Source organism: Sinohyriopsis cumingii, chromosome 2 (genome assembly GCF_028554795.1).
Source record: "Sinohyriopsis cumingii isolate HCF-2022 chromosome 2, ASM2855479v2, whole genome shotgun sequence".
NCBI classification, from domain to species: Eukaryota; Metazoa; Mollusca; class Bivalvia; order Unionida; family Unionidae; genus Sinohyriopsis; species Sinohyriopsis cumingii.
In genome coordinates, this window is record NC_142962.1 from 137527445 (window position 1) to 138104160 (window position 576716).

The 576716-nt window shown below is 36.5% G+C and overlaps 3 protein-coding genes across 7 annotated transcripts; 1 reads left to right on the plus strand and 2 right to left on the minus strand.

The window, feature by feature from the left end:
* Positions 1–226317: 226317 nt before the first annotated feature.
* On the minus strand, positions 226318–279477 carry LOC149805913 (DNA excision repair protein ERCC-6-like). Its single transcript, XM_089950677.1, has 22 exons — positions 279339–279477; positions 278054–278444; positions 275740–275839; positions 271774–271894; positions 270970–271075; positions 269838–269974; positions 267178–267613; positions 266687–266870; positions 265528–265656; positions 264723–264875; positions 261492–261627; positions 257167–257337; positions 249293–249469; positions 247652–247762; positions 244998–245309; positions 244380–244490; positions 242915–243129; positions 240891–241501; positions 239761–239910; positions 238471–238660; positions 234451–234532; positions 226318–232072 (listed from the first exon to the last, which is right to left on the minus strand). Exons 2-22 carry the CDS (start codon positions 278334–278336, stop codon positions 231662–231664), a joined length of 4326 nt encoding a protein of 1441 aa, XP_089806803.1. The 5' UTR covers positions 278337–278444; positions 279339–279477; the 3' UTR covers positions 226318–231661.
* Positions 279478–279588: 111 nt separating this feature from the next.
* Positions 279589–356079, plus strand: LOC149805914 (tether containing UBX domain for GLUT4-like). Of its 2 annotated transcripts, none has more exons than XM_089950683.1 (18): positions 279589–279730; positions 288122–288180; positions 291028–291243; positions 292854–292935; positions 296964–297037; positions 304374–304989; positions 308851–308967; positions 312369–312415; positions 316899–316923; positions 318181–318241; positions 320405–320477; positions 330974–331122; positions 332368–332430; positions 337906–337958; positions 346563–346614; positions 350908–350980; positions 351827–352011; positions 354025–356079. In XM_089950683.1, exons 1-18 carry the CDS (start codon positions 279653–279655, stop codon positions 354033–354035), a joined length of 2034 nt encoding a protein of 677 aa, XP_089806809.1. In that variant the 5' UTR covers positions 279589–279652; the 3' UTR covers positions 354036–356079. The 2 variants fall into 2 exon arrangements, with proteins under 2 accessions (XP_089806809.1, XP_089806808.1); XM_089950682.1 differs by having other exon boundaries at positions 279590–279730; positions 318181–318250.
* Positions 356080–358044: 1965 nt separating this feature from the next.
* LOC149805915 (coiled-coil domain-containing protein 33-like) lies at positions 358045–468976 on the minus strand. Of its 4 annotated transcripts, XM_089950680.1 has the most exons (22): positions 468510–468953; positions 459815–460124; positions 451802–452316; positions 449927–450093; positions 438877–439010; positions 436846–436955; positions 435378–435482; positions 428372–428463; positions 423710–423830; positions 423187–423319; positions 421826–421846; positions 418189–418322; positions 414514–414585; positions 408848–409093; positions 378133–378293; positions 376480–376733; positions 374514–374602; positions 369463–369658; positions 366746–366822; positions 365977–366081; positions 363156–363275; positions 358045–360625 (listed from the first exon to the last, which is right to left on the minus strand). In XM_089950680.1, exons 2-22 carry the CDS (start codon positions 460086–460088, stop codon positions 360572–360574), a joined length of 3180 nt encoding a protein of 1059 aa, XP_089806806.1. In that variant the 5' UTR covers positions 460089–460124; positions 468510–468953; the 3' UTR covers positions 358045–360571. The 4 variants fall into 4 exon arrangements, with proteins under 4 accessions (XP_089806806.1, XP_089806807.1, XP_089806804.1 ...); XM_089950678.1 differs by lacking the exons at positions 358045–360625; positions 363156–363275 and adding an exon at positions 363288–365351 and having other exon boundaries at positions 468510–468976; XM_089950681.1 differs by lacking the exons at positions 421826–421846; positions 468510–468953 and having other exon boundaries at positions 459815–460097.
* Between the last annotated feature and the right edge of the window lie 107740 nt (positions 468977–576716).

Below are 576716 nucleotides of genomic sequence, written 5' to 3' on the forward strand. Positions count from 1 at the left end.
TCATAATAGCAGTTTTGTTGAATACTGATATAGGTCAACAATCTTTTATCCACATGGCTATCTTCTTGCTTGGGCGTCTGTTGGTAACTTTCACCGATTACAATCCAAAGGTTCGCGTGCATACGCGTGTGATTGAAAACAAGGTCATATGGTAGAGGCTGAGGTGACCTATCACGGCTGTCAAAATCTAAAACGTTCACTAGCACACCACTGAACAACAATATTCTGATTCACAAATTCCTGCAGTCTAAATTCTCTGGTAAAAACGTTTCTTCGTAAAATGAATTTGAAGTTTTAAACTGACCTTATTAATCCGCCTAACTTTGGACAAATCACTAGTGGTCTTGATAACAAATGTTATGTTTGAGTATGAGAATAAGATACCTTTCCAAACCAATCAAAAGCGAAGGTTCAAAAGCAATGTTTTCTGATTAGCTGCTACTAAACAACGAAATTCATTCTTTCATTCTTCAGCTAGACAGTCTTATGATATACATGCCTACAACATGCATACATTAACTAGAACTAGTACTTTGAGTAAACATGTTTAATTCTTATTAAAATCCTAATTTCGCTAATTGAAGCCTGAAACGTATTTTGGACACTGGTAAAAATTGATTAAGTTGGGGGAATTTCATACCAAGGATGATAATATTTTTTAAAATTTATACTCTCATCTTTAATACCATTAATGATTTTGCCTAGGCAGTCGCATCAACATCAAAGGCTTATAACTTGAAACCCTGACCATAAAGACTTAATATGCAGGAACACAATGACTATATTAATGGCTGTTAGACAAACATTTTGAGTATTGATTGTGTTTAATGTGTCCATTCTTAATGCATAAAGGCGCAAAAAATAAAGGAATATCGTTTTTTTATTAACCGTGTTGAAATGATTACTCGTAACTTAAATGTGAGATTTTATTGCACATAACACAGGTGGAGAATGTAATTTAATTTCAGAACTTTATTTATTATCGTTTAAGTGGTAAAGCCATGTTGCATTTTTTTAAAACCTTCGATGAACACTACAGCCTTCCAACATGAGAACAAAGTTGGTTATTTCACGTTTATGAATAAGACCTTTATCTCAAAAAAGTTTTGCTTTTAGAATATAATTTTATATGTTGTACTTCTTTAAGCCTAATGCAAATGAAAAGTTTAAATTGCACTCAGATCTGTTAAATGACAAGTCCTTAATCGGACGTTAACCAGAGTAATATATGCTTATTTGGTTTCAAACATTGTGAAGGGATCAAGATGCTGACTTTGTATGCTTTTACGCTACATCATGCCAATTTGCCTTTACCTGCAGGACCTGCTATCCAGTCATTTTTGATGTGGGAGAAGGAAAATAACGGCAATGCAACGCCAGCCATCAACAGGTCCGCAATAGATAGGTTCAAAGCTAAAATCGTGGAGGAAGACCTCAAGCTTCGGTATCTGAAATTCGCAATTTGAACCATCATATAAAACCAACAGGCGAAAATATAACACTTGGTGCAAGGACAAGCAAGTCATACTTTATTATTGGTTATGTCTCAAGGATAAATCGACGCATCATTAAATTCCTCGCAGTTGTCCTGGCGTTTGTCACTATAAAACAGTATAGAATCTTGAATTGTGGCTGCTGAGAAAGAGTATTGTATACATCGAAGCAGGCAGAAACGTCGCCTGATTCCGCTAAAAATACAAATTCAGGGTTTAGTATCAGATAGAATAGTAAAATAGCCTGTAATGGACTGACGTTCAAACTTAATAGGTTCGGCGTCATGTAAGCGAAATTCATTTGTATCCTATAAGTCATTATCCGATCGACACGATATACATAATTGTATTTGTTCTATATCAGAATAACAGGTTTAAGTTGAAGAGTAGTACCAATGATAAAAATCACATGATACTAAATGGATCACATTTCAATCTCATTGGAACAGATCCAAGCTAATTAACCCGTGACTGCACTCATTAGGGTGTGTGTTTGGTAACTTAACTTCAACTACCTTTTCTCCAGTCACAGTTCACATGCACAATTTATAAACCATTTGAAGCCCAACTGCTTGGTTTTAAAAGATTTGCCTTTTTGAATAAAATAAATATAATATATTTAAATATGTATCAGCTCTAATTTGTTTACCATCTTTTAAATGCGATTGGATTTAGTTTCATCACGCGAAAGTAGCAATAGAACTTAGTGTATGGCATGGCATTTCGAAATAAACCTGAATTGAGTAGTTTGCTTCTAGAACTAATTAACTAATCGAAAGGCGCTAAACAGGCTTTCTTAGAAAAATGGCTGTAATATTGGAATATCTTTAAAAATAAAACCACATCTAACTAGGTTTTAGATATTGTTAGTTCTGTATGTTAAGTTCCAATTCAATGATTATCAGAACAAAATCTAATAATTGGTATTGAACACTTCTGTAGTCATCAATCTAAAGAAAAGCAGCTATGTTCTGATCAGGGGAAAAACAGCCAGAAACAAAACTCACCTAATGAAAGAGGTTATGATGAATATATTGGCACCGGATGCTACTAATAGCACACTCATGGTTAGTACGCCCAGAGCCAGGCTTATTTCCTTCTGAAGTGGCGGAAACTTTGCCCAGTGCTCTAGATGAAGTTCTTCCACACGAGGCAAAATGCTGGAAGCGTTTGTGCAAATATTTCTTTCCATGTTGACGACTCAGTAGAAATCTTGCCTGAAGTTGAATCAAAATACAATATGAAAGTTATTCCATTACCACCAGTACCATATGATGGTTCTAAGGAAAGATGCAGTTTGATTATTTCAATGAAACGAGCTTCCTCTTTTCAGCACAATGACAAATATGATTCTTAAAATAGTAAATGTCCAGTTAACATTTTGATACCGATGTTTTGAATGAAAGACAAATAAATAAAAAGCAGATTACTGGTTTTTACATGATTTACTCTGGTATTCCTTTTGAACTTCAGTTTGTCCAGTCTCGCCCGATTTCACCATGAAGAACACTTACATACACGATCATAGCATAAACAGTAATGGACAAAGAAATTAATTAGGAAAATCAGATCCAAAATAATCTATGTACAAACTCTGCCTATAAAATTTCCGAGACTATAACCATGAATTTGCGACGACAAGACGTGATAAATATGGACATCTACGTTCAAAGATGCTGTCAGTTGTTAATTTGTAAAGTCATTCTGGATTTATGAAACAACAAAATATTTAGTCGATATGTTCTTGCACATGATACAATTAGTGAGGCAAATTGCGTATTGAAACAATTTATGACAGTACTGCTTATTCAATATGATAGTATTCATCAATTTGCTTTCCTTTGTATCGATTTTGTTTGTAATAGTTTCTTGACATTAACATGAAACTCTGATTTGATTATTTTCCTCGATTTATATTGTATCCATAATGATACCAGTTTTTTTTAAATAAAAATAAATGCATTGATTTCACCTTTGGTATTTTGTTTTTCCTTTTCAGACTGGTTGGCTGGATCAGTTCCCTGCCATTATAATATATGATAGAACGAGTCTTTACAGAAGGATTTAATAGTGTTATTTCTCTTTAAAAACGAGTGTTATACATGCCATTTAAAGTTTGTAATTCAGTTTTGCCTTGTCAGACTCGTTAAAGAATTAAATTGCAAAATAATAAAGCAATTTTCTTCAACAATGTTTATCAGGTTCTGTCCAAACTCTATCGCTTTCTCTTTGCAAATACATGAGCTGGGACATCCAATCCTTCTATTTATGATGAAAATTGTATTCTCATCTAAAAATTCAATATCTCTTACAATACCAGAACGTACTCACGTAATGTGTCAACGCAAGAATTTCTTATTTTTTTCTGTGTTGTTCCTTTCACATATCTCAGTTTAATTGCATTGGTTAATTTTTTTAGCAATTTAAAACTAAATTACATCAGTGCCTCAAACTAATGACCTATATGATAACTCTCATTTCTATGTTCATATTTTTATTTGTTCCCAAGTAATTTCTAATTAGACTGGAAATCGTTGTTCATCATACAACGATAAAGCTATGCACACATTTAATATTTTATTACGTATCAGGCTTTAAAATACATCCAATATAACAACGAAGCCCAGAGTTCGTCTAGAGTAATGACTTGGGAGAAAAATCAAAAGTTTCTCAGACATGCCGTCCTGTGATTTATGTGCATTAGAATGACTGCAAATGCATTTAGCAATTCATTGAACGTTACAATAACTTTTCTTACTTGTTCCGTGAACACACAAAGGCTTATTAATCGCACAAGATTTACAAAACTTTTATTTCATTAATTGGCTGTTTCTCATAATTCCTTTAGCTTTCATCTTGAGTAATTTATTTTCTATTCCTAAAATTAAATGAGATAAAACTAATTTAACCTCCATCGAGTCTCCAAGCGGACATAATAAGTCCAAACTGATGTATGCTGCAAGATTCATATTCTTTGCAAACGAAGAGAGAAGATAACAAAATTCACCAAACGTTGACATTGATTCTGAAATTAAGCTGGACAAGTTCTAATGCAATAAATCAGAACTTTGAAGAAAATAAGTGCATAAAAGTAACTAAGATATAGGAATTATACATTCGGTACTTATATGCTTATTAACGTGTTTTTTAGGTTTTTATTTCATTTTATTTTTCTTGTTTTGGTTATAGTTTTTTGGGAGGGTCTTCTCTGTTTTGGTTGAGAAAATTGCTTAAGAACTCCTGGTTATCACTTGGCTTCTCAGGGACAGTCGCAGATTGTTTTTCCTTATCAACAAATATGTAGGTTCCCAACAGCCTAGAGAACTGCGACAGCTATATTAATGGTGTAGATAAAATTACAAATATAAGTCGATTTATATCTTGTACTTGTCACAGAATGAACGAATGGATGGTTGGAATACTACTTAGGGAAAACATAGAGACAACACGCAAACAAATTATGATTTATTTAGATGATTATGATGAATAATAAAAAGGACTGCAAAATAAATAAAAACTGCAGCGAAACCGTTCTTGAATATTATTGTCTATTATTGAAGTCTTTTAGAGCACTTTATATACTTTTGCACTGAATTAATATTCTCTGAATATGTACGCCCTCCCATGGATTCTTCACTGCGTAGATTCGCCCACCAATGGCTCCTTCACTGTGTAGGTGCTCCCTCTAATGGCTTCCCCACGCTATAGTGAATTATAGGGTGCTTCGTGTGAGTGGGGCTCCCATGACCATCACTTCCTTGGACGTCCCAGGTTTGTCCGCCCTCGTGGCAGCATTCTCTGGCTAGCACAATCTCCCGTTAGCAGTCTGAACCCAGCCTTAACGCTCCAGGTTTGGAACTGGTTACAAAACGAAAGTCGTTTTGAGTTATAGTATATGGTTAATGTGTACATTACACGAAATGAATTTTACATACAGTGCCTTCGTGCTGTTTTCTACAAGTGCTCTTTATGTCACGTCTACAATTACTTTCTTAACTCTCTCTTCACTAAATGAAAGCAAACCTAACATTTTATGAAGGCAAGACAATGAAAATATAAAGCATTTACGTTGCAGTTGATATATACAAGTACATTAAAATATAATTGTATAGCATATTCAACTTTCTGGCGTTGCATACTTGAATATGAATTACAATCAATATATTTGATAAACATAATGTGTAGAGTATAAACAGTACCTTATGCATGATACATACGTAAGTAGTGAAAAACGATCTACTAGAACGAGATGTAATAGATAAAACAATCCTCAAAACGTAACTCGTATTCTATGCAAACAAAAATATAAAAATATAAATAAAACTTTACCTCCCAAAAATATATTTCCCAACTGCACGCTGTTACAAAACTTGTCTCAATATTATACAAAATAATAATTTATAAAAAGAATTTTCTTACCTTAATTTGGCCGCTGCAAATGTAAAGGTTTTAGCTCCCGTCCATAGTAATTGTACTTGTGACTGCCCCCGTTTTGCATTACATATGGTTGCTGTATACAGACACTTTTGCAGGTATTATGAAGCGCATGATCTTCTCGCCTGGTGCACGTCACTAACACTTACATGAGTTTGTATTCTACAGTCGACTTCAGATAATGCGTGTGTAGTACAGTTGACTTCAGATAATGCAATGCCAGGTCGTTATTATAATGAATGCATTCATAAATCAAGTCAATAACTTAAAATCATTTTGTGACAATGTGCAACGTACCTATTGTTATGTATATTTAATTTGCATTGTTTGTTAGTTTATTTTTTTATTTTTTTTATTTCATTACATGCAATTTTAATGTAACATTGTATGTTGAACTTGACTTTGTCCAAAGTTTAGTTCATTTATGCTTGACCTGAATTGACTTTTTTATTTTATTCTATAAGCAACTAATACATAGATAAATTATTCTCCATGTGTATGGGTTTAAAATCAGAATTATTATTAATAGAAGTAAATATGCTTCTTTGTGTCTCGGTCTAGGTTTTGGAATTTCCTTAACATAGTTCGACATAGTCCAGTTTCTGATTTCTAATAATAACTAATATTTTTATCTTGCAAACATCAGGATCATTCTATAGAAGGTTATTTTCCATTAGAGAATATTTTTTTTTTGAAAATGCTAATTGTGACCTGAGGTAAAGTATATAACTATATAATCTTGTAACTAAGAGGGCTTTCATTCGTGCTTTAAAGATCTAGCATAATCAAGCTGCATTAAACGTTGTGAGCAGTAATTCATTTTAGGCTGGAATATGTTTCGTGAAAGTATTTAATTCAAGTGATTATTTTCTCTGGAAACACAAATGTGATCTGATAACATTCTTGGACAGAGACATTCACTGAATTTATAGTGATATCAAACCTGGAATTATATTACTGTGATACTGCAGAAGACTGTTGACACATCAGCGTTATACAGGTTATAACGGCACGCACAAATATTTAGCTTTCGATTTATTTAGGACTTTTACTGAATTTTATTCAGGACGTTAAATTATTAAGACTTGTGTCTGTAATTCTAGCGATATTTTGGGATTTATTTCGCAATACCGTAAGTTATTTGTTCTCATTTTTCACCTTGTATTCTAGGGAAATAAATTATTTGATTAATTTTACAAAGATTGTTGCTTTTCACTCTTTTCTGTTACTTGTTTTTAAGAGAAAAGAACTTGTAACAGTATCCGCAAAGAAACTGACTAAAATCAAAATGTGGCTTTCTGTTTGGGCAAGCTTTAAATAGTACAGTATTTCCCTGTGTGTGATAAATGTATCATATAATAAATGACATAGATCCTATCTGACCCTTTCAGAGAAATCAATTAGCCGTACATTGCAAGTGCATATGCAAATGCTTTTCTACGAAACTCAAGAAATAATTTCTTCAGTTCTTGAGAAGCACACATTTCGTTTTATTTATTATTATTATCTAATAAATAATATCTTTAATAGAAATATTTTTTGTATTGCTAACGACACGTGAGAAGGATCCTGCTCAAATCACTTAATAGAAATATTGCGGACTCTTTAATCGTATACATGCTTTATTTGTCTCTGCAAAATATGGCAAATGTAATTTTCCGTTACAGGTGAGGAATAATAATAACTATTTAGTTTGAAAAATTATATAGGCATATTTTATTAAGACCTTCCTTTGGTATTTTTTCACATTCGGCTCAAAACATGAGATGTTTAAACAACATTGAAGGATATTCTCACTTGTACGGGCAAGTCGTTGAAAATACGGTTTGAGCATTACGAAACATATGATGATTAATTCCTCACTTTCTATATCAGGCCTATTTATCAACACATTAGTTTTATAATGATCTTTAACCAAGGTTGATATAATGTTCTTTCCAATCGAACTTGAAATTGTTTTGTGTCTTTACAGTCCATTCTTCAAAATAATATATTCCAGTGGCTTCTAGACCGGTATTCTGCTTTTATGGCTTGTAAACTGGTACTCTGCCTTTTAAAATGTTTTAAATATTTCTGTAAAAACTTAATGTGTAAAAACAAAATATTCTTAGTTGTAATATAATGTCTTGTTTATACAAGCTTAGAGTAATTAATTTTAGGTAATACTTTTGAGGTCCGAAAATATTAATTAATTTTGAAGCCTCAACATTTAAAACAGTTCTATTTCAATGAAGTAGAAAGCTTCAAGACCGAGAACAACTCTAATATTTACAATGGACTTAGAAGTCTCAACAACATTGAGAACAGTTCTATCATTTTCGATGAACTTCATGTCGTTGATGCAATATATACTTATCCATGATAATTTGGAACAGCTTATTTATTTTCTTCTTCTGTCTTCAAGCATATTCTCACTGACCTTTCTTCCAAAAATGAGTTTGATAGATTCCGATCATTTGTAAATGAAAGGGTTCTTACTTCTGTTTGCCATTCAAATCCAAAGATAAAGTCTAACAAAGTGGAAGACATTGAATAATACTCTTGACATTAGAATACCGAATGACAGCTATCTCTTCAATTTCAGTCCAAATAGTATTAATTAATTAATATACTTATGTAATCGCTGAATCTATCATCTAGTCAATAAACCACAGCATTTCACTGGAGTTTTCTCACATGCATTTAAACTAGTTAAACCCGATAAATAAAGATGACAACAAAACAGACTCCTCTAAGTGCAACCCAATACCAACCATCCCTGCTTTTTCTAAATTATTTGAAAAACATGTTATCCGCCATTGTCTTAGTTACCATCATAAATATAGCATGTTACAGCAAAACTTTCAGGTGTTAGAGCCCTTTTCAAACTGCATTGATTTACTTAGTAGATGAATGTACTAACTCATAAATTATCACATTCTGCTATCTCTTGGTTTGGATCGTATATCTGTAACCATGAAATTGCTGTCATTCGGCATTCTAATGTCAAGAGTATTATTCTCTTTGTTCAAAGATTTCTGATTTCATGATACTATAGTTCTACTTAATATAACTGAGCTGCAATTCCATGTCACTTAGTATAACACTGTTTTTATTTGTTGATGACACAACAATTCATTCCTCTGGGAAATCAACATACAATATTGAAATCAAACAGCTGAAGGACATGATTTCTGTTTCCGAACTGTTTATATCTAATCAGACAATAATCAGTTCACTTATATGAAAATAATACTCAACAATGATTGGCTGATCAACTGAACATACGATTATCTCTCGAATTTATTACACTGCTATTCGTTTCTTGCATACATTTTCTTGGGGTACTTAGAGATGAAAATCTACATTCGAACATTTATATTGAAAAGCTTTGTTTAATAGTTTTTTTTAACATTATTCGGTTAGAACATATAATCCCATATATTTTAACTAATATTACAAACATTTATATAATATCTACCTTCAATCTATTCTTGACTACAAATGCATCATTTTGGCTGTGAAATCTGAAACTGAACGAATAAACAATGAAAGAAACGACAAGCCCGATTTACAGTAAATTAAGACGTTACAAAAGTTCTAGAGAAATAGTCAGGGAATTGGACTGGTTTCCTGTTCATGACAAAATCAAACACCATAGATGTATCTTAGTGTATAAACCGTAAATAATCTTTACATCAAGTTAAATATCTAATCTCCTTACTCCTACTCTATCATTCATGGAAGCTCTTTATGTTCCTTAACATAAGATCTTCTACCTATTCCAAATGTCGTACAACTCTAGCTAAACTTCGTTTTCGTATTCGGAACCAAGCTGTTTAATATCATTCATTTTTTATTTGCGAACCACACTTTGTAATATAATTCAGTTTTATTCGTGGACCACTCTGTGTAATATAATTAATTTTTTTATGCGCAGACCACTTCTTGTAATATAATTCATTTTTATTCGCGGACACACTTTGCAATATAATTCATTTTTTATTCGTGGACCACTCTTTGTAATATAATTAATTTTTATTCGCGGACCACTCTTTGTAATGTAATTCATTTTCATATTCGCGGACCACTCTTTTTAAAAAATATAATCCATTTTCTTATTTGCGGACTACTCTATGTAATATAATTCATATCTGTCAAACATTCAGCTTCTTCGCATTCTTTAAGCGTTCGTTAATTATTACTGAGGGACCCTTATTTTGTATGCGGCGTATCCTAACAGAAATTCCCTGTACATGCAAAATAGTACCAGTACTATGGACACGATAAAACATTTTTCGCTAATATGCCAATTATGTTATGATATAATGTGCGTTTAATTTGCTTCTGATTATGTTGTGCCAAATGTGTTTGTGTATTACCTGCCACCTCTGTTTTCTAAAGCGTGTTTGTGAATGCACTGACATTGTATGGGTCTGCATACAATGTATTTTGGAAGTATCTTATTGCGCTTCATTTATGTGCGCTGTGCATATCCGACGGTGTATTTTGTGTGATACAAATATGCCCTGGCCTACATGGTAGAATGATTTATTGCCAACATCAATGATATATAAATGTAGCATAAATAAAATATCAGGAAACAAAATAAGTCAAATGCATACATCACAATGGCATTTTATCTTTTGAGCACTCTAGTGTATGTCTACTGAAATAAAATTACACTATGTTGATAATTTAAATGCATGGATGAAAAATGCATAGTAATTTGCACAAATTTAACAGAATGCTCTGAAAATATGAAACTTAGAAGAAATGTGTAAACATTAATACATGAAGGATCCTCAAGACATAGTAATGATAAAGTATCTTCTTGGTTCAATATGTATTGAAGCTACTCTGTTGACTTGCATAAATGCATTATTGTTTGGACTCTGTCGAATCCACTCCAATAATTTCCATAAATTAACTTCTTGGTTGGATATGTATTGAATCAACTAGACTAACTTCCATCAATTACCTTATTGTTTTGATATGTATTCAATCGATTCACAAAAGATATAATCATTAATTACCTTTCTTAGTTGGGTATGCAGCGCCGGCAAGAAGGGGAGGAGGCTACCGGAGATATATCCTCGGGGCTAGGGCTCGAAAACGGGCCCGCGCCGACACATTTTTATTTTATAAAAGAACAATTTTGCTTGAACATGAACAAGGAGATGCCCGAGTGTTTCTTACCGCAGGGCCCGTGATCGCTCTCTACGGCCCTGTGGGTATGAACTGAATCCACTTCACTAAACATTTACTTATAAATTATCTACTTTGTTAGATATGTATTGAATCCACTCCATTAAAGATATCATAATAAATTACGTTCTTCATTGGATTTGTACCGATTCCACTTCCCTATTATTTTTAATTTTCTTTATTTTTCCATGAAAATACTACGTCTTTTTATTCTGTTTTATCACATGTAACTTATTCTCATGAATGTTTCTATTTTAACAGCTTGTTGACTTTAATATTTCAACGCAATACATTATCATTAGATAAAAACTAATAACTGTTCAAGGTAATCTGACTGTCTAATTAATGTAATTCTGTTTAAGCTGTATTATATTGCTTGCTACTAGGAAAATGCATTTGTTTACGTCATTGACTGCTTCTTGTATGGCTTTGTGCACTCGGGTCACTTTGGAAAGATCCAACATTTAAGGCATGAATTTCATATTCGGGGGTATGCGGATTTTGGACTTGATGTAATAACAATTAACTTGCGTCTACATTCTTGAGAAAAACTGACGCTAACTGCCAGATGAAATCCCGAATACACAATTCTGAAATGGTTTTATTGTGTTCATCAAATTAAGGCAGAATGAAATAAAAGACTAAAACTATGTTGTGTCAAATTAACGACAGCTGTCACATAGCTAGTTATGGAATGCGCCTAGTCTATTCCGTTATTTATGGGGCCTAAAAATACCATGTGACCAATTTTCCTCTCCACATTCTTCCTGTTTTTCAAAATTCCAATGTATCTATAAATTTTAAACAGTGATGTCGTCGTTTCAATCGTGTTCTTCGAATTAGGGTCCCAATATAATACAATTCGACTGTGAAACTCTCCAGTTCAAAAAGATTACTTTTTTGCCAGTTCTATAGAGGGCATATTCGCCAGAAATGATTGTATTTTATATCGAATATATTCTTGAATTTATACTTACCTCAATATCCGCTCTTACGAACATTCATTGGTCTTCAACACTTGACACCAGTCCACTAGAATTATTCCTCTTGGTCCATCATTATTAGGTGGTCTTGAATTTATTATTAGTGTTTTCCAAGTCAGGTCAAATCAAGAATGAGAGAAAGTGTGATGCACTGTATATATATTGGGCTTTTGCGATGCTACCTAAGATAATGAAATGCAAAATCGATAGTTTTACTATTATTGCTACTAAGGAAGAATTGCAATAGCCAAAGGCCAGAACATATGGTTTTGCTTAAGTTGACATTATCGATTCATTTCCATACAAAGGTGCAGGAAAACTAATGCACTTGATTAAGAATTGGAAAAAACAATTAAAATAATTGTTTCTAACTGATCACTGGGATCAATTCTAATATCAAGCACATACAATGTATGCAGTCTATGTGTATCTTATTTATCGTACAAAATATGTTTCTTGATATAACAAAATTACAGAGTCATTACTTTTTATATTTCAAATCAGTGAATTTTAAGGGAGGTATGCCAGAGCAGAATTTCGTGTGCACGGACCAAAACTATATTTTGTGTGATGTAGCATCGGACGTAAATTATCATAAGACAACATTTTATACCTTGAAAGAACCAATGAATTTTCTTTATTTTCTTGTCCAGTCTTTAGATTCTATAAAACCAGCCTATACCTTCTGCCCACAACGCCCTATGTCCTCACAGAGAAATAGAGTGTTAATTTCTGGACACTGCCATAGCATTTGTCCATCATTACTCACATCAAACGCATCATGTCAAGCAAATTGTGCTTACCAAATAGTATTACGCGTGAAATATTTTTGAAAAAGAGAGCGAAAGAAGCAAAAAGAAACTGATTCTTCCTGGTAATCTTGAGTACCTATGCCGAAAGGACAAAAAGGACATACTCAGTGTCCGCTCGGCGAATTTAATGTGTCAACAATAATTAGATGAATTACTTGGATGATTTGAAATCTTATATACTGCGGCAAGATAAAGAAAATAAAATCGACAATATTTTCATAAAATAATGTTTCATGGTCTTGCATATTTTGTCTACAAGAAAAATATTAAAACAGGAATATATACATTCATGAAGAGGAAATTTAGTGTGTGCTTAACGTGTTGTATATTGCTAAACGTATTAAGTATAAAGTTAGACAGCCTCATTAGGAAAAGCGCATACTTACGCAAAATAAAATATTAAATACTATATGTGTCCAAATGATAGGGATACAACTCGAGGTTTCATAGCGACTACCTTATCGAAAGACACTTTGCCAAATAGTGATGGTAATATCATATTTGAATCAACACGGGATCTTCTTAACCGCTGATATAAAATATGACTTGGTACATCCAGGTTCACCGGTGTCAAACACTAGCAAATCGGACATGTGTGTACGATAACCAAAATAATTTTCAAACAAATCTCTGTATTCTATTAACAAAACGCGTACATTAATGCCATAAAGGATCAGAAATAACCACAAAACAATGAGAAATATATCTTTGCAATGACCTTGTCCTCCATTTCATTTCCGTAGTGTAACTTACAAGGTTTGATTCCTACAATATATCGATCGTTGTTGACGTTGGTGTTTTATCTTTCAAACAAGGAAAACTACGTTATCCACTTTGCCTTTCACAATGTAAAAGAAAACTAATTTCAGTTGACTTGAAAAACAAATAATCAAATCAGCTAAAGTGAGCCATCATCATGAAGGAAATCTGCTGACAAAGGACAATATTTATACGCCAATATCTTAGGTTTATCAACATACTTCACATTAATTAAAAAAAAGCTCCAAGATATGAAAACGTTATCAGTGGTATTCATTGAAATGTTTCTATATGCAGCGAAAAGCAGCTCTATTTGTTTTAAATATTAAACCAAGACAAAACCGCGATTTCCTATGTTTCTTCCCAAATGAAACGTAACGCTCGCAAACAATAACTAATAAATCAAATAAAAGTGATTTAAAAGTCTCTGACTTGTCAACATTTCACGATTAAAACTGATGACTCAAACCGTCAGGAAATCATATGAGTGCTGCTTCAAATCAGCAATAGGTATATTTCAGGCTTTAATTTTTGTGGCATAACTCGTAAACTTTATATGAATATGAATTACCCAACGACGGATTTTGTCCGTTCAAAAATCATTTTCATCAGAAGCACATGTAATAGGCATTACACTAATTAGTGATGGATCGCTCAAGAGAACATAAGACAAGACATACTTGCTTGTCGGTGCTATAGGGATATTATTTTGTTGTTGGGAAAGGAATTTCATTTTTTCGTTTCCTGTTACATTTCATACCTACAAAGAAGAGAAAAAACATATAAGACAATGAAATATGATGAGAAATTAATTCACAAAAGTTAACAAATTTTATAGAACATTTCGTGATGAAGAGGGGATGAGAAACATTTAATTTCGTTACTTAAAGTCACTTTTAACCGAAAACTTGTATACAGTCAGAGTTTCATCATAGAAACAATACCGCCAAAATATATTAGGTTTGTTCTCTGTGTAAGTTGTGGTCAAAACAAAAAGGATATTAAAACTTTCTATGATAAATCTTAAAACACTCTACTTAAGTCTTCTCGACAATATAGAGATCGATATAGATGTTGTCTCTTTTGCTTAATAACTGCCCCTCCTACTAAATAAATCTGTTTCAATGGTTTTGTAAATTATGATGTTTCCAGCCATAGTAGGAAAGTTTAACTTAAGACATTATAAATCACCGAATGCGACAGTCCCTGATGAAACCATATTCTGCACTGAATCCACCAATCATTTATTTAGTGCACTACAGATAAAAAAAAGATACATGATCAATAATAAAGTTAGATGTTATATACACTTTAAGTAAAACACAATCAAACGTATTTAATTTTAAAAATAATGAAGAAGGGATTAACGAAACGATAGATGCATAGATTGATTGTTTTCTGTTTCAGTTTCTATTTTTCTACACATTGATTTACTAAATATAATGCGCACTTATGATTTAAACATGACAGATGGTTTTAATGAAGACAGTAGAGCACTAAAAATACTTGGTTAGCTACGTAATTCACATATCTCATCCTTTGGTTTGTTTGACCTAACATTTACAATCATTAATATGTCCAGAGACACCATGAAATGACACAAACGAAAATACTCTACACTGATAGTAGTATATGGGGTCACCCTAGCGTCAAGTGGACTTACCATGCAAAAACAGTCGATTCACTCTGGCGTCAAGGGGAATTTAACATGGGAAATTTTAACATGGATGGAACTGTAGAGCGTCAAGGGGAATTGAACATGGAAATTGAACAGGACCGGTACTTTAACGTCAATGGGACTTTAACGTTAAAATATGGGGTTTGCACTTTGTCGTAAATGGAAATTGAACATGGGAATGTCACCTGGATGTCAATGGGAAATAATTGCAATGCCAGTAGCTGGAACAGGAAAGTAACATTTCCATTGGTCAGATTCTTACCACGTGATCAAAATGAATTGCATTCATTTCTGTATGAACTGTAAGGAGAACTACTTTTCTAAGAATACCCACTTCTATAAATAGAGTCACGTGTACAGCATAATATAAACACTGCTAGTGAAGGCAGACACGAAGTAAGCAATAAAGGAAAAGAACATTCTTACAATTTAAACAAAAAGAATTAAATCTTAAAGACTAAAGCAACCGATATTTCTCATCTTTTATGAATAAAATCATTCTTTCTTTGGGGAAATTTGTTAAAAATATGGATAAAAATGTTTGAAAGTGCGCTAGGTCAAGGTCACCAGTATACGGTATTTATAGTTATCCAACGCTGAAACTGATATGTCAGAATTTGGAGATTTTTCGCTAACTTTGCCTTATCAGATAGATTATATGCAGGAAGATATTGAAAATTTTGACCCATCCATATTTGACGAGCCTTTTGAAGTGGAAGAATCACAAACTGAGTTACCATTTAGTTTGAATGAACCAACACCAGTCACGTTCCCATTTGATAACAAGGATGACCATAAACCAAAACGCTTTAAATCACTTAAAGAGGAAGATCTCTTAAACATATCTGAACAGCGGTACTCAAAGTCTACGAAGAAAAATACTCAATGGGGCTACAACACTTTCGCAGGTAGATTTATTCATTCATTTAATAATCATAATAAATTAACAACAACAACAACAACAATAATAATAATAATAATAATAATTAGTAGTAGTATATTGGACTGTTCATCAATGTAAGCTTAAAGTAACGTTGCTTGATACTTAATTTGCTCTTATTTATTATTTTCTTAAATTATGTTATGAAAAGGCATTATTTTGTTAATTTTTGTGCAAAAAGAAACAACCAAAAATAATTATAAATCATTCATGCCATTTTTTTTAAAAAAATGAGACTTAACTTGCTCTGCAGTGAATAAGGTGTACTTTATCTTTAAAGTAATACTTGTGACAGCCTAAAAATGTAACCAATCTTTTATATAATAGTAAATAATAATAAAAAAATGAAGAGAAGATATGCATGAATGATTCTTCCCAAAGATCTAAATATTTTAAATGTTAAAAAATTAGATACTACCAAGCTGAAAAACATGAATTTCAGAATGGTGCAAAGAGAAGAATATTGAGATTGATCTGAAGTCAGCTGAGTTTTCACATTTGGCCCATTAAATGTTAGCCATATTTTATGCTGAAGCAGCCCCCAAGGTCACCGAAACAAGAAAGAGGATGCTCCCTGAAGCCCAAGCTGAGGAATACCATAAAAACACATTAAAAAATGTCTGTGCTGCTATTAATCGCTACATGCAGGTTGAATGTGGTTGTCAAATCAATATTGTTACAGACCCTGAGTTAAGAAAAGCAAATGACATGTTAAATGGAAAATTAAAGTTTAACACAAAGAATGGTTTATCAAGATCAACTCAACACAAACCCATTATTCCTCCATCAGACATGTATGCAATCAATAAGTACCTGATGCAAGATAACCCTATCACACTCAGATACAGGATTTGGTTATATCTGTCCATCCACTATGTTACTCGTGGATTAGAATTTCACAGTCAATTAACACCCAACAGTCTTGAAATCAGGTGTGATGAAACAGGGGCTGAATATGTCATTCTGACCCATCAAACTATACAAAAAAATCATCAGGGAGACTTAAATGCTAAGGAGGAAAATTCTGACAAGAGAATGTATGCAACTGGTGGTCAAAACTGCCCAGTCAGGTCAGTAAAATACTACCTCACACGCATTAATCCAAAAGCTGAATCATTATTTTGTCACACTGATAAAAATGCTTTTGAAAATCCCAAATTGTGTCAAATATGGTACACAACAAGATGTCTGCAAGATACACTGCTCACTCTCTTCGTGCCACAGCTTTGAATGCAATGACAGATGCCAACCTTCCAGCTAGGCACATTATGTCTTTGTCTGACCACTCGAATGAACTATCATTGAAACCATACACAAGGCCCAGCACTCAACATAAACAACAAATGAGCAACATTCTTTCCAATGTGTGTTCAAATGTAGCATTGTCTGCTCAAGACTCTTCAGCAATACTATCTCATGCAACTGTAAATGTTCAAATGACCACTACAGACTCAAGCAGTACAAATCAAGTAAATGTTAGCACTGAATCTGCTCAAAATCAACTACAAGAACTGTCACATAGTACAATGAACTCTATGACGGGTTTCATTACACAATCAACCTGTCATTTCAATAACTGCACATTCCAGTTTAGTTCCAACTAAAACGAGTAAGTGCAAACAAGTTAAGGAAATACATGATTTTCAAGTTAAGTGCCCCATCTCAACTATCCAGGCTAGAATAATAATTTACAAAACATCATGTACAACTCCTGGTTTTTATTATATGGCAATTTTCAGTGAATAATTATAGACAAATTAAGAAAATGCATAACAAATAGTTAGATACAAGTACAAATATCAAAGTAGTAAATACATGAATGTGTCATACAATTTTTCATTTTTATAGTGATATTGCTGTATTGTAATTATTGTTACACTATACTTAGAAAAGTGTGTAAACAATAAACACAAAATTCAACAAATTAAATTGTCTTGCTGTTTTGAACACCCGAGTTAAAAAGTCATAGCTTCTTCCACAAGGAGCATTCTATATCAGCATTTGCCTCTGTTTGCATCTGTCCTTTTGTGTGTCTATTTTCAACAATGATGTCACACATTTGATGAGAGGGATCAGGTTATAAACCAATCACTAATCAAATCATAATAATAACTTAAGGGATAAAATAAATACTCAGTTATATTAGATATGTGTGTGTGTGTATGTCTGAACTAACAAAACCGATCACAGACTTTATATAACCTAACATCATACACATAAATGTTTATTAGTCTATCTTGTTTATAAACACGAAAATAGGTTTTGAATAGCGAAATTAGATCACTCATGTGTCAGAACAGTGATGAATCTGCCAAATCACATTCAGTCAGTCTACGAATGCATACATTCTTACAGCCATGACATCGTGACTTTAAATATTGAGCTCTCACTTTGAATAAACGTGTCCATTAAGGCAAAATATAAGAATCATGGCAGCATTGTTATAATTCCTTACACGGGCTATCATTGGTTGAAGGACTGGTATTATGATGACCTTGTTACGATCAAGCAGGACAATCCTAACTGCTATAAATAGCTACGTAACAGAAAAACCCCAAACATGTATTACTACGCTCAATTAAGATTTATATTTTTTAATGATGCAAACAAAATAACATAACAAATAATTAAAATTTCAATTATAAGAGTTTAACGTTGTTTTTTCTCAGTTCATCGTGGTATAAACTGTCAGTTGCCGACTCACACAGCTTACATAACGCCCTTCGGGCGTTATTTGCCGTGTGAGTCGGCAACTGACAGTTTAAACCACGATGAACTCAGAAAAAACAACGTTAAACTCTTAATTGAACTTTGGGTGACGTCATGAGGTTTATAGGGTCAAAACATTTTATAGGGATTTTAATGTATTTGTAAGGACAAAGGGTAGATAGGGACAAACATACAAATACACATTTAAACACACAGAAAAGACGACAGAAATGTTCTAAAACAAACCTCACAGAGAGAATAATGGCTCAAAAAAGAAAAGTCTATTGTATGGGTTCAAAACATTTATTCAAGTATATACATGGGCTCTCTGGCCTGTGCTTTGGTCTAAGCATTATCCATTTAATACATAAACATTTCTACATCAAACAAACCTATTTACTAGTTATTTAGTTCTTGGCTCTAGTAAACCTGTTTACATTTAATGTTCATTTATAAGAAAAAGCTAACACAAAACAAGTAACATGCAATCAAATAGGACAAAGTTCATGTTTCTCTCTCTCTATTCGTCTCACACGTTGTTAAAAATCTGGTCAGCTAGCACTTGTGTCCCAGCGTAGATATTTCCCATCACTTAATCCGTTTCATTCATAAATCGGCTGTTATATCCATCGTGCTAGGTACACTTATCAGTAAGCAGATCAAGTGCAGTCATCGTCTTCTTCCCATGGAGGTACAATGTATACCATATGAATGGTTACTTTTCCTTCGTTGATGTCAAATTTTCCTCTCATCGACTGCACGTCTTCAATAGCCCTAAAAAGTTTGGACGAAGTTATTTCTGCAGGTGTGCTAAATCCGAGACATACAGGTGAGTTCAAACTGTCGCGATATATAGATAGGCTCAAACGACCTCGATCTTTGACTTGGCAATGACATTTGAGTTCCTCTAACAGTGAGTCAAGTAGGTCCGTAATGAAACCTGTTACTTCCTCGGCTGAAATGTCAGACGCGAAGTCTCTAAATTTCACCGTGTAGGTGTAAGTTGTCGTTCTAAATTTTCTTGAGGTCGCTGTCTGAGTCATTTGGATGCTAAAATACTCCTGTAGGTCTACTGAATCCTTTCCCTTCTTGGACGCACTTTGCTGTGACGGTATGGTAGTGAAAGAGGTCAGTGATGTTTGTTCCTTCTCTTTTTTCATCTGCGTAGAGTGATTCATCTTTCTCGTTGCTTGTCCTCGCAATGAAGTGTCGTTCTTGGAAGTCGTCTCTTTTTATACTGGGTGATATCAGTATGTCCATACGGTAAAGTTTTGTGGTCTGGAAGTTTCACTAGCTGCACGTAGTTTGTCATGGCGTTAGTACATAAATAACTAAGATGTGTTACTGCATTGGTGATGTGATAGTGAGGCAAAGAATCACACCCGAGTTTCTCGTTGGACTTGAGTCTTACGCTCTATACTTGCTGTTTGAAGGGATTCATTTTTTCTCAATTGGTCTTATTAGTGACAATGAACTGTTGGTCTTGGACGTTGTCCTTTTTTATATGCTGACCAATATTGATGTGACCGTACGGCAAAGTAAAGTGGTTGGGAAGTCTCACTCGCTTCTGGTACACGATTTGATAGACTTTTTCCAAGGGTCGACTGACGATTTGGTGAGTGGGTAAACGTACAATCTTGTTCGGCTGGTAGGTGGTCACTTTAAAGTTTGCATCCTCTCCAGACTGCAATGCTTCTTTCAATACGCCAAAGTTGACCACACGACTGGTACGATAATTCAGAGTCAATCCTTTCACTTTACACTCTGTGTGCACTTCTCCTTGTGGGTCCCGGTATTCGTAGCCGTAATTTTTAGGACCGCCACTCGCGAAACTTAGAATCTTGTCGTCAGGATGTTCGTCTGTCCAGGCTCCTAAACGGTCTCCTTCGATGTTAGGGTGTTGCTGCCCCGGTCGATCGATGTAGATGCAACTGTCCGTGTCAAAGTACAGGACGCGATCCCCTAACAGTTCTAAAGCTTCGTACAATTTTAAGCGAGCATGAGCTGTCACGTAAGCCGCAATGATGACATTTCCAAAAGGGTCGTCTTGTACAAAGTCCAGATCTTCTTCGTAATTGACCAAGATTAAATTCTCTCGAACGACGTCCACGTGTTTCATGTATTTGGTTTTGTCGTGAATCATCTGGAAGTAGCGGGAAGGTTCTGTCAAATATTCCGTCTTGGGTAAACACGGTCGTTGTGCCATTTTACCCCACAAGCAATTTAACATCACTTTGGCAAACGATCGACTGCCTTCGTTTTTCTCGATGTGGTCTAAAGTGATGCCTTCTTGTTCCCGGTATTTCTCTTTGAATTTTATTTGGTCTTCGGGAGTGTGACACCAGGAAGGATAGCCGCTGGCTTCTTGCTTCAGTTTCAAAAAGGCATCCACGTAGTCGGCGAAAATGCCTTTCTGAGTAGGGTCACCCTTGTGGTATTGTTGTGTCTTGGGAAAGTGGCAAATTTCGTACACTTCTAACAGTTGGTATCCCATGTCCATAGCTTTGAACAATTCTACGCTGACCCAGGTTCCCGTCAAGGCCCGTTCTTCCTGGGTGTGCTGACAAGGCTGATCTTGGTTGCACGTTTCGGCACAAGTACGGCACAAGGGAAACATCAGTTTGCCTTGACAATGGTGAGGTAAGACGGGATGGTATAGGTTCGTGGGAGGCAAAACTTTGCACTTGATCAAGCCTTCGTATTGTCGAATGTTGACCAGGTCGATGTGTTCCGTCAGCAATCGCGGGTGCCCTGTAGGAAAGTGACAATATTTGCACACGTAGGGATACAGCGAACACACATCCAAGTATTTGATTTCTTCTCCTTTCTCTTCGTCGGCTTGGTACAGCAAACAGGTGGCATTGGTCCTTCCTCCGTACAAACTATCCCTCGGGTTCAGGGGGTCCATCAACTTGTAACTTTCCACGACACGTTTAAACTCGGGATCGATTTTCAAACGGTGATCGTATTCGTGTTCCCACATTTCCACCACTTGGTATCCTTGCTGTTCTAACTTCAAGCGTCGCTGACAAGTGTCCTGGTACAGGTCTTCCATGGTCCGTTGTAAAAACTGATTTTTAGTGTCACGGTCAGGGTAGCAGACGGGACATCCGTGAAATAAGCAACCGTTAAACTCATACACGATCTTGGGGTTTTTTAAGTCCCAGCCATCGACCGAATACGTTCCGATGGTCCTTTCGCCTCCTCCGTTGCGGGCATGCTGAATCCATTTGCCTTCCTTGTCGCACAAGTAATGTAACCAGCGTAGGGCTTTGACCGAGTATTGACGCTTGACATAGTTGGTCGTTTGAGGACTGATGACAGCCACGGTCTTTTGAGGCATGAATCGTTGGCGGTGCACTAAGGAACACGCTTTGGCAATGGTGCAAGCTTCTTTCAAAGGATCGACCCCTCCGTGTTCCATGAACAGTTCTCGAAATTTTCCACAGCAACGTCGTAAAATGTGCACGTCGGAACGACAATACTTTAACATTTCTTCCTGAAAGTCGAAGGGGTCAGAGGCATGAGCCTGGTACCAAGCGTAGAAATCTTCTCGTTGTTCGGTACGCATGTTGTCGGGGTCGTAATAGTGAGCCTCAGGCAAATGGGGTAGAACGGCATGTTGATTGGCTTCCGTATTGAAAAAGTGTGGAAAGTACCCTTTAGCCATTTCTGTCATTCCAAACGTTTTAGGCATTCGACTCAAAGGCATGGCCAAGTAACTCATCGAATCTTTAAACTGTACTTGTCCCACTTGCATGAAAATGATTTTGGCTCCGTTCAAAGTGACTTTAGGACGTTCGGTGCCTTGTTCCGTATAGTACCTCAAAAGAAACTGTCCATCGTATCCGGAGAAATTGTGAGCCATCACTGTGGCATGGCGATGACAATCTCGGTAACGTTCGATGTCCTCTTTGCTCCATGTCTTGTCGATGGGGTCTAAGACCCATTTGGCAAAATCGTCTAGCGTCTTTGGTCCTCGAAAGATTTTTTCACGCCCTCCAGGAATTTTGCTGCAGTGAGGGCAATAACTGAAGATAGGTTCTTGAATACACTTCTCGCACGCTCGATGAGCCACGCAGAAATTAGGAATGTGAATGCCAGTCTCTTGCATGCATTCGAAATCGAAAAAGATGAAATTACCTTTCTTCTTGTGACCGTCCTCTTTCTCTGGTGGGGGTTGGTATTTTTGCACGTAACATTGGTGTTCCAAGTCCACGATGTGGTGACAAATGTGACATTTTTTCTTTCCTGAACATACGTGTGCCTTGACACTATTGGTACGTATGCCTTGTCCACACGCGGGGCACAATCTCAGCAGTTGACAAGCGCATTTTTTCTGTGAACCTTGCGTCTTCAAATGTTGTTGGTAACAGGTAGGGCTGACAAACGTGCGCAGACAAGTTGAACAAGGCACTGGTTCTTCGCTCAAACAGGGTTGAGAGGCCAAACATCCTGAGCATTTCCATCCACAATGTTTGTGTTGCTCTCGATTATTATAACCATAGTCACATTTCTCACAATAATAAACATATCCCAGGAATCCAGTGATACTGGTAATGGTATCGAAATGTTCATCGTGATGATAAAGGTGAACGTATTTTCCGTCCTTAAAATGTTGGCCTCGAAACAACAGAGGCGCGCGCATTTCTTGAGGGTGCACTTTCAAGGTGTAGCGTGGAGCTAGGGCATCTTGCAATTTTTGCATCTCAGGAATGCCACAGGGTGTGTCTTTGGACAGTCCGGCTTGTTGTAACAGGAGTTCTGCTTCATTTCGTTGTTTGGCTCGGTCGGATTGTTGAATAGTTTTCCAGGTTCTTTTCCATTCTACCGTGTCGTTCTTGTTGGCATAGGTTCGTCCCACCACGATGGCACGGGCTAAACACATCTGGTCATGAGGGTTGTTAATTCGGACGAGACTTGTTTTGGTGTTGCGAAGGTCGTCCACCAATAAGACCTTTTTGCGTCCTGTCCCTTGAGGAAGAGAGACGTGAGCCATTTTCAGTGTGGCTTTACCATCGGTGATGTCAAACTTGTCATTGGATTGTTGCACCTGTTGTATCTTGTCCATGACTTTGGAAGGGGTCAGTTCTGCGGGTCTGCTAAACTCGATCCAAACAGGGGATTTCAAGCTGTCGTGTTGTATGGATAGTGTCAAGCGATCGTCTTCTTTGGGTTGACATTGTCGCTTGAGTGTGGTGAGCAAAGAATCCCACATCTCGGTGATGAACCCTTCTGCTTTCTCCAACGGTACGTCGGACTTGAAATCTTTAAACTTCACCGTGTAGGTGTAAGCCGTGGTTCTAAATTTTCTAGAGGAGCGCTTTTCCGTCTCTCGAATGTGATAGTACTTTTCAGGGTTGACTGGTGAACTTTGGTTTGGAGTAGACTCTCTCTGTCTGGTCGCAGACGTGGAAGGTGTTGGTTCAGGTTCGCTCATGTCTTCTATTTGAGCGAACACTTCTTTTCGTGTGTGAGGCGATACGTCACATCGCTGCCTCTTACGTTCTTCTTCTCTCTCACTGAAATCGTGCGATCGTTTCATTTCGATTGCTGATTCAGAAATGATTTAACCAAATTCATTCTTTCCATATATACCCTCTCTACCTCTCGTTGTGACAATGACTTGGTATATTTCACAAGGCAAGTGAAAGCCAAGCATATAGGAACCCAACGACAGCGTTGCGTCTTAAACACCTCATGCATCTTGACGACCCTTCGATTCAAACCCTACCACGAAAGAAAATAGTTGCAAGAAAAATAAAACAGACAGTTGGTGTCTTCAAGAGAGCTAGAGACGGCACTGTGTCTCTGGGACACGTACGTACGTACTCCAGAAAACTACGCTACTCGACAACGTGAGTGTGCTTGTCAAAATGTTTGAATAAGATTAAAAATGTTTGTCAGTTTCAAAACGCGAACCAGTACTGTGTCCGTTTAATATTTGATGTGGCAAGAAGAAATGGTACAATACGCAACAAAGGGTTTGTACGTTTACACTCCAATCTGTCTGTACTGCAATGGTAACAGCGCTCTTGCGTTGGCATTATTTTGCCACACTACCTTTTAAATAAAACAATGCATCACTCATCATAAACGATTTCATTGGCTATACTTATTTTCTTACCGCTTTCGCTTCGAATTGACTTCAGTACCTTTTCGCACAGCGACAAGATCGGACGTGTTTTTTTATTCTGCGTCTGGTCGCTACACTACTTACCCTGAATTTACAACCAAACAATGTGTTACACATTGTAGGAATACATGATCTCTCTCTCTCTCTCTCTCATTGTAGTTTTGATTTATACCGTAATGGAATATGTTCCCGTTTGAAGATACCTCTCCAAAATTGTGATCAGTAGTCACCATAATTACGTGAACTGTTCGTCATGTCATGTCATTTTTTTCAAAAGTTTACACTCTAAAAAATTGTAGAACGATTTTTTTTCTTCCATCAGTAAATCTTTGTATGAAATAAAAGCTTGAGTTTGCACAATTCTGGTATCTTAACTTTATCCGGTTTTGGAACTACAATATGTCACGCAATTTTTTTCTTTTAACGTTAGATTTACAGTTTTTCAGAAAAAAGACAATCACACGGCTTTTTTAAGAATGAAACAAATGACATTGCACTGTATAACCCTGCCTATGGTTAACTCTGAATTCTAAAGTCAAAACATGGGTTCAGGAAAACATGTAACAATGTTCGTCCTATCCTCAGTGTAAACTGAGAGAATATAGGTTTTTTTAAGGTAGTGTGGCAACATAATGCCAACGCAAGAGCACTGTTACCATTGCAGTACAGACAGATTGGAGTGTAAACATACAAACCCTTTGTTGCGTATTGTACCATTTCTTCTTGCCACATCAAATATTAAACGGCCACAGTACTGGTTCGCCTTTTGAAACTAACAAACATTTTTAATCTTACTCAAACATTTTGACAAGCACACTCACATCAACAGAGACAGAAGTGTAAAATATCGGTTAGCCAATGAAGTCAATTACAATGTGTAACACATTGTTTGGTTGTAAATTCAGGGTAAGTAGTGTAGCGACCAGACGCAGAATAAAAAAACACGTCCGATCTTGTCGCTGTGCGAAAAGGTACTGAAGTCAATTCGAAGCGAAAGCGGTAAGAAAATAAGTATAGCCAATGAAATCGTTTATGATGAGTGATGCATTGTTTTATTTAAAAGGTAGTGTGGCAAAATAATGCCAACGCAAGAGCGCTGTTACCATTGCAGTACAGACAGATTGGAGTGTAAACGTACAAACCCTTTGTTGCGTATTGTACCATTTCTTCTTGCCACATCAAATATTAAACGGACACAGTACTGGTTCGCGTTTTGAAACTGACAAACATTTTTAATCTTATTCAAACATTTTGACAAGCACACTCACGTTGTCGAGTAGCGTAGTTTTCTGGAGTACGTACGTACGTGTCCCAGAGACACAGTGCCGTCTCTAGCTCTCTTGAAGACACCAACTGTCTGTTTTATTTTTCTTGCAACTATTTTCTTTCGTGGTAGGGTTTGAATCGAAGGGTCGTCAAGATGCATGAGGTGTTTAAGACGCAACGCTGTCGTTGGGTTCCTATATGCTTGGCTTTCACTTGCCTTGTGAAATATACCAAGTCATTGTCACAACGAGAGGTAGAGAGGGTATATATGGAAAGAATGAATTTGGTTAAATCATTTCTGAATCAGCAATCGAAATGAAACGATCGCACGATTTCAGTGAGAGAGAAGAAGAACGTAAGAGGCAGCGATGTGACGTATCGCCTCACACACGAAAAGAAGTGTTCGCTCAAATAGAAGACATGAGCGAACCTGAACCAACACCTTCCACGTCTGCGACCAGACAGAGAGAGTCTACTCCAAACCAAAGTTCACCAGTCAACCCTGAAAAGTACTATCACATTCGAGAGACGGAAAAGCGCTCCTCTAGAAAATTTAGAACCACGGCTTACACCTACACGGTGAAGTTTAAAGATTTCAAGTCCGACGTACCGTTGGAGAAAGCAGAAGGGTTCATCACCGAGATGTGGGATTCTTTGCTCACCACACTCAAGCGACAATGTCAACCCAAAGAAGACGATCGCTTGACACTATCCATACAACACGACAGCTTGAAATCCCCTGTTTGGATCGAGTTTAGCAGACCCGCAGAACTGACCCCTTCCAAAGTCATGGACAAGATACAACAGGTGCAACAATCCAATGACAAGTTTGACATCACCGATGGTAAAGCCACACTGAAAATGGCTCACGTCTCTCTTCCTCAAGGGACAGGACGCAAAAAGGTCTTATTGGTGGACGACCTTCGCAACACCAAAACAAGTCTCGTCCGAATTAACAACCCTCATGACCAGATGTGTTTAGCCCGTGCCATCGTGGTGGGACGAACCTATGCCAACAAGAACGACACGGTAGAATGGAAAAGAACCTGGAAAACTATTCAACAATCCGACCGAGCCAAACAACGAAATGAAGCAGAACTCCTGTTACAACAAGCCGGACTGTCCAAAGACACACCCTGTGGCATTCCTGAGATGCAAAAATTGCAAGATGCCCTAGCTCCACGCTACACCTTGAAAGTGCACCCTCAAGAAATGCGCGCGCCTCTGTTGTTTCGAGGCCAACATTTTAAGGACGGAAAATACGTTCACCTTTATCATCACGATGAACATTTCGATACCATTACCAGTATCACTGGATTCCTGGGATATGTTTATTATTGTGAGAAATGTGACTATGGTTATAATAATCGAGAGCAACACAAACATTGTGGATGGAAATGCTCAGGATGTTTGGCCTCTCAACCCTGTTTGAGCGAAGAACCAGTGCCTTGTTCAACTTGTCTGCGCACGTTTGTCAGCCCTACCTGTTACCAACAACATTTGAAGACGCAAGGTTCACAGAAAAAATGCGCTTGTCAACTGCTGAGATTGTGCCCCGCGTGTGGACAAGGCATACGTACCAATAGTGTCAAGGCACACGTATGTTCAGGAAAGAAAAAATGTCACATTTGTCACCACATCGTGGACTTGGAACACCAATGTTACGTGCAAAAATACCAACCCCCACCAGAGAAAGAGGACGGTCACAAGAAGAAAGGTAATTTCATCTTTTTCGATTTCGAATGCATGCAAGAGACTGGCATTCACATTCCTAATTTCTGCGTGGCTCATCGAGCGTGCGAGAAGTGTATTCAAGAACCTATCTTCAGTTATTGCCCTCACTGCAGCAAAATTCCTGGAGGGCGTGAAAAAATCTTTCGAGGACCAAAGACGCTAGACGATTTTGCCAAATGGGTCTTAGACCCCATCGACAAGACATGGAGCAAAGAGGACATCGAACGTTACCGAGATTGTCATCGCCATGCCACAGTGATGGCTCACAATTTCTCCGGATACGATGGACAGTTTCTTTTGAGGTACTATACGGAACAAGGCACCGAACGTCCTAAAGTCACTTTGAACGGAGCCAAAATCATTTTCATGCAAGTGGGACAAGTACAGTTTAAAGATTCGATGAGTTACTTGGCCATGCCTTTGAGTCGAATGCCTAAAACGTTTGGAATGACAGAAATGGCTAAAGGGTACTTTCCACACTTTTTCAATACGGAAGCCAATCAACATGCCGTTCTACCCCATTTGCCTGAGGCTCACTATTACGACCCCGACAACATGCGTACCGAACAACGAGAAGATTTCTACGCTTGGTACCAGGCTCATGCCTCTGACCCCTTCGACTTTCAGGAAGAAATGTTAAAGTATTGTCGTTCCGACGTGCACATTTTACGACGTTGCTGTGGAAAATTTCGAGAACTGTTCATGGAACACGGAGGGGTCGATCCTTTGAAAGAAGCTTGCACCATTGCCAAAGCGTGTTCCTTAGTGCACCGCCAACGATTCATGCCTCAAAAGACCGTGGCTGTCATCAGTCCTCAAACGACCAACTATGTCAAGCGTCAATACTCGGTCAAAGCCCTACGCTGGTTACATTACTTGTGCGACAAGGAAGGCAAATGGATTCAGCATGCCCGCAACGGAGGAGGCGAAAGGACCATCGGAACGTATTCGGTCGATGGCTGGGACTTAAAAAACCCCAAGATCGTGTATGAGTTTAACGGTTGCTTATTTCACGGATGTCCCGTCTGCTACCCTGACCGTGACACTAAAAATCAGTTTTTACAACGGACCATGGAAGACCTGTACCAGGACACTTGTCAGCGACGCTTGAAGTTAGAACAGCAAGGATACCAAGTGGTGGAAATGTGGGAACACGAATACGATCACCGTTTGAAAATCGATCCCGAGTTTAAACGTGTCGTGGAAAGTTACAAGTTGATGGACCCCCTGAACCCGAGGGATAGTTTGTACGGAGGAAGGACCAATGCCACCTGTTTGCTGTACCAAGCCGACGAAGAGAAAGGAGAAGAAATCAAATACTTGGATGTGTGTTCGCTGTATCCCTACGTGTGCAAATATTGTCACTTTCCTACAGGGCACCCGCGATTGCTGACGGAACACATCGACCTGGTCAACATTCGACAATACGAAGGCTTGATCAAGTGCAAAGTTTTGCCTCCCACGAACCTATACCATCCCGTCTTACCTCACCATTGTCAAGGCAAACTGATGTTTCCCTTGTGCCGTACATGTGCCGAAACGTGCAACCAAGATCAGCCTTGTCAGCACACCCAGGAAGAACGGGCCTTGACGGGAACCTGGGTCAGCGTAGAATTGTTCAAAGCTATGGACATGGGATACCAACTGTTAGAAGTGTACGAAATTTGCCACTTTCCCAAGACACAACAATACCACAAGGGTGACCCTACTCAGAAAGGCATTTTCGCCGACTACGTGGATGCCTTTTTGAAACTGAAGCAAGAAGCCAGCGGCTATCCTTCCTGGTGTCACACTCCCGAAGACCAAATAAAATTCAAAGAGAAATACCGGGAACAAGAAGGCATCACTTTAGACCACATCGAGAAAAACGAAGGCAGTCGATCGTTTGCCAAAGTGATGTTAAATTGCTTGTGGGGTAAAATGGCACAACGACCGTGTTTACCCAAGACGGAATATTTGACAGAACCTTCCCGCTACTTCCAGATGATTCACGACAAAACCAAATACATGAAACACGTGGACGTCGTTCGAGAGAATTTAATCTTGGTCAATTACGAAGAAGATCTGGACTTTGTACAAGACGACCCTTTTGGAAATGTCATCATTGCGGCTTACGTGACAGCTCATGCTCGCTTAAAATTGTACGAAGCTTTAGAACTGTTAGGGGATCGCGTCCTGTACTTTGACACGGACAGTTGCATCTACATCGATCGACCGGGGCAGCAACACCCTAACATCGAAGGAGACCGTTTAGGAGCCTGGACAGACGAACATCCTGACGACAAGATTCTAAGTTTCGCGAGTGGCGGTCCTAAAAATTACGGCTACGAATACCGGGACCCACAAGGAGAAGTGCACACAGAGTGTAAAGTGAAAGGATTGACTCTGAATTATCGTACCAGTCGTGTGGTCAACTTTGGCGTATTGAAAGAAGCATTGCAGTCTGGAGAGGATGCAAACTTTAAAGTGACCACCTACCAGCCGAACAAGATTGTACGTTTACCCACTCACCAAATCGTCAGTCGACCCTTGGAAAAAGTCTATCAAATCGTGTACCAGAAGCGAGTGAGACTTCCCAACCACTTTACTTTGCCGTACGGTCACATCAATATTGGTCAGCATATAAAAAAGGACAACGTCCAAGACCAACAGTTCATTGTCACTAATAAGACCAATTGAGAAAAAATGAATCCCTTCAAACAGCAAGTATAGAGCGTAAGACTCAAGTCCAACGAGAAACTCGGGTGTGATTCTTTGCCTCACTATCACATCACCAATGCAGTAACACATCTTAGTTATTTATGTACTAACGCCATGACAAACTACGTGCAGCTAGTGAAACTTCCAGACCACAAAACTTTACCGTATGGACATACTGATATCACCCAGTATAAAAAGAGACGACTTCCAAGAACGACACTTCATTGCGAGGACAAGCAACGAGAAAGATGAATCACTCTACGCAGATGAAAAAAGAGAAGGAACAAACATCACTGACCTCTTTCACTACCATACCGTCACAGCAAAGTGCGTCCAAGAAGGGAAAGGATTCAGTAGACCTACAGGAGTATTTTAGCATCCAAATGACTCAGACAGCGACCTCAAGAAAATTTAGAACGACAACTTACACCTACACGGTGAAATTTAGAGACTTCGCGTCTGACATTTCAGCCGAGGAAGTAACAGGTTTCATTACGGACCTACTTGACTCACTGTTAGAGGAACTCAAATGTCATTGCCAAGTCAGAGATCGAGGTCGTTTGAGCCTATCTATGTATCGCGACAGTTTGAACTCACCTGTATGTCTCGGATTTAGCACACCTGCAGAAATAACTTCGTCCAAACTTTTTAGGGTTATTGAAGACGTGCAGTCGATGAGAGGAAAATTTGACATCAACGAAGGAAAAGTAACCATTCATATGGTATACATTGTACCTCCATGGGAAGAAGACGATGACTGCACTTGATCTGCTTACTGATAAGTGTACCTAGCACGATGGATATAACAGCCGATTTATGAATGAAACGGATTAAGTGATGGGAAATATCTACGCTGGGACACAAGTGCTAGCTGACCAGATTTTTAACAACGTGTGAGACGAATAGAGAGAGAGAAACATGAACTTTGTCCTATTTGATTGCATGTTACTTGTTTTGTGTTAGCTTTTTCTTATAAATGAACATTAAATGTAAACAGGTTTACTAGAGCCAAGAACTAAATAACTAGTAAATAGGTTTGTTTGATGTAGAAATGTTTATGTATTAAATGGATAGTGCTTAGACCAAAGCACAGGCCAGAGAGCCCATGTATATACTTGAATAAATGTTTTGAACCCATACAATAGACTTTTCTTTTTTGAGCCATTATTCTCTCTGTGAGGTTTGTTTTAGAACATTTCTGTCGTCTTTTCTGTGTGTTTAAATGTGTATTTGTATGTTTGTCCCTATCTACCCTTTGTCCTTACAAATACATTAAAATCCCTATAAAATGTTTTGACCCTATAAACCTCATGACGTAACCCAAAGTTCAATTCCCATTGACATCCAGGTGACATTCCCATGTTCAATTTCCATTTACGACAAAGTGCAAACCCCATATTTTAACGTTAAAGTCCCATTGACGTTAAAGTACCGGTCCTGTTCAATTTCCATGTTCAATTCCCCTTGACGCTCTACAGTTCCATCCATGTTAAAATTTCCCATGTTAAATTCCCCTTGACGCCAGAGTGAATCGACTGTTTTTGCATGGTAAGTCCACTTGACGCTAGGGTGACCCCATATACTACGACTGATGGTCAAGAGAGAGAGAGAGAGACAGAAAGATCCAGAGAGAGCAAGAAAAAGAGAGAGAGAGCATGAGAGAGAGAGAGAGAGAGAGAGAGAGAGAGAGGACCGATGGACGTTTTCGTATTTAATTAATAGCTTTTTAGAACATTATAATAGGTTTAAGAAAAAACAAGAAGACATTAGATGTATCACAGTATGTGTACCACGTAAGCGAGAAATTTACCGCATAATTTTGACAGGGTTTGCAACTTTGCGACATTGATTATATAAACACTGCAGATAAATCCCAATGAAAGTGCACACATACCATTACGATGAACCATATTCGTGTATGTTACTTGGTGTAAGTTCAATTTCAAAGTTTTCATCCAACCCAAAATCTTTTCTCTCTCATTTCAGATTTCTGAGTTGGTTTTTTTTCCGTTTTGCATGAGAGAGGTGGTGTAACAGAAAATGTTTATATATGCGTATTTTTGCGCCATGGGCGGATCACAATTTGATATACCAATAGTATGGGTATACCAATTTGCTTTATACCAACACCTTAAATGCCATGGTATTATATATATATATATATATATATATATATATATATATATATATATATATATATATATATATATATATATATATTTCACAAACGAGATTTCTTTCCCATATTCATACTAACTTTGTTAGACTGGAAGGTACAAACTTGCTTTTTTAGCACAAACATATCCATTATACCATATAAATTATTTTATATGTCTCATATTATGTTTTCAAGACGATTTGAAGATTTTGGTATTGATGAAAGTAATTTCATTCATTGAGTATAATGACTTTTAAATGGTATTTTAACCAATTTATGCTTCTTTAACTAACTGATTTAGACACTCAACCACATGCATTAGATGTAGTTACATATTCGATTATTTGCACTGCTTTTAAATTTTATACAAAGAAACGATAGCAACAACTCACACAAACACGCTACCAACCATGCATTTTCCTGGATAAATGTTTAACCTGAAGAAATTTAACACATCCATAAAACTTCGATCGCAAATGATTAACACAAAATAGACCAATTTTGGTTGATTTGAGAAGAGTATATAAGCCATATGGATGAAGTACAACTCGTCTTTAGCGGACCATAGAAACACATAAAAGGACTACAGTCCAAAAGGTGAAAGATTTATACATCTAGCATATCCACACAACAGAAATTACAACACCTTACCCATGCCATCCAACTCAGCCATTGCTAACCTTTATCGTACACAAGTACTTAAAGATCTGAAAATATACTACACCTAGATATTTTCATTTCAGAATTTTGGATGTGCTTGAAAAACATACTTTAAATTTTGACAGAGATGACAATTTCAGAATTCAGATAACAGTGCTATATGAAAATCACGCAGAATAATATAAACTGGGCAGTGTGGGTGGCAGCAACTGATTGTCAGACGTCCTACTGTTATATGATGACCATAAACGAATCATATATTGTTCAGCCTCAGTTCAGACGTCTGCCAGATGCAGTACAGATACTATAACAAAATTACCCAAATCAATAGCCAAAATGTCATGATTATTTTCCTATGCAGAAAACTGCTGTTCGAATGTAAAATATGTTTACTGGATGAAAATAAGTTCAAATCGAATAACAGCAACACTGATGTAAGCCAATAATAATTTGATCTGTAACATTTGTAAAATTCAATCAAAACATGGCTGGATATATCTAGGAGGGAAATTCAACTAGCAGTCTATGGCATTTGTTACCGGAAAGAGAAATAGGTGAGGAAACGAAATACGCATTAGATAATGAAGCAAGTGACTATTTTGAACATTAAAAGTATTGATGCGTTGAATCTACCGGTTCGAATGTGTTCTTTCTACACGATAACAACGGTCTGAGAGATGAATGCATTTCAACGATCAACAAAGTGTCAGGTCTTACGTGATCAGCATCTTCCGCTCACAGTACAAAACAGAACACGTTGTACACAGTCTGTTTCGACTGTATCAGACGCTGTTACAGAAATAATGAAACTGTTAATTTTAGAACAACAAATTTAATACATTGACGAAATAATCGGTACTGAATTTTAAAAGCATTCAAATTCTCGAAAGTGAAATTGAACAATGTTGTCGGCGCTGTCAGTATTCTGTTGTTGACATGGTAATAAAAAGAGTAGTGTCGTTAGGAACAAAAACAACTTCCGTTAATCAAGATACCCATTAAAATTTGAGTTGACCACCAACATAGCGGGAACTAGGAGAGCAATTTCAGATTTCGATAAATATACAGTGAGAGAATGACAAAAGAAAAACTTAGAAAAAGTATTACAAGTTAGGTCGAGAACAAGGACTAGCAACATCAAAGTCCTGCCGTCATATCTACTATCGTTCAGTTAATGTGTCAAGTTGTTGCATGATAGTAACAACGACAATCCTACTAGACTGAAGTGCGTTCAAAGGACAATAGGTAATTTAAAAACTCAAAAAGCAACTAAAATAAAGCCTCCAAAACGCGATCATGAAATAAATATTCTCGTTATTATATGAGTTGTTATGGTTTATTTTGGAAACAGAAGAATAACCTTAAAGAAGCCTTAATGATTTCTTTGCCACTTTTAATACATATAGGAGAAGCAAGCCTTATAATTCCAAGACAAATAAAATGATTATAAGGGAAAGAAACAATTTGTCGAAAACTCTTGAATATACAGCCAATCATAATTCTGTGTAACGCTGCCGTTATGTTGGCAAACTCGGATAAATCAAAGGCTATCATAGCCTATGGACTCCCCTAGAGTTCCATATGGAGGTGCAATAGAACGGAGTTCGGATTTTACGAAGAAGTGAGTAAGGATGAATTGGTGGAGGATGATTAGGAAAAGCAGCACAAACGTAAACTTTATATACATTAATCAATGAAACTCAAATTTCCATCCCACTCTCTGCAGGAAGTTATACAGCTTTTGAACATATGACTCTAGTTTATCGACACCTCAACACAAAAGTAGCCTTGCAAATAGTTAACACTGCGTTTAAATGTTATACTTGAACTAAAGACGTGTCGCGAAATAATATGCACCATTTCTTGGCATTACTATATCTTGTGTTCATCCCAGAGGTCACATACTAGCATGTACGCAATAGTTTTAATTATTTGCCAGATATTACTGCGTAAAAGGCAATTAAAGTAACAAAAAGCTTAAATGTTAGTGATACATTATTGCATCTGAGCGAATGATGCTCTCAGAACGCACTTCAATGTATTCAGCAACAAGTCAATTATATACATTAAGGTTTCAATCAATGAGCTTGGCTTTAGAGAAGAAATAGTAGAAGCTCGACTTTAATATATTTCCTGTCTACCTGTAACAATAATGTGTTTGAATAATTGTGTAACTGCCTATGGTCTAGTTAATTTATAATTTCTTGGCTTGGATTAAGATGTCCCTCTCTCACTGAGGTTGATATTCGAACAAGATCGAGTTGCTTAGGAATGTATCTAGTTCATTTTTAAGAACTGGCAAGAACGCAAAATCTTCTGATACAAGGTTAGATTCCAGTCATGCTTTGTAAAATATTTTTGTGGCATGTAGTCTAAGGAAATGTTGAAGATTTAATGGAATGTTGATCCACACTTCCTATACGGAGAGACTTCATGAAAAATAATCATGTTACGGATTACATAAGCATTGTTAAATTTGGAAAATTCATGTTAGATATATCAAAATAACAAGAAACTGGTAGTCGTTATGTAAACATTTCAAAATTTTAGAGAGCATATTCGTCAAAACCTGAGATTTAACGTTGTCTTCCTTGCAATCTTCCAATCAGCTATACTTCTTTTATTTCTAGAACAAGAGAAATCCACCCAAATAACAACAGTTTTAAAAAAATTAATGGCTATCTATGCATATAAAGTCTACAATTAGATCTATATATACCCTACTACTTTTCTAGACTTCTAAAATATCCACTTTGTATACGTCGCATGTTATAATAATACTGCTCTTCATGTTGTGCAAATAGTTTCATATTTTTTTGTGTATACTGTTATGCGTTTTTAATTTGCATTATCTGCTGGCTTTTCTTAATGATTGCATGCAATATACACTTGTAATTTGTACTTGACCTTGTCCAAAATCAAGTTCACTGTGAACCAGACTAGGGACATTGATTTTGTAAACAATATAATAGAATGCTAATATTTCGCTATGAGTGAGGGTTAAATATTCAAATCATTATTAACGTAAACATGTTTTCTTGAATTTGAATTAAAAGATGCAGTCTTGATTCTGACCTAAAAATCCTCTATAACTGAAATTTATTAATTGACAGAGTATTTTCTGAAAATGGTATGGGTATGTGTCTACATCTCATTGGTCATCACTTGAAGGCAACAACTTTCATGTAATCATATATAAATTTATTTTAGAATAAGACATTTATGTGTTTTGATATGCATCCAAAACAAACTGTGAAAAGCATTATTGCAGGTACAGTCCAAAATTTACGTTTTCTTGAAGCCATAAATTGATCTTAGTACTGATTATTTGTGTTTCTGTCTCTTATATCTTTATGAAACATCAAAATTAATTAGATTCCATAAAAGAAAATAAATATATTAAAAAGGGGCCAAGAATCATTTGAATAGTTACATGTTATAAACATTGCTAAAGCTTAGTCAAAGACACCAGGAATTATTGTGTCTAACCTTTTATCACAAAGACTGCATGTTCTACGTGCATTCTTCTCATCTATTTATAAAAGAATTACATTTTTAGACCAGATGTGTCTAGTTGTCACGTACGTCTGATACAATGAGTTCACTTTATAATTTTAATACCAGAATCTCATGTATTTCAGGAAATTTTCATTGATATTTGAGCATAAGTACTGGGCTAAAATGTTAGACATGAAATAAAACCTACTCTTGTCATCTAGATTTAACAATGCAATGAAACTTTCGATAACAATTGAATTAGAATGTAGATTCTTTTAAAACATGAATCATACTCATGGTAAATTCTGACACTATTTTACGGATATTAATTCAAACTTAGTTCCATTCTTAGGCATACGATACAAATTTGGTGATACACGTATTTCATTCAAGAAATAATTATCAATACACTTTATGCTACAAACAAATGAATTACATGCATGTATGATAACAACAAACGTATGTATAAATATTCTGGTTCTTGTAGTTGCATATGCGACATTTTAGTTTCACGAAAGACTTGTGATTTATGAAATTTATACACGACTAATTTAGGCCGGAGGTTCTTAATAATGTCAAAGATAGTCAGCTCTTTTTCTTCTTTAAAATGGTCTACATTCATAAACGTTTCATTCAAACAGAACTGAAGAAAAGGCTACATTTTAGAGACAGTTTAAATTTAGAAGTATCTACTGTTCTAATAGTCCAAATGCTGACACTCCTCCTGCACCATTAAATGTTAGATTTCGTGATAAAACCAAGTGTATTTTGGGCCAGGTTTTGTTTTCTGTTCTATCGAAATCGTATAAAATGCATTATCATCTTATAGTTTTTGATCGCGTGTTTCCTTTATTTATAAAATAGATTTCCTTCTCTGGTAACTTGTTCATTGTAATATAGGTATCTTAAGTTGCCGTTTATTTTCATACGAAACATCACCGTTGACAAGAACTCAAGTTTGATTTATTTTCGATTTCTATCGCGCTTTCACGCAAGTGTTTTCAATTTAATTTTATCTTTCTATTTTCCCTTTATGATTTTGTCTGCAGTAATTGTTTTCATGATTACATTTGTTATCTGTATGCATCCTTTGTACTGGTTGATGGCAAAAATAAACTCTTCATGGTTGATTTAAATTCCAATGATCACTGTTCTTGTCCGGTCAAAATTTACTATGTACTGGCATTTGCTTTGAAGCTATTTGTAAATCACTTTTCTTAATGACGTCAAAAAACAATCCCATAACTGAGTAGCTAAATCTGGTTATGATTAGTAGAATAACTGTACCAGTAGCTATTCTCAATAAACACAATCCAAATGCATAAACAATTGCACCTGATAAAATTGTTTCCGGACATGCCTCTAACTATTTAAACACTTTCAAATACTTTTTCACTTATAAAATCTAATTTAGTTATTTAATAGCAATTTTTCATTTACAAATCTATGTTCCAAAAATTGGATGATACATTTCACAATCTTTTTAAAATTCCATTGATAATGGTGAGCTAGTTATAAACCTCAATATTTTTAAATGCATGCTGTGTAAATATTTGAAATTTTTAGAGCAGATTGAAATATTACATGGTAAACAGTGTTGCTGATGGTCTGTTTTCTGTTTTTGATTTTAATTCGGTTTGTTTGTATTCGTTAATCTGCATGTCGCAGATGGTTTATTTATTACTTAACAAAGTTGTCCTACAGACGAGTAGACACATATGATAAAGTGTTTCTGGTATTGGGTACGACAAAAGTCAGAGCTTTGATGTTGTCAAAAAATATCAAGATTTGCCCGTACGGACAGTGGCGCATGACGCTATTCTGACCTGGCTATGTCTTGGTGTTTTTGGTGTATTGTGTGTTGTTAATTTTAAATTCCTTTAACACTGCATTTCGGTTTTATTGTTTTTACCAAATCAACAAAATCATAAACAGGTACACGTCAACTATTAAATAATACATCGTGCAATGTTATTCTGTTTGATTTCTTCATGTGGTGTGATCTGAGAATATTGTGATTTTCAGGCCCTTTTATTAGACGTCTGGCTTAGGCTTTTAAAAATGTATCTGAATGTTTTACAAGTTAAACTATTGGTCGACGATTTCGATTCTGTGAAGTTACCTTTTCAAGTTCTTTACTAGCTTTGTTTTAATTTTGCTTTATATTCGCTATTCTCCATTTATGTAGTAGGGAAATGTTTAGGTCAACTGAATATCAAACTAAATTGTATCTAGTGTAATTGCAAGATACCTTAACATGGTATTTACCAGAATTGTACTAAAGTTTGAAGTGTAAGTTAGTAAATAAAAGAGATGTTTTGCAATCTATTTCCAATATATTGAAAAGAGAAAGACACAATGGATTTGTACAAAATTGCAGTCTATTATACACCTTGTCAAATCAATATTTTAAGAGATTATGTTACAAAAATACTATAATACACGAATGGGTACTAAAAAGATGGTACGATTAAAGCAGAAAGCACTATAATGCCTAAGAAACACGCATAAAGCAAAATGTTTCCATTAGAAGACATTTAGTACATATCAATACAACTGTGTTCATTACCAAAGTGTGCGGTTGCTGCAAATTGTTGTCACAATTAAAAACCCTAGGAATAAACCGTGTTTCGAAATTTAGTTTTTGACGTTTGGCGTATTGTGTAATTAGGATTAATTTGCGCTATATTAGTTCCTCTGTCGACAATATTATCCATACTTATGTAATCTGTACTCTACATGTCTTGAACTGATTGCAAAATTGACCCTGAAAAAAAAACCTCTATAAAAGGTCATAAGTGTTATATGCCCAGCTATCACTTTAGAGTGTTTGCAATATTACGTTAAATTTTACATTCAGCGGAAGAGTGGACGGATAGAGTAAACAATGATATATTTATACATAAAACTCATGGTACTAATTCAGCACCCTTAGTAAACCTAATATGATATTTGAACTTCAATAACTTTAAATTGCTGAATGCTGATGATTTAAACCTGATTTATAAATGTAGATACATCAATTATGACAACTTCACTATAGAAAAAACCACATGAGCTGCGGCATTTTTTGCATCTACATGTGCTTCTAGCATGTACTTTTAGTATCGCACCAAAGAGTCAGGAGCTAATTTCATTAAACAGTTTTTCCAAAATGAACTCTGCAAAGGGGATGAAATTCCTTTCATAAAACAATAAATTAGATTTTTCAGTCACAACTAGGATAAGCTCTCAAAGTTTCTTTTTACTAAAATTGTTCATTATCAACCAATCATGGCCAGTCAAACCAATATCTACTCTATTTTATTTTCATCCATTTCTAGATTGGTCCCCATTCTTCCATAATATTAGTACGGTGGGTCCTATGTCCCCCCTTGATTTACTTGACAGACATAGGAATAGTAATAGAATGCATAAGTAAACAGTTTTCATAGCTTTGCTCATCAAAGATTACATTAGTGATAATAAAATTATATTAAAAGTTGATGCACACCAAGAGAAGTAATTGTGCACTTCAGGCAACATTTGGGTATTAAAGCTTCATGTCAGAAAACTAGAAAAACATATCAAAATAATTATGTCTAATCAAGATTTACTATCTTTATTATCACCTTTTTATGTCTTCCATTTAAGAATGACGTGTTTCATCAACCACGTCAAATTATGCAATTAATGAGCAAAAGGTCAGGGTGAACACCTATATGTGGATCTACTACTACAGAAAAGAGACAGCAATCGCCTAAAATCCCCCAGAACACTTATACTTTCAAATTAATGTCAGGTAGGCATAAGCTAATTCAAATGCAAAATAGAAAGTTCCAAACATTCTATGAATGAAGCTAGTGGGACTCAAAATCATTTGAGGTCATCACCAGGACGCATTTTGGTAAGGACCTAACTGATCATATTAGAATCTTAATGATTCAAAACAAGGAATGATAACATTGCTGACCATAATAACTTTCTCAATACCGCACCAAAGAGTCATGTGCTAATTTCAGTAAAGAATGTTCCGAACTCAGTTCTGCAAAAGGAATGAAATTCCATCAATAGAACATTGTCTGTTTGTTTAGTTACAAATATGATAAGTCTCTAACGATTTTTTTTTACCAAAATCTTAATCTCGTTATCAACCCATCCTGACCAGTCATACCCATATATATATATATATATATATATATATATATATATATATATATATATATATATATATATATATATATATATATATATATTCATATATCTTCACTCATTTTTAGAACGGTCCATGTTCTTCCATATCATTAGTATGTACGTCCTGAAAGGTCAGTGGAATTTCGAAGTGCATGACTTCAGTGCCATTTGTTGTGCATTACCTGCCTCGATTTCAGCTTTATTACTTTATCATTCACAATGACTCGCTTGATCTTATTTATTCAAAGCGGATCAGTTAAATATAAATCATTTTTATCATGAAAATAGTGTAGTAACTGAATTACAAAATGGCATTGGTACCACAAAAACTATTATGTATTACGCAATCTTACAACCCAAATTTTAACACTGAATTGAGACCGTCTCCATTTATCTTCATCAAAACGACACAAAGAGACTACATGATACAATCATTATATTAGCTTGGATTGCTAGCTGTAACGTTCGATCAGGATTAATATTACTAGGTGTGTATTTTATACAATACCTTGTTGGATAACGGTATTTAACTCCTTGACGAATCTGCTTTCGGAATTATGTATTTTCCGTTCGTTGCCGTACTTACTATTTATTATGTAGAACCCAAAAAAAAATACGTATAAATAGCATGCACACTTACACCGATCACAATATGTACTGGTGCGATTGTTTCAGTTCTTGTTCAACAAAATCGTGCTCATTACCTCTTTCATCCAAGTATACCTAGTGTCTTGGCTCTCTTTTCATTGAACTTTGCACCTGTGCTAATTAGTATTTCGATGACTTTACGATGTGTACTGATGTAAATAACTCAGTAAAATCAAATCATGGTAAAAGATAAAATGTTATATTAATGATGCAATTGAAGAAATAAACAGAATTTAAGTGCAATTTTCCATTCTGTGAACGCATGAAATTTGTCAGGTAGATATGTGAAACTTATTCTTTGTTGCATTCCTGTGCTGCTAAAATTTATTAAATATGTTATTAATTTCGAGAAAACATGAGGGCGGGATTTCGATGTCAATTTAATTCTTTCTTGTTTAATTTATTCTTTTCTCATCCATAGTGTCATTTTTTAATTAATTAATTAACTGACTGATAAATCATTTTTACTCATATATACTTTCATTTACTCGTCGTTATCAACACTACTAATCCACAAGAAATATTTTAGTCATCCATCCACTCATTCATTCACTCACTGATTTTATATATATGTACAGGGTACATATATGCTTTTATCCATGACTGAAAGTTTTAGTTTAAGCTAATGGTAATTTATAGCTGAATGTTTAGATAGCTACCTTTTGTCCATGATTGTGGGTTGTACTTTAAGATAATATTTGTGAACATGTTGGCATGTTCTATTGACCTTAGAATGTTCTTGAAGCGAACATACAACCCATATTCTGGCCATCTTATAGCTATGGGTTTTTAAATAAGGTTCTGATAAACGAAGTTATAAATTAATACCTTAATATCGGTCTTTGGGGAATGTATGATCAGGGCTTTTAGTTGTATTCAGTTATAATATTATTACTTTATGATATTATTACAAACATTTATTTAAATTGTTAATTGGAATTAAAAAGTGCTCAGTAACCTTTGGTCTAAAATGCTATTTGTGGATGATTGATGATTCATTCAAAGACATTATGGATTATATCATTGTGATTCATTAATACTATTTCTACATTGGCACATTCAAGACTATTGGTACATCAGCACATTCAAGATGAGAATCCATATGGAACACCACAATAACTCATTGGAAACACTATACAACTGGACTTGTGGTATATCTTTGAGGATTATTTGGGATTTAATTCAAAACAGTTTCACTTTGTGTTCTAGGGAAATAAATGTTTCGTTGAACTGTAATAAACTTGTTGGTTTTACTTTTTCTGTTACAATAGATTCGTAACAACTCTCAATCATACTTTCTTTAGTTCCTTAATTTGTTGCTTTCATTCATTAATTTGTAATTTGTGCTCGTATGCTATATGACTATTGTTTCACTATACTGATTTAGTTAAGCGCCGGAAGGTTCGTTGGCGATGCACAAGGGTTATCTCAGATGGATTCATTTAACTTGTTATGTATTGTCCACTGAATCAATGTTATCTGCATCCAGATCTATGACAAATATGTTTACACAATGGATGGCTTTAGGACGGATGTATATTTAGTGTCCGTGTGAATGCCATACTTGGGATAAATTCCGGGTGACAATTACTTCATATATTCCTATACAATAGAATGTATATGTAAAATTTCCGCTGTTTTCATTAATGATAATATAAAAATTGTATCAATGAATGTTCGATGCTTCCAAGGTCGGCCTTTAAGCAAATGGATATTTCCCATTGTGTTAAACAAAAGAAAGTATCGATACTATATTTCCAAGAAACTCATACTATGAAGAATGATGAAATATATTGGGCTGCTGAAGGGGGTACAAATGTATATTTAGTGACTGTTCTAGTAATAGTGATGCTGTCCCAATAATCTTGCGAGTTACTTTTGAATTTGCAATTCATAGAGAAAGATTTGACAGTCAAGGAACACGTATTATTGTTTATATTATAATTAAAGGCAATAGAATTTGCATGATTATAATGATAGTAATTTTAACCATTTTTTTAAAGATAAAGCGAAAACATAGTTCTTGAGCACACATTAGTTACAGTGTATGGAGAATAGAATAGTGTTCAAGACTTAGATGTAGATACGTATCATATTGTACATTACAGGCACCAACACTGTAGGGCAGCAATTAAAGACATAATTACGAATAGGAATTAATTAAGCCATGGAGAAATTTGAATCCAGATTAAAATATGTGAACCTGGAGGCAAATATCTCCCTTGAAACAAAGTAGATTAGATTCCTTCTTGGTATCTGTTGTTATTCTTGTATATATTTTAGCAGGGTATATGCCTGCTCATTCAGCTGTTGACTTTTTCAAAGTTTACAAGGGCAAAAACGACACTGAAATATTAAGATCCAAAATCAGATAGTATGAGTTTTGTAAAAAAGCACAAAGTAATCTTTTAATCCTGATTTGTTTATTTGAATTTCATATTGCTTTAAATCTTCAAACATGTACTTTAGATGTTGAAGATTTGACTAAAATGATGACGAGCTACAATTCATTCACTTGTTTCAAATTTGTTCCATTTTAATAACTAGTCGTCTTTCAAAAGTTCAAAGGTTTCATGCTCCTTGGTACTGTTACTTATATATTAGGCATATCGTCTTCGATGGAGATGTTAACTTGTTGCACATCATCACAGTTGTGTCTATTTGACACAATTTATTTAAATGCATATTTTCAAGATCGTTTCACCTTTTTGCTAATGGTGACTGGTTAGTCGTATAGTCATAATTCTTGTTCGTAAAACATTATTCTATATCATCTTCCTTCAAAGTTTCCAGTTTTTAAAAAAAATGGATCGCCTAAAATTACTCATGTTACGACTCTATAGTCATAAACTAAGAACAGAAGGAAGCAAATTCAACAATTTGTGTAAAACTTAACAAATAATTTAAGTATCAAAGTTATAAATGAAACCGTGAAACTTACATTATTATGAAGTGAATTCAAAATAATCCTGAAAAAGTTATATTAAAGTCCCAAAGAATGAAAAGTTCCGGATAAATTTCAGAACAGGAAATGTCCGTCAACATTAGTGACGATGTCAAAATGGTGTTGTACAGAACTCCTTTGAATAATTGTCAATAGTTCCAAAATATGTTTATCGTCCAATGAGCACTTTCTATTTCAACCGACCAGTCGAAAATAATGTTTTTCGTTTCAAATAATATCTAATTATAACTTAAAACACGTCTGCAGAATTGATGTTTCAACCGAAACTCAATTAAAGAGCACATTAAATAAGAATGGATCCACAGTAGAAATGAATTCCGATTGCTCAGTTCTCAACTTATATGCAGCTTCAAGGGTCTAATAAAACTATTGTCGCAATATACCCAACGTGACAGGTCTTACTACTCGGTCTAATACTTCAAAATACCTATTCATGTGACCTAACTCATACAAGAGAAATTAACTTAATTCTTCAAAGACACAACCTGATCGATCTGTCCAATGGGGAAAATGCCGAATATCGTAAACATATTTACTAATAATTTTATTATTAGTAACTGTTAACACATTTGTAAGCATCAATTTATAGAATATATGCAGTTTTAACAGTGCAGTGTTCACTAATATCTTAGCGGGGCCCCTGTGCTTTTGCGAATTCCACCTGTAGGTGATCATTTCAACTTACAGGCATGAATAAAAATTTAAAAATTACAAAAATTACACAAAATCATGTATCAAGAGTTACAATATATATATATATATATATATATATATATATATATATATATATATATATATATATATATATATATATATATATATATATATATATATATATATATATACATATACATATCCATATAACATTTGCTTGATTTTAAATATTTCTTTATTAAATTTCGAAAGATAATTTCAAATTTTGTTTTAGTATTTTGAAATTTTGACCATTTAGCAGATATTTAATTTAGTTGTTATTGATATATCAGGTGTCTGGTAACCAATTCGATTGATATATAGCTTTGATACGAGCATAATGTGGCGACAGATCTGGTTATGTACAGTTTGTTAGGAGTAAGAAGTAGGAAAAACAACATAAACCTGATATGTAGGCACATAATGCTACGGCAGAGTAGAATATTTGTTGTTTGCAGTTTGACTGAACTTATTAGCAAGTATATAAGAGTATACGGACAGACAATAGAATATAACTGAATGACCTATACGAAGAAAGATCTAAAATTTAAAGCTTTCAGCAATGCCCGTAGTAAAATTCATTTGAAAAATTAACGGTGAAATTATTTATTTATGAAAAAATTATGCATCAAAGGAAATACAAATAGTAAGTATAAGCAAGCATGGTAAATGAAAGGGATAAGATTTATCCGGTAATGTGATTCACTCACACGTTTGAAGGAGATTTTACTGTATATACTCGATTACAAGTCGAGTCAAACAGCAAAACAACAAAGATCCTGGTCTGCCGTCGCATAATGCGAATGCGAATCCTGATTATGTGTTCGTTCTACTGATTACTCAAAACAAACTGCAAAGATAAGATCTGCCGGCCCATTATACCATGGTAGATCTGGGTCTGTGCAGTTTGCAGTTAGACTCGTCTTTTAAGCACGCAAGTACGGTACTTCAAAGTATTTGTATCTGCATTAAGAAAGGGGTGAAATATGTTGAGAGTTTTCTTCTGTTACTTACTGAACCTGATTTGTTTTAAAAAACACCAAAAGCACAGGTTAGTTGCATTAAAATAGACTGCAAAATAGTTCAAGCCTTAAGGACACTATTTTATGTTTGTACGTGAAGACTTGCGGTCTCATGGCAAAGCCTTAGGTAGCAACTAGAGTAATAACTGCATCTAACTGCATGTAACTTTGTAACTAACTAAATGCAATTTTGCTACTAACTAAATGTTACTAAGTCTTAAAAAGTTGTGCATAGTATCTAAATTCATATCAAAGCTGATTTACATCAATATCTTTGTCATCATCGTCGTCGTTATTGTATGTTTTAGTTGCAGTTATGATTATAGTAATAACGGCTATATAAGCATTATTTTATTGACACCGTTAATGTGACTTTCATACGCACGTCTGACTCATTACTAACGATTGATGCTTTGAAATATGGTTAGTTGCGGATTCTGATTGATACAAAGTATATCTGCATTTGACAGAAATTTGAGTAAATATTAATTCCACCATATCAAAACATATGTTAGTTGCTGAGTTATATAACAGTTACAAGATATTTAAATGTATTTTAGATGAAAATAAATATATGCGATATGACTGCGGAGATTACTATAGATTTGCACGCAGTTTCGCATAAAATTTCAATTAAGTTATATACGTCCATTGAATTTCCTATTCATTTTCGAAAGCCAATTGTTCTCTTTTATGTTTATAAAGTTTGTAGGACAAAATAAATCTATAAAGTCAATTGAGAACTCTAATTCCCACGTGATTATTTTACTAATACGGACGATCAAAGGAAGTGTTGTCTGTAACGCATAAGAAAAGTTAAAATTTTAGCCTTAACTCAATAGCAATATTGTATTTATTACTCCTGTTGATTCCATCATATCAGCCAACGCAAGAACATTAAGTTAACGAAAAGGAAATACTCTTGGATAAATGAAAGTTCTAACTGCTTTTTTGCTTCCACAACGAATGAAATCATATCATTGATTATGCAATGATAACAAAGCCAATTTGTTTTAGAAACGTAATGTCACTGCAGAACTGATTAACATTTCCTAGGGATGTGACACATCGGGAATTCCAGGATATTAGAATTACCCAAATGTAATAAGTGAACTTGGGAAATTGCTGCTGAATCAGTATTCTTGTCTGCAATTAAGTTTAGTATGCCTTTAGAAACCTTTCTGTTATTTATTACCCAAGTCAGTTCATTAATTATAGTACACTCATACATTTCCAGTCCGGTTTCGTTCGCATGCAACAAAATAATGGCTACATTCTTAGATCTATCATATTTTATCTCGTTTCCTTGTATTGCACAATTTATAACAAAATCTGTCTGGGATAAACAATATTACTCTAAATATATAACTTTGTAACTGACATAAAGCCATTGTTCTGAAGTTAACAAGTCAGTTTCCTACGTCAGCTGTCATCACCTGAAATTGACAGTCAAATCTATGAAGCTGAAATGATATCACCTAAAGGCTGACAATATAGCATTACTGAGTTTTGTGCTAGGGACTCAGTTTGGTGCATTGTCTCCAATTTGAAGCTATTCTACCTGTGATAATGTTCTCTCTCTCTCTCTCTCTCTCTCTCTCTCTCTCTCTCAGGCACACACACACACACAACAAATAATAATAATAATAACAGTAATAATAATAACTTCTACATTTCCTGTGGCGATCCTGACATCCCCGAGACCAAAAGTCAAGATTAATATTCATATTTAGTCTAAATTCTGGTTTTTAATTTTCTTTCTTTTGTACATCATAATTGTTGCCGAATACAAATGTCCAGCAAATACCAGCCATAGATGACGCAATTTAATTTCGCACCGCTACACGACTCTTACATACCACAGGACCGTTCAATATTTGCGCCATTTTGTTTACCTCGCCTGCAGTAAATACAAAGGAGCTTGTCGTCAGCGGTGATGGTGTTTGCAACTGTACAGCTTTAATATTTTGTCAAAATAATATCTCACATAACATTTTCTTTACAGTCAGGAAATTGATTTGTGCATACAACCCCATGACTACATTCAAATTGTACATGCACGTGACTTTCTGCTCTTTGGGTGCATGTACAATTCTATAAATAAATATTTGCCTTGATCCTCAGGAGCACTATACATTCTAAAATAGGTCGGTGTAACCATTTGCAATCTCCAGGGATTATAAATAATTTTCATGTTCATTTAGATTTCTTGGACACTATTGCTTGTGCAGGTTCCACTACACAGTTTAGTTTTTGCACCAAGATGAACTTGTAAATAAAATGTGAATCCTGACTTTCGACCATGGTATCATGTGTTCCTTAAAATAGAATCCAAGAATGCTTACGAGGAGTATTTTAATAGTTTTTTTTTCCCTCTAACTTTTTTGTTTATTTGATCCTGTTAGTAAATTCAGCAGCGATCGATAGACAAAATAACTTTCTTTAAAATTATCTGCAGCTGCGCGTACTGCACGCAAGACATCAGCTGATGTATACGTGTGATAAAAAATAGGTAAATGACACTAGCCTTTAAACGATAGAGAAAAAAAACAATTTCGTTAGTGAGCAAAGAGCGTGGTATAAACTTACGGCGCTGCTCAGCTTACTATTTAACTTATTTCAGTGCCGACTTGGATAAAGTTTGCATATTTAATTCTATGACCTGTCTTACAGTTTTGGAGTGGTTTCGTCGTTTCAAAGATTATTGCAAATCCAGGGAAGATGACTCACTTTCTGGAAGATCATTATCTATGATTGGTGACCGAGAAGTGTCTGCTGTGAATGGGGCAATTAGTGAAGATGATTAATACTCAGTGAAAGATATTTAAATTATCACTGGCATTCGTCAGCTGTTTTTAATATATCGAAAAATCATTTTGATCTCAAGAAGATATGTACAGGGTGTGTCCCCCATTTGTGACGGCTGATTCAAAACTAACTAGGGTTGGAATCGCAAAATAGCTACGCATCAAATTTAAAACAGCAACCAGAGACGTTTGAAATAGATCGTCACAGGTAAAGAAACAAGGATTTACATTGTTACCATCAGAGAAAACGTGCCGAGACGAAACATTGTTCGAGGAAGTCGGACTGTCATGAGTTTCATACACATGATTTTCGATGCAATAGATCCGATCATCCAGAAGAGAGATATGACAACAAATACCAAATTTCTGCTTTTATATATTGTTACTACTTCACAACTTGCATTTAAACTGGTGCGGAATAATTATGACTGAAAAATAAGATAAAAGCATTCAGCTGGACAGACTGAGAATTTCATTTTCAATCAATAGATTTTTAAAATATGCTCCAGTATTGGGCAATTTTCACTGCAAAAATGGAACCTCGGGCAGACAACATACATTCCAAGAAGTGAAATTTCGTGAAAACATTGTTGGCAAACAACAACCATGAAAGCTATCAAGTGCTTGCATTCAGAGAAAATATGACACTTTGATTTTAAAAGTGGGTCACAATGACCTTCTGTTTCACACTTTAATAGCTATGTACAACGTAGATGTTTAAGTGAATCTCTTTGACAGTCATCAGACTTGCTATGAGCATATAATTTGAGAAGAACTGCATCATCAAATCAAAGAACAATAAATGATTGTCACCTTACACCCAGAACGTGGTTTGGCTTTATCGCCATTCAAACTGAGAATTGGAAATACTCTTTTGTGTGAACAAATATATGCAGACTTGAGGAGCCGACTTCTGACATCGTTATTTCTTTTTGACTGTACTCCTAAAAATGGCTCAGTACCTTTCAATGATTCGTTATCTAAATAGACTTTTTGGGTGGTCATTTTTCACACCATGGAAAAAGTGAAATACAGTGCAAGAATACTTGACAAATGATAAGCTTGCATCCGTCTCCATGACAGCAGGTTCACGCGTCATCATCTTTATGCACTGAACAATAGCCACTCGAAAGTTCCGACCAACTCTATGTATCGCCATCCAGGCGTCAATAATGCGCAGAGTGCTTAAGTACCCTCAAGGAAGTGAGCTTACTATATTACCTCCCCTATATAGCTACTATGACGCGTGTTCTCGTTATCTGATGCTCAAATATAATTCCATCAAGTCATCAATCTGAAATTTATGTTTGATTCATTAAGGCACTTTTCAAAGTATATAGGTTAATATGATGACGACTAATACATGAAATGTACATATAGATACAGTGTATGTATGTGTGTGTTTACGAGTTTATGCTCTTAAAATAAGTATCAAAAAAGAATGAAAAGCAACAAGCTTTGTGAAATTCAACAAATAATTTAATTCCCTAGAATACAAAGTAAAAATGTAATAAAAAGGAACTTACGGTATTACGAATTAAATCCCAGATAATCCAAGAATTACAAACTCAAGTCCTAATAATTTAAAGTCCTGAATAAAATTCAGTAGAAGTCCAAATTAAATCCAAAACTCAAGGTGATGATGTGCCTTTTTTAGCTTGTATAAAGCGCATGTGTCAATAGTATTTTGTTGAATCACAGAAATATAATTCCAGGTTTGAATTCACTATTAATTACAGTGAATGTCTCTGTCTAAGAATGTTATCAGAGCACATTTGTATTTCCAGAGAAAATAACCACTTGAATTCAATAATTTGAAGAAAATAGATTTCAGCCGAAAATTACTGCTCACAAAATTTAATACAACTTGATTGTGCCAGATCTTTAAAGCACGAATCAAAACATTCTCTCAGTTACAAGATTATATAGTTCTCTACTTGACCTCAGGTCACAATCTCAGGTCACAATTAGCATTTTCTAGAAATAAAACTATTATCTAATGGGAAATAATCTTCTAGAATGACCCTGATGTTTACAAAATAAAAATATTAGTTATTAATAGAGACCTGTACCTTAACTATGTCAAATACACTAAGAAAATTCCAAAACCTACACCCCAAAAAAAACATATTTTCTTCTATTAATAATAATTCTAATGTTAAACCCATACGCATAAAGAATAATTTGGCTATGTATTAGTTGTTTTCAGAATAAAATAAAAAGTCAATTCAGGTCGAGCAGAAAATGAACTCAACTTTGGACAAAGTCAAGTTCAACATACAATGTTACATTAACACAGCATGCAATGGAATTAAAAAAACTAAAAAAATCTAACAATGCAAGTAAAAAATATACATAAATGTGTGTGTGTGTGTGTGATTTGGATTTTTAACGTAGTTTTAACCCTTTTTTCATTCCTATTGATGCAATGTCTGCTGTGTGGCACTTTATAATAATAATAATAATAATAATAATAATAAGAAGAAGAAGAAGAAGAAGAAGAAGAAGAATCTCAGAACTATATCTTTGAAATGCTGCAGATTAACATCATTCCTTGAATATCACCTGTAATCTTTACACGCCAATACGACTATCCTAAAGTTATTTTTTAAAGTAAATTAAAAGTTAACGTTATTTTTAATGTTCAGTTTGGCTTTTATCATATTTTTTATGTGTGATATGAGGTGGCTAGCTTGAATTGTGTAATACATTCGTGAAATATCTAAAATAATTGAAATGCAAATTATATTTTGAATTCGCATTATATTAGAATAGTAATGAATGCTTTTATTTAAAACATGACCTATATAATTACATGTACTGGGAATCTCATGCCTTTCAAAACGCGAAAATATGGAACCAAAAAAATATTTCTTTTAGAAAGGAGGATTAGCAAAACAAAGCACTTAAATTGGCAGCACTTGAATGATTACAACGAGAAAAAAAATGTTTTTACGACATATTTTTTGAATAATGTATATCGGGAATGTGTCGCAACGGTTTTACATTTGCGATTTTAGCAGCCACTTCTTTTACGTAAAATGAAAATCATCTCCAAAATTATGTAAGCGCATAGAACAATTTACTTCTTATCCATAAGCGTAAATATAACATTGCGAGGAAACGCTGCATATGGCTGGAGCCGAAAATAAGACTTCGCGAACATTTTCTGGTGCACAATGCGTTGACACCCCCACCCCACCCCCGTAGCAAAGTTAGGTAACGTGACGCGAGGATAGGAATAGGAACTATTCTTTGTCTATTTCTCATTTACTATATGGAGAGTTGCTGGAAAAGGGTACCTGATTCTTCTTAAATCAGATACGCATTTATAGATTGCCTGATATCAATCTCTAACCATTTTAAATAATATACAAGCCATCTGAATCTGTAACAGTTTGGTATTGCAAGTCCTTTCACGTGGACTTCACGTGGATATATGTCCAGAATATTTTGGGAGTAATCCGATTACTGGCTCTGTCATAAGTAATACCGGTATATCATTCGTACAATTTTTATTGAAAAGACGGATACAATTACATTTATTACTTTAATCAACAACTTAAAACTAAAATATACTAGGAAAAGCGTGAAACCGGATGGTCACTGATCAAAAGATGCATGAACGAGCCTAAACTTAGCAATGGTTATAAATATTGTTCTTTGTCTCTTTTTCGGCGGTTCTTCCTGCATTCTTCCTCGACCAAATACGGCCGCCAAGTATAACTTATAATGTGATGAAAAATGGTACTAAACCCGCGAAACATTTTCTCTCTTTCTATTATTTCACATGTTCCTTTCCTCATTGCAACGTTCAGGCTGCACAAGTGTGGTTTATCACTAAATCTCTGACTCGTTTGGTACTTGGTCGATAAAGTATTCACATAACAATTACGCTTAAGATGTTTCGCATTCTCAAATTAGCCTTTTGCATCGATTGTGGTTTTATCCGTAAACTGGTAAATAGCCTTTGGTCTGCCTTGACGCTTAAATTTACATCCGACTTATATAGATTCATCGGCATGAGTATAAAAGTTCTCTCTCTCTCTCTCTCTCTCTCTCTCTCTCTCTCTCTGTGTATAAAAGTTTCATGCAAGTACCTTGACAAAAATTGGCCTTTAAATCAAATAAAAAACCCCAAAACAATGATCTTAAATGTCTTAAGGAAGCATAACAAAACATTCATTATTTAATATAACAAACGATGGCATAACACTTGTATCCACAGATAATACACGATATAACATGTGTGAGGTCTCTTGGAAATGAAACCTAATCTATGAGATTAGTGTCGACGACTTTACGAAGTACATAAAATAGGCTTAGTTAATACAGAGGCTATTTGGTCAAGAATTCCAAAGAACAATTACAACCATATGAAAAAGCTAATACTTGTTTATGTTCGTTGAAAGATGATTTGACTTGTCTGAACAGCAGGATATGAAGACACCAATAATTAGTGACCAATGCTTTTAAAATTAGGGGCCCCGTTGGCCGAGTGGTCTAAAGCGCTCTTCGTTACGAATCACTGCCATCTCACCTCTGTCTGCGGCGGTTCGAGTCTAAGATTCAGCCAATGTGGGTATGTGAGAAAGCTTGCCAGTAGCTTCTCGTGGGTCGGTGGTTCTTTCTGGGGTTTTCCCGGGTTCTTCTTCCACCATTAATACTGGCCGCCATGTATAGCCTATCGTGTGCTGAAAAAATGGCGTTAAACCACCACCACCACAACAACAACAACAACTTCTAAAATTAGGATAGATACATGGTACTTTCAGAATTTTGTACGTATTTGCCCGAATCCACATGGTTAGTGAGAATTATGTATATTTTTGGTGGAGAATGGAAATAAGCCAGAGAAACCTGGGAACATACCACGTTGTTTTTGCATATCATAGTTTCGAAAACGATAAGGCATTTATTTCATGTCATATTAAAAAGCAAATATATTCCATTTGACTTATGTTGCCAATAAGCTTTACATATTCAGAAAAATAAGAAGAAAAAAGGTGCCATTCGACCTACCGCATACGTGATAGACGAAACTGTTTAAACAAACACGCCCGTTCAAATGCATGCATACATATTTTATACATACACACGGCTCTAGCTAGCTCAAGTTTCCAAGGAACTTGTTCACGGACAAGTCCGTTATTAGTGCGTTCCCTCTCAGTTTCCCTCAGAGATGACCCTCTATTGCCGAAAGGTTAAATGCTTTTATATCTGTATGTAAATTCCCATTTTTGGTGATATTGTGCGTTGTGAAAAATCAAAACGAATTGAGTCATAATTTTATGGAATTTTGATTAGGGTTTGTTGCACCACTCTAAACTAACGTTTATATAGATTCGTTTTGTAAAACCCAGGCTGGTTTATTGAGCCTTACTTTAATCAGTTATCCTTGGCAGGGATCAGTAGTGTCGGTGTTTGCTACATATGTGTTGCTATAATGTTTTATATATAATCCATGTGTTATTTTTCGGACGGCGTTGACAAGGATCAAATCTCCATTCAAGCTGTCTATATTTAATAGTTTTATCTATAAAAACTAAATGAAATATATTCTGGTAGGGGACAGGACTCGTCATTATAGGAAATCTCCCTTTCCCCGTACAATATTTAATATCTATTTCTTTATTTATTATAAAGAAGTTGAAAGGAAAACAGAAATCAATGCAAAAACAACATAAAAATAAAATAATTTGGATGAGTGTTTGTTATGTGAGTTATTTACCATTTCGTAGTTGTTAGTAATTTTGTATTTGTTTCCCCAGTGTTTCTGTGTTCGTTATGTTCTATTTTATTGACCTCCCCTTTGGGGAGATCAGGCGTGACACGTATTACCTCGCATTAGCTGCGTAGCATTGGCATCACACCATCATGCGCTCTTTACTCGGTTCGGTCAATGCCCTGTCGCAGCGTGTTAAAGCTCGTGTACCTATCATTATTAAGATTGCGAAAATTCAACGAGATAGTAATATTAATAGTTAGTGTCATTGCTCTCTTAATTTTAATATGGTCTGCCTCCTTATTTGGAGAGGAAAAAATCATGGAGTAGAGTAACTTAGGGAAAGTAAAAAAAAGTTTGAATAGATTTAACAATTATGAATTGGAGTGAGGTGATTGACTTCAGGAGGGTGTGAGGGAGTGGATCTGGTCTGCGCTCAGGCTGGAACCACCTCTTCGTAGGTGGTCAAACAATTATATCTCCCACCCGTCCCCTGCCTCCCTCCTCATACTATATAATTGAAATATAATATTTATTTTAAGGAGCAGCCACTATTTAATTTGGTACTCTGTGCATTTTATTATAGACTTGTAGGTGCGAGTGTGCGAGTGTGATTTGGAATTTCAAAGTAGCTGTACCAATTTTTCAGTCATATCGCTCAGATGTCTGCAGTGTGACAGTTTATTGTAATGTCTAGCACTGGGGCATCATGCAGCAGACATGTAGCATGTTGTCCCACCCAGTCACATTATCTTGACACCAGGCCGACCAGTCGTAACACTAACCTCTTAATGCTGAGCCCAAGCGAGGCAGCTGTTAATACCATTTGTAAAAGCCTTTGGTATGACTCTGCCGGGGATCGAACCCACGGTCTCCCGCATCTGAGGCGGACGCTCTAACCACCAGGCCACTAGAGCGGTCTAGATTTGTAGGTAAATTTATTAAAGTGGAGAGGGGATACCATAAGGGCGTGAGGGTCTGCACTTTGCCCGCGCACTGTCTGGTGTAACAAGAAAATCGGATGGGATTTCGGATTTACAACAGAACACTTTTGGTGGTAATACAAATACAATTTTTAATGATAAATGACTTGAATAAGAAAATAATTATGATTAATGCGTGTGTATGTAATATCCAAATATTGGATCAATGAACATAATCCGTACGAACTAAATAATGAAAATAAAAAAAATGACCAGACACAGTACAAGGACAAAGGGTGATTGATTCACAGTGATTTCACAAGGAAAGAATGATGTGTTTTACTCAAATAAGAAAAATCGGTAGTTTACTCATATGGTATAAGTGTATGCACTCAAATAGTGAAAATGATAAAAACAAAGGGACAGATGTACAAAATATATTTACAGTCCCAAAAAACCCACTGGGAATTACAAACCCCAAAGATTAGCCCACGGCTAAAAGATTACATGTATGGAGTTACACACTCCGTCACCAGCACACTTGACCACCAGTCACACAGGTCAATCAAGCAGAGAGTATTCCAGGTTGGTCAATCAAGCAGTCATCGCCCACCAATTGCAGTCAGCAACGCCCGATCACCTGCTATTTGACCAGCAACACTTTACTCAGCTCTACGGCTGCTATGGTTCAGCTTCACAGCTGATGCGGTCAATTCCTATGGTTAGCTCTACAGCTTGTACCACGACGACTCCGATCATTCTGATCACTCTGGTCACTCTGGTCAACTCTACAACTGAAGATGTGCAAGTCCTTAAAGTAGACCGCTCACTGACAAGACGTTCCGTAATGTAAAGATTTTGTGTTACGCTGAGGCATTTATACACAGACGATGCCGCAATACATGTCTATGCGCTGGAAGTATTTGGTTCTTCCCATCGAAAGCACTTCGCACGTGCGGAATAAGCTGACCGAACTCACTATTTCGAAATCTTTATAGAATATACGTAAATAACCCTCCCTCGGGCATCGTTGTACACAAAAAAACGAAAGCCGAGTACATGTATTTAATAAATAAAAGGATTTATACAATTCTGTGACAGCTGGAACCACCCCTAAGTAGGCGACAATCCAATGTACATCACCCGTCCCTCCATTCCAACTCCATACTTTTTTATACTAAATCTTATACTTAGAGTAAGGTTTTTAATTTTTGTAATATTTGTGATGAGTAATGTTAAGGTCAGTAACATAATAGACTTTGAAAATTTTGATCAATGTATGAAGGTGATACAGGTGTTCTTAGGAGGGCCTGAAGAGCCGAATCCGGTCCGTGCTCAGGCTGGAACAACCAGAGTCCATCCCTCACCCGTCCCCCGTCCACCCTCCCACCTCCACACTTTTTATCCCTTCAAAGGTAATTTTACTAAATATAAATCTCTTCTCTTAGATTTTATAAGGTATATTATGTATGTTGTTAAATCATATATTTCGTAATCACAAATTTCATTGGTGTCTAAAATAAATGGCTATCTTGTACTCCTCCCTGTTTTTTCAATAATTCTTATTTTCTTCTGTCTCTTGCAGACGCCGTTCTGAGGCAGTGGAGTAACGTGTTTTTTGGAATCCAAATGTATTGAGATGGCCAGTGTTAAAATGCCACAATACTGTAATACTTTCATCTTGTAGTCAATATCAGGGTCACTCGCGTTTTCCCGCACAGGCGTGATACTGTTCAATAGTCTAACCTATTAGTTACATTTTAATATTTGTACGTATTGGGGATTAGCCGACCTTTAGGTCTTTAACCTAGCCTAGGGCAGATTATTTGCTGGCTGAGTCTAAAAATTGTTTTGGTGCAAGTCGCAGTCCATAGACGAGTACGGCGTTAATTGTTAATAATATTACTTGTTAGATTTCATTGAAAGGTGTGATTGGAAATAAAAGGCACTCGTCACTATCGATTTGCCACCAGGATTTCATTCAAAGCACGATCGATGAACCGAAAATGTAACACCCAAACACAGTGTTTATGAGCCGTTGGTTATGTGGTAATTAATATAAGACTGATTCGTAAATACTGCTTGGCACTCAATTTTTTTTATCTTCTCTCTCTCTCTCTCTCTCTCTCTCTCTCTCTTAAAAATCTAGCTATTTTCCACCTGACCATTTTTGGGGCAAGCTTAATATTCCCAAAGGCAAGTTCATGTTTCCAGTTTGTTAGCCCGGGTCAAACTGACGTTTGGAATATATAACACTATGTATCAGGGGCACACAACCTTTTTCGGCCAAGGGCAAGATTGTATTTTCCTAGACCACTCAAGGGCCGCAAACACTAAATTCTTTAATGTAATTACTGTTCACTGGCCAGAGTTTCTGTGTTGTTTTAATTTGCCCTGAGATCCGGACAGAACACGTTCTCGGATCCGGCCTACTGGCCGGGGGTTGTGCACCCCTGCTATATATGTCATGGAGGTTACCTCCATCTGATGAAGTACAAATATATTATCGATTAAAGAAATAGGATTCATGGCCCTATCCGCGTTATAGCTGGAAAAGTGTTACAGCCAGTTGGCTTACATTGTGGAACTGTTGTATATATGTAAATATAATATCGAAAGTCGGGAAAACAATATTGAACAATCTCTGGGATTTAAACATAAGTATTTATATTACGAGTTTAATGTGTAGAACACCAGTACTGGCCTTGGGAGATAGATACATTTGGTAACTGAGAAAGACACATGTAATGGAGAACAATAAATATAAAGGTTATCAACACTACTTTTTGCACCGAAAATGATAGTGGTTCTTAGCAGAGTCTCATTTTATTAAACGCCCTCTTAATCTGCAACAGAAAATAATCCTGATAATTGAAGCGAAATAAAATTTCTGGTCAGAGATCATCTTTTAGACTTGTACTGCGTTCCATTTTCAACCTCTTTACTCGCTAATTTTCCATTAAATTCTACGTGTACCCTACACTACATAAAATGACTTCTCATTAATAGCTGTTATTGAAGAGACAGTTAGGAAGCACTAGAAACACGAGAAATTCACGAACACAAATATGGAAAACGGCGTCCTGGTGGAAATCTAATAAGTGTGTTGTTGCTGCGAAACATTGTAAACAACGCAAAATATTTACTATTGGATACTAATGGAAATTTTGAAACGAGCTAGGCTAGCCTAAATCAGTTATATATCCATATATATCGTGCAAAGCTATCTAACTTCAAGACCCGAGATTACTCTGCCTTTTGTAATTCTATTATGCTAGAAAGAAATTCATGTTGATAGTTCGCTTCTGAAGTTTTATAGATATTAAATACTAAGAACTCAGACATTATCATCTTTAATTTAAGGAAGGAAATATCAGTTATTTTAAATTATTCATGATTGTAAAGCCAGAAAGATCGGTTTTAGTGAATCGGAAACAAAAAGCTGCTAAATTGAATACCGAAAATGTTCGAGAAACCTACGCACCATACTTATTTAATCTCTTTCTTCAGCTAAGACAAGGGTTGTCCTGCCTTCAAATAAGAATTTTACAATGATATTCAGCCCCATTGGTTTACAGACAAGACAAATAAGTAAAATGGAACGGAAATTCGAGATTAAGAACATATACGGCTTAACAGAAATACTATTATATCCCGCAATTTACTGTAGGGCGTCAGTTCACCTCAGTGCAAAGTGTGATTCAGAAGAGAGGACGTCTGCTTCCCACCCCCAACAACGATGTTTATAAATTTTCCCCTGAATATCAAAACCAAAATTAAGTACTTCATGTTATGGAAAACGTGCAGATGCCATTCAACGTTTGATTCGAAAGTTAACACTACAGGACACACGGTATTAATTCAACTCCAATAGTAAACATATGGAAACACCATCATATTCAAAATTCAATAACTTAAAATTTCTGGGTGCTGATGATGAGACCTATAATTATCCATGCACATCTAACCTTGGTGCAAGCTTATGTGTGGAGAACACCATATGACCCGCGGCATTTTGTTTACATATATGTGCATGAAACACGTGTTATTGATTCTGCACCAAATGAATCAGGTGCTACTTTCATTATTGAGTACTCCTGAGTCAAGCCTGTAAAAATGCTAAAATTGCATCAGTAGAAATTTGTCTATATTTTTTTACATTACATATAGGATAAGCTCTCAAAAGATATTTTTCCTAAAATTTTAATTTTCATTATTAATCAATTATGGACCACCAAACCCGTAAATACTCTATTATTTCTTCACCCATTTCTAGACTGGTTCACAGTTCTTCCGTATAATTAGTACCGTGTGTCCTACATGCATCTCAGACACGTAAGTATCCTTTGCGAGTAAATGTGTATTTAAATAAAGCATTGCATCAAAAGGTGAAAGCAAAGTGAATTATAGATGGGCTCATATTAATGCAGTAGAGAAGTAGGATGCATATCTTTTGTATAGATTGACGAAACACAGCGAGTCGTTTAGCCTCATGACTGATCGCGAACAATTCGAGGGCGATACTTGGTGAACCACATAAATTTAGTTTTCATGATGGAGAAAATGGTAATTTCTGTAACATGGATTAGCACAGTTTAAGGTGAAATATGCTGTAAATATTCAAAATGCAAATTTGTAATGCTTTTTTAGAAACGAATGTGTAGATTAAAACTGCATGCGTTCAAAAAGGAGGAGTTGGAAAAGAAAGAAAAAAATTATTTAAAATTAAAATGACAATCTTAATGCAACACCATCTCAACAACCCTCGCCAAGCTCAAGTTGAAATTGTTCTCTTACAGTGATTCATCTCAGTAGTAAATGACATATGGTAACAACCCACTAACACTTTCGATTTTAAATTTTTGTGCTTTTTGGAAATTAATTTCTGTGCAGGTATTTGGTGTACAAGGCTTGTTAGACAGAGTCATGCGTATGCTTTTTCACATGGATTTGTGTTCCAGTCAATTGTTAAGGCGTTAAGTAAATTTGATTTAATTTATATTTGATTTAATTTAATTGTTTGTAAGTTTTAAAAAAATTTATTTTTAATTTCATTACATGTCAAAATAATGTAGTTTTGTTTACTAGGAACTCGATATTTTTTTTCAGAAAATAGTTGGAATTTGACTCTTCAGTTGTAAACACAACAAACTGACATAGTTTCCGACCTTGATTTAGAAATTCAGTGAGAGAAGTAAGCAACGTTTTATTTGTATCCTATGCTTAGAGTAAAATGATTGGATTTTGTCAAGGTAATACAGGGACTACGTGCGTTCGGACGTAAATACTTCTCGAAGATTCTGGAAAGTTGACATTCATCCTGGAATTTGTTTTGCGTCTCGAGTTACTGTATAATCATTGTTAATATAGATATTTCATAGTTGGGGCTTTTACTTTACACTGGAAAGTGTCTGTTGCTTCAGTTGGAGTTAAATTAATTTTTTTATTCAAAATTATTCGGATTCAAAAGGATTCATTCTTTTTCCTGGAAAAAATTTGAGTTCATATAGAATTCTTGGACAAAGACATTTCATTAATTCAAACATGGGATTATTGTCTGTGAATAACACAGAACTGTAGACCTTACAATACCACAAAGGATACAGTATACGTCATCGCCTTCCATCTTGGATTTTTTGTCGGGAATCGAACTTGAATTCATTAGAACAATTCATTACTATGACTTCTAAAATGTAATTCATTGATTATTTTTGGATTTGATTCTTAAAACCGTAAGTTCTTTTTTTAAATATGTACACTGTTAGTTTATAGATATTTGTTTCAGATCGTGGTTCAATTATTATTATTTTTAGTATAAACTTTAGTAGTAGTAGTAAGTGTGTATTTATGGATGTAACTATGTGAATATGTATGACGTATACTGTATATACGATGTATTTATATGTGCATATGTTTGTGTGTAGCCCATGCGTCCAAGCGAAATCGGTTTACAAAATTCACCCCCACCCCCCATATATATATATATATATATATATATATATATATATATATATATATATATATATATATATATATATATATATATATATATATATATATATATATATATATATATTTGCATTTTTCAAGGGCTCAGACCTGGTTCAGCATGTCCTGTTCATTGTTACATAATCCATTTCATTTAACATAATAACGCCATAACTCAGTGTCAGTATTATACAACACAATAATTCTCAGATTACTCCAGTGGTCTAGTGGTTAGAGCGTCAGTCTCGAATGCGGGAGGTCACTGGTTCGAACCCCGGCCGAAACATACCAAAGGCTTATAAAGTTGGTACCAACAATTGCATCACTAGGCGCACAGCATTGACAAGTTCGTGTTAGGACTGGTCGGTCTGGTGTCAGTATAACGTGACTGGGTGGGACATCATAGTACATGTTTGCACACGATGCCCCAGTGCTAAATATCACTATAAACTGCCACACTATAGACATCGTAGCGATATGACTTCAAAATTGTTAAAGCTACGTTAATAGACCAAATCAGACACATGCACACACAACAATTCTTACTTGCAATCAATATATTCAGTCACTTCTGCGTGCTGGTAATATTTTACTTGGCATATATCATCACATGGCTGAATCGTACGAGTAATGTTCGGCAGGATTTACTTAGATTTCATGTGCTATTTTTCCAACACATATATTTACAGCTGCAAATTGCACGTGCACGTGCAAATTAGTAAAACGAAAAAAAATATTTATTTTTAATAGCAAAAGTGACCTTGGCATAGTTTCTGCATGGGCTAACAGGGATGTTTACTACTCAGTCTAACTTGAGTTTAATATTGGTGTTGTTGCTATAGAGTTTAACGCCCTTTTTCAGCACAAGATAGGCTATACATGGCGGCCAGTATAAATGGTGGAGGAAGAACCCGGGAAAACCCTGGAAAGAACCACCGACCCATGAGAAGCTACCGGCATGCTGTCTCACTTACCCCCACTGGCTGAGCACGAGACTCGAAACCCACGCAGACAGAGGTGAGACGTCAGTGATCAGTAACGCTGAGCGCTTTGGACCACTCGGCCACTCGCCACCCAACCTCCCCCATCCCGTTTAATATTGTCGTATAGTGTGATTATGTTGCAGACTTCACCTGACTTGACTTGGAAATAATTAACAGTCTTACATATAAACACCCACATTCATATTTCTTTCTGATTTTTATGTTCAAACTTTCTTTTTAACACGCTCATTCCAATTTTGTATTATATTTATTTTATTTTATTTATTTTTAAATTTGTTTCATAAAACTTCATTTATCATCCTCGTCCTAGAATGGGCAATAGTCAGTAGTATCCTAATATGGCCTATTTGCTCTGGTATGTATGTACATTATGCATGATTTCATTTTTCTTATGTATATAAATTGCCATGTTGCATTTATTGGACGAACTCCCACGTAATGTACAGTCAAGTAAGGTAAAATATCATTAAAAATCCAACACACACACACACGCTTTAACACCTCATTAGCGTGTTTCAGTGTTTGCAATGCATAGTATGCCTTCGTTAACCACATCTGCCACATTATAACACAGGTAATGAGAGAGCTCGAAATAGGCTACATTTATTGCTCAGTCAGCCATATCTCTTCTTTAACTTGATGTACATCATATCATGACCTTTTTTTTATAAAACCAAAACCATTTCTCTGGTAAAATTTACTTCACCTGAATTCTCGAAAGTTACAGTTAATGAAGAGATAGATTGTCAAAAATCTCCGACGTTTGAAAAGGTTCCGTTTGCATTTCTGTATGTCATGATTCTGAAATAATCAGACCACCCACAAATATAAATGTGCATTGATCCACTAATCGAACTTTTGTATAACAATATCCTATTCACAGGCGAAATGTCCAAATCTATGAAAAATGGTATTATCACCCTTATATATATATATATATATATATATATATATATATATATATATATATATATATATATATATATATATATATATATATATATATATATATATATATATAAAGGGAAAGGAGAAAGAGAAGACATCAGAAACTGGCGACCAATCACTTTACTGAATACTGACTATATAATTCTCAGTAAAATTAGGACAGTGGAATTAGGACATGTATTTGATCAATAGTTGATCCAGATCAAAGTTGCTGATGTAAAGTCCGCAACAGCTTAAATAACTCTCTCAACTGGCTCCATCATTAATTTGTTAGAGCACAAGGGGGAGAGGGGAGCCATGCTACTCAGTCAAGAGAAAGCTTTTGATCGAATCGAGCATGATTTTATTATAAAAGTGTTTTTTTTTTATATAAAAATGCGGCTTTAGAGAAAACAGTATTGGCTGGATCCAACCAATGTATATCGCTCTCTCATCTAGCGTTATCGTTAATGGGACGCTGACGGGAGACGTCCCTGTAGAGAGATCGGGAAGACATGAATGTCCCCTGTCAATTCTCCAATATGTCATATCAGTTGAAGCGCTAAATAAAAATATTGCAAATAATGACCATATTAAATTTAAGATAGCAGTAAGAACACTAACTATTAATATTAATATCTCGTAGAAGTTTCGCAGTCTTAACAATGATAGGTACACGAACGTTAACATGGTGGAACAGGGCATTGACCGAACTGAGTAAGGAACGCATGATGGTGTGATGCTGTGATGCCAATTCTACGCGGCTAACGCGAGGTATTACGTGTCACACTTGATCTCCCAAAAGGGGCCGTTACTAACAAACGATCATACCGAACACAAAAACACTGGGGAAACAAATACAAAATTACTAACAACTACGAGATGGTAAATAGTACACACAACATACGCTCATCCAATTTATTTTGTTTTTGTTTTCTTTAGTTTTATTTTTGCATTGATTTCTATTTTTCTTTCAACTTCTCTATAATAAATAAAGAAATAGAACAACATGGTACGGGAAAGGATACTTCCTATTATGACGAGTCCTGTCCCCTACCAGAATATCTTTCATTTTATTTTTTATAGATAACCCTATTAAATAAAGACAATTCGAATGAAGATTTGATTTTTAAAAATGCCGTCCGAATAATTACTCATGGATTACATACAAAACTTTATAGCAACACATATAGAGCAGACACCGGTGTTACGTGTTTAGGCTTGAATAAACAGTAGCACAAGAAAGAGTGTAAACAACAAGCTTTGACAAATATTATAATTTATTTCCCTGGGAAAGTACTATGAAAATGAAGAAAAAAATAACTTACGGTTTCAAAAATTAAATAAGAAATATCCAAGAATAAACCACGAATAACATTTTAGAAGTCCTAAAAATAAAATGTTCTAATGATTTCATGTTCGAGTCCCGACGAAGAATCCAAGATGAAGACGATGATGTGTGATGTAACCTGTAGTCTGTTGAAGTCTACAGTTCCTTGTAGAAACAAGAAATATCACGCCAGTTTTGGAAATCCGAATGCATTTTTATAAGAGCTGTTTTTGTTCAAGAATTTCATATGAGCACACGTATTTTTCCAGGGAAAAAGAATTTATCCTTCTGAATCCAAATAATCTGAAATATCGCTACGATGTCTGCAGTGTGGCAGTTTATAGACGGCAATCAGCACCCATCAATGCCTGATTCTCCATCGTTGTCAAACATAATTATGATTGCGGTGCAAGTTAAAATCGCTAATTAAACAATTTTTATTGCTATATGTAATCAAGAGTTCAAATTTCGTCTTAAGGATTCGAACTCACTTTCATTATATTATTCTGACAATGACTTCTGTTAGATGAATCAAGTACATCTGAAACCTAGACGGTGTAGAAAAATGGTACCTATACAATGTGGATACCTATATTGGGACTATGATGGTTTGTAAGGCTGTAATTAGATTGCAAGTGACAATTTATGTTAAGAATGTAGTTGAGTAAAGTATCTACCCATCTGCAAATAATTGCAGAAATTAACAACATGTTAAAGTCTGAAACACAGACTGGTTTGTTACAGGAATGAATGGTTTCAGACATAATAAACCAACAGGTTAAGCACTAGGCATTGTGTCAGGTATGTCAAGAATTGCACAGAAATGTACCAGACATTATATCAGGTATGTCAAAATTTACACAGAAATTAACATTAAGCCGTGACAATTTTCACTGTATCAGATTTATAACAAACTGGATCAGGTCAGAAATTATTTTCGACATCAAGGTTCATAATTGGTTCATGACTTTATTTTGTTGTTTCTTTCGCCAGGATGAAATCACATGATGTGTATGCCAGAAGAACAATTGCTCGCAATAGGCAACACAAGTTTTACAGTTTTTATTAACAAAACAACGGGTTTGGAGGTTTGAAACACTTCATCGACAGAGCGCAGAAACATGATGGCAATAAAAAACAATAGAATTAATTCATTAGTTTGGTCCTCTTCTTCAAAAATGTTCCCTTTTTTGTAAACACCGAACAGTCCAATTTTTGCGCGAACTATAAGAGAAGGAAGAGAGCAATTCCTACAAGTGTTCAACAGTGGCACAAAATGTTTTTCATGTGGGAAATTCAGACAAAGCAGATTTCGTATATATAGCATGGATTTGTTTGACCTAATTAAAGTTTCATCTGTTGATTCTTTTAACATCTTCCATAAATTAGAATAGGTTTGGGATCGTGTACAATTTTTATTTCGTCGGCCATCATTTTGTTGAGGAATTATTATGTACTGGTTATTAATTAGTTTAAACAGCATTAAAAATTTGTATGGCTAAGATAAGCTCTTAACATGAAAATTAGAATTTAAATAAAATTTAAATTTGTTCCACGAAATTAAGCACAATTGAAGATAGCCAGACTAATGCAAAAAACCATTCAACATATAATTGGGATTAAATAAAAAAATAAAAAGAGTAAAACAATTTAGAATAAATTAAAAATGATTCTTATTTAAATGATAAGATATATATATATATATATATATATATATATATATATATATATATATATATATATATATATATATATATATATATATATATATTAAATACAGGCTCATCAAAATCTTTTTGCATTATGAGTAAATTTGTTATTTCTACTTAAAGCTGCTATCAGAATTAGAACACGCTCTTAATTTCCAGCCGTCCAAGAAATTCCTACGGCCATTATATCTATTTTGAATGCTAATGAAAAACAATTTTAAGTAAAGATTGGTTTAATTGTCACAATATGATGCAATGGGAGTGGGCGCAAACTAACCCTCTCACTACATAATACAATTATTGCAACATATTTAACATGACAAAAGTGACTAATAATGTGAAATAATGAAAACGGATTGGAGAGAGAGACAGTTATACTCGTTGTATACATTTTTCATTAAAAGGAAACTCATCTCGTTTCCTTTAAATGAAAACTGTATACATCTCGTGGTAAATCATTAACAAACTTACATACTCTCCCTCTCTCTCTCTCTCTCTCTCTCTTGTCTTGTATTGTCGTCCATTGTTATACTAGATATAACTGAATATACCTTAAAATAATTCTGTATTTCAATTATTCATTACTATTTCTAAAATAAAGGATGAACTTCAAAACCATGTTTGTATAAGTTCAGATTTACTATAATTAATTCCTAAACATTTCCATACCAAAACTTTAATTATAACAGCTGAACTTTGATTGTCTGTCCCTTCAAAGCATAATTCAGTTGACTCTGGCCATAGGGGGACTCTAATCCAGATTTCTTCTGTAAATGATCTGAAAAACACCTAAGAGATATAATCTAATTATTCTGTCTTGTCGGCAAATACCTTTGATTTAATGGTAGGCATACACATACATTTGCAGCCTTTGATCCATCGCCTTTGTCGGAGTGCACCATATATACTGCGACAGAAGAGATTAATATTTGTTTTCTTCTACCGCTGAATATAGTTATCAGTGACGGCAAAGTACATTTGAGGAGTCTTTCTCTGAAGCACTGCGGAAGCCGCCATGTACATGTACTTGTTTACCAAATGACACTATGCACACGTCACAAACCACCATTGTGCCTAATAGGCCTACCGATTACTGCGACTTGTCCAAGCGGCTAAGTGTAATACCTGTACCTGGAAAGAGCATATGCGAGGAGTATGAAAAGATGATTTCGGATGAGTTGTCGTCTCAGGAGCAGTGGATACATGATGCATTGTCTCAGACGCAACTGGCGTCAAAGATGCTGTTGGAATCTACGAGGTGAATTCTTCAGGGTAACCAAACCATTTCACGAGTAAATTTTTACCTTTGGTGGAGATGAGTTTTTTTATTATAATTCTTGCTAGTAAAAAGAACCATGAATGAGCTAACTCGAGGAATCGTTGAGCATGTAGGTGACTATGATTATTTTTTAATGCTATCGACGACGAAGACTTCTTCGGTCCAGTTAGGGGAGTATCCCATGTCGAATGTAGTTTTTTGTCTGTTGATCCTGACGTGGTCACCTCCTTTGAATTTGGATCTAAAAATAAGGTGTATGTGACCTGTTGTTTTTTTGTCCATCGAGGATGCTTCCGTATAAGTCATTTTGATGCTTCGGTACCATGTGTGATTGTACTGGTCAAAGATTTCTGACAGAACATACAAGTATCGATTGGTCATAACACTGGTTAATCTCTCCCACATGCGATTTTCGAGAGTTCTGTTTAACCGCTCTTCGACGGACGCTTTGATTGTATTGCGTACGCTGTCCATTTCCTTGTTGCTTCGTTTAAGCCAGTCTGAGATGGTTTTGTTATAAAATTTACTAATGTGGTCTGCCCATAATTTATCGGGCTTTCGTGCACCTGGAATGCTATCAAACGCTTCAGCTATAGAATTTCTTTTTTTTTCTGTCTATCAGAGGAAATACCCATGGGTATTTGCTGAAATGGTCGTTGTACACGCTGTAATCTTTCATGTCGACGAGATCTGCCGACCATGTATCATCTGCCGCGACCACGATGACTGTATCGTTCAAATTGCTTGCGTGCTGGTTTAAGCAGTTATTCTGAGAGACCTTTCACGACCGAAAGGTCTTTTTCTGATTTCTTTTTCATTTTTCATTTTACCTATGCCTAACTTACGATTGGCTCCTATGATGCCGCACACAAGAGCTGGTTCTACACTACCTCTGAAATGTTTAGGCTTGAATTCTTTTAAGTCCTTCAATATGATCCGATCTCATCCTGATTTGTCGTCGTAATAGTCTATGTAACAGATATCGTGTTGCATCGCAATGGCATCTACGCCTTTGTAGTGCTCTTGACCGGGCAACGGCTGATCATTTTCATCCAGTTATTGTTTTAATAGATTCCACGGTCCTGTGTAACTGTATCCCGGCAACGTCCATTCGCCACGTGGTAATGGACGTTTTCCGACCAGTTCGAGAATTTGTCTCTCTCCGCAGCATTTACGCTCTCTCAAGCACATATTTCTTTCTACGCAAAGTTCCAGGAAGCTCGTATCGATGTCACAGTGCCTACAATGATACGTGTTTATACAGGGCAATGACACTAAGTCATCATCGTACACAACTCTGTTGCCAACGTCTCAGGCAGCATAGTCGCACACAATGTTGTTTACCATTAATTTAGTTGTCTCCACCTCTGTTGACGGTGTGACCATACCTGTGATGATACTACATACCTGAATTGGATAATGAGGCGATGGGTTTTTGTGTTTTTCGACGGTCCTGGTTTTGCACTTAAGGCACCACGAGTACAAGCTAGTTGGTATATTTTATAGCTTACACTATTTTATGAAATGTTGTTTCCAACAGCGGTCCTGTCCGGAGCTATGTTGTTGTTTCAGAAATGTTTATTTCCAAGTGATAAGTTCACTTCTATGAGTGATTTCCTCCATACCTACGTTTGATGTAATAGATGCAGTACCATCCACACATGTTATTGTTGGCGTCCTGAAGCTGTACCTAGTTGTTCACTGCTTCTTTATGCGGTTGTCTGATGAAACTCACAATCTCGTCTGGTGCAGGTAAACCTAACAAATCGAAATACTCGACGTAGATGTAACTTGGATCGTGAACACTGCGACCAAGTGAGTGCCATGTCCATCGTAATAAGTTTACAATTTAATCACACAGCTCTCGTTGCGCATGATTTGTTCAGGAAGCTGATTCTTAGAAAGTACACCTCTGAAATTCCTAACGCTGGGTGTCAATTGTTTTCCGATGTCGATGTTGGGCAGCAGAGGTGTTTTAGGAAACTTTGTTTCGGGAAACATTAGTTTTCCACGTTAAAACCTATTTCTTCTCATGCTTTACTACAAAGTCCTTTACCCAGAGTGGTTCCAGGAAGATAGAGTTCTTTTATGATGCCGCGTAATCCTGGAAGTAACGTTCCAGGGATGCCTGCTAACAGAGGTGTAAGGAATGCTCCTTGTTTGGACACTGAGTTAAGAACGATTCTTTTTCGCGCTTCAGCATGTTTGGCTACCGAGGTGGCCTGGCGATGGGTCAGCATGACTCTATCTGGTCCTGGTGGCACTAACGCTTTAAGCCTGATCGATATTGATCTTCTGTGCGTGGCCGCCAGAGTGATACTTTTCTGTTGTTGCGGTGACAGTGTTAAATCTACTGGCACGTACGACATTGTTATTTTAAAACAGATGATATTTTATTTGGTTTTATTTCAGTGGTTTATTTCGATAGCCAATGGACGATTTCACTATGGCACGTTTTTGTCTGAGATTTCCGCCGCGTTTGTTTCTGCTACGATAAATTCAGTTTCCCAATACTGCTTTTTCGTAGCTCCTGTAATGGCTGCTGTCGCTGCGAAAATCCCCAACCGATCAAGAACACATGCAAACTGTTTTCGTGTCATAGTCTTCACGAATTAAATTATGGTGCTGGCGATGGATCCACCGTTGCGTTTCCGACGAGACGACATTTTTCTCTGCAGTCTCTGTACATAGATATTTATTGTTCTTGTGGTGGTTAGACAATTGATTGTCAGACAATTACATTCATTTTTCCATTGAGCACGTCTAGCGTCATGAATCGGATCGATGTCATCAACGCGTAACATGTCGGTTGGAGAATCTTTGAAACGCTCGGAATGTTTGGAGACATCGAAATGAAAAAAAGGTTACAAGCTGGCGAAATCTTCCATCGATATCTGCATGCTCGTGTACATGTCATGGCATTTTTTCATCGACATCATGATCGCGCGAGAATAAGTTCGAGTTTCGATATCACAATTGCACTAAAGTTATCGGTCTGGATATTGTTTAGCATTGGTGCGAACGTGAATGAGAGACAACCCTAAATTCTCCAACACGTGCTCGTTTTCGGTTTGGTTTGCGCGCTGTGCTGCCTGATAGAACAGCACGAACACATGTCTGGGAAGCTCGCTGTCTCGTTTGGTGGCGACTGTGCACGACGTGGTCCGCTGCGCCTGAGTAGACTGCTATGTGTAAATTCGGTTTTGATCAAAGTAAAGTTTCTTGGTGAATCCAGCCAACGTTGATTGTAGTTTGAGCATGTGAGCCGTTGATGGGCTGATTTTAGGCATCCACAGTGACAACCACCTCATACAGTGACAACCAACTCATGTTGAATTGAAACGGTGAGTGAAATCAAGTCAGCGAGGATATAATTAACGAGTATGTGAAGTTTTAAGCCTGCATTTATCACAGAGTTTAATTGACGAAGAAGCATAGAATGAAGCCTATCCTCGACTTCAATCATATTGATGAGAATTTGTCGACGGAAGTGCTTCAGTACCAATAATTGTATTATTAAAGTCTACGTGTACAAGCACGTGTACAGGAGATACAAGCGCGTACTGAGAGTCATATCAGCAGCACCTATAGCCGTGAACGCAGGCGGAGTTGTATGCACGGGCGCGATGGCCAATCCGATGGTGCTAATTCTCTCCGGAGCCGGACTGACCTTACAAACAATAATAAAATGCACCGAGCCACTACTGGATGCCAACAAATACCACCAAGCAGACCATGGTGTCGTATCAGAAAATACTCAATAAAATACGCTCGTATTTTCGTAGATCCACCTTTGACATGCAAGTGTTCATCGGCGAGATAAGAACCGTCGAGTCTATTCGAGAAATATTACAATACAAAGTTCGTCACTGATTATAATCTGAAGTGAGCAGCAGAGGGGGCGAATCGGACATTTTGTCCAATCGTTATTTTGCTTAATTATTACTTTCTGCACTCAACGATCTAGTGTCGTCAGCGCCTGGTAAAAAAAAAACGACGACGTCGTTGGGGGATCGTCGCGTCGTCATTTGGTTTAATTAACACCTTCTGCGCGTTGATCCCCAGCGTCGTCAGCGTCCGGTAAGCACATCGACGACCGCGTCGATGTCATCGCCCCCTCTGCTGCTAAGTGGTTATTTACAATGATCTTACAAACAGAGTGATCACTAACTCCTCCTCCTGTAGATCAATTAGGTTGTTTGACTGATCGGTGAGTTTAAAATTAATTCTCGTTAAAAACCGATCATGGCATCGCATATAGACCGGATTAATCGGATTCTCAACGATTAAAAATCCCGGAGGGGCTGTTGGTGAAAATGAATAAAGGATATACCCCTGTTGAGCTTGATTTGATTGATTGATATCTACCTGGTAACTCCCTTCGATAACATCACACACTAGATTGATTGCTATCACCGATGCGATATTTACGTTGTATGGAGCAATATGCCTACCACCATCTCCGTTATCGTGTCTGAGGATATAAGTTGATGGACCGAGAAAATCATTAAGAGACTTTCTTAGTTCTGGCGCGTTGTATCCTGGAAACTTGAAATCGGGTAAATCGGCTTCTGTGATATTATACCCGGTTAGGAATTTTTGTTTATTATCATCGCTGCTATCGGATATTGTCTTAACGATTCGCTCATTAATATATTCCATGTCTGATATAAGTTGATTTAACACCTCAACGTGTTTTCGTGTTTTTGTTTTCCGTAGCTGTTCTAGTTGTGATTGGTAATTACGATTAATCTCGGCAAACGCACCAGTGATATCATCTAAACGAACTGTGACCTTGGCTGACAATTCAGGAGTTTTCTTATACGGAAAAAACCATTGCATGGTATTCCTGTCTTGAAATATAAACTCGCTGGGTAATAACGTGTTTCTTATAATAGACAAATCATTCAGATAACTGGGATTAATCTCATGATACGATTGCACATTTGTGTGCAAATCCGCGGGTGGATTCTCAGGCCATCCTAGTATGGTTCTTATTGAACTGTTATAAATATCAACCATATACCCCGGTGTGCTTATTTCAATCGTCGACGATAACGTCGGTTCATGAACCGTAATAGCGATTTTTGATTCCTTTCCTGTGATCGATTTTATCCTGCGTTGAAATTCCTTATTGATTTGCTCTATTTGGTATGACCCAGTTGGTATTGTAACCTCCTCCCAGTCTGGGGTCCCATCGGGTTTATTTGTCCGTGCAAAAACCAGCGAGTTATTAGGTTGTTGTCCGTTAAATGCGTCCGCTCGGATATTAGGCCAACTGTGATATACTCGCAATTTTGCCAGCGCTATTTCCTTTACTGGAACCGGTGATGGAAAGTTTACACTGAATTCGGGTTTCGTTGATGTTATCGATATCATATTTGTTTGTACCGGAGTGGTATTCTCCGCGATCCGCTGAAGTAATTGAGACCCTTCGGGGTTCAGCGACATTATTATTATTCGTTGTTTTTAGTGTCTAATTTTAACAACCAGGTGGTTTCGGCTTCCAGTTGAAAATCCTCGATTTTTGACATCGCGGAGCTATATAACTGGACCATCGTGGAGAATTCAACATCGGATACGAACAAATTATCAATCGATAACGAGATCAACCCGGATAATTTCGAGTACGCGTCGGATACTATTTGATGTTTTACTGTATACTCGTTGAGTTTTTTCTGAAAACACGATGATATCTTCCTAGTGATTGCGTTGGCGACTCCAGCAATTGTTGTCATCGCGGAGACGGCGATTGGAACAGCGATCGGGGCTATCGTGGTCACCGTGGATAAAATAACACCGGCGCCAGCTACTATACCCGACACCGAGTACACGACCGCGTCGATGGTGGTTATTTTACGACGGTATTTTTTTATTTTTGCACGGTATTGTTCGGAAAGCGTTTTCAAGTTCGCGGAAAATTCTTTTGCGGTATCGAATCGATATTGATGTGACGTCGGTGATACCTCTGATTCAACTTCCTTGGTGGTCATTTTTATTTTAAAAGAACTAGTGTTTTTAATTACTTAGATTCGCTGCAAATTCCACATACCATGTAATGTTTGCCCGGGTTAGATTTCTATCAACGGCATAAATTGTAAACTGTTCAGTTGCGTTCCTGTCTATAATTGTTGATATTGTATTGTTAAACCCGGATGAACTCGACGATAATATATTAAACTGCATCATTGAAACCAGTGTCAATCGATAAATACCCTTAACAGTTGCGGTAATATTTACTGTATTCTGTGTAGGAGTCCAATCGAATGATCCATGCCGAATTGTGTATACTGTGTTGATGATGTTCTCATGAGGGATTTTTATTTTTTCGAATTGCTCTGCTACTCTCGGTAGTCCGTCTTTAATCGCTTCAACATCAGTTTTAATCGTTCCTATTTCCTGTATATGCGTGTCCACATCTTTTTTGTTCGCTGCAACCCTAGTAATGAGTGTATTTATTTCCTGTATATGCGTGTCTATACTTTTTTTGTTCGCTATAACATTAATTTTGAGTACTTCTATTTCCCCTTCATGCACGTCTATACTTTTTTTGCTCGCTATAGCATTAGTGTTAATTGTTTCTATTCTCTGTCTATGCGCGTCTACATTATTTATGATCGTTACAACATTAGTTTTGATTGTTTCTATTTCCCGTGTATTCTCGGTCATACTTTTTTTGTTCGCCGCAACATCAAGTTTGATTGTTTCTATTTCATATGTATGCACGTCTATACCTTTTTTGTTCGCTGCAACATCAGTTTTGATTAATCCTATTTCCCGCCAATACGCGTCTACATTTTTTTTGTTCGCTTCAATATCAGTTTTGATTGTTCCTATTTCCTGTGTATGCGCGTCCACACTCTTTTTGTTCGCTTCAATATCAGTTTTGATTGTTCCTATTTCCTGTGTATGTGCGTCCATATTATTTATGATCGTTGTAACATCAGTTTTGATTGTTTCTATTTTCCGTCCATGCGAGTCTACATTATTTATGATCGTTGCAACATTAGCGCCGATTGTTTCTATTTCCCGTTCATGCGAGTCTACACTCTTTTTGTTCGTTGCAACATCAGTTTTGATTGTTTCTATTTCCTGTCTATACGCAGTGATATCATTTATAGTTATTGTGATTTCATCCGGCTTGGTATTTTTTTTACCAAGGAATTTATCAAAGTTGTCATCGATCCTGTTAACATTTTTTCGTAACGTGTAAAATTGGCCCGACAGCGTCGTAAACTCCAAAATAGTATTTTTTATTGTTGCAAGATTTGGTTCGAATACTATCGGGTACCCAAAAAATCTATCGATAGTTGTTTTCACATGCCTTTCGAGTTCGATTATTGATCTATTCAACCTTATACCACCGTCTCGGATTAATTCTATCATTCTCTCTATCTCCACTATATTTCGACCCGGTCTGAGTCGTCCGTCGCTGGTATACAGCGCGATAGTGTTCTCGTCGGCATCACGCTGTCGTATTAAAACATCATTCAGTGACACATTACCGGATTTCAATTTACCCTGGCGGTCTTGAAATACAACTATTTCATCTGGGTCAATACTGGTTAAGTTCAACGTATCAGCGATTTCATCCTCAATTAGTTTTTTTATGTCATCGGTGGCGGCTGTTTCCGTGGATTCTTTCAGCGCCGAAACCGGTCGCCCCCAGATATCAATCATTATTATTGTAAATGTTATTCTCTAAAATCCGTTGAGCTTCTACGACCCCACTAGTGTATTCGTTTACAACCACATGAGGTGGTTTCCGCGATGATGAAATCGCCGCAAGTACGTTCAATACCTCGCGGCCACATATCGGCGGGTCACTCAATTGCTGTGTTGGCAGCGTGGAATAAAAAACCCGGGCTGAACACGCCCGGGCTGAACACGCCCGGATATACCGCATGAACTCTTTCGGCGGGGCTAACCCGTATGAATCAAAATAGACGATTGCACGCGGATCAATCGCGTATGCAACCCAATGAGTTCCCGCTCCGGAGGACCCATCGAGGTTAATTATACCGGTTTCAATATTCCTTGGTGCCGCCGGTAATTGATCCCTCATGAAAACACCTCTGAAGTTTTTTATCGCTAACGCGTTTGCGGCGTCTATTAAATCAAAATTAGACATTGGAGTCATAGACTCAGGAGTCATTGACTCCCGAGTTAATAAACGGTTCCCGGTAGTCTTAGACCCTTTCCCGAGTACCATGAATACGGGGTTCCCGGTAGTCTTAGACCCTTTCCGGCTACGGGTCGTTTTTTTTTGTAGCCTTTCCCGGTTGCCTTCTTCAATGCCATCCCCGCCGCGGTACCAACGGCCCCCAACGCAGCCGCCTTAGCCACTGCTGGTGCGGCCGCGGCAATCAATGCCGGAATCGCAGCTAACAGCGGAAATATTCCACCGGTCTTTTCCATGTTTTTAATTGCTGCGGCTGAAAAATCTATTTGAACACCCTTTTTATTCTTCATCGCATCATTGAAATGTTTTATTTGACGCGCCGTCAACGATATCTTATGATTACCACCCGCCATCTGCGACGGCTTCAGCGTTATTGTGGTCCCGCATTGTTTAGCCGACTTTGATCGTAATTTCTTGACTTGACCATCAGTCAACTCTACACTGACGACACTATACGACATTTTATTGTAAACGCGTTTTGTGCTTTCAATTACATGTTTTCCACTGGCGCATCAACGATTCTCATTCGTCCACCAACACCTTCTAGCAGCATTGATTTATCGCTGAGAATGACAGCAACCGCTCTATAATTAACATTACCCGGGGCTATACGAGCTCGGAAGTGTATATCAACGACGGATTGTCTCGTTAAATCGAGATGTTCCAACGAAAAATAATAAATCGGATACAGTTTTTTAAAATCAAGTTGTGATATTTGCAAACCAGTGTCGACGTTTTGATCACGACCCATATATGACAGCAATCGATGATACACACGTGCGATATGGTTGTCGCCGTAATTAAGCTGTATATCCTCGGATGGTTCCTGTTGTCCGTTTATTCTCAGCGAAACATCCCTGACTCCTAATTGATCAAATATCATATGGCTGTGTTCTTGATTACCCAATCGTCCCCTATTCTGTAGCGCTATAAAAATATGACGCGGGGCTGAAACACCTTGTTTTGATGCCAAGTGCCATGTAAACGTATCGGCGACGTTATCCTCTTTAGCATCAGTTGTTACCGCTAGCCAACTCAACAACGATTTCCCTCCCTGTTCCATAAATGCTAACAATCGTGCCTCCGTGGTAACTGATGGAGTCAGCACCGGCATCCACAATGCCATTTTAGTTAAAACAACCTTACCGGCAGCGACGCCAGCAGCATGCCATATTGCATTGTTATCATCGCCCCTTCGCGTCAGCGCGATTGTATGCTTGGCCCCATAGATAACTTTTCTAACATTTCTGCAGAATCCAAATATGTGATGGAGTGGAATCGCGCATGAAAACTGTCGGCGTGGTCTTTTTAGCATCAACATTCGTGCTGCGAATCCCATATTGTAATTATCGTTAAGACTTTTTATAACAGTGAAATTAGCGCCTGGTTTTGCTCTGCGATCTGGATTGGTTGCTTCATCCTGGTCAATTGTGGTATTTTCTTTTATTAGCACGTTGATGTACTGAAAATGATCAGCGTTATCGGCGGAGTCCTTCGCAAACATCATAGATGGACCCGCCGATCTTGTGTAATCATCCGAATATCTCGCTAACCCAATTATCGTCGTTGCAACATCAACCTCGCGTTCTATTGATTCAATTTCTCGCCCGTCAATAAGATATCTGGCGCTCTCAAATAACGCCATGATACCGTTGTTGACGAAACCAACTCGAACATGATCGTCATCTGCGTACGGTGCATTATCGGCGGCATTTGTCACGAGTTCTCCCTCGATTTCGATAAACGCTTCACACGGCAGAAAGTATTTACTGGTATCTTGGACCTGAAGTTCAATTCGCGATCGTAGGTCGGGTTGCGCTGCATAATAAGAATAATATTGATAATCACGGACAGAATCATCCCTGCGCACTGGGGCGTCCATATCAAACGCGGGATCAGCGGTTCGCGCAAACATTTCTATTATTTATCATGTTGATGTTTTCAATTGCGATTTTTTCGTCGTAAATTCTTTGAATTCTGTTTAAGACCACTCTCCCGCTACTGCGTTCATGGGTGCGTTGGTGGATGACTGAGCCGCCAACGACTCTAGTTTTTCTTCCACGGCGTTATTTATTACTTTACTGACATTTGCAGGCATCACTGTCGTTGATGGCATTACCGGTGGTTTCTGTTTTTTTCTCCTGGATTTTACCAACGACATTAGTTTGTCCCGCGCGGCTGAAAGCGCCTTTCCGGCAACATCTCCAATGGCACTAATACCCTTATCACGAATAACATCAATAGCCTTCATTCCTAATTGTTTGGCTAACGGCGCTACTTTTGGAGCCATTCTTGTAAATAACCCCGCAATGGTGCTACCGAGACCATCTCCATAGTACGCGCGGTAAATAGGCAATCGCGAGTTTACCATGTAGACGAGTACTGGTTTATCATGGTTGTAGTGTATGATCATCCTTATTAAAAACACCAGTTTTCCAATTAATCATCCACGAGCTCGTCTATGAGCGTTCGATATGCATTAATGTCCATAATACCGCCTGCAAATAACCGCTTGCAAATATCAGCGGCCTCATTGATTATTTCCGTAGAGTTATTTCCGGCTCGTTTTCCTCCAATTAATACCTCTAGCCGTGATATATCACTGAGAACACTATTAGGGCAGGTAACACTAGCGTTTTCAACTAGACCACTACCACTTGGATACCCCTCTCCGCTTGTTTTTTTAGAACCAGCTTTTTTTTGACGTTTTTCTTGGACTTCTTCTTTTTGCTGTTGTAGTATTTCTTGTTGTTGTCGTATATCATAATCATCAATTCCTTTTTTAAATTCTTTATATCCCAATTCTTTTGTATCCAAGCGATCAATCTCTTTATTCGTTTTATACAACCAATTAACCCAGTCATCTCGTTTTATATTACTGTTTTTATACTCGTCTTTTAAAAAGTTTTTTCTTGAATGATAGCTTTGAGCGGCAAAATTACCAAAAACCCTATACTCGTCGGATTTCAGTAATTGAGGTCGTTTTATTTGTGCTATAGCCCCTTCAGTGAGTTTATCTATAAAGGGGACTCCTTTTTGAGTGGAAATTTTTTGAAGTTCACCAACATCACCCTGTTCAGAATCATCAATATCAGCTAATCGTTCATACTCTCGTTGGGTTTTTATATCACTGGAAAGTTGTTTTATCCGTTGCTGTGTTTGTTCTGTCTCTGCTGCTATATTTTCAAGTACAGGAAGAAGAGGCGCCTCTTTCCGTTCGCCCTCCTTAGGAATATCCCCGTATATTGCTCGTTCTGTTGCAGCTGTAACATCCTTAGTCGCTTTAGTTACCGGGGCAAATAACTGTTCGCTTCCAACAGTAAAATCGGTTTGCATTTGTTGTCGCGTTTGAAGTTTCTCTCTCACTCTGTCTCGTAACGGTATAAACTTTTTAAGCGCTGCTAGCCGCTCTCTGGCTAGCCGAGTAGTAAGTGATTCACCTACCATTATTGTAAATTGATCCGCAATTTTCTAATTTTCCGCCGAGTGTACCATCGGGAGCTCCACGGAGTTTTCGTCTATAATCCTTCTAATGTTTTTGATCTTACTAGAAATCTCCCGGCGTCGTTCATAAACACGTCCGAGTTTTTTTCGTATTATTTCAACGGCAGTAAATAGTCCAATGAATGCATTTGCGTCATTGTGGTACAGGTTCTCATTAATCGTATGTTGTAATCGTTTTATAAAAAAATACTCGCGGGCCAGGGTAAAACGCCCCCGTTTCGACTGTTCGTTAATAATCTCATAATCGGATAATATTTTTTCACTGTCGAGACCATCAGATAATTCAATTCCTTGATTTTTTAATTTTGAAATCTCAGTTAATATATTATTGATGTCTTCGATATTCATTATTCTTATAAAACATCTTATTTCTAATATCAAAAATTTTAATAAAATTATTGGGGTCATTTTTGACCCCGTTTTTTGTATGGACAGTACAATGCCGTAGATCTCCACTCGAGTGTTGTGGCAGATTGCAGGCATACATGGACAGTACAATGCCGTAGATCTCCACTCGAGTGTTGTGGCAGATTGCAGGCATACATGGACAGTACAATGCCGTAGATCTCCACTCGAGTGTTGTGGCAGATTACAGGCATATACATATACTTAATTAAGGACATTCACATCTTGGAACCCCAAAGCATACATCTCCGGGAGGGAGGCCTAGGGTGACAAACGTCATCGTAGACCGCCCAGAAGATATGATTGGGGGACATCACTACATGTACTTAATTAAGGATGAATATATTTACAATGAAATGATTGATGGATGATGGGACGGCACAAGACAGCACAAACATAAAACGGCGGGGCGGAACTCTACGGCCAATTCAACCAATCAAAAGCAACCCAATTAAATTAACCCGGTTGCATGATTGTGAACAAAAGACAACCACACGCCCGGGTCAAGAGCGTGGGTTAGTTTTGATTAGTTGAATTGGCTTTCGAAAGCCCCAGGCTTATAACGAGTCATCTTATATATAAAGTGACTAATACAGCGGCGTCAGTCACAAGGTGTGTGTTAATTTGAATTCCCTTGAATCGTTTGAATCCTTAAATACTTATTAATGGTGTTTCACGGCATTTAAATGAAACCAAATACTCAAATAAAACATTAAAAAAAAGAATACAGCTGTTAGATAATAGCGTGTATTTCATTAGTTTTCATCGTAAAATGATTAATTAATCGCAACATTAATTGGACTTCAAGGGACGCAACATTAATTAGACTTCAAGGGACGTAACTCTTGTCATGCGACGCTATCACAAAACGAGTTATCTCCCTTTGATGTTATATATGAAAATCGAATTCTATGACCCGTCTTTTTTGAGATCGCTGTTTGATATATTCGTTCTGCAACAAATTGTATTGAGGCGATACAAATGTCAAAATATTTTCCTGCCTCATTCATCGACTGAAATATTTTTTCCTCGTGAGTTGTTGTATCAAATGACTTTACGGGTTTTGCTTTCTTTGCGTATTTACCAGTTTGGCCTTTTTTACTATTTTCACTCTGAGAGATGGCTTGCAGATTACACAGTCTATTATTTTGATAATTAGAATCAATGTGATCAATAACGAGACTATCTTTGATCAATCCGTGGAAACATTCATAGATGATTCTGTGACAGAGATATTTTTTCCCTCCAGCAGTAAACATCAAATATCCGTGATTGTTTTTCCATCCAACCGGCTTCTTCAGTCTACGATTTCTAACAATACCGTCGCGAGATGCCTCGTAATTGACGAGCAGGGGATGCGGCTGAAATTCTTGGTCCATTTGTATAATAATACTACTTGTCTAATTTATTATTTGGTTTAATTATGAATCTTTCAACGTAGTCTTGGGGGGTTTTGATGACGAAGTCGGCGGTGGGGTTGATGACGGCGTTTTTTATTCGTTTATCGTAATAGCGTTTTAGTTCCCTGTATCGCTTTCCGCCACAATTGATACACAACTGTGATTTTCCTCTTACACCGACGTGGCAAACCAAGCACGGGAGGGGGCCAAGAGAACCATTACGAACGCTTTGTAAATGATACCCGCAGAATTCACCTCTACATGATTTATTGCACGGGGTTGTCGACCCAATCATCAACCATTTGCAGTGATTCATTATACTATATTCTTTCATTTAAATACTTGTTTTAATTATATGGATGAGTTCGAGAGATTGGCAGCAATTAAGCCCCGGAAAAATATTAGGTTTAATCTCGATAGAGTCCTCAAGGACACACCAAAAGCGTTAATAAACGATAAAACCCTGTTGAGTAAAATACGCGATTGTATCAATGAATTCAAACGTGATGGTGCATCTCATAGTTGGTCAACATTTCGAATTGATGGCATTGTTGATGCTACCATGAACGACAACCGCGCAGCAACGATAATATCACAACTTGACGGTAAAAGGTATTTCTTCAGAGTAAAATTCATTGTCCGGGTGGAATCAGGCGATTGGATCATGCGTGATAAATTTGAACCAGTTCTCAGCGACAAGAAAACAGTCACTGTCAGCCGCGACTCCAAGCCGGGGTTGTTAACCGGAATTGACAAACCATACTATGAACGAGCGTATCCTGAAACAGCAGTTGTTTATGGAATATACCCGTTAAATAAGAAACCTGATATCGGAAAACTGAAACCGATGAAACAGTCAACTGGGATAAATTGTGTAGCAGAACGAATAATAGAGCATTTTACAAATGCATGTCGAGGAAACAAATTGACTGATTTACGACGTAGCAAAATCAACCAGTGGGAACTAACCGTAAAAGAGCGTGGAGCAACCATCAGCGACATAGCGAGATTAGAAACGTCGTTGAGATTTCCAATAACCGTTACAACGATAACCGGTGAAGTATTATACGAATCGAAGTATAAATCGAAGGGAGCCCCAATCAAAATTATCGATCATAACGAACACGCATGGACGCCCGTGATCACAATATTTCCACGGGATAGAACAGTAAAGTATATACCCGAAGAATTTTTAGGAGAAGAATTCTCCCGGGATGGTTTTCTCGCGGAGAGGAAACTATTTGATGCTATTGCCTACTTGTGTAAAAACGACCCTGTATCAGTGTGGTTACTTCGCAGCGCTGAAAACGATGCGGATACCTTTGATCAGTTTGTAAGACCAAACGGCGAATTATATCGCACTGAAGCATTTCACAACAGGATGAAAAAAACCGCCATGGAATTTGAAGAGCATGATGAACAACTGCTAACAAATTGTTTTACGATTCCATCGGTTGTAGCTCATGTTGCAGCAAGGAAAAATGCGTGGAGACCAACGCGCAAGGAATTTCTGCCGGATGTACAATCCAGTTGTTTGGAGTATTATCACGGTGGATTATGGAACACTGAATACAACCGCGACGCTATGATCTCGGTTGATATGGTTGCCTGCTATCCAGCGAGTTTTCTCGGGTATGGATCCGCCGCTGAGTATTTTAAACGATTTGGACACCCCAGTCATGAAATGACTCGTGTTGCTATTAATGGACCACTGCCTGATTTTGATTTAACCGGATTCGCTCGCATAGTATCATTTGAATTCGCGGCAGGACTCCATCGCTGTTGCTATATTTGGATCGGTAGACACATGGCTGAAAAGAAGTGGTTGCCAATAGCGCTGCTACGGTATATGATTGATTGTAGCATGCTAGTTTCGTTGATTGTCAGTGACGCAATTATATCATACCGGGCGCAGACTGAAGTCTGGTTACCAGAACCGGAGCGTCTAGACAGCATAATTGACGAGTCCAGAAAAAACATTGATGCCGACGAGGAATATATCATCGAATGGTCCAGGAGGATATTCAACCAACGAAACCACGAGGCAAAAGATCTCGGTAGAAGAATAATTGGTAAGTTTACACAAGGTGGAAAAAACTGCGATTACAAACGATATTGCTCACGGCTGATTATAGATGACGCAGAATATGATTTCGTAATCAAGGACGCAGTGGCGAAAAATAGATACGTGAACTGCAAAACAGCTTTCTTGTCCAATGGAACAAGGTTGGGTACAGTTGTTACCTACAGCGATGGAGACAGCCCGGCATACCCGCATTTGAGGGCGTCTATGCTGGGTTATGCCACTATTAATTTATTCTCGATGATAAATAGATTTCCTGACACCGCGGTTAGAGTAGCCGTTGATTCATTTTATATTGACGTAGCGTATAAGGGAAACGTAGCCGAGTTTACTAGTCCGGACGAGAGTTGGGGTACATGGAGAATTAAAAATGAAATACGACGCGATTATTCCCCGTCAGCAGATGTCACCGTTGAGAACGACTACTTACGCGGTGATAAATTATCAGAATGGTCTAATGCACCATCGTGTTCTGATCCAATTTGTAGACACAAGACGGTTTATTTAAGCGGCTGTGGCGGGTCAGGAAAGACGACTCGGGCAATTGAATTATTTCGAACGCGGGCAAGTATAATCGTGCTTACACCGACCCATAGACTAGCGCGAGAAATAAAACAACGAAATGTTGACGCCGTTACTTATCACAGCTTTTTTCGATACAGCGGCGGCGAGTGGACTCCTGATCGAATGGGTGAAAAATTTATTCCCGACATTATCATCTGGGATGAGATATGTACTGTTTCGTTAGATACTTTACAAATGTTTCTTGAGTGGTTGCTGCGCGCGAATACAGCGGTAATCATGTGTGGGGACCATGGCCAACCACCACCATTTGTCGGCGAGGGTCCACATGATTGGTTGAGCGGGTTCGTGGACTATTATGAAGAAACCGATACTGATTACCGAGCACTTGATGAACAACTGCGCGAGGTTAAAAAACTAATCAGGTTACAGCCGGATAGAGTTCAGTGTGAAATAATCCGCGAGGTGATTCCGGAAACGCCGCTGAATGAATTCTGGGAAACATGGAGACCAAACGATTTGATTGTAGCGAGTAGAAAGATAGTCAGAGACACACTTCAGCGGAAGTTGTTTACGGTGCATAAGGAAAAGTTTCCAACGCGCCCAGTGCCGTTATGCTATAGACCCGCGGACACACGGCGGCAGAACATTGAAGTTGAAATTCCAGGCCGGACAGAAAAACAAAGTCTCGTGCTGAATGATATCGTGCTCGTTGATATCAGCGTCGTCGAGGACGCGCTACGTGCTGATAAATCCCCGTGGACGCTAGGATACGCAACAACAATACATTCCTCGCAGGGACTAACCATCACGGACACAATTGTTTGGATAGTTGATAATCGCATCGAATGGTCGAATCTAGTCTATCTTGCAGTGTCCAGAGTACGAAGGATAAATCAGCTTCGAAGAATTGTTATTGACGGAGCCGGTGACGAAGCCGGCGACAAAGTCACCATCGATGCAAGCGTCATTGATAGAAAACTCTCGGGTTACCGCCAACAGGATAAAAAAAAACAGCGGCGTTTTGATATTGATGCCGAATTAATAATCTCGCTACGACAACAACAGAATAATCACTGCGCGAGTTGCAATTGTATAATGAGTTGGCGTTATTCGGATAAAGACACTCGCCAATTTACCGTGGATAGGATCGATAACAGTCTCGGTCATGTCAAAAACAATGTGAGGTTGACCTGTCTTGAGTGCAATAGACGCAACGGCGCTAGTTAAGACCACGTGGGGGTAATTGAGTATCGTTAGGTATCACTTGTAGTTGCTCGCGTGTAAATCCGCGCTGAGGAGCAGTTGAATCCAGCCTATAGATCGGTGGTCTACCAGTTGATCGTGTTATCGTTGATATGTTATGTGTGGTAACACTCCAAATAGGATCAGTAGCTCTTTTTTTACCGCCTTCAAGCTCTCCTGGTTCATATAGATATCTAACAGTGACATCGCCAAGAATTGGCTTGGAAACGCTATTTATTTTTGATTTTCCGGGTATATACTCGTATTTAATCGCGTCGCTGGGCTTCATGTTGATTGCTCGGGTAATCTCGTTATTTAACGCTGCAATTACACCTGGCAACCTTTTAACCCATTCACGAGATCGTTTTTCTTGGATGAATTCCTTCGCGTATTGATATCCAAATAACCGTTCAGCGAGAGTCCGATTGAATCGTTCAACAATTGCCTGATCACGATGTAGCGCAGTATGACCTCGTCGTATCGCGACGCTATGATGTTTCAGCGTTGATAAAACAGCACCGCGAAATTCACTACCGGGATCAACTTGTAATAGATTTGGCCAGCGCAGAGGACCTCTTCGATAAATTCTTTCAAACGCAGCGGCTACTTCAGTTGCTGACTTTGTTTTTAACGGCTCCGCTTGTTTGTATCGACTCGCAACATCAACTACGGTTAGCGCGTATTTGTAACCGTTGTCATGCGGCAGAAATAGTATATCAGCCTGATGAACTTCATTAGGCACGCCGACATCAAAGCGAGAGAAGTTGATTTGTTTAGGCGGTGGTAGATAGATTTGCCATATAGCCTGTTTGGATAACCAATTAGCCGCAGTGGTCTTTGTTACCTTTGCAGCGCTTGCAAGCTTACCAATTGCGGCCTTCCCCTTCCAGTATCCTCTCGGAGAATAATAGATGGATTCCATGTTGTTATTATAAACGCTATCGTTTTCAATTACCAGCGCCAGAAGCTCCGCTTCCAATCATTAATTTACCTTTCATAGCCGATTTTACCAACCATGAGGCCAATTTTTCTTTGACGGATTTATCAGGAATAGCATTTAGCGCGTGAATTAATTTTACATCCGCGATATGACGCTGTTGCAGATCGCTACTTTTGTAAGCAACATCATGAGCATGACACGCCTTATCGATAGCGTTTATTGGATACTCACCGGGTTTGGGCTGATTTTGATCATCGAGTCTAATATCTAATCGTGTTCCGGGGCCACAGTAGTTATATCCTGGGAGGTGTTTTTCTCCTGGATACTTTGCCCACGGGGTTCCGGGGAGTTTTGCCAATTTGACTGCAATATCACCTCCTCGCTTTTTTTTAAAACATCCCCGGGTTTAATAGAAATAAATCTAAATTTCTTTGTACCGCATTGTACGCACTTACCAGTAAGCGCCGATCTGTTATTTCTTGTTGTAACGGTTGTCATATCATTTGTGCCAGTACGCACTCTGCACTTCACACAATATAGATCCATAATTTATGTATAGAGATATGAATATAATTGATTTTTCGGCGACTAAAACAAGAGAACCAGTTAAGCATGTTGCAGCGTTACCAAACTCGATCCGGATGATTATCATCGGACCATCTGGATCCGGCAAGACGCAATTGTTACTCAATTTAATAATGAGATGGATGAAGTGGGATAAGTTGTATTTGGTTGCTCCTAGCGTAGATGATCAACGATGCTACGAGGTGTTGAAAGATTTCAACGAGAATGCATCAGCGATCGCTAAAAAAAATGTTATTGAGTTTATTACGGATATCAATGATGCACCGGGTATTGATGATATTGATGGCGACGTTAACAATCTAGTCGTGTACGATGATGTTATGTTAGACAATCAAAAAAACCCAGCTAGAATATTTTCCAGAGGCAGGCATAAAAACACTGACGTGATATATGTCACTCAACGATACACTCAGATTCCAAAAGTAATTAGAGACAACTGTAATATTCTTGCTGTGTTCAACGGCGTTGATACACACACGCTACGAAATATTTGGCAGACATGGTGTGGCGGTGACATGGACTTTAATACTTTTCGAAACTTTTTTAGTCATGCTCAGTCGACCCCACATGGATTCGTAACGATAAATTTACATGATCCTCGGACACGATATCGTATCGGACTTGACCAAATATTCGGTTAGTTGCAAATAATTTTCATTGTAAATAACCACTTAGCAGCAGAGGGGGCGATGACATCGACGCGGTCGTCGATGTGCTTACCGGACGCTGACGACGCTGGGGATCAACGCGCAGAAGGTGTTAATTAAACCAAATGACGACGCGACGATCCCCCAACGACGTCGTCGTTTTTTTTTTACCAGGCGCTGACGACACTAGATCGTTGAGTGCAGAAAGTAATAATTAAGCAAAATAACGATTGGACAAAATGTCCGATTCGCCCCCTCTGCTGCTAAGTGTTATATAGAAAATGACTGACTACAGCAAATATGTTGTTCACGCCGATACCGACAAGTATTTGTCACCAACTGATCTTAAAGAATCCAGACGCGCACAAAGAAGCCGTTGCTATGGTGGTTTGAAATAACGTTCCTCTGATACTCGAACTGACACTGACGAAAACACAAGGAACATCACGCAAACAGGTTTTACTCACACGAGAGCAGCGTGCGGATTTATCCAGAAACAGCTTTGTTAAAACCGTTTTTCGACGAGGATATGATCAGGCAGCACTGTATGAGAGATAAAAACTGTAATAAGATCTTGCAATTGTCTTAGTCTTAAAATAGAGAAATGGCTGACGCAGTCAACAGAGTTAATCACACTCGATATCTCACTTACGTCATCGTGGAAATTAGAAACGATCTCATAGATACCATCGTGAACTCGTTCCATCTCAACATAGACATCAGCATTCCGTGTTCGGAAAAGCCATGGAAAACATCAGGCATCGAAAAAAGATCGAAATGTCAATAACAAGCTACGAGAAGATAAAATCGTTGCCAACGATGCCTTTCTCGACATGAAAATATTCGACGAAGAACTCGTCGCGATAGAATCCAGAAAAACTAAGCTCAAGCTGGAAATCCCCATCTACCTCGGTGCAGCCGTTCTCGATCTCTCCAAAATGCTCATGGTCGACTACGACTTTATCAAAAACAAATACGGAGACAAGACAACGCTGCTTATGACCGATACAAACTCGCTCGTATACGAGATTCACACTGACGACGTCTACGTGGACAAATATCATCACAAAATATGTATCCAAAATATAGCCGATTCCACTGCGAGGAAAATGAAAAAGTGCTATGAAAATTCAAAGATGAAACGCACGGTGTACCCATCAACAAATTCATCGGACTTCAAAAATGTACTGCATCACACTCGAAGATGCTACAATTATGGAAAAAGCCACTGGACACATCGCGAGCATCAATCACTGGAGACACTCACTGCATGGACACCTGCAGTACTACTCCATAAATACATTCTATTCACATCAACATAAGAAATCCACAGTACTCGTCAGCAAACAAGGAATATGCCCATTCGATGATAAACGATTTTCCCCCGAGTAAACCAGTTTCAATGGATTTCAAAAAAGTCATGAAGTTCAGTTGGCTACAATAGGAACAGAAATAAACATTTCGTCTCAAGTGGGATTTACAACCTTGTTTTGACAGGGGTTAAAAATTGATAAAATGCTTAAATCGTGTGTCGCACGAGCAAAAACGGTTCCTTATAACTAATTATGCATATTCATTAAAACGCATATTTTCAAAAGGACTGCCAAACGGCCGAGAGCTGCACAATTTGATAGACTGGACCGCATGCGACCGGTAAGCCCCAGGTTGAACACGTCTGGTCCAAAGCCTTTTTATTTGTAGTTTAATATCATATGATTGAAGTAAAAAATAATTATAGAGGTAAAAATGCGCTCTGCCAAGTTTTACGACCCTATGTTCTTAAACTAAGTAATAGAAAAGAGTAAAAACTAACATATTTTGTAAACATTTAATCTTTTATTTCCCTAGAATACAATGTGAAAATTAAATAAAACCTTATATTGATGCAAATTAAATCCCAAATATTCATACAAAGTTTAGCACGAGTCCAAAAATATAAAGTCCAGATTGATTTCAAGTGGTATTCCAAGTAATTTCTAATAATGAACGTGTTGATTGGCCTGTCGAACGTGGTAATGTACCAGTGACCTGAATAATGATGATTTTCTAACAATCTTTTGATGTATCACAATAACATAATCCAAAATATTCCTGTCTGAATTCTCTGTAGTTCTAAATAAATGTTCCAATCAAAGAATATTATAGATGATCACTTAGTATTTCCAGTGAATAATAATTTGAATAAACAATTCCACCGAAATAAAATACTAAAGACAACAATAAGACTGATTCGTCATCAGATGTTAATATGCAAGAATGAGTATTTCTCAAGCAAATAATAAGATTATGAACAGTCTATTTGAATTCGGTCGCAACTACCATTTTTTGAAATTACTCTGTCTCTTAATTTAATTTTGCCTTCTAAAAGATTCTAAGTTATCAAGAAAACAAGATCTATTACCTGAATTATAATTTTTGTAAAAACATGAAAAACATCAAGTAGACCAATTATTTCCATGGGGAATACCTCTGTCCTAGACCTAGATCCAAAGAAACATGTTTGCCTCCATTGATAATGATCCTAATATTTCACCAATACCCATAGATAAATATTAACTATAAATTATTTGTTTACAAAATAAAAGTTACTAGTCAGGTACACAGTGAACTTGATTTTTGAAAAGTTCGAGTCCAAAATGTAACTAAACATAACATATAATTATTGAGAAAAAGTCTAACAAATACAAATTAAATATACATTTAACTGAACTTGGAGTTATGATCATTATTAGAAATACAAAACATGAAGATGGAAATGGGAAAATTATTGACAAATTTACTTCTTTCTTACATCGTAACTCTTCAGACAGGAACAATGGACGTCTGTTATTTGTCAAAATCAAGTTTGTGTACGAATTGTTTAAAACTAGAGAAATAAATATATCGTACTTTCTCAATAGGGTGTCACTTGTATTCTTTCCTGAGGACAATTTATTTCCAAAATTGATCCTTCCATTTCATAATAAGTATCGTCTGGGCATCATTGATCAACGTCAAAGATTCCACAGATAACTATGACCTAATATCTCAGAGTATTGAAAGATACCTTATGAGTCAACAAACTGATTCAACGATGCTTAGAGCAGATGCTCTATTGCTGAAGATATTAGCCATTTCATTATGTTTCTACTTAGAACGCAATAAGTTTATAAAGTTAGCTATCCTAACCCTCAAATGATGTAGGGTCTTATATTCCTTGTACCTGAAGTAATGTAACGTCATTTAATAACCCAGGTGCATGTTCAATAACTGGATGATAAAATCATCAATTGAGAGCTGAGAATGGCCAGTTTAAAACACTTCTCTACATTAAAACTACAGAGTGTTTGAAAACTTGGTTTCAAAATATTGTAGCGGATCCTTAAGCATGTTTCGAAGTACTAAACTGGTTTACGGGTCTAAGTCTTAAATGAACTCTAGTATTGATTCAAAGCGCTCTCGTTGTATGTGAATCGTGCTGATGACATAACGTTTGATAAATAAAACTCACTATTGATAAATTTCATTCATATTGTTTCATGATTTATTAAGTGGAAACAATTTGAAATCAAAAGCTCTGTGCACATCTCGTTAATACTAACTCTCTAGCCAATGAATATTCCTTACAAATTATACTTTTATCGACTTTTATCGATTTAAATGTACTTGATTTTCTGTGAGCATTTTAAAACGTGAGAAAAGTGTTAATATCTTTCATGAACGTTTTGAACCGAAGTTCATATCCTACAAGAGATTATTTAATCTCGGTTCATATCCTTCTTTAAGTTTTTAAAATCTAGTCTTGTATACAACTTGAAATGTATTCCATCGTGATGCATATTGCATTTGTGTGTATTGAATCCGGGTTCATAATCTTATTGTTTCTATGGAATCGAGCTCAATATCATACTTGGGTGTATTGAATAGAGGTTCTAAATCTACTTGAGTATATTGAATGTATGAACCAATCATCCTTCAGTGTTTTAAATCTTTAGTTTTTTCTGTTTTAGTGTTTTGAACTTAGTTCCATAACCAATATGAGTGTGATGAATCTAGGTTAATATCCTACCTTAGTGTATTGAATATTGCTACTAATCTACTTGAGCGTGTTGTCTCCAGGTCAACATCCTACTTAAGCGTTTATATCCTTCTAGAGTGTATTTAATTTATTTTTTATATCCTATTTTGAAGCATTTTAAATCTAGGTTCATATCCTACTTGAGTGCTTTGAATCAAAGTTCATAATACCATAATTTTCTTTTGTTTTACATCTGCGTTCATCTTTAGAAAAGTTTGGAACATAATCGTGCAATACTTACGAAGTTCGAATCAGCAGTAAAGCAATGAGCTCACGTATATAATTGCTCAAAGACACAATTGTATCAATGATTATTTAATTGCAATTCTGGTCGGCTGTTGCCCTAACAGTTCTACACCACACGAAACGTTTTAGTAGGTTGTTCGCAGAATATATCTATTCAGCACCATAAGTGACTTAAAGTCGAATAATTTAAAGAGTGTAAAGTTCGAGAATATTATGTTTAAATTAAAAGAAAAAAGTAAAGACCGGTGTATTTCAAGGGTATGAAAAAAAGAAAATAACCGGTGGTAATTTTTAATACAAATGCAATCATATCAATGACAATGTTTGAAACTTCCCCTCTTGTCTTAGATATGACAATATGATGAAACATACCGATTATAAAAATGCCTGTATTAAACGTTAGAGCAAATTCAGACAGTACTAGGTTGACGATATCTCTTTCTATGATTTTCCCGAAGAAGCCGATTTAGGAAAGAAGTCAATTTAACTAAGTTATATCTTGATTTTATGTTTTGTTGGTACCATTGATAAAGAGAACGGAAATTCGTCAAACATTGTTCAAAATGTTCATACTTCATTTTGCTTCTTATAAGTTTTAATTTTTCAAAACGTTACTTGATATAATATTTAATGAATATATGCCTGTCCATATTTTCGGATTCATGTTGGTTTCGAGGAAAAGTCACTGTTAAAATTGACTTGATTCCTACGAGAATAAAGGCCGTTGCCTCTCATTCGGATTCATGTTGGTTTAGAGGAAAAGTCACTGTTAAAATTGATTTGATTCCTACGAGAATAAAGGCCGTTGCCTCTCATTTATGGCTACGTGGCAAATATAAATCTTTGTAAATAGATTATTTGAGTCACGCAATAACCATAACATTTTATTTTCTTGGAAATATTAGAATAGTTAAAAAGCTAAAATCGTGCCTTTGGAGCTATCTATGTGACATGAAGTATGTTATGATAAAAACTATTTCCTCATTGTGTTAAATGAACGTTGCAGTGAAGCAGCGAAACAATCACTAATCGAAGAAACAAACGATTTTGTATGGTCTACTTCTAAGAATATTTGTATCATCATTATTTTTCTGTTTAATTTTAGGATTATTTTAGAGACATTTTCCAACTTTAATGTAAGCGGATTAAAGAATATTGAAAATCAAAATCAGAGCTCATGTTCTTATAATAGAGTAAAGCTAGTCAGATTAACGTAATGATGATTGTATCTTGAGTTATAGTGACGCTAATGACTTGTTAATTACTTTTAAAAGCTGCAAATACGATATAACTTGGCTTCGCAGGGGTGCAATAAACAGGAGTAGTTATTTGGTGTTCTGATATTTTTCAATACCTTATATCCGTTCATGGACTTAAAACAGTAATGAAACATGACGAATGACACTCTAGGAGTGTGTAAGAATGGAACAGGAGCGTTAGAAACATATACAAAGTGATAGACAAATACTGCAACAGACCACCATTATGCATATGGCGGGAAGACATACCTACTTAGAGAACAAATATTTTTTTCACAAACAAAACCTAATTACACTGGCTTAATATCACTGACAAACATTCATTCTTGCTATTAAACTTAACAATAAATAAATAAATCTAGAGGTGGAATGGTCACAACCACGCTAATGCTGTCCAACTAACATAAAATTGCAATGCAAAAATTGATTAGGGTCAAGGTGTATTATTAACAAACATATACATGCAATAACACATACATAAGGAGGGATATAGAATGCATACACACATAGCAATACTGATTAGTATTCGATTCCTGGAATGCTGGATGGCGCTAACAGGACCCTTGGAATGACCCTGAGTCAAGATAGTTTTAATGATCGCAAACCCCTTGGTGTGCGCACCCCTAAGACCAGGCTCCAAGTAAAGGAACGCCTCATTACCCATACCTGAATCCACTCGTCCAAAGGGACGAGGAGGCTATTCGTATGAAATACTTGACATGGTTCTAGTCAGCGACTAACTGATTTCATTAGCCGTTCTAGATATGACTTCCACACGTTGCACATATATTTTTTGCTTCTTCAAAACTGATTTTTTGAACTTGTTAGCATGGGCCATCCAATGGAAGATGAATCAACTTCTATTACGTCTACGACTCAAATTCAGCCCGTTCAAATATATGTTGCCCAAACATAAATGGTCCATCATTTCCAAACTGTAACCGTGATTGATTTCTTTTGTTTGTTAAATCCTACAGTATACTCATTGTCATCTTCTGTGAAGACCATGTCATTGAAAACCTCGAATGTGCATGGTTTCCACACCTTTAAAGTATCTAGCTGTGTGCTCTTGGCTCTTTCCGTAAAGAAGTGAATTCTTTAGGTGCGCTCTGTAAGATTAAGTATTCAGCTACTGGGTAGCCCATGGATGAGGTATAAATCAACTTCACTTTACACAGAATGCATGACATTGCTGCCATGAGCCTACTGGCATTAGAGTGGTCGTTCTAAAAGAAGACACAGTATGTCATTCTACAGGGTGGTATTCTTGTATCGTCATTTTTATGAGTGGCATGTCTAACAAAACAATTTCTGTATATGAACGTAGGATTGTTAGTGCATCACCTTTGCATTGTTTTGTTACTTTTTAAAATAATTCTTAAAAAGAATGCCCCAAAAGCTGATGGTTCTTTCCCTCTTTGTTGCCTTTTATGTGTTGTCTTAACTTTTTCTGCTTCTCTTCCTGTGTTAATATTCCTGCTGAGATGGTGTCAAAGCAGCGATGTTGTTGTTTTATTGATGTCCAAAGAATATTTTATTTCTCTGGAGGAGGTCGTAATTCCCAGCATTCAGTAATGCTTGTTTGGGACTCTATTTATCGATGAGCATATTTTAATAGGTTTCTTTCCTTGTGGCAGTAGAAGGTGTTCCAATCTAAGCTTTTTAGTCCTTGTGAGATGTAATGTTTCAAGACTGGCGTGACAATAAGAAAGACCGATTTGAACATACTCCTCAAAATACGTCCTTGTTGGCTAGCCACTCATTGGTACAAGAGAAACATCAGATGCAAGTCACTCAAGAATTGTTATGTTTTGCGAAACAAAGTTATAACTTTACTCTTTTGACGAGAGACCTCGGTTTATACTTTGGAAACAGACCTCATGTTATCATGTCTGAGATGTCATTTTGTACTAATATTCAACGTGTAAAAATGACAATTTACTGACAGATAAAAAGGATAAACAAATTATTGACACAAGTGATACGCTTTTCTTGTTTCTTCGTTAGCACTGATCATTAAATTCACATTAAAGTCAATTACTGTCAGCAGTGGCTTGACTGTTTCCTACCACGCTATACATAAGAAATAAAACCACTTTGTATAAATAGCGACAACTCAGTTTGATATGTTTAAGGTGCCATGATATATTCAGGGTGTTACTGATGATAACGTTTTCCTTGTCATGAAATTCTTTTCTGCAAATCAATCAACAAGATTTTGCAACATCATATGCTTTCTTCAAATGATAGATACTTTGTGTTCAATAAATAACTGGCAAATATTTCCACAACAACCTCATAAAATGTCATTATCGAACACAATTAGACTAATTGAGCAATTATGCTTGAAATTCAAAAGTGTCAGTCTGGTAATATGAGTAGAAAGCTTCCCACTATTCGCATTAGTAGGAAAGAAGGCAATAGAGCATGCTGATTTTGTGCGTTGAAACAATACGTAAAGTATCATTTAGATACATTTCAGTAATTCTAAACAGTTGTCAGTGTGGTCGATGACACACTTTTCTAATTCGGGAAATATGTTAATTCCACGAAATACCTTTCCCGGGATCTAGCTACAACTTTGACAGTAATCAGGAAAAGGTTTCTGAATACATTGGTTACAATAAATATTTACTACACTTAGGTTATGAATGTGAATATCTGGCGAATAATCAAAGCTCAAAAAGAGACAATATACGGGATGGTTCTGCTTCATTTGTTGTGAATATGGTGTGTCCATTCCATTCATTTTATTTCGGCCGTAGCCAATCTGACTTACACAATGGCGTCCAAGGATGGAACACGTAATAATTAAGTCGTCCAGGAAAATAGGATCGACAACAGTGATACTTCTCTGTTTAAGGTAAATGTCATAAAGTCAAAGAAGTTCTTTGATATTCATAATCGCGAAAGAATAAATTTCGTAATAAAAACGAAGAATATATGTTTTGTCCAGGAAATGATTTGTTGTGTTCTTTCAAAGCAAAGCGAGGAGTTAGCACGTCTTGCATTTTCTGCATCTCATGAGGTCCACACAAGGTCACTTTTAAAATATTGTTATTCCAAAACTGTCTCTATTGCTCATCGTTGTTGTGATTCGAGTGATTTTCTAATGTAAGCTCATAGACGCTTCCGGTATGGAATATAGATTTTCTATGCTTGAGCTCTATACACCAGGATAGCGATATGATGTCTTTGACATTGTCGAGCCTCAGTATACTTTTTGTGAGAGTTGGAGCTGATCAACATATTAAACTTAGCGATGTAGTCAGCTACCCGAAGGTAGTTAACCGTGAATCATATGCACAATTGCTTTTCTATCAGTAATGTCAAGTTCGTCGCTCGATTGTACTTGTTGAATTGTCAATAATCTTGGGAGCTGGTAATTTAGAATGTTTGCTAAAGTAGGTCCAGACAGGAGATTTTAAACTGTCTTGGATGATGGAAAGTCAAAAGCGATCTTGGTATTCGCTCAGACATTGCCCTTTATATTCAAACAACACAGAAGCAAGCAATTCCTTGATACACTTAGCTGTTTCTCTATCTCTACGGGGACTTGAGACTTAATCTCTGATTTGCCAGTTGAATATAACAATAATCCTTCTTCTAGGGTGGCGGAGCGACTTTCATTCTTGAGTTGTCTTGTCTCTCTCGATCTTGGTTAATAGTACTCATGTCATTGTCAAATCGCAATGGGAAACTTGTGCTAAGACTTGTAGAGCCGCTCGGGGCATGGACAACTCGTTAAGCTGGATAACAGCAAAATATGAAACTTTTAGTGGGAGATATACTGAAGGTGAATCGAAAATTTACATACTGTTACACAAGAATTGTGTGGAGACTCAAACCTATTCTGCAGACTAAAGAGAAGCCACACATTGCTTATGTAAAGAGAAATTGGGGACACCAGAATATATACAAGTCAAAGACATAAAAAGGATCCCTTATCCTCAAAATCGTGAAGACTCGTCACAAACCAAGAGCAAACATGAATGTTGTGTGTGTCATAAGCAAAGATATTAATGTCCTGAGTGTCCAGAACTCAAAAAGAAAGTATATGAAGTATATGAAGATATCAAGAAGGATGAAAGAGTAGGAAGGAAACTGGGATAAAGAGAAGGCATTTCCGGATACGAAGAAGAACAAACCGTTCCTTAAAACAATTCAAAAGCATATAGTAAGAGGCATAAAATATATACTTTTTTGCAAAAACTGGCTTGACATGTATTATTATTTCTGTAATTCCACTTTTTAATCGTGTATAATGTGACAATAATTTGTGTTTTCATGATGATCAGGGACGCTTTTTTGTCATATCGATCTGCACACACTGGGAGTGGGGTATTTAAGTTTTGTTTTTAATTGGCAATTCATGATTAATATCTCTTTTAAGAGCCAAATGGTTAGTGGTGAAAAGGACCTTTCAACAAGTTTTGTGAACACCCAAGATTTCTTTTAAGAGTCACTCAATATTTTAGAACTATAGTACTAATCAATAAAAGCAATCGTCGGTGTTAGGTGTTTATTTGTGCCTATTTGTTTGTATGGGTTTGTATTGAAAACAAAACTTAAAACCCATTTCTCTCTTTGTGTGTGTGAATGTTTTTGTGTATGTATTGAAAACGCCATTCCCTTTGTATAGTACATAAGTATGTAAGTAATCATACTGTATTCTCCTCCTTTTCTGTATATATGCATATAAGTTTATATGTATTTTGCTAATTCTGCCCTTTTCCGAACTCTTTTTGTATGTTTGCTTGTATGTTGTATGGTCGGTATCATTATAGTATTGATCCTAACCTTAGACAAACCTTTATCTAACTTTTTATGCATGTAATTAGGTAGGTTGTCCGGGTTTTATTTGGTCAAGATACGTGTTTGTCTGTAATAATATATGTCTATTTCGTACCTTACAAGAAATGTTTTCAGCCATACACATATCAGTTTGTTAAATTGTTTGTTTGTCATCATCCATGCGTTTCATACGCTGATGTTTCTGTCTCAGTGAGCCGTAAATTGTTCTCCTCCAGGTTAAATTCATGCGTGTCTTCATACAGGCCCTTAGTATAAAATTCCCAGTGTTTCATTCCCGTATCCCACATACAGTGTGATTACATATTGCTGGATTACCATATGTACCTATTCTGATCCATTGCTAAATGCTAAATCCCATATTAGCTTATACATGTCTCCACAACTAGAAATATCGCTTTACTAACTACTGATACAAATAGTTATCCTCACGCTTTGATGAAGAAATGGTAGGTATTATATATTATACTGCCCGTTCTGACATAGATGTGCGTCCGTGTGTCGGTATGTACTGCCGCACAGATTATCCTACACCGTTTAATGTAAACTTTGACTATGAAAATATATCAGTAATTTTGGGTGGCCGGCTTGGGTAGGAGTAGCTAAGGAACGTTTTAGGATGGTGATACCTTGCTGCCGATTTTTATATTTTATTTCTCATACGCGCAAAATAAACATAAGCATGTATACTCTTCCGTGATTTTATCATATAACAAACCAATTCATTTCTGAAAGTCATTTCTTAAAATATTGCATACAAATAAATTGTACAAGTTGCTTGACGAAAGCGACCTATGGCAGAAAAGCAAATATTATAAAGTTTCTTTGAAGCTTCAACCTGAAAAGCAAGACACACGTCTTTAAATAAACTGCTCAGATATTTAGATGGACAGAAGTGGACATAGATTTTGTTAATTTTGTTTATGGTCAAGTTTTAAAATATATTCAAATGTGTCAATTATGTACTTTCACGATCACATCAAATTTAAGAATGCAAATTCGAAATTTCATCAAGAATATATTATTGTTGAACTATATAATCATATATCACAATATAGAATTTTTAGGAACAGTACCGTATTATCTAAAGGATGCATAGTTTTACACCTGTATTTCCCGAAGTGGCTGATTAGTGAAGATGATGCTGCAAATATGGATAACATGACAACATCTCTTTGAATTTTGCATAATACTGTATACTGTCTGGATTGAGTTAATACCGATACTGTTATTAACCAATTTAAAATTCCAGTTAGATTTTTATTTCTTAAAGCTGAGAAGCATAACTAAACACAGAAGTGAAACTAGTTTAATCCGATGACTAAATGCAGTCTGTGCTAGCTACATTTTCACAGAATTCCTATCGATGACTCTAGTAGTCGTTTTCACCAAACAGCATTATCTAAACTAATATCATATAAAGAAGTGAAGGTTTAGCTTAGTCCAAAGTGCTTGCGAAAATAAGGTGCGCAACACGAAACGATTGCGGTGTAACACTTGAACTTTTTCTAACAAAGTTAGCTAGAAATAGTCATGTGTGATTGACCCAAACAAACTAATCCGCTTAATCCAGCCCAACAAAAGAACACCTCTTTGATATTGAAAGTATCCGAGCCAGAGGTGGTACAAATATAATAAATCGGTGGAATATTTCCATTCCTCGGGGCCATTCTAACGATATTAGTGGTTGCAGCTCGAGCAGCTGCAAACGTGGGTACGTTATGGGCTGTCGGAGATGAATCCGTGATGGCGTGGACACGGCTGTTCGTAGTCGCATAGTTTCTCACAAACAACAAAACGGTAAAGGGCATTAATTACACATAAATACTTGCAGAATATCATCAAGACGAGGTTTTCGACTACGCAGCACAGCTCGCAAGAAGCAGCGCTTCTAATGACCATTCTTGATTTACTCAGTCAAATATTTAAGTGGAAACTTGCAACGTTGATCCCGTGCAAGTGGAAAACTGGCATCGATAATCTGGATTCGAAAACAAGACCTGACAATCATTGGGTTGCATACATTGTGACATCTAGACATCATTTGTATTTTGATTTGCACCGCCACAAGAAATTTTTTGATTTTCTAACCCGAGTCGGTGGACGATAACCACTGTTTTTTTTTCTTCAATTTTGCTGTTGCAAATTAGGCTAGACGGGCCAGTATGTGGGCTATCTTCTTGCCGATGCACTGCAGGTATTCGATAGAAACAAAGTTTACATTTTCCAATCCCCTCAAGTACGTTTGACTTTACCATCTCTCGTATAAAGTATACTTGATAGTATACAAAGAGGGCTATTTTGATAGTATACAAAGAGGTCTATTACTATTTACGGACTCTGCTCAACCCGAAGATGCCACTGACATGGATCGAGTAAGTTTGCCATCAAAGCGGACATGTTCTTCCATTCGGGTTGTTGCTGATGATGACCCGGGAGAACTTGTGATTTCCTAATACAAACCGGAAAATTTTAACGTCTAAAATGGACATTTAAATTTTGTCTTAAGGCAGTGAGACGCTGTTGCAGAAACAAAATATCAGAGACAACGTAGTGTCAGTGGAATTTATCAAACACTATGTCGAAACAAATGCAAAATAGAACGTCAACAGGTCTGGCGATGAAATGAGTGGGGAACCTGTTGTGAACAGAAACCGAATTCAACTGGTTCAAAAGCCTATCGATGATGATAATTATGTAGCGAAGCAAAATATCGAAATATAAATCAGTGATATCACGACCGATACTTGCAACTCTACATTGATTGCGAATATGTAATGACTGTTGATGGAGCAAATTGAGAAACATTTTACTGTAACAGATGCATATTTCGATGGGTTTCATCCCTGTTGTGTTTTTTTACTTGCTGAAAATAAATTTGGGTATTATTTCATTATTGTAAATAGGGGTCTATTACTATTCAATTAGTAGAAAAAAGACAATCATTTGAAGATCCTAATGCTGAAGCCAGCAAAATAGACCATATATATTTTTTATTTATGATAGGTTCTGCTGACAATTCCTTTCAAACGTATTTGGTTACAGGCTCATTTAAGGCTAATAGGTACGAAAGAATAGAGATGCATGATGATAAATTATAATGAATTATTGAAGTGCTATTATCCGTCACTGGTGTTTGCGTAAAATATTAGATCGATTATTAAATATAAGTAATGGGTTCAAACTAAAGATGATGATATTGCGGAATCTGTGGCTGGGCTGACTAGTGATGATAATATTGACCTTGTTCCGTTCACTGAACAAAAGTCTTGCTAAGGGCAAAATATAAATCGATAGTTGGGATAACTATAATGTACCTGGAATCATTGCATTAACACGTGAGAACGTTCAATCGCGTTACCAAAAACAACATATAATACAACTTGATTATGCTAGAATTTAAAGCACGAATAAATTTTCCCTTCCATGACAAGATTATATAGTCCTCTACTTGACCTCAGGTCACAATTAGCATTTTATAAATAAAAACTATTACCTAATAGAAAATAACCGTTTAGAATGATCCTGATCTTTACAAAATAAAATTTTAGTTATTATTATATACCTATCACTAAAATTAAAATATTGAACCTGGACTATGCCAGGTACACCAGGTAATTTCCAATAATTTTGACCTAGACCCTAATAAACATATTTACTCTATTAATAATGATTCTGATGTTAAGCCCATACACATAGAGAATACTTTAGCTATGTATTAGTTGTTTGCAGAATACAAGTTTTAAAAAATCAATTGATGTCAAGCAGAAATGAATTCAATTTTGGACAAGTTCAAGTCCAACATACAATGTTACTTTACATTAGCAAGTAATGAAATTTTTATAAAAAAAAGCTAATAAACAATTCAAATTAAATATACTTAACAATATGAGCATCAGTGGATTAGCTCTCGGGCCATTATCGATAGTAGCCGATATGGCTGGCGGTGCTGGTAAAATAATGTGACTGCATTCACTAATATGTGTTTGTACTTGACTTCTCGCGGACGCACGAAGTAGCCTCAGCAGATAAATAAAATCCACTCAATGAATATTAAGAATAAAATAATTAGCATGGGTGAGTTCAGAAAAGGTAATAATGGAAATGGTAAACCACAGACTATTTCATATACAGAAACGAAACCTAGGTGTTAGTAACCCAAAACAAGCAATTAATTTAAAAAGAGGGAAAATCGAATAAATGTTTGCTATTTATATCAGTAAGTCTGCCAACATGTTTGTCAGTGCATTGACCTGATATAATATCTAATGTAACGGGCACCCAAGAAGAATGTTCACCATGGTTTCATGTATAAACAAAGAAAATCGAGTAACTTTTGCTACTTATGTTATTTAGTCTGCGAACATATTATCCAGTGCGTTGACCTGAGACAGTATCTTCACTGGAGGTCAACCAGGGGGATGTTCACCACGGGTTCATGTGCACTTGTATAAATCACATACTCTTGTGTGATCTAAGGGAAAGTACTGGCGTATAGAAACCTCTGACCTATACCAGTGACTTTAATCAAACAATTTTTAACGGTAAATCATACAAAAGAGACCAGATTACTATCTTAGAACTGTTGTTTTTATAGATATATTTGGTTCTCTAGAAATCCATATATGGGATTTGGTCTAAATTAAAAAATCTGATCTTCCAGTTACAGCCTTGTCAAAATTACAGACAGTCATTAATTTTAGATTTCTTGTAAATTTCCCCAAGTGATTCTAACATATAGGAGTCCAGAATTATTTTCGTAGGCTTTGTGTTAAGTGTTTGCTTTGTATGTTTCTCCTTTGACGAAGAGCATGGTTAGCCAAAAACGTTGGGACACCTTTTGGAATTTGTGCTGTTATAAATTTTCGTGTCACTACATATGGATCGGGTAGAGTAAAACCCTGTTGAGTCCGGTCAACGGGAACCGGGTATCCATCCATCACTACTATATGCAAATACATGCTTAAAGTGATTTGCCGTGGATGCTATAGGAGTTTTGTGGTTTGGGTTCTAATTTAGATCCTTTCTTGGTATCTGCTTTCTTTGACTACGATTATTTACAATATTCATAAGCCAATAATCTTTATTTCTTAATCTTTTAATTTTGCGTTGATATTTGTATTACATTGTTGAAATATTAGGCGTCATATTTTACTAGACTCGAAGCTGAATAGAAGATACCGTGTCAGAGAGAGTTTTACAGCTGTGTGAAAAGACAATAAATTCTCTCAAAATCGTTTATTTCCGGACATTCTGATTATTTTAGTAACATTGTTAGGGGAGAAACAACAATGTACAAAAAACAATGTATATAATAGCAGAGACCACTAATTGAAGCCCTGTAATCAAGAAATATATATCATCAGAGTACCATGACAGAGAAGCTGAAGAAAGAACAATTCAAACGAATTAAATCGAGGTCACGTCAATGTGAAGGTGTTAATCTTCTCTAATATATTCAGTGCAATGCTTTCAGAAAGCCCATTGCAATATCCATGTTTCATTAGGCATTAATTCGAGTAATTTGGATAAAAGCAACATATCTGGTCGACACAAAACACCAATTTGCATGTATTTTGCTAGAATTTAGACTTTGTAGTTACATGGCTGCCTTTAAAAACGAGTCGTCAGAAAATCCCTAATGTAGAATCGTCGCTGACAAATGTTTCACATTCTGGTGCTTGTTAGACCCTAGATAACTATCAACCGCCATCTTTGAAACAAGTAAAATGAGGTTGTACTTTTACGCATTATGCAGCACGTCGATGCAGAGCTACACTCCTCACGGCTCATATACATTCAGAACATACTCCTACCATGACGCTGTTTAGACTTTTGTATCACCTAAACATCGGCTTAATGCTTTAGTACACGACCATATTAAATCCTATCTTGCCGCTCTAATTAACGATTGATAAAAACAAGACTATGTATGACTCCTCGGTAATCTGAATCCCATCCCGTAATATGTGCTACCGTGGATTCTATACGTGCAAATCCAATTGTCAAAATGGTGACAGATTGGTTTGCGTTTGTACCATCTTGTTTATTAATTATAGATTAAAGGAATGGAATCAACAATAAAAGATGAACATCAGCATGATCGACATTCAATTTATAACGTTTCTGTCAGTCACACTAAATCACAGATTATCCAATTCTCCTGACACACGAACTTTGAGTTTTATATTGATACATGTGTCAGTTTAATGTCACGAATGCTTCAAAATGGTGAAGTTGGATTTTTGTTTCTTTTTCAGTGTCAACATTGCTTACGATGACCAACGCCCCGGGGAATATTTTAGTTTCTGTCAAACACACATGATCACATATGTGCCCATTTCTGTTCAATTGAAATATGAAAATCAATGTGTTTTTTTATACCCTATTCAGTTTGATGTGAGGAATGATTAAGAGTGGGTGGAAAACTTCCACCGTATTTATATTGTTTATGATGACTACCTACCCCGATGCAGAGGCCGCGTTTCTGTTAATAACACTATATAACAGAAAGGAGCGAAAAAGCAAGAATAATATTATCAACAAATAATTTATATCACTAACTTACAAAGTGAATATTTATGGGACACTTTCAGTATTGAGAATTGAATCCCAAAGAATCCTAAATGTTCTATCACACGTCTAAATGTATCGAATGTTCCGAAAGAATTGCAAGAGCCTTGAATGACCTGATGTACAAAGAGTCTTGAATGTCCAGAATTTTCAAGAATCTCGAACATTCTGAGGTACAACAATGATATAATCCAGAATGTCTTTGAATACGTTCTCAATAATCCCCTAGTCCAAAAGATCAACCGGGTTGGCAAAAGCCGCAATCACAGACAAATTTAAGAACACGGTTTAAATTTAATATACATAACGCCATTCATTCTGTATTGAATCTGTAAATGGTTTATACTGATACAATATATTACTTGTTTCTTTTTCATATGCAAATCAATTTGACAGTGATCGTTTGTTATTAACAATATAAAAGGAATAGCAAAGGTTACAACGTACATTGAAAAAATATTTTTGGCAAAAGAACTTTATTTTTATACCATACACCATCACCATATTTTCTGGAGGGTTGTAAATTTTAGGTTTTGAAGAGGCTTGTTATTTTGTGGTTTAAAGGTCAAACATTATTGAGGCTTTTGCTGAGTCACTTCAGTTGTAGAGACAGTTCATTGACCAGACTTTTGGAATACCTGCACTTAGGAAATCTAAAGAAATCTATAGATTGTGGGGTCGAAAGGTTCTAGGGAAAAGGTAAGTGTCATGGTCATTACAACAAAACAAACTTTTACAAACGAAATTCTGGGTTCCTGTAAAACTTAGATGATAAAATGATGCTGGTATTATGCTTATTTATTGTCACGTCAGTAAGATCAAAATTTCTATAAACATACGGAGCCGTTGAAAACACTTCAAAATGTGTCATTGACTCTGTCTGTTCAAGTATCGTTCTTTTCACTAAACATTCTTCAATTCCACAATAAATTGTACATTCAGGGAAAAATGTTATCTGGTATCTGAGAAAATTAAAATGCGTGTTTCTGATACTGACTGGTAAAGTGAATTTATTAATCATTTTTTTAAAAAATTCCATACTATTAGTAAAACCTTTTACAGCTCAGAACATTCAAATTTGTATTTAGTTAAAACAAGTTCTCAAAGTGTTGATAAAATTTGAAGCTCTTCCGTGCCATAATTGTTTTACTGAGCAAACAGCCTAAATGTCCAAGTAGTTCAAGATGTTGAAACCACAAGCATTGCCAAACCGCATCGATTTCAGAACCAAGAAGTAATCCAAATGGGTACAGGGGAATATAATATTTGGAGCATTAAATGATCTACAAGACGAAGTCAAGCACAATAATTACATCTCTTTATTGCATTGTATTTGGCACAGGCTAATTCAAAAGTAAAACCAGGAAATAAACATCAGCTATATAGCCAGAACATGTGTAGTTGTGCCAGATCTACGCCTGTGTCTGGTTGATTTCGTTGGTTGATCAAGTGGAAATGTACCACAGTCAATGCGAAACAGAAGAATGACTTTCTCTGTTCTGAAGAGAAGAACTTTAATTCACTTCAAAAGTCATAGCTTGGAGAAATCATTCAGGAAATGCAGAAAAAGCTGCCAGAATCCTAAAGGTGTTGCTGTCAATAAGTCTGCCCAAATATGGAGCGATAATGTCCAGAAACAAGGACAGACTTGATTCAAGAACTTCAAATGATTTATGCCACAGCAAGAAAAGTGTCCCCCGCGACCTAAATTACATGCAGCGAGCAGTCTCTTTGTGTCTTGTAGATAATTTATCTGATCCGGCTGTTGATATAGTGGTGTGTATAAAGCGGAATCAGATCATAAATGATATTTCAAATATTATCATCACCATCACTTTGTTTGGTTTTAGTATTTTATCGCTCGTTGATCGTGGACTACGTAACTCATTATCACAAACCCTATACATGGTGCTATACAGTCTTATCGCACTTGTGCATCGTAAAATTAAATCAGTTAATATGTTGCATCAATGTGTTACATCATAAAAAAGTAAATTTTTAAGCTGCGAGCATTACTCGTTTGCGTCATTGTGGGAATTCAAAGTGGATGTTCAAATTTCATGAGAACTGATACGAGAATTATATATATATATATATATATATATATATATATATATATATATATATATATATATATATATATATATAAATAATGCAAATCATACAGATAATAACAATCCTTTCAAATGCACTGTATCCAAGAAAGGGATCAAGTCTGCCAGGGATTGGTTATGATAAATGCAATACGCTGACAACGAACGGTGCGAAACTAGTATCTAGCTAGGATGAGCTCTTTCAACTCTTTAATGAGTCTTTTCCAAAGTCAGATACAAAACATATACAAGACAAACAAATAAAACAGAAAAACTGATTTGTTTGCGAAACTTTACATGGCTGTTTCTACAGGAATTCAACCTGTTAACTTTATTGTTTCAACTAGTTTATGTCAGCTTGTTGCTGATACTAGAAAATATTTGTATATATATGTCATAGTAAAACAATAATGATGAATGCTGCAGTCTTCACTTGGTATGGTCAAACTATTAATAGCACTTGATTAATTGTTGCATTTTAAGAGTTAGTTAAACGCTGGATTCGGAAGATGTACTATATATTCTATTATTACTTAGCGAGTGGACTGTTGCAGTGGTTTTTGTATATTTTTTATAGTGTTATCTTGCTCACATTAATCTGTTGTGACGTATATTTAATCTATATTTTATGCATACCTTTTGTCCATGATTGTAAAGTGAACTTCACATTGTGGTCACTTGTAAAGAGAATGTTCACAAACATTTGAATACAAGGTCAGTCCTGTTTACGATTAGACAAGGTTTCTCCGGTGGATTCCGTCACAATCTATAAACTATATAGGTCATGTGAAAATGCGTATAAAAAGAGATTTGATAAACAAATAATTCATTCATGCTGGAATCCGTTTGTGATCAGAGTTTGCATATGTATTATTTAAATCAGATATGATTTGGGAGGAATTATTTATTTGAAATATTCAGTAGAATTAATAAAGTGCTCATAGACGTTTTGATTAATACATTACATTATTTTTTATGAAGACATTCAACGAGATTCTGGAATGCATCATTGTGTTACTTAAGAATATTCAAGACTATTTGAATTCATTCGGAACATGCTACAATGTTCGACTTTTGATAGGACATAACGATCATTTGGAATTTAGTTCACAAATTATAGTTGTTCATTGAATTTCCATTATTTTGTACTGTATGTAAATGAAGTTCTTGTTGGTTTTACTTGAATTTATGGTTTCACTTTCTTTCTGTTACATTTTGATGACCTGGAACACTGTATCTGATATTGGTTTTGGTTTTCAACAATTAATTGGATGCAGCTTTCTCCATGGTTTCATCTACTCGTACGGTAGCTAAGGAGGTGACCGACTGTATAAAGCCCTACTTACAAGGGTGATATCAATTCAAGCCTGACTGACACTGGATAAATATCTGAAATCTAAAATTATGAATGCTTTGAACAATCACATTCTGTTTAACTGTGCGTGATAACATACACTGTATTGGTAAGCATTTTAAGGTTCCATAACATTTACTGATTTACATCATAAATTCATAAAGCTGCTAAAGTTGAGGATGAAAACAGTATCTTGGCAGTTAATATGTCATATAAAATATTAAGGCATCGTAGTAATATGTATTATATATAATATTTTATTAAATTTATTTTACAATGCGTGTTTTTTCTAATTTTGCTTTTGTTCTATGATTGCCTGTACAGACTGATTATGGCAATATATATTGACCCTGATCTATCGATCCCAGATGATGAGCATTACAGATTCATTCTAAGCAACCCTGTAGATATACATATGCAACTCTTTGGAATGGAAAATAAAAATAGCTTTCCATCATAAAATATCCTACCTGGTTTTCAAAGTAAATAGGAATAAAAAGACCTAAGTCTATGGTGCTTTGGAAAATGTGTTGGTAGCTAATTTTTCCATGGTGGTGTGGTAGGGAAAAAGCTCTGATAGTACAAAAGAAATAAAGAAATCCAAGACGACAAATTTGTATTTCTGGCAGATGTTCAAGCGCTGCGATTTCCAACTGGCCAACATTTAATATTTCAGAGACCCAATCCTGACTACGTGAAGTATGGTGCACATTATGTATTTGAGATGGGCCTAACATTTCAATACTTTTTAGAGCTTATCAGACCAGCAAACTGAGACAGGTTTCTTGGTCCGATTAAAATGATGAATATTGTGTTAAAGAAACACAGTACCAAAGCCAGATTTCAAGGAGAAATAATAATCCTCATTGTATTACAATATTCAGTAATGGGCATTAACGTGGCATGCCAAGTGTTCTGTTATGCCTGTTTCGTCAATGAATATGGAAAGTCATATACATATGTTCTACTTGATTTAGTGCAAGAATGGCATGTAAAATAACGTCTAACATCTCCAACATCTTCTTTGCATGTCGGTACTGGCAGGGTTCTCAGGCCATAGAAGAGTTTCACAATCAAGCTGGAACAATTGCTGGAGCTAGAGTCGTGAAAAGAAAGACAATGCTGCAGATTTAAGACAAGTGAAACCTTTCAAATATACAAATCACCAAACATATCAATAATTCTTTAATATTCCATTCGAAGGGTACAAGTTTCTTACATGGTTTGACAAAATCATGATGCCATTCCCTGTATGATATATAAACTTATAAATGAATGCTACCCTTAGGTTTAGACCAAAGTTGGTGATTGATGCTTTGTCAAAACTGCAATAGAATTGCAAAACCCTAAGCTGAATAAATCACCATTTTGTATTTATTTCATTTCATAAATATGATAACATGTCAATACTTTGAGTGATTGAAATTTTAGGCATCAAAATTTTACAATATACATTTATTATTTTGTGATAAAATATTGTATTTGTCAATTATAAACCCAGATGTAAGGATGTGTTACTTAATTAGTCAGTAGTGCATGATATATAAATCACCAATATTGAATTAGAAAACAGTCAAACTTATTGTCTGTCTTTTACTTTATTAAACATTTTGTGTTATTAACCGGAATGAGATTACATTGTGCCTACATCTTTTACTTTCAGACCTGTCAGAACATGGAATATTAAAATTGGTCGGAAGAAATATTGCTTTACTCAATTCAGGCTTGGATAATCAAATTAATTTAGACTTATTTTAAAAATGATTAAGTGGTATACAATTTGTGAAATGAACTAGTATTCAGATATACCAGGTCATATATTATCTTCAGACCTACCGCTTTAAAGATTCTCCGGAAGAATCATTACAATATTCCTTAATATTGTCCATGGTACAGAAAAATTTTCATTTATTTTATCTATATTTCAATATTCCAAATTATTAGACAAAAGACTGGCTTAAAAGGTTGGTTATTTAAAACATTGTTCTCTTCCTCACATTAATATTTAAGTATGGCTCTTACGTAGTTTGGTTGCATTGAGTTTGTGGTTCGAGGTTTGAGCTTTCCACTCTGGTGACACTTCTTGTAAAGTTTAGAACTGAAAGCTGCTAGACAGATGTCACAGGAAGTGAGGGAATCTTTGGGTGCTTGTTTTAGAGCCAAAATAGTGATAAAGAAATTGGCGACAACATTCCTTTGTTTTGCAGTACTTTCGAATTTCATCATTAATATGGGATATGTTGATAACAATGACCGTGTATTTGTAAAATAAACCAGATTTGGCTCTGTCCGCATCTTGTCCACTAAAAAGTGTACTTGATATTAAACTTCCTTCATGGGATAAAAGACGAGGCGCAATAAATAATACTCCTTGCAGTCGTTTGCCATATAAACAAAATAACTACCAAGGTTGTCCGATGTTTACCAAGGGCTTTATGAAACTATGTGGTAACATACAGAAATGTAACACTATATCCGCATGACATGCACATGGATAATATAAATAATTTGTTATTTTGCCCCATGCCGCATATACTGGCAATTTGGCGTGAAGGATAACACGAATTGGGTTTGGCATATCGTGCTTTCGTCATTACTCTATTTGGCTTGATTATATAAAATTTGTGAGACCAAAACAAGAACAGAATGATTTTTAGTTTCCATAAATCATGTGTAAGAAGAAAGAGATCAATTGTCAAATCTCCTCAGAGAATATGACTACATTTCTTACCGACTTATTGGAGTCTATGTTTGTTAGAGTTAAAACGACAATACCGGACCAAAGCGACAGGCAAATTTCTTGACTTTATAAATCAGCAAAACAATTTAAACAGTAAATGCATTCACAAAATGATCAGATAACACACATGCCACTGCACGTGTATTTTTCTTTGTTAGAAAATGCGAGACAATTTGCCACATATACAAAAAATTAAATGAATCGTAAATTATTTCGCAATTTGCAATATTTTTAATGGTCAGCTAATCAATTTACAAAAGTTACAAAATAGTCTACAGGCAAACTGCTTCCGAAATACTTGACTAATTCTGGGTCACTGAAAACTAAAACGATGCTTAAAATTGTTGAGTGACTCTAGTTGAAACAATATAATACTGCGTCAGTATACGACCCTTAACTTAGGAATAGCGTAGTTATAATTGAGTTATAAAGGGAATGGATCTCAATTTAAACCATAAATGGCTAAAATACATCTTTTACTGGATCTATGAATAAATATATGACTGGGTTTAAACAGTGCTTGCGTTATTAGAAAAACAATAAATGAAGCTATCTGAAGCTGGTATTGCGTCGTACATGATATGAATTGCATCATGTTATTCCTAGAAGTCATGGCTGATGCAATCGTAACCATGCTGACATCACCCTGCTGAACGAATTGCCCTATATCAGCTCTAGAAATCATAGTGTAGTGCTCTCTTATTTGTCAGTGTTTGATTTTGCAAAGAGACACATTTGTGTTTAGTCAAAGTGAACAGAGATTCATCGTACTTGTGTGTACAATGCAGATAACTTCTTCTATATTTGTGGTGAAGTGACTTTTGCATCATAAAAGCGCAGTATAACCACTATTGTTAAGAAAGCGTTTCACATTTATTTTGGCTGCAAAATTGGAGATCAGAACAAGAGGTGAGTTCCACACATATGCTGCAACAAAAGGAAATATATGCCTTTTGCAGTTCTAATGATTTGGAGAGTTCCAACGGATCATATCAGCAATTGTTACTTCTGCATGGTGCCTCTAGTTGGGATAGGTGTGTCAAAAAGAAAAAGTGGACTGTGCATTATCTAAACATTTCATTAGCTATACTCCCAGTATCGCACGGAGAAGGACTGCTGGTTCCTGGTGCACCAGAATCACTTTCACTTGAGTCAGACGAGGAAGAGGAAGACGATGAAACTTCTAGTCCTAAACCATCAATGTCACATGACCGATATTTTGTCTCATCCTCCTCCTCTGAATCACGCCTAATAAAACAAGGTGAACTGAATGACCTTGTCAGGGATTTGGAACTATCCAAGAGTAAGGCAGAGCTGTTGGGCTCCAGATTACAGCAGGGAAATCTCCTGGCTGGTGATGTTAGGGTTTTCATTTTCAGTGACCTTCGCAATGATCTTGTCCCCTTAATCTTCATGGAAGGTGATATTGTACCCTGCAAGAAGATCGATGGTGTGATGGCAGCCCTCCACATCGTTTATGATCTAGATAAGTAGAGACTCTTCATAGATTCATCAAAGACGAGTCTTAAATCTGTTTTGCTACATAATGACAATGTTTTGCCATCAATTTCAGCTGGTTATGCGGTCTATATGAATGAAACCTATGAAAACATGAAACAACTTTTGAGGTACATAAACTATGACAAACATTAGTGGCAGCATTTTCGCGATTTGAAGGTTCTTGCTATCTTGCTTGGTCGGCAGACTGGATACACAGAGTACTGCTGGTTTCTCTGCGAATGGGAGAGTCAGCGAGAGATTGCCATTTCATCAAGGGAGATTAGCCACTCCGACAGTCATTGGAGCCTGGGAGGAAAGGTGTTCAGCATCCGCCACTCTTTGAATCAAAGACGATTTTGTTACCACCCTTGCACATCAAGCTGGATCTGAAGAACTTTGTCAAGGTCATGGACAAAACACAAGCAGCTTTCAAGTACCTTCAAGGAAAATTCCCAAGGTTAAGTGAAGCTTAGATAAAGGAAGGTGTCTTTGTTGGTTCTAAGATTCGTGAGATGATGCATTTGACCGTGCACTGCGTGGCAAGGAAAAGACGGCATGGAAAGCGTTCCTGTTAGTGGCAAAACATTTTCTCGGAAACAACAAGGCAGACAAATACATGAAGTTGCGTGGAAAACTTCCACATTGCATACAAAAGCCTTGGTTGCAAAATGTCACTAAAGATACATTCCTTGTACTCACCTAGATTGTTTCCACCGAACTGCGGAGTAGTAAGCGCGACGAGTACGACGAGCGATTTAACCAGGAAAAGGCTACAATGGGGAAACGCTATCAGGGTAAATGGAGCCCGTCAATGCTTACATACATTTGCAGGACAGTGTCAACAGAGCTCCATTGAATGAATACGAAAGAAAAGCCAAGAAGCGCCGAGTAGACACTGAATAAGGACTAAACTATTTACTTATATATATATATATATATATATATATATATATATATATATATATATATATATATATATATATATATATATATATATATATATATATATATATATATATATATATATATATATATATATATATATATATATAATAGCTGCTCGCCTTTTGCTTCATAATTTGTTTTATTTATCTAACCCTTTTGCTGTTTTTAAAGTGTTACATAAAGAGGACAGGTAAAAGATCATCATGTAAAGCAACCATAAACATGGAAAGACCCAGGCTTACAATTTATGATTAAAACTCTACTATCTACACAATATACATATATATATATAAAAAGAAAAAACTTCAATATCTTGGAAACAGTAACAGTCAGTAGTTTTAATTGTCATGTCTGAATTCATAACATCAGAATCCATAATAAATATCACATTTTTTCTCTGAAGCAGACGACTTCTAAACAATTATAGACCAATGATTGGGCAGACCACTTTAGAATGCGCATACGTTGAACAAAGGCTACATGGTGTCATAGAATATATCTCTCTCTCATTATATATATATATATATATATATATATATATATATATATATATATATATATATATATATATATATATAATAAGAAGAAGAAGAAGAAGAATGAGGACTTTGTATAGCGCCTAGTCTTTAGAAGCTCTAATGATATGATTACCAAAAAAAACACCATTAAATTAGAAAACATAAAAAACATGCTGAGAATATTTAAGGCAGGAAACATTATTAGGTAGTAGTAAGAGGGGTAGGATTAGCCTCAATGGGAATTAGCATTACAAACACCCTTGGGTCGGATTAGCCTCAAGGGAAATTAACATGGAGAAAATTGTGGGTCAGATTAGCCTCAAGGGAAATTTAACATGAAGAAAAATCTTGGGTCTGATTAGCGTCAAGGGAAATTAACATGGGATTTTTTTTTTTTTTTTTAAAAAGGGGTAGGCAATGGAAAGGCTATCTCTTTTCGAGATATATGGCTGGCCCTGAAAAGGGCCTTTGGGTTTTCTTCTTCTTCTAATTTCTTCTTTTCCTCCACCAACTTCTTATTTTATCTCCAACACTCTTTCTCTTCTTTTTTTTCTCCTCCTCTTCTTTCTTCTCTTCCTCCTCTTCTTTCTTCCTCTTCTCATTTTCTTCTTCTTTTTCAATTTTTTCGTTCCATGTTCTTATTCTTATCTTTTCCTCTTCATCCTCCTTCTCCTCCTTTATTTCCTTCATCACACCACTAATCTTGTCCTTTGCTTTTCTTAAGTTGTTAATTTCCATCTTTACACGATGGGGACTATAGGAATAATGGTCTTCGACGAGTCTTATTAGCATCTGTTCCATTATTCCTAAGTTGTCTAAAACGTCTTGTAAGGTTTGTATTTTGTCCATTTGGTTTGACGCCATCTTCTTTTTATTCTTTGCAGAATGGTTTGAACAACTAACACTGTGGGTTCTTATAGTGAAAGCGCGAACGTGAAGGAAAACATCCCCTAAAAACATAAAATTGATCTTACCTAGATCATGACCCAACAACGCGCGGACGTGAAGGAAAACATCCCCCTACTTTCTCATTTCATATGATAAAACCCTAACTATACTCTTCACATACGCTAAGAAACCCATAATCTACTATTCACACAAACATACCTGAGCTCTTACAAACACAAACACACAAACACACAAACACATACCCTCACATTTTTTTAATAAAGAGTTAGTGTTTATTTTCACACTACTCTACCTACACACATTGGCAAATCGATCGTTATTTCTTTTCTAGAGTATTGGGTAGCCCTGAAAAGGGCTGTTTTTTTTGGAACTTCAGAGGCACCTGGCTAATGGTGGCACCTTCCAGGTCTTGCGCCGCATACACATCTTGCCCCCCAGTTACTTTTTACCTTTTGGGGGGAGAGAGCAGAGGCAGGATATGTTGCTTCAGAATCCCAATTTTCGCTCTCTGGGATTCTGAAATTTTTTCTTCTTCTCTCCTTTTCCTCCTCTTCTTTGTATCTTCTCTCCTCCTCTTTGTATCTTCTTTCCTCTTCTTCTTTATATCTTCTCTCCTCCTCTTCTTTATTTCTTCTTTCCTCCTCCTCTCTTATCCTTCCCTCCTCCACAATGGCTTCCGCGGCCAGTTCATTTAATATGCGCCTGGCATATTCCAGATGCACATGAAGTTCCAACAGTTTCTCCAGTCTCGTGTTCATTTTTGGTGTTGATCAATCAACAAGGGTAGCTAGACTGCCCAGCGAGTTTCAATTTATAGTGAAAGCGCGGACGTGATGGAAAACATCCCCCTAATAACATAAAATTCATCTTACCTAGATCATGACCAAAAAAAAACAACAACGCGCGGACCTAAAAGAAACACTCACTCACTTTTTTATGCTACCCATCACTATTGTAAAATTTTTTATAAATCACTTCAATAGACTATCCACATACGCAAGGCAATCCAATCTAACCCCAAATATACACCTCAAACAGCCCAAAAAAACAAACATCATTTTAATCTACTATCCACACCAACCTACTTTATCACTTACAAACACACAAACACATACCCTCACATTTTTTTAATAAAGAGTTAGTGTTTATTTTCACACTACTCTACCTACACACATTGGCAAAATTGATCGTTATTTCTTTTCTAGAGTATTGGGTAGCCCTGAAAAGGGCTGTTTTTTTTGTTTTGCTATGGCATTCTTTTTTAGTTTCTAAGAATGCGATGTCCTCTGAGGATAGACTTTCTGGCGATAGGTCTGCTTCTTCGGAAAGAGAAGAAGAACTCTTTGGTGTCGATACGACAATCGACAAAGCCTCTGTCAGGTTCAGGTTGCTGCTGTTGTTGTTGTTGTTGTTGCTGCTGCTGTTGCTGCTGTCTCTGAAGTCTGTACTTCTCTGTCCATTCTTCTTTTTCCCTGTTCATTTCTTCTCTGAAGAGCTCTTCTATCAGGTCTTCAGTGATTTTTAACATTCTCACATTTTCTATTTCTTCTGGCTTCGGTATCAGACTGTGTCTGACCCTATGCAAATTCACGTAGGCTTCGTTGAGCTTAGCTAGTTTGGAGCACATCTTCGTAGGAGGATGAGTCGACAATGGATGGTTAGACTGGAAACAACCCCGGTTCTTAAAGTCAAAGCGCGGACGTGAAGGAAAACATCCCCCACACGGTTTTCGAGCCGCAACGTTTAGTCAGTGTCATGAGAGGGATAGTAAGAAATGAAAGAGCATCAATCCAACATTCTTCTAGCTAAACAAAAGACAAAGACATTTTTTCAAAACACAACATTTTTTATTCAAAAATCACTTAACACTAAACAACAACTCTAACATTTTTTAACAATAATCCAACACTATAACATCAAACAATTTTTTTTTCAATGTACAATCTACTTTGAACAGGGCTGACAACCTTGTGAATGAAATTGTGATTTCCACTGTTGGAAATCATTAGGCCATTGATGGACACTACGTTTCCTAGCTTGAGACAAAAGATAAGCATAATGGTCACAAAACCATCGATCTACTTTCACATCGTTTCTAGCAGAAGAACGAGGATCGAAATGAGTCACTAAATGTTCTAAGGAATAGCCCAGGCTGCGATGATGCAGAAAATACACACAGTACTGTCCACACACCAAGGAATCTGTGCCTTGTAATTTCACGTTATTGAATCGGGTGGTTTGAGCATTTCTTCTCATAAAGTCAATGATATCGTCTTCCAAAGGGGGCAATCCGTACGAATCGAAATATTCCACACATCCTTCTTGAGGAAAGTAGACGGCTACCCAGTGGGTTCCTGGGAGATGACTGTCGTCCGTGTTGATCACGTAAGCTTGATGGTCTTTAGGTTTGCGATGAGGGAGTTCATCTTTAGCACAGACGACAGGATTCAAAGAAGACGTATACGAACTGTGGTTCAAAAGGTAATAAAGTTCCCAGGTATCCATTGATTTGTGTGTGTTTTTTTCTTCTTCACAGGTAATAATAAGTCGTCAATTCGATCCTGACTTTTTGCTTGAAAATGTCTGACGAATAAACGGTTATTCGTTCTGTTTCCTCACTCTGATTCAGGAGAGCTTCGATACGATGGATCTCTTGAGTGGTTAATGGTGGACAAGAATGTTCACGCAAGTCTTTATACCACTGGTGCAACACGTCTTTGTTCGAGATGAGACTCCAAGCTTCGTCCAGATATTCGTCCAATTTTTCTTCTTGACTCAACATCAGGCATTTATCGTGTTGAATTTGACTGGGATGATCGTTTTGACATCCATAGCAATTTTTCTTGATCAATTCCGTCATTTTGTCGACCAAGTGTTTGGCAAAACAGCAGACTAAATGGGCTTTTTGTTCTGGCCATCTTGACTTCATTATGATATCTTCTTCGTCTTTGTCTTGAGATTCTTCTCCTTCCACGGTCTCCTCACATTTCATCTCCAAAGTTTCTCCACTAGGTAAAGAGGGATAACAATCTTCCATGACTTCTAGTAATCTAGAATGACTTCTCTCAAACTGTTGATTTCTATGGTATTATCGAATTCTGCATACAGGATGACGTTCACTGTCTCTGGCAGAGGATTTGCAAACTGAAGTTCCACACGAATCTGGCCTGATTTTATAGGGTGGAAATGTCCCTCGTCGCTGCCTTGGTCTGGAGTGAAATCGAAAGCCCACAAAGCATAGCCTCCGTCATAATCGTCGTACGTAATACCGTGACTGGTGTTGGTTCCTAACTGGCCGGTGGCTTCGTACAGGGACAAGTACGATCTCAAGTAATTCTTCTTCTCAAAGTCAGGTTCAAAAGGTCGGGTACACAAGGTCTTGCCATCGCGACTGACTTCGATTTTCTTCACCTTGAAGTGTTGAAAGTTGAAAGGATTTTCACCGAAGGTTCCGTTGAAGGCTGAATTCTCGACCATACCAAGGATTAAACGTTTGGGTAACTGTCCTTGAAACAGATGATCTTCGATCATGGAATGATGTCCAACGGGAATGGTGAACGTTTTCACTTCCACACGTCGTATGGGATACTTGGCGGTCGTTCTGCTCAACGTTTGATTGATGTCGTTTCCCACTTTGGGTAACACTTCCACGCGTCGTACGTAGAGTCTGGCCTCCATGATTTGGCTTTTGGGATTGCCACCACTAGTAGCATCATTATCAGCCAACAAATGGAAAGCGGCACTGCTCCGATTCAGTCTCAGGCGAACATTGACACAGTTCAGCAAATATTTCTCTTGCAACCACATGTCCAAATGCAAACGATCCATCAGTTCTAAACTCTGTTCATCTTTGATTCTGTTTCTTCGTTCTACAAATCCCTCATTGGTGGTTGTTTTTGCTTTGGGGTCAGGTTCAAGACCTGTTTCGTTAAATTCGCCCGCTTCGTCAGGTTGCCACAGCACACAGGCATTGAGATGAGTATCCTTGGCATCTATTCCGTACGTCAAGAGATTTTCCAGGTAGGCACGGTAAGGGTAAGTATCCATGCTGCTGCTAACCAGTTTGTTATTCAAGTACAAGTCCACTGAGCTGAACAAGGAATGCATGAAATTGTTGACGGGAGCTACTTTCTCTTCGCCGCTTATAGATTTTCCTTCCTTATCTAGAACCTTGACTTTCAAGTACAAGTAACTGCTATTCAGATCGATGTAATCTTCGGGCTGTCCCTTGATTTCGAACTCGATGGGAGCGGAATCGATCAATGAGGAGATGGGGTTAAATTCCACCCACTGGAATTCTTGCATCGTCATCATGGTGGGGGGCATGGCAAACAGATCCAGTTCCGTCTGGGAACAAGCGCAAGACTCTCGGTGCATCATTTTTTTTTTTGTTGCTGTGTCTCAATAATCGAAAACGTCTAAGTCTCGAACGGTTCTTCTTTTCTTGGTCTTTCTAGCTTGAAGTCTGGTGAAAGGGTGTTTTCTTCGTCGTCGTCTCTTTCTGCCTTGTCCTTGCTGAATGCCTGACTCGGTAGCGTGCAGGGCATTTATAGGTGTGTCTCGTCGGCCTAAAATGTCTTTGCAGCAAGACATTTTTGCCTGCCCTCATGAAGGCTTCTTTAGGGTTTTGTTTGTCGATGATGACATTTTGGAGAAATTCTTTGCCTTGCGTCAGTGCCGCATCTTTCAAGGCGTGCAATCCGCGTGTCACCATCGGTTTCAACACCGGGGCCACCGAACGAAAGGCCGATTTTAACATGTCTCCTAAACCGTGTCCTCGCTGTCGAGCCACCCCTCGGTACACTGGATACATGACTTACTTACGAGTCGTGAGAGAACCGTTTTCGAAAATGGAGTTTCACCGTGACTTTTCCTTTGGTGAATGAAATATTTTGTCCCAAATCTCCTTTTATAGTAATGTTGACCGTGTCCAAATACGACTTGCTGACAGGCAAATAGTGAGGATGGACAAATTCGCGGTGGACGTGGTAAGTGTTTCCACCTTCCTCGTCAGCGTTTGCGGCAGAATCCACTTTGAAAGGAATGACACGCAGTAACGGTACGGAGGTGTGTCCACCACGTTGTATTCCACCACATCGGAATACACGAACATCAAATTCAGTCCTTGGTTCAGTTCTACCGGGGTACGAAAATACTGGCCAAAAGACTCGTTGCTGTAAATGACTGATAATTCCTTTTTTTGTTGTTCTACTTTCTTCCTCATCTCCATGTCACCGCCCAACATGTCAAACAATTCATCATAAAAATAGAAACCCATGATTTTAGACCCCTCAGGAAATTTCATCAGGAAGCGACGAGCTGTTTTGTGGTATTCCAGGGTGACACTTTTCTTGGCATTCTTTAAAGCTTCCCCAAACACGCCATTAAACCTGGTGGCTATGGTGTTGACCAAATGTTGACCACTAAAATAATAGCCTGGGAGAATGGACAAGTGATAGATGGTGTACTTTTGAGTTTTTGTGGGAGGGGTTTTCTTGTCATATTGGCTATGGGTATCCATCCACTGTTTTATTTGATCGTCATAAACTTCCACATCAAATTTATTTTGATTGGCAACGACATTGAGGACTTGGGTCGGGTGAATCATTTCTACCAAAGCCACTTCCCAATGGGCTTCGTGATCTAAGGGGATGGCTTGAGGTAATTTGGCCGTGTAACAGCACAACGTGTTATTGGGAAACACCTCCATGGAACTGTCACTGGGTAAAGTTAAGTAAAATTGGTTTTGGTGACTCATAATTCCAGAGTTCTGTGGCTGTCCGAGGGGATATTACTGGACGTCAGAGGCGTGTCTCCGCCCAAAATGGGGTTCTGGTTGTGGTTGTTGTTGGAGTGGTGACTGGCACTGGCACTGGACACAAGGTTCCCGTTCGAGGAGAATTTCAGGGAGGGATTAGGAAGCAGGTAACCGATGCAACTGCTCAATAAAATGGTCCACAATTGTTTGTCTCCTTGTTGCAAACTCAAATTGGCGATGGCTGCCCCGATGACACAATACACCACGAAGATTTGGCAGAAAAAGACGATTTGCGTTTTAGGCACACGTTCTCCGCACCACACCCACAAGGGTTGTTTTTGTAAATCTTGCACAGAAGAACTAGGGGAAGAAGCAGTGGTCGACGTAGCTGCGTCTGCTGTGTGAAAGGGCATGATGGTCACTTCTTCTTTTTATAGTCGATGACGTGCGAAGCGTCGATCCAAGAATCGAAACTGGGTGGATATCCTTTCCAACGTACTTTGACTTCTTTGACACGTCGTTTGCCCACTTTACGGGTTCTGCGTTCGAGAATGCTTTCGATGTCGTACACGTCGTCTTCTTTTTTTGGTGACACGTTGTAACTCGGGCAAATAAAACGTTCCTTTGAGTACTTCTCCGTTCATGTCTTCCAATTTATAGACGGCAGGATGACGGCCATGCACTCGTCCAGTGACGCGAAACAATTCGGTCGTCCAGTTAGGTAAGTAACCTTTGTCGAAAGTGCGTTTGGTTTTGCCAATGCGCACCCAATCTCCTACGGCCAACTCTCCACTTTTCTTGGGGACAGCCCTCGTCGGGGACGTACCAAACAGACGCTCAAACACCAACACTTCGTTGTCGGGAGTCACGTCTTGCGGAGCACGTCCGATGCTTCGATGGTAAGATTGGTTGTACGCTTGCACCAGGTGCGGTAAGATGTCGATGTACTTCAGAGTGTGGTGATGCGTAAAATATTTCCACATGCGTTCTTTCAAAGTGCGTTGAAAACGTTCCACGATGCTGGCTTTGGTTTCGGGATTCTCGGTGGTAAAAAAATGAATGTCACGTTTCTTTAATTCTTTTTGGAAAGCTTGGTTCAGAAATTCGGTGCCTTTGTCCGTTTGCCATCGAAGAGGGTGACGACCGCTTTGTTTCAACACCCGTTGCAGGGCTCGCACTAACTCGCTGCTCGATTTGGAAGTCAAGGGCACGACCCAAGCAAATTTGGAAAAAACGTCGATGACACAAAACAAATATTTGTAGCCACGATTGTAGCTGGCCAAATGAGAGACATCGGCTAAATCGGCTTGCCATTGATGATCGATGCCTTCCACTCGGGTGCGACTTCTGGCAAACTTGCGTCGAATGGGTTTGTGTAAAGTGTAGGTAGCTTGTTCTTGTAACCATCGTTGCACTTGAGGTAAACGGAGACTTTTCAGTCGCGTTTTGGCAGCACGATACAATTTTTGAACTCCTGCGTAACCTGCAGGATGGGAGGGATCGTAGTAAATGCTGGCTAAGACTTTTTCCATTATTTTTGTGTTGGTTGGTGTGTTAATAAGACACCCACTCTTGGAGGATGCTACTCTTTTTCTCTTGGGGTATTTTCTTGGATTGCAAGGCTTTGCGTGTGCGGCCGGCAATAGGTGTCGAAGAGGAGGAGGAGGATGTCTGAGCGGGGGATATCGGTTCTTGTTTCACTTCTGTCTTCACTTCTGTCTTCACTTTCTTTTTCTCTTGTGAGGAAGAAGGGGTGGCCATCATCTTTTTAATCCATCCAATTCTGGAGGTAGGTGGTGTTGTTAACTTGCGTACTTTTTCTGGTGGAGTTTGAAACCCTTCCTCTTCTTCTCCTTTTTCTGTCTTGGTCACGGGTACTGGTGGTACTGGTACTGGTACTGGTACTGGTGATGGTGCTGGACTTTTCATCAAGGTCTTAAAATCTTTTAGAGTGGGTAAAGCTGTTTCGTCTAAAGCTTTCTGGTGAAATAGTTGCAGTCTTTGCAAGAGTTGACCGTACTTTTGCGATTTTTCTGTTTCGGACAAATCTTGGCGATCCATCAAGGATTGCAATTCGTGTTGTAACTGGGACATCTCGCTCAAATTGGGATTGGGAGGTAAATGCGGGGTGCGTTGTTCTTGCCACCGATGGTATTCCATCCATCGTTTGTAAGGCACTAAAGCTAGTTTTCGTCCTTCCATGGGGTTGTCAGGGGTCGATTCTGAGATCTTGGGACTTCCGAGGGCCTTTTTATCTTGCTCCCACCAGTCCTCCCAACATGGTTCCCAAGACTCCTTTCAGTATGGGGCCTAACAAGAGAGGTAAAATACCTCCACGTTGGACCAACATCTTCTTTTTTTGACGAATGGGAATTTTCTTTTGAACCATTTTCCGAAGAACGTGACGATGTTTGCCTAAGCATTGTTTCTGGTGTTTGGACAAAGGGATCGTGCCTTTCAAAACGTTCAAACAACATTCGCACACGGTATCGATGACCTCTTTGGAGGCCGTTTGAATGAGTTTTTTTCGTAGGGGTGGAGAAGCTTTGGACAGGACAGATAACAGGTCCCCATGTTTGGCTAAACGTGGTGGCAGTCCTTTCCTTTTCTTTCCTTGGGGTTTTCTGGAGGGTGACATCTTTGAGTCTTTAGGAGCACCTAAAAACACTGATACCCTACTCGGTCACAGGCCTTTTTTATACTGGAACGCGTCGCCATTGATTGTCTTTACGTCGTATCAGTTTGAGGACAGGCATGACACGTCGTGCAGGGGTACGTAACGGACTAAATCGAGCCAGTTCTTGCTTGGACAAATCCAGTAAACTTTGTAACATGCCCGATCTTTCATGGACTTTGATTTTGGGAGAAGGTACTTTGTGAGCAGCAGCCACTGCCGCTAAACTGGAAGGTCCTGCCACTGGGGAAGTTCTTTTGGGGGTCATCAACGGAGAAGTTCTTGGTGTGATCAACGTCTCCAAGTACTCTTCAGTTCCAGGTGACATCAACGGAGAAGTGGACAAACGTGAGGCTGCCGGAGACGCAGTCACCGCTGTGGCAGGTCGTGGTTTGCGAGTGTATAGTTGCGTCCTGGCCGAAGTGCCTCTCTTGCGACTAGTTTTCTTCTGTGGGCTTTTCTTTTTCTGGGGACTTTTTCTCTGTTTCTATTTCTGGGGGCTTCTTTTCTTTTTCCGGGGTGGTGGTGGTGGTGTCTGGTAAGAGGAGGGTCCTGTCACTGGAGAAGTTATTCTTCTTGGGGACCTGGTCTTTTTCTTTTTCTTCTTGGGGCTTCGTTGGACTTTTGTCTTGAGGAGAACTTTGGGGGCATTAGGATCCCATCTTAAGAGTGAGCGAATGATGACCCCTCCTAGAGTACCGCTCCCTCCAGGTTTCAAAATGATTTGTTTTTTGGTTTGAGCATCGATGCGGGGATCGGCCAGTTGGACCAAAGCGACTTTGTTTCGATCGAAAAAGCGTTGGGTTTGATGAGGAATCTGAATGATTCCTTGGAGTAATTGACGTGCCGTCACCGTGAACCATCGTAAGACTTCTTTGAGACTAGCTTCTAAGACACGAGCTCGTGTTTGTGGATCTTTTTCTCGACTGATGCCATACAAGGCACGAATCAATTTGACGGGAAGATGCGACTGAAGGGACGTCATGTTCACACTGTGTGAGACAGACGAAAAAGGGTCTGAGGTTTTTATAGATTTTTTTCATGGGGAGTGAAATGAAGTCGAGGACGGAGACGTGTACAGGACAGGCCCTCCGTCTTGGCACCAGTGGTGAAACAAGTGGGTACGAAATCGCAAATCCTCGGGAGTCGTAGGTTTCAAATCGACGAGTAAATAGGCGTGTGGCGTTTGAGTGGCATCGTCGTACGCCTGAGTCAGCCAAGGCGTTCCTAACTGTTTGGCTAAGACTTGCACTTGCGATTTATCTCGAGGGCTTTTAAACAAGACCACGTAATGCGCATTGAGACTGATGGTGCGATGGGCTTTACTTTGTTGAAACAAATTTTGGGTGATGTAAACGACACTGGCATTACGGTGATGCCCTTTGCGCGTGAACCACAATTTAATTTCTTTTTCGTCTTCTCCTAACATGTCGTCGAAAATGACCAAATGGGTTTGACGGGAGTCAGAGACGATGCCGTCGTCTTCTTTAGGAATGCCTTCCACAAACACGATGGAATCTCCTTGACTTTCTCGCAAGAGACTGTACGCCGATTGCCACTCTTTGTAACACCACACGATCCGTTGAGGGGGCCGATCGATCAAATGATGTTTATGTTCGATCAAACGTTTGACGAATTCGGTTTTGCCTGAACCGCTAGGTCCAGCAATGAGCATGTTAAAGGGATGGCGAAGATACAAAGCCTCCCAACTGGCACGATCTAAGTGTTCGTCGATGACTTTGACAGTAGAGGAAGAGGGAGCAGAGACAGTAGAGGTAGCCATGGTGTGAGAAATGTCACTTGTGACACGAAAACAAACAAGACAAGAGTTTATATACTTTTTCAGAACACGTTTATTGAATGTTTTTTTTTTCAAACATGAATACGAAAGACAAAAATACATAAAAGCCAAAGGCTTAAGTACAACAATAAAAGGCACATGATAACGATGAACGTGGAATAAACACAAGTGTCTGTACAACAATCACATGTTTTGGGTAATGTTCTAACCAGTTCTATAGTAGGGGGTAAGGTCACACAAGTGTCCTCCCGAAAGGGTCTTTCAGGCCTGTCCACGACAGTCCTGTCCTGGGTGACGGGTTCTTCTGGCACCGTCACTAACACGGGTTGAAAAGTAACTTTTTTCCTTGAACAACTCTCGTGCATACTGGGCCACTTCTTGGGTCCAAGCCTCAAGACCCCATTCTTTCCAGGCACGGACATCTGTCCAATGGGGATGTAAGTCACAAGCTACACACACATCGTCATACACGTCTTGGGTAGCTAAAAGTTGACGAATCTTTTTTTCCTGTTGAGGTCGAGAAGTATCCAGATGAAAACGCAAGGCTTTGAGCAAAAGGAGATTTTCGTGACCATTTAAGGCCATGGAGGTGGTAAGTACTGATCGTAAAGAGTCCACAAAGAATAGGCTGGTAAACGAAATCCCAGAAAACAAGTCACTAAGACACACACCACTTGTCGTCCCAAATTGAATGGATACAGTTGTTGTAATAATTGATGGTAATGATCCACGGTTTGAATATGGTCATTGAGTTCCTTCCACGGAATCTGTTGGATGACATGTGACATAAACCGTGGCATGGCAGCCTGTTTTTATATTCTCTTTTTTTGGATGCAATACACGTACTTTCTAGCCAGAGATCTTCGTTCTCCAGTAGGGAATCTAAATCTTGCATACTGTAACCGAAACGTCAGAGTTCGTTTAGAAGCTTCCTCTTCCGCTAAGCAGATTCCACGTAACAAATGTTGGTAATCCTTTACCTTGTCTTCCTCAATGTATTGCTGTAGGTGAATCTCGAAGTAACCATAATTATGAACATGTCGATCATTAGCGACCTCAAAGTTTTGAACAATGTCTGACCATTGAAAGAATTTCTGACGAATCAGTTCTCTTATACCATTCAGGTACCAGTGGTTAAAGATCTGGTGACGTAACGGATGCAATTGTTCTTTACGTTTGACTTGTATTTTCACCAGCTCTCGGTAAATCCTTTCTCTCAACTCCTCAGGCAAGCCCAAAATGTTCTCTTGTAAGGTATCCATAAGTATATACACTGTTTTTGGAATCGTTGGGTGGTGGCCAATAGCCTCGTTTAACTTTGTGCCTAATGTAATATCCACTCATAATCAGTCTTCTTGTACTTTGGAACATAGCATAATTTAAAAACGGATGAATCACTTTGAGTTTGCGTTTCACTTGTATTTTCACCAGTTCTCGGTAAATTCTTTCTCTCAACTCCACAGGCAAAGCACGAATGTTCTCTAGCAAAGTATCCATGAATAGGTCATACTAAATCCTCTTTGGTCTGACACAAGAAATGTACTCTTTGCACAAACATGGTTTCACTTCAGTGTCGAATTTAAATCGTTGAGTCACTAATCTACACATTACAATTCGTTCAGAAGTTTCCTCTTTCACTAAGCTGACATTGTGTTCAAGATGTTGGTAATTCGTTAACTCTTCCTCTGGAATTCGATGCAGTACGTTTACAATGATGTAACTACAATCGTCCATACCAAACCAATCCTTTTTAAAACTAGAGGATCGTTGATCAATGTCTGTCCGATGGAACACTTTCAATTGAATCAGTCCTTGTATAGCCTTCAGGTACCAGTGGTTCAAACACCGGTGACGTAACGGATGCAATTGTTCTTTACATTTCACTTGTATTTTGACCAGTTCTCGATAAATGCGTTCTCTCAACTCCACAGGCAAAGCACGAATGTTCTCTTGTAAAGTATCCATGAACAGATTATTATGGTAAGAAGTTACTTCAATGTCTCGGTCCCACTAAGGGTAAGTAATGACAATTCGGTGACCATCGATCATGTTCTACGTAGGCCGAATCTTGCGGTTCCCAGTGGTGAAGTGACACACCGCAACTGAAGCACTTGACTTTATCTCCTTCGCCCAAGTAGAAAAATCCGGCTCTGGCTAATTCTTCGGGGGTCGGTCCTCCCAGATACTTAGGCCATTTTCCTTTGAACGATTGAAGACGATTTTCAAAGTCGCAGTATTCCGACAAACGCACAGGAAACGAATATTCGTCTTTCACAGGTTCGTTTCGATGAGGGTTGAGTGACATGGACAGGAGTTTGTTCAGGGCTGGATGACATCCGTAGGGGGGTAGACGTGAAGGTGAACATTCCCCTTTAAAACGAAACCCAGTAAAATGTCCAAGAGGACGAGCGGCATCGCTTTCGCATCCCACAGGTTTGACACGCACAGCATCACTTTCCATGATAGGGGTAGGGACACTAAAGTTCCCATGATGCTTTACGGCATCGCTCAGGTCACAAGGTACAGCATCGTATCCATCGCAAGGCTCACAATCGCACTCATCTGCAAACTCCGTTACGCAATTACAATGGTAACCACATGGACAATCGCAGTTTCCTTCCGGACATTTTCCGTCGCAATGCATGGGTTTTATCCATCCAATATTAGTCACACTAGAGGAAGATACAACTTTTTTACAATCCCCAAACTGGAACGATGCCTCTTTCAAAGTATTCATCTTGTTCGCTCGGTCTTGGTAGTCACAATGAACTATCGATCTTGCCTAGTGTTCCTTTTTTATATACAGACCAATACCGACGTGACCGTACGGCAACGTAAAGTGATTGGGAAGTCGCACTCGCTTCTGGTACACGATTTGATAGACTTTTTCCAAGGGTCGACTGACGATGTGGTGAGTGGGTAAACGTACAATCTTGTTCGGTTGATAGGTGGTCACTTTAAAGTTTCCATCCTCTCCCGATTGCAAGGCTTCTTTCAATACCCCAAAGTTGACCACTCGACTGGTACGATGATTCAGAGTCAGTCCTTTCACTTTGCACGTCGTGTGCACTTCTCCTTGTTTGTCCCGGTATTCGTAGCCGTAATTTTTGGGACCGCCACTGACGAAACTTAGAATCTTGTCGTCGGGATGCTCGTCTGTCCAGGCTCCTAAACGGTCTCCTTCGATGTCAGGGTGCTGTTGAATCGGGTGATGGATGTAAATGCAACTGTCCGTGTCAAAGTACAGGACGCGTTCCCCTAACAGTTCTAAAGCTTCGTACAATTTTAAGCGAGCATGGGCTGTCACGTAAGCCGCAATGATGACATTTCCAAAAGGGTCGTCTTGTACAAAGTCCAGATCTTCTTCGTAATTGACCAAGATCAAATCCTCGCGAACGACGTACACGTGTTTCATGTATTTGGTTTTGTCGTGAATCATCTGGAAGTAGCGGGAAGGTTCTGTCAAATATTCCGTCTTGGGTAAACACGGTCGTTGTGCCATTTTACCCCACAAGCAATTTAACATCACTTTGGCAAACGATCGCCTGCCTTCGTTTTTCTCGATGTGGTCTAAAGTGATGCCTTCTTGTTCGTAGTATTTCTCTTTGAATTTTATTTGGTCTTCGGGAGTGTGACACCAGGACGGATAGCCGCTGGCTTCTTGTTTCAGTTTCAAAAAGGCATCCACGTAGTCGGCGAAAATGCCTTTCTGAGTAGGGTCACCCTTGCGGTACTGTTGTGTCTTGGGAAAGTGGCAGATTTCGTACACTTCTAACAGTTGGTATCCCATGTCCAGAGCTTTGAACAATTCTACGCTGACCCAGGTTCCCGTCAAGGCCCGTTCTTCCTGGCTGTGATGGCAAGGTTGGTCCTGGTTGCACGTTTCGGCACAAGTACGGCAGAAGGGAAACATCAGTTTGCCTTGACAATGGTGAGGTAAGACGGGATGGTATAGGTTCGTGGGAGGCAAAACTTTACACTTGATCAAGCCTTCGTATTGTCGAATGTTTTTCAGGTCGATGTGTTCCGTCAGCAATTGCGGGTGCCCTACAGGAAAGCGACAATATTTGCACACGTAGGGATACAGCGAACACACGTCCAAGTATTTGATTTCTTCTCCTTTCTCTTCGTCGGCTTGGTACAGCAAACAGGTGGCATTGGTCCTTCCTCCGTACAAACTATCCCTCGGGTTCATCGGGTCCATCAGCTTGTAACTTTCCACGGCACGTTTAAACTCGGGATCGATTTTCAAACGGTGATCGTATTCGTGTTCCCACATTTCCACCACTTGGTATCCTTGCTGTTCTAACTTCAAGCGTCGCTGACAAGTGTCCTGGTACAGGTCTTCCATGGTCCGTTGCAAAAACTGATTTTTAGTGTCACGGTCAGGGTAACAGACGGGACATCCGTGAAATAAGCAACCGTTAAACTCGTACACGATCTTGGGGTTTTCTAAGTCCCAGCCATCGACCGAATACGTTCCGATGGTCCTTTCGCCCCCTCCGTTGCGGGCATGCTGAATCCACTTGTCTTCCTTGTCGCACAAGTAATGTAACCAACGTAGGGCTTTGACCGAGTATTGACGTTTGACATAGTGGGTCGTTTGAGGACTGATGACAGCCACGGTCTTTTCAGGCATGAATCGTTGTCGATACACTAAGGAACACGCTTTGGCAATGGTGCAAGCTTCTTTCAAAGGATCGACCCCTCCGTGTTCCATGAACAGTTCTCGAAATTTTCCACAGCAACGCCGTAAAATGTCCACGTCGGAACGACAATACTTTAGCATTTCTTCCTGAAAGTCGAAAGGGTCCGAGACGTGAGCCTGGTACCAAGCGTAGAAAGCTTCTCGTTGTTCGGTACACATGTTGTCGGGGTCGTAATAGTGAGCCTCAGGCAAATGGGGTAGAACGGCGTGTTGATTGGCTTCCGTATTGAAAAAGTGTGGAAAGTACCCTTTAGCCATTTCTGTCATTCCAAACGTTTTAGGCATTCGACTCAAAGGCATGGCCAAATAGCTCATCGAATCTTTAAACTGTACTTGTCCCACTTGCATGAAAATGATTTTGGCTCCGTTCAAAGTCACTTTAGGACGCTCGGTGCCTTGTTCCGTATAGTACCTCAAAAGAAACTGTCCATCGTATCCGGAGAAATTGTGAGCCATCACCGTGGCATGACGATGACAATCTCGGTAACGTTCGATGTCCTCTTGGCTCCACGTCTTGTCGACGGGGTCTAAGACCCATTGGGCAAAATCGGCTAACGTGTTCGGTCCTCGAAAGATTTTTTCACGCCCAACGGGAATCTTGCTGCAGTGAGGGCAATAACTGAAGATAGGTTCTTGAATGCACTTCTCGCACGCTCGATGAGCCACGCAGAAATTAGGAATGTGAATGCCAGTCTCTTGCATGCATTCGAAATCAAAAAAGATGAAATTGCCTTTCTTCTTGTGACCGTCCTCTTTCTCTGGTGGGGGTTGGTACTTTTGCACGTAACATTGGTGTTCCAAGTCCACGATGTGGTGACAAATGTGACATTTTTTCTTTCCTGAACATACGTGTGCCTTGACACTATTGGTACGTATGCCTTGTCCACACGCGGGGCACAATCTCAGCAGTTGACAAGCGCATTTCTTCTGTGAACCTTGCGTCTTCAAATGTTGTTGGTAACAGGTAGGGCTGACAAACGTGCGCAAACAAGTCGAACAAGGCACTGGTTCTTCGCTCAGACAGGGTGGAGAGGCCAAACATCCTCGGCATTTCGATCCACAATGTTTGTGTTGCTCTCGATTATTATAACCACGGTCACATTTCTCACAATAATAAACATATCCCAGGAATCCAGTGATACTGGTAATGGTATCGAAATGTTCATCGTGATAATAGACATGAATGTATTTTCCGTCCTTAAAGTCTTGGCCTCGAAACAACAGAGGTCCGCGCACTTCTTGAGGGTGCACTTTCAAGGTGTATCGTGAAGCTAGGACATCTTGCAATTTTTGCATTTCAGGAATGCCACAGGGTGCGTCTTTGGACAGGCCAGCTTGTTGCAACAGGAGTTCTGCTTCGTTTCGTTGTTTGGCTCGGTCCGATTGTCGAATAGTTTTCCAGGTTCTTTTCCATTCTACCGTGTCGTTCTTGTTGGCATAGGTTCGTCCCACCACGATGGCACGGGCTAAACACATCTGGTCTTGAGGGTTGTGAATTTGGACGAGGCTCTTTTTGGTACTGCGAAGTTCGTTCACCAATAACACCTTATTGCGTTGTCCAGTCCCTTGAGGAAGAGAGACGTGAGCCATTTTCAGTGTGGCTTTACCATCGGTGATGTCAAACTGGTCATTAGATTGTTGTACGTGTTGAATCTTGTCCATGATTTTGGAAGGGGTCAGTTCTGCGGGTCTGCTAAACTCGATCCAAACAGGGGATTTCAAACCGTCGTGATCTATGGATAGTGTCAAGCGATCGTCTTCTTTGGGTTGACATTGTCGCTTGAGTGAAGTGAGCAAAGAATCCCACATCTCGGTGATAAACCCATCTGCTTTCTCCAATGGTACGTCGGACTTGAAATCTTTAAACTTCACCGTGTAGGTGTAAGCCGTGGTTCTAAATTTTCTAGAGGAGCGCTTTTCCGTCTCTCGAATGGAATAGTATTTTTCAGGGTTGAGTAAGGGTGACGAACTTGGTTTAGAGGGTTCGGATTCTGGTTCACTCATGTCCTCTTCAAAATCACTGGCATGAATTTGTGCCAAGATTTCAGCCCTGGTACGAGGCGATAGATCACGTTTCTGCCTCTTACTTTCTTTTTCTTTCCTCTCAAATGAATAGGATCGTTTCATCTTGAGTGAAAAACGTCAAATGACTCAAGTTCAAACATCATAGACTAATTTATAGTCATGGCAGACTAGCGTATATAAAAGGGTGTGTGTCTTGTTCTTTCACTATTCATTTCACTCTCAAGCCGAGCACAACGATGGAAGAGACTAAGGAAATCGAACGTTTCGTCAGAGCTTTGCGAGGGGTCATTAGAAAATTCTCTTCAGACCAGCCTACGGACTACTCTCCTTCCTTTCGAGATAAAAGTCAGGATACTTGCTATATCTGTCAGAAGAAAGGGCATTGGTCTTCAGAATGTCCTGACCGTCAAAAAAGAAAAAAAACAGGGGATAAAAAAGACAAAAGTCAAGATACCTGTTATCATTGTAAAGAAAAAGGACATTGGTCTCCAGATTGCCCAAAAAAGAAACAAGAGGAGTCAGAAGAAAAGAGGAATTCTTCAGAAGAAGAGAAGGATTCTTCAAAGGAAGAGAGGGATTCTTCAGAGGAAGAAGAGGAAGAAAAAAGACAATTCTATTTAAATGAGGCAAAGAAACACGAGAAGAAAAGAAGAAGGGAAGAAAATGAGAAGAAAGAGGAGGGAATGACGGTGAAGAAATTGAAAAAAACAGAGAAACTAAAGAAGGAGAAAAGAAGAAGTCAATGAACTTTTAATTAAAGTGTTGTGTTATGAATTGTGAATTGGATTGTAACAATGGAGAAAAGAATAAATTAGGTATAAAAAGGTAAGTGTCTTTGAGTTATGATTTTAAAATAAGAACGTACACTCACGCACTCATACACAGACACGTACTATAAGGGTAAAATGGGCTGTTGAATATTTTTTTGAGTTATTGGCAATTTGAAATTGTATATCTTTTCGAGAAATTTGGCTGGCCCTGAAAAGGGCCTTTTTTTATTTGGTGCAGGGGTGAGTTTAACCAATCAACTTTAACTGCCTTATGCCTTTGCCACGGCCAAGGCCTACTTCTGAACTGCGTAATGTTGATGATTGGGTTGAAATCACTAAGGGTGGTACGGTAGGCTTAGTCACAGGGTTAACGTGTTTAGCTCGGGAAGGTCGTATTCTCTTCGGTCGTGATAAAGAAGTCTGATACATTTGTTTCAGACTTCTTAACTCCGCTAAAATGTCCAACAGTACCGTGACCGTTTGATTTTCACCCTCTTGTTTCTTTGCTGCTACTTCTTCTTGCTGTTGCTGCTGTTGTTTTTTTCTTACCTCTTCTTCTTGCTGCTGTTGCTGTAGGAGAAAAACTTGTTCGGCTTCCTTTTGTCGTTGTATAAATTTCTCCAATTCTTCTTTCTGTCTCTGTCTAAAATTCTCCACTTGCGGTAATGAAGAAGGTAACACAGGTTCCGGAACAAATTCTTGCGAGGAGAGAAAATCCACAAAATCCCAATTCACCTCTTCTGAAAGTAAGTCCGGGTTCCCTTGGGCGGTCTCCCCTGCTGGTGCACCCCATTGAATCGTTTTCTGAGTTTCCGTCATGTTGAATCACTGTCGCATAGATTGACTGCACACAAGCGCTAGCGAATCTATATTGACTACGTGACGTCACAGACTGCTCTCTTCGGATTGGATGCGGGCTGACTGAATTCTGTAACGCGTGTTCGGATTGGTGAATGAACTCAATCCGTTTCAATCCTTTCTGTCCCTATAAATAAGCGCAGTTCACTGCATTGATTCACCTATTCTCGGAGCCTCAACATGTGGACCGACGTTGAATCTTCAACCCTTGTGTCAACAATGATGTTCAGGACGGACATGCTCATGTATGTCCGATCCAAGTGGACCGTTGTCCACAGGACCAGCAGCAGCCTGTGGATAAGAAGAGTCTATATAGAGAGACAAGGTTGCCTCAAGAGGACTCTGATGTATGGCCCTGCTGTAAGACGAAGTTTGAGGAGAAGAAGATGTCGCAAATGCCCTTTATGTTAAGGGCATATTAACATAAACCAAAGGCCCTTTTCAGGGCCAGCCATATATCTCGAAAAGAGATAGCCTTTCCATTGCCTACCCCTTTTTTTAAAAAAAAAAAAAATCCCATGTTAATTTCCCTTGACGCTAATCAGACCCAAGATTTTTCTTCATGTTAAATTTCCCTTGAAGCTAATCTGACCCACAATTTTCTCCATGTTAATTTCCCTTGAGGCTAATCCGACCCACGATTTTTCTCCATGTTAAATTTCCCTTGAGGCTAATCGGACCCAAGGGTGTTTGTAATGCTAATTCCCATTGAGGCTAATCCTACCCCTCTTACTACTTTAGGTCTTTAAGTTTGTTCTTGCAGTCGAAATAAGTGAGTTTTGAGAGCACTCTTCAATGGGATCACTGTGTCTTTGTGTCTAAGTCCAGTGGGCAATTCATTCCACGTTGCTGGGCCCTGTTATTCAAAAGAACACTGTCCATATGATTTTGTTTTCATAGTGGGAATAATGAGTATACGATTGTCAGAAGAGGAGCGTAAGTATATTGCTGGTGTGTACACATCGGTGAGGACGGATAGGTATGTTGGACTAGAGTCCGACAGTTAAACGTAGCACAGAGAACAAATTTTGTGTTTGATTCTGGATCGAATGGATAGCCAGTATAGGGTACAGAGCAGCGGGGAGGTGTGCTCTGATCGTGGTACTCTAAGTATGATCCGAGCAGCTGTGTTTTGCACTTTCTGAAGTTTCTGGAGCAGATATTGAGATGAACCAGACAGAATTGAGTTACAATAGTCTAGTCTTGAAATTACTAATGAACACACAAGTGTTTTAGTGGCATCAGCTGAAAGATATTTGCGAATTGAACTGATGCGTTTCAGCTCAAGATATGCAGCCTTGCATATGTTCATGACATGTTGGTGCAATGTGAGAGTACTGTCTAGAGTAACACCTAGGTTTCGTACTGACTGTGTGAATTTAATGTTGGTGTTGCTGATATTTATTGTCTGAGGTATAGGATGTTAATGAGAAAGTCTTTTTGTTGTGATCAGAATGGCTTCAGTTTTTATCATCATTCATCTGCAGCTTGTTACATGTCATCCATGATTTCACATCAGAAATGCACCTCTCTACACCTTGGGTGGTAGCATCAACTTCAGCTGGGTGGCTAGATTTGTATATTTGGGTGTCATCAGCGTACAATTGGTGAGACACTGGATGATGATATATGACACTTGAGAGCGACTGAGTGTATATAATGAAGAGAACAGGTCCAAGAACAGACCCCTGTGGAACACCACAACATAGGTCAACTGGGCTGGAGTGTATTCTATTTGCAGATACATTTTGCGTCCTGTTGACCAAGTAGGACTTGAACCACAGTAAGGCTGTATCATGAATACCAAATACATGCTGGAGATGGTGAAGCAATATATCATAGTCTATTGTGCCAAATGCTGCAGACAAATCAAGGAGAGTGAGGACTGTAATCTTTCCACTATCCAACGCAGAGAGAATGTCATTAACTACTTTTAGAAGAGTAGTTTCAGTACTGTGGCAAGGGCGATATGCAGATTGTACATTGCTAAAAAGACTGTTTGAATTTAGATGAGATACAAGCTGGGATAGAACAACCGTTTCAAAGATTTTTGATATTTTTCGGGAGATTAGAAACTGGGCGGTAGTAGTAAGGTGGGGCACCCTACGTACAATGGGAATTAGCATTACAGACCCCCCCCCCCCGGGCAAATCTACGTACAATGGAAATTTAACATGGCGAAAAATCGTGGGCAAATCTACGTACAAGGGGAAATTAACATTGGGAATAGAGTTTGGGCTTGTTTAGGGACAAGGGGAATTGAATATGGGATTTTTTTTTAAAAAAAAGGGGTAGGCAATTGAAAAGTCATTCTCTTTTCGAGAAATATGGCTGGCCCTGAAAAGGGCCTTTGGGTTTTTCTTCTTCTTTTAACTTCTTAACTTCTTCCACCATCCTCTTATTTTGTCCATCATTCCTTTCTTCTTCTTTTCTGTTTCCGGCATCCTGTCCGGGTGGCCCATGGCCCGGAACTTCTCTTGGATTTTCATCCAGTTTGCGTTTAGTTTTTCTAGTTCTTCCTTTTTTTCTATTTTCTTCTTCTTTTCTTTCCTTTGACCACTTTTCTTTGATCTTCTTGACCTCTTCGGTCAGCACATTCCTCATTACTTCTTCCGCTTTCTTAAGTTTTTCTAACCCCCACTTCGCGAAACACCAATCTGTCCATTCTACAATGTCTTCTAGAAAGCACCTTGCACTCGTCACATGAACTATCGCTTCTTTTAACTTACCCACTTTCACATACGGTGGGTTAATTAAACCTCTGATTCTCTTCTCCTCATCTTCTATCATTTCTTTTACGATATTTACGGATAAGTGGAGGCTGGTTACTTGTCTTGAGACGAAGTCTTTTGTCACTGCATACCTCCATTCCTGTTCAACCCTTTCTGCTACACTCAATCCATCCACCATCCAATACCAACGTCCGATAAGATCGTTGTATAAAGCTGAAGCTGCTGGCATCTTCTTGTTTGCTTATTCCGTAGAATGGGCTCCAATGGCCAACACTGTTAGTTTTATACTGAAAGCGCGTACGTGATGGAAAACATCCCCTAAAAACATAAAATTGATCTTACCTAGATCATGACCAAACATCGCGCAGACGTGAAGGAAAACATCCCCCTACTTTCTCATTTCATATAATAAAACCCAAACTATACTCTCCACATACGCTAAGAAACAGTTAAAAAAACCCATAATCTACTATTCACACGAATATACCTGAGCTCTTACAAACACCAACACACAAACACATACCCTCACACTATTTAAAAAAGAGTTAGTGTTTATATTCAGACAACTCTACCTACACAAATTGGCAAATTGATCGTTATTTCTTTTCTAGAGTATTGGGGTAGCCCTGAAAAGGGCTGTTTTTTTTTTTTGTTTGGAACTTCATGGACACCTGGTTAATGGTGGCACCTTCCAGGCCTGGCGCCGCATACACATCTTGTCCCCCAGTTACTTTTTACCTTTTTGGGGGAGAGAGCAGAGGCAGGATATGTGGCTTCAGAATCCCAATTTTCGCTCTCTGGGATTCTGAAATTTATTCTTCTTCTCTCCTTTTCCTCCTCCTCTTCTTTGTTTCTTCTCTCCTCCTCCTCTTCTTTGTATTTTCTCTCCTCCTCTTCTTTATTTCTTCTTTCCTCCTCCTCTCTCATCCTTCCTTCTTCCACAATGGCTTCCGCGGCCAGTTCGTTCAACAGGCGCCTGGCATATTCCAGATGCACATGAAGTTCCAACAGTTTCGCCAGTCTCGTGTTCATTTTTGGTGTTGATCAATCAACGAGGTTAGCTGGACTGCCGAACGAGTTTCAATTTATACTGAAAGTGCGGACGTGAAGGAAAACATCCCCCTAAAAACATAAAATTGATCTTACCTAGATCATGACCAAAAAACAACGCGCGGACCTAAAAGAAACACTCACTCACTTTTTTTATACTGCTCATCACTATTCTAAAAAAATTTTTTCATTAATCACTTCAATCGACTATTCACATACGCAAAGCAAACCAATCTAACCCCGAATATACACCTCAAACACCAAAAAACATCATCTTAATCTACTATCCACACCAATGTACGTGAGCACTTACTAACACACAATCTTATACACAAACACATACGCTCACATTTTTTGAAAAAGAGTTAGTGTTTATATTCACACTACTCTACCTACACACATTGGCAAATTGATCGTTATTTCTTTTCTAGAGTATTGGGGTAGCCCTGAAAAGGGCTGTTTTTTTTGTTTGCTATGGCAATCTTTTTTTAGCTTCTAAGAATGCGATGTCCTCTGAGGATAGACTTTCTGGCGATAGGTCTGCTTCTTCGGAAAGAGAAGAAGAACTCTTTGGTGTCGATACGGCAATCGACAAAGCCTCTGTCAGGTTCAGGTTGCTGCTGCTGCTGCTGTTGTTGTTGTTGTTGCTGCTGTTGCTGCTGTCTCTGAAGTCTGTACTTCTCTGTCCATTCTTCTTTCTCCCTGTTCACTTCTTCTCTGAAGAGCTCTTCTATCAAGTCTTCAGTGACTTTTAGCATTCTCACATTCTCTATTTCTTCTGGCTTCGGTATCAGACTGTGTCTGACCCTATGCAAATTCACGTAGGCTTCGTTGAGCTTAGCTAGTTTGGAGCACATCTTCGTAGGAGGATGAGTTGACAATGGATGGTTAGACTGGAAACTTCCCCGGTTCTTAAAGTCAAAGCGCGGACGTGAAGGAAAACATCCCCCACACGGTTTTCGAGTCGAAACGTTCAATGAGTGTCATGAGAGGGATAGTAAGAAATGAAAGAGCATGAATCCAACATTCTTATAGCTAAACAAACCACAAAGGCATTTTTTGTTTCAAAATACAACATTTTTTATTCAATAATCACTTAACACTAAACAACAACTCTAACATATTTTAAACAATAATCCAACAATATAACATCAAACAATTGTTTCAAATCACAAACATTTTTTTCTCAATTCACAATCTACTTTAAACAGGGCTGACAACGTTGTGAATGAAATTGTGATTTCCACTGTTGGAAGTCATTAGGCCATTGATTGACACTACGTTTCCTAGCTTGAGACAAAAGATAAGCATAATGGTCACAAAACCATCGATCTACTTTCACATCATTTCTAGAAGAAGAACGAGGATCAAAATGAGTCACTAAATGTTCTAAGGAATAGCCCAGGCTGCGATGATGCAGAAAATACACACAGTACTGTCCACACACCAAGGAATCTGTGCCTTGTAATTTTACATTATTGAATCGGGTGGTTTGAGCATTTCTTCTCCTAAAGTTAATGATACCGTCTTCCAAAGGGGGCAATCCATACGAATCGAAATATTCCACACATCCTTCTTGAGGAAAGTAAACGGCTACCCAGTGGGTTCCTGGGAGATGACTGTCGTCCGTGTTGATCACGTAAGCTTGATGGTCTTGAGGTTTGCGATGAGGGAGTTCATCTTTAGCACAGACGACAGGATTCCAAGAAGCCGTATACGAACTGTGGTTCAAAAGGTAATAAAGTTCCCAGGTATCCATTGATTTGTGTGTGTTTTTTTCTTCTTCACAGGTAATAATAAGTCGTCAATTCGATCCTGACTTTTTGCTTGAAAATGTCTGACAAATAACCGTTTCTTCGTTTCGTCTCCTCACTCTGATTCAGGAGAGCTTCGATACGATGGATCTCTTGAGTGGTTAATGGTGGACAAGAATGTTCACGCAAGTCTTTATACCACTGGTGCAACACGTCTTCGTCCGAGATGAGACTCCAAGCTTCGTCCAGATACTCGTCCAATTTTTCTTCTTGACTCAACATCAGGCATTTATCGTGTTGAATTTGACTGGGATGATCGTTTTGACATCCATAGCAATTTTTCTTGATCAATTCCGTCATTTTTTCGACTAAGTGTTTGGCAAAACAGCAGACTAAATGGGCTTCTTGTTCTGGCCATCTCGACTTCATCATGATCACTTCTTCTTCTTCCACAGTCTTCTCACATTTCATGTCCAAAGTTTCTCCACTAGGTAAAGAGGGATAACAGTCTTCCATGACTTCTAGTAATCTAGAATGACTTCTCTCAAACTGTTGATTTCTATGGTATTATCGAATTCGGCATACAGGATGACGTTCACTGTCTCGTCCAGTGCCTTTTTAAACTGAAGTTCCACACGAATCTGACCTGATTTTATAGGGTGGAAATGTCCCTCGTCGCTGCCTTGGTCTGGAGTGAAATCGAAAGCCCACAAAGCATAACCTCCTGCATAATCATCGTACGTAATGCCGTGACTGGTATTGGTTCCTAACTGTCCCGTGGCTTCGTACGGACAAGTACGATCTCAAGTAATTCTTCTTCTCAAAGTCAGGTTCGAAAGGTCGGGTACACAAGGTCTTGCCATCGCGACTGACTTCGATCTTGAAAGTGGAAAGGATTTTCAGCGAAGGCTCCGTAACTGTCCTTGAAACAGATGATCTTCGATCATGGATCGCTGTCCCTTGGGAATGGTGAAGGTTTTCACTTCCACGCGACGTATCGGATACTTGGCGGTCGTTCTGCTCAACGTCTGACTGATGTCGTTTCCCACTTTGGGTAACACTTCCACGCGTCGTACGTAGAGTTTGGCCTCCTCGATTTTGCTTTTAGGAGTGCCAGTCTTAGTGTCATCAGTATCAGCCAACAAATGGAAAGCGGTACTGCTGAGATTCAGTCTCAAGCGGATATTTACGCCGTTCAGCAAATACTTTTCTTGCAACCACATGTCCAAATGCAAACGATCCATCAGTTCTAAACTGTTCTTATTTAAGATTTTCTTTCGTCTTTCCTCAAAGCCGTCATTGTCTTTATCTAGTAGGTCAAACTTGGCCTCTTCGTCAGGTTCCCATAGCACACAAGCATTGAGATGAGTGTTCTTGGCATCTATTCCGTACGTCAAGAGATTTTCCAGGTAGGCACGGTAAGGGTAAGTATCCATGCTGCTGCTGACCAGCTTGTTATTCAAGTACAAGTCCACTGAGCTGAACAAGGAAGGCATGAAATTGTTGACGGGAGCTATATTCTCAGTGTCTTCTACTCCACCATTATCCTTATCTAGAACTTTGACTTTCAAGTACAAGTAACTGCTATTCAGATCGATGTAATCTTCGGGCTGTCCCTTGATTTCAAACTCGATGGGAGCGGAATCGGTCAATGAGGAGACGGGGTGAAATTCCACCCATTGGGATTCTTGCATCGTCATCATCGTGGGGGGCATGGCAAACAGGTCCAGTTCCGTCTTGGAACAAGCGCAAGATTCTCGGTGCATCATTTTTCTTTGTGTCTCAATAATCGAAAACGTCTAAGTCTCGAACGGTTCTTCTTTTCTTGGTCTTTCTAGCTTGAAGTCTGGTGAAAGGGTGTTTTCTTCGTCGTCTCTTTCTGCCTTGTCCTTGCTGAATGCCTGACTCGGTAGAGTGCAGGGCATTTATAGGTGTTTCTCGGCGACCCAAAATGTCTTTGCCCGTTTGCAGCAAGACATTTTTGCCTGCCCTCATGAAGGCTTCTTTAGGGTTTTGTTTGTCGATGATGACATTTTGGAGAAATTCTTTGCCTTGCGTCAGTGCCGCATCTTTCAAGGCGTGCAATCCGCGTGTCACCATCGGTTTCAACACCGGGGCCACCGAACGAAAGGCCGATTTCAACATATCTCCTAAACCGTGTCCTCGCTGTCGAGCAACACCTTGATACACTGGATACATGACTTACGAGTCGTGAGAGAACCGTTTTCGAAAATGGAGTTTCACCGTGACGTTTCCTTTGGTGAATGGAATATCTTGTCCCAAATCTCCTTTTATAGCAATCTTGACCGTGTCCAAATACGACTTGCTGACCGGCAAATAATGAGGATGGAGAAATTCGCGGTGGACGTGATAAGTGTTTCCACCTTCCTCGTCAGCGTTCGTGACAGAATCCACTTTGAAAGGAATGACACGCAGTAACGATACGGAGGTGTGTCCCACCACGTTGTACTCCACCACATCGGAATACACGAACATCAAATTCAGTCCTTGGTTCAGTTCTACAGGGGTACGAAATAAGACTCGTTGTCGTAAACGATGGGTAATTCGTTTTTCTTGAGCATGGCCTTTCTCATGTCCGTGTCTCCGCCCAACATGTCAAACAATTCAGGACAAAATGAAATTGAGAGGGTTTTACTCCCGTCAAATTTCATCGAGAAGCGACGAGCTGCTTTGTGGTATTCCATGGTGACACTTTTTCTGACACTCTCCAAAGCTTTCAGAAACACGACATTAAACCTGGAGGCTATGGTGCTGACCAAATGTTGACCAATAAATAATAGCCTGGAGGAACGAACAAGTGATAGGTGGTGTACTTTTGATTTTGTGTGTCAGGGGTTTTTATGTTATATTTGCCATGGGTATCCAAGTACTGTTGCACTTGCTCGTCATGAACTTCCACATCAAAAGAATTTTGATTGGGAAGGACATTGAGGACTTGGGTCGGGTGAATGATTTCTACTAAAGCCACTTCCCAATGGGCTTCGTGATCTAATGGGATGGCCTGAGGTAATTTGGCCGTGTAACAGCACAACGTGTTATTGGGAAACACCTCCATGGAACTGTCACTGGGTAAGGTTAAGTAAAATTGGTTTTGGTGACTCATAATTCCAGAGTTCTGTGGCTCTCCGAGGGGTTACTGGACGTCAGAGGCGTGTCTCCGCCCAAAATGGGGTTGTTGTTGTTATTGGAGTGGTGACTGGCACTAGCACTGGACACTAGGTTCCCGTGGTTCCCGTTGGAAGAGAATTTCAGGGAGGGATTGGGAAGCAGGTAACCGATGCAACTGCTCAATAAAATGGTCCACAATTGCTTGTCTCCTTGTTGCAAACTCAAATTGGCAATGGCTGCACCGATGACACAATACACCACGAAGATTTGGCAGAAAAAGACGATTTGCGTTTTAGGCACACGTTCTCCGCACCACACCCACAAGGGTTGTTTTTGTAAATCTTGCACAGAAGAACTAGGTGAAGAAGGAGTGGTCGACGTAGCTGCGTCTGCTGTGCGAAAGGGCATGATGGTCACTTCTTTTTATAGTCGATGACTTGCGAAGCGTCGATCCAAGAATCAAAACTGGGTGGATATCCTTTCCAACGTACTTTGACTTCTTTGACACGTCGTTTGCCCACTTTACGGGTTCTGCGTTCGAGAATGCTTTCGATGTCGTACACGTCGTCTTCTTTTTTGGTGACACATTGTAACTCGGGCAAATAAAACGTTCCTTTGAGCACTTCTCCGTTCATGTCTTCCAATTTATAGACGGCAGGATGACGGCCATGCACTCGTCCAGTGACGCGAAACAATTCGGTCGTCCAGTTAGGTAAGTAACCTTTGTCGAAAGTGCGTTTGGTTTTGCCAATGCGCACCCAATCTCCTACGGCCAACTCTCCACTTTTCTTGGGGACAGCCCTCGTCGGGGACGTACCAAACAGACGCTCAAACACCAGCACTTCGTTGTCGGGAGTCACGTCTTGCGGGGCACGTCCGATGCTTCGATGGTAAGATTGGTTGTACGCTTGCACCAGGTGCGGTAAGATGTCGATGTACTTCAGAGTGTGGTGATGCGTAAAATATTTCCACATGCGTTCTTTCAAAGTGCGTTGAAAACGTTCCACGATGCTGGCTTTGGTTTCGGGATTCTCGGTGGTAAAAAAATGAATGTCACGTTTCTTTAATTCTTTTTGGAAAGCTTGGTTCAGAAATTCGGTGCCTTTGTCCGTTTGCCATCGAAGAGGGTGACGGCCACTTTGTTTCAACACCCGTTGCAGGGCTCGCACTAACTCGCTGCTCGATTTGGAAGTCAAGGGCACGACCCAGGCAAATTTGGAAAAGACGTCGATGACACAAAACAAATATATGTAGCCACGATTGTAGCTGGCCAAATGAAAGACATCGGCTAAATCGGCTTGCCATTGATGATCGATGCCTTCCACTCGGGTGCGACTTCTGGCAAACTTGCGTCGAATGGGTTTGTGTAAAGTGTAGGTAGCTTGTTCTTGTAACCATCGTTGCACTTGAGGTAAACGGAGACTTTTCAGTCGCGTTTTGGCAGCACGATACAATTTTTGAACTCCTGCGTAACCTGCAGGATGCAAGGGATCGTAGTAAATGCTGGCTAAGACTTTTTCCATTTTTGGTGTTGGTTGGTGTGTTAATAAGGCACCCACTCTTGGAAGAGGCTACTCGTTTTCTCCTGGGGTATTTTCTTGGATTGCAATGCTTTCCGTGTGCAACCGGCAATAGGTGTTGAAGAGGAGGATGTCTGAGCGGGGGATATCGTTTCTTGTTTCACTTCTGTCTTCACTTCTGTCTTCACTTTCTTTTTCTCTTGTGATGAAGAAGGGGTGGCCATCATCTTTTTAATCCATCCAATTCTGGAGGTAGGTGGTGTTGTTAACTTGCGTCCTTGTTCTGGTGGAGTTTGAAACCCTTCTTCTTCTTCTCCTATTTCTGTCTTGGTCACTGGTAGTGATGGTACTGGTACTGGTACTGGTACTGGTGATGGTGCTGGACTTTTCATCAAGGTCTTAAAATCTTTCAGAGTGGGTAGAGCTGTTTCGTCTAAAGCTTTCTGGTGAAAGAGTTGCAGTCTTTGCAAGAGTTGACCGTACTTTTGCGATTTTTCTGTTTCGGACAAATCTTGGCGATCCATCAAGGATTGCAATTCGTGTTGTAACTGGGACATCTCGCTCAAATTGGGATTGGGAGGTAAATGCGGGGTGCGTTGTTCTTGCCACCGATGGTATTCCATCCATCGTTTGTAAGGCACTAAAGCTAGTTTTCGTCCTTCCATGGGTTGTCAAGGGTCGATTCTGAGATCTTGGGACTTCCGAGGGCCTTTTTATCTTGCTCCCACCAGTCCTCCCAACATGGTTGCCAAGACTCCTTTCAGTATGAGGCCTAACAAGAGAGGTAAAATGCCTCCACGTTGGACCAACATCTTCTTTTTTTGACCAATGGGAATTTTCTTTTGAACCATTTGGCGAAGAACGTGACGATGTTTGCTTAACCATTGTTTCTGGTGTTTGGACAAAGGGATCGTGCCTTTCAAAACGTTCAAACAAGATTCGCACACGGTATCGATGACCTCTTTGGAGGCCGATTGAATGAGTTTTTTTCGTAGAGGTGAAGAAGCTTTGGACAGGACAGATAACATGTCCCCATATTTGACTAAACGTGGTGGTAGTCCTTTTCTTTTCTTTCCTTGGGGTTTTCTGGAGGGTGACATCTTTGAGTCTTCAGGAGCACCAAAAAACACTGATACCCCTACTTGGTCACAGGCCTTTTTATACTGGAACGCGTCGCCACTGATTGTCTTTACGTCGTATCAGTTTGAGGACAGGCATGACACGTCGTGCAGGGGTACGTAACGGACTAAATCGAGCCAGTTCTTGCTTGGACGAATCCAGTAAACTTTGTAACATGCCCGATCTTTCATGGACTTTGATTTTGGGAGAAGGTACTTTGTGAGCAGCAGCCACTGCCGCTAAATTGGAGGGTCCTGCCACTGGGGAAGTTCTTTTTGGGGTCATCAACGGAGAAGTTCTTGGTGTGATCAACGTCTCCAAGTACTCTTCAGTTCTTGGTGTCATTAATGGAGAAGTGGATGAACGTGAGGCTGCCGGTGACCGTGTCACTGCCGTGGCAGGTCGTGGTTTGCGAGTGTATAGTTGCGTCCTAGCCGAAGTGCCTCTCTTGCGACTAGTTTTCTTCTGTGGACTTTTCTTTTTCTTGGGGCTTCTTTTCTTTTTCCGGGGTGGTGGTGTCTGGTCAGAGGAGGGTCCAGAAACTGGAGAAGTTCTTCTTCTCTTTGGGGCCCTGGTCTTTTTCTTTTTCTTCTTGGGGCTTCTTTGGACTTTTTTCTTGGGGATAACTTTGGGGCATTAGGATCCCATCTTAAGAGAGAGCGAATGATGACCCCTCCTAGAGTACCGCTCCCTCCAGGTTTCAAAATGATTTGTTTTTTGGTTTGAGTGTCGATGTGGGGATCGGCCAGTTGGACCAAAGCGACTTTGTTTCGATCGAAAAAGTGTTTGGTTTGATGAGGAATCTGAAAGATTCCTTGAAGTATTTGACGTGCCGTCACCGTGAACCATCGTAAGACTTCTTTGAGACTAGCTTCTAAGACACGAGCTCGTATTTGTGGAGTTTTTTCTCGACTGATGCCATACAAGGCACGAATCAATTTGACGGGAAGATGCGACTGAAGTGACGTCATGTTCACACTGTGTGTGAGACAGACGAAAAGGGTCTGAGGTTTTTATAGATTTTTTTATGTGGAGTGAAATGAAGTCGAGGACGGAGACGTGTACAGGACAGGCCCTCCGTCTTGGCACCAGTGGTGAAACAAGTGGGTACGAAATCGCAAATCCTCGGGGATCGTAGGTTTCAGATCGACGAGTAAATAGGCGTGTGGCGTTTCAGTGGCATCGTCGTACGCCTGAGTCAGCCAAGGCGTTCATAACTGTTTGGCTAAGACTTGCACTTGCGATTTATCTCGAGGGCTTTTAAACAAGACCACGTAATGCGCATTGAGACTGATGGTGCGATGGGTTTTACTTTGTTAAAACAAATTTTGGGTGATGTAAACGACACTGGCATTACGGTGATGCCCTTTGCGCGTAAACCACAGTTTAATTTCTTCTTCGTCTTCTCCTAACATGTCGTCAAAAATGACCAAATGGGTTTGACGGGAGTCAGAGACGATGCCGTCGTCTTCCTTAGGAATGCCTTCCACAAACACGATGGAATCGCCTTGACTTTCTCGCAAGAGGTTGTACGCCGATTGCCACTCTTTGTAACACCACACGATCCGTTGAGGTGGTCGATCGATCAAATGATGTTTATGTTCGATCAAACGTTTGACGAATTCGGTTTTGCCTGAACCGCTAGGTCCAGCAATGAGCATGTTAAAAGGATGGCGAAGATACAAAGCCTCCCAACTGGCACGATCTAAGTGTTCGTCGATGACTTTGACAGTAGAGGAAGAGGGAGCAGAGACAGCAGAGGTAGCCATTGTGTGAGGAATGTCAATTGTGACACGAAAACAAACAAGACAAGAGTTTATATACTTTTTTTTCAGAACACGTTTATTGAATGTTTTTTCAAACATGAATACGAAAGACAAAAATACATAAAAGCCAAAGGCTTAAGTACAAGAATAAAAGGCACATGATAACCATTAACGTGGAATAAAAACAAGTGTCTGTACAACAGCATGTTTTGGGTAATGTTCTAACCAGTTCTATAGTAGGAGGTAAGGTCACACAAGTGTCCTCCCGAAAGGGTCTTTCAGGCCTGTCCACGACAGTTCCGTCCTGGGTGACGGGTTCTTCTGGCACCGTCACTAACACGGGTTGAAAAGTAACTTTTTTCCTTGAACAACTCTCGTGCATACTGGGCCACTTCTTGGGTCCAAGCCTCAAAATCCCATTCTTTCCAGGCACGGACATCTGTCCAATGGGGATGTAAGTCACAAGCTACACACACATCGTCATACACGTCTTGGGTAGCTAAAAGTTGACGAATCTTTTTTTCCTGTTGAGGTCGAGAAGTATCCAGATGAAAACGCAAGGCTTTGAGCAAAAGGAGTTCTTCGTGACCATTTAAGGCCATTGGGTGGTAAGTACTGATCGTAAAGAGTCCACAAAGAATGGGCTGGTAAACGAAATCCCAGAAAACAAGTCACTAAGACACACACCACTTGTCGTCCCAAATTGAATGGATACAGTTCTTGTAATAATCGATGGTAATGATCCACGGTTTGAATATGGTCATTGAGTTCCTTCCACGGAATCTGTTCAATCACTTGTGACATAAGCCGTGGCATGGCAGCCTGATTTTATAGTCTCTTTGTTTCGGAAGCAATACAACTCTCGGTAAATCCTTTCTCTCAACTCCTCAGGCAAGCCCAAAATGTTCTCTTGTAAAGTATCCATAAGTATATACACTGTTTTTGGAATCGTTGGGTGGTGGCCAATAGCCTCGTTTAACTTTGTGCCTAATGTAATATCCACTCATAATCAGTCTTCTTGTACTTTGGAACAGAGCATAATTTAAAAACGGTTCAATAACTTTGCGTTTGCGTTTCACTTGTATTTTGATCAGTTCTCGGTAAATGCGTTCTCTCAACTCCACAGGCAAAGCATGAATGTTCTTTAGCAAAGTATCCATGAATAGGTCATACTAAATTCTCTTTGGTCTGACACAAGAAATTTACTCTTTGCACAAACATGGTTTTACTTCAGTGTCGAATTTAAATCGTTTAGTCACTAATCTACACATTACAATTCGTTCAGAAGTTTCCTCTTTCACTAAGTTGACATTGTGTTCAAGATGTTGGTAATTCGTTAACTCTTCCTCTGGAATTCGATGCAGTAAGTTTACAATGATGTAGTAGATAGAATCGTCCATAACAAACCAATCCTTTTTAAAACCAGGGGATCGTTGATCAATGTCTGTCCAATGGAACACTTTCAATTGAATCAGTCCTTGTATAGCCTTCAGGTACCAGTGGTTCAAACACCGGTGACGTAACGGATGCAATTGTTCTTTACGTTTCAATTGTATTTTCACCAGCTCTCGGTAAATGCGTTCTCTCAACTCCACAGGCAAAGCACGAATGTTCTCTTGTAAAGTATCCATGAACAGATTATGGTAAGTTACTTCAATGTCTCGGTCCCACTAAGGGTAAGTAATGACAATTCGGTGACCATCGATCATGTTCTACGTAGGCCGAATCTTGCGGTTCCCAGTGGTGAAGTGACACACCGCAACTGAAGCACTTGACTTTATCTCCTTCACCCAAGTAGAAAAATCCGGCTCTGGCTAATTCTTCGGGGGTCGGTCCTCCCAGATACTTAGGCCATTTTCCTTTGAACGATTGAAGACGATTTTCAAAGTCGCAGTATTCCGACAAACGCACAGGAAACGAATATTCGTCTTTCACAGGTTCGTTTCGATGAGGGTTGAGTGACATGGACAGGAGTTTGCTCAGGGCTGGATGACATCCGTAGGGGGTAGACGTGAAGGTGAACATTCCTCTTTAAAACGAAACCCAGCAAAATGTCCAAGAGGACGAGCGGCATCACTTTCGCATCCCTCAGGTTGGATACGCACAGCATCCCTTTCCATGATAGGGGTAGTGAGAACAAAGTTCCCATGATGCTTTACGGCATCGCTAAGGTCACAACGTACAGCATCGTACCCATCGCAAGGCTCACAATCGCATTCCACTTCCGAAGCCTCACACTTGAATTGTGCCTTTCTAAACAACTTGTTCTGTGTTTCTCTGAAAGTATTCATCTTGTTCGCTCGGTCTTGGTAGTCACAATGAACTATCGATCTTGACCATAGCCCCCTTTTTATACTAGTCGCAATGCAGTCTCCAGCTTGTACATCTTTCCTTTTTTACGTTTTTTATGTCTTGTTCTGGAAGGTACCGTCTCTAAGGTACCGTCAACATTGTACCGTAGTGTGATGGGTGGAAAGGCCATACAAAGGTAAAGGCAGTGCGGAGACCATCGAGTATGTTCCAGAATAGCTGAATCTTTATAGATACATAGATCCATTCGTAACTTCAGCCCGCAAGCGAAACACTGTACCTCGTATCCCAATCCTGACTCAGGTCCCAAATAGACAAATCCTGTTCTAGCTAAAACATGCGAAGAAGGTAATCCTTCCCTATCCGTAGGCCATTTCTGAAACGTGTCCAATCCACGGGCACAATCACAATAGTCAGGTAAGAAGACTGCAAAATGGTAGGGTTTGAACTTGGAGTTCTCATCGGTTTCTCACTCGATTCTTGCTGTGGCGAAGTCATCTTTCTGGTGGGTGACTATCCTCTTACAACCAATGTTTTATACCAACGTGTCCATACGGTAAGGTGAAATGATTGGGAAGTCGCACTCGCTTCTGGTACACGATTTGATAGACTTTTTCCAAGGGCCGACTGACGATGTGATGAGTGGGTAAACGTACAATCTTGTTCGGTTGGTAGGTGGTCACTTTAAAGTTTCCATCCTCTCCCGATTGCAAGGCTTCTTTCAATACCCCAAAATGGACCACACGACTGGTACGATGATTCAGAGTCAATCCTTTTACTTTGCACGTCGTGTGCACTTCTCCTTGATCGTCCCGGTATTCGTAGCCGTAATTTTTGGGACCGCCACTGACGAAACTTAGAATCTTGTCGTCGGGATGCTCGTCTGTCCAGGCTCCTAAACGGTCTCCTTCGATGTCAGGGTGCTGTTGAATCGGGTGATGGATGTAAATGCAACTGTCCGTGTCAAAGTACAGGACACGTTCTCCTAACAGTTCTAAAGCTTCGTACAATTTAAGCGAGCATGAGCTGTCACGTAAGCCGCAATAATGACATTTCCAAAAGAGTCGTCTTGTACAAAGTCCAGATCTTCTTCGTAATTGACCAAGATCAAATCCTCTCGAACGACATCCACGTGTTTCATGTATTTGGTTTTGTCGTGAATCATCTGGAAGTAGCGGGAAGGTTCTGTCAAATACTCCGTCTTGGGTAAACACGGTCGTTGTGCCATTTTACCCCACAAGCAATTTAACATCACTTTGGCAAACGATCGCCTGCCTTCGCTTTTCTTGATGTGATCTAAAGAGATGCCTTCTTGTTCATAGTATTTCTCTTTGAATTGTATTTGGTCTTCGGGGGTGTGACACCAGGACGGATTGCCGCTGGCTTCTTGTTTCAGTTTCAAAAAGGCATCCACGTAGTCAGCGAAAATGCCTTTCTGACTGGGATCACCCTTGTGGTACAGTTGTGTCTTAGTAAAGTGGCAAATTTCGTACACTTCTAACAGTTGGTATCCCATGTCCAGAGCTTTGAACAATTCTACGCTGACCCAGGTTCCCGTCAAGGCCCGTTCTTCCTGGCTGTGATGGCAAGACTGGTTATGGTTGCACGTTTCGGCACAAGTACGGCACAAGGGAAACATCAGTTTGCCTTGACAATGGTGAGGTAAGACGGGATGGTACAAGTCCGTGGGAGGCAAAACTTTACACTTGATCAAGCCTTCGTATTGTCGAATGTTTTTCAGGTCGATGTGTTCCGTCAGCAATTGCGGGTGCCCTACAGGAAAGCGACAATATTTGCACACGTAGGGATACAGCGAACACACGTCCAAGTATTTTATTTCTTCTCCTTTCTCTTCGTCGGCTTGGTACAGCAAACAGGTGGCATTGGTCCTTCCTCCGTACAAACTATCCCTCGGGTTCAACGGGTCCATGAACTGGTAACTTTCCACGAGGCGTTTAAACTCGGGATCGGTTTTCATACGGTGATCGTACTCGTGTTCCCACATTTCCACCACTTGGTATGCTTCCTGTTCTAACTTTAGGCGTCGCTGACAAGTGTCCTGGTACAAGTCTTCCATGGTTCGTTGCAAAAACTGATTTTTAGTGCTACGATCAGGGTAACAGACGGGACATCCGTGAAATAAGCAACCGTTAAACTCGTACACGATCTTGGGGTTTTCTAAGTCCCAGCCATCTACCGAATACGTTCCGATGGTCTTTTCACCCCCTCCGTTGCGGGCATGCTGAATCCACTTGTCTTCCTTGTCGCACAAGTAATGTAACCAACGTAGAGCTTTGACCGAGTATTGACGTTTGACAAAGTGGGTCGTTTGAGGACTGATGACAGCCACGGTCTTTTCAGGCATGAATCGTTGTCGATACACTAAGGAACACGCTTTGGCAATGGTGCAAGCTTCTTTCAAAGGATCGACCCCTCCGTGTTCCATGAACAGTTCTCGAAATTTTCCACAGCAACGTCGTAAAATGTCCACGTCGGAACGACAATACTTTAACATTTCTTCCTGAAAGTCGAAAGGGTCCGAGACGTGAGCCTGGTACCAAGCGTAGAAAGCTTCTCGTTCTTCGGTACGCATGTTGTCGGGGTCGTAATAGTGAGCCTCAGGTAAATGGGGTAGAACGGTATGTTGATTGGCTTCCGTATTGAAAAAGTGAGGAAAATAACCTTTAGCCATTTCTGTCATTCCAAACGTTTTAGTCATTCGACTCAAAGGCATGGCCAAGTAACTCATCGAATCTTTAAACTGTACTTGTCCCACTTGCATGAAAATGATTTTGGCTCCGTTCAAAGTCACTTTAGGACGCTCGGTGCCTTGTTCCGTATAGTATCTGAGAAGAAACTGTCCATCGTATCCGGAGAAATTGTGAGCCATCACCGTGGCATGACGATGACAATCTCCGTATCGTTCGATGTCCTCTTGGCTCCACGTCTTGTCGACGGGGTCTAAGACCCATTGGGCAAAATCGCTAACGTGTTCGGTCCCCGAAAGATTTTTTCACGCCCTCCAGGAATCTTGCTGCAGTGAGGGCAATGACTGAAGATAGGTTCTTGAATGCACTTCTCGCACGCTCGATGAGCCACACAGAAATTAGGGATGTGAATGCCGGTCTCTTGCATGCATTCGAAATCGAAAAAGATGAAATTGCCTTTCTTCTTGTGACCGTCCTCTATCTCTGGTGGGGGTTGGTATTTTTGCACGTAGCATTGATGTTCCAAGTGCTACTTGCGCTTCCTTTTGTCGTTGTATAAATTTCTCCAATTCTTCTTTCTGTCTCTGTCTAAAATTCTCCACTTGCGGTAATGAAGAAGGTAACGAAGGTTCCGGAACAAATTCTTGCGAGGAGATAAAATCCACAAAATCCCAATTCACCTCTTCTGAAAGTAAGTCCGGGTTCCCTTGGGCAGTCTCCCCTACTGGTGCACCCCAATGGATCGTTTTCTGAGTTTCCGTCATGTTGAATCACTGTCGCATAGATTGACTGCACATAAGCGCTAGCGAATCTATATAGACTACATGACGTCACAGACTGCTCTCTTCGGATTGGATGCGGACTGACTGAATTTTGTAACGCGTGTTCGGATTGGTGAATGAACTCAATCCGTTTCAATCCTTCCTCTACCTATAAATAAGCGCAGTTCACTGCATTGATTCACCTGTTCTCGTCGCTTCAAGATGTGGACCGATGTGCAATCTTCTACGCTTGTGTCTTCCATGATGTTCCGGACGGACATACCCATGTATGCCCGATCCAAGTGGACCGTTGTCCACAGGACAGACACCAGTCTGTGGATACGTACGATCTACGTAGAAAGACAAGGATGCCTCAAAAGAGTCCTGATTTACGGTCCTACAGTGAGACGCAGCCTAAGGACAAGAAGACCAATGCGGTGCCCTTTATGTTAATGGATACATTAACATAAATCCAAAGGCCCTTTTCAGGGCCAGCCATATTTCTCGAAAAGAGAATGACTTTTCAATTGCCTACCCCTTTTTTAAAAAAAAATCCCATATTCAATTCCCCTAGTCTCTAAACAAGCCCAAACTCTATTCCCCATGTTAATTTCCCCTTGTACGTAGATTTGCCCACGATTTTTCGCCATGTTAAATTTCCATTGTACGTAGATTTGCCCAGGGGGGGTCTGTAATGCTAATTCCCATTGTACGTAGGGTGCCCCACCTTACTACTGGCGGTAGTTCTTTAAATCGTTATGGTCTAGTGTTGGTTTCTTCAGCAGAGGCTTTATAATTTCAGTTTTGAAAAATGATGGGAATTCCCCTGATGAGAGAGAGGTATTAATACCATCAGTTAGTGAAGGCAATACTGGATCTAAGCACTCAAGCAGCAGTGATGTTGGTATTGGATCAAGTTCACATGACTTTGGTGCACTCTTCATCAGGCTTGTACACACGAAATCCATAGAGACAGGTTCAAATGCTGCTAATGGTTGCCGCTCAAATTCTGTATCCCAACTGTATGGTGACGACGAGTCAACTGAAATTGTGGTGTCAAGCTTATCTCTAAGGGTTTGTACTTTGTCATGGAAGAAATTTGCAAACAAATCCGGAAGTCGACTGAAAGAAGGTAGCTGGAAGTGGTGTAGATTTGTTCCTTGACATTAGCTTGTTAGTAATCTCAAATAGCTCTTTGCAGCTGGAACTTTCCATGATCTTAGTAGTGCAGTGGGCTGATTTCGCTGCATGGACTATATTTGTACATTCCTCTTAGCGGCTTCATAGATTTGCTTATGAATAGCCAGTCTAGTGGAAAGCCAAAGCCTGTCAGCTTTACGGCAGTGTTTTTTAGCAGTGCGGTGCTGGTCCCTAACACTGCTATACCATGGAGAACACTTTTGAATTGATGCTCTGCACTTGGTAGCTGGGGCATGTTTGTCGAGCAATGAACTCAGGCAGTTATCGAGTTGTTCTGCTGTAGGAGGTAAGCAAGTTGTTAGATTTGCTTGTATGTCATGCATTAGTTCTATTTATCATACGGAGGTTTCACTTAGTAGTAGATAAAGGTTGAGGGTTAGGGACTGATACATCAAGATGGCATATAATGCAGAGGTGATCTGATGTAAGGTCATGGGATACCAGGGAGGACCGTAGAATGTTATCATCAGGTCTTTGATGAATCCAGTCTAAAATGTGACCATGTTTATGGGTGGGTTGGTTAACTGACTGTTTGAGGTTGAAAACATTAATAGAATCTATGAGTTTTGATGTGTTTGGGTTTCCGGGACAGTCAAAGTGAATGTTGAAATCTCCAAGAATAATCAGGAAGCCACCTATAGAATTCCCATAGTCCAGGAGATTCGGAAACTGCTCCAAAAAGAGAGATTCAGGCAGAAAAAAATGGACTGACCTTTGCTCCAGTGTGAGTGTGGTTTGGACTAGTTCAAACGATGTGTGGTAAAAAATTTAATGTTGTGGTGTGGTTAAGACGTTTGATCATGGAATTCTTTGTGATGACAGCAATTCCACCTCCGCGAGAGTTACGGGGGAACAACTTGATGTAGTAACCAGTGTGTGTTAGATTCGCACACTTGGGCTCTTCGCCTGATGTTTTTAGCCATGTTTCTGTCAGGACACTGACGACAATATTCTGTTTGTTGATATAAAATTAACTATTTATGTGCGCTTTCCCGGTGGTCCTACTGACTGGGCATTAAATAATGCAATACGCAGAGGTATCTCTTGGATAGTTGACACAAAGGTTGACGAATTAATATGGATTTGAATTAGGTTATCTAAATTTACGGTCGAATTTTTTTTTAAATTGTTGAGCCGAAATAAAAGAGATAACTCTAATTCTTTTTCCTGTTCTACGCCGGCCAGCTTTGAAACAACGTTTCTTTTTTCGCTTCTGTTTACATTTAAGTAATGATGAATGTAGTCCCAGTTCGTTTAGTCTAGAGCACAATGTAGTGTGGAAAGCCAAGGAGTGATAATTTATAGCAATGAATGAGGGTCCATCATAGCATAAACGGGTTGACTGGCGAGTATCACGTGATGTCGGTTTGTTCAAAAACAGTGGAGCAAGACAGCTGAGAAAAAGTATAATTGTTCACAGTTCCAAAACAAAGAGATGAAGAAACACATACGAATTGAACAGCCAATACATAATGAATACAAGAACTTAGATGAAGACAGGCAACAAGCACAAATATCATGAAAACGGCGCTAAAAAACGGAACAGCTGCTTCAAGCCGGTTAAGCGATAGCGGTCATCTTGTTTTTTTTTCCAAGATATATATAAAGTAAATCGCAGGTCAATTACAAACGTATGTAACGTGTGACAAGGGAAAATGCTAAAATTCTTTGAGGGAAGATCTGAAGCCATGAAATTGCTCAATTACTGTTAGCATATAGCATTGTGAACCAACCAAACATGGGATATGTGACTTGATCATGGACCAATAAAAAAAATCCAAACTCGCTATGGTGAATTTCCTTCAAAACTTCCTACCTAGCATGGGCTGACACAGTATGTTGTCGCTTGTTTCTGGTCTCATCAACCTGTGCAGCTGGTAGAGCCACAGATGGCCACAATTCTGGTCATATATTTGCAGTGAGACATTGAAAAATACGCTTACAACACAATTTCTTTACAAACTCCTTTCTATTCCTTTCAACATAAAAGTGAACATTAAAGGAGATAACATTGGGCTTTAGTGATATAATGAAAATCCATTACGATCTTTATTCGAAAACATAAAATGTGTATCTATGTCTTCATTTGTTTTCTTTTTCGCATTGATAACATGTTCAAATACAGACACACACAGATTATTTTAAGAGATGGAATTATTATTTTGCTGGTTATTAAGTATGAGTGTAAGAATTCCTAAGCGGTGCTAGCCTTTTATGTTGCAGTCTATGTGTGAGCAGACCTAATTGTTCACTTTTATGATACTGTCTATGTATGAGTACACCAAATTTTTCAAGTACGAAAATATGCGCATGTGTTAATAATCCTGCCATTTGTGGGGTGATATTATATTTATATAAATGTGTAAGCACTCCTCTACTCTTTTCACGGGTGTTATTTTGTTTACGTACGTATTTGCAATTGTACCCATTTTCATTGATGTGATAGTATGTGTGAGTAATCCTACCATTTTCTAGGGTGATAGTATGTTTGTGCATGTGTTCGCAATTTTATCCATTTCGTGGAAGTGTCACTGATCACACGTAAAAAAGAGATCGTAGGTGAAACAGCTACTTTTTCCGACATCTATAATTAAAAATTAAAACATCAACTCAAAAAATGAAATAGCAAATGCACTAGTTTAATTTTCCAGAAATTAATTATCTAATTATTCAGCGGATTTTCTAAAGCCGAAACGTCAAATGAACAAGATACACTTAATATTCACATCAAATACTTTACAGAGTTATAATCAACAGTTTTCGCTTTTGGAACTTACGGATGATTTAAACAAAATCCATGATAAATCGCCAGACCTGACGAAATGCATTACTATATTTTGAAAAACCTATGGAGGTACCATCATTAATCGCTCATTTGGAGATTTGCAATGATTTATTCACCACTAGTAATATACCAGTCTAGGAAAGAGGCTACGGTAGGTATTACCGTAGCCTCTTTCCAAGACTAGTATATTACCAGTGGCGAATAAATCATTGCAAATCTCCAAATGAGCGATTACTGATGACTTTGGAACCGGTATGGTTCCAAAACCAAATAATAACATATCCTTTCAACTACCGTCCAATTGTTTTGACGAGCAGTGTCTGCAAAATAATGTACAAGCAAGAACTATGTGTTCCCCAGGGCAGTATGTTATCTGTTAAAATCCAAATTATCATTACCAAGTATTTGGCTCCTGGTGTGGATTGCTTTATATCGCTTGAACACGTACATTCATTAAAAAAAATAATTAGTGCTGTTATTATGCCAATATTGGCTTTTGGATGTTCTGGCTAGTCCCTCATGACTTGGCAAGTAAGCTACATGCAATATATAACCAGTGTATGGTTAGAATTATTAAGTCACGAAAGAGAAGATTGTTTTACTCGAACTTTATCGTTTGTCAATACGCAGCCAAACGGATCTTTATCTGTGCTCGGAGTTGACAGTGATTTTCCATTTCGTCCAGTACTGTGTCGTAGTCGACCGCGCTAATCATTTTATCAACCGAATATAGTTCACTAACAGCAATGAGGTTGCTTTGTGCCGCTGCAAGTAGCTCAAAAAAGACACGTATTCGTGAATTCAGCCGTAATGAAATTAAATTTATAATACTAAAAAAGACACCAGTTACAATATAGCCCCGATAATAATTACGATTGGGGCACCTACAATGGTTACTGTGATTGTGATTCCATCAACGCAAAGACGAAGAGCTGTTGCCGCAGCAAGGTTACAAATAGCTTCTACGACCAGACACGCCCGGTTATATTTCACAATCAACGCGGTTCTGTTATCGATTTGATCCCGCAGTTTTTGAAGTTTGATTACTTTTTCACGTTGGTAATAAAGGGTCATATTTCTTCTATTAATAATACATCTTTTTTGTCTGGAGTCAATGTTGGTGTAACATTCATTGGTAAAGGTAATCGGGGTGGGTGCAGATGTGAACTTCACTTCACCGTGTGGAAATATATGAGCGTTTTTCCACTTGCTGCTGAAGCCAAAAATTAAGCATTTGCACATGTTAATTAGTTTATTCTATGTGGCCTCAATTTGGTTGTGGCACATTAGGGTGGTTCAAACTGTCAATTTCTATTTGGCGCTAAACATCATTTTCCTTTTTAATCGACACAAAAAACTTTTATATTACCGTTGTATGGACCATAAACATCCATTTTGACTTCTACCTGGAGGATTTTGATTGACTGTATATGGAAAACAGTGTAACAGGATCTATCCGTCTTACGATCCATACATACAGACAGCTATCAATAAATCAATCTGGTCATAACAATGAATAAACAAAATGCAGATACGAAATCCATAAATACATGTTGCTAAAGTGTTATATATCCAAATATAAACCTTAGCAATAAATTGTAATATACCGACAGTTTTTCTAATGGATTAAACGCACAGAATGATTAATAAATGCCGTAAATTGAAAGAAGGCATTAAAACTATAAAAGTACGCTTACAAACTGGATTTGTATAAATTTTAACACTTACACCAATGGCTGTAGTTGGAAGTAAGAGTGTTAACACTCCCTGGCAAGATCCAAGATGCATAGAACAATAAACCTCCTATAAATACAGGAGAAAAAATGCACACGACCAGGCAGTATCGACAAGAAATAAAACACAAACAAAATATCGATAGAGCCAGGCTGAAGATATTGCTTCTTGTCAAACGAGCCAACAAAGCAAAGATGGACACTACACGAACATAACTTCTATCCATTCTTGGGTGTAGTACTAGTAATTGTCGGAGATATTGCCAAGTCATGGGGGACAGAGGCTGTGGCGACTAGTCAGGAACAAAAGGGCAAAAAAGTTAAAGACGGTATAGTGACATTGCCCAATTGCAACAAAATTAAAACAAGATCTCACATTGAGCTACTTTAATTGTTTCAATTCTCAAAATCAAAAACAGTATGAAAACATTTCTGTCAGCTAGGAAAACAACATGATGATCATAAACTCACGCCGGTCGGAGTACCTATGCCAGTACTTTTCAGGTATTGTCTTCGACAGAAGATTAACCTTCATTTCACACATTGAAAAATTGAAAGCTAAATGCTTGCTTACTCAAGTAGTAGCGCACACTGACTGGGGTGCTGATATAAAAGTTGCTCTTAACTTAAATAGAGCCTTTTTCTTGATCCAAACTGAGTCATTGTTGTGATTTTTTTACGGTTGAACCCAAAAACTACATTTAAAGACCCAATTCACCATTAAACAAAACGACTCGCTATGGTAGCCTTTAGGACATCCCCATGAGAAGTTCCTTTGGCTTTAACGAATGAGCCACCTCTAACACATCGTAGAGAAACATAATCTTTATAATAAGCCTTAAATTAGGTTACATCACATTGCATCTTTTCTCCAACCAAAACAAAATATTATACCAAAATAAACCAAATGCCATTCCTACCTTTGGCATTAGAATATCTTACAGTAATACCGACACAAAACCGACCTTTCAAAATTCGCAAAGTTGTTTGTTTATGTAACAGCTAGTTGGCTGAAGGAAAAAAGTCCGAGACAAATCCTATTTTTTATAACTTTTTTAAGGATCTTCTCTCTTTCTAAACATTTAAGAATTACATGAGAATTTACATCTCAAATGATAGCTGCAAATGATAGCTAAATAGACTGATTAGTGGAATTCAAAATACAAAACCTAGCCTGCCAGATAGTGCTGGTTAAACAGCCAAATCAGTATTAAAGTTAACGAAGAGCAGACCACACTGTTAAAATAAGCCTATCACTCGACCTTCTAGTTTTAAAATTCCATACACTGATTTTAAACCTGGTATCAAAAACTTCATTACTTAGCAAGTAGCAGACATAATGGAATGATGCTAGCAATAACAGGTTCTATGTGATTAAGCCTACCTTAGGTGAATTACCGCTTTCTACCGAACTATCCGTTGGGACGAGGTAGTCATTACGAGAATTAGAAGTGGTCATATTCATGCATCCCACTCCCACATATTAAAGTGCAATTACTCACTTGATTGCGTGTCTTATAATGAACGTGAAGCAAGCTATGATGATAGTCTCGATCTCCAATACTAGCGATAGCAACTACAAGCTTCAGGAAATGAAGGAACTGTTTGATACGGTAAATGTGTCTTGCATTTTAAATGTCTTTATGGAAGTTATTGATTATTCTAAAATGTTTCTTGTGTGAAACCCTATTTATTTTGAGTAGTTTTAACCAGCTTTGTGCTGACATCTAATTACCCTTTATATACACCATTTACATCTCCGTTGATAGGGGACTTTCATATATTATCATCACTATATTATCGGAGTTTTTTTTGCACTTTTATCGCTTGTAGGTAGCAAAGTATCTCTGATACATATTTATTTAAAAATATAACTGTTTTGTGGAGTTGTATATCATTACAATACTGGTACTCCGTAATAGCAACAATCAACCAACCAATCACCTTTATCCACGTGGGTTCGTGTATCTGCTTGACTAAAGTAGGTATGTGATAATACATTCCAGAAAGCTTCCCGTGGGGTTGGTGATACTTCCCGAGTTCGTTCTCCACAAAATTTACTGGCCATCATGCATCATTTGCTGAACAGAAAAATCAAACAAGTTTAAAATGGTGTGTTAGTGGATAGGTGTAGTTTTAACATTGCGATTTAAGTTTTCGCTCGTCACCCTAGTGCCATAAAACTAACGTGAAACACATCGACAATTTTAACACTACCATTCCTTTGTCTATGTAGTGTCATTTTTTAAACTATTCCCACTACTATATATTTTTAATGTTTACTTCCACTTGTCTGAATAGAACCATTTTAATGTTAAATTCCCCCGCATTATGTTTATTGTCCTGGCATGTGTAATGTTATTCCAGCGGTACGCTGACCAGTCTAAGCAACCATTTTCACATATTTTTAAACAGTTGTTAGCCACACGTGGAACGATCAAGCTGTGTGTCAAGAGCACAGCTGGTCACCTAAAACAGTTGTGCTAAATAACATAAAATTTCATATCTTCATAATTTCAACATATCTTGCTTAATTTTATTAGACTTTAACAATATCGTTAAAAGTACTGTCAATTTTTATTTTTTGCAAGGATAGAAGCCATAACATTAAAGAAATAACTACTGTGCTAATTAGTGAGTCAAGTATTCCTCTAAAATACATAAGGTAAATTTTGGTTCATCCCGCATGACAGACAGTCACTTTAGCGTATGTTTGTAAACTTCCTTCTGTCTGTCCACGTCATATTTTAGGGTAATGTAAAGTTGGTTTTCCAAATTAAGCAGATTGTCTTAAATTTCTAGCTAAATAAAGACGGGATTGAGAGAAGTTGTCTCTTGTTTTCCTTAGTTCATGGCTATAGAGCAGGATCGTGACGTCAAATAACAAAGATTTTATAGATATTCAAAATTTATTTATCTCAATTGGTCGAATTTATAACATTCTCCAGTCTAAAATGCCTCAAGTAGAATAATAAGTAATAAACTGTACTGCGATGCGGGAGTATTGGTATCACGTTACAAGTAAAGAAAAGCTTTATTTTGTTGCCTTGAGGAGTAATTGAAATATCGTGTGCTTTGTGGAAGTATGTAATTTAAACAATCGTTAATATTGTTTGATAATAATAGTTAGCTTTGCATTTTCTTTCGTCATTGGAGACAATTACTGATATACTGACGTCAGGAAAATATAAATCGCATTTTTGTTCTATTAAGGTTTGGTCATAAACAATACCTAACGTTACTGCAGCAATTTGTGATAAAGTATATTTTCTATATTTTTATCAAAAAGGGGGTACATTCATGCCTTTACATCAGAACATCCTCTTTAATGTAATTTATCTCTAACACGGAAAAGTTTTTTCATAGCTTTTACACTCACTATATGCTCGTATCAGAAAAAAAATTAAGAAAAGTCTTGATTACTCATGGTTGAATCCGGAGTAACAGTTGATCAATTAATTATTTGTATACATAGTATAAATTTTCTTCACCTAACAGATTATGTTATATATCGATAGAAACAATTCCTGCCATTCGTAAATTACAAGCAGTAGATATGAAAACATTATATTAAAAGTGATATACGAGATATGTTTTATATATGATAACTAGTGCAGTAACGTATATCAGCATTGACAGCAAAAGTAATGGGGGCAGCGGCAAAGAAGGGGATTGCAGATGTAATGTTTTAAGTTCATTTGTACAAGATCATGATTGCAAAATAAACATGCAAGAAAATAACGATTGGCGAAAGCCATTGCGTTAGGTGAACAAAAAGATACAATCTTCGCATTGTAACTGAATTTACAAAACTAAGAATGAACTGTCGTTGTCAATTAATTAAAAGGGACAAGGAGACTAGTAAGATTCAATAATTCAATGTCGAATAAACCTAACGATTTTATTCATATTTGTATAACTTTGTTCGTTGTTTTAAGTAATAAAGTGATAAATGCTGTTATGCTGAGCAAGGTAGGAATATTGAAAGAACGGGGCATAACTTTGGCCCAGTATGTCATGATAATAAAAATGTATTATTTTCTCTCTTGTTTAGTATACATTGATTCATAACTTTATTATCCTTTAATCTAGTTTTATGATAATGTCCTGCGATATAACAAGAACTACTACTGTTTATTCAGTTAAATTCTGACAATTGTACGCGCACTATACAAGAAGAGATTATAAAAATTACGTGGAGAGCAAAACCATTTCCGACTTCACAAGAATGACAAAGAATGAATCTATAATATTGTGGTCTTTAACAAATCTAATTTTGTTAATGTTAGATATTATCAATAACTCGTTAGGGTTTATGAAATTTTGAACTCGCTAGAATCTAACATCAGTATCGTTTTGTTCATAGGTGATAGAAAAGTCTAAACGCATCTCTATTAATGTGTTAAAATAACTTGCTTTCCATGATGAATTGGATACGACAAGGAAGAATTATATTAAGCCACTAGCTTCTATTTAGCCACATATATTAGTTTCTTTTTTACTTTCAATAAAGTCTGCATCTTTTCCATAGGATTTATTTCTTGACAATATATTGAAAAAATAAAATGAGCATGTTGCCACGGAAATATCTACTGATTACAACGAAAATAATAAGGAACAAAATTAAACATTTTAATTCCAGCTAATGATCATATTTGCCAGTGCTATATTAGCAATAACCTTATTACATCCGTCACATAGAACTCTATTTCGAATTAAGTTGTTATTTTGTTGGTGATGGAAACCAAGTAATAAAAATGTCAATCTGAACCTGTACCATACAGACAATTTGTATGTGAACATGGTTTTGTGCAGAGAATCAATCAGTTAGCTAAGAGTTATTGTGTTGCTGTCATAAGCTAGCTTTGCCCCATGCCAAGATTATTTGGCAAATTTCTTTTGAATGATTGCAAACGTTTTTTCTCTACGGCAATATTATCAGGCTGAGAACGACTTTTCTCTCTGAAAGCAAAACTCAAAACTGAAATTAACTTTATTTTCCTCCGTAGCATTAAAACATATAATTGAAATCCTGTTGTAAGGCAAGAAGCTTATATTCATTTAGATATGGTATTAATTATAAACCATTCATACCCTGATAGGACTGTATTCAACTGAAGGCGGTCCGTTAGATTACAGCTTGAAATTCCTTGATTTTTCTTTAGTACGTTGCATGATAATACGAAAATCTGTCAGCAACGGAACCAACCCATACCTTAAAATATATTTGCAAAAGACCGCATTTCAAAATGCAGTATTTATTGTTATGATATTTTCCATTAGTAAATTTAAATCGATAAAAGTCGACGTTTTTTGTTTGGTTTATTTTTCGCGTAAATATAATACCGTTTCTTTGAATTTTGTCAATGACAGCAGAACAGTATATAAATGGACATTATTAACGTCAATGTGTTGTAATTGTTTATTGTTTGTGTCTTCGTAGAATAATAAAAGCCTGGTCAATTTCTATGGCTTGCTTCACCAAAAAATGTCATGTCTGCTTCCCCCGTAACTACCTGTGCCCTTTGGAAGACAGTTTTGGTCCATTCGGTTGACATCGATTATATTCACACGTGTGCTGATATAAGAGTAACATTTAGCACAGGTTAAGTCACGATTGATCTTTGATCTACAGTTAATTATGTAGGTTCGGATTACAGACTGCCTTCAATTGGGCACTGTTATGAGTCTTTAGTCATGCTGTATTAGCTTATGATTTATGTAGGACACATTCCTTGTTGTCATAACGGCACTCACTCATCGACATTAGGGTGTAAGAATACGTTTTCTCTCTTTGTATGTCACTCTCTACCTGCCTGTCTACCAATTAATTTTTTTCTTTAAAAATATATTTTAGTTATTCATAATATAATGTTGTTACAATTGTATGATATTAGATGCAATCGCATTTGCTCCTGATGTATGTTACTCTGTTCTTCATTTGTGTCGTAATCGTGAAATTAGTTGAAGTTATAGATACATGTAGATCGTGATAGATTTTTAAAGCTCTGGGACGCGTTAGCAGTCTGTACGCGTGAATAACATATTGAATGATCCGGTACACGTGAAAATCAACAATGTTTTATGGGAAGGTGAGAGCGCGATTTTCAAGATCTAAGAATATATGGAATTTCACTCCTCAAACGGTGTTTGTTTAAGCGCCGTCTTTAAAATTGAATGGTCACAATGTAAAATATATTGAAAAAACAAATTAGGAAATTTAAAAAATTTAAACGTATGAAGGAAAAAAAGAAGATTTTACGAAAACAATTTTTTCAAATGTGACTCAATAACCTAGATGCAAATTATCTAGAATAAAATTAATTAAAATATTGGATAATGTTACAGGATTTGACTTGAATGGATGCTTGGATTAAATGACAACATAACACAATGTGATGAAAGATGAAGTTTATGAAATGAGTTAACAAAAATACGAATATCCTCTACAAATATTGTGCGATTATTTCAAGCTCTACAGACACGACTCATTCAGTTATTTTACACAAACATTCACAAATTGGAAAACAAAAATGTGATTAGTATATTCTCATGTAATTAAAGTAAAATTCATATAATCTCATGCAATGAAAGTAAGATTCGTATAATCTCACGATATGAAAGTAACTCAATTGTACTCAATTGAAACACACTATATGTTCCATGTACTCAACTGAAACAACATAAACAATTGAAACAAACATGGTCAATTGTATTCAACATAATTGTACCAAACATGTGACTTATGATTAAGTCAGTTGTCCAGTCCATACGTTTCTTAACCACGTATGACTCGTATAAATACTTGTGTAAACTTGCAAGCGAAACATTTTGACCTGGTTCATATGTCCATTGTCAAAACGCACAGTTCTCCTCAATTATTGGGTTGGACCACACTTGTATTGGCTACATACCCCCTTCATGGATCTACCATGCGCACAAGTTGAGAAATCAGCACTTTCGTCCTTGTATGACCTTGATGGTTGCACCTGTTTCTGTCCCCATACAGACATACAGCCAGTCCGGCCGACAGCCTGATACACCAGCACTCACACATAGACAGCTAAAGCAAAACCAAACTGGTCGTAATAACAGGCACGGAATTAAAATCTATAGATAACTGCTACTGAATTAAACTCTTAATAGCAACTTGTAACAGTTCAAAAGTTCACAAGGTTTCAAATCCGCGTAGTGGTAAAGGCAACATGTCACGCTACGACATTAAAACTGAATATGCTTCACATTTCAAATAAAATAAAAATGTAACACTTACCCCTGTGGCTGCAAAACAAAATGGAGTACTTACACTCCTTGACAAGTTCCAAAATGATCAATGTGTCAATTAGAAAAGAAACTTGCCTGAAATCTGCAGGAGAATGAGTATTAGTAAAATACCCGTGCAAACCGTGCTTTTTGTGTTTTTAGCCGCAAGTGATCTACGACGAGATACAGGCTAGTTTAGTCACTTAACTAAAAAAACAAGTATCCACCCTTGGTAACGTTGTACGAAAATGATCAAATCATTCTAAGACGAAACCAAGTTATTTCTAGCCTCATTCTGTGACAGATTAAAAACTCTCCAACTTTTGTTAAATATTGAACAGAAGGAATGTAACCAAAGATTAAAAATTTACTCTCAGTTTTTTTAACGTTTGTTTATTATATTGAAGCTTTCTTGTGAGAGCAACATACGACAGTACGAACATTTCTGTCATTACAGGACAGGACTGGAATTTTCCAGAAGCCCATCATCCAGTCGTAGTCATACACTTGTTTGAGTGGTAGATTCTGGATACCGTTCTTAAGCGCAGAGATCTTACATATGAATAGTTTGCAGGCTGTCTAGGAGTGAGCAATTGTTTATAATCCGAATTCCCCAGTAATTGAAATTCTATCTTCTTTCTCATTCTGGAGTATGGTTTGATCTCAAACGGTAATATTTTCTTGTAGATGGGTTTACATCCGTCATTACTTTTTCATTAAATTTGTAAAAATGGACATATTATAAGCACTTGTTACATGAAATGCTATTATTTATTGTCCAAATATAGTCTTTATAGCATTAAAGATACTAATATAGCCTAGACAAATAATCTACCAAGAAAATTTACAAAACTATTAAAATCTAACCATGCGTCCCTTTCATCAACACAATAATTTATAAATGAAAACAAAATCTCCTACCATTTATTGTCCACAACACTATTTCCTGCTTTATAACAGAGATAAGTCATATAGGACAGTTTAAGAAATAATGTTCATTACAATTATCAAATAAAATGTAAACTCTATACAATTATGTATGACGTCATCAAGTCCAAAAGCTTTTAATTGTGACACAAGCTATTTAACATAATCATAATCCGCTAAAGCAATATTTCACACTTCACGCGTTGCCAGCTGTAAAACCTTTCATTTTGTATTCGATGACTATTTGAATGAATTTATAAAATGTTGTGCATTTAAGAAAATTTATACCATGTTTTTCTTAATGTTTTAATGACAAGGTAATGTATTTTATCTGTTGATCCATCCCAATGAAAATAGAGAACTTTATAATCGATGGTAAAGTTTTGATAAGGAGAACGTTATGATTACAATAATTTTACCAAATGAAGTAGGGGATCATTTTGACCACTGTGTCAGTAAATCGTTTACCTAATTCTGTAGTGGTAATTAATGAAAAGCACGTACTCCAAATATACTGAAAATCCGGTTTTAATACAATTAATACATCGTGTCCCCAATTCAAATTAAAGCTTAAGCTTTGTTACTTCTAATTCCATCTGGTTTTTCAGCTGTAATTTCTTTAATGTCCTATGAAAATCAGAGACCAATCAAACCCAAAGCTCTATTATTAAAAGTTTCCTTTCCCATCAAATACTGAATGAAAATATTCTTTATTTCTTGTTTTGTCAAAGATGAGTTTGCTTCAGAAAGACCATAATTCCTGACAAGTTCAATAAACATTTCTTTTTTCATACTCTCTAACCCTCACTGGGAAGGACTTGAAACAAAATGTAATATATTAGATGACAGTATGAAAGCTCGGTTGTTTTATGAAAGATTTCTCAAATATTATAAATTAAAATCGTTTAGAGGGATCATGAAAATTCCAGAAAAAAAGTCAAATTATATTCTACTTTCTGCTACATATTTTAAAGAAATTCAGATCCCAGACAAGCCCCAATTTCTTTACGATTCTATGGTATTAAACTAAGTAACATAAAAAAGAAAGCCAACAAGTTTTATATTTAAAAAATAATGTTTTTCCTTTGAACACAAATTGAAAATTTAAAAGGAACTTGTGAATTACATTCCATATGATTTTAAAAATTATATCACAAGTTCAAAAGTACAGTGTTCCGAATGAATTCCAGTATAGAATGTGCTGATGTGCCAACAGTCTCAACAGTCTTGATGTATCACAGTGATTCAATCCTGAGTGTCTTTGAGTAAATTCACAATACTGTGATTTAGTCCAAAATCTCAATGAGCAATTTGTAATTCTAATGAATAGTTTAATGAAATAATTCCTCTCAAATTCTATCCGAACACAACTAAAAGTGATTTCACAAAGACTGATATCAAAATAAATAATTGAATAATTGTTTAATTGGTTTTCCTTATATAAAGTCAAGTGACATATGACACAACAAAATGGCCTAGACTTGAATAATTTCCAATGGATATGTGCATCAAACTCGTTGACAAGGTCAGGTCAGTTAACTTAAAATTTTTTATCAAACATACCTGTCAAAAATAAGGCAGACCTTGATTTTATCAATTTTAGAAAACCAATGTCCTGAACTCAAATCAAAGTAAACATATTATTTATGAATAATCTTAAAATATCAATTTCAATCATAGACAAAAGTTGATATGTAATATGTTGTTAACAAATGACTGCGACATGTAGAATCTATGTTGGGGTTTGGACTGAGACAAGGAAATCCCAGTCAAGGGGTTACATTATTTGTCTCCCCACGAAACTTCCCGAGTGGAGAGACATATAATGTAACCCCTCGACTGAGATTGCATTGTCTCGGTCCAAACCCCAACGTAGATCATTTTTCTCACAAAACATTTTCCTTTAAAGTAAAAAGAACTCTTCACTAGTATTCACGTTCCAATATTTACATGCGGCGCATGAAGACAAATATGTTAATGAGGGATGTGCTGTGACCGTTGCGTCCGAAGTACACAGTTTATACGCGTGAGCAAAGAAAAATAGCAACATAAAACGTCGCATAGTGATGAGGTATTATTACATTTTATATATGTATGTTATATGCAACTGACAATGAATAATTAATGTTTATTACAAGAAACTGTTTCATTTTCATCAGTTCCAATTTTGAAAAGTTACATTGTAAATAATGAAACGATACTGGTATTCAACTCTACTGTAATTATACTTAGTACAAGCTGTAACGAAGAGTAACATTTTGCATTAGATTATTCATGGATAATTAGTGATCTGTGTCACTATCGTATATAGCTCTTCTTTTCCTTGGAGGAGGTGAAACTGTTTGTGACATACTTATATTGTCCTTACTATTGATTGTAAAATTACCCCCGTGTATAAAAGATCTTCCATGTGCTAAGCTTTCAAGTTCACGGATTCTTTGGAGAAAAAAAATACTGTCTTGGAAATATGGCACGTGCTACTGTGAAATTTACTTCTGGATTAATGTGCTGACGAATAAATGATTCCGTCTGGCTGGTAAGTGCATTATTTGTCATTAAGTATTTTAGGTATATTTTTGATTCAACTAGGACACAGTGAAGGTGCTTAACAAAATTAGAATAAAACATGTTTGACATAACACATTTCTGGCTGTTACTAGGTTTTCCGTAGTTGTTAAGAGAGTTGGGAGGCTATGAAGTGTATAGGTTAATAGCCTATGTGCATGGATCAGCGTTTTCTGTCATAGTTCATTTCATACAGCAATGAGAATTTTATCCTATTTGTAGCACAGTCAATTTTCAGGTCAGCGTCATTAAATGTTGCTAACGGTATATAGTATGTTTCACACGAAGTATTTAAAACTAGTTTGGTAGCTTAAGGTATGATTAATGACGCTGACCTGAAAGTGTACTGAGGTAGACCTTGATCTAGGATAAAATTGACCAGGCTGTGTGGAACGAACTAGCACAATGCCAAAAGGCTCGATATCATATGCGTGTAACTTTGTCTCTATCGAAATGTTTTTGTATGGTATGTTCTCAAAGATTTATTGTCCTTAAGTTACTATGTTTTTGCTAGACATTTGTTGTTGTTGCATGATTTTAGAACAACTATGTCAAGCACAGGAGAAGACAACAAGGGTTTCTCCTTTAAAAGTAGTTCTGAGCGCGTGGACACATTGACCTGGACAACTGGTCTGAGATGACTAGACTAAGATAAGAAAAATAAGGTTAGAAAAACAGTTTGATTTCTCTGTCGCTCGGGTGATAAAATTTACAATCATCAACAAAATATAAAGAGATATTGAAATTGTGCAATATAAATTTTGCAAACAGTATTAGGTGTTCCTAAAACTACAAATGATGCGAGTATGTTAGTATAGTGCGGAAGTTGCCCACTTGGTAACTCGTATTTTTTTTACGATGCATTAAATACTGGCTGAAGGTTGTAAGAATGTCTCCACGTCAATGGTATTTAATGTTGAAAAGATCAGATGAAACCAGCCGTGTCAACTGGGTTACCAAAGTTAAATACATGTTATTCCCCTTCAAGTTTAGATGTGTCTGGCTAGATCAAGATGTTGGAGACGAAAAAATGTTTCTCACCTTTTTCGAAAATAATAAAAGAGTCAGCTTTCTAAAGCAGTCAAAGCGAAACTAGTGATTTACATAAATGTGTGTCTTATAGTATGTACAAAGCTGAATTAGAAAAGGAAAAATACCTATCATTTGGATTATCATATTTAAGGAGGAAGTTATTTGCTAAATGCAGATGCTCAGCACACACGCTAACAAACGTGTCAGGTCGTCATAGTTCGATTGAGAGAAATAATTGGTACTGTGAATTATGCCTGAAAAATAATAATTATTTGGAAGAGGGTGAATTACATTTCGTTTGTGCTATTCCAGCTTCCATCCATTTAAGAAGGAAATATTTTAATGAAGTTTATTGTCTCCATCCGTCTGTATAAAAAAGTGGATCCCTCATGAGTCACAATAATATAATAATTTTATGAAATTGACTCGGCGGTAGTAACACCTTTTTAATATCATAGATTATTTATAGGAAATTGTGTATATATACTCATGTTTAACGCCACATTTAATTTCTGTACACAGTGGCGCACAGTGTTTACTAGTATTGTATTTTGTAATATGGGCCGGTGGCCTAAATTACTGAATGAAGCATTTTTTTAATTATTATTATTATTAGTAGTAGTAGTAGTAGTAGTAGTAGTAGTAGTAGTAGTAGTAGTGACAAAAGGTAAACACACATTGTGTAGGAAAATTTATTGATCGCAATTGGTAATGTAATTCTCTAGCCAATTACTTGGTATTCTTGTACTGGTTCAAGACAAAATGAGCAAAATGTAAGAGTGTAATATTATACGTTTCCTTTGCATTTCTTTTGCCGAAAGAGAGTATGAGCAATCTCATTTGTTTCCATACAAACACAATAGTTGTGCTAAAGTGTAGGAATAAAAACTTTTAATGAAATTGAATGCCTTAGGGAAAATATTCAAAATCTGAAAAGAACAAGACATTTGAGGACTTTATTTATTGATTTTTATAATAACAAGCCGTCATTGACGCGTCTGAAACGTTAGCCCACTTTGAGTACAATCCTTTGTGGACCATTTTGATCATTTAAACTATACGATTCAAACTTATCAATGCTAGCCCTATGAGTATAGAATGTCCTAATACTTTTAGAATTTGCATCATGCCCCTGGATGTTGAGCCAGTGTTGGATATGGGTGGTATTATTAAATGTCCCGTAACTCCAGAATCGTGTTTCTCACGTTTCTGATAATGAGTATATGTAATCGATGACTGAAGTGTCAGAAAATGTCCTTCATGGATTTAGTCCCTGGTTCGTAACTTATAAGCTTGTAACATTCCCACCCGATACCTATATATTCGCTTACTATGCAGGAAATGGTCCACGACGTTGATTTGTAGCCCGGCCCCTCTCATTTGACAATGGTGAATACGTGTACTACGTGTTAAACATAAATTATTTGTATACTCTAAAAATGTACCCTTACGTCGAAAATGACCCTCTCGTACTTTGCCACATTACGTTCACTTTGAAATGACAGGAATCACTAATATTACCTTATACGAAAACATTTTGGTATCCATTTTAGTATAGTAGTACTGCACTAACATTCACACATTTACGATCTTGGATTACATTCCAGGATCAGCGCGAGTGTGACCATAGTGGTCATCTGTCCAAGTCTGTGGTTTTGTGCTGGTTCTCGAATATTATGCCACAGTATTACAACATAGGTGTTATTAAAGGTACTTGTCATAAACAGAGGGCGACAGTTTTCAGACCAAACTTAGAGGGCATTACACGAGCCTTCTTCTCTTCCTCAAACTTCGTCCGGCATCTGGACCGTAGATTAAGACTCGCTTCAGACAGCCTTGCCTCTCCAAATAGATCGTTCGTTTTTTAAAGAGCCGTATCGGTGATCTGGGCAATAGCCCATGATCTGACATACATGGGATAGTCTCGGTTGAACAGCATCGACGATAGAAGGGCAGACGATTCTACTTTAATCCACATATTGTAACGAGAACGGGTGAATGAAATGAAGTGTACCGCGGTTATTTATAGTTGAAGAGCTGATCGAAACGGATGCACTTCTTTCACCAATTAACGGTGCGGAGTCTGTCTTCCAATCCCGAGACAGCTGCTTGTGGCGTCACATTTCCTACAAAGGTGAACTAGCGTCTATGCGCACTGAATCGATGTGACCTTGTTAGAACATGACGGAATCTACGAATACATTGAATAGAGGGGCACAAGCAGTGGAGATGAGGAGTGATAGCATAGCAGCGGACATTTAAACAACCACAGTCCTACTTCCAAAAGAGAACGGTTTTAATTGGGATTTAGTGGATTTTCTCTCTTCTTCACAAAAATTTGTTCCGGCACCAGTACCTTCGCCGCCTTCTCCTTCCTTACCGTACGTCGAGGATTTTAGACAGAGGCAGAAATTGGAGAAATTTTGTAACAGCAGAAAGAAGCAGAACAAACCTTTCTCATTCAGCAGCAACAGCAACAGCGAGAAGACGAGGCAAGAAGAAAACGACAGGAAGAAGAAAAAGTAGAGAAGAAACAATGTCTATGAGAGAAGGAGGACAGTAAAAGTCAAACGGTGATGGTGTTCTTAGACACTTTGGCAGGGTTAAGGAGTCTGAAAGAAATGCATCAGACTTCTTTAATACGACCCAAGAGAAAACGACCTTCCCGGGCCAAACAGTTCAACCCCGTAGACACTCCCACTACGCATGAAATACCAATAGTGGTGATCTTTACCAAATCATCGACAGTAGCAGATCTTTGGCCTTGGCAAAGGGATAAGGCAATTATAGCTCATTGACTCCCGTTCCTAAGTTTTTCTTTTATTATGTAAAACAAAAACAAACCCTCAACAGTCCTTTTCAGGACGACCTATCTCTCTCGAAAAGAAACTACTCAACGTTTGCCAAAATCAGATAAAACTAAAATCCCTTTTTACCCCAGATGGACGTGTGTGTATGCGTGAATGTATGTCCTTTATGACTATAAAATTCAAAACTATGAGACACTTCGTTTGTTTTCCTTTCTGGTATATTCTTTGTTATAAATTACAATCAAATTTCACAAAACATCACGTCAAAAAGTTCTTTTTGTCTTGTTTTCCTTTCACTCTTTTCGTTTTCTGGATTTCTTCATTGTCACAGGTTTTCCTCTTCTACCTCACCTTCTTCTCGTCTTACTTTCATCTCTTTTTGGACGTGTCTAGGTTATTACTTTTCGAAGGGTACCTCTTCTTCCTGTTCAAAACTCCTCTCTATCTCCCGTTCCTGTTGTTTCTTAGGGCCGCCTGAAGACCAATGACCTTTCTCTTGACAATGATAACAGGTATCTTGATCTTTGTCTCTCTTAATATCTTTCTTGCTTTTTACGTTCTATACACTCTGTAGCTCAATGTCCTTTCTTCTGACATATATAGCCATGTGTCTCGACTTTTATCTCCAAAGGAGCGGGAGTAGTCCGTCGGCTTGTTTACAGAAAACCTTCGTATGACCCTTTGCAAAGCTCTGATCAGAAGTTCGATCTGTGTTGACTCTTTCATCTTTCTAGAATGATTGAGAGTGAAATGAATACACTAACTGAAGACACTGACCCTTTATATAATGAATACATGACCTTACATTGATATATATGGGATCATGGCGTTTTAAATTGAGTTATTTGACACTTTGCAATTAAGACGAAACGATCGCACGATTTTGTGAAGAAAGGAAGCGAAATTAGGAGGCAGAAACGTAACCTATCGCCTCAAATTCATGCCAGAGATTTTGAAGATGACATGAGTGAGCCGGAATCCAGACTCGTAGAGTCTACGTCAAACCAAATTTCACCGCCAGTAACACCTGAAAACTACTCCCACATTCAAGAGACGGATAAACGCTCCTCTAGAAAATTTAGAACTGCTGCCGTCACATACACGGTGAAATTTAAGGATTTCAAGTTCGATGTACCGCTGGAGAAAACAGAAGGATTCATCACTGATGTGTGGAATTCTTTGTTAACTACACTGAAATACCAATGTCAAGCCAAAGAAGACGATCACTTGAGACTTTCCATTTATTACAACAGTCTGAAGTCTCCTATTTGTATTGAGTTTAGTAGACCAACAGAACTGACACTTTCCAAAATCATCGACAAGATTCAACACGTGCAACAATCGAACGATAAGTTTCACATCACCGATGGAAAAGCAACGCTGTTCATGATCCACGTTTCTCTTCCCAAATGGACAGGACACAAACAGATGTTATTGCTGCACGACCTTTGTAGTATCAAAACTAGTCTCGTCCAAATTAACAACCCTCAGAACAGGATGTGTTGATCGTGGTGGGACGAACGTTTGCCAACAAGAACGACACGCTCAAGAAGTTCGCGAACCTCTGTTGTTTAGAGGTAAAAACTTTCAAAGACAGAAAATACATTCATGTCAATCATCACGATGAACATTTCGATACCATTACCGGTACCACTGGATTCCTGTGATACAGTTATTATTTTGAGAAATGTGACTATGGCAATAACAATCGATAGCGACAGAAGCATTGTGGATTGAAATGTGAGGGATGTATGACCTCTGGGTGACGCTTGGGGTTTCATCTCGGAAGAAGCAGTGCTGCATCAGTGGTACAAAGACTTGCGTGATCAGTCTTCCCCTCCATTGACTTCTCTGGAGATCCATCGCATCAACGTTCTCTTTCCACAGAGTACGGAGATGAAGCAAAAGCCGTTTATTTGACAGAGATTTTCAAGCAAAACGTCAGGATTGAATTGATGAATCATTACCTGTGAAAAAAGAAAATGGATACCTGGGAACTTTATGACTTTTTGAAAAGCAGTTCGTACACTGCTTCTTGGAATCCTGTCGTGTGCGCTAAAGATGAACTCCCTCATCGCGAACCTAAAGACCATCAAGCTTATCTCGTCAACACAGACGACAGTCACCTCCCAGGAACACATTGGGTAGCCGTCTACTTTCCCGAAGATGGCCATGTAGAGTATTTTGATTCATATGGATTACCGCCCTTGGAAGACGAATCATCGAGTGTGATTGTAGGTGATGGTGTTCTGTGTAAATAAAACCTTTCCTTCTCCACTATCTGTTGGTATGGAGTATTTTGGATTTTGTTGGTACTAGTATGTTGGTTTGTAAAAAATATTTTAGGTCAGCACTCTAATCACTTATAAATGTTGAGTGGGTATGTTTTCTTTCACTCCGTGTTTGAGGAATATAAAGAATAGCGTTCGTCACTGGCACCATTCAACATTGAATAATCAAAGATGACGAGCAGTTACAGAAATTGCAAGAAGTACTGGATGATTTGGGGATGTTGGTGGAAATACTAGAAAGGTTGCTGTACGGTTCTTATAGTCCCCACAGAGTCAAAATAGAAATCAAGGCAAAAGAAAGACTAAAGGAACTGTCCAACCAGGAGAAAGAAGAAAAGGGGGATCAGAAGGATAAATAACAGATGAGAAGATATGACGAAAATATTATGAACGAGGAAGAAAATGAAAAGAGAAAAAAAAGAGAAGGAGGACGAGAGGGAGGAAAAGGATGAGAAGAAGAAGACAACTGTAGTGAAGAAGATAAGGAACTGGTAGAAAAGAAAAAGAGAAGGGAAACAGTAGAAAAAAAAGAAACCCAAAGGTCCTTTTCAGGGACCCTCACCAGTCTCAAAAAAATGCATATTCTCTCTTGCCTAAAAAAATGTTTAGTCAGTTGTATAGTTTTTTGTTTGATAGATTTATGTTGATACATCTATATATGTATATGTCTATGTCTCTAACCTATGTCGTCACCCATCTCCAATTCCCCTTGTCGCTAGACATACCCAATACATTGTTGCTATACATTCCTTTGGTTACATTTCCTTGTCGCTAGACAGGCCCACCCATATTAAATTTCCCTTGTCGCCAGAGTGCCGCGGCTCTTTTTAACATGGAAGTCCCATAGTCGCTAGTGTGCCCCATTTGCTACTATTATAATAGTGATGTTGTTGTTGTTGTTGTAGGGTTTAACGCCATTTTTCAGCACACGATAGGCTATACATGGCGACCAGTAATAATGGTTGAAGAAGAAACCGGGAAAGCCCGGAAAGAACCACCGACCCTCGATTAGCTACATGGCAAGGTTTCTCACATACCCACATTGGCCGATTCGGAGACTCGAACCCACGCAGACAGAGGTGAGATGGCAGTGATCCGTAACGGAGAGCGCTTTAGACCACTCGGCCACTCAGGGCCCCCTTTATAATAATGAATTTAAACAATTGCTATACACGTAGCCTACTTAACGTACCGTATAATCCACTTCTGAAAACACGAGGATTAATGTATGTATACATAATATACTCGCCTTCACTGAATGTGTTGGGTAACTATTACAGTTCACCATTCATGATTATTAGCGATCGTAAAGTCTGACAGAGATTAAAGAACATCGTCTAAAATATGCAACAACTCGTGTATCTTACAAGATTAGTTCGTGAATTTCACAAAAGTTAGGATTTTCTTCCCTGGAGATACACGTTTGCCTCTAGGGAAGTACCCTCTCACACAGAAGCGAAAACTATAAAATAACAAGATTTTTCATAGTTAAAAGCAAATTCTATACATGTAACGTTAAGGAACAAATGAGAGCTATATTTTATAACTTAATTAACGAACTTTACATTATCTTTTGATAGCTATTACGAAGTAACGAAAGATAATACCAGAACTTTACAAGTTTGGCGAATTGGCATGACTAAAATACAATGAATCGACAGAGGGGAAATCATGTGAAATGTAAACAAAGAAATAACACAATTGATGTATTTAACAAATGTTTTTAGATTTTTCCTTGCCTTTATTAGGAGCGACCACATATATATTTTCCGTACAGTAACTTTGATAGCGATCGGGTTGCATATATGAGTAATGGCTTTAACTCCTGGGTCTATGTTGACAACGAATAAAACCCAGATTGCAAACTTCAATAGACAGCACTTGCATGTCCCTATATGCGATGTATGTAATGTACCACGAGTGTGAAACATTAACGCTAGCTGCATCCGATATATTTCGTGTGATAAACAATAATCCCAACGCATTTTACCAGCTAAATCACCACGCCGTTATCAATTACTCGTTAGCTCTGTATCAATGCCTTTTCCCCCAATACAGGTTATTATATGCAAATTCCATTAAAAGTTTTGTAATTACATGAGTTAGCATTTCCCAGCTGCTGTGTTCTTTGCTTGATATTTTGGCTACAATCATTCCCACCCATTCTATGAAGCCTTTTGACATTACCAATAGCCTGTTAGCATTACCAATAGCCCTAAACGTTGATCCTGTTAGCATTGCCAATAGCCTTAAATTTGATCCTGTTGGCAATACCAATTGTTCTAAAATTGTTGCTTTTTCATGATCGTCAAAGACTTTAAACAGTTTCAAAGGAAAGATCGTATAAATTTCTACAAGTCAAGTAACTAAGCATTAAGGCTAACATCAGTTATGTCGCGAAAGGTATTTAATTCAATACGTTTGCACGCGGGATACATATTGTCAGCATGCTTTAATTTGTTATTAATAATTTATCGAAATCGAAAGATTCAGGATAATACAGGTTTGGAAAAAGAGCGAAGACCACGGTCTTATATTTGCGGTTTAGTGAGATAAGACCTGATGATCAGGTATATGGCCACTGATAGTTTTGTACATCATGCACCCTTTCTGCAATGCAATATAATTTTATATGAATTTTTATAAGTGCAATCCATTTGTTCAGTAAAAGACAAATATAACTAACTTTGGTGTTGTTGTTGTTTGCCACTGACAGTTTTGTATATCAGACCTACCTTTCTGCAAGGCAACATATTCACAAAATGGAAACCAATTTAATGTTGAAAACATTTCAGCGGATGGTAAAAAAACTATAAGTTTCTGGAATAATTCGGAAAACTCGTTTTTGCAATTTAGTAACCTTATCTGTTTGAACGGTGCTGCTTTTGCCACAGATCGTGTACCCACAATCTAAGATTTGTATTGCAGTTGCCTCAGATCGTGTACCCATAATCTAAGATTTGTATTGCAGTTGCCCCAGATCGTGTACCCATAGTCTAAGATTTGTATTGCAGTTGCCCCAGATGGTGTACCCATAATCTAAGATTTGTATTGCAGTTGCCGCAAATTATATACCCATCTTCTAATATTTGTACTGCAGTTGCCACAGATCGTGTACCCATAATCCAAGATTTGTATTGCAGTTGCCACAGATCGTGTACCCATAATCTAAAATTTGTATTGCAGTTGCCGCAAATTATATACCCGTCTTCTAATATTTGTACTGCAGTTGCCCCAGTCGGTGTACCCATAATCTGAGATTTGTCACATCCGATTTAAATATTCCTGAGTTGTGAATTTTCCTAAGGTAATTTTGTTTATTTTGGTGTGTTAAGTGTACTTTTCTGTTTTCCTCCAAAGATCAGAATGAGTTTGACTCAATGTGGATTCGTGATTTTTGTGATCTTATTTTGGTTTTGTCAACGCCGTTATTTCAAACATCCATCATGCCAGTTATTTGTGTTTTTAGTGCTACACAGGTTTCACCTAAAGAGGGCTTCCCTGCGACAGAATGGAAGTTCTTTTTGATAATGATGTCGCTGTGTGTTAATGCCTGCTATATTATGTGTGTTATATTGTGTGTATGTATATTTGTTTGCAATTTTGTCAGGTTTAATTTGTATTTATTGTGTTTTTGCTTTGACACATGTATATTATACTTCATGTTTTGCCTGGGATTTTCAGGCATGCTCACCAGGTGTAAGTCATGCTTCCAGGTTTTATATGATTGGACTGTGTCTCTGAATCGTGTTAGAATTGTTTGTTAGGTGTATGTTTCTTCTTTCTTGGTGGTAATATTCCTTCGGTGTTCTTCTTTGTTACTGCTCGTTCTTCGGTCTCTTTTCCTGCTGCGTGTCTTTAGTTTAAATAAAGCCATTCATTTTGAACCACAATTTGCCATTGTATTGTAAATTATCTTCGATTCCATTCCCCTATAAACATTGGTAAATCTTGTTTTCAAAGTTAGTATCCTCAGTCTCTTCTATTTTCGATGATAACTGAACTCTAGTAAAGAGAACTTTGAACCCAATCAAATCCTATAGTGTACATATCTGTGTCTTTGAATTCGTAAATGCCCCTATTTTATAATTTTGTTTAGCTGATATTCACATTTAGTAACGACATCAATGCAAATACGTTTAATGTTTCTTCCTATTATCTTGTACATCCAATCGAAACGATGTGTCAATGGCATATTGTGCGAGTTATTTTCATAACTATTAATACATATTGTTATGAGTCTATGCCCTTAAAATAAGTAACAAAAGAGTGAAAAAGAAGCCTTCTAAAATTCAACAATCAATATGTTTCGTTCATTTGAAAGTATAGATGATAAAATTAACTATGTGGACGAGTTCACTGACTCAGAAATGAAACTTTCAAACAAGCACTCGAATGAACGTGAAATTCGCAGTGTCAACAACAAACGTGATTGACGCAGTCATTGGAAATACAGTTCTGATCATTGAAACAGTTATTTAGGAGACGTATTCATATTTTTTCGCAAATAGAATGGTTCAGACTATGACCAGTACTCTCTGTGGTCTATGCAAACATAGCATAAGAAAGAATATTGAGTCCAATGGCTATCGCATATCTATCCAAAACGTACCAGTTTATAAGTCTGTCAAAATACTAGATTTGAGAAAAAAGTGTAACTGAAGGTTTCGGTAGAAAACTAAGAGCCCCAGAGCCAATTAGCCAAGACGACGAAAACGTATTATTTCCGCTGCCCAGATGAACAGTCACATGAAACAGCTGCTTTGCAATTTTCCCCGTGTATCTATTTTGATACACTGTTAGGCTGGCGACAGAAGAAACAGACTGTTTGATACAAATCATAGCCGGGGTCCCTTCAACAGCGGGATGAAAGCGACAGGACATAAACATATGTCTTTCTTTAGCTTGTAATAAAAATGGTAATAAATATACTTATATTTATGCATCGTGAATTTCCTCAATATGTACTTAATTTGTTCTTCAGATCAGAATGACATGTCCTACAAAATCTGATACACACCGAACCTGTACTGGAATGTCCAAATGAAATCACGTTCTCCTTAGTGCAGTGCATTAAGCCAATAATTCAGTCCATCACAATGAAAAACACACAGTTGAGTTGGATTAAAATAAAAACAAATTCCATCCATTCAAGACCAAATGTAAAAGTTGTTGCAGTGCGCATTCATTCACAATATGACTCTAAATTTTCATTTTAAGTATACCAAAAGGACAATTCTTTTTTAAACCGACGAAGTTCAAAGGTCGAAGGGTGGTGCTATATGCGCATCAGTATTGTTATTGTGTATTGATGAATCTACGGTTGTGAATATTCTTTGAACTACAGCATAAATTCAATTACTTTGTTTAGTCTAGTGTATTTTTGTAATTAAGCTTTAGGTAGAATAAGAAAATGAGTATATAAAAGAAAGGTTACTGCATAAAAAAAAACGTTACCTAATGGAAAATAACCTTTTATAAAGTTCTTAATGTTTACCCCAAAAAATGTTAGCTAGTATTAGCAGTCTGGTACTAACATATAACAAATAATCTGAACAACGTCAGGTACACAAGGTAAATTGCAGGTGAATCCCAATAACCTAGACCCAAACCCAAATAAACCTATTTACTTCTATTAATAATGATCCTGATAGCAAACCCAAACACGCGATAATATTTAGCTATGTATTATATGTTCACAGAATACAATAGGCCTACAAAATAAAAGTGAAAAATCAATAATTCAGGTCAAGCTGAAAATAAACTTGATTTTGGAAATGGTTAAGTCCAAATACAACGTTATATTTGTTATATTACAATAGCATAAAATGAAATAAATATAAAATAATTAATAAGCCCAATGCAAATTCAATATTTTTAATAATATGCCTTTAATATCATGATTGTTCCGAACCATAATTCCTAACATTTTTGCTAGTAATAAAAACAAATAAGAAGAGAGAGAACAACAACTATGTCCAATGTAAAAAATACAATGCAAATCTATTTTCGATCACACGTTTATGTATTTCTATAGAATGTGTTTGATAAGCGTTACACACAGAACGACAAGTGTGTGTGTGTGTGTGTGTGTGTGTGTGTGTGTAACGTTTTCACTAAAATTAAGAAAGAAAGCAATAACAGCATAAGCTCCAAGTGACAGAGTCATTGGCTTTTTCAAAATCAGCCTCTAAGATAAATATCATTCATATTATTTTCTTCTGGCCTATGTTATTACCATAATCGCTAATTTTATTAGCCATTCTGATGAAGCGGAAGCAGTATGTGTAGAGGAAATGATTTCTACCTTCAGGCGATGGCTAATAGAAAGGTGACATTTATTGATCCAATTTGCAATCTCGTATTCATTGTGTACAGTTTCATTATTTAAGGTAATTATAACGCGAAATTGTGAAAGAATTCGACGCGTTATGTCAATGAAATGCTTCCAGATGAGCTTTATGTCCTTTTGCCGAAAATTCAACTAGTGTAATATTTACTTTTATATTCTGTAATACGAGCTTTTATTCTGTTTGGCCAAACTTCATAATTATGCCAATCGTTGCTTCCCTGGTGGAAGTCGCGTAATTTACTAGCTATTGTATGTCATCAAGTACAGTTCTGGTTGTGTGTGTCGTTATTAGTGAATAGGGACAACCTAGACACATTGCGACTTCTGTGTTAAATTTGGTCTATACTACCCGGTCCATTCTTCTTGTTCGTTCTTGATTTCGTCTTTAAACAACTATTATATCATGTCTTGGGCTACGATTAACATCTTGACATTCTCTATCTCATCAGGCTTGGGTATCATGTTTTGCTTGACACGATGCAAATTCATGTAGGCTTCGTTGAGTTACGGTAAATTAGAAGGCATCTTCATTGACTGCATCGCTTTATACGTCTCAAGCACGAACGCGATAGAAAACACCCCTATGGTTTTTAAGATAGGAACGCTATATAGCTTATCTAATGGTGAAGGATAGAGAGAAGTCACAGAACATAGATAGTGATACATTTTTTAAAACAAACAACCAACACTTTTTTCAAAACAGAACATTTTTATTCAACCAACAATTAACCAGTAATATAATATCAATTCACACAATTTCGAATAACATAATTTGACGAAGTTGACAACGTTGTAAAGTTATGTTTGACTTCCACGGATGGAGGTCATTGGACCATTGATGTACACTACGTTTCCTAGCTAAAGACAAGATATATCCATAACGGTCACGAAACCATCAATCTACTTTTTCATAGTTTCTAGAAGCGTCACGATCAAAATAAGTCAATACATGTTCTAAAGGATATTCAAGACTACGTTGATGAAGAAAATGCACACAATATTTTCCACAAACCATGGAATCTGTGCCAGGTAATCTCACATTATTGAAGCGAGTCGTCTGGGAATTTCTTCTCATAAAGTAGATGGTGTCACCATCCAGAGGTGGTAATATATACAAATCAAAATACTACACACAGTCATCTTTAGGGAAGTAAAAGGCTACCCAGTGGGTTCCTGGGAGATGAATATCGTCCGTGTTGAAGACATAGGCTTCGTGGTCTTTAGGTTTGCGATGAGAGAGTTCAGCTTTAGCGCACTCGACAGGATTCAAAGAAGCGGTGTACGAACTGTTTTTCAAAAGGTAATAAAGTTCACAGGTATCCATTTTGTTTTTCTTCATTTCTGGTTTCACAGGTAATGATAAGTAATCAAATAACTCCTGACCTTTTGACCCAAGGCAAAGAATTTCTTGCTTCAAACTGGCAAATACATTTTAGGCCGACGAGAAACTTATATAAATGCCCTGGACGCTACCTAGTCAGGCATTCCAGCTTCCTTGAGCAAGGACAAGGCAGAAAGAGACGACTAAGACACCCATCCAGAGGCCTTCACACAACCGGAGCTAAAATGACTAAGAAAGGAAAAAACGTCCGAGACTTAAACGTTTTTCATTATTACAAAAACAGAGAGGGGAAAAAATGATGCACAGAGAGTCTTGCGCATGTTACAAATCAAAAGTGGATCTATTCGCCATGCCACATACCATAATGACCATGCAAGAATCCAAATGGGTAGAATTTCATCCCGTCTTCTGTTCGACGGATTCAGCAACCATCGAGTTTGATATCAACGGACAGCCCGAAGATTACATCGATCTGAATACCACTTACTTGTACTTTAAAGTCAACGTGATCAAAATGGGCGACGATCCCGCTCTACCTGCTGAAGCCAAAGTAGCTAGAGTCAATAATTTCATGCATTCTTTGTTCAAAGAAGTGGATTTGTATTAGAACTGATGGATCTTTTGCATTTGGACATGTGGTTACAAGAAGAGTATTTGCTGAGAGACGTGGATGTCCAACTGAGACTGCAACACAGCAGTGTCGCTTTCCATTTGATGGCCCATGCCAACGAGTACAAAACCATCATTCAAATACAGACTCTACGTGCGACGTGTGGAAGTGTTACCTAAAGCTGGAAACGACATCAGTCACACTCTGAGCTGAACTACTGCCAGGTATCCGATACGACGCGTAGAAGTGAAAACTTTCACCATTACTACTGTTTTTTATTCAAGATCCAAGATCGAAGATAAGCTGTTCAAAGGACAGTTACCCAAACGTTTAATCATTGGGATCGTTAGCAATGCAGCCTTCCACGGAGACATCACCACCAATCGTTTCGAGTTTAAGTCCTACAAAGCGTCCACGATCAAAGTCAGTCGCATCTTTTAAGGAGTGCAATCCTCGCCATCGGTTTCAAAACGCCGGCAACCGAACGAAAGGCAGATTACAGCATATCTCCAAAACCATGTCCACGCTGTCGAGCGACTCTTTGGTACTTCACTCGCAGCGAACTAAATCTGGACAGTTCTTACTTGGATTAATCCAGTAAGCTCTGTAACATGCCCAATCTATTTTAGACTTGGGGGGGGGGCAGGTACTTTGTCGGCATTTTTCCTGTGGGATGAGTTTTGGGGCGTTGGGAGCGAATGATGGCATCTATTAGAGAACCACTACCTCCAGGTTTCAAAATGACTTCTTTTTTGGTTTGAGTGTCGATGCGGAGATCTGCAAGTTTCGTCAAGGCTACTTTCTTTCTGTCAAAAATCTTGTACACGACAGGACCTCAGTATTGGCACCAGTGATGAAACAGATGGGTACGAAATCGCAAATAATCGTGGGTAGTGGGTTTTAAATCCACGAGTAAATAGGAGTGAGGGGTTTGAGTGGCATCGTCGTACGCACGAGTCAGTCAAGGCGTTTCTAACGGTTTGCCTAACACTTGCAATTGCGATTTATCTCTATGGCTATTTAACAACACCGCGTAATGAGCATTGAGACTAATGGGCTTTACTTTGTTGAAACAAATTTTGGGTGATGTAAATGATACTGGCATTACGATGATGCCCTTTGCGCGTAAACAACAGTTTAATTTCTTCTTCGTCTTCTCTTCACATGTCAAAGATGACCAAATGAGTTTGACTGGGGTCAGACATGATTCCGTCATCTTCGCTAGGAAAGCTTTCCACAAACACGATGGCTTCGCCTTGACTTTCTCACACGAGACAGTACGCCGTTTGCCACTCTTTGTGGCACCACACGATACATTGAAGTGGACGATCGATCAAATGATGTTTATGTTCGATCAAATGTTTGACAAATTCGGTTTTGCCTGAACCGCTCGGTCCAGCAAATAAAAAGTTAAATGTTCATGGGATGGCGATAATACAATGCCTCCCAACTAGCATGATCTACGTTTTCGTCGATGACTTTGAAATTGGAGGAAGAGGAACGTCCTTTCGGGCATGTTCATGTCGATGACAGTCTGGCAGTCACAATAAACGATTGGTCTTGGACGTTTTTCTTTTATATATGCTGACCAATATCGATGTGTCTGTAAGGAAAAGTGAAGTAGTTAGGAAGTAGCACTAGCTTGTGGTACACGGTTTGATACAGTTTTTCCAACGGTCTACTAACGATTTGGTGTGTGGCTAAACGTAACAATCTTGTGAGGCTCGTATGTAATCAATTTAAAAATCTTGATCCTCTCCAAATTGCAAGGCTTCTTTCAATACCCCAAAGTTCACCACTTGGCTCGTGCGATAATTGAGAGTCAATCCGTTTACTTTACACTCGGTGTGCACGTTTCCTTGGGGGTTGCAGTATTCGAAGCCGTAATGTTTGGGACCGCCACTAGCAAAACTTTGAATCTTGTTATCGGAGTGAACGTCCGTCCAGGCTCCTAAACAGTCTTCTTCGATGCCAAAATACAGCAAAGATCTCCTAACAGTTTTAAATCTTCGTACAATTGTAAGCGAACATGGGCTGTCACAACGGCTCCAATGATGACATATCCGAATTCGTCGGCCTGTACAAAGTCAAGTTCTTCATAATTGACTAGGATCAAGTCCTCGCGAAGGATGTCCACGTGTTTCGTGTATTTGGTTTTGTCGTGAATCATCTGGAAGTAGCGTAAAGGTTTTTCCTCTATACAAGCTGTTCCGCGGGTTCAGTGAGTGCACCAGCTTATAACTTTCCACAATACGCTTAAACGTGAGCCATGTACAGTGTTGCTTTTCCATCGGTGATGTGAAACTTGTCGTTGGATTGCTGCACGTGTTGAATCTTGGCAATGACTTTGGAAGGTGTCAATTCTGATGACCTGCTAAACTCAATCCAAACGGGGGACTTCAGACTGTCGTGATAAATGGAAAGTGTCATGCGATCGTCTTCGTTGGCTCGACATTGCCGTTTCAGTGTAGTTAACAAAGAATCCCACACATCGATGATGAACTCTTCTGCTCTCTTCAGCGATACGTCTGATTTGAAATCTTTAAACTTCATCGTGTATGTGTAAGCAATAGTTCTAAATTTTCTAGAGGCGCGTTTATCTGTCTCTCAAATGTAGTAGTACTTTTCAGGGGTTACAGAGGGTGAACTTTGGGTTGGTGTAGACTCTCTAGGTCTGGATTCCCTCGTGTCATCTTCAAAATCGCTGACATGGATCTGAGCCAAGACTTCAGCTACTATGCGAGGCGATAGATCATGTTTGTGCCCCTTACTTTCTTCTCCTTTCTTCACAAAATGATGCGATCGTTTCATCTCGATTGTAAACTTGCAAATGAATAAATCTGAGACGCAACTGAGTCCCTGTATAGGTTTGTGCTTTGAAGCTATACATACTTGGGTTTGTCCATAGGAAGTTTTGGTGGTGTAAGAGATAGTCCTTTTGGAGAAATTTTATCTCATTCTCTTACATTCTAAGCTAGCACAAGGCGTTTTGAGTGTATGTGTGTGTGTTTGTGTTTGAATGCACGCATTCGTGTGTGTGTGTCTGTGCGTGCGCGTACGTTTGTATGTGATTTTGTTTTTATCTCTTTCTCTTAACAAAAGGCTTTGTGTGTGTATTTTGTGTGTGTATGTATTTGTTTATTTGTCTAAGTCTATAAAGTTATATAGTCCGCCCTGCCAGGCGGTATCTTTGTTTTTTGTACGAACGGTACGGGTTCCCGCCCCGCCAGGCGATGTTTGTGTTTGTGTATTTGTTTATTTGCCTTTGTTTATACAGTTATGTGTCCCGCCCTGCCAAGCGATGTTTTTGTTTTTCGTAGGAACGGTACGGGTTCCTGATCCGTCATTCGATGTTTGTGTTTGTTGGTTAGTACCACGCACAAGTTCGTTCCCGTCCCGCCAAACGATATAGCTTTTCTCCCCGCTGTCACTGTTTGGACCGATTAAAGTCAGTCACTTGCAACATTTTTTGCCAATGTCCAGTACCGTGAAGTCACCCTTGTTCCATTTCCCTTGTCGATAAACAGGCCCAATATTTTTGTTGCTATACAGACCCGATATTGCCCATGTTAAATTCCCATTGTCCCCAGTGTGCAAACGACCAAATGTAACATAGAATTACCATTGTCCCTAGGGTGCCCCAATTAACTACTGTCGATTTTGGTCTTAATGGGGCATTTATTTTAAGCAAGAATAACAATCTGTCAAATAAAACTTGTAACATTTTATCCTGGTTGAGTGACAAAAATTATGCGTTCTTAAACGCTGAGGATTGTTCGTAAAGGAACAAATAGTTATCATAACGCTTGAATGATCTGTATATGATATTTGTATGGGTATTTTTGCATTGTTTGAGAAACTGATTTCAAGACAAGCATAGCTAATGATGGTCACTTGAATTTGGCAGGGTTTTGATGTGTTCAGATATGGACTAGTAAAAACAGGGTTAGGGTTAGGGTTAGGTAAATGTGATCAAAGTCGATGCTGACCCGGGTAAATATACATTTTGGCAGAAAAAGTTACTTAGTTCGAGTGGAACACCACGAAGATATCTAAACTCTGACTCTTAACACAAGCTGTCTCTGTCGTTGAAATTCAGCCTGAGTGATTTATCATAATTTATTGAGAGGTACCATCTGCCATTGAAAGTTGTATGCATATCATACAACGTGTAATTTGAGCTATGTATCTTGCAAACGTTGTGAAAACGTTTACGAACAAAGTATCGACACGTGCCCAAGATTGGGTTCAGTATAGATTAGACCTAATGATTTATAATCTCCATTTGTGCTGCATCCAACAATATGAAGAATGGCATATTTGGCAATGATGATGGTAGGCGCCGTAGTCAATGCACTAGTCTTCTATGGGTCCAACTATCCAATTTTAACGCATTGGTGTTGGTGAAGTATGTATACACCATGATAAGGATTTAGAAGATTTCCAGGCCGATCAGGCTGAATGGTTTTACAAAAGAACATAATACCTGGGTTGAGTCAACGATGAACTTCACCGCAAACAACACGCCAAGTCCGGAGTAGTTATCATGAAGGTTTGAGGCCGGTAATATATAGTGTAGTACAGCAGTATCATCTGATGGCTTGCAAAAGTCGTTTGTGGTGCTCATAGAGTAGCGTTGGGTTCAATCTCGAATTTTTATTGTTTCGGGGACATCTATCCCAGCCGAGACAAGAAGTCAGGGCTATGTGGATGAGCCGACATTCAACTTAGATTGGAGACATATTTGTTTTCTGTTCAATATCGTATATAATTATCCTTTTAACTTAACATCTATTCATGGTAAAAGAAAAATTCATATAATAGGCAACTCCAATTTGAAACAAATAGTTTCCGTGGTGATAAAGCACAATATTCGCCAAAGGAAAGAATACATTAATCAAACAAGCAGATATAAACTTGAACTAATTTCTAATATCATTTAATTAAATTATGACACTCATTTCAATCCATCTATGTTGCAACTCTTCAGTATAAGATGATCAGTCCTTTATAAAGTACATTCTTGTTGCTCTTGATCGCAAACTGACTTATAACATGTATACACTGAATGCCCTAGCCCCTTATGTAACATGTACTGACAATAACTCCCCTACCTGCTTCCCTCCAATCTTGTTTATGTAGATTATGAAATTTGCATAACAGTTATCTGAACATGTGTATGAGCTTTACAACTCTAACTGAATATGTTCAGTTACTATACTTAGGCTCAAAGGTAAACTAAGACAAAAAACTAAAACACAGGTGTGAAACTTCAAACCACAAAGAGATCAGACATATGCCTAGAGATCACAGATGACCCCGCCAATAATGTGCCTTGCAAGGCCTCTTTGTTCAATGTGCTATATAAAAATTCTTTCTGTAACAGAACAGTATATGTCAAATCATTGAATGATATGAAAATTGAACTCCACGTACTTCTTGTCAATGAACAGATTTATTCTAAATTTTATCTCAGTCTGTCTAGTTCATCAAAAACTAATATATGAAAATGGAATTTGTGGTAAATTAGAAACTTTCAGAAATTCAAATAGAGGCTATAACAAGTTGCGTTTTGATAGAATAAGTCAAAATTCATTATTACCCTCTACTGCAGTTTCCTTCAATCCATAAAATCCTTCAAATGTTACTGAGTAAAAATCTCATGATGCAAGTGCAAACATGTACGTTCCATAATGACTGCAACTCGGTCATATTTTAATATAAATATATGAAAATTTAATTTAAGCTACATATTTTCAATGTCATTGTTTACATAACATTTTGCTTTTATTCAATTTGAACACCTAACACAATCGCATTTACTTTCTCCCTATTCATTTTGCACTGACAAGCATAGCAAAGGCATTGACAATTGTGGATAGGAAATTGTCACAGAATTAGGCAAAAAATAACTTGGTTTTGCCTTAGAACTATTTGACTATTTTTTCGTTGTACATGCGTACAATGCTATCTTGGGTCAATAAGTGTTTTTTCAGGTAAGCGACTGTACTAGCATGTACCGGTAACTCGCCGGAAATTACTTACGACGAGGGACATTAAAAGCATGATATGCACGGGTATTTTACCCTGACTATTATTCACTCTCCAATGGATTTAAGGAAGATCAATTTCTAACCGACACACTGGTCGTTTTGGATCTCGTCAATGAGTGTACGCTCTCCATTGTGTTCTCCAGCCATAGGGTTGACTAGAGCTGACTAGAGCTGTTTAGCGCTGTCTGGAGTTTCCAGAGTATTTAGGGCTGCATGCTGTCGATACGTATGTATGTATGTGCGTATGTCTGTAGATGTGGTGGAGCCACGGATGTTTACGTAGCTAATTCAGTGGTGATGTATGCTGTCTGACGTGTGTATACGTATGACTGTACATGTGGTGGATCTGTGAAGGGTGCGAGCGGTCGATAAAAGCGTGGGCCAACCCAAGGACTCTGTGAAACTGTGCGGTTCATCAGTTTTTGAATCGTACGACTGTACAAGGGTCAAGAAGCATATGCTTGTTCCAATTGTTGTTTCAATTTGGTACATTTTCATTTACATTAGATTATTTTGAATCTTAGTTGTATTCCAGGACATTATGTGAATCTAACTTACAGTGCATAACATTATTTGAAATATTTGAATTCCTTAAGATTATTTGAATCTTAATCGTAGTCCATACGTGAGGTCACGTGAATCTCTCTTACAGTGTATACTATTATTTGAAACGTATCTGCAGTCCATGAGGTTTCTTGAATCTGTATTTCATATTGAATTCATATTTTTGGTTTATTTTCAATGTATGAATGTTTGTGTAGAGTGATTGAATCAATCATATGTTGAGAGCGTGAGAGAATCATTGTATTTATACACTATATATTTTTCTTTATTAATTCATTTCATAAATTTCCATCTTTCACACATTGTGTTTGTGTTATTCATTTACTCCAAAAAGCCACTCGGTTTCTATTCTGCAACAAAAATAATACGATGCATTCTGTACCATGGGCTCTAATTATTAGTTAATGGCTAAAGCCACGCAAAATCAAATCAGTAATTATGGATTTTCCATTATAAAGTTGGGTAAATATTTATTGTGGATTTTATCGATGCTACAAACCATGAATTTAATGACTTGGTGAAACAGGATCAATGTTATAGAAGATATTTCTTCCCATTAAAGGTAACTACACAAACAGTTATATTAACACAAGTTCTTTTCCACCAAACCCATAGAAAAATGAAAAAAGACAGAATTAAACACATTTTGCAAAAAGACATGAATGTTTTTCAAAACAAAGTGAAGTAAAGTAAAAAAGCACAACACAGCAATGGTTTTAGGTATAATTATAAAATGACAATCTTTAGGCACATGGCTTTAACATACATTGTATTTCCAAACTTTTTATTTCTAATTTTACGAATAAGATAAACATGTTTGTGAAAATTTTGTATTTGATATTCAACTTTTAGAAAAATGTATCATGCCATTAAAACGCATGACTTTATATCTGGTTGGTTAAAGAGTTTTTGTCCTTCGTTGATGAGATCATCCTTCTGCCATGAAATAGTGGGATTGCAAAATAGCTGTCGTATTGTATGAGACTATCATTTTGTCATGAAATAGTGGGATTGCAAAATAGCTGTCGTATTGTATGAGACTATCATTTTGTCATGAAATAGTGGGATTGCAAAATAGCTGTCGTATTGTATGAGACTATCATTTTGTCATGAAATAGTGGGACTGCAAAATAGCTGTCGTATTGTATGAGACTTTCATTTTGTCATGAAATGCTGTGATCGCTAAAGACTCTCTCGACCGATCGATTTTAATAGTTTTGGTTATCTGATGACCCTGTACATTACTTCTGGGAGACAATTATTGTACCAGAATATAGAAGTGATCATAGTGTAATTATTTTCAACCTTAAATTACATTACCAACAATGGATTAGAGGGCAACGGAAATTTATTGACTCACATTTTAGGGACAACGCCTCTTCAAATTAACTTTAAAAGATGAGATCACTACATCAAAGCAAATAAGGATGATGAAAATAGTGATGTTATTCAAGAACTTTCACTTCATCAAGATCTAAAATGTAATATTGCTGATCAACAATTTCCGGGAACTTTGCTTCTTACAATAACAGTGATAAAAAGATTGAGAGAGTGATGAAATTATCTGGAGAAAGATATTATGATCTAGAATTTTTTTTAAAAACTACTTTGTATTTGAAAAATTGAAATTTACTAAATTAAAACATGATTCAGAGATGGACACGCTAATGAACGTGCTAACATGAAATATGTAATTAATGCAACAAAAGATGTTTATGTGAAGCTAATTGAAAGAAGAAATCCAGACCTATTAAATGATAATATATCTCTAAGGTGAAATATCCCATGAAGACTCTACGAAACGGTAGTAGTGAATAGGGATACCCTAGCGACAATGGGACTTTGATGTTAAAATGGGGGGTTGTACCCTGGCGACAATGGAAAATTTAACATTAGAGAAAAAAGTTTGTACCCTGGCGACAAGGGGAATTTAACATGGGGAATAAATCGTGGGACTGTTGAGCGCCAAGGGGAATTGAACATGGGGAATAGAGTTTGGGACTGTTGAGTGACAAGGGAAAATGGAACAGGGTCGGGACCCTATTTTAAAAAAAATTAAAAAAAATAAAAAAGGGGTAGGCAATTGAAAGTCTATCTCTTTTCGAGAGATTGGAGTGGCCCTGAAAAGGGCCTTTGGGTTTATGTTAATGTATTCATTAACATAAGGGGCACCGCATTGTTCTTCTTCTTGTCCTTAGACTGCGTCGCACTGTAGGACCGTAAATCAGGACTCTTTTAAGGCATCCTCGTCTTTCTACGTAGATCCTACGTATCCACAGACTGGTGTCTGTCCTATGGACAAATGTCCAGTTGGATCGGACATACATGGGTATGTCCGTCCGGAACATCATCGTTGACACAAGGGTGGAAGAGTGTACGTCGGTCTACATGTTGAGGCGCCGAGAACAGGCGAATCAATGCAGTGAACTGCGTTTATTTATAGGTAGAGGTAGGATTGAAACGGATTGAGTTTGTTGACCAATCCAAACACGCGTTACAAAATTCAGTCAGCCCGCATCCAATCCGAAGAGAGCAGTCTGTGACGTCACGTGGTCTATATAGATTCGCTAGCGCCTGTGTTCAGTCAATCTATGAGACAGTTATTCAACATGACGGAAACTCAGAAAACGATCAATTGGGGTGCACCAGCAGGGGAGACCACCCAAGGGAACCCGGACTTACTTTCAGAAGAGGTGAATTGGGATTTTGTGGATTTTCTTACCTCGCAAGAATTTGTTCCGGAACCTTCGTCTTCTTCTTCATTACCGCACGTGGAGAATTTTAGACAGAGACAGAAAAAAGAATTGGAGAAATTTATGCAACAGCAAAAGGAAGCGGAAAAAGCTTAACTCCTACAGCAACAACAGCAAGAAGAAAAGGTAAGAAAAAAACAACAACAAGATGAAGCAGCAAAGAAACAAGGGTGTGAAAATCAAACGGTCACGGTATTGTTAGACATTTTAGCGGAGTTAGGAAGTCTGAAACAAATGTATCAGACTTCTTTATTACGACCGAAGAGAATATGACCTTCCCGAGCTAAACACGCCAACCCTGTGACTAAGCCTACCGTGCCACCCTTAGTGATTTCAACCAAATCATCATCATCATCATCATCATCAACAGTACGCAGTTCAGAAGTAGGCCTTGGTCGTGGCAAAGGCTTAAGGCAGTTAAAGTTGATTGCTTAAACTCACCCCTACACCAATAAAAGGCCCTTTTCAGGGCCACCCACATTTCTCGAAAAGAGATAGACTTTCAAGTGCCAATAACTCAAAAAGAAAAAAAAACAAAACATTTTACCCCGATAGTACGTGTCTGTGTATGAGTGCGTGAGTGTACGTTCTTATTTTGAAATCAAAACCCAAAGACAATTACCTTTTATACCTAATTTATTCTTTTATAAATATTTACAATCCAATTCACAGTTCACAACAGAGCACTTTAAAAAGTTCATACACTTCTTTTGTCTCATTGTTTAGTCTCTCTGTTTTTTAAATTTCTTCACTGTCACATTCTTTTCCTCCTCTTCCTCCTCACTTTCTTCCCTTCTTCTTTTCTTCTCCTGTTTCTTTTTCTTTACCTGGCTGCTTTCTTCCTCTGAAGAATCCCTCTCTTCTTCTGAAGAATCCCTCTTTTCTTCTGACTCCTCTTGTTTCTTTTTTGGGCAATCTGGAGACCAATGTCCTTTTTCTTGACAATAATAACAGGCATCTTGACTTTTGTCTTTTCTAGCCCCTTTTTTTCTTTTTTGACGGTCTAGACACTCTGAAGACCAATGCCCTTTCTTCTGACAGATATAGCAAGTATCTTGACTTGTATCTCGCAAGGAAGGAGAGTAGTCCATCGGCTGGTCTGAAGAGAATTTTCTAATGACCCCTCGCAAAGCTCTGATGAAATGTTCGATTTGTGTAGTCTCTTCCATCGTTGTGCTCGGTTTGAGAGTGAAATGAATAGTGAAAGGACAAGACACACACCCTTTTATATACGCTGGTTTGCCATGACTATAAATTAGTCTATGGTGTTTAAACTTTAGTCATTTGACGTTTTGCACTCAAGATGAAACGATCCAATTCATCTGAGAAGAAAGAAGAAGAAAGTAAGAGGCAGAAACGTGATGTATCGCCTCGTACCAGGGCTGAAGTCTTGGCACAAATTCATGCCAGTGAATTTGAAGAGGACATGAGTGAACCAGAATCCAAACCCTGTAAACAAAGTTCACCACCCTTAGTCAACCCTGAAAAGTACTATTCCATTCGATAGGCGGAAAAGCGCTCCTCTAGAAAATTTAGAACCACGGCTTACAAATACACGGTGAAGTTTAAAGATTTCAAGGCTGAAGCGCCGTTAGAGAAAGCAGAAGGGTTCATCACTGGGGTGTGGGATTCTTTGCTCACCACACTCAAGCGACAATGTCAACCCAAAGAAGACGATCGCTTGAGACTTTCCATACAACACGACGGTTTGAAATCCCCTGTTTGGATCCAGTTTAGCAGCCCTGCAGAATTGACTACTTCCAAAGTCATGGACAAGATTCAACACGTACAACAATCCAATGACCAATTTGACATCACCCACGTCTCTCCTCCTCAAGGGACTGGCCGCAAAAAAGTCTTATTGGTGAACGACCTTCGCAGTACCAAAAAAAGTCTCGTCCGAATTCACAACCCTCAAGACCAGATGTGTTTAGCCCGTGCCATCGTGGTGGGACGAACCTATGCCAACAAGAACGACATGGTAGAATGGAAAAGAACCTGGAAAACTATTCAACGATCCGACCGAGCCAAACAACGAAGTGAAGCAGAACTCCTGTTGCAACAAGCCGGCCTGTCCACAGACACACCCTGTGGCATTCCTGAGATGCAAACATTGCAAGATATTTTAGCTCCACGCTGCACCTTGAAAGTGCACCCTCAAGAAATGCGTGGGCCTCTGTTGTTTCGAGGGAAAGACTTTAAGGACGGAAAATACATTCATGTCTATCATCACGATGACCATTTCGATACCATTACCAGTATCACCGGATTCCTGGGATACGGTTATTACTGTGAGAAATGTGACTATGGCTATCACAATCGAGAGCAACACAAGCATTGTGGCTCGAAATGCTCAAGATGTTTGGCCTCTCCACCCCGTCTGAGCGAAGGGCAAGAACCATTGCATTGTTCAACTTGTCAGCGCACGTTTGTCAGCCCTGCCTGTTACCAACAACATTTGAAGGCGCAAGGTTCACAGACGAAATGCGCTTGTCAACTGCTGAGATTGTGCCCCGCGTGTGGACAAGGCATACGTGTCAATAGTGCCAAGGCACACGTAAGTTCAGGAAAGAAAAAATGTCACATTTGTCACCACATCGTGGACTTGGAACATCAATGCTACGTGCAAAAGTACCAACCCCCACCAGAGAAAGAGGATGGACACAAGAAGAAAGACAATTTCATCTTTTTCGATTTCGAATGCATGCAAGAGACCGGCATTCACATTCCTAATTTCTGCGTGGCTCATCGAGCGTGCGAAAAGTGCATTCAAGAACCTATCGTGAGTCATTGCCCTTACTGCAGCAAGATTCCTGGAGGGCGTGAAAAAATCTTTCGGGGACCGAACACGCTAGCCGATTTCGCCCGATGGGTCTTAGACCCCATCGACAAGACTTGGAGCCAAGAGGACATCAACGTTACGGAGATTCGTCATGCCACGGTGATGGCTCACAATTTCTCCGGATACGATGGACAGTTTCTTTTGAGATACTATACGGAACATGGCACCGAACGTCCTAAAGTCACTTTGAACGCAGCCAAAATCATTTTCATGCAAGTGGGACAAGTACAGTTTAAAGATTCGATGAGTTACTTGGCCATGCCTTTGAGTCGAATGCCTAAAACGTTTGGAATGACAGAAATACGGAAGCCAATCAACACGCCGTTCTACCCCATTTGCCTGAGGCTCACTATTACGACCCCGACAACATGCGTACCGAACAACGAGACGATTTCTACGCTTGGTACCAGACCCATGCCTCGAACCCGTTTGACTTTCAGGAAGAAATGCTAAAGTATTGTCGTTCCGACGTGGACATTTTACGGCGTTGCTGTGGAAAATTTCGAGAACTGTTCATGGAACACGGAGGGGTCGATCCTTTGAAAGAAGCTTGCACCATTGCCAAAGTGTGTTCCTTAGTGTACCGCCAACGATTCATGCCTGAAAACACCGTGGCTGTCATCAGTCCTCAAACGACCAACTATGTCAAACGTCAATACTCGGTCAAAGCCCTACGCTGGTTACATTACTTATGTGACAAGGAAGACAAATGGATTCAGCATGCCCGCAACGGAGGGGGCGAAAAGACCATTGGAACGCATTCGGTCGATGGCTGGGACTTAGAAAACCCCAAGATCGTGTACGAGTTTAACGGTTGCTTATTTCACGGATGTCCCGTCTTTTACCCTGACCGGGGCACTAAAAATCAGTTTTTACAACGAACCATGGAAGACTTGTACCAGGCCACTTGTCAGCGACGCCTAAAGTTAGAACAGGAAGGATACCAAGTGGTGGAAATGTGGGAACACGAATACGATCACCGTTTGAAAACTGATCCCGAATTTAAACACCTCGTGGAAAGTTACCAGTTCATGGACCCCCTGAACCCGGGGGATAGTTTGTACGGAGGATGGACCAATGCCACCTGTTTGCTATACCAAGCCGACGAAGAGAAAGGAGAAGAAATCAAATACTTGGACGTGTGTTCGCTGTATCCTTACGTGTGCAAATATTGTCGCTTTCCTGTAGGGCAACCGCAATTGTTCACGGAACACATCGACCTGAAAAACATTCGACAATACGAAGGCTTGATCAAGTGCAAAGTTTTGCCTCCCACGAACCTATACCATCCCGTCTTACCTCACCATTGTCAAGGCAAACTGATGTTTCCTTTGTGCCGTACTTGTGCCGAAACGTGCAACCAAGATCAACCTTGTCCTAACACCCAGGAAGAACGAGCCTTGACGGGGACGTGGGTCAGCGTAGAATTGTTCAAAGCTCTGGACATGGGATACCAACTGTTAGAAGTGTACGAAATTTGTCACTTTCCCAAGACAGAACAATACCACAAGGGTGACCCCATGCAGAAAGGTATTTTCGCAGACTATGTGGATGCCTTTTTTAAACTGAAGCAAGAAGCCAGCGGCTATCCGTCCTGGTGTCACACTCCCGAAGACCAAAAGACATTCAAAGAGAAATACTATGAACAAGAAGGCATCCCTTTAGATCACATCGAGAAAAACGAAGGCAGGCGATCGTTTGCCAAAGTGATGTTAAATTGCTTGTGGGGCAAAATGGCACAACGACTGTGTTTACCCAAGACGGAATATTTGACCGAACCTTCCCTCTACTTCCAGATGATTCACGACAAAACCAAATTCATGAAACACGTGGACGTCGTTTGCGAGGATTTGATCTTAGTGAATTACGAAGAAGATCTGGACTTTGTTCAAGACGACCCCTTTGGAAATGTCATCATTGCGGCTTACGTGACAGCTCATGTTCGCTTAAAATTGTACGAAGCTTTAGAACTGTTAGGGGAACGCGTCCTGTACTTTGACACGGACAGTTGCATATACATCGATCACTTGAGTCAACAGAACCATGACATCGAAAGAGACCGTTTAGGAGCCTGGACAGACGAGCACCCCGACGACAAGATTCTAAGTTTCGCCAGTGGTGGTCCTAAAAATTACGGTTACGAATACCGGGACAAACAAGGAGAAGTGCACACGACGTGTAAAGTGAAAGGATTGACTCTGAATTATCGTACCAGTCGAGTGGTGAACTTTGGCGTATTGAAAGAAGCTTTGCAGTCTAGAGAAGATGAACACTTTAAAGTGACCACCTATCAAACCAACAAGATTGTACGTTTACCCACTCACCACATCGTCAGTCGACCCTTGGAAAAAGTCTATCAAATCGTGTACCAGAAGCGAGTGCGACTGCCCAACCACCTTACTTTGCCGTATGGACATGTTGGTATAAAACATTGGTTGTAAGAGGATAGCCACCCACCAGAAGGATGACTTCGTCACAGCAAGATTCGAGTGAGAAACCCGATGAGAACTCCAAGTTCAAACCCTACCATTTTCCGGTTTTCTTGCCTGACTATTGTGATTGTGCCCGTCGATTGGACACGTTTCAAGCATGGCCTACTGATAGGAAAGGATTACCTTCTTCGCATGTTTTAGCTAGAACAGGATTTGTCTACTTGGGACCTGAGTCAGGACTGGGATACGAAGTACAGTGTTTCGCTTGCGGACTGAAGTTACGAATGGATCTATGTATCTATAAAGATTCAGCTATTCTGGAACATACTCGATGGTCTCCGCACTGCCCTTACCTTTCTATAGCCTTTCCACCCATGACATTACGGTACAATGATGACGGTACCTTAGAAACGGTACCTTCCAAAACATCACATAAAAAAGGAACGATGTACAAGCTTGAGACTGCATTGCGACTAGTATAAAAAGGGGCTATGGTCAAGATCGATAGTTCATTGTGACTACCAAGACCAAGCGAACAAGATGAATACTTTCAGACAAACACAAAACAAGTTCAGACAGGTACACTTCAAGTGTGGGACTTCTGAAGTGGAATGCGATTGTGAGCCTTGCGATGGGAACGATGCTGTACGCTGTGACCTTAGCGATGCCGTAAAGCATCATGGGAACTTTGTTCTCACTACCCCTATCATGGAAAGTGATGCTGTGCGTGCCAAACCTGAGGGATGCGAAAGCGATGCCGCTCGTCCTCTTGGACACTTTACTGGGTTTCATTTTAAAGGTGGATGTTCACCTTCACGTCTAACCCCCTACGGATGTCATCCAGCCCTGAGCAAACTCCTGTCCATGTCACCCAACCCTCATCGAAACGAACCTGTGAAAGACGAATATTCGTTTCCTGTGCGTTTGTCGGAATACTGCAACTTTGAAAATCGTCTTCAATCGTTCAAAGGAAAATGGCCTAAGTATCTGGGAGGACCAACTCCCGAAGAATTAGCCAGAACCGGATTGTTCTACTTGGGCGAAGGGGATACTGTCAAGTGCTTCAGTTGCGGTGTGTCACTTCACCACTGGGAACCGCAAGATTCGGCCTACGTAGAAATTGCTCGATGGTCACCGAATTGACATTACTTACCCTTAGTGGGACCGAGACATTGAAGTAACTTACCATGCCGTTGACGAAGAAGAAACCATATTAGTTAGGAGTCAAATGTTGGACATCACCGAGAACAGTATTTAAACTTTATTTCAAAAACGATATTGAATCATTACCTAAAGAACTGCAAGAGAAGATTTACAAGGAAGTTTGGCAGGGGTTTGCCAGAATGAAATCTCAATGGGTAACTGTAGAACTTTTGTCTCGAGAAATTCATAAGAGGAAAGTGAAAAAAGTCAACCAGTATGTTAGGTTTCTTTGGGTCAAGTGTGCATTCGTCCTATTATATTACTCTAGACCGTTTACATCAAAAGAGTTCAGTGACATTCTTGGACGTTACCCTGAATGGCAGTGGTCAGAAATTACTCACTATGTGGATTACTTTTGCTCTAGGAGAAGATTGTGAATTGTACGGACTGACCTATTCATGGATGCTCTACAAGAGAACATTCGTGCTTTGCCTGTGGAATTGAGAGAACGCATTTACCGAGAGCTGGTCAAAATACAAGTGAAACGTAAAGAACAGCTGCATCCGTTACGTCACCAGATCTTTAACCACTGGTACCTGAATGGTATAAGAGAACTGATTCGTCAGAAATTGTTTCAGTGGTCAGACCTTGTTCAATACTTCCAGGCCCCCGATGATCCACGATTTGATCATTTTGGTTACTTCGAGATTCACCTAGTGCAACGCATTGAGGAAGACAAGTTAAAGGATTACCAACATATTTTACGTGGAATCTACTTAGAGGAAGAGGAAACATCTAAACAAACTTTGAAGTTTAGGTTACAGTATGCAAGATTTAGATTCCCCACTGGAGAACGAAGATCTCTGGGTAGAAAGTACGTGTATTGTTTCCGAAACAAAGAGAGTATAAAAACAGGCTGCCATGCCACGACTTTTATCACATGTAATTGAACAGATTCCGTGGAACGAACTCAATGACCATATTCAAACCGTGGATCATTACCATCAATTATTACAAGAACTGTATCCATTCAATTTGGGTCGACAAGTGGTGTGTGTCTTAGTGACTTGTTTCCTGGGATTTCGTTTACCAGCCGATTCCTTGTGGACTCTTTACGAACAGTACTTACCACCCCAATGGCCTTAAATGGTCACGAAAGACTCCTTTTGCTTAAAGCCTTGCGTTTTCATCTGGATACTTCTCGACCTCAACAGGAAAAAAAGATTCGTCAACTTTTAGCTACCGAAGACGTGTATGACGTTGTGTGTGTAGCTTGTGACTTACACCCCCATTGGACAGATGTTCGTGACTGGAAAAAAAGGGGTTTTGAGGCTTGGACCCAAGAAGTGGCCCAGTATGCACAAGAGTTGTTCAAGGAAAAAGGTTACTTTTCAACCTGTGTTAGTGACAGTGCCAGAAGAGCCCGTCACCGAGAACAACCACTCGCTTCAGGACAGGACTGTCATGGACGTTCCTGAAAAGTCATTCCGGGAGGACACTTGTGTGACAATACCTCATTGAGAGACTGTAAGAACATTACACACTGTCCCTAGGACATCTTGGTTACCCAGAACATGTTGTACAGAGACTAGTTTATATTCCACTTTGATCGTTTTGATGTTTTTTATTCCTGTACATGACTATTTGGCTTTTATGTATTTTTGTCTTTCGTGTTGTTCATATTTGAAACATTCAATAAACGTGTCCTGAAAAAGTATATAAACTCTTGTCTTGTCCGTTTTCGTGTCACAAGTGACATTCCTGACACTATGGCTACCTCTGCTGTCTCTGCTCCCTCTTCCTCTACTGTCAAAGTCATCGACGAACACTTAGATCGTGCCAGTTGGGAGGCTTTGTATCTTCGCCATCCCTTTAACATGCTCATTGCTGGACCTAACGGTTCAGGCAAAACCGAATTCGTCAAACGTTTGATCGAACATAAACATCATTTGATCGATCGACCACCTCAGCGAATCGTGTGGTGTTACAAAGAGTGGCAATCGGCGTACAGCCTCTTGCGAGAAAGTCAAGGCGATTCCATCGTGTTTGTGGAAGGCATTCCTAAGGAAGACGACGGCATCGTCTCTGACTCCCGTCAAACCCATTTGGTCATTTTCGACGACATGTTAGGAGAAGACGAAGAAGAAATTAAACTGTGGTTCACGCGCAAAGGGCATCATCGTAATGCCAGTGTCGTTTACATCACTCAAAATTTGTTTCAACAAAGTAAAGCCCATCGCACCATCAGTCTCAATGCGCATTACGTGGTCTTGTTTAAAAGCCCTCGAGATAAATCGCAAGTGCAAGTCTTAGCCAAACAGTTAGGAACGCCTTGGCTGACTCAGGCGTACGACGATGCCACTCAAACTCCACACGCCTATTTACTCGTCGATTTGAAACCTACGACCCCCGATGATTTGTGATTTCGTACCCACTTGTTTCACCACTGGTGCTAAGACGGAGGGCCTGTCCTGTACACGTCTCCGTCCTCGACTTAACTTCATTCCACAAAAAAAATCTATAAAAACCTCAGACACTTTTCGTCTGTCTCTTACAACGTCAACATGACGTCCCTTCAGTCGCATCTTCCCGTCAAATTGATTCGTGCCTTGTATGGCATCAGTCGAGAAAAAGATCCACAAACACGAGCTCGTGTCTTAGAAGCTAGTCTCAAAGAAGTCTTACGATGGTTCACGGTGACGGCACGTCAATTACTCCAAGGAATCATTCAGATTCCTCATCAAACCAAACGCTTTTTCGATCGAAACAAAGTCGCTTTGACCCAACTGGCCGATCGCCGCATCGACACTCAAACCAAAAAACAAATCATTTTGAAACCTGGAGGGAGCGGTACTCTAGGAGGGGTCATCATTCGCTCTCTCTTAAGATGGGATCCTAATGCCCCCAAAGTTCTCCCCAAGAAAGAAGTCAAACGAAGCTCCAAGAAGAAGAAAAAGACTAGGTCCCCAAGGAGAACTTCTCCAGTGTCGGGACCCTCCTCTTACCAGACACCACCCCGGAAAAAGAAAAGAAGCCCCCAGAAAAAGAAACAGAGAAAAAGTCCCCAGAAAAAGAAAAGTCCACAAAAGAAAACTAGTCGCAAGAGAGGCACTTCGGCCAGGACGCAACCTTACACTCGCAAACCACGACCTGCCACGGCGGTGACTGCGTCTCCGGCAGCCTCAAGTTCATCCACTTCTCCGTTGATGACACCAAGAACTGAAGAGTACTTGGAGACGTTGATCACACCAAGAACTTCTCCGTTGATGACCCCAAGAACTTCCCCAGTGGCAGGACCGTCCAATTTAGTGGCAGTGGCTGCCGCTCACAAAGTACCTTCTCCCAAAATCAAACTCCAAGAAAGATCGGGCATGTTACAAAGTTTACTGGATTTGTCCAAGCAAGAACTGGCTCGATTTAGACCGTTACGTACCCCTGCACGACGTGTCATGCCAGTCCTCAAGTTGATACGACGTAAAGACAATCAGTGGCGACGCGTTCCAGTATATAAAAGGCCTGTGACCAAGTCGGGGTATCAGTGTCTTTGGTGCTGAAGACTCAAAGATGTCACCCTCCAGATAACATCCCTCTTCTAAACAGCCCCAAGGAAAGAAAAGAAAAGGACTGCCTCCTCGTTTAGTCAAACATGGGGACATGTTATCTGTCCTGTCCAAAGCTTCTCCACCCCTACGAAAAAAACTCATTCAATCAGCTTCCAAAGAGGTCATCGATACCGTGTGCGAATGTTGTTTGAATGTCTTGAAAGGTACGATCCCTTTGTCCAAACACCAGAAACAATGCTTAGGCAAACATCGTCACGTTCTTCGCCAAATGGTTCAAAAGAAAATCCCCATTCGTCAAAAGAAGAAGATATTGGTCCAACGTGGAGGCATTTTACCCCTCTTGTTAGGCCCATTGCTGAAAGGAGTCTTGGGAACCATGTTGGGAGGACTGGTGGGAGCAAGATAAAAAGGCCCTCTGAAGTCCCAAGATCTCAGAATCGACCCTTGACAACCCCATGGAAGGACGAAAACTAGCTTTAGTGCCTTACAAACGATGGATGGAATACCATCGTTGGCACGAACAACGCACCCCGCATTTACCTCCTAATCCCCATTTGAGAGAAATGTCCCAGTTACAACACGAATTGCAGTCCTTGATGGATCGCCAAGATTTGTCCGAAACAGAAAAATCGCAAAAGTACGGTCAACTCTTGCAACGACCACAACTCTTTCACCAGAAAGCTTTAGACGAAACAGCTCTACCCACTCTGAAAGATTTTAAGACCTTGATGAAAAGTTCAGCACCATCACCAGTACCACCACCACCACTACCAGTGACCAAGACAGAAAAAGAAGACGAAGAAGAAGGGTTTCAAACTCCACCAGAAAAAGTACGCAAGTTAACAACACCACCTACCTCCAGAATTGGATGGATTAAAAAGATGATGACCACCCCTTCTTCATCACAAGAGAAAAAGAAAGTGAAGACAGAAGTGAAGACAGAAGTGAAACAAGAACCGATATCCCCTGTTCCGACATCCTCCTCTGCGACACCTATTGCTGGTCGCACACGCAAAGCATTGCAATCCAAGAAAGTACCCCAAGAGAAAAAGAGTAGCATCTTCCAAGAGTGGGTGCCTTATTAACACACAAACACAAAATGGAAAAAGTGTTAGCCAGCATTTACTATGATCCCTCGCATCCTGCAGGTTACGCAGGAGTTCAAAAATTTATCGTGCTGCCAAAATGCGACTGAAAAGTCTCCGTTTACCTCAAGTGCAACGATGGTTACAAGAACAAGCTACCTACACTTTACACAAACCCATTCGACGCAAGTTTTCCAGAAGTCGCACCCAAGTGGAAGGCATCGATCATCAATGGCAAGCCGATTTAGCCGATGTCTCTCATTTGGCCAGCTACAATCGTTTGTACAAATATTTGTTTTGTGTCATCGACGTCTTTTCCAAATTTGCCTGGGTCGAACCCTTGACTTCCAAATCAATCAGCGAGTTAGTGCGAGCCCTGCAACGAGTGTTGAAACAAAGTGGTCGTCACCCTCTTCGATGGCAAACGGACAAAGGCACCGAATTTCTGAACCAAGCTTTCCAAAAAGAATTAAAGAAACGTGACATTCATTTTTTATCACCGAGAATCCCGAAACCAAAGCCAGCATCGTGGAACGTTTTCAACGCACTTTGAAAGAACGTATATGGAAATATTTTACGCATCACCACACTCTGAAGTACATCGACATCGTACCGCACCTGGTGCAAGCGTACAACCAATCTTACCATCGAAGCATCGGACGTGCCCCGCAAGAAGTGACTCCCGAGAACGAAGTGTTGGTGTTTGAGCGGCTGTTTAGTACGTCCCCGACGAGGGCTGCCCCCAAGAAAAGTGGAGTGTTGACCGTAGCAGATTGGGTACGCATTGGCAAAACCAAACGCACTTTCGACAAAGGTTACTTACCTAACTGGACGACCGAATTGTTTCGTGTCACTGGACGAGTGCATGGCCGTCATCCTGCCGTCTATAAATTGGAAGACATGAACGGAGAAGTGCTCAAAGGAACGTTTTGCTTACCCGAGTTACAACGTGTCACCAAAAAAGAAAACGACGTGTACGACATCGAAAGCATTCTCGAACGCAGAACCCGTAAAGTGGGTAAACGACGTGTCAAAGAAGTCAAAGTACGTTGGAAAGGATATCCACCCAGTTTTGATTCTTGGATCGACGCTTCGCAAGTCATCGACTATAAAAAGAAGTGACCATCATGCCCTTTCACACAGACACAGCTGCGTCGACCACTCCTTCACCCAGTTCTTCTCTGCAAGATTTACAGAAACAACCTTTGTGGGTGTGGTGTGGAGAACGTGTGCCTAAAACGCAAGTCGTCTGTTTCTGCCAAATCTTCGTGGTGTATTGTGTCATCGGGGCAGCCATTGCCAATCTGAGTTTGCAACAAGAAGACAAACAATTGTGGACCATTTTAGTGAGCAGTTGCATCGGTTACCTGCTTCCCAATCCCTCCCTGAAATTCTTCTCGAACGGGAACCTTGTGTCCAGTGCCAGTGTCAGTCACCACTCCAATAACAACAACAACCCCATTTTGGGCGGAGATACGCCTCTGACGTCCAGTAACCCCTCGGACAGCCACAGAACTCTGGAATTATGAGTCACCAAAACCAGTTTTACTTAACCTTATCCAGTGACAGTTCCATGGAGGTGTTTCCCAAGAACACGTTGTGCTGTTACACGGCCAAATTACCTCAGACCATCCCATTAGATCACGAAGCCCATTGGGAAGTGGCTTTAGTAGAAATTATTCACCCGACCCAAGTCCTCAATGTCCTTCCCAATCAAAATTATTTTGATGTGGAAGTTTATGACGAGCAAATGCAACTGTACTTGGATACCCATGGCAAATATAACATCAAAACCCCTGGCACACAAAATCAAAAGTACACCACCTATCACTTGTTCGTTCCCCCAGGCTATTATTTTAGTGGTCAACATTTGGTGAGCGCCATAGCCTCCAGGTTTAATGTCGTGTTTCTGAAAGCTTTGGAAAGTGTCAAAAAAAGTGTCACCATGGAATACCACAAAGCAGGTCGTCGCTTCTTGATGAAATTTGACGGGAGTAAAATCGTGTCCATTTTATTTTGTCCTGAATTGTTTGACATGTTGGGCGGAGACATGGACATGAGAATGGTCATGCTCAAGAAAAACGAATTACCAATCATTTTCGACAACGAGTCTTTTAGCAAGTTATTTCGTGCCCCGGTAGAACTGAACCAAGGACTGAATTTGATTTTTGTGTACTCCGATGTAGTGGAGTACAACGTGGTGGGACACACCTCTGTGCCGTTACTGCGTGTCATTCCTTTCAAAGTGGATTCTGCCACGGTCACTGACGAGGAAGGTGGAAACACTTACCACGTTCACCGCGAATTTGTACATCCTCACTATTTGCCTGTCAGCAAGTCGTATTTGGACACGGTCAACATTACTATAAAAGGAGATCTGGGACAAAATATTCCATTCACCAAAGGAAAAGTCACGGTGAAACTCCATTTTCGAAAACGGTTCTCTCACGACTCGTAAGTCCAGTATCCACTGTACCGAGGGGTTGCTCGACAGCGAGGACACGGTTTAGGAGATATGCTGAAATCGGCTTCTCGTTCGGTGGTTCCGGTGTTGAAACCGATGGCGACACGCGGATTGCACGCCTTGAAAGATGCGGCACTGACAACAGGCAAAGAATTTCTCCAAAATGTCATCATCGACAAACAAAATCCTAAAGAAGCCTTCATGAGGGCAGGCAAAAATGTCTTGCTGCAAACGGGCAAAGACCTTTTGGGTCGACGAGACACGCCTATAAATGCCCTGCACGCTACCGAGTCAGGCATTCAGCAAGGACAAGGCAGAAAGAGACGACGAAGAAAACACCCTTTCACCAGACTTCAAGCGAGAAAGGCCAAGAAAAGAAGAACCGTTCGAGACTTAGACGTTTTCGATTATTGAGAAAGAACAGAACAAAATGATGCACCGAGAGTCTTGCGCCTGTTCCAAGACGGAACTGGATCTGTTTGCCATGCCCCCTACCATGATGACCATGCAAGAATCCCAATGGGTGGAATTTCATCCCGTCTCCTCACTGACCGATTCCGCTCCCATCGAGTTTGAAATCAAGGGACAGCCCGAAGATTACATCGATCTGAATAGCAGTTACCTATACTTAAAAGTGAAAGTGATGGAAGCACCCAACGATAACCTAGCCGATGATGATGCAGTAGCTCCCGTCAACAATTTCATGCATTCCTTGTTTAACGAAGTGGACTTGTACTTGAATAACAAACTAGTCAGCAGCAGCATGGATACTTACCCTTACCGAGCCTACCTGGAAAATCTCTTGACGTACGGAAAAGAAGCCAAGAACACTCATCTGGATGCTTGCGTGGTATGGAAACCTGACCAAGTGAATAGGTTCAACGCCGTTACAATTGCTGGGGATGCTCAAAATTTATCGGGATTTGTAGAACGACGAAAGAAAATTGCTGGAAGTCGTAGTTTAGAACTGATGGATCGCTTGCATTTGGACATGTTGTTACAAGAAAAGTATTTGCTGAACGGGGTGGATGTCCGCCTGAGACTGAATCGCAGCAGTGCCGCTTTCCATTTGATGGCTGCTGATGGTTCCACTTACAAAACCAAAATCGAAGAAGCCAGACTCTACGTGCGTCGCGTAGAAGTGTTACCTAAAGTGGGAAACGACATCAGTCAGACGTTGAGCAGAACGACCGCCAAGTATCCGATCCGACGCGTGGAAGTGAAAACCTTCACCATTCCTGCTGGACAGCGATCCATGATCGAAGATCATCTGTTCCAAGGACAGTTACCCAAGCGTTTGATTGTTGGTATCGTCAAGAATTCAGCCTTCAACGGAGCCTACCACGAGAATCCTTTCAACTTTCATCATTACAATGTGTCCAAGATTGAAGTCAGTCGCGATGGCAAGACCTTGTGTACCCGACCTTTCGAGCCTAACTTTGGTGCCGCGAAGAATTATTTGAGATCGTACTTGTCCCTGTACGAAGCTACTGGACAGTTAGGAACCAACACCAGTCACGGCATTACGTACGACGATTATGCAGGAGGCTACGCTTTGTGGGCTTTCGATTTCACTCCAGACCAAGGCAGCGACGAAGGACATTTCCACCCTATAAAATCTGGCCAGATTCGTGTGGAAATTCAGTTTGCGAGTCCACTGGATGCAGGGAACACAGTGAACGTCATCCTGTATGCAGAATTTGATAATACCATAGAAATCAACAGTTTGAGAGAAGTCATTCTAGATTACTAGAAGTCATGGAAGACCGTTATCCCTCTTTACAAAGTGGAGAAACTTTAGAGATGGAATGTGAGGAGACCGTGGAAGAAGAAGTTATCATGATGAAGTCGAGATGGCCAGAACAAGAAGTCCATTTAATCTCCTGTTTTGCCAAACACTTGGTCGAAAAAATGACGGAATTGATCAAGAAAGATTGCTATGGGTGTCAAAACGATCATCCCAGTCAAATTCAACACGATAAATGCCTGATGCTGAGTCAAGAAGAAAAATTGGACGAGTATCTGGACGAAGCTTGGAGTCTCATCTCGGACGAAGTCGTGTTACATCAGTGGTATAAAGACTTGCGTGAACATTCTTGCCCACCATTAACCACTAAAGAGATTCATTGTATCGAAGCTGTCCTGAATCAGAGTGGGGAGACGAAGCTAAACGCCTTTTACTTGTCAGACATTTTCAAGCAAAAAGTCAGGATCGAATTGATCACTTATCATTACCTGTGAAGAAGAAAACCACACAAATCAATGGATACCTGGGAACTTTATTACTTTTTGAACCACAGCTCGTACACGGCTTCTTGGAATCCTGTCGTCTGTGCTAAAGATGAACTCCCTCATCGCAAACCTCAAGACCATCAAGCTTATGTGATCAACACGGACGACAGTCATCTCCCAGGAACCCACTGGGTAGCCGTCTACTTTCCTCAAGAAGGATGTGTGGAATATTTCGATTCGTATGGATTGCCTCCTTTGGAAGACGATATCATTGACTTTATGAGAAGAAATGCTCAGACCACCCGATTCAATAATGTGAAATTACAAGGCGCAGATTCCTTGGTGTCTGGACAATATTGTGTGTATTTTCTGCATCATCGCAGCCTGGGCTATTCTTTAGAACATTTTGTGACTCATTTTGATCCTCGTTCTTCTTCTAGAAACGATGTGAAAGTAAATCAATGGTTTTGTGACCATTATGCTTATCTTTTGTCTCAAGCTAGGAAACGTAGTGTCCATCAATGGCCTAATGATTTCCAACAGTGGAAATCACAATTTCATTCACAACGCTGTCAGCCCTGTCCAAAATAATGTGTTAGTTGGAAAAAAATGTTTGTGATTTGAAAAAAATGTTTGATGTTATATTGTTAAAAATGTTATAGTTGTTTGTTAGTGTTAAGTGATTTTGAATAAAAAGTATTGTGTTTTGAAAAAAAAATGCCTTTGTGATTTGTTTGACTATAGAAATCTTGATTCATGCTCTTTGACTTCTTACTATCCCTCTCATGACACTCATTGAATGTTCCGGCTCGAAAACCGTGGAGGGATGTTTTCCTTCACGTCCGCGCTTTGACTTTAAAAACCGGGTTAGTTTCCAGTCTAACCATCCATTGCCGACTCATCCTCCTACGAAGATGTACTCCAAACTAGCTAAGCTAAACGAAGCCTACGTGAATTTGCATAGGGTCAAACACAGTCTGATACCGAAGCCAGAAGAGACAGAGAATGTGAGAATGTTAAAAGTCACTGAAGACCTGATAGAAGAGCTCATCAGAGAAGAAGTGAACAGGGAGAAAGAAGAATGGACAGAGAAGTACAGACTTCAGAAACAGCAGAGAGAGAGCAGCAACAGCAGCAACAACAGCAGCAACAGAAACCTGAACCTGACAGAGGCTTTGTCGACTGTCGTATCGACACCAAAGAGTTCTTCTTCTCTTTCCGAAGAAGCAGACCTATCGTCAGAAAGTCTATCGTCAGAGGACGTCGCATTCTTAGAAACTAAAAGATTGCCATAGCAAACAAAAAAAAAAAACAGCCCTTTTCAGGGCTACCCAATACTCTAGAAAAGAAATAGTAATCCATTTGCCAATGTGTGTATGTAGAGTAGTGTGAATATAAACACTGACTCTTATGTGGTGTGAGTGTATGTGTTTGTAAGAGCTGACGTACGTTTGTGTGGATAGTAGATTATTGGGCTTTGTAAGTGATCACGTATGTTTGTGTGGATAGTAAATTTGGGGTTTGATTTTAATGCTTTGCGTGTGTGGATAGTAGATTTTGGGTTTGTTTATTGTTGCTTCAGGTATGTGGATAGTAGATCATATGAAATGAGAAAAGCAGGGGATGTTTTCCTTCCCGTCCGCACGTTTTAAGTGATGATCTAGGTAATATAACTTTGGGGCTTTAGGGGGATGTTTTCCATCACATCCGCGCTTTTCGTTTAAGAACCCACAGTATTCGTCGTTCAAACCATTCTACAGAGAATAAAAAAGAAGATGGCTTCAAACCAACTTGATAAAATGAAAACATTGCAAGACGTCCTGGACAATTTGGGTATGATGGAGCAAATGTTAGTTAGGCTAAACGAGGATCACTGTTCTTATAGTCCCCATCGAGTGAAAATGGAGATCAACAATTTAAGAAAAGTAAAGGACATGATCAGTGCTCTGATGAAAGAAATAAAGGAGGAAAAGGAAGATGAAGAGGAAAGGATAAGGATGAGAGAATGGAACGAAAAAATTTAAAAAGAAGAAGAAAATGAGAAGAGGAAGAAAGAAGAGGAGGAGAAGAAGAGAAAAAGAAGAAAAAGGAGGAAGAAAAGAAAGAAAAGAAGAGAAAAAGTGTAGGACAGAAAATAAGAAGCTGGTGGAGAAATAGAAGAAATTAGAAGAAGAAGAAAACCAAAGGCCCTTTTCAGGGCCACTCCAATCTCTCGAAAAGAGATAGACTTTCAATTGCCTACCCCTTTTTTATTTTTTTTTTTATTTTTTTAAAAATAGGGTCCTGACCCTGTTCCATTTTCCCTTGTCACTCAAACAGTCCCAAACTATATTCCCCATGTTAAATTCCCCTTGTCGCCAGGGTACAAACTTTTTTCTCTAATGTTAAATTTTCCATTGTCGCCAGGGTACAACCCCCCTATTTTAACATTAAAGTCCCATTGTCGCTAGGGTATCCCCATTCACTACTAACGGTTTAAAGTATGAAAACCTCCAAGGCACCTGGACTGGATGGCTTCACCGTTTTTGTTTAAAATTCTTTTGGAATATTTGGGAAAGTTGTTTTAAGGTCAGTAAATGATGGATATAGGATTGGTTCATTTTTTGTTCTGCTTTCTCTCTCTCTCTCTCTCTCTCTCTCTCTCTCTCTCTCTCTCTCTCTCTCTCTCTCTCTCTCTCGCTCGCTCGCTCGCTCGCTCGGAAACTAGATATAATTTAAGTACAATATCATATGTGTTTTGATGATATTCTTTTAATTAATTTGCTGCGATTTGGGGGACAAATGTGTGGTTTTTTTGTGCACTATTAACCGGGTGTTAAATTTAATATATACGAGGGTTTCACGGTTAGTATCTCCCCTTGAAAACACCAGAGGGCATATCGGTGCAACTCACTTCCGGATAGTTCAATCAATTAAGATGGCAGATGTAGATCAATAAAATGTGACAGACCCCTCACATTATATAAGCAGGATCGATATATCACTATCTTAAAAAGAAATTCAATCAATATTTGATCAATTTTTTTACATCTTTTATTTTTTTCCCCACTAACTTGCACTGCTCTCAGCTTTCAAATAAATATAATCTGTCCATTTCAGAACTTCATTATCTTTCGAACCAAAGTAATAAGACGGAATCTGTGAAATAATTGGATCTTTAAAACTTATATATTTGATGCAAGGAAAGTTAAACAGAATTAAACTAATTTTAAGAAGGCTGTTCTAGATGAATTTGCTGGTGGCAATCAGAAATGTTGTCTACAGACCCAAGCAAGTTTGAGGGTTATTACGTGTCAGCATAAGCAAAGAAATATCATGCTGAAAGTTATTGCATGTACCGTCCGATATTTGATGTTTCAAAAGTCAAAATGAATATGGAACTACAAAAAAAGTCATTGGGCATGTTATTTAATCTGAATATTATACGATATTTACACCCAAATATGAATAAATATTCCGTCTGCATTAATTACACTCATTTATCGTTATGATAGCTAATGTAATTATTTCTTTGTTAAGTTCCTCTGAATCCATTACAATACTGTGTTCCATATTTTTAAATAAAAATTTTAAAAAACTCTGGTTTAAAATATTCAGCATTACAAATCAGCTGACATATCGAATTCGTGTTATAATTTTCTTATCGAACTTGTGTTATAACTTTCTCAACACGTGTTATAAACGAACTATTAGCCTTGCGAAAATAACTGAAAAAGAAGGATATATCAACATATGAAAAATGCAAATTGTTGAGATTGTTTTCGTTCAAGTTATATAACCAAAAATGTGCAATAAATGTTTAAAATCGGAGAACAGAGTGAAATGTTCCTACAAATGTATCTGAAATTATGGATAATGAATTTATATTATCAGGTATGGACAGTGTATTTAATTTAATTTAATTGATATAATTTAAGTATGGAAAGTAAATAATATTTAATTATCTGATATAATGTAAGTATGGACACTAGATCGAATTATCTGATTTAATGTCTTTAATTATTCTCCTAGTATGAAAGAAATATGTTTGGCAGATATAACTGATTCATTGGTTTAACCATAATGATCTGTAGTACAGCTAAGATACCTTCCTTTGTTGACTATGTTTCGCTAACCATGTGTAGAACGGTGAACTATCCGGAACTGGAAATTTGTTGTGGGCATGTGCATTGGAGCTAATGGAGGTAATTTTAGGCGCTACGATCAGTAACTCAATGCTAAACAGAAGCCATCATCTGTAATTTCAGTACATGGTTTGAATTTTGTTTTCGGTACATGAAAACATTCTGTTTAGCGGTAATCGGACCTAATTCCTAATACCATGTCTATGTATGTATGTATGTATGTATGTATGTATGTATGTATGTATGTATGTATGTATGTATGTATGTATGGTCTTAAACTACGTAACAGATAACTTATAACCAACATTTAGTGAAATTCAAAATGTAATTTATTCCCCAAGAATACAAATTGAAAATTTAAGAGGAACTTATATTATTGTTAGTTAAATCCAAAATAATCCTAAAAGTTTTATCTCAAATTCCAAAGTATAGTGTGTTCCGAATGAATTCCAGTGGAGTTCAGAATGAATTCCAATCTTGAAGTGCTGATGTACCAATAGTCTTGAATGTGTGTATCTGTAGTCTCTGTGTATTATAGAGATATAATTCAGAATGTCTTTCAATGAATCACAATAATCCCAAATTATAAGCTTTAGTCCAAAATGTCAGTAAGCGCTTTGCAACTCCAATGAATAATTTCAATAAATAATTCCTCTCAAATTATACCTGAACATAACTAAAAGTGATTCCACGAAGTCTTATATCGAAACAGGAATGAATAAATTTGTTTATTACAACATGCTGTGGATCAAAAGATCGCTTCAAGAACATTCTAAGTTTAAATAAGGCCAGACTATGAACTCAGATATCAGGAAACAACTGATACATAATTTACAAACTTGACACAAAACATGAGAAGAGACGGGTATGCCAAGCCACTACCCTCAATTGCGGACAAAAGTCAAGCACACGATATAGATTACGTATAAATAACAATGTGTGAAAAGAATTAAATAGTGCATTATCACAATCATAGCTAGATGGTGACGAGCTAAAGATAAAAGTATAGAAATGTCAACCACATACAAATTAACAAAACACAAAAGTTTTTAAGGCAGCAAGTAAAACAAACATACTGGCAAAAAATGGTTAAATCCCTTTAATACAGTCGATTTTTTTTGTATGAGCCACAATCTTGTAATCAGTTCATTGCATTCCCGGTTGGAACACCGTCACATCATGCATTTTATAGCAAACAGGTTCTCTCTTTTAGTGACAGTCACCGATATACAGGGCAAATCTGGTGTAGCATTCATCTCCGTATAGGCAAAAAGCCTTGGGTGGGCCTGAACCCTAGTCATTTGCGTTTAATTTTGAAAACAACAACATATTTTGATGGAATAAATTTTGTTAAGCAAATATATGACACATGTATCTCGAAAAACAAATACAGAGCAGTTCAATGATCATATATACTGTTACAAGCCAGGGGTCTTTACTTGACCGAGCGATGTCAAACCCTGGCGCAATTCCCGCTAGAAGTCATAAGTTTACCCCAAATTTACAAAGACTTCCATACAACTTCAGTTGTAAATTAGAAAGCCCGACGTGTCCATTCTATACATAAATTTTACTCTAATCAATGCAAGACCACAGATCTCACAACCTGCCAAATATCTATCAGCCGCACATCTGGACGGTTTCTCTTCATTAGGTTTCCGCACCGCCAGCAGTTCTCGCCGTAGAAACCATACAACTCTCCCCTAACAAAGGGAACTATTTTAACCCCGCCAACCTAGGCCAGCCAACCCATGGTTTCCAGACACATTTCGCCAGTATAACTGCACTACATTTGCCATCATGGCGACATAAACGGTATCTGCCGAGTCCCTTCTTATTGATTTCATTGTGTAATTTACCAGTTTCCTGCCATAAAAACTGCCATTGCAGTCACAACCAATGTACACCACTAGATTTTAGTTGGGACTTTATTATTCTAGGGACACTCATTCGGTTTGGACCTGAATCCACTACTAGTGAACCATGGCATCATGGAAACTCACTAACACTTTACTCCATGACATTTGCTCCTAGTATTTGGCTAATTATTTCGGGTAAAGGAATATTTCCATTGCACCGAATTCCAATAATCAGACAAGTAATCACAAAAATCTAAGAATTCCTTAAAACGGGGCGCTATAACCAAATGCGCATACTCCAAATTTATTACAATACATTCAAAGTTAAAATTTTATACGCACAAATGTCGAGCCAATAACCCTGTCGAATGAACTAAGAACAACTTCTGAAAATACACCGAACGACGCCAATGATACAAGTATGTATTATAATTTCCAAACGATACACAAACGATCACGAACTATTATTTTCCCAGCCGAGGCAGGGCCATATGCATGAGCTGACATTCAACGTAGATTGCAGACATATTTATTTTATGTTTTATATCTAAAATTGTTATCATTTTCAACTTAAAATCAATCCATGGATATGATAAAAGAGAACTTTATATAATAGGAAATTCCAAGATTTAAGTTCGCGTGTGCCACACTCACACGTGTACATACGCAACACACACAAATACAAAACAAGTTGAAAAATAAAATAAAATATTCATAAAACATTCAAAATGCACAAATTGACCACTGAGCCCTGGCAAAGTATTAAAGATATGCTCCATAAGTAGCGTCACTGCTACATTTTTCTACATTCACAAAGCCTCTCTCTCTCTCTCTCTCTCTCTCTCTCTCTCTCTCTCTCTCTCTCTCTCTCGTCATGGATGCTCTTAGTCAAATCTCGATGAAAAGAAATATGTGCATGAAACCCTAATTTAAGTATAGCCATATGATCTAGAAAGAGGAATACAGTCCCCTCATAACAACTACGGCAGATAAGACATTCTGTCCTAAAATTGATGCACACAAGCATCATGCGACGATTGCCCTTCCCATTAAGGTTTATATAGTCACTTTTTATAGCTGAGCGCAGACCTTATGAAAAAGGCCAAAAATAATTCTTTAGGATTAAATTTACTTGAGACACGTGCTGCCCCTATATGACTTAGGGACCCACAATTTCACTTCTTTGTGGGGTGGAGACACGGTTTCTAAGCTGGTAGAGCGTCGGATTCGTAATCTACAAATTGAGGGTGCGATATTTTCACAAGCCACTTCTATATTTAGCTCTTCTCGTCCAGATATTCTGGTTACGATTTGCGCTAAAGAATTGCCTCAAAATGCAACTTGAAAGAGAAAGAGAAAAAATACAATCGTGTATAGAAGAAAAAAAACAATCAACACCTGAATGTCAATTTTAATGAAAGAAACATATAACGGAATACCGACGAAAATTGTATACGGCCCAAGTTACGTATTTTTCCGCTCGATGGCACTGAGTGCAACCGAAAAAGTGTATAAAATCTGTATGTGGTTAGATGGTTACAAAAGGTATCTTCTGTCAAAAACTTAACGTTTTCTCAAATGCGCTGTCAGTTTTTGATGACTAGATTGAGGCTGAAATCATAAAATTTGATTTTTTTTTAATCGAACACGACCTTGTTTGGGAACAAAATTAACCTTTAATTTCACATTATTTTATAATATCAAGTGTCCATATGTTGCAGATGAAATATACTGGATAAGGCATAACCATAACAAATACTATAAATAAATTACAAGTAATATACGATTGGAAATACTGATTTTATATGTAAAATTAAACAAGGTATCGATGTCCGTTGATTAGGTAATGTATGTTTATTTCAAAATCTAACCATTTTCTTTACATTTAACGCAACCCGAATGAGCGAAACAACATAAAATTTTCCAAGACTTCAGTTTATCTAATAGGAAAAAGTCTTGAAAGTTTCATGTTGTTCCATGACTGTGGGGATGGTTTAATTTCTATAAATACATTCAAGTCAACTGCATTTGTCACATTTGCCATATTGTTAACTATAGTCAAAATATAAATGACGTCATCCCACACGATAAATCTGAAGAAAAAAATTACACGATATATTTAAATACAAAAGCTTATATGTACAATATATATATATATATATATATATATATATATATATATATATATATATATATATATATATACAACTTTTAAAGTAAACGAGAATTTTTTTGACATTTTCTGAGGCCATTGCAAAGATCTTGAATTCAATAGTCCTCTGATTTAAATCAATAACCTTGTTCACCATTTATATGTGTCCTGAAAACAATATCGTGGTTTATGTGCATTTTACAGCTAGGAGGGACTTACGTTCCAGAGGGTATTAATTAACCTCATTATTAAAACTTCTTGAGGCAGCCTGATGCATTGATGTCGGTATTGTCATTTGGGACACTGTCGTTAATATTTCACTATATATGCCCATCCTGCTTTATTGAAACTGTGACCAATTTACTCCAGAATTATGGGGCATTGTCAACTAACTGTGATCGTACAACAGTCACATATTCCCTAAAATTCCATTCGGAATATAATACAATTTCTTATTAAACTTTGCTACATTAGAGCGCCTTGAAGAGATTGTTGATATCTGAAGCAATGACCTGTGGTCTATGATGAATAGTCACTGTTATTTTGAAACAAAACATGGTATGGAGACCGTACTATTGTTAAATACATTTATGGCAATATCTCTGAAAACATTTATAAATAACCTACCTGTGGTTTAACAAGACATACTTGCAGTACCGTATTACCAAATAGGCAGAATAGGCACCGGCCTAGAGGCCCCTCGACAACGGGTCACAATAATACTGATAAAACGTATTAGGAGATCATTTGCGAAGGGGGCCCCAAGATTTCGACTGCCTAAGGGCCTCCACGGGGTTTAATCCGGCACTGCATACTCGTTAAAAGTACATTTTGTTTGTCGCATTGCCTAATAACAAACTTAAAATGGTGTCAAATTTGAACACCTTTAGAGAATTGCGTATACTTTCATCATATTTATATTGCGCTGACAAGCATAAATAAAACATTGACAATTATGGAAAGAAATGTATACGATGCATTCTTTACTATATACTCTAATTATTAACTAATGACTAAAGTCGCACTAAATCAAATCAGTAATTGTTATGATTATATGATCATAAGCTAAGCGCCATACGTATTATTTCCAACCATTTATTTCTAATTTCAAGAATAACATAAATCTAGTTGTGAAAATGGGGTTCGGCTTTGAGAAAAGTTATCATGTAATAAACTGCATGTCTATTTATCTGGTTGTTAAAAGCATTTTGTCCCTGTCTTGAGAGATCATCCTTCTGCCATGAAATAGTGGCAATGTAAAAAAAATGTGTACCTCGGACAAATTGGTACAAACATAAAACATACGCCATCTGGTGTTAAGGCAGGGTGGCCTCTGATAAAGGATAATGGCCAAATTTGAGAGGGGGATTCTCAAAAGTGGCTTACCGATGCAAACAAATTTTCATCATAATTAATAAGATGAAAAAAGTTTAATACTTTAGGCGATGTTAAAAATGTATTATTGTAGTTCATGTTATGGAGACCTAGACTGCACAAGTAGAGGCCTATCACGAAATTGGGTCTTATGATAGAATAGATACATGCATATTTAATGATGATTTTTTAAGCGATGATTATTTTTGTTCAAAATTTGTTGAATAGTGATCATATGATAACATTAATCGAGATTGAAACACTCAAATCTGAGACCTTGCAATCAAGATTAACTATAGTTTCATATGCGAACTATTATAATATTGCAGATTCGAAATATATTGTTCGTGCGATAATACCTGTTCGAGATGCATTTTACCATGTTGTTGATCCCATACTCAAGCAATAACGGTATGAAAGGCTAATATAGGAAAAAGCCCAAACCCAATCATAATTTCACACTGACATGCTGTGGTCTGTATCACTGCAGGATAATGACCAAATGTCTACACAGCCTTCCTAACCATTTGAATAATCAATATATATATATATATATATATATATATATATATATATATATATATATATATATATATATATATATATATATATATATATATATATATGTATGTATGTATGTATGTATGTATGTATATATATATATATATATATATATATATATATATATATATATATATATATATATATATATAGAGAGAGAGAGAGAGAGAGAGAGAGAGAGAGAGAGAGAGTTTGTGTTTTGAACTTTCATGCACAAACATTCCTTTTTTATTAGCAAGAACAAAAGAAACTAAATTGTTTTCTCAAAATATGCTTTTATCGGCATTTATTTCATCAAGTTAGTAGTAAATCTCCTCAAATATGACTATTTAATTCAGTTGACTCCAGTTGTTTCTAACAAAGCCATGAAATCTAGACTCACGTCCTCTAGCTAAGAATTAATTGTAAAGAACGAGGACATATATCCTAACCTCGTGCCTGATTTGTTTATACTATATCAATTCACGTTCACTTGGACATTTCTCTATTTGTCTTGGACACATTCACGATTTTGCTCTTATGCAATGTTTCTTTCAAAATAAAATCCTAACTGCATACAATAAGGCTTCAGCCTGACATAACAGGGATGCATACAGACAAATGACGGGGAGATGGATGGATGAAGAAAGAAAGGAATATATGAATAAACAGATGGCTGAATAGATGAAAAATACGTGCACAGCTAATATATAAGAGACCTGTAAAATGTTTAGTTTGTCCTTTAGGCGAATATAGACTGAGTTTTTTTAATTCCAATTAATAAAAAAAAAGTTTTCGGGTGTGTCGTGGGTCATACATGAATGAAAAGTGAGACTCGTATTAAAAAAAAAACCAATAAGGCAGGTGTAGCATATTTGTTTCTGACCTGAACAGTCAGATAGTTGGAACATAATGTGGAAATGAAATTGCCAAGCAGATGACAAGAAGGATCTGACTTAAAAGATAGCAGGCATTCCAAAATATTATTTTCTTCTTTTTCCCCTTTAGCTTAGAATTCCACGTCTGATGTCTGCAACATAAAATAAGATGCAGAAATTTTCATCTACCAATTCGCTCTTGAAAGGAGGGTACTTTTGAAATTTAAATTTCCTTTACAACTTGTTTTGCTGTTATTTTATAATAAATCTCATAGGATCCATGAATCGCCATAAATATAATGGCCCTTCACTTTTATATAAACTCCAAGGTAATATGTGTTACTTCAGGAAACTTACTACTGCATTGGGTAATGTATCTACAAATATTTAATCCTTTAATTTTTTCCAGGGTTTTCTATCACATACTACATTCACAGAGTAATCATTTTATATAAATGAAACATCGGTCAAGCCCACAATATGTCACAAATTTGGCTGCATCGATACTTCACTTCAAAACAGCTTTCCACTACATTTTATTCCTATCATTTTTGCAGACTGATTCATAGATTTTACAGGTCTGAAGACAAGATAATAATCAAACGAAACAAAACTGTTTCACTTCGTTTTATCCACATTTCCTATTGGCCTCGTTACGCTCATGAATGTTTTTTTGTAGCCTATATCAGAAAACCTGTATTTAGGTAGGATTCAGTTTTCCTGTTCTTAAGCACTCGAATGTATTTCTTTTTACACAATTCGTTTATTTTTGTGATAGTTTTTGAACTGTTTTAAATAATAATCAGTTTGTAGTAACATTTTCCACGAGGCGTGTCATAACTAAACCAATGCGTTCCAACCGTCGGAATAACACTTTAAATGTAAACAACCTGACAAGTAGATAACTCACAATTTGATAAATAAACAGAAAATAAGTTGCAATATAAGTCAAATGAATAACATTTGATAATGAAAATTTGAAATCAAAAGAATTCCATTTTATATAAAAGTACAATTTATATAACCAAGTGTGGCTTGATCAATCTTTACACCTTTTGTTTAATGAATATTGCATTAAAGACCCATCAAAACTGCCTGTTCCACCTTTAGTTGCTTCTTAAATTTGTGCTTAGGGATGTAGACTAGGACTGATACGCCCTTTTGCATGTCGTTAAAGGAGACAAATGAGGATTGTGTTCGTGACAACATATCACCTAAAAAGGTCTTGAGCAGTATTTTTTCAGAAGAAAAACGTTTACATGGAAACATTTTGACGTTGTATTGTGGTAATAGTATCCTCTCTTCCAATATCTTTAGTTTTTGGGCTTGCTTTAACTTTTAACTTTTGTACTATGGTTTGGTTTTATCTCTCGTCTCGTAGTGCATAGTTACTTTTCGTTTGATTGTCGCAATTTTTTGCCGTTACTATATCGGTTACGTAGCTATTGCTCAGCAAGAGATTTAACCATATATATATATATATATATATATATATATATATATATATATATATATATATATATATATATATATATATATATATATATATAGTCAGTTGTCACTTCTGTAAGCAAAGCCAAACTGGACGTCAAAAAGCGTTCCTCAATTACAATGTCATATTTCGGATGATAGACATAGCAATCACCGGCTCTAATATTCTAAATATTGACATAATTTCCGAAATAATTCCATTATCCTGACCCCATGCACATTTTAGCATTATATCAACTAACTCCTATCAGCGAGTTTATCCAGAATAAAAGGCGTCAGCACTAATTTTTCTTGAAGATATATGACATGTCGTTCAGGGTTATATCAACGTTATGGGCATATCATACATTGCGTCTAAGACTCTATGTCGTGCTTTTAACTTGATCATATTCTTTGGAAGAGGAACAGCAGCTAATCCATCACAAGAAAGTGCAGCCTGATTAATAATACAAGAAAGCGTTTGATCGGAGATACATCAAGAATAGAATAAAAATTACTTGTTCTAAAATACAATTAACCATACAGGCATTTTATTGCACCAGCCTCATTTGATACAGAAAAAAACACTCTATTGGAATTTCTAACAATCCCTGTACAAAAAAAACAAAAAAACAATGCAACTCAAAACTCTACAATTTAAAAGTTAACAGCTTTAATAAACTCTGGCAGGATCAAACTTTTAGTATTTGTTTTAATTCGGATAAACCACTTCCGTTAAAGGGAGTAATACAGAGGTCTCACGATGATTTCTTGATGCTAATATTTATCGGGGGATATTTACAAGAAAGACAAACAATATAATCAGTGGAACAACTTTAAGTCTGTGATTATAAGCAACTTGTAATTGTTGGAAGCAGTTCCACTGAATATAAGCGCCCCCCCCCCCCTTCTGTACCCGTCCAGTTAGTTACATACTTATCAATTTTCTCAAGATGTACTGAAGTTGCCTCTACAATGTTTGGTTGATAACATTAACTTCTAATCAGTCTCATATTCCGGATGATCTGGCCAAGAAGAAAAGAAAAGAAGCTTTAATCAGCTATAAACGTTACTATTAACTTCGGTCAGCCCAAGTTACTGATATCTGGAAAATAGTCGCACAGCGATAAGCTTAATGTTGGAATAAGATGTCATTTAATTGTTCATTTATTCTGAGTGGCAATCATCTTTGCTAGCCAAGATTTCAAAGTGTTAATAATATCGACACCTTGGCGCATCGAGCAGATATTTATGTGCTTCGGGTCTGTGGATTTCTTTCAAAATTAAGTTGTTCAAATTTGAAAACTGTTCCTGCATGGGAGCACAGAAATCGAATGGACTCATCAAATAAGCAATTTTCCATTGCCGGTCCGCGTTTATGGAAATACCTATCACTCAAATATGCATGTAATGGCTTATCTCTGATACGTAGTCATACTTTCGATGCTAAACTTACAAAGCATGTTTTTGAAGTCGATTGCCTCGTCATTTTCGGCTCATATACAACGCGCCGCTGTTACACGCTATTGGTTAGTTGTGATTGCATACTAAGGGAGGCAGCTCATGCAATCCAATAGATGTCGCAAGGACAACGCACTAAAATATCTGTTCCATCAGCAAAGGTGAAGATATGGTTAACATATCGGTATCTTGGTTTGCGAAGATGGAGTGGCAATATAAATTAAAATTACTTGTATCAAATAGCCATGAAGGGCACGAACAATGGAGCAGACTTTGTTCTGAGCGCATTAAAATGTGAATGCAACAGCTGATGCAGAATGATTCTCAACAACTTTAAAGCAAAACTTATAATTACGGACACCTCATTCCTTACCCCAGCTGTCGCCTGAAAAATGACTACTATATCTCACCATGTTTGACCAAACTAAAAAGTGCCGAAATATCAGATTTGAAAAAAAATCTTGATTATACTTCTATAATACGTGTGTAAGTACATGCATTACCACCCAAACCAAGCCGTCACAAGCTAAAAAATACTTATGTTATGTCGTTCGACTTATTTTAGCCACAGAAGTGCTAAAAGTTCGTCAACTTGCCACGTGGCAAGAAGGAGTCCATTGTCGTTTACTCTGGAGAGGATGTGCACGCTCTTCTACGGGGAGGGCTTGGATAGTGTGTCCATATCATGATAGGGTAAGTATTATTTAAGTAACACGTTACCCTAATATTTGGTTTATTTTCAGATACTTTACCAAATCACAATACGTAATAAGAACAGGTAACATGTGGACGGAGTTACAACCCCTTTACCTGGTGTATGCTGTGTCTCCGGTTTCCTAACTTAAGTGCTACTGCTTCTTGTTTCATGTGATACGTACTAAGTTAGCACATGTTTTATTGAATGACGCGGTGTAGAGACAAAGAAAAAGAAAAACCACTCTTTCAGATTCATAGGACGTCGAGTGACCCGCCTAGTACGAAGTTGCTATGGAATAGGTCGAACAAATTGAAAATGGATTCTTTAAGATGAAAATCCTTTAAGATAAGAGCAAGAGAAAGTCATCTTTTGATTTCCATCCCACGGCGTGAATGATGTCAGTTATGGTTCTGTGGCGCTCAAACGATATGTTAATGGTGATCACCCTAACATCGTGATCACTGCAGGCTGAGTGGATAACCCATAAAATCTAGAGCAACGGAGTCTGGTGAAAATACTTATCCATTTCGTCTTTAAGTGATAAAAATAAAGTTCTCCATCTGTAGATCGGCTCAGTTTACTTCAGGTATCAATACAGAACACTGATGTGCTGCTGTAGACGCCCACAGAACGAAGGGACCTATGAAGGCAAACAATGTCACGATAAAGGTTGATTCCCAAAGGTGTTGGCCTGTTAGCGGCTTTGAAAGCAGGAAGCCAAGAAAGATGTCAGATCATTGTGGCAGACCTGCTGATAGTTTGGTAGTTTCACTCATTCCGCCTGTTGTAGTTAAGGCGACTAAAAATCGGGTCTTACACGAGAGCAGAGTCATGAAGGCTATAGAACGTTGCTCCATTCACCAACAACGCCATATAATAACCCGCGATTTTAATTTGGAATATGGTCGTAGGTCGAGATAAGTCAAAACTCTAAAGATGGGGAAAGAGGTCCTTGTTCTGGCCTATATCCTCCCTTCCATGAGAGCGTAATGCATGGGACTGTAGCCCTTCATGGTGATTGGAGCTATCTTCTACTCCGAGAGGATAGGAGTTATTAAACTGTTTGTTGTGCTGAGGCTTTAAGGGAGACACGTGCTGTTCTCACCATTAGTAAAAATAATACCTCGTTTCCCCTTAATAGACTTCGGAAGTGGTGGGCCATCTTTCGCGAGTACATTAATCATCCACTTGTTTAGAGATGTTTCTTCTTGTGGGCTTATTTGACAAGAGTCAGGCGTGCACGTTCAAGTTGTCTAGTTTGGATGAGAACCTGCATTCGTAATTGATTCAGTGTTTAGCACGAGCATTTCAATTTAGGAAAGGGTGTCGACTACTCATCCTTTTGGATCTTTGGGAAGCGAGCCGAGGGTCTGAGCATGGTGTGAGGACGACTGCAAAAGACGAAAACAGTGGGTACATATTCGACTTAAGTCTGAAGGGCGAAAGGACCATGCAGTAAGGATCTGTTGATTCTCTTAGGATGGCAAGTTGCTAGGAACTCACGCATGCATGGAATATGGCAGACTTAAATAGATTTATTGACGAGGGCATCACTTTAGAAAAACCCAACCAGGAAGGCAAAAGTACAGAGAATGGGTTTTATCATGCCTGTTTAAGTAACAGACATACGAAATGATGGCTGGGTTGAGACACACTTTCCAGATAAGATATACTTTCCTATCCAGGATGTTGATATGCTCGATCTTTCCTTAAGGGGCCAAAACCCTGCTCACTAAAAGAAGGCAAAAGGTGGGCATCCCTGCATTAATGTTGGTGTCTGAAGATTGTGATGTTCCATGTCTAATTCTTCACCGAGATACACAATACACGTTGTAACCTGGTGAATCATTCTTCCAGGAGTCAACACTGGAAAATGGTTTGCCTAATCCATTGTTGATTATGCTCGACTTCCAGAACAGCGTCGCGGTTGGAAAAGGCAAAATCATGTGCTGGACACTGTGTTTTGGGACATAAACTGGCTATTCTGCGAAGGCCAATAACAGCACCTAGTTCTGGTGATCGATAGTGTAGGTTGAGACTGTAGTGGAGCTAGAGACTTGATGACATGATGTCCCACCCAGTCACATTATCCTGACATCAGGCCGACCAGTCCTAACATTAACCTCTTAATGCTGAGCGCCAAGCGAGGCAGCTGTTAGTACCATTTTTGTAAGTCTCTGGTATGACTCGGCCAGGGTTCGAACCCACGACCTCCCGCTCCCAAGACAGAAGCTCTAACCACTAGGCCACCAGAGCGGTCTGTTTAGAATATATAAAAATGCCAAAGGCAAATACAGGAATGATATAACATCTAACTGAGATCAAAAACTTGACAAAATTAATAAACAAGGCCAAGTACTGACCACGATGAATTTGGGCCAATGATGTGCAAAATATTGAAGACAGAGCAAGAAATATAAAAATAGCTATAATTCCATGAAATGAAAAAAAATCTCTAAGAATTGTTTGACTTACAAGAAAGCACATGTGAATTCAATTATCTGCAATGCCTTGAGAAGGAAAGTGATTCAAATCACGAGTAGAAATAGCATCAATCCCGCTATTCAAGGGGAGACCACTCTAGTCCAACATCAACCTTGGCAAGCAGATAACCTTTTAGTACATGTACTTCCCTTGCAAGAATAGGATATGAAATTATCAACTTTGCAGAGTTAGTTTCAAGAGATACTGGATGGACTCCAAATTTGTTATGATCAAGGAACAATATGAAGAAGAAATAGGTTTAAACTTGCACACTGACTTTATGAGAAATCATTAAGGCTTTGTGCCTACTCAAATGAGTCAGAGCCCTATTTCTTACTGGTGAAAACATTGTTTCTCAGACATTATCCCAAATCAACGGAGAAAATATAAACTTTCATAATTTTCTATTTGTTTTAAATATAACTCAGAAAATCACTGAAAAAGTATAATAATGCTTTTTATGGTCCAAATTTCTCCATAAGGAATGAAACTGTTTTAAAATTATATTTATCACTTAAGTTACTTGAGACAGTGGCATAATCACCATGTGAATCACTTCTACAAATATATGAATTTCTACCTTAAATTCTTAGTGGACTCTAACTGTAATTAGAAAACAGATTTTTATTTTATTCATGTTCAGTCTATTTTTCTTTAATATTATTTAAGTGATAAAATGAAATCAAGGCAATACCTTATAAATTTAGAAGCCAATAACCCTCTCAAACTGTTGAGGAAATCACTTTTTTCTGAGTAATAAATGTGAATACCGAAAAGAACAAAACTTAAAGGAAAAATCCACTGACCATTCACAGGAGGTTTGCTATGAAGTCTTTTACAACCATGGAAGTGAAGAAGTCTAACTTTTCAATTATACCTTCCTAATTTGATGAAAGTTATCTTTGTGCCAGATTTTGAAGAATGAACACAAAATATTTGTTTAAATACTTTATTTGCTATTCATAATAGAATTGTCCACTACTCTGGAAAGAGGTAAAACTGATCATATTAGCTGCCATACCATCAAGCTGCTAAAAAATTGTTTGATTATGTGAAGCAAAACAAAAGAAGACTAATAGCATAAAATTTGCATGCTTTATCCTTTATACCTGTAAACCAAATATTGTAAGGACTTAACGAAGCCTATTAGTTCAATGTATAATTGATCATACAAGAAAACCTTCAATGACAACATGGCTAGACTTAAAACCATGAAGCAATGGTCAGGTTTAATTGGTATATTGGTATACAGTGGTGTGGATCCTGCCAGAATATTTACTTTGCTACCATGAAAATTCACCAGTTTTTGCAGCATTCCTTTTTAGAAATAATATACAACTAAAATTTCTATGTCGGCCTTAATTTGTTTCTTTGAATTTCTGGTCTCTTTCAATGTCTGTTGTTCTAAACCAGACAAATATTTTCATTAAAAATGTATCCACTGAGAAAATGGTTGAACACACATCCTATTCCATCTAGTGGAACTGGAACTGTAGTCCTATATGAGCTGGTATCACGTTAAAAGGCAACAACATAAACTGGTGGGATGATGAACTGAACTGCCTGCACATGAGAACAGTAGCTCATTCAATAGTCTGCTCAATGACAACTAATACTGGAGTTTTTCAGCGATAATATGAGCCATCTTGTTAGTAATGAACACAAAATATATAACGTCAACTATTTATTTTATTTGCAATTTTAATAACTTAGAAAAATAACCTTAGGAATGCAAAGGGCATACTAATCACGCTTCACACACTAAGATGCATTTTGGGACTGGGACTACCCCTCCCGCATTCTAAAATGGTTACTATTGTTTGTTCCAGAATCCATACTAAATCTTTGTATCCCTGAATCATTTCATAGAATGGACTCATTCTAATTATGGATATGAGCTTTTACAGAGGAGAATACTCCGATTCAAGATGTTTACAATTTGTTTCCAAACTGGAATATTTGTTTTTGGGAAGGAACAAAATTCAACCAAAAAACCATTGGCAGTAGCTCATCTTGGGTCTACTTTAGTCACCAATGTGGCCAGAATTGAGTATATGCAAATGAAACAGTGGTCTGTCATATAGCTCAGGCTTGTAAGGATGTTGCCCAATTATTCATCAGTGTAAGAAATTTAAAAAGAAATTAAAGTGAAATGAAGCTTTCACTTTTTGTACACACTTTAAGATTATTTGGCACTTCTAAGCAATGTGCATTGCAACACACTGTCCTGTATTGCAATAAAAACTTCTACAATGACCTGGATTTATTGATGGCTACAGTATTCTTCAGGAAACAATTTATACCAAGTCATGAGACTGCATGCAATGGTATCTGAGAAGATAAACCTAATCTCAGTGTTCACAACAGATGTTGGACAGATGGTCATCAGGGCAGACAACATCAATCCATATGCAAGAACTGCTTTGCAAAGTGGCCAAATATAAAGTAGAATGCTGGCTTGTATAAAGCCCCCATCCCCAAAGTACAAGCAAGGCAGCTTCAATATTGTTTCCCTTAGTTCTGAGTTTTGCTTTTAAAAAGGTAACAATTCTCAATGTATCTCCACATATTTTAAGAAATTATTATGTTGCCAACATCATTTTTCAGGCCAAATGTTAAAATCTGAAGAAGTCTTTAGTAGGTTGTACATCAAACTGCAAATACTGGTATTCTCTCCAATTCACTGTTAAATGTTGGCAGGGAGTGAAGATGAAATCTTTTTTATTTTTAAACATCCTGGTTATGAACTATCAAGTTTCAGAGCATGAGTATCAACAAAAAAAAAATGGCCCAAAATTTTGATCTTAACATGAATGTTTAAAATCTGAAACATGCCCATTCCAGCAGAATTTTAAAAAAAAAAGCAAAAATATCTACTTTAATGAAACAGCATCAACAACAAGAAGGCCAGAGGTTAAGCCTACAACCAAAGCATCGCTGAAACTCTTTCACCAAAACCTTATTACAATGATCATGATTCTGGTGAACTGCAATGTCTTGTTTCCCATTAATGTGGGATTGATTATGTACATAAGTATTAAGTATATGTCATTCTGATTGGTTTCTTGACAGAAATTTTACATTTTGTGCAAAAGACATTGCTGTACATTTGTTATTTTTACAAATACAGACAAAACAAACAACTTGACCTGTAACAAAAGATGGCATTAATAAATTTTATGACAAAGCACTATCATCATATAGAAAAATGTGAAGAAAAAAAAACCAAACTATAAGCCACTCATTTCCTGAGTGAAAGAAAAACACAATGAACATATCCAAAGTAGACGAAAATTACATTTGTTCTAACATTGTTAGCTAATATTGGCTTGTCATATATGTATAAAAATATACAAAATACTTGTAAAACAGTCTTAAAGCACAATTTAAAGTACATTTACATCTCTCATACATTGTTAACTAAGAGAACCAATAGACAATGACCTGAGACATTTCTTATTTGGCTCCTTCACATATCAATGAGTATGGTTCACATATCGATGAGCATGGTTCACATATCGATGAGTATGATTCACATATTGACGCATAATGTATTATTCACAATTAAAGATGCTGCCTTAATGCATTACATTACATACATTACTGATCCTATAAAAAGAATACCTCATTTAACATATGGCATTCTACATAAAAACTACTTAGGTATAATAATGCTGGTAACTCAAGTCAAATCTAAAACAAATAAAGTTTTGGAAAAATAACTGGCAGATGCTGTTGGCTTTTCATACTATCTGTATACATAAGCAGGTCTTTACTTGACTGATATCAGATATTAACGATAAAATGTCAAAAGAAATTCTTATTACTTCAACTGAAGGAATACAGTAGCACCCAAGTAGAACCAATAGGAATATAAAACAAACAATATATACAAATAATTAAAAATATAAACAAATGTAGCATGCAATAAAGTCAAGCAAACACCTTACTATATAAAAAAAAATCATGAGTTTTTGTATTCACTAGTTCCCCTCTCTCAATAATATTTTAGGACCAGGTTTGAAATAAATGTTATCTATTTATATTTGGAATCTATACATTAAAACCTGTCTTGTGAGACCACCCTTACTGCCAACTAAAGATGGTCTTTCAAAAAAGTGGTATCTAATTAGATGTCATCACATTATGTTACAAAACTCATCTATATACCAATGCCAGATGGTCTAACAAAGCAGTGCATTTTCAAATCGGGGTCTGCTGGGTTAGATCATAGGATGAGATGTAACATGATCTCTGTGTCCCTTATGCACAAAAAAGCATATATATGAATGATGACTTTACCTGACTCTGTTTTCCTGTTGACAAAAAAACAAAAACAACAAACAACAGTGGTTTATTAGAATATAGTATGAAGCCTATGAATGGCAATTCACAGGCAAGATACAAATCCTAGATTATCAAACTCTATGCACAGCAATACTGACACAAGATTTCATTTGAATAAAACAACTGATGAAGAAAATGTATCACTCCCAAACATTAAATATAAAGTCTTGATGTTGCTGATACCAGTCACCATTGCTGTTCGCAAAGTGAGACCTATGTCTCCCTGTTCCATGGCTCAATAAAAAACATAAATTTTCACACCTTCCTTTCTGATTAGTTTGTAACAAAATAGATAGCTAAAGAAAACAGAAACTGTTAAAAGAACATTTTTTTTGTTGTTTTGCAAATTAAATGCCATTAAATGCCATAATTTTTGGTGATAAAACCACTCAGAGTTCCAGTTTACATGAGCCACTATTGATAATTTTGAAAGAAAAATTAATGTCTTAGCCACATCAGTAGTAATGCTGCATATATAGTCTAGGCCATCCTTGTGCTAGCTGGCTTAGGAAGACTTCGGGCATTATGACTTATCGGCAAAAAATCTATTATCAACAAGCACATGTGTGTTCAATGCAACAATTAAAAGACTTGGATCAGTCTAATAATGTTTCTGAAGTGCAATAAATTGAGCACTGTTTATAATAAAAACATAATATTGTATTTGGGCATATTATTTATTTCCTTACTGAATGATAGAGTAGATAACATGGTTGCTTAAATTTGTATTCTTTTGTAACAGTTAACCAATCAAATTTCACAAAAGAAGACAATTTGTGAGGGTGTGCTTGAGTAACTTGCTCCTTGACTAAGAGGACATCAAGAAATGATCAGTGATACTTAACAAATAAAATGGTACAAAATATATTTATTACAAATTATGCATATAACTTTTCTTGACAGTTTTCTGGCAAGTAATCAAATAATGAGAACGCATATGATCAAGACTGTTGTTCAATTAAAGTAACAAATTAGATGTTTCTGTGCAGCTTTGGCCACATAATGCTACCAAGTGCAATCACAGAGTGCTGTTGCTTTCCTGTACTTCTTATATCTGATCCAGAATAAAGGAATTTAAGTTAAAGGAATTTAATTTGAGTGAGCATATTTGATGAAAATTTACTGATTCTTAAGCAACTTTAAAAAATATATAATAATTGCTTGTTTGGAAATTTTCACAAATGCGAGTAGTTTTACTATATGCACAAGTTGCAACCCAGAAAGCAGAAAAGTATACACTGTTTATCTCCTGGAAAAAATAAAGGCACATCTGGCAAACATGACCAAAACTAGGATTACAAATTAGTTACACCCCTGTTAGCTGGGGCCCCCGAGTGGCTGAGTGGTCTAAAGCGCTCTCCATTACGGATCACATGCCATCTCACCTCTGTCTGTGTGGGTTCGAGTCTACGATTTGGTTAATGTGGGTAAGTGAGAAAGCTCGCCAGTAGCTTCTCATGGATCAGTGGTTCTTCTCAGGGTTTTCCCAGGTTCTTCCTCCACCTCTAATACTGGCCGCCATGCATAGCCTATTGTGTGCTGAAATATGGCATTAAACCCCACAACAACAACAACATCCCTGTTAGCTAATATCTAAGAAAACAACACAAGTGTTTACTAAAGTTACACTTTTATTAACGACTTCCTGAGTTTGACCATTAAAAGTACTGCTGTGAAGTTTCTTTTTCTCTTGTCTAAACAATCTCATTATATACAAATGTTTTTTTTTTTTTAAAGTACAAAAAGATAACTCATCTTACCATTATGCATACAATTTTCAACCTATATTACGTAAGTGTTCATTTTCTATTATATTTTTAGTTAAGCAGAGAACATAAAACACTGCTCATATATATGTATATCTGCCTTTATCTCTCTCACACACACACACAGATACACATACACAACATTTCCAGGGGAAATTATCCTTTACTACCTAAAGTCTGGTCTCAACTTCCAGTAACCAATTCCATCTTTCTTCTCCAAATCACAAATTGAATTTAACATTGCACGAAACTTTGCAGAATCAGAGGGTGGAAGCTTTGACCCAAATTCATCCAAAATTTCCTGAGTTGTTGCTTGTCCAATCATTTGAGCTTCAAACATGATGAAGTTTCTCAAGTTGTTAATCAGCTGGAATGAATCATTATCTGGCAGCCCAGGATCCCCCGACCCTCCCTGCTCCATAGTTTTGAAAATTTCATTACGAGTCTTCATTTTGTTAAGAAGGTCTTGTGAGCCTATCAATCCACTACTGGACTTTGCTTCATCAGAATTTGTCTGAACACATCCTGCTAGGGACCCATCAAACAGCTTCCCTTCAGATGCCTTTGGAGTCTCCATCTGGAATCAACACAGTCGTATCGTATTAAAAACCAAAAAAATGATAATTAAACAGGCTATTACTTTGCAAACACTTCCTGCATTCCAAACTAAAATGTACATCTATGTGTAACTTTGTGGTTATAAAGTGTTTTTAGCATTGTGAATTTTCATTTTGTGGGGCACCAATTTTCACTGATTTTACTGCTACAACCATTAACCTACAAGAACAAGAGGCCTTAGCTGGCCTGATACTGTATGCCTGGCCAAGAAATTTGGGTTAGTAGGATGCTCTTCAAAGAAATATCCTCCAATTTTGTTGATTATACTCACTAACTCTTTAAATGTTTCTCTCCTTTTTTTATCTTTATCCATATTTGATAAAAGAACAGAATCATTTTGTGCAATATTGAAGGAACTTTATGCTGGGATGTTCTCATCAAATCCTTTTAAAAAAAATTTCAGCAGAAGTAATTTAAAGGTTTGCCTTTCTTTAGTCATAAATAGCATCCACATCTGATGGCTGATAGGCATTACCTGTACAAAACAAAATGCCTTTATACCAGGTGCTTTCTCCAATATTCTTCAATAATGACAAGATTTTCAAATTACCTACTATGGTGGACATATTGATGTCAGATTGGCACTATTTTCATTTAAAACCAAGCAGACATCACCAGAAATCATTTGGTGTATACCCCCATGTCAGTATGATCATCCATTATAGGAGATTAGTGACAGCCAAGATTTTCATGATAGCAGTCACAGCAGCCATACTGGATTTATGATTAGCACCATTTTCAATTAGGACCTAGTAGATATCATAAGAAGTCAATCTGTGAAAACCTCATGTTCATAAAAACATCCATATGGGAGTGGAGACAACAATATTTTCAAGATCGACAACATGTTGGTTATATTGAGGGTCCATTTGCACCAACCAGATCTTTTGATCAAAATCCCATGTCAAAATGAGTTACCATTTAAGAGGAATACCTATAACAAGACTTTCAAACTGGACATTAGATCAGCCCATTTAAGACCAACAAGACACAGAAGTCAAAATTTCTGCGATGGTAACCATACTGGATACACGATTGTCACTATTTCCATTCAGGACCAACCAGACATCATATGAAGTCTTCCAGTGAAAGTGAAATATCTGTATGACTGCCATCTAGGAGAAGTAGAAGCCGGATTTTCCAGATGGCCATTGTGGTGGCCATATTGGAACTCAGACTGGCACCAGTTTCATTTATGACCACCAAGACATCACAAGAATATGCAGATATGACCATTAATTCAGGAGACATAGGGATAACATTTTCAAGATGGACACTGGTGATACTGGATGTCTTAGTGGAACCATTTCATTTAGGACCAATCTGACATAAGAAGTCTTTTAGTGAAATCAATTTCAACCATTGTCATTTAGGTCTGACTAAGCATCCAAAGAAACCTTCTGGTGAAAACCCTGTTTTAATGGCTTTTGGTTCCAGTGGAGTGGTGACAAGAAGATTTTCAAGATGGCTGCTAACCTCCATTAACCCAATTTCTGTCTAACACAGCAATGACATAAAGTTAATACAAAGCCAAAAGTACCCAAATTAACTGAAAAGTAATTGATCTAAAACCACTTCCATGCCAAAATTTTACCATTTCTTTTTCATCATTTTAATCACTCTGAGTTCACATATTAAGTACTCAGAGTTCGCATTTTAATCGGAGTTCTCATTTTAAGCACTCTGAGATCATATTTTAAGCACTCTGAGATCATATTTTAAGCGCTCTGAGATCACATTGTACTCAGAGTTCACATTTTAATCACTCAGAGTTCACATTTTAATCAGTCAGAGTTCACATTTTAATCACTCTGAGATCATATTTTAAGCACTCTGAGATCCTATTTTAAGCACTCTGAGATTACACTGTAATCAGTGTAAAATGTCTCTTCATATAAATTATGTCATGCTATAATACAATGTAATAAATGTTATCTGGTGATGCATTGTCATTAAAATGATTAACCTGAATCAAAATATTTTTTCATAAAAAAAATTCTTAAATTATCTGAGTAATACCATATGCCAATCATTCAGTTTATGACAAAAGAAATTATTCAACTTTTTGTAAATAACTTTATGTCATAACAATAAAAATTATTCAATGTCATATTAACTTCTTCAATTTCATATCTAATAAACACATGTAAGACTGTCTATAAGCTTTCTGAACACTGAAAGATTTCATTTTTGGCAACATATGCAGAAATTATTTAAACTAGGACATTGCCAAATTTTATCCCCCTACTTTATTCATCTCACATAACCACAAAAATGTGGAACTGCAGATGTATGTGCTACACTGCATATGTATCACACAGAAATAAGGTTACATACCACTGTCTTAGATGTGGAAGGTCCTTTGTCTTTATCATCTGGGCCTGCCAGCAGTGTGTTCTTTTTCTGACCAAATTTGGGCCTGCAAGATAGTCAATGGAGCACAAAATTTGAATCTGAACTTCAAATTCCAAAATTTTAAAACATACTTAGAGTTTTACAACATGACTGAAATAAGGCATGTAGGTAAAGAGAAAAAAATTTATCTTATCGCAATAACATTAGGAAAAAAAAACTTCCACTGCCTGAAAAAAATTCCATCTATGTAACCATATAGACCAAGGGAAGAAACTCTTACATATTACCTCCCTTAAACAACCACTAGGAGGCGCCATCTTCAAGTTGAATGATATATCAACTTGGATATTTGCATTTGTGGGGAGGTTAGAAGTGCTTTATAATAATGTGATCTAGTAAGAATTCTCAGAACAACATAATTCTGCAACAAAATTATATTTCTCCTACAAAAGCATTCCTTGATCATATTACTGTTTGGAGAACATGTAGTTCAAAACTATGCTAAGCATCCTACTTATACCACGTGCACCCTTTGAGGCAAGAATGGCTGGATTCCCTATGTGAAGGATAAGTTTGGAGTAACACAACCAATGGATGCTCTGCGATAACTTCATATGGCAAAGAAGAAAATTAATATCCTCTTCCTACCAAAATATCTTCCAAGCAATACCAGCATAAAAACTAAACTACTGCTAGTCGGGAGGTTGTGCTAACATCAATCTTGTGTCTGGTGGTCCTCTGGGTAGCAGCCACTGGACCCACCAGCTGTGAAATCTTGTCTCTGTGAAGCTGGATTCCAGAGATAAAAACTCAAGAAAGTTGAGCGTACATGCCAGCCAACTACTTCGATCACACCTTGAAGCTAAATGTAAAGTTCTAATACAGGGCTCACAGAACTCATTCTAATCTCATGATCTTAAATCTTCATGAGGTGACTCTATTTTTTAAGACTTCAGAGTACACAGAATGTATAACCCACTTCAGCTACAGTGCATGGGTTTTATCCTCAACCCCATCTTTCACTGGAAGAAATAGACACTTTTAAGTTCCTTAACTTCTGATGACTCACTGTCTGCATCCTATACTTAGCTACAAAGCCTGGGTGTGTCATCAGGACCAACTGATCTGAACTGGAGATAGTCAAAGTTTACTTAAAGGGGATATAACCTGCTCAACCTGAAGCTAGGGCTGCCAGAAAATGTATTTTATATGATATTACCTTCAGCAAGATTCTGGCTAAAGGTTGAAATTGATTTGAACTGAGACCATGTCAGAACTCCCCTGTCTGCTTTTTGGCAAGCTAAAAATGGCAAGCAATGTTAGGTCTAACAATGAATTTGCTGCCATGATGTTAAGCATGGGCTTTGAGGTGGGGTGAAAGACATTGTTGCCCATCTTGCAGAATAGCGAAGTAGTTTTATTTACTGCTGCAATGTTCTTATTTCATGTCAGAAGCTCAGCAGTAAATGCAATAAATTGCATTCTATACCAACGTGGCAAAAATAATTACATTTAGATAACTTTCTGAGAAGAATGCTTTAGAACTGCCTGGATCATGGATCATATCTAACGAAAGGTCCAATGTTTCCATCATTTTTAGTTACTGTGGCATTATGTGGAAGGAGGCAAGTTCAACTTTGCATTCCATGCCTTGCCCTTAATGGCCTGGTTGGTGGTATTTGGCATTCAGAAGCCCACAATACACAACATATTTCCTAAACAGCTGCTTTAAAATTTAACTCAGTTCCTTCCATAGTAGGGGTTTGAGTCTGAAAAGACAATGAGATTATCCACACACTGTTTGTGTCATTCCATGTCAAACATCCCCATTCACATCAGTGAGGCACTGCCATTGTCCCTAATTGTATTATGGTATCATTTCAATGAACAAGTCGCATGATTTGGACTAGTAAGTTCTGCCAGCATGGATGGCAAGAGACTAGGATGGATGGACAGTTGGATGGTTGGCTCAAATGCTGGCAGAATGATATGCATGGCTGTTGGCTGGGTGGACTGTTGGAGAGTCAGTTTCCTAACCACACATAATCAGAATTATGTTCAAACTGTGTTCAGACATGAACCCAGTTTTTTATATTAATATGGACTGACATGTTATAAAAACTGTGGAAGTATGAAATTCATTCTGTACTTCAGTGAAGATACAGTTCTTCTTGTTGAATTAATGTGATCCGGAAACATTTTGAGAAGCCTGTCAAACTAAAAATAATCTCGCTTTAAAAAAATAAAATAAAAAAGAACACTGAAAAAGTTTCCAAAACAAAACAGAAGAAAACATGTAATAAAAACGTGTTTGACAAGTTATGCAAACAAAAGACCATCCTTTTGTCAAGAGTGCATTTTATTTAGCTAAGAAGATATTTAACATTCACGTGTGTGTCTCTGTTTGTGTGTGTGTGTGTGTGTCTACAGATGGATGGCCACATTAATTCCAAAGTGATTGATATGTTGAGTTTCCACCGAGACTAACTTGAAATAAAAAGAGACTTTCTTGAAAACTGTAGACACATCACATAATATTTAACACTGAGGCTTTGATATTTCCCTATGACCTTGACCATTCCTTTGACCCACCATTATAAAAGATTAATGCCACCTTGTGAATCTTAGTGAAAAGTTAAATTTATCTTCATTCAAAACAAGAGTTCCGAAGAACACTGTCTTTCCTTGTAAACTGTAAAATAATGTACAGTAATACCTTGTGCATTCGCTTTTCTGGATTCACGAATTCACGGATTCACGAAATTTTCATTGGTACCCTCTAGGTACATGTTTTCTTTATTTTATCGAATTGTACCTTCGTTATATGACTTCTGTGACATATGAAGTTTACCTAGTTTACCTTCCTGACAATGACAAAGAAAACATCAGTCATTAAGTTTACAGTCCCATTCGTTACTTGGTTTTACCTTACTGTGACTGCAAAAGAAAACGGCAGCCAATGAATTAGTATAGGGGTAATATTAGTATACATGTACCGTACTGTAAATGCGCTAGTGTGGCAAATACCCATTAGGTGATACTGTACTCTATTTTTACTTCAACCATTTATTTCTCTTTTTAAGGGTAATGTATTAAGCTAACTTTTAAATGAAATTAAAGTGCTTTGGGAGCATGATTTGGGTCATATTTAGGGTTTAAACCCTAGAAATAAGCATTTATTAGCATTTTTAGTGACTCATACCAAACATTCGCGATTCCTCCTGATCTGCGACTGGTTCTGGAACCTAACCTTGCGAATGTTCGAGGTATTACTGTATCCCACCAAAAAACAGAAATGTAATTCTGATTCAGCTGTTACTTAACTGTGGGAAAATGAAGGATGTTCAAAAACAAAGAAGAGGGGGAAAAAAATCCAGTGTTATTCAACACCTTAGACTTCTTCTTCCTGTTATGGGTATAATGCAATTTTTCAGCATGTGATAGGTTATACAAGGTAATCAGTATACCATGGTCACCATGACCTCATTTTTGTTGAGTTACTCTTCCTAAGATGTATCAATAAGCAAATTTTCATAAATGTAGGTGAACAAGGGTAAAAGGTATCCAGGGCATAAGAAACTAATGGATGAAAATGCAGAAGCCAATCAATCATAAAAATAGGTCAGTGACCCAATTTTTGAATGTTTTATTTTACTCTCATTGAAATGCATCCACATACCAATTGTCATGTGTGCAGGTGAAATAAGGACCAAGATATTGAGAGTGTAATGAATGAATAGCTAAAAAAGACAAGTCACTCAGTCAAGAAAATCAGGTCACAATAGCTTAATTTTTATATTGTTGTTACTTTTCTGGACATGCAGCCACATAACAATTTTCATTAAGTGTATGTGAAACAGCATCCAAAACAATGAGAGTAAAACAAATAAATACATGAATGAACAACCAAACAAACGAAACATAAATGAACAAGACAAAATGTCAATTCCCCTCTTTAACTTTGTTGGGGATGGAATAACAAGAAACGGACAGATGTCATACTTCTTGACTAATCCCCCATGCTGTCCAGTCCATGTTGGTACTCCAGAAGCGGCACTCAAACATTGTGACCTTGATCTTTTTAACGCCAAGGCAGCCTGCTTAGCCACTTTGTCTGCTTCACTTTCAATGATAACATAATCAGCTCTTTCATCATTCATAATTTTGTCATGCTTGATTGCACCCTGTATATCTGAAAGCATATAAAAGGCCATGAGCAAACAATCAAATGTCTCTGACCATGAATGATACAATGAAGGCATATCAGCATACAAACTTTAAACCTATAGTAATGTCATCATGAAGTTTCAATACAACAACTTAAGTATAATTAAAGTGACTATTAACAAGAGGACCTTAAGACTATTATATATGCTTATAAATTCAGTCAAATTGCAAAGTACAAAGATCCTGATTTACTTTAGCATAATGCACCTGCAGATCAGGGTCTATGTTGTTCACTCTAATGATTACTCCTAAAAACTTCACAGACCCAGATCTGCCAGTGCATTATGCAACAGCATAAATGGTATTTAGGCTGACCATGATGCAACAGCAGCAGGAAATGTGATACCTATATCATGTCATTCATTAGCAACACCATAATATGCTCATTCACGGGAAGTTCAATTTAAGAATACTGAAATCATTTTCCAGTTATTTCTAACGATAAAAGGTCGTTTTCTTTCTTTATTCTGAAATGAGTATTACATGTGTACATCAACATGATAATAATCTGTGGAATTAAAGGCTGGAATCTGATTTGGAAACGATGAATAAATGCCATGAAAAACCCTTGAGTCTAATCTGTTGTTCAAACTCAGTTTTATACAGACTGACATCGAATCCTGATCAATGAATGACTATTAACAATAAAATAGAATTGTAGTAGATACTGCACCATTCAAATCAGATTGCCTAGATAAACAAGAAATCTCAGAACCAGGAATTTTTATACAATATATTACAGACATAAATTAAATTCAATTTACAGACAAATATAGTGATTGTATGATACTGCAGGCATGACTATAGCCTTTATGTGTGCATGTTATACAAGTCTTCTTATCATGTTAAATGAAATGCAAAACTTGTATACATTGTTGTGGATGTAAAGGACAGTTTCACATTACCTGCTTGGATGGTAACATGAATTTTTTAAATATCTGATAAATTACTTTGATAAATATGTACAGCCTAACTCATTAACAAATTTCAGGCATTAACTTCTCTGAAAATGTTTATGCTAACTGCATTTTTTCCCCAGAAAACGTGTATGCTTGTGATAAATACCTGTCTTTTCAAAGAGAGTCTGGAGAACATAATCATCCAACATTTTTTGTTTCTCCTTTTCTGTTTTCTTCTGGTCCATAACTTCATCAGGATTTGATGCTTTGTAGGTCCTACATTTGTCCAAATGTGGGATAGTCTCTCCCTCAAAAGCTACATAACAGAAATAATATTTATTATTTCAGAAGATAAAATTATTATTCTGACACAATTCTTCATGATCAATAATGTTAACAGGAATTTAATAAAAGTGAAAAGGTCTGCAATATTTCTTAATATGTAAGTGACACAAAACAATTCTATATGAAATCAAATTCTACACTATAAAATGACAAAAACAATTGCAAGAATTCTTGACACAACGTATCACATCTATCCCCATTAAAAATCATGAAACACTCCAATAATGGTCACACTTATTGCAAAGTTAAATCATGGATAGAAATGCAATCCTCTGTTATGCTCTAGTCACATGTTATCAGCTGTAAGTGAAAATATCAGATCAGAATGACCTGCCCACTAATCAACAAGTGAGTCTTGGCCTAACTACATTAAGATTTCAAATGAGCCTACAGTCTCACAGTAGCAGAATTTCTGAATAATAAACATACAATAAACACACAGACCCAGCTCTGCCTTCACATAATGGGACAGCAAACATGGGTATACAATGTGATTTGCAATTATTCATGATACTGCACTCTCATAATGTCAAAATGTCTTTTTTTGTGGTATCATTTAATTGAAAACACTAACTCATGTAAAGCAACAATTTTAAACCTTTGTTTCAGTGAATATGAAGTTTTACCAACCAATATATTTCTCAATATTTGGCAATCTGGAATTTACTGGTTCATAACATTTCATAAGCAAAACACAAATAGCTGTATAATATGACAGATAAATATTTCATATTTTAATGCTTAACAATTATACATTCAAACTGCTACATATTAAGCATTCTAAATTCTTTTCATATGTAAACATTAATTATTTTGCCCTTAAATTTCTCCAAAAAACTTTTCACTTGCTACCAACAAATCTTTACAGACGTATCCAGTGAGTTGCTGCCATATAAAACCATGTTTTGAAATCTGGTGTCATTCAAATGATTTACAGGTGGCCAAACTTACTGGCATCCTTGTGTTTCCTACTATGCTTGTGTTTCTTCTTTTTATGCTTTTTATGCTTTTCTTTCTTGTTACTTGATTCTTCAGCCTTCGAACCAATAGATGGTCTCTCCTCTTCAGCTTTCTTAATCTGTTTTGATGATATTTTGTGACCCTCTGATGACTGTTGATCTTGCTGTTTATTTACATAATCTCCTGATGAACTTTCATCTTCAGGCAATTTTTCTTCTGACTTTTTTGCATCTGTTGACTGATTGCTTTCATCTGAGATTTCATCCTTCTGGAAAAAGCCCTGGCCAATCATCTTACTTAACTTCTTTGCTAATTCCCTCATCCTTTTGATTTCATCTGCTTCATCTTTCTGTTCATCATATTCGTCTTCTTTTTTTTCCACTGCCTTCTTCTTAGCTACTATTTCATCAAATACATTGATCTTTCTCAGTCTGACCCTGACTTCTGACCCCATGCCAGCAAAAATGGCGGCAGTTTCAGTCTCTCTCTTGTCATCACTTATGTTGAGTGTAAACAGTTCATAGAGATCATTGGTTTTGAAGAATCTTCGCTGTTTGGGGTCTTTGAGAACTTTATTGGTGAGGAACTGCTTGAAGATTTGCCTTCAAAAGAAAATATTTGAATTATTTTGCGATATGCACTTTTTAGAAGTCTAATATTTGCAATTAATATTTTCAGATGCATACAATTATATACATCTTGTGTCATCATGAAACAATAGATTTAATTTTGTAGTTTTCAGGTAGCACTTCATTCTGTAATAGCAAAAATAATTGTGTTGATTCTGTTAGATGACATTTTGATTTGGTACTTTAACAAAAGAATGGGGACAAAGATTTTCCATGTTTTTTAGTCTTACTTTCATGTTGGCACTTTACCATATTGTTTGTGATTCAAATTTAAATGTATTCATTTTTAACTGATCATTACAAATATCAACAAAATCATGTTTAAATATTTCCTAGAGTTTTAAGAAAAAACTGTACACCCTCTGACAAACAAATGTCCCTCATGATCTGACAAGTGTTTGGTTAACAATCATCCCTCTTGATCTGACAAGTGTTTGGCTAACAATCATCCCTCTTGATCTGACAAGTGTTTGGTTAACAATCATCCCTCTTGATCTGACAAGTGTTTGGCTAACACTTATCCCTCTTGATCTGACAAGTGTTTGGTTAACAATCATCCCTCTTGATCTGACAAGTGTTTGGTTAACAATCATCCCTCTTGATCTGACAAGTGTTTGGCTAACACTTATCCCTCTTGATCTGACAAGTGTTTGGCTAACACTTATCCCTCTTGATCTGACAAGTGTTTGGTTAACAATCATCCCTCTTGATCTGACAAGTGTTTGGTTAACAATCATCCCTCATGATCTGACAAGTGTTTGGTTAACAATCATCCCTCTTGATCTGACAAGTGTTTGGTTAACACTTATCCCTCTTGATCTGACAAGTGTTTGGCTAACACTTATCCCTCTTGATCTGACAAGTGTTTGGTTAACAATCATCCCTCTTGATCTGACAAGTGTTTGGTTAACACTTATCCCTCTTGATCTGACAAGTGTTTGGCTAACACATATCCCTCTTGATCTGACAAGTGTTTGGTTAACAATTATCCCTCTTGATCTGACAAGTGTTTGGTTAACAATCATCCCTCTTGATCTGACAAGTGTTTGGCTAACACTTATCCCTCTTGATCTGACAAGTGTTTGGTTAACAATCATCCCTCTTGATCTGACAAGTGTTTGGTTAACACTTATCCCTCTTGATTAGATTAGTGTTACTTTATTTCTTATAATCTACTGTCAAAAGTTAATAAAAAGCAGTGTTACTTGATTTTTTATAATCTACTCTGGAAATTAAAAAGTAGTTACTTGATGTCTTATAATCTACTGTGTAAAGTTAATAAAATTTAGTATTACTTCTTATAATCTACCATGTAAAGTTAATAAAAATTACTTGATGTCCTATAATCTACTGTGTAAAGATAATAAAAACTGCTTTTTTTTATACCTGTGATAGATTTTCTCCTCAATGGTCCCGGTAGTAATGAGCCTGTAGATGGTTACATGCCTATTTTGACCAATTCTCCAAGCCCTCTCTCGAGCCTGAGTATCAGTGCTGGGGTTCCAATCTGGGTCAAAGATAATTATCCTGTTGGCTCCTGTAAGATTCACACCCAGACCTCCCACTCTGGTGGTCAGCAGTAAGAGGTAGATACTGGAGTCCTAAGAATTCACAAATGGAATAATTCAAAAGTTACTCATTACAAAATTATTTATCCCAAGAAAAATGTTGGGATTTTGTTATTCAACCTATCCAGTTTGTGTGTGTGTGTTTGCATGCATGCTGTTGTTGTTCTTGTTGTAGGGTTTAACGCCATTTTTCAGCACACGATAGGCTATACATGGCAGCCAGTATTAATGGTGAAAGGAAGAACCTGGTAAAACCACGGAAAGAACCACTGGCCCACGAGAAGCTACTGGCAAGCTTTCTCACATACCCACATTGGCTGAATCCGAGACTCGAACCCACACAGACAGGTGAGATGGCAGTGATCCGTAATGGAGAGCGATTAAGACCACTTGCATGCATGCATGTGTGTGTGTGTGTGTGTGCAGCATTCAGTAATGTATCACTATTCCTCCAGTGCAATTTAAGATAGAGATTTATAAATCTACACAACTGTTTAAAATCATGATCCATCTGCTGGGGTGGAGCCTGGGGGATGGGGACATTTTATCATTTTAATATTAACTCTGTGAAATCAAAGTACCCCAGCATATCTTTTTTTAAACTGCCCTCCCTGGGTACCATGTATGTTTAAATGGAACAGCCCTAAAGAAATGTTCGAATGTCAGATTCATTCATTAGTTGTTGAATGAAAATCTCAGGAAGAAATTCCGTCCGAAATTGTGGTGCTGTTTTGCCCCTTAATATTCATCATGTAAGCTCTTACAACAGCTGTATCTATATTCCAGGTCTTTGTTAATTCTGGCATGTCCAAAAGTTTTGTCTGTGTTGGCTATTTAGATTACAAATGGTACTCACTTCTGTTTCAAAACATAAAATAATTCTCCACTTTGAAAAAAACAACAACTGAATGTATGGTGTTTGGGAATCCAAGTATACAGCATTATTTATTAGAATTAACAAATATCAAACACTTCAATCTTCATTCATAAATACATATATCTGGTTTTTACTCCCTCTGCATGCAACCAATAAAATCTGTGATAATATTTCACTCCAAATATTATGCCACAAAGATTCAGGGATCATGAAACCAATCCAACTCAATGTATCATCTCAACAGCACATTTATTTTTCTCTATTTCCTTCTCTAATTAAGTTCAATGTCATCATGATTAAATGCAATGACTGCACAAAAATTTTCATATAAACTCAAAAACATTTTAAACAGAAGCCTTATATATTTTGATGATTCCAGACTCATTGATAGCTTGCATATTCTCACCTTGTTGTACCTGTCAATAATGGGCTGCCTTGCAGATATTGGTGTAGTTCCATCCATCCTGGAGTACCTATACCCCTCATCTTTGACAAAGTTTTCCAGAATGTCCAACATCTGTTCAAAGTAATAAATTAAATAAACTATTTAATGATTTATTTTATTAAAATCAGGAAAACAAGGTCTAAAAGTTCATACATAGGAGTTTTGAGTGTTTTGGCCTTTGTTAAAAATAAATGTAATAAAGAAGAGGAAGAAGAAAAGGATGATGATAATAGAAATTAGATAATGACAAGAGATGATAAAAACCTCATTGATGATGGTGGTAGTGATGATGATGATGGTGATGATGACCATGATGATGAAGATGATGACACTAATGACCAAAACAATTGCAATGGAGATAACAATGATGATGATGATGATGATGATGATACATTACAGAATCTGTGTAAGATGTTAATTTTTCCTGTGTTACAACAACTGGAGTCCAAAACCTTGAAAATAGATACTCAAAGAAATAAAATAAATCACAGTACTGACTGGAAAATGAAATGGACCCTAATAAACGCTTAAGTGAAAGGGCAAACCGGCAGGTCCCTTTAAGTGACCTAATATATTTACCTGTCTACTTTGTGAAAACAATAGCACTCTGTGCTCCTGTTGATTCCACAGTCTGAGAAGTGCCTTTACTACTATCATTTTTCCAGATCTCTCGTAGTAGCCATATTGCAAAGTCTTGTCATCACCTATATCATCACCAACATAAACACGAGGCCCTCCTGTTGACAGGTCAGGGTGGTTGCAAATCTTCCGTAAAGTTATCAAACCAGCAAAAACCATAAATTTCCCTGACAATATTGACTGGCACTCTCGGGAGTCAAGGTACTGCTGATACACTTCTTTCTGTTCAGCTGTCAATCGACAAAACAACACCTGGAATGCAAAATCTAGGTTTTCAATAATTATTTATACAATATTTTGTTTAATAAATCTGTTAGGGAAAATAATCTATAATTACTTAATTAAACCAATGCTGACCATTCAGACACAAGCCGATTCTTTATCAACTAATTTCAGAACTGCATTAATTTATCACAGTTCTTTGCTTCACTCTATGATTCTTTTTTCAGGTTTATGCCTATTTTTATCTGTTTGACAAACAACAGTCAAATAAATTATTGATTCGATCTCTCTCCTCTCATTCTCTCTCTCTCTCTCGTCTTCTCTCACATAACACAATAAGAGAAGATACTACTTGTTGTTCAGTTCCGTCAATCTTTCTTTCTTTCTTTCCTTCGTCTGTGGTATACAATGTCTTGGTTGTTAGACATGCTATTCAATATTCTATATTATTATATGCTCATTTTTTTCTCCGTTAACTTTACATTATCAGAATTGTTCAATATTTTATGATATTGCACACCTTCATATTGCACCCACGCGCACAACACGTGTGCCCAATAGTGTATTAGGAACTATTTTGCAAACAAACCATGTACATTCACATAGTAGGCGCAATACGTTTTGGTTGATTAAATTTGTTTCTGAATGAACTAAAGTAGATGTTTTCTGGACTGCAACATACCAACTGTTTTACTACATTCCACTTTTTGAAACATTGTTTCAGATTTTGCGATAGACACTAGATTGCATAAAATTGCTTGGTACCTACAAATAACATGCAAGCTATAAAGACATAAAGTGTCTCCTTTAGCTGGTAATAAGAATGGCAAAAAATATATGCATACAGTTTTACATCCAGAATTTCCTCAAAATGTACTTTCTTAGTTTTGCAAATCCGAATTATATGAGCCTTGTCATCAGTTCTCAAGCTTAATTACACATTTCGAAATTGTACTGTAATTTTGACTATATGCCAAGTGCAATTACATCTTTCTTACTGTACTCAAAATGAAATAAACATTAAATTCAATAGCGTCTTTTTGATAATTGCAATTGAAACACTTCATATTTTTCCCACATTATGATTTAAAATAGTCAATGACAAAACAAACACACTTGCAGACGTAAACACACTTCTCCCGCACCGCTTCAATCTGATGTATTTCATGTACAATCTGCACAGATGAATCCAGTCCAAAATCACAAACTTTCATCGAATCGAAACAAAATACCAAAATCTATTCATTCCATATCAAATGGAAAAGTTGTTGCAATGCATATTCATTCACAATATGATTGCAAATTTCAATTTTAACTAGACATGCCATTTTCTTTCGAAAGTTATGCCGAGTGCGCGACTAAGTTCAAAATTATCTGGGCGGAGTTATGTGCGCATTAATAATGTCGTTGTTGTGTAATGATAAATCTGCGCTTGTGTATTTAGTTTGGAATACGGCATACATTCATTTACGATGTTTCTTGCAGTGTATTTTGTTTATATAATTAAGCCTTAGGTAGAATAGTTAAATGAGCATATAATAAAAAGGTTATTGCATTTGTATGGGAAAATATGAACTCGTTTTGTCAGAAGGATATACTGCACTCCCAAGGTTGTGCAGCATTCCATCCAAGAAACTCGTTCATATTTTCCCATACAAATGCAGTAACCTATAATTACTGAAAATCTTTAAATGCCAATTGTTACCACTCATGATACAGTGAGAGTAATGATGAAGACCACAATACCATTGGAAATCAATACCTAAATATCAATATCTGTACATGTATACAAAACAAAACTGAGGACATCTTAGCACTAACTGTCAATTTTGACAACTGATTTTGGCAGTCTAAGGTCTATGACATTACAAAATCTTACATGATTCCCAAATCAATGAGATCTGGAAATATCCGATAGAAGGAAATTTTCAGATAGTATGTATCACAAGAAATTTCACAGTTATGTTCTTCATCCATTTCTCAGCATATTCACAACATGGATATGTCATGATTCTTTATATTTTCCAATTGAGTAACTAAATATAACAGCAAGTTAACGTTTTTCTTTTTCCTCTGCTGCCTAATTTTGCTATTTTAATACTCCATGCAGGATAAAGTCTCACAAAGTAAATAAACCAGACCTTATTTAGTGAACATGCTAAAAAATAATCAGAGAACATAACCACATAAGTTTTGATGAATCTGCTAACTTAGAGACTCTATGCTATCAAAAACTTCAAGGCTGGATCAATCTGGAAATCCTGTAAGGTTCTGAAACATCATGAACCTCAAAGGCAAAATCGTAAGTGAAAGATGAGTGTTAAAAATTTGTGCATCTACAACAATATAAAAAGTAATTTTTTTCAACATACTTGTTCACTTTTGCTTGGAAGGTCAATCTTGACATCAGCCTTCATTCTCCTTAATAGGTATGGATTAATTGTATCTCGCAGAACACAGGCACATTTGTATGCAGTTTGAACCTGAAGAAATGGACAGAGAGAGTTGCATGTAACATGTGTGGGTGTAATAATGCATGCAAGACAGACTATGGGCCATGAGAGTGAAGTCAATGAAATAGCAAGACAAAGACTGAGACAAACAGAAACTTAGGAAGAGGCTTTACATCTATATTTCAAGCAAAATACCTAAATAAAAGTCAGTGATAAAAAAATCTGTATCAAAAATTACTAAAAACATACTCATAGAGATGCAGGCAGACTGACAAACACAGATAAAAACTGGACTGATAGTCAAAGAAATGAGAGTATGTGTGTTTTGGATTTTTAACATAGCTTTTTTTAAAATTCAGTCATATCGCTATGATACCTAGAGTGTGACAGTTTACAGCGATGTCTACCACTGGGGTATCATGCCGCAAACATGTATCATGATGTCCCACCTAGTCACACTATCCTAACACCAGGCTGACCAGTCCTAACACTAACCTCATAATGCTGAGTACCAAGCATGGTAGCTGCTAGTACCATTTTTACAAGTCTTTGGTTCGAACCCATGACCTCCTGCATCCAAGGCAGATGCTCTAACCACCAAACCATTGGAGCAGTTTCAAAGAAATGATAAGACATGAAAACAAGTTAGAGATTCAAAGAGTCTGGTAGGGGCAAAGAAATCATTTAACATTGAGTGATCTAGAAAGAAGATTTGCGTTTGAAAAACAAATAACCTATCAGACCTAGTGAGAGGCAATATGTAAGTATAGTGTTTAATAGCATGCCAGCACAATACTGGCTATAAAATGCTGATTAAAAATAGAGCTGTAAAATGTAATGATAAAGAACTACACACAAAAAAATCTCTTTAAGATTAACTCTTCTAAATAAAGATAAACTAGTGGCACTACAAGATAAAAGATAACAAGATGTTACAATTCTTTAACAGGTATATTAACATAAAAGATAAAGGTAAAAAATATAAAATCCTTCAAATATAAGGTCAAAACTTTATAAAACCACATTCTCCTAACAAGTCCAACAATGATACATCAATATAAAACTTCTTGAGTTTGCATATTTTTTTTTTAATTTCCTCTTAGGGTTTAAGTTGATATACTGAACAACAATTTGTTCCTGTATGAGGAGATGATGGAACTGTATGCACTCTGGTCAAGGTTCACCATTAAGGAGGTATAATTCTGGTAGACAGTAAATGGACCCTTCCATTCAGAAATGGGTGATTGCTGGGCAGCTTTGCATGCTGTCTCTGACCCTTCATTACCATTAATATCAATGTGACTAGACAGCCAACAGTACAAAATACCTTTCCAGACTGTATGGGCAAATCACATTTCTGTAAGATCTGGGATATCAATGAGCTAGCAAATTTAAAGTTATGTAAGGATTTCAGGGTGGAAAATAAATGTTTAACATTTTTGCTTTTAATTTTGATTTAAAAATTTCAATATGTTAGTCAAGGATTTAAGTATGATGCAATTTTTGCCTGTAAAAATCAAGGCTTTGGATAGTGAGAAAGGGAATATAGGGAATACATACAGCAACTGCAGATGCATTTGCATATCCTCCTTGGACAATTGGAACTGCAAAGTGCTGCATGAAATCAGGAAGTGTCCCTAGTTTCCCTGGAAAGACAAAGTCAAACAAAGACCAGAGTTCCTTCAAGTTGTTCTGAATGGGGGACCCTGAGAGAATGATGCGGTGAGGTGTCCTGAACTGGAATAAGAAATAACAGCTAGTTAAGTATAAAGGTATGAAAATACTGCAAATTCATAATGACATGCAGAGTGTGACCTGATAGAAAATAACTATTTAATGATAATCCTATGATCGATAAGAGAATTTTTTTGTTTTCTATAAAACTCTTATTTGCAAATTTTCATACAGTATATAGCTTTTGAAATGAATACCAAAAATTCTACACCCGAGTTGTCATCTATTAAAGTGAAGACTACTAAAGCCTAACAAGTATCAAATTATGTGCATTTAATTTTCACACAATTTGGTCTACTGTATATATGGCCTTTCAACTTTTCATCCATTTCCATGCAACCTCTTGATACATCAAAAAGATATCATACTTAGAAAAAATCAATTAGCCTGATGCCTGGGTTATTTCTACATCTAGATCTGACCCCATCAGGTCTGTATATAAACCCTGTTATCTAATTTGCCTGAAAGAACCTTGATCCTGAAAACAAAATGCTGCATTTTCATTCTGAAGTTTCTGAATGACACTGATAAATTACACTGGACAACAAATTTTTACAAAAGTCATGTTACTGAAATAAAATTAGTCAATTCTTATCAATTTTTATGTGCTGAACACGAATATGACAGTCAAATTGCAAAATTGGCTCTAGTTTTTTTGTAATCTGCAAGAAATTAATGTTTACATAACGAAATGCATTCCAATAGTAAAAGGTCAACTGTAATAGCCTACCTATAAAAAATCAAGTCATTGACTACATCTTAGATTTCTTCGCCTGTCTCTTGTACAGCTGTTCGGGAGCATCTCTGAGGAGTGTCCAGCAGTAGTCAGCCAGCATTGTAGTGGACCATTTTCCCTGGTATCTTTGTTCCATTGTTGCGATATCTTGATGAAAACGTTCGCCGTGTTCATCACTAACAATACCACAGTTGCTAGGAAAGAAATCCAAATGGGAATGAAGGAAGTGAGTCTTTAGAGACATATTGCAGCCAAGTTTCTTATACTTCATCAACATGTCTTCTACTAGTTCCTTATAGTTTTCTGCCCTAACATTTCCGAGGAAGTTTGTAGAAACTAGGCGAAAAGCATTCCATGCTTGTTTCGCGTCACCTTCCAGCAAGTTGTTGAACCGGTCATCTTTGAAAAGCTCTCGAATCTGAGGACCCACAAAAACTCCCTCTTTAATCTTTGCTTCGCTGAGTCGAGGGAATTTTTCATGCAGGTATCGGAATGCTGGCAAAGTCCGGTCAATGGCTTTCACGAAGTTCTTCATCAAACCTAGTTTGATGTGAAGGGGTGGTAGCAAGATTTTCTGAGCCTCAACCAGAGCTGGGTGTTGGATATTCTTCTCTCCAATGGCTACATTCTGCCTGTGAGTCCATTCCTTCCTCATGTAGTGCATTTCCCTTGCTCGGCTATCCCACTCGCATAAGAAACACATGTATTTTGTATATCCTTGCTGCAGTCCCATTAAAAGGGCAACTACCTTCAAATCATCACAGAGGTGCCAGCTGTACTTGTTATACTCAATGGAATTCAGTAGCTGCCTTAAGTTATCGTATGTCTCTTTCATGTGGACAGCATACGCTACTGGAATAGATGGAAGAATGTTTCCATTGTGCAAAAGCACAGCCTTGAGACTCAGTTTCGAAGAGTCCACAAATAATCTCCATTCTTGTGGGTCATGAGTGATTTTTAAAGCATTCATGAGGCCCTCAATATCGGAACAGAATATCAGATTACTTTCCTTTCTGAAGAAAGGCTCCAATTGCTGGTGGCGCTTTCGATATGCAGTAATTGTGACATCTTCTTCTAGAAGATTCCATTGTTGGAGTCTTGATCCTAGCAATTCTGCCTTGTTCTTTGATAAGTCCAAATCACGAATCAGGTCATTTAGTTCTTCCTGTGTTATTCTGTGTGGGGTTGATGATGCACCACAGTGAAAATCTGGATCACTGCATGCTGATGGACCAGGAGAAGAACAGGTCGACTCACCTTTGTCTTCGTCAGATGAATCAAGAGAATATTCTGCTGGAGGTTCTGGAATAGGAAGTCCCTCACCATGTGGAACTGGTCTCAATGCAGACGGAATGTTTGGGTAGACTATTCTCGACTTCTTTCGCTTCGTTATTCCGCCGGAAAGAGGAGGAACCAAGCAGAAGTAACAGTCATTTAGGTGGTTGCTTGGCTCTCTCCACACCATTGGGACTGCAAACGGCATTGATGACCTTTTGCAATTCAACCACTGTGAAAGCTGTGTTGTACATGTAGCACAGCATATATGCGGAGCCCAAGGCTTGTCTTGGTCACCAACCTTGCATCCGAAGTAAAGATGATATGCCTTCTTCACTTGAGAATTGATACTTTTCTTCTGGTTGGCAAATGTCACTTCCCCACAAATATAGCAAAAATTGTCCGCGGTATTAACACACTTTCGAGGCATTACTGTTCTTTATTGTACGTAAATGGATAAAATAATAAGTTTTATGTAACAGTAGCTTGAACTGTCTCGCACAACGTCTAAAATATTTTAAATGCTGAACCTATCTGATTGGGCTTTATATAGTACACTGCTTACGTCAGCTTCAGCAGCCGCCTGGCATTAGTATAATAGGCCTACACATGTATAGTACACTGCTGACGTCAACTTACTTCAGCAGCCGCATGGCATTAGTATTGCATTGCATCAGAAAATGATGCAATCAACTGTGGATGATGTGAGCATGATGGTATTATGCAATGTTACATCATTATTCCGGATGTTGCTGCAGTCCTACTGGAGAAATTTACACAGTGAAACATAGAAAATGAGGTATATGAATATCTTCAAAACGAGAGCCAATACAAATTTTTCACGGTTATATTCGTGTTCGGCACACCAAAATACTACAGATTAGGGCCTTTTCAAGTCAGTAATGATTTCACTGTTGACCAGTGTTATTAATACTCAGTCCCCTGATGGGCTCCATTTGAAAGACACTGATAAATTATTAATACCCAGTCCCCTGACTAGCTCCATTTGAAAGACACTGATACATTATTAATACTCAGCCCCCTGATGGACTCCATTTAAATGACACTGATACATTATTAATAACCAGTCCCCTGATGGGCTCCATTTGAAAGACACTGATACATTATTAATGCCCAGTCCCCTGATGGACTCCATTTGAAAGACACTGATACATTATTAATACTCAGCCCCCTGATGGGCTCCATTTCAATGACAATGATTCATTATTAATACCCAGTCCCCTGATGGGCTCCATTTGAATGACACTGATAAATTATTAATACTCAGCCCCCTGATGGACTCCATTTGAAAGACACTGATACATTATTAATACTCAGCCCCCTGATGGACTCCATTTGAAAGACGCTGATACATTATTAATACTCAGCCCCCTGATGGACTCCATTTGAAAGACGCTGATAAATTATTAATACTCAGCCCCCTGATGGGCTCCATTTGAAAGACACTGATAAATTATTAATACTCAGCCCCCTGATGGGCTCCATTTGAAAGACACTGATAAATTATTAATACCCAGTCCCCTGACTAGCTCCATTTGAAAGACACTGATACATTATTAATACTCAGCCCCCTGATGGACTCCATTTAAATGACACTGATACATTATTAATGCCCAGTCCCCTGATGGGCTCCATTTGAAAGACACTGATACATTATTAATACTCAGCCCCCTGATGGGCTCCATTTCAATGACAATGATTCATTATTAATACCCAGTCCCCTGATGGGCTCCATTTGAATGACACTGATAAATTATTAATAACCAGTCCCCTGATGGGCTCCATTTGAATGACACTGATACTTTAGTAATACTCAACCCCCTGACAAGCTCCATTTGAAAGACACTGATACATTATTAATGCCCAGTCCCCTGATGGGCTCCATTTGAAAGACACTGATACATTATTAATACTCAGCCCCCTGATGGGCTCCATTTCAATGACAATGATTCATTATTAATACCCAGTCCCCTGATGGGCTCCATTTGAATGACACTGATAAATTATTAATACTCAGCCCCCTGATGGACTCCATTTGAAAGACACTGATACATTATTAATACTCAGCCCCCTGATGGACTCCATTTGAAAGACGCTGATACATTATTAATACTCAGCCCCCTGATGGACTCCATTTGAAAGACGCTGATAAATTATTAATACTCAGCCCCCTGATGGGCTCCATTTGAAAGACACTGATAAATTATTAATACTCAGCCCCCTGATGGGCTCCATTTGAAAGACACTGATAAATTATTAATACCCAGTCCCCTGACTAGCTCCATTTGAAAGACACTGATACATTATTAATACTCAGCCCCCTGATGGTCTCCATTTAAATGACACTGATACATTATTAATGCCCAGTCCCATGATGGGCTCCATTTGAAAGACACTGATACATTATTAATACTCAGCCCCCTGATGGACTCCATTTGAAAGATGCTGATAAATTATTAATACTCAGCCCCCTGATGGGCTCCATTTGAAAGACACTGATAAATTATTAATACTCAGCCCCCTGATGGGCTCCATTTGAAAGACACTGATAAATTATTAATACTCAGTCCCCTGATGGGCTCCATTTGAATGACACTGATACATTATTAATACTCAGCCCCCTGATGGGCTCCATTTGAAAGACACTGATAAATTATTAATACTCAGCCCCCTGATGGACTCCATTTGAAAGACACTGATAAATTATTAATACTCAGCCCCCTGATGGACTCCATTTGAAAGACGCTGATACATTATTAATACTCAGCCCCCTGATGGACTCCATTTGAAAGACACTGATAAATTATTAATACTCAGTCCCCTGACGAGCTCCATTTGAAAGACACTGATAAATTATTAATACTCAGCCCCCTGATGGGTTCCATTTTTTGAAGTACAAAAACTGTACATTGACCTGAAAGCAAAGATGAAGGTACACTAAAAGTGATTGCCAGAGCAGATGTGTATATCACAAATGTTCAGAATTCCACAACTGAGTATGCAGATCTTGTGAAAGTGGGGGAAATCACATTAGTTATATGCACGTCCACAGTTCAATGTGAATGAGGATACAGTCCTATGAACAATATCACAAGTACACCTCTCCCTTGATAACTCACGCACATTGGGGTCCAAAAACACAGACTACACTAGAAGGGAGGGCACGAGTTACCAAGGGACTTCAAAACAATCAGCCAGACATCCCAAAAACTGTGGGTGTTGGAGGTGGACTGGGCTGTTTAATGACTGAATCCTTGTTTTATAATCATGTCAAGAATACATGTCAACAAAGCACTCTTTCTGATGAAGTTGTTCATTATTCACTATAAATTAATTTTCAAAATGTTCAACATCTGAAAGATCGATAACATGATTCCAACTGGTTTCAACAACCAACACAGTACACAAAAACATTTGTGTATATGTCACGGGTTTTTGTTTTGTTGACTAGTCTGGTTCCTGGGGTGACGTGTAATAGTGTTTTGTGAAACAAGGAGTCTATGAAGCAGGGAACCAGACTAACTGTTGATACACTACCAAACAAGATTCCTTTTTATCAAAAACACGTAATATTTCTTTTGTGAGATGAAAGTCTACATCAAAACTCAATTTTTGTATTGTTCAGTTAGTAAAATGTTGATGCCGTGATTTCACTGCAAGTAGCAGTCAAACTATTCTTATCATCCTTGAGGATATCTCTATGTGCAAATTCAGGAATTCTCTGAAACTCGTTACCCCCCACAATAGCCGTTATCTGTGAAACAAAGCTCTTTATTTTAAGAAGTACTCATTTCGCTTGATTGCCTTGCTATCTTTAATCACAGTCATGATTGAGTAAGTTAATTTAAGGTAGTTTAATTAGATTACATACACAATAAAATTTATACAAGTGTTCGATTGATCAAATGAAACGAGTTACCCAACATATGACTGGGGCTGCTGGTTCCTAAGCATGTATGATTTGCATGCCTTTGAACTTTTTTTTTAATTCCACCTCTGTTATTTTATTCAAAAGACGTAATTAATGTGATAATAGAAAAGTAGGTCTGCTTTTTATTTAGTGCAACAATACAACAAATGCTTTTGCTAGTCCAATATCAAAACATGGTGAGCACTTAATTAGGTTCTCAGAGAAACACTTGTGGACAAAGTTGTTACAGTAGATTGACACATTTTATATTTAATTACAAGAAGACACATTGCATTTATGATGATTACACTTAAAAGAAACTAAAAGATAGAACTAGAACACAAATTTCAATTGATAAAAAATTATTTAATTGGTATTTATTTATTAAAGTACTGCTCCCACTAGGCATAAGTAACATTTTCATTGATCGAAACTTCCTTGAATATCGTTAATTGAGGTGTACAAAGAATTTGTTTGGAAAGAAAATGTAACAAATTATATGATTTCTTATTAAAAGTTGATATTTCATAATACTGATTAAAATTTCCAGGTCCTATCTACTGTTTTTGACGAAAAAATGAGCGATATATCAAAGTTTCTGTTACCAATTTTGATCCTGATTTTCTTAAGTAATATAACAAAATATGTGTGGCTTTGTTAGGCAAGTGAATTTTAAATCAGTGCAAGTGACTTTCTGAAGCTTCTTGCCCTGTGACTGTTCCCCCCACCAAAATAAAGAGAACTGATTAAATGCTTTTAGTATGTGTGTATCAAGTTAGGAGTTATCAATTGGAGTTATCAATTCAATGATTTTAGTATGTGTGTATCAAGTTAGGAGTTATCAATTCAATGCTTGATGTGTGTATCAAGTTAGGAGTTATCAATTCAATGCTTTTAGTATGTGTGTATCAAGTTAGGAGTTATCAATTCAATGCTTTTAGCATGTGTGTATCAAGTTAGGACTTATCAAGTCTATGCTTGTAGTATGTATGTATCAAGTTAGGAGTTATCAATGTACGTTGTCAATTGGTTAAACTAGTGTTTTGTCACACAAACACACACAAAAAAATCAATGATTTTGTTTAAACATTAAAGCGGCAGTGATTATTCAATTGAATTTATTATTTTGTAAATTACTATATATTACTGTTCACTACATTGTATCTGTTGATAATAACAATAATAATAATAATTATAATAATAATATGAGACAATAATAATAATAATAATAATAATGCTTCATTCAATAATTTAGGCCACTGGCCCATATTACAAAATACAATACTAGTAAACACAGTGCGCCACTGTGTACAGAAATTAAATGTGGTGTTAAACATAAGTATACATACACAACTTCCTATAAATAATCTATCTATGATATTAAAAAGGTGTTACTACTGCCAAGTGTATTTCATAAAATTATTAAATTATTGTGACTCATGAGGGATCAACTTTTTATACAGACAAAAGGTAAACCTACATACCAAGGTCACCATTGTATAAAGGACTCTCTCTCTCTCTCTCTCTATCTATATATCTATCTATATGTTTATATATATAGTTTTTTGTGGTCATGCAAATAATGACATTTGATTTGGTACCTTAATTTGTAACTCTAAGAATGGCTTGTACTGTTTCAACAGAATGATAATTGTTTGTTAGGTCATTAATTCCTTGGTTTGTAGCAACCACAAAATCCACTGAAACTTGGCACTCCACATAAAATTGTGAACTTATGATACAATACTGGTATATCACCTGTTTACAGCAGAGAGTAACTTGAGCATCTGGATTACGGATCTTGTGACCCTCATCCAATATCACATAGTGCCAGTTGTGTGGGAGAATGCAGTCCTGATTTAGCACCAGCGTGGAATAGGATGTGATGAGAATTCCCCGAGATTTGATGATGCTCTTCACAAGTTCAGCCTTTGAAAATAAATTTCATAAAGTTAGGAGAGAAAAAACTGCGTGTTACTGCATATATAAAATATTCATTTTCCTTTAGCCGATTTTAAAGCAGAGCAATCTAAAGTATTCTTTCTGCTTTTAGTAACCACCATAATCAGCAAAATTGTTTTAAGATCAGGCATCAACTCAGTATAGCACACATTAAAGATAACAACAATAAAATTATTTACCTCTTTGAGGTATATTTTAGTGTCACCATTTTCTGTTTAAAACAAAGAAATATTTTACCAAATCTATTTTTTTTAAATCTAAACTATTATGCACTGCACTTTTGAAATATTTAAAATATTTCTTGACAATTGATTGACAAAGCACAGCCTGCCAACCAGGCCAAATACTCATTTGAAAATTAAGAATCCTTGCAAGGTATACAATAATTGCAAACAAAGATGCATTGGAACAGCTGTTTAAAATGTAATTGCGTTTTGGAGAATTATCTATCTGTATTACTGTAAATAATGAAGTGTAATATTAATGCTACATAACATGTTCATGAATACAGGATATGTAACACATCTATAAAATATACTTTTCATATACCTACTGACTTTGTTGCCACAAGCATAAATAAAAAAAAAATATGTAACTAATGAAACAAGAAAAACCAAAGATGGTGGCATGGTTGGATTGCAAAAACAATAAAATAATGTGAATCCAATTTGAATCATTTGGTAAAAACATTTGTAAATTGTTTGCGGTTTCTAACAAGACTCGCACATATAAATACTCGCTTATGTGATTTAACGAGTAATAGTAGTGTCTGAATAAATGACCTGAATGCAAACCATAGCTAAAAGAAACTGAGATCAATGCAAATCAGTGTCTGAGTAAATGACCTGAATGCAAACCATAGCTAAAAGAAACTGAGATCAATGCAAATCAGTGTCTGAGTAAATGACCTGAATGCAAACCATAGCTAAAACAAACTGAGATCAATGCAAATCAGTCTCTGAGTAAATGACCTGAATGCAAACCATAGCTAAAAGAAACTGAGATCAATGCAAATCAGTCTCTGAGTAAATGACCTGAATGCAAACCATAGCTAAAAGAAACTGAGATCAATGCAAATCAGTGTCTGAGTAAATGACCTGAATGCAAACCATAGCTAAAACAAACTGAGATCAATGCAAATCAGTCTCTGAGTAAATGACCTGAATGCAAACCATAGCTAAAAGAAACTGAGATCAATGCAAATCAGTGTCTAAGTAAATGACCTTAATGCAAACCATAGCTAAAAGAAACTGAGATCAATACAAATCAGTCTCTGAGTAAATGACCTGAATGCAAGCCATAGCTAAAAGAAACTGAGATCAATGCAAAATCAGTGTGAGAAATTTACTAGGGGTGAAACATTTAATATATTGATGTATTAAATTTTTTCCATATTGATATAAATTATCAATACAACAGATGAAGAATCAATACAAAATGATACTCACCCTATACAAATGAATTTAATCTTCAGCAGCTGTGAATAATTATTAGTCAATTGCCTTTTCCGTTACTTAAAATGAGTATTCATTTGAGGCAGCCATTGCAGGAACATGAACTAATTTCTGTCAGTAAGAAAGAAAAATTATTGACAACACATACTCTTCTTCTATTAACCACAAGGTGGCTAGCTCGTATGGTTTGAAACATGACCCACATTCCAACCCTGCCAATCCATGCTGATCATATGATCCTGTCAACATGCCAAGCCATTAACAATATATATCAGTGTAAAGAAGACATTTCAGATCTGTTCCCCATGTAGGATTTAAGCACTTTACTCGTCATTTAATAACCACATTATGCATTCAGTAAAGTTTCTTTTTTGCTTTGTATCTTGCATCAAACTTGAGGGCTATACTTTCAGTTTGTCACACAGAAATATGTCACATCTAATTCTAGTTGGTAGTTTTTTGTTTGTTTAAGTTCAGAGTAAAACAATAAAACACCAATCAAAACTAACTGTGGCATATTCACTATGTTACACCAGAAATATTGGCAACAAAATTAGGTCAATTTAGATACAAAGCAACAGAGAAACTTTGCACAAAAGTGGCTATTAAATGGCCTGTAAAGTACGTAAATTGAATGTGGGGTACAAGTTCGTAATGTCTCCTTTTACGCTGATATATCAAATCAGTGACTGAATGTGCCAACTGGAAATTTATTTTAGCCCAGATTCGGCATGGGGACAGATTCCAAACTGCACAAGTTATAGTCACCTTGTTAATTTTTAGAAGGGTAGTGAATGTTGTCAACAATTTCTTTTTTCACTAGCAGAAACAAGTGTCTGTGGCCATGGTAGTTCTGTATCTGCACAAAGTACAATATGAAGAATCTGGTTGTTAACATCCTGCTCCCCCACTCAGACTTCTTCCAGAAAAGATTTCATTTGCGCTATTTCTTCTTTTTAAGATAACAACAAACTGACTTCCAAATTTAAGTGAAGATATAAAATTGGATTATAAGATCAAGGCTATTAACAGCATTTATGAAAAATATAAGGAAAAATGTGTGCCAGGGGTCAAGGCAGCCACATAGGCCTTCTTGTAGGTCCAGGGCAACACTCTAGTAAGGGGCCAGGGGGCAAATCTTCTCAAAAGCTCCTGCAATTTATTGGTTTAAAACCACTTAAACTGACAGAGAATTACATAACTCAGCATTCTGCTATCCTATCGCACAATACATGGGAATGTGATATTTGCTGCTTCAGTGTCAGAGGTACTAGTACTAGTACCTTCTCCAAATGGTTTGGGTTCATCACTGAACTGTTTAAATAACTTGTCAATACTGTAGTGTAAGCATTTATGTTTCATTGTTCTGATTGCTGTAATTTATTTGCTTTGTACACAAATAGCATAACACCTGTCCCAGTAAGTCACACTTGACAAATGTGTTGCCTAGTTTAACCAATACTGGTTCGTCTAAATATATCTTCAATTCTACACAACGTTCAAACCTTTTGAATCAAAATGTCTTCTTCATGTCTTTGTCACATCTTTGTTAATTTTCCATTACTCTAGATTCTGCTTTTTTCGTTAAAATACTAATTGTTCCATTTGTTTTAAATCGTGAAAATATCTTCAGTTGCCATCTTCATGGGCTTTATTTTTCTCACAAAGATGAATGAAATGTTGTTTGATCAGTGCAATATTGGTTAATAATACAGTTGGTGATTGGTTAATAAATGCATTTGGATAACTTGGTCTTCTTCAGCCAGGCAAAAAGCTGTCTAAATAACTGATGAATGATTATGTCATTGTTGTCTTTCTGGATTCATGGCTTACACCACCCTAAAAATTTCTCCTTGAATTTTTGCTAATCTCAAAAATTATCCTTGGATGAATACACCTGTGGATCTGTGGAGAATTCACAGCCCTATAAGATGTTTGAAAACATTCATGTGGTGCAAAACAAAGGGTGTGGTGACAAAAGTAACCCCTGCACCTGATCAAAAGGAGCAGCCTGAAATGGCTTAAAAGGCTGAATGAAGATCACTGATACTAAACAGGTAGCCTATTTGGAGATATTTTTTTATATCTTGTCAAGGATGAAAATGGCATATGAACAGAAGATAAGTCTATGTCTGTCTGTAATATGCTTACTGGAAATACAAACAATATGTCAACACATTCAAATGGCTCCACCCAACTACTGACAGGCGTTCTAAAGATGAAAGGATCATTAAATCTGATATGTCTATCAATAATGTATTGAATTACAAGCTGTAACTCATGAATCATATTGATATGTCTATCAATAATGTATTGAATTACAAGCTGTAACTCATGAATCATATTGATATGCAGCAGAGGAATATTGTAATATATTGATACTGTTTCACTCCTAAAATTTAAACCCTAACCCAGGAACATGCAACAGTTAATTAAATTCACTGAACCACTAAATACAGGTCACAGTAACCTAGTTTTTCCTGATGGCTACAGTAAGACTCATGACACAATTACATACCAAGTTATGTGACTCCATATGATCTATACACACACTGAGTATTGATACTAGAATGCATCCATTACCAATCCATAAGCCAAAATTGCTTTGTAATCCAGTCCAAAGTTAAGCTCATCTGAATTGTGTGATTAACCATTGTATAGCCTTACCTCTGTTCCTGTGTAGGATCCTGAGGAATGCAGAATTGCTACTCTGAATGTTGGCCACCACAAGAGAAATTCCTTCACCCACTGGTGCATCACTGTGGCTGGACAAATCACAATGGATGCCCCTAGTCCTGTGCGTCTACAGGAATTAAACATGTATTATTTTCAACAACCTTTTGCCCTAAAATGTGACTTCATGAATCTTATGTCAATAGTTGAAAAAATGTTCCAAAAAATTTTCATTTTATGGAAGTGCAGGAATCATTATCCCATCTAGTACTGTCAAAATGCAACTTTACGGCAATAATTTCAGTGTCACAAAATCATTATCCTATCTAGTACTATCAAAATGCTAGTCTAAGGCAATAATTTCAGTGTCATGGAACTGTTATCCCATCTAGTACTGTCAAAATGCAGCTTTAAGGCAATGTGTGTGTGTGTGTGTGATAAGGATTTTTAATGTAGCTTTAAAAACAATCAGTCATATCACTATGATGTCTGCAGTGTGGCAGTTTATAGTGATGTCTAGCACTGGGGCATCATGCCGCAGACATGTAGTATGATGTCCCACCCAGTCACATTATCCTGACACCAGGCTGACCAGTCCTAACACTAACCTCTTAATGCTGAGCGCCTAGCAAGGCAGCGGTTAGTACCATTTTATAAGTCTCTGGTAATGACTCGGCCGGGGTTCGAACCCACAACCTCCAGCTTCCGAGGCAGATGCTCTAACCACTAGACCACTGGAGCGGTCTTTACTTTAAGGCAATAATTTTAATGTCATGGAATCGTTCTTCCATCTAGTACTGTCAAAATGTAACTTTAAGGCAATAATTTTAGTGTCAGTGAAACGCTATCCCATCCAGTACTGTCAAAACACAACTTTAAGGCAATAATTTTAGTGTCACGAAATTGTTATCCCAATTGGTACTGTCAAGATGCAACTCCATGGCAATAATTTTAGCATCATCCAGGCTGTGGACAATATAGTTCTTTTTCTATAAAATGTTGGTGAAGGTCTTATGTGTTTATTTTTTGCATGTGTGTGTACTGATGGCAGGCATAGAACCAAATCCTGGGCTTTACACCATGTATCAAATCAACAATCTCAGTACAGTGCATCCTAATATCAGAGTTTTAAATCTAAAATTGACTTGATTCATGTAAATACTTCACAGCTGAGATACTGTGGTTTACTGAAACTTGACTTTAACTAGTTCACTTTCGACAATGAAATCACCATATCAGGTTATTCTAAACCATTCTACAAGGATGGGAAAACCCTTGGCAGTGGGGTAGCTATATACATTTAAAAAAAGTTACACTCCTGTAATTCTATGATCTGGTCTTGATTTACCAGGGTTAGAATGCATTTGGATAGAAATAAATATAAACAGGAAGCAAAATCTGATTGGCGAACTATAAAGACCACCAAATGGTAAATAATCTGTTGGAACGCTATACAGATGACCCAAAAGTGAATCATCTCTTTGGGATTAAAATGAATTTAGGATCAAGAGAGCCCAGAACAAAAAACCAGATTACTTAGTTCTTGTGTGTGATTTTAATGAAAATTGTCTTGTTCCCAATAATAAAGTACTTCAACAATGCCACTCTTGTAACCTACAACAAATTTCTCAGACTTTTATAAATGTAATAATGGTCAGACCCTGAACTTTTATCTAGTGCTAGTGTCCTTGATCCATTTCACTCTCTTGGAGTTAGATACCATTGCCCAGTATATGCTACCTTAAAATTACTACCCCAATATTAGAGTGCTTTAAGAAAGTGATATGGTTATATGATAAAGAAAACTATATTTTATTAAATTCACTTCTGAAGTCCCTTTTATGGGACAAAATACTTGAAAAGAACTAATGACATGGTAGCATTGTTAAATTCATAAATCTAATTTGGGATATAGTAAGTAAAACTTTTTGCCACAAAAAATGATTACTATTCATGGTAAAGACCACCTCTCATTAGACAAAAAAGCAGTTTCATGTTGAGAAAAACATACACAAATCCCACAACATTGGTTGCTGTATATCAAATGGCTTCAATTCTTTTCTTCACAAGGATCTCCTGACATGAGCGATAACTTGAAGAAGCAGCCTGTCTGGGCATAGATGAAACATTTGTGACAAGAGCTATTTGAGCAGACTTGATCTCAAGGAAATTTTCCTGGTAATGTCTGTATTCACCAAGGACCTGACCCACTAAAAAAAGGCTAGCAGATTCATGTGGCCACTCAACATTTTAAAATTATTTTCAAGAAGACTGTGGAGTAGGTAAGCAAAGACCCGAAACTCATCCCAATCGACTGAGTGCATCCATGACACATTCATCTAGAGCCAGGACAAGTGAGATTAAAATGAGCACTTTGTGATTCGTTTCATTCATATGTGTGCACTAGTGAAGAAAATCACAAGCCAGAATACACATATCTCATGATTTTGTACTCCCGTTTGAGCAGGTGCCACCATTGGACTGTCCATCATAATGAAAACTTTCTTTCCACATGCATGATCCTTCCAGAAATAAAATGCCTTCACTATGGCCCTCATTTCTTGAATGCTAATATGGAGAGGTAACTTCTTGCCCCCATTTGCCACTGACCATGGTCAAGTTGGGTAACTTCTTGCCCCCATTTGCCACTGACCATGGTCAAGTTGGGTAACTTCTTTTCCCCATTTGCCACTGACCATTGTCAAGTTGGGTAACTGATAGCACATCCACCACCACCCAATCTGTATGAGCTGGCATCCATGTAGATCACAGTTGCCAGCTGGAGTTGTTTCTAGATGAATTCCAGTTGTGATCAATTGTTTGTTGCACCAATGATGCAGAAAACAAACTTCATTCATCAAACACCATAGCCTACACTGAATTAATAAATAAAAAAAATATAACTTCACTGCTTGTGTTCATTTTGCATTTTGTTCATTCTAGATTTTGTTTCTATTCATTCTTAATTTGCTCTGTCACCCATTTTGTTTCACTGGCAAATTTACCCATTTTAGGACATGCACAAGACTTTTCTAAATATTATTAGGTCAAAAGAAGGCATGTGTAAATTACATGCAAGCACAAATAACATCAGAGAATCTGGTAACCTATTTGAAATTGGAAATCATGGCAACATTAAAATAAAATGTTGCAAGTTGCAAAACATTTCCAAAATAGAGGCAATACTGTTGAGCCATATAGCGCTGTTTATATTCCGATACTTACGAAGTAGCCTTGTCCCTGAGTCTGGAGTATCGCAGCGCTGCCAGGAAGCTGATCATTTCAATGGTTTTACCTAGGCCCATTTCATCCCCAATTATCCCACCTGCTTCCTGTGCATCAAGCTCCCATAACCACTTCACACAGGTTTTCTGGTAGCTGTATATAATGAATCAACTGGTATGCTAAGGTTTTGAATAGTCAAAATTCTAAAATATAACATGTCACAGTATTAAAAAAAAGAAAAATATCTGCATAAAATATTCATTCACACATATATGGGACAATATGTTAGAGTCCTTCTGCTCATTTGACAAAGTCATGGGTATATTTGTTAACTCTCATTAAAAAAATAGCAAACAAAAAACACCTATAAAAAAAGACAGTGCCCATGAAGTCAGAAAACTATTCAATCAATATGACAAAATAAAAAGATTCACACATTTAAAGAAATATGTTGACAAACTTTCTGATATTAATGTTAACTGTTTAAAAGGAATATGCTTATCAACAAATTTTATACAGAATATTTTATCAAACACTACTCAAATGATATTAAGTACTGTAAAGCAGACTGACATTCAGTTTATTTTACATTCTGAGTATCAACATCTAAACAAAGAAACCTCTATGAACACACTTGGCACTACACAGTTTGTCCATTGTGGACAGATTTTCTTTAAAGAGTTTAAATAATGATGTAAACTCATGAACAAGCTTTATTAATATTGTATTTTATATTCTGGTGTCCTTTATATGGGGTGTCCAAAAAGCATGTTTCTAAAATGACAAACACTACTGCTACACTTACTTAAACAATCTGCTCCAAATTTTGCCAGGCACACGCAGTCCTTCATCAAACTCCTCATCTGAGTCTGATTCACTGACCTCTCCTTTTTCTTTTAAAATTTGTCTCCTGCGTTCTTCTTTATCCAGCTCCCTGATATTGAACAAAAACTTTATTTGCGGTTAAACAATTCTAAGCATATTAAAAAAATTCTCCCAATACTGTCAATTTTGTAGCTAAAACATTCTTTTCCTTCAGAAAATATTACTTTGGAAAATATTACCACTCTTAACATGTCACACTTCTGCTTCTACAGCTGCCCATTCATAAGGCACGATTAAGCAGTTCAATGCTAGGCATAACCATGTAAAGAAAAATATGCAATACCATCACAATACATGCTGTTTATTTAAATGATGTGTTTGAAATTCTTAAGTGTCTGAGGTTTCTTTCTACACACACACAAGCTTGCGCTGAATATGCATGGTTGTGGCTGCACTGGACTGTTCATTGTGGCTGGAAGTTTATAAAAGGAATGTTCATTACAACAAAATCTGCTACACCTGTCTTGTCAAGCTTGGTTAACACATCACACTAAAACTGGAAACCTAAAGCTTACAATTCAATGGCAACATACATTGTTCCTTATGGAAACACATAAGGACATATCCCAATGGGCCAAATGAGGGATTATCTTGGTTTGAGAGTTTCAAATGAGTTAGTTTAACTCAGAATGACGTGACAAATATCACCAACATTTTTATGACAATAGGACATGAGAAGCACAGGATGTTGCAAGACACATGAATTCAACACAAACAGGAATCAGGTTAAACAGAGTTCAACAAAATGCACTTTCAGACCTCTAGCCTTTGCAGATATATATCCCACCTGTACCAGACTTGCATGACTTTAACAAAAATTTAAATATCTTTCTTTTGATTCTGGAGATCAAATGGATTAAAATAATAAATAAATGTAGAGATTGTCACCATGACCTGAGTATCCCAGTCTCTGCATTACAAGTTTGTCTCCAACATCACAAAACCTCACTAACAACGAATGTTTCCCTTGAAACGGATTTCCTTCCCTCACTACAAATCCACATATGGATTTTATTAGTTTTATTTCTGTTACTCTGGGCAAGCTGAAATTTTTTTCAGGCTTGTCTCATTATGTTTACCTTAGCCTTTTCTCGTAGTATTGTTCATCCCCATCATCTCTGACTTTCCTAAACTGTAATCTTCCAGACAATTTACGTGGTTTGGTTATGGGACTGTCTTCTTCATCCTCACTTTTATCATTACTTGAACGAAAGTATCCAGGCAAATTTTCCAAGGATTTTCCTTTCTTCCTTTTGGGTTTTTCTACAATGCGAGAATAAAATTAAAGAATTAATACTCTAATGATCATCAATACATGTTAAAAACCCCACTTTCCAACATTGTACATATCATATGATATATATGATAAAAAATGCAAAAACAATAAACAACATTAAAAAGAAGAAACGACACAATTCTGTTTCAAATTTTCTGTGACAAACCTTTATCCCAAATTGCTTTGGTTAAAACAAAAATATTTTTTGTTTCACTGCAGAACAATGATGGCAACTGAAGAACTTGCAAAAGATCTTTCTTTCCAGATAGTAAGTGAATTAACAATAATACTTACTAAAGCTAACATCATCCTCTTCTTCAATTTTCTTCAACTCTTTCTCATCAGGAACATAATCCTCATCACTATCTAATCTCTTTCCCTGATCCTCCTCCTCTTCCTCCTTTCTTTCCCCCTCCTCCTCCTCCCCATTCCCAAAATCACTAAGTTCTGCATCTTCCTCAAAAGAATGTTCTATTTTTGGTCTCTTCCACCTGCTTGAAGATCGGCTGTTTTTGGAGCTGCCTTCAACATCATCTCTGTACACCCTATGATCCATTTCATCAAACAAGTTCTTCTTTCTTGAAGAATTCCTGTCCATACCACCAGGGCTGTAGTATTCTTGAAGTTTGTTTGAGACAGATCTGGATCTGGAAGAATTGTTTTGATCTTTTGTGGTTTGGTGGATTGCAGATGACTGAATCCCTTCTAATTCAACCTGTTCTGAGTCCACCTTCAATTGACAATGACAACAAACATCAAGCATCTAAGGATTCTGGTTCAAATAATTATATACAATAATTTACAAATAAAATATGTCAGTCTATTTATACATATATACAATTTACTTCATGTTTATTCTTCTTTTCCAAGGCTAGTGTTAAGCGCCAAGTATTGCACCAAGTTAAATAAAAGAGAGTAATGCAGAGAGCCTTTGAATATGCCCCCCTTTCTGTCATATTTTTGAAAAAAATTTATCTTTAATCTGGAATGCTGACTTCATCTCTGATCCTTTCATGTGAAAAAGGAATTAGAGTGGTCATCTGAATATGGCTACTAAATCTATCAAAATAAACTAAAATATTGTACTTATGAATTTGGTATTGATATAAATTAAGATAACTTAAACTGTGCAGTAACATATTTACATAGGTTTCCAAGGCCAAATCTAGGGTTCAAATACAGGTTCCTTCCAAAAATTAAAAACTTCCATTATATTCCCCACCTTCTTTGTCTTGAAAATTTGCTATTTATATGTGGAATATCTATTAACTTATTCAAAGATCAAATAGAGTAAAAATAATTATTATTTTTTCCTCCATTAACTTTACATTGTATGAATCATTCAGTATTTCATGATATTGCACACCTTCATATTACATTCACGTGCATAAAGAAACTACTTTCTATGGTAAACAATCAATGGATGCAAACGCCAGCACTTTTGATTTGTAAACAAATCATGTACACTCGCATAGCAGGCGCTTTACATTTTGGTTGATGAAATTTGTTTCTGAATGAAATAAAACAAATGTTTTGTGGACTGCCACATACCAGCTGCTTTGGCACATTTCGTGTTAACTTTTTGGATACAATGTTTAAGATTTAGGCTAGCAATACAGTAGATGCCAGAAAGGGTCCTTACAAATAACATACAAGTCACAAAGCATAAACTGTCTTCTTTAGCTGGTAATAAGAATGGTAAAAAAAATATACTTACAGTTTTACATCCTGAATTTCCTCAAAATGTACTTTCTTAGTTCTGCTAATCTGAATTACATGAGCCATGTCATAGGTTCTCAATCTTGATTACATAGTTCAAAATTGTACTGTAATTTTGAATAAGTGCAATTACATCCTCCTTAATGCACTCAAAATGAAATAAGCATTAAATTCCAATGAGTCTTTTTGATAATTGCTATTGAAAGACTTCATATTTTTTCACACATTATGATTTCAAATATTCATTGACAGAAACAGAAACACATTTGCAGATGTCGACACACTTCTCCGTTGCTTCTTCAACCCGATGCATTTCATGTGGAATTGTCACATATAAAACCAGTCCATAATCATGAAATGTCGTAGAATCAACAAAAATACCAAAATCTATTCATTCCAGATAAAATGGAAAACTTGTTGCAATGCACATTCATTCACAATATGCCTCCAAATTTCAGTTTTAATTAGACAAAAATGCTATTTTCTTTTGAAACTGATGTCTAGTGCACAACTAAGTTCAAATTTATCTGGGTGGAGTTAGGTGCACAGTAATAATGTTGTTTTTGTGTAATGATGAATCTGTGCTTGTGTATTTAGTTTGGAATACAGCATACATTCATTTACTTTGTTTCTTGCAGTGTATTTTGTTTATATAATTAAGCCTTAGGTGGGGCCCCGTGTAGCCGAGTGGTCTAAACTGCTATCCATTACGGATCACTGTCATCTCACCTCTATCTGCGTGGGTTTGAGTCTCGGATTCAGCCAATATGGGTATGTGAGAAAGCTTGCCAGTAGCTTCTCATGGGTCGGTGATTCTTTCTGGGGGTTTTCCAGGGTTCTTCCTCCACCATTAATACTGGCAGCCATGCATAGCCTATCGTGTGCTAAAAATGGCGTTAAACTCCACAACAACATCAGAAACAAAATGACAGCCCAGGAGGCACAGTTATTATTTTTAATCTCGAAAGCATTCAATTACTTTGATAGTAACCCACTGTCATGATTCCATGTGCCCCAGCTCCATTTCTTAAGTCCTCTTAAAATCCATACTGCATACAGACAATAGCGTATGGAGTGATTCTTTCTAATCACTTATTCAAAACTAATTCATGTATGATAACATATGGAACTATGAAACTTGTTCCACTTTGAAGTTTTCCATTATGACTGTTTTTCTTTTTTATTTATATTCTCTAGACATGCATTTAATCAATTTAATACAAATACACAAGTACCTCTGATGGTCCAGGCATGGAATTAATGACAGTTCCAAATGGTGTCATTGCTCCAGTCCTAATTAGTTTTTCATGCTCTGTCTCATTCATTCTGGAAGAGCCAAGACCAAGCATCTCACTGTATTCTGGACTTGTGACTAAAAAGGTGTTTGACAAAATATATCACCAAATTTTAAAGAAAAGGGTTAGAAATCAAATCAACTGAGTTATCATATATATTTGCTTATAAGAAAAGTCCAACTACAAACTGCACGTAACCATATCTGCCATTGCATAATGTGCTGGCAGATCTGGGCTTGAGCAGTTTGTTACAAGTAATAAATAAAACAAACATGATAGACCCTGATCTGTAGGCTCATTATGCTATGGTAGATCAGGATCTTTGTTCTCTGCAGTTTGACTTGACTTATATGCAAGTATATATGGCATATTATGTTTTGGGTATCTTTAAAACTTTCAGAGAACAGGATATAATAAATTGGGTATTTTACTCCATGGATTGGTACTAACTGCATTTTTAAAAATATCTAAAAATTTCTAATGGAACATTTTGTGAACACCTAAACAGACAAAATGACTATTCCACACCATGTTATAAACATCCAAATGTTATATCTTTATGAGTCCATACAATGACTTCATGATCAACACCAATTCAAGATGAATTTATATTTGATTTGAGTGAACATTCTCACATTCATCAAGTACTATTTAAAACATGCACAAACATCTGAAATTTGTACTTAAAGCATTGTTTATATTGATCAAACATACAACCATAAAAGCATTGTCTGTGTTTATGGTAGGAGCAATATATGCTGAAAACTTTGGACTAAATGTTTAAAATAAAATTGTTTTGTGTAATTTGAAAACATTTAAACAATTTTTACTGTAGTTTGCATAAAATACCCAATGTGCAACTTATCGAGAGCTTTGTGGAAAAAAAACATTTTTACTTTAAAATTTATTTACTTCATGTTAAAATTTATTGCCTATGCCATGCTAATTAGACAAAAATGCCACATAGAATCATAACACTGATGACAATGCTGTTGTCACAACCACTGGAAAAGGTATATCTATTTCATGCTGTCTCCTGAAAGCAGGTTTGAGAATAAAAAATCTGAATAACCTTCTGCTTCTTCTGGCTCCTCCTTATCTGACCCCATCTCCTCGACCATTTTCAGTTTCTTCTGCAGAGATTTCTCTTTGGCCTTCAGGCTTTTAAGCTGACTCAGCTGAAGAAAAAAAAACACGAATTTAATAGTCTACGTTATGTCCTATGTCTCTATATCCCCACCCTGACCTCTTGGTAATGGTAATGAACTACTAAATTCTTTCATTACAGAGCGAAAACATCTAGCACTGATGTTAAAGGAGTAAGAAGTGAAGTGAAAGAAGCATAGTAAAGCATGCATGACAGCATGATGCACACATAATCTCACTGTGATGACTTTAAGACAACGGACTTATTTGTCACCAACTAATACATTGTGATCCTATTTTGGGACATTCTGCTATCAATATTGTCCAGTTTTTAGAGCATATTGAATAAAGGCAAAGAAGCATCATTTTGGATTCCAAAAACAGTATACATGTCATAACAGAAATTTCATAATCAACTGCACTGGGGCTATTTTCAGGGCTATTATATTTGAAAAATATGTGGCATTCAGGAAGGAAGTTCTTTAAAAATACATGCCAGGTTACTATGATCTCTCAAAGAGTTTATATGAATATGATAAAAAATTCTGAATTGCATCTTTGGGTGGCTGTTCCAAACATAAAGTGCCCTAGCTGGGTTCCCAAGCATATTTTACTGGAACAGCCCTCAGATAAAGTACTAACATTGACTGAACATTTACTGAAACAATAATGCTTCAAGTCACAAAGATAACATAGTTGAGAGTAGTATAATATAAATAAAAGTCCTTACTTTGTTTTCCTTTTGTTTCATAACGGACTCAAGCCTACGTTGTGTGTGCCCTGATTGCTTTGCTGTTCCACTAACTGCACTAATCACTTTGTCAAGTTGATTCACCTCCCTCTCCACCACGCTGTAAATATATTATTACTCCAAATTGATGACATTTTACAGGAAAGACAAATTGGCATGACTGTATATCTGTATACAAGGATATCTTCCAGGTGAACTGAACATTTATATAAATGTGCACAACAGAAGAAAATGTATAATAAAAATGTTAGATAACCAATTCACAAATAATCACATGATAAAGCCTATATTCCTGACTTACTATATTCATGCACTAAAGCACAACTGAGGAAATGAGGTTAATATTTATTATTAGAAAAAAGTGATGTTCATGTCCCCCCCTCTACCAACAGAACATAGTGTTGAACCTGCTTAATATGCTCTGAAGACAGAATACTTTTCCCCCAATAACATATATATAAACACCACTCCCTCAATAACTCGTCCTGATAACTTGCAAACCCGCTTATAATGCAGGGTCAGGCATGGATCCCATTTTTTAAACCAGAAAATACCAAAGAACATTCATCCCTATTTCTTGAACTTGAAGAAAATCGCAATCAAAATTTGTAACTGAAACGATATGTCGCTCATTTATGGTTGAAAATAATAGATTGGACATGCAAATTTTAATCAACATTTGAAATTATCAACTTTTAATTAGAAGTCATATAATTGGTTACATTTTCTATCCAAACGAAATTCTTGGTATACCGTAATTAAAGATATTCAAGGAAATTTTGATGAAAGAAAATATCACTATGCCTAGTTTATGCTGTACATTAATATTTAAATGCCAATTAAATAATTTTTATTAAGTGAAATTTGTGTTTTAATTCTATCTTTTAGTTCCTCTTAAGTGTAATCATCATATATGCAATGTGTATTTAAACGTAAAATGTGTCAAACAACCGTAACAACCATGTCCGCAAGCATTTCTCTGAGAATTAAGTGCCGACCGTGTTTTGATAACTGACTTGCAGAAGTATTTGTCGTATTGTTGCACTGCATTAAAAGCCGCCTCCTTTGTATTATCATGTTAATTGCTTTTGAATCAAATAAAGGAGGTGAAATAAAAGAAAAGTTAAAACTAAATGGCATGCAGATCCTACATATTACTTAAAATCTAGCGGCCATGGTCGTATGTAGAGTTAACTCATTTCAGTTGATCAAACACTATTACAAATGTTATTGTGTGTGTAAGATAATTGAACTACCTTAAACTAACCGACTCATTCATAACTGTGATCAAAGATAGCAAGGCAACCAAGCAAAACGAATACTTTGTAAAATAAAGGGCTGGGTTTCACAGATACGGACCATTGTGGGCAAGCAAGTTTCAGAGAATTCTTGAACTGGCAATTAGATATCCTCAAGGATGATAAGAAGTTTCAGTATTATTTCCAATGAAATCATGACAGCAATATTGTACTAATTGAACAATACAAAAATTGAGTTTTGATGTAGACGATTGTCTCATGAAATAAATGTCACTAGTTTTTGAGAAACAAAAAAGATTCTTGTTTGATGGTATATCAACAGTTAGTCTAGTTTCCTGCTGCTTTGACTCCCAACTTGGCACTATATGATTAAATACCACTCCAGGAACCAGACTAATCAACAAAATAAAAAGCAGTGACATAATACAGCCATGAAAAAAAAGCCATGTAAAGTTTTGCAAGCACGACGGTTTTTCTGTTTTATTTGTTTGTCCTGTCTATGTTTTGTATTTGAAAAAGACTCATTTAGGACCAAAAGCGCTTAGTCTAGTTAGATACTAGTTTTGCACTGTTTGTTGTCAGTTTATTGCATTTATCTTAATCAATCCCTGATACGTGTGATAACTTGCAGAATCCAATGTACTTGAAAGGACTGTTATTTGACATGATTTGTATTCTTTATATATATATATATATATATATATACATGCACAGAGGTCTCACTAGGATTTTAAAACTAAGAGTCCAGGACTCCCATTTTGGTAAAAATAGGAGTCCCACCATCAAAAGTTGCAGTCCCTTCTTTCCTACAGAATCAGCACAGATGTGAGTGCATCTATTTTTAGACAGAGAGGGTTTTGTAATGTAATCACTCACTTTAATATAGCTTCATTACAACAGTCCACTGACAGGATTGCAAATTTATGGTTTATTTATTTCTCTACGTCCTTGTAGTAATTTTTGGCAATGGTTAAATAGTATCAGAAAACAGCTTAGACCTTAAAGCGCATCTCGCGAATTCCACAACAAAGCATTGTCCCATATGTTTCTGACCTACATAATTTGCATTTTAAAGTTAAATCTTTAATAAAATAATACCTTGGCTTTGCTTTCAATGATTTGTATATTTTTCTGAAAATATTTGCCCGATGATTTACGAAAGCAGACAATCTAATAAACTGGTACATCCCAGACTTAGTGAAATCCGACATTATTTCCCGTTAGGCCTACTGGTTCACTTACAGTTTCAAACTAATTTTATGATGAAATAGTGTACAAGAGGCAGTTAATATATATCCAGATCACTGATTCTGATCTTAAAACACATGTTTGTATGTTTTATCATCAAAGGATATCATGCAGGAAATTTATAGTTGCTACCTTACTCGGAAAAGGGTTAATGGTCAATCAGCTATCAAAACATATGCTTGTGAATGGGCAAGAGTTTGTTTGTCAACATAATTTATATCAAAACTAGGCTAGCTACTGATGTCTTGATGAATACATTTCGCTACAACACTAGAACTGGGCTAAGGCCAGGGGCATTTTTACAAAAAGTATGGTCAGTCAATGTACCTCTTAAATAGCTCTTGTTCATCCATCAGAGTGATACTGAATTTTGCCAATCCAAGTGAGGATTTATTCCAAACACTAAGCTAGGCATCACACACATTCTTACACTTAGCTACTGTCCTATCCGAACTATCAATTCTAGCAGTTTTATCACTCTTCTGAATCTCATTACAATCTTCGTAAGTTTGCCGTTTAACCCAAAAATACTTATCCAAATTTACGAATGGCATTTTGCCTAAGTCTCAACATGTCTTGATTCCGAGGTCACGTGCATTACTTATGCCGATACATTTGGAAATTAACATAATAACGAAAGCTAAAGTTGTTTATTTGATGTACTTTTATAAATGACCACATTTACATCTCTGGGTCTTTCTGACTCTGAATTCAATCACTCTAAATATCAGTACATTTTACCACCCGGCTGCCAGCCAAAGCCTTTGAACTTGCCAGCCAGCTATTGCATCATTTTTTTTTAAAATATACTCTTATAATGGTAACATGTATGTACATCAAGGGGTTTTTCAGTCACTGAATGCTGTCATTGTAAATATAAGCACAGCTAATTGATCAACACATTTTCCCACAAAGCAGGTGGCTGAAGCAGGACTGGCAAGTCTTTGAATTTTGTCGCACACCTATTACATGCGTATGGAGGACTCCCGCCTCAGTGATTTTCTGCATCCCAGATCAAAAATTGGCGTCCAAATATGCATAATTAAGTGTTTCCGAGATCTCTGTATATATATATATATATATATATATATATATATATATATATCTCTTTTCTTTAATTTTATTGTAATTATATTCTTCTTTCAAATCTATTAATCAAAATTGTAAATATGGATTTTTCAAAGATAAGACACAACACACTATAAATATGGATTTTTTCATAGATAAAATACAACACACTATAAAACCTCTGCAAAGATCATTGCCCTTATTACAGAAGATCTACCAATGGCAATATGAATTTGACTGTCAAGTAGTTGCCTTATATCATATTACACATATTATTGATGGCAATATGAATTTGACTGTCAAGTAGTTACCTGATATCATATTGAACATCATATCAAAGGCAATATGAATTTGACTGTCAATTAATTACCTGATATCATACTGCACGTTTTTAAGGTCTTTATTCCATGCCTTTTTCTTTCTTTCTTCTTCCTCCTTGTTAAGAGCCTCATCAACTTGTGCAATAACACCTGCAATAGTCATATAATTCATATATCATATATACTCACTTATAAATTGAGTCAAACTGCAAACAAAGATCCTGATCTGCCATAGCATGATGTGCTGCAGATCAGGGTCTATGCTGTTTATTCTACTTATTACTCCTAACAAACTGCACAGACCTGGAGTATTATGTGATGGCAGATCTGGATCTGTGCAGTTTGCAGCTGGAATTGACTTCTATGTTTATTGTGGGGTTTTAAAAATTTATTTTTAACATAGCTTTAACAATGTGAGTCATATCACAATGATGTCTGCAATGTGGCAGTTTATAGTGACATCTGGCACTGGGGCATTATGCCACAGTCATGTGGCATCATGTTCCACCCAGTCACATTATCCTGGCATCAGGCTGACCAGTCCTAACACTGACCTTTTAAAGCTGAGCAACAAGTGAGGCAGCTGCTATTACCATTTTCTGCAAGTCATTGGTATGACTCACCCAGGGTTCAATCCCACAACCTCCTGCATCCAAGGCAGATGCTCTAATCACTTAGGTCCCCAGGTGGTCAAATCAAACATATAAGTGAGTACATATAGTAATTTATATCATTAAAAAGTGGGATAAAAAAACAAAATAAAAATGTTTACACTGAGCAAGGAAACTCCAACATTTTGGCCAAAAACAATGAACTTCACTAGAAGAATTAACAAATAATTTCAACACTATATACATGGCTGTTCACGTTGGACAGCAAGATGCCTTAGACAAGCAGTTTTTCTGTCAGACACCTGCTTGACAATTAAGAGTTTACTCCTGGACAAGTGCGATTTTTTAAAAACAAGACAAAATTTTATTTTCAAGACTTACGCACCACTTTTTTTCCATTACCATTCTCTTGCAGATCAACATTTATCTTTATAACCATGTTATAGTAAGTGCAGAGTCCAACATGGACCAGTTGCATGTGCCAATATGATGCAAAGAAATGTGATTATCCTAACATCGGCAAATGATATGTTTGCATACAATAATGGCTTTATTTACTGAGATTGGGATGAAATGTTGTTGCAACAAAGTACAGATAGATCTGCTGATAGTAAGTGATATGTTTAAGGACACATTTTTTTTTTTAAACTGAAGGTAGACATAGTATATCAGGACAGTAATGTTTTGGTTTGTCCAAAGCAGATGGGACATAAGCAACAATTTTTTTGTTTTGTAAAGAGTTCATTTTAAAGTCTGGAATTATGGATTTAAACTTTTGGATCATTATTATATAGTGTATCCAAAAAAATACATAGAGTTAGAGACGTTATAGATGCCTTAGTCCTATTATGTTCCACAATAAATGCAGATAGAAGTGAGAAGTAAACTAGAATCAGCATGAAACCATATAAGTTTATAACTGACAATTATTTATATTTGTTATTAATTATGTTCTGTTTACAAACTTATGCATCCTTTTAAGTTCTGATGCTATTTGCTATTTGGTGGGACAAGAAACTTCACTATTGCATTGGCATATTGAAAAATAAAATTAGCTTTTATTTTTACATGTCAACTAGAAAAGTAAAATGAAGAGGCTAGTCATTCTAAAAACAAAAAATGAATTTATATCTGACAGTACATCACATATAACAGTCAATGCTCTATTACAATTTAATCTTATAATCTAACAGTAGTCCACTCAAGGGGTCACTCAAGATGGGGATGACCATACCTAATAATACCTGTCAATGTGTAGCCCACACAATTTACAAATGCTACTCTTAGACACTATTACAGACAACGCTAAAGAACAAAAATTATTAAGTGAAAATATGTGGCAAATGGTAAGGAAAAAACTATATACCCCCTGATATAACCATACCACATTAAATGTGCTGCCTTTCAGAATAAAATCCAACAGCAGCACTAGATTACTTTTACCATAAAAGACTGGCATAAAAACTTTAATTTCATTATATGACACTGATACCAAATGAAGGAGTGCTACAGTTTTTCCTGACTTAAATGGTTTTGGGGGACTCAAATTTTTTTACATATTTTCCTCTTGAATATCCTGTCAAAAGTTCTATATAGTTTTACATTATTAGACTTATTGGACTATCTGAAAAATTAAGAGTCCAAAGATTTTGAGATTTCTGACAGTCTGAGATTCTCAATATTGGGTTTTTTTTAAAAAAATGTAGGATATACATTTTTTTCTCATATAAAATTTTATTTGTATAGTATTAACCTTGTTCAAACTCCTCCTGATTGAAGACATCAAGACCCAGTCCCTGAAGTTCAGCTGAGGCTTGGTCATCAAGGTGAGCCAATGGGATCAGTTCCTTTTTTACATGAAATACAGGCATGCTCCTCTTGTCTAATGCTAATCCATTGATGGAGTCCTCACCCTGAGATTGTGAAGAGTCTGATGCTGACATATTAAGAACTGCCAGAGGGATGGATGATGATACGTCTTGAAGACTGTCTTCTTGTGATGTGCATGTACTCATTTCTGTAACTGACGTTGCCATTTGTTTGATCTGTTTTCTTTTTGTACAGTTCACTATAGTTTCTTCCAAAACTTGAGCAAGATTTTGTCAAACTGATAGAAACATTCTTGCATAAACCCTACTGTTCACCTGTAAAATAAAGCAATGTATGATGAGGACAGCATTTTTGCAAAATTGCAGGACAAAACGAAGATGTAAATACATTGTCACAGAAACTGAAATATGGAGACATGCTCTCCATCTGGGGTTGGAATCCAAAGTTTTTCAATGCCATTTCACTATCTATAAATGTACTGAACGACAAATGAGAAGCATCATTTTCAAGTTGTTGTGGTACATCTGCAAATGAGTCGACATTTATGCTGAAACCTAATCCCTTCAGAAATTTCGACAACAGAGTTACATTATTTTTATTATTATTTCACTCTCATCGACATGTGAAGGATAAACAAATCTGGTACAAAAAGATTACACTGAATCTGGGGTAACCATTCTTAGTTTTATACTGGACAGTCCGGTTTAACCGACAATTGTGTTTCAAATTATCCTCAGCTGTGAAATTATGGTTTTAATTAATCCAAATACTAACTTCACTTTTAATCACTGCCTTTTAAAATGTTTTGCTTGTTTATATTTCTAATTATACGCTGTGTTTTGTCCAATTTGATCTATGTAAATTGTAAACAATATGCTGTGTGATTGTATGCCTTGCAAATCATGCTTGCTGTAATGCCTCATTTGTTTTATTTCGGTATAAAGCTCATTAGAGCTTATGTTGAATTTTTGTTTTAAATCACGCCGACGTTAATTATATCTTGTCTTAACTTGTCTGTTCCCTGCATATGTCAAATGAGTGCCTGGTTTTCTGTTGTTTAGTCAGTGGCCGTCATGCAGGAATCTAAAGAAGGGATTATTTTAGTTATGTAATTGAAACCTTTGCTTTATTTTGTCTTCGAAACCAAAAGGCAATATTTAAGTCAAAACTATTAACAAGATATACGTCGTCGAGCTGACAATACCAACCTTTAATTTCAACTAAAATTGCGAGATCTTGTGTTGAGTCTTTAGTTTGACCCAAAATATATTACACAATCACTATTGTGTATTGTTGTAAGCGGCCCGATTTGGTAGTTAACATTTGAGTTTCGAGGAAGTTAATTTACTCATTGGATACATTTGATGGATTAACTATGATAATATTTTTGTGTATGTTATGTCAATCTTTCTCATTAAATGAAGTATCTATGCCATTTTGCTTATACGGATATGACTTATTTTCAATTACATTGACGCATTTATTCTCCGTCATCAAAGGGAAATAACTTCTGAGTAAACAAATGGCGACTGTGCAGGTGCTGTGTCCGAATGGGCACAGACAAAATATCAAAATTACACCGAATACCAAAATCCTTCAGGTATAAGATGAAGATTTGCTTATACAAGAAAGTTAACGTTACGACTTTTAGGCATTGTCAATAATATTTTATTTATCTCCAAGATAAAGGGCTATAATAGATATTTACATTTTGCAATATCATCGGATAAAGATGGGTAATTATAGCACACCACAGGGAATCGTACAACGAAAATTAGGAGTATCCGTCCATGAGTAGAGGGGTGGGCTCAAATACGTGTTATATTGCTATAGGTTGGACCCCCAGCCCTCTATCCATTGACGGATACTTCTAATTTTATTTGTAACTAGCCCCGTGTAGCACACTCGGTGGCAGGACATTTCAGCCTCAAATATAATCCGCACGTTGCGGAGTCGATTCATAGCGACGTTAGCTCATTACAGATTCGGAGAACTCGTCTCGGGTGTCAGGAGAAGTCGAACTATGGTGGTTGGAGAATTCGCCCCATTGCATCTGGAGAAGTCGCCCAAAGCTCTTAGATACTAATTTGGAGATGTTGCTCCATGGTGGTTACCACTTTATTTGATTGTCATTTGAATTTTTCAGTTACCTAATTGAGATTATATTTCGTGGTAATTAGCATTTTTAATCAGTGCTCTGTAAAAACAGTAGTGAATTGAGCCATTAATACTCGGGTCTAAAATATAGTGATGGTGGCAATTTAATGTGTAATTTCCCTGAAATATTTCTTTAATATACGATCTGGTTGATTTAGGACTTATTCACACTGATTTAACCCCTCCGTCCTTCTCTTTCTATAGCAATTGTGTCCTTAGACCCCTGTATATATCGGACCATTATTACCAGTCATGGCTGTTTGCTGTTTTTGATGCTGTTTAGTACTATCACCATTGTGTGGTGTTATATCAGTCTTGTTTGTTCAAACTTTCCCAAATAATGAGATGATGTTAAAAAATGTAGTGCTGCCCCATTTATTACATCTCATATCACATTATTTTACAGTTTTCTAATTTTCCTGTTTTGTCTCCATCATCAAAAGCAAACCCTTTACTGTAACTGTTTATTTAACTCTTTTTTTTTAATGAAGCCCATTATTTTCACTGGAATTTAATTTTTGCCTCTTAGTTTTGCAATGTTCCCTACATCTTGAGCTCCACCCTCTGGAGATGATGCAGTTGGTACATTGATGTCATAAGCTTGGCTGTAACATAGGCTTGGCTGTAATAGAACTATGAAGCAAACTGTTGATGACTATACCAATAATGAATGAAAATTTCATCTTCTTTTAGAACTGATATAATTAATGATAACAGATTGACTTCTTCATTAATATGTAAGGCAATAATGACATCTCTGTCTCACTTCTACAGACAATTTGGGGTGACTTTACCAACCGCCCTTGGTGAGTTCTCCATGGGGCAAGGTCTCCCAAGATAAGCTCTCCGTGTGGCAAGTTCTCAATGTCCACAGTCAGCCCATACCTCAGGAGTCTAATGTTTTATCACTAAAATAGGACAGACATTTGTGATGTCAAGAAACCTTATCTATAGATTAAATATACATGTGTGGAATGTTTTCTGCATAATTTAAGTATGCAGAATGGAAAAAAAACTGCTTTATGATATCTTTTGAAATAATGTAATTCTACAGTTTAAGACATTGACCAGATATTTATGTTTAGGGGTTGATCCAAAACCATATTTATTGGGGTCAATGCCCTACATTGTAAGACTTGCCAAAATGATGCTTTATTTCCTTGGGATGATTAACTGCATTGAATTTCTTAATTCTATTTGATTTATATTACCAGAGATAACTCTTGTTGTTTTGTATAAGAGTCTTAAAATGCATTCATTACAAACTTTGCATTTCCCAAAGCTTGTGTAACCATACTTGACTATAATAAGTTCCTGTCACAGGGCAGTGTAAGTTTAAAACACTGGTCAACTTAGTATTTTCCACCACTAATGGTGAATTTCTAAAGCTCTTGCATCTTGCTAAATTCCAGTCAACTAAACTGAATGTAAATATTGCATAAAGACTTTTCATTTAAATTAAAGATAGGTAAAATGCACGCACATGTATTACAGGGGACAGCTCCAGACTAGAGATCTTCAGACTGAAAGCTGTGATGCATTGAGCAGGAACAATATCTTCAACACCCAAGTTTTATAAGCTTTTGTCCTGTCAGTTTTATTCATTAGCCTATTTACCTTTGAAATTTTGTTTTGGACATAGTTGGTTTGGTCTTAAGAAATATAGTAGCTCTAAAAATAACATCATTCCATGAATAAATTGTTGAACTTAAGTGTACATGATATAGTTAATGTGTATGTTTGAGTGATTTCTTATGATAATTGGAGTTCTAGTATTGAGATCATTGCCAGCATTTTTTAAAAAGAAAATATGTCTTATTGTTCAGATTTTCCAGTCTGAGATAATCTGAATAGATTTGTATCATTTTGTGAATGCATTATGTTGTCACAGCTGATCTTTAATTTACTTGATGCAACCATTGCCATTTTAGTGCTTAGTCCGGTCAGCAACTGTATTCATTATTATAATCAGTTATAATCATGTTTGAGATAAAATTTTAGCAATGATTTAGACTTGTGTTTTAATAAGTTGATTTTGTTAATTTTTTATACATGTATCTATTAGACATATTACTATAAGCAACATAAAATCTGCCATGATAGGTCATGGACTTCATTTAGGGCTGGTCATTGGGATATTTCGGTACTGTACATAGTATATGTACATGAACTTAGAACTTTTAAAATAAGAAGAAAAACAAGCACCAGAACTGCAACCAAATTTCTTTATGGTTTAAAAGAAAATACATAAATGTTCTTTATTGCCAAGCAAGGGTATAATGCAGCCTGGTTGACCCACTTTGACCAACATTGAACTTGCTAGGTACTTTAACCTGCAATCCTAACAAAAGATAATTTTTCCAGACAAAATGTTTGGGAAGTAGCATAATTTTCATTAGCACATAGTTTATCTGGATAAAGGGAAAAGTCTATATTTTAATGCCCAGATACAGCAAAACCTCTTGAAAGACCAAATTCTTAGTTCATAGATTTATTGATTACAGTATTTACCATATATCTTTGGATACCATATTTCATTGGACACCATAAATTAAGTTTTAAAGTACTTTTTTGTGCACTGTATGTTCTGGGGCACATCTTTTTTTGTGGTTGAAAGTAGTGGGACACATTTTGAATCATTCAGGATATTACATTCAGAAAATGCACTTGAACTTAAATTTCATTACATAAACATATTATACTTTGTTCTTAAGATAAGACTCTTTAATCTACTGTAGCATCACCTCATCAACCCAGCCCTTCTGTTGGATGAATATTCTCTCACACTGTGAAAAGTTATCATTGGAGGCAATACATCTCCTGCTGCAGAAATTTCATGGACTAAAGTTATATTTTTTTTATCTGCATAAGTCGTGTGAATTCTCACTTTTACCCCCCTTCTTGTTGACAGTTCATCCAGGATCAAAGTACACTTGAGTTTCATTCATGTTAATAATCATATTGTTGGCGAAATCATCTTCTTCACTTCTGGCTTTCATGAATTCATTAAAATGATTTTGTTTTCTCCTCCAAACCTTTTGGAGATGCTGGGTCATTGATGTCCATGCATAAAGTACTAGATTGGGTCTCTTTAAAAACTGTTCCATCATTTCAATTTGTTTTCAAAATTCCCATTAAAACTGGTCAAAAAGAACCAAAGTTGACTTCCCTATGTTGGCTGACTTTGTGTATAGTATGCATAAAAATCTTCAGTGTTGGCTTTCCAGGGTCAGCTTGCTTTGTATTACAATAACCTTTGTATTTGATATCCTGTTGGTAAGTTAAAACAATGAGTTTATTGCTCGCTATTTGTTTTCCTTATTTGATCATAATTAATACAAATGGTCATTGATGTTTGCAAGGTAAATAGTATACAGAACATTAACAAACTTTAATAATACTTTTTATGACCCTTGCTAGCAAAAATATTGTCATTTGCACTCACAGTAAAAGTGAGATACTGTCATATAGTTAACCTGATAACATACTCCTACCTTAGAACAACCAAACATGATTTGTTTCTCTATATTTACAGTGAACAATGTGTTGTGTATTATCTGGCATAAGCAAATACACACTATAATAGGGATGCTTATGCTACATATACAGAGTTCTTAGATATGTTTTTATCTGTAATAAATCACTTATATTATAAGAAGTAATGAATAATAACAATACAGGGTTAATTTCTTTCATTTTATTAGTAAATAAACATTTTGTTTATCAGTATTATTGTAACATGCACGGGGGAGGCATAAATTCAACACAAATTTATATTGTTTCTTATGTCTTGGGACATATGACCTAGGTGAGGAGAAAAAGTTTCACTTTAAGTAATTGGACTTGAAAAAAAATCATTTATTTTATTGTGTTCCAAGATATATGGTATATAGTGTTGTGACCTGTTATGAGAGTCCACCTGTCTTGAAAGACCATGATTCTTTGGGTATAATGGGTGAACTATTAAGACAGATTCAACCAGTAACTTATTTACATTAATGATGGAAGTCATCCCTCAAAGGTTTATAGTTTCAAGAGGATTTGCCAGTTTTCCCTACCTCAGAGACTACATTACACTAATTGAGCAGTTTAAATGTACAAGTTTTTAAACCTTTGATGCATTCCACTTTGAACTACAAAATATGGATGGAAATAAAACTTTAGTGAATTTTAGTAAGCATACTCATGTCACTAAATGTATATTGACCTTAATTTTTTTCTTCAAATTCTGCTAGTTACCAAAAACAGGAATAGATCATGAATTTGTAACAGGAATTACATTTCAGTAACAAGTGGCATACATGCCAACCATTATGCTTTTGGCATAATCAATTGGTTTTTTTCCACTAAATTATGCCTTACGCATAACTGTATTTGGATTACACGTTTTCAGTATATCCCCCTCCCCAAAAAATTAATAATTTTTTTTCTCATTTTTATTAACATCCCATTAATCCCACAGACCATATTCTAGAAAAGACAGCTTCTATGTAACTTCGGCATAATTGTACACTTGTTCAAAGACTTTCATGCACTTTCCTAAGTTATTTTTTATTTATAGCAGTTACCCAATTTCCAAGAAACATGCTGGTTTCTAATTTTGACCTTGGTTTCTATTTATAGCAACTGTATGGCTTAGTTAGGAGAGAACAGACGGTTTTCTAGCTTTTGATCTTTGCTCGCAGATTCTTTGTTCTAATTCATATCTGGTTTAGAACCAGTCTTTATGTATTTGGTGCTAAAAGTCAACTCAGATTTATTGTAGTCTATGCATGTGTGGGAGCAAAAATGTTTGTTTTTTTTAAAAATAATTTCACAGATGGATTAGGAAAAGACGAAAAACCGATTCAGAGATGAATACATGAATTACACAATACATCAATCCATTCTAGGGCAGCTTCATGCCCGTTACAGGCTACATGGAAAGGATTTTAATATTGGTCATGGTGGTAAAACAAAGAAACCTTGAATTAGCTCATTTTACTAACTCCAATACTAAGGTAACTTCTTTTTTACAGCAGAACTTAATTCTGGACACAAATTTTATAAATGCAGAGGCATTATCTACCGAGTTCTTGATAGAACATGGACTACCCCTGGTGGTAGAAGACTACATTAGTCCTTTGTTCAAACAGATGTTTCCCGATTCCAAAATTGCAGAAAATATGCATGTGCAAGAACAAAATCATCTAATATTGTTAGGTGTTTAGCAGAAGATACCTCACTTAAAATTGCAGAAGCCATGAAAATTGGGCATTTTAGTATTGCAACAGACAGGAGTAGTGATTATGACAAAAAGTTGTACCCAGTCTGTGTAAGAGACTTTGACAATAAAAAGGGCAAAGTCAGAGTGCTCTTCTTTCATTACCAGCATTAACAGTAGATTCCACTGGAAAAAACGTTTTTTTATCTGCTTGATAATGCTTTGAATAAACATAAGTTGGCAGAACATATCCGGTTGTCTCTGTCATATGATGCACCATGCTGCAGGAAAGGCTGCTGATGAATTAGAAGGAGAACTCTTGAAGTATCAAGTTGGCACTCTACCTGACAGTGTACTTCATGCGGACAGAGTTGATTTTTGTCATCTTATTTCCCAGCTAAAAGACCCAAAAACTGTAAGATATAAATTTCCTCTTCTCTCTCAGGTTATAAAAGGAATATTGGTTCTTTACCATTCTAATGTTGACTGTGAGAGATTGTTCAGTATTGTTAACAAAAGTAAAACTGAATTCAGATCCAGACTCTGTAACCCAGCACTTAGTGCTTTACTGGTATGCAAAACATTCATAGTCTCAGCTGAAATGCAATATGAGAGTCTGTTGCTTTTTAAAGCTCAAAGTGTTATATACGAAAACTTGAAGCACTAATTGATGTTAAAAGTCCAGAGGGACAAATAAATCATTTTTTACATATGCTCATTGCATTTTTGTCATGTTATATGTGAATTACTCTTTTTCTGCTTGGATTACTCTTTTTGTCCACTTGGATTGCACTTTTTCCTTGCCAGGGGTTGGCATGTATGAATTGGTTTCATTATTGCTATCTTAAACTTTATGTCATTAAATATGAGCATCTCTCTGAATTTAGAAAATCGTTAAAAATACATTTTTAGCAGATTACCAATGAGTCAGAATCTACATTTTTGGTGGTTATTGTTTTACAGTTTTAATATTTTTTGAAGAAACATGCTGTAGAATATCATCTGGGTTGAGTTTTTTAATGGTACCATTGTTTTTGTTTTAGTCTTGTGTATATGTTTATATCATTACCTTGACAAAAAGATGTGAGGTTTTTTTTCAGAATTGAATGCTATCAAAATTACAAAATATTGTCCTTTGATTGGTTATATGAACATAATGGAAATGAAAAATGGTTGCTTCATTCTGACCAAAAGGGAGTAATTATGTCAAATTGCTAACTACTGAAAACACTGAGTATTGAAGGGCAGATAAATCGCTGAAAGTAGTGAAGGGTGATCAAATAAAATGCTGTGGTTAATGAAGGGCAGTCAAATAAAATGTTGTAGGTAATGAAGGGCAGTTATATAAAATGCTGTAGGTAATGAAAGGCAGTCAAATAAAATGCTGTAGGCAATGAAAGGCAGTCAAATAAAATGCTGTAGGTAATGAAGGGCAGTCAAATAAAATGATGTGGGTAATGAAGGGCAGTCAAATAAAATGATGTAGGTAATGAAAGGTTGTCAAATCAAATGCGGTAGGTAATGAAAGGCAGCCAAATAAACTGCTGAAGGTAATGAAGGGCGGTAAAAAAAAATGCTGTGGGTAATGAAGGGCAGTCAAATAAAATGGGGGCCCCGAGTGGCCGAGTGGTCTAAAGCGCTCTCCGTTATGGATCACTGCCATCTCACCGCTGTCTGCGTGGGTTCGAGTCTCGGATTCGGCTAATGTGGGTATGTGAGAAAGCTTGCCAGTAGCTTCTCGTGGGTCGGTGGTTCTTTCCGGTGTTTTCCCGGGTTCTTCCTCCACCATTAATACTGGCCGCCATGTATAGCCTATCGTGTGCTGAAAAATGGCGTTAAACCCTACAACAACAACAACAAATAAAATGCTGTAGGTAATGAAGGGCAGTCAAATAATATGCTGTAGGTAATGAAAGGCAGTAAAATAAAATGCTGTGGGTAATGAAGTGCAGTCAAATATAATGCTGTAGGTAATGAAAGGTGTTCAGATAAAGTGATGTGGGTACTGAAGGGCAGTCAAATAAAATAATGTGGGTAATGAAGGGCAGTAAATTAGATATGGTGAGTAATAAACGGCAGTCAAATAAAATGCTGTGGGTAATGAAAGGTGGTCAAATAAAATGATGTAGGTAATAAACAGCAGTCAAATAAAATGCCACGGGTGATGAAGGGCAGTCAGATAACATGATGTGGGTGATGAATGACAACTAATAAAATGCTATGGATAATGAATGAAGTGTGGTCAAATAAAATGCTGAGTAATGAAGAGGAGTCAAGTAAAACACAGGAGGTAATGACGTGTGGTCAAATAAAATTATAACCATAATATCAAGTAGCAGTATTGCATTGAAACAAACTCAGATATATAATCTCAGCAATTGAAAAATTTTAAGATAGTGTTAATAAAACTGCTGGCTGCTAAAATGTAACCCTGGCAAAAAATTCAGGTACCAACAATTAAAGTATACACCTGCATATTTTGTTGTCACCAAAGTTAAATGTGAATAAAATCTGAACTAAAAATCAGTCTCCTTACCAATTTTTTTTATTGAAAGTTTTTGCTTCTTTATATTTTATGATTTATAGTAAGCATAATATTTACAGGAGAAAGTAATATATTTTCATTTGCAGATTTTAGAAGAAGTTTGCCAGAAACAAGGCTTTATGCCACCTGATGACTTCAAACTTGTGTAAGTTATATCAGCTTTGAATCTTATGTACCATATATACTCCCTTATAAATTGAGTCCATCTGCAAACTGCACAGACCCAGATCTGCTGTTGCATAATGCACCAGCAGATCTGAGTCTATGCAATTTGTTAGAATTAAAAAAGTAGAACAAACAAACATAGATGCTGATCTGCAGGTGCATTATGCATCTTACATCAGATCAGGATCTTGGTTGTTTATAGTTTGAGACGACTTTTATGACAAATTTCAGGACATAGCAAACAATGATCATTTATTTAGATAATATGACCCATCCCCAAATTTAAAAATAACAATATTTAGTATAGTCAAAACCTCAAAATTTAATGCCCATTAAAATGAATGAATTCACAATAGGTGCATTAACCTATATGTTTATGTTTAGATTTTCCATGCTCAGTATTTCAGAATTGTGAATGATGTCATCATTTTTTTTCTTGCCTATGATGAATGTTGTACAAGGTGGCAACCACTAAGTCCATCCATCTGTCAGTTCATCTGGTGTCAACTTTTGTCTGAAGTTTTGTAACGGGCTGTATCTCATGTTTTCACCATTGAATCATCAGACATTGCACACAAATAATGCTTTGGGGTGGGGTGGGATAGAATGATCCTAGATATTACTGGAAAATGAAATTGAAAATCAAGATTGCAGGGAGCAATTGTTTAAATTTCAGGTATGCGGTAAGTAGTGAAAGTTTCTGGCTCTGGCAATACTGTCTGTTATTGATATGGATGAATTGATCTTAGTCAAAGTGGAGATGTTTGCATTAGAATATAAATATCACTACTAATGTGGAGATCAAGGTCAGGATCATAGAGATAATGTTTTTTGTTGAGGAAACAAAAACTCATATCACATGCATCTACATTGGCATCAGACTTTGAACTAAATTTACCAATGTACATGGCACATCCTTGGGGAGTGATGGATACAGGCATCAATGTTTAAGGTCACCGGGTGAATGGTTTCGATTTTTGGGGTAAATTTACAAAATCTGTTTGAAGGATAAGTATCTTTTGTGTCCACACAGGCAAATACAGGAAGAAGCCTATCCATTTTGGGGTCAAAGGTGAAGGTCACTGACTGAAAGTAGAAAAATGGTTTCTTCACAATAACATTAGTTCTACATCACATACCTAGACTAAACGCTGAATGACTTTCACTTGGGGTGAGGAAAAGTCATATTTTTAGGTTCAAAAAGTCAGAGGTCACTGGGATTGAATGGAAAAAAATGCACAATAACACTGATTGTACATCTCACACCTGGATAAGATTTTATGAATGGTTTTATATTGACATAAAGTAAAGCCCATCAGTTTTGGGTTGAAGAAGTGAAAGGTATAGGTCACTGTGATTGACAGAAGAAAATTGATGTCAATACAACAACATTGGTTCTGCATCAGAGACTGCAACCAAACTTTGTAGATGGTTTGCACTTTGAGTAAAGAAGAAATCTTTTAATTTTTGGGTCAAAGGTGAAGGTCCATGACTGAAAGAAGAATAATGGATCCACATAGTAATATTAATTCTGCATCACCCTACTGAATCAAACTCTGTGGATGGCATTCACTTAGGATAAGGAAGAACCTTATTAATTTGGGTGTCCAAAGGTCAAGGTCGGTTTCACTGAAAGAAGAAAAATTGTTTTTGCCAAATAATTGTTCTGCATCATAAACCTGGACCAAACATTGTAATTGATTGGCACTTGGGGTAAAGAAGAAGTCTAATAATTATTTGGTCAATAAGTCAAAGTAAAGGTTACTGTGATTGAAAGAAAAATTGCTTCTGTACAGGAAGATTAGTTCTGCATCACACATCTGAACCGGATTTTATGCATGGCTAGCACGTGGAGTAATAAAGATGTGTTAAAAGGTTAAAGGTTAATGTTACTATAACTGAAAGACTAAAAAAAATAGTTTTTGCACAAAATGTAATATCCTGGCCATGTATCTTCAAAAACATTTGTTGATAACTTACACATTGGGTTGGAGAGAAGCTCCTTGAGAGTTGGCTGTCAAGGTCAAAGGTGACTGATAGAAGAAAAGTGGTTTTTACATAATAACTCAAAGTCTAAATTGTGTACCCTGATCAAAGTTTGTGGAGGCTTGCACTTACGCTATGGCAGAAGCCTATTGAGTTGGGGATAAAAATGGCAAAGATCAGGGTTATTATGACTGAAAGAATTTTTTCATTTCAGAGTTACTATTGTTCTGGAAGTAAATTTCCTGGAAGAAACTTTATGAATGGGTGCTTAAGAAACCTTTAAATTCTTGGTCTAGGGGTCAGAGGTCATAGCTATGATAAGTCTAATAAGAAAATATTACTTTTTGTGTTATAAGTTTAGTTCAAGACCACATATTTTTTAACTAAAAGTTGATGTCATCGCATTCCTTTGGTGTCCAGAAGTAACTGTGACCTTGTGCCTGCATCAAGGACTATTAAACATGATGCATATATACTGTGCCTTTCAAAGTACTCATTTTAAAACTAATGCATTTGTAAATGAATTTTATATAATTTCCCTTTACTTGTGACATTTGTAAGGAAGAGAATGCTTGAAAGGAAAAAAGGATTGTTAAAGTAGAGTTAACAAGGATTCTTCATGTTGATAGTACTTTAAATTTGAGGATGTTTTATTGACAGATCTTTAGGAGTAGAATGTTCAGTTAGTGAATTAGGATGACAAGATCTGAACCAGTAAAGCATGTTTCGTATCACCATTTTGTCCTTCCTATTATTTATTTTGGGTATTTTGTCTGGGTTTTATTTTCGATTGAACATATACCTGATAATCTGAACTTTACACCCCTTCAAAAATTTGTAGACATGGAAGAAAGGATTTAGACACAACTCTATCTGTTCGTTATACAAATCTTCCCAACAATGCCAAGCTGGAACTTGTCAAGTCACACAAGATTCGTTCTGAGAGCAATGTACTTGTGGCAGTACAGCTTGAGTCTGGAGAGAGGCTGCAACAGGAATTTTCCCCAGGGACAACTCTTTGGGAAATACTTTGTCACTGGGAAGAAAAACCTGACAGGTTAGTATATCAGACATGCATGGTATAATATTAACTTACCGATAGTCATCCAACATTTGGCCCTTGAACCAAATATTTCCTAAAAACAATACTAGATGAAAAGCAAAGTGAAGACCAAGGAGGTCATAAGAAGATGTGGAGTGTTACTTGTTGCAGGAAAAATGTTAAAGTTTAACCTTTTTTATTCCAGTTTTATCATAATGATATGCCATTTTCTGTTTTTTTATTTTCCATGTTTGCTTTTTGAGAACAAAATTCAGCTGCAAAATAATTTTAAATCTTTGTGATATTTATTAGCCGTTATTTGGATTTATGCAGTTTAATTCTAAAGGCAGATTATAACTAAAGATAGAAATAAAGCAAAATTAAACTTAAAAGATTATATTTTATCCATTTTATCAAGATTACTGTGTGAGATACAATTTTGAGGGTTGCCAAGATTAAATAAATCTTTTATTGAAGTCATGCCTTGTTAGTTAGAGGTCTTTTTATGTAATGGGTTGTTGTTGTTGTTGTAGGGTTTAAACACCATTTTTCAGCACACAATAGGCTATACATGGTGGCCAGTATTAATGGTGGAGGAAGAACTTGGGGAAAACCCCGGAAAGAACCACCAACCCACGAGAAGTTACTGGCAAGCTTTCTCACATACCCACATTAGCTGAATCCAAGACTCGAACCCATGCAGACAGAGGTGAGATGGAAGTGATCCATAACGAAAAGCGCTTTAGACCACTCGGTTACTCGGGGGCCCCTGGGGTGGGTAATTTTGGAAATGCATGTGAGAAAGTTCCATATGTTAACAATAATAATTTGTGTAAATACTAAATCACATGATGCCTTTCCATTTATTCAAGTTTTAACTTTATTATCCCAATACTTTTCCATCAAATGTATGGATTTTTTTTTATACCTTCCATCAGTCCATTACCATACCTCTTTAACCACTTCATGGAATTTTGTAAGTTGTCTTACCCACATGATAACCATCTGTATGTGGAGTGTTATGATTGGTTCCAGCCACCAAGGTCCCTCAGAGGAGTTGAAAGGTTAAATGTACAAAAAGTTTGATTAATATGACATTTGAAAATATTTTATGACAGAACTTCATATGTGCAGTCATAGAAGTAAGTGATTATGATATATGTGATGGATTTGTATGACTTCTGGATCATTGTCCAGGGGTGTAGATGAATAATGGAGGGTGTGTCTGGTGGTGAGTTGGAATATGTAGTAAAAGATATTAAATGGCTAGCTTTGGTTTAACTTTACATTAAATGCATTTCATGATCAAACAATTTTATAGTGTACATTCTCAACAGATTATATCGAAACATAATGTAGTCTTTCAGATTGAGAATACGAAGTCCATAAGGTGAAAAAATAAAAGTTACTTTGAGATGGTCTGACACATAATCTTAATGTGCTGGAACCTAGAGCTGCTGAGATTCCAGCTTCCATATGATTATTCCATCAGGTATGATTAGTATGTTCTGTTATTGACTTTAGTGTCATAGATTTACCTTGAATACATTCATAAACAATAAATTCCAAACACGTTTTTAAAATCTTTTTTTAACAAAGATAATGTGACTTATGGTGTTTTGCAGTCCATACAAGGACAAGTTGACATCAATAGACTCAAGTCAGAACCCATCAATCCAACCTGTTTGTATCTATATGAGGGAAGAGGTAAGTACATTAAGTTTGTTTGTAAAAAGAAAATATTTCCACAGGTTAAATACCTGAGTGTTTTTAAAAATAATCTCCACAGGCTAAATACCTCATTTTGTGTTTATAAATATCCTCAATAGGGTAAATACCTCACTTTGTGTTTATAGATAACCTCCACAGGTTAAAATACCTCATTTGGTGTTTATAAATGACCTCCACAGGTTAAATAGCTCACATCATGCCTAAAAATATCTTCCACCAGTTAAATACCTCACTTTGTGTTTATAAATAACTTCCATAGGTTAGGCATCTCATTTTGTATTTATGAATAACATCCAAAGGGTAAATATGTTTGTAAATAACCTCAACAAGGTAAATACCTCACATTGTTTATAAATAACCTCCATAGGGTAAATACATCATTATGTTTGTAAAAACCTCAACAGAGGAAATTCCTCAGTGTGTTTATTAATAACCTCCACATGTTAAATATCTCACTTTGGGCTTGTAAATATCTTTCACAGGTTAACTACCTCACTTTGTGTCTGACTCATCAGTACTGTACAAATTATTTGTATAAATGTTGTAACAACTTTCATTGATTCTGTGATGTCATGCAGTATAGAAACCAATTCCCAGATACATACACAAATTTAAGTACTTCTGAAAATGTTATTTTCTTACAAAACTATGCAAATTGATACAAGTAGACATTTTCTGCCATAAAGGTTATTATAAAATCAGATTGTGTAAAGCTTTACCAGAACTACAGACTCTGATCCTTTGTAGCCACCTTGTCAAGGAAAGAAAATCCTTCATTTTCAACTGAGTGTGCAGTTTTACAAATGCCAACCAGTTAATCTGGTTTGAAGTATGTGATTTTGTGCAGTGAGCTGTTAAAAAAATGTGCATGTCACATTATAGCAGTTCTTGTTTTCCAAATATTTACTTTGACCCATGGTCAAGCAGCCATAGATGAAACTTGGTAAACATTAACATAAGAAAAGGTTTATTTGCTCATTTACATCTGCGTTCCTGCTTATGTCCTTGAATAGCATAATGTAAGTAATGCTGATTTACTTCATACTGAGAAAACTCAGTTTATAGAGATTTTTTTTCTCTTCTTAAATTAAGTTATTAAGTATGTGAAAATATCAATCAGCATAGTTTCTAAATGTAATATTTAGTCATTGGTTTGAACCCAGGGTCTTTATCTCCAATTCAAACAACCGTATTTACCATATATATTGAGACATGATAAAATATATTTTTTTTCCTGTCCCAGAACTTGTGGTGAAAGTTTTTTCACCTAGTTCATTATGTCCCAAGACTTAAGAAACAAAATAAATTTGTATTGAATTTGTGCCCCCCCCCCCACTGCACTTTGCAATAAAATAGATAAATAAAACACTTATTTGATAATAAAAAGAAAGAATCTAACCTTGTGTTATCATTTATTTCTTTTTTTCCATCATGAGTATTAAAGAATAAAATATATCCATGAACTCCATATATATATAGTGTAGACTTCCATGCTGTGGCATGTATTGCTTATGTCCAATAACACGACACTTTGTTCATTGATATGAACATTGAAAAACAAATTGTGTTTGGTTATACTCAAAGGTTTGAATATGTTATCCGACTGAAAAGTGGAGCCAACAAAATCGCAGACAAGAAGTAAATAATCAAGTGATATCTTGAAGACAACTGTTATTCATGCATGGCATGGTGTTAGGTGCAAAATAACCAAGATTGAATTAAATCCTGTTCTACTGTATGACAGTATCTCGCAAATAAAAATCATTATTTGAAAACACATTCGCTTGAGTGCAATTGACGATCTTTTTGCCAGCATGTGTTACAAAAGAGTCTTTAAAGCAAGTTATTGCAGTGTAATTTACCCACAAACATCAATGCTCCTTCATATCAGTTATAACTACAGATGCCAAGCACATAGAAGCCCAGACGGTGAATAAACACAACAGACAGTAAGCAGTAAACTCCTTCTTTGAACTTATTGACAGGATATCAAAGACAAAGGTTATTTTTATTACAAAGCAAGCCCAGAACATTCATTGCACAAAAAGTTACTTTTAAAATTAATTTATGGTGTCCCAATAAATACAGTGTCCCAGCATATATGGTAAATATGGTATTCATATTTTAGTACATTTTAAACTTTTCAAACCATTTATGATTTTGCACCATATTTATAATAGTGTGCGTTTAAATACCATGTCATAGAATTACTTAAACATGCACGTGTATGAGAATGTAGTACAAATATATAATAATTACTTTAATTGGATGACATTTCTCTATTCACTGTTCCATGCTATGACTGTGTGAATTTTGTATTTTAGCAAAGGGTATAATTTATATTGTTGGATGTGCTAATTATGTAGATACTTCTACTATAGCTATTGTACATTGCATATAAATAAGACAGGATATTAATATTAAACTTATTGTTTATACATGTGACTAAGAAAAAGGAAGTTTGGAGTGGATATAGTGTTGTTAGTGTTTGTTTGAGTATTTGTTCATTCATATATAAAATTTTGTTTGTTTGAATGTTACAGCCTCAGTATCTTTGACAGTATTTCACCTTGCTCATGAAAATTAACATGTGGTTACCTCCCAAGAAGAATAACTCAGCCTTTTAAAAACTAGGTCACAATGACCTACTTTTCAGGATAGGGTGCTTTTGTATTTCAGCCATCCTTTCATTTCAACCTCTGTATCTTGGACCCAGTTTTGGTTCACAGATGCATCTCCACAATAGTATATCATCATTGTCCAAATTAGATAACTGTAACCTAATCTCTCTTTCACCAGAACTCATGAATATTGGTATGTGGATGCACCTCAGCAAGAGCAGTCTGGGAAAACTAGGTCACTGTGACATAATTTTGATGTTTATTGACTTGTTTGTCATGTATTATCTTTGACTCTATTTCATCATTAATCATGAAAATTGGTAATTGGATGCAGTTGAAGGTGATAAACCCAAAGCATACAAAACTAGGTCACTGTTACCTAGTTTTCATGCTCACGTGACTTTTGTATTTCCAACCACTTGTTTATTATTTTACTCTCAGTATTTACAACCCTATCTAAGTACACTTTTGAAAATTGGTATGTTAATGCATCTGAATGAGAGTAACTCAGCTGCACCAAAGTAGGTTACTGTGACCTATGTTTCATTCTGAGTGACTTTTATATTTTCAACCACTCATTTGCTACACCCTCAGTTGGATCCTACTTCACCAACAATTATGAAATTTGGTATGTAAATGCATCTCATGAAGAGTAATGCCATCTGTCCAGAATTAGGTCATATATTATCAGTAAGCTTAACGGCATTTGCATTATCAGCTTTTTATTCATTGCACCCTCAGTATCTTGGACCTGATTTCAGTTATACCCAGTATAATTGGTATGCATATTCATGTCAAGGAGAGTGACTCAGCTATACCAAAACTTGTTCTTTACAACCTAGTTTTCCTGTTGAAGTGACTTGTGCATCAGCATTTTTTTGTTGCATCTTTAATATCATGGAACCCATTTTACTAACCTTTGTGAATACTGGTACGTTGATGAACCTCAGTGAGAGTTACTCAACTGTACCAAAGCTGGGTCACTGACCTGATTTTCATGCTTGAGTGACATTTGTATTTTCAGCCATTTGTTTGCTGTATCTTTTTACCTTATTACATCTAGATTAATCAAGCTTTGTTTTGAGACTACATTGATGAAACTTTTATTGTTGGTGAATTTATATGAGAACCAGTAGTATATTAAAATAATATCTCCGTCTTTAGGGTGGCTTGGTCATTAGGTTAGACTTACAAGCAGTGAGTAACAGGTCTGAACCCTGTCCAGATCAGTCTGTATCAGCTGTCATTAAATATTTCTTGGCTAATTTCTTAACTGCCTCAAAATGAATCCTGAATATCAGTATATGTATTGTTGGTTACTCCAAACATGATCATATTGGCTAGGGAATTCTTGATTATGAGTAAAGCTCCTATTCATTGAAGGTGATTGGAGAGATGGCTTTGAAGGACACCAGTCTGAGAACATTGGGGCTGACTGGAGGAAAAACAGTGATAAGGTAATGTAATACAGTCTGCTGAATTGTATCAGATCTCTGTTTTATCCCACTTCTTCATTTAGATAACAAAATATGAAATAATTCTTTTCTTGCTTAAATCTTCAGAATTATGCAACAGTCCAAATATTGTGAGGGATGCTGATTATTATTTATGTTCTGCATGTTTTACACTCTTTGAACTCACCACAGCATAATTAGCACCATTTTTTAACTTTTGTTTATACTGCCTACTTTGTGTTAAATTTCATTAATCTATTGATCCTTTTTCTCACAATACTCTGTCAAAATATGTCAAATTCATATTGCAGTCACAGACAAGGTCATGTTGCAATTTCTTGCACAGACAAGATTTTATGAATGCTTACTATCTGAAACAAGTTTTGACAAAAAAGAAATAAAAAATATTTATATATTTATTTGTTATTATTTAACATATTTAATCATAATATGTGTTAGTATTCAAAGTTCACCATCATTCAAGTCCAAACCAAATTACAGGCAGTGGATGTGAATGCTCTTCCTAACGAGTATGCTTGCCAATGAAACTGCCTTGAAATTAGCTGAGCATGTCAACTTTCAGAATTTAGCCTGTTAGAGATTGCTTTGATGCTTGTTGATAATTTCAAGGTGACATGTGATACTTGTTAATTAGATAACTCAGGTTTCTGTTACAGATTTCTTTGGAAATAAAAGTCACTCTTCTTTAATGATTAGGCAGATGGATTTCTCTTTGAAAGTGTGATTGGATGTAATGCAACAACCACTCCCAGCAAGTAATATTTATCATTTATTTTGTAGTAATTACAAAGACTTGTGCATACTTGCTTTTTGGCAAATAATTACATGGATTGATTAAAAAAAATTAAAAGTCATTAATTACATATCCACTCATTTTCAAGTCAGGCTTTCATTATTGTTAATAGCTGAACAGATGAGTGTTGGCATAATTGTAATGTGCAGAAAGATATACATGTAAAAGAAAACAACACCATTTCAAGAAAAAAATATTTTTGACTTTTGCTGTGATATTATGTTCTCATATTTTTTGGCCAGGTCAGATCTTCCGTGGGCAAGTTTAGATTCCCAGTCTTCTTGCCCTGACTTCCATCAGTTTGGTCCAGCCTGGCTGATGAGTTCTCAGCTTTTGTTTTGTGATCATGACAATGAATGACAGATTGTTTTGTGATCATGACAATGAATGACAGATTGTTATTATTAGGGAGTGTTATGGTTACTCTAGAGTTATAAATCCACATTTAATAATCTCTTTTATGCTCACACACAGAGATTTACATGATCCTATAGTTTGAAAATCTTTCTATCATATTCATTTATATGACACTCAAGTTAATCAGACAAAATTGAATGCAACAGACCTGTAGGATGATCAAGAGTAGATTTCACTGTTAAGAGACCATTATTGGACCCCAAAACAGGGAAAAGTCACTTTTCCTCTTGGCAAAGCAGGTGGAATTAAGTCAAGAAGACTTGATGAATTGATCACCATTTTATACAAATTATTATTATTATTATTATTATTATATAATCTTCATGCTCAAGATTAAAAATGGATAGTAATGTTTAAGTGAGGTTCATCATGAAAAATACAAATATTATTCTGGTACTTTAGCCTTATTAAAAGTTAACATCCAAAATGCTCCTGACTGACATTTAATACAGTAGGATGTAGGGTAGGAATTAACAGAATTTTCTGTATACACAGATATACTTCACCACCTCAGGGTAGGAATTAACAGAATTTTCTGTATACACAAATATACTTCACCGTCCCAGGGTAGGAATTAACAGGAGAATTCTCTGTATACACAGATATACTTCACTGCCCCAGGGTAGAAATTAACAAGAGAATTCTCTGTATATGCAGATATACTTCACCATCCCAGGGTAGGGATTAGTAGGAGAGTTCTCTATATACTCAGATATACTTCACTGCCTGATGACATGTGTTGGCTGGATAATTCTCTGTTTACATAGATATACTTTGACTGCCCCAGGGCAGGGATTAGCAAGATATTTCTGTGTTTACACAGGTATACTTGACTGCCCCAGGGCAGGGATTAGCAGAAGAGTTCTTTGTTTACAGTGGTATACTTGACTGCCCCAGGGCAGGGATTAGCAGGAGAGTTCTATGTTTACACAGGTATGCTTGACTGCCCCAGGGCAGGGATTAGCAGGAGATTTCTATGTTTACACAGGTATACTTAACAGCTCCAGAGCAGGAATTGACAGAATTCCCTTTATACACTTATACTTCACATCTGCAATGGAGATCAGCAGGAGAATTCTCTCTATGTACTGGAACACTTTACAGTGTGGGTTATGGATTAGCAGGAGAATTCTCTCTTTGTACTGGTACACTTTACAGTGTGGGTTCTGGATTAGCAGGAAAATTCTCTCTTTGTACTGGTACACGTTACATTGTGGGCTAGGGATTAGCAGGAGAATTCTCTCTATGTACTGGTACACTTTACAATGTGGGTTATGGATTAGCAGGAGAATTCTCTCTATGTACTGGTACACTTTACAGTGTGGGTTAGGGATTAGCAGGAGAATTCTCTCTTTGTACTGGTACACTTTACAGTGTGGGTTATGGATTAGCAGGAGAATTCTCTCTATGTACTGGTACACTTTACAATGTGGGTTAGGGATTAGCAGGAGAACTCTATTTACTGGTACACTTTACAGTGTGGGTTAGGGATTAGCAGGAGAATTCTCTCTATTTACTGGTACATTTTACAGTGTGGGTTAGGGATTAGCAGGAGAATTCTCTCTATGTACTGGTACACTTTACAGTGTGGGTTATGGATTAGCAGGAGAATTCTCTCTTTGTACTGGTACACTTTACAGTGTGGGTTATGGATTAGCAGGAGAATTCTCTCTTTGTACTGGTACACTTTACTGTGTGGGTTAGGGATTAGCAGGAGAATTCTCTCTATGTACTGGTACACTTTACAATGTGGGTTAGGGATTAGCAGGAGAACTCTATTTACTGGTACACTTTACAGTGTGGGTTAGGGATTAGCAGGAGAATTCTCTCTATTTACTGGTACATTTTACAGTGTGGGTTAGGGATTAGCAGGAGAATTCTCTCTATGTACTGGTACACTTTACAGTGTGGGTTATGGATTAGCAGGAGAATTCTCTCTATGTACTGGTACACTTTACAGTGTGGGTTAAGGATTAGCAGGAGAGTTCTCTCTTTGTACTAGTACACTTTACATTGTGGGTTAGGTTTTAGCAGGAGAATTCTCTGTTTACACAGGTATACTTCATAGCTCCAAGGCAGAGATTGGCAGGATAATTATCTATTCACAGATATACTTAACAGATCCAAGCACAGGTAGGTAATAGCAGGTTTTGGTTTATGAATTCTTTGAATACACCAGAACACTTCACAACCCCAAGGCAGGCATTAGCAAGGATTGGATCCTTTGTTGCAGTTAATGAGATAATTATAAATAGTCAGTTGTAATAACTTTTTTTCATGGAGCATCTGGTAAATTAACTGACAAATTGAATTGCAAAACAAACCCTGTACACATTGGATAAATTACCTTGAGAATAATGTTGCAAACAAAAAATAGAGCGATCAGTTTGGAAGTTTTCAAGAATCCACCCCTTTTTTATACGGGGATAAGCAAATCATGTCATGTTATAAATATTTTTAATTTTTATAGATTTCAAACCAACATGTTATATTTACATCAGGGTTCTTGATAACTTGGAGCCCCAAGTATTTTGTTCACTAATATCAAATTTAATGCACAGAAATTACATACTGTAGCTAAATTAACACTTGAAATTTCTCATGCATGCAGATTAAATGAGAAATCTATAGGATGAAAAAAGCTATTGTAACTTTAAAATTAACAAATAAAAGAAGAAAACCATTCTCTTCAACAGGATGAACATTTAAAAAAAAGTCTAAAATCAACGGTAGTCTAAAGTTATAGATGCAGCTCAGTTCAGCTGACTTGACCAATGTCTACATTTATTTGCAGCAACTTATATGCTACTTAGTTAGATTTTTGAAGCAATATTCCATCTTACAAACACTATAAAACTTTTTGTATACCAGAAAACAGTGACGAAACAGGATTTTAAAGTCACATTGTACATGTGTCATTATCCCCATGTTGCCACATGAATGGACAGTATCTTAGTCTTGGATTTTGACAGAGAGATCCAGTGTCCAGTCTGCCTGTAGGCCTGTTTGAAAACATGCTTACTGCCTCATGATTTATGTAGGTGGCATAGGCCTATTGTTTCTGGGTAGTGAACATCTAGCATGGCAGACAGGGAGAAAGAAAATAGTTGTTCCCTATTAGATCATTATTCATTATCCTCTCAGTAAAATATGTTCACAGTGACAGTAGAGATATTGCTTCATTTGTATAACAGTAATAAATATTAACAATTTTAAAATAACATTGCTAAAACAATATACTTCAATATACAGAATTGGGGAAGCAACAGTATGACTGATTTGTTGGCATGGGATTAAACATTCATAAATCACAATGCTGTGGTCAGTTTAGCATCCTGCAGTCATTAATACTTGAAAGTTGAGTCCATTAATAGTCCTACACATGTGCCTTGACTATGAAGAGCTCATAGTAAGGGAGAGATTATATACTTTTTCAGAAAGGACTATAGATGCAGTGCATCATTCTGACTCTAGCAGATCAACACTGAGAACAATTTAGAAACAACAAATATTCAATAAATTTAGGGATTGTGTAACTTAAAATAATAATACCCATTTTGCACAGAATGGATTTGAATATATAAAATATTAAACTCGGGCAAGAAAGTGACAAGAAAGAGAAAGTAATACTAATGAAAACTGATTTGTGATCTGTATTTTCACTCAATCGAGTAATGTTTTGTAAAGCTATAATAATTAACTGCATGTTTAATTCACTTTTTCACATTTAGATTGATATCACACATGCCACTTTGTAAAATTCACTGGGACAAATTGAATCAGTTTGCAGATTAAATTATCATGTGGAAATTTAATATAATGTTTGGTGATTTACAGTATTCCCTCATTATAACACTCTCCATGGGAGCCAGAATACACTGTCTTATAATGGAGTATTCCCCCATTCTTACACTGACATCCATGGGAGCCAGAATACACTGCCATATAATGAAGTATTCCCCCATTCTAACACTGACATCCATGGGAGCCAGAATATACTGCCTTATAATGAGACTGTCTCAGAATGAAGTACATGATGTATATAATTATACTACCACCTAATGTTATGGAATCCATGATCATAATTGGTTTACAACAGTTACCATACCATGAAGGGTCTTACACTGAGGGAATACTGTATATGTAGGATAACTCATTTTCAGGATATTTAAATATATATCCCACCCTGTTTCAGTTATTTAGAGTTGTTACTCCATCATGATGAATTTTTTTCTCTTTCTGCTTTAGTTTGAAAATTTATCTTGAACTTTTCAGATTTTATATTATCTTCATCTTTTCAGATTTCATCTTCAGTTTTTGACAACCAAATGCATTTCACCCCCAATTCTGAAAACCTGTGGAGAATCCTGTACAAATCTAGTTAAATTTAGATTATTTTCATTTCAGTCTATTTTCTTGTTAATAATAAAATCTTCATTTTCAGCATCATACTCTGATGATCTTACGCAGATTGTACCTTCTTAAATTTAATGTGAAACAAGTGCATTTATTTTGTAGATTCCAGGGCAATATGTATTTTGATTTCCATATAAATGACATCCCAAACTGACTTTTTTCTCAAGTGATCCCCTAGGATGGTGTGTGGTATTATACCAGATTTTATAATCTTTCAGCTATGTCACTTTTACTTGTTTGTTGCTGACTGCTCCAGTGCCCTAGTATTTAGAACATCTGCCTCGGCTGTGGGAGGTAATGGGTTCGATCCACGGCTGAGTCATACCAAAGACTTATAAAAATGGTACTAACTGCTGCCTCACTTGGCGCTCAGCATTAAGAGGTTAGTGTTAGGACTGGTCGTGCTGGTGTCAATATAATGTGACTGGGTGGGACATCATGCTACATGTCTGCGGCATGATGCCCCAGTGCTAGACATCATATAAACTGCCACACTGCAGATATCTTAGGGATATGACTGTAAAATTGTTAAAGCTACATTAAAAATCCAAGTCACACACACACACTTGTTTGCTGTATTTCATTGAGGTCATTCTTCATTACTTGCATTCACGTATGATAGAATCTTAGTCAACTTTGAAGATTAAAGAGTACAGTGTGAACAAACATTTCATATAAGATATGTAAATGTATCATTTTACCAATGAAGAAAGAATGGATGTTTTATAGAGAGTTGCTGTTGTTCTTGAAGTTAAAGTATGATGAAGTCAGCAAAATTGTTTTTAATTTGGCCCTTGTCTCATGAGGCTATTTATCAAGGGCAACCAAGGCAGTCCCATGATTGGTACAAATTGATACATTACTTTGATGATTGGTACAAATTAATACACTATTTCAGTGATTAGTACAAATTAAGACACTACTTTGATTGGTACAAATTAATACACTATTTTGATTGGTACAAATTAATACACTATTTTGATTGGTACAAATTAATACACTATTTTGATTGGTACAAATTAATACACTATTTTGATTGGTACAAATTAATATGCTATTTTGATTGGTACAAATTAATACACTATTTTGATTGGTACAAATTAATAAACTACTTTGATGCAGGAAATGGTTGTATCTTGTTACTGATACTGAGCCATGGTGGCTTAGTTGTATGCATGCTGGAACCACTAGTTTAATTCCTGTCTAGACTGGACAGGTCCATTTTTGGCTGCCATGGCGCATCACTAGTCAAGGCACTTTACTCCATTTGCCTTTTGCACAATATAACCTTTCATGTGCTAACATGCCCTTAAATGCCAAACAGATCTTAATCAGAATAACTTGTCATTAGAGAAGCCTTGCAGTATGGGGAATGCTTTGCCAGGTGTCATTTTTGGGTGAAATAGATTAATGCATTTTAACATTACAAATTTCAGTCTGGGTCCCAGGCAGTCAATTGGTCTAAAACACTTGCCTTTACTGATCACTGCCATCTCACCTCTGTCCACATGGGTTTGAGTCTTTGTCTCAGCCAATGTAGGTATGCGAGAAAACTGCCAGTAGCTTCCCACAGTTAAGTGGTTCTTACTGGGGTTTTCCTGGGTTTTCTTCCACCAGTTATACTGGCTGCAATAGATAATTCATTTACTGGTTGCATAAGTCATTGCTTATTCATTTTGATGTATTCCTCAGACTGTTACATAGACCTGTGGAAGATGCAGTACTAGCAGAAATTATAGACAAAATTGAGAAGGAAAGAAGAAAGAAAGTCAGATTACAGGAAATAGCAGTCAAACGATCCCAATCAGAGGAAGGCATGCCATCAGAAAAAGATTTGCAAGATGAAAGTTCTCATGAACCATCATCAGAAAAAATTGCAAGGAATGAATCAGAAAAATTTCCTGATGCAACAGAAATTTTGACAGAATCACAAGTTTCTAAACATTTTGATCCCTCATGTGAACCCACAAAATCAGTGCCTGCTCCTGCAGATACCAAAATTGACAAGTCACAGGATGAAACTGAACCAATGGAAGTTGACTCTGGTTCGTCACAGGGCAAAGATGTGGTAACCAATAACATGGATGTCGAGGACAAAGCATATCCTCTTCCTGACCGTAGTTCCTCAGGTAAAGAAGACAACACCAGTAATTCAAGTGAGGGAACTCCAACGGAAGGAGAAAAGATGACAACAGATGCAAGGGTTGCTCAGAGGAGTGCGGCAGAGCAGCTAAGGGCACTCAACATTCCTGGTGTTCAGGTTTTTACACCAGACGATTTCAATGATCTTACTCCACAAGAGCAGGAGGTAAAATATGATTGTTTGTGTGTATTTATGAGATTAGCTTCTACTGGTGTTTTATTTAGTTATTCTCAGAAACAGATACAAATTAATGGTGATGCTGATGGTGGCAGAATTGGTTATTGTACTCATGGTCAGGTTCAAGATTGAAGTCTTCCAAACCTAGTGTCATCTCAAAACAAAATAGCTTAACCATGACATCCACCTTGATGGGATGTAAGGCCATTGCAAGTTAACCTCTCTAGCAGATGTTGGTATCCATTTTAGCAGGTTTGATCATAACTAGGGAGGTTACGTACCTTGTTTAAAAGCATATTAGCATTGACTTAATAAGTGTTACCTAAATTTACAAGTTCCCAACTCTGACTTTACAGAACAGATCACATTACCTCATAAATGGTAGTGGTGGTGGTGTTTAGAAATAATTAATTAAAACCTGTACTGAGCATCCATCTCCAGGCTTCCTTAAGCAGATGGCTGTTAATTTAGTTTAATTTGCACTGATTTGGCCATTTGAAAGCCTTTTTTTTGTGAGGCTGGTTTGACCATAAGCTACACACACACACCAGCACCCTGCACATTCTTGACTTTTTATGATGTATTCAGGAGGCAACTGTCATCCGTCAATTTGTTCTAAAAACCACCTGACTGATTTCATCCAAAATTGACAGAGAGCATCATGGTGTAAAGGCCTTTCAGGTCTTTACAAATGCCAGTATGTAGTAAAAAAAAAGTTGTAAATGAACCTTTAAATTACTTTTCCAAAACTACACTACATAATTTGATCAGATTGTGGCACAAAGACCTTTCAAGCTTATACAAATGCCAATCAACTGTAACATATGAATTTTGTTACAATGTTTTTTCTTCAAAAAAGCAGGTATGTTGTCTGTTGATAATTGCTATTTTAAACGTCTAATAAAAGATCCTGGACCAGGTAAAACCATACTTAGAGCATCCTGGTGGAAAGACCTTTGAATTTTGTTCAAATAATGCAGATCCAACATCAGATATGGCTGTTATTTTAAAAAATAGAAAACCTTTTAACAACTTTTTTAAAGCTGCTTTTCATTTCTATCAAATCTGATAGAATGTACACTGACAGGAAATTTTTTTACAAATGATGGCAGTCCACCATTACCAAAATTATAAACCAGTAAATATCCTATTCTCCATAATTGCTGAATGGAATAGGAAAAGACATGACAGATAGTTTTACCAGTAATGCTGATCCACCAACAAATGGCATATTAGTTTTTAAACTGCAAAATTTACCTTTGACAGGTGATCACATAATGGTGTTTATGAACACAAATTTCACAAATATTAGTTGATTTCTAAATACAACACATTGACTTTTGTTCTAATATGTTGACAAATAAATTTGAATCAATATAGAACCGTCTATAATCCTATTACCCTTATTGCTGTGTGTTCCCTGTATTTATAGGTTACTGCATCTGTATAGGAAGATATGAACGAGTTTTTTTTGATGGAATACTGCACAAACTTGTGAGTGCAGTATATCCTTCCGACAAAACGAGTTCATATTTTCCCATACAAATGCAGTAACCTTTTTATTATCTGCTCATTTGTTATTCTACCTAAGGTTTAATTATATAAACAAAATGCACTACAAGAAAACAACGTAAATGAATGAATGCCTTATTCCAAACTAAATTCACAAGCGCAGATTTGTCATTACTCAATGACATCATTATTAATCTGCACATGACTCCGCCCAGATAAATTTGAACTTAGTCGCGCGCTCGACATAACTTTTGAAAGAAAATGGCGTGTCTAGTTAAAATTGAAATTTGCAGTCATATTGTGAATGAATGCGCATTGCTACAACTGTTCCATTTGATCTGGAATGAATATATCTTGGTATTTTGTTTCGATTCAACGAAAGTTTGTGATTTTGGACTGGATTCATCTGTGCAAATTATACATGAAATACATCGGATTGAAGTGGCACGGGAGAAGTATGTTTATGTCTGCAAATGTGTCTGTTTCTGTCATTGAATGTTTGAAATCATAACGTGGGAAAAATATTAAGTCTTTCAATTACAATTATCAAAAAGACGCTATGGAATTTAATGCTTATTTCATTTTGAGTGCAGTAAAGAGGATGCATTTGCACTTATCATCGAAATTACAGCACAGTTTCGAAATGTGTAATCCAGATTAAAAACCTATGACATGGCTCATGTAATTTGGTTTGCAGAATTAAGAAAATACATTTTGAGGAAATTCAGGATGTAAAACTGTAAGTATATTTTATTTTGCCATTCTTATCACCAGATAAAGATGACAGTGTATGCCTGGTCACTTGTATGTTATTTGTAAGGACCTAATCTTCGGTCTTTTATATAATGTAGCTAGCCTAAATCCGTAACATTGTATCAATGCGGAATGTGCTAAAACAGCTTGGTTTTATTGCAGTCCACAAAACATGTTTTAGTTCATTCAGAAACAAATTTAAACAACCACAACGTAAAGAGCCTCTTACGCGAGTGTATATGATTTGTTTACAAATCAAAAGTGCATCTGCTCATTGTTTGTTTACAATAGAAAGTAGTTCCTTTATTCACGTGAATGCTATATGTGTATTGTCGCACGCATTCAGTACCGGGGAATATTGAACGATTCTGACAATGTAAAGTTAATGGGGAAAACAATGAGCATATAATAAGTTGGGTTTTGTCACTTTTATAATTACTGGCTGTTAGATGACAAAAGCTAATATACTGAGGAGCACAGTATTGATCAGCTCAAGTTATCATGACATTTGGTCACCAGTAGCTAACATTGGTATGTTTGCCATAGTGGCTTCTCTCTCATAGGTTATGAAATGTACTTGAAATGGTGAAAGACTAAAACCAGTCAATCACATGACAAGCTCACTTCCTTTATAAACATTGAGCATCTCCAGTAACAAACTGTAAATTGCCAGTGGATAAATAAGTTGTTGAAAAAAGTGCACAATGTGATCAGACATTTTTAGGTTAGAAGGAAAGTGAAATCGATTTGACAATATGAAATGAGGGAGGGTCCTTTTGGTAACTGCTGAGGAGTTTTATATCAAAAGACTGACATCACACATGCCAGTTTGGCTGGTATAGTATGTATACTTTATTATTGATATACCACAAGATGTATACACTGTTCAGTATATTCAAAATACAATACATATAGTTTATTTGTGTCATGTACAGAATACATGTTCATTTCCAACAGAGTTAAGATTGGCTACAGGCAACTGTAAATGAACTCTTCACATCCCTGCCCAGTGTGTCTACCACAAAGTGAAGTTCTGTGCCTCATGAAGCTATTCAAAATCCTTTTTGAAAACTGTTAGAAAGCTTCTTTTTTGTTTTTGACCTTCCATTTTTATTCATATTGATTAAATAAATATAAGACATAGATGTGATTTAAAAATGAAAGATCGTGTAAATGAAGAAAGTAGAGCACTACAAACACAGCATGGTTAGCTTCTTCAACAGCAGTTCAGTCACCAGTGACAAGACCTATATTGAACTGAGTGTGGAGTGGCTGTGTGTGTGTGTGTGTGTGTGTGTGTGTGTGTGCATGTGTGTGTGCAGCATTATATTATATATAGCATCTGAGCTAATCACTGAATAATGACTCCTGAGTGTATGTCTACTTAAAGCCCACTGTTTTCTCTACCATGTATAAATTCATTCCATAACTTTCCAATCCAAGGACATACATACAAAAATTTGGCAGTATTATATTACAATAGTTCATCTCTTTGGTTCACTAACCAGGGAGTTTGTGTGCTTCTTAATAACATTGTTCAGTTGAATAATGTCAAGCCCACTTTGGTCTTTTGTTATTTTACAGATAGCTAGGAGACTTGCCCGGTCATTTATGCCAGCCATGGGTCTAGTAATGCCAGATGACCAACAGCAACAGGAACAAACGAAACACACTCAGCAGTTGCCTTTTTCCGATTTCAAGGTAAATCATCAGATTTCCAATGTTACCAAATGTATATGTACCTTAAGCTTTTTCATTTTGCCTGCAAAGCTTAGCTGAGTTGCATTTATCACTTTCCTGCACCTAAAGCAAAGATTTTATCGGAACATCTTTTGGTTTTACCTCCATATCTTGAACACTGTTTACAGATGCAGAAAACCATTGTCAGTGTAGTCCAAGTTGGAAATTTGTTCTTATAAATGAGCAACGTTTGCAAAATTATTTGTCCATGGACAAGTAAATTGTGGTCTGTAACTTGGAGAATATGACTTCTCTGAGTAAACCTTCATTTTGAACCCATTGTTGGACTCCTTTTAACTATTACGAGCGGAGTATATTACATTTTCCTGGGAATGCATATTGATCAATTGTTTTCTTATAAAGCTTGGGCCAAAAGTGAACTTTGAATTAAATGTAAAAAAAAAACAAGCTTAAATTAAAATTTACTGTGACAGGGAATATGATTTTTATAAGAAAGAAAACAAGGGTTCAAAGATTCCTGGATGCAGGAGTTTCCTTAGATTTAGGCCATGGAAAGCAAACAATTGCATTATGTAATATATCTAAGAGATACCCTCAATTGCAGACAATCAGTCGATTGTTTTCAGTACCGGTTGTCACAAGGAAAGACACGTTGTGAAAGACACACTGTGAACACATAAAAAAAGTGCAAAGAACAATACTTGTCATTTACAGGGTGATAATGAGAGGCCAAATCCAAGAAAACAAGTTGTGGGTGATTTAAACAGAGTAGTCTTTAAATACAATGTGAGCCAAACCAAGCATTACAAGAAGCTGTTTTACACAGCATTTGCCATAGCAAAGAAGAGACAATTTTGAAGACTATGAACTCTTTTGTGATGTGCAAATCAGAAATGGATTTGAAATTGGAACTGACCACATCGACAGAACTGCATGCATAGATTTCATCAACATTATATCTAAAAATTGTAAAGGATAAAATATCTCGAGCTGAATTCATATCCATCCTTTAAATCCTAGTATTGATTCAGCAGTTACAGATCAAGAATGCATTCTTGTTAGAGTTGTAGACCATGACCATAAAAATCCAGTTACAGTGCTTGCTAGTGTTGAACATCTTGAAAGCTCACATTACCTCAACATACATTTTGATGCTTCTTATAATAACACACAGTATAATGGCCCTCACCTCGTTTGTCAGCATGGATGGTACATTTGTAAAGATTGGTGTAAAGAATGGTGTTACTAAAAGGTTTTCAGACACTGTTGATAATCCTGTGTGTTTCATGGCACACTGTATCACATTGGTAAGAGCTTGGTGTTTTGGATGCAGCCTAGAAATTCCCTTATCATGGTTAGTTTGAACAGACAGTTAAAGCTTATACAAATTTTATTCCTTCGGTCCTTAAAGGCATACTGATATGCAGGAGATTTTAGAAATCATAGTCATGATAGTGACACCTGTTGAATTCTGTTATCAGATTCACTCAGAAACTTGAATGTATCAAGACATGAAACTGATGGTTCCCTTACCGAAGTCCTTCACTGATGAAATGATACTCAGAGCTTCCTTCAGCATGTCAGTCAACACACATTGGAAAGATTTTAGGATCCTGCTGAGTCTCCACTGTCTCACGTTCAAATATTTAGCTTCCGAGTGTAGCCTAGCCATGGTCCTTAAATGAACTTGCTGTGTATTGACACTAAGGCCAGAGTAAAAGTGATGCAAGCCGCAATTGAATCCGATAAGCGTTCTCTTCAGTAATCAGTGTGGACTGATGTGTTTGTGACAATTTCACTTTTTTCAGAGTTGATTTTCTATTTGTTTTCATTGCCAGCACACTGACTCAGCACAATAGAAAATCAGTTTACTTAAAAGTTCGTTTAAACTTTATTGTTTTTTCACTTTTATTGTTTAATTAAATCTTTTATAGCAAAAATAAGTTGAAATGTACAGTATATCTTGCATGTCACAAAAATCCTTACTGCATGCATTTAAGTGGTACAGTTTAATAATTAGTAAACCTATTGATTGAGCTTTTAAGGCATTTTATCTTATCACTAAATTACATATGGCATTGAAGCCAGTGGGTGGTGGTGGATAAGAATAAATATATATCTTGATACTTTGGATGCACTGTATATGTTCATGTTAGTCTGATAAATAAGCCCTCATACCTGTATTGATAAGATGTGGTTTGGGTGAACCATACAGTATACCAATACAAATTTTGGGTGAACCATACAGCATACCAATACAAATTTTGGGAGAACCATACAGTATACTAATACAAATTTTGGGAGAACCGTACAGTATACCAATACAAATTTTGGGAGAACCGTACAGTATACCAATACAAATTTTGGGAGAACCATACAGTATACTAATACAAATTTTGGGTGAACCATACAGTATACTAATACAAATTTTGGGAGAACCATACAGTATATTATTAAAAATTTTGGGTGAACCATACAGTATACTAATACAAATTTTGGGAGAACCATACAGTATACCAATACAAATTTTGGGAGAACCATACAGTATACTAATACAAGTTTTGGGTGAACCATACAGTATACTAATACAAATTTTGGGAGAACCATACAGTATACTATTACAAATTTTGGGTGAACCATACAGTATACTAATACAAATTTTGGGAGAACCATACAGTATACTAATACTGTAGATTCTGGAGCCAGAGGTCACAGTTATTTTAAGTCGGATAAGAAAATAATTGTTTCAGCACATTAATTCTTGTTCAGAACCACTTCCTTGACCAAAGGTTGAAGTTATTGAAACCTCTGTCAGTAATCTCCCAAATAATCCATACTGTACTGGTACCAACATAAAGGACTGTTAAACACGGGGCAGGTATATAATGTACCATTCATGGTATTGTAGCTACATCAACATTTATGTTTTCAGGGTAAATATGCATGCAGATCTACATACATTTTTGTCATGCCTTTGAATGACAAGACCATTCATTACATTTCTGGAGGCAATAGCATTATTGTTATGAACATTTATGATACAGACCTGTGTTAAAATTATTGAAAGTCTCATGTTCTGTACAAGTTGTTGTAATTAACTGTAACACAATGATAATATTGCTATATGTTTAAAAGTTGTAGCCTGATATTCTAGGAGTTCAGTCTCACCTGTGTAAGCAGAAAGCTGAAGGCATCAATGTCAGCAAAGTGAACATGTTGTAGTTTGAATGTCACATCTTTTATATGAGATTGTATATTCAGTTGAAACTTTGAGATTAGATTTATGTGCCTGATGTTGTTAAAGTGGTAGATCACCAGAATGTCTTTATAAGGACATTTACATGTAAAACCTATGTTCTTCAGAACCTTTCTTTTTCAGTCTAAATTTCTTCTTTTCACAGTTTCCAGAAAAGACAAAAGGAATGGACTTGTATCACAATGAATTAAGGTAAAACATCGACTATACATTTTTTCAAGTGTTGAAGTCAGCTTTTCTAAAGAATTAAAATTGTCTTTTGTTTATTTCACATTTAATTACATGAGACCTTTTAATAAAGAGGCTGTTCTAGTACTGTATTAATGAAATTCTTCAATCTGAGTACACACTGTAAATGAAATGCTGTTGACTGAGATTTTGTTATATTTACTGTATTTTCATAAAGAAAAATATATATTTAGCAATATTCTGAACTAAATTGACTCCAGACTTACAAGCTTCCATATGTAGAGCAAATTGTTAATTGTCAGCTATGAACAATGTAGTTCGACTTTTCACTAAAGTTTACAAGTTTTGTGTGTACATGACATGGTTTGTCTAGCAAGTAAAACTGGTTTATAAATGTTGGCTTGCTAATAAGAGTTACTTCCCTTGTTAGTATAATATTGTTCCTTGTGGGCAGGTCCTTCATAGAGATTAAATATGGAAGTGAAGTAAAAGATCCATAACTTTTTCTGATATAAACGTGTCTTTCGATTCATATGTAAATGTTTTTTGTTATCTTGGTTATCTTTTAATTATCAAAACTGTTTACCTGACTATGCAAGTTTATCCTCACTGTTCTTTGCCAAGCATTTTTAAAACATACAGTACAGTTATCTAAATTGAAAGGTTAATTAAAATTTAGGAAAATATTAAATCAGCAGTTTTTAAATACTTTGGTTGGTAATTTTCTTGAATTTAGTGTATCAATTGTACAGAAAGATTTTACATCCAAGCTGATCAAGAGTATAACAATTGAACTTTTCTAATCCTGCCAATACTGTGTGTGCTAAACCTAAGCCTTGAAAGGCTTGACTTTGAAATTTCCCACATCTGATAATTTCATCTCAGTTGATCTTGCAAATGCCCTTATGGGTAAACGATTTTAAGGGGACAATTTAATACCACAGCATTGTGGTGGGATACTTTTGGTCAAATAATTTGCTGATGCAAATGTTCGCAGAGTATGTACATTAATCATTATTTTGCTTTTGAAATGCACAAATATTACTGCTTGACTAGTAGTGATGATATTGTTCTTTTTCACCCATGTGACAGAGAAATCTAGCTGTTTTGCTAACCTTACTTTTCTAATCTCAGTCTACCCATCTCAGACCAGTGATCTCAGTCAATTTGTCCACACACTCAGAAATACTTTTTTTAAAAAGAAACTCTTGTTGTCTTCTGTTGTGCCTGATGTAGTTGATCTAACATCAAACAACAACAGCAACAAATATATAACAAAAACATAGTAACTTAAGGTCAATCCATCTTTGAGAAAAAAACATACAAAAACATTTCAAGAGAGACAAAGACACACATGCACACGATGTCAAGCTTTTTGATATTATGTTACTTCATTCCACACAGCATGGTCAGTTTTATCCTATATGCAGGCCTAGCTCAGTACATTTTCAGGTCAGCGTCGCTAAATGTAGCTAAAGTTAACTATCTAGTTTTAAATACTTCTTGTGAAACAAATTATATACAGTTATATACTGTTAGCTACATTTAATGATGCTGACCTGAAAATTGACTGTGCTATAGATAGGATAAAATTCTCCATGCTGTGTGAAATGAACTATGACAGAAAACACTGATCCATGCACATAGACTATAGACCTATACACTTCATAGCCTTCCAACTCTCTTAACAACTACAGAAAACTTGGTAACAGCCAGGTATGTGTTATGTCAAACAATCTTTATTCTAATTTTGCTAAGCATCTCCATTGTGTCCCAGTTAAATCAAAAATATACCTACAATATTTAACGACAAATAATGCACTTACCAGCCAGAAGGAATCTTTTATCCATCAACACAATAATCTATAAGCAAATTTCACAGTAGCACCTGCCATATCTCCATGACAGAAAAAACAAATCTTCAAAGAATCAGTGAACTTGAAAGTTTAGCACATGGTTCTCCGCTAGGGTCCGTATTTGGAGGGTCTTTTATATGCGGGGGTCATTTTACAATCAGTATTAAGGACATCCCAAGTATGTCACATGCAATTTCACCTCCTCCAAAGAAAAGGAGAGTTATGTACAATAGTGACACAGATCTCTAATTATCCATGAATAATTTAAAGCAAGATGTTACTCTTTGATACAGCTTGTGCTAAGTATAACTACACTAGAGCTGAGTACCCAGTAACTTTCATTATTTACAATATAACTTTTCAGAATTGGAACTGATGAAAATGAAACAGTTTCTTGTAATAAATATCAATTATTTATTAATTTCATATAACATCCATATATTAAATGTGATAATACCTGATTACTATTCAACATTTTATGTTGTTATTTTTCTTTGCTCACGCATATAAACTGTGTACTTCAGATGTACTTCACACCACAGCCCTCATTAACATATTTGTATTAATGAGCCACATGTAAACATTTGAATGTAAACTATATTACACTAGTGAAGAGTTCTTATTACTTTAAAGGAAAATATTGGGTGAGAAAAATAATCTACTTTGGGGTTTGGACCGAGACAAGGAAATCCCAGTTGCGGGGTTACATTATATGTCTCCCCCATCAGCAAGGCTCCTGGTGAGACAAATAATGTAACCCCTTGGCTGGGATTCCCTTGTCTCGGTCCAAACCTCAACAGAGGTACTATATACATCTGCATGCAGAAAAGTGATAAAAAATCTTAGAAAAGACATAGTAATATCTACCGAATTGTTGTTTATCACGAAACTTATCAGCATGTCAGGAATTAAATTTGAGAAAAAATGTAAATTTTTCCACAAAATTCCATATTCCACCACTTTCAGGGATGGAGTGGTCTAAAACACTTGCCTTTTTCAATCACTGCAATCTCACCTCTGTCCACATGGGTTTGAGTCTGGCCAATGTGGGTATGTGAGAAAACTTGCAAATAGCTTCCCATAGGTTGGTGGTTCTTTCCAGGGTCTTCCTCCACCATTTATACTGGCTGCTATATATAGCCTGTCATGTACTGAAAAATGGCCTTAAGTCCACAACAACAACCTCATTGAAGATAGTTATGTTGGTACCATATATGCTCAGTGGATGTTGAATCCAACTGTATATTGTAGAGACCTGGGTCTGTGCAATTTGTTAGAAGTAATCAGTTGAACAAACAACATTGATCCTGATCTGCTGGCACATTGGATCACTCCTATGACTCCATGGTTACATAGTAAAAGAAAGAAACAAAACCAAGTGTTGTAAAACTTAACAAAGAATTTAATTATCAAAGTCATAAATGGAAATGTGAGAGGAACTTAAAGTATTATTATGTGAATCCAGAATAATCCTGACAAAGTTCTGTGAAAGTCCTGAACAAATTAAAAGTTCTGTATAAATTTCAAAACCAGAAATGTACTGGTCCACCAAGAGTCATGACATTTGAATAATTCACATCAGTTCCAGAATGATATTATAGTCCAGATAATGAGCACTTTATATTTCCACTGAACAGTCCATACAAATGTTTTTCCTCTCGAATAATATCTAAGTACAACATAAAATACATCTACAGACTTACAACAGGAAATTAGACTCCAAAATCAGAATGAATCTGATTGCTCAGTTCTCTCCTTATATACACCTAATAGTATGGCTCTATTTCACAATATACACCACATGACAATCACACTACTCATTTTGTGTTGAACTTGCCTATTTATATCACCTAGCCCAACCAATGGGAAGATACTGAAGTCTAGAAATGTCAAATCCCCATCAGCCAATGAGAAATTAATCCAAAGGTGCCATTAAGTCTTATTTTTAAGATTATTATTGATAATTGTCAACACATACATAAGCATATATTGATAGATCCTTTGTAATATTATGCTCTTAACAGACTCAGGTCACATTGGCAAAACTAACTTAAGACATTGTGTATATTTTACAGCCATGAATAAAAAGGATAAAAAAATTAGATAAAATCCCATACCAGGACTTACAAAAAATATAGATATACAAAAGATCAGGGTCTGTGTCTTGAGGAAGCACTATCCAGGTCCACACCATATCGTACATTAGTCAGATCTCTAGTTCAAGGGCCAAGTTAATTAGCAGCAAAAGATAACAAAGTTAGCATATCACATGCTGTTTGCAGTATTTATTACCATATATACTTGCTTATAAGACAAGCCCAACTGCAAATTGCAAAGACCCAGACCTGCCATTGCATAATACGCCAGCAGATCTGCATCTGCACTGCTTGTTAGGTGTAATTAATAGAAAAATGACACAACCCTGATTTGCAAGCGTATTATGCTATGGCAGATCAACATCTATGTTGTTTGCAGTTTGACTTAATTTATAAACAAGTATTCATGGTATCCATTTTGTAATAATCATACACTAAAGGAAGAAGAATCTGTATTTAAAATCTTGCCTGAAGAAAGTTTAGTTTACTGTTTGTATAATTTGAGCCTCATCTTCTCATTTTTTTTTCTTCCAGTAAAGTTACTCCGGAGGATTTTAAGGTTTGTAGACTTTAATGCTTGTTTTGTTTTTTAAATTTAACAAAGAGACTGTGCAGTCATTTAGACTCGACATTAGCTGCTAACCATATATACAAGATTATAATTCAAGTCCGGCTGGAAACAGCATATACCATGATCTGCCATTGCATAATATACTAGCAGATCAGGATCTGTGTTGTTTTATTCTTCTGTTTGCTCCAACCAGACTGCAAAAACTAAAATCTGTCCCGGCCACAGCATTATAATTGTTGGAGAGATTTAATTAAACTTGGCTCAGATATATATATTGACTACATGATGTATTGCATAAGGTAGCCATTCCCATCTTCAAGGTTAAGATCCCAGGAAGGGAATTGTAATTGTATAACTTGTATCTTTGTCCATAATATTGTTTTTGAACCACTAAGATATTTGAATGAAACTTTGCCCATGTATGTATCAGAAGTAGATGGTGTTTTGTCTATGATTTATATCCACCTACAGGTATAACTTTTTAACTTTTGAAGATATTTTAATGAAATTTTGGCCTGTTATATGTTTTTGCTTGGTTAAGATTAACTTAAGTCATTGTCCTGTTTCCTTTTCCAGGCTGTAACTTCTTAACCCATACAGATATTGTAATGAACTTTGCCCAGATGTATACCTTATCATACCATAGTCAGGTTTCTAGCTCAAAAGATCAAGGTCATTAGTAGGGATGCTATTACAAGACAGTTGTATAATGTGTCATTTTGTGGTATTGTTTGCATATTTGTAAATATATTTGTTTGCCACTCACTGTTTTTCTCTACCATCATTATTTATGTGTAACTCTGAATATATATTCTGGCACAGTTTTTACTAATTTGTGAATGTAGTGTATTGTTTGTTTTATTCATAAAAGTTACAGGAGAATGATTTTTATATGTGAAATGCACTTGTTTTCCAATTCTCAATATATTGACTACGTACAATTTTCTAAATGATCCTGCCAACAAATATCATTTAACTAGAGCATTCAGTAGGATTATATTGTATTAATGATGATATCAAGATTTTTCATGGCAATGTAGCACTTTATTTTAACTACATGGGAAAAGTAGTTACACATCTGCTTTTTTAAGATTTTAATTTTCTGAAACAGTGTTAACAAAAAGGATAACAGTAGCATGGTATTTAAATTTCCAATTAAAATTGTTGCAGACTAAACTTTGATAAACAAAACAACACTTATTATAATTGCAAAATGCATGGTACTGCACTATCTTTCTCTTTCAGCCTGTAGAAAGACAAACTGTTGTGTTTAGCCTCGATGAAAATGTCAATAGAGGAGAAGTGGGTAATGAAGGTTAATATTTTTCACATAAATAATTTCACTCTTTGTTCATGATCTTGAAAAAATAGTCAATATATTTCCCTCACATTATCCATGCAGCTAACAGATACTGTTATTTCCATAAAGTTTTCAAATTTGCCTAGTTTGCTTAGATTATGTTTGTGATGTAAACTAAGTAGTTCTTTGATGATATAGTAGAATCATTTAGGTTTGGAAAAGTGTTTCCATGTTGCTAGTTTTCAGTGTCTTCTGCAGCAGTAGGAATAATCAGGTTACTGATATATTTAAAGTACAGTATTAGTTTCAGGAATAAGCTCACCATATATTGAAGATTTTGGCATTAGGTACATGCTGTCCTTGAGTACTATCACTGCCATTCAGACTGAGTGACTGATGTTATGTGATTTCAATTTGAGGAATAAACCTATTTAAAAAATTGATTTATGGTCTTGGTGGCTTTCTTGTATTCTGTGGATTATGCATAGCTCATTTGGTCAATTTAACCATAACAAGGTATACTATTAGTCATCACTGTAGTCCTTCATATCTGTCTTTCTCATTTTTATGTTTTATTCTTAATATTTCACAGCTTTTATTGCATGAAATATCTGTACAGATCTCAATCTCAATCTCGATCTCTCACTCCCTCCTCCCCCCCATTTTTCAATGATATGACCATTGATCCTCCTCTCTCCATCAGAGTGGAAGCCATATTTCTGATCTGATTTTTATCAGACATGAAATATTGGTTTACATCATCAATATTTTGGATGGGTTTGATCATGTGTGAGATCCACACATATTAATGATGTCATCTTTATGGAGCACTGAGGAGAATATGGGTTGAAAAATATTATTTTGTTCCCTCAAATTAATATTTTGTTCTGTCAGGTTAGTATTTTGGTCCCTCAGAATAATAATTTGTTCCTTGAAATTGATAATTCATTCTCACAAGTTATGTTTCAGTTCTCTCAAAATATTTATTGGTTCCCTAAAGTTATTTTTTTTGTTCCCTCAAAATAATGAGTTGGGGATTAGTTTACTGCTTAGTTCAGATGATGAGTGCCAGTTTTATGTGAGATATGTAATTATAGTGTGATATTTTGTAATAGTTTTCTTAATTGGTTCCTTTACTTTAACATGTCAGACACCTGCTGACATTGAATTCAAGAAGCCATTCTCCCGTAACATGTCAGACATCGACTGTATGGTGAATTTGAGAAGCCATTGTCATTGGAATGTGAACTGCACATTTATTTGATATTAAAGTGTTCCTTTGTTTTAAATGTATGAACAATCAGTAGATTTTTATTGGAAATTGATTTAGAATTTAAATGAATTGCAGGGTATCTAATAGGAAAGAGATTGTTGCCTGAAAAGTTTACCATGAATAGAGATATACAGTACAAATGTGATGTCATTTATGAAATTGCCCTCCAAATTGTAGCCTCAACTTGAACTTGTGATACATATAGAAGACAAACTACAGATTGGTAGATCCATGGATATTGAAGTTCATTTCATTTTGTGAGAATGAATTCATGATTTGAAGGAACAAAATGTTAATGTAAGGGAACAAATTGATAATTTGAGGGAACAAATTATTATTTTGAGGTATTGAAATACTACCTTAAAGGAATGAAAAATTACTTTGAGGGAATGAAGTAACATTTATCACCACATGTCCTGTCATGCTCCATACATCTTGCATCAGATTTGTTGTGAGAAGAAAGCTTGCCAGTAGCTTCCTGTGGATTGGCAGTTGTTCCCAGGGATTTCCCGGATTCTTCCTCCTCCAGTTATACTGGCTGCCATGTATAGCCTATTATGTGCTGAAAAATTATATCTAAAACCCACAAACATAAACCAGCTCTGTGAACTGGTCAGCTGATAAGTTACATAAGCCAGGTGTGTAATATGAGGCTCCACTTGGGGTCAGTTGTTATGGTCATAATGTAACAAACAGAATCTCACATTTGTTTTTATTTCAAATGGAATTTTTGAAACTCATTGAATAATTCTTTCACTAGCCAAGGCTCTCAGAGGTGCAGATGATTCACATTGTTTCATCTACTTAATTTAAAATTAATTCCCATGTAAGATTTTCAATTTATGCATGTATTATAAATGGCTTTCTTTTCTAGTCTTTACAATAAACCATTTCAGATTTGCCAGATGATTTCTACGAGGTGACAGTTGAAGATGTGAAGAAGTTGATGGCTGATATAGAGAGGAAAAGGTAACTTTTCTGATAATAATTTTGTTGAATGCTAGGACTTGAGGTAAAATTGCTGGGGGCCTAATAGTTTCTCTCTAATTTTATAGTGGTCCTTGCTGTTATGAATGCAGGCATCAGGAGTTATTAAATTGGGACTGGGATAGTAATTAGTGTGATGCCCATTTGTGTAATTAAAGTTGGCATTGTCAGTGTTTGATGTACATTTTTTCAACAATAACCATTCATGCTGTTCAACTGCCATTATCAATTCAGACTCATGTACCATTTTGCTGATCATAGCATCAGGTGACAACTAGGTCATATAATTGAACAATTACGAAACTTGACCATGTTTTGTCAGGTTTGGTGGGATAATTGTTAACATTCGCTTTTGTGGTTGAGGTGGTATGTACCGTCTCTTGGTCCAAACTAAAGGTACAAGGAAATTTTAGGGGGTGATGTAAAATTATAAAGTTACCAGTTGTTTATTATGGTACAAATATACATTGTTATTATTATACAGAATGGATTAATAACACATGATAAGCAGGACATGAAACCATCATCATCATTCCCTCATAGCTTGTCTGATTCACATGTCCAATTCTCCCAAAGATTTCTTTTCTGGTAATTTTGTTTGGTTTTTTTTGGGGGGGGGTAATAAAAAATTGACATCATTGTCATCGTGTTTTTGTCTGAAGTAATTTGGGTGCTCCTTTTCAGCCTAGCAGATGATCTCACAATAAAATACTCGAAGAGCATGGCCTGTGACATTAATGTTGAGATGTCTTTGTTATCAAGGCATTTTGCAAGGTAGAAAAGACATAAACACAAGCAGCTCAGTGATCATGATTACATATTTCTTCAAAATATATGTTCCATGATCACAATGATGTTAGCAAAATAAGCTTGTAACTTCACAAATCCAGCCCTCCCTAAATGAAAAATATTGTCTTTTCCATCTATAGATGACAGACAGTAAAACTTCTTGCCTATTACTTTCCCTTACCACCAACAGGTGTCACTAGTTTTAAGCTTTTGCTGACAACATTGTTTTGTTGACCTCATGAAAATCCTGTGTTTATCTTGCTGGTTTTCACTTTCCATCCCAAAACTTGGATTTTTAGTGTTTAGTAAGGAATCGACTTAAGGTGGTCTTTATTATTTTGTTAATTTTGCCAATTTGTATGTGAACTTTGTCACGTTCTTGGCCTTTTTTTATTTTGAGCTTATCCTCCAACATGGTATCACTAATTTATGTTATTATTCATATTATTGCACTCTTGCACTGCATGTTGTCTCTCACTCGTTTAGTAATAAGTGTTGTTTTTGTGGCTTATTAACGTGTTTGGGTTATGAATTTATATTTGGCATCACGCAGCATGCTTTTGCAGCAGACGATTTTAAGACACTACATGAATGCATCATATCATGCATTGAAGTTATTCCAGAAATCGATTTTGTCTACTGCAGACAAATCACTATATACGAGGTTGATCAATGGGTTTTCATGAAGTGTGTCAGAGAGAGAAGGTAGGATTCTGCAGTCTCCATTAACTTCAGTTGCTACCCAATATTCAGGAGGCTGCTTTCACACCAGCAAAAGGATAAACACGTGTATGCGGCATTGAGAATACAGAAGATGTATCTGGGTATTTTTCTGTGAGAGCTTACCCATTTCCCTTCTAGCAAATTGCCTGGGAAGTATGTTTTCAACCCCAGTTGGTGTCAAAACAAGAATACTAGACTTGGTAATTAATTTCCCATATACATGAAACTGAAATAATGGTGGATTATACCTCCATAATGAAACATTGTACAAATTTGTCTTTTCCAAATAACAGGGCTATCAACTCTAAATTTCAATCAAAATTTCCATCCTGTTGATAGTTGTAAGTGTTGTGCCTGGCAGGTGTACACATTTCAAAGGAACTTCAGATGTTCTGCTAGTTGGCTAGGCAAAGAGACATACAGAACCTTGAGGATGAGCATTTTGAAGGCCAAATCAGCTAAACAGACAGCTAAAAGAAAAAAGACCCTTGAAGCTCTGGAGGAGTTGAAGAAAAAGAAGCAAAGGATTGAGGACAGCATGCAGCATCTCAAGAAAGCATCAGACAAATTATATGAAAAGGCAGAAGCTACCAGAAAAATCTCCTTTGTTACACAAGCCAATGCACTGAAGAAAGAGAAACTGCACAAGCAGTCAAAAATGGAAACTATTAAAAAGGAAATTGCTGACCATGTTAAAGAACTTAGTACTTGAAAAGTCAGTGGTTGTAGTGCAGTCATGTGTGCAAATTATATATTAGAGTGTAGAATTTAAAGAAAAGATTGTGACTATTCTACTTTGTCTAGTTTTTATCCATCCATTGTATTTTGTTCTTCATATGATGATTTGTGACTGTCATACAAGCAGACTCTGATCTCCAGTAGTTGTACTTGTAGTGTGGTTGGAGGTAAGAATTTAAAGATCTGTTGAACCTAGTGTACCTAATTTGCTGTGTAATCTGTAGTTTTTTTTCTTCATATAAAGATCGGAATTCATTTGTTTTTCACAGAAGTAAAGTTTTTTATTATTCTCCTAAGATTTTTATTTTTTATTCTCTATTATAAAGTCTCAAGCCCATTGCACAAATATTAGGAAGCTTCTTGTCAGGAAATTACAACACTCTCACTAATCCTTTAAATGGCCATTGATAAATATACCTAAAGTGTGCTGGGCTTCGGGGACCTTGAAAAAATTGGATAAAGTCATTGAAAAGCCCTTGAATTTTGTTACACTAAAGGTGTATGAACCCAGAGCCAATTACGATTGACTTTTTCATGTCACTGGTATAAAACTCACTCGAACATCTTTCACCCTGAGCTTCTGTCTTTCGATAAGAATTTTACAACTGTAAATATAACTGTTCCTATTTTCTATAAAGTAAACAAAAATATTTTTCACATCATATTGTAACTTGTACATACTATCGTAGTTACATGATCGATGTTGGACTTAGTATCATTTAATAGTGATTTTCCTGCTTGTGAAAAAGTTGAGTAACAGTCATGCCTGGGAATCAATGGTCCAAATTGTGAAAGTCACCAACAGAGCAACACATCATTCCTAGGCAAATCCTTAGACTTCCTCAGCTAATTGGGACTTGGTGCAATGGGATTCATGTCTACATTCAACATCACATAAACCACATAATGCCCTCATATCAAGGACAATATCTTTTGAGTCATCATTGCTTCTTGGAGGCAGAATTGAGGAAGTGAGGAGACAGGCAGTTTAGGAACTGCCCCTCAAAGTTGCCAGTCAGCCCCCACAGTTGTATAAGCCCAATCAGCTTCAACTTCAAAAGAGAGACGATCATAGAAGAAGAGATAAGGGACTGTTCAGGGGGTGCACTACATATACTATGAACTTCTGAGAGAGTGACAGGTGTAAGGTGAAGTTGTTTGCATTTGCAATATGCACTATAGAGAAAATGTTGGCTTACCTCTATGTTACTTTCATGTACTGTGGTTGAAATTGCTTTGCATATTGTATTTGTGGAAATTTAAATGATCTAAGCACAGAGCTATCCAAAATAACCGCCCATGTGCTCCAAAGATCAGCCTGAATCTTGGCATCCGTCCGTCTACGGGAGACGATGGCATAGCTCCAAAGTACGCTTTTGCTTATCTTCTTTTTAGCTCTCTTTTCAGCTTGTTTTATTCTTCTCTATTCCTCTGCGTTTTGAACTCCCTGCCTGACAGCTAGACGCCAGCTGGAACGGTTGTTTGCACAGCTCTCCCAGTTGTTGACATTGATGTTTGCCGTCTTCATATCCTTCTTGCAAACATCTTTGTAGCGTAGATGTGGTTGTCCAGTTGGTCGTGCACCTTCTGCTAACTCCCCATATAACAGGTCCTTGGGAATGCGACCTAGGTCCATTCTCTTGACATGGCCAAGCCAGCGAAGGCGCCTCTCGCTGAGTATGGAGAACATGCTGTTCATGTTGGCGCGTTCTAGAACCTCTGTGTTGGGTACTTTGTCCTGCCACTTGATGTGCAAAATGCGCCGCAGACATCTCAGGTGGAAGCTGTTGAGTTTCCTCTCGTGTCTTGCATAGGTGGTCCATGTTTCGCTGCTGTAGAGAAGTGAGCTGAGCACGCAGGCTTGGTAGACACGCAGTTTGGTCTTCTCTGTAAGGTTGGGGTTGTTCCAGACAATCTGGTTAAGTCTGGCCATCACTGCTGCTGCCTTGGCAATCCTGCCGCTCACCTCAGAATCAATGGAGAGTGAGCTGGAGATGTTAGACCCAAGGTATGTGAAGTTCTCAACAACTTCCAAATTGTACCCATCGATGGAGACAGAGGGAGGGGAGTCTGTGTCCTGTGCCATGACATTCATTTTATTCAAACTGATGGTCAGTCCAAATTCCTTACATGCATGGGAGAGGCGACATACCAGCTGCTGAAGTCCATCTTCCGTGTGTGATGTCAAGGCTGCATCGTCGGCAAAGAGCAATTCACGGATGAGTGCCTCTGTGACTTTAGTCTTAGCACGGAGATGGGCGATGTTGAACAGCTTGCCGTCAGCCCTGGTATGGATGTACACTCCCTCGCTGCAGTCTGAATGAGTCTAAAGTATGCCATCTTTAGCAGTTACTAAAAAAGGAAAAGCAAATTTTGGCAGACTAGACAATACCAGCATCTAAAAGTGCAATGAACAAATTACCAAATATATAAAATGTAAAGAAAGTTATCTGCTCTTTTTTTTACAATTTACCTCTAAAGTCCAGAAAGTGACAATGACCAGTAGGAGCTAGCAATTTTTGGATAGGTGCACATCTGAAGCAAGGCCAAATTTCTATACTTTTTTATACATACTACACTCATCAATCAGACACCAGAATAAAGGGAACTAAGAGTTCTTTTAACAATGTCTAAGACATATAAGTCTTTTTTTAAAAGCAAGTATAACCAGTGAGGAAACTAGAAAAAATTCTTTGTCTTATAAATTCTAACCCTGTGCAAAATATGAAACTGTAGAGCACCACCTTAATGCCCCAAAACAGAACAAGTCTTGATCCCAATTAAATGTCAGGAGGCAACAACTCAATCAGTTTAGGAGCCAACCTTTAGGAGGGTGCAAGAAATGGTATTTCTAATTCCGCAAATTCGTAACTCAAGCCATTAACTCAGTACCCTGGCCACGTGCAGACAGCCTATTGGTGGGTGCCAGACTTCTGCATTTAAGCTATCATTTAATCACTCTATTTGCACAAGAACAAGTAGATTAACCAAGTCATTGGGTTGTGGGCTTTGGATTTCATTGATCCAACCCCCTCCTCTTTCATCCTCTCCAGTCATGAGGAATGTAATTTAATGTTCCGAGAAATACGAAAGTATGCAGCAAGAGATCTGGTCATTGATCCACAGGTGAGCAGTGGAGATTGTTTGAAAACCAGTCTCGTGGATTCCATTTCCTCCTTGTGCATGAGGCCAATCATTGACCTAAGCTTCCTCAGCCAATATGTAGTTATGCTGAAATGCAAGATGAAGATAGCAAGATCAGTCTGACTCTACACCAGAAAAGATGAGTTTGCCATCTGTCTCAATCTAACCAATTCATGTTTTCACATCTCAATCCTGGTTGTGGCAACTAAATTCCTTCAATTAGCATACCAAAGAAATATTTTTTGAGTGCTTCCATTTGGTGTAAACATCTGCCCATGGGCATTTACAAAGATTATGAACTGCATCATCAGCTGACTTCATTCAGAGTGATGGTGGTATATTTGGATGACATTCTCCAGAATCATATCATAAGTCAAGGGCAGGACAATTTCCCATTCCTTGAATCATCATGGTTTTCTAATTATTTTGTACATCTGGGTATGGAGTTTATCACTAATCTCAATCTTGGATGATTGCCCCACATTTATGTGGTACAGATTGTCAAATCTTGAGTCCGTTTCCAACAGGAAGTGGATTACAGCAAGAGAAATTGTTTGCATCTGCTTGGATTATTCATTGTGGTAGCAGATCAGAATTCACAGGGCCATCTTTGCATGTGCTCTTTACAGATGACCATGCTGGCTAAACAGCACCTTTTTTCCAGTCCACTCAGTAAAGCGGTCAAGATCATGAATGAGTAGTATCATTCATGTGTGCCATATTTGACCCATGACAGAAATTCTCTGGAAAAGTCCTGACCAGAAGGTACAGAATGCATGAATGCCAGTATGTACAGTTAGGAAGCCCATGTTGCCAGGCTTTGATATGTCAGCAACAGGTGGAGGCCAAAGGAAATGCTTCCTTACATCATCCCTCTGGAAATGAAAGCTATAATCAATGTCTTTCTTTGCTGGAAAGACCACTTTTTCAGCAAGATAGTCTTAATCATGTTGGACAACTTGGTGATGGTGATCCTTGTCCTTAAACGGGGTGGGTGGGTGGGTTTCTGTGTTAGTGCTTCCAACTTAATATCAATGTACAAATCACACGCATTTCTGCATACTCAATTTTCTGACTGATTCTTCATCAAGAAAGAGTCAGATCATTTATACCATATGATTATTCTGTCTTTCATTGGATTTGCATGCTTTGGAATGTCCAATTATCTAACTTTCTTGCGACCAGGTGGAATTGCAAACTACCCACCATCATCTCTCCAGTTCTGGACTGAGAAACTTGGACTATGGATTACAGGTTCAGTCAGCTGGGAGGGATTATGGACCTTTGCCTGCCTACCAATGGTCTTAGTACCAAAAATAATGCAAAGCCAAAAGTGACATTACAAAATGTTTCCATATCATAAAGTATTTCCTTATATGTACTCAAAAATATGTCTGTTTTCTTTTATTATAAATTTTTTACAGGCAAAAAATTTTGATTTGCATGGATTTTTTTCTCCATTCTGTGCCAATGCTATTAAAGGTTGAATTACTACATTGATAAAAACAGCATCCAAAATTTGCAATTATTTAAATGCAATAACCTTGTACAACTTTATCTTGTACAATAATTATGCTTCAGATTGTGTAGTTTGTCATATTAAGGACGTAATTCAAAAGAAAATGAAGACATTTATATTTTTGTTAACACATTTTGTTGTGCAGATTAATACAGTAAACATCATTGGGGTACGGTATAAATAGAAATATAGATAGGTCATGAAACTGTCACATTGACAAATTTCAGGGTGTAACATCTTGAAACGAGATTTTAAGGATTGTGAGTTTACTTATATGGATTTTGTTTTATGTTTTGTGCATTTCTGCATTCATACATGAATATTTGACCTTGGCAACCATGCAGTCTAGTTCAGTAACATATCTTGCCCCCAAAATTTGATTGTCACATAATTTTGGTTTGCAATGAAGACTCATCAATACATGATTTCTCGATTGTTTTCAAACATGATTATGATTATGTTAAGTTAGAATCACCACTTAGATAATTTTATTACTATATTTAGCCAAGAGTTTTTCCAAAAAGTGTCTCCATTTGTAAAAGGCACACTATGGGTGACAGAATAGCAACAGTTCATGTACATTCAGTTGCTAATAGTTTAGAAAATTAATTAAAAAAGTTAATACTTGAAGCCTAGTGTTTGTTATTTGGAGTTCATTTTAGGCGTGCCTCCTTATTGATCAATAAATTTATACAAGAGGGTCTACAATCTTGACATGTTTTAAGGTCTGTTCATCCTGCTGGAGAGAGAGAGGGAGATAATGGACAGAGGAAGTCGAAGAAGAAAGAAAATTGAAATATGCATAAATATGGAAATACAGATCTGAATAATATTCATAAGAGCAGACATATTCCTAAATGAGGAATAATAACAAGTGATAATAACACTTGCAACAAAATTAGCATCAGTATTAATTTTTTCACGTATCTCATTATGAAATATGTAATAAAAGTAGCTGCTTAATAGAGGTTTCTTTCTACAATAATTTTCTGTAATGGATCTAAACAAGTGGCTGTTCAGGGCAGATGGTTGCCTATTTAAAAAAAGGGTAGGGGCCCTGGGATAAGGTTTAATGTCGAAAATGCATAGATTGCACTTCTGTTGATTATGCTCTTTAATGTCACCTGCAAGAGTGGGACTCATCTTGTGTTAACTTTGAAAGATCCTTATGGAAATTAGGAAGGATCATCAATGATTTTAATAAAACTGCCAAATGTAACAGCTTTAAAAGATACCTATAACATCTTTACCTCTAACTGTGATAGACAAAGTTGTTATTACATATCAGTTAAACAACAATGTCATTATTGCAAATTACTTTGATGATATATAGTCACAATTGTAATTGCATGATTTAATATATTATTTTAAAGAAATAATTTCTCCCTCCACATGTGGAACAACTCATGGGAGATTTGGGATGATCAATTACTTTAGTATAACTGCCAAAATTAAAAGTTTTAAAAGTCATTCATGAAAATCTTGTGTTTAAAAGAAATAATTTCTTCATAGAGTGTAATTTTATTGAGTATTTAGTGATTTCAACACTTTGTTATGGGCAATTTGATGCTTCACATATATGTTATCTTGTTTTTGTACATTTCCTAAAATTGCTCAAAATATATTATACATGTAATGCATTGTTTATGATTCAATCTAGGGGCCTTTGAGATGTGTCTAATGGGTCATAGCATTAAAATGAAAAGTAGAGCTTCTTCACAATACATTGTAATGGGTATCAAAGTAAAGGTCAATACAGATCTTGTGCATGGAATGGATTTTTAACTTCTCAGTGACCCCAGAAACTGTAAGGCAGGTGACATAAGTTAATTAAAATAAAAACATGTGTTGGGTATATAATTGAAGATACAGTGTGACCCCGCTATAGCGTGCTCCATTATAACACGAATTCGGATAAGCATAAATTTTTTCCCTGTAAAATGAAAACTTTCACTGCACAGTTAACGTGTTCCAGTCACGTTGGAAAATGCAAAAATCCATCAGATTCCATTACTTTTATTTAAGTTTGGTACTGACTTCCTCTGAAGAAAAGTTCTTTGTTTTTATTGAAATTGTAGTCAGCTTTCTTTGATGAAGGCTGCATGGGTTATTGAAGTCACTTCTAAAGGACCGCTTTGGAGAACCGAACAAATACCCATTTATTATGGCAGCAACATCAAATAATTGTATTGCCTGATTAAGACTGTGTTTTTTTTTCTCCATTTGCTGAGTATGTTTTCATAATAATTGGTGCTTCAGAGTTAATGTTTCCTTTGAAATTTCAGAAAACTATTTTATCTGGGTACAAAGGAATTGGCTGTCATTTGGTCTGTTCTAGTTACTCTTCCTCTCTGCCTATGGAATAAACCAATAAGTAAGATGCTCTTTTTGTATGGTTTTTTATTTTTTACATTTGTGGTAGCAATGTGATGCTGCCTTCCACGCATGCATCAAAAATTTAACAAAAGGTCAACTGACAATAGAGATGCAGGTGTTCTGCTCTGATAGGGATTATTACAGAAAATGTGAGTGTTCTGAAGGATTTAATTCTGAGTGAAAAGAAGAGGAATTTTACTTACCATCCACATACAAATGTCAGCCTACGTAAATATATTATTACTAGCAAGCGGCCGAAAATCTGATGAAAGACAGATTACAAGATAATGCCTCGTCCGGTTGATCTCCGTTACCAGAAATGACTACAGCAAAAAAGCAGATATCTCACAACACACAGTACTCATACTATATGTCAAGATATTCGGATTATGATTTAACAATGTACTGTTAAGATGGTTTGTCACATGAACAAAGAATTTGTTTATGTAACAATATATAAATTTCAGTGCATTTATTTCCAATCTGTGGCTTCCTTTTATGAGGCTTCAGAATTACTCCACTCCAAACCAATGGTTGTATGTAAGTTTCAACAGCCAACAATGTCACCAATAAAAAAAATTGCCAGATGGTATATTTTGTCGCCAAAAAAGGAAAAAACGCCAAGTTCGCAACATTGGTGAAGCCCTACACGATCCCAGAATAAACTTTTTACACGTTAGTTTTCTTACTTTTAAGAAGAAAAATCTACTTTTTCATGTACAAGAAAAATACATTTAAAATTTCAGGAGCCATGCCACGATTGTCTTGTATTATTCATATGTGATCTCTTCCCTAAAATGATAATAAACTTATACATATTTTTTCTTCCTACTTTTAAGAAAGACTTTTTTTTCATGTACAAGAAAATTACATGTATGTGAAATTTTGGGAGCCACACCACGACCGTGTTATGTATGAATTCATGTTATTATGGAGCGTGCTATAGCGAGGTCATACTAATTGCACAGTGTTGGTAATATGTAAAAGTATAGTATTGTTTACAAGCAACTGCAGACAGTTTAGACCAAGAACTACCATCATATAATTTGCTTACAGTACTGGATCATTGCTCCTCTCATAAAATTATATGTAGATTAAAGTTTGGACCTGATCTGTCTGTGCATTACTAAGCATATACAGGTGGTAGGTACAACTAAATACATATAGTCTGCTGAATTTTCTTATTTAGAGAGGCAGAGCAGAATCAGCCTCTAATGACAAAGGCATTGAGACAGGCCCAGTTGGAGGCAAAATACAGCAAATATACAAAAGTGGTGATCAGGTTGCAGTTCCCTGACAGGCTGGTTCTTCAAGGTGTTTTCAAACCAACGGAGACAAGTAAGACATCAAACCAAGAGTCCCTCAGTTTTCTTCTTGGTTTTCTGTATTTGAAATTATCATTTAGCTAGAATTCCTCAAAGATTGGAACCCAACTGCTTTCTTCAGTTTTACAAGTTATGTTACCCTAAAATGAAAAGTATGAGAAATGTTGATAAAAAACAGTCTACTCTTGATAATCCAACACAAATTATACCGATGAAAATATTGCTAATGTAAAACCAAAAATGTTTCATTGCGGTTTAAAAAATTATTTTATATAATCCACAAATCTAAAACTCATTATAATATTATACTGGTCTATTATATTTTCAGTATTATACAAATTATGAAATTACTTTAAGACAGAAAACAGCAAATTTGTAGCTCCAAGAAAATTTGTAGCCCCGAGAAAATGTGTAATCCCAAGAAAATTTGTAATAGAATAGGTTCAGCATAAGTCACATCAGTATAAATGATGAAATAATTTTTTTTGTGTCAGATCAGTTTTGAATAAAATCCAGTGTAAGGCCATTCCTGCTTTTTCAGACTTGATTTGGACAAATTATATCAATTGATTAGCAGAGACTGATAATGATTCGTGAAATTTTGACTCATTTTTGACACAGAAATCAAGTAGTATGATAAACCTAATTGAATGGCCAATTTTTGATTGGGAATTTAAATTCATTTTCATTCTTTGATTCGTATCTGATGCATTACTGCAACAGCTGTTTGTACAGATACTTGTTCTCTGCCATGTAAGCAAAGTTTGTCCATCCATTCACAGCAAATTTATTTGAAACAAAAGAAAATGAGGGTGGCAGTTTTCACAAGTCACTATTTCAGATCAGTCAAGAGCCATAACTCTTGAAAGTAAAGTAAAATTCTGCTGATGATCAATTGAACTTTCTGGAGACCTTTTTCAGATGAACCTTAACAGCCTATGAAGTGGAATTTGACAATGGAATGCTGATGCTAGGGTGTTTATAGCCTTTTGAATATCTTATTTAAGTTGATCAAAGACTATAAAGTATGGTCACATGGTCAGAATCTTATCCACTCAGTCATTCATCTAAGTGTGTAGCTTTCTAAAATTTTAAGTGTTGTAGCATGATTATTTATAAATCTAAAATTTAGCTCTTGGTCAGAAAATAATTCATGTTCTGAGAAAAGAAGTGATGAAATAATAAATGGATTTGTAAACCATTCAGTCATCATCTCACAGAATTTATTCAGTTAACTGCCTATGTTTTCATCTTGCAGTTTTCGCTCTTCAAAAGTTTGTCAAGGACCACCTTGAAGAAAAGAGTGAGCAATTTTACCTGTGTGAGTAGAAATTTAAAGCACTTCTAATTTTCATTACCAAGACTTTATCAGTTGCTTATTGAATATTGCATTGGATTATAAAAATGTATTGTCTCACTTGCAGCGATGCTGGTGAGGCCCCAGAATAACATGACAAGCAGCACCTGTGATCTTGACATTCGATATATGTAAACAGCATATAACCCCCTTTCATAGATCTCTCACAAATGTACTGCAAAATGCTTAACCTTAACAACATATCACCAATGACGTTGGCCTTAAACTGATGAAGCTCTCATTCCAAGGCTACTCATATACATGGGTGACTCCTCTTCAGAGTCAAATACCTATTCATCAATACATAATAAAAGTATCTTTCCCCCCCAACAAAAGTTTAACAAACTGATCAATATGACTTTGACCTTTAACTTTTTGACACCTGCATCATTAGCAGTATATTATATCCCATGGTAACAATTTATTGTTATGTTTGTTGGCATTTCATCTGTCATAGTGGTAGATAGTAATGATCAGAAACCTGTAACGGTAAAATGTCCTTGTATTTAATTATCATGCAGCTAATATTCATTATATTACTGGCTGATGAAATTGCTTAATTCTAAATAACTTTGCAGGTGGAGCCTTAAGACTGTACACTAACTTACAGATTTTGGAATTAAGAGTACAACTAATATTACCCCTGTTGCCAGTTATCTAGTACAGTGCAGTTGTACTTTCACCTTTTCAAGGTCGACAGTAATAAATAAAACTGGAAGGGATGAAAGAGTCAGGTGGATTTGGAGGATGTATGATGAATAATGAAAAGCTTGTGACCCTAATCCTAACATCACCCTCATAATAATGGATTAAAACAAATACATTAGACACTGAGAGAGAGGTTTTGGTTTGGTTTGGTGTTTTATGGCACAGCAACGCATCTAGGTTATTAGTGCCAAGACAGTTGGAGTAAAGTGACTTGCCCAGGGAGACACTATAATAGTCAGCCAGGCTTATCCAGTGGTAAAATTGGAGCTTGCAACTGTTCAGTCACAAGTCTAGCAGTCCAACCACTGAGCTGCCACATCTCCAAGAGAGAGAAGAGACAGAATGAGAAATACATTAGAAGATTAAATACAGTGACAAAATATATTATGAATTTGGTATCTTTTTATATGTTAACATTATTTTGTAACCTATTAACATCTTCTGAAAATCACAATTTCAGAAAAAGTCAACAAAAGGAACTGTAATTTGCTGTCATGTCTTCTAAAATAAGTACACTAAATTAAATAAATTATTTAAATTGTGAACAAAATGAAGTAATAGTTTCAGACGCATCAGTTGAAATTAAGAAACAAAGATGAGAAAGAAATCTATGAGAAACATGAATTATTGTAATATAATCAGTTCTACGGGGACCGCTTCAGTGGCCAAATGGTTAGAGCATCCGCCTCATATGCAGGAGGTCGTGGGTTTGATCCCCGGCCGAGTCATACCAAAGACTTACAAAAATGGTACTAACAGCTGCCTCACTTGGCGCTCAGCATTAAGAGGTTAGTGTTAGGACTGGTCAGCCTGGTGTCAGGATAATATGACTGGGTGGGACATTTGATCAAGGTACATGTCTGTGGCATGATGCCCGATAGTGAGACATCACTATAAACTGCCACACTGCAGACATTGTAGCGATATGATGGAAAAATTGCTAAAGCTATGTTAAAAATCCAAAGCACACACACAGAGTTCTACTTGTGTAGACAATTAGTCCAAAGTAAACTTAAAACATTTGGTGTATTTCATTAAGAAAGATCTTGTTTCTTGACTCACTTGGATATTATTTCTTAGTTTCTTTTTAACAAGGGTGCAAGTGTGTAGGAAGTAGTAGATCGCTAACTGGGTCATCTAGTTTTTAGTGATGACTTTTCTAATGACTGTTTTTCTGTAGGAGAGCTAGATGGAAATGCTGATGCACTCCTGTAGAAACTCAGTATGCTCTCAGTAAATTTGGGTTCTATTAGATAGGTATCCTGCAAAAGGTCACCTTCTCCTCTGATTAAATTAAAACTAGAAGAAGGTACTGCCTGAAGGAATGTGGAGGTATTCTGCCACACACACACACACATCTGCTGGGGTGGTGTAGTCACTACCTGTTCCTGACCTGTTTTATTATCCTTGTATCTCGTCAAAGGGAAAAGCTGTAGTTTTTACATTGGTTGAACAAGATCATTTGAACCAATGTATCAACCAGAACATTTTTCAGTTAAACCAAAGATTTCTGAGTGGATAGTGATATCAATGTGGAGCTTTGACTAATAGACTTCTTCTGATGTCTATTTGATCTTAAATAAAAATGGCAATGATCTAGCATTTAAAATGGGTGGTATGGTTGCCATCTTAAAAATCATGCTGCTTCTTCTGAATGGCTGATCATACTGAAACGGGGTTTTCACAGATAGACTTCTTATGACCTCTAGTTGGTTCTGAATGAAAATAGTGCTCCTTGACGTCCAATATGGCTACAGTGGTGTACATCTTGAATCTTGTCACTTCTACTGGGCAGATTGTAATATAAATATCATGTTTTCACAAAAAGTATTTTTATGATGTCTGCTTGGTCTGAACTAAGAAAGGTGTCAGTCTGAGATTCAATAAGGCTACTCTAGTGGCCATTCTGAAAATCTTGTTATCACTGTTCCTTCTGAATGGCTGTTCATATTGACATAACTAAAAGACATATGATTTATTGTTGGCCTGAAGAAAATATTGTCCCTGAGGAAGTTCATCAAAGTAGCAGTTTTGCTATTGCTACTGTTCCCAAGCTAATGATCATATTGACATGGAATTTGTACTAAAGGACTTCTTTTGATGTCTAGTTGGTTCTAAAGGAATGTTGCCCCTTGGACAATCAATCTGGCTACCATTGCAGTCTTCTTGAAAAAATCACTTCTCTTTCTGAATGAATAGCTTTATTAACACAGGGATTTCACTAAAAGATCTCTCATGCCATCTAGTTGGTCTGATTTGAAAATGGTACAGATTTTGAATTCCAGTATTGACATCAGAGTGGCTTTCTGGTAAATCTTGTTATTGCTGCTCCTGAATGGATGGTCATGTCGACATGAAGTATTCATTAAAAGATTTATGATGTTGATCTCAAATTAGAATGGTACCTAACAACATGCATGGCTACCATGGGGACAGTTTTGAAAATCATTTTATCAATATTCCACCTGTCAGTGAATAGATGGTCAAATCAACATGGAGTTTTTGCTAAAGACTTTGTATGATGTCTAGTTGGTCCTAAATGAAAATAAGACTAACCAAACATTCACCATGACTGCAATATTTGTAATCTTAAAAATCTTGCAGTTTTTACTCAACAGATGTTGATAATGATATGGTGCTTTCAGTAAAAGACTTTTTGTGATGTCTTGCTGGTTGTATTGTCACAGAATAAGGTAAGAAATAACTTGGTTTCATCATAGAACGATTTGATCATTTTCGTCGTACATGTATACGACGTTACCTAGAGTGGATAGTTGTTTTTCTAGGTAAGCAACTGAACTAGCATGTGTCTCGTCGCCGATCGCTTGTGGCGAGAGACACCAAAAGCACGGTATACACGGGTATTTTACCCTTACTAATACTAACTCCTGTAGATTTACACCAAGTTTCATTTTTAACTGACACGCTGGACGTTTGGATCTTTGTTTCTCTCATGCTCACAATCCAGAACAGCTGAAAACATGGATCAGTACCTATGACCTTCAAAACAGTGTCAGTGCTGACTATCAACTTGTTCATTGTAATGCAACTAGATATAAAAAACTTCAAAAGTGAATGGATTTGTATCAAACCCAGTCTGAAGTTAAATTAGAAGACTGATTTGAATTATGCCACTTGAATAACCTAAGTTTATTCTACCCCCAGCACCAAATTGCATATAAATTCTACATTTAACCAAAATTAGCATATGAAAGTATATTTGTCATTATGGGGATGCTCTGTAGATTTAATAAACTTCTGAAAGAGTGCCAGGTGTAATGTAAAGTTGTTTACTTGTGCAACATGCACAGTGGAGAGGATGTTGCTATACCTCTGTGTTACAGTCAAGTACTGTGGCTGAAATTTCTTTGGATATTGCACTTGTGGGAATTGAATATGATCTAAGTACACTGCTAACTAAAATGGTTGCTCCTTTGTGCAAAATATCAGTCTGAATTAGTCTAAAGTACACTATATTTAGCAGTTATTAAATTAGGAAAAAGAAACTTTGCCAGACTAAACAATACCAGCTTCTGAAAGTGCAATGAATGTTGTTGTTGTTGTTGTTGTGGGGTTTAATGCCATTTTTCAGCACACGATAGGCTATGCATGGCGGCTAGTATTAATGGTGGAGGAAGAACCCGGGAAGAACCACCGGCCCACGAGAAGCTACTGGCAATCTTTCTCACATATCCACATCAGCTGAATCCTGGACTCGAACCCATGCAGAGAGAGGTGAGATGGCAGTGATCCGTAACAGAGAGCACTTTAGACCACTTGGCCACTTGGGGGCCCTGCAATGAATGAATTGCCAAATATGTAAAATGCAAAACAAAGTTATCTGCTCTTTTTTTACAATTTGCCTCTGAAGTCCAAGAAGTGAAACTGACCCAGTATAGCTATTAGTTTTTTGAAAGGTGCAGATCTGAAGTACAACTAAGCTGTATACTCTATAACCCATACTACACCCATAAATCATACACCAAAATAAAGGGAATTAATAGTTCTTGAACAATACCTATGATATACAAGGTCTTTTTCAAATAGCTAGCATAACCAGGGAGGAAAACAGGGAAATTCTTTTTTTATAACTCTGACCCTATATAAAATATGAAATTGAAGAGCACCACCTGAGAAGTGATTTACTATCTATGATTTCAGGTTCAGTGTCAAAGGCCATGACAGAAAATGTAAAAAAAAAATTCAGCCATATTGGGTAGTTGGAGTTTGTCAAGAACATCAGCGATGTTTTCAATATTCAGCAGTTTAAACAAATAAAAGGGCAAAAAACAGACTTGTTGGATAACTGGAAATTCTTTCAGTCAGTAACGCAGCAGTTCCATTAAGGGACTATTTATTTTTCTTGATAATGTTTGTTTATCAAATCCATTAGAAACTATTTTCCCACTAATAATTTCCTTTGGATACTTAGTGAGCTAGGGCAGTTTTTTTGTTGGTTTTAAAAAATTAATGAAACTTTTGACACATTATTAGGTATATCATGCCAAGAAAATTGGACCTAAGTGCGTTCCCAGGGTTATACCAATGAAGCTGACCCAAGCTGTCCTAGGTTGGTATCTAACCTACAACCCATGAATTATGAGTTTGATGCTGTACCACATGAATTAATACTGTGTCCAGGCTTTAAAAAAAGCCCTTTTTATGCAAACTTTAAGATCACTGAGTCACTATAACTTGTAATGTCATGTATCTTTTCTTTTTAAATTTCAGACACTGCACCTCCAAAGAATGTTTTGAATGATTTGTCACAGACCCTGTTAGAGGTAGGAAAATTGAGTCTTTCAAAATTATAGTGCTTGCCTCCAATTTCAAATTATTTAAATTCTTGCCACAGAATGCTAGGAATGGGTAATTGGCCCATAGGATTAACAGATGCAGCATTAATGGTACAATGCTGTCTCGCACTTCTGTGTAATTAAGATTTCCGTCTCCAATATTAAAGCAAAACACATATCAAATTCGACCAATTGATGAATATAAAATACTGCAATGCTTACCATTTGAAAAGAGGCAGTTGTCACCAAAATATTACGCTCAAAATAATATTAATTTTTGACACACAGGATACCACCCGTGTTTTCATGACTTGCAGTATGTCAGCCTATTCTGCGCACAGCTTTGAAAAGATGTAATGTTTATCCATCAGTCTATAGAAATGAAATACATTACTTGTGGATTGTTTATGTCAGTAGTTCAGTCGAGTAATTAGGTCAGGTTTATAGCTAGTTTCATATGCCTTTGAGTCGAAATGTGAGATATTTTTTGTTCACTTTATGAATATGACTTTTCTGAATTAAAGTATGATTGTTCTTTCTTGATACAAAATTAATTTTTGACCCAAAGTAGCACATTAACAGAAATGATGTATCGTTGCGCAGAATTACCCAATGCACAGAACTACCCAATGCGCAGAATTGGCCTACATAGTGGTATATGTCGAGCACTCTCTTGTTATAGTGCAGTTTGTAGGAGTCATAGAGTATAGTGAGATTGACTCACAGTAAAATACATTATGAATATAATTTTACTACAGGTTCTTGAAATGTGGTCGATGACCATGCCGTCACATAACAGGAAATGTGTTATACCGTATTTACCGTATATGTTGTGACACCATAAATTAATTTTAAAAGTAATTTTTTTGTGCACTGTATGTTCTTGGACACATAATTTTTTCAAGTCATAAGTTGTGGGACAGCTTTTAAATCATTCAAAAATTACATGTCGGAAAATGCACTTATCGTCAGTCCATCCAGGAATGCGATCAAAGTACACTTGAGTTTCATCCATGTTAATGATCATAATGTCAGCAAAATGATCTGTTTCTCTTCTGGCCTTCACGAATTCATCACGTAATTTTATTTCCTCCAAATCTTCTGGGTGATGCTGGGTTGTCAGTGTTCACACACAAAGCACTATATTGTGTCACTTTAAAAACTGTTCCATTGTTTCACTTCATTTTCAAAATGTTCGTGAATACTGGTGAAAAGGAACCAAAGTTAACTTCCCTATTTCAGCCGTCCTTGTATATTCAAAATAAAAAAAATAAAAAATAGGCACACTTAAAAGAATCCATAGTTGGCTTCTGAGGTCAGCTTGCTTTGCAATAAAATGACCTTTGTATTGATATCCTTTAAAAAAATTCCGGCTTCAGAGTCCAAAGTTGGCTTCCGAGGTTGGCCTGCTTTATAATAAAAATAACCTTTGTCTTTGATGTTCTGTCGGTAAATTCAATGAAGAAGTTTACTGCTGGCTGCCAGTTGTGTTTATTTACCACCAGGGCTTCTGTGTGCTGGCATCTGTAGTAATAATTAATACAAAGGTGCACTGATGTCTGTGGGTAAATAGTAATGATACTTTTGTAACCCGCGCTGGCAAAAAGATTGTCACTTGCACTCAAGCAAATGTGTTTTCAAATAATGATTATTATTTACGAGATACTGTCGTACAGTAGACCTGGATATAATTCAGTCTTGGCTATTTTGCACCTAACACCATGTCATGCATGACTGGCAGTTGCCTTCAATATATCGGTTGATTATTTCCCTCTTGTTTGCGATATCGTTTGTTTCTCTTCTGGCCTTCACAAACTCGTCACCTGATTTTATTTTCTCCAAATATTCTTGGTGATGCTGGGTCATTGACATCTCTGCACAAAGCACTATATTGTCTCACTTTAAAATTTGTTCCATTGTTTCAATTTATTTTCAAACTTCCCATGAATACAGGTGAAATGGAACCCAAGTTTGTTTCCATATCTCTGCCGTCTTTGTATATTCAAAAACAAAAAAAATCGGCTAACTTCAAAGAATATATAGTCAGCTTCTGATGTTGGCTTGCTTTGCAATAAAATAACCTTTGTATTGATATCCTTTACAAAAAAAGATATAACCAAATTCGGCTTCTGAGATCGGCTTGCTTTGTAATGAAAATAACCTTTTGTCTTTGATGTCCTGTCGGTAGGTTCAAAGAAGGAGTTAACTGCTTGCTGCCAGTCATGTTTATTCACCACCAGGGCTTCTATGTGCTTGGCATCTGTGGTTACAATTAATACAAAGGAGCATTGATGTCTGTGTGTAAATAGTAAGGATAATTTTGTAACGCAAGCTGGTGAAAAGATTGTCACTTGCCCTCAAGTGAATGTGTTTTCAAATGATGATTTTTATTTGCCACATACTGTCATACAGTAGACCTGGATATAATTCAGTCTTCATTATTTTGCACCTAACACAGTGTCATGTGTGAATGCGTCTTCACAACCACACACAGTCGTTTCTCAATGTTCATGTCAATGAACAACGTGGTGTGTGTTATCAGACATAATTGATACACGCTACAGTAATGAAGCCTATGCTACTTATATGGATTTCATGGATATATTTTATTCTTTAATGCTCGTGTTGAAAAAAGGAATAAGTGATAACAACACAAGGTTAGTTTCTTTCTTTTTATTATCAATTAAGCGTTTTATTTATCTATTTTGTTGCAATGTGCAGTGGGGGGGGGGGGCAAGCACAAATGCAATACAAATGTATTTCGTTTCTTAAGTCTTGGGACATATGACCAAAGTGACATAATGTTTCACCATAAGTTCTTGGACAAGAAAAATATTTTTTTTATCGTGTCCCAACAGATATGGTAAATATGGAAATGAAGGGCCTTATATTTTAGGTGTGCTTAATATGGCAGCATAATTATTGCATAAAGACACTCAGTTGTTATAACATCTGTATGCCTTTAATCAGCCTCTATTTATTCTTCAGCCTGTTTTCCCCCAAAATATGAAGCCAAATACATATTTAGGCTTCCAACAGGTTGATCTTAGTTGGCTATCAATATCAGAGTGAACTTGTGTAACTGCTGTCTACTTGATGGCTGTATTAATGGCAGATGCTGCAGCAGGTTTTGTTTACAAAGCTTTTAATCTCCAGCAAATTTGTAAGGAAGTAAAATGTATCTGTGGGAATATCTGTTATACTCCTATTCTAGGCTATAACCAGATGGTTTGTTCTAATGTTTTATGATTAAATTTATTACATACGTATTGAATCTTACATACCGTATATACTCGCGTATAAGCCGAATAATTTAGGAAAAATAAAAGGCCTGGAAGAAGAGGGGTTTGGCTTATCCATGGGCCAGAGTGTAAACTTAACAGTTTTTAGGTCTTTTTGTTGACTGTGCATATTTTCTGATTTTTCCAACAAGAAGTTAAATAAAGGTAAATAAAGACTTCATAATTCATGGGCCGGTTGGGTTTACCAGGGAGACCAATGCTGAACTATAATGTACAGTACTTACACTGTGAAAAGCGTGCATAGCGTCATTTAATCCTTACCTGTTCCCAAACATAGATGCAGATTTTGCTTTATTCATTGTTTTGACCATATTGCAGTCTTCCAGATAACATTTCAGCTAGTTCTTAATAGCTGTTTCATTTACGTTGAATCATGCGCTCACTAGTTACTCATTTTCAATGATATAAGCGATCCTACACATTGAGGTAATATTCTTAAAAAGGTACGCACGTTTATTTTTACAAGGCACATAACCATCATAATTTACATGTAAACAAAGAGTGGTGGTAATAATAAAGACTAAAATTCTCATAGAGATCAACTAAGATCAACATCAATCAATTTTAGTTTTGTGTTTTAGGTGAACAAACATAACTTTCTACACAATGGAAAGCTTGATGTCTCGGTGTCTCCTATGTTGATAGTCGGCGAATTTGTGTTTCATTTTGCAACAGCAGTACAGGCCACTTAATCATTAAAACCCTGAAACTTGCTTATGTTAAGAGGGACTTTTAACCAGTAACTATACCAGTTTAACATTGGTATATACGATATAAAAATGACAGGTGTTCACTCGTGTAAGTTTTGTTTGTGGGAATGGAGCTATAGCATATGGAGTTACAGCATTCGTAGTGATCATTCTTGAAATTGAAATTAATTGTGGACGATTTTATTGTTGTGGTTTATCTTTTTGTTTTGGTTTATTTTTTATTTTTTTGTTATTGTAGAGGTAAAAATAATCATTCATTTGCGTGAATGTTTAAACTTAACATTCTGTTTAGTGAAGAAGCAAATGTTTTATACTAAAATAATTATTTCGTCACAACAATAATTCACAGGTGATACAACAGAACATGTAGGACTTTTCTTGTTTAGAAGATATGAAAATCGAAGACAATGTCATAATCAGGAGTTCTCTACAAAAATCAGAAGATATTATGAAATAAGGAGTAGGCATTGAGCGACCCCAAAAATCAGGAGGTTTATTTTTCTCCCTCCCGGCGTGAAAGTTGACAGGTATGGTGTAAGGTCGCTTACATCAAAGCAAACTACAACTCAGCTTTTATGGTATTAGCATAATTTTCAAAGCATTATTTCCGAAACTTTATAGGAAAATGGAAAATTAAATAAATTAACTTTTTTTCTAAATACGAGTTTGCCTAAATAAATACATTTAGAACTTAACTTGTGCATCTTGAGATGCCTTGGAGTTGTATGTCGCCTTTTATGCGGGTCATGCACTTTTTAGTGTTTATACCTGTTCAGTTTGGCGGTCGGCTTATACGTGAACAGGCTTATACACGAGTATATATGGTAGTTGATCTAGCATTTGATACAAATGTTCAGTTTGTATTTCTGCATCACATACCCAGATTGGAACTAATTATATATTTTCACTGACTGCACATAGATATTCTTGGAAGCATCAAATTAAACTTTAATAAATTCCAATTTAATTTGAATTTGATCCACAGTGTAAAGCTAAACATCCTTATAAAGTGCAAAGGAGGGGGTATGTACTAAATACAAAAGCACATTCATGTTATGTTCTGGGTCAGAGGAAAAAACTTGTTCGATTTGGCCTATAAGTAAATTTCAGCCTGATAACCTTAATATATCCATATGCATGTTCAACTTGTTATTTTTATAGGGGGTTTCACAGTTGCAACGGTGTTAGTGATCATAGCACCTAAAATTGCCTCCCTTAGCTCCAATGCACATGCCCACACAAAATTTCCAGTTCCGGATAGTTCACCATTCTACACTTGGTTAGCGAAACATAAAGTCAACAAAGGAAGGCATCTTAGCTGTACTACACAGATCATTATGGTTAAACCAATGAATCTATTATATATGTCAAACATCTTTTGTTCATACTAGGATAATAATTATAGACATTAAATCAGATAATTAGATTCAGTGTCCATATTTACATTATATCAGATAATTAAATAATATTTACTTTCCATACTGAAATGACACCAAATAATTAAATTAAATACACTGTCCATTCCTGATAATATAAATTCATTATCCATAATTTCATATACATTCGTAGGAACATTTCACTCTGCTGTCCGATTTTAAACATTTATTGCGCATTTTTGGTTATATAACTTTAACGAAAACAATCTCAGTAATATGCATTTTTCATATGTTGATATATCTTTCTTTCTCAGTTATTTTTGCAAGGCTAATAGTTCGTTTATAACACGAGTTAAGAGAGTTATAACACAAGTTCAAAAAGAAAATTATAACACGAATTCTATACATCACCTGATTTGTAATGCTGAATATTTTAAACCAGAAAAGTTTATTTTTTTAAAAAAGGGAACACAGTATTTTAACGTAATCAGAGGAACTTAACAAAGCAATAATTACATTATCTATCATAACGGTAAATGAGTGTAATTAAAGAAGACGGAATAATTATTCATATTTGGGTGTAAATATCGTACAATATTCAGATTAAATAACATGCCCAATGACATTTTTTTTTGTTTCATTTTCATTTTGACTTTTGAAACATCAAATATCGGATGGTACATGCAGTAACTTTCAGCATGATTTTTCTTTGCTTATGCTGACACGTAATAACTCTCAAATTTGCAGGGGTCTTTAGACAACATTTCTGATTGCCACCAGCAAATTCATCTGGAACAGCTTTTTTAAAATTAGTTTAATTCTGTTTAACTTTCCTTGCATCAAATATATAAATTTTAAAGATCCAATTATTTCACAGATTCCTTCATATTACTTTGGATCGCCTTTTAATCAATATTGATCCATGTGACCGAATGTAAAATTGCAAACAGTATGATTTAAAAAAGAGACTGCTTGCAAGAACATACTCTACAAGTCAATAATAAATGGATCCTCACAAATATTCATATTTGTTGTCTTTATCTATCAGTCACTCTTTCTAACTTAGCATCATTTTATACTCGTTTTTAGCCAGGAGTATGTTTATGTAATATACATATGCGAACACACATTCATTCGAGGATATACATACCCATGTGCCAGATGAAAGAAGACAGACATACATACAGACAGACAGGCAGATAGGCAAGAGCCACAAATGTCCTATACATGCATATTGTGTCTTACATCGATATTTCTCCAAACTGTATGCTCTAAAATTTCCAACCGTTCAAGGAAATAAAATAATCATCAAGGAGACTCATACGTGCACCTGTCTGTTCAAGCATGGTTGACATTTGTGCATTTAAAAAAAAACTCAAGTTATTTCATGAAAAATATAATGAACATTAATAGAAAAGCAACAGTCTAAATCAATAATAATATTTAAAAAAACCTATAGAAGTTAGAATTTTTTCTCGTTGTCGTTCAACCTCTATTAACTGCTATGATTGAAGCTGTACAAAATAAACATATTTTCATTATTCTTCAAGCGAGATAAATTGCAAGAACTTTTTACGCAGCGATAAACTTTTGCACAATCAAATAATACAAACTAAAGCATAAGGTAGTAATGGAAAGATAATGAAGTTCTGAAATGGGGAGATAATATTTATTTGAAAGCTGGGAGCAGCACAAGTTAGTGAAGAAAAACAAAGATGTAAAAATAATTGGTCAAATATTTATAGAATTTCTTTTTAAGATAGTGAGATATCGATCCTGCTTGCATAATGTGAGCGGTCTGTTGCATTTTCTTGATCTACATCTGCCATCTTAATTGATTGAACTATCCGGAAGTGAGCTACACTGATATGCCCTCTGGTGTTTTCAAGGGGAGATACTAACCGTGAAACCCGCTATACATTTGGAACAAAATATGTATGAGGGGTACTTGAAAAGATATGAATATTTGAAGATATGAAGTTACAACTTTTTTCCATATCTTTAACCTGTCATTAACTTTAACACCGAATGATTGACAAAGTAACAGTCTACAAAATGCCAGATATATGTTTGTGGCATAACTTTGGTAAATAACATTGACCTGAAACTTTCAAAGGAGAACAATTCTGCTGCCAAGCAAAGAGCATACTGTAAAATCAATGCACTTGCAGGGTACACTGTGACTGATGTCAAGGCCAACTTCGATAAAGTTTGTCAGTGTTATTTTCTGTCATATCCTACAATTTTGACTTCGTTTCATTGTTTAAAGATAGTGACAAATACATGCCTCTATGGCCCACAATTTGAAAGACATTTTTTCTGCAATCAGTCAGCAGGAAGTGGCTGCCATGAGGGAGCAATTGAAGAAAATGCTCAATACACAGTGGAAGATATTTCTATTATTGTGGGCATTAATTTTTTAACAGTTTTTAATATATTCAAGAATCATTTCAAGCTCAGCAAAGCTTGTATAAGATGGGTTTTCATCGAAACAGGCTTGAGTTGAAATCACTAAATATCTACTGTCCAAATGTGAAGAGAATGACCAAAAATGTTTGAAGAACATTGTCACAGGTGTTGAGAAATGGATTTACTTTTTCGAACCCAACTCAAGACAAAATGGTAAAGTTTGAGAAAATTAGTAGAGACTACAAATCTCTTGATGTAGTCTAACTTTCAGGGTGGTTTTGTAAAAAAAAATTTTTTATGGCCTTTTTGTCTAGGACCCTGTACCTTAATCTGTTAGTTCTACTGAACATTTTGTATGCTTCCAAGAGTCCATGCACCAGTAGTAGAAGTATCCACCTACTCTGTGACAACACACTAAGACATAAATAGAGATGGAGTTTTGCAGGGCACAGCAGCCAGATTTGCCAATGCCTTCTTACAGCCCTAATTTAGCTCTAAATCATATTTGGATGATTCTCCTTATCAAAGATCCTCAGGAGTACATGATTTGAAAGCCGTTATGCAGTTGAAATGCAGTTTCTAGTGTACGTGACATTATACTATATAGTGAATACAAATAAGGCATTTAATGATCAGATAACCATTATGAGACAGCGTGTATATATGCATGGGGAGTATTTTGAGAGGATGCACTGATGAACTGTTCACAATCAAGAACTTTGTTGTTCAGTTTACTAATATTCGTTTTGTGTGTATACATGCAGATGATGCAGTGTTAAATTGTTAATATTGCAGGCTCATCTTGTACCTGCCTCCGTTGTCTACTTTGGATCACAAGAAACTAGAGGTAAAATAATTTTGAGTCAATATAAATTTATGATAAAAACTTTCAGATCTTGATAATGGTGAAGTTAACACAAATGGTTGCAATATGAAAGTGAAAGGAATTTCTTGATCATATTAATAATTTACATTTCAGCTTGTATTGCTTTCAGCTTGCAAGCCAGGTCTATAAAGTCAAGACTTCATTAGATCTGGAAGACAAAGATGAATGGCCAACCTTCCATCTTCTACATTCAGTGAAGCTGAAATAAATATTGACGACATGATTGATAAAATATGAGACTCAGGCAATTCAAAGGCTTTTTATTTTTGGAAATCCAGCTACCGGTGTTGTTCACTCCATGCTGGTATGAGTTGGAGTAGATAGGAATTTCACAGGAGGAGATGTCATTACTGGACAAACAGATGGTGGAGATAGTTTGCAAGCCAAACTGTTCAGAGTTTACTCCATTACCATTTCTAATAACCAAGGTCAACTGGAATTTTAGACCAGTCATGGGCCTCAGCCAACTCAATAAGTACATAACTGGAATTTTAGACCAGTCATGGGCCTCAGCCAACTCAATAAGTACATAACTGGAATTTTAGACCAGTCATGGGCCTCAGCCAACTCAATAAGTACATAACTGGAATTTTAGACCAGTCATGGGCCTCAGCCAACTCAATAAGTACATAATTGACTGAGGTTCAAAACTGAAATGGAAAGATCAGTGAGACTTTATTAAAGATTGATGAATTTGCAGTCAGTTTAGACTTAACTAAAGCCTACATTAACAACCTTTCACCAAGATCATCAACTGTGTTGTCTTTCTCTTCTGGTCTATCTTGACACCAGTAAAAGCAGTGATAGCAGTGTATGTGGATGACATCCTTGAAACACACATGACAAGTTTATATTTTAGTAAAGGCAGAAACAGTCTTCTTTCCCATCTGTGACAATTAGAGTTTTTGATCAATTAGCTAAGGACAGATCAGACCTCATTCCATCCCAGCATTTTGTCCAAGTTAGCATTCTTTTTCAAACCTCAGCCTTGTTTGCCTGACTAAATTACACACAACATGAATTTTTGAGTTCATGGAGTGTTTTTCTGACAGGGAAGGAATCACAGTCAGAGACTTTTTGCAACTCTTTGATCTGCTCAGCATGATAGGGAATTTGAGTCTCCTTTGCCTCCTTTTCATGTGCCCTTTGCAGACAGTCTTTTTAACCCAATGGCACCCCTTAACTGACCACCTCAGTCAACAAATCTTGATCTTGAGTGAAGCAGTGGTTTGTTTTGTATCACTGGCACAAACAGTGACTCAAGATGAATTCCTATGGAAAAACCTCAGCTAGAATTTTCAAAGTACTATCTTGAACATTTTAATGACCCCATTGGTTATGGAGCTTTGCCACAGTCAGTGACTAACAGGGGCCAGAGAGTTAACTCTCCACATCAATATTCTAGAAATAAGGCTATAACAAATGTGTTTAATGACTGGAAAGATGGTCATAATTACCGCAGACATTTAAGTGGTGGTAGACAGGTTGGGATGAAATCACCAGATTCTTGTTTGGAATTTTCTCTACAGATGAATATAATGGTCAAGATCAGACATATTATAGGCAGTCTTAATGTTCTGGCCAAATCATTGTCAAGAACCCATCAATTTTTCAGAGATTTGTGCATTTTGGGGCTGCCCTTTGGTAAATCTGTTTAAAATGAGCTGGAATCACAAACCTGACCACCTTCATCTTGCCAGTTTGGGACCCAGAGACATGGTTTATGAATGCAATCTCAGACAGTTGAGAGAGCTTTTTGTGACTATGCTTACCCCTCATCACCATCACCACAAGTCTTGGTACAAACAATTTGAAAACAATGACAGTCTACTCCTTCAAGCCTGACTCATGTTGGGAGAGCCTTGTGAAGAAAAGAATTTAAGCATTTTGTTCTATAGAGAATCTCCTGAGCTAAAGGCCCTCTGCTTTGAAGGTGTGCGAGGGGAAGTGGTGAAATTTCAGGGACTGGCACAACAGCAACAGCAATACCCCTTGAGTGCCTAAGCACCATGGTTGAATAACTTTTTTGTTAGGCTTTTTGAGGAGAAAATGTTAGTCCTACTATGATCAAAGGCTACAGCTCCGTAATCTCAGACACATTAGGCATCATGGGAGAGCGGATATAAGTTATTATATTTATTAGAGCTATTTGCCAATTTTGACTTTAACAGGCCAAAATCTTTCACCTTGTTTCTCGACTGGAATTTGCCTTGGATGCTGAATGGCTCAATTCAGATTAATTTGAGCCCTTAGCCAGTAACTTCCTGAAGATGCTGTCATACAAATAGTAGTGTTCTGTAATAGCTCTAGTTTTGTCATACAGAGAGAGCAAGTTGCATGCCCTTTTAGTGGATCCAGACTATTTACAGCTCAGACCACATAAGTTCTCAAATCTCAATGACACAATCAGGCTATGTAGTGAGAAACAGGCTGTTGTCATTGGGCAGTCAAAGCATGACAGTCTGTCCCCTCTCCTCCTCCAATCACTCTAATGAGGCATTGATGCAGGACCTGGTCCTTGTGCTCAACACTAAGAGTGAAAAACTGCCAGGCCTGGCAATACCCCTTTCTTCCAATCAAGCCCTGACATCATGGCTAAAGTGGGTAAAGTTCTTAGCTTATTCCAAAATCGTAAAAGATGACGTAAACGTCATGAAAATCTCAGCTCATGACATTAGAGCACTCTCTTGAAGCCTTGTGTTCAAGTGTCATGGGTTGATCTGAGACATAATAGGTGCAGTTGGCTGGCATGCACAGTCAATCTACTCAAGCCTTTCTATGTGTGATCTAGCTTGCAGAGAAAAGAAATGAACCTGGTAGGTTCATGGCTGCGGTCCAGATCATCACCAGTCCATTTTGAAGTCAGCACAGCATTACTACAGTTATAGAACAGTACTTTTGCTGGATTAGCATGGTAATTTTGCTTGGTTAGAAAAGGTTCTTTGATTCCATTTCTCTACTCTGGCTACTGTCATCACAGCTTAAGTGACTGTGACTGTTGGTTGTGCTGGTCCCACAAATCTTTATTCCCAGGGAGTCTATGGTAGAAGGATTATGCCCAACATTGCTGCCTTCTGTTATTTATTCTCCTAAGATTAATGTGATCAGGGAATGTGTTCAAAGATTCAAAAGAGAAAATAAATTTGTTATTGAATTATGTTTCATGGAGACTACTTACCAGATGACATTGCTAGTATGCCCTCCCATACCTCACCCAAAACTAAGTAAACAACCATAGTCAGCTAACACTGGCAAGGGGAGGTAAGGTGATAGGCTGGGAAGAGTTTCTTCCCTTTTTATGGCATATACATGGACTTGACATCTTTGATTGAAAAATTCGAGAGGTAGTTAGCTTTTTACATGTAATAGATTGTGTTACACATGTGTGCATGTAATAGCTTGTTTCACACATTTGTACAAGGAATAGTTTGTTTCACCCATTGTGCAAGTAAAAGCTTGTTTCACAAATGTTTACGTGTAATAGCTTGTTTCACACATTTGTACAAGTAACAGCTTGTTTCACACATTTGTATAAGCAATAGCTTTCTTCACCCATGGTGCAAGTAATAACTTGCTTCACACATTTACATATATGATGGCTTGTTTCACACATTTGTACAAGGAATAGCTTGTTTCACACATTTCCACATGTGATGTCTGGTTTCACACATTTGTACAAGGAATAGCTTGTTTCATGCATTTGTACAAGGAATAGCATGTTTCACATATATTTACATGTCATTGCTTTTTTCACACATTTGTGCAAGGAATAGCAAGTTTCACACACTTTCACATGTAATAGCTTGTTTCACACATTTGTATGAGGAATAGCTTGTTTCACACACTTGTACAAGTAATATTTATACACATGTAAGCAATGCTACTTATAAAGTTTTGATATTATCGCCATGAAGATTTGCATGGTAATGATACATCTGACATGTTTTGCATTCAGCGTTATTTGTATCGTAACATTTAAACATTTCTAGATTGCTTTCAACCATGAACCAATGAACAACGATTCTTCTGTGGAAATATATTCTTTTTTCAAATTCATGGTAACAAGTACCATCAAAAATGCAATTTTTCACAAAACCACAAAAAAAATGATAGATAAACGAATTTATCTCCTTCCCTTTATGCATTTCATCTGTCGTTTGAAACCCTAATTGAACAATATATGATTGTATAGTATTATTCATTTGTTAGACAGTAACTCGTCAGTATTATATCTTTTATTTATTTTCTTTCCAGAGAACTATTTGTCTAAAGCAGTTCTAACTGAAATTAGTCCTAGGGCCAGGGCTGACAGTCTCATGGTAGAATGGTAATCTATGTTTAGCTTTTCCTGTGCAATTAAATGATTGCTTATCTTCTTTTTTATAGTATGGCCCTGCATCCATTCTGTTGAGAGTGTTGTTTATTCATCATCAGTTATTATTTAAAATTATTCTCAGGATCAAGTAGTATCCAATTATGACCAAATTTTAGAATGAGCATTCTAGTAGGATACCTTTTTTGCTGGTACAAATGATGCCAATCCGTTTTCAAATATGTCCACTGTTTAATACTCAAAACAGAAAAGCCACTGTTACTAAAAATAGATAAAACGTTAAACAACTTCTTGTCCCGACTGCCAAGTATTCAGCCAGTCTTGTCATGTTCAGTTGTATCAAGCTTGTGAGACAAAATGTTACAGAAAACTAGAAATCTAGTAGTGGTAATCTCTGCAGCCATTTCCTGAGATTATCATGGTTTTAAATGGAGATGATTATCTTATAATGTTGATTGATACTAAAATGTAAATATAGTTACACTAATTCTGAGCATATACCTGTTTGACAAATTATTCATCTCAGATAGAGTAAAATGATTTAATTGTAAGGAAATGGGAGTCATTTACAGCTGAAAATTTTCATCCCTGCATTGGATAAAGTAGGTGACATGATTCCATACCTTTTGCTGAACTGGGATAAGTAGATCTGCTGTCTGTTTAGTTTTATAACAAGTAATTGGACAATGTTATACATTATAAAGCCTATTGTTATAGAAGTTGGAATATTAACAGGTTTTAGATTCCTTTTAATGAGTCTTGTTTGTAATGCAAATAAATGGTATGAAAGTCACTTTTGTCAGTAATTTATTTGATTCTTTTAAAAATAATTTCATTAAGCCTACCAACCGGGTCTCATGGATCAAAAGACATTGTCAGGACTATTGGCAAAGCATCAGCAAGTGGCTCTGTGAGTGCTAAAGCACACACTTCAACTAACGAAGACTCCTCTACAGCTCACCACTCTTCCTCTCCAGTTGCTTCAGGTGATGCTAAACCTGGAGTACCCAAGTGGTTTAAAATGGGTTAGTGCTAGTCCTACAGTCTCACTGTAATTTTTTTTTATGTCAGCCCTCTCCAGTTTTTGTATATTAAATATATATATATATATATAATATTTAATGAAATATGATGCAGCTTTTTGATCTTTGGAATTGTAAATGGTTAAAGTCTTTCTAAGCCCACAAGATCTTCAAATTTTATTTTTTTTCATTGGGCCAGAGTGCCTGAAACTAGGACTCTGAACAGGACAACAGCTCGGTACTCTCAACAGATATTTGTTTTCGACCTCTGTATTTGGCCATAATCGACCTCTATTTCAAAATCCTGTTGACTTCTTTAGTAATTGAAAAATGTTGAAATGCTAATCATTTGACATAATTTATGTAGATAATATCATGAAGCATTGATTCATTTTTATAAGAAAACAAAAGTATATTATGCAGATAAATGCTTTTTGACTATAAAAAGGGCCACTTTTTAAAATGCACTTTTAAAATTTGACCATAATTCAAATTTATTATCCACAGCATCACTATCACCATCATCATTATCATCATTAAACTGATTGGTTTTTGCAACAAGTATTAGTCATGAAGTCACAGTAAAATATTCCTTCACAGCCCTGTTAGTAATGAATCACACACATTTGTTGTTTTTTTTTCCTGAATTCAGAGTGATTCAGAGTATAAAACTCCATTGTTGTAGTACACTCATGACTGTGCTAGAAGTTTGCTTCTTTTTACATCAGTCATCTAAATGACAACATACAGCTAAATAAATTTTAGTAAAACTGACTTCTGTTTGAATTTGAATATCAGAAGCAAAACTATGCTTTGTAAATCTTGAAAAGCTATTGTTTGTCTTAAGAGTAGCTGTTGAAGAACGAACAATTTAAAAGGATTTTAATTTGCCTCTTTATCTTTATAAAATAAAGTTATTCCTGTCACTAATGGCCATTCTTAGGAAAAGGCAAAACAGGCCATTGCACACAGGTGACTACAGTACAGTTTCACCTTTTAAACTTGATTTGTAACCAAACACCATGCACTGAATATTAATATTATTATTATTATTATTATTATTACATTAAGAAGATTATTTTATGTGCACTGTACAACAAAATCATAATTACAGGTATATATTTCTCCCAAATTTATGTGTTACAGTATCCTGCTCACTTTAATCCATTCTATAAATGAAATCCTCTCTGACCTTAAAATATAAGCTAATCTTAGTTTTATATGGATTAGTCAGTTGCTCAACATACCAAGATCAAAAAACAGTTGGCTTATGTTAGAAACCTGTGATGAACAGAAAATTAAAAAAAAGCCATATATGGTTATTTATTGTGACCAATGAATCAAAACTGTACATGCTTTACAGATATGTTTTGAATACTGAATGACCCCTAACCTTGATGAAAAGAATGCAACTCATATCTCTTCTCAGAAACAAACTTTTATCTTCAGAAATAGCTTTAATTCTCAGGCAAATAATGAAGATATCTTACTATACCTATTACACTGACACAAAAAAGTGGTTTCCATTTCCACTGCAATAACACAACTATTTTAACCACTATCCAGCAAAGGAATTGCCTCAACTCTCAACCATAGTGACAAAAACTGCCTTGCTTTCAAATATGAGATACTGATATGTTTGAGTTACACTGTAAACATGCCTGGAGTTAAAAGTACAGATGAGATGAGAAATGTTTGCACATCGATTCACATGATATTCCTTTATCTAAACAATGCCCTCCTTTTGAATCACTCATTTGGTTGCATAAACTGAATGGTCAATGTAAATAAACCTTAGTGGACTGCTTAAGGCAGGGAGAAAGCAGATAAGATCTATGTTGTTTGCAGTGTGACTCGACTTATGCACAAGTACCCACGGTATTAACATTTTAAGGTTAAGCCTGCTATCCATCAATAACTTTTGTGACTTCAGTCTTGCATTATAAGTGTTCAGATAGATATACAGTATCTTGATACCTTCCTGTAAATTAATATAAGTTTCTTTTAATATTTCAGGAAATAAATGATTGTGTGGGAAGATTTGGAGTGTTCAGTACATTGTAATGGACAATGAAAGTGTGTTTAGAGATAAGACATTAAATTACTAAATAAATTGTAGTTAAGAATTTTAAATTTTTGTTGGTTCTTATATTTTATTTGCTTATGTAATAAGATATTGTTCAAATTTTATTTCCATGATAAAAGCCAATCAGGTGAAAACAGAATATAACATTGACATATTTTATCTTCTATGAACAAAAGGATTTCGGGAAACAGCTTCAGCTGATAAGGTCAAGAAATCATTTTGACTCTGTCAAAGCTTGTTCATTTATTAGATGCCAAAGGGATTACTCTCATTACAACTCATCAGCTATCAATTTGGATGAAAGGGAATGAATAGAGATCACCATATCATGGTTGAGGAAACAGTGGTACCTTAAGTAAATTACTGTGCCATCAGAGTAAGGAAGACCCTTAGATTTATCACCTGTGTGCCATTTGCTGGGTCAGAACACAGTGACACTGGTCTGCAGCCTATCATAGTTCATTTACCAAATAGTTGGAAACACAGCGCATGAAATCAGTGAGCCACCAGGACATGCAGAATCACTCGGCTGCCATGGCACACAGATTCAATCAGCTGCCAGGACACACAGTCACTCAGCCACCAGGACACACAAATTCAGTCAGCTGCCAAGATACACAAAGTCACTCAGCCACCATGGCACACAAATTCAATCAGCTGCCAAGACACACAAAGTAATCAGCCACCAGGACATGCAAAATAAATAAATATATATGCTTGACAAGAGTGTATTCCACTGTTGCTAGACACTGGCCTTATTTTTACCATTATCCTTGAGGTATCTAATATAGGCATCTAATATGTGGAAGGAATGTTTACAGTCAAAAACAAGTGCTAAAATTTGGTTTCCACAACAGGGATAAGAGAACTGATAGAAGTGCATGCAGTTTTTTGATTTAGAAAATTTGAATTCATTTCATGACCATTTCTAAACTCTGTTTGAGCATATATGTTGTTGACATTCATTAGTATGCATACCTTTTGACCATTAGCAAATCAAAAAATTGTTGGCATATAATTAGCACTAAATTCCAGGATTTAGGGTTTTGTCTATGTTGTTAGTTTGGATATTGAAAAGAGTGGCTGACAAAATGCTGTTCTGAGGTACACCCATCTCTTGTGGATAGCTGTCAGATGTCTGTCTGTACAAATTTTGGATAAAATTAGGTAGGCAGCTTCTTTTATTTCCAGGTGTCATAATCTTTCTCCAAATTGAAGAAGAGGGCTACTGTGGTTTTTGTTATGGAAGCGTCTGTTATAAATGCCTCAAGTCTGACTAGATCGTCAGTTGTGCTGCTTTCATCTGATTTCACATTGAAAGTCTGATAGTAATTTGTTGGATTCTAAATACCAGAGGAGTTTTCATTTATCACTCATTCCATTCTTTTGTAAATACTGCTTATTTGCAATTTGGAATTATAATTGGAGGGGTTGTTATGTTCCTTTCGAGGTTGGTTACTGGTATCACTACTCTTGCCATAATGGCTGAAAGTTGCCTGTTTCCCATATTTTAAAAAAAATGTTAAGTAATGTGTGAAGCTGGTGTTCAAACATCAACATTGGACAATTATTGGAGGAGTCTGTACGGTCCCTGCCAGAATAGAAGATATAGTGCTGCTGCAGTGTCATGGGATCAATCGATAGAGTTGTGTAGTTATTTGAGAGCAAAATGTTTAGTGTAATCATCAGTCTTAGCAGTTATAAAATTTAAAAAAAACTTTTTTCAGACTTTTGATATGCTGGAAGTTTTCAGAATAATTGAAGATGGAAGTTTTGGTTTTGGAGAATGTTTTAGTACATTTAAAATTTCTTGTAGTATAGTGACCAATCTGTTATTTATTTAAATGTTTAATGAAATTTTTGCCATTTCTGCCAATCATTTTCTGTATCATATTCTATTTAACTGAGGAGCAAGAGTTAAAAATCATGCTCTCTTAAAATGATATGACAGGCTTTTCCTTGGAATATATGCGTTTATTAAGATTTGCGCTTGTTGGTTGTCATTCAAGTCTCAGATGGCCTTTCCTATTCCCTGATGACATCCTTGTATGCAAATCCATTTTTACTTGCCAAGGGACATCAGTCTTCTTCATTTCACTTTGACACTTTGCATATGTAGCTAGGTAAAACATTATCTGGCTCTTTGCTCTCTGACTCTGTACAGCTGAAAGAGTCAGATTGCTTCTCATATTACATTTACACAGGAAGATTGTAATGAATAATCATTGTGGCATCTCTGTAGACAGGACGTGATGCATATTAGTTTCTCCAAATCCAACTATTCATACACAAGTTTTTCTTTGAGTTAAGGCACAGGGACATCATGAAAGTTGCTGAATTAAATGTGTAATATATGTAATGAGCTCCCTCACTGGCCAACTGATTTCGCTGGCTATGGGCCAGTTTTACCCACAAAAGGGGGGCACTTGTTCGAAACAGTTTTGATTATCTACATATGCCAGGAGTATATATGGAATGAAGTGGATTGACAACCCTTTGCTAATGAAGGTTCATCAAGCCATGGTTTATTGACACATTTAAAAACTACACAATTATCTTATACCTAGCATCATTCTGGAGTGTGTTAGTGAATAAGAGTATCAGTGTTAGTAAATAAGAGTATCAGTGTTAGTAAATAAGAGTATCAGTGTTAGTGAATAAGAGTATCAGTGTTAGTAAATAAGAGTGTCAGTGTTAGTGAATAAGAGTATCAGTGTTAGTGAATAAGAGTATCATTGTTAGTGAATAAGAGTGTCAGTGTTAGTGAATAAGAGTATCAGTGTTAGTGAATAAGAATATCAGTGTTAGTGAATAAGAGTATCAGTGTTAGTGAATAAGAATATCAGTGTTAGTGAATAAGAGTGTCAGTGTTAGTGAATAAGAGTGTCAGTGTTAGTAAATAAGAGTGTCAGTGTTAGTGAATAAGAGTATCAGTGTTAGTGAATAAGAGTATCATTGTTAGTGAATAAGAGTGTCAGTGTTAGTGAATAAGAGTATCAGTGTTAGTGAATAAGAATATCAGTGTTAGTGAATAAGAGTATCAGTGTTAGTGAATAAGAGTATCAGTGTTAGTAAATAAGAGTATCAGTGTTAGTAAATAAGAGTATCAGTGTTAGTGAATAAGAGTATCAGTGTTAGTGAATAAGAGTATCAGTGTTAGTAAATAAGAGTGTCAGTGTTAGTGAATAAGAGTATCAGTGTTAGTGAATAAGAGTATCATTGTTAGTGAATAAGAGTGTCAGTGTTAGTGAATAAGAGTATCAGTGTTAGTGAATAAGAATATCAGTGTTAGTGAATAAGAGTATCAGTGTTAGTGAATAAGAATATCAGTGTTAGTGAATAAGAGTGTCAGTGTTAGTGAATAAGAGTGTCAGTGTTAGTGAATAAGAGTATCAGTGAATAAGAGTATCAGGGAATAAGAGTATCAGTGTTAGTGAATAAGACTATCATATCTGCTACATTTTCTAAAGGATCGGTTGTTGAAATGTAGCCGATCTGATAATCTTGTACACTAACAGATTCCATGATGTTGGGGACATAATACCAAAGCAGCCGCAAAACTCAGCCTGGAACACTGTTCTACCACCACACGTTTGTTTATCCTGTTACCATCTAACTTCATGGGTTTAAAACCATCTAGAAAATTGGTCTTATGACTCTTGGGAGAGAAACCAAAGTGTAGACCTCTCGAAAATAGTTGAAGGGACATAACTCTTGTATGTATGTACATGTGATGTGGAACACAGACATTGTTTTGTTTGAGCCTAATATGAGGAGATTTAATCTCACGAAAATTACCAAATTACAGGACTTGGAGAGATTGAGACAAAGCAAGAGAATTGTCCAGGCGAACCAAAACCATTATGTGACTTTGTTGAGATTAACTATTTTTAATTATTTTAGTGCATATAATGTGTGATGTGCATATAAACAAACAAATACAAAAACAATTGATATTTAACTGATTTTATTTCAGTACAGTACATTTTAGCATGTTTTTAAAAAAGTATGATTTATCTATATGACGAGAGTGACACATACATAAAATATGACTTATTAACAAGTAACACGGCTGAGTATATATTTTCTGTGACAAATAATATTGCCATAACAGAAGGTAAAGATGAGCTTCCAATAACATGAAACTTTAACATTCTAACTAGAAGTTCATAAATCATAAGCAAGGACAAACAATGTCTTTTTAAATGTACTTTAAAGACTGACTTGGAATAGGTCATATTATTTTACCATGGCAAAGAAATAAATTAGTTTAAGAAAGTTATGAAAGAGTAAAACATTGTTTGAAAACTTGCATACAAAAGATTCTAGTAAACAGATTTTACAGCTCTCGGTTGTTTTATATACTGTTTACATTTAAGGTCAGGTTTATCTTTTAAAAATGGAATAGCAGGTGTCTTGTATTACTGTTAATATGAATTTTACTAAGTCATTTTCTCCATGACAGTTTGTCTTTTGACTTTTCTAAAGTCTCTACCTCACTCTGAAACATCATGTGCCAAAAAAGACCTGTGCACATCAGTTGCTACAGAATTACCTGCTTTATTTGTTGTATGTGATACATTCAAGGCTGTAGAGCTTGCCTCAACATTGTTCAAAAGCTTTAGTAAATTTAAAATTTATAGTGTTCCATATCAGAACTTGAATATATTTGATAAATTTATTTAGAAGTCTTTAAAATGATTGCTGGTAGGTCCTTAATCCTTAAATAAATAAAGCAACAGTGCAATAAGATGGCTTAATAAAGACAGCAGTGTAAAAGCTAGGTTTTAAGATTTGTAAACCAAGTGTATTATGCTAGTCTTCAGTAATATTTGGTTTTGAAAGAGAGTATGTTCTAAGCCTTAAGAAAAGTTTTATAATCCTTGATTGTATGGTCCATCACCTGTTAGGTAAGTTGTAAGATTAATCAACCAAATATGTCATGCAGTACAACAATGCAGAATGAATAACTTGAAATATACAACTTGTGTTACTTTATTTACATTGAAAGGAAAATAAATCAAAAGGTTTATATTATAAGTTTTATAAACCGTGCTTAACTATTTATATGGGCTCTGAACTTTGACTAAACCTAACACGCAAAGAAACTGATCCCTTTGGTTTTTTAAAAAGGTGACAATCAGGCTGCTGTTGTTTTACAACTAAATATTTTAAATCTTTACCTACCAAGACTTTCAAATTTAAATCAACCTTGAGATGAATACTTATGGAAGACATTTATTTAAATGTTATGTTTCTCACCTGTTTTGACAATGTAAAAGAAAGCATTTTTAAGCATGAAAATATTTTAGTGACTGTAGTACCAGTATATTTTTCTTGTCCAACTTGAAAGCATTTCAGCCTTCATTAAGCTGTATTTTCTTAAAGGAAGGAGTCTCCTTGTTATACCTGTATATTTCAACTCTTTACTAATAATTCTCTCTTGTAATGGCTGCCAGCAAGAATATAATGCAGACATGAAATATGTATGACTTTTTTCTTTACCTGTCGTTGATAAAACTGAGACAGTTCAATTTTTTACAATAACTTATACTGATTAATAGGAATTAAAATATATTAACAGCTTTATAAACATTAAAATGCACAAAATACAACAAAAATCTCAATACAATTATATGGACGGCACAATCCTTACCGTTCTTGAAAACTAACATTCAGTTATAATTAACACAAATATCACAGACCTCATGTTATATTTAAAAAATAATGTTTAGCATATAAAATCTTTGAGAAATGAAATTTTGGTTCAGGATATGTTCTCTTGCATCAAATTCTAGAGTACAGCCAATAAAAATTCCAGTAGTGTTTGCTTGCGTATGTTATACATGCTACACAATATCCTGAACTATGGCTACAATGTTAACTCGCATGTGATAACTATCATGTATGTGACATTGACCTTTAACATTAAGACCCACTAAATACTATGTAAACTTTGAGGATTTCCTCAAATTTGAGGAGTTTGAACTCTTCTTTTTCAAGGAAAAATGTCTTAAAAGCCACACATAATTTGAATGAGTTAATTTTCATTCTTTCAACAATCACTGCCATGATAACATCTCAATATTTTTAGAATAATCATTGACAAGATAACGTAAAATCTCAATTTGTTGAGCTATTTTGAAAAATGGAGCATGGATAATAAATATCATAAACTGCTTCAAACAAAAACCACCCCATCCATTCCATCATAGGTGATATGTATGAAGTTTTAAATGCCATCTTAACCTGAAGTTCATTAATTGATCTAATCATAAAATACCTTTTATTTTGAAATCCTAAACCAATAACTTAAATTAATGGGATGCACAGTACGTATGTGTGCAATTCTTAATAACAATAAATGCCTTCTTATTATGATGTGAATTTTCATCCCCAAAAAATTAATTATTTTGACACTATACAAGTTTCTGCAGATCAGTCTGCCAGACCACATCAACACTGCAGTAATTCAGGTTATCTGTACATAGGGGATAACCTCTTTTGTGTCGTCTTTCCAAAGCGTTCACCCTGGAATAAACAAAGATAAAGATAAATGCATTTTCTGTTGTGATTATATGCGTCTTTGAAAATTATGCATATTCTGGACAAAATATTAGCAACAGGAGAATCCCAAAGGACCCCACTCACTACAATTTAAAATAATTCAGAGGCCATAACTCCTTTAAATGTTGACATGGAATGTTTGAAATCCAATTCCTTCAAGGTCTGTTCAATACAAGCAACCTCCCATGTAATGATATTAAGCTGATTGACAAGGATCATATGTCTGTCCAAAACTGTGGATGAGACAAAACTCTTTAGAGGAATATATAGGTCTATGAAACAATGTTCACAAAACATGCATCAGAATATGCTGAATGGTTCTTAAGCTTTGCTAATTACAACCCAAGTAAATAGCTATGAAGTTGATTACAAAAGGGCAATAACTCTGTCCAAAATGGTGTAGACAAAAGACAACCCGCCTTTTGCCAACTAACACGGCAAATAATGCTCAAAGGCTGTTATGTAAGCTTTGTAAGTCGGCAACTGACAGTTTATACCTCGATAAACTCGGGGGGGGGGGACATTAAACTCTTACAATTGCAATTCTTTATATAAAAAAAGTTTTACTTTTATTTTGTTTTTTAAAGATATTTCCTATTAGTTTTAAAGCCTTATTTAAATATATGAATTCTTGTTGAGGGCATCTGCTAAGTAGTCATTTATCGAACATTGGATTCTCCATATGCAATGTAATAGGTACCTCAACATCAAACAAATAATTCTACCAATGGTAGGCCATCTAAGGTTTTGAACATTCCACAGCACAGTCATGATATTTTTATCTAAATTGGCATATGTGATATGAGTAGAGGTACAATATTCATTACAAAGGATGTGTTGTTTTGTATAACACATGAATGACTTGGATCTGATGCTCTCATGAGTTCATGTGACTCGGCAGTATCGTTATTGTCCATACTCGTCCGTAACCAATTTTCATTTCTTTAAATCTGTTTTTGTGTTTATTAATAGTTTAGGCTACCTACATGGGCTACATACAAACAAAATTAAGACTATTGGTAAATGGTTGTAGTGATTGGGTCCAAAAGTCAAACAGTGCACGACACTGACCATGACAGTTATGATTAGGGAGCAGTGGGATTTTTACCCACCCACCCCCAAATCATAATCATCAAGGTTGGCATCTTACATTGTAGGACTGTGAATCCAGTTATAATGTTAGTCTCTGAACCCCCCTCCTCCCAATTCCTTTATCCATTTACCTATAGTTTTAAATTAATTTGTAATGAGTCACTGTGAAAGTGTTGTACAACTTAACCCCAATGTTCTTCTTGGTTGATTTTGAGTTTCCCATTCTTTTTCTCAAATCTAATCACAGAAAGAAGTATTTATCTTCAGAAAAATTACAAAGATCTGATTCTATCAAATCAATTTAATAAATCTTCTAAATGAAATATAAACCCATCATTTTTATTTCATTTTAAAGGCATGCATTGTGTATGCCTTATGATTCAGTGTTTACATTAGTTACTTTGCACATGATTATTTCTTTGCTCCAAATAAAGGCTGGATATTGGATTTAACTGCTGTTTTCTTTTCTCCAAATAAAGGCTGGATATTGGATTTAACTGCTGTTTTCTTTTCTCCAAATAAAGGCTGGATATTGGATTTAACTGCTGTGTTCTTTATTCCAAATTGAAGTCTGGATATTTGATTTAATTGCTGTGTTCATTTCTCCAGTTAAAGGCTGGATATTGGATTTATCTGCAGTGTTATCTTCTCCAAATTAAAGGCTGGATTTAAATTTAACTGCTATGTTCTTATCTCCAAATTGTAGCCTTGATATTGGATATAACAACAGTTCTTTTCTCAAAAAGTACAAGTCAATAAATTATCGAAAACGTTTGTGTTTTTTTTCCTCACCTATTGATATTTTACCATGATAATATGTTTTCCCGCTAACTGTGTAAATTTCAATGGCATCTGGTTATTGGTTATTGCAACTTAAGATAAAGTGGTGACATCTTAAACAATGTGAAATGGACGCCATTATATTATAAATCATAATAAATTAGCATCATTTAAATTTTGGGTATTTCAATGAATTCTGCAGATACCTGATATGGCTCACAAAATGAACACAGAATTTCTAGTCACTAATTCTCTCCAATATACACAAACACTGCTTTCAACCCCCTCTCCAATGCCTATTTGTGTATTTATTTAAAAGGTATTGGGTGTGGCTGTAGATTTTGTTTTACTGCAAGAATTTAAAATGTGCACAAGTATTCTCTGACTGATACCATATGTTTGAGTTTTATTAAAATGTGACCTATTTGAGAAGTGGTTGTTGCAAACTATGTCACTGGTACTTTCTGTCAGATTACGAATGTTATTTTTGAAAAACATGCAGAAAAAAACCCTTAGATTTTAGTTTCTTTTAACACTGAAAACATCTTGTGCCAAATTAATAGCTTGGCCAAATTTGCAAAACTTGTATGTTCATGAGAACTATATAATTTACCGTACTTACATAAACTGGATAATCATGAAGCACCATGCCAGTAGACCTGCCAAACCCATGCTCAGCTTCATTAAGCTTAATGGACATGTCTGCTCTCTCTCTGCCCCACAACTTGGCATTCTCAGACAACTGTAATTCAAAGTATTTATAACTCAGCAAAAACAGTTAGCCATTGCTACTCATAAGAAAATAAAGTTTTGATATCTACACACATACAAACTAACACATCCTACTTTGATGAATAACCCTATCATACTGTGTTCATCCCATTTGCAGCGTAGTTAGCAGCAGCTAATAGTTAATTCATAAACTTATCTCTCTCATTAAAATTTCTTTTGTGTGCATACCATTATGCATTCCAGAACTAGTGAAGATTACAATATTATAATATCCAATATATATCATATATTTTCAGTCATTTGTCGACTTCTTTAAATTTTGTACAGTAATATTGTTTTGCTTGTTTCTGACAATAAGTAAACAAGAAAAACATTTTACGTTGGTATCATTCTCTTTCTCAAATATTTTTTTCACTGATAATATTGTAAATTACTGCATGATAATTGATAAAAAAGGAGACAGCAAAGAAATTTTTGGTACCATACACCTCTGGCTTCTATGGTTAAATGTTGTATTTTAAGAAGCACTTTAATGCTCAGAAATTTGGGTTTCAAAAGAATAACAAGATTTAACAACCTTTCAGTTTTTACATGTATCTAAATAATTTAAGAATTAGCCATGGATCAGACACTAAGAAATTACAGTCACCCTATCATAAATAATTAAAATTCAATGCAGTCTCAATTATCCAAACTTTTAATGATAATAAAAATAAATTCAAACCAACACTATGTTTCCAGAAATTTCTAAGATCTGCAAATATAAAATACTAATACACTATATATTCACCCATAAGTTGAATCCAACTGTAAACCTCATAGACCCAAATCTGCCATCACATCAAGTGTTGGAAGATGTGGGACTATGCAGTTTTTAATGAGTAATCAGAGGAACAAACATCCTAGACCATAATCTGCCAGTGCATTATGTTATGGCAGGTCTGATTCTATGTTGTTTGCAGTTGGACCCAACTAATAAATGAGTTTATGTGTTATCTAAACATCCAATTACTTAACCATTCTCATTTTTCCAAAAAGTTTGTATAATCGAAGTTTTAGTGTATAGGGTACTTTCAATTTGAAAATGTTACAAAGAAAATAGAACTGTGTTAGTAACACAGGTAGGCCAGACTGTAAAACAAAATGTATGTGGAAAAAAGTTCATAAACATTTTTAAAAAATTGAAAAATTGGTTTCATTGCATTTGTACCTAATCAGGTCATCTATATTTGTTTAGAAATATGCTTAGTAAATTCATTTTACTACCTAAAGGTGTTTCTAGTCTTATTCTAACAAGGTTCTGTCAAAAATGTCTCTAAGTCCATAGTTCAATGTAATAGACAGTTTTGCAGTTTCCTTTTATATTTATAGAACTAAACTTGTAATCAGCATTATATGGACAGGATTGTGATGATGTGCTGTTAAACCTGATACCAATATAAATCAAAATGTCCATACAAATCATGTTTGTCCATAAAATCAAAACATCAATAAACTTTAGTGATCATTTTCCTGTGAAAATCTTTTTTTTGTAATGTCTGATAAGAAAATATCTGAAAGTTGGTTAAATCCATGGCAATTATATTTAATCATGATTAATAAATACAAGTAGAATGATAAACAAACAGTAGGGAAATTTTGTTTTATCACTGCAGTAACAGCACATTTTCATCTGATTGATCAATTCACACATTAGTTTAACATAAATTTTACCAGGTCGATGGAGTTTTATTTTGTTCTCAAAAATAGTTTGTAATTATAAAAGAAAGTGTTGCCAAACAGCCTCTCCAACAAAAAAGCTATGACATGGAACAATTCTGGCTGTGTTAGGAAAAGTATCAGATTAATGGAGGCAAAATATTATATGAAGGAAAACTAGCTTGATATGAAACTTGGTTTTAAAAGTTAGAAACTGTATGGTGAGATTAAACTGTTTAATACAAGACAGAACAATGCACATCTTTAAGTCCCACGTTTTCAAAGAAAAGCAAGCAGCAAAACATGTGGATCCAAAACATCCACAACTGAAAAACACCATGCACTTAAGTTTGGAGTTATCTACCTTTCTTCTTTCAAATGTGTTTATCTAAAATATTAAAAGAAACTACCTCTTATCAATTTTTTTTTGCAACTTAGTAATATTTTATTTATAAATTTTCATTCTGGATGCCTAGAAATCTTACCAGAGAGTGACATGAAACAGCTTTATAATGTTAACATAATACATCAAATCCTTTTCTAGTTATTTCTGAATTACACTGACAGACTCAAAAAGACAACTCCAATAATACTGTGATTTTTTTATCGAGTCAGGTAAATTGTCTGCCGTAAGGTGATTTTAACAATCTGCTATGGGTAAAAGTAACAGAAAGATCAGAGGATGCAGTCAAACTAAATTCTAAGCCAACATTTGAGGACAGGGCTCTGGTATTCTGGTTGTCTTTGAATGACAGCTTGAAATTATTTAATTTGCATTATGACTTACTGATTGCATATGACAGATGACTTATGATTTACCATTATTGCATGACAGATGACTTACTTTAGGTTGCATTATTCAAGTAAAATCTTATGCATTTAATTTACAAGTCCATTTATACAAAGTGGTCTTGCAAGAAAGAGTTACAATCTTTTTTTGTCTTCTCTTTCTTATGAATGACTAGAATATCTCGCTGTAAGCTATATGCATGACACCTAATACACCGCCTTGCCTGTTTTTCCAGTGCATTAATTCTGCCCTCTGCCTTTTCAAGAGCTTGATACAGTTCAAGTTTCTCAAGGTCATCACCTCCACGTCCAGCAACCCTTAGCTGCTCCTAAATAGGAAAGAATATACTTCATAAAATGTTGAATTTAATGAAACAGTAAAATAAAAAAAAAAAAGGTATGTATGCAGATTGTCTGAATATGTCAATTGTAAATGTTGCTTCACTCCTTAAGATAAATGCTGCTTTAGGTGTGTATTCACAGATGCACTGTTCCTGAACAAGCAATTCATGGTTTCAGGTTCATAAAGCTCAATCGAAAAGCATATTTTAGCATTCACTTTATTGTGAATTCAATCTTTTCTGTGGATCACAGGGGTACAAATTTTTGTGCTACAATCCACAGACCTGAAGACACAATGAATCAGTGTGTATATATATGAGCTGATTTTACTGAGAAAATGAGAACTAAAGCAAACATATCCCAACATCTTCCAAGACATACACTGAATGCTTCAAGAAAATACAATTTAAAAGTCATATTTTTTAATTATTTATACTGAATGAAAATGTGAGCAACATGAACACAGTTGTTGCGTACACTCGAGGTGCCATCACAAATGCATCTTAATACAGACTTAATGCTGTTTGTTCTAATAATAATATTCAATGAACAGTTGAACTCTGATCTGCCAGTGTAGTCAATTTCTATTTCAAAATGGCTTAAGTGTTATTCACAGTTAATTACCAAGATAGTGACATGACTTTTACATACCCTCATCTCTATCATTTGATCTCTTAACCTCTTGTTTTCCTGCAGCAAAACCTCATTTGCTTCATGACTTTCCTTATCTGCAAAGAAATAATGCATGGTTCCAATGTATGTATGATTAAACTTGTTATGTTAGAAAACAACCCTTTGCAAAAATATGTTTTCTCTCTCTCTCTCTCTCTCTCTCTCTCTCTCTCTCTCTCTATATATATATATATATATATATATATATATATATATATAAAAAACCTTCATACATATAAAAAAAATGAAATTAGCAGAAAATAACAGTTATAGAACAATCTGGTAATCAGATGAGACTGGTTGAAGGGAGGAACTACATGGGAACAGAACTGCCTCTAAGACACTGGTAAAGGCACCAAGAGGGGAGTCAAGGGCATTAGGGGCATGGAGCATCCTTCCACTGTTATCTAGCCTGAGCACTATGGTCATTAAGGTAGGTAGCATGAAACGATGACTTGCCTTCCTACAAGGTTTGAAAATTGTCCAGCAACAGATTAAGACAATTCTATCAAGAAAAACAAAATTGATGCAAGCTGATAACACAGGAAATACAAGGTTTGCACTTAATAATGATTCAAATTCAGTCTATGACATTGATTAATGAATTGAAAATGTACTTAATTATTGATGAAATGGTCCCATTTTATTTGAAAGTTACAGTAGTTAGATTTACATGATTTCTGTTGAATGCAATGTCTTCCCAGCTCTGCAACTGCATGGTCACAAAAAAACATCATTAAGAAAGGATGTGAACATTAGTCCTGGAAAAGGACAGACCTACCAAACAATAAGGGATGTACAGACCATTACAAATCACATCTAAAAATGGATGTTAAACCAACAAATGAAAATGAATGAAATTTTCCATCAGAATATGGATTAATGGCCTGACATAATATTCTAAAGGATTAAAAATAACAAGAAACTAAAAATTACAATGGTTTTGATTTTATGATACTCAGAGAATTTAAACTATGAATTCATTTCTGTATAAAATAAAACTGTCCGACACTGATAAATGTATTTTGTGTAAAAATAAAGTAGAAACAATACTGCACTTGTTTTGGGAATGTAGTATGATAATCGGGCTGTGGAATGATGTGTCCTACTAGAGTCAGTATAAAGTGAACACATAGTGTGCCAAGTGCTATAACTGTTACATTGGGAGATACCAGTAAAGATGGAATATATGAACAACCTTTTTATTTTTGTTTTTTTCAAGCCAAAATACTATATATATATATATATATATATATATATATATATATATATATATATATATATAAATAAATGAAAGGGAATATGCCTCAATTAGATGGGTTAAATGTTTTCTTAAAGACAACTATAGTCTGGAATAATATATCACAATTACATCTGAAAAGAAAGAAACATTTACGTTAATATGGGAACAGTGGGAACCATTAATCCACCAGTAGCTAAGAATAGTGTGTTATAATTCAAATGCATGTTGAATAGCATTAAGTTATAATGTACAATGTGCTTGTATTATAAGCTAATAGCTGACCAAAATATTTTTCAGAGTCTGAATTGATAGTAAATTGAAACAAGGGACTTATATCACAAAGTCTATGCCACCTAGATGCTATATGTTTGCATTTGTCTAAAATGGGATGTGTACTATATAAATGTGTGCATATATGCTTGCATGTGTGTGTGCTTGTGTGTGTGTGTGTGTGTGTGTTATTTTTTCCTGTATTACATTTATTGTCCCAAGATTATGAAAAATTGTAAGGTGACCTTGGGATGGTTCCCCAATACAAGGGTCAACCTATTGCAGGGACAAAAAAAGACCAACCAAATTCAATAAGTGTTAATGCGAGAGTGTCATGAAGCTAAATGCAAGAACCTTACACATTAATTCACTGTGGTAGAGAAAAACAGGTCCCTGTTACCAATTATAATACTAACAATGAAAAAATAGGTCACTGTTACCAATTAATACTAACAAGGAAAAAGCCTCAAGATAAAATGCACCCATAAAGTTTCATTAGCATACATGTTACAACTTTTGAGAAAGGGCGCTAAAAGGAAAAGTTAATGTTAAAAAAAACTAATGACCCGAATAAAGACAGTGACAATAACTAAGCTGTTGGGTCTTAAATATGCTTTTACAAGAATGGCAATATAGTTGCACAAACAATATTGGTTAAAGTAAAACGTGCTCTGGAAACCTTTTAAACCTTTAGAAGAGTTGTGGAATTCCTCAAATTTGAGGAAATCAACAAAATTTTCTTGGATATAAGGCAAGATGCCTTCAAGGAAAATTAAAGATCTTATTGTATTTTAATCTCAAACACATTGTGTAACAAAATTCAGTAAAGAGAAATACTACTTCATTCTCAGAAAGCAATTTGACATGTTTTTAGTAAAACTCTGAAGAAGCCTGGAAATCATAATATTTCTAAGCCCAAATGTGAACTTGAGATTTTGTTTCAACCAATCATAAATGATGTTACTTTTTAATGTGTAATTTCTGACTGGCTGAAAGTGGAAACTCAGACTTAAACTCAAACTCAGAGTTCTACGATCTTCAGGCCAGATATGCTGGAAAGTAAAGCAAAGAGTACAGACCTTGATCTACCACCACATTATAAGACAGTAGATCTATGTCTTTGTTATTTAAATTTGAGCAAGCTTTACACCCACAAAAAGGTATTAATTTTTGGATTACTAACCTTTCTGAGTCTTGGATCTGTCTTTATGGTACTTCTCTATAACTTTCTCCATTTTCTCTATTACACTCTCTTGCTTCTTAAGTGCTTCTTCCATCTTCTTCATTTTTTGCAGTTTGTTCTGCATCTTCAGTACTACAGCCTGCTGTTGATTGTGTGCCTTTTGGAGCTGCAGGTACTTTTTCTCATCATCATTTTTCTGAAAGGTGTATTAATTATTTATACACAGATGAACTTTGAAAACTAAAAAGACTGGGCCCTTAATTTCAAGTTTAAAATGAGCAAGGTTGAATGTGACTGAATGTTGCTATTCTTTAAGCTGAATCCGAATACAGCGCAAGTAAGGTGAAAATGGCTAGAACAAATGACTCCAGTGCATGACATACGTAGGCAGGTCAGCAATGAGATCTCTGTATGATCTACAAGTGCCCAATCACAACTTTTATCCCAGATCTAATATTCTGTTGAACTGGCAATTTCCTAAAATGTGATTAGGTTAAGTTTTAAGAAAAATGGTAGTTAAGGCCATGGGTTTGAAAAAAAGTTGGTAACTTGTAAAGTCTCAGCTTAGACATGCTGGTTGTAAGATCTGCACTATTTTTCATTCAGTGCCAACTACATATTGCAAGGAGCATTGTAATAAAAACCCATGTCAATGCCACAATTTCTTCAAGTGAACTGTAGTGACAGCAAGCATTTTTCAGATGACAACTATGATTGCCATGTTTGACTTCAGATGACAACTCTGATTGCCATGTTTGACTTCAGATGACAACTATGATTGCCATGTTTGACTTCAGATGACAACTATGATTGCCATGTTTGACTTCAGATGACAACTCTGCCATGTTTGACTTCAGATGACAACTATGATTGCCATGTTTGACTTCAGATGACAACTATGATTGCCATGTTTGACTTCAGATGAGCATCATTTTCACTCATGAAAACTTGGACAAGCATTGTTAGGGTGTGAAAAAACTTATGTTGATAGAAGCCATTGGAATAACAGTAAAAAGTGTTTAAAGCTTTACCAAGGCATTTCGGAAGTTAGAATTACATTATTTAAAGATGGGACCAATGATATATTGCAAGACCTTTATACCAACCAACCCCCCAACCCCCATTTATAAAACTGTCCATTCCGAAGGAGTATCCATAACAAGATTTTCATGATATGGATCCCATTTCTGGATGTAATATAAGAATAGTTCCTATTTAGGATCAGCTATTTCTTGCAAAAAGTGTTTTAGTAAAATACAGTTTATTCAGTTTCGAAGCTGTAACAAAATTTCTAAGGTGGCCATCATGGAAGATATTTTGTGATGGCAGATGAATCCCATTTTCATCTGGGACAAAATGTATATCAAAATTTAAATAAGTCAATTCTGTGGAAACCTCATTTAGATGCATTACCATCCCAAGTACCAATAACAAGACTTTCAAATCAGCCTCTATTGCAGCTATTTTGTGAAGACAGATCTGCACCAATTTTTAATGTGACCAACTTCATAAAGTAAAAAGTTTTTTGAGAGAAAATCCCATGTTGACATGCATTTTGGATGTCAGATCAGTACCATTTTTATTTAGGACTGCCAGATATCAGAAGAAGTATTTCATGACTTTCATGTTGGAGGTCTGATCTGCATCATTTTAGCTAAAAACCAACTAAACATTATTAGCAGCATTTTAGTTAAAATGCATCACAGTACAACCATTCAGTCTGGATAAGTTGTGATAACAGGACTTTCGCATGTTGAAGATGTCATATGCACCATTTTCATTTAGGACCAGAAATGCATCGTAAGTCTTTAGTGAAAACCCTGGCCCCTTGGTGTCATCTATTCAGGAGAAGTGATAGAGTTTCAAGACACCATGGCAGCAAAGTTGCAAATCAGATTGGCACTATTTTCATTCAAACCCAACTCCATAACATAAGAAGCATTCCAATGAAAATCACACAGAAATATTACATCCATTCTGAAAAAGTAACAACAGTATTTTCAGGATGGCCACCATGGTGGTCATGTTGATTGCACCATTTTCATTTAGAACCAGACAAGACACCATAAGTCTTTCAGTGAAAACCCCCATGTTCATATGACCATTGATTCAGGCGCAGTAGCAATAGCAAGATTTCCGAGATGGTCACCATTGTTGAGGTCTGAGCTGTACCACTGTTAGACAAGCCAGACATCAAAAGGAGCATTTTCGTGAAAATGCCATTGATTCAAGAGAAGGAGCTATGACAACAGTATTTAGATGCATGGTTCCCACGCTTTTCTAAAGATAAATCTCCAGGTCCTTTCCAGGGTTTTTCCAGGATGAAATTAATTTTTTCAAAGGTTCACATATGACCATTACTGAATGGAATTAAAGAACATTTTAGATTATAAAACATGTATTTTCTAAATCTAAAGATGTTTCTCTTTCAAGACTCTCCAAAACATCAAAGTCAGACAAGATGATCATGTACAAAACCACAAAATGTATCACATGAAACAAGTTTGATTATATTCTTATAAATTGGCATGTAAAGTCTTTCAATGTATAGAATATAAATTCTGACTTTATTTTACTGATCTGCATTATGTTGCTAAGTGGGAACAACATAATGAACATAAACTAGTTTTGTTTCCTTTCAAACTTTTAATTCTAAAGAATTATATATATATATATATATATATATATATATATATATATATATATATATATATATATATATATCTTATAGAAAGTAACCATTTCCCATTACAATATATAAAAAAACAATAAAGGCAATTAATCAGAATCTTGTCTTGTAAAGAAAAGAGTTTAACCAATAAAATCCCAAACAAGATTTAACATTACATTTCAAGTTTCAAAGTGAAATTATCAAGGAGACTTTATTCCACATAGTTTGGGAGAAGCAGCAATAAAAAGTGCTAACAAATGTGGGATGCAGACCCACTGTAAAAGTTCTTCAATCAGTAGAGTTAAATCAAATAACATACATGTCAACCATTACGCTTTAGGTGTAATCATTACGCCTTTTTTCACTAAATTACGCCTTAGGCATAAATGTAATTGGATTACGCTTTTTCATATATCTCCCTCCAAACAAAATTAATATTTTGTTTTCTCATTTATATTAACATCCCATAAATCCAACAGACTGTATTCTAGAAACGATGGCTTCTATGTAACTACGAGATGAGAGTATGCTTTTCCGTAGACTTACATGCACTTTCCTAACAGTATTATTGTATTTATAGCAGCTGCCCTATATCAAAGAAACTGGCAGGTTCTACTTTCAAACTTTTGACCTCGATTTCTATTTATAGCAGCTGTATGGCTAGTTAGGAAAGAACAGATTGGTTTTCAAACTTGTAATCTTCGCTCGCAGATTCTTTGTTCAAATTCATATCTGATGCAGAACCAGTCTGTAGGTATTTGGTGCTAAAAGTCAAGTCAGATTTATTCTAGTCGATGCATGTGCTAAAGTAAATATGTTTTTCAAATAATTTCACAGATGGATTAGAAAAGATGAAAAATCGATTCAGAGATGAATACATAAATTACATTATACAGTGTCCCATTCTAGGGCAGCTTCACACCCCTGCAGGCTGTGTGGAAAGGATTTTAATATTGGTCATGGTGGTGAAACAAAGAAACCTTGAATTAGCTCATTTTACTAACTCAATACTAAGGTAACTTTTTTTTACAGCAGAACTAAATTGTGGGCACGAATTTTATAAATGCAGAGGCGTTATGTATCGAGTTCTTAATAGAACACTGACTACCCCTAGCGGTAGAAAATATGCATGTGCAAGAACAAAATCATCTAATATTTTCAGGTGTTTAGCAGAAGATACTTCACTTAAAATTGCAGAAGCCATGAAAATTGTGCTGTTTAGTTATGCAACAGACAGGAGTAGTGATTATGACAAAAAGTTGTACCCAGTCTGTGTAAGAGACTTTGACCATGAAAAGGGCAAAGTCAGAGTACTCTTCTTTCATTAAAAGGATTAACAGTAGATTCCACCAGAGAAAACATTTTTTTATTTTATTTGCTTGATAATGCTTTGAATAAACATAAGTTGGCAGAACTGTATGGGGTTTTCAGCTGATGCTGCATCAGTGATGACTTGAATTCAAAAAGGAGTTGCATTCTATATTTTGAAACATGTTTCCATCATTGTTCTATCAGGTTGCCTCATATGATGCACCATGCTGCAGGAAAGGCTGCTGATAAATTAGAAGGAGAACTCCTGAAGTATCAAGTTGGCACTCTACCTGACAATGTACTTCATGCAGAGAGAGTTTCTTTTTTCTTCATCTTATTTGCCAGCTAAAAGACCCATTAACTGGAAGATATCAATTTCCTCTTCTTTGTCAGGTTATGAAAGGAATATTGTTTCTTTACCATTCTAATGCTGACTGTGAGAGATTGACCAGCATTGCTAACAAAAGTGAAACTGAATTCAGATCCAGGCTCTGTAACCCAGTACTGGTGTGCAAAACATTTTTAAACTCAGCTTGTACAAAGTGTTTTGAAATATAATATGAGAGTATTATGCTTTTTAAAGCTCAAAGCGTTCTATACAAAAACTTTAAGCAGTAATTATGTTAAAAGTCCAGAGGGATAAATAAATTATTTTGTACATATGCTCACTGAATTTTTATCATGTTATATGCAAATTACTCTTTTTCTGCTTGGATTACTCTTTTTGCCCACTAGGATTACACTTTTTCCTTGCCAGGGGTTGGCATGTATGAGACAATGTCATCTACATAACAATTTCACTTTGAAACTCCTTCTCTGGACTTTTTCTTTTGGTATCCTAGAGGGCAACCTTCTGACTTTGAAATGGGCACTGCTGTCATTTGCTAAATAAATTGTCGCCAATATATAAAAGAACATGAAGTTATAGCAACTTGTGTTAAGTTTATATGCAGAAGGAAATGTTGGGATGGATTACTCTTCAAAGTAGAAACAAATGTAGTACTCAAAGAAAATAACATTAGTTTGTACAGTAGATGATAAAACAGTATTTAAAAACATTATAATGTACCTTTATCAACTGATTCTGAAGAATTTGCACTTTATCCTTGTATAACTTCATGTCAGCTGTCTGTGCAGACAATGTCTGTTTGATTGCAGCTATAAAAAAAAGAAAAAATAACTGAATGATCATTCTTATACCAAAAAAAAGAAAAAAATACCCACTGGAACTTAAATTTGCACCAATATGTTTCTCAAAGTAGTATTATTAGACCTCACAAAGTGACTAAGAGACTTTGGCAACAAATATCCATGAAATCCACATACTATACACATTTTAAACTTGACTGCAAGCATATTCCAAATGTTTGGCATGCAGAAGTTTGCATTATTTTTTATCATCCTTCAATCCAAATACATTCATCTTTATGTGCTACCTATACTTATTGATGAGTAGTTAATCATAAGGATAACATCTGTCATTAACATCAATATTTATCCACTGACAGAAAGTATGTAAAGACAGTTTTCACTGGGCTGTGGGAAAATATGAAAAATCTTTAAATGTGGATTGTATATCTAATAATTAATCAAATAAAATGAAACAATTATTTCATCCAGAAACAGAACCATTTACTCAGAGACAAAAGTCAATGGCTTCATTCAAAGATGACACACAGGGATTAACTCTAAAGGCAAAGTGTTTAACCCGGTCAAACCAACTTGAATAGACGACAGCTTTGTGATTGGGATGTAATCATTTAACATCGGGGTGGAAATACAACAAACATCACAAGTCTTAAACACTATCAATCTAATCCCGCAAATGATTCTCTCTTGCTGGTTTAATAGACAATGACCTTATTTACCCCCGGCAATAAGGATTAATTCTATAAACAAACAATATATGTGACCCCTACGTAAACTTTGGCACTACAACAGCAATTTGTGACATGTACATTAGCCTGGTTTACAGACTGTAGCATCTATCACTGGTAGCAACAATCCTTTTTTTTAATATTCATTTTATGTTTTGTTTTTTTATCAGAACAATCATTACTCATCAAGTGGTCGTTGTAACAATTGATTACATATAGGTCAGTTGTGTCCATCTGTTCTTGCCATGCAGTCATTGATAGGGATGCTGGGTTTTACAATAAGACCGGGAAGTAGGCTAAGTGCAGGAATAGTTAGTCTGGTTCCCTGCTTTGTATGCTCCCTGCGTTGCTCACCCTTATACGAATAGCAGAGAACAACGCAGGGAGCATACAAAGCAGGGAACCAGACTAGGAAACACTCTACATATACATTAGTCTGGTTTACGACAAAAACTATAAACACTATAGGTATAGCTATAAAAACAATACATATAATGGTAGCCAGCCTATGTTTTTCATTTTTTTTTTAAAATTTAGAACAGCATGAGCGGTCATTTTTACGAGGATTAAATAAAGGTCAAAGGAGTTTATCCTAGTTTTTGCGATGCGGTCGTTCATGGCAGTGTTGAAATGCATATTTTGCCAAGACATCGCGATCACTGGTCGGGTTCAGCAGGTGGTCGCTCATAACAGAGCGCTTATGTAACAAAATTGATCCGTGCATTACGATTGTGGTCAGAAATGACAGGTGGTCGCTCATAGCAGAGGTCGCTCATAGCAGTTTTTACTGTACTTTCAATGTGGTGTTCATTCAAATACATCAGAAAAATTAGAAATACATTAAATATGCAAGAATTGTATGCCATTTGTTTTCAGTAAACAGAAACTTCTTCAAAAACAAACATAAAATTCTGTTTATTTTTGTATCTTTTAAAAAATTCACTTCAAAAATGATTATCATATTTTTCCCCAGTGACCTTTGACCTATTGCTTATGGATACAACTCTTACATCTCAGGGAATTTGTAGACTGGTCTACTTAGGCCTATTTAAAGACTAAATTCCCTTAAGATAGTTTGTAAATAATGTTCAAATCATTTCTGTTTGTATTACCATTGTGTTATATTGTGTTCAAGGTCATTGAAGTTTCATGTCTTACCATATCTTGATAAAATTTCTGGCTTTGTTAGTCCCTCAAGTTCTGAAGTTTCCAGCATAAGTCTACCGGCATCATTATAGTTGGCTAGATTCCTTCTTAGGTTGCTGTTATTGGCCTCTAAGTCTTGTACTTGCTGGCGCAGTGCTATAATATCCTGACCCATTTTGAATACAGCTGAGCGATAGTTGTCAAGCTCTTTACCCTGATGATCCAATATCGTCATTGTGGACATGTCTAAATTCTCAGGTTGATAACTAAAGAAAGTAAAACATAATAAAGAGGTTATTGAGTAAACCTATACTTTCTTACAATGCTATTTATTTTAAATTGCGATATTTTTGTGTTGTTATTGCTATGCAAATTCATTTTCTTTAAAATATTTTAACTTGACCTTTATTGTAGCCTTATCAATGCAGACCTTTCAGTTTAAAGTCAAAAAGATTTGATACTGATGAAAAAACCATACCAGTATGTAACTGATCATTCAGGAATAGGTCACAAAGCATACCAGTACATTACTGGTCACTCTAGATGGACAAGGCCACAAAGCATACCAGTACATTACTGGTCACTCTGGATGGAAAAGGCTACCAAACATACCAGTACATTACTGGTCACTCTGGATGGAAAAGGCTACCAAGCATACCAGTACATTACTGGTCACTCTGGATGGAAAAGGCTACCAAGCATACCAGCACATTACTGGTCACTCTGGACAAGGCTACAAAGCATACCAGTACATGACTAGTTATTTGATAAAAGGACAAGATCACAATTTAATTACTATTACTTTATACATTTAATATTCTTATATTTGACTCAAATTTGATACAAAAAATATGATACAGTATAAAATTATGTGTATAGTATGCAGTTATTGACTTTATTCTGGTCAATTTTAAGTTTTATGAACCATTAAACCTCATATTGACAAACGAAAAGTTGAGGTAGATCTTAAAGGTTTATTGTTTTGTAAAATTTCATGATCATGAAAAGCAAAAGTCAATCATTAATTTTATTCCATGCAAAATATCTGAAGTGCAATTTTTCATGGAAGGAAAAATGCATTTCTGCTGCATGATGCCACAAAAATTTTTTATCAGGACAGTGTAATATCATGATGTGTGTGAGTTTGATTTGGATTTTTAACGTAGCTTTAACAATTTTTCAGTCATACAGCTACAATGTCTGCAGTGTGGCAGTTTATAGTGATACCTAACAGTGGGGCATCATGTCGAAGACATGCAGCATGATGTCCAACCCAGTCACATTATCCTGACACTAGGCCGACTAGTCCTAACACTAACCTCTTAATGCTGAGCGCCAAGCGAGGCAGCTGTTAGTACCATTTTTGTAAGTCTTTGGTATGACTTGAACGGGGATTGAACCCATGACCTCTCGCATCCAAGGCAAATGCTCTAACCACTAGGCCACCAGAGCGATCACTAATATCATGATGTCACAAACCACATGAATTCATATCAGCCAATAAAACCACATGACATCATGTCAGCCAATAAAAAAGCATCTCTCAAAGGACGCATGTTATAGTACATCATCACTCGAAGAAAGTTGTACACAAGACTAAATCTTTGTATTGCTTTTTACTAATGCCATAAAAAAGTACAAAACAACATGCAAAGTGATGCTGACCCCCGTGATGGTGACTGTGGTGGGGGGATACGTGTGGACATCCCAGGGAGGCTTCTGGCAGTTGCTTCCTGTGGGCCTTTAGGGTCATAGAAAATATACTGGTATTCTGGGAGAATGTTTTCCATGGCATCAATTGGTGGCATCTCCCCATCTTTGATAGGCTGCAACAAAGTAAGATTATTTTTAGTGTTTGGAATATATCTATTTTCAGAATTTTCAGACATGGTATATGGTTTATATTTCATCAATAAATAGATCTTGACATAAATTGTCATTTTGTGGGGACTTGATAATGTACACATGCACTGTCTCACATTAATTTACCTCTAATTTTTCAACATACTAATTATGCAATTTTCACTCTACTACTTAATCAAATAACAAGCTTGCTTTGTTCTTAAAATAATTTCCTCTGGTCTCACGATCCTGTATCTGTCAATCCTGATAACCACACAATTTTTCCTTCCTAAATTTTCCTCTGCAACTTTTCTCCAAACTTTGGACATCACACTTCTTTAAACTTTATAAGATCAGTTTGTTTTATAACACCAGCAACCATCTAGACTGAGTTTCCTGCATTTGAATACCAATCATTAATTATTTGCCTCTTATTGCCCATTTGTCTTTGCTTCTGTTCTAGTAAATCATTTGTCTTTGCTTCTGTTCCAGCAAATCATTTGTCTTTGCTTCTGTTCTAGTAAATCATTTGTCTTTGCTTCTGTTCCAGCAAATCATTTGTCTTTGCTTCTGTTCCAGCAAATCATTTGTCTTTGCTTCAGTTCCAGTAAATCATTTGTCTTTGCTTCTGTTCTAGTAAATCATTTGTCTTTGCTTCTGTTCTAGTAAATCATTTGTCTTTGCCTCTGTTCTAGTAAATCATTTGTCTTTGCTTCTGTTCTAGTGAATCACGTTTTTGCTTCTTTTCCAGAAATCATTTGTCTTTGCTTTTGTTCTAGTGTTCTAGTAAATCATTTGTCTATGCTTCTGTTCTAGTGAATCACATGTTTTTGCTTCTTTTCCAGTGTATCATTTGTATTTGCTTTTCTTCTAGTGTTCTAGTAAATCATTCATCTATGCTTCTGTTCTAGTGAATCACATGTTTTTGCTTCTGTTCCAGTAAATTATTTGTCTTTGCTTTTGTTCTAGTATTCTAGTAAGTCATTTGTCTTTGCTTCTGCTCTAGTAAATCATTTGTCTTTGCCTCTGTTCTAGTAAATCATTTGTCTTTGCTTTTTTTCCAGTAAATCATTTGTCTTTGCCTCTGTTCTAGTAAATCATTTGTCTTTGCTTTTTTTCCAGCAAGTCATGTCTTTGCTTCTGTCCTAGTAAATTGTTTGTCTTTGCTTCTGTTCCAGCAAATTATTCATCTTTGCTTTTGTTCCAGTAAATCATTTGTCTCTGCTTTTGTTCTGAGCGTGTGTGATTTGGATTTTTTAACGTAGCTTTAACAATTTTTCAGTCATATCGCTACGATGTCTGCAGTGTGACAGTTTACAGTGATGTCTAGCACTGGGGCATCATGCTGCAGATATGGCATGATGTCCCACCCAGTCACATTATCCTGACACCAGGCCGACCAGTCCTAACACTAACCTCTTAATGCTGAGCGCCAAGCGAGGCAGCTGTTAGTACCATTTTTGTAAGTCATTGGTATGACTCGACCGGGGATCAAACCCACGACCTCTCGCATCTGAGGTGGACACTCTAACCACTAGGCCACCGGAGCGGTGCTTTTGTTCTAGTGTTCTAGTAAATCATTTGTCTATGCTTCTATTCTAGTAAATCATTTGTCCTTGCTTCTGTTCCATCAAATCACTTGTCCTTGCTTCTGTCCTAGTAAATCATTTGTCTCTGCTTCTGTTCCAGTAAATCATTTGTCTTTGCTTTTTTCCCCAGCAAATCATGTCTTTGCTTCTGTCCTATTAAATCATTTGTCCTTGCTTCTGTTCCAGTAAATTATGTCTTTGCTTCTGTTCCAGCAAATAATTTGTCTTAGTTTCTGTTCAAGTAAATCACCTATCTTTGCTTCTGTCCTATTAAATCATTTGTCTTTGCTTCTGTTCCAGTAAATTATGTCTTTGCTTTTGTTCAATCACTTATCTTTGCTTCTGTTAAAATCATTTGTCATTTGTCTTTGCTTATGTTCTAGTAAATCATTTGTGTTCGCTTCTCTTCCAGCAAATCATTTGCCCCTGCATTTGTTCTAGTAAATCATTTGCCTCTGCATTTCTTCCAGTAAATCAAAGTTGGCATAATAAATATTTGAACGTTTTAAGCAAACATTAACAGCTTTAACTTATTGATTTCAAGAAAAATTTGCATTGATAAAAAGATGTAAGAATTCTATCATTCCATTTCATTTAGAACACAAAATAGAGTGCAATTTAATTACAGAAATTGAATTTATCAAGGACTTGTGCAACAGTACATGCAACAACTCTAATTATTGGTTTGTCCTGAAGCATTGAGATGTGGCTGAGGTATATTTCATATTAAGAAGTATGCAAATATAAAACTCAAGAATAAAATTAAACAAGAAAACAAAAGTAAACTGAAATTAAATAACAATAGTACAATAAAAAGGTTCTGAATTAAAAAGTCCTAAAACATGCCATCTCTTCTTTAAATGCTATAAAGAGATTATAGACATTGAGATTAAATAAGTTGTAAGTATAAAATATGACTCATGATATACATAAATGAATAAATGACTGCATTATTTCATTTTTGTAATATATGAAAGATGTATATTCCATTTGTACTAAAAAAGCCTTTGAAAATATGACTTTTACGATAATCAAATGTTCTGTAACAAAAGAGGTTTAAAAGATCCAATTGTTCACAAAATTTAGCGACAAAAGGCAAACCAGGAACCAGATGGACAAGCATATCTCTCATTAAAGTTTTCTAACCCAAAGATGACTTTAATTGTTCTTTTAGCCAATAATATATTAATGAGTGTGTCATCAATTAAACATTCCAATCATAAGCCTATCCTTTATTTTTTAATTACAAAATGTTCTGTAACAAAAGAGGTTTAAAAGATCAAATTGTTCACAAAATTTAGAAAAGGCAAACCAGGAACCAGATGGACAAGCATATATCACATTAAAGTTTTCTAACCCAAAGATGACTTTAATTGTTCTTCTAGCCGTATTAAGGAATGTGTCATCAATTAAACATTCCAAGCATAAGCCTATCCTTTATTTTTTAATTACAAAAAGTTCAATGCAACTATAAACCTATCCATTTCAAAATGGTTATCTGTGGGATTTATAAATATAGTTAAATAAATGCAGTGAAAAACTGACTTGTCCAGCTTGAAAATCTGATAAGTAGGAAAGCAAAATCATTCTGTAATCCCAATTTTGGCAAACAACCGCTCATTTAGTAAAACAGTTTGTTTCCTTCTTCATGAAATTTCTTTTTTAAACTGTTGCTTTTGCTGTTTATCATAATCTGTCATATTTAGTGATACCCAACCTTGTGGCCAGCCTCTTTTATTTGAAAGAAAATAATTAATGACAGGCTGTGTTTGTACCTAGCAACTACAATGTAAAATGTTGCACTGATAATATAAAGAAAAGATAGAACCACGGCCATCAGTATTACATCAGCTGCTAGGAAACTTGGAGCTTGAAGATAAAATAAACCCATGATGAATAAAGTCCTGTCACTTAAACCTGCATACAGATTTTTTTGAATGATTATATCATACTGTAATTTTAAACAGTATAGTTGATAAAGTGAGTGAAGAAAACTTCCTGTGTAATGTGAAGACCTATTATGATACTGCACACAATTTCCTAGTTTGTCATCATTAAAAACAATTAGCTGATGAACTAGTCTACCTTGAGGCCCTCATACAAAGGAACTTATTTACATACAAATGCACACATATACAAAGAGACACACGTGTACATATACATAACAGTGTGTGTATATATAACAATATACTCTCATTCTCTCCTTTCTCTCATTCATATGGATTCTCATTTATACATATGAAACCACACTGTCAATATACGTGCAATATGATATTAATTCCAAACAGATGTGTAGTACATTTAATGATGCCCAGAGGCATTCATGAATACAAATACCATTGTTTCTATTCTCATTTAACTACATCTCTGAAGTCACTGGATATATCAAGTTTGGAAGAAAGAAATGGAGTGGACATTTCTAATCTCAACTGGAATACTATTCCCAAGAAAAGCTCCAGAGGACTGAAAATTTCTTTCAAATAATTCCTTATTTGGTTTGGGAATTTTATACTGTTTTTGGAAGATAGGGATCTCTGGTGGAAGTTTTACCAGGTGGTCTATATTGGAATAGTAACTTTAAACAAACTGGAACACTTTTACTGGATATCTTGCACATTAACTTAGCTTTTCTCAAATGGATTCAGTTTTTAATAGGAAGAATTATTAACTTACCAGCTAAGTTTTCCCTGTTTTCTGTTTTAACTGATAGTAGCCTGAATGCTCTTTCTTCAAGATGTGCCAATTTTGCAAGTTTTATCATGCGAATTACCTCTTACTATGTTATTCTAAATAGGGTTGTATGTTATAAAATAGTTTTCTGTACCTAAAATTTTGGGAGAAAATGTCTTAACCTACTCAGAAGCCATAAACCTGAATTAACCTTTTTATTGATATATTTATTATATTCAGTCCAAACTTTTTTTCTCTTCAGGAAGTATTAGCTGTGTTGGTCTTGTACATCTGCTTCATTTCTTTTTTAAAAATATGGAATGTAAACTGTCATTTCAACAGCACCACTTGATAAAAGTGTTTAAAGTAACATACGCTTTCTATTTTTGGCCTAGGTCTATTACTAGATCTACTGAATCACAAATCTCCAAATCCCAAATACAAATTATAAAGGAATATTTTAATGGTAAATAAATCACATGAGTAGATGATTTTGTAAACTGTCTGAGTTTTTTTACATTAAAAAATGGTAACATGGGTTGTCAGTTATAAGCGGCATGTGCTGATTTAGTTGAATATAATGATTTACATTGAAATGTGCATCTCTTTTATCAAGCCACAATGTAAATCGATGGTGGTAGGAATTTAGTTATGCTTAGAATATTTTCTTTCTTCCCCAATGGTATTATATTTATAATTACTGTTGCTTACATGTATAATGCTCACATGATGTTGTGTAATGATAATAATGTGTGCAATGTAATCATTTTTTAAAATAAAGTTATGATGTCAACTTTCTCTCTATAATCCAGATTCTTTATAAAAACTAAAAAAAACATGACCATATTGCTAACTTTGATTTATTTTATTTTCCTTATAAATTCTACTTCTTTTATTAAAATTTGAGAAGAATATATAGCTGCACATTTTAATTGTGAAATTATAGATATCATTATGACATTAAATCACTTAAGAAAGGCCCCCTTCTCACAAAAAAGTGCCTGTACACCTGCACCCCCACCACCAAATATACACACCCAAGGCTTGTAAATTTAAGGGAAAACTTCCCCTTAGGCGGTGAACATTCATTTATCAGTAACTTATCAAAAACAACCTCTTACAATGGGTTAATTTGCATTTAATTTAGAGTGATGCAAATTCATCTTTTTTTCATCAAAACTATGTAGTACAGGAAATATAAAGCATTGCTGGGAAAAACTAATTTTGTACAATTTGTTTCATACATGGCAAGAGAGTATATATTTCAACCAACTATATTCCTAATCCAGTGAATCCCTTCAGCTGCATATAATGCACAGGTTATCACTTTAATGTAACTTAGATTGGATAGAAGTGACAGTTCAAGAAAGGCAAACCTTACTTCATGTGATTCACAAACTCAACAATGCCATGCTATAAATATGTAATACATTTGTGTACAAAATTGAACAATTCTTTCATATTTGCAATTGTGCATATCAACTGTATAAACACAACTTTATCAATAGCAATGGTTCATACATTCTTTGAATACAATAGGCACCATTATCAGCTAGTTTGCTATCAATAAACATCCTAACATATAATTCTAACACTTGGCTATCACTGCCTAATTTTCCAGGGCAAGATATGACTATACACAAAAACTGTACGCCCTTTTGCAGAAGTTTTTAATAAAGGTTATCAGGTATTAATGGTTTATTAGCCCCATTGCTAATGTGCCTTTTTATTAAAAAAACTTAGGTTTAAAATTAATTTTTACCCTATAAGGCTAGTATATTTTTTATACCTAAATAGCTTCTATATTTACATGATAAATTTGATGTCTTTTATTACAATCCATGTCAAAATTCATATAGACAATGAGTGATATGTTGGCATAAAACATCCTATTCTTGTCGAAATTTTAATTATAGCTGGCTGGCTTGTTTTTAACAGAACTTCAAGAACATTACTTGCTATAAGATATCATGCTCATGGGAGCTAGGTGCCTTTCCCATTGACACACCAAAGCAGCTGACCCAGGCAAACAATAGTAAATGAAAAGCATGATATTTTTGCAAATGAAAGCAAATTAGAAACAAAGAATAAGTAAGTATGAAAAATGTTCTTAGCCTCCAAAAGGGTCAATGTATACAGAGAAAATGTTAACTCATAATTAGAGTAAAATTTTGAACATTTAAAAATTGTATATACTGGTACTTCAAAATTTCTAATACACAAGAAACAAAATAAGAAGAAGAAATAGAAGAAGATGATGAAGAAAAATAATAACTTAGTAGAGAGTTTAATCTTTAAAAGCTCTTAATGCTTTCCAATATTTCCAATATTAGTTAACATGTAAGAGTGTGTGTGTGTGTGTGTGTGTGTGTGTGTGTGTGTGTGTGTGTGTGTATATATATATATTCTTGGCATCCGTCCGTCTACGGGAGACGATGGCATAGCTCCAAAGTACGCTTTTGCTTATCCTTCTTTTTAGCTCTCTTTTCAGCTTGTTTTATTCTTCTCTTTTCCTCTGCGTTTTGAACTCCCTGCCTGACAGCTAGACGCCAGCTGGAACGGTTGTTTGCACAGCTCTCCCAGTCATTGACATTGATGTTTGCCGTCTTCATATCCTTCTTGCAAACATCTTTGTAGCGCAGATGTGGTTGTCCAGTTGGTCATGCACCTTCTGCTAACTCCCCATTTAACAGGTCCTTGGGAATGCGACCTGGGTCCATTCTCTTGACATGGCCAAGCCAGCGAAGGCGCCTCTCGCTAAGTATGGAGAACATGATGTTCATGTTGGCGCATTCTAGAACCTCTGTGTTGGGTACTTTGTCCTGCCACTGGCTGTGCAGAATGCACCACAGACATCTCAGGTGGAAGCTGTTGAGTTTCCTCTCGTGTCTTGCATAGGTGGTCCATGTTTCGCTGCTGTAGAGAAGTGAGCTGAGCACGCAGGCTTGGTAGACACGCAGTTTGGTCTCTGTGAGGTTGGGGTTGTTCCAGACCCTCTGGTTAAGTCTGGCCATCACTGCTGCTGCCTTGGCAATCCTGCTGCTCACCTCAGAATCAATGGAGAGTGAGCTGGAGATGTTAGACCCGAGGTATGTTAAGTTCTCAACAACTTCCAAATTGTACCCATCGATGGAGACAGAGGGAGGGGAGTCTGTGTCCTGTGCCATGACATTCGTTTTATTCAAACTGATGGTCAGTCCAAATTCCTTACATGCATGGGAGAGGCGGCATACCAGCTGCTGAAGTCCATCTTCCGTGTGTGATGTCAAGGCTGCATCGTCGGCAAAGAGCAATTCAAAGATGAGTACCTCTTTGACTTTAGTCTTAGCACGGAGACGGGCGATGTTGAACAGCTTGTCGTCAGCCTTGGTATGGATGTACACTCCCTCGCTGCAGTCCTTGAGTGCGTACTGGAGAAGCATGGAGAAGAAGATGGCAAAGAACGTCGGCGCAAGGACATAGCCTTGTTTGACTCCGCTGATGACTGGGAATGCTTCAGATGTTGCGCCATTGAAGCACACTGTGCTGTGCATGTTCTCGTGGAATGACATAATGACAGCAAGCAGACGTGGGGGGCAGCCAATCTTCTGCAGGAGTCATAAGAGTCCACTCCGACTAACCATGTCAAACGCCTTCATCAGGTCTATGAAGGCAATGTAAAGGGGCATCTGCTGCTCGCGACACTTCTCCTGCAGCTGACGTAGTGAGAAGATCATGTCTACAGTTGACCTGCAGGCTCGAAATCCACACTGGGACTCTGGGTAGACGTGGGAGGCTAGGATCTGCAAGTGCGCCAAGGCAACACGGGCGAAAGCCTTTCCGACGATGCTGAGGAGGGAGATGCCCCGATAGTTGTTGCAGTCGCTACGGTCTCCTTTGTTTTTGTACAAAGTTATGATGTTGGTGTCATGCATGTCATGTGGGATGTATCCCTGTTCCCAGCAAAGGCAGAGGAGTGTGTGTAGGGGCTGGAGCAGTGCTGGTTTTCCGCTCTTGAGGACTTCAGGCGGAATGCCGTCGCTTCCAGGAGCCTTCCCACAAGCAAGGCAATTGATGGCTTTTCTGAGCTCTTCCAGGGTGGGCTGTGTGTTTAGCTCCTCCATGACAGGCAGGTCTGGAATGGTGTCCAGGGCAGTTCCAGTGAAATTGTTTTGGGTTGCATATAGCTCGAGATAGTGCTCAACCCAATGCTGCAGTTGTTTCCCCTTGTCTGTGATGACTTCACCAGTCTTGGACTTGAGGAAGGCGGTCTTGTAGCTGGGGGGGCCTGTCGCCTTTTTGATACCCTCATACATTCCTCTTGTATCCCCGGTGTCAGCAGCTGTCTGTATACTGTTGCAAAGGTTCAGCCAGTAGGTGTTGGCACAGCGGCGGGCGGCCTTCTGGGCATTATTCCTTGCAATCCTCAGGGCTTGTAGTGTTCTGGGGCTAGGTGCAGCCTTGTATGCCAGGAGGGCTTTCCTCTTTGCCTCAGTCACGGGCTCCATCTCCTCCCAGTTTGCCTCATACCAGTCGACATTCTTTTGCTCCCTCTTCCCGTAAGCTGTGATGGCTGAATTGTACACAGAGTCATGGATATGGGACCACTTGGAGTCAATGGTGTCATCACGTGTCACTTTGGTGAGGGCTTCCTTCAGTTTGCTGATGAACTGCTGTGTTTTCTCTGGGTTGCTTGCACAGCAGGTGTTGATGCGTGGGTGACCCTTCTTCTTGGCATGGTGCAGCTTCTTGGGTAATATTCACACCTTGCTGGCCACGAGGGAATGGTCCGTGTCATAATCGGCACTGTGGTAGCTGCGGGTAAGGAGGACACTGGCCAGTTCTGCATGCCTGGTGATGACGAGATCTAGCTGGTGCCAGTGGCGTGAACGTGGGTGTCTCCACGACACCTGGTGGATCTCCTTGCATTTGAAGAAAGTATTGGTCACACATAGGCTGTGGGAGCAGCACATCTCCAGCAGTTGCTGACCATTCTCGTTGATCTTGCCCATTCCGTAAAATCTGAGACAGGTGGACCAGGCCTCATGGTCAGCTCCCACTCTAGCATTGAAGTCTCCTAGTAAGTAAAGGCTTTCATTGTTGGGGATACTGGATATTGCCTGATTTAGAGCCTCATAAAACTTGTCTTTCTCCTCGCAGGTGGAGCAGATGGTTGGGGCGTACACGCTGAAGATGTTGACCGGGCCTAAGGATGTTGACAGCCGAAGGGCAAGGATTCTCTCAGTACCTGATGATGGAGGTTCAATGAAGGCAATTAGCATGTTCTTGACGGCAAAGCCTACACCATGCTGCCTAGGTTCATCCAAGGGCTTCCCCTGCCAAAAGAATGTGTAATTGGCTTCCCTGATGGTGCCACTGTCAGCCAGTCGGGTCTCCTGGAGGCAGGCAATGTCGATGTTCAGTCGGGAGAGTTCTCTGTCAATGACGGCAGTCTTCCGTGCATCGTCAATCTGCTGTAGGTCAGTGGTCAATCCAGGACACATGGTCCTGATGTTCCAGGTTGCAAAACGAAGAGTTGGAGTCTTCTTATTTCTTCTTTTAGTCTTTCCTGGTGCAGAGTTTTGTGGCTCACTTGTCGAGATGGTTCTCTAAGCTCCACGCACCCAGTGAAGCAGGCAGGCCATGGTGGGCAGCACCTTACTGACTGGGGGCTGCCCAGTTTGAGGCAGGCGGTAGCTGTCCAGTGAGACCTGGTGATCTCTCCTACCGTCAGAAGTAACCCCTGGTGCCAAGCTCTACGCCAATCGAGCTTTGACTTAGAACCGGTAAACTGCTACTTCTCGTGTTGTGCCGACGCCGTACGACGATGCTGGAGTGTCCTCTCCAGTGGAGCTATGAAGCCTGGGCAGGGTGGTATGCTGCATGGGCAACAGTTGATATATATATATATATATATATATATATATATATATATATATATATATATATATATATATATATATATATATATAAATAAAAGCTCTAGAAGGAATGTACACAATTGTGAGGTCAGATCTATACTGTCTGGATTGATGAAAGTGGACTAAATGTAGTGGAAAGAGATTTCTGTTTGATTCTGGAGCAAATGGGTAGCTAGTGGAAGGTAATGAGCAATGGGAGGAGTGCTCAGTTCTTAGGACTCTAAGATCAATCCAAGCAGCAGTGTTTTAACTTTTTAATTTTCTATAGTTGTTGTTGTTGTTGTAGGGTTTAATGCCATTTTTCAGCACACGATAGGCTATACATGGTGGCCAGTATTAATGGTGGAGGAAGAACCTGGGAAAACCCCAGAAAGAAGCACCAACTCACGAGAAGCTACTGGCAAGCTTTCTCACATACCCACATTAGCCGAATCCGAGACTCGAACCCACACAGACAGAGGTGAGATGGCAGTGATCTGTAATGTTGAGCGCTTTAGACCACTTAGCCACTCGGGGCCCAATTTTTTGTAGTAGGTAATGAGTCAAAATACTAAGAAGCACGTGTTTTACTGGCATCAACAGAAAAAAAGCTTTGAATGGAACTGATCTCAGTTCCTTATATGCAGCCTTACATATATGTTCAAGACATGTTGGTGCAATGAGAGAAAACTGTCTAGAATAATACCTACATGTGTCTTGAGTTAATTCTATTTTTGTATTAAAATCTTTTTTAACTCATGCATGGTCACTTTTATGACCACACTAAAGAACCAACTTGTAAAATACTTGTCATATGTTAACTAATCAAATGTTCATCTATTCCCATACTTTTGAAAATAATTTGAATATACAAGAGTCCCCTTTCTGTCAAACATGCCTTTTCAAAAACTAAATTAAAATCTTTAATGTTGAGGTTAGTAAAAAATGTTAACAGTGCAGTTAATCTTGATGTGGATGGACACACAGGTAGCTAACCCAAACTAAATGTTGAAGAAAAAAAATCAATAACCTGAAGATACAATAACTCATACCAAGTGATAAACGTTCCTCTGATTACTGGTACTCTTATGCTCGTTTTGACACAAGATTCTCTCTATCATACAAGAGTCTCTTCTCTAGGATGAGTGATAGTCTCTTTTGCAGTATAACAGACAGTCTCTCTTGTACAATATGACAGTCTCTTATATAGCATGATAGACAGTCTCTCTTATATAGCATGACTGACTATCTCATACTTTTGCAGTATAACAGACAGTATCTCTTGTACAATATGACAGTCTCTTATATAGCATGATAGACAGTCTCTCTTATATAGCATGACTGACTATCTCATACTTTATGATAGACATTCCCTTATATATTGTGATTGACAGTTTTTCATATACAGTATCATAGATCTTCTCTTAGTATGGTAGAGTCTTTTATATCGCATGATGGTCTCTTATACAGTATGACTGACAGTCTCTCATATAGAACAATTGACAGTTACTCATATAGTATGATAGTCTCTTGTATGATTGACAGTCTTTTATATGGTATGGTAGTCTCTTATATACATGTAGTATGATTGACAGTCTTATATAGTCTGATTGACAGTCTCTCTTATACAGTATGATGTAGCCTCTTATATAGTATGAAAATCTATTACATAGTAAGATTGACAGTCCCTCTTATATAGTATGATGCACAGTCTCTTACATAGTATAATAGTCTCTTATAGTAATACAGTATCTTATATAGTAATATTGACAGTCTTATACAGTATGATAGAAAGTCCTTTATACAATTACTGAAAGTTTCTTATATAGTCTGACTGACAATCTCTCTTCTATAGTATGATTGAGTCTCATATAGTATTACAGACAGTCTGTAGTGTCAGATGAATCTTGGGAACTTGCATCACTTGGTTTGATATTTTTTCTTTCAGGCACTCAATTTCTTTCAACAATTAGCTTGTGTCAGCCACCTGTGGATGGACATTCACATGCACATGGATGTCAAAAAGTGACTGTTATGTTGAGGTTCCTCCAAGGCAGACTTGACAATAAAATCATGATAACTAAACAAAAACAATAAAACTGATCATAAATATCAATTTGGGTTCCAGATCTTGCATTAAATTGTATACAGTAGAACCTGTTTTGAAAGACAACCCCTTTTTCTGCCAAAAAATAATGGTCTCACAAGACAGGTGGTCTCTCATAATAGGTCATAACACTATATAATCAATAAATCTGTCCATGGAGATTCTGGTCTCTCTAAACAGGTGGTCTCCAATAGCAGTGGTCTCTCAAAACAGGTTTTACTTTGGTTTCAAAATCAAAGGAAATTCTGAAATGTATGGCAACTGCCATAAATTCTGATTTAAAAACTGATACATCAGTACTAAAAAGGGAAAAACTTTTGTGAAAATCCCACCATATATTAATGACAGATTAGAGTCCATTAATTGGTTGGATGAGAGGTCCAAAAGGTATTTTTTTGGTAGGATCAAGAAATATCAACACCAAATGCAAGGACCACTCTGATGGCCTAGGTGGTTTGAACATCCGCCTTGAATGCTGGATGCTGTGGGTTCAAACCCTGGCAGAGTCATTCCAAAGACTTATAAAAATGGTAATAGCAGCTGCCTCACTTTGGTGCTAAGCATTAAGAAGTTAGTGTTAGGACTGGTCAGCCCAGTGCCAGGATAATGTGACTTGGTGGGACATGATGCCACATGCCTGCATCACTATAAACTGCCACACTGCAGACATTATAATGATATGATTCAGATTGTTAAAGCTACACAAAAAATAAAAATAAAACACATAAACACTCCATATTTAAGCTGCCCCCATAATAAAATTTTGATGTTAATTTTAAGTCTATATATGATCTTAAATGCCACAATTGAGAATTATTGTCAAGTCATCCAGTTATTTATAATGCTCTTCTGTTCCAAACTTTAACAAACCATTCAGTTCACAGATGTTGAGAATAATTAGATCGTAATAAAATTAGAAAATTCAAAAGCATTTCAAGAACATTTTACAAGTTTCTGTACATGATCTGTAACTACTTTTAATACTTGAAAAACAATATTTAGCCATACTCACCTCTGATGTATATGGTCTATAGTACATTGTAGCCATTTTGTAACTTTAAATATTCCACCCTGAAGAGTAATTATCACAATACACTAAATCACAGCTCAGGATTAATCAATTTCAATTGTCTGAAAGCACCTGTAGTTTCTTACACTTAATCAATAACAATTATTAGCAACCAGCCTCAGCCAGACTTCTGTTTCTCCTACATTTTGATTATCAAGGCCAATATAGTTAAATACAACTTGGAACATGGTCCCGATAAAAGCTCCTCAATCTTTTCCTATGCCCACACCAGGTAGAGTGAGGTACCAGTGGGGAATTTTTTCAAAGTAATGAGAAATCTCTACACAACTCCTTAAACTATTCATCTAAATTGTACACATCATTGTTTTCAATAGGACATTTAACCAATTTAACAGAGTGGAAATATTAGCAAAACAGGATTTATTCAAAGTTTGATGGCAAATAAGCAAACCTAGAGCTTTTACAACTCCATACATGTACTTCTTGTGGAGTTTACTTTGACTACTCTTCTTGTATCTAAGGTAAACAATCTTGTACATTCAACAGGTATAGGTAAGCCCACTTGTTGTGCTCCATCTGATTGGTTACGAAAGAGATATACCTGGCCATTACCTATCACTGAAGTGCTCTGTAAATCTATACCCACCTGGTGGGACAAATCTATAAATGGCACACTAACATCTAAAAATCTAAAATAAAATTTAATTGTAAAGACTATGCATTAAGTATGTTATCAGTCTGGGGAGTGGAAATATCTTGCAGTATAAAATTAAGGCTGGAGTAGACACTGCATTTTTTTAAAATTAAAACTTTTACTTTGTGCATTATCAATGAGTGTTCTGATAAGATGCTTTACGTCTGCTTATAAAATATACTGAAAAGTTTGATTTCTTAAAAGCATATTAACAACAAAACTGAGAGAACACAGATCTGTGTTTGTAAAACATCTATACCACTGATAAAGACACAAAAAATGAAAATATGATTGTGCCCCCCCCCCACAAAGTAAAAATTAAAACAAACATTTTTACAGACTTCCATAATGGCACAAAAATTTAAATCGGTGACCTATTTATGCATAGAGCAGATCTGTCTACCTCAAGTGATTTTACTTGATCATGCTTACAAAACTTTTATCAAATGTATCTCAAAATTGCAAAATGTGTAAAAGAAAGCAATAATAACTGAAAAATCTTATAACAGGATAAATATCTAATAAGGTCATCTACATATAAATGCAAATGCACCTGCCAAATTTTTTTTCATAACTGTGCTAACATAGTTTTTGTCAAAAAAGTATAAACAATATGAATACTAATTTGAACAACAGTCCATCAAAGGGAATGGTGCTCTTCTGACTGAAAAGAATTTCCAGAAATTCAAGAAAAGACCACTTCCTCTTTCTAACTGCCAGGTGGTGAAACCATCTCTGATATTTTTTGTATCCCAATGACAAGATTTTAAAATTTGAAAAAAAAACTATTTGCTGACATGGCTGTCCACTTGGGAAAAACAGAGATAAGAATATATTGGATTCTCCAAGTGCCAACATTCTCATTTAGGACCAACTAGACCATGAAATGAATGTGTGTGTGTAATGTTTCATGGTAGTAGTTTTGAAGTAGTAGTAATAACAAACTTGAACTAATTAATGGATGACTGACTTCAGATGTTAGAAAAAAAGATGACAGAGAATACATATTATGCAACAAAATCCACTTGTTTTCTTATTAATTCCCTAAAAGATATGTAAGATTTATATTGAAAAATGATCTACTGGTTAGAAGTCAATCTACTGATAAAAATTTCATTTCTACTAGTTTAGAAGTCAATCTTCCAATATATTTTTTAAAATCTACTGGTTTAGAAGTCAATCTACTTATAAAAAGTTTAAGACCTAATGGTTTAGAAGTCTATTGACTGATAAAAATAAACAAATCGACTTATCTGATGTCCTGTTTATGTCACAAGTATGATATGCCAACCAATCTGAATTAGTCTAACTAAAAGTGTTTAAATGTGCGAAGCTGGTTTCTGTCAAAAAACCGTCCAAGTCTGAAAAGTTACTAAATGAAAAAATTGTTTTAATGGTCTGAATGTTAATTAGGTTCTTAATCTATTTTAGATCATGATATGGTGTGTAAAACTTCATTGTTCTATTTCTAATAGTTTTTATACTATTCCTGTACACTAAAATAGATTCAGGTAGGTGACTGGTAGCAAAGTTATAAGCCCACTCTGCTATCACAGTGGAAGTAATAAAATCAGACATGATGATCAACTGTTCACAGATTTTTGTTTAATTACCAGGCAATATATTTTCTATTAATATTATCCCCACAAATCTGTGTACAGCAGTGACATAATTGTAACCAAATTCATTTGTTTGTCTGTCTGTCCATGATAAAGCTTGTCATCACTTCTCCTACTCCAGACAATGTTAACGAAACTTTTGAATGTTAGATAAATGGTTGGAGCAAATACACAAAAATGTTTTAAGTTGTCTTTCTCCTGCCAAAGTTTGCTGAAAATCCTTTTAAAATAGGTGGTTGGTGTATATATATATATATATATATATATATATATATATATATATATATATATATCATAAGGTTTTACTTTTTATATCTGTCCTGTTTTGGGGAAATTTTCTTAAAAACAATTTTTAAAACTGGGCATTCCTGGAATTTTGCTTGTCATCACTTCCCATACACTGGCAGAAGGACTGAATTGAACCCTTGAAGGCTAGAAATGTTTGGTGTTGAAAAAAAATCAAAATGAAGTATTTTGGAAATTCAGTTTGTTATCGCTTCTTATCCAACATCAAATGAAGGATTTTATTAAACTTTGTAAACTAGACAGGTGGTTGGTGTAAATTTACAACAATGTTTTATTTTTTATCATTTGTCCCATTTTGTGGGAATTATCTCCTATTTGTTTTTCAAAAAAAGGATATTTTGAGAATTTAGTTTTGTCATCCTCATGCACTAGTTGGAGGAATTTATTGAAACTTTAGAGGCAAGATATATGCTTGGTGTAGATGTTAAATAAAGTTTTATTATTTCCCTCTGATTACTTTTGAGAAAATTGCATTTAAAAATGGAGTAATCTGGAGAATTTTGTTTGTTGTCCCTCTCTTACAATGGCAGGAGAATGGTATCAAAACGTTGAAGGCTAGAAATGTGCCTGATGCAGACAAGCGAAAAGGCTTACCTTTTCCTTTGGTTCATTATTGAGGAAATGTCATGAAAAATATTTTAAAATGGGTTATTTTGGGAATTTAGTTTTATCATCCCTTCTCCTTATGCACTGGTTGGAAGATTTTAATTAAACTTTGGAGGCTAGAAAGTAGTTTGTGAAGATGTGCAATAAATTTTTACTTTTATCCCTCTGGTCCAATTTGGCAAAAATTTTATGAAAAATTGCCATAAATAGGGTATGTTGGAAATTCAGTTCATCATCATTTCTTCTCCCACATCAGTTGGATGATTATATTAAAAATTTGTTGGCTAGATAGGTGATGGGTGTAGATGTGAAATACGGTTTAACAATTTACATATGGCCTGTTTTAAAGAAATTTCATTCAAATTGTCAAAAAGGGGGTATCTTAGCAATTGAGTTCATTACACATTGGTTGAGGATTGTATTTAAATTTTGTAAGTTAAATATGTGGTTGGTATAGATATGCAATAAAGTTTTTTTTATTTTTCCTATGTCTATTTTTTGCACGGAAGTGTCTTAAAAAATAAAACAAAAAATGGTGTCTATGGGGATTCAGTTCATCATCAGTTCTCCATCAACACTAGATAGAATATATTTGATATACATGTGTGTGTGTGTGTGTGTGTGTGTGTGTGTGTGTGTTGGCAACATATCTTTTTATTTCAATTTTGAATATTTTTTAAGCAGACATAATGAAAGTGACTGAATATTCAGAATTTATGCAATATTACTCTTCAATGTATATCTGCCCATGTGCAGAACATATTCCAATCTATCATTGCTCTAAATGCCATGGGTGGGTGGGTGGGTATGTGTTATTTGCCATTTAAGCAGAACATACCTGAAGAGCAGGGATTTGCATGTCTGTAACTGCATGTACATCTTGTTAGTATTAAATGACCAGTCTGACATGTGAGATTTTCCAGAGTCTGACATGTGAGATTTTCCAGAGTCTGACATGTGAGATTTTCCAGAGTCAGCAGTACTTAAATGTCCAAGCTGCACATACTGCTTGACAAGTTTTGCTTTATAAAATCTACATTTTGTTGGCAATTGGTATATTATAAAATGGATATTTGCTTGAAAAGAGTGAAAAATGAATATATTTCATTGAATGGGTGGAAAAATAATTCACCCATGAGATGAAACATATCCCATAATTCACTCATGGCAAGCAAATTTACTTGTTATTTTGTGCTCAAACATATTGGCTAGAAAGATGTACTTTATAAAAGATTGAAGTAGCAGATTTCCTACTGGATTCAGTGTGACTTCTGTGGTTTACCATTAATATTCTGTTGTGTGTTGTGATTATTTATACAAAAATATAAACATTAAATCATAATTCTCCTTCCCAATTCAAAGTAAAATAGCACATTAAAAAAATAATAATAATTTGCACCTTGCTGGATTTGAACTCAAGTCATCTGTAATGGGATGCATACTTACCACTTGGTCATGTAAGCATCATAGATTAACTCTGAATTTCACGGTTATCTTGTCACTGACATGGCAGTGAATTATTTATCGTAAGTGAATTATCAGTTTTTTACTTGGAAAATTCAGTAATTCATGATCTAGCATAAAATAAATACATGTATGTACTAAGTGATTAATAATGTAGAGTAATTATCATACAAGGTTTACTGTATACAAATATTTGTCATAACACTCGAGAAAGACTAACTCCCTGGATCAAACTTATCTCAAGTTATCTTAAGTTTTGTCCAATTTCCTGTGGGACTTTTTTGTGTGTGAAATTCTTTCTTTTTGTGGACTAATCCTAGTTCGCTGACCCTTTATATGTCAAGTAAGTGGTTGATGTAGATGTGTAATTAAGAATGATTAACTGGAAAGAAGTTAGAGTATAGGCATCTTGTTATCATCACCATTATTATTATTATTATGCAAAGAAAACAAATAATCTCAAAATTGTTAGTTGCTCATGGAAATTTTTAAAGATTATAATCTCCTGGAATTCAAAGCAATCTTTGCCATTTTTTTTTCTCACCTTATGACATACATTTAGATTAGTAAGTCTCCTTCAACAACATTTTTATTTTTAAGGTATATTAGAATGAACATTTTGATGTAAAGGCAGGTGGATCTGTCTAATATACAATGAAAGAAATACATAATGAATGTAGAGAATCCTGGATGATGAAATGTTGTTCTTCAACTTCTGAAAAGCAACATTCACGATTTTCTTTTATTATTGCTATCAGATAGAAAGGCAAAAAGTAAATGTAAAAACTGTGTTCACTAGTCTTTAATTTTTGATGTGTCAGCAAAGTAGTGTAAAGATGTAAATTATGATGTAGACAAAAGCTAGATAATGAAACAAAAAAAACTGCTAAATGTATTAATCAAAGAAAAAGTTGTGTGCAATGCCTTTTGAAAAACTGTTAGGAGAATGAAAACTGGCCCAGATATAAAACTTAAAAGATCACAATGTCTGCGCCACTCTGGAACCCTCCTTAATAATTCTCTTTCACATGATTTTTCAATTAATGCAACTGAAAAGCTATAAAGGTTTCTATATTTCCATACTTTTGTGTGGTTAGTTTTCAACTCTTGAAATCTTGTCATTAATTCGAAAAATGTAACACTGTGCAAGAAAAGAGCACAATAACAATAACAAAACAGTGAAACTCCCCTAAAGTGAACAGTGCTGAGACAAAAAATATTGGGCATTTCGAGATAGGTGGCCATTATATGCATCTTAGATTACCAGTAGCATTAAAACAGCAATTTTAGCCCAGTTTGGAGAGCAGAGGTCTATTCTCATTCAACCAGACTCCTGAGTGGCTCTGTGAGACTTTTGCCATAAGAGGCTCTAATAATATCTTCCACTGATTACCATTACTGATAAAAGATTCATTACAGAAATTTCTACAAAGACGTTCTATCTCAAAATTTATCTCAACATACTTTCTGTACTCACAATATCACATTGTCAGCATTCTAAATAGATGCTAATGCACAAGTTGCATCTCAATCAACCAGTGAAACATGATGTCTTCTTGCTAACACAATAACAAATTACATCACTTAAGCTCATCAACTAATCAAATCACATTTCCAAATTTTTGGAAAACTGACACTATGGCTTTACATGGAAAACTGTTTTCAATCAGACCTTTGTCTGGCGGAAATCATTGTGATATGTGAGAGATCTGGTTTAATGAGACTATAGGTGGCCAGGTTAAAGAGGGTGTGATTTAGGAAAGTTTCACTGTAATTAGAAAATTGCCTAAATCTGAAAACTTTATATAAAAAACAGGGAAAATTGTATATAATGCACAATACGGTATCTGAACTGCAGTTGCTTACTGCAAACATCTTTAAACTCCAACTAACAAAAATCTGTAACACAGTGGAGATAGTGAATAATATATCACACTGACATGTCCTCTCTTTCAATTCATTTTCATGAAGAAAAAAATTGTCTCAGTAAGACTCATATTTTTTATGTAATTTTGATAACTGAAGTTTGTTTGGCCTAATATTTTACTTCAACACAAGTAGGTTTTCAGGGCTGATTCAAATGGAGTAAAGTGCCTTGACCAAGGACACACAACAGTAGCTGACCCAGGTTGATCCTATGGTATGATTAAAATCCATAACCTTTCAGTTACGACTAGCATTCTGTGCCAATGTAGTTTCAGATAACCGAAGTCTTGTTTGTAAAACAAGAAATGCATACTTCCAGCTTGATATCTGGAAAGCAAGAATTCTTTGTAATGAAATGGGTCATATCTACACTGTAAGTATTTATTTCTTCTCTTTTTAATAGGGATTTTAAACAAGATTTTCTACAAATGAGTAGTTTTTGCATGAAAAGTAAAACTAGTTTGAAAAATATCTATGTATTACTCTGATTATAACTTTATATGACACGATGTCCAAAAACACCTGACTAGCAATAAGAAAAAGTATTACTTTTGTCCAAACTGATTAATAATTAGTATAGAAAATCTTACTTGATTCAGATTCAAACGGGTTTTTTGTGCAATTTCTTGAGTAACAAACCAATTGGACCCAAATTATGGATAGCTCGCTAGATGGACATGGCATAAGATGAATACCCTCTTCCCCACTCCACCTACATTGAGATGCTCCAAGTACCTATCAGAGTTTAGTAGCCACGGGGCAACCTACTTAAAAATTATTATTTGGAGTTCTCTAAGCAGTCTCTACATATTTCCTGGCTTCAGTTCACTCATAAAGGATATTAACCTTTATTTTCTGCCGATGACGGTTACATTGATGTAGCTATTGTCATATCTGTGTCTATTTTTCAAGATCAGTATCAGTAGCTGAGGCTAAATGCATATAAAGTGCTAAAACATACAGGCATGCCAGTTCAAGAATTCTCTGAACCTCGCTTGCCCACAATGGTCCGTATCTGTGAAATCATGCTCTATGTTTTACGAAGTATTCATTTCGCTTGGCTGCCTTGTTATTTTTGATCACAGTTATGAAAGAGTCAGTTAATTTAAGGTAGTTTCTGTTACATACACAATAATGTTTATTACAGTGTTCGACTGATCAAAGGAAGTGAGTTCACCCGACATACGACTGAGGCCACTAGATTTTAAATTAGTCCGATTTTTGTGCCTTTTAACTTTTCTTTTATTCCACCTCCCTTTTTTCAATTCAAAAGACATAATTAACGTTATAATACAAAGGAGGCCAGCTTTTAATTGAGTGCAACAATACAACAAATACTTCCGCAAGTCAGTTATCAAAACACAAGCGGGACTTAATTAGGTTCTCAGAGAAATGCTTGCGGACATAGCTGTTATGGTTGATTGATGCATTTTACGTTTAATTACAAGAGGACACATTGCATTTATGACGATTACACTTAAAAGGAACTAAAGGATAGAACTAGAACAAATTTCAATTGATAAAAAAATTATTTAATTTGTATTTATTTATTAAAGTACTGCCTCCACTCAGCGTAATTGACATTTTCATTGATCGAAATTCCCTACATATCGTTAATTGCACTGTGCTAGGAATGTCATTTGGAAAGAAAATGTAAAATAATTGTATGAGCTATTTTTAAATTTGATATTTCATAGTGTTGATTAAATTTTCCAGGTCCTATCTACTGTTTTCAATGATAAAACGAGCGACACATCAAAATTTATGTTACCAATTTTGATTGCGATTTTCTTCAAGTTCAACAAATAGGGTAAAATTTTGGGGGTATTTTTGGGTTTAAAAAATCGGATCCATGCTTGACACCGCGTTATAAGCGGGTTCATGAGTTATCAGGGCACGAGTTATCGAGGGAGTGGTGTATACTCACTTATAAGTCCAGCTGCAAACTGCAGACACCCAGATTTGCCATGTCATAATACACTAGCAGATCTGGGTCTGTGCAGTTTGTTAGGAGGAATCAGTAGAAGAAACAATATAGACCCTGATCTGCAGGTGCATTATGACACGGCAGATCAGGACCTATGTTTGTTTGCAGCTAGATTTAACTTATAAGTGAGTACATATGGTACACACTTCGACTCACAATCTCCCAAGCCTGAGTTCACAGATTATTTGCTAACAAGGACAAAACAGTTAACTAACATTCATTATTAATTTTTTTTTAACTAATTTACCTTAGACCAGTAGTATGGATGTCTTCTATTCCAGCTAAAAGAATTTCTGCTTGATGCTTCTGAAGAAAATACCTGATGATATCACCATGGTAAAGTGAAGAATACAGTCGACATTTCATTTCATCAACCTCAATTATTGGCCAACATCACAATGGAAAATACTTGTTATTTCCATCTCCTCATAAAGGTTAAAATCTTTACAAACCGACAAGTGGCCCATAATTTCACAGCTTTCAATAGTGGTAAGCAACTGAGAGAGTATGACTGCCCCAAAAAATGGACAGCAGCATAAACTTCAAGTAAATATATCAATTAAAGGTTGGTCTATAGGTGTATGTAAAGTTATGTGCTTCAGTGAATGACACAACAGCAGTATCAATATGGAACTTGAAACACCTGCTCTTCAGACCAGACAATATAACAAGAGCTTATCAGTAATGCAGTCAAAATTTTCCTGCAAGTCAGACAAATTTTTAAGAAGGTGCAACTGAAAATTCATATACTGCTTTTGTCCACTTGCAAAACATGCATTTAAAAAGTTCAGACATATGATCTAAGACTGATCCAGCAAAGACAAACACTATGTTCAACTAAAACATTTATAAAGTACACTTAAATCTTAATGACCCCCAGTACAGTTCAGAAACTGCAGATCCAAATCCCATGGTCTTCTTGCTAGATCTCTTAACCTGCTGTTATCTTCTGGGGTTGTTTCAATTTCATGTCACAACGCCAATCTACTCTACTAACATGAGACATATTCAAATCAACATAACATGATGTCCAATAGATACAAGTGTTGACTTTTACTGCTTTTCTTCCCCCAAGAATATGAATATTCCTATCTTAATAAACGGATTGCTTAAACATTTTAAGAGGCTTATTGTCACTTTCACCTTCAACATGTTCCTGTGTGTTAGATGCCATTTCTAGAAATACTGTCAGCAACAGCTTAATCACACCGCATGAAAAATACAGGCAGTTTAAAGCATCTGAGATATTCCTGTAAAGTTAGTCTGGTATTCTGACCAACTCCACTAAATCTAATATGGAACCCAGATCTTAATCAAATACAGACAAGCCAGTGTCCACAATTTTACCAATTTTACCACAACAATATTTTTATAATTTCTGCTATTATTCCATAAATTCTTAATTTAAGGGTCATTTCAGAACAACTTGGTCAAATTGTATGGGCTAATTTTGATCCTGCATTTTAAGTGACCACCACCTGTTCTTCATGAGAACAGATCTTTACATTAAATGTCCTTCTTCTGAGCTCTCAACACATGCTAATTAAGGTAACAAAATCTGCTTTTGTAAAATCATCACTTACTTTGCAGCTCTAATGACATTATCATGGCATTATGACATCAATGACATGACATAACTTTTTACCTATAGTGCTATGAATTTGGTGAGAGACGATGTATTATGACATGGTTCCAACTTCAGTCTGTTATTAATTTATTTATTTTTGTACAATTTAAAAAATCACAACAAATCATGTGACAGAAAATTATATAGCCAAGGAAAAGTATACAAAAGCTTTGGACATCTTTACAATTTACAACCTGCATAGATCAACAGTGCAGGGTTTCTGTTGCAGAAAACCAACTCAAAGTCATGAATAATTGTGTCATACTGAAAACATTCATTCACCAACACACCCTTTTCTTTGTGAATTGTCTATCATCTTCAACCTGTGCAAATCTGATGAAGTTTTAAATATTCATTGTCCAATTATTTGATGGAAAAATATATATTTTTCTGTAATGATCCTTATTTGGTGATAGATATTCTGTTAAGAGTAGTGCAACAAAATCCACACCAACCTTTACATTTATGACGAGTATGGATTGTTTGGATCATTAGCAGAAACAACTTTTTAAAAGAAAAAGCTAACTACTCGAACATTTCAAAAGTAACCATCCTTAAAGCAAGTTTTCATGATGATTGTTTACCTAACAGAGAAATACTGATCCAAATCTACCAGGATATAATGTGCCAGAGGGTATATAATATACATTTGATATTGTAAACTTAAACAGACCCATCATAACATATGTGTCTCATTTCTATGTAAGCTGAATAACTCTGACTCTCTAAAACAGACTCGAAAGTAATCAGTTATATTTTCCAAACTAGAACTAAGATAATGTCAAGAACAGAATATCCAGCTCTTAGATAATGTCAAGAACAGAATATCCAGCTCTTAGATAATGTCAAGAACAGAATATCCAGCTCTTAGATAATGTCAAGAACAGAATATCCAGCTCTAATATAATGTCAAGAACAGAATATCCAGCTCTAATATAATGTCATGAACAGAATATCCAGCTCTAATATAATGTCAAGAACAGAATATCCAGCTCTAATATAATGTCAAGAACAGAATATCCAGCTCTAATATAATGTCATGAACAGAATATCCAGCTCTTAGATAATGTCAAGAACAGAATATCCAGCTCTAATATAATGTCAAGAACAGAATATCCAGCTCTAATATAATGTCAAAAACAGAATATCCAGCTCTAATATAATGTCATGAACAGAATATCCAGCTCTAATATAATGTCATGAACAGAATATCCAGATCTAAGATAATGTCAAGAGCAGAATATCCTGCTCTTATATAAGGTCAAGAACAAAACCCTCATAATGAAATATATACACTTAAAATAACAGTCAATGATGTTTCAACAATCAGTGACATACTTCCACATTAAATTGTAATGTTATGTCACAATGGGACTGGGCTTAAAATTAAGCAACTTAAATAGCCTTCTACGTACATAATACAAGTATTTCAACATGACAACAGTATAGCAAAATTACTGAAAAACAATTGTAGAGGAAGACAGAAGGTTATTCTTGCAACTTTTTTAATAAATAAAAATGAAGAAACTGTTTAGTTTGCATAGCCTCAGACTTTTGTGTATTTTGCTATTAGATATGACATGTCAAAAAACTTAATTGTATCAGATATGATATTTCTTTATTTATTTGTTCATTTTTCCAAGAGACAGTTCATTTTTTTTTAATTGTTACTAGTACAGATATAGCATATTTTTAATTCATGTATTGCATGTGATTACTAAATTGTACAGGAGTCAATCAGAGAGTTAGGTGAGTGTACACCTGGAGCCATAAAAAATATTGCTAGTCACAAAGATGATGATCATGACATATTCCCCAGGTTTTCTTGATACATTCCCTTTCCCTTGGAAACACTTTTAATTTTTAAACCCTCTTCAAACACAAGTTGATTTATTCTTCCTTAAAGAACTAACAGAAAATCTCACTCTCTCACATCAGACACTATTTTCTTGTCTTACAATAATATTTCCATGTCCTCACTAGTAAGTTAAACAGCTGATAAAAGGTGAATTGAGCAAAAAAATGAAAGTTATTATCTAATGTAATTATCAACCTTTAAAGGCCATTAGAGCTAATTTAATTTTGTAAAATGGCTTGAGATTCACTCCTCATGATGGATGGGATCAAGCTTATATTATGTCCATATCGGCTTAAACTATTATTTTATTTTTATTAGATTTTCAAGGCTTCTTTTAAAATAGAGCCATTAATGTCCAGTAACAATTTGGTCATAACAGTCTACTACTGTCTTTGGCATGTATGCATATACTTTGCTTTTGACCATCCAGATAATGCAGTAACAAGCACTGACTTTGATTATCAGAAACTGTGAAACTCATTATTCATGCTTACATTAAATTAACTGCTACTATCAACAGAAATATTGTAAACTGTTAGAACAAAAACAGTTGTAATTTCTAAAGCCTCTGCTTTAATTTTTTTTAACTTATGTGATAAAACAGCTGTGATCTTTCTTTCTACCAAACAATAAGAATAAGGCTTTCTCTACATCTCAAGCCAGTACAACTTACAGGGTTAAATATTTTTTTAAAAATGCTCCATAAATATCTCTAATTTCAATAGTAATGTTAAACTAAGGTTATTTTGTCTTATTTGAAAACTAGTTTTAGTTTTACAAACAAAGCATAAAAAAATACAAAGTTTTAGAAAGAGAGCAAAAAATCATAGAAGATTAAGTAAAAACAAGCCTTTGCAATTAGACATGAGTGGTTGAAATGTCTACTCTACTCAAGCATGTAGCTGATAACCAAATGATGGTCTGGCAGTAAAATTCACTTTCCACACCCTTTACTAGAATTCCGACTATGAAGAAAAGCCAAAGTGAGCTGTATCAGCTACTACTGAGGGCAAATCAGAGATATAAGGCAATACATGGGCATTTTCACAAAGTCCAATATCATAATAATACCTTGTAGAAAGTTGTGCAAAATGAAGGCTTACATAAAAGATAGTAAAATGATTGTTAAAACTGTTTTAATGGCAATATGTCTGTTTAATACTGTACATAATTAAATTTCCTTTGAGTCCAACAGCAAAGAAAATAGACCCTGATCCACCATTGCATAATGCACTAGCAGATCAAAGAGAGTCAATGTTGTTTATTCTACTGATTACTCCCAACAAATTGCATAGACTATGATGGCAGATCTGGGTCTGTGCAGTTTGCAGTTGGACTTGACTTAAAAGGGAGATTACTTGGTTTGTAGAATTTCCATCTAGTCATAGCAATGTAAATAAAAGAAGTTTATACTTCGTCCAGTTTCACTGGATAATAATTCTCAAGACAAAAGCCAATAATAAGTAAATCTGTGTAGAACCTGTTGAATTCTGATGAACTGCTCCTATAATATGATTAAAGCGACCTCTACAAATGATGAAATTTGTAAAACTTTTACAACAAACCTAACAGAAGCTCTAAAGCTGTTTCTATATTGTGGCAAAAAGAAAACATAAGCTATAGATAAATAGGTTAAAAAAGATTATATAAATACCCTGTAACCATTCAAATGTTTAAAATATAACTTTTCCTAATTTTAATCTGAATCTTACTGATTCAATCAATGATTCATCAATTTATGCCATCCTCTCAACCTTCATATCAAAGATATTCCACTGATTGATCAATTTATGCCATCCTCTCAGCTTTCATATCAATGATATTCCAGTGTGAGGAAAAATGCTAATAAATTTGGATAATCTCAAAGTCATACTACTTGAGGTCTGTATTGGTCAGCATCCTTGATAAAGGTAATTCATTCCCATTTCTTTGGCATTATATAGCCAAAAACTCCTTAAAAATGCCATCAACCTCCTGCCCAAAATCAACTCTAAATAAATTCTGAAAGCCATATTTTCATGGAACAATACTTGAAATGATCTGAACACTACAAGTCCAACAATAAAAAAAACTTCTACCATAGAAACAAATGAGCCAAATCACTCTGACTGGTTCAGCAATTTAACTCTTTACCTTCTGCAAGTACTTGCTGCCCTGGCTACAAAGCCTGATAAGCAGCCTGCCTTCTAGCAGCTGTTTGTAGGCTGAACCCCAGAGCATCATAATAACTGCCTGAGTGAGAACTTCTTGAGTTATTTACATGCTGTCTACATTTTCAGTATCAATTTTGTTCCATGCAAACTATGTAATTTAATGAAAAATAAAATTTTAAACACTTACCAATGTTTTGTGCTACTCATTTCCACCAACAAGTACATATAATCCACAGGAATTAATGTTTATATTCACATATTTATAATTTAAAAAATATATCTCAATATATCTGTGTTTCAAATGTATATTCGATTACTTTTCTCACCACTATTTTGCACACAAATGTGTCAACTATTTTATTGCAGATTTGGTAATTTTTTATGATATTGTCTGAAGCACGTAAAAAGAAATCTATCTCTCTTGCATTTTCTTCTAAAATAAATGCTGGCCCTGAAACTGCTGTAAAGTCGTCCACATTTACCGGTCTCACGTGTTCCGACCAGATTTTATTGTCTCGCGTTTCATCCTCTGATTCAGATAAATCTGAAATGTCAGGTGTCAAAACAGGACTTATACTAATGTCCGATCCTTCATCCTGAATCTGGTTAAAATGAATATCATCACTTTCAAATCCTTCAAAACTTCCATCAGAATCATCGTCGGAATACATGAATGTTGACATTTTGTTTTACTGTCATCATTGACCTCGTTTTCAATAGAATTTCCCGCTTATATGCTGTAAAACTACTAATAGAATAAGTTCATCATTTTATGTAAGGACTATTTTCATTGGCTAAATATTATAAAAGAGAACGGATGTTTGTAATTTCATCCAATACAAAGCTTTAATATGAAACGTGTATATGCGTATCTGGGGTTTCCCAACCATTGGCCGGAAACGCATGTATGAGCCAGCCGGGACAGAGTATTATTAGCAGCTTGTATATGCATCTCTGGGATTACAAGGCTATTTTTATGGTCGCATATATGCGTTAGCTGAAGGTAAAGAGTTAATCATGCAATACACTTATTTTTAATGCTATTATAAGTCTGAAGGCAGAACCAACTACATGCAAGAGGAGGATATTGAGGGATGGGGGGAAGCTGTCCAGGAATAAAACTGAGATGACAAGTAGTGAGAAATCTATGTGCTGGAGATGTTGATAGCTCTGTTTAGAGAAATTCATGGTTATGGGTTGTGGAGCAAGTCTGCTGCTTTTATTACAAGTAGCAACAGTATCAGCATTAACATTATTGGTATAATGACAGCATTGGCAGTATAACAATAATTATATAGGTATAATGACAGTAGTAGTACTATCAATATTAATATTATTGGTATAATGACAGCATTGGCAGTATAACAATAATTATATAGGTATAATGACAGTAGTAGTACTATCAATATTAACATTATTGGTATAATGACAGCATTGGCAGTATAACAATAATTATATAGGTATAATGACAGTAGTAGTACTATCAATATTAATATTATTGGTATAATGACAGCATTGGCAGTATAACAATAATTATATAGGTATAATGACAGTAGTAGTACTATCAATATTAATATTATTGGTATAATGACAGCATTGGCAGTATAACAATAATTATATAGGTATAATGACAGTAGTAGTACTATCAATATTAACATTATTGGTATAATGACAGCATTGGCAGTATAACAATAATTATATAGGTATAATGACAGTAGTAGTACTATCAATATTAATATTATTGGTATAATGACAGCATTGGCAGTATAACAATAATTATATAGGTATAATGACAGTAGTAGTACTATCAATATTAATATTATTGGTATAATGACAGCATTGGCAGTATAACAATAATTATATAGGTATAATGACAGTAGTAGTACTATCAATATTAACATTATTGGTATAATGACAGCATTGGCAGTATAACAATAATTATATAGGTATAATGACAGTAGTAGTACTATCAATATTAATATTATTGGTATAATGACAGCATTGGCAGTATAACAATAATTATATAGGTATAATGACAGTAGTAGTACTATCAATATTAATATTATTGGTATAATGACAGCATTGGCAGTATAACAATAATTATATAGGTATAATGACAGTAGTAGTACTATCAATATTAATATTATTGGTATAATGACAGCATTGGCAGTATAACAATAATTATATAGGTATAATGACAGTAGTAGTACTATCAATATTAATATTATTGGTATAATGACAGCATTGGCAGTATAACAATAATTATATAGGTATAATGACAGTAGTAGTACTATCAATATTAATATTATTGGTATAATGACAGCATTGGCAGTATAACAATAATTATATAGGTATAATGACAGTAGTAGTACTATCAATATTAATATTATTGGTATAATGACAGCAGTGGTAGTATAACAATAATTATATAGGTATAATGACAGTAGTAGTACTATCAATATTAATATTATTGGTATAATGACAGCAGTGGTAGTATAACAATAATTATATAGGTATAATGACAGTAGTAGTACTATCAATATTAATATTATTGGTATAATGACAGCATTGGCAGTATAACAATAATTATATAGGTATAATGACAGTAGTAGTACTATCAATATTAATATTATTGGTATAATGACAGCATTGGCAGTATAACAATAATTATATAGGTATAATGACAGTAGTAGTACTATCAATATTAATATTATTGGTATAATGACAGCAGTGGTAGTATAACAATAATTATATAGGTATAATGACAGTAGTAGTACTATCAATATTAATACTATTGTTCAAATATTTGTAAAGCTATACAAGTGGAAGTACGTTTTTATACGAGTCATGTTTTCTCTTGAATCCAGGTCTTTGTATGATATGTTCTAATGCGCTTCTATTTATGTCTTAAGGTCAATTTCAAACACAATAATCTATATCACCAATAAATTTAAAACACTTTCAAAATTTAAAACACTTTCAAAATGCCACTTCAAAGGAGATAAAACAAAGAAATGACTTACAGAGAGTGCCTTCTTTCTAATTTTCTGCAGGTAGTAAGCTGGGGCCCGGGGAGACTCTCTCAACTCTTCCTGGGGTTCTGGCTCTGTGATGTCTGTGAGCATGGTGTCTGCAGGGGGCTGACCTGACTCAATCTTTAATATATCTGGAGAATTGCGATAAAATGGTGGAGGGTCACCAGAAGTTGGGTGCATGTTCAACACAGGTAGGTTTTCAATGTTGCTAACTGATTTCATAGTATCTGGTGTCTGGCAAGAAAAAAAGAAAATAACTTACAGTTTTAAATTTAGCAGCTGCATGTACAGTTTTTCAATGCACATCAAAATGATAAAGGCTAACTGATACATGAGACAATGTTTCATCTAGGGGTGCAAGTTTTGCAAGTCCAAAATCCCTTTGGTGTCAGAATTGGGTTCAGATTGAGTAAAAAGGAAAATCTGGTTTCAGAACTGGAGTCCAATTAAAAATGTGGGGATCTATGATGCACAAATGATCATAAAGGGAAATATTGTAACAAAGGAAGCCAGAAAACCAGCCCACTTCAACCTAAAATACAGTTATCCTTAAATTTCAAAGGAAGAGTCCACATTTAAGAATTATAATGCCTTGGAAAGAGATATCTATTTCAATTGATAAATACACTGCAATTTTAACTAATATTCTAGTGCACCAGTATGAGGGGATTATGTAAAAAACTGCAACATAAAAAAGGTATTTCACTTACCCATTTTAATTCATTATTTGATTCAAGCAGGAAAATTCAACAAAATGTTTTTCACACAGTTGCAATGTATTATACAACCTAGTATTTCTGCACATGTCTGACTTGACGAATAGCTGCACATTTCTAAAATGACATCAATTGTTACTGTTGGTGACATGCACCTCCTAAAGAGGGATCTTTTGTACAAGATAACTTTTTTTCGCTCCATAATACTAATCAATGGACACAAAAAAACATTCATTAAAATGAGCTGCCACTGCAAGTGCAGCACATCGACTCCTGCAGAAGTATGGGTGTGATGTAACATCGGTAAATGACAGTGACCTAAAACTGTTGGAGAATGAGAACAATTCTGAGCAAAGAGTATTCTGTTAAGTCCAGATGCCTTTATCAAACTCTCCCACTGACAACATGACCAACGACAACTGAATGAGATTTCCACTGGTGGAAACAGGAATTTACTTTTTTGAACCCAATACAAGAGGAAATAATGAAGTTTTGATTGAAAAATATGAACTGAGTCCACAAATCATTTAACACAAACTGTCATGAGAGTTTTATATGCATTATTTTTTTATGCATAAAGCCTCCATACAGGGTTGTGGACTACTAAATCCTTTTGAAGTTGAGTTCTCTATTGAAATGGAAGTCACTGAGGAGCTTAAAAAAGATGTGTTAATGGTGTATCCATATCAGCATGAAGAATAACCCTAGCTGGTCTCTTCTGAAATTTCAGTTGTCTCTTGATTTTCTGTATTATTATTACCCCAGATAGAATATTCAAGATGTGGCATGATATAGGCATTGTAGTATATCCTTCTCTGTTCTCGAAAGAGAAAAGATTTATTGTTCAAGAAATAAAGCAACAAGTTTACTTTTTAATTACTTTTTTAACTTGCAGTTTCCAGCTCAAGATACTGTCAACCATAATGCCAAGCAGTTTTTTTTAAAGACTGGTCTATAACCATTCCTTTTAGCATTACTTTTAAGTTCTGTCTCAACTTTTACTTTGGCTCAACTACCAATGTTCATGGCAAAGACCATGTCTTCTGACATTGCTGCCTTTATTTTCATACGACTGTGCTCATACCAGCTGTTTATTTTAACAAAATCCTGATTTAATTTAGTGCTTATAATTTCAGCTCATAAACAGTTGATCTGAGTTAAACAATGTCATGTCTTCTGTGAACATGTTAGTGTAGTGGATAGCTCAATATAATGTGATAAATTTTTTATGTGCAGCAGAAAGTGTAATGGTCCAAGATTATTTCAAATAGCAACTTGTTGCCTGCTTTCAAAATAGGACTAAAACTAAATTAAACTTTCATGGTTAACTTGACACATTCTTAGGTTTTCCAGCAGGATTTTGTGATTAACAAGGTCAAATGTCTTTCTAAGTCAAGAAACACTGTGCCTTCCAGATTATCTTGATCTACTGCTGTTAGTCAATCATCTGCCATTCTAATTTGTTAAGTCTGGCATGAATGTCCTTCACAACAGCCTGATTGTCACGATAAATTAAAAGATTCCAGGTAGTTTCTAAATTCATTACAAACAGGTCATTCTGATAGCTTCAAAAGTGATAACAAAATGATAAAGGCTATGGTTATTCATATCAGAGAGATCTCCCGTCCTGTGCATTGGACTAACTTTTATCCAGAGATTCTTAAGGTTTCTTTTCCCTTCTTAATACTATCTGACATTTCAGCTGCCTGGTAAGTTGTTCCTGCTTTTTGGATCAGTGACTTGATTATGCCTCTCCATATTCTGTAATTTTGGGTATTCTTTAATCTATGAAATATATCCATTCTCTTAACAGCATTCAATATATCAAATGTAATCCAATTAGGTTGATTTTGTTGCTTCACTCTCATGAAATTAACAGGACCATGAATCTTATATTTCAGTAACATATCTATCCAAATGTCAAGAGCATCTCAATTGTCATCAAATTAGATTCAATTATTGACCAAGAGATAACTTTCAGTTCCTTAAGGAATAATACTGTTATGCATTGAATCTTTTTTTCATTATTTGATATAACTATAATTATAGAGTTTACTTTTTCCAATAAATTTTTGTGTACAGTATATAGGATGATAATGAATTATTGGGGAAACTGCAGCTTCTATAAGATTGACAGTAGAAATGTGATTAATTAGTGTTTCAAACACTTCTGGTAATCTACTTGGTACATGAACTGTTGATAATTCAGGGAACTCATATTTTTTTTATCCAGCTTTGATTGTTGTAATACAACAAACTGTACCATGTATACTCGCTTATAAGTCCAAATGCAAACTGCATAGACCCAGATCTGCCATGGCATAATGTGCCAGCTGATCTGGGTTTGTGCAATTTGATAGGAATAATCAATAGAACAAACAGTATAGACCCTGATCTGCAGGCACATTATGCTAAGGCAGATCAGGATCTTTCTTGTTTGCAGTTTGACTTGACTTATAAGAGAGTACAGACAGTACTTAATGTCACCTATTATCAGACTTCTGTTTTCTTGATACAAAGTTCCAAGTTATCTTTGAAATACGGTATACCAAGTACTGTCGGTGTTTTTGTAGGTCAATATACACAACCTAATGTAAAGGTTTTTGGGACATTATACAGGAAAATACTAGGCATCATGGGTTTCCTTCAGAAATTGAAGTGTACAAGGCAGAAGAATAACGAACAAATTTTCAGAACATTAAAAATATTGAAACTGATGAACTGTGAATAGCAAAAGACAAATTTACATCACTATGTATAATATGTGTACCAACTATATTTTTTGGGAGTTTTGCCATAGAAACAAAATTAGATTGAAAGATTGATAAGAATTAAAAAAATGAAATAAATATTGAAACTGAAGATTTCTGAATAGCAAAATACACACATACAACATTAAGTCTAATGTATGCACTATGTTTCAAAGAAATATCTTAAATAGTTGTAGAGTTTTGCCCTAGAAACAAAGTGTTTATAGTAAATGGATAGATGGACAAGAAACAAAAACTTTAGAAATACTGAAACAGATGGATTCTGAATAGCAAAGGCACACCTGCAACACTAAGTCTAATGTGTGTGCCGAGTTTCAAAGAGATATCATAAACAGTTTTGAAGTTTTGCCCAGAAACAAGTGTAGATAGTAAATGAACAATGGACAAAAAGATGAATATATTAAAAATATTGAAAGTAAACAGTTCTGAATGTCACAGAGAGCATAACAGTTTGAGAGTTATACTCTGAACATGAGAGTGAAAGATGGATAGATGGTTGGATACACAATGAAAACATGGGAAATAGTGAAATTAAAGAACTGCAAATGGCAAAAGGTGTGTTGACACCATAGTCCAATATCAAATTTAATCACAAATAGCAAAATATATGTCTACACCAAAAGTCCAGTAAGTCTACCAAATTTAATTGCAAACAGGAAAAAGGTGTGTCTACACAACTAGTCTAAAATGTGTCATAAATTTAACAGAGATAACTCAAATGGTTATGGAGCTTTGCCCTGGAAACTAAAGCATACACAGTGGATTAATGGATGAACAAATGGGCAAAACCACAAATTTTCAAATTCAAGAACTGTGAACAAAAGGTGTTTAACATTAGTTTAATAAATGTACCTAATTTCACAAAGATATCTTAAACAGTTCTGCCCAGAATAAAAGTGTGAATAATGGAAAGAAGGATGGACAGATCAAACATTCAAAATATTGAAACTGAAGAATGGTGAATGAAAAATGCACATCTGGACCAACAGTCTAATCTATATAGTATATCTCATAGACATATCTTGAATGTTTTGAAGTTATGCTCTGCAAACAAAAGTATGAATGCTGGATGGATTAACAAATCAGCTGATGAAATTGTTACAAATATTGAAAGCTCATCAACTAGTCTAATGCATGTACCAACTTTCGCAAACATATCTTAAATAGTCCAGGAAATGAAAGTATGGAGATTGTGTGGATTCATAAACAGAACAACAGACAAAATTTACAAACACATCAGTTTTCAAAGTGAAGAATTGTGAAAAGCAAAAGGCACATTTAGACTGGTATAACTTGTGTACCAAGTTTATGGAGATACCTGAAATAGGTTGGCATTTTGCCCTGGAAATGAAAATGTGGATAATGGATGGATGAATGGACATATAGAAACAAGACAGACATTGACAAAAAGATTACAAACACTAGAAATAAAGAATTCTGAATAGCATAGAGTGCATCTGTATCACTAGCATAATTAATGTACAACAATTTATGTTGATATCTTTACAAGTTTTGGAGTTGTGCTTTGGAAACAAAAGTCTAAATGAATGATAGACCAAAAGATTTAAGCAAACAATGGCTGAAAACCTTTCTATGTCAAAAAAAACAAATCTTGACTTACATAAGTGTACCAAGTTTCAAAGAGATGTCTTTAACAGTTTGAGAGTACTGAAAATTAATATTTATGGATAGTGAGACATCATGATAACTATAGTCTCCCTTTTTACATACTAGATGGAAGATAATAACATGATGACCTCAACTGATAGACCAACTGCCTTAAGAAGCCTTTCTTTTGACAGAACAGAACGTCTCTCACGACCAATGAATGTAAAGACAAATATCTGTAATAAGCTAACTTTCTTAATGAAATTATTTTGATCTGAGGAAAGGATTTTTAGCGATAAATTGAATACATCACCTATTAAAAATCGTATTCATTTTTACAAAATAAAATGGCATGCTATCAAGAATTTATTTATACATGTTTTAAATTTTGTGAAGACAATTAAATATACCAATTTACAATGGAGATTCTGTATGAATGAAAGAGTCATATCATGCAAAGGAAGGCCACAGTTTTTACATTATTTTTTCAACAATATAAATGATCATAGAGAGACAGAGACAGAGAGAATATACAAATACACTGAGATAGATTACTTACATCACTTGTAATTAACCTAAGGATCATTCCAACAGAAGGATGCCTCCCTTGAGAGGTTACTAAAGTTGATCCCTAAATGAAATAAAGAGATGCTGTATTCCATGTTGCTAAAAAAATTCTAAGCATGTCAAATGGACAATATGAAAAATACGGGTACTTTAAGTACTTTATCACAAGAAAACCATGGGAATGTGTATATTAAAGACCTGACTACTGTAATGAGTCATAATGCATTATTGTGCTACAAAATAGTTTTTACAGACTTTGTCAAGCATGTTACATATGCATTTCAGAACAAAACATCTGATGAACATTTCAATATAAAACTTAAATCAAGTAGCTTAATGTAAACTGGACTCATCAATATAAAACTTTGAGAGTATCATTATTAGATCATTACTAGTAGGTGGAATACAAATCTATATGCAGTATCATAATGCATAACATAATGAACAAAAACAGATACCAAACAAAAGCATCCTATATCATAAACATAGAATTTAATTTTAAAGAATGCCATAAAACTGAAAACTGTTCAGGATTATATTTTCTAAAACTGCTTCATCAACTTTCACAATGAACTTAGTTCTTTTAACTTCATAGGGAGTGACAAACAATTCTACCACAAGTCTAAAACAACATATTATTCAAGATTTTCAAACACAAGTTTTATTTAATAATAATAGTAATAATAATAATTATTATTATTATTATTATTATTATTATTATTATTATTATTATTATTATTATCATTTAGAGAGGGTACCTATTATGAACAATAAATGATTTACCATTTTTTTCCATACCCTGGTAACTTGCAAATACACCGAAAATGTGGAGGAAGGTGTGGATCCCTATATGTTTGTTCTTATAGCAAAGGCAAAAAGTATGCTTCTATTTGTGTACATTTAAAACTCACAATCAAAACTTGTAAATGAAAAGCTAAGTACACTGCTTGTTTTATCACTGAAAAACACAGCGTATCCATGGAATCAAAGTTATTAAATTGTTTTTGATAAAACAGCTGTACTACAAACAAATGTGCAAGGTGCCCTAGATAATTTGGGAACTTGGTGTAAACAGATTAGAATGACTCAAAATATATCAAACACTGAAAGTATTTTGATTACAAAAACCCAGAAAGAATCAATTTTGTTTGAACGAACACTGGATTTTTCTTACAGGCGATACCTCACTGCAGGTTGTCACACATAATAAGGTCATGTGTGCATGTTGATAATAACCTAATAGGGAATGAAGACATCAGACATGTATTGACAAAAGTCTCATCTTCACTCTGGATGCTGTCAAAGGTTAAAGATTTCTTCCCTATTTCTCATACAGTTAAGTTTTGTAAAAGCCATGTTCAGCAAAACTTTGATCATTGTAATATATGGTATGGGGAGCTATTGCCAAACTTATCTGACAACTGTTCTTGTTAGTCTTTGAGACACTAATTATGAAAGGTAAATATACTGGAAGCCATTTTTATGTCATGGGGAAAGGTTCTTCTGCACCACTGAACCAAAGCAATTATTACTTTTGAAACAAATCCCCTTTCTTGATTAGAAAGCACTTGACACAAGTCTCAATTCTACAGTATGATCAAGAGGGTGACCACAAACAAAAAACAACATAAAAAAATCTGCCGAGTTTCAAGAGAAAATCAACAATCTAAAAAACGCCAACAATTTGCTTCCTGTAATATCCATTTATTTTAAGAATATATGCAAAAGTTCATTTTCTGCAAAAACTCTTTATATTCAACCTGGTACCTATACATACTTTAATATGAGAAATATATCTAACTAAAATATATATAAATTTTGTATAAATTAAAAAAAGATAGAAAACAAATGCAAAACTGACAAATGCATTATAAATATGCAATCTGGTGAAATATTTACAATTTGATGGAAAAATCCATGGGTGTGGACACTCTGGGATGATATTTTAGTATTGTGTGATTTTACAGGCTACAGAATCATATTCACAGTCTATATTCGTTACAAATCTTTTGCTAATGATCCACACACAGCATAATGGAGCCTCTAATTGTACCTATTTTTTAGAAACAATTCACCAAGAAAAAATAGAAATCTACAACAATAAATATTTGCTTTCTTTGTAGAGGTTTTAAATCTAGAGATTCCAATATGTGAAGCATGAAACCACAAAACAACTATCAGTAAGATAGGGTGTGAAGAAATATGGGGATAGAGAGAAGGAGGAAGAGAAAGCATAAATTTGTGTCAAATGTGATATCTTTCACTGTGAATTAAAACATGTCTCCTATCAAACATGATTTCAAAAATGGAAGAAAACAAACATAGGCAAATAAGTAAGTACGGCACACAAGTTACAAGATATGCATAATTCCTGCACGTTTTATTTGATTTGTTTTTAAAAAATGCATACTACAGCTTTGGATAGTATAAATTCTAGATGTGCAAATTTTTTCTACATCTGCTTCAAGTGGTGTTGCCAGTGTCCAGAAAACTTGTGAAATCTAATGCTACCTTTACACACTATGTAAGTATTCCTGCACTATCAAAGTATCCATTTTTTCAAAGAGATATGGACAGATTTCACCATGAATTATGGAATAATAATAAAGAGGATGAGGAAAGAATCGTAGAGCAGCTTTGAATGTTTAACCATCAAGAGCAAAGAATGACAGAAAAGATAAAAGAGGACTAAAGAACTATCCCACAACCACAATTCTTACCTTTAACACCTACAATAATTGCAAAATATACTTCTTAGATAAGTGACAAGTTTAAAATAAAATTTGGAAAAGGTTCCAAGAACATCATACATCACTGACATTTATGACTTTCAACTGAAGATGAAAGTAAATTTTATGTCATCAACACAAGGTTTCCACAAGTCATCGTGTTATTTAAAATTATAAAATAAGTTCAATAATGTTCTAACCAAACCATTCTTAAATTTTATCTTTTTTATTTACATGTTTTTGTTTTGCTATAAAGAATTACATGAATGTCTATAGGTGCTTATTTGCTGAAGATGACTTTTTTCCCAAGTATGTGCTTATCAAGTAGATTCGAAGATCTGCTTCTAATGCATGCTTGCAGACATATGAAAATACAGATAAATGTTCTCTACTGTATTTACAGGATATTAAATGACTGCTCAACTTGGCTGAATTTCAGGATATTTTATGAATAGTTTCTTTTATTTGCAAGACCTGAAAAGCAAAACATTAATTATATGAACAAGTAAATTTCATACTCATTTTTGTTTACATTATTTGACAACATTCAAGGATTTTCTGCACAAAAAAAAGAAAATGCTCAAAATATTTCAATAATCTGAGCCTTAGTTACACTTGTACAATTGATATGTTGCCCTTTAACCACATATATTATCATAATATTGTATTAAGCATAAGCTATATATTAACACCATCATAGATTTTAATGTCATATCAATGATGTTAGATAAAATGTAAAACATAAACCTATGCATCCAAATTATTTATTTGTTTTGAAAGTCAAAATGGGTCACTCTGAAAGAAATTTGTCACAGAATAAGTCAACAGTCTTCTTCAAAGAAGGTAGAAACCATAAAACACTTGTCAGTTTTGATTAGTGACACATGAAAGTTTCTGAATTCCATAGTAAATCAAGTATGAAATCGCATCCCACACACCTGTACAGGTAGTCCTTCAACCCGCAGTCCATGCTTGGCATTGTCTTGGATCAGCTGTGTATACATCTCCTTATCCATTGGAAGCATTGAGAAGGCCACTGGAGACTGCATCCTCCAGAACTGTTCATTCATGGCTTTAAAGTTGATTAAAACATGAAAGAAAATCTCATTTAACATTTTTTGTACATGTCACAATGTCAATCTATTCATTGATTAAAATATGAAAGAAAATATGATGTAACAATTTTTCACATGTCACATTGTCAATATGTTCATTTTATCCACAAATTTTGTCAAAAACATTTGTCAATTGCCAAATAAAACACCCAACTGGAAACTTCTTGACCACTATACCACTGTTTTTCAATATTCTGGACCAGCTATGTATATTACAAGGTGTCCTGCTGATGAAGTACACATCATATTCTTCAATTAATTTCACCAAGTAAACAACATAAAATAGTATGTGCCAGTATAGGAATTGTTTTGAAATGATCATTTAAAATATTCTGAAATAAATACTGTAAATACATGTAATTAGCTGCATAAAACAAAAGGGACAAAAGTGAATTAATTTAGGGATTGTTTGCATTACTTATGTAAACTTAACTATGGCAGTTTTTGCAGTTTTCACCAAAACTCAACTGCTTGTACATATTCCCAACATATGCTAACTTGTTTATGTACCTGTGTTATTTTTTGTCTTTTCCAACATGTTAGAGACTTCTCTGATGCATTGTTATTTTATACACAGTGTACCGTGACTTAATTTTTAGAACTCAGTAAAAAAACTTTAAATGATTCATATTCTCATAACCTAAACCGCTCAGTTCCATGCACATTTCGCAGCCCAAGAACTACATATATGTGACTGCAATTGCCTATCACCAGAAGTACTAAAATTTAATTAGGGTGGTTCCATTTAAACATTCAGGGTACCCTAAAAAGACATTTTTTTAAAATGTATGCCTGGGTACTCACATAACTCAGTGAGTTTATATGAAAACAATAAAGAATTATATAATGCATCCATGGTTGACAGCTCGATATTAAAAGTGCTTTTCCTGGTCCCAAGCATAATTATGTAAGAATAATTTTTATTCCAGGATGTACTGAACTGATATGTTAAATCATGGAAAGTAAATAATCTTGAATTTTGACTTATAAACTGACTGATAAAGAAAATCAATGACAATCTCTTGTTTTACATCTGTTCCATTATTTTTTATTTAGTATATCAAACATTAACAAAATATTTCTTTAATTCCAGCTATTTTTATATAAGTTAATGTTGAAAACCCAGAACATGCAATCATTTGTATTAATATGTTATTGCTAGAAAACAAATATGAATTATTGCTGTCATCATTACCACCACCAAAACCATCATCAGAATTCAAACAGTAAGTATGCATAGATGTTATATGGCATATCAGCACAATCCTGCCTATGTAGCTCTGTGTGAGTTTCATTATCCCCTCAAAAGGTGTATAAAAACAATAAAGGTAAGAAAATAATTGGTAAAAACCTTAAAATACAAAGTCTATTTTTATATCAAATGCACTCTTGTAAAGAGTTAAAAACATTTACTGCTGTAAAACCAAAATGGGCAATTGCATCTCTAAAGGTTGCCTCCATTAATTGGCTCTTCAAACTAGAGGACACATGGGTCTATCTTACATTCCAAGCCTGCTTTGATCAGTCATAAATAAAAAATACGAACAAGAAAAAAAAAGGTATGCACTCGTTATTTAGACCAATTATTTAAAAAAAAACAGATATAAATTTTCTTTAATTTTTTTAATGGAAAAAATTATTTCATATACATAGATAACAAGTTTCTCAAGATAACTAATACAACAAACTTGTTTGGATGATTATTTGCCATGAAAACTCACTTTTTTCTGTCTGAAATTATTGACAGATGTCAACTGTTACCTGGGATCAAGCAAATGACTTAAGAATATTTTTAGTTGAAAAATTATTCATTTGTGCTTAAGATCTAGCAGAATCAGTTTGTATTATTGCTGTTTTTAGTAGTTCATTTGGGCTGGAAATTTATTTCTTCAATTTGTTCAAGTGAATTTTCTCTTGAAAAAGAGTGCTCATTTAAAAATATTATTCTTGGACAGAGACATTTATTGGGATTTAGAGAATTCAGACTTGGAATTATATTACTGTGTTTCAACAAAATGCTGTTGGTACAAAACACAATAAAGGCTGCCACAGGCGTATCAACACCTTCAGCGTTGGACTTCATTTTGATTTCTACTAAAGTTTATTCAGAACTTTAAATTATTAGGACATATGTCTGTAATTCTAAGATTTTTTTGGAATTCAGTTTGCAATACCCAAGTTCTCTTTTTCATTTCCACTTTGTATTATAGGAAAATAAATTATTTGTTGAATTTTTGACAAACCTTGCTGCTTTTTGCTCTTTTCTATTACTTATTTTAAAAGCTTAGACTCATAACATTGCAAACTCAAGATCATTGTTTAACTAATGTTTCTTCTTATGTACATGCAAACAGACTCTAAATAAAATGTATCTGTATATATCTTTCTATGTCTAAGTGTTATAAGCAAAAACAAGATTCACTCTAGATTACAGGACATTACTATACATTTGTATGGTGCTAAAATACTTCACTCATCCAGTCCATACAGAAATAAATAAAGTTAAATAAAACCAATCACCTTTATCCGTTTGTATAAAAATTCTCTTTTTTAACTCAAGTACTGGGGAACCAAACAGCAGGTTAACCTTAATTTGTTTGCATCTGAATAATGGCATCAATCATCAAAAGTAAAATTTACTTATAAATATGTCTCGAAAATCTTTTAAGAATATATAGAAAAGGGATAAAGCTGGTGTCCAAAAAAGGTAACATTCTAATTTTAGTCATAATACTCCAAAACTCAACTATTATTAATGTGAATCACATACAATCATTCCACATTTTTTATTGGTCATATGCAGAGTCCTGTATATAATCACTTACAAGTCGGGTCCAACTGCAAACCACATAGACCCAGATATGTCACTGCATCATGCAGCAGCAGATTTGGGTCCGTGCAGTTTTTTTAGGGGTGATCAGTAGAACAAACAACAAATACTCTGATCTCTCAGCGCATTATGGGATTGCATATCAGATTCTCTGTTGTTTGCAGTTGGACTTGACTTATAAGCAAATAAATATGATAAGAATCAAGAACAGTTGTTAGCAGAATCAAATTAAATATGTTCATATGAAAAATCAAAAATCTTTCATCAAATCTGAGTTTTTTGTACATTGTCTACACTTTACATTTTTGTGAAAATTCAGTTGTTCTAGAAAACGTGTGATATCTACCATCATTATTGGGAAATATGACCATAATTCAACTGCCTTGGACATCACATTGAATAACATGCAACATTTTTCTGAAAAATACTGTGCTTGGTTCCCCTGGCTAATAAAGACAGGCTAATGAAGATAAACCAAAACCCATACTTCCTTTGTACAGATCTGAATAATTCTTAATTTGCAGTAATGTTAACTCTTTCTCAATTTGTGTACAGTCAAAACTCCTCGAAAGCAAATTGAAAACACTTCAACTGTTTACTGAGCACACAAAAATCAGCATAATAACTTACCTCGTCTGAATCTTTCCATACCTTTTCATGAAAAAGCATTCGCAGATATGCAGATATTTTGTAAAAAATCAAAAATAATTTTAGAGCATAATTTATACTCTAAGTTTTTGTCCAAAGTACAAAAAGCACAAAAGAACTTACACATGATCCAAATAAAAATAAATAAAACTTGAAAATGTAAATAAATAATTTACCTATAAATTGAGATACCAGGAACATTTGATCTTGAAAACCAATGTCCACATAAACAAGGAGATTTTTTTTAGATTTAAATTACCTACTTTAAACCCATCATATTTTCTGAATGTTTTTTACGTTTTTGTTTTTGAAAACATACAATTGTTTGACAATATATTTTAATGCCCTGCTATTTTCTGCCAGTGTTTTCTAATATTTATTTTCTGAACTTTTTTTTGGGACACAATCTTAGGAGAACATGTGTCTCAATTTCACACAAAAGTCTCAGTGTGCTTGCCAGTAATTACAGCAGCTAGTATCACTGCTTTTTTGCCAATAATATACTTATAATAATATATGTAAATAGTTAATGTATTACTTATAGGTAACCGAGCCATGATAATTAAAGAGAGAAAAAGTTAGCTTCATTTTTTCATGAATAAATGCATAATTATCTCAGTAAACCCTAGCACCTACTTAATAAGAAAATTCTTTGTGCCACTTGCCACAAATGATTGCCCAAGTTCATTTTTTTTAGGTGACTGGTATTTTGAGCAATTAGACATGTGACAGTGTCACTGTCTAAAAGTGAGGTGTGGCAGGTGGAAAGAATTAATATGATACTGAATGCACAATCATGATTTCAGCAAAAAAGTTTTTGCATTGAAAATATTTTTTCCATCCAAAACAAAGACTCTATAGAATGTTCAGGCCTAAAATCATAAAACTGCTGGTAACTGGTTGTGACAGTCATGGTTTTGAATAAAGACAGCTAATATCTCTATGGTGATTAGCAGACATTATATTCTTTTTCTTCTTAATAATGATATTAAGAAAATCACACTCTTGTTATAGAGCTATTTTCTAGGAAAAATGGGTTTGATCATTGATGCAATTATTGTACTTCACATGGACAGTATTTTACATATCTGAAAATGACAGATTATATACAGTATCTTACAGGAATAACAATTTCATATGAAACTGATGCAACATATACAAATATTTTCCAAGCTTCTGCAAACAAAAATTGAAACTGTCTCAGAAGTTTCATACTGTCAAACAAAATTAGCACAGATGAAATTTTTTATGTTTGTTGTACTCCATCAAGTAATGCCTTACTGGTTTACAAAATATCAATATAACATCATGTAATATTTGAAGGTAAGTCATTTGACACTTACCACTAGAGGCTACATAATATTCTATAACAAGAGCTGCCCCAGAGGTAAAGAGTGTGGCCTTGTCCCTCTCCTCCACAAACAGGTATGGATGGTTCCAGGTAGGCTGTTGATCCGGATGCCCAGGTAAACTTATCTGCCACACACAAAAAAAAAATCATCAACAGAAATTAAAATGAAAATTTATTTATACATCATGACCTCAATCAATGTAGCCTATGGAGGTTTAAGATTGCAATGCAGATGAGGGCAAATGACCTAGCCCTTTTTTGTACACCCATCAGAAGCATAGGATGTGAAGAAAATCATGATTTATGACTGTATGGACTTACCCCAATCAAAGTCACATCAAAATACAGCAAAAGTATTTTTATACGAGTTTATAACAAAACATGTTGTTTTTGGAAATAAATATAAACAATATAAATAAACAATTAAACTTCTCCAAATGTAAGGTTATGTACTAGACTGGACTGCAAATATTTTCTACAGAATATGAATTAAATTGGCACAAAAAAGTCTATACCTGTGGATGTCCATGATGACTTCTTTCTGTGACAGCAAATGTCAGTGGATGAGGAGACGGAAATGTGACATTGTTCATTGTTACACCAGCTGTTCTTGGATGGGAAAGCAAATTATCACTCCTGCAAACAAGAATTTAATAAGAAAACATTTAAAATATATAAATAAAATATTACATTTAAAATAAAATATAACATTTAATTAACACCATAAAAAACATGGATAATGGCTAACAAATCTCTAGCCTTTAGATTTTTTTTAAGATAAAAATTTTTGAAAGAGAATATAACTCAGTCATAAACGTACTTATATATTTTATTCAGAGTTTTCAAACCATTAAGCAATAATGAGAACAACATATTAAAGCAGTTCATTTCATGACTACAAACCAAATAAATGAGCTTAAATGAACAATACAAATTATAAATGGACATTACCCCACCATCAATTAAATCTTATTTGTTTTGAAACTTCATTGCACAGAATTTACACTAATTAGACAAATGAATTTTAGAGCATGCTATGTGATAACATCTATTTTGTAACAGGCATTCTGCATAATGCTATGTCTCATCAGTGAACAACATTATGATGATGTAACTGTCTGTTTAGGAAAACCATGCACATCACACAGTACAAACTTTAGGAATCTAGTAATACTGTCCCAAAGTTTCAGTAGATCTGGCAAATGATTGTTGATGATATATAACTTTCAAACACTTGAGCACAGTACCTTAAAATTGATCACAACAATGCCACCAACTATCTGTTCATCCACACCATGCATTTTGTAAGTTTTGGTGTATATAATTCAAGTGCAAAGTCTAAAATTTTCATGTTGTGTAACTTTGTTTTGAATGAAGCTATAATTGGTAAACATCAAGAATATTTTTTACTATATATGGACATAAGTCACAATATGCCAAAACAGTGAAATCAGAAGATTTATCCTGGCCCTCTGTTATCTTATGCATTCACTGGAAATTTTCTGATAAAAGAGCCAAATCACTTGTTCAAAACTATTTATACAAGATAACTTATTCCACTTTATCGCACATGCCCATTATTCACATAATCATTGTGAGTGTATGTGTGATTTGGATTTTTAATGTAGACTTAACAATTTTTCAGTCGTATCGCTACAATGTCTGCAGTGTGGCAGTTTATAGTGATGTCAAGCAATGGGGCATCATGCCGCAGACATGTAGCATCAGTCCCACCCAGTCACATTAATACTGATGCCAGGCTGACCAGTCCTAATACTAACCTCTTAATGCTGAGCACCTAGTGAGGCAGCTGTTAGAAAGTCTTTGGTATGACTTGGCCAGGGTTCAAACCTGTGGCCTCCCGCATATGAGGCAGATGCTCTAACCAACAGGCCACCGGAGCAGTCACCACATAATCATTGAAACTACAAGATATCTTGTTGGTTTCCTTCACAAACCTCTATACTTAACCTGTGTCTACAACCCCTCAAATAATGATATAGGCACTACCATGAAATGACAGAGATCCTTATGACTTTTATTTGCAATTCTTGGTAGGGGCATGTCATTTTTGCAGGTGGCATGACTGCAAGTTCTACAGACTGCTCTAGGGTCAAAGCACAAAAATGTAAAGATTTCTTGAACTGGAATCAGATAAAGCAATAAATACTGTACCAAAGTGTATCAGTTCAAAATATTCATTTGCTTCTCTTCAAACCATGCTCAATTTATATTCTTAACAAAAAAAGATCTGATGATATTTTAAGGATTATTTTTTGGGGAAACTTTATTAAATGAAAGAACAAATGATGATAAACTCATTATAGATGGATTTTCTTTTGAACAATGTGACAGACAATACAGGATAAGAGGTATCCTCATCTGTGTATTAACTGTTATCAACTAAGCAAGATGTCACAATCTAGAAAGAAGAAGTTGAAAGCATCTGGACCCAAATAATTTTCCAAAATCAAAGCCTATCCTATACATTGTTCATTGTAGAGACCACCAAATTAAAAAAAAAAAATTTGGACTGACTAGTTTGAAACTGAAGCAGCATGAGCAAACAACCATGGGAAAATGCTGAAATCATTATTGCTGGAGTTAAAAACACAGACTGTCTGAAATCACAGCCTCAAAAGTTGGAACAAGGATTCTCTTTGATCAATGCTTACACTTTACCACTTTTGACTATCATGTCACTGTTTGGGGATACTGTTCAAAACAAAATACTGACAGAATATCTAAACTAAAAAAAAAAAAGAGCAGCAAGAATTATACTTGAAAAATTATTTTATACACCAAGCAAGCCTCCCTTCCATGAACTGAAATGGATGGATTTATCTAGAAGGATTGATTACTAAAAAAGCAATTTAGTACACAAGTTTCTTCAGGCCTGTTCCATTAAAACAAACATGGGACCCAGGAAAGGCACTTTTAAAGTGGGGTACACACCCATAGATGCAATTTAGAAATTTCTTATCATTTTAATATGAACTCTGTGAAATCAAAGCACCCTGGCATATATTTTTTAAGAACTGCCCTCCCTGGGTACCATGCACATTTAAATGGAACAGCCCTTAAGGAACTGCTCATCTTCAGGTATAGTGACCCAACGCAATCTGTGCCCTTTCTGACATATATTTAAAAAGCGCAAGCCAAACAAACACAAATCATGTGCTGAAACTTCAATGGTGGTAAGAAAATGTGGGGATTACCAGAAAAAAATGAGCTCAGATATGTGCAAGTCAATTGTGGAGCTGGTAGGAATCAAAACCAAACTGACAGCATGAACTGTGTTTCCTATGTAAACTCTGCAGATACCATTAACATCATCTTGAAGCAAATATTTATAATATGTCTTCACATGTAATTTGATAGTACACAATATGTACAAACCGATTTTATTTCAGATATTTAGAATTTACTTCAGAAATATCCTATTACAGAGTTCCCCATGAAATTCATTAATCAATACATTTTTCATAACAAATTTCAGTGGAAACAATTGGTAAACAAAACTATATTAGAAAAGAGACTGCATGGTGGGACAGAATCAATAGATATTATTTTTATGGTTTCAACACCTTACAAGCACAAATTTTTCCTCCCATTCCTCACTACATTGTGAAGAATAATTATGAATATATATTAATCAGGTTTATAGCATCCCTGTGGGAATTAATTTATTAAAGCCAGGTTTTGATGTCTCTGTCAAAAAATGTGGTCAGAAGTATACCAACCTACTCCAGCATGTGGTCACATCATGTCCATTACTATGACAAATTACTAACAACTTTCGCTGGCATCTATTCAATAAGTTTGGACCTGAGCTACACAATTATGAATCTCAGTTACTAAAGTGTTTAGGAACTGACCCCAAAACTAGAATGGATAAAACACTGCATCATCATTATTAGTTATATTCATTCTAGTTTCTTATCCATGCATTAACAGCTGACAAGTGCATTGAATATCAGTTTCATTACTGAAGCATGTATAACAGCTTACACTCAAAATAATTTTTGCCACTATGACTGTTCACAACACAAGTTCTGCAACACAGTGGCTGCAGACCCACATGATTTACTACTATTGTGCAGTTGTCAAATTTTGCATCATGGAAGGTATCACCTGTTGAATAACAAGGAAAGTTAATATCTGAGCTTGATTGATAGTGTTTGAACTGTTTCTAGCGGGACAAAGTGTGAGGCTCTGATGGGGACTTGGCATGAGAATGACATTATTATTTTGAAAATTATGGATACAGATTTATCAAAGACAATGCTATCCATTGCCATCAGTATGTCAAGTGAGGCTACAACATAATTATTCATGCTAACTTTCAGATGTAACCAAGAAAGTAATTCCAGCCTCATTTGAGAGTATGGTAATATACAATCAGAAAATGACAGTATCATTTTCTAACTTTTGGGATTTGACAGGAAAATACTGGTTCTTTCTTGGACAGAACATTGACAGGCAGATGATGATGATGATGATAATGATGATGACAATGATAACTTTATTTAAAGAAGAAGCTCATTTGGTCAAATGACCAATCTTCCATGAGACTTTCTACAATGACATTTGTACCCACACAAAAAATAATATATATATATATATATACACACACACACACAAGATGAGGTGTCTTCAGACAACACATGCTGTCGGAAGCTCAACAACTGATCTACTGCTACAATAAAATATGCACAAAGCATCAAGGATAAGTACATACAGGATTCACTCAAAAAGCAGTAGCAAACATGTGTAAAACATTAAGGTAAATTCATGATAACAATGTTGTAAAAAGTAGAAGTACTGAATTAAATACAATCATACAAATGATTGTTTCCGTAGATGTTGATTAAGAAGCTTTAAAAAAGCTTGGCATGTGTCAGCTGACTTTGTATAAGGTGATATGGATTTCCATAGTTTGACTCCAGAAAAAGCAAAACTCTTCTTACAAAACTCTGAATTTGGTTTAGGTAAATATAACTTGTTATTTGAGAATGATCTTAGTTCATACATATGGACATTTTTAACAATTTTAAAATTACATTTAAGATAATCAGGAGCCAAACCATGTAAGGATTTATAGACAGGTAAACCCTTCTAAAATTGAATTCTCTGCCGAAATGGAAGCCACTTTAGGGTTTAAATTATGGACTTACTTGTAGTTGTAGTAGTCGGGTACAATCCTTGCAACAGCTATTAAAGGACCAAGGGTATTTCTGATTGGTTGTTGAACAGACTGCAACAGCACCTGCAGCAAAGAAAAAAGATCACTTGTTTTTGTTTTTTTTTGTTGTGTCAAAGAGAATATACCACTCCTTTTAAGAATACCTTGCACAATGGATACAGGACAATCTCAGAACAAAACAAAAAAGATTTTGATGTGAACGGGTGCATACAAAATCTCCATAAATCCCTTCATCCATCCATGCAGTTCATGATTATTTAAATACAGTAGTCCCCCTCTTATAAGGCCACCCCTAATGCAGCAGGGAAGTGGCCTTATAATGAGGGTGGCCTTTCTAGAGGGGGATGACAAATGTGAATAGTAAATACATATGAAGAAAGTCACAAGTACATTTAATTTTAAAACATTTAATATTTTCAGTAAAACATCACATGCATGTTGTGAAATAAATGTAAAACAAACTGTGTCATCATTTTCAAAAGAATGCTATGAATAACCATTGATATAGTTTTAAAACTGTCTTTATAATTATGTTACAGATCACATCATCTGTCACTTTGTTGGTAACAGTCTAAAAAACAAACCAGTCTCGTCACAATTAAAAATATCCTTGCTGTCATATCCCCTGCATATATCGTTTAGACTTTTGTTCCAATCTTCGACAACTTCATTATTAACATCAGCTGATTCTCCACAAGGACAGAACACTTAATATTGTGTCACACTTTAAATCTGTGCAACCATCTGTTACTTGTGGTAAAGTCGTCATATCCCAATTCAGCTGACAAAATTGTTGCTTTTTCTTGTCATTCAAATCAGGATACAAATGTCTCCTGGCTCAGACAATCTTCTTTTCTCCGTCCATTTCACCTTCCCACTTCTGCAGAAATGTTTCATTATCTTTCACGATATTGTTTATCTGACTCTTCCTGACATTAGTTTTCTGCAAGGATCCTCGACACCACCACCCCCACCCTCATCAGTTGAATTACTTTCACTTTCTCTTCTAAATTGAGAATTTTTCTTTATTCATGTTGCCAACTACAATACTGATAAAACAATTCTGTATGCATCTAAACAAATTGCTGTGTGTTTTTAAAGGAAGTGATCTTGTCACGTGATTCATTAGTTGCAGTCTGGTACCCTATTGTTTTCATACATTTCTTTACACTAAGTGAGAGGAGCCAAAACGGCTTCGATATGTACCACTAACATCATGCAGATTTGACCTCGCGGCCGTTAGGATTCATAATTTTGACACTTATTGTCAGTAGTAATAGCTACTAATTATCAAAGTGAACAAGCTCAACATCTTACTAAGAGAAGCCATAAAGGCTATCAAACCATTTTCCTGCTGACTTGGGTATTGTACATCGATACTGCCACTTCTCAGCTGTTACTACTGTTCAATAATTGTAATCTTAACAATTACCAGAGTGACTAAACCGGACATCTTATGATAACACAGCAGTAAGGCTAATTGGATTACATGTACTTACCCTTTTGTATGGATTAAAATTTGAGTCTTTCTCAGTTTTTATGGAATAAATTTGGCTTCTCGTGAGGCGTAAATGATATAATATTAACCTTAGTGGTGCATGTACTTTACTCAACACTTCTTTCACCTGACATTGGAAAACAGAAATCAGATTACTTAACACACGTTATGAATAAAATACTGGTTCTGGATACATATTCAAATAAAATGCGGCTGCTTGTGAGGGATAAATTTTATATTATTGCACTAATATGCTGGCCGCTGGTCACGTTAGCCAAGTTGCCTTTCGCGAGGGGTACTTTTGAACACAAACTCATCGGTGCCAACGGATTCTGGCTGTAAGGAGCAGGTGGCCGCTGGTCGGGGGGGGGGTGCCGTTCAAGAGGGGGACTACTGTATATGAGATTATTTGGTGTAGGAAAAAGTATCGAATTAATTTACCAGCAAAAAGATTCCATGAATCAACTCGGACAACAATTGGTTTTGAAAACATGCAGAATGGAGACATATATGAAATTCAGAACACAATTTGAACCTAATTTTTTATTCTTCTGTAGGTAAGATGGTGAATAATTGTAAATGCTGAATGCATTTATCTTTATTTCAAATTTCTCGTTACCCATATCAGAGAGATATAGGGTTAGAAGTGAAATTACATTTAAAATTTGAGGGTTTTTCTAAATGTTTTTTTCTTCTCAAGGTTTTAAAAAAAATTGAGGTTCAAGACACAAAGCAGTTTCAAGATTATCTCCATGGGGAGCATAACATTTATTAAAACTCTGATAAAGTATGCTCCGAGTTTGTTTCTAAACAAAATGAAAATAAAGATAAAGTGAAAATTATTCAATAATTAAAAAACAAATACCTGCAAGTGCTAAGAAATTCTCAACCACTAGGCTAGCCTAATGAAAAACCATGTGCAAAAACGCATTCAGGTAGAGCTGTTCATTATTTTTTAAAATTTCAACTGTTTTTAATTTGGTTTCCTTACGTTTGTTTAGAGCAGATAGTTTAGGTTTCTAAGGTCAAAATAAGTTTTTAGAGGTTTTTGGGGTCTGCTTCTAACCCTTGTATACATAATTTTGCTGGACCTGAAAGGGAGAATGCATATAAAATAGAGACTGAATGATAATTGCTTTTAAGAGACATTATTCTTTTGGACATTTGTTTAAAACTCAAACTTCAAATACTCTGAGATATAGGTTTCTAAATTTATGACAATATAAACAGACCAATATAGGGTTCTGTTTGAAATTAAAAGGGATTTTCATTTTACCGTTTCCTATCTTTAAAAAACTGAACTCAATTTCTATGATACAGCTTGAACAAGAAAAAGAAATATTTCTTAAATCCCTCACAGTTTATTTGATCAAGTATCAAGCTATATATAATTACAAAACCATGCAAAAGATCACATAAAAATCCTTGTTAAAAAATATCTAATGTTAATGCATATAGCAGCACATACAATTAAAAAAAGCATTGATAATCAGCTCCATTTTAATATGGAGATAACAAAACAGAAAACAATGTAAGAAACTAGGTACACTGTGTATATACAGTAGAAAATAAGTGAGGTAACAAAATGGAGGGTTTGCGAATTTATACTTTAAGTTGCAATGTATTTTTGTCAAGTCGAACAGGTTTCATTTTTCATCCACTTAAATACATTATAATTAAATGCATTTATATTTGTGCATTCTCTGTTTTCTTTTGAGATTTTATTTCAATTTAGTGACTCCAATTATTGAACATTTTTTTAATGAGGTCTTTTGGAGGTTTTGGAATGGAAAGTTGGTTAGGTGAAACTGATCTTAAATAGGGAGAGTTGCTTTGTTTTCCAGCATGAAACAGCTCCATGTTTGAAACTTTATTTCCAAATTTCCAAATCTTCCTTCCCTTTAAGGGAAAAAGAAAGGCATTATAATTTATTACACTTGTCATTTTATGATTTTTCAGAAATTGAATACTTTTAAATACATGTCACATGCAAGAAAAATCCCCACTTTAAGCATCATAAATTCACAAGGTTTTTCACAGAAATCAAACATCATGATTACTTCACAGATTTTGTACATTTCTTATCCCAACACATGATTCATACAAATTTGCTTCATCCAACTTTTTTAAATACGTAAACCAGTTAAATATCACCTCAACATAAATGATGCTATGACTTCCTACCAGGCAGAAGAGGCATAAAAGAAAGGGAACAGACATGATGCATTAGGCAATTCAAAAGTATACTTCAAGCCATTACTGAGAGGAAAATTAATATAATTTAACATGGGATAAACTGAATCTCACATCTGTGCTCATTTCAAATGAAATTCATAAAATTAACTGTATAACTTATATTTTTCTCACCTGGGACTGCAAAAGATAAAATCTATTCAATTCAATAAGCTTTCATTTGAGATGAGCACATGTGCAAAATTTTCTATCAGTCTCCAGGTACCTCATTTACAGACTTGCCAACCCTGACAAGACCATCTCAGTAAGGCAGTTGATTTTTTTCTGTAAGTTTGACCAGTTTTCAGTAAGGTGTAACAAAATATTGCTTTTATAAAGCTGGAAAATGCATTTAAAAGTTCTGTATACGAAATATGCTCCGACAGTAAGCATTATGTTTAACTGAAAAGTTTGTAAAGTACACCTAGATCTTATTTACCATGAATACAGTTGCACAAACCTCAGTTCCAAACCCGATGCAGCTCAATGCTTGTTGCTATCTCTCAACTTGACGTAATTCTTGGAATTTTTTTTCCATTTTACATGACGATGACAATCATGTCTCCCACCACGAGACATACTCAAATTGACATGTGATGTCCAATTAACATAATTGTGTCCCTTCCTGCTTTTATTCAAAAGAACCTGAATGTTCCTTTTTATTCTTCTACACTGATAATTGACTCTTTTTAAGAGGCTTATATTCCCTTTTGTCTTCAACATGCATCACTTGCTGGATGCTGTATTTAAAAAATTCTATAATCAACAGTTTGATCATGCAAATGCTTTGCATAAAAACGTGCAGTTTAAAGCATCTGCAGTACTGCTGTAAAGCTAGTCTGGTCCCCTGACTAATTCCACTAATTCTAATATGAAACACAGATCCAAATAAAACACAAATGAACCAATTATCTGAATTTTTCATCAACTCATTTTTCTGCAGTTTTTGCTTTGATTCTGTAAGTCTGTATTTTAAGGGTCATTTTTGTCATCATCATCATCATCATTGGCAACTCAGTCTCGAAAGACCATGTGAATAGCGCCCTTGGGGTGTTGTCTGTCTCTGTTGGCATCGTCTGCTGTGGCTGTGCAGGCCTATACGTGAGTGACAGTCCCTACTGCAGTTGGTGCAGACATACTGGGAAGTCTGCGTTACTGTGGTTGCTGCCGCATTCTTCTTTCTCTTATGTTTCTCTGCCGCCAACTGGCCTCTCCTCGCATCAGCGACTGATATGCCATTGTTTACCGTCAGTCTCCAGGTGCCTCGGTCCTCGGCCAGCTCTTCCCAGCCATCGGGTGAAAAGTTGCATGCCTTCATGTCCCTCTTGCATACATCCTTGAAACGGAGTGAGGGGCGGCTGACTCTTCTCATGCCAGTGGCCAGCTGTCCATATAGGATGTCCTTTGGCAGCCTTCCATCCTCCATGCGTCGGACGTGTCCCAGCCATTGAAGGCGGCGTTTGCTCAGCAGGGAGTACATGCTGGGGGTACTTGCACGCTGCAGGATCTCGTTGTGTGGAACACGGTCTTGCCAGCTGATTTTCAGGATGCGTTTTAGGCACCGTATATGGAAGGAGTTGAGCCGGCATTCTTGCCTCATGTAGGTACTCCAGGTCTCACTTTCATATTGAAGGGTGCTGAGAACACAGGCCTGGTAGACTCGGACCTTGGTGTGCTCTGTCAGCGCGTTGCTTTCCCACACCCTCTCCGTTAATCGAGCCATGATGGTGTTTGCCTTTCCAAGCCTTCTGTCCAGCTCCATATCAATCGAGAGAGTGTTGCTGATGGTTGACCCCAGGTAGGTAAAGCTGTTGACTGCTTCCAGGGTGATACCGTTGATTTTGATGGAAGGGGCAATGGTGGTATCTTGCACGCTGACATTTGTTTTTTCCAAGCTGATGGTGAGACCAAACTGCATGCAGGCATCAGCAAAACGGTCTCCCAGTCTCTGCAGGGCTTACTCAGTGTGGGTCACAAGAGCTGCGTCATCTGCAAAAAGCATCTCCCTGATGAGCACAGCTCTCACTTTGGTCTTTGAGCACAGTCGTGCCAGGTTGAACAGCCTCCCGTCGGACCTGGTGTGTAGATATATGCCATCCATGGACGTGTCGAAGGTGTAGGACAGGAGCAGGGAGAAGAAGATCCCAAAAAGTGTTGGTGCCAGCACGCAGCCCTGCTTCAGGCCGCTGTTAATTGGGAAGGAGGTTGAGGAGGATCCATCATACCGGACTGTTCCCTTCATATCTGCATGGAAAGAGATTATCATGCTGAGGAGTTTTGGGGGGCAACCGATCTTACTCAGAAGTTCAAAAAGGCCCTTCCTGCTGACCAAGTCAAAGGCCTTGGTGAGGTCGATGAACATCATGTAGGGTGGTTGACCTTGCTCTCTGCTCTTCTCTTGGAGTTGTCGTAGGGAGAAGATCATGTCTGTCATTGACCTGCCTGCTCTGAAGCTGCACTGGGATTCCAGGTACACACGGTCCACCAGCAACTGCAGCCTGTTGAGTATGATGCAGGCGTACACTTTACCAACGATACTCAAGAGCGAGATCCCTCTGTAATTATTACAGTCACTGCGGTCGCCCTTGTTTTTGTAAAGGGTCACAATTGTGGCATCATGCATGTCTTGGGGGACTACTCCTTCCTCCCAGCAGAGGCAAAGTAGCTCATGCAGTGGTTTAATCAATGTTGGTTTTCCACGTTTGATAGCTTCATTTTTGTAAGACTAACGAAATTGTAAGGGTTGGCAGCTCTGCATTTATATGACATCTACCCACACCTCACCCCACCTCCTAGGGCAAAAAATAAAAAAATAATGTGTATACTGTTTTCTTACCTTTAAAACTTTTGATTTGCCTAGAAGATAAATAATTTGTATTTGCAGTTATATAATTATTTATACTTTTACTGTTCCATGATATAACGTCTAATCAATGCATTCTGGACACTTAGCTCCCATTCCATTGGCAAGATTTTACATAGCCAAATAAAGTGCTGAAAGTGCCATTAATGTAATGAGATGAAATAATGAAATATTTGGCAGGAAACATAAAGAAAACCTGATATTTGGCAAAGAGAGGATAATTCAAACCCTTTGGGGCAGCTAATTTACATGAGTCTGCTAAACCAAAGCCATACAAAATCTTAATTCTTAGATTAATTACTCAGCCTCTACCAAAAACAAGTGATAAATTAGCTACAGAGTGAAGATGTGTTCAAAGATGAAAACAAAATGCAAGTATCTTACCTCAACACCTAGGTACCTTGGTGACGATGGATCTTGAGGGATGCGTGGTAGTTTACGGGTAATAGTTGCAAATGTCCGCACTCCACCAGGGATTCCTTTGGCAGGCTGTAAATTTTAATACAGAAAATGAAATGTGTATATTTAACTAAAATCTCCTGTTCAAAGATGAAATTTTGTCACTTGTTTTTGCTACAGAATTATAAAAACAAGGACCCCAGGGATTGCATATTGAGCCCATGATCAAAGCATTGACTGAAACATCATAACTAAAATCTTGGCACATTGTTGATGCACACAGTGCCTGCGGAAATGTGAATGTCTCACTTTCCCACTAATGGATCCCCAAAATAATTTGGATTTTACAGTGAAACTCATTTATACAGAACTAAAATATAAAGAAGTACCATGCACTAAATATCATTATTATTATTACTATTATTATTATTATTATTACATTATCATGAATGTTTATGTGCACTATACAACTGAATCATAAACTATGCATATATATGTTGTTCTCTCCAAAATCTATGTTCCACACAAGATTTCTGTATCCTGCTTTTTACAGACAAGCTTTAAATACTAAATGACCCCAGACACTAATGAAAAGGTATGTAACTCATATCTCTTCTAAATGATGATCTTTCTTTTTCTGAATCCACAGGTAAATAGATGAAGATATATAACTATACCTGTCATACTGTTGCAAAGGAAAACTTCCATATCTGCTGTGATGACACAAACACTTGTTCCTGCCATCCAACAATCATTTTGCTCCGACCCTTTATACCAGTGCAGTCCATCCCGCGGCCCACGGGCCAATTTTAAATGGTCCGCGAAAGCTCAAGCAGCTATATAATTGTTGTTTTTCAGTTTTCTGCTGCAGCCTTCGGCTTCAAGAAAAACATTTTTCAGTGGCCCATGGTGTCAAAAAGGTTGGACAGCACTGCTTTAACCTAATGATTAAGATTGCCAAGGTTTCAAATCTGAGATATTGACAACTTTGAGTTACATGGGCAATATCTGACTGAAGAACAGTGAGTACAGGTGAGATAAAAAAATGTCTGCACATAGATTGACATGATATTCCTTTATATAAAGAATGCCTTCCTCATGAAGAAAAAGCTAGGCAGTCACTGTAGATATACCCCAGTGACCACTTATGGCAGAGAGAAGCCAATGACTGGTTAGGTAACACCTGAACACTGACTACAAGCAGCAGGTGACCTTTACATACAGGACATTAATATCGGAAATTGTTGGGGGGGTGGGCAGAATGGCCATTGTGATCAGGTGACTGCTGAAGAAAGGTGACCATTTGGATGCTTTGACTGTATATACTTCAAACATGTCATGACATTCATATTACTACCGATAAATTATTATTGAACTTGAGTTCCATCAATGACATACTGAATGAACACTCATGAAGTGTTCTCTTTTTAAATATGGAGATAGATAACGATACCTGATTTAGTTCCAGATGATATTGATGGAAGGGTGTCAAGTGGGAGACAGGAATCTTGTATGTCACCAAACTCTGCTGGTTTGGAGCATCAGCCATGGTAAGAACAATGGCTGTAAGAAAAAACAAAACAGTTTACCAGTCTTTGTTGGCATAATTTGTAAATAACCTTAGTATCTCATATTGCATTATGCAACCTACTGTATGCAATATACTGGTAGACTTTTACTACTTGGTTTTAACAAGAAAATGTAAAAATCAAGCTCTATGAAGTCATAAATTGAAGAATGTTATAATGCTTTACATTATATGCCTATCAATATTAACTCAAGATGGTGCCAGAATTTAACTGTCATTTCTTAGAAGTCAGAAAATGATACACTCTTTTCTTTTTCCTCAACGTTTCCCATTTACAATTGAGCTGCTTTGTCAAACATGGTTATGATTGTGCTGATAGAATTGCTACTGTTAAGTACATTTAATTTGCATTGTTTGTTAGGTTTTTTTAATATCATTATATGCTATGGATAACTGTATTTTCTACCTGACCTGAGTCAATGATTTGGGTTTTGTATACATGTTTATCTCCATCTGATTCTAGACCATTTGAAATTCCCCAGGTCTATCTGTTGTTCACAACATTTTATAGCATAATTTTAGTAAGAGACTTTCTAATTATAACAAGATTTTATCTTGTAAACCTTTGGAACCTTCCAGAATGAAATTTTCTATTAGGTAATAAGTTATTTTTAGAAAATTCTAATTGCAACCTGAGGTCAAGTAGAGGACTATATAATCTTGTTTACCCAGAAATTACACATTCATGCTGTAAGATCTGAGTAGACTAAGTTGTATTATTGTGGTGTCCAGTATTTTATCTGGGCTGGAATTTATTTATTCAAATTCTTTAATTCAAGTTGTTCTTCTCTGGAAATATAAAGTATATTAAAGTAATATTCTTGGAAATAGAGACTTGGATTTATAGTGAAATTCAAATAAGAAAGTATTCTTGGACTGTATTATTGTGAGTCAACAAAAGACTGTTGGCACATCACTATGACACAGGCCATCACAGGCACATCAACACTGCCAGGGGTGGAATTAGTTTGGAATACCACTAAAGTTTAGTCAGAACTGTAATCATTAGGACTTGTGTTCGAAAATCTAGGATTATTTGGGATTTAATTCGCAATACCATATGTTTTTTACATTTTCACTTTGTTTTTTATGAAAATAAATTGTTGGTTGGTTTTTACAAAACTTGTTGATCTTTGCTCTTTTCTATTATTTAGCTTAAGCGTCATAATACTATATAAAGTCATAATACTACATAATTTTTTAAAACTATATTTAACCTAGCATTTCTCCTAAACATGCAATAGTTTCTGGTAAAGGCATATGATACTGTACAGATAATAGAATACTGAATAACAACAGTTCATGTAAATTATGTCACTAATAATTTGCAGGATTCACTTGGAAAATAATTTTAGAAAATTTTATAAATTAAAGACTACTTTTGTTGTTTGGAGTTCATTTTTATTCATTTTTTATGGTGCCTCCTTATTAATTAAATAAATGTATACTAGATTGTCTACAGTCCTAACACATTTACAGATCTCTTAATCCTTATTTAGAGAGTGCAAAGGAGCAGAGGAGGAAAAATGGAAACAGGCCTACATATGGAAATATAGATATATTTCCTAAATGGGAAAAGAACATAATTCCAACTGTGGCAACAAAAGTGATTTTTGCCACTGTGGCATATCTTTTTCCTCCCACAGATATATTTCAATATCTCAATATAAACTATGCAATAAATGCACTTATTTTGGATACAAAAAGACCTGACAGTCCATTGGCACTTACTTTCTGTAGATGCTTATTGTCACATATGCAATTACTATCTAGATTTTACAGTATCTGCCAAAATGCCCTTTGTCCTGGAAGTCCAGAAAGTAATCACTATGCTGCTAGTAATAAAGCTCTGCCCGATTATACCACAATAAGCACAAACAGCTTGTATATGCTTACTCTCGTCTGAAGCTGTGGCCTCATCTAAAGTGAGTGTGAGCATCTCTTCAAATGAAGGAGCATTGGTTGGCCGTAAAGAAACATGTGTAGTGTTTGTCGTCTTCTTATCCAGGTCATCATCTTTCTTTGTTTTTCTGGGAAAGAAAAATATTTTGAAAAGTTAAAGAAAGCAGGTTATTGTAAATCACAATATATGCAAATATATTTTCTCATAAATTTATCAAGAAATTAAATTCACACAAATAATTTTCAAAACTCACGTATTTAATGCAATATACCTGGTAATGCATTTGATCTTAATGTTGCTCATTAACTTAAACAAAATTAATTTAAATTATGCTATACTTAATAAATTATTGACAATGATGGGGGAACAAAAGTATTTTAATTCTCAATAATTAGGTGATCTAACATTTATGTGTCTAGAATCTTGTGATTTGATTAGCTGAAATTTATGTCTGACTTAAAACTAACCAATCAAATGTCTTAAGTCCAGACTTAACTTTAAGAATTGTGTTGGTGACATAAAGACCAGGGTCTGGCCTAGAAATCATAAAAATACTGAGTCTAAGTCTGAGCTTATGATTCCTTTCCACCAATCACAAATGATTTGTAGGTTTGGGGACACATAACAGGTCTGATGTACCTAATGTACCTAACTAGCTAGCTCATGCATATTATATGAGGTGACTAATGGAGGCATTCACATTTTTGCCCTGGATTGTGTCCCATGATGTGGTCTCAGCTTAGAGGATCTTTGACCTTTTTAAAGATATCTGATAAAAAAAGGCTACTAGCTCTAGGAGTGCTTGTATATTGCAGGTGAATCAACTTCCTCTTAAGTACAAGATTTAGGCCAATTACAAAAAGTGTCAACACAATGAATGACAGGTCATTCCTGTTTGGAGGCTTGCTACACCTTTTAAGTTCTGTGTACTGTAAACACTGTTCCCATCATGTACTTGCTACATGTATTAGTGAATATAAATCTGATAAATGCTTCTAATCTGACCATTTGTGGCTATGGCTATAATCTTATAGTTACACTTGAGACAGAACAAAGATCTACCACTTGAGTTAAATCCAGACCATTTGTGGCTATGGCTATAATCGTATAGTTACACTTGAGACAGAACAAAGATCTACCACTTGAGTTAAATCCAGACTATTTATGGCAATGCCTTGAATCTTATAATTACACTTGAACAAAGATCTACCACTTGAGTTAAATCCAGACTATTTATGGCAATGCCTTGAATCTTATAATTACACTTGAACAAAGATCTACCACTTGAGTTAAATCCAGACTATTTGTGGCAATGCCTTGAATCTTATAGTTACACTTGAATGAGAACAAAGATCTACCACTTGAGTTATAGCCAGACCATTTGTGGCAATGCCTTGAATCTTATAATTACACTTGAACAAAGATCTACCACTTGAGTTAAATCCAGACTATTTGTGGCAATGCGTTGAATCTTATAGTTACACTTGAATGAGAACAAAGATCTACCACTTGAGTTATAGCCAGACCATTTGTGGCTGTGGCTATAATCTTATAGTTACACTTGAGACAGAACAAAGATCTACCACTTGAGTTAAATCCAGACCATTTGTGGCTATGGCTATAATCGTATAGTTACACTTGAGACAGAACAAAGATCTACCACTTGAGTTAAATCCAGACCATTTGTGGCTATGGCTATAATCTTACAATTACACATGAGACAGAACAAAGATCTACCACTTGAGTTAAATCCAGACTATTTATGGCAATGCCTTGAATCTTATAATTACACTTAAACAAAGATCTACCACTTGAGTTAAATCCAGACTATTTGTGGCAATGCCTTGAATCTTATACTTACACTTGAATGAGAACAAAGATCTACCACTTCAGTTAATCTGACTATAATATGGTTTGTAAACAAATAGGCAAGTGATTAAAGTTTAAAAAATATAACAACCATTTTTACAAGCAATGCATGTTGAAAATGACACACTGTGTTTATAAAGACTCTAATTTTGCAGTTCAAGACAAAATAGGGAAGCACTGAAAGGCCAGTGAGCACATAGTGGGGGAATTGGGGCAACCATTCTGAAGGGTGGTGTAAGGCACTCTTCTATTTCTTTGAAGCTGAAACAATCAAGCAGGCACTTATGCATGACAATAGCCAAACTAACCTCTTGACATAATTACCTATTCAAAAAGTCACCATGTAAATTTACCATTCAGTCATTCTGGTGGAAAAGGGTTTAATTCACAGATTTCCTTAAGTTTTCCCGCTGTCTACTTTTCATGTAAGTTTTTTGCCTATATATTCAGTAAATGAGGTAGCTACCATAGCTGACTGTATATTACAGCTGCTGTCAGCTTTCTCAGAACAGACCAAAGCCAAATTTTGAAGTGTCAACCCAATGACTGACAGGTCTCCAATGTACAAAGCCTTTAAAGCTGAAATACTGGTCCCATCATGCATTTAGTGCAGAAGTACGTGTCTTTTCTTTTATGTTTTTGCAAATTCTGGCATAGCATTGTCTTGAAATTTTGAACCAAAAAATCTAAGATGAAATAGTGACTGTAGTGTTGGTCCATTATCTATTCTTGAATTAAAAAGAGTAACCTAATGATGTAATGCCTATTAATAATTTCATCTTAAAGATGAAGATTTGGTTTGTATATTATTAATATCTGTTCAGATTTTTCACACCATAATGAATATTTGCATATAAATTTACATCAACTTCTCAAATTAATATTATAATACTTATTTTTTCTTGCTTACAATAACTATAAAAAACCTATCTGATGGTAATGAGTGGTGTTAGAAAAGTTGAATTTGAATTTTCACATCAAAAACAAAAGGATGAATTTACCACAGGCATGTGCAACTGCATGAGTGATCAGGGCATGGGGCAGATAAGCAATTTGTAAAGCCACACCCTATCATGCAAATAAATGAAGCGAAGTTCCCAAGTGTTATTCCTTATTTGGTTTGGGAATTTTATACTAGTTCATTGACATGGATCACAGGTCGCGAGTGTTACCAGGTAGATTATACTGGAATAGTGAATGTATACAGTCAGAAGCACTGTTAATGGATAACTTTTACATTAACTTTGTATTCTCAAATGGATTTGATATTTAATTAGAGTTGCATATAACTATTATAAAATAGTTTCCTGTGACTTTATGGAAGAAAATGTCTTATCCTACTGTAAAGACATGAACTTCAACTAACTTTTATCATGATCCATCATGTCAAAAGATTTCCTGAAATCTCTACGGGAAGATCCACTATTATTCTACTGTGATCAAGTGCATGAAGACACGTATCAATTAGGGACAGTAAGGCAGTCTCATATGAATGAGTCTGTCTAAAGCCTGATTGGTTAGGGTGTAGCAGCAAGTGTTAGGTTAAATATGAAATGAGAGAGTCATTGAAATGTTTTTCAATCAGTTTTGACAAATCTGATAAAATCAGAACTGGTCGGTAATTATCTGCATTTTCCTTAGAACCTGATTTGTGAAGAGGCATTACTTTTGCAGTTTTGGGGACAGATGAGGTTGTGTCACATTTGCCTGCCCGCGATTACGTAAGTCAGGAATAAAGGAATGGGTTAGCGCAATGAGTATGTCGACCCTGCACTGTTACAGCGATTTTGTTTGTACAAGAACTCCCCCGTTAGGTGTTAACACTAGCATATAGATGTTAGCAGCTTTGTTCTAAGAACAAAGGATCCTCAACATTATTGTAAATCTCCCCGCTTTGACAGATGGCCTGCGGCTCATCTGTTAAGCTGAACCGACTGGGGGTAGAATTGATATCCAATCAGAACTGAGGAAGGGTGGGGCCATCAATTCGAACCAGAACTTAACAGTCAGTCGGACTGATAACGAATTAGTGATTTGTAAGCCATCGTACTGGTAAAGCAGAATATACTCACTCCGAGGGAGCCACTCGTGATCTGGTGGGAAAACTCTTAGAACATTCTAAGGACAGAAAGCTTCGTAAAGGAAGCTTTTGGGGACAGAGCAGTCAAGTCCCGAGTCTCAGAGAGACATGATAGAAGTAGGCGGAGAACAAGCTTCGTTGAAGGAGAAATAGAGAATAGAAGTAGGCGGGGAATAAGCCTTGTTGAAGGAGAAAGAGAGAAAGAAAAGGAGGAGGAGAAAAGAAGACAAAAGGGGAAGAGGACAGGAAGAATCGGGGAATGCCGGAAGGAGGAAAGCAATTGGCATAGTAAACACAGATGAGTAGAAACCAAGTACAGGGGAAAGTCATCTCACACTATAATCACGTGATGAAATAGGTTGTCACATGGTTGAGAGGAAGTAGATTGGTTGAGAAATTAATATCATTTAATTTGTATTAAATTGTTATTCTTTTGGATTTCACCTTTGTGTTCTTAATAATTTAATTGTCGGTATTGCTGACGGGGGGCTCGGAGCTTTACCTCTCTCTATCACTAATTTCACTTCCTACAAAAACGAGCCAGGGTGGGAATTCCACAGTAATTCAAATAAATTTGGGAGCACCCCACCCCAACGCATAACATTGAGTCACATAGAATTTCACTGGTTGCAATACTTAATTTGATTATGAATATTATGCTATCTGAAATAACTGAAGCAGAAGTCTTTTATGAATCATGAACCAGGCTGGTCAAGTCCTGTAGCTTTTTTGGTATCCAGTTCAGTGAGACAGGCTGTTACAAAGTTCTTTAATACTAGTGGTGCAGAGAAACCTACCTCCCAAGGAATTTTACTGGAACAGATCTTTTTCAGTTGATCAAAGTTGTTTTCTGTTAGTGGTTCCTTTAATTTTATGGTAATGTTTACGAAAAAAATCACTGAAAACATTTTAATATCAATGTTTCCAGTGACAATGGTGTCATTTAACAGAAGTGAATGATTTTACTTGTCTCATGTATTCCCCAAGTGAGTTCACTGAAAACTTTCAAAACAGAATTTGAGTTACCCTTTTTGTTTTCAAGCGTTTAAGGACAGGATAAGTATTTCCTTATAATTAAATTTGCAATTTATATACAATAATGCCAAAAGACTACACGTTTAACAAAATTATGTGTATGAATGTTGTTTTAGTGCTATAAACTTTTTAATACATAAACATGTAATATTGTACACCAACTATGAATAAAGTATAAAATATATGTAAAGACTTGTTATGTGAGTCTACCTATCTTGAGTAATGACTTTTCACTGCCAGAAGGGGTGGTCTCTGAAGGCATGCTTTAATGTATTCACTGTAACTAACAACGATGCATTACATCTATGTAGACTTCTCTACAATGCAGTTACACCATTGAAATTGGTTAGGGAACTCTTCCATTATACATGTCTGAGGTAAATCATCAGCACAATAATACACTTACACCACTGCAAAGGGTTAGACAACTCTTGCATTACATATCTGAGTTAAGTCAGCAGCACAATAATACTTACACAATTGAAACTGATTAGGGAACAATTCCATTATACAGCGTGACCCCGCTATAGCACGCTCTGTTATAACGCGAATTCGGATATAACGCGGTTGTGGAGTGGCTCTTGAAATTTTATATACATGTATTTTTCTTGTGCACAAAAAAAAAACTTCTGAAAAGTACGAAAAAAACGTAATAAGTTTCTTATCATTTTGGGGAAGAGATCGTGTATGAATAATACAAGATGATCATGGCTTGGCTCCTGAAATTTTATATGCATTTTTCTCGTACATGAAAACTATTTTTTTCTTCTTAAAAGTAAGAAGAAGAAAAAAATGAATAAAAAGTTTATTCTGGAATTGCGTAGGGTTTCGCCAGTGTGGCAAACTTGGATTGTTTTTCCTTATTGGCTACAAAACATACCATGTGGCTTTTTTATACAACCATTGGTTTGGAGTGTAGAAATTCAGAGGCCCCATGAAAGGAAGCTGCAAACTGGATATAAAATGCACTGACATGTATCTATTGTTACATAAACAAATTCTTTGTTCATACCGACAAACCATCTAAACAGTGCATTGTTATATCATAATCCGCTTATCTTGACACCTAGCATGAGTTCTGTATGTTCTGAAATATCCACTTTTTTTGTTGTTGACATGTCTGGTAATGGAGATCAACTGGATGAGGCACTGTCCCATAATCTATCTTTCATCGGATTTTCGGCCGCTTGCTAGTAATTAATATATTTACAAAGACTGACATTTGTATGTGGATGGTAAGTAAAATACCTCTTCTTTTCACTCAAAATTAAATCCTTCAGCAAACTCACGTTTTCTGTAATAATCCCTGTCATCAGAACACCTGCGTCTCTATCGTCTGTTGACCCTTTGTTAATTTTCAGACGCATGCTTGGAAGGCAGCATCACGCTGCTACCACAAATGTATATAAAAAAAATACATCTTACTTATTGGTTTATTCAGTAGGCATGGAGGGACAGTAACTAGAATGTCTAAAAGATGGCCAATTCCATTTTAAAAATGTACCCAGATAAATAGTTTGCTGAAATTTCAAAGGAAACAGATTACCTTTGAAGCACAGACTGTTATGAAAACGTACTCAGCAAATGAAAAAAATATGCAATACAATTATTTGATGTTGCCGCCACAATAGGAAATGGGCATTCGTTTGGTTCTCCAAAGCGGTCCTTTCACGGTGACTTCAATAGCTCATGCACCCATCATCAAAGAAAGCCGACTACAATCTTTCAACAACAGCAAAGAACTTTTCTTCAAAGGAAGTCAGTACCAAACTTAAATAAAAGTGATGGAATCTGACGGATTTTTGCATTTTCCAACGTGACTGGAACACATTAACTGTGCTGTGAAAGTTTCCTTTTTGTGAGGAAAAAGTTTAAGCTTACAAACACTACCAACAGTGGCTTAAAATGCAAACTAACTTTTACCGACTTGGAACGTACTTTAAAGTAAATGTGTTTTGTCATTCGTTACGTGATTGTGTTATGTTTTTCCACTGTATTCCGACCAATATGACCTGTTACAAAATTAATGAATATTTTAAAGCTGTGTGTGTGCATATTTTCGATGGTATCACTTGTATTGTGGATTCAATGTATATGATCAGGTTCGCAGGTGAGCACACGGTGTTGATACTCTGGTCATGCTACACATTGATGATAACAAGATGGCAGCTATCGCTTAACCAGCTTAAAGCACCTGTTCCATTTTTTAGTGCCGTTTTCATGATATTTGTGCTTGTTGCCTGTTTTCATCTTCGTTATTGTGCTCATTATGTATTGTGTGTTAAATTCGTATGTGTTTCTTCATCTTGTTTTGGAAACAAGAATAATTAGACTTTTTCTCAGCTGTCTTGCTCCACTGTTGTTGAACAAACCGCCATCATGTGATACTCGCCAGTCAACCCGTTTATGCTACAATGGACCCTCATTAATTGCTTTAAATGATCACTCCTTGGCTCTCCACACTACATTGTGCTCTAGACTAAACGAACTGGGACTACATTCATCATTACCTAAATGTAAACAGAAGCAAAAAAAGAAACGTTGTGTCAAAGCTGGCCGGCGCAGAACAGGAAGAAGAATCCAGTTACATCCCTTATTTCGGCTCAACAATTTAAAAAATTTTGACCGTTAATTTAGATAACCTAATTCAAATCCCTATTATTTGTCAACCTTTGTGTCAGCTATCGAAGAAATACATCTATGCATTGCATTATTCAATGCCCAGTCAGTAGGACCACCGGAAAAGTGCACAGAAATAATTAATTTTATCAACGACCAAAATGTTGATTTATTTTTCCTGATAGAAACATGGCTAAAAACATCAGGCGATGAACCAAGTGTGCGGATCTAACACCCACTGGTTACTCCATCAAGTTGTTCCCCCGTAATTCTCACGGAGGTGGAATTGCTGTCATCACAAAGAACTCCATGATAAAACGTCTTAACTACACCACAACATTCAATTTCGACCACACATCATTTGAACTAGTCCTAACCACACTCACACTGGAGCAAAGGTCAGTCCATTTTTTTCTGCCCTCCTCCTAGTAGAAAAAATAAGCTGGCTGACTCTCTTTTTGGCGCAGTTTCCGAATCTCCTGGACTATGGAAATTCGATAGGTGGCAACCTGATTATTCTTGGAGATTTCAACTTTCACTTTGACTGTCCCGGAAACTCAAATACATCAAAACTCATAGATTCCATTAATGTTTTCAACCTCAAACAGTTAGTTAACCAACCCACCCATAAATATGGTCATATTTTAGACTGGATTCTTCATAGACCTGATGATAACATTCTACGGTCCTCCCTGGTATCCCATGACCTTGCATCAGACCACCTCTGCATTATATGCCATCTTGACGTATCAGTCCCAAACCCTCTACCTTTATCTGCTACTAACAGAAACCTCCGTATGATAAATAGAACCAAACTAATGCATGACATCCAAGCTAACCTAACAACTTGCTTTCCTCCTATCACAGAACCACTCGATAACTGTCTGTGTTCATTGCTTGACAAACATGCCCCAGCTACCAAGTGCAGAGTATCAATTCAAAAGTGTTCTCCATGGTATAGCAGTGTTAGGGACCAGCTTCGCACTGCTAAAAGAGACCGCCGTAAAGCTGAGAGGCTCTGGCTTTCCACCAGACTCACTATTCATAAGCAAATCTATGAAGTCGCTAAGAAGAATGTCACAAATATAGTCCATGCAGCGAAATCAGCCCACTACACTACTAAGATCATGGAAAGTTCCAGCTGCAAAGAGCTCTTCGAGATTACTAACAAGCTAATGTCAAGGAACTAATCAACACCACTTCCAACTACCTTCTCTCCAGTCGACCTTCCGGACATGTTTGCAAATTTCTTCCGTGACAAAGTACAAACCATTAGAGATAAGCTTGACACCACAATTTCAATTGACTCGTCGTCACCATACAGTTGGGATACAGAATTTGAGCGACAACCATCAGCAGCATTTGAACCTGTCTCTATAGATTTTGTACATACAATCCTGATGAAGAGTGCACCAAAGTCATGTGAACTTGATCCAATTCCAACATCACTGCCGCTTGAGTGCTTAGATCCAGTATTGCCTTCACTAACTGATGTTATTAATACCTCTCTCTCATCCATAGAATTCCCATTATTTTTCAAAACTGCCATTGTAAAGCCTCTGCTGAAGAAACTAACACTAGACCATAACAATTTAAAGAACTACCGCCCAGTTTCTAATCTCCCATTCATATCAAAAATCTTAGAAAAGGTTGTTCTATCCCAGCTTGTATCTCATCTAAATTCAAATAGTCTTTTTAGCAATGTACAATCTGCATATCGCCCTTACCACAGTACTGAAACTACTCTTCTAAAAGTAGTTAATGACATTCTCTCTGCGTTGGATAGCGGAAAGATTACAGTCCTCACCCTCCTTGATTTGTCTGCAGCATTTAACACAATAGACCATGATATATTATTTCACCGTCTCCAGCCTGTATTTGGCATTCATGATACAACCTTACTGTGGTTCAAGTCCTACTTGGTCAACAGGACGCAAATTGTATCTGCAAATGGAATACACTCCAGCCCAGTTGATCTATGTTGTGGTGTTCCACAGGGGTCTGTTCTTGGACCTGTTCTCTTCATTCTGTACACTCAGCCGCTCTCAAGTGTCATAGATCATCATCCAGTGTCTCACCAATTGTATGCTGATGACACCCAAATATACAAATCTAGCCACTCAACTGAATTTGATGCTACCATCCAAGGTGTAGAGAGGTGCATTTCTGATGTGAAATCATGGATGACATGTAACAAGCTACAGACGAATGATGATAAAACTGAGACCATTCTGATCACAACACAACGACTTTCTCATTCACGTCCTTTACCTCAAACAATAAATATCAGCAACACCAACATTAAATTCAAACAATCAGTACGAAACCTAGGTGTTACTCTGGACAGTACTCTCACATTGCACCAACATGTTATGAACATATGCAAGGCTGCATATCTTGTACTGAGACGCATCAGCTCAATTCGCAAATATCTTTCAGTTGATGCCACTAAACCACTTGTGTGTTTATTAGTACTTTCAAGACTGGACTATTGTAACTCAGTTCTGTCTGGTTCATCTCAATATCTACTCCAGAAACTTCAAAAAGTTCAAAACACAGCTGCTCGGATCATACTTAGAGTACCACGATCAGAGCACACCTCCCCGCTGCTCTGTACCCTACACTGGCTATCCATTTGATCCAGAATCAAACACAAAATTTGTTCTCTGTGCTACGTTTCACTGTTGGACTCTAGTCCAACATACCTCTCCGATCTCACCCATGTGTACACACCAGCAAGATACTTATGCTCCTCTTCTGATAATCGTATACTCATTATTCCCACTATGAAAACAAAGTCATATGGACAGTGTTCTTTTGCATACCAAGGCCCAGCAACGTGGAATGAATTGCCCACTGAACTTAGACACAAAGACACAGTGATCACATTCAAGATGGCTCTCAAAACTCACTTATTTCGACTGCAAGAACAAACTTAAAGATCAAATAATGTTTCCTACCTGAAATATTCTCAGCATGTTTTTTATTTTTTAATGTTTTTTTCTAATTTCATGGTGTTTGTTTTTGTAATAATATTATTATGTTTTTTATCTTATAGGTGTTGTCTAATGTTGTAAAGCACTTAGAGCTTCTAAAGATTAGGCGCTATACGAAGTCCTCATTATTATTATTATTATTAGACATTTATATATAAACAGGTTTCGCGTATATGTACCAATTCATGGTTCTCTAAATAAAGTAAACTATTATATTATGTCTTCTCTGTTTTTACTACAGGTGTATTTCTCATTTAATATGCATCAATTTAAGATGGTAACTGTGCCGGCAAAGCACGTATTTTACCGTCCGCATTTATTACCCCCACCCACCCACCCCACAATTTTTTTTGGGAGGGTTTTATGGCTCCCAACTACCGTGTTATAGCAGGGTCACACTGTATGTGTCTGAGGTATTAGTCAGCAGCGCAATAATAAACTTACACCACTGCAAATGGTTGTGGAATTCTTCCATTAGGTGTCTGAGGTAAGTTAGCAGCACCATGAATTATGATGTCAATTTGTTCTTTTCCCACTTCTGACACATGGCGATACCCCCTGTCAACGTTAAATGTATGCTTTTCCTCAGGTCTCAAGGGCACCTCAGGAATCTGTAGAGGATTCAAATGACATTAAATTGTTTTACTAACACTTCACTGATATAAATTTTCGTCTCCCCAAATTAGAACTAACAACATAATAGAAAAGACTAATCAAATAAAAGAAAACCTTAAATACTGAAACCTCAAGTCCTGTTGAAAAGTAAACATAATAAATAAAACTTACATGGGATTTTGTTATATTTAAATACTGTAGATTCATTTACTTCATGTGAATTCAAATTTCTGAGTTTGCCAAAAAGAACATTTCATGGGTACTTAAATTTGTGAATTTGCCCGTCAAAGTTTAAATAATGAAATATTGTACTTATTGTATTTTATTTCCTGGATTACCCTCTACAAATATCCAAAATAAAGAACATAAAAGAACAAAACAGATGATAACCTGTATGGTTGCAATAATACTGACACCTCTAAGAGTACAAATCAAACACCTGTCAAGATCAAATAATTTGTCTTGCACCATATTTTCATCAGTATGTTCTGATAATTATATGTGGATAATGTCATGGGAATAAAACATAATGTAACAAGTTCCCCTTGTTCAGTACAGTCAGCAGGTTGTTGCAACCATTGATGTTTACTAGAGAAAAGCTGCTCAGAATTAAATGTCTGAGACAGCGGTCCTAATTATCTGTGAGAAAGCTGGACTTGTGTAATTGTGCAATATCTGGATTATTTACAAGACAAATACTTGGATGTACCAGGAGATCTATCTGACACAATGTTTATTCATTGGTTTTGTTCAATTATCAGTGAAGCATAAGCTGCAGTACATATATGTTATTAGTGTATTTACAAAGTATTTAATTAGTACTGTGCTGTTATTAGTGTCTTTACAAGGTGTTGAATTTGTGCTTCAATAAAATAGTTTTAGTATTTTACATTCTCCTAATTCCAATGGATTAAAAAGTCATGGATAAAAATGATATGTACTCTCAGAAGGATTTAAAATTTGAACAGGAAGAAATTGCTGCCTATATTTAGAAGTATGTATGATTGCATTTATCTGTATAGAGTATTTATTCTGATGGATCACAACTGTGGCTCAATCTGAAATCACTGAGAACTGCACAAAATAATGTGTGAGTTTGTATTTTCAAAAGCTGATTTCACCTGAATGACTGATTGATGTAAATAAGTATTAAATCTAATTTTCATACATCATTTCAATATAATCTCTGTTATTTTCAGTAATACTAGTCCTTTCTCATTTTTTCTCTGAGTCCTTACTGATCTCACAATGCATATCAATTTAAAGCAGTGAGTGGAAAAGACATATTCCAAATACTATGTAAATGCATGTACATGTGCACTGAAACTATATATAAACTAATTTATAATCTTTTATTTTTAAAATGTGTTATAGTAACATAAACACATGTAAAAGACAACAATTTTGATGTTAATAAAGTTGAATTATAAAACAGGTGAGCAGTTTTGGGGAAAAAATCCGGGGGTGAACCAGCATTTTCAAAGGATTTGCTATAAGCCTTCCAGCAAATTATCTTGGAACAATTAGGCACTGGGCAGGAAACAGGTAATAACAATGTTACATTTGATAACCAAATAGATAAGGATTTTTAAGTTCTGGAAGGAAATGAAAGGATTTAGATTGCAAGTTTGATCCATATCCAGTTCTAGCAACATAAAGGAATACAAAGTTTGAGCAACATAACTTTTAATCCTATCAAATCACCTTTTTCCAGTCTGTGGCAGGTGGAAGAGGTGGAGTTTCAGGCAAATTTAATGTCCCAATGTTCTCTCCCCATGAACTTGCTGTTGGAGGTGGGGGTTGTGGTTTCTTTTCTCTCTGTGTTGGTGGAGGTGGAACCGGAGTCCGAGGTTTAGGGCTTGGGGCCTTTTCCTCTGGTTTCTTTTCTTTGATTGGATTTGGCTTCTTTACAACAGGAGGTGACTCTGCTTTGGTTTGTTTGGGAACTAATTCTCGCAGAGAGTATGTACATCTTATCCTCCCACAATGCATCTGGATATTATCCGAACTAAGTGTTCGCAATAAGGACAGAACATCTGTATAATGATACAAATTTTCACCAGGCTCAGCATACAAATTGATACGGGGAGCATTGGGTCGAGGGTAGATGGGAAATTTACCCTCCCCCACTTTCTTGCTTCTGCCAACTGTAGAGTCTGAAGCCAAGAATGCCTCCACCAGCAAGTACACATCATGAGTCTTGTCATTCTTACAGAATCCTGAAAAGAAAACACAAAAATATATAAAAACAATACCACATTTATTTCATTCCTTTGTTTCCACCAGGCATTCATCACATTTCGTTAAAAGATCTACCTCATCCAACATTTTACAGCAGCTAAAAGGTGCTGATGACAATTACCTGCATAAATTTCCTGATGTTAAAGTTCTTAATAATTAGCACACATTGATGATGTCATAAAGTGTTCCCATCAATATACATAAATGAATCCAAAAGAAGATCCAAAAGGAGATCCAAGAGAACCAAATGGTCTTGAATGGAATTTACAGGACAAAAATGTAGACCCAAATGTAACCAAAAACAAACCCAAATGGAACCAAACAAACCCAAGTGGGAGTTTATAACTTCATCACTGAAACTTCATTCTCTGGCAACCAAATGTACTTTGAGTAAATAATAACCAAATATTTCTCTCAGTGTACCAAATTACCAAAATGATTTACATAATTATAGTTTTGGTCAGATGACAATTATTAAGGTAAAAGTAATGTTATTTTTTTGATAGATATACTGGTAATATTATTATGTAACTCTGCCTGCGATTGGATTGAAAACAAAGAAACAGTTCTATATTCTTCAAATGTGAGAATTTTACTGAATCAGGGGCCAGAATATACAGATAATGTAATTTTTTTCATAATAAACCCAAGCTTGATAATCTAAGCTTATCCCCCCGGCCACACCATATTCTGGAAAATGTTCATTTATCCATAAGCCCACCACTACGTTAATAACAACAATTAAAAAGTAGCCCCACCTTACCCCAGTTTATTATGGGGAACCTAATCAATACTGCACACATTTACCTGTATTTCCAATCAACATGTAGTTTGTGGGGGGTGGTATGTGGGTGTGGATGGGTACAATGATGCAATACTTAGCTGTTGCTATTGCACGCCTGTTCAGTGGGAGGAGGATGAGCACCCTGATACTGGAAAAGAAACAAGGATATACTCATCCTTATGGTAGGAGTGTCCACTACTGTAAAATGGCATCTGCTTGGACCACTTTCTGTACCATGACTATTACTCCTAGAGAAAAAATGACTTGGCTTTGGTGCAACCAGGAATGATGGTAAAAGTGAAAGTAGTGTGAGATTGCCAAAATGTGGCTTTAATGGTTTCCTCCAAAAATGAATGAGTCAGAAAGGCCCCTGAGGTAGCAATGGCATGAACCTAATGAGCAATAGAAATGTAAAGCCCTACTTGGACACAAAAGATGATCTTGATCATTTCTAGCACTTATATGGCTGAGAGTTAGGATCTGCACTGGGACAGGTGCTACCAATTGAAGCAGATTTGTGCTAAATATTTGGTTGGCAAAGGAAAGAAGCTCACTTCCACATTTTGCAAAGGTCAAGAAGAAAAGAAAAACCATCTTGTAGATAAGGTTCTCAAAAGAAGCTTCACCCAAAGGTCCCAAGGGAGAATTTGCTAAAAAGCACAAGAAAAACAAGAAATTCCATCTAGGCATCAAACAACAAGAGACATTGGTCACTGTAGCTCAAAATACCTGATCAAGTCAGCAATATAAGGATCCCAACAGATGGCCAGACCACTGGAAAATTTGACTGGTGGAAATGGCTGCCAGATAGCCCTAATGGTAGAAAAAGAGCACTATTTCTCTTCAGAAAGCAAAAGAATAAAATCAGCCACTGCCCCAACAAAGGTACAGCTAGGATTAACATGTTTCCTACTGCACCAATCATAGACCTTGAATGTAGAGTGTCTCCTGGCTTGAACGATACACTTGACAACTTTGCTCAAACATTTTTTCTGGCTGAGAGATCATTTGATTCGAGTGTGTATGTGTAAGATCTTGTATTTTTAATGTAGCTTTAACAATTTTAGTCTCATATCACTATGATGTCTGCAGTTTGCCAGAATAAGAAACTAGAGAGGGTGCAAGTGCAGTCCATCAAGGAGAACCAGGTCGGCTGTGAAGTTCAATGTCCCCAGAAAAGAAAGAAACAGACAATCTAACATTATCTTGACTCTCAGCACCTTGAACAGGGTTAAGATCTTGTCGACTCCATAATTTCCTTAACCTTGACTGAATGGGGGAGCAAAAGGAGATCTGTGGGGGAGGCAGCCCTGGAGGGTTTTTCCAAACTGGAGAGAATTTTTTATCCCAGAGACTTGGGTTACAAATCCTGGAGCAAGAGATCATAATCTTCATTAACCACCTTATTGAAAGACCAAACTTCTTTCTCCTCCACCATCTTGGACGATGGTTGGGAGGCAGAAGGGGATGGAAAAGGCAGGGGTGCCATCTCAGCTTGTTCCAAGTCTAACCCATGAGAGTCCAGCAGGACTGATAGCACCGGGTACATCATCCTGTTTTGCATCATCCAGAAAAATGATGACTACTGGGCATGTACCATCATAAGAGAGGCTTCTAAAATCTTCCAGATCATGACTATACAGAAAGATGAATTCTCATTGTAAAGGCAAGGGTAATTTCCATCATGGAAAGACTAGCTATGCAATAAAAACAGGTCTTGTACTGCTGATGATTAAAAAATGTTTTGCTATCCCTAATAAAATCATTATATATTGCATGTTAAATAGGATTTGAGAACTTATTAAAAAAACTAAGATAACGACAAATGAAACTTCATGTTTATAAAAATAATTTAATAACAATACAATTTGCTTTTATCACTGGCCCTAAACAGCAATGTTCCATATAGTCCTATTAAAATGTTGTTTTTGTTGTTGTTGTTGTGGGGTTTAACGCCATTTTTCAGCACACGATAGGCTATATATGGCAGCCAGTATTAATGGTGGAGGAAGAACCCGGGAAAACCCCGGAAAGAACCACCGACCCACGAGAAGCTACTGGCAAGCTTTCTCACATACCCACATTGGCTCAATCTTAGACTCGAACCGACGCAGGAAGAGGTGAGATGACAGTGATCCATAACAAAGAGCGCTTTAGACCACTAGGCCACTCGGGACCCCCCCCTATTAAAATGAATTTAAAAAAGAGATGAAACTGTTTTTATTAGTAACCACCTGTATTAAAATGCTTCTTAATCTACATTCTACAGGTGAATGCTTAACACAAGTTTGCAAATATCTTTAAAAATGTCCTTGGTAGAATTTATTATGTACCATGCAAAGAAGCACTTACATGCATACAATGTAGACTTCACACATAAAACATAATATACTGCACTAAATGTTCTGGGAGAGAATTACTCAAATAGATTTCAAGATGTTTGTGAATGAATTTTAATCTCTTGACATCAATACAACTAAAATACAATGGTCTTTTCATCTTGAAACCTTTCAAACCTGTTATTTAAACCACTTTATTGCTCACAGATCCCTTTCAGTGGGTGCAATGTATATAGCCTTACCTAGACTTGGATTTCACAGTATTCAAAAACGATCCAGAGTTACACTTATTGCCCTTCAGCTTGAATTGTAAAAAGGGTACCGGTATGTCAAATATATAAAACCAGCCTTCAATTCAACACTGACTAAATTATCAACACAAGTACCTATGACATCTATAGATATTACAGCTAATGAAAATAAATCATTTAAATAGCTTATTTTATTTAATCCATTTCATTCTATATCATTTATATTATTTTAAATCAATAATTTATAAAGCTCAAAAGAAGAAATTTCATACTTTGGTATGTTTTAATAGGATGATTTTGAAGTAAGATAAGAGTATAAAGGGGCAAATAAAAGATAAGAAATCAGAAGTAACAGTTCAGAATAGATTGTTAATGAAAATCTATAAATATGTTTAATAAATACAAAAGCCCAAAACCAGTGACCTGCTTTTAGCAAGATCAGATGTGCCTCCACATGCCATGTTACATTACTCTGTAGCCGACATTTACCAGAACACAACACTAAAGATAAGTCAATGTGGTGCAAAATATATAAATAATAGTAATTTAATTTTGGAGAATAGCGGCTACATATAGATGCATTCACAAACTGTGTGGCTAACAATGATTGAGAAACTGCTCAAAGATGAGATGGAGTGAGATGAGCCGAGCTGAAAAACCAAAATGTAATGTAATTATTAATTATTATTACAATTAAAGAAGATCTAAGATACGGCATGTAACACATTTGTCATCACCATAATTTACACTGAAAATGACTTAAGAATAAAACTTAATATGGCAGGATGCAGACTCTGATGTAGAGATAGACATGTTCAATACTATATGCCCCTTCAAAATTTATTGCTGAGCATACAAATTCTGTCATAGAACCCAAAATATTGTTCTGCTTTCAGCAACATGTATCAGTTAACCTTAAATTCTCAAATGAAAAACCCGATGTTTTTGATGATAAGCCAATCTCTAATCTTAACAAACAATTCTGCACAACTTTTCATACAAGGAAGCGATTTTCTAACAGACTAACCAAATACCGGAGTGGACGACCAACAAATCTGATTTAGGTTAAGTATAGATGGTACAGAAATTTCTTCAAATGCTGTTGACTGACTATGTTAAGAAATGAGCTGTCTCAGAATTTCTCTATTTTTTTAAAACTGCCATTTACATTTGATGGCACATCAACAGCTCTTGTCCAATATTTAAAAACATTTATTCTGTGATGCTTTCAGACAAAGCTGATCAAATTCTGTTGAGTGGCTTTTTGGAGGTAAAGTTGTTTAAATGTTTCTCTACTTTTAAAAGTAAAGGTGGATATATTTGGCAATGGATTGGCATTAGAATTTTACACATTTATCCTTTTTTTTTTTTGCATCTTGCTGCAACAGATACTTACATTTATTTGGAAGTGTAGTCTTCTAAGGTTTTTGTGTCTTCTCCATTTATAAATTTTTCACATTTTACTTTTAGCTGGCATCCCTCCCTCCCTCCCTCCCTCTATTCCATTCATCCATCCATCCATCCATCCATATATACTTGCACAGATCTGAAAGCTTATCATGCCATGGGACTGTCTGTCAGGACCAGTCAAATTCTGTTCAGTGTTGTTTGAGAAAGAATAATCTTAAGACTGTTCCAGATTAAATAACATTGGTTATGCTTGATGGCAAACTGTCATCGTTTGTATCCGATTCAAACCTGTTAGTGTCAAGATTCTTTTTGTCAAATTTGGTCCAGTTCTGCTGAGCAGTATTTGAGAAGAAAACATGTAAGTTTTACCATTTTTCTATATTTTAGTAATAGCTGTCATATTCTAGAGTGGACTGTCATCATGTGTATAAAACTGAAAGCCCTTTAAACTAGAATGGTTTCTGTGAACATTTGATGAGCAGTTTTTGAGAATCTTTTGTATGAAGGTTCTTCTATTTTTAGTGTGTGTGTGCGTGTATGTGTGATTTGGATTTTTTAACATAGCTTTAAAAAAATTTCAGTCATATTGCTATGACATCCGCAGTGTGACAGTTTATAGTGATGTCTAGCACTGGGACATCATGCTGCAGACATGTAGCATGATGTCCCAAACAGCACATTATCTGACACCAGGCTGACCAGTCCTAACACTAACCTCTTAATGCTGAGCGCCAAGCGAGGCAGCTGTTAATACCATTTTTGTAAGTCTTTGGTATGACTCAGCCGGGGTTCAAACCCACGACCTTCCGCTTCCGAGGCGGATGCTCTAACCACTAGGCCACCGGAGCGGTCAGTTTTTAGTAAAGGATGCTATATTTGAAGGCATACAAGGATCAACTGTATAAAATTTCAAATCCTTCATGCAAAGTTGTTTTTTCTTTGTTTTTATTTAAAATAAAATTTGTTCAGATTCTATGCAGCTATTTTAAGAGGTCCCTTAAAGGATTCTCTATTTTTAGTAACAGCAACCATATATGATAGTGTATTAGCTTTGGCCAGCTTGCTTTTTATTAAATTTGGTCAAAATTATGTTTGAGCAATTTTAAAGCTCTTGAAAGTTTTTTTTCTACCTGTAGTTGTGGTTGCATCACATATGCATCATCACTGAAAGACCTTAATGCTAGGATGCTTTCTGCTAAATATGATAAAATTATATTCAGTTGTTTCTGAGAAGAAATAATTCAAAGATTTTTTCTATTTTTAGTAACAGTGGTCATATCTGATGGCTTTCATCATCATTTAAATGAATTATTAAGACTTTGTGCCACCATGTCTTTCATTAAAAACTGTCAAATTCTGTTAAGATTATTTAAAGGCTATGTAATGTTATTTTTATATTTCTTTAGTTGTAGCAGCTACACCTTATGGCAGACTGGCATAATTTATATAAAATTGAAAGGTCTTAATGTACTAGGATGCTGGTAAAATTCCGTTCTGTGGGTTTTTTTTAGAAGTTTATTAAAGGTTTTTATTTTTTTAGCAACAGTAGCCATATTAGATGACATCAAGTTTTAAGAGAAGTTGTATAAAGCAATCTGAGCAATGCTCAACATACCATACCATAAGTTCCCTTGGACTTGTTGCCAGATGAGCTATCACTTGGCCATATTGCCAGATGAACTATCACTTGGCCTTATTGCCAGATGAGCTATCACTTGGTCTTATTGCCAGATGAGCTAACACTTAGCATTATGACCAGATGAGCTATCACTTGGCCATATTGCCAGATGAGCTATCACTTGGCCATATTGCCAGATGAACTATCACTTGGCCTTATTGCCAGATGAAATATCACTTGGCCTTATTGCCAGATGAACTATCACTTGGCCTTTTTGCCAGATGAGATATCACTTGGTCTTATTGCCAGATGAGCTATCTCTTGGTCTTATTGCCAGATGAGCTATCACTTAGCATTATGACCAGATGAGCTATCACTTGGCCTTATTGCCAGATAAACTATCACTTGGCATTATGAACAGATATCATGTGGTCTTATTGCCAGATGAGCTATCACTTGGCCTTTTTGCCAGATGAGATATCACTTGGTCTTATTGCCAGATGAGCTATCTCTTGGTCTTATTGCCAGATGAGCTATCACTTGGCCTCATGGCCAGATGAGCTATCACTTGGCCTAATTGCCAGATGAGCTAAAACTATCTATACTACCACCCACCTACTTATGATATGAGAAACACTGTGTACACCCAAATTCACTTCTGCATACATTATTGCAGATGAGTTTTGAGGATGTCAACCTCAATTATTTCCCAATTATTTAAGGAAATATTTAGACTATTGTGCTAATACATGGTGCTTTTGGTATTTAAATACATTTATCTCCTAAAACAAACACTGACACTGTTGAGTGATTACATTAATTATTAAAGTTACAAGTCTTAAACTATATGAACAGATGATTAATATATCTTCCATGTAAGTAAACCATATATGATCTCTAAATGATTTTTAACACCAGATTTTACATAATTAATAAAATTATTGATTTCAATACTATTCACTTGCTGCATCAGTTAGGGTTCTACTTGATGATTATGTAATGACAGCTGCAACATAATTATGTGTAAAAAATGTCCCATTCATTTTTTTCAATTACAATGACAAAGAATTTTACCTTTTGGTAAGTGGAAAGTAAATTTCTTATCATGAAAGAATGTCAATGGGCTCGACTCCTCCTGTTTTGTGAAATCAGTTTTGATGACACGTTGTCGGACAAATGATTTATCACCTTCCTTTTTCAACTGAATCTGACTGTAGTCACGAGTGAGGGAGCTTTGAATGGAGAGCTGGAGGTAATAATAGCCTTCATGATTAAACTGGGCATCCTTGATGTCAATTTCAAACTCTAGTGCCTTGTCATCAATCTTAGGTAAGGTATTACTTTCCATAATTTTAAAAACTAAGTTCTATATCAATCAGCCAACCTGAAAAAGGAAATAGATAAACTTTAAATACTGATTCTTTACAAACAAAACCTACATATTCAGGGTGACTACACCTGCAGGATCTGCCACAGCAGCCATATGACAAATCTGCACTTAACTTTTTCTCAATTCTTGAATTTCTTTTATTTTTAATGACTTTTCTGCTTGCCTTTGAAGACATGCATGTTTATTATAAAATCCTAAACAAATGTAAAAAATAATGTATAATTTTAAATGATACAGCTCAACTTATAGGTAAAAATTTAAAATTAAATGTGCTATAAAAGAAGGATGAGAAAAAGCTACTCACACTGCAGGCCAGCAAAAGACTGGAATTTTCTCAGCTTAATATTTGTATAATAAAAATCTGTGGATTTTTGGTACTTTAACTGATTTTTCTCAAGTTCTTGTGGCCAGACTGCATATACATATGTACACATTTTTACACAGAGTAAAATGCAAACATAATCACATAACAGTTTCACATTTACTAACACTGAGTGGCAGAGTTTCATAAAGGTTGCCCAGTTTGTGTAATATATTCTTTCCAAGGAGAAAAACCTGTCCACAATGGTCAAACTCTTGTGGTCACATGAAAGTCCTTTATGCACTGTTTTTACAATAGATGCAAAAAAACTTCATGCATGCACATTATCACTATATATACTCAGTTACAAGTTTGATTCAACTGCAAACTGCATAGATCCAAATCTGCCACACCTAATGCACAGGCAGATCTGGGTCTATACAGCTTGTTAGGACTGATCAGTAAAGTGAACAATGCATATACTGATCAGCCAGTGAAAAATGCAATATGTAGCTGACCAGGGTTAATGTTTTTGCAATTGGATCCAAGTTATATGTGAGTATACATGGTAACAAACTTTTTCTCCAAAATCTTGCTGGGCCAATGATATTTCTGAATTTAGTAAAACTCTGAATTTAGTTTAATGTATTCTTTTGGGGATAATTCATTCCTTGTTAAAATAATAAGATTCCTATCAAGTAAGCAACATGAAAGAATGTGCTTTCAATTTAGCTAAGAGGTACTATCTCTAAGGAACAACTTCAACATTAAAACTTTTCAAATATTCAGATCTAATCATTAAAGCCCATTAAAACCTCTTCAAAAGGAAACCTCTGTGTAGAAATCGTTTTGGAAAAAAATACACTCACAAAATCATTCTTTTATCTTGAACTGCAAGTATTCAGCTTTTCTACCAATGTTGTATTAAGGTCAACAACACGTGGGTGGCCTAATAAATAGGACTGCATGATTTTATGTAAATTGATGCAATGCATGAGCTGAAGAATGAACATAAATAAATTGATGATTTTAAGAATATACCAAATAAAACTATTTCAACCATGAATTTACTATAAACAGTATGGTTATATACTGGTAATTTGAGATCAACTGTCAAACGTAGATTTCAATTCTGATAATGGCATTTTTCTGTACACTGATCGTTTATGATACGTTTTAGACTTAGAACTGCCCATTTTTAATATTCTAATAATAGGCATGGAATTTCAACACAGAAATAAAATAAATCAGACTTCACTGTCCATTATTGCTGGAAACAAAGTTTTTCATGCTCAAGTGCCAGTGGCCTGGATTGTGATAATGTGCTAAGTCATTGGCTGTATCACAATAATATAATCCAAAATATCCTTGTCTGCATTCACTATAATTCTAAATTAATGTTCCAGTCCAAGAATACTATTGAGCACTTTGTAACTCCAGAAAGAAAGAAAAAATTTAAATAAATAAATCCACCCAAATGAAAAGCTGAACACAACAATAAGACTGATTTTGCTTCAGATGCTAGGGCAAGAATGAGTAATTTTTAGATAAACAAGATTATATACCCTTCTACTTGACCTAGGTTGCAATTACCATTTTCTGGAAATACTCTGTCACTTAATGGAATTTTCCATTCTAGAAGATTCTAAGGTCAGAATCAAAGACTGTATCTTTTAACTCAATTCAGGTAATCATGTTTATATTAATAATTATCTAAATATTTAATCCACACTCAGAGAGAAAATTTTAGCTATTTAGTCTGTTGTTTATAAATGTCCCTGGTCAGGTACACTGGATTTTTGGATAAGGTCAAGTACAAAACTCATATTTACATAACATATAATCATTAAGAAATGCCAACAAATAATACAAATTGAATATATATGAACGTGGTTTGAAGGTGATCTTTGCACTCACGAGAGACTGATGGTACTGTCCTTCAAACTTCACCAAATATTTTGCTGAATTTTTCTCAAGTTCAGAAATGATCTTTATGCACCTGCCTTGATGAAGTGTGGCATTGCTATGGGTGAAACAATTAATCAATAGATCGATACTGTTTTCATATTGATGCTCATATCAATACAAGAAGTGAAGAATCAATACAAAATGATGCTCACCTTATACAAGTTACTTACATCTTCAGCAGGCATGAATAATTACCAAGTCATATGCCTTTTTATTTTTTAATTTGAAAATTTATCTGAGACAGCGGTAGCAAGCACAAAAATTTATTTATGTCAGAAAACAAAGAAAAATTATAGACAACACCCACTCACAAATCCTACAAATTAGCAAACACATGGTGACTAACTCATGTGGTTTATAGGCTAACACTGTTACCTTGCCAATTCCATGTTGATAATTTTATCATGTAAGTATCCTCAGCCAAAGATAACAGATATACAGTTAAACCTGTCTTGAAAGACCACTGCTATGTAAGACCACCTGTCTTGAGAGACCACATTTTCAATGCACAAATTTATTCATTATACAGCATTGTGACCTGTTATGAGAGACCACCTGTCTTGTGAGACCATACTTTTTGGCAAAAGAGGTGGTCTTACATGACAGAATCTACTGTATTAACATAAAGAAGATATTTCAGATTTGCTCCCTATGTTTGATTTAGTACTTTACTCTTCATTTAACAACCACTTTTATGGGAAGTTCTGATGTTACTTCACATCATCAGCTTGTATTGAAATGATGGGTACACCTCAATGCGACACAGCAAAATATATTACAGCCAGTTCTGATTGGCGGGTATCATTTTTGAAGTCCTGAGTAAAACATTAAGCACCAATCAGAACTAACTGTAACTTATTCACTGCATGACATGCCAGAAGTATTGACATCTAAACCCAAAAGAAACAGATACAAAGCAACAGAGAAGCTTTTAAATGATCTGTACAGTACTTAAATTGTACATGGGGAACAAGTCTGGAATGTCTCCTTTTATGCTGATATATACAATCAGTGATTTAACATGCTGACATGATAAAAGAAAATAAGAATAGAATTGGCAATTGGGCTGATTTCAAACTGCACAAGTTATCATACTGTCAATTTGAGAAATTGGACTGGTACTTTTTGACTCACAGAAACGAGTGTGTGTCCGCAGCTGTTGTTTCGCATCTTCAGCAGGTTGAATGTGAAGGATTTGGTAGTTAATCATCTCGACTCACATACTCAGACTTGTTCTAGAAAAGATTTTTCTTGCACAAGGAAATTGCAATACTTATTTCATTTTGAAGACAAAACCATAATGCCTTCAATTTAAATGAAGACATGAAATTGAAAATAAAAGTTTTTGAAAGCATCCATGCAGTGCAAAACAAGGGATTTGGTGACCAAGATGAGCCCTGCACCTGATCAAAATTTGAAGCATCATGAAATAGCTTGAAAGGCTGAATAAAAATCATCAATACCTAACAGGTAGTCTGTTTGGAAGTATTTATTTCATCCACCACTGATTTCTTTTCTACATCAATGAAACTTGACGACTTTTATCCAAGTGAGATTAATCTTGTCATGTATGATATTATGCTTGCACACCAAGACAACCTACAAGAATATTTTTCCAAGGTCAACACCAAAACATAGACATGGTCTAAGTGATTCAAGACAACTGTAAGATTTTAATGATATTTTACTGTATTGATGTGCACGGCCTTGCAAACATTCATTGGACCTGGTCTGCTGTTGATTATTCATGAGATGAGTTTCAGGATATGTTCACAGAGGTCTGTCAGGAACTGTACAGTGTCTTTACCATGGACTTGACTTGTAAGTATAATGCCAAAGCCTGCCAGGGACAGCTAGCAGCCTATGGGGATTCATGCAAACACCTGGTGTGTGTGTGTGATTTAGATTTTTAACGTAGCTATAACAATTTTTCAGTCATATCGCTACAATGTCTGCAGTGTGGCAGTTCATAGTGATGTCTAGCACTGAGGCATCATGCCGCAGACATGTAGCACGATGTCCCACCCAGTCACATTATCCTGACACCAGGCCGACCAGTCCTAACACTAACCTCTTAATGCTGAGCGCCAAGCGAGGCAGCTGTTTGTACCATTTTTGTAAGTCTTTGGTATGACTCGGCTGGGGATCAAACCCATGCCTCCGAGGCAGACGCTCTAACCACTAGGCCATTGGAGTGGTGCAAATACCTGGAATTTAATCAAAATGTTATAGCCAGCTGCAAATGTGTCAGATATATGTTACAGTCATCACAGACTGCATGGGAAGATCTCAGAGGGCTTTGTACAAAGATTTGCACCACTGATCAAACCAACAAAAGAGATTGCAGCTAAGAACACAGAATCCATGGCAGAGGTAAAGAAAGTTGCAACAACCACAGCAGTGATGACAGAAACAGAAGATGAAGATGGTCCTGTTGTTAAAACAGCCAAATGCATCAAAAATATATTTTTTTTAAACCCGCGAGAGCAACCACAGACATCACTGGATGCTTGCCAGAGGTGATTTCAGTGATCCAAGGAAGCATTGGAGAAATTGGTTACAAAGTTGGTAAGATCCAAGAAGGCACTCAACGCATACATCAAGGTAGCACTTAAAAATCTTCCACAGCTACCACCATATGTCTACAAGTCAATGATGAGAACACCCAAGCAATATTTAAATGGTGATGGTCACCAGTGGATCTTTGAAAATCATTTCCTTGCAGGCAATGTTGTACCCAGCAACTTGAGAAAATTGACCAAACAGCCAATAGAGTGAGTATGAGGTATGGACTAAGTGGGTATAGAGGGAAACTACTGGTTTAAAAATGCCTCTGACCCACTATTTTACTTTAATAACAGAATATTTTATTCAGATGATGCTGTAGACATAACCAAGCCAAAAAATGTTTGCAAAATTTAAACATATGCATATAGTTGTAGTTGATATATATTTGCAGAATCACCACAGCAACACAGTTGGTCTGGATGTGGCAGGAATTACGACTATCTTAAATATTATAGGAACACCAATCAGAAATGTTGGAGCCATATCAATACTAACCAATGTGACTGGCAGCAATGGTAACACTCATGGCTAAATTCATCAATACACATCTATTCAGAACATTTTGTGACAGCACAAAGCAGTCTCAATACGATTACCAAGCTATACTTGATGGTTATTGAGGATAAAATTAATAGTATAGCTGAATTCGACACAGTGTTGGCAGAAATGGAAAACCACTTGCAACTCTGAGTATAGATACAGAATTAAGGGGTAGTGGATTTACAGGAGCTTAAAATGAATTAAATGTTTACACGTCTGCCAGTACACTTATGGTGGGTTCCATAATTATCACCAGGGCTTTCCTTATCAGCTGGGGGCTGGGTGATTTTCCTGGCTATTTATACTATACACCCAGATACTTTTAAAAAAACCTGTATCCCCACTGAGAGAAATTCCCAGAACCCCCAACTACTTTGGCAACTCACCCTCCAACTTTAAATCTAATGGAAGGCCCTGCTCACTCTTTGCAACTGAGTGATTGACAACAGAAATATAATAGGAGTTTTGATGGTTACTTATCTAGGTTGAAGTCTCCACCAAACTATCCTCTTGCTGGGGCACCTTATGGTAACTTTCCAGGATGCATGTGGGTGTGCACTGATGTGAGGACAACATTTCTGATCTAGTGCAGTGAGCAGTACCAAAATATTATCATACTACCAGTACTGGGTGCATACAACAAGCTATGATCTTCAGTTCATTAAAGCCAAAAGATGTGATTTTGTGACATGAGGTAGCACCTTTCCTTCAAGGCCTGTGATGTCACAGTTCAAGATAGACTCAAGCAGATGGTTTTAAAGAAATGAACAAGTATGTGTACCTTATTTTCTATCCACATAAAAAGTTCACCTAATAAAATACAATCTGAGACCAGATTTTCTTTTTTCAAAATATTGTTGGTTCCAGGACCAGAGTTCTGACCAAACTTCACATGTACAGTCAAACCTTTACAGATCTTAATGTATCAATGGAATCTGTGGTAAAACCAGAATTGTGACAACACCCAACCACTTCATGTAGAAATATAGCTAGGTTAGGTTGTCAGCCCAGGCTACCCAAAGTTCATTTACAAAATGGAGTAGAACAAAATCTGATAAACCATGACCAGAGTCATGTTTATTTTACAAGCATCATTCAATATGTTCAAAAAACACATAGAAATTTATAGGGAAACCCCACTGTAACATGTTACTTGGGATCCATAACTACTGCATTATGTACCAGACCATGGTATAGTAAGAATGATTCAAAGTCCTATGAATGGGTGTACAAGTACAGGGGGAGGGAGTGGGAGAAAATGCCTGTCCAACATAGAGCAATAATTTTACTATCTGCCAATTTTAAAAACTACTGGAATTAAGAGAGCTCTACATTCAACTAAAGTTAATCACCAGTGTGTAAGAACATTAATTATCATTTGCAAGCTATAGGCTGATAAAACTTAACTGGTGTAATTTTTTATTTTTCTCAGTTTCACTGTTGTTCTGAGTAGTGTGATGGAATAAGGGATATCTAGGACAAAAAAAATTATGGGGCTATAATGTTACTGTGTTATATATGAACTCATGTTATGATATCATACCTGATAGCAGGGTTTCCCAGTAGTCTGCATCAAAATATTGTTTGCTACCATAAAGTTTGACCATTATACCCAGCCACCAAACTGGCCTAATGAAACACTATATGTAAAATGTGTGGTTATTTTGATGCACAATATGGATTTACTTTTCTTCTCTGCCTCAATTTTTGAGAAATTTCTTTAAAACATTTTGGAAAAAGAGGTGTTCTCAATGTCCAATTTTAGGAAACTGAAGCTTGTTATCACTACACCTCCATGTTGTTTTGAACTGTAACAAACATTTTTGAAATGTCAAAGTTTATTTTCTGATTACTTATAAATAATCTATATTCAAGAAATATGAGACTTTTTGAAAAGTTGGTTGAAGTTTTCCTAATCAAGTTTTGTGACATGATCATCTGAACTGAGTTAAGTATTCTGTACTGTTATTATGTTCCTTCTTATATCATCGGTCTGTGATTGGTCATTTTAGCTTTTATTCTATGTGGTTATGACTGAACCTGTAAAGTCCTTTTATGGATGGTGCAAAATAACTTTGATTTCAAAAGATATGTAAATCTTTGATGGAATTAATAGAACCTGAATTTAGTTCTACACAAATGATTCATAAAAAGATCCAAATTCCATAAACACAGAAAATACACTTACAAGTAAATGAATGGAACAGTAATAAAGTCATTGACTGAGTTGTATAGAAGATTAATTTATTTGAATACTCCATTTATTTCAAAACATGACCATAGCATGGGGTTTGGGAGTAAAAAATCATGTATTGTTATAATAGGTATGTGAAACTGTCCTCCTAATGTTACTGCAAATCACACAACTTCAGCCATCATACAATTTTTACAGATTTAATAAGGAAACCAAGTTTTGCTAGAATTTAATGTTCACTTAACATTTGTAATGAGTGACAGCTATGACATAAACACTGATGACTGCCAGGATGGTCAGTTTCTGTTGTAACCAAGCCAAGATACAAGCAGCCTCAGTTTCATAAATACCATGTTATAATTTCAATGTACATGTAATATGAAGAAATATAGCGCTGACAGATTTTAGGATGTTCAATTAAAGGAATGGACTGACATATATTCTGTCCATATTTGTACTTGAACATCTCTCTAGTGAGTGTATGTAATTTGTGTTATGTGATTTAATAATATCCTAAGTTAAAAAATAAAGTGACAAGACTTAATTCCTCCTGTCTTACTCATACACAGCAGCACACATCACCTTTGTTTACATACCACCAATTTAGACCAACACACAACATTTTATATTTGTACTGATCAGTATTTGGCACCATTTTGTGTTGCTAATGTGTTGAAATAAAAAATATGGTGCTCAAACTAAATGCCACAACAATATTATGAGTTACATCTTATGATAAAATATTTTTCTTTTTAATCAAAATTTTCAAATCATGAATGTTCATAATGATGAGTTAACTTTTACTTACCAGCAATTAATCAAATCCAGAAGGAAGACTGCTCTCATCTAGTAGACTGTATTTCTAATTCATATTTTAATCCAACTTGATGCATATCCTATTGGCATTTTGAACTAATTCAAGCAGCTATATTTTTCCAAGATCCAGAAAAAATAAAGACAATACAATTAACACAGAATTAGATGAGCTACTGAGTTAATAAAATGTTATATGACAACTCAAGTACAGCTGAGCTCTCAATCACTCTAAGCTTACAGGAGTGCTATATAGCTTTCCCAGTGGGGCAATGATGCATACAGTTCTTTCAATCTTGAATGTGCTCTTTTGAATTCTGTCTATGAATACTATAGGCACAAATTCACCTCTAACAATATAAACTATTCAAACCAGTTTCTTTGAGTATTTTATTTATCTTTTACCAATGTGTGTTGAATAAACCCTGCTTTAATTTCAGGCAAAGTAAACACAATCATAGTGATGTTTATCTACCTAAAGTAAGTCAAAATATTTAATCATTGCAATTTTCTCTCCAAACAACATATACCTGTATGAATTTCTCCCTAGATGAAAAATGCACCTCTGGTATGACTACTTTAAAGCAGTCCTAAGAACTGATTAAATGCGCCCCATATCAACCTTTTGCCTGAACTCAAGAGTAACCCAAAATTGTATGGATGAACAATATGTTTACTTCAGTGACATAAAACAATACACCCATATCATGTTAAGCAAATCTTACATGTTTAAAGTAATTATGATAAAAGGTAGGTAAACAAATAATTACATGCTTGCACCAATTAATAATCTCTATGGCAGACAATCCAATCACATTCAAAGAATTGCTCCTTGCCCGTAACAGACAATTAAGGACTTGGCTTTCCAATGTTCAACATTTCCTTTTTTAAAACAATCAAATTATGTAATAAAATCCCAATATTCATCATTTTAGTAGTGTGCCTCTTAAGAAAGTAAACTCTTAACAGCTTAATATGAAAATACAATGAAATGGGATTTTTTTAATTCATTTCATCTGAACATTATGTTTCAGACAAAATGTATTCCATTGATAACCATTTTGTTCATATCAACAGTTAATGTCTATACTCACTTATGAGTCGACTGCAAAATGGACAGACCCAGATAGCAGATCTGACTCTGTGCAGTAAGGAGTAATCACCCAAACAAACACAGACCCTGATATGTGGCATTATGTTACTGCAGATTAGGATCTTTGTTGTTTGCAGTTTGGCCCAACTTATAATCAAGTATATATGGTACATAATGAAATAACAATTTTAAAGTAGATAGTAGTAATGGTTTACAGTAAGTGGAAGTAGCTAGCTTGTATGTGATGCATTAGACTCCAAATTGTTGTATTGGTAATATTTGTCTATGTATATAATTGTATTATTTATACAGGGTCCAAACTGTGCCCAACTGCATGTAAAAATAATCTGAATCACAGATAATCAATGACATCTCCTGGCGAGTCCTCACTCATTTGGTGGAGTAAACAAAAATATGTGAAAAAATTACAAATATCAGACTGCCTTAATCATCTCCTTTATTATCTCTTTGACAAAGATGACGAGTGAATTTTCCTCATTCTCTTAATATAATTTTTTTAAACAAAACAACCTTTAACATCAAAGAACGTGACTGGAATATAACAATATCTACAGCACCTATGACAGTAGTTCAATGAGACTAATCAAGCAATCCACCATACTGACTTGAAATACCATCTACCTATCCTTTTAGGTACATAATACACAGTGGAATAGCTCTCCACCTGACTTTAGAAATCCATTTGCTAATAGTAGGAGGAACTGTCATGTCATTCAATACACATGTGCTTCCAATATTTAAAAAACAAATTTACAACACATTAAATCTCAGGTAGTTGTCATCTTCATAAATTTATAACCTGGTTAGAGATCTCTTGTAGATATAATTTGTCTTCATAGTAATAAATGGTTTTATTGAAATCCAAACTATTTTCAGTTGTCAAGGACAGTGTTAGCAGACAACATCTGTACAGCTTTGAAGAGCTGAAGATCAACCGTGGCAAGAAATGGTGACAGTTACTGATATTATTAATGTGGGATGTCTTTTGGCTCTTTAAACAGACTTTAATTATTATATTCAAACTTTAAAAGGACTGTTTAAATATTTATTGTTATACGCTCTGACACAGAAAGTTCAATGAAAAATGTGGTAGTCTTACACAGATCCTATAAAGTTATACATTTTCTGTTCATTACATATCATACAGTGTATCATAACATAGATCTGGTATTCAGAAGATTAAATAATGTACATGTTCTAATAAAAAATGTCACCTACATTTGTCCTAACTTTTGATGAATGTAAATGATGCATGTATAGAAGGTCCTGGAACAAAATTAACCAGACACATATGTAGCACCTGAAACTTTGAGAATAAATGGGTTGAGGAATTACCTGCATATTGGATAAGATGATTATGATCTCTATACCTGCTGTGTAATATATATCAAAACTAAGTCTCTTACGTGTCAAACTATCTCTTCATATGCTTCTGATCGCATTTAGATGCTAATACAATTTTTTGTTTTCAAGGATATACGAGTTGGTCTGTTTATTTCTTTCGAACTGCAACTGTTGCAAGCATGCATCCAGAAACAATTCCATTTGGTCCAAGTCAGGACAAAAGTAGGTAAAACAATTGTATGATCTTAAAACTCGATAAGTATGTAATTAACACAAAGCTCTTAACATTTGATGGTGTAATGAAATTTGGCTCATTATCTATCATTTATAATCAATTTTTCTATGTCAAAATGAACTAAAAATGTGTAAACAGTCCCTTTAACACATATTACATATAACTGGATACTGTATTTAAAACATAAAAAAGAAGTGCAGAAAATAGCATATCCCTCATCTTTTGTGAATTATATATTACATAACTGTTCTTTTATGTCCTGACTGAGCAGCAATGTATTCTTCTAACCTATGATAATAATAACAATAATAATAAGTATGCCACAATGACTCGAAAACTTGTTGTAAACTACCTTACCTTTAGACTCTATCATTATTTGCGATACTTAAATACTAGCAATTGTGTTCTCTCTCTCTCTTTCTCTCTCTCTCTCTCTCTCTCTGTCACATCAATTAATTGCAAAATCTGAAAATAACAATGGAATATTCTTGATATCTCCATCTCTACTATGACATATCTTCCATTTACCAAGCTTTAAAAACTTTTGTCATAAATTTAACTGTAATTTTATATCAGAAAATGAGCCCATCTTACTTTACTTCAACAAAAGAAAACGAAAACTCACGAGCTACCCCCACCACTATACTAGGGAGTTAGATATTCACACCTAAATAAACATTCCTAAATAGGACAGTCATCTCATTGCAAAAATATACTTAAATTTTGTGATTTGTTGAATTTCAGATATACCATGCAGAAAACAAACAGAGAGGCCTTCATTTACTACATCATTAGCTAATCTTCAAGGCTTCATTCTGCCTAACATTTATTGAGATGAAATTTCTTTAATGACTATGCATAGCAAATTTACATTTTGTATACTGCTACACCAAATTTCACATACTTCCTTAAAAACACTCACAGAAAGTTTTTGCTACCTACATTTTAATCTGCTAGCAAAATGGCTTCCCAAGTGACAAGTTTTCACCTTCTGCAAGGCTGAACTGCATGCATATTCAACTGATCTGTCAACTGCTCCGGTGACCTAGTGGTTAGAGCATCCGCCTCGAATGCGCACAGTCATGGGTTCAATCCCTGGCCGAGTCATACCAAAGACTTCCAAAAATGGTACTAACAGCTGCCACACATGGTGCTCAGCATTAAGAGGTTAGTGTTAGGACTGGTCGGCCTGGTGCCAGGAAAATGTGACTGGGTGGAACATCATGCTACATGTCTGCGGCATGATGCCCCAGTGCTAGACATCACTTTAAACTGCCACACTGCAGACATCGTAGCAATATGACTGAAAAATTGTTAAAGCTACGTTAAAAATCCAAATCACACACACACACACTGATCTGTCAGATTTTTTTTATGGATGCTTTTTAAACAATACTAATTTAATCTTCATCATTATCATGAAGGTGCTTGCAATAAACTTACATGCCAAAACCTGATGAACTTTCATTCTGATATAAGCAAGGAATGAATATCTGATTTAGTCATTTATTTATTCACACAATCATGCACATTTCCCTTGTCTGCAGTTGTGACTGTTTGTTTATAAACTGTGCTAAAAATGATTTTGTTTCTCATAAAGTTCCAAAAATGTTTAGTAAAATCAAATGATACAGAGTTCTACATTTGAAACCAAAGCTGCCTACCAAGTTAAATTTGTTTAAGAAGTCTTTGCTTAATGGTATAAACAAATTATTGTGAAAAACTTTTTAAGTCCACATATTCAAAAAAGCCATCTAACTGACCTACACATTCGTGTAAATTCAGATATAATAATAATAATAATAATAATAATATGGCACCTAATCTTTAGAAGCTCTAAGCGCTTTACAACATTAGACAACACCTGTAAGATAAAAAACATATAATGATATGATTACAAAAACAAACACCATGAAATCAGAAAACATTAAAAAAACATGCTGAGAATATTTAAGGTAGGAAACATTATATACCTAGTAAATTTCATTTGTCAATTTCAGGTGGTTACTAAATTGTGTAAACAAGATATTTGTCAGCAACACAAAATAAATAATTTCAACAAGTTATAAAAAAAAACACTATTGTAATGTCCTGTAAATCTAATGAGGCTGACACTAACATAAATAATATAGGTCCTATTGGTCATAGTTAAATTCATTGAATGAGGTCATGTACATAACAACATTATAAAATGTAATTACTCCAAGCCTATCGCGCTAAAATGATTTATGTGTACATTAGCGGAGAGACATCAGAAATCAATATGCCCATTCTGTTATCGCCAAAGAAGGGAAAAAATAGGAGGAAAACGATTTGAGTGTCTGTGTCCATGCCCATAGTATAATGGTGCCTTCGATCCTTGATACAATGATAGATGTTGTGTGTACTGTAACAATGTGAGATGAACGTCGCTGCCACATTACATTACTCTTTAACTTACTAAAGATGAACTGGAGGTTGATTAATTCTCTAATATTTCATCGTAAACCACAAAAGTAAAAAAGGAAAAAAAATGTTTAAAAAAGGGCGGCTTGTGACAGTAATGTTGTTGAGTTAGCTCCCTTGGTGTATATATCACTTATAACCCGTAAAATGTTCATCCAGGATTGTATCTTCTTGTACAAGCGTCTATGGATACAGAATAACCTGTTCTCTTTCATCTGTTAAATAAACTCATACTTCTACTACAACTGCTGTTGCTGTGTTTCAAGAAACGTGTTTGTAACTGAACAAAATCATATTTTGATGTTTTTCTGAAACAAGGAGGGGGTAGACAAATTCTAACTCTCACGGTCGGGAATCAAACCTGGTTAGTCTGTCTCACAGTCGGGCGCATATACCACTAAGGTCTAGACCAGCTAGGTTGGTTAGTAAGTGGTCTCATATACATATAGCATACTTCTCTACCACAGGAAATGTTTCATAAATAATTCGCCCATATACATTCAATTCTTAGTAACTTATACAAAGAAGTGTGTGTGTGTGTGTGTGTGTGTGTGTGTGTGTGCAGGGCTGACTTGGCTAACTAGGGACCTCCTAGGACGCCAAGATTATTTGGGGGGGGGGAGGCAAAAACTAAGCATACTATAAGGTTATCCAATTATTACCATTAAATATGTATACTAAATAATGACATTAATAAATTATCAAGCCAACGTGTATGAACACTAATGAATAGTTTATAATAAGCGATGCCCCTCAGGGAGGTGGAGCGCAAGATGGACTGTTCGCCTAGGGTGCCAAACACCATTTCACAGGCTCTGTGTGTGTGTGTGTGTGTGTGTGTGTGTGTGTGCAAGAAAGACAAGAGAAGGCGAACATAAAAGTTAATGAGGAGAAGTATAGTAAGATTAAAATGATCATAGTTGCTACAGTATGTGATGGGAATAAACGTTATTTATTTGGGAGTGTAAATACACTTCCTTGCGGATATATGTATAGCACAAAATATGCATGACTATGTTGTTTTGCAACAATTCTCGCAGCATAGACTCGCACAAGCATTGATGAAAGCACCAAAGGTGTACGAACGAATGTTTGAACAGCATTGTCACACACTTCTGTAACAAGATATCCAGGTTGGGGTCGGATAATAACGAAGAACACTAATGATGGTTTTTAAAAAAAAAACAACCAATGTTTACTTATGAATGATTCAATGAAAAAGACTTTGATTCGTGCGCCAACAAAATCCAGATATTGAATATTTAACTAAATATGCACGAACTTAATAATGTATAGCGATCTAAATGAAATATGAACTGATATGCAAGAAAAAAATCACAAATATTAAAAAGATACAATGATTAATGATTCAAAGTGATTCCACACAAATAGTAATAAATGATATAGTTCACTCAAGTAGTGAAACATGATATGTTTCACTCAGCTAATGAAATATGACGAGTTTTCACTCAAATAGTAAAATATGATATGAAATATTGGGACTTGTATCTGGTGGAGTCGAACACAAATCCAAAAGGTCTTCTCAGCCCCAGCGCTCTGTCGAATGGTTGAGGAGCCACCACGAACGGTGTGATCTGCCCCCCCCCCCCCCCCCCCCCCCCGGTCTGCATAACGATCCGTAAAATATCTTGTTCTCTACAGACCCGTTGGTCCAGAAGTCTTGGTTCTTCACCACGCAATGACCTTTATCTTCTTCCGCCAAAACGTCACCCTTGGCAGCAACACACTTGGTACAACTCAACCCAAATTAGCACCATGGCTAAACAACACCTATAATACGTTGCATATTGGGTGTAGGACAGATTTAGTAACAATGATAAAACTACTTCCTCAAGGAAAAACAAGAATGGAATCAAACGAATACATTTCGCTCCTAACCCTGTAAAAAGGCGCAATCTAAGCGGTGAGTCAGGCATTCATTGTGATAGATAAACAGTTTTAGTAACTATGATAAAACTACTTCCTCAAGGAAAAACAAGAATGGAATCAAACGAATACATTTCGCTCCAAACAAAAAGGCGCAATCTAAGCGGTGAGTCAGGCATTCAGTGTGATAGATAAACTCTATGATGACATCCAGCAGCTAATGGAACACATTATGTTGCATGATCCCAATATTGTTCAGAACCCTCATTTTCTTTCAGTTGCACTTACTCGACTTTTGGTCTAGAAATTAATGGGGTTTTCTTTTCCTACATCAAGAGAACTGAAATGCCGTAGAGAATGTCGTATTCTGTTCAGATACATGTATGTATCACTCTTAGCCATCTGACGTAGCAGTTGTATAGAAAGCATGGTATACTTAGACGTTGAATGGGAAGATAGGATAAATCTCGTTATTATGAGGTTTTAGAACTAATTGTCCTTCTCATGCCGATGTTGTCACTATTGAGGCCGTTGCAGGTTGTAACGAGGACCAAATCTAGAGTTGATTTGTAAATCTTTTGTGTATGAGATCCACTTGGGACATGGAAAACCCAATCGATTTTGGAGTAAAGAGGTCATTAGTAAAAAGGACCATGGTCACTGACTGAAGGGTGGAAAAAGGTTTCTGCATAATAGGAGAGACTCATAAGGTTGTAAATCAAAGACCAAGGCCATTGTGGCTCAAAAATGGGTTTGGATTAAAAGGTCAAAGATCAAGGTCATGGTGACTGAAAGAAGAAAGGCAATGTTCCAGTATTATTACGTTAAAGATTGCAGTCACTGTGACTGACATATTAAAATGATTTCTATTCAAAGATATTTAATTCTCGATATGCGCCTTCACCAAAGTTTGTGAAAGTCTCACACGTTTGATAAGAAAGAAGCCTACTGATCTGCGATCAACAGATCAAAAATCAATATCATCCTAATAGAAAATATGAAACGTTAGCAACTTTAGTTGTTGATCATGTATTTTGACCAAAGTTTGGGGAGGGCTTACACTTTAAATAAGAAGAATATATTTTGATCACGGGGTCTGAAGAATAAAAGTTAAGGTCACTGTGGCTCAACGAAAATGGATTTCGCAGAAAATGTTCTTTAACCAAACTATGTGGATAGCTTGTATATTGGGTAAGAAAGATATTTATCAGTGTGCCTGCTAGTCATGTATTTAACTATGATCGGTTATCCGCTTATGAAATCCGACTAGACCGAGCAGTGTGTGCTCTGTAAAATTTGCAATTTTTCATTTTGGTGTCACCCCTCTGAGATGGTGTCACCCGGTGCAGCCATCTATTCTGGGTTTAAAGGTCAGAGGCCATAGTCATGTCAGGTTTAATAAGAACTTAACAATTCCTACATAGTAACTTTAGTTTAAAATCGCATATCTTTGTTAAAGCTCCATTTCATTGAGATCGTTGACCAATAATTTTCAGGGTTAACCATACATTACTAGTGCCTACACAGAAAACTATTAAACAGAGGGTGGTCATATGATGTGCTATGAACGGTCCCTTGTCAAGTTATACCGTTATGTTTTGTTTAGGCTTTTATTTGAGTGATGGTATACCAAAAATAACCTTGCTTATGTCTTTATTTGATGTAAAATATGCTGTAAATAGGTACTTGAACTGATCCTGAAAAAGTATTTGTCTGCTCAGTGTTTATCCACATTAATATATTTCAGTGCAGATTCAGTAACCCATAGCAACATAATGGGCCCTCGGATCAGAAATGAGAGTCATGAAACTAAGCATAAATTCTAAACTCAGATTAAAGCTCCACGATTTAAAACCATACATATATAATCTCAGTATTGTTAAAATTTGGCACCTGTGTAAAACTTTACCCATTACGATAATTCTGATATTTTAATGAGACTATCGCCTCACTCCGAGTGAATTTATAGATGATAAGAATTGATACAAGTTGAGCATTAGTTGAATTTTTTGTGTTCATTGTTTTTGTGACCATAAGGCTATGGTTTATTCTTTGAAGCGAAGTGTAGACTCGTATCTTAAATGAATCATGTAATGGTTGATCTCGGTTCACACTCTTTACAGTTGGGTATTCTCTTTGTACATGTAAATACAGTAATATTTTGGACTTGAACCTAGAATATTATAGAGAAAGGGTATGCTGCTTGGCCTTATTATGTGTGTATATATATTATGCTGTCAACTAATATTTTTTGTTTCGTACAATTCACGTATAGTCTTTAAACTTTATATTGAGATTTTCCATTAATAATTTTCTATGATCTACATAATTCTGATACCTAAAATGAAGCTGTTAACTTCATGGACTATTTGGTTGCAGAACTGGCACTCCAGTTTCTCTGAGCCAACATATCTTGGTGATAAGACAGTATTGTTTCTGTTATAAGCTGAGAGGTCACCTGTAAATTTGTGTAATTCCAATTTTTGAAGTGACCTCCTTTTCTACAATTTCATTAGATGAAAACGGTCACGTGATACTGATCTTGAAATTTGTATACATCGATAAATTCTGAGGATTACTTTTGTTTCATTATTTCCATGTCATTTATGTGAACTTTAATCTATATCAGCTCTTTGCACTATAATAATAACAAGAACAAGCACACATTCCCGTGATTTCGGATCAAAATTTTAACAAATTTAAAAATCGGTCGCTCTTGTCTCTGTCGCAAGTAGTAAATGGGGGCACCCTAGCGACAATGGGAATTAGCATTACAAGACCCCTTGGGCAACTCTAGCGACAATGGAAAATTAACATGGAGAAAAATCGTGGGACAATCTGGCGACAAGGGAAATTAACATGGAGAAAAATCGTGGGTCACTCTAGCGACAAGGGGAATTTAACATGGAACTATAGTGTGGGTCTGTCTAGCGACAAGGGGAAATTAACATGGGAATAGAGTTTGGGTTTGTCTAGGGACAAGGGGAATTGAATATGGGATTTTTTTTTTAAATTTAAATTTAAATTTAAATTTAAAAAAAGGGGTAGGCAATGGAAAGGCTATCTCTTTTCGAGAAATATGGCTGGCCCTGAAAAGGGCCTTTGGGTTTTCTTCTTCTTCTGCTTCTAATTTCTTCTTTTTCTCCACCAAGTTCTTATTTTATCTCCAACACTCTTTCTCTTCTTCTCTTTCTTTTTCTCCTGCTCTTCTTTCTTCTTCTTCTCTTCCTCCTCTTCTTTCTTCCTCTTCTCATTTTCTTCTTCTTTTTCAATCTTTTCGTTCCATTTGCTTATTCTTATTCTTTCCTCTTCATCCTCCTTCTCCTCCTTTATCTCTTTCATGACACCACTAATCTTGTCCTTTACCTTTTTTAAGTTATTAATTTCTATCTTTACACGATGGGGACTATAGGAATAATGGTCTTCAACGAGTCTTATTAACATCTGTTCCATCATTCCTAAGTTGTCTAAAACGTCTTGTAATGTTTGTATTTTGTCCATTTGGTTAGAAGCCATCTTCTTTTTTTATTCTTTGCAGAATGGTTTGAACGACGAATACTATGGTTTCTTATACTTAAAGCGCGTACGTGAAAGAAAACATCCCCCTAAAACGTAAAATTGATCTTACCTAGATCATGACCAAACAACGCGCGAACGTGAAGGAAAACATCCCCCTACTTTTTCATTTCATATAATAAAACCCAAACTATACTTTCTCATTTCGTATAATAAAAACCCAAACTATACTCTCCACATACGCTAAGAAACAATAAACAAAATCCATAATCTACTATCCACACAATCTTACGTGAGCGCTTACAAAACCCAAACTATACTCTTCACATACGCTAAGAACAATAAACAAATCCATAATCTACTATTCACACTATCGTACGTGAGCGGGTACAAACACAAACACAAACACACAAACACAAACACACAAACACATACGCTAAGAACAATAAACTAATCCATAATCTACTATCCACACAATCGTACGTGAGCGCTTACAGAACCCTAACTATACTCTTCACCTACGCTAAGAAACAATAAAGAAACCCATAATCTACTATTCCCACAAACATACCTGAGCTCTTACAAGCACCAACACACAAACACATACCCTCACACTATCTTAAAAAAGAGTTAGTGTTTATAATCACACTACTCTACCTACACATTGGCAAATCGATCGTTATTTCTTTTCTAGAGTATTGGGTAGCCCTGAAAAGGGCTGGTTTTTTTTTTTGGAACTTCATGGACACCTGGTTAATGGTGGCACCTTCCAGGCCTAGCGCCACAAACACATCGTGTCCCCCAGTTACTTTTTACCTTTTTGGGGGAGAGAGCAGAGGCAGGATATGTCGCTTCAGAATCCCAATTTTCGCTCTCTGGGATTCTGAAATTTCTTCTTCTTCTCTCCTTTTCCTCCTCCTCCTCTTCTTTGTATCTTCTCTCCTCCTCTTTGTATCTTCTTTCCTCTTCTTCTTTATATCTTCTCTCCTCCTCTTCTTTGTTTCTTCTTTCCTCCTCCTCTCTTATCCTTCCCTCCTCGACAATGGCTTCCGCGGCCAGTTCATTTAATATGCGCCTGGCATATTCCAGATGCACATGAAGTTCCAACAGTTTCTCCAGTCTCGTGTTCATTTTTGGTGTTGATCAATCAACAAGGGTAGCTGGACTGCCGAACGAGTTTCAATTTATAGTGAAAGCGCGGACGTGAAGGAAAACATCCCCTAAAAACATAAAATTGATCTTACCTACATCATGACCAAAAAACAACAACGCGCGGACCTAAAAGAAACACTCACTCACTTTTTCTGCTACCCATCACTATTTTAAATTTTTTTATAAATCACTTCAATAGACTATCCACATACGCAAAGCAATCCAATCTAACCCCAAATTTACACCTCAAACACCAAAAAAAAAAAAGACATCATTTTAATCTACTATCCATACCAACTTACTTAACCACTTACAAACACAAACACACAAACACATACCCTCACATTTTTTTAAAAAAAGAGTTAGTGTTTATTTTCACACTACTCTACGTACACACATTGGCAAATCGATTGTTATTTCTTTTCTAGAGTATTGGGTAGCCCTGAAAAGGGCTGTTTTTTTTGTTTGCTATGGCATTCTTTTTAGTTTCTAAGAATGCGATGTCCTCTGAGGATAGACTTTCTGGCGATAGGTCTGCTTCTTCGGAAAGAGAAGAAGAACTCTTTGGTGTCGATACGGCAATCGACAAAGCCTCTGTCAGCTTCAGGTTGCTGCTGCTGCTCTTGTTGTTGTTGTTGCTGCTGTCTCTGAAGTCTGTACTTCTCTGTCCATTCTTCTTTTTCCCTGTTCATTTCTTCTCTGAAGAGCTCTTCTATCAGGTCTTCAGTGATTTTTAACATTCTCACATTCTCTATTTCTTCTGGCTTCGGTATCAGACTGTGTCTGACCCTATGCAAATTCACGTAGGCTTCGTTGAGTTTAGCTAGTTTGGAGCACATCTTCTTAGGAGGATGAGTCGACAATGGATGGTTAGACTGGAAACAACCCGGTTCTTAAAGTCAAAGCGCGGACGTGAAGGAAAACATCCCCCACACGGTTTTTGAGTCGCAACGTTCAGTGAGTGTCATGAGAGGGATAGTAAGAAATGAAAGAGCATCAATCCAACATTCTTATAGCTAAACAAAAGACAAAGGCATTTTTTTCAAAACACAACATTTTTTATTCAAAAATCACTTAACACTAAACAACAACTCTAACATTTTTAACAATAATCCAACAATATAACATCAAACAATTTTTTCAAAACACAACATTTTTTATTCAAAAATCACTTAACACTAAACAACAACAACTCTAACATTTTTTAACAACAATGCAACACTAAAAGTTTCTCCACTAGGTAAAGAGGGATAACAGTCTTCCATGGTTTCTAGTAATCTAGGATGACTTCTCTCAAACTGTTGATTTCTATGGTATTATCGAATTCTGCATACAGGATGACGTTCACCGTTTCATCAGGGTCTCGGTCTTTAAACTGAATTTCCACACGAATCTGGCCGGATTTTATAGGGTGGAAATGTCCCTCGTCGCTGCCTTGGTCTGGAGTGAAATCGAAAGCCCACAAAGCGTAGCCTCCTGCATAATTCTCGTACGTAATACCGTGACTGGTATTGGTTCCTAACTGTCCGGTGGCTTCGTACAAGGACAAGTACGATCTCAAGTAATTCTTCTTTTTAAAGTCAGGTTCGAAAGGTCGGGTACACAAGGTCTTGCCATCGCGACTGACTTCGATTTTGGACACGCCAAAGTGTTGAAAGCAGAAAAGATTTTTGAAGGCTGTATTCTCGACGATACCAACGATCAAACGTTTGGGTAACTGTCCTTGGAACAGATGATCTTCGATCATGGATCGCTGTCCCTTGGGAATGGTGAAGGTTTTCACTTCCACGCGTCGTATGGGATACTTGGCGGTCGTTCTGCTCAACGTCTGACTGATGTCGTTTCCCACTTTAGGTAACACTTCCACACGTCGTACGTAGAGTCTGGCTTCTAGGATTTTGGTTTTGTAACCGTCACTATCAGCCATCAAATGGAAAGCGGCACTGCTACGATTCAGTCTCAGGCGGACATCCACCCCGTTCAGCAAATACTTTTCTTGCAACCACATGTCCAAATGCAAACGATCCATCAGTTCTAAACTTGTGTCGGCTCCCGTGATTCTCTTTCTTCGTTCTACAAATCCATCATTGTTGTCTTTCTTTTCATCAGTTTCCAATATTTCAAACTTGGTAGGTTCGTCAGCTTCCCATACCACACAGGCATTGAGATGAGTGTTCTTGGCATCTATTCCGTACGTCAAGAGATTTTCCAGGTAGGCACGATAAGGGTAAGTATCCATGCTGCTACTGACCAGTTTGTTATTCAAATACAAGTCCACTCCACTGAACAAGGAATGCATGAAATTGTTGACGGGAGCTACTGCTTCATCGTCTATAGCACCTCCAGTCTTATCTAGAATTTAGACTTTCAGGTACAAGTAACTGCTATTCAGATCGATGTAATCTTCGGGCTGTCCTTTGATTTCAAACTCGATGGGAGCGGAATCGGTTAGTGAGGAGACGGGGTGAAATTCCACCCACTGGGATTCTTGCATCGTCATCATCGTGGGGGGCATGGCAAACAGATCCAGTTCCGTCTTGGAACAAGCGCAAGATTCTCGGTGCATCATTTTTTTGTCTCTTTTCTCAATAATCGAAAACGTGTAAGTCTCGAACGGTTCTTCTTTTCTTGGCCTTTCTCGCTTGAAGTCTGGTGAAAGGGTGTTTTCTTCGTCGTCTCTTTCTGCCTTGTCCTTGCTGAATGCCTGACTCGGTAGCGTGCAGGGCATTTATAGGTGTTTCTCGTTGGCCTAAAATGTCTTTGCCCGTTTGCAGCAAGACATTTTTGCCTGCCCTCATGAAGGCTTCTTTAGGGTTTTGTTTGTCGATGATGACATTTTGGAGAAATTCTTTGCCTTGCGTCAGTGCCGCATCTTTCAAGGCGTGCAATCCGCGTGTCACCATCGGTTTCAACACCGGGGCCACCGAACGAAAGGCCGATTTTAACATATCTCCTAAGCCGTGTCCTCGCTGTTGAGCAACCCCTCGGTACACTGGATACATGACTTAAGAGTCGTGAGAGAACCGTTTTCGAAAATGGAGTTTCACCGTGACTTTTCCTTTGGTGAATGGAATATTTTGTCCCAGATCTCCTTTTATAGCAATGTTGACCGTGTCCAAATACGACTTACTGACAGGCATATAGTGAGGATGGACAAATTCGCGGTGGACGTGGTAAGTGTTTCCACCTTCCTCGTCAGTGTTCGTGGCAGAATCCACTTTGAAAGGAATGACACGCAGTAACGGTACGGAGGTGTGTCCCACCACGTTGTACTCCACCACATCGGAATACACGAACATCAAATTCAGTCCTTGGTTCAGTTCTACCGGGGCACGAAATAACTTGCTAAAAGACTCGTTGTCGTAAACGATGGGTAATTCGTTTTTCTTGATCATGGTCTTTCTCATGTCCATGTCTCCGCCCAACATGTGATACAATTCAGGACAAAATAAAATGGACAGGATTTTACTCCGTTCAAATTTCATCAAGAAGCGACGAGCTGCTTTGTGGTACTCCATGGTGACATTTTTGTTGACATGCTCCAAAGCTTTCAGAAACACGACATTAAACCTGGAGGTTATGGTGCTGACCAAATGTTGACCACTAAAATAATAGCCTGGGGGAATGAACAAGTGATAGGTGGTGTACTTTTGTGTACGGGTTTTCTTGTCATATTTGACATTGCTATCCATCCACTGTTGCATTTGCTCGTCATGAACTTCCACATCAAAAAAATTTTGATTGGGAAGGACATTGAGGACTTGGGTCGGGTGAATCATTTCTACTAAAGCCACTTCCCAATGGGCTTCGTGATCTAACTGGATGGCCTGAGGTAATTTGGCCGTGTAACAGCACAACGTGTTCTTGGGAAACACCTCCATGGAACTGTCACTGGGTAAAGTTAAGTAAAATTGGTTTTGGTGACTCATAATTCCAGAGTTCTGTGGCTGTCCGAGGGGTTACTGGACGTCAGAGGCGTGTCTCCGTCTAAAATGGGGTTCTGGTTGTGATTGAAGTGGTGACTGGCACTGGCACTGGACACAAGGTTCCCGGGGTTCCCGTTCGAGGTGAATTTCAGGGAGGGATTAGGAAGCAGGTAACCGATGCAACTGCTCAATAAAATGGTCCACAATTGTTTGTCTCCTTGTTGCAAACTCAAATTGGCGATGGCTGCCCCGATGACACAATACACCACGAAGATTTGGCAGAAAAAGACGATTTGCGTTTTAGGCACACGTTCTCCACACCACACCCACAAGGGTTGTTTTTGTAAATCTTGCACAGAAGAACTAGGTGAAGGAGGAGTGGTCGACGTAGCTGCGTCTGCTGTGTGAAAGGGCATGATGGTCACTTCTTTTTATAGTCGATGACTTGCGAAGCGTCGATCCAAGAATCAAAACTGGGTGGATATCCTTTCCAACGTACTTTGACTTCTTTGACACGTCGTTTGCCCACTTTACGGGTTCTGCGTTCGAGAATGCTTTCGATGTCGTACACGTCGTCTTCTTTTTTGGTGACACGTTGTAACTCGGGCAAATAAAACGTTCCTTTGAGCACTTCTCCGTTCATGTCTTCCAATTTATGACGGCAGGATGACGGCCATGCACTCGTCCAGTGACGCGAAACAATTCGGTCGTCCAGTTAGGTAAGTAACCTTTGTCGAAAGTGCGTTTGGTTTTGCCAATGCGCACCCAATCTCCTACGGCCAACTCTCCACTTTTCTTGGGGACAGCCCTCGTCGGGGACGTACCAAACAGGCGCTCAAACACCAACACTTCGTTGTCGGGAGTCACGTCTTGCGGGGCACGTCCGATGCTTCGATGGTAAGATTGGTTGTACGCTTGCACCAGGTGCGGTAAGATGTCGATGTACTTCAGAGTGTGGTGATGCGTAAAATATTTCCACATGCGTTCTTTCAAAGTGCGTTGAAAACGTTCCACGATGCTGGCTTTGGTTTCGGGATTCTCGGTGGTAAAAAAATGAATATCACGTTTCTTTAATTCTTTTTGGAAAGCTTGGTTCAGAAATTCGGTGCCTTTGTCCGTTTGCCATCGAAGAGGGTGACGACCGCTTTGTTTCAACACCCGTTGCAGGGCTCGCACTAACTCGCTGCTCGATTTGGAAGTCAAGGGCACGACCCAGGCAAATTTGGAAAAGACGTCGATGACATAAAACAAATATTTGTAGCCACGATTGTAGCTGGCCAAATGAGAGACATCGGCTAAATCGGCTTGCCATTGATGATCGATGCCTTCCACTCGGGTGAGACTTCTGGCAAACTTGCGTCGAATGGGTTTGTGTAAAGTGTAGGTAGCTTGTTCTTGTAACCATCGTTGCACTTGAGGTAAACGGAGACTTTTCAGTCGCGTTTTGGCAGTACGATACAATTTTTGAACTCCTGCGTAACCTGCAGGATGGGAGGGATCGTAGTAAATGCTGGCTAAGACTTTTTCCATTTTTTGTGTTGGTTGGTGTGTTAATAAGACACCCACTCTTGGAGGATGCTACTCTTTTTCTCTTGGGGTATTTTCTTGGATTGCAATGCTTTGCGTGTGCGGCCAGCAATAGGTGTCGAAGAGGAGAAGGATGTCTGAGCGGGGGATATCGGTTCTTGTTTCACTTCTGTCTTTACTTCTGTCTTCACTTTCTTTTTCTCTTGTGAGGAAGAAGGGGTGGCCATCATCTTTTTAATCCATCCAATTCTGGAGGTAGGTGGTGTTGTTAACTTGCGTACTTTTTCTGGTGGAGTTTGAAACCCTTCCTCTTCTTCTCCTTTTTCTGTCTTGGTCACTGGTACTGGTGGTACTGGTACTGGTACTGGTGATGATGCTGGACTTTTCATCAAGGTCTTAAAATCTTTCAGAGTGGGTAGAGCTGTTTCGCCTAAAGCTTTCTGGTGAAAGAGTTGCAGTCGTTGCAAGAGTTGACCGTACTTTTGCGATTTTTCTGTTTCGGACAAATCTTGGCGATCCATCAAGGACTGCAATTCGTGTTGTAACTGGGACATCTCGCTCAAATGGGGATTGGGAGGTAAATGCGGGGTGTGTTGTTCTTGCCACCCATGGTATTCCATCCATCGTTTGTAAGCCACTAAAGCTAGTTTTCGTCCTTCCATGGGGTTGTCAGGGGTCGATTCTGAGATCTTGGAACTTCCGAGGCCTTTTTATCTTGCTCCCACCAGTCCTCCCAACATGGTTCCCAAGACTCCTTTCAGTATGGGGCCTAACAAGAGAGGTAAAATACCTCCACGTTGCACTAACATCTTCTTTTTTTGACGAATGGGAATTTTCTTTTGAACCATTTGGCGAAGAACGTGACGATGTTTGCCTAAGCATTGTTTCTGGTGTTTGGACAAAGGGATCGTGCCTTTCAAAACGTTCAAACAACATTCGCACACGGTATCGATGACCTCTTTGGAGGCTGTTTGAATGAGTTTTTTTCGTAGGGGTGGAGAAGCTTTGGACAGGACAGATAACATGTCCCCATGTTTGGCTAAACGTGGTGGCAGTCCTTTCCTTTTCTTTCCTTGGGGTTTTCTGGAGGGTGACATCTTTGAGTCTTCAGGAGCACCAAAAAACACTGATACCCGACTTGGTCACAGGCCTTTTTTATACTGAAACGCGTCGCCACTGATTGTCTTTACGTCGTATTAGTTTCAGGAAAGGCATGACACGTCGTGCAGGGGTACGCAACGGACTAAATCGAGCCAGTTCTTGCTTGGACAAATCCAGTAAACTTTGTATCATGCCCGATCTTTCTTGAACTTTGATTTTGGGAGAAGGTACTTTGTGAGCAGCAGCCACTGCCACTAAATTGGAAGGTCCTGCCACTGGGGAAGTTCTTGGGGTCATCAACGGAGAAGTTCTTGGTGTGATCAACGTCTCCAAGTACTCTTCAGTTCTGGGTGTCATTAACGGAGAAGTGGACAAACGTGAAGCTGCCGGAGACGCAGTCACCGCCGTGGCAGGTCGTGGTTTGCGAGTGTAAGGTTGCGTCCTGGCCGAAGTGCCTCTCTTGCGACTAGTTTTCTGTGGACTTTTCTTTTTCTGGGGGCTTCTTTTCTTTTTCCGGGGTGGTGGTGGTGTCTGGTCAGAGGAGTGTCCTGCCACTGGAGAAGTTCTCCTTGGGGACCTGGTCTTTTTCTTCTTGGGCTTCGTTGGACTTTTGTCTTGGGTATAACTTTGGGGGCATTAGGATCCCATCTTAAGAGTGAGCGAATGATGACCCCTCCTAGAGTACCGCTCCCTCCAGGTTTCAAAATGATTTGTTTTTTGGTTTGAGTGCCGATGCGGGGATCGGCCAGTTGGACCAAAGCGACTTTGTTTCGATCAAAAAAGCGTTTGGTTTGATGAGGAATCTGAATGATTCCTTGGAGTAATTGACGTGCCGTCACCGTGAACCATCGTAAGACTTCTTTGAAACTAGCTTCTAAGACACGGGCTCGTGTTTGTGGATTTTTTTCTCGACTGATGCCATACAAGGCACGAATCAATTTGACGGGAAGATGCGACTGAAGGGACGTCATGTTCACACTGTGTGAGACAGACGAAAAAGGGTCTGAGGTTTTTATAGATTTTTTTCATGGGGAGTGAAATGAAGTCGAGGACGGAGACGTGTACAGGACAGGCCCTCCGTCTTGGCACCAGTGGTGAAACAAGTGGGTACGAAATCGCAAATCCTCGGGAGTCGTAGGTTTCAAATCGACGAGTAAATAGGCGTGTGGCGTTTGAATGGCATCGTCGTACGCCTGAGTCAGCCAAGGCGTTCCTAACTGTTTGGCTAAGACTTGCACTTGCGATTTATCTCGAGGGCTTTTAAACAAGACCACGTAATGCGCATTGAGACTGATGGTGCGATGGGCTTTACTTTGTTGAAACAAATTTTGGGTGATGTAAACGACACTGGCATTACGGTGATGCCCTTTGCGCGTGAACCACAGTTTAATTTCTTCTTCGTCTTCTCCTAACATGTCGTCGAAAATAACCAAATGGGTTTGACGGGAGTCAGAGACGATGCCGTCGTCTTCTTTAGGAATGCCTTCCACAAACACGATGGAATCGCCTTGACTTTCTCGCAAGAGGCTGTACGCCGATTGCCACTCTTTGTAACACCACACGATCCGTTAAGGGGGCCGATCGATCAAATGATGTTTATGTTCGATCAAACGTTTGACGAATTCAGTTTTGCCAGAACCGCTAGGTCCAGCAATGAGCATGTTAAAGGGATGGCGAAGATACAAAGCCTCCCAACTGGCACGATCTAAGTGTTCGTCGATGACTTTGACAGTAGAGGAAGAGGGAGCAGAGACAGTAGAGGTAGCCATGGTGTGAGGAATTTCACTTGTGACACGAAAAAACAAACAAGACAAGAGTTTATATACTTTTTCAGAACACGTTTATTGAATGTTTTTTTTCAAACATGAATACGAAAGACAAAAATACATAAAAGCCAAAGGCTTAAGTACAAGAATAAAAGGCACATGAACGTGGAATAAAAAACAAGTGTCTGTACAACAACCACATGTTTTGGGTAAAGTTCTAACCAGTTCTATAGTAGGGGGTAAGGTCACACAAGTGTCCTCCCAAAAGGGTCTTTCAGGCCTGTCCACGACAGTCCTGCCCTGGGTGACGGATTCTTCTGGCACCGTCACTAACACAGGTTGAAAAGTAACTTTTTTCCTTGAATAACTCTCGTGCATACTGGGCCACCTCTTGTGTCCAAGCCTCAAAACCCTGGTCTCGGTGATGTCCAACATTTGACTCCTAACCAATCTGGTTTCTTCTTCGTCAACGACATGGTAAGTTACTTCAATGAACAATGAACTATTGGTCTTGGACGTTGTCCCTTTTTATATGCTGACCAATATCGATGTGACCGTACGGCAACGTAAAGTGATTGGGAAGTCTCACTAGCTTCTGGTACACGATTTGATAGATTTTTTCCAGGGGCCGACTGACGATGTGGTGAGTGGGTAAACGTACAATCTTGTTCGGTTGATAAGTGGTCACTTTAAAGTTTCCATCCTCTCCCGATTGCAAGGCTTCTTTCAATACCCCAAAGTTGACCACTCGACTGGTACGATGATTCAGAGTCAGTCCTTTCACTTTGCACGTCGTGTGCACTTCTCCTTGTTTGTCCCGGTATTCGTAGCCGTAATTTTTGGGACCACCACTGACGAAACTTAGAATCTTGTCGTCGGGATGCTCGTCTGTCCAGGCTCCTAAACGGTCTCCTTCGATGTCAGGGTGCTGTTGAATCGGGTGATGGATGTAAATGCAACTGTCCGTGTCAAAGTACAGGACGCGTTCTTCTAACAGTTCTAAAGCTTCGTACAATTTTAAGCGAGAATGAGCTGTCACGTAAGCTGCAATGATGACATTTCCAAAAGGGTCGTCTTGTACAAAGTCCAGATCTTCTTCGTAATTGACCAAGATCAAATCCTCTCGAACGACGTCCACGTGTTTCATGTATTTGGTTTTGTCGTGAATCATCTGGAAGTAGCGGGAAGGTTCTGTCAAATATTCCGTCTTGGGTAAACACGGTCGTTGTGCCATTTCACCCCACAAGCAATTTAACATCACTTTGGCAAACGATCGCCTGCCTTCGTTTTTTTCGATGTGGTCTAAAGAGATGCCTTCTTGTGCGTAGTATTTCTCTTTGAATTGTATTTGGTCTTCGGGAGTGTGACACCAGGAAGGATAGCCGCTGGCTTCTTGTTTCAGTTTCAAAAAGGCATCCACGTAGTCGGCGAAAATGCCTTTATGAGTAGGGTCACCCTTGTGGTACTGTTGTGTCTTGGGAAAGTGGCAAATTTCGTACACTTCTAACAGTTGGTATCCCATGTCCAGAGCTTTGAACAATTCCACGCTGACCCAGGTTCCCGTCAAGGCACGTTCTTCCTGGCTGTGATGGCAAGGTTGGTCCTGGTTGCACGTTTCGGCACAAGTACGGCACAAGGGAAACATCAGTTTGCCTTGACAATGGTGAGGTAAGACGGGATGGTATAGGTTCGTGGGAGGCAAAACTTTACACTTGATCAAGCCTTCGTATTGTCGAATGTTTTTCAGGTCGATGTGTTCCGTGAACAATTGCGGGTGCCCTACAGGAAAGCGACAATATTTGCACACGTAGGGATACAGCGAACACACGTCCAAGTATTTGATTTCTTCTCCTTTCTCTTCGTCGGCTTGGTACAGCAAACAGGTGACATTGGTCCTTCCTCCGTACAAACTATCCCTCGGGTTCAGCGGGTCCATGAACTGGTAACTTTCCACGAGGCGTTTAAACTCGGGATCGGTTTTCAAACGGTGATCGTACTCGTGTTCCCACATTTCCACCACTTGGTATCCTTGCTGTTCTAACTTCAAGCGTCGCTGACAAGTGTCCTGGTACAAGTCTTCCATGGTTCGTTGCAAAAACTGATTTTTAGTGTCACGGTCAGGGTAACAGATGGGACATCCGTGAAATAAGCAACCGTTAAACTCGTACACGATCTTGGGGTTTTCTAAGTCCCAGCCATCTACCGAATACGTTCCGATGGTCTTTTCGCCTCCTCCGTTGCGGGCATGCTGAATCCATTTGTCTTCCTTGTCGCACAAGTAATGTAACCAACGTAGGGCTTTGACCGAGTATTGACGCTTGACATAGTGGGTCGTTTGAGGACTGATGACAGCCACGGTGTTTTCAGGCATGAATCGTTGGCGGTACACTAAGGAACACGCTTTGGCAATGGTGCAAGCTTCTTTCAAAGGATCGACCCCTCCGTGTTCCATGAACAGTTCTCGAAATTTTCCACAGCAACGTCGTAAAATGTCCACGTCGGAACGACAATACTTTAACATTTCTTCCTGAAAGTCGAAGGGGTCAGAGGCATGAGCCTAGTACCAAGCGTAGAAAGCTTCTCGTTGTTCGGTACGCATGTTGTCGGGGTCGTAATAGTGAGCCTCAGGTAAATGGGGTAGAACGGCATGTTGATTGGCTTCCGTATTGAAAAAGTGTGGAAAGTACCCTTTAGCCATTTCTATCATTCCAAACGTTTTAGGCATTCGACTCAAAGGCATGGCCAAGTAACTCATCGAATCTTTAAACTGTACTTGTCCCACTTGCATGAAAATGATTTTGGCTCCGTTCAAAGTGACTTTAGGACGTTCGGTGCCTTGTTCCGTATAGTATCTGAGAAGAAACTGTCCATCTTATCCGGAGAAATTGTGAGCCATCACCGTGGCATGACGATGACAATCTCCGTAACGTTCGATGTCCTCTTTGCTCCATGTCTTGTCGATGGGGTCTAAGACCCATTGGGCAAAATCGGCTAACGTGTTTGGTCCCCGAAAGATTTTTTCACGTCCTCCAGGAATCTTGCTGCAGTGAGGGCAATGACTGAAGATAGGTTCTTGAATGCACTTCTCGCACGCTCGATGAGCCACGCAGAAATTAGGAATGTGAATGCCGGTCTCTTGCATGCATTCGAAATCGAAAAAGATGAAATTGCCTTTCTTCTTGTGACCGTCCTCTTCCTCTGGTGGGGGTTGGTATTTTTGCACGTAACATTCGTGTTCCAAGTCCACGATGTGGTGACAAATGTGACATTTTTTCTTTCCTCGACATACGTGTGCCTTGGTACTATTGGTACGTATGCCTTGTCCACACGTAGGGCACAATCTCAGGAGTTGACAAGCACATTTCTTCTGTGAACCTTGTGTTTTCAAATGTTGCTGGTAACAGGTAGGGCTGACAAACGTGCGCAGACAAGTTGAACAAGGCACTGGTTCTTCGCTCAGACAGGGTGGAGAGGCCAAACATCCTGGGCATTTCCATCCACGAGACTTGTGTTGCTCTCGATTGTTATAACCATAATCACATTTCTCACAATAATAACTGTATCCCAGGAATCCAGTGATACTGGTAATGGTATCGAAATGTTCATCGTGATAATAGACATGAATGTATTTTCCGTCCTTAAAATCTTGGCCTCGAAACAACAGAGTTCCACGCATTTCTTGAGGGTGCACTTTCAAGGTGTAGCGTGGAGCTAGGGCATCTTGCAATTTTTGCATCTCAGGAATGCCACAGGGTGTGTCTTTGGACAGTCCGGCTTGTTGTAACAGGAGTTCTGCTTCATTTCGTTGTTTGGCTCGATCGGATCGTTGAATAGTTTTCCAGGTTCTTTTCCATTCTACCGTGTCGTTCTTGTTGGCATAGGTTCGTCCCACCACGATGGCACGGGCTAAACACATCTGATCTTGAGGGTTGTGAATTCGGACGAGACTTGTTTTGGTGTTGCGAAGGTTGTCCACCAATAACATCTTTTTGCGTCCTGTCCCTTGAGGAAGAGAGACGTGGGCCATTTTCAGTGTGGCTTTACCATCGGTGATGTCAAACTGGTCATTAGATTGTTGTACGTGTTGAATCTTGTCCATGATTTTGGAAGGGGTTAGTTCTGCGGGTCTGCTAAACTCGATCCAAACAGGGGATTTCAAACCGTCGTGATCTATGGATAGTGTCAAGCGATCGTCTTCTTTGGGTTGACATTGTCGCTTGAGTGCGGTGAGCAAAGAATCCCACATCTCGGTGATAAACCCTTCTGCTTTCTCCAAGGGTACGTCGGCCTTGAAATCTTTAAACTTCACCGTGTAGGTGTAAGCCGTGGTTCTAAATTTTCTAGAGGAGCGCTTTTCCGTCTCTCGAATGGAATAGTACTTTTCAGGGTTGACTAAGGGTGGTGAACTTGGTTTAGAGGGTTCGGATTCTGGTTCACTCATGTCCTCTTCAAAATCACTGGCATGAATTTGTGCCAAGATTTCAGCCCTGGTACGAGGCGATAGATCACGTTTCTGCCTCTTACTTTCTTCTTCTTCTTTCTTCTCGAATGAATAGGATCGTTTCATCTTGAGTGCAAAACGTCAAATGACTCAAGTTCAAACACCATAGACTAATTTATAGTCATGGCAAACCAGCGTATATAAAAAGGGTGTGTCTTGTCCTTTCACTATTCATTTCACTCTCAAACCGAGGAGAACGATGGAAGAGACTAGCCAAATCGAACGTTTCGTCAGAGCTTTGCGAGGGGTCATTAGAAAATTCTCTTCAGACCAGCCGACAGACTACTCTCCTTCCTTTCGAGATAAGAGTCAGGATACTTGCTATATCTGTCAGAAGAAAGGGCATTGGTCTTCAGAGTGTCCAGACCGTCAAAAAAGAAAAAAAAACATGGGCTAAAAAAGACAAAAGTCAAGATACCTGTTATTATTGTAAAGAAAAAGGACATTGGTCTCCAGATTGCCCAAAAAAGAAACAAGAGGAGTCAGAAGAAAAGAAGGATTCTTCAGAAGAAGAGAGGGATTCTTCGGAAGAAGAGAGGGATTCTTCGAAAGAAGAGAGGGATTCTTCAGAGGAAGAAAGAAGACAATTCTATTTAAAAGAAGCAAAGAAACAGGAGAAGAAAAGAAGAAGGGAAGAAAATGAGGAAAAAAACGGTGAAGAAATTCAAAAAACAGAGAGACTAAACAAGGAGAAAGAAGAAGTCAATGAACTTTTAATTAAAGTGTTGTGCTGTGAATTGGATTGTAAAAAATGGATAAAAGAATACATGAATGATATAAGGTAAGTGTCTTTGAGTTTTGATTTTAAAATAAGAAGCTACACTCACGCACTCATACACAGACACGTACTATAAGGGTAAAATGGGTGGGGTTTATTTTTGAGTTATTGGCAAATTGAAATTGTATTTCTTTTCATTTTGGTGTAGGGGTGAGTTTAACCAATCAACTTTAACTGCCTTAAGCCTTTGCCACGGCCAAGGCCTACTTCTGATGATTGGGTTGAAATCACTAAGGGTGGTACGATAGGCTTAGTCACAGGGTTGGCGTGTTTAGCTCGGGAAGGTCGTATTCTCTTCGGTCGTGATAAAGAAGTCTGATACATTTGTTTCAGACTTCTTAACTCCGCTAAAATGTCAAACAGTACCGTAGCCGTTTGATTTTCACCCTCTTGTTTCTTTGCTGCTACTTCTTCTTGCTGTTGTTGCTGTTGTTTTTTTCTTACCTCTTCTTGTTGCTGTTGCTGTTGCTGTAGGAGAAAAGCTTGTTCCGCTTCCTTTTATCGTTGCATAAATTTCTCCAGTTCTTCTTTCTGTCTCTGTCTAAAATTCTCCACTTGCGGTAATGAAGAAGGTAACGAAGGTTCCGGAACAAATTCTTGCGAGGTAAGAAAATCCACAAAATCCCAATGTACCTCTTCTGAAAGTAAGTCCGGGTTCCCTTGGGCAGTCTCCCCTGCTAGTGCACCTCAATGGATCGTTTTCTGAGTTTCCGTCATGTTGAATCACTGTCGCATAGATTGACTGCACACAAGCGCTAACGAATCTATATAGACCACGTGACGTCACAGACTGCTCTCTTCGGATTGGATGCGAGCTGACTGAATTTTATATCGCGTGTTCGGATTGGTGAATGAATTCAATCCGTTTCAATCCTTCCTGTACCTATAAATAAGCGCAGTTCACTACATTGATTCAACTATTCTCGTCGCTTCAAGATGTGGACCACAGTTGAGTCATCCACCCTTGTGTCTTCCATGATGTTTAGGACGGACATGCTCATGTATGTCAGGTCCAAGTGGACTGTTGTTGATAGGACAGATACTAGTCAATGGATGAGGAGAGTTTACATAGAAAGACAAGGATGTCTCAAGAGGGTACTTGTGTATGGACCGGCAGTTAGAAGGAGTTTAAGAAGAAGAAGAAGAAGATGTGACATATGCCATCTATGTTAATATTAATATTAACATAAACCCAAAGGCCCTTTTCAGGGCCAGCCATATTTCTCGAAAAGAGATAGCCTTTCCATTGCCTACCCCTTTTTTTAAAATTTAAATTTAAATTTAAATTTTAAAAAAAAATCCCATATTCAATTCCCCTTGTCCCTAGACAAACCCAAACTCTATTCCCATGTTAATTTCCCCTTGTCGCTAGACAGACCCACACTATAGTTCCATGTTAAATTCCCCTTGTCGCTAGAGTGACCCACGATTTTTCTCCATGTTAATTTCCCTTGTCGCCAGATTGTCCCACGATTTTTCTCCATGTTAATTTTCCATTGTCGCTAGAGTTGCCCAAGGGGTCTTGTAATGCTAATTCCCATTGTCGCTAGGGTGCCCCCATTTACTACTGTCGCAGTGAAGAGGCTAATGAAAGAAGATTCGAGCTACCTGAAAGGGAACGCTTTGTTAATGAAATCTGCTGATATGATGACGGAAAGAAAGTAAATTGGAATTAAAGGATTAAATGATCATGGTTGTGTATTTATCGATATGTAAATTGTTACCTAATCACTTACAAAGATGACATAAAATCCTTCGGACATGATCTATAACAAAAGTATTGAAGAGTTCGTGGCGAAGAAGATTTCTTGATTAAATTGTAAGAAATGCTCATAAATGATAATATGAATGTCTTCAAACGCGAACCCATTGTGGGAAAAGTGCAGTACAATATTTGGCTGCATCCATTTTTTTTGTCAGTTTTCATCCTGCTTGGATTTGAAAAGTTAAGGGTTGATATTCAGATTTATCTAGTGATTTTGCCAACATCAGAGGAATTCATACTGGTGTTTCTAATGTTGTTATAGCTATTACAATAATCTATCCAGGTGTATCTAATGTTGTTGTGACTATTACAAGAATCTATCCAGGTGTATCAAATGTTATCACTATTACACTAATCTATCAAGGAATCACTAATGTTGTTGTCAGTATTACAATAATTGTGGGTCGGTGGTTCTTCCCGTGGTTTTTCCGGGTTCTTCCTCCACCATTAATACTGGCCGTCACATATAGCCTATCGTGTGCTGAAAAATGCCGTTAAACCCCACAACAACAACAATAATCTTTTCATGTGTATCTGATATTCCTGTCATTATTACAATAACCTATTCATGTGTATCTAATGTTGTTATCACAATACCATTAATCTATACATTAATCTATACATGTGTATCTAATGTTGTTGTCACCATTACAATAACCTAAACAAGTGTATCTATTGCTGTTATCACTATTGCAATAACCTATACAGGTGTCTCTAATGTTGTCACTATTACAATAATCTATTCAGGTGTATCTAATGTTGTTATCACAATTACAATAATCTATCCAGGTGTATCTAATGTTGTTGTCATAATTTCATTAATCTATACAGGTGTCTCTCATTGCAGGATTATCCATTAATCACACTAAGTCCGTGCTTAGGGCACCAGAACAACAGGGTTACTAGAAAAAAATTCAAGTTAATTGTTGATGGTAAAATTTAATGAATTATATATTACCATTTCGATCTTCATGTACGAGTCTTTTGGTTTGGAACGATGGCAACACTTGTATTTTCCCACCTTTTTAGCTTTTAATATTGGGGTCTTTTTTTGTTTCAGTTTTCGTAGGAATGGGCACCATATCATTTTCAGTGCTTAGGGTCCTGGAAGGTTTTAATCTGGCCATGGCGTCCATAATATTTTTATCACTGTTATACTAATCTATACACGTGTCTTTAATATTGTTATCACTGTTACGACAATCGATACAGGTGTATCTAATGTTATCACTATTACGATAATATAAACAATTGTATCTAGTGCTGTATCAATACTACAAGAACCGTTATCTAAATTCAGTGACAAGATTCAACAATTTTAAGCCTTATATCTATGACAAATAATTTGAAGTACATATATCTTCTTTCGTTTTTTCTTTAGGGGCAAATGTCGCTGTAATATTCATAAAAGTTAATCTCTACAAGTTCGTGTGTGTGTGTGTGTGTGTGTGTGTACTACATATAACTTGGTTATAATCTTGATTTACCATCAGGGACAAATAATGAGTTACCAAAGAATTATTCTACTAATATGATAAGCATCCAGGCACTATAAAGGAATTTTTATTTTAAACAAATTCATGAAACTCGAAAACTGGTCAGGTACAAGTTATTTCAGAAAGGAGCAAACTGAAAAGTGTCGGTTCTTTCGAAGACTATATTTAATTGGCAAGAATGGCATGATGTTATGCACTCAGGCCTCAACATGACCGGTTGGTCATATATACTTCGTTTATGTAACTTCGAAAAGTCATTCACTTTGAGCGGCTGCCTTGAAAACGCTTTGAATTTGAAAACAACTGGCTTTATTCCTCAGATGACCTTGAATTAATTAAAATCTCCTTGGAAGTTCCCCGAAGCAACTTAAATTTATCTAAATTACGATTTCTTGTCATTTAAGCCTAAAAAAGCTAAAAATAATGCATACAAAATACAATGGGTTAAAATTAGGTGGATCAATGGAAGCACAATCTGATTAGAATCAGATAGACATTGGGGATCTGATTTTAATCTTGTTTTCCCTATTCTTTCTGAATGGATTCTCATATCAACATATCTATCTATCTATCTATCTATCTATCTATGAATGAATGCTCATATAAACTTTGGTCTTACTAAAACATTTCACATGATGTTTTGCTTGGTCTAAAGAAAGTGATGCTGATCTGATGTCGAATATGGCCGCCAAGGCAGCCAGCTTAAAAATCACAACTCTACTTGAACAGAAAATCATATCACGTAGGTTTTCACCAAACGACTTTTTATTATGTCCAGTTGGTCTTGAAAGAAAATGGCGCAGATCTGATGCCTAGCATGGCTAGCACCACGAGCACCTTGAAAATCTTGTTATTGTTACTCATGAAGAGAAGTCATATCTTGCAAATATTGCAATCTCTTTTAGTCTCCAAATGGATGGATATCTTAACATGGGGTTTTCAGTAACATACGTATTATAATGCCTAGTTGGTTCTAAGTAAAAATGGTACCTGTCCTACACCCAATTACCACGACGACTGTGTTAGAAATCTTAGTGTCACTAAAGCCTCTGAATAAATGATCTTTATGACATGGAGGTTTCACCAAAAGACTTTGAATGATAGCCACTTTGTCCTAAATGAAAATGGTATCAAGCTGACATCCAAAATGTATACCAAAGCACCTAATTTGTAAACCTTGTTATCACGAAGAATATTAGAGATGGTTTCAACACTCACATTTAAAAAGAAACGGCATAAGTACACGAATAAGCACAGATAACGAGAAGAAAAACAATGCAAATGAGCACTGTCATTGAAATAGATTCACCGAAGAATGTTCCAAGTTAGACGATTTCTCGTCCTGGTTAGCCGAGCAAGCGACTTCTCGTGAAACAGCCAAAAAAGCAAAACAGCTGTGAGATTTAATGAGTAAAGGTATCGCATGAGTTAAGGGTTAACATTGGCGGGGGTGGATAGGGGTCCTTCTCATGGGAAAGCTTGTCATGATATAACGTAGGAACTTTGCTCTACGCCAGTTTTGGCCCTGTACCATCCTAACTACAGACGGTTTTGTAAACTACTGCATCCTCGTTTGGCCCAAGGACTGCATTGCTACAAAACATGCAAATGAACATCGAGGACAGTGGCGAACGTTAAAGTCGGTGTATATCAAAGAACAAATATATTGACCCAAATCGGAAGAATCTTTGACTGTCATTTGGACATATTAACAGTTTCGCATCTAATTGCTATCTCTAAAGTTTCACAAAGAAACTGACCGCAAACTCCCTCTTTTCTTTGTTGTGTTCAAAGAATCTGAAGTATTTCTCTTCAGCAATCACAAAATTTCAAATGAGGTTAATGCTATATCTTTCTACACTGTCTCATTTCCTGGGAAAATCTTGTAATTGCTCCAACCTCTCATCGTGTACAAGTTGACATTGAATTGGAAAATAAATCTAGGGCATGTGCTGGTCAGGTTCAGTTTAATCTACCCGGCTCAACTGAAATGTTGTAAAGATTAGGCAAGTTCAGATTAGTGGTGTTATTTCCAGAAAAAGTATGGCTTATATAGTGGAATGCAGGCCACTCATGTTTTAGCGGAAAATGAATATTCAATTATACTGGCTAATACGTGGTCATTTCACGTTTCTAAGACTAACTATTCATGAAGGGTTGTCGATTATATATTCCATCAATGATGCAGTCTGAAATACTTTATTGACTACATGTAGGTCACAAATGAATTTCAAAGTACCGAGAATCGGCCAAGTTGTCAGTTTGGTGTATGGGAATGTCAGCTTGAGGCTATGGTCACAAGATGTGAAACTTGCACAATGCATTCTTGATCGGACAGAGCCATTAATACCTTCCCAATACCAGACAGACCATCGCAATCCTTTGAATGTTTGCTTGGGTTAAGAGGTCAGAAGAATTTACATAGTGTAGATTATTTAGCAAGGTTTATTGAGCTCAAAATGATATCTGCTAGAAGCTCATAAGCTGTAATCAAACACGTAAATCTAGTTTTGATAGACAAGATTCTTTTTATCAGATAAAGGACCTCCATTGCTTCTGCTGCATTTGCAAACTTTACGAAAACCTATGGGTTTGAGCATAATAAAAATGTTAGCCCAATATACCCTCAGAGCAATGGCGAGGTAGAGATGTATACAATCAATAAAGATGTTATTTAAAAAATCAGAATACCCCTACCTGGCTCTATTACACTTTAGTGCAACACCGCTACATACAGGTTCCAACCAAATAGAACTCTCAGTGGGTCTTAAATTAAGGAATACCGAACCAAGCCCAAACTCAAGTACAACTTAAGGATGTCCATACGTCGATCGTATTATAAAAAAAGAATCATGCAAGGAAAAATCAGAAAAGAAAATTTGATAGTCGTTTCTGCGCTCGCGAAATACCCGAAATAACATCCTGGGGATAACGTTTTGTATGCAAAAGATAAGCGTGGCTCTGTTAAATGGTATTGTCTCCACGATATAGCCGGTGTGCGCATACACGCACACCCACTCACCTCCATTAAATTTGTTTCAAGCAGTAGGACTATTTTGTGTAGTGAGTTTTCTTTACAGGTATATTGTTAAAATTATACCCAGCAAACGCTTAAAAATGCAAACAGATCCCATGATTAGCAACTCTATCGTCCTCGAAACGGAGATAAAAGAACAAGATAGGGAAGAGGCAATTTGCCAAGGCCAAATCAATATCAGTATCACTGGACAACAAATTTTTACAAAAGTCATGTTACTGAAATAAAATTAGTCAATTCTTATCAATTTTTATGTGCTGAACACGAATATGACAGTCAAATTGCAAAATTGGCTCTAGTTTTTTTGTAATCTGCAAGAAATTAATGTTTACATAACGAAATGCATTCCAATAGTAAAAGGTCAACTGTAATAGCCTACCTATAAAAAATCAAGTCATTGACTACATCTTAGATTTCTTCGCCTGTCTCTTGTACAGCTGTTCGGGAGCATCTCTGAGGAGTGTCCAGCAGTAGTCAGCCAGCATTGTAGTGGACCATTTTCCCTGGTATCTTTGTTCCATTGTTGCGATATCTTGATGAAAACGTTCGCCGTGTTCATCACTAACAATACCACAGTTGCTAGGAAAGAAATCCAAATGGGAATGAAGGAAGTGAATCTTTAGAGACATATTGCAGCCAAGTTTCTTATACTTCATCAACATGTCTTCTACTAGTTCCTTATAGTTTTCTGCCCTAACATTTCCGAGGAAGTTTGTAGAAACTAGGCGAAAAACATTCCATGCTTGTTTCGCGTCACCTTCCAGCAAGTTGTTGAACCGGTCATCTTTGAAAAGCTCTCGAATCTGAGGACCCACAAAAACTCCCTCTTTAATCTTTGCTTCGCTGAGTCGAGGGAATTTTTCATGCAGGTATCGGAATGCTGGCAAAGTCCGGTCAATGGCTTTCACGAAGTTCTTCATCAAACCTAGTTTGATGTGAAGGGGTGGTAGCAAGATTTTCTGAGCCTCAACCAGAGCTGGGTGTTGGATATTCTTCTCTCCAATGGCTACATTCTGCCTGTGAGTCCATTCCTTCCTCATGTAGTGCATTTCCCTTGCTCGGCTATCCCACTCGCATAAGAAACACATGTATATTGTATATCCTTGCTGCAGTCCCATTAAAAGGGCAACTACCTTCAAATCACCACAGAGGTGCCAGCTGTACTTGTTATACTCAATGGAATTCAGTAGCTGCCTTAAGTTATCGTATGTCTCTTTCATGTGGACAGCATACGCTACTGGAATAGATGGAAGAATGTTTCCATTGTGCAAAAGCACAGCCTTGAGACTCAGTTTCGAAGAGTCCACAAATAGTCTCCATTCTTGTGGGTCATGAGTGATTTTTAAAGCATTCATGAGGCCCTCAATATCGGAACAGAATATCAGATTACTTTCCTTTCTGAAGAAAGGCTCCAATTGCTGGTGGCGCTTTCGATATGCAGTAATTGTGACATCTTCTTCTAGAAGATTCCATTGTTGGAGTCTTGATCCTAGCAATTCTGCCTTGTTCTTTGATAAGTCCAAATCACGAATCAGGTCATTTAGTTCTTCCTGTGTTATTCTGTGTGGGGTTGATGATGCACCACAGTGAAAATCTGGATCACTGCATGCTGATGGACCAGGAGAAGAACAGGTCGACTCACCTTTGTCTTCGTCAGATGAATCAAGAGAATATTCTGCTGGAGGTTCTGGAATAGGAAGTCCCTCACCATGTGGAACTGGTCTCAATGCAGACGGAATGTTTGGGTAGACTATTCTCGACTTCTTTCGCTTCGTTATTCCGCCGGAAAGAGGAGGAACCAAGCAGAAGTAACAGTCATTTAGGTGGTTGCTTGGCTCTCTCCACACCATTGGGACTGCAAACGGCATTGATGACCTTTTGCAATTCAACCACTGTGAAAGCTGTGTTGTACATGTAGCACAGCATATATGCGGAGCCCAAGGCTTGTCTTGGTCACCAACCTTGCATCCGAAGTAAAGATGATATGCCTTCTTCACTTGAGAATTGATACTTTTCTTCTGGTTGGCAAATGTCACTTCCCCACAAATATAGCAAAAATTGTCTGCGGTATTAACACACTTTCGAGGCATTACTGTTCTTTATTGTACTTAAATGGATAAAATAATAAGTTTTATGTAACAGTAGCTTGAACTGTCTCGCACAACGTCTAAAATATTTTAAATGCTGAACCTATCTGATTGGGCTTTATATAGTACACTGCTTACGTCAGCTTCAGCAGCCGCCTGGCATTAGTATAATAGGCCTACACATGTATAGTACACTGCTGACGTCAACTTACTTCAGCAGCCGCATGGCATTAGTATTGCATTGCATCAGAAAATGATGCAATCAACTGTGGATGATGTGAGCATGATGGTATTATGCAATGTTACATCATTATTCCGGATGTTGCTGCAGTCCTACTGGAGAAATTTACACAGTGAAACATAGAAAATGAGGTATATGAATATCTTCAAAACGAGAGCCAATACAAATTTTTCACGGTTATATTCGTGTTCGGCACACCAAAATACTGCAGATTAGGGCCTTTTCAAGTCAGTAATGATTTCACTGTTGACCAGTGTATTCTTAAACGGTGGCAGAGACACTGTTACTCATATGTATGAAATCGCAGCTGCACACCTTAAAGTAGTTAAAGCTAACTGAATTAATCAGTTAGCTCGTCTATAAAATGTAACATCGGATTTGTATGCGACTATTACCACACAACCCAGTTTGGGAATAGTAACCTATTTGCAAAAAAATGGCCAAAATACGTTTACCTTTGTTGAAATATATAGTTCTAACAAAGATAAAATAACCCAAATCGCCAAAGCATTTAAGCTTATATATATATATATATATATATATATATATATATATATATATATATATATATATATATATATATATAGCCAAATATTTATCAAATATGATAGTATTATTGACCTACTTCAAGAATTTAATTATACAGAAGACGAAGAAATTTATGATTGGGCTAATCATGACGTAAGAAAGGTAAATCACAATGGAGAAACACTTCTACAACGATGCCAAATGACCCGATGAGAATAGCCAGTGGTAGATGTGAATCATATAAAGGGATAAGGAAATTTACATGTATCCACGGCAACTCGGCCTCAACAATAAATTATGTTTTAGTTGATGTAAGTGTTTTAAAAAATTACACCATCCTTTGACATTGATGATAGATTGTAATTGATACATATGCTCATTGTATTTTCGTTTGCCTACATAGGTAAACTAGAGCGAAAGTCTTTAAGTGTCTCTGTGGATAACGAAATAAGTAAATATATGGAGCAAAGCAGAAGGTCCATCTTTTATCTAAAATTGCAAAGATCTCCTATCTCACAGTATTGGTAAGATTTTAAACAATAACTGATATTTACCATGATGTGGCAAGCACAACTAAGACGATCAATAAAAAAGTAAAATATAGCTATGGCATCTCAAAGAAGAATTGTTAAATGTCAGCCTTGGGTTGACACAGATTCCACAACCGTCAAAAGCAAAGCCTTAAGATATTTAAGACAGTTCAGATTAAAAGTGAATCACTAGAAGATTGTATATTTTTATAGAAATATGTACAAGAAGCAAGCAAAAGCAATATGAATTAAAACAAAAAATTAGCCTTTTATCTGCATTATACTCTAAAAATACACAACTTTTCTGGCGCCTTGTAAAAAACAACAAGTACTGGTATGCAAAGCAGTCTGACGTCTGCAGCTGGGTATGAATATTGTTCAGTATTATGTAATTTTCCCTGTTCTGTTAACCTGACACAGGGAAATGACTTTAGACAGAACAATTACTGAAGATGAGATACTTCCAGCATTAAGTAAACTGAGATATAACAAAGCTGGGGGAATATATGCTTTATGCAGCGACTTCTTTTTGTATGTATGGGCAACATAATAGCACCAATAATAACAATAATTTTCAAAAAAACTATTCGATGTTTGGTATTATTCAGAATATTGGTCAACGGTTGTCACAATACCAATTTTGAAGAAAGGGATGCAAATGAACCCTCCAATTAAAGAGGCATTAGTCTACTAACTGTATTAAGCAAAGTTTTTACACTGATTTTAAACAAAAGGATAAATGAATGGGTGGAAGAAAACGAACTACTGGGCGAAGAGCAAGCATGATTTAGAGCCGGGTCTTCTAAAGCAGATAATATATTTATCTTATATACATTAATTTGTAAATATTGAAGAACACGGGGGTATATTCTATGTAGTATTTATTGACTATGAAAACGCCGTTGATAGAATAAAACGATATTTACTGTACCAAAAGCTAGTTAATGAAAATATTAGTGGAAATATGATACCAATCATTATGGAAATTTATAATGATGTAAAAGCATGAGTTAAGTCCAATAATCTTATTACTGATGCGTTTAATTGCCCTTTTGAACGTACGCCAAGGTACTGTTTTATCGCGTTTAATCTTTTCATTATTTTTAAACAATTTAAGACCCTTTTTAGCTGAAAGAAACAGGGGAGTGTCGGTAGAAACCTCAGAACTATTTTACTGTTGTATGCAGACGGTTTAATTGTCTTTGCTGACACTGGTCACCAGTTGCAAAATATGCTCAATTGGCTGCATAGATATTGCCTAAAATGGAAACTAAAAGTGAATATGGAAAAAACAAGATTTGCTGTATTTCGCAGAGATGGCTATCTCAGAAGTTACGAAAGTGGCACTTCGGCCATAAAGAGGTAATGATTCAAACATATCATAAGAATTTAGGATGCATATTTTCTTAAAAAAAAAACTCTTGGTTTATATCTAAGAAAACTCTATCCTTGCAGGCGCTGAAGGCTATGCATATTTTGAAGCAAAGTCTTTCAAAATTTGGCAGATTACCAATAACTGGATATATTCATCTATGTGACGCGAAGACGGCTCCTATCCTTTACTATGGGGCTGAAGTGTTGGGATTTACTATGCAAATATTGTTGAAACAGCTCATTTGTCATTTTGTAATATATTCTTGGTACATCTAAGTCTCCTCCAAATGTATTGGTATATAACGAATTAGGAAGAATTAGTATGCAGTGTATAATATATTAGCGTATTTGGAATATTGGCTAAGAATAATAAAAATGACGAAAGACATATCCTCATCAATGTAACACTTTACAGTTGCGATGGGAGAAAATTGTGATTGCTGGGCTAACAATGTTAAAATTCTTCTTGTTAGATTCGGATTTGGCAATGTTTGTTGTACTCACGGCATAAATGATGAAAATAGATTCCTGAGATTGTTCAGCCAGAGATGTGAAGATATTTTAGGCAAAAGGCATCAATGAAAAGATTGTATTTCTATAGGTCATTGCAAGTAGAATTCACTTGTCAAAGATACATAGAATTGTTGGAAGATAGTGATTTTCGTTATATAATCACTATGCTTAGAGCGGGGAACTTGCCAATTAGAGGCATCGTGGATAGATATGAAAATACTTGCTATGAGGAAATATTGTGTCAAATTTGTAATCGTAACATCGACAATAAATTCCATTTTATTACTGCTTGTCCGCTATTTGAAGAAATCCGAAGAAAATATTTACCCACCTTTGTATATAAAAATCCATCTTTGAAAAAATAAAAATTTAAGTCTTTTATTCAAAATGGGTAATTTAGTAATATTTACTATAAAAGCCTTAAAGAAAAGAGAAACCGTTTTATCAATGAGTATGACTCTTCCTACATAAGATTCTAGACCAATATCAAAAACCTGCTCCATGCAGATTATAGAGTTCCCCTTAAATTCGTTTGTGTGATTTCTGTGTAATATATACATGTATCTCATCCAATTTGAAGAATGCAATAATGAGCACTCTCATGTATATCACTTCCAATAGATATGATGTTCTTTTGTTACGCTCTAAAACATTGTATTGTACCTCATGAGTTATGGATATGTATCATGGGCCAGTGTCCTGTATTACAAATAAACACTATTATATATATATATATATATATATATATATATATATATATATATATATATATATATATATATATATATATATTCCTGCTTGTGTCCTTTCAAGTGAAAGGTTTGTGCATGATAGATAAGTTGCTTTAGACCATTTATTTATCTGCACTATCTGAGGTCTTAAGCTTTTTAAAAAGCGTGCAGTAATACAGTAAAAATGTTGCCCTTGTACATTAAAGCCACTTATACAATTGCCCAGACGTTTCAGGTACAACTAACCCGACCCTTTTTCATTTGTTATACAGTCCCTTGATAAAATACAGGTAAACTACCATCCAGGTAAAATAAAAACCAGCGTGGTGTCGTGTTTGTTCAGGTTATATTTACATCTTGCAAGTGCATTTTGGATTCATTTGTAAATGATAACCTGGACTCAACACATCCGTTATTTAAGAGCAAATTTCAAACCATCTGGCAAAACTGTTAAGTTACTCTTTGCACAAATGGGGAATTTCAGGATTGTCACACACATAAAAATGTAGTACAGATACGTATTTTACAGGATGGTTTGATTGATTGGTTATCAATAATTGGATGCATATATGTTTGTATGAATGGACAGATCCAGGTTATATGACATATGGGAAAGATAGTTCAATGAAGTATGCATATGATACAATTGGACATTCGTGTACATAAGAACTACAGAAAAGGCAGTGTCAGAACTCCGTTCACTGTTACTCTGAGTCACATTTAACATATCAACTAAAGATGTCCATTGGCTGATATGACTATCAGCCAAAGATGTCTATCCATAGTTGGCTGACATGGCTGTGTCAACCAAAGATGACCAGCCACAATTGGATGATATGATTGTATCAACTAAACATGTCCATTCTCAGTTGGGTGATATAACATATCAATGTATAAACTAAAGATGTCCATCTATTGTTGGTTTATATAACTGTACCAACTAAACATGTCCAGCAACAATTGGCTGATATAAATGTATCAGGTAAAGATGTCCACGTAGAGTTGGTTCATATATCTGTATCAACTAAAGATGTCTCTCAACAGTTGGCTGATATAACTGTATAAACTAAAGATGTCTCTCCACAGTTGGCTGATATAACTGTATCAACAAAAGATATCTATCCACAGTTGGCTGATATAACTGTATAAACTAAAGATATCTCTCCACAGTTAGCTGATATAACTATCAACTAAAGATGTATAGCACAGTTGGCTGATATAACTGTATAAACTAAAGATGTCTCTCCACAGTTGGCTGATGTAACTGTATAAACTAAAGATGTCTCTCCACAGTTGGCTGATAGAACTGTATAAACTAAAGATGTCTCTCCACAGTTGACTGATGTAACTGTATAAACTAAAGATGTATCTCCACAGTTGGCTGATGTAACCGTATCAACTAAAGATGTCTCTCCACAGTTGGCTGATGTAACTGTATAAACTAAAGATGTATATCACAATTGGCTGATATAACTATCAACTAAAGATGTATATCACAGTTTGCTGATATAACTATCAACTGAAGATGTATAGCACAGTTGGCTGACGTAACTGTATAAACTAAAGATGTCTCTCCACAGTTGGCTGATATAACTGTATGAACTAAAGATGTCTCTCCACAGTTGGCTAATATAACTGTATGAACTAAAGATGTCTTTCCACAGTTGGCTAATATAACTGCATAAACTAAAGATGTATATCACAGTTGCTAATATGGTTGTATCAACTAAAGATGTTCATCATGTTTGCTGACATGAGTGTATAAACTATGTCTAACCACATTTGACTATTATGACTCTATCAACTAAAGATGTTTAGCCACAGTTGGTTTATATGACTGTTTCAATTAAAAATGTCCATACAAAGTTGATTGATACGACTGTATTAACTAAAGATGCCTCACTACAGCTGGCTGATATGACTGTATCAATTAAATGTCTGATTTTACTTTATCAACTAAAGCTATCCATTCTCAATTGGGTGATATAACATATCAATGTATCTAATGATGTACATGTACTGTGGATGATATAACTTTATCAACTAAAGATTCCATTTATAGTGCGCTTATATATTATATATAACTGTATCAACTACAGATGTCCATCTACAACTGTATCAACTAATAATGATTATACACAATTGGAAGATATAACAATAATTGTATCAGCTAAATCTGTCTATCTAGAGCAGGGGTGGGAAAACTAATGCCCGCGGGCCGCATGCGGCCCGCCAAGGGCTTTCATGCGGCCTAGGAACAAGTCATCATTCGCACTGGCTCTGTTTATGTTACTCTGTTTATCAAATAAATGTGCTTCTTTTGAAGTTTAAGTTTAAGTTTTCAAATATTAACAACATATTAACGACTGAAAATTAATTAGATGTTATTTAGAAACACTTTTCGTTTTTGCTATTTCAAATATTAATTATTTTACTTAATGAACTATGCGGCCCGTGACAAGGTGTAAATTTGTGTATGCGGTACTTGCACTGGAAAGTTTGCCCACCTCTGATCTGGAGTTTGCTGCTTTAATGGTATAAACTAAAAATGTATATCAACAGTTGGCTGATATAACATATAAACTAAAGATCTATCGAAAGTTGGCTGATGTAACTGTATCAACCAAAGTTATCTATCCACAGTTGGCTCATATCACTGTATCAACTAAAGATGTCAATCCAGAGTTGACTGATGTAACTGTATCAATATGTCTATCAACAGTTGGATGATATAACTGTATCAACTGAAGATATCTACAGTTTGCTGCTTTAAGAGTATAAACTAAAATTTTCTATCAACAGTTGGCTGATATAACATATAAACTAAAGATATATCGAAAGTTGGCTGATATAAACTGTATCAACTAAAGATATCTATCTACAGTTGGCTCATATCACTGTATCAACTAAAGATGTCAATCCAGAGTTGACTGATGTAACTGTATCAACTAAAGATGTATATCCACAGTTGGCTGATATGACTGTATCAACTAAAGATGTCGATTTACAGTTGACTTTTTAACTGTATCAACTAAAGATTATATCCAAAGTTGACTGATATGACTGTATCAACTAAACATGTCCATTCAGAAATAGCCGACAAAACAGTATAAACTAAAGTTGTCCATTCAGAGTTTGGTGCTGTAATAATTTTCCTTTCATAAGATGGAGGTCTGGAAAAAGATATTTGTGGTACTGATTGAACTGTCTTTCCTAAATACATCAGAGACTTGTACATACATATTAATATGATATGATGTGTGTGTGTGTGTGTGTGTGTGTGTGTGTGTGTGTGTGTGTGTGTGTTATTAAACTGTCATTCCTATAATATGGTCTCCCCATATTATGTGCTACAATTTATTTTTTTACGATTTTATAAATCAACAAATACATTTTTGATATAATAAATTAGAATACATGATATCTTATAAATTTGTTAGCACCAGTTAATTATTGGCCTCAAATATTCAAATGTGTCATATTATGTAATCAAGTTTGTGATATAGAAAAAGGGTAATTGAGTTGAATTGAAAAGAGGATATTAAATTTTATGTCAATAATTCAATTATTTTATATCACAAATATAAGTTCTGATATGAAATTGTTTATTTTTTAACATAATAATTAAGGATATTTTCAATGATCACTACCGTTCAGCGAAACACAATGTAATGCAACATGCACTGTATCCTGTTACAATGGCATTTACCTGATGTAACTTTCATAGGATCCTGTTACAATGACAATTGCCTGATATAAATTTGATAGTATCTTGTTACAATGACGTACGGACACCACTGAGTTGGACCTGAGTTTGGGCTTGGTTTCGTATTCCTTAATTTGAGACCCACTAAGAGTTCTATTGGGTTGGAACCTGTATGTAGCGGTGTTGCGCGATAGTGTAATAGAGCCAGGTAGGGGTCTTCTGACTTTTTAAATAACATCTTCTTTATTGTCTGTATACATCTCTACCTCGCCATTGCTCTGAGGGTATATTGGGCTAACAATTTTATTATGCTCAAACCCATAGGCTTTAGCAAAGTTTGCAAATGCAGCAGAAGCAATGGAGGTCGTTTACCTGACATAAAGAATCCTGTATATCGAAACTATATTTACAGTTTTGCTAGAAGCTTATGAACTTCTAGCAGAGATCTTTTTAGCTCAATAAATCTTGATTAATAATCTACATCTAGCATATAATTCTGACCTATTAACTCAAGCAAATCATTCAAAGGATTGCGATGGTCTGTCTGGTATTGGGAAGGTATTAATGGCTCTGTCCGATCAAGAATGCATTGTGCAAGTTTCACATCTTGTGACCATAGCCTCAAGCTGACATTCCCATACACCAAACTGACAACTTGGCCGATTCTCGGTACTTTGAAATTCATTTGTGACCTACATGTAGTCAATAAAGTATTTCAGACTGCATCATTGATGGCATATATAATCGACAACACCTCATGAATAATTAGTCTTGGAAAGGGGAAATGACCACGTAGTAGCCAGCATAATTTAATATTCATTTTCAGCTAAAATGTGAGAGACCAGCCTTCCACTGTATAAGCCATACTTTTGCTGGAAATAATATCGCTAATTTGAGTTTGCCTAATCTCTTACAACATTTCAGTTGAGCCGGGTAGATCAGACTGAACCCGACCAGCACATGCCCTAGACTTATTTTCCAATTCAATGTCAACTTGTACACGATAAGAGGTTGAAGTAATTACAAGATTTTCCCAGGAAATGAGATATTGTAAAGAGATATCGCATTAACCTCATGTGAAAATGTTTGATTTTTGAAGTCAAATCCTCACAATTCTTTGAACTCAACAAAGGAAAGAGGATGTTTGCGGTCAGTTTCTTTGTGAAATTTAAGACCTAGCAAATACATGCGAAACTGTTCACATGTCCAAATGCCAGTCAATATAATTGCTCTCTGACACACATCGACTTTAAAGTTCGCCATTGACCTCGATGTTTCGTTTCGCTGCTTTGTAGTAACACAGTCTCTAGGATGTTTTGTAGCAAAGCAGTCCCTAGGTCAAACGAGGATGCAGTAGTTTACAAAACCGTCTGGTGGTTAGGATGTTACAGGGCCAAAACTGGCATAGAGCTAAGTCCCGACGTTATATCATGACAAGCTTTCCCATGAGAAGGACCCCTACCCCCCCCCCCCCCGCCGATGTTTTTACTCATTAAATCTCACAGCAATTTTTGCTTTTTCGGCCATGTTTAACGGAATTCACTTACTTGGAACAATCTTTGGCAAATCCATTGCAATGATCGTGCTCATTTGCATTGTTTTTTCTTCTCTTTATCTGTGCTTATTCTATTAGTGCTGCCATTACATTTTAAATGTGAGTGTTGAAACCATCTCGTTGACAATAAGGTTTACAAATTAGGTGCTTTGGTATAAATTTTGGATGTCAGCTTGATACCATTTTCATTTAGGACAAAGTGGCTATCATTCAAAGTCTTTTGGTGAAACCTCCATGTCATAAAGATCATTTATTCAGAGGCTTTAGTGACACTAAGATTTCTAACACAGTCGTCGTGGTAATTGGGTGTAGGACAGGTACCATTTTCACTTAGAACCAACTAGGCATTATAATACGTCTGTTACTGAAAGCCCCATGCTAAGATATCCATCCATTTGGAGACTAAAATAGATTACAATATTTGCAAGATATGACTTATCTTCATGAGTAACAATAACAAGATTTTCAAGGTGCCCGTGGTGCTAGCCATGATAGGCATCAGATCTGCGCCATTTTCTTTCAAGACCAACTGGACATAATAAGAATTATTTTGGTGAAAACCCTACGTCATATGATTTTTTGTTCAAATAGAGTTGTGAGTTTTAAGCTGGCTGCCTTGGCAACCATATTTGACATCAGATCAGCATCATTTTCTTTAGGTTAAGGAAAACATCATGTGAAATCTTTTAGTAAACCCAAAGTTCATATGAGCATCCATTCATGAGGAGTACCGGAAACAAGATTTTCAAGATGGCTGCTGCGACGGTCATACTGGATGTCAGATAAAACTACGTAGAACATGAAATGAATGAATTTATACAGTTTCAAGGTATTCTTCAAGAGCATAATTTTAATTTGATTAAAAGCATATCCCCAGTGTCCGTCTGATTTTAATCCGATTGTACATCATTTGATACATCATATTGTATTCATTATATTTATTTATGCGTTGTTTTTATCAATACGTCAATAACAAGAAATCGTAATTTAGAATAAATTCAAGTTGTTTGGGGCAAATTCCAACGAGGTTTGTTTTACTAATGCAAGGTCATATGAAGAATAAAACCAGTTGCTTTCAAATTCAAAGAGTTTTCAAGGCAGCCGCTCAAGCTAAAAATGGGAAAAACCAGTGCTGCCATCATTCCAAATCAAAATACTCGTACATGCAGATCAAAATGGTAATATCTCATTCATTCAATTTTATCATCAACAACTAATTTGACGTTTTTTATAGTGCCACTGTTGGACTGGTGCCCTAAGCACGTGCTTAGTCAGAATAATGGCTATTCCTGCAATGAGACACCTGCATTGATTATTGAAATTATGAAAACAACATTAGATACACCTGTATAGATTATTGTAACAGTGATAACAATATTAGATAAATCTGGATTGATTATTGTATTATTGACAACAATATTAGATACACCTGTATAGGTTATTGTAATAGTGATAACAATATAAGATACACCTGTATAGATTATTGTAACAGTGATAACAATATTAGATACATCTGGATTGATTATTGTATTATTGGCAACAATATTAGATACACCTGTATAGGTTATTGTTATAGTGATAACAACATTAGATACACCTGTATATATTATTGTAATAGTGATAACAACATTACATACACCTGGATAGATTATTGTAATAGATATAACAACATTAGAAACACCAGTATGAATTCCTCTGATATTAGTAAAACTACTAGATAAATCTGAATATCAACCCTAAACTTTTCAAACCCAAGCAGAATGTCTCTGAGCAGATGAAAACTGACAAAAAATGGATGCAGGCAAATATTGTACTGCACTTCTCACACGATGGGTTCACGTCTGAAGACAACATTATCTCGCATCTTTTATTTCGTAAAATTTAATCTAGAAATCTTCTTCGCCATGATGAACCCTTCAATACTTTTAGCATAGGATTAAAAGATCATGGTTGGATATTTATCGATGTGTAACTTTTACATAATCGCTCACAATATAAATAAAGTACGAAGGATTTTATGTCATCTTTCTGATTGATTAGGTAACAATTAACATATCAATAAATACCCAATCATGACCATTTAATCAATATAATTCCAATTTACTTTCGTTCCGTCATCATATCAGCAGATTTCATAAACAATACGTTCACTTCGTTAGCATCCTCACTGCGACAGAACACATAGCCCCATCTACGTTAGCGAAGAGTGGTCGATTTTTAAATGTGCAAAGTTTGATTGGAAATCACAGGGGTGGATGGGTGGGGGCTTGTTGTTGTTATTATTATGGTGCAAAGAGTCAGAACTTATGTTAGTGATAACTCGTATTTTGGAGCAGAAGTATACAAAAGAATAGTTGTGAGTTGTGGAAAAATGATCATAAAACCATAAAGAACAGTTAACCCAAAATATTCAAGCTGACTAAGCTAGGTATGTATATGTCCCGTTCAGACTGAAGACTGAATGGAGGACAGTCAGCACATGACAATATTTATACACAGGTAAGGAACAGATTACGCTTAGAAACAATCAACATAGCAAGGATAATATAACTAGAGATGACATATTTTAATGATGCTGATTGGAACAGAGTTCTAACAGAGTTGAGAAGGAAGAAAGACAGACTGGTATTGAAGTGTTAGGCAAATTTTGAAGTATTACCGTTTCTTCCTTCGCCTTCTTTTTTATCTACTCCCCATTCCTTTGGTGACAAGGAAGGAGCGCTCCCCCCCCCCCTTTGAGATAAAATAATGTCGGCATCTCTGCTTAAATGTACGGGGAGAACAAATTTGGAATGTCTCTTTTTATTCTGAGATAGGTAAACAGTGGATGAATTAGCACAGAATTGAAATATTTATTATGTATTTTTGTGAACAGTTTAAAAACTTCTGTACCGAAAATGGAGCGTTTAAAAATATTTTAGGGCATGCTACAACTTACTGTTTACAATTTTCCTCTGATAATAGTCAAACAAAATAGTGAGTGATTTAAGCAGAATATCATCAGAAGCTGACCTGGGTGTTAAAGTCTAAAATCAGGCCAAACATATCAGTTTTTAGATGTTTGACGTTGCCATAGTCGCGTTTCTAAATATTTTGCATATGAAACTTATTCCTATAACATCGATTTTATATATTCTCTACGCTTATGCTGATCTACACATAAATAAATAGCTTTCTTATGATAAACACGTTGATAGCAACGATCTGGTTATGATAGATCAAAAGAAAGTCAGACATATTTACCAATCCTATTTGTCGCCAATGTCCGTTCCCTCTGTGGTCATTTTGGCTCTCTGATTTTGTACTGTCCATGCACCCGGTGTAATTGAGGTGTATAAAATAATTTGAGACTTTGTTAAAGATCCATGATTCTCTCTCACCCCACCCCCAACACACACAGGGCCTGTGCAAGGGTATTTGGCACCCTAGGTGAACCGTCCACTTTGCGCCCCGTACCCCCTGAGGGGCATCGCTTATTACAAACTGTTCATCACTGCTGGATTATACCCTGTGGAGGCCCTTGGGCCCTTAGGCAGTCGAAATCTTGTGGCTCCCCCCCTCGCTAATTATCTTCTAATACGTTTTATCAATATTGTTTTGATCCGTTGTCGCGGGGCCCCTATTTGGTAATCCGGTATTGCTGTTCGTTAGTATTCATACACGTTGGCTTGACAATTTATTAATTTCATTATTTAGTATACATATTTAATGGTAATAATTGAATAATCTGACAGCATACTTAGTTTTTGCCCCCCCCCCCCCAACAAAAAAAATTAATCATGGTGCCCTAGGATGACCCCTAGTTGGCCAAGCGGGTAAGTCGGCCCTGCACACACACACACACACACACACACACACATTTGTTTGAATACTAAGAACTGAATATGTATGGGTGAATTATTTATAAAATATCTCCTGTGGTAGTGAAGTATGTTATTCGCAGGAATTATAAATTGCTCAATAATACTCAGTTGGGTGATTTAACAAATCAGTGTATCTACAGATGTACATCTACTGTGAATGATATAAATGTATCAACTAAAGATTCCATTTAACGTTGGCTTATATAATATATATAACTGTATAAACTAAAGATGTTCATCTAAAACTGTATCAACTAATAATGACCATCCACGATTGGCAGATATAACAATAATTGTATCGCTAAATATGTCTATCTAGAGTTTGCTGCTTTAATGGTATAAACTAAAAATGTATATCAACAGTTGGCTGATATAACATATAAACTAAAGATATATCGAAAGTTGGCTGATATAAACTGTATCAACCAAAGATATCTATCTACAGTTGGCTCATATCACTGTATCAACTAAAGATGTCAATCCAGAGTTGGCTGACGTAACTGTATCAACTAAAGATGTCTATTTAGAGTTTTCTGATATAACTGTATCAATATGTCCCCATATTATGTGGTACCATTTAATCATTTATTCTATGTTTGTATATATCAACAAATACATTTTTGATATAATAAATTAGAATACATTATATCTTATAACTTTGTTAACACCAGTTATTTATTGGACTTGATTATTCAAATGTGTCATATTATGTATTCAAGTTTATGATACAGAAAAAGGGTATTTTAGCTGAATTGAGTAGAGGATATCAAATATTAGGTAAATATATGAATGTTTTATGTCAATAATTTAATTATTTTATATCACAAATTTAAGTTCTGATATCAAATATTTTTTTAACATAAAAATTAGGGATATTTTCAATGATCACTCCCTTTCATCCAAACACAATGTAATGCATCATACACTGTATCCTGTTACAATGGCATTTTCCTGATGTAAATCTGTTTGTATCATGTTACAATGACAGTTGCCTGATATAAATTTGATAGTATCCTATTACAATGACATTTCTTGACGTAAATTTGATAGTATCATGTTACAATGGCATTTGCCTGATATAAATTTGATAGTATCCTATTACAGTGGCATTTGCCTGATGGAAATTTTATACTATCCTGTTACAATGACAGTTGCCTGATATAAATTTGATAGTATCCTGTTACAATGACAGTTGCCTGATATAAATTTTATAGTATCCTATTACAATGGCATTTGCCTGATGTAATTTTGATAGTATCCTGTTACAATGACATTTGCCTGATTTAAATTTGATAGTATCCTGTTACAATCACATTTGCCTGATATAAATTTGATATTATCCTGTTGCAATGACAGTTGCCTGATATAAATTTGATAGGATCCTGTTACAATGTCATTTGCATGATGTAAATTTGATAATATCATGTTACAATGACAGTTGCCTAATATAAATTTGATAGGATCCTGTTACAATGGCATTTGCCTGAAAGCATGTCTGTAATGACGTTAACCTGCTGTACAATGTCTAGTAACAAAATGTTCTCCTGGATTATGATGAATGGCTGAATTGGATGAGATAAGACCGATAGGACCCGATTAGAATATGGCTGCACATAGGTACTTGCTAAAATTGGTGTATATATTTTATATATTTGCAAATATAAGAAAAGTGATCTTTCTATATGAATACCAATAAAACCTGTTATAAATGACAATGTTGTAATTCAGATCAATACTAAAGCATTTTGACCAATCATGGAGTTGTTTTCCATTTACTGTTGACATGTTTTTATGGAAAAATCATTACATGTGATGATTTGTTTTTTAAAATTTGAATTTGTTTGGTATAAAAGATCGGGCTGAATTTTTATTATCTAACAAATTAATTATTCAGTTACAAATTGTTTTTCTAATATATCAAAATAAATTCAATCTAACGTGTTATATTAAACAATTATATTAAAATAATAATTTTATTATTAAAATATTAAATATTTGTATCAAAATATCAACAAAGTTGTTGACATCATATATTCGATTTATTAATCAATATTTTGCATTCATTCTTAAGATTTGTTCTTGCATGAGATGTCATACCAGAACCACTCATGTGATCAGCATCAAACCATTATCAGGGTAGGTTAGAAAATCATATGTTATACACACATCATAAATTGAAGGACACTCAATATGTACAACAACAAAAAATATCTGCTAGGAATATTACTTTCATTTATAGGGCATTGAACCTCAGAGTCTTCAATAGATGTCCTGTTTTCAATAGGCTGTTCACTTACAGATATGCAAAGATGCATGTAAACTCTGCTGCATCATATATATATATAAATATATATATATATATATATATATATATATATATATATATATATATATATATATATATATATATATATATAGTCTTAAACTAAGTAACAGCAAAACGCAAAAAGCAGCAAGTTTTTTTTTAAATTCATCAAATAATTTGTGTCTCTGAAATACAGAGTGAAAATTCAAAAGAAGCTTACAGTACTGGGAACGTTATATTGAGCTCTTTATAATTCCAGTGAATAATAAACCGAATAAATAAATCCACCCAAATTAAAAACTGAACACAACAATAACAGTGATTCTGCTTCGGATGTTAAGGCAGGAATAAGTAATTTTTCAGGTAAACAAAACATTGATATTAAAAGCTAAGACACAGTAATAGAGCCAGTATGTGGGTCAGTTTCCTTTATAAAACATAAAAAGGTGTCAATAAGTTTAGGAATTCCGAGTGGAAAACTGATGTTCACATGTTCACCTTAGTAATAATGATATGAATGGTTATTATGTAGTCATAGAGGAATATTAGCTATGTATTATACTGTTTACAAAATAAATGTCACTAGTCAGGTAGGCCATTAACTTGATTTTGGGCTAAGGTCAATTACAAAATATAGATGCCCATAACATATAAACATGGAGAAAAGGCATCAAACAATACAAATTAAATACACATAACACTATTTTAAAAAATCACTGCTATTCAGGATATTCGTATCATATGTTTCATGTGTCTAGCTGTGCATAGCATACCTTTCATTTCATCAAATAACTTTGCAGGACTTTATTGCTTTAAACCAAGTTTTGTATATGGTTTAATTTAAGTAAAGTTGGATTCTCACCTTTAGAATCATATTTGATTTCTATTTCACAAAGAAATTTGCTTATCAAATATGAAGTTTGTCAATGTACTGAATAATATTTTACGAACTACACTGTATTATACCATATTTGATATGAGCCATACTATAAGGAGAACTAGTTCAATTTTTAATCCTACTGGTCATAGTCCAGATGAGCTTATGGGGTGATTTTTCATCTGTCATCCACCTGTTTACACAAGTTTGTTTTGGTCACTAATCCTCCTCAACTACTGGAAGGGTTGTCATGAAAATTTATACACATATTCGTCCCATGGTCTAGTTGATCCCAAATTAAAATGGATCTGTTCAGAGATCCAACAGCAGTGACCATCTTGAAAATCTTATAGCGTTTGTTCTGAATGAATGGTCATATCAATATGAAGTTTTCATGAAAAGACTTCTCAATATGGTGCAGATATGACCTCCAATATGGCTGCTGGCAGGCATCTTGAAACTATTGTAATTACACTTCCTTCTGAGCAGAAAGTCATATTGATGTAGGGTTTTCACCAAATGACTTCTTAGAGTATCCAGTTCGTCATATATGAATATGGTGTCATTCTGAAGTCCAATATGATCACTGCAGCAGCCATCTTGAAAATACTAGTATTGTTATTACTCCTGAATGAATGGTCATATTAGGGTGAGTTTTTTCACTAAAAGGCTTCTTATGATGTCTTGTTATTCCTATATGAAAAATGTGCCTTTCTGAAGTTTAATATGGCCACCACAGCAGTCATCTTGAAAGTTTTATTAATACTACTCTTCCTGAATGGAAAGTTGAATCATCATGGGGTTTTCTAATAATGATGCCAAAGTGGCCATCTTGAAAAGTGTACAGTCACTAATTCTCCTGAATGCATGGTCATATCAGAATAGGGTTTTCACTAAAAGACTTCTTATAATGGTTCATGTTGATTCTAAATTAAAATTATGTTGATCTGATATCCAGAATGAAACCATTTTGAAAATCTTGTTTTTGCTTCACCTCTCAAATGGAAAGTCATTTTAACATGAGGTTTACATCAGAAGCATTTTTATGGTGTCTTGTTGGTTCTAAATAAAACTGACTAACACTAAATATGACTACCATTGTGGCTATCTACTCTTCCGATATAAATGACCATATCAACATGCCGTTTCCACCAGTTGACTTCTTATGATGCTAGTTGGTCCAAACTGAAAGCGGTGCCAGACATATATCCAGCATGTCTTCCACGATAGCCATTTTGAAAATCTTGTTGACACTGCTCACGCTGAATGGATGATTATTATTAAATGGGGTTACCACAAAAAAGACTTTGTCCTAAATTAAAACAGTGCCAATCCGACAGACTGACATCCAGTATGTCTACCACAGCAGCTAATATGAAAATCTTGTTATTGAGATGGTTTCAACACTCAGCAGTTAAAAGAAAGTAGTGGTCTTTTCTTGACTTCATAGAAATTCTTTTCACCCAGTAGAGCAACAATCACTCTTGTTATATTTTTATTGCCCAAACTTGACATAGTTAGGGATTATGTTGTTATTTGTAGGGGCATTTATGATGACCTGACACATTTCCAGTTTATAAAGTGATTTTTCCAACCAACACTTGAGATTGTTGCAATATTTTTGTAGACCCATCTTCATAAGTGTTCTTACATATATTACTAGTGAAAGTCATGTGCCTACAAGTTCCAGTTCTCATCAAAATAATTGTTATCTTGTATGTTCTTACTTTGAAACACACACACACATACACACGCACACAAAATTTCATCAGTTACACGATAATTTATATCTGATAATTCAGAAGTAAAAGCGTGTGTGTGTTCACAAATACCTTACAAATCAATCAAAACACACCAATACAAATCAATCAAAACACACCAAGACATGCATTTGCAGAAGCATCTGCCTTGCAAGTAGTAGGTGATAACTTAGAGACTAAGATTTGGAATTTCAAAACATTAAAAGAAGCAGGGAGATGGCAGTGCTTCCCCAATGGTGGTACAATTGACAGCAAAAGTAGCAAGTTGGTCTGGTAGCTTTAGGCAGGTGAATCAGCAGCATTTATGGAAAGTCCTATTACGCCACAAGTTGTTTCGGTTTTTAATAACGATTTCATCACTTGGTAATATCATACTAAACAGGGTGTAACCTGCATTTCACAAGGACATACCGAGGCAGTCACACCAAAAGACATATTCAAAGCTTCTACTACTTGCTAAGATTACATAAATTATTGTTTGCATCCAATTTTAGACAGTAAAAGGCAGACCAGACAAAACTTACCCAATTTCAATCAGTGAAAGGCAGACAACACTGATCCAATTTCAATAAGTGAAACATAGAAAAAAATGACTCAAATTCAGTCATTAAAAGGCAGACAAAACTGACCCAATTTCAGTTAGCAAAAGGCAGACAAACTTACTGTTGCATATAACATTTCCATGCACGCAAAAATATGTTATTTCCAAAAAATAAAACAGGTTAGTCCGACTTCTGTATTTGTTATATTGTATCCCTGTGGCATGTTCTATTATGGAAAAGCAGTAGCATTTGTTTTCAGGGCATAAAGGTCTAGCTTTTGCCTCAGAATAAATTCTGACTACTTCCTCTTCAGAGTTCTTTGAGACACTTGCTTTTTAAATGAAGAAATCTGCTGTTTTCCATTAAATAATATAGCTATAATCATAAAAAGGATAAATATTACAATGATTTCAGGGTGCGTTTTCAAAATTAGGTATATTGCAAGAAATTCGAAAATGCTTGCTATAAACTGAAGGACTCTTTTCAGAACGATCCAGTTACTATTTGATTTGTTCTTAGAAAACTTTGCAACTAACCTCTTATCAGTTTTAGCCCATGATGTGTGATATATGTTCTTTTCTGAAGGAGCTTTAAATACCGCCTCTTCAACAGACATCATACAACTATCCCAAAAGGATCTTCTTGTCATGGAATGTTCAGGTTTAATTCTCATCTCCAATGACTCTGCTGTATGTGGTGCCTGTATCAGTACAGATGATAACTGAGAGGGCATCAGAGGAATTGTTGTGCATGTTAATTTCTTACTCAGTTTCCCTTTTCCCAGGATATTTACAGCACATATTTGGAAGCTGTATTTTGTTCCTGACTTCAGGTTATCAACAACATGTCTGCATGCTGTATATTCAACATCAACAGAGTTGGACAAGAAATCGTCTTTTACATTGTACTTGATGATATAGCCTGTGATCCTTTTTCCATTGTCATCTGCTTCTGTCCATGTCAGAGTGACACTAGTGCTGGTGATATCCTCGATGCTAAAGCACTTCGGCTTCCCTGGTGGACAGGGGTCAAGGATCACTTCCAGAGCATCTGACCACGATCCCCATCCCACCACATTTTGAGCCTGAACATATAAATTATATTTCTTTCCTGGAGTCAAATTGTCCACCTCACAGTAAGCTTTTCTTCCATTATAAACTTCATTATCTATTTCATAATTTGCTGACATTTTAACTTTGTACCTAGTTACAGAAGAGCTGCTATCATCCAGTGGATCTTCCCATGTCATGGTTATTGATGTATCAGCCGGCTTTTTCTTCAGTTTAGGTGCTGGACATTTGCTAGGAACAGTATTGATAACTTGAACAATGCACTGTCTGGTATGATCTCCATATTGGCAGCAAGATAAGACCATATTATATGTCTCTCCGATGATGGGGCGAATTGTAGTTTCCTGACACTGGTGTTGGTCTCCATTTTTACCATTACAAAGTAACTTGACATCATTACTGACTTGGTCTTGTATATAGAAGTTGTTCTGAAAGCCATCTACTCCGGTCTTTGGGATCGTGATATTGGTTCGACACAGAGGGCATTCAAATGATCCCACCTGCCTTTTGTTTTTGATGATGTCTTTGAGACAGTGTGCACAAAAAGTATGAAAACATTGCAAGATCTTGGGATTTTTGAAAGACTCCAAGCAAATACTGCATGACGTTCTGCTTGCTACACCGTTGTCCGCCATTCCTTGATGCACTCGCCACACTTCCGAATGAAATATCACTGCACGAGTACAGATATGTATATTCCACCTGCAGCTTTAAAGCGTATCGAATTAAAAGGTATTTCATATATTCAAACTAAACTTCCTGAATAGTTATCCATTTAAAATCGTCTGATTACAAAGCATTCGATTACATTTCTCTACATGTACGGTATCACTGTAAGTTCCTTTATCGGTTGACATGTATACTGCAGCGAATTAAGTTAAACGGCTTTCTTAAAATTACCATATATTTCCATTAATGCACTCTAGCAGATGTTGTCAATGCGGAAGATATGTCAATGATAACGCCCAATGCCCACTTTATCACCCATCAACCTTGTTACAAATCATGATAATTGTTTCGTAGTCAACACCCTTTCCGCATTGTGTGTATATGATAAATTTCGTTTTGTTAGCTTCTTCCTGGTGGATGACCATGTACTATATTTTTTGTACAATGTGACTTGTGAAGGCTTTTATAAAATGTCATGTGAGAAGGAAGTATTCAGCAATCATCTTTGAAGGTCTCACCTACGTTTTTCATAATGTTCTCATTCAGTAAATAGTATCCGAGTTACCATACATCCAACCATCCTTCTGTATGCCTGTCCAGTTGCCAGATAAACGCTCCAAAGGCAGATCTAGAAATATGGTTGGGGGGGGGGGGTTGTGGGTGTAAATAAGCAGGCAATCTGTTCGTAGTACTAAACCTCTGATGACGGTCAAGGAGTCATTGCCCGCTTTAAGAAACATGCCGCTTGTTTCACGATTAATTTGAGTGCGGGGGCTGGTGCATAAGCCGGCTCTGCCCAAATTCATATCCCCACCTTTGTTTCCATATCCCTATCTTTGTAACTATTTGAACTTGAGGGATAATACTCGTTACACTCGAACTTCATTATTGGAACGTGTATCACATACCTAATGTCAGTGTCGAAGTAATGACTCAATATACACGTTTTCATCACAATTTTTTTTTCCTTTGTAACTTTCAAACCATTTGGAATCAAGAAAAGAAACTTTACCTACTTACACACCATCATTAGAAAAGGTTAAGTACTACATTGGAGGTCCTATAAACAAGGTCAAGATCGGAGTTCCGTATTTTAAGTTCTCATCTCAAATTCCTTTCTGGTCTATAACTTTAAACCTATTTGAGAATTAAGGGATGAAATATTATATAAAGGGTCACGGGAACCGAATTTGGGGACCCATCTTCATCTTCAGTGTCACAGTACGGTACTGCATTTTCAGTTTTACCATACGCTTCTATTCCCATACATAACGTTGTAGCCGTTTCAGATTAATGGATGATAAACTTGGTATATTTATTAGAATGTGTGCTGTTTTTACTTTTTCAAGGTCGTGGTCACAGGTCATCTTTTTATAGTTTCCGTCAGACTTTCCTTTCCACTCTTTTACTTTAGAGCCGTTACAGCTTTATGGATGAAATTTGGTATACATGTTCAATGTCTTACTTATGGTTCAGTATTGTCACTTTTCCATTACACTTGTTACTTCTAGCTCTATAATTTAAGAGCCTTTATAGAGTAACAAATTACATTTGGATATTTTGGCAGGTGTCTTACATAGCATATTGAGGGTCCTATCTTTAATGCCATTGCATAGTATTTTGCGTCGTTCTGCTTCATACTTTCACGCGAGATTATTTAAGGTATAGTGTACGTACCAACGAGATTGAAGACATGACATATAGCGTGGGGTTAGAGAAAGTCCTTTCTCCAGGTCTGTTCCCGAAAAAGGTGGAAAACGTCTGAATGTAAATATAGCATATCATGTGAAACAGTTGTAAAGGTGACAACTTCATTAAAACTTTGACATGCGTTTCTTGTGTGCATTATTTCCAGAATTTATTTCACTTTTGATTATTTTCAGGAAAATAAAGTTTCTCGATTTAGAAAACATTGAATTTTACTCCGCATACAACCTAATAGAAAATAAAAGGCTTTGAACGAATGACTAAAATATCAGGACACTCTGCACCATGGCCCTTAAGTAAGCGCCTCTGCTATATGGCCAGTTGCTATCCAGTCAATTGATCAATGTCATTGTGTCTAAAAGCAATTCGGTTTTGAATGGAAAGGTCACGGTGACCGATAGAAGCAAAATTGTTTCTGCACTCTAAAATTAGTTCTGTACCACAGACATGTACCAAACTTTTTGGATGAACTGCACTAATGAAAAAACCGATATTAGGGGCAATTTGTCAAAGGTCACAATAACTGTGACTGACAAAAGATAAATGATTTCTGCAAACATATATTGTCCATGTAATGTGACTTCATCAAACTTTGTGGATGTCACATTTATTACGAAAGATACATACTGATTTGGGGTCAGAAAGTCAAAGATCAAGGTCACTATCACAAAAAATGGAAAGGTACTATCTTTAGTTTTAGTCAATATCCACTAACCAAAGTTTGCGACGAGATGACACTTTAAGTATGAATTTGGAACATTGACTGTGTAGAAAAAAATCTCAAAGGTTAAGATCATTCAGGCAAAGAGAAAAATAAGTTTTGCAGAATAACGTTTGTTCTAGTATGTTCCTTGACCACACTGTGTGGATGACTGGCATTTTGGGTAATAAAGCAAATTATAGATTTTGGAGTCTAAAGGTCAAAGGCAAGAGTCATAGCAAGTCTAATAAGAATATAATAGTTCCTGCATAGTAGCTTTTGTTCAAGACCATATGTCTCGACCAAAGCTCCGTGTCATTGAGGCCCATTAACTGACAATCTCCAACGTTAACAATACACAACTAGTACTTAACACAGTACTCTATTAATCACGAAGTGACCTTGCAACGTTCTGTTGGTACTTTTTGAAAGTATTATGTGAAGCTTTTTTTTTTTATTTGAATGATTTTGTGTGCGAAATAATTCTGCATACGTCTTGTATACAACAAATAGATTATTTAATTGATACTGAAAAATATTAATGTGAACTCATTGCATGTCTACAATAATACTTTTCAATGCAAATTCACATACATATACATAACGAACCAGCAATTCAAGGCCTATGGTCACAAAACTGTGGAAGCCTAATATCTGGACACAGATATAAAACTCCAAGATTTAAAACCATACTAAGACTTCCTCAGTATCATTGAAAGTTTAGCAGGAGCGTTCTAATTATAACACCTAACCTCATGATGTTACCTGCATAAACTATGCGGGTGCAAAAAGGTAACTCTAATTTCTCTGAGCTAACATAACTTGGTGATAATACAGTATTTCTCCTATTTTAAGTTTAGAGGCCACCTATAATTTCTTAACTTAAAATACGGATATGTTTGCCAACAAGAGTTCTATGTAAATGGTGAGATTTAGGATTGTCTTCAAACATGGACTTCTGAAAGACGTGCAGCACAATATTTTACTGTAGCCAGCTTTCGTCTTCTCAGACAAATCCTAATTACATGGAATGTTAAGGGTTGATAAAGATGTGTCTAGTGACGTTATCGATATTATTAGACTCTGTACAAGTGTATTTATTATTGTTAGCGATACTGCACAAATTTTGCATCAAATGATGTTATCACTGAATCTCTACAAGTGCATCTGTTGTTGTTATCAAGAATAGGAGAAACTGCCCTCACTGGACCACCAGTACCCTCCAACAGCACAGTCTTTCAGGAAGAATCACGATATAGCTTCGGTAACCATCAGCTTGATCTGCACCTACTCATGCATGTAAACAATTGATTGCATTAACAAATCCAGATGTTCCAATGAAAAATAATAAATCGTGTACAACATGCGAAAGTCGTGTTCGAAAATTTGCAAACCAGTGTCAGTGTTTTCATGCCGTTCATATGCTACCACAGACTGTGATACGCACGTGCTGTTTGACTTTCTGCATTGTTAAGCCGTTTTCTTCAGAAGGTTCTTAATTACCGTTTAACTAAAAGAAACTTTAGCCACTTGCAAATACTATTTTGGTATGCTCTTGGTTGTTATCTCAGTTTACATTTTGAAATGCAATGAACACATTTTTTGATACAGACTAGCCATGTTGCGTACTTATTTTGCTATGTAAACTGCCCCACAATACGACTTTGTTTGTGCGCATTTATGGTATATGCGAGACACGACAGCGTCGAAAAGGTTCCAGATTGCATAAACGACAACAAAATGTGAGTCTGTAGCCACTAAAGGGGTTAGCACAGGTTTCCACAAAGTTAATGTTGACAATTCAACTTTACCACTAGCAGCATCTGCCTCACGCCAAATTGTATCGTTGTTGTTTTTAAATAAGGTGACTGTGTGTTCGTTAATATCAAGCAAAGAAACACATAGCAATAATATCAATAATGGGTTCATCATGTCAGAATTCTCTATGTTTAATACGGGAAGTTTCCAAAACATTACCCCCAAGCAGAACTACCCTGTTATCTGGTGCAGCAACAGTTAACAAGTAACCAAATACAATGGAAGTCAACAAGATTGGCCGATAAAAACTGACAATAACTCGTCACAAACTTTGAAACCAACAAACTCCAAAAACAATATATAAAAGAACATCCTAAGCAACACTATAAGAAATACTTGGCTTACAAACGCAAATACAAAGAAATAAATAAACCAGATAACAACAGAATTGAGAGTGTTTCGAGCGGAGTAGTAAAGGTCACCAAAACTTAAAAAGAAAAGAAGGCAGGAGAGGAATCTGCTCTAATTCTTTGGAATTTTGCCAAAAGCCTCATCTCCTAGTTAGATTAGGTTCATATGGGATAGTATACAGACTGGAGAAATACAAACTCAAACCAAGGTTCTGTAACAAATGCAAAGGATGGTTTTCATTATTGCAGCACCTACTAATTTACACGCGGATGTGATCAATGTGGAGAAAACCATTCAGGAAATTGCACATATTCAAGGCAAAGTTGTGCTAAATGAAGAGGACCACAACACAATAGATCAAGGGACTGCCTCATTATGATCAGGGAGTTAGAAATCATCAGCTTGAAAACAAAGTAGAATAACCAATGAAGTAGGAAAATCACCATTATGTCTAATAGTAATGATTTCTGACTCCCCCATCCAAGCTACACAACCTAAACCCAAAACGAAAACAAAATGAAAACAAATCAAATAGGAATCCGACCCAACCACAACTTATATCCACACATAATATTACCAATACAATAACGCCCACATCTAAAAACCACAACCACAGTAAACTCTAGTCAGCATATCGCTCTGGCCAATGTAATCAAATATACTCGGAATCTAATTGACATAGGTTTTTTTTAACTGAACAGGGACAACCTCCTTCCCGTCACATAACTAACTGTACTCTCTAATGTTCCCTGCTGCATAAACGTTTCAAACCTATAAAAAACTACAAATAAATTAATATTAATCTATAATTAAACAAGTAGGAATTAATTAGATGGGAACTAAAAATAGAATACGTATCTGGCAGTAGAACTGCAGGGGGCTAACACAAAATATCCCAGAACTGATCATAAAAATGGACTCAGAATATATAAAAGCCTCAAACAACTACCAAACAAATTTCCTGGATATATACTATATTTCAAACATAGACTCCAGGAAAAAAGAAGAGGCCTGGCAACTTTTGTTAATAACAACCTCCCTAGTGTAAATGTAAGAACTAATCATTACACAAACCACATGAACAATTTAATACTTGAATATTAATCACTAAAAATAAATACAGAAGGTAAAGACATTACAGTAGTAAATATATATGACCCAGATGAGAATCAATCTCTACATCAGATATGCATCACGATATTGTTTGCATAATAGAAGATTACACAATTATATTCGGAGATTTTAATGTCCACAGCGAACTATTGGGGAGGAAATCACTTAGACAAAAAATGGAGAAACATCGAAAAATGGGTCGAACAGGACAACCTAGTAGTACTTAGCTCCGGGCCCAGCACACAGCTAAACCTAAAAACGTTACAGTCTCGGCTATTGACTGGACAATAAGTACCCCCAAAATAGCAGAAATTGCTAATTGGAAAGTCGACCAAACCAGCACCCTCGGAAGTGATCATTTCCCCATTATCATCACCTTCACCATATTAACTCACATTAATAACCCATCTAATACTCCAAGATGGAGATTGTATAAAACAGACTAGGGTGCATTTCGATCAATCTGTGAGAAAATCGCTGAGGAACAATTACAAGACGACAACACAAACAAAATATTGTCGATGCACTATCCCGCAGCAGTTGATCAATGCATTCCCAGAACAGGGGGAGGTATGCAAAACAGCCAATTACACTGTGGAATGACAACTGCAAAGAAGCAATTCAGGAGGAAAAACATTGTCCTCAATAAATTTAAACACACTAAGCAACAGCAAGTTTTCAAACTTATAAAGGAAAAGAAAGAATAACCAAAAGTGTTACTTATCACCACCAAACAAGATAAATGGAAGGAATTCTGCTCACTCCTAAATTTTAAATCAAATGCAATAGGGTTTGGTATTAAAAAAAAGCAATTAGAAGAAAAATCACGTGTACTACCCTAATAATCGTAGGAACTACAACCATCAAGGATAAAGGTGACACATTAGCAGACTACTTTGCTGGAATGATCAGCAATTATAACCACACTACTAAATTCGAAGATCACTGGAAAAAGTTAGAACACAAATTCACATAATTGTTCGCAGTTACAGATCTACAAGATAGTCCACTAAATGCATATTTCACCATTTATGAATGGAGAAAGGCACTTAGAAAAAGGCCACTTCACCTGGGGAAGATAAGTTAGGTTACGAAATATTACAAGAACCTTCCAGAAAGAAAAAAAAACATAAATGGTAATTTTTGATCTGTGGAATGCGATCTGGAGATCTGGAGAAATCTCAGCAACTTGGAAACAAGCTAGAGTAATTCCTGTCCCAAAACGTGGAAAATGTCCAGCGGATCTGAATTCATACAGACACATATTTCTCACCGATAATATATGTAAATTCATGGAATATATGATATATAAGAGGTTAAAATACATGAATAAACTATTATCTAAAATTCAAAGCAGATTCCTCAATAAAAGGTCAACCCTGGACAAACTTATCAGACTGGAATCCATTATAAAATTGGCACTCAACGCAAAGAGGTAATGTGACCATAATCTAATCGCGGTTTTCCTCGACCATGAAATAGCATATATATATATATATATATATATATATATATATATATATATATATATAGGGGAACCTCCGCTTAAACTTAGTCAAGAGTAACTTCTCAGATAAGCACACAAGAATATCAATATATGATATTCGTATCCCACCAGGTCTGTCATAGAGACATGCAAATTTCCCTTTAGACATCAATTGTTCTATAATATACCAGGGGATATAGAGAACCTCCTAAAAGAAGTCAGTCTCTCCATCAGAAATCTAGAATCCAAAGACTGTACTAGCGAGTTCATGAGGGTTCCTTCCCACATTGACATTCCTGGTAATGAAAGAGCAGATTTTAAAAAAAGCCAATCAAAACTTAAAAGGTTCAATACCACATATTTTGAACACAGCAGCCAGAAATATATATTGCCATCAATATGAAGATGGAAAATAGATGGCAAAGGGAATATGATACCAATCATAAGGAGTGTAAATTATACAATATTTAAAAGAACATAAACAGAAATACAAAAGCCCTTCAGTTGGTGAACCCCCATGAAGCTAAGATAATAACAAGATTAAACACTGGGAAAACGTTACAACATTAGTACCAAGCATCATAAATATTGGAATCAACTGCTCACACTGCCCATCCTAGATTCCCTCAGGCATGTCAATAATGAATGTCCTAAGTATAAAACAGAAAGGGATAATTTCCTAGACCAAAAAAAAGCATTAAAAGTCCTTTTAACCTATCCAGAGTTCATGAAGCCGGAAAAAGTCTAATATCGACTCGACATTACATTTCTGAGATAGGATAAAGGAAAAAATATAGCCTTGTCATCCACCATAAACAACAACAAAGTAAAAGCATACAAACTTACCTAAATATACACTTTTAACTAAGATCTAGACATCATAAGTACATATAAACTGAATTAAATTAAGATTAATCTCATAATACAGTGTTGATTAACCCTAATACATATAACCTAGGATAACATTAAACAATTTAACAAACCGCTGGCTTAAGTGAGGAGTAGGGAAAATAAATCGGCTGAGGAGAGAAAACGAAGGTCAGGTCATTAGGACTTCGCTTCAACGTGTCGAACCTGACCTGGATTGAAAAAGAATTCCCTGCTCCTCTTGAAGAAGCCAAGGGGTCAGATTATAATCTAATGAACACATCTAAATGCCATACAACTGCAGAAAAGTAGGAAATAAATCACAAACCGACAGATCTAAGATTAGCTCTGTAAGTTCTAAATTACAAAATAAATTAAAGTAATTAAATATTCATCAACATTCATACATCAAATATTACAAGCATTAACTACTTTCAACTATCTCTGAACTCTCATCCAAATAAATGAAATGGTTTAACTAAAAACACCGACTAAATCCCGATTGTTCACGAACGCACCAAACGAACGCACCAAAGGTGCTCATGGAATTATCATCACGCGATGCACCAATCGCTAAACAAGACGCACTGCGAGTCATTGATGGTATCATGAACGTTGTTGTGGTTCTGATAAAAAATCAGAGATTACAAGCGGCTCAATCGCTGGAGATCGACTACGACGATTAGAAGACTTAAGCACCACCAAAAGCGGTTACGCAACTATCAGCAGAAACAATGGCAGCAGAGGTTTGTAAAAATTAGCACTGATGACACTCAACAACATCTATCAGATTTGATGAATGCAAATCTGGCAATAGGAAGCGCATAACGGTTGAGGACGTGAGTGGATGGGAGTGCATATGGCGCGTTCTGTCGGTTTTCACTCTGCGTTACTTTCCGACTCTTGCTAGGCTCACTTCAATTTCATGGATTCACTGGACAACAAATTTTTACAAAAGTCATGTTACTGAAATAAAATTAGTCAATTCTTATCAATTTTTATGTGCTGAACACGAATATGACAGTCAAATTGCAAAACTGGCTCTAGTTTTTTTGTAATCTGCAAGAAATTAATGTTTACATAACGAAATGCATTCCAATAGTAAAAGGTCAACTGTAATAGCCTACCTATAAAAAATCAAGTCATTGACTACATCTTAGATTTCTTCGCCTGTCTCTTGTACAGCTGTTCGGGAGCATCTCTGAGGAGTGTCCAGCAGTAGTCAGCCAGCATTGTAGTGGACCATTTTCCCTGGTATCTTTGTTCCATTGTTGCGATATCTTGATGAAAACGTTCGCCGTGTTCATCACTAACAATACCACAGTTGCTAGGAAAGAAATCCAAATGGGAATGAAGGAAGTGAATCTTTAGAGACATATTGCAGCCAAGTTTCTTATACTTCATCAACATGTCTTCTACTAGTTCCTTATAGTTTTCTGCCCTAACATTTCCGAGGAAGTTTGTAGAAACTAGGCGAAAAGCATTCCATGCTTGTTTCGCGTCACCTTCCAGCAAGTTGTTGAACCGGTCATCTTTGAAAAGCTCTCGAATCTGAGGACCCACAAAAACTCCCTCTTTAATCTTTGCTTCGCTGAGTCGAGGGAATTTTTCATGCAGGTATCGGAATGCTGGCAAAGTCCGGTCAATGGCTTTCACGAAGTTCTTCATCAAACCTAGTTTGATGTGAAGGGGTGGTAGCAAGATTTTCTGAGCCTCAACCAGAGCTGGGTGTTGGATATTCTTCTCTCCAATGGCTACATTCTGCCTGTGAGTCCATTCCTTCCTCATGTAGTGCATTTCCCTTGCTCGGCTATCCCACTCGCATAAGAAACACATGTATTTTGTATATCCTTGCTGCAGTCCCATTAAAAGGGCAACTACCTTCAAATCACCACAGAGGTGCCAGCTGTACTTGTTATACTCAATGGAATTCAGTAGCTGCCTTAAGTTATCGTATGTCTCTTTCATGTGGACAGCATACGCTACTGGAATAGATGGAAGAATGTTTCCATTGTGCAAAAGCACAGCCTTGAGACTCAGTTTCGAAGAGTCCACAAATAGTCTCCATTCTTGTGGGTCATGAGTGATTTTTAAAGCATTCATGAGGCCCTCAATATCGGAACAGAATATCAGATTACTTTCCTTTCTGAAGAAAGGCTCCAATTGCTGGTGGCGCTTTCGATATGCAGTAATTGTGACATCTTCTTCTAGAAGATTCCATTGTTGGAGTCTTGATCCTAGCAATTCTGCCTTGTTCTTTGATAAGTCCAAATCACGAATCAGGTCATTTAGTTCTTCCTGTGTTATTCTGTGTGGGGTTGATGATGCACCACAGTGAAAATCTGGATCACTGCATGCTGATGGACCAGGAGAAGAACAGGTCGACTCACCTTTGTCTTCGTCAGATGAATCAAGAGAATATTCTGCTGGAGATTCTGGAATAGGAAGTCCCTCACCATGTGGAACTGGTCTCAATGCAGACGGAATGTTTGGGTAGACTATTCTCGACTTCTTTCGCTTCGTTATTCCGCCGGAAAGAGGAGGAACCAAGCAGAAGTAACAGTCATTTAGGTGGTTGCTTGGCTCTCTCCACACCATTGGGACTGCAAACGGCATTGATGACCTTTTGCAATTCAACCACTGTGAAAGCTGTGTTGTACATGTAGCACAGCATATATGCGGAGCCCAAGGCTTGTCTTGGTCACCAACCTTGCATCCGAAGTAAAGATGATATGCCTTCTTCACTTGAGAATTGATACTTTTCTTCTGGTTGGCAAATGTCACTTCCCCACAAATATAGCAAAAATTGTCCGCGGTATTAACACACTTTCGAGGCATTACTGTTCTTTATTGTACGTAAATGGATAAAATAATAAGTTTTATGTAACAGTAGCTTGAACTGTCTCGCACAACGTCTAAAATATTTTAAATGCTGAACCTATCTGATTGGGCTTTATATAGTACACTGCTTACGTCAGCTTCAGCAGCCGCCTGGCATTAGTATAATAGGCCTACACATGTATAGTACACTGCTGACGTCAACTTACTTCAGCAGCCGCATGGCATTAGTATTGCATTGCATCAGAAAATGATGCAATCAACTGTGGATGATGTGAGCATGATGGTATTATGCAATGTTACATCATTATTCCGGATGTTGCTGCAGTCCTACTGGAGAAATTTACACAGTGAAACATAGAAAATGAGGTATATGAATATCTTCAAAACGAGAGCCAATACAAATTTTTCACGGTTATATTCGTGTTCGGCACACCAAAATACTACAGATTAGGGCCTTTTCAAGTCAGTAATGATTTCACTGTTGACCAGTGTTATTGATGCTAATAATCCACGATGTTGTACAACATGTGTGACTTGCTTCATTAAATATGGAAAGAATGTCATGGGGAACAGAGGCTGTGACCTACAAATGTAATAATAGGAACAAAGAAGGCAAATCGGAATAATGACACTACCACCTTACACTATTTAACATTAAGGTATATGACTCGCTAGAATGTTACTTCATCATCAAAAGGTGTTTCGCATACCTTTTGAGGGAGGACGTCTATCTTCAATCTCAAGGTCATGGATCATTATTTTAATTTTTCATCACAATTATCTTTCTGCTATGCAACTTTCAAGTAATCTGAGATTAAGGAATGAAACTTGACGTGCTTAAATGCTATCATTAGAAAAAAAATTATATTCCACATTAGGGGCGCTATCAACAAATCAAAGTCAGCGCTATCTATAAATCATTAGAAAGTGTGACACAAACCAATTGGAGGTCGTACCTTCATCGTCAGTGTCATCGCAAAGAATTGACAGTTTTGCAATATGCTTTCCATTCCAGTATAAGACGTTGGATCTCTTTCATGTTAAATTATGAAACCAGCTGTGTTACATAGTTGGACCATAGGTACTAGATAGTGATCGTTGATGTGTTAAAACCCACATAAGGTTTTTGGAGAACCTGGGCCAATGCGAAACTAGTGTGGACTAAGAGGGTATGTCTCAAAGCTATTCACCGTGAGTCTCTTTAAATAGTAAAAGAAGTGAAATCATTCGCATGCATTAGAATGGCTTCTCAAGCTGCTTTTTTGCCCGCCAGTTTGTGCCATGAAATGATGTTTACTTCACCTCGTCATGCCGTGAAAATGGAAAAAAGAACAATATATGTGAATGCTTAAGTGTCCAAGTCTTTAAAAAATATTTTTAAAAATTGGTTTTACCATGCACTTTCTCGTTTATAGCATGATGCACTTCATTATCTGTCAAATGCAATAACAATGAACTCTTCCTAGTGAATCAAACGCACTGAACAAGACCTCTTAATCACCAGCAGAATCATCCGCCTGCCAAACCGCTTCAAAGATCCCCTCTATGCATATTTGAAACATTTCACGATTGACCCAGAGTGTTGTGTGTGTGTGTGTGTGTGTGTGTGTGTGTGTGTGTGTGTGTGTTATTAAACTGTCATTCCTATAATATGGTCTCCCCATATTATGTGCTACAATTAAATTTTTTATGTTTTAATAAATCAACAAATACATTTTTATATAATAAATTAGAATACATTATATCTTATAAATTTGTTAGCACCAGTTATTTATTGGCCTCAAATATTCAGATGTGTCATATTATGTAATCAAGTTTATGACATAGAAAAAGGGTAATTGAGTTGAATTGAAAAAAAGGATATTAAATATCAGATACATATGTGATTTTTATGTCAATAATTCAATTATTTTATATCACAAATATAAATTCTGATATCAAATTGTTTATTTTTTTAAATTAAAATTAAGGATATTTTCAATGATCACTCCCGTTCAGCCAAACACAATGTAGTGCAACATGCACTGTATCCTGTTACAATGGCATTTACCTGATGTAACTTTGATAGGATCCTGTTACAATGACTATTGCCTGATATACATTTGATAGTATCCTGTTACAGTAGCATTTGCCTGATATAAATTTGATAGTATACTATTACAATGACGTACGGACATCATTGAGTTGGACTTGAGTTTGGACTTGGTTTCGTATTCCTTAATTTAAGACCCACTAAGAGTTCTATTGGGTTGGAACCTGTATGTAGCGGTGTTGCATGATAATGTAATAGAGCCAGGTAGAGGTCTTCTGACTTTTTAAATAACATCTTCTTTATTGTCTGTATACATCTCTACCTCGCCATTGCTCTGAGGGTATATTGAGCTAACAATTTTATTATGCTCAAACCCATAGGTTTTAGCAAAGTTTGCAAATGCAGCAGAAGCAATGGAGGTCCTTTATCTGATATAAAGAATCTTGTCTATCAAAACTAGATTTACAGTGTTGCTAGAAGCTTATGAACGTCTAGCAGAGATCTTTTTAGCTCAATAAATCTTGATTAATCATCTACATCTAGCATGTAATTCTGACCTATTAACTCAAGCAAATCATTCAAAGGATTGCGATGGTCTGTCTGGTATTGGGAAGGTATTAATGGCTCTGTCCGATCGAGAATGCATTGTGCAAGTTTCACATCTTGTGACCATAGCCTCAAGCTGACATTCCCATACACCAAACTGACAACTTGGCCGATTCTCGGTACTTTGAAATTCATTTGTGACCTACATGTAGTCAATAAAGTATTTCAGACTGCATCATTGATGGCATATATAATCGACAACACCTCATGAATAATTAGTCTTGGAAATGGGAAATGACCACGTAGTAGTCAGCATAATGTAATATTCATTTTCAGCTAAAATGTGAGAGACCTGCCTTCCACTGTATAAGTCATACTTTTGCTGGAAATAACATCGCTAATTTGAGTTTGCCTAATCTCTTACAACATTTCAGTTGAGCCGGGTAGATCAGACTGAACCTGACCAGCACATGCCCTAGACTTATTTTCCAATTCAATGTCAACTTGTACACGATAAGAGGTTGAAGTACTTACAAGATTTTACCAGGAAATGAGATATTGTAAAGAGATATCGCATTAACCTCATGTGAAAATGTTTGATTTTTGAAGTCAAATCCTTACAATTCTTTGAACTCAACAAAGGAAAGAGGATGTTTGCGATCAGTTTCTTTGTGAAACTTAAGACCTAGAAAATACATGCGAAACTGTTCACATGTCCAAATGCCAGTCAATATAATTGCTCTCTGACACACATCGACTTTAAAGTTCGCCATTGACCTCGATGTTTCGTTTCGCTGCTTTGTAGTAACACAGTCTCTAGGATGTTTTGTAGCAATGCAGTCCCTGGGCCAAACGAGGATGCAGTAGTTTACAAAACCGTCTGGTAGTTAGGATGGTACGGGCTAAAACTGGCATAGAGCAAAGTTCCGAGGTTATATCATGACAAGCTTTCCCATGAGAAATACCCCTACCCACCCCCCGCCGATGTTTTTACTCATTAAATCTCACTGCAATTTTTCCTTTTTCGGCCATGTTTAACGCAATTCACTTACTTGGAATATTCTTTGGTAAACCCATTGCATTGATCGTGCTCATTTGCATTGTTTTTTACTTCTCTTTATCTGTGCTTGTTCTATTAGTGCTGTCATTACATTTTAAATGTGAGTGTTGAAACCATCTCGTTGATAATAAGGTTTACAAATTAGGTGCTTTGGTATACATTTTGGATGTCAGCTTGATACCACTTTCATTTAGGACAACGTGGCCATCATTCAAAGTCTTTTGGTGAAACCTCCATGTCATAAAGATCATTTATTCAGAGGCTTTAGTGACACTAAGATTTCTAACACAGTCGTCGTGGTAATTGGGTGTAGGACAGGTACCATTTTCACTTAGAATCAACTAGGCATTATAATACGTCTGTTACTGAAAAACCCATGCTGAGATATCCATCCATTTGGAGACTATAAGAGATTACAATATTTGCAAGATACGACTTTTCTTCATGAGTAACAATAACAAGATTTTCAAGGTGCCCGTGGTGCTAGCCATGATAGGCATCAGATCTGCGCCATTTTCTTTCAAGACCAACTGGACATAATAAGAATTATTTTGGTGAAAACCCTACGTCATATGACTTTTTGTTCAAATAGAGTTGTGATTTTTAAGCTGGCTGCCTTGGCGACCATATTCGACATCAGATCAGCATCATTTTCTTTAGGTCAAGCAAAACATCATGTGAAATCTTTTAGTAAACCCAAAGTTGATATGAGCATCCATTCATGAGGAGTACCGGAAACAAGATTTTCAAGATGGCTGCTGCGACGGTCATACTGGATGTCAGATAAAACTACGTAGAACATGAAATTATGAATTTATACAGTTTCAAGGTATTCTTCAAGAGCATAATTTTAATTTGATTAAAATCAGATCCACAGTGTCCGTCTGATTTTAACCTGATTGTACATCATTTGATACATCATATTATATTCATTATATTTATTTATGCGTTGCTTTTATCAATACGTCAATAACAAGAAATGTAATTTAGAATAAATTCAAGTTGTTTGGGGAAAGTCCAAGGTGGTTTGTTTTGCTAATTCAAGGTTATATGAAGAATAAAACCAGTTGCTTTCAAATTCAAAGAGTTTTCAAGGCAGCCGCTCAAACTGAATGACTATCTGATCATGTTGTAGTCTGAGTGTCACAAAAACTGACACTTTTCTTTTTGCTCCTTTGTGAAAAGATGTGGACCTGACCATTTCTCCAGTTTGATGAAGTTTTTAAAAATAAAAATACCTTTATAGTGCTTAGATGCTAATCATAGTAGTAGAAATATTCTTTAGTAACTCATTATGTGTTGTCAAATCAAGATTATAGCCAAACAATCAAAGAAAGAAACAGAAAGTTCCGCGGCATATATATATATATATATATATATATATATATATATATATATATATATATATTCGACCTTGTAGACATTAACATTAAATTGTTGAATTCTTGCCACTAAATTCTGATAACAATTCTTGTAATATTGATACAGCACCAGTCACAATTGTATATATTATCGTAATAGTGATAACAACATTAGATACACCTGTATCGATTGTTGTAACAGTGACAACAATATTAAAGACACATGTGTAGATTATTATGAGGGTGACACCAGGGCCGAATTAAGATCTTCTAGGACCCTAAGCACTGAAAATGTTATGGTAGCCCCTAAACTAAAGAAATCCGAATATTAAAAGCTAAAAATGGGAAAAACCAGTGCTGCCATCATTCCAAATCAAAATACTCGTACATGCAGATCAAAATGGTAATATCTAATTCATTCAATTTTATCATCAGCAACTAATTTGACGTTTTTTATGGTGCCACTTTTGGGCTGGTGCCCTAAGCACGTGCTTAGTCAGAATAATGGGTATTCCTGCAATGGGACACCTGCATTAATTATTGAAATTGTGAAATCAACATTAGATACACCTGTATAGATTATTGTAACAGTGATAACAATATTAGATACATCTGGATTGATTATTGTATAATTGACAGCAATATTAGATACACCGGTATAGGTTATTGCAATAGTGATAACAACATTAGATACACCTGTATATATTATTGTAATAGTGATACCAACATTAGATACACCTGTATAGATTATTATAACAGTTCTAACAACATTAGAAACACTAGTATAAATTCCTCTGATATTGGTAAAACTACTAGATAAATCTGAATATCAACCCTAAACTTTTCAAACCCAAGCAAAATTTCTCTGAGCAGATGAAAACTGACGTAAAATGGATGCAGGCAAATATTGTACTGCACTTCTCACACGATGGGTTCACGTCTGAAGACAACATTATCTCGCATCTTTTATTCGTAAAATCTAATCTAGAAATCTTCTTCGCCATAATGAACCCTTCAATACTTTTAGCATTTGATTAAAAGATCATGGTTTGGTATTTATCGATGTGTAACTTTTACCTAATCGTTGACAATATAAATAAAGTCCGAAGGATTTTATGTCATCTTTCTGATTGATTAGGTAACAATTAACATGTCAATAAATACCCAACCATGATCATTTAATCCTTATCATTGCAATTTGCTTTCGTTCCGTCATCATATCAGCAGATTTCATTAACAATTCGTTCACTTTCATTAGCATCCTCACTGCGACAGAACACATAGCCCCATCTACGTTAGCCAAGAGTGGTCGATTTTTAAATGTGCAAAGTTTGATTGGAAATCAGAGGGGTGGGTGGGTGAGGGCTTGTTGTTGTTATTATTATGGTGCAAAGAGTTGATATAGATAAAACTTCACTTAAAATGACCAGGTAGCAAGGAAGCAAAAGTAGTCCTCAGAATTTATCGATGTGTAAAAAGTTCAAGATCAGTATCACGTTACCGTTTTCATTCAATCAAATTGTAAAAAACGAGGTCAATTCATAAATATTGGAATTACACAAATTTACAGGTGGCCTCTAATCTTATGACATAAGCAATACTGTTTTATCACCAAGCATTGTTGGATCAGGAGAACTGGAGTGCCAGTTTTGCAACCAAATAGTTTATATACCAGTTTAGGTACCAGAATTAAATAGATCCTCGACTGAATAGGATCCATCATGGAAACTTATTAATGGAAAACCTCAGTATAAGGTTGAAAGTCTACACGTGAATTCTACAAAACAAGAAATATTAGTTGACAGCATAATATATACACACACACACACACACACACTAAGGCCAAGCAGCATACCCTTTCTTTACAATATTCTAGGTTCAACTCCAAAATATTACTGTATTTACATGTACACAGAGAATACCCAACTGTAAAGAGTGTAAACCGAGATCCACCATTACATGATGCATTTAAGATATGGGTCTACACTTTGCTTCAAAGAATAAACCATAGCCTTATGGTCACAAAACGGTGAACACAAAAAAATCAACTAATGTTCAGCGTGTGTCAATTCTGATCATTCATAAATTCACTCTAAGTGAGGCGATGGTCTCATTAAAATATCAGAATTATCGCAATGCGTACCTTTTTACACAGATGCCAAATTTTAACGATACTGAGGTTATCAATGTATGGTTTTAAATCGTGGAGCTTTAAATATGAGTTCAGATCTTGTGCTTAGTTTCATGACTCTCATTTCCGTACCGCTGGCGCATTATGTTGCTATGGGTTACTGAACCGGCACTGAAAATTATTAGTGTGGATAAGCAATAAACAGACACAAATATTTTTCAGGATCAGTTCAATTGCCTATTTACTGTATACTTTGCACCAAATAAAGACATAAGGGAGGTTATATCTTGTGCACCATCATTCAACTAAAAGCCTAAAAAAACGCAATACGTAATGGTATCACTTGACAAGGGACCGTCCATAGCACATCATATGACCACCCTCTGTTTAATAGTTCTCTTTGTAGGCACTAGTAATGTATGGATATTCCTGAAGATCATTGGTCAATGGCCTGGACCTTGGATGAAGATATGCGATTTTGCACTTAAGTTACTGTGCAGGAATCGTTATGTTCTTATTAGACTTGCCATGACTGTGGCCTCTGACCTTTAAACCCAGAATAGATAAGTATCTATATTACCCAACATACAGGCTATCCACACAGTTTGGTTAAAGAACATTTTCTGCGAAATTTATTTTCGTTGAGTCACAGTGACCTTAGCATTAAATCTTCAGACCCTGTGATCAATATGTATTCTTCATATCTGAAGTGTAAGCCCTCCCAAAACGTTGGTCAAAATACATTATAAAAAACTAAAGTTATTAACGTTTTATTTTTTTCTATTAGGGTACATCGACCTTTGATATGTTGTCCGCAAATTAGCAGGCTTCTTTCTTATCAAACATATAAGACATTCACAAACTTTGGTGAAGGCGGATATCGAGAATTAAACATTTTTTGAATAGAAATCATTTTTATTCTGTCAGTCACAGTGATTGTAATGTTTTAACGCTATAGTGCTGAAACAATACTTTTCTTCTTTCAGTCACCATGACCTTGATCTTTGACCTTTTAATCCAAACCCATTTTTGAGCCACAATGACCTTGGTCTTTGATTTCCAACTTTAGGAGTCTCTTCTATCATGCAGAAACCATTTTACTATTGACATCGTGCAGCATAATGTGTTCCATTAAATGTTTGTTATCCTCGATGTCATCTTAGAATTTATATATCACACTGAATGAATGACTCGCCGTATAAACTGCACCTTTAAACAGGGTTAAGGGTGAACTATATTCATTTGATTCCGTTCTTGTTTTTTCTTGAGGAAGTAGTTTTATCATTGTTACTAAATATGTACGTGAATTTAATCAGGTCGTTTAAAATAAGATGGTTATTCAAGTGCAATTTCTTCATTATTTCTTTTCTTTCATGTTCAATATTTCATCTGTTTCGTTGTTGTCGTTACCAGCAAATTGTTCTGATGGTATAACATATACTGTAATAGAAAATGTCAACTGTATCTACATCAAGAACTCTATCGATACATGTGGGCTATTTTCTTCTTATTTTTTCTGCACGTTTTAATTTATATATCAAAGTGGACGTGTATCAATATTCTCTTCCATGATAATATAGCAAGTATTCTTTGGAACTCAGCAAGACTGCGTGCTTTTCGTACTTTATGATATCTGAAATATGATAGTTTGAAATACTTGGTGATTTTACTGGTCCTCTAATTTAGTATTTATTGTACACGCTCTCTTCCTAGCGGCATACATCTCTCTCTCTCTCTCTCTCTCGTTACTTCTCAGTCCTTACTATACTTCTCCTAGCATTCACCCTTCATTAACCTTTAACGCCATCTCTTGCCTTTCTTTTTTGCTCTTGCACTTCTTCAAGATGGGAAAGTATCCTTCCGATACGTTCACATATAATAAATCTCTTACCTATTAACCCAGTGAATCTTGATTTAACATTCGCAACAAATGAAACTATTTTTAGCTAGTTTTTTTTTTCACTCGGTTTAAAATCATTTTGATATAAGCAGATTCCAGATGATAATGTTAGTTCAATTTTCATTTCATTTACGACTTAAATCTTTGCCTCTAAATTATTATTTTCCATATCTTTGAATGTCAATCATTATTTCCACCAATGCGGATCCATGATATCCATATGACACCAATTATTTCAGAGGATGTAAGTGAGTTATGTTTGAATGCAACCTCTTACTTTCCATCATTGTAGATGTTTGATATTGATATGATAAAAAGCGTTTCCATTCATTTGAGCTAGAAATATTCATGTTTTCTACAGCTATTAGATATACAATGAGCCGATGTGTCACCAAACGTAGGTGTCATTCCTTCTGCTTTTAACGCATTAATCGATTGATGGTTTATGTATTTTCATCTTACATTTCATACTTTTACTAAATTCACATTACATTTTTTTTCGTCTTCTAAATGTTGACTGTGTCATTCTAACTTTCTTTCATATGCACAGTTTGTATATACAAAGTTCGAAACCATCCATGGCTCCTTTTTCTCGAATGAAGAAGGATATTTAATCTGATATACTTTTGTTGTGGAGCATCACAAGGTAGTTTTTCTTTGTTTTGCTCATAACAGACCTCTGCTCCAGGATCGGCTTCATCTTAAAGGTGCACCGGGAGCACATCAGGTTAGTATCTATTTGTGACATTTGAACTTATTTTTTGTCTCATAGAGATAGTTAAAACTGGCAGAGCTGTGTTCGTATTATTTTCGTACATTAAGCAGTAAGTGCGGTTTACCGATGCATGCTAACAACAAGCAGTCCGATAATCTAGATGAATTATATTCACTAAGAACTGCAACACTCCTGCTAGCAATTAAGGCAGCTGAGGAGAAACGTCAAGAACTGTACAGTAACAGTATGGAAAAACTCAATTGCTTGAAATTAAAAATACTTTTGCTGTGCCGATACACATGTAGGTACAAGAAGTGGAGAATCGATACAAAACTATACTTACCGTGTGCAGATTATTTTAATCTTCAGTAAGCATGAATAATTATTAGTCGGTTGACTTGTTTATTCTTTAAACTGGGAAATCATCTGTGCCAGTTGATGGATGCATATTCACTGATTATTGGTAGCAAATACGAGAAGTCTATTGAAACAGTCACTCGTCTTCTACAAATTAACAGAGTGACGTGATTCATAATCATGCGGTTCTTCGGCCGCTTACTCCATGTTAATTAGCTTATCTCAACAGCGTGTTCAGCAGAAAAGAGACATTCCAAATGTGTTGCAAGTGTATAATGAAGTACTTTATTTATCATTTGATAACCACATTTGCGCTAAATTTCTTTCGGAATTAAATGTAGAAAAGGCAGAATACTAAGCCTAATTAAAATGCAGAACATTTAATTAAAAGTAGAATGCAATTTTCATTTCTTTTCTCAAACAATTAGCCCTGCAGGATCATATGCTACAAACTATAAATCCCTGTTAGGATTAAGATTAACTGCATAAATAAGAATGAAAAAATGAAATTGAGAAGTAAAGATATTTATTTGATGAAAAGACTTCTGCCTGAACAAGCAGATTATGGTATTGATGGACTTAAAACTCCAATACAGTATTATGGAACATATGAGAAATATGGCATAGTAGTCCGTAAAGCGCTGATTCAAGAAAGCAAAACATTGTCAGAACTTATGCTAGTGATAACTCGTAATTTGGAGCAGAAGTATACAAAAGATAATACCTGTGAGTTGTGGAAAAATGATCATAAAAACCATAAAGAACAGTTTTCCCAAAATAGTCAAGCTGACTAAGCTAGGTATGTATATGTCCCCTTCAGACTGAATGGAGGACAGTCAGCACAGGACAATATTCATACACAGGTAAGGAACAGATTACGCTTAGAAACAATCAACATAGTAAGGATAATATAACTAGAGATGACATATTTTAATAATGCTGAGTGATTGGAACAGAGTTCTAACAGAGTTGAGAAGGAAGAAAGACAGACTGGTATTGGAGTGTTAGGCAAATTTTGAAGTATTACCGTTTCTTCCTTCGCCTTCTTTTTTATCTACTCCCCATTCCTTTGGTGACAAGGAGGGAGCGCTCTCTCCCCCCCCCCCCCCCTTTGAGATAAAATAGTGTCGGCATCTCTGCTTAAATGTACGGGGAGAACAAATTTGGAATGTCTCTTTTTATTCTGAGATAGGTAAACAGTGGATGAATTAGCACAGAATTGAAATATTTATTATGTATTTTTGTGAACAGTTTAAAAACCTCTGTACCGAAAATGGAGTGTTTAAAAATATTTTAGGGCATGCTACAACTTACTGTCTATAATTTCCCTCTGATAATAGTCAAACAAAATAGCGAGTGATTTAAGCAGAATATCCTCAGAAGCTGACCTGGGTGTTAAAGTCTAAAATCAGGCCAAACATATCATTGTTTAGATGTTTGACGTTGCCATAGTCGCGTTTCTAAATATTTTGCATACGAAATTTATTCCTATAGCATCGATTTTATATATTCTCTATGCTTATGCTGATCTACACATAAATAAATAGCTTTCTAATGATAAACACGTTTATAGCAACGATCCGGTTATGATAAATCAAAAGAAAGTCAGACATATTTACCAATCCTATTTGTCGCCAATGTCCGTTCCCTTTGTGGTCATTTTGGCTCCCTGATTTCGTACTGTCCATGCACCCGGTGTAATTGAGGTGTATAAAAGAATTTGAGACTTTGTTAAAGATCCATGATTCTCTCTCACCCCACCCCCAACACACACAGGGCCTGTGCAAGGGTATTTGGCACCCTAGGTGAACCGTCCACTTTGCGCCCCGTACCCCCTGAGGGGCATCGCTTATTACAAACTGTTCATCACTGCTGGATTATACCCTGTGGAGGCCCTTGGGCCCTTAGGCAGTCGAAATCTTGTGGGCCCCCCCCCCCCGCTAATTATCTCCTAATACGTTTTATCAATATTGTTTTGATCCGTTGTCTCGGGGCCCCTATTTGGTAATCCGGTATTGCTGTTCGTTAGTATTCATACACGTTGGCTTGATAATTTACCCCAGGCGGGTAAGTCAGCCCTGCACACACACACACACACACACACACACATTTCTTTGAATACTAAGAACTGAATGTGTATGGGTGAATTATTTATAAAATATCTCCTGTGGTAGAGAAGTATGCTATTCGCAGGAATTATAAATTGCTCAATAATACTCAGTTGGGTGATTTAACAAATCAGTGTATCTACAGATGTACATCTACTGTGAATGATATAATTGTATCAACTAAAGATTCCATTTAACGTTGGCTTATATACTATATATAACTGTATAAACTAAAGATGTTCATCTAAAACTGTATCAACTAATAATGACCATCCACGATTGGCAGATATAACAATAATTGTATCACTAAATATGTCTATCTAGAGTTTGCTGCTTTAATGGTATAAACTAAAAATGTATATCAACAGTTGGCTGATATAACATATAAACTAAAGATATATCGAAAGTTGGCTGATGTAACTGTATCAACTAAAGATGTATATTCAAGTTTGAAAACTATATCTCAATTTGCTTGATTTGTTTACTGTGTAAAACCGGCTTGGTGTATAATTTTAAAAGTTCTACTGAGTGCGGCCACCACCATCACCAATTAAAATAGAATAAAGGAACAGGAAAACAAGAGCAAAGAAAAAATACCAAGAAGAGGAAAGGATTAACAAACCGCCAAGCCGTGAACAAAGGAATTGCACAGAACAAAGGAACTCTCAAACAAAGGAACGATAGCAACACGTAACAGAAAACAAAGGAACAAAGGAGAGGCTTCTAACGTAGGAGCAGACTGGGTTAGGACAAAAACAAAAGATAAGTCATCATTCAATGCTATACGCAATTTAAGTAGAAGAATGCAAACTAGGTCCAAACAAATGGCTCTATTCAATCCAAACACGCAAACACACAAACCACCAAACAACCCTCTCAATAAATCAGTAAAAATATTGGATGTATCACAACTCTAAACAGCACCAATAAAGCATGTAAAACAAGCAAGATTAACGCAAGTCGTACCAACCACAGCAAACTCGAATTCAACCAACATCACACTGGGACCCCAAATTTTGGTCACAAACACAGACCAAACAAACCACAAACCAGCAGACATAACTAACACACCCCCACCCCACCAACAGAAACTACTAGAAATACAAAACTACACTCCAGGGAACAATATAAATACAATGCCAATACGATCGCCAATCCTCTTCAAGGAAGCGGAAAAACCAAACACAAATGAAGATATAGACACCACTATTCCAAACCTAACAAATGAATTTGACAGTAACCGACATACCTTAAACTCCCCACAATTAGACCACATAACCATAACCAGCACCCCAAAATTCACCAAAAATGAAATAACCAATTCTAGAAACATGCAAACAAACCAACAACAGGAAATAAAGCAAACAACAATAAATCAAAACATTAGGAAAGAAACTATACACTCAAGCCAAACTCCTGGACCATCTGGGATAATAACAGCAAGGGAACCACAAACATATGGGAACAAATCCAATGAATTAGACACTGCAAAACTACCCAGCAGCATCACTAATATGGCAACCCAAAGACCCCAAACAACCCAAAACACCCAAAACACATACCTAGGTAATGGCAAGGGCCCTCTAAAACCCTAAAACAACAAAAACAAAACCACAAGTAAGGTTAACTCAAAACAGGAAATAAAACAACAACATAACCCCCAAAACAAAAGTTACAATTATCGTTCCATCGAACACACCATATACATAAGCAGCAGGTGCAACAGAATTACTAGTCTAAGTACCAATAGTATTATGACAGCACTGGCCAAAATTCACACTGGACAATTCAAACTGATAAGACCAAGGCGAAACTACCTCATTGTCCAATGCAGCACAATTCAACAGGTGGAAAAAATCATCCAAATTGAAACTATAGGCCCAATAAAGATCAAAGTAGAGAGACACCATTGCACTCAGAGGAAAACACGAGTCACTTCGAACTCCAAACACAGTGAAACCACAACTAATCTGGCTGAACCCACTAAAACCACTATCTTTAAAAAATGTAATAGCACTAAACGGATACAACAAGGACATAAGCAATGAACTCCTACTTCATAAACTCACAGCAAATGGAACACAGACCACCAAAGTATATCGTCTTAAAAATCACAAGGGACAAGGAACAAACAAAGCAGTTATTGAGGCTACCTAGCCAATACCCTCAATAATAAAACTAGGACAGTCAGGAGTGTGCCATAAGCTGGAAAACTACATAAATAGGCCAAGATTTTGCACCAAATGCCTGCACTGGGGACACTATGCCCTCAGATGTAGATTCAAACCAAGATGTAAGTACTGCGGAGGTCAACACAAAGGAGAATGCCACACAATTAAACAAAAATGTGCTAACTGTAAAGAAAACCATTATCCTAGATCGGCAGAATGCAGATTTGCAATAAAAGAGAAACAAATAGTGGACTTAATGAACGAAAAACACCTCACCTACCATTCTGCCAAAAACATTATTTGTAAAAACAACCCCAACACACCAAAATCTACCTCTGAAACAATCAATGAACACCAAAACTCTCCACGCAGAATCAGAAGGGAAAACATTGCACCGCAAAACATACCCTCGAATCAGGAAACAAAAGAACCAAAAACTACAACCCACATTGTAACAAACCATGACCACCCTGATAACACTCTAGATACAAACAAAACTGTCACCCCAAACATCCCCAAACCTAACACACACCCCAACACAGAATACAGGAAGCAATGAACCTAACAACATGAACCCTAATGCAAGATCTGAGTAGCATAATGAGAACCCTCAAAACCATTTTCACCATACTAGCTGATTGGACCACAAGACTAACAGATAAAGACAACGTCAAAAATGAATAGTACAAAATATAATAAAATCACCATCTGGCAATGGAACTGCAGAGGAATCTTTAAAAACCTATGAGAACTGCAGAACAAACTGAATAATACGGCCGTAAAACCAGACGTAATCTGCCTACAGGAAACCCTCATAACACAAGAACACAAACGCCTGCCCAAACTACAAGGCTATACCCAGGGAATCTTTAAAAACAGACCCATGGGGCAGAAAGGGGGTGGACTAGCAATTTTTTTAAAAGATACACTAATCTACTATGAAGTAATAGAAGTACCCCGTAAACGAAACATCAATAATAGTATCGAAACAATGTCAGTAATGATAAATATAGGAACCACAAACATTCAGATAATAAATGCATACGACCCAGGGGGTACCTTCTGCCCTACCAACCTAATCTCACTAAAGGCAATCACTAATAACAACAACAACAATCTAATGATCTGTGGCGACTTCAACGCACACAGTGAATTATGGGGAGGTAAAAAGAAAGATCAAAGAGGGAAAATGGTTGAAAAATGGATAACGGAGAACAATCTGGTCATCTTAAATGACGGGTCGAACACTAGATTAAACCCTGAGGATGGCACTCTCTCAGCCATAGACCTAACCATCACTACCCCAAAATTGGCTCAAATCACAAATTGGTGGGTGGATCAGGAAGATACGTTAGGAAGTGACCATTTTCCCATCACAATCAATATTCAAACAAAATCTCAACACATTCCAAACGAAACCCCACCTAAATGGAGGTACCAACAGGCAGACTGGGACCAATTCCAATTATTACTAGCTAGAGTATATCCAGATAACTTAGAAAGCCCAAGTATTCACATGTATTATGATAACATAACAGACACAGTTATAGAAGCAGCTAACAGATGCATACCAAAGACAACTAATATCCAAAATAAAAGCCCTGTACCATGGTGTACTAAACAGTGCACTATAGCACATAAAGACAAAAAAGGGCCTTAAATAAATATAAACGCACCAAAAATTCTATCTACTTCCAGCAATATAAAGATAAAGAAAAAGCACTAAAACAAACTATAAAAACTGCTAAAATTAATCTATGGCAAACCTTTTGCTCTAAACTGAGTCTAAAATCAAACTCAAAACAAATATGGGACAAGATAAAGGCCATCAAAGGGAAAGCAACTACCTCAGCCCCAAAAATTAAAAATGCCATAACAAATAAAGATAAGGCAGACCTCCTAGCGAAGCATTTTTCGAACATGAGTAGCAACAATAATCACACCAGAAACTTTCAAGAACACAAAAAACTAATGGAGGGAACCCAACCTCAAATGTTTCAAGACCAAGGAACAAAAGAATCTCACCTAAATAGCGACATCACAGTACATGAATGGAAGATAGCCCTACGACCCAAAAACGAAACATCCCCTGGTAAGGATCAGTTAGGTTTCATTATCTACAAAAAAAAAAACCTATCAATATAACAATAGCCATAATCAAACTCTTTAATATGATATGGGATAAAGGCCAACTACCCACCAAATGGAAACAGGCCATAGTAATACCAATCCCCTAGCTAGGTAAAGATCCCAACAACATAAATTCGTACCGACCCATCTCCGTTACAAACAATATTTGCAAAATAATGGAGACAATAATCGCAAATAGGTTAAAACACCACCTAGAAACCAATAACCTACTCTCCATAAATCAATGTGGCTTTCGGAACAAACGGTCCACCACTGACCAACTTCTCAGATTGGAAACAGACATCAAACTCGCTTTTAACGCACATAGGAAAACCGATCGCAAACTCATAGCTGTTTTTTAGACCTAGAAAAAGCATTCAGCCTAGCATGGACCAATGGACTAATGGCCAAACTAAACCAATTTGGAATAACTGGACGCTTGTTCAACTGGATTGGCGATTTCCTCACAGGCCGGAAAATTACCACAAGAATAGGCAACACCCATTCGGAAGACTTTTCACTTGAAAATGGAACACCGCAAGGCAGTGTAATAAGTCCCTTACTATTTAACCTAATGGTAAACGACCTTGACCTCAATGCAGCCTCCGCAAAAATAAACTTGTCACAATTTGCAGATGATAGTGGCATATGGAGGAATGGAAATCCTGCCAATAACACAGTAGTTAAAGAAATCCAGCAGAGCCTAGACAACATAGGGAGATGGGCGGACAAATGGGGTTTCAAAATATCTCATGAAAAAACTGTGGCAATCATATTCACCCCCAAACGAAATAACAACCTAGTCTATCCAAACTTCTATATACAAAATCAATTAATCAAATACGTAACAGTAGTAAAATTCCTAGAAATGTTCTTTGACAAACACCTTACATGGAAACAGCACATTGAACAACTCACCCAGAATTGTAACAAAGATCTCAATTTACTCAGGAACATCACAGGGACTGACTGGGGATCCAACCAGGAAACCCTTCTCACGATATATAAAAGCCTAATTAGATCAAAACTGGATTACGGTTGCCAAGCATATAACTCGGCTAAGCAACCTGTACTACAAAAACTTGACACTATCCAGAGAAAAGCCTTTCTATTATGCACAGCAACACTCCCCTCAACATCATTAGAAGAACTACAAGCACTAACAGGAGAATTACCCTTAAAATTACGTAGGCAAGAACTGCTCCTCCGATACTCCATTCGATTAGATACCCACCCAGACAACCATCCCACCAAAATAGCTATAAATAAGAGTAAAGTTGTCTTCAAATCCAAAATCATACCCATCACACCAAGTGGCAAAGTAATCCTTGAACTAAGAGAAAAGATACCTCTACTAAAAAAACAGGTAACAAACAATACAGACCAGAACAAATCACCATGGTTACAAAAACCACCAAGGATTAACATTGAAGCTACCAAATTAGGCAATAAAGAAGGACAAGAAAACGTACTAAAACCTGTACTGGTAAACGAAATCAACCAAAAATACCCGGACTATGTTAAAATATATACCGATGGATCAAAACCAAACAACCCACCAAGAACAGCAGCAGCAATAGTCATCCCTGAATTCAATATACAAACGGGATCCAGATTACCTGACTATTGCTCCATTTACACCACTGAATTCTGGGCTATACTTGAATCACTACAATGGATCAAAGACAACCAAATACCTAAAGCAGTCATTATAAGCGATTCCCTAAGCGTTATCAAATCGATCCAAAATCGCTATACACACTCTAGGGAACAATTCCTCGACAAAGCATGTCAATTAATCGACGATATCACCACAGCACATCAATTAGTCGAGCTCATGTGGGTACCGTCGCACATTGGAATATCTGGCAACGAAACAGCAGACAAAGTTGCAAAAACCAAACTAGGAGATCAAAACTGTATCAAGCTTAGCTATAGCTCTACAGAAGCAATAAGCTTTGCACAAACATATATAGAGCAAACATGGCAAGATTTTTGGAACTCCTCCACAAAAGGTAAAAAGCACCATGAAACCCAAAAAAACGTAGATAGGAACATACAGCTACCTAAGAGTACATATTTAGAACAGAAAACCATAAACAGGATAATAACTGGAAAAACTAAACTAGCAAGCAGTTTTGGAAGGTTTATAGGACCCAAACCAGCAACCATTAACTGCTTTAACTGCCACACCACCGAAGATCTACACCACGTATTCAATATATGCCCAAAATATCAACCCGCTCGGAAAATATTTATCAAAAACCAAAAAGAGATTGGATCACCACACACATACCCAGAGTTACTTATGGACTTTAATAAAAATAAACAATCAGCATATAAAAACATAAATCAATTTATAGACTCAGCAGGACTTAGGAACAAAATATAATTACTATCCCTACAAAACCAAAAGACCCAGTAACTAGCTAAATAAATTTAGAATCCACCACATAAAACCCATAACATATCATTCAATTTTATAAAAGTATTAATAAATAATTCACTTACGAAGCACCTATAAAAGACTAAGGAAACGGCAAAATCGGATGTCCTAGATGTCCTTAACGAACCGAGTAATCAGCTAGGATTCCGGTCCTAGATGTCTTAACGAACCGTGTAATCGGCTAGGACTTCGGTCTCTTGCTAAATAAAGTATAAATAACATTCAATCTCTAAAAACATTGATTAATAAATAACTTAAAGAGGTAATATCTAAAAAGAATTATAAATAACATAACGTAGGAAACACACCCTAAACACCTCGACTAGTAATACCATAATAACCTTGAAAATCTCTCATCATACATGATTTCTACTAAGAGCCTCTATAAACAGCATAAAACATCCCCCCTCCTTTTAGAACATTTTGAAGAAGAAAAAAAAGTCGAAAAATAAAAATCGCAAGAAACACCAGGCAAATGCAACAAGAAACCAGCGATGTAAAGCAAGCAGGACCGTTCCCGAGCTCTCCTTCCCACTAATGACAGCCATCCATTCAACTGTAGGGACCTATATGGGCCCACAGATTGAGGCCAAACTATCAGGGTTCCTTGAATCCATAAAAGCCTGGGGGAGGTGGCACCATCCCCTTCCCCAGGAACAACTAGCAGACTGCGGTGCAGTCAGAAAAAAGTGGCACATGCACACTTGTGCGCACGCCACTATAATTAAACTCAACAGCAACAAGATGTCTATTTAGAGTTTTCTGATATAACTGTATCAATATGTCCCATATTATGTGGTACCATTTGATAATTTATTCTATGTTTGTATATATCAGCAAATACATTTTTGATATAATAAATTAGAATACATTATATCTTATAACTTTCTTAACACCAGTTATTTATCGGACTTGATTATTCAAATGTGTCATATTATGTATTCAAGTTTATGATATAGAAAAAGGATATTTTAGCTGAATTGAGTAGAGGATATCAAATATTAGGTAAATATATGAATGTTTTTATGTCAACAATTCAGTTATCTTATATCACAAATTTAAGTTCTGATATCAAATATTTTTTTAACATAAAAATTAAGGATATTTTCAATGATCAGTCCCTTTCATCCAAACACAATGTAATCCATCATACACTGTATCATGTTACAATGGCATTTTACTGATGTAAATCTGTTTGTGTCATGTTACAATGACAGTTGCCTGATATAAATTTGATAGTATCCTATTACAATGGCATTTCCTGACGTAAATTTGAGAGTATCATGTTACAATGGCATTTGCCTAATATAAATTTGATAGTATCATGTTACAATGGCATTTGCCTGATATAAATTTGATAGTATCCTATTAAAATGGCATTTGCCTGGTGGAAATTTTATACTATCCTGTTACAATGACAGTTGCCTGATATAAATTTGACAGTATCCTGTTACAATGACAGTTGCCTGATATAAATTTTATAGTATCCTATTACAATGGCATTTGCCTGATGTAATTTTGATAGTATCCTATTACAATGGCATTTGCCTGATGTAATTTTGATAGTATCCTGTTACAATGACAGTTGCCTGATATAAATTTTATAGTATCCTGTTACAATGACAGTTGCCTGATATAAATTTGATAGTATCATATTACAATGGTATTTGCCTGATGTAATTTTGATAGTATCTTGTTACAATGACAGTTGCCTGATATAAATTTGACAGTATCCTGTTACAATGACAGTTGCCTGATATAAATTTGATAGTATCATATTACAATGGCATTTGCCTGATGTAATTTTGATAGTATCCTGTTACAATGACATTTGCCTGATCTAAATTTGATAGTATCCTGTTACAATGACAGTTGCCTAATATAAATTTGATAGGATCCTGTTACAATGGTATTTGCCTGAAATCAAGTCTGTAATGACGATAACCCGCTGTACAATGTCTAGTAACAAAATGTTCTCCTGGATTATGATGAATGACCGAATTGGATGAGATAAGACCGATAGGACCCGATCAGAATATGGCTGCACATAGGTACTTGCTAAAATTGGTGTATATATTTCATGTATTTGCAAATATAAGAAAAATTATCTTTCTATATGAATACCAATAAAACCTGTTATAAATGACAATGTTGTAATTCAGATCAATACTAAAGCATTTTAACCAATCATGGAATTGTGTTCCATTTACTGTTGACTTGTTTTTAGGGAAAAATCATTACATGTGATGATTTGTTTTCCAAAATTTGAATTTCTTTGGTATAAAAAATCAGGCTGAATTTTTATTATCTAACAAATTAATTATTCAATTACAAATTGTGTTTCTAATATATCAAAATAAATTCAATCTAACGTGTTATATTAAGAATTTATATTAAAATAATCATTTTTTAAAACAATTAAATATTTGTATCAAAATATCAACAAAGTTGCTGACATCATATATTCGATTTATTAATCAATATTTTGCATTCATGATTAAGATTTGTTCTTGCATGAGATGTCATACCAGAACCACTCATGTGTACAGCATCAGTTTGTCTATGTTATGAATAACATTTTACGAACTACATTGAATTAAACCATATTTGATATGAGCCATACTATAAGGAGAACTTGTTCAAGTTTTAACCCTACTGGTCATAGTCCAGATGAGCTTATGGGATGATTTTTCATCTGTCATCCACCTGTTTACACAAGTTTTTTGTCACTATTCCTCCTCACCTACTGGAAGGATTGTCATGAAACATTATACACATATTCGTCCCATGGTCTAGTTGATCCCAAATGAAAATGGTACTGTTCAGAGATCTAAATGCACTGGCCATCTTGAAAAGCTTATCGCTTCTGAATGAATGGTCATATCAATATGGAGTTTTCACGAAAAGATTTCTTAGGAAGGTGCAATTATGACCTCCAATATGGCTGCTGGCAGACATTTTGAAAATCTTGTAATCACACTTCCTCCTGAGCAGAAAGTCATTGATGTAGAGTTTTCAACAAATGACTTCTTAGAGTATCCAGTTCGTCATGAATATGGTGTCATTCTTAAGTCCAATATGAAAATTTCAGCAACCATCTTTAAAATATTATTATTACCATTACTCCTGAATTCTCACTAAAAGGCTTCTTATGATGTCTTGTTATTCCTATATGAAAAATGCGCCTTTCTGATGTTGAATATGGCCACCACAGCATTCATCTTGAAAGTTTTATTATCATGTTCTTTTCTAATAATGCTGCCAAAGTGGCCATCTTGAAAAGTGTATAGTCACTAATTCTCCTGAATGCATGGTCATATCAGCATAGTGTTTTCACTAGAAGACTTCTTATAATGGTTCATGTTGATTCTAAATAAAAATTATGTTGATCTCATATCCAGTATGAAACTATTTTGAAAATCTTGTTTTTGCTTCACCTCTCAAATGGAAAGTCATTTTAACATGAGGTTTTCATCAGAAGCATTTTTATGGTGTCTTGTTGGTTCTAAATAAAATTGACTAACACTAAATATGACTACCATTGTGGTTATCTACTCTTCCCGAATAAATGACCATATCAACATGCTGTTTTCACCAAATGACTTCTTATGATGCTAGTTGGTCCAAACTGAATGCGGTGCCAGACATATATCCAGTATGTCTTCCATGATAGATATTTTGAAAATCTTGTTGACACTACTCACGCTTAATGGATGGACATTATTAAATGGGGTTATCACCAAAAAGACTTTTACTGATGTCTCCTTTGTCCTAAATTAAAATAGTTCCAATCCGACAGAGTGACATCCAGTATGTCTACCACAGCAGCTAATATGAAAATCTTGTTGTTGAGATGGCTTCAACACCCATCAGTTAAAACGAAGTAATGGTCTTTTCTTCAATTCATGGAAATTCTTTTCACGCAGTAGAGCACCAGTCTCTTTGAATGACTCTTGTTATATTTGTATTGCTCAGGCTTGACACAGTTAAGGGTTATGTTGTTATTTGTAGGGGCATTTATGTTGACCGGACACATTTCCAGCTTATAAAGTGATTTTTACAACCATCACTTGAGATTGTTGCAATATTTTTATAAACCCATCTTCGTAAGTGTTCTTACATATTTTACTGGTGAAAGTCATGTGCATAAAAGTTCCAGATCTCATCAAAAGAATTGTTATATTATATGTTCTTACTGTGAAACACACACACACACATAAATTTTAAATTTTATCAGTTACACAATGATTTATATCTGATAATTCAGAAGTAAAATTGTGCGTGTGTGTTCACAAATACCTTACAAATCAATTAAAACACAACAATACAAATCAATCAAAACACACGAAGACATGCAGTAGCAGAAACATCTGCCTCGCCAGTCGTAGGTGATAACTTAGAGACTAAGATTTGGAATTTCAAAACATTAAAAGAAGCAGGTAAATATTTTAAAGTATCAGGGAGATGGCAGTGCTTCCCCAATGGTGGTACAATTGACAGCAAAAAGTAGCAAGTTGGTCTGGTAGATTTAGGCAGGTGAATCAGCAGCACTTCGGGAAAGCCCTATTATGCCACAAGATGTTTCGGTTTTTAATAACGATTTCATCAATTGGCAATATCATCCTAAATAACGTTGACCTGCATTTCATAAGGACATAATGAGGCAGCCACACCAAAAAGATATATTCAAAGTTTCTGCTACTTGCTAAGATTACATAATTATTTTCAAAATTAGGTATATTGCAAGAAATTCGAAAATGCTTGCTATAAACTGAAGGACTCTTTTCAGAACGATCCAGTTACTATTTGATTTGTTCTTAGAAAACTTTGCAACTAACCTCTTATCAGTTTTAGGCCATGATGTGTGATATATGTTCTTTTCTGAAGGAGCTTTAAATACCGCCTCTTCAACGGACATCATACAACTATCCCAAAAGGATCTTCTTGTCATGGAATGTTCAGGTTTAATTCTCATCTCCAATGACTCTGCTGTATGTGGTGTCTGTATCAGTACAGATGCTAACTGAGAGGGCATCAGAGGAATTGTTGTGCATGTTAATTTCTTACTCAGTTTCCCTTTTCCCAGGATATTTACAGCACATATTTGGAAGCTGTATTTTGTTCCTGACTTCAGGTTATCAACAACATGTCTGCATGCTGTATATTCAACATCAACAGAGTTGGACAAGAAATCGTCTTTTACATTGTACTTGATGATATAGCCTGTGATCCTTTTTCCATTGTCATCTGTTTCTGACCATATCAGAGTGACACTAGTGCTGGTGATATCCTCAATGCTAAAGCACTTCGGCTTCCCTGGTGGACAGGAGTCAAGGATCACTTCCAGAGCATCTGACCACGATCCCCATCCCACCACATTTTGAGCCTGTACATATAGATTATATTTCTTTGCTGGAGTTAAATTGACCACCTCACAGTAAGCTTTTCTTCCATTATAAACTTCATTATCTATTTCACCATTTGCTGACATTTTAACTTTGTACCTAGTTACAGATGAGCTGCTATCATCCAGTGGATCTTCCCATGTCATGGTTATTGATGTATCAGCCGGCTTTTTCTACAGTTTAGGTGCTGGACATTTGCTAGGAACGGTATTGATAACTTGAACAATGCACTGTCAGGTATGATCTCCATAATGGCAGCAAGACAAGACCATATTATATGTCTCTCCGATGATGAGGCGAATTGTAGTTTCGTGACACTGGTGTTGGTCTCCATTTTTACCATTACAAAGTAACTTGACATCATTACTGACTTGGTCTTGTATATATAAACTGAAGTAATGCATGAAATCTTAGAATACCCAATTTCTATGCAAAAAAGATGACAAAAATTCAAACAACTCGTCAGACTTATATAAAGAAGAACTTTGTACGGATTCTGATAGAGTAACTCAAACACACTTATCCGCATATCTAGAATATTGATCTACGAACTCAAAGGAATAAATTCATGCAAATATAAACAATTAAACTCAAGCAAATCATTATATTGTTATCACGAAATACATGAAATTGATTCAAATATCTGTGCTTTCAAGCTTTGTTCACTTCTACCGCTAAATTGTATCGTTGGCTTTCCTGACATTAGGCCCCTTCGACCGATGTTTTACGAGAGAATTTCTTCCAAATTTACTCTCAGAATCCCGGACATTTTCACTCTTGCAGGAAAAAACGCAGACTAACTAGATTTCTTTCGATGAGGCAATTTAATCCCAAGGATTTTTCGTGTGGGAACCACGCCTCTTATTTAGCGTAACCAATCAGGATTAAATATATTTACCGCCTATTATAGTAATAGATGCCAAATTTGCGGTCAGCATGACTTATAGAATTCCAAACAACAGATCTGGAAAATTTCAAATCTGACAGTTTCGATATAAAATGGAGGTTAACCGTCCCCTTTCTAGTCGTCTAACGGCTAAGTAAACGAAGCCTTAATTAAGAATCACTTCCTCTCCCGAAACAGACATTAGAAAGCATTGCATTACAGCGATTTAACAAGCACCTGTTCCCATAAATCTAATTAATTGTTCTCTGACCTCAAGTTAATGCACTCTACATAGATCGACAGAAATTTGCATCCTGACACTTCTATTCCAATATATCACGTTGTAGACCGTTCCGGTGGCCTAGTGGTTAGAGCGTCTGCCCGGATGCGGAAGGTCGTGGGTTCGAACCTCGGCCAAATTATTCCAAAGACTTCTAATAATGGTACTAACAGCTGCCTCGCTAGGTACTCATCATCAAGAGGTTAGTGTTAGGACTGGTCGGCTTGGTGTCAGAATAATGTGACTGGGTGGGACATCATGATACATGTCTGCGGCATGACGCCCGAGTGCTAGACATCACTTTAAACTGCCACACGCAGACATGTATAACGTTATAGTTGTTTGAGATTAAAGGATAAAAAGCATGGTATATTTTTATATCACCATTAGACGGTATGTTGTGTTTAACCTTTTGCAAAGTCGTTGTTACGTGTCATTTTTTAAATTTTCCTTCAGACTTTCCTTTGTACTCTATTACTTTAGAGCCGATTCAGCTTTAGGGATGAAACTTGGTATACTTACACAGTATCAGTAGAAAGTGTCCTGTATACCATGTATAAGGTTGTAGGTTCAATGACTTGTTTACGGGTCGTTCTTGTAAGTTTTACTTTACACTTTTTATTTTCATCTATATAATTTAAGGGCTTTTTGAGATTAAGAAATGAAACATTTAGGTATATTGGCAGTGTGTTGTATAAACATTGAGATTCGTATTTTTAATGATAATGCTCAATATTTTACTTTTTTTTACTTTATATTTGCTTGCGAAATTATTTTTGGTATATTGTATGTACCAATGTGATTATAGACATGATATACTGTAACGTCGCCCTCTTAGTAAGAGGGGTGGTTAATTGGATTTGTCAGACGTTATCTAAGGAAAGACCTCCCTCGATTTTATAGCCCTAACGGAGTGAATAGATAGAATATCAGCAGAGAAATGAGCAAGACTATTGGGAAGAAATAATGCAATACGAGCCCCCTTAGACTCCTGTTCAATCTAAGTAATGTCAACATAATTTAATAGCAATGTTTAATTTGGATTTATTTCATCATAACCACTCGTTATTAAGAAAAGAGTGCAATGTGCACGACTGATTGCATCACCTTCCTCCCTTGACCTTGTATCAACGTCTTCCTATTTCATTGAGCCTTCCTATTATCTACGCTTCAACCCTTTCTGGACTTCCTGGTCCTTTATTCTGAACTCGTCACTTCTTTTTTTCGGACTTCCGTTGTCGTACTGTCACGTTTCTCCACAGAAAGCTGTTCCTTAATGCTGTTCTCTTTCAGAAATTGTTCGTCTTAGCACTAAACCCTGTCTTTTCTTACAAGACGGCCACCTGGTCCACTTTTCATTTTAGGCTTCCTCGGCGTCAAACTACTCTCTCTCTCTCTCTCTGTTTCTCTCTCTCTCTCTCTCTCTCTCTCTCTCTCTCTCTCTCTCTCTCTCAGGAATTTTACGACTATAAAGAATTTCAACCAAGGTCGTCACTTTAAATTCACATTATTTCTAAAGTCGACGCTTTAAATTACTCTAGACAATTGTAAGCAGCGGTTACTAAATTATCCCAAGATAACCATTTCTTTCGTCAGATTTTAGATAGCCTAGAATCTGTGAACTACGGTGCATCTCAATTTCCCTTTGAAAATGATAATTTGACATGGGTTACTAACAAGCGGTTATGGTTGGTAGCCCAAATCTTTATTTTCTCAGGACAACGTTGCAATACCCTGGTCAATCTCACTGAGTCATAAATGCTAGCTTTTCAAGTTTTAACACTGACATGGGGGAGAAAGGAAGAAAGGTCGAAGTTACCCTTCACAACGACGTTTCTGACTTAAATGTGATAACATTTTCTTGCTCAATGCATTGAACTTTGAAGTTCAATACAATTCAAAATTTGACAATTTACGTAGGCCCCCCTTTAAGAGTAAAATCTGGGATTTTGAAGTTGCATTTCAAGTTATTGTTTGCATGGCCTGATGTGATCCCTTCACCTCAGAATCAGTTAGTCTACTCAGACAATCTGCTCCTACATTGGCGCTTCCCTTAATATAACGCAAATGAAAGTGATATTGCTGGAGAAATAATGACCATCTCATTAAACGTCCATTTGTCAATTTAGCTTCGGCAAAATAAGCAAGTGGTTGGTGATCAATTTCCAGAATAAACTTTCGCCCATACAGATAGCGATGGAATTTAGAGATCCCAAAGATAATCGCTAGGCATTCTCTTTCGGTAACATAATAATTACGCTCTGCTGGCGACTACTTCCTGCTACCATAAACAACCAGAACTAAGTTCCCAGCATGCTCCTGAAGTAAAACTACGCCAATACCCCTATCAGAAAAATCGGTACGTAAGTCAAAGTCATTTGTCACGTTAGGTAGTCATACCAACGACGTCTCACGTTAAATTATCTTTTAACGTCTGAAATGTTCTCTCACAATCGTATGTCCAAATAACCTTCGTCGAAGACTTCTTCCTTGTCAAGTCAGTCAACGGACTAGCAATAGCGTTGAAGTTTGCAACATACTTACGATAATGACCTGCAAGTGCTTAAAAAAGATCGCACTTCTGTCTTCGTAGTTGGACGTGCGGTGTTCCGAAGTTGGTTGACTTTAGCACTGTCTGGGGTTACTGTCCGGGGTTAATGTATCGTCACTGAGTGTGTGACCTAGATAAGTCAGTCTTAGAAATCCTATGTGACATTTAGATGGCCGGGCAGTGAGCCCTGTTTATCTAAGTCGTTCCAGAACTTTTCTCAGCAAAACTACGTGTTCTTCCCAAGTAGGTCTTGCCAATAACAAATCGTCTAAGAAATTCGAAACTCCGGTCCCTCTTAAAGGTTCTAGCAGCTTCCTCATCATTCAGGTGAAAATGTTGAGTGCATTCTGGACCCCGAACGGCGTGACTACCCATTGGTATGTCCCATCTGTTGTTGCAAAGGCATGTTTTGGACGGTCTTCACTACGAACTGTAATTTGCCAATAACTCTTGGACAAGTCTATTTTATAATTTTAGAGAAATATTTGGCGTTGTTTACTCCGGCAAATATGGGCTCAGGATCCGGTAACATTTCGATCTGAAATTCTATGATCCTGTTTCATTTCCGATAGTCGACACAAAAGCGGTTATCACCATCCTTCTTCTAGACCAAAACAACCGGTGAACTATATGCAGATTTGGCTGGTTCAATGACCCCCTAAGTCAAGCATAGTTCTAATTTCGTCCCATACAGTTTCTAACTTCGCATGAGGTAGTGGATAGGGTTTCATTTTCACAGGCGTTTCATCCAGAAACGTCAAACTGAACTCTTCTAAATCCGTCATGCCTGGTCTTTCTGTCAAGACACTAGAGTAGTCGTGGAGTATCTCCTCCACCTCTTCAAGTTGTTCTGACGTTAACGTTACGTTAAGGACAATGTCGACGTAGGTTTCATCCATCGTCAAAGGACAACTAGGAAGTACTTTCGCCACTCCTCCGTTATCGCCGAGTTCTTCAGTCACAGCTGTAGCAACCACTAACTCAGTGGGTATCTTCCTTTCAACACAGCGTTTAAGAAGTTTAACGTGGTACAACTTCTCTTCATCTCCTACCTGGACACGGTAATTCTGTCCACCCTTCTTTTCCGCTTCAAGGAGTGGTCCCCTCCAGGACACTTGGAGTTTGTTGTACAACAAAAGCATCTTGTCAGCCACTTTAAACTTTCGTTCCTTCGCCTTCTTGTCATAGAACTTGTCTTGACGTCCCCGTCAAGATTCTTCTGGTCCAAGTTGCAAACTTCCTCCAGCTTATTACGGAGATCAAGAACATACTCATATGTTGTTCGCACTACCTCGGATGCCTTTTCATCCATAGCTTTTTCAATAAAGCATGAGTCATTTCACTGTCCTCCCATAAACTAGTTCGAAAGGTTAAAATCCTAGACTAGCTTGGGGTTCCTCGCGGTACTCTAAAAGTATAGAGGGAAGGTATCGATGCCAGTCCTTAGGTCGATCTTCGCACAACTTCTTCAGAGCTTGCTTCAACGCCCATTGAAACGCGCTACTAGACCCTTGTACTGCGGGTGATACGGAGTAGTAGTAAGGTGCCTAATGGAAAATAACCGGTTCACTTCTTCCATCACCTGGCTAACAAACTGCGTCCCCTTGGTGAGTTAGTATCTCTTCAGGATCAGCAACTATGGACCAAACTCCTAACAAAGCCTCAGCCACCGTCACTGAATCAATGTTTTCAACGCAACGGCCTCCGGGTATCGGTAGTGTAATCAACAATCGTGAACAAATAATGATTACCACTTTCTGACGCAGGCTTTATCGGACTTATCAAGTTCATCGCCACCCTCGAGAAAGGTTCATCAATCAGAGGGATGGTTCCTAGTAGTACTGGACGATGTGATGTCTTAAGTGACACCCGCTAACACTTGTCACACGAACGACAAAACCTCCTTACATCCCCTTACACACCTGGCCAGTAGAATTTCCTCACTAACCTATCTCTCGTCTTTGCCATGCCCATGTGAGTACCATGTAGACTCTCATGTGCTACCCTAAGCACTTCTTCTCTCTTAGATCGAGGTACAATCACTTGCTGATACCTGTCGGATCCTTTCCGGGCGTATCGATACAATATACCCCGTTTAATAACCAATTCTACCCCACCGTCTGGCAAGTTCTGCACGGACTCCTTTCTCGCACACCTGCGTATCCTGTTAAAGGAATAATCTTCCTCTTGAAGTCTCCTTAATTCACTAGGTAGCGAATTGTATATGGGCGAAGTCGTAGGGTTCAGCGGTTTCGGCCCTAACCTTCGCTTCAAAGACCTCGTCTCTATGGACCCCGCATGTACAGGTGTACACGTCATAGGATTATGGAGTGACAACACATACCTACATCCTAAAATTACATCGTGCAACAATCATGACACGCTGCTTGAATTTGTCCTTTGATATATGGCGAATCAAGGTCTATATAGACAACCGGGAGAGAATCTTTATTCCTACTGACAAATGGGACTTCAACTGTCTCACCGGTATAATCAGCAGATTTGACAAATTTGCTATGCATCAAGGCGGGATAACTACAGCCGGTGTCATACAGCACGGTAGTCTTCTCTCCATTTACCGTAGCTGTTGCTGTATTCGGCCATTATACTGGTTTACACCTTCTACCCGTGCCTGATGTCACTGCATTTATCGTGGGACAATATTTCCTGCTGTCTTTGAGAATATGGCCATGTTGTTTTCAGCCGTATCATACAACTTCAACTTTCTTACCAGGGTACCCTTATATACCCCTTGGGTCTTTCCTGAGCCACGGAACTGATCACGGCTGCGATTATCAGCCTCTATCTTCCCACCATTTCGACCATTCCGCCTATGAGGTGCGAAACCTTTAGCCATTGTAAAATCAGGGACGCTGGGTCGATCCCTGCCACCCCAGGTGGTTGGACGAGAGTGTGCACTCTCATATCGCTCAGCCATTACCAAAAATACGATCAGGACATGTCGATACTACTGAGGACATGTTCTTTCAAGATCTCCTCCCGTATGCCTTCATAAGTGATCGGGGTACCTGTCATCTTAATCCATTTATTGATAAACACGCGTACGCGAGTATGAAATTGCGCGTGTGTCTCCGTTGTTCGCTTAGATGACTCTCTGAAAATTTTGCGAAAATTTTCAGCCGACAACACGTTGTGCCTTAACAACTCGTTGTGCCTTAACAGCACTTTCTTGAGAGCGTCGTGCTTCAGTTGGTGCCATATTATATAGACATCCTTGGCAGCTCCTTGAAAAAATGCAGAGATATTAATGACCCAATGATCTTTGGGTACATGATCGATTCAAGTTAACTTTTCAAACTGAGTCAACAAGTTATCGATGATTTTGTCTCTGTCGTTAAACACCGGCCATGTTATCTGGACGATACGTCTATATTCTGATATGTTGCCTGTGGGTCCTGAATATTCATTCACTTCTTCGCCCCTCTTAGACTCCGCTTCGATCCTTAGTCTCTCCAAGGCTAGCGAATGTTCTCTCTCCCTGGCTCTTTCTTCTACCTCAGCTTGTCTGCTTCTTTCTTTTTCATCGGCTTGTCTGACTCTTTCTTTCTCTGCCCCCTGCTGTCCTCTGTATTCCCTGAGACTTCGCTCTACAACTTCTGCTAATTGGGTCCATTTATAACCTAATTCGTCTTTACCAATAGACTTAAACTCTCGGACCAACTGCCTATCAGTTGCCATTCTAGTCTACCCGACTGTATCATCAACTATTTTACTTAGCTTAAGTATTTATTAATTCTTACTGCCTTACAGGAAACAGATTCCTTAAAAATACTTACCCTTATTCTAGTCAAATATAGTCTTAACCTACGGACATACTTAAATCACTCTAAAGCAACCTAACAGCGTTTGGCAGTGCAAAATTCTAAATTTCTCTCCAAATTCAGCTTACTCGTACCAACAATGTGCAATTACTCCCTCGGGACATCTTTAATTATCTCTTCTCGCAAGAGTGAAAAAAGGCAATATTTCTTTCTGAATTACTTGAATTCAGACATCGGCCACACTATCAAAGCAGTTCAGGTACGGAATCTTAATTTCATATAATATCATAACATATATTAAAGAAATATGAAACAATGGCATGCACTAACTACATAATGCATAAATATTGGCTCAATTCACCCTCGTAATTCCTTGCTTAAAAAATAACCAAATTTATCACTGATATAGTACTCTACTTTCTATTCAATATCCTTCTCAGCCTCTGTCACTCACACCGTTCAAAATATCCCGGACAATATGCCCCGATTTGTAATGTCGCCGTCTTAGTAAGAGGGGTGGTTAATTGGATTTGGCTGGCGTTATCTAGGGAATGACCTCCCTCAATTTTATAGCGGGGGGTGGGAGTGAATAGATAGAATATCAACATACAAATGAGCAAAACTATTGGGAAGAAATAATGTAATACGAGCCCCCTTAGACAAGAAAAAAAAAACTTTAATCAATAACAACTAAAAGCACTCGACTCAAAGGCATGGCCAAATAGCTTATCGATTCTTTAAACTGTACTTGCCCCGCTTGCATGGAAATGATTTTGGCTCCGTTCAAAGTGACTTCAGAACGTGCGGTACCTTGTTCCGTATAGTATCTCAAAAGAAACTGTCCATCGTATCCCCAGAAATTGAGAGCCATCGCCGTGGCATGGCAATGACAATCTCCGTAACGCTTGGTGTCCTCTTGGCTCCACGTCTCGTCGGTGGGGTCTAAGATCCATTGAGCGAATTTGGCTAGAGTGTTTGGTCCCCGAAAGATTTTTTCACGTCTTCCAGAAATCTTACTGCATTGAGGGCAATGACTAAAGATAGGTTCTTGAATGCACTTTTCGCACGCTCGATGAGCCACACAGAAATTAGGAATGTAAATGCCAGTCTCTTGCATGCATTCGAAATCGAAAAAGATGAAATTCTCTTTTTTCTTGTGGTCCTCATCTTCCTCTTGTTGGGGATAGTATTTTTGAATGTAACATTGGTGTTCTAAGTCCACGATTTGGTGACAAATGTGACTATTTGTCTTTCCTGAACATTACGTGTGCCTTGGCATTATTGGTACGTATGCCTTGTCCACACGTAGGACTCAATCTCAGCAGTTGACAAGCACATTTCTGCTGTGAACCTTGCGTCTTCAAATGTTGTTGGTAACAGGTAGGGCTGACAAAAGTGCGCTGACAAGCAGGACAATGCACTCGTTCTTGTCCTTCGTCCAGACAGGGTTGAGAGGACAAACATCCTGAGCATTTCGATCCACAATGCTTGTGTTGCTCTCGATTGTTATAGCCATAGTCACATTTCTCACAGTAATAACCGTATCCCAGAAAACCGGTGATACTGGTAATGGTATCGAAATGCTCGTCGTGATGATGGACGTGAATGTATTTTCCATCCTTAAAGTCTTTCCCTCGAAACAACAGAGACCCGCGCACTTCTTGAGGGTGCACCTTCAAGGTGTAATTTGGAGCTAGGGCATCTTGTAATTTTTGCATTTCATGAATGCCACAAGGTGTGTCTTTGGACAGGCCCACTTGCTGTAACAGGAGTTCTGCTTCAATTCGTTATTTGGCTGGGTCCGATTGTTGAATAGTTTTCCATTCTGCCGTGTCGTTCTTGTTGGCATACTTTCGTCCCACCACGATGGCTTGGGCTAAACACATCTGGTATAGAGGGTTGTTAATTCGGACGAGGCTTATTTTGGTGTTACGAAGGTCGTCTACCAATAAGACCTTTGTGTGTCATGGACAGTGTGGCTTTTCCATCGGTGATGTGAAACTGATCGTTGGATTATTGCACGTGTTGTATCTTGCCGTTGACTTTGGAAGGTGTCAGTTCTGCTGGGATGCTAAACTCGATCCAAACAGGGGATTTCAAGCTGTCGTGATATATGGAAAGTCTCCAGAGATCGTCTTCTTTGGCTTGACATTGTCGTTTCAGTGTGGTTCACAAAGAATCCCACACCTCGGTGATGAACCCTTCTGCTTTCTCCAACGGTACGTCGGACTTGAAATCTTTAAACTTCACCGTGTCGGTGTAAGCTGTGGTACTAAATTTTCTAGAGAAGTGCTTTTCCGTCTCTCGAATGTGATAGTATTTTTCAGGGTTTACTGGTGAACTTTGGTTAGGTGAAGACTCTCTGGGTCTGGATTCTGGTTCACTCATGTCATCTTCAAAATTACTGGCATGAATTTGTGCCGAGACTTCAGCTATTGTACGAGGCAATACATCACGTTTCCGCCTCTTTCTTTCTTCTCCTTTCTTCACGAATTGATGCGATCGTTTCATCTTGACTGCAAAATGTCAAATGACCACATGTTAAACACCATAGGTCACTTTATATCTATGGCAGACCAGCGTATGTATAAAGGGGGTGTGTCTTGCCCTTCCGCTATTCATTTCACTCTCAAACCGAGCAGAACGATGGAAGAACCTACATTTGATCAGAGCTTTCCGAGGGGTCATCAGAAAATTTTCTTCAGACAAGCCGACGGACTACTCACCCTCCTTTCGAGATAAAAGTCAAGATACTTACTGTAAGAAGAAAGGACATTGGTCTTCAGAGTGCCCATACCGTCAAAAATGCAAAACAGGGGCTAGAGGAGACAAAAGTCAAGATACCTGTTATCATTGTCAAGAAAAAGGATATTGGTCTTCCGATTGCCCTAAGAAACAACAGGTGCAAGAAGAAGAAGAGAGGGGTTATGGAGAAGAAGAAGAAGAGGTACCCTCCCCCAAGGAAGAACCCAGACACATGCAGAAAGAGAAATAGGAGAAGAAAAGAAGACGGGTTGAAAGTGAGGAAGAAGTGGAGGAAAAAGCTGTGACAGTGAAGAAATTTTAAAAAAAAACAGAGAGTGAAGATAGACGGAGACGAAGCCTAAGAACTTTTTAAAGTGTTATGATGTGAATTGGATTGTAAAATTTGGATCAGAATATACCAGGCATAAAACGTAAGTGTCTCTTAGTTTTGATTTTTAGAATAAGAACCTACACTCACGCACTCATACATTCACACATACAATAAGGGTTAAAAAAAAAGGGGCTTTTCGAGTCTTAATTGATGTTGGCAATTGAAATACTATCTCTTTTCGAAAGAAGTGGGTGGCCCTTAAATCAGCTTTAACTGCATTAAGCCTTTGCCACGGCCAAGGCCTACTTTTGGTTTGCCTCCTGTCGATGATGTTTGGGTAGAAATCACTAAGGGTGGTACGATAGGCGTAGTCACAGGATTGGGTTGTTTAGCTCGGGAAGGTCTTATTTTCTTCGGTCGTAATAAAGAAGTCTGATACATTTGTTTCAGACTTCTTAACTCTGCTAAAATGTCTAAAAGTACCGTGACCGTTTGACTTTCACTAGCTTGTTTCTTCGCTGCTTCTTCTTCCTGTCGTTTCCTTCTTGCCTCTTCTTCTCGTTGTTGTTGAAGAAGAAAAGTTTGTTCTGCTTCCTTTTGCTGCTGCATATATTTCTTCAATTCTTCTTTCTGTCTCTGTTTGAAATAATCAGCTAGTGGTAAAGAAGGAGAAGGTACTGGCAAAGGTACTGGTACCGGATCAAATTCTTGCGAGGTAAGAAAATCCACAAGATCCCAATAAAAGTAGCCTCTTCTGGAGGTAGGTCCGTGTTAACTGGGGTAGTCGCTGCTATTTCATCGCTTCTCGTCTCCACGACCGGTGCACCCCAATTCATCGTCTTCTTAGTTTCCGTCATGATTGAAAACGGTGTTGCATGGACTGTCTGCGCACAGACGCTAGCGCCTCTATATAGAGGATGTGACGTCACAGACTGCTCTCTTCGGATTGGACGAATGACACCGTGTGGTGGCTGAATTTTGTAACGCGTGTTCGGATTGGCCAACCAACTCAGTCCGTTTCGATCCTCCCTTCCCCCATAAATAACCGTAGTTCACTGCATTCCTTCAACATTTCTCGTCACAAACATGTGGACCTACGTAGAATCCTCTATTCTCGTATCGTCAATGCTGTTCCGTACGGACTTACCCATGTATGTCAGTCAGATCATCGTGGACCATTGCCAGGATGACGGATACAAGCCTTTGGAAAAGAAACATTTATGTGGAGAGACAAGGCTGTTTAAAGAGAGTTATGATCTACGGACCAGAAGTCAAAGTTTGAGGAAAAGAAGAAGACCAATGCCATGCCCTCTATGTTAACGAAATAATGTTAACATAAACCCAAAGGCCTTTTTAGGGCCCCTCATATACTTCGAAAGGAAATTGCTTTCCTGCCTCCCCCCAATTTTTTTAAATGTTGCATAAGTGTTTGTCTCTTGTCTGTTGTATATTGTCTATGTTATATAAATCTCCCATGTTCAATTCCCAGTGAATATGGAGTAGTGTGAATATAAACACTCACTCCTTTACTAATATGACTCTCCGTGTGTGTGTGTGTGTGTGTGTGTATGTATGTACGTGTGTGTTTGTGTTTGTATGAGATCACGTACGTTTGTGTTGATAGCGCATTATTGGGGTAGGTAAGCGCTCGCGTACGTTTGTGTGGGTAGTAGAGTGTGTGGTTTTTAAATTTCCTTCGGTGTGGATAGTAGATTGTGGGTTAGATTTTACTTCTTCGCGTCTGTGGATAGTATAGTTTGGGTTTGGTTTTACTTTTCGCGTGTGTGGATAGTATATCTTGGCTTTGTTATGCTTCTCCAAGTGTGTGGATAGTATATTATGGTTATGATTTGGCTCCTTCGCGTGTGTGGATAGTATATTTTGGGGTTTGTAGGCGCTCACGTACGTTTGTGTGGATAGTAAAGTGTGGGGTTTTGTCACCTTCCCTTCTGTGTGGATAGTAGATTATGGGTTTGTTTTTGCTTTTCCCCGTGTGTGGATAGTATAGTTTGGGTTTGATTTTGCTTCTTCCTGTGTGTGGATAGTATAATATGGTTATGTCTTTTGCTTCTTCGCGTGTGTGGATAGTAGACTATGTTATGAGTTTGCTTTTCCGCGTGTGTGGGTAGTAGATTTTGGTTATGGTTTTGCTTCTTCGCGTGTGTGGATACTGTAATTTGGGTTAGTTTAGCTCCTTTCCGTGTGTGGGTAAAAGATTTTGGTTATGGTTTTGCTTCTTCGCGTGTGTGGATAGTATTATTTGGGTTAGTTTAGCTCCTTCCCGTGTGTGGATAGTACATTTTATGGTTAGTTAGGCACCTTCGCGTGTGTGGATAGTATATTTGTGTTTTGTTTTGGCTTCTTCCCGTGTGTGGATAGTATAATATGGTTATGTCCTTTGCTTCTCCACTTGTGTGGATAGTATAATATGGTTATGTCTTTTGCTTCTTCGCGTGTGTGGATAGTAGATTATGGTTATGATTTTGTTTCTCCGCGTGTGTGGATAGTAGATTATGGTCATGATTAGGCTTCTTGACGTGTGTGAATAGTAGATTATGGTTATGATTTGGCTTCTTCGCGTGTGTGGATAGTATAGTTTGGTTATGTTTCTGCTTTTTGGTGTGTGTGGATAGTATAGTTTGGGTTTGTTATGCTTCTCGGCGTGTGTGGATAGTATATTTTGGTTACGTTTCTGCTTCTTGGCGTATGTAGATAGTAGATTATAATTGATTTTGCTTCTTCGCCTGTGTGGATAGTATAGATTGGGTTTGGTTTTGCTTCTTCGTGTGTGTGTAATGTAGATTTTGGGTATGTTTTGGCTTCTCCCCGTGTGTCGATAGTATATTTGTGGTTAGTTTTTATGGCTCCGCACCTGTGTGGACAGTAGATAATATGTGAAGAGAAAAGTAAGGGATGTTTTCCTTCACGTCCGTGCTTTAGAAATAAAAACTCAAAGCGTCCGTCATTCGAGCCATTCTACGGAATAAGCAAAGAAGATGAGCATACAGCTGTTCAATGAACTAAAGCACTGTTGGTATTGGATAGTGGATGGGAAATACGTGGTGGAAAGACTTGAGAAGGAATGGAGGTATTTAGTTACCAAGGATTTTGTGAAAGACAAGTAACTAGTCTCAAAGTAGCCATTGATCTTCTCCAGGGCATGATAGAAGAGGAAGTAAAAAAGTTAAGAAGATTGATTGACCCTCTGTATGTGAGATTAGGTAGCTTGAAGGAAGCCTTTGATCATGTCACGAGAGTCAGGTGCTTCCTAGAAGATATCTTGGAATGGAGTGAATGGTCATTGTTGAAGTGGGGCATAGACCAACTCATAAAAGCAGAGGAACTGATGGGAAAAGTGCTGACAGAAGAGACAAAGAAGATTAAAGAAACGTGGACAAAGGAGAGGAACGAAGAAGAGAATATCAAGACAAAAGAAAGATTTGAACAACTCAACAACAACTGGATGAAAATCCAAGAGAAGTTTAGACCATTGGGCCATCCAGACTGGATTCCAGAGTCGGAAAAGAAGAAGAAAGGAATAATTGGGAAAGTAATGAGATGGATGAAGAAGTGGTGGAAATAGAAGAAGAATCCAAAGGCCCTTTTCAGGCCCCCCCCCCCATAGGCTTCGAAAAGAAATTGCTTTCTTGTCTCAATTTTTTTTCTTCATGTTGTATAAGTGTTTATAATCGACGATGTATTCCCATGTTAATTTTCCCTTGACGCTAGACAGTCCCACGATATAGTCCCATGTTAATATTCCCTTGACGCTAGACAGTCCCACAATATATTCCCATGTTAAATTCACCTTGACGCCAGGGTATCCCAATCCCTTGTCGCTATGTGCTATTCCCCATTCACTCCATGTTTAATTTCCAGAAGTTAAATTCCCCTTGACGCCAGGTACAACACCACCACCCCAGTTTAACATTAAAGTCCCCTTGACGCTAGGGTATCCCACTACACTACTATGGCTTAGTGTATTTGTTACACTACAACTGAGACAGAGTTGGATGGCACTTCATTAGTTGGAACCTTATGTCATAAGTATAGGTTCTGAACCGCAGGTGCATGAAACTTTTCCGCTTCAGTCTATACACTTGCTGGTAGGTTTTGCAGGTTTTTATCCCCAGCAAATATTGATAATTTTGATCATTTTCTGGCAGAAAACTTGCTGCACCCTGTTCATGACGTTGTGAAAAGCTTAACGTGCAAAAATGTATGGGAAAACAACGTGAACAATTATTGGTGTCACGGTCTGAGAGAAATTGGATAATTTTTTATATTTAAAGAAAAACACTGTTTGAGATTCACTTTCATATAATATTGGGGCTGACCCAAAATATAAAACAAAGCAATAATAATAATAATAATGAGGACTTTGTATAGCGCCTAATCGTTAGAAGCTCTAAGCGCTTTACAACATTAGACAACACCTATAAGATAAAAAACATAATAATATTATTGCAAAAACAAACACCATGAAATTAGAAAAACATTAAAAAATACAACAACAAAAAAAACATGCTGAGAATATTTCAGGTAGGAAACATTATTAGGTCTTTAAGTTTGCTCTTGCAGTCGAAATACGTGAGTTTTGAGAGCCCTCTTGAATGTGATCACTGTGTCTTTGTGTCTAAGTTCAGTGGGCAATTCGTTCCTCGTTGCTGGGCCCTGGTATGTAAAAGAACGTTGTCCATATGACTTTGTTTTCATAGTGGGAATAATGAGCATACGATTGTCAGAAGAGGAGCGTAAGTATCTTGCTGGTGTGTACACATGGATGAGGTCGGATAGGTATGTTGGACTAGAGTCTGACAGTTAAACGTAGCACAGAGAACAAATTTTGTGTTTGATTCTGGATCGAATGGATAGCCAGTGTAGGGTACAGAGCAGCGGGGAGGTGTGCTCTGATCGTGGTACTCTAAGTATGATCCGAGCAGCTGTGTTTTGAGCTTTTTGAAGTTTCTGGAGTAGATATTGAGATGAACCAGACAGAATTGAGTTACAATAGTCCAGAATTGAAAGTACTAATGAACACACAAGTGGTTTAGTGGCATCAACTGAAAGACATTTGCCAATTGAGCTGATGCGTCTTAGCTCAAGATATGCAGCCTTGCATATGTTCATCACATGTTGGTGCAATGTGAGAGTACTGTCCAGAGTAACACCTAGGTTTCGTACTGATTGTGTGAATTTAATGTTGGAGTTGCTGATATTTATTGTTTGAGGTAAAGGATGTAAATGAGAAAGTCTTTGTGTTGTGATCAGAATGGCCTCAGTTTTATCATCATTCATCTGCAGCTTGTTACATGTCATCCATGATTTCAGGAAGAAAACTCGTGAGTTTAGGTAAACTGTCTAAAATATGGTTTGAACATAGCTGAGATTGTACGTATTCCTCATTACGACTTGTTTTATAGTTGCATATCTTATATTCCCATCACAAACTGGAGCGTATTATGTTATAATGTTGACCCACCATTGCTTAGCCAGTTTATTTTATGCATGATATATATCGCGCTGTCCTCCAACTACAGTTAGTAAAACATTGGGAATGGCTTGCACCTGGGATAAGGACGAATCAGATAAATTTTCAGAGACAAAATGTCTAAGGTCAAGATCACTGTGACTGTACGACAACTCTGCACCAAACTTGCGGATGAAATTCACTTATGATAAGGAAGAACTCTGTCAATTTGGGGTCAGTATGGTAAACAGTCATGGTTACTATTATCGGGAAAAGAAAAATAGTTTCTCCATAATAATCAGAGTTCCTCACTATCTACATTTACCAAGCTTTAAGTATGGCCCACACTTATGGTTTAAGGTCAAGGGAATTGTTTCTGAAAGAAGAAACATTATTTTAGACAACAACTTGAATTTTTGCACTGTGCACAGTTACCAAACTCTGAGAATGGCTTACCCTTGGGGTAAAGAAAAATCCCATCAATTTTTAGATCAAAAGGTCAAAGGTCAGATCACTATGACTAAAAAATATATATATATAAATTCACACAAACTCTATGACTCAAAGAAGATTATATTTTAGAGGAAGTTCCTTGAACAAACTTTATGAATGACTTTATGATGATTGGGTCTTTTGCGAACACTTGTCTCAAATGGCAAGATAACGTCACTAACGTACAGAAAATCAAATTGCAGTAATGCAGGCAATATTCATTATTTTCAAACAAAAACACCAAAACATTATCATGTAAACGTTCTTTAGTTGCAAGTAAGGATATAAGGCGACCATTTTTATGTAGTATTACCTATTCATTTTCATCCTGTGCCGGGTACATCAGTACACAATAGTTATATTTTTTCAGGACAAGACATTCATTTCCACACATGTGATCTGGACAGCGAGAAAATCATAATTTTGTACAATACCAAAACAATGGATAAAGGAAAATGGTCTGCAAAATAATTTAAAGAATAACAAGAAGGAAATATCATTCAACCTACTATTATCCCTACAAATCTTGTGTCACAAATACGTGATTATAACTTTGTAAGTCAACATTTCTTTGACAGTTTGTCTTCTCTGTCTCAGTACTGTAATTGCAACGTATAAAGTACACAAACAGACTCAGATCTGCCACGGCACGATGTTTCAGAAGATCTATGTATTTAATGTATGCCTATGTCATCTTGCGCGGTTGAGCTGGCATTTATCTATCATACATTTAACCTCTTTTTCCATATCATACACCCAGACACAACTACTTAGTTGTTTTCACTGTCAGCGCGTCTACATTTTCATATGCACCCTATCCAACTTTTATAAATTATAACGTTGTTTTGATTCCATTCATGCTGTAGACCAAAAAGCGGGATAGGTTATAAATATTAAACCACAGTTCTTGTTTTGTTGTGATTCATATTAATTTGATATATCATATGAATACATGTTAGCCTATTGGCCTTAACATGTCAAAGAACCATATCAAAGTGATTTTTCTGCCGATTTGGAACAAAACAAATATGTAGTTTTGTATTTATTACACACGTATTTAATACTGCATTGTTGGTTTGGTTCTACATATGGGTGTTCAATTCATAAATCCGTACATACAAACCGGAACTATGTAGGTGTTCTCATTGACGATTTTGAATATGTACAGAATCGAAATTTGATGAAATTTACATTCGCCTTGAATTCAATTTGCAACACATAGCTAAATATATTTAAAAAGCATGCAGAATGGGGATGCGTTATGTAAAATTTACAAAACCGCATTCGTGTTTTGTATCAAATCGGAGTAAAGAACTTGCTTCATTAAGGCATCTGAATAAAATGTGGCCTAATGACTTACCCCTGCGCTATATTAAATTAATTATTTCTTTCTGTTGTGTCAGAGCAAAACATGTTTGTTATTTTGTGTATTTATTATTCAGATAATTATATTTCATTGAGCACGCGTCAGACCTCTAATATATATCGTTTCTTCAATTCATAATGTACCAGTTATCATGAATTTCATAGTTTCTGAATTAACTATTAATTTAAATACCCTTACAACCAATTATTCTTTTCTTACAAACATTTATATTTTTCTAAAGATTGAGTGTGCCCTCTTCCGTATTCACAAATGTATGTACTTCAAAATCTTGTTTCTAAAACAAAAAGAAAAGAGATTCACAAAAATAGATGAATTCAAAGCAAATCAGAAGTGTGGAGACATTCCTAAACTTTAATACAATTGTTCGTCTCGTTTGAGGCAGCTCTTTGTATAATAAAAATATGGGAAGGTCTGGCTCATGTTAAAGAGATCATTAGGAAGATTAAAACTTTACTATAGCTATATTGTGTAAAAACCAGCTTGTAAATTGTACCTGTAGATGCGTGAACCGATACACAACCAGGCATTTGGTTTTCGGTTCATTCAGAACGTCTACTTCAGAATGCCTTTATGTAATAAAACATCCGTCTCAGGCGTACCAATTTTGCTTTTATATATAAACTTTTCTATCTAAGCTCGTGTATGATGTAGTCTTTAAAATGCACATTCATAAACCTCGGATAATAAACCAAAAAATTGAAAGTCCTCCTTTTAACAGTACGAATTCGTCCTGGCCTAGATGCAGCACTAATCAGTGTTGGAAATATTACTAAATTCTGTATTCCTTTATCACCACCTTGGTTATCAAAACCTACCAAAATAACATTTGACCTATTGTGAATTCGAAAATTCTTTAACAAATCCACCCAGTGAAACAAAGCATTTTGAGGCAAACTCGGTAAACAAATGGTGCGATAATGTATCACTGAGACAACCTTCAACTTTTTAAGGGAATGCGGTTTATATAAATATTTGACCATATGTTTTAATCATTTTACAAGTGTTACTTTATTCTTTTACATTATACACAATTATTATAAAATATTAACATCTTTACATGTTATATTTTATTTTGTTGTACTTTAAATAGAC

What these genes read in the sequence shown, in the direction of transcription:
- LOC149805914 (XM_089950682.1), top strand. Translation starts at nt 279,653, where the DNA reads ATGGCGACTGTGCAGGTGCTGTGTCCGAATGGGCACAGACAAAATATC. An exon ending in TGGGAAGAAAAACCTGACAG is followed by an intron (nt 291,244 to 292,853) that starts GTTAGTATATCA and finishes GGTGTTTTGCAG; the next exon opens with TCCATACAAGGACAAGTTGA. An exon ending in GACAGTCTCATGGTAGAATG is followed by an intron (nt 350,981 to 351,826) that starts GTAATCTATGTT and finishes AATTTCATTAAG; the next exon opens with CCTACCAACCGGGTCTCATG.
- LOC149805915 (XM_089950678.1), bottom strand. Translation starts at nt 460,088, where the DNA reads ATGGAAAGTAATACCTTACCTAAGATTGATGACAAGGCACTAGAGTTT. An exon ending in CAAGGTACCTAGGTGTTGAG is followed by an intron (nt 428,464 to 435,377) that starts GTAAGATACTTG and finishes TCTTTGCTGCAG; the next exon opens with GTGCTGTTGCAGTCTGTTCA. An exon ending in TTCAGAATCAGTTGATAAAG is followed by an intron (nt 369,659 to 374,513) that starts GTACATTATAAT and finishes TACACCTTTCAG; the next exon opens with AAAAATGATGATGAGAAAAA.
- LOC149805913 (XM_089950677.1), bottom strand. Translation starts at nt 278,336, where the DNA reads ATGGCAACGTCAGTTACAGAAATGAGTACATGCACATCACAAGAAGAC. An exon ending in AACGTGCAGTATGATATCAG is followed by an intron (nt 271,895 to 275,739) that starts GTAATTAATTGA and finishes ATATATTTACAG; the next exon opens with CGTGGTGGAGAGGGAGGTGA. An exon ending in TTCCAAGCAAAAGTGAACAA is followed by an intron (nt 245,310 to 247,651) that starts GTATGTTGAAAA and finishes TTTGCATTCCAG; the next exon opens with GTGTTGTTTTGTCGATTGAC.